This window comes from Myotis yumanensis, unplaced genomic scaffold (genome assembly GCF_028538775.1).
Source record: "Myotis yumanensis isolate MYYU_CA2020_CCGP unplaced genomic scaffold, mMyoYum1.0.hap1 SCAF_10, whole genome shotgun sequence".
NCBI classification, from domain to species: domain Eukaryota; kingdom Metazoa; phylum Chordata; class Mammalia; order Chiroptera; family Vespertilionidae; genus Myotis; species Myotis yumanensis.
The window spans coordinates 36416710-36890290 of record NW_027223761.1 but is presented as its reverse complement, the minus strand read 5'-3'; the positions used below and the strand labels follow the sequence as shown (position 1 = coordinate 36890290).

At 40.6% G+C, this 473581-nt stretch overlaps 2 protein-coding genes, 3 non-coding genes and 1 pseudogene across 10 annotated transcripts; 1 reads left to right on the top strand and 5 right to left on the bottom strand.

The window, feature by feature from the left end:
- Nucleotides 1-12307: 12307 nt before the first annotated feature.
- On the bottom strand, nt 12308-353839 carry SBF2 (SET binding factor 2). 5 transcript variants are annotated; one of them, XM_070425317.1, is made up of 42 exons: nt 353652-353839; nt 304356-304441; nt 212359-212496; nt 190304-190426; nt 188844-188954; nt 187121-187226; nt 174553-174685; nt 173229-173337; nt 171484-171597; nt 170278-170355; nt 169015-169128; nt 167743-167871; nt 164755-164853; nt 153851-154055; nt 151583-151692; nt 150029-150178; nt 112666-112734; nt 83627-83797; nt 81180-81442; nt 79375-79547; nt 78416-78489; nt 76786-76981; nt 73963-74090; nt 72419-72594; nt 69848-69993; nt 66877-67075; nt 62447-62643; nt 60157-60297; nt 59168-59263; nt 51711-51785; nt 50227-50411; nt 46566-46742; nt 44082-44183; nt 43170-43355; nt 26905-27031; nt 23866-23993; nt 22477-22710; nt 21359-21463; nt 19772-19962; nt 19039-19126; nt 15557-15688; nt 12308-13946 (listed from the first exon to the last, which is right to left on the bottom strand). In XM_070425317.1, exons 1-42 carry the CDS (start codon nt 353704-353706, stop codon nt 13848-13850), a joined length of 5718 nt encoding a protein of 1905 aa, XP_070281418.1. In that variant the 5' UTR covers nt 353707-353839; the 3' UTR covers nt 12308-13847. The 5 variants fall into 5 exon arrangements, with proteins under 5 accessions (XP_070281418.1, XP_070281414.1, XP_070281416.1 ...); XM_070425313.1 differs by lacking the exon at nt 51711-51785; XM_070425315.1 differs by lacking the exons at nt 43170-43355; nt 51711-51785.
- LOC139017611 (non-histone chromosomal protein HMG-14 pseudogene) lies at nt 38387-40477 on the bottom strand (annotated as a pseudogene).
- LOC139019201 (U6 spliceosomal RNA) lies at nt 126998-127102 on the bottom strand. The gene has a single exon (XR_011473079.1). It is a non-coding gene; the product is annotated as a U6 spliceosomal RNA (small nuclear RNA).
- Nucleotides 223504-223576, bottom strand: TRNAK-CUU (transfer RNA lysine (anticodon CUU)). The gene has a single exon. It is a non-coding gene; the product is annotated as a tRNA-Lys (tRNA).
- Nucleotides 353840-366342: 12503 nt separating the features above from the next.
- Nucleotides 366343-368544, top strand: ADM (adrenomedullin). 2 transcript variants are annotated; one of them, XM_070426676.1, is made up of 4 exons: nt 366343-366474; nt 366871-366990; nt 367127-367279; nt 367472-368544. In XM_070426676.1, the coding sequence occupies exons 2-4, from the start codon at nt 366893-366895 to the stop codon at nt 367785-367787; spliced, it is 567 nt and encodes a 188-aa protein (XP_070282777.1). In that variant the 5' UTR covers nt 366343-366474; nt 366871-366892; the 3' UTR covers nt 367788-368544. The 2 variants fall into 2 exon arrangements, with proteins under 2 accessions (XP_070282777.1, XP_070282776.1); XM_070426675.1 differs by having other exon boundaries at nt 367469-368544.
- Nucleotides 368545-375958: 7414 nt separating this feature from the next.
- LOC139019159 (small nucleolar RNA SNORA76) lies at nt 375959-376114 on the bottom strand. The gene has a single exon (XR_011473046.1). It is a non-coding gene; the product is annotated as a small nucleolar RNA SNORA76 (small nucleolar RNA).
- Nucleotides 376115-473581: the final 97467 nt, after the last annotated feature.

The following is a 473581-nucleotide window of genomic DNA, read 5'->3' as shown; positions in this document are numbered from 1 at the left end:
AAGGTTCGGTAAACACGGCTGGACCCGCCCCGGAGTTTCTGATGCAGCAGGTGTGTGGGGCCTGAGGATGAGCATTTCTGACAGGTTTCCAGGTGAGGGTCCTGGCCCAGGGGCTGCCCTCTGAGGACCGCTGCCCCATGGCATGCCCGGACTGCCCTGCCCCGGCAGAGCAGGTGGAGGGGTCAGGGATGCTGTCCAGCAGGTCTCAGGCGTCCTGTCACTGGCAGTGGGCCTCGTGCCCATGACAGGCCACTTGTCACGGCCGTCACCGTCTATCCAGCTGTCTCCAATCCCTGCTCTCCGCCAGGGCTAAGGAGGGCCCCTGGGTGCATGTGCGTGGCCATGGAAGGTGCTGGACTTTGGCTGTGGGGCACATAGAGCCATCACCGGCCTGCAGGGCCCCCGCCAGCCAAGTGCACGGGCCAGAGAGGTTCCCTCGGAGTCCCCAGTGCCCCCTGCCCCTCAGAAACTGCCCTTGGGCCTGTTGGAAGCGGCTCCCACCTTCCCTAACCTCAGCGTCCACCAGCTTCCCTCTCAGGACAGACAGGACGGGTGACCCCCGAGGAGCAGGGCGGCAGCGTGGGCAGCAAGGCACCACCGGACCAGGAGGCTGGGTTGCCGCTGCCTCTCGCTCAGCCCTGCTCTGTGGAGTGGCTCCGGCCAGACCCCTGTTGGCTCAAAACCATCTTCCTGCCCCTCATCCCATTTCTCAGGTATTGTCAACAGGATCCTCCTCAGCAATGGATGAACACGTGCAGGCCTCATTTGCCTTAAAAAACAAAACCCTGTCTTTGACTCCACACGCCCTCGGGCTGCTGCCCAGCTCCTGCCCATTCCTGAGGGCGGCTCACACACATCATGTCTCCTCACCTCTCAGCACCTCCCGGCCTCTGCAGCCTGGTTTTCACGCCCCTCTCTCCCCCCTACATCCCCAGTGACTTGCAGACACTAAATCCTGTCACCCCCCCTTCCCCGTTTTGGAGTTTTCTGGGAGATTCCCGCACCCATGATCGCGCCTGGCTCCGTGAGACTCTCTCTGCATGTCTCGCATGGCACAGCTTTCTGGTTCCTTCTACAGCTGTGGCTGCTCCCGATCTCTCCACCAGGCCCCCTCCCCCTGTCCGCAGGAGTGTCCTCCAGGCGTGGCTCCTCTCCTCTTCCTCCTGACGCTCGCCCCATCTGGGCTTGCGTGGCGGCTCTACTTTTCTGCTCCCAAACGCGCATCTCTAGCGCACTCTCCCTGAGCACCCAGTTGTTCACCGGGACATCTGAGAGGCTCAAAGATGAGAGGCAATCGCAAAGGCCGTTGCCGAGGCCGAACTTACGATCCTCCCCTGCTGGGCCCTCGGTGTCCGCCCTCCGCTGTGCAACTCAGCACAGGGGCCCTCGACTCCGCTGCCCCTCAGGCCCCCACGGCCAGGCCACCGCCAGTTGCTCTCCATCTCATTTCCTTAGAAGCTTTGGACTCTATAGTTTTAAAGAAATGTATTTTTAAAATTGATTTCAGAGAGGAAGGGAGAGGGAGAGAGAATCATTGATCGGCTGCCTCCTGCATGCCACCTACTGGGGATCGAGCTCACAACCCGGGCATGTGCCCTTGACCGGAATCCAACCCGGGACCCTTCTGTCCTCAGGCCGATGCTCTAGTCACTGAGCCAAACTGGCCAGGGCTCACCACAGATTTTCCCATCTTCACTGTCACATCCTAATCCAAACCACAGCCATTCTTCCCAGGACCACAACAGCCTCCCAAGTGGTCTCCCCAAGCCCCCTCCGGCGTGCCTCCAGCCCGAAGGCCCTGTCACAGCCACTGTGCCCTGGGTGCTGCCTCTCGCTCAGAGATGGGGGGGCCTGCTGCGGGTCACAGCGGGGCTGCAGCCCGGCGCCCCGTTTCCAGGGCAGGAAGGCGGAGCCGTGTGCAGGCTGGAGGCCCCACAGACACAGAGCCCAGCCAGGCCTCCTCCCGGATGGAGAAGAGGCTCTGCAATCTGCAGTATCAGGTTTCGGAAAACACAGGGTCAGGGTCAGCAGAGCAGCTGGTAGTGGGGAAGGCCAGGCCCAGCTAATTTCCTGTCAGAGCGGCCCGAGGCCCCAGCCCGCTCCCCCCAGCCCGCTCTGGGCTGGCCACAGGGGAGGAGATGCCGGGAATGGCTCGCATTCCTCTGGCTGGGGCTCCATGGACCTTGGATGGACCTCGGGGACGCGGGGAGTGAGGAGGTGGAGCTGCTGGGGCCAGAGGCGGGGGCTCTCTGCGGGGACCAGGCATCTGTTGTGGGTCCTTAGGCTGGAGTGGGGCAGGGGCTGCGGAGCAGACGCAAAGGCCGTTGCTGAAGCTTTAGGACAGCGGTTCTCAACCTGTGGGTCTCGACCCCCTTGGGGGTCGAACGACCCTTTCACAGGGGTCGCCTAAGACCATCGGAAAACACATATATAATTACATATTGTTTTTGTGATTAATCACTACGCTTTAATTATGTTCAATTTGTAACAATGACATTGGGAGTCACCACCACATGAGGAACTGTATTAAAGGGTCACGGCATTAGGGAGGTTGAAAACCACTGCTTTAGGATAACCGAGCCCAAATCACGTGTCAGATGCGGAGGCAGAGGCTCGGTCAGGACCAGATCTCACCAGGGTCAGGCGAGCGTCCAGGTTCTAAGTCCCGACAGCCCTCTGGCCGGGCCTGCATTGCCGGGAGGCCAGCTCTGCTGAGCTGTGGACAGTGGGGGACACTGGCTACGCTTGCGCTCCTCCTGGAAGGGAGGCGGGAATTCTCACTTCTAGACGGGGACACAGGCTTCCCAGGTGGTCAGTGGAGGGGTGGCGGCGTGTGGAGAGGGCGTGAGAGTCCCGACTCCACTGTGGGCTCCGGCCATCCGGGGCCAGGCAGTTAGACAGACGTGAGCAGAGCAAGGACGAGGGGCCAGGACAGAAGGTCCAGGGTGGAAGCCCTGGGTGCCGAGCAAAGGACCACTGTAGGACGGGACCTCACCCCCAGGTGACCTTCCTCCCCTAGCGACACCATCTAGGCCGGTGGTCGCCAACCGTGGTCCACGGGCCCCTGGTGGTCCGTGAGGTCCGGAAGGTTGGCGGCCGCTGCTCCAGGCCTCAGTTGTATTTCAGCTCCAGACCCAGAAAAGCAACAAAACCAGACCAGTGGCCCCAAGGCTGACCTCAGGACCAGCTGTATTGGGTAATGACCGCCCGCCCTGGTGCTGACCAATCAGTCAGTGGAGACCGAAACCCTGAAAGGACCCACCTGGAAAAAAGCTGAGTATTCGCCTGAGATCTCCCCTGGGACCTCCCCTAAAATCTCCACCCTTAAACCCTGAGGACGAGGACCCCGCGCGCCCTCCCTCCTGGGAGCACGCCCACACCTCCTTCTCCCCCCCCACCCCACCCCTCAGATGCGCTACCATTACCTTCCTCACTGCCAAGCTCCAAGGGCCCTTCCTTTGCCTCTATAACTCGTTTCCTAAGCCCATTTCTTCTAGGAATTACTTTTCCTACCTCTGTGATTTACCAAATAAATGTTCTCTTACAGTCTGGGTCTTGGCTCCGAATTCTTTCCTACCCAGAACCCAAGTACCGAGGTTGCTGAACCCAGGCCCAGTCTGAGCCCATGAGCCTAACACCTGGTGCCGTTCCTGCACCACCTACAACAATTCCACCCCCAGAGAGAACTGTATACCCTGGTCCAATCCCAGGAGGGTGAGGCCGTGGAGATGGGCTCCTGGCCTTGCATGGCCCCCTCAGGGACCTGGCCAGGAGGGGGGACACAGTCATGGTCCCTGTGCTCTCCATTCTCCGGCACTAAGTGTGATGCTGGGGAGGGGGAGCCCAGGATGCCGGCGCACAAGCCTGGTTCACACAGGCTCCATCAGACATGTGTCCCGGCTGGGTCCCCTCACCTCTCCACACCAGCTGCAGGGAGGGGAGGGGCTACTCAACCTCTCCCTCTCCAGCAAGTTGTAAGGTGGGTCTGTGACTTGGGCAGGGCGTCTCCTGCCTGACTCTGTGGGACACAGCCCCACCCAGAGCCACACCCTCTCTCCACCAGTGCCCCCCCGGGGAAGCAGGTGCCCGCTTGTGGAGTCAGGGGCAGGCCTCTACTCTCTCCCCCACTCCAGGCACTTGACTCTGAGGCTGGGCCTATTTTCAGGGGTCCCAGGCATTAACCTGACTGCCCTTCCCCCTTCCCCACCCTCTGCCCCCTCCAGTTAGGTCCCAGTCCTACAGGCGTGTCTCTGAAGCTTCCACCGCTATCCTGTCCGCGGCCTTCTCTAGTCCCAACAACCACAGCAGCCCAACTGCCCCTTTTTCCCAGGCCGCTGTGCAGGGAGAGCTCTCGAAACACACATCACAACCTGGCTTAACTTCCTTTTTAAAAATATGTTTTTATTGAATATTTAGAGAGAGGAAGGGAGAGGAATAGAGAGATAGAAACATCAATGATGAGAGAGAATCATTGATTGGCTGCCTCCTGCACTGGGAATCAAGCCCACAACCCGGGCATGTGCCCTGACTGGGAATCGAACTGGGGACCTCTCGGTTCATGGGTTGATGCTCAACCAGAGCCACACCGGCCGAGCTTTCCTTCCTTCTTCAAAAATTAAATTTATTGGGGGTGACATTGGTTAGTAAAATTATAGTTAACTTCCTTTCTCCTCCAGTTCACCTTCGCCCAGCCAGCTCCTTCTTGTCATAAGACTCAGCAAAGATGTCATTTACTCAGGGAAGTCTTCTCTCATCCCCAGGACTAGACTGGGAGCACTCCCCCCCCCCCCCCCCGCCCCCCCCCCCCCCCGCCTTGCTACAGGCCCCTACCTGTCCCCGCCCTGTCACAGCTCGGATTACACTGGATTTCATAACTTGCAGGTATGGATAATCGCTTGTTTGCCTGGGGATCAAAGTAGCCAGAACAGGCATTAGCACGCAGTGAGCATAAATAAACACACAATGAACGAGTGAGTGACGAACAGAAATGAATAGACAAATGTGCGGAAAGGTTCCTTCCTACAGCTGGGGTGTGTGGGGAGCATGTGCACCGTCGGGGCTTCCCCGGCACCTCGCATATGGAGGCTCTGAGCAGAGCCGTGCCTTGCTGAGGCGCCAGGGACAGAGCGGGGCAGGCCCCCAGCCCCACCTGCTAAACTCGGCTGCCCCAGGAAATGTAGGTGTTGAGACAGGTCTCCGAAGCCAGGTGGAATCCAGACAATGGCGGGCTGTGTCCCACAGGGTCTGCATGGCTAAGTGCCTGTGTCACTCGGGTGTGGACAGTGTTTGCCTGTGAGTGAGTGCGCTTCCCCCCATCCCCCAGCAGCTCCTGGCCCAGCTCGCCCTGAGCCCACGCCTTCGCCTTCGAAGGCACCTCTGCTCTCGGCCTCCCTCCTGCCTCTCCTGGGGCCATTCCCCACCTGGTGTCTGTCCTGGGCGCCTGTGCCCGGGCACACCCGTCATTGCACATGTCACCGTAGTTCATCTGTATGACGTACCAGTGTCTCGTTGCTGTTGTAACAAATCACTACCAATTCAGTGGCCTAAAACGACACAGGTTTATTATCAGCTCTGGAGGTCAGAGTGCAGCGTGGGTCTCTCTGGGCTGAGATCAAGGTGGAGGCAGGGCTGCGTTCATTTCTGGAGGCTCCAGAGGAGACTCTGCCAGTGTCCAGAGCCGCCGTGGGCAAACTACGGCCCGCGGGCTGGATCCTGCCCGTTTGAAATGAATAAAACTAAAAAAAAAAAGACCGTACCCTTTTATGTAATGGTGTTTACTTTGAATTTATATTAGTTCACACAAACACTCCATCCATGCTTTTGTTCCGGCCCTCCGGTCCAGTTTAAGAACCCACTGTGGCCCTCGAGTCAGAAAGGTTGCCCACCCCTGGTCCAGAGGCTGCCCGCTCCTTGGCGCATGACCCGCCCACCTCCACACCAGCAATGGCTGGTCGAGTCCGTCTCATGTCACATCACTGTGCCTCCCTCTCCCACTCATGACCTTGTGATGACCTTGGGTCCGTCTGGAGTATCTCTTGAGATCAGCTGTCAGGCAGCCTGATTGCTCTTTGCCATGTCAGGTAGCAGCTCACAGCCCTGGGGACTAGGACTTGAACATCTGGGGGCCATCATCCTGCCCCCCACAGACGGCCTGTCTCTTCTCGCGGGTGGGCTCTGGGCCTGCGCTGTCTCCCACCCGCCCAGAGGCCCTCCGTGCCCAGCCTGCACCAGGTGGTCCTGACCTCCTCGCTGAGAGAAGCGGAGTCAGCCAGCAGTTTCTGAGGCTCCGTGTGTGCCGGGTACTTCTGCATACAGCATCACAGGTTGTTGTTGTCACTCCTCACTCGAGGATATTTTTCCATTGACTTTTAGAGAGAGAGTGGAAGGGAGGGAAAGAGACACAGAGAGAAAAACATCGGTGTGAGAGAGACACATCGATTGGTTGCCTCCCACACGAGCCCTGACCAAGGCCAGGGATCGAGCCTGCAACCGAGGTACGTGCCCTTGACCGGAACTGAACCCAGGATGCTTCAGTCTGAGGACCGATGCTCTATCCACCGAGCCAAACTGGCTAGGGCATATCACAGTTTTAACCCCCATTTTACAGTAGAAGAAAATGAGGCTCCGAGAAGTTAGGAACCACCAGAGGCCAGAAAGCTGGTAGGTGACAGGGCCAGAAGCCTAGCGTACACTGACCTCAGGTAGGAAATGCTGACAGCGTTGTTCCTTCGGGTCTAGAGCTCGAAAAGAGAGAAACCTGAGAACCCAGGTGTTGGCCACGAAAACGCAGCCCACGGGGTTCAGCCGGCCACGCTGTGTGCGCTGCTGCCCACCGATGCATGGGACTCTGTCTGGGCAGGAGACTCCCGTTGGCCTTGACTCTTTCTTCAACCTGAACCACAGGGGTCAAACCCACGTCCCAGTCTGAGTTCCCTCCCAGCTGCCCCCAGCTCCTGCCCATCCCTCCTCACGGTGTTTCCCTATAAATCTCTTGCACATAGAACCCTGGCCTCCGTTTCTTCACGGACCAGCACCAACAGGAGTGGTTTGAGGAGACAGTGTAAGAGGGTATTTGGGACCGGCTCACTCAGGGGGGGAGGGGCAGGAAGGTGACATCCTGGTTGACAGGGGCCCCAGATGCCCCTGGTTCAAGGGAGCAGCTCAGTGCTGAGTAGTTCCCTGGGGAGGACCAGGAAAACGTGGCTGGAGGAGAGGAGGCTGTGCAGGTGCGACGATGCAGGCGTTCGGCATCTATGGGGGAACAATGCCTTTAAAAACTGGCCGGTTCCTGCCAACTCACATGGTGTCCTGCAGGGGATGAAGTGGGACTGCAGAGACAGGCAGCGGCAACGGCAAACATGAAGTGTGAAAGGCAGACAGCTCTGTGGGAGCCCACGCAGGCCTTATCTCTCACCTTATCTCTCACCCTGGAGAACCACAGAGCTGAGTGACAGGCCGAAGACAAGTTGTCAGAGCTGCAGAGCTCAGCCAGCACGTGAGGGTCAGGCCCTGTTGGCGAAGACCAGGAGCCATGAAACGTGGAGGCATGTGGATGGATGCCCCCAAGGATGTGGGGGCTGCAGCCTCCCTGCTCCCCTCCTCTGCTGCCCTGAGGGGCCACAGCGGCCTCACCCCTGCAGGGCAATAGGTGCTCCCTCAGGAGTTGCCCAAGGACAACAGTTAGGGTTGAAATTCCAGAATAATCTGGCTGGGGCCGTGCTGGGCCTCAGGGAGGTCAGAGAAGCACGGGGAGGAACGGGCCTGCACAGGGGCTGGCAGGGGCCAGGCGCACTGGGTTGGGTTTTGACGGTGCCTGAGGAAGGGGCTGGAGCGGAAGGTTGGATAAGCAAGAATCCACAGACTCGAGGGCACTTCTTTGAGGGCACTTCAGCTGGGACGGCAGGGCAGGGGGCAGGAGCCTCTGCTGGGGGCTCTTAGTCTGGAACACAGTGGCCAACATTCAGCCAAGTGTTAATGCCCCAGTTCTCCTGGGGGAGGAGAGGAGGAAATTAAGGGCCAGGGAGAGTGGGCATGCGGGATGGATGTGCTGCATCAGGCCAGTGTGACGGGCGAGGCCAGAGGGCGGGCCAGGGGCTCGGGCGCACAGAAAGCTGGGGAGGGGCGACTAGAGCGTGGCGTCCCTGTGGGCAGACCAGACGGGCGGGCGGCAGACACAGCTCTGCTTCCCAGCTCCCGAAAGCAGACAGGACGGAGGGGCAGGGGGCAGGGCCAACAGGAACCCCTGGGCCCTGCTCACTTCCCAGACCAGAGCCAGTTTTCAGAGATGGAACCCACCGAGGAGGCGGCCAGGTGTGCAGCATGTACCTATCAGGCCCTTTTCAGAGCGGGGCCTGCGGGGCCGGTGGTAAGAGGAGTCCTGGCTGTACCCGGGTGTTTAGTTAGAATTCATTCATGTGCGCTGGCCGCTGGAGCAGCCCCCACCTCGGGTGCCTGGCCTACTAGGTCGGAGCAGAGAAAGGCCAAGCAGAAACTTCTGAAACGGCCTCACCCTGCCTAGGACAGCCATGAAAAGGAAATCTCATCCCGGGGGAAGTGGCGGGAACAACTTAAAGGGTGAAGGAGTGGTGGTCCTACTGTTCCTGCATTTAACCACCGGCCTGACCTCTGCAGACAGCGGGCAGAGCCTGGAGGAGGCCTGTGGCAGCCTGGGCTTCACCAAGCGGCAGCCCCGCTCCGGCCGCGGCCGCGGTGCCGTTGCAGAGCCACTGCCAGCGCAGTTCGTCAGGCCTTCGGTATGTGCGCATTTGCAGTCATTTGGCGAACGTGTTCTTTTCCATTCCAATTAGAAAAGAAGGTCGGAAACAGCTCACACCCACGTGGGAGAGACAGCGGTATTCATTTACAGTTTTGCATAACAGGGCTATGGCAACTGTCTCGCTCTGTCAGAATGTAATCCCCGGAGATCGGGACTGTTTGGATCCCACAGAACACGATCTGGACCCGTGACGTCAGTGGCAATGCTGATTACGCAGGAGGAACAAGGGGGCCTCTGTGCTGGAGGCCACAGCGAAGACACATGCAGTCAGAGACGAGGATTCAAGGACCTGCCACCTCAGTGCAGGTTTTAGGGTTCAGTGGTTGGGGGTGTGCCTGGATGTCCCTTTCCAGGTGAAGGAAATTGCTGCATCTTCTATCAGCACGTGAAGAAAACAGTGTCTGGGACCCCTCTTTGGGCTTAGAAACGATACATTTTCTGGGTGACACGGAGGCTGCTGGCCGCAGGTGGGTGCCCTGACAGGAAGAGGCTCTGCGGAAGGTCCAGGCGGCGGGCAGGCAGTCCTGCCGCTGGGTCACACGCTGACGGACTCTTGGGTGGGAGGTGTCAGTCTCGGGACAAGAAAAGGGTGTGGGACGGCGCTTGTGGCAAGTCCCCGTGGGAGAATCACAGAGCAAGCCCGGCCCTGGGCAGCAGAGGCTTGCAGCTTTCTGAGAAACAGTTCTGGGGGAACACGGGACCCCGGCACAGCAGGCGCAGCGCCTGGAACCGCGTGAGCTGGGTCTGTTGGCTGCATCGGCTCATGAAGTCCAGTGGGCCCGGCCGCAGTCCATCATCCGACGGAAAGGCCGCCTCCAGGCCTGAGCCTGCGCAGGCAGACGGCACGAGAAAGTGGCTGCTGCGTGAGGACGTCCGCAGGCAGAGCCTGTGCGCTGCTTGCACCTTTGGCCACCTATAGGGTCCTGCACAACCAGCTGCCAGGAGAGGGAGCGGGGGCTTGACTGGTAGGGGGGCCGACATGGCACAGTGGCTGCAGGACGGCGGTGGGAGGGAAGGAGAAAGTGCTCCCATCAGGTGCAGCTGTGGGCACAGTCCTTCAGTGGCCAATGGCCTGGCCGTGTGGTCGGGTCCTGGCCAGAAAGGACTGGAGACGGGGCCAAGGAGGTGTGGGCAAGGAGGTGTGGGGAGAGGCGTGCAGGTGGACACACAGAGAAGCAGGAGTGTGAGGATTCTAGCACCACGTGCTAATGCAGGTTGGAAAGCACCAACATGGGAGTCAGGAAACAAGCAAACGAGCAAACGACGTGGACGGTTACACTGGCAGCCCCTGTCATTGCTACAGTGGAGCCAGCACACGGGGTGTACAAGTGAAGCAGCCACTGTGACGGAGGCAGAAGCCATGAAAGGGGTAGCACGGGCCCAACGGCTCAGACTCCCACACACCAAGGCCACGCCAGGTCCTGCCGCCTCAATGTCCAACCAGCCCGTCAGCCACAGCAGCCAGGGCTGAGCCCCTGATGGCATCGACTTGCCTCAGGGCCAGTCAGCTACAGCGACCCGTCCATCCTGGAAGGGCCGGCGTTCCTCCTCCTTGGGATGAGACCAGTTCTGGGTATGGGCTGGCCTTTCCTGACCACAGAGCATCAGTCAGCACATCCCAGGACTTTACCTGGTGTGAAGGCAAGGAATTCCACCAGCACAGCATCCGGGACACAGCGAGGGCCTGTTGAACGACAGCTTGTGGCTCCCTCGGTGCCCTTTGCGTTCCTGCGTCCTGGGACCAGGAGGGTTATCTGCCCGTGATCAGATGCAGGGCTGGTTTACACCACGGGAGCTGGAAGGAAGGTGTGTGGAACCCAGGTGATCCACTGGGCACCCCAGGTCACCCCCACCGTAATTGTGCAAGGATACGGGCAGCAACCCCGACGGAAGAAGGGTTTGATTACCACGCATTTAGGCCCTTTCCTCCACACTTGGTGAAGGCGGGGACACACTGCCAGGGAAAGCCATCAGCATCTGCCAGGTTGTGGAGGGTGAGAGGATTCAGAATGGATGGAGGAGGGAGAGGTGAGATTACCTGCCTTGACAGGGGGTAGTTAGGCCCATGACCTTCCCCTTTCTCTGTTTCCCTGAGGAACAGAGGCCCAAGGGGAATGGGTGAACTGCTCTCTGAACTGGTGGAAAACCATGTCTGTGTGGCACAAGGGTGGGTGGTCTCGGCTGCAGGGGTTGTGGTGTTGGCCCAGCGGCTGTGTTCTGAAACCTGTCACTTAGCTTGCACCAAGACCATGCTTACCCATGGGCCTGCCAAGGACTGAGTGGCCAGGATCCTAGGCCCGTGCTAGGGTGCGGGGTCCTCTGACAATTCCCAGGGCCTTGAGGACTTCTCACCGGCCACGCTGAGCTTCAGAACCGCACTGCAGCCTAGGCCTCCTCTGCCCAACTTGCCTCCCTCCCTTTCTCCTTCCCAAGGATCATACGTGCACCATGGTCTCCGGCTAGCCTCCCTGCTTCTCAGAGGACTGGGACCAACACCGGTGACTTTGAGTGGTCCTTGGACCAGGAGCTGCCATCACCTACCTGGGCGCTTGTCAGAAACACAGAATGTCTAGCCCCACCCCAGACCTACCAAATCGGAGTCTTCATTTTAGCAGATGACTCAGACATGCATTGTAATTTGAGAAAATGTTTAGATGATTTGGTCTTTTCCAGCAAATCCTTTAAATCTCAGTTTAGAACCTGAGTTTTTGCAAAGGCAAACAGTTGGAATCACAAAATTACAGCTTACTTGGGCCCTTCATTTTGCAGGTCAGAGCCCAGCTAAGGGACTGGGTGAGGGTCATACAGTGAATTAGAAGAGAGCCGGCACCGTCTCTTCCTCCCACTGCGGGCGCTGCTCTGAGCAGCTACTTCCTCTAAGTCTGCGTGGTTCAGTCTGGCAGCACTTGGAAATGGGGTGTAGTAATTTTAAAAATTTGGTCTTTGTCCTGGATTCCTGGCATAGAGTTCCTAAGACCCCTAGAATTTCCTGATGGGAATGTCTTTCGTTATTCACCTGTGTTTAAGTAATTGAGTGACTGGGGTGGGGCTGGAGCGGCAGGATGGGGGCTGGTCACCAGAAAGACCAAACTTGTGAATAGAGTCTGAACATTCAGCTTCTGGGGAGAGGAGGGAGGCAGTAAACCTATGAGGTCCTAGGAGGGGGCCACGCCCTGAAGCAGGCGAGTCTGCTCTGAAACTTCTGCCTAAAATGCTCACAAATTGCCACAGGCCACAGGTGGTGGAACTGTGACCCCAAAGCGGTAAAGTACTTACCAATCCCTCCCAGCTCATGACAGCCAGGCCTCTCACCTAGACTGCAGCCTCGCATCTAGAACCTGAAGCTCACGCCTGCCGTCCTGTGCCCGAGGCTCCCTGCCGAGCAAAGGGCAGTGATGAAGTAGCAGCCTGAGGTCAGAAATGGTCCTGCTGTTTCCCATGAACCTCTAGTCCCACGTGAGTCCTGAGTGCTGTCCCGAGGGCGCCATGTGCTGCAGAATGACTTCATCTCACAGAAAACGAGGGATGCTCTTTCTTAAGAAATAACTTTAATTCCAGGTGGTTAGTGGATGCAAGGCAGGGAACGCCTTTATGAAAGTTAAAAGAATCCAGTTACAAAAGAAGCACTGGGCATAGTGTCAAACGGCCGCGGGTACAATGGGCTCCGTATTTTACATAGTACAAAAATTTATTTCATATACAAAGAAAAATACAAAGAATGTGCAAAAACCATTTTCACAGGTGGCAATTTATAAAATGAAAATGATAGAAAAATCCTTCATATTATTCCCTCAATTTCTTATGTCACAGTTCTATTTCCTACTGTGTAGATCATTTTAAATTTGAAAATCTGATTTTTAACCTATAAAGACAAAGTGGTTTTTTAGTTTGTAAAAAGGGAACCATTTCATTAAGGAAATCTTATTTAATTTTATATTAAATTATAAGCAGACTAACTGAAGGATATAGCAATCATATATACATATTTTTGAAATATTAGTTTGGTATTTAACATATTAACAGTTCAAAACAATGTCCTGCTCTAGCTCCCTGCCTCCCTGGCCACAGGGGCCTCAGAGGAGCTGCTCTGTCCCCGAGAACAGACTCCTCGGGTCCTAAGCTGGACAAACACAAGGTTATCAAAAGGAAGGGGAATCTGAAAGCGGTGCCTGCGGTCCACGTGCTGAAGCGCCGTGTGGGTTCCAATCGTGGGCGTGGGCTGTGGAGACGCCCTCGGCACAGGTGTTGCAGGTCATGAACAGCTGGTCTCTCCCACCTCCCGCTTCGTCCGGAGGTCAGTGCAAGTGCTTGTTCTTCTGTGAGTGCGTCCGGCTTCCTGCAGGTTGTTGTGAAGGAAGCTGCCAGGGAGCAGAAGACACGCAGGAGCACAGGGTCCTCGGGGCAGCTGCGGCCCTCGAACCCAGTGTTTGGAAGCAGTGCTTTCCTGCGCTGGCGTGGCCATTGCTGCATTACCCCCTGGACCATCTGTCCATCAGGACACTCCGTGTGCCCTCACTCTGCCCGCCCTGAGCACCGATGTTCTTGCCGCGGAGCCCGGCGGCAGGGCAGAGGTCCTGGAAGGACCTTCTGCAGCACCAGATGGCTGAGCATCTCTAAGGTCAGGTGCTAAGAGTAGGAGCCGCCGATGGGAAACCTATTCTGTGCAGAATGTAACGCTCTGGAGGGTTTCGATGTCTGCTTGTCAGAAAGCTCTCCAAGGAAGTGATGACCTTGGGGAACCAAAGGACCCAGGCAGGTGCACCATTGGCCTGGGGATGGGTGCCAGTTGGCTCAGGAAGCATCTCTGACCCTGACCACTAAGACCCTGTTAGAACAACCTAGTGCAAGGCACGGAGTCCTGGGGCTCTTGACCAGACCTGTGTGACTCATCCACTCAGGCCAAGTAGACACAGCAATACTGAAGGAGGGGGCTGAGCAAGACCAGCCAGGAGAGCCTCAGGCCCCAGGCTGCCTCATAGAGCCGAACAGGAAGCTGTCCGCTCCTCGAGGACTTGTGCACTTTCCTGATTCGAAGCATGAGTCTCTCCTCTCTCTCCCACTTGGGTGGGCATCAGGCGTCGGAGATGCAGCTCTGGATCCGGTCCATCCACTGTTGGGCACTCTGTCCATCCTGGGCACAGAAGTTGTACACACGTTTGCTGGTCTTGAGCTACAAAACCAAATGAGAAGAATGAGAGATGAAGGGCAGGCTGTTCTAAGGCTTTGGGAAAGTAAGCAAGGCCATCCCTGTGACCGCACGTCCCCGCACTGCCCAGAGCTGCTGCATCTCTCTCCCTGCACTGCCATACTGTCAGCGCCTGTATGTTCACTTTACCTTCTAGTCCCCAGAGTCACCATTGACATCCCCTGGCAGATTGACATCTGCCGGAAGGTGCTGGCAGGAAAAGGAGATGCACAAGGATCACCTTGACATCCTCCCCGACTGGGGAGAGGGCTGGATGGCGGAGCCTCTGGCATGTCCCAGGCCCTGGAGCAGCGCATGAGGTGCTGAGTAGCACCCTGTGCTCCTCGGGGAAGCCGAGACAAACAAGATCAGGGTGGCTTTTGTGTCCACTCCACCCCCTTCTCTGGTCTCCAGTCTCCAATTGGGGCCACACTGGAAACCCAGAGTTAGGGTTGCAGCCTCACAGCCTGAGCCAGGCCCCGGAGTGTGGCCTCTGCCCTTTATGAAGCCCTGCTGGGCTCTGAGGACTAGATAAGTCCCATATCACGTGGGCCATAAAATGCCCAAGGCCCACCTACAGCTGCTGAAGATGTCCGGGTAGGCAGTCACCATGTGACTGGGACAGTTTTTGTGGACGGTCAAGCATGAAGACACTGGGCATGAACGAGGCAGCACCTGTACCCGACAGCAGGTGGCGAGTGAAATAACAACACTTAGCAGGGAGTTCGTTTGCTTTCAGGTGTGACTGGACACCTTTTGAAGGAGCCCTAGGTGCAAAAGCACGTGCAGCTTCTGAGACATGCGGATAGCGGGGGAGGTCAGACATGCGGACAGCGGGGGAGGTCAGACATGCGGACAGCGGGGGGAGGTCAGACATGCGGACAGCGGGGGGAGGTCAGACATGCGGATAGCGGGGGAGGTCAGAAATGCGGACAGCGGGGGGAGGTCAGACATGCGGACAGCGGGGGGAGGTCAGACATGCTGATAGCGGGGGAGGTCAGACATGCGGACAGCGGGGGGAGGTCAGACATGCGGACAGCGGGGGGAGGTCAGACATGCGGACAGCGGGGGGAGGTCAGACATGCGGACAGCGGGGGAGGTCAGACATGCGGACAGCGGGGGGAGGTCAGACATGCGGACAGCGGGGGGAGGTCAGACATGCGGACAGCAGGGGGAGGTCAGACATGCGGACAGCGGGGGAGGTCAGACATGCTGATAGCGGGGGAGGTCAGACATGCGGACAGCGGGGGAGGTCAGACATGTGGACAGCGGGGGGAGGTCAGACATGCAGATAGCAGGGGAGGTCAGACATGCGGACAGCGGGGGGAGGTCAGACATGCGGACAGCGGGGGGAGGTCAGACATGCGGACAGCGGGGGAGGTCAGACATGCGGACAGCGGGGGGAGGTCAGACATGCGGACAGCGGGGGAGGTCAGGGTGGGACAGAGTGCTGAGTTCAAGTTCTGCAGCGATCCAATGGCTGGGGTCTGAGACCCATGTTCCGTCACCACCTGTTGCTCCGAGGCTCCACGATTCTCGGAGGAGGTGGAGATAAGGAGCTCGTGTGGTGCCCGAGAAAGACAAGATCAACTTACATCAAAGAAAGCCTTGTCACTCGTGTGCTTCGGGGCTCCCATGCTTGGGCCCGCGGGGAGGACCATTTCCACTTCGGCCAGATCAATGTGGCCCTTACAGCTGGTGTCCTCGCCCGAGTCATAGTATCGCAGCTGGAAACAAAGGGTGCAGAAGGTGTAAGGACAGAGGGAAAACGGCCTGGCTCTTCTAACTGAACGCTCCCTCTGTATCTATCTGAACTATGCCGAGGAGAAGAGGCAAGAAAAGCTCAGAGGGAAGGGAGGGGTGGGGGTGGGAAGAGACCAACCAAAGAACTGTGTGCATATATGCATAACCCATGGGCTCAGATAATAGGGGGGCGGGAGCACCCTAGAAGGGGGAGCAAGGGGGATATATGTAATACTTTCAACACAAAGTATATAAATAAAAAAGAATAGACAAGAAGTGAAAAACACTGTTTGCCTTTAGGAAAAAATACTAGGTGGCCAGGAGAGAGAGGAAAAAAAAGACTTCTTTTGAAATTTGAACAAATAAGTGAATTACATATTAAAAAATAGAATCAAATGTCAACTAACAACTGTAAAAACTATACATAACATATAAAAAGGGGTTAATGTTTTATTTTATTTTTTAAAATATATTTTATTGATTTTTTACAGAGAGGAAGGAAGAGAGATAGAGTCAGAAACATCGATGAGAGAGAAACACCGATCAGCTGCCTCCTGCACATCTCCCCACTGGGGATGTGCCCGCAACCCAGGTACATGCCCTTGACCGGAATCGAACCTGGGACCCTTCAGTCCGCAGGCCGACGCTCTATCCACTGAGCCAAACCGGTTTCGGCAAGGGGTTAATGTTTAGAATCAACACAGAATTCCTAGGAATTGACAAGAAAAAGATAAACAACCTAGTAAAAAAATGGCCAAAGGAGCTCAGCAAGCACGTCACAGAAGAAACACAAATGCTCTACAAACTCCTGCAAAGATGAGCAACCTCACTGACCAAAGAACAGGAAGTGAATCAATGAGATTTCACTTTCACCTACATTAGGAAATGTTAAACATGGCTGATAATATCTGGTTGAACGTAAAGCACTACATGTTCTTAGTGGGGATATAACTTGTTAGAGATTTTTGGAGAACGATTTGGCAATATCAACTAAAATGTAAAGTGTCTGTGCTTAGTGATACACCCTCCCCACCTCTACAACTTATCCTATAGAAACACTCTCACAACTGGGCCAAGACACACATACAGAGGTTTTCTTTACTGTTTTATCAGCTAAAATGGAAAAGATGTATCTGTCTCTCAATGGGGTGTTGGTTAATTACAAGGCAGGACAGCAATATATGGAATACATACAGCTTTTCAAAAACAACAAAGGTCTGTATGAACTGGCAGGAAAATATGTTCCAATATCCTATATAATAAAGGCTAATATGCAAATGGTCCCCTCGGGAGTTCAACCGACTGGGAGTTCGACCGCCCGCTATGACATGCACTGACCACCAAGGGGCAGCGTGGAATGAAGGAAGGCCCCGGCTGGCAGCTGGAAGACCGTGAACAGCCCCGATAGTCGGCCAGGCCTGAGGATTCTACCCATGCACAAATTTCATGCACCAGGCCTTTAGTATTATATAAAAAAGTGAATTTCCAATTAGCATGTAGCTATAAAATAAGTTTGAAAAACAGAGTAAGTAGCATAACATTTGATTGAGTGGTATTTGTACCAGGGCTGTCCTGTATACACTCATTTAACCTTCCTAGCAACTCAAGCTACATATAATACATCTACGTCTACACACAGATGTATAAAATATTTAGAGAAATAGATACCAAATTGTTAATAGTTACCTCTGGGAGTTGTGGGCTCAGGGGGCTCTCCCATCTTTATGAGGTATTTGAATTCAATACAACAAACATGTATGTATTACTTTTGGAATATGAAAAGAAATGAAAACTTTTTAAAATGAAAGATGCTGGTGAAAAGCCTTCCTGGCCCAGTCAGATTCCCGCTCTCACTTCCCAGCAGGAGTGCCTGGAGCCTCGGGCACTGAGGTTCTGGCTGGGATGTTCCTGTCTCTCCCTCAGGCCTGGTGTAAGCAGGGAAATGGAAAGTCTGTACACCTTTCATACTGAAGCAATCCCAAAGATTGGTAGGAACACAAGTATAATTTGACATAATTGTAAATTACAGAAAGGCTATGACATTCTCCTGTGGTATATTTCGTGATTTAATGGAACTTTTATACATAGTGCAGACTTGATTTCAGGGACTGTTAAGTCTAAAAAAGGCTTGATTGCATATCTGGAAAGAAATTCTCTACATTCCTCCCCAAAGACTGCATAGCCTTTATGGAATCTTTTGAACAGAGGGGGATCTCTGCATAAGATCTTCACCTGGAAGGAGTTTCCAGATGCTGGTCCGACCAGAGCACAGGTTGAGGGTAACAGTCCTTATCGCTCTCCACAGGCTCCATTTTAGAGACGGTGCACTGAGAATCAAAACGCACCCCTTCGCCTCCAGGCAGCCCTGTCAGCTCCAGGGACACGGGAGGCCATGCGACTCTCACTAGTGAAGGTGCAGAGGGGCTGGGGGGTTGGCTAGGGGTCCCCCTCCCCTGGCATTGCTGAAGCCAAGCTATGACACTAGGATGTGTGGGCTTCAACGGCAGTAGCTAAGAACCTAACAACAGGCAACAGGCTTCCCGACAGGTCAGTGAGGTCCATCTCGCGCTTGCCCACTGTGGGTTCCAGGTGTGCGTGGGCCCGTCCACCTGCCTGTTTCGGGGCCCCTCCCCTGTTGCTGCCGTCTATGAGGAAGAATCATGCCTTCTTTAGAACCCTGTGCATGGCGGGCACAGGGAAGGTGTGCAATCCCATTTGTCGAATAAATGAGTGCCCTCAGCTGTGCGTGGATGCTTTAAGCTGCCGGCTGAAGGTAATGTGTATTCTGGGAGTGCTCACAGGCTCCATATGTGCATATAACATGCAACACACTGACAATCTCAGGGTCTCCCAGCGTGGGTTTATGAGCAGAAGATATTTGAGCATTAAAAAGCAGAGTTTGCCCGGCTGGTGTTGCTCAGTGGTTGAGCATCGATCTATGAACCAGATCACAGGTTCAATTCCTGGTCGGGGCACATACCCGGGGTAGGGCTGGATCCCCAGTGTGGGGTGTGTGGGGGGCAGCCAATCAATGATTCTCATCATTGATGTTTCTATCTCTCCCTCCCTCTCCCTTCCTCTCTGAAATCAATACAAAAAAGATATTTAAAAAAAAGCAGAGTCTATTGCTCTTAATGCTCTGGGCTCAGCTGTCACTGTCTCCGCCAGCATACGCCAGGCAGAGCCACTCGGGAGCTTGCCTCGGAAGGCCCCTGCCCTCGCTCAGGGACACGCTGATGTCAGGAGAGCACTGTACATGAGGGATGCCCCATCTGGACACAGGCGCACGGCAGCTAGGCAGCCGAGAGCGATTTCTGTAGGCTGTGAGCATTACCTGGTGTTTTGTTACATCCAGCACGAACCAGCGGGGCTTCCAACCTTTCAGCAAAGCCCCTCTTTTGTAAAGTGTTCCTTCAAAGGACCTAGAAGAAATGACAACAGGGCAGTTCATTTTGATTTTTCATTAAAAAAATTTTGTAAAGGGATGTCTGCAGATTTTGTTTGTTAAATTTCTATTTTTCTCAATTGATCCCTAAAAAAGAAAAAACAAACAAACCAATCAGAGTTCTCCCTAGAATGTTTCTATCGGACCTTTGGGGAAGACTGCCACTTTCTGCTGGAATTACCAAACTGGTGGGGCTTGGCGCTCTCGGTGGCCACCTTGGGTGCCATGCTGGGACTAACGCATCCCCGGAGCCAGCAGAGCTGGCCAGGGGACAGAAGCCTCCCAGTTTACGCGAGTCAATTCCTGTCTGTGTGAGTTAGCAGGAACTGGGTTTCTGTTTGCCCCTGAAGAAGTGCTGACTACCACAGAATCCCTTAGGAGATCTGGCGGACAGGAGGGAACAAGAATCAGGACTCAACCAGATAACTACTAGCTCTTGGCATATTCTAGTTGTAATTTTGATCTTTCCTCTTCAAAGAACCATCTAACACATTGAAAACAGAAACAAAGACTCAAAGCAAAATCAGTCTACAGAAGGCCGTGCAGACTGGCCCAGGCTGTTAAAGGGCCGAGCGTGGCAGGGGCAGGTGGGGAGAGCCCCGCAGCCTGCCCGTCGCGTCACCTGTTCTCGTCGTTCTTGGACGTGTACTGGCTGTACAGCGTGGCGGCTCTGCGGTCCACGCCATTGGACGGGGAGATGCTGGCGCTCTGCTCCTCTGCCACGCTGTCTGGGAGGTGCAGCAGGGACCTCTTCTGATAGGGAGGGAGGTTGGTGGACACCATCCCTGGGGAGCCTGGAGGGTGTCTCTGCGGCTGAAACAGGAAGAACAGGAGGAGGGAAGCTTTAGCAGACTTTAAGCTGCTCATCCGGTAATTTCCTTCCTAAAAATTTATCTCAAGGGAAAAAACGTAACCAGTAAGCAAAATGTGCATAAAAAGATGTTTATCCTGGAGTTGTTTATAATAATAAAAGACTGGAAACAAGCTGAATGCTTATCATTAGGGGACTGTTTAAAACATTTCCGTACAGTGGAATTCTAGACAGCCATTAAAATCGATGCCTCTGGTTCATTATACAGTGACAAATGGGAGGACATGTGTGCCACATGTTACATAAAAACAAGAAAGCAGGCTTTAAAGTAGTATGTGTAATAAATCCCTTCTACATGCGCACTTAGAATAAAACAAGTTTGACAGCATTGTTGTTTATTTCTAGGTTATAAACTATGGATGATTTTTATCTTCTATTTCATAACTTTCTGTGTATTATCTTATTTAAAAGAATAAATATATCACACTTCCATAATCAGAAAGAAAAAGACAAAAAACTGTATTTTTCCTGAGAAAAGAAGTTAGGCGTCACCCACCTGTGGCCTGAGAACAGCTCCTGACCTGCCATTTGAAGGCAAGATCAGTGCCCGAGTCACTCCGGCTTTCTTCTGCCCTCCTCTCTCCGTGACCCACTGTGACTTCTGACCTGCTGACCTCCCTGCTCCCCAAAGTGCTCCCCAGAACACTGTCCCAGCTTCCCGGGTATTGCCCCGCAGCCAATCTGACCTGGGTTTGCCTGGTGGCCGCACCAAGTGGCAGCTGTGTGATCCCTGTGCCTGTCCTCATGTCTGAGGTGGACCCACGCCCTCACTGTGCGCATGGTGCCCAGCACAGGCCCTTGCCCATGTTACGTGCTTGATAAAAGTTTCTTACGTCAGAAACAGGAAATGGGGCATAAGAAACAGAAAACGGAGTATTTGGTTTTAAAGTATTTTGATAAATGTTTCTTAATTCAGAAACAGAAAACGTGTGTGTGTGTGTGTGTGTGTTTGTGAACAACAGAAAACAACATCTTTTGTCTTTTTAAAATACTTTATTTTCCCTATTATTCCTCTGGAGCAAACCTGGTCTTGGCATCCTCTCCTCCCTCATGTGGTAGAAGATCAGCTGAAACCACAGAGGCTCTGAGATAGAAGAGAACCAGTAATTTCCCATGGATGAGGCCCTGAAACATCAGTGTTATGTCACTGTGGTGAGGTGAGGCACTCAGGAAGTATTTGGGGATTTGGAACTTTCTGCCCTGGAATCCCAGGGCACCACCCTCCCTTTGCCCCATCCTTTGGCTATCAGCCCCCCTGGGTCACCTGTCAGCGGCCCCACCTGACCAGCACCCTCACAAAGCTCAGCAGTAGCTCCTCAGGGGGCTGTGCCAACTCACGCGGTCTGCTCTGGGCTCTTCTTTGAGGTCCACGGCTACCCTTTCCCACAGCTGCTGCCACTTCTCGGGGGTTTGGTTCAATTTGTGCTCCAATCTTTCAATTTCCTGCAAAGTAATTAAAGGAGTTTTCGGACAGATCAGTATTTCATCGGAGCCACGTCTCTGCACTGGCGCAGATGAACGGTGGGGGGGGGGGGGGGGGGGGGGGGGAGCACGGGCAGCTAACGGGAGTGGTAAACACGGCCTCGGCCTCCCGAGCCAGGAACAGCGTGGAGCTCCAGCTGATGGGAGGCACGAGGCAAGGGTGATTTATGAGGATCTGTAACCAGGACGGTTTATACAGAACTGCTTCAATACGGAGAGAAATATGTATCCCAAACACCCTGGCCAGCCCACTGGAAATCTAATGGCCACAGCAAAAGGTCAAGCAGTGGGCCAGTGTCCAAACCCTAATAGCTGAGGTAGATGGGAAGTCTGTCCTTGACAGAGGAACCCCTCAACTCTGATGATTGAAACCAGATGTGGAAAGAACAAGTCAAGAAATTCCTCAGGAGCAGTTTCCTGCGGCCGGGGGAGCTGGCGGTCAGCACAGCACCGCTCCAGCGCTCTCCCCAGGCACGCTCCTGGTCGGGACCGGGACCGACCGAGGCTCTTCAGCAGCTGCCTGGCCCCCCTCGCTCCTCGGGGCTGCTGCTCTCACCAGCGTGGCTACTGCCAGGATGGTTTCTCTCCAGAATATTCCTAGTGGGAGACACTGGCAGTACTCCCACCAGGCCATCAGCTGCCCACTCTGGTGACCAGAGGAAGCGGAGCACCCACAGAAGCCATAACCCAGGCCTGACTCAGGCTGCCTGGGCAGCTAAACCAGCTGGGAAGCTGCAAATTGTTGCATTTGCTTGACCGCTTCCTCGAAATACTGGAAAACTCAGCCTGGTCCCCCACTGCTGCTGGGGAGCAAGTCTGGTTCCTCCTCCCCCTGGAGCTACCGTGACCAGAGTGGGGAGAGCTGCACCCAGAAGTCTGTGAGCCAGTCCGTCTTAACCAGCTGGGTTCCCCAGGCCTCCTTGACTCCGCGGAGCCCCAGGTGTGTGACTACACTCTACACACTGCTGACTTACACTGAAGAGGCTGGTCAGAGCGTCGGGCTGCGTGCAGCTGATGTCATCATAGCACGGCCACACTGTCCTCCTCTGGCTCTGTGGCCCAGCACCCCTGGCCAGGTTACAGTCCTCAGGGGGGAACTGCTTGGGGGTCAGCATCATCCAGTCATATGACGGGCCCGTGGAGAGGGTCTCCTCGATGTAGTAATCCCACTTCTTGAGGCTGGAGACATTCACGTTGGGCTTCAGGGCCTGTTTAAAGAAAATTGTGAAATGTAGTTTCATCTTGACCCCAAGCTTACTTGCAGGCCAGCCCCTAGAATTTGCAGGGTCTCGGGCAAGAGTATGAATAGAGGTTCAAATATCACATATCTAAGTGTTTAAATGGACACATCAAAACAATTGGTTACATAAAATATATTCTATCCTCCTACTCCGAGAAAGATAACTCCGTAATGACCTGGAAGGCCAGCTCAAATCTGGGGCTCCTGGAATTCTACACCGGAAAGTGTGGCCCTGAGGAGCTGGTCCCAGCCCAGCCCTCGGCCTGACCCCCTGCTCCTCCCACCCATCTCTCTCCTATAGTCTGAGGGCCTTATATGAACGTGTGTGTATACCCCAGCCCAGCAGCTAAAATCTGTCCACTTTCTGCCAAAACACTTTGTCGTAGCTGCCCTTTGGGCCTAGGGCGACAAGCACTGGTTTGGGAGACAGACTCAGAGAAGTGGGCTGGCGAGTAACTGGAATTTGGGTCAGAAATTTTTAGGCACCAGAGGGTGGTTTAGATGAAGGAGGGGCATCTAAGCATGTACTCTTGGTTTCTCATATCCCTCATCCCATGAGGAAGGGGCACTGGAGAAAGGCCAGCTGGGGTCCTAATGCACGGGGCCAGGGCAGGGGCCTCCGTGCCCCTCAGTGAGGTGCTACTGCTCATCAAACCAGCCTGTCCCACCTCAGAGCCTCGTTCACAGAGGTGTGCATGGCAGAGTGTGGCTGCCCTGGGAATCACCTTCCTGGACCGGCTCCAAACACCTCTGCTTCCCACGGGGTCCCCCACAACTTTGGCACAGATGGACTTAGAGAACTCTTCCCCAAGTATTTTAGATTTTTCAGTTTAGATGACCTGTTGAGGTTTCTTTCTTCCTGGGGAAAGCTGACTTGCTTTGATGTTCCTGAAGTTATCCCTTCCAGATTTTGGGGGCCAGATCCCAATTTTTTGTGGTCAAGAATTTGGAGAACAGTCTCCATACCATCATAACCCCAACCCATAGTCTATCAAACTTTTGAATAGCTTCTGGTCCGACACCTAATCAGACATTTATAAAAAGCCTAAACAGCAGTGTACACTCAAAGTAAGGAAAACTTTGACATAAAATATTCAGAAAATGAAACATGAATGCTTTTTACCTCAATTTCCACTGGTGAATATAAATAATTAAAGAAAACGGGACTCCTCTTGTGCATTCTGTCAACACACTCCCAAATACAAAGTCCTTTTTTGGCGTGCTTATCTCCTTTATCATCAAATAAAGTTCCTGTAAGTCCAAAGACATTCAACAAAACTCAAATCAGCAGTTTGCCTAAAAGCATGATGTGTGTAGCCGACGAAAACTGGAATATTTCTTATGGCTCCACAGACAGCAATGTATGTGCAGAAACCTTAGGAAATAACTGCAAAGCTAAAGATAGGAATGAACTTCACAGTCACAGGGACACAGATCCAAATGGAAGGGAAGCAGCTGACAAGGCTTCCAGCATTTCCAGGACATCATGGCTCTCTTCCAATCTACATTCTGCATCTGCATTCTACATTCCTCACCTACACCGAGGCCCCAGAGGCGAGCCAGGAAACATGCTACACATTCTTGCAGAAAAAATGGAAGGACTTAGAGTTGATCTGATGAAACTCAGTTAAAATAATTTTGTTTCTTTTTTAAGTCATTGGATGTCTATTATGAAGCCATTTCCAGTGTTTTCTTGTTTAGTAGTTTATATACACTGCAAATCATGGTCATGGAGATCTGGATGACAGAGGGTGTGGTCTGGACTCTGGGTGACTTAAAAACAAAAGCTGAACTTAGGGGGGGGCCTTTCAGGGGTTTTCTGACATTATTTTTGTACTTTCCAAAAGTCAGTCTCTTACATGACCCCACTTCGTTTTATTTTTATTTTCTATTTTTAAAAAAATATATTTTTTATTGATTTCAGAGAGGAAGGGAAAGGAGAGACAGAAACATCAATGATGAAAGAGAATCACTGATTGGCTGCCTCCTGCATGCCCCTTACTGGGGTTTGAGCCCACAACCCAGGCATGTGCCCTGACCAAGAATCGAACCGTGACCTTCTGGTTCATAGGTCGATACTCAACCACTGAGCCACGCAGGCTGGGCCCCACTTCGTTTTTAATTGAGAGGAATATGTGTTGGGGTGAGGCAGGAGGTTTTTTTTTTAAAGGCCAGGACGGGTGCCTCTCTTGCTTTGAATTGAATGACTCAGTCAAAAATCAATAAGGATTTTACCAGTTTATCATAAAAGAATGTCTTAAGTCCACGGCTGCACAAAATCCCATGAAGGCCCCCTAAGACTAATTAATGTTTTCTTCTCTATCTTTGAACTGCAGAGCCCAGTACAGTAGTTCTCAACGTTGGCCACATGTTAATAACACCAAGGGCTTTAATCTCTGAGGACGGGGCCCAGAGGTTAGTTGTTTTAAAAGTTCTCCAAGTAATTCCAGCGTCCAATGTAACCAGCTCTATTTAATGCCTTCTCAACACATGGGTGCTTAAGAAATTAAGGTTTCTGATTAAGATGTGTGGGATGGCAATTCTATAAGTCAACAAAGGTCTGGAAGTACTAACAGGTGGGAATGGTCTCACCAGTGCTGTCTCGCTTACCAAAACTATGAAGTATCTTACTAGACAATTTTCCTAATCCTTACTCAAGGATATCTTTTTATTGATTTTAGACAGAGAAGGGGGAAGGAGAGAGAGAAACAGCAATGTGAGAGAGAAACATCAATCAGTTGCCTCCCATATGCACGCCAACCTGGTTATGTGCCCTTACTGGTGTACGGGATGACGCTCCAACCAACTGAGCCACATCGGCCAGGGTTATTAGACGATTTTAATAGCATGCATTGGAAAGCAATGTTTCCTGTTTCATACTTTAAATTGAGAACATCAGTAAATAGTTTCAGTCACTAAAAGAGTCCTTGTTATGAATATATAGGTACATATAATATTCTGAAAATTGCTGATTTTTAAAAATTTGCCTGTCTTCTCAGTCATGTGTATCCTCCCCTTCCCTCTCCCTACAACAACAAAAGAATGTAAAATCCCCTTGGAAAATGTTTTCACAGGAGCTGACTGAGTTTCAGCATTTACTTCTTACAACTAGTAATGCTGTGAAAAATTATAACAAATAATGATGGTATGTCTAAAATTTATTGAGTGCTTACTATGTGCTAGCAATTGTGCTAAGAAATTTACAAATATTTCCTACTGTGCTCACCATGGCTCAAAGGGCCATTTTGATGAGGAAACGGAAAAAACTCAGAGAAGTACTTAACTCGTCCAAAGAACTCAGCTGCTGCTGGAATGTAACCCAGGTCTGTTTCTGTCAGAGCCCATGGCATTTTTTTAAAAAAAAAAATTTCTTTATTGATTTCAGAGAGGAAGGGAGAGGGAGAGAGAGATAGAAACATCAATGATGAGAGAGAATCATTGATTGGCTGCCTCCTGCTCCCCACTGGGGATCCACCCTGCAACCCAAGCATGTGCCTTTGACCAGAATCGAACCCGGGACGCTTCAGTCCATAGGCCGATGCTCTATCCCAGCGGTGGGCAAACTTTTTGACTGGAGGGCCACAATGGGTTCTTAAACTGGACCGGAGGGCCAGAACAAAAGCATGGATGGAGTGTTTGTGTGAACTAATATAAATTCAAAGTAAACATCATTACATAAAAGGGTACGGTCTTTTTTTTTTTTTTTTAGTTTTATTCATTTCAAACGGGCCGGATCCGGCCCGCGGGCCGTAGTTTGCCCACGGCTGCTCTATCCATTAAGCCAGACCAGCTAGGGCGAGCCCACAGCATTTACTGCTACTCAAATGCCTCCAAGGGCAGTGCCTTTCCTACCAGAGTGTGCCAGGAGTGGAAAAACAGTCAAATGTTTCTCCTCAAACAGGGATGCCACTTTGAGATACTAAAGTAGTAAGCAGATTTCACTTTTCAGAGGTGCTTCAGGGATGACCACTTGCAGGGCCTCAGGACTAACACACACATCATCTCAGAATCTGGGCCCGTGTTCACATCCACTCTGCTCCCCTAGTTCAGGCCGAAACCCCACAATGGCCTTGCCATACCTGAGGCAGTTATGTTAGTAGAGGTTTTAATAATAAACACACAAGTAACAAAAAAGATAAAACAAGAGCATGCAAACACATACCGTGCTCTAATCTTTCATAGTCTGAATCCAGGAGAAATGTTTTAAAGCGATTAGATACGTAGTGGAAAGCCAAGAACTTTAAGTAATAGAGGTTGAATTCAAACTCGGTTGGATACTGGTTGTGAACCTGAAACACACAAGGCAAAGAAAAGAGTAAGAATCAAACCAGACAAAACGTGGAGGCCGTGCCTCTGAGCACTGACCGAGGTGTGCAGGACACCGTGTCGCCACGTAACTGCATCCCCGCCATGAGTGAGGGTGGGAGGGAACCAGCCTTTCTGTACCTGCATGTCCCAGATGCCTTGCGAGGGCTTGTTATAACAATGTCATTTACTCTCCACACTGCTAACGTAATCTCACTTAATCTGCATAATAACACTGCAGGATCAGCAATTTTTTCTGACTTTGAGATATACAACACTGTGTAAGTTTATGGTGTACATGTGATAATTTGATATCCATGTCTCTTGTGAAATCATTACCACAGTAGGGTTATAGGTAGCAACTTTCAAGTATTATTACCTACTAGAGGCGCCTCAGCCTGGCCTGTGGGTTCGGGCCAAAACCAGCTCTCCAACATCCCTCTAGGGGACCTGGATTGCGAGAGGGCGCAGGCCAGGTCGATTGGGGCTGGGGAGGTTGGCCAGCTGGGGAGGGACTGTGGGAGGGTTCCAGGGCGTGTCTGGTCCATCTCGCTCAATCCCGACCGGCCAGACCCCAGCAGCAAGCTAACCTACCAGTCAGAGTGCCTGCCCCTTGGTGGTCAGTGCACATCATAGCGACTGGTCAACTGGTTGACTATCTGCCCCCTAGTGGTCAGTGCATGTCACAGCGAGTGGTTGAGCAGCCTTAGCATATCATTAGCATATTACACTTTGATTGGTTAAACGACCAACCAGCCGACTGGACAATTAGCATATTAGGCTTTTATTATACAGGATAGTCACCAACCATGCTGTGCACTGGGTCCTCAGAACTTCTTATAATTGTAAGTGTTTATCCCTTGACCCACATCTCCTCATGCCCCTCACCCCCCAGACCCTGGCAACTACCATTCTACCCTGTTTCTATGAGTCTGGCCTTTTCAGATTCCACATCCAAGTGAATTCATATAGTATTCATCTTTCTATGACTTATTTCATTTAGCATAATGCATTCAAGTTTTTGCAAATGGAAAAATTTCCCGATTTCCTCATGGCTGAATAGTACTTCTTTATCCATTCACCCATTGATGGGCACAGGTTGTCTCCATGTTTTGGCTATTGTGAAAAATGCTGCAGTGAACAGGGGAATGCTGATATCTCTTTGAGATTGTGATGGCATTCCCTCAAATATATACTCAGAAGTGGGACTGCTGTGTCATATGGTAGTTTTATTTTCAGTTATTTTGAGAAACCTCCATACTGTTTCCATAGTGGCTGTACCAATTTACATTCCCACTAACAGCAAATACAGGTTCCCTTTTCTCTGCATCCTCACCAACAATTTTTACCTCTTGTCATTTTGATAATAGCTATCCTAACAGGTATGGGGTGATATTTCATTGCGGTTTTGATTTGCATTTTCCTTATGACTAGTGATGTTGAGAACTTTTTCATGTACCTAGTGACCATTTGTATGTCTTCTTTGGAAAAATGTCTATTCAGTTCCTCTGAATAGAGACTGAGGATGAGCAAGATTAAGCAGTTTATCCAACATCATTTAGCAGGAACCGGTGAGCCCAAATTTGAACTCTGGCTTGTTTGACTCCAAAATCTGTGCCCCATTAACTACCTTACACCATGCAAGGCACTTGACAGATAGAAATGAACATGAGTTATGGTTCTTGCTTTCCAGGCATGTGTGGTGAATTAGACTCCTATCTAATAATAGATAAACATGGTAATTGACCGTACCTTCGCTATGCCTCCCATAGGCTAATCAGCACGATATGCAAATTAACCACCAACAAAGATGGCAGCTAATTTGCATACTGCAGGCAGGGCGGGTCAGCGCCATCCCGCCTGCCCCACCTCCATCCAGGCCTGCTATTTGCCACCCAGGGTGATGGGGCGGGACAGCGCCATCCCGCCTGCCCTGCTGCCATCCGGGCCTGCTATCTGTGACCCGGGGCGGCGGGCGTCCCATGTGCGACCCGACCCAGGGTGGCGGGGTGGGACAGCATGGCTCCTCTGTCACCCCAGCTTCCTCATCACAGCTCCCTTAGGGGCCTAAGCCTTTAGTCGGACATCCCTCGAGGGCCCTCTGGCTTCCAGAAGGATGTCTGACTGCAAGCTTAGGCCTGATCCCCGGGGGAGTGGGCCTAAGTCGACAGGTGGACATCCCCCAAGGGGTCCTGGACTGCAAATGGGTGCAGGCCGGGCTGAGGGACCCCCCCCCCCCCCACCCTGAGTGCACAAATTTTTGTGCACCAGCCTCTAGTCTATAATAAAAGCATAATATGCTAATTAGACCAGACATCCTTCTGGATGTCCCTTCAGAGACCTTCTGGATGAAGCCGGGGCTGTGAGGGAAGCTGGAGCCGGCAGCTGGGGGAAGGAAGGCCTACTCTTGCACGAATTTCATGCATTGAGCCTCTAGTGTAATATAACAAGAAAAGTTGTACTTACATAAGTTTGGTGGTGAAAGGAATGAGGAGAGGTCATTTAGGGAGATAGCAAGGGAGGTTTTCTGGACAAAAGAAATATGTGCCTGCCTGAAGGCAATGTAGAAGGAGCCATACAGAGAGAACAAATTATGGTTCTTTCTCGTCAGAAAGAACTGATAACTAAGAGAATAAGGCCCTGGGAAAACAAGAATGAACAAGGCTGAGGGCCCAGAAATAGGGAACAGTCTTAGAGATGAGAAGGGACAGAGGAGTAGATAAAATAGAAAGATATGTTCACATGCCAAGGGAAGGCAGAGGAGCTCATGCCTTTTAACCCTACATTTTCATCAGCAGATAGGCAGTGAGATCACTGGACACAGCCATAAAGATAAGGGAATGCCACGGGAGGGAGGGAGTGAGGCTGAGCCGGGACCAGTCCCCGGGCCCCAGCATACTTGAGGAGGCTTCATGCAGACTCTGTGGAACCATCTTCTGTTGGCAGAAGGTAGGCTGATGACCTTGTGGCACTCTCCAACCCCCACAGCAAGCTCACCTCTGCATTCTTCAATCTCTCGGGACTGGTTAGAGAATTTTGTTTGCTTGAGATAAGTTCCAATCATAGTTGTCCTTGCTTAAAAGCTGTTTTAAATGAACACTGCTGGCAGGCTGTCCAAGAGCCAGCTTTTCTCTCCATGTTTAACTTGGCAACGTGGACCCATACTTGTCAGCCAAAGTGAGCAGGCATGTGGATAATATGCCAATTGTCCAATAGATCAATGGGAATTTAAAGTCATAATCTGATATCACTGATTTATCAATTGGGTAGAAACCTAGTTTTCTATGATGATTAAAAGTTTTTCCTTTCTCCAACACTTCTTATTGGCTTTTTAATTGAACTAAAATTTTAGCTCAAAGCAATACAAAATAATTTTAGGAAGACTTAAGAGAGTTGTATTCTTACGCAAAGGAGCTGTGCTCCTGCCTGAGCCACGCCCTTCCTGTTGCATCAGGCTCCATGGACAGGAGAGCTTGGAACAGCTGTGACAAGGCTCTGAAGGGCTAGGGAGTGCGCCATATGCCAGGTTTTTCAGAACTATAAGCATATGTATTACGTATAAATTTCCTCGTCAGTGAAAACAAAAGGAATAAACATGGGTTTCCTGTGATTATGTTATATGAGCAACGAATTATAAAGCTTAAGCATACTTGAAGAGTTTATACGCATAATTAAATAAAACAAGTTAATCTAATACATATTTAATGATCAATATTATTTTGCAGCATAAAAATAAGTTCATGTAAAATGGTTATTATAATTAGTAATACTTTCTTCTAGTTCTAAAATGAAAAATACAACTTAAAAAAACCAGCTCTCTTTCCTTTCTTTGTTAGCCCGCTATGTCTTTGGTTCAAATATCAACCATGTCCTCTAGTGCCACAATCCTCTTTCAGACACTTGTCCCTATGGATACAAATGCACACCAGAAGACACGGGCCCTGGGTGTGGCTTCCACTAGGCCGTTCTCAGGGGTTCCCGGCTCCTTTCTGAAGCATCGTGCAGACCTACAGTCTGACCTGTCATTTAGTGCTATGGCTCCTGGCTCCTGGGTCAGAATCAATAGCACCACTCCAAGGGACCAGAGTGTGCATGATGGAGAGGGGGTGGCAGGACAGAAGGAGACAGCCTAGGAGGATGGAACTTGGTTCCCTACCATCTGAGAGTCTCAGGGAAGAGAAACCTGTAACGTGCTTCGGCAGGGTGAGCTCCAAGAACAACTGTGCCCCAACAGCGCTTGAATTAAACTCAGGAGTCACAGGCCAGGCCCCGGGCTCACTGTGTCCAGGGAAGAAGAGTCAGAGCTACAGTATTTCCACGGACCCCGTCCACAACAGGCCCTAAAAGCTCTTAAACACTTTTATTAAACAAAGCCCCAGAAAAACAACACATTTCCCTCATGACCATTCACCACAGAAACCGCTTGCCTCATACACATCTGTATTTTTCCTGGATTATCCTGATATTTAATACCCCGAGGAATATAATTTTGAAGACCCACTTCTGATGTAAAGTAGCATGGAAATGATAGTGAGCATGACCTTAAGTTGAACTTACAGGCATTTCAGGGAGATCACATGCTGGGACTAGAAGCAAAACTCCTCTACAAGTGGAAAAATGCTTTCACAGCCCATTGTACTGAGTGACTGGCCTCACACAGATCTTGAACTTGGGAGCACTAGTGTGTGTGTGTCTGCATCTGTGTGCCACACTGACACCTGTAGTTACTAATGCTTTGAGCGGAAATACAATCTGCCCCCAAACTGGGGTCAATTATCAGGTCTATTGGAAGAGGAAGCAAAGATGCCGAGCAATTTGTTGTTTTTTTGTTTGCTTGTTTGTTTTTTTACTTTTTAGCAACAGTTTAAGCAACACAAATGCAAAAATTTCTCAATGAAAAATTGGATTGACCTGAACTCTCGGTTGATTAATACTTAGATACCACATTTGGAATCTGACATTAAGAAACGCAAGGAATTTTCTGAAATGTCTTTCTACCACAATAATAAAGACCTAATTGCATTCATAAGACAAAATACGGTGCTTAGATTTCCAGTAAGAAAGAAAAATGCCACTTCCTCCATTAGTCATCAATCCCAGGGACTCATTGCTTTCCTTTCCTCCTTTAAATGGAACACTAGACTCTTCTACTGTACACACCACAGTGGGCTCCCACAGGCACAGTCCTCATGCGCCATGAGGAGCTATAATCAACATACAACAAACTGCACATATTTAAAGTGTACAATTTGATAAGTTTTGACATATCTATACACCTTTGAAACCATCACCATAATCAAGATAATGAACCTTTCTGCCTCCTCCTGCACATTTCTCCCTAAGCAACCACTGATTTGCTTTTATTTTATATAAATGGAATCATAAGTATGTACTTCATTTTTCTGCCTTTCTCCACTAGCACAATTATTTGAGATATATGCATGTTATCAGTAGTTAATTCCTTTTTATGGTTAAGTAGTACTCCATTGTATGGATATTACTACAATTTGTTTATTCATTCTCCTGTAGACAGACATTGGGTTGCTTCTAGATTTTTGGTTATCCTATATAATAAAAAGCTAATATGCAAATTGTCCCCACAGGCGGGAGTTCGACCGACCGGGAATTAGATGTGAACTGACCACCAGGGGGTGGCAGTGGCAGGCAGCCGGGGGAAGGGAGGTCCCGGCCAGCAGCTGCTAGGGACCCTACCTGTGCACAGATTTTGTACACTGGGCCTCTAGTTACATATAAAGCTGCTATAAAGAGTTATGCACAAGTCTTTGTAGGGCATAAGCTTTCATTTCTCTTGCATAACCATCTAGTAATGAAATGCGGAGTCATATAGAAACATGTATGTTTAGCTTTTTAAGAAATGACCGAAGAGTTTTCCAAAATGGTTTTACAACTGTATATTCCCATCAGCAGTGTTGGGAGTTCCAGTTCCTCCACATCCTTGTCCACATTTGAGGTAGTCAGTCTAAAAATGTCAGCCATTAAAACAGGTATGTAGTGGAATCTCATTGTGATTTTAATTTGCATTTCATAATGACGCATGATGTCAAGTATCTTTTCATTTGCTTATTTGCCAGCTGTGTATCTTTGGTGAAATACAAATGTTTTGCCCATAAGAAAAATAGGTTGTTTGTTTTCTTAAGTTTCGCATATACCATTTACAAATATTTCCTTCCACTCTGATTTTTCTTTCCACTTTCTTAAGTGATTTTTGAAGTTTTTAATTTTGAAAAAGTCTAATTTATCAATCTATTCTTTTATGAATCATGCTTTTGGTGTTGAATCTAAGATATCCTTGCCTAACCCAAGGTCACAAAGATTTCTTTCTACGTTTTCCTTTAAAAGTTTTATAGTATTAGGCCTTATATTTAGGTCTATGATCCCTTTTGAATTAACTTTTATATTGGTACTATGAGTGGATTTTTTTTGGCATCTGGAAATCCAACTGGCATCATATGTTGGAAAGTCTATCCTTACTCTACGGATTGCTTTTGCATCTTCATAAAAAACCAATTTTCCATATATCACATATGTGTGGGACTATAGACTGTATTCTATTTCATTGATTTATTTGTCTAACTTTACATCAATTATTACAGTCTTGATTACTATAGGTTTAGAGTAAGCCGTGAAATCAAATAGTGCTATTCCTTCAATTTTCTTCTTTTTCAAAGTTGGTTTAGAATATTCTAGATCCTTTGCATTGCCATATGGATTTTAGAGTTAGCTTGTCAATTTCTACAAAACAGCATCCTGGGCGTTTGATTGTGACTTCATTGAATCTTATTTGGAGAGAGTGGCATTTTAACAATATTAAGTCTTCTGACCCATGAACAAGAGGTATCTCCTGATTCATTTAAGTCTTTACTTTCAGTAATGTTTCCTAGTTTTCAGTGTCTAGGTCTTTAATAAATTTTGTTAGATTTCTTTCATGTTTTTATGGTGCTACTATAAATGGTAATGATTTTTAAATCTCAATATTCCAATGGTTAATTTTTATAGATTCCATAAATAATTATATTGTTTCTGAATAAGATAAGTTGTACTTCTTCCTTCCTAACGTGGATGTCTCTATTATTATTATTTTCTTGCCTTATTGCATGGCGAGGACTGTTAGTACAACATTGAGAAGTGGTGAAACAGACATCCATGTCTTGTTCCTGACCGTAGGGGTACAGTGTTTTGTCTATTAAGTATGATGTTAGCTGTAGGGTTTTAAAATAAATACTATCTATAGTTTGAGCAAGTTCCCTTCTATTCCTGGTATTCTGAGAATTTTTACAGGGAATAAATGTTATATTTTGTCAAATCCTTTTGTTGCATTTATTGAGATGACCATATGGTTTTTATTTTTAAATTTCTTAATATGGTGAATTACACCAATTGATTTCAAATGTGAAACCAATTATGCATTCCTGGAATAAATCCTGCTTAACCATGGTATATTATTTTTTAAATATATTGATGTAAATGGCTTTGATTTGCTAACTTTTTGTTTAGAAGATTTGAATCTATGATCATCAGGGATACTGGTGTACAGTGTTCTTTTACTGTCTTCTTCAGGCCAAGGTAACGCTGGGCTCACAGACTGAGTTGAATATATTCTCTTTGCATCAATTTTCTGGAAGAGTTTTTTTTTTGTTTTTGTTTTTTTATAGAATTGCTATTATTTCTTCCTTAAATACCTGGTAGAATTTACCAGTGAAATCACTTGGGCTTGAAGTTTTCAGCATGGAAATGTTTTAACTATAATTTAAATTTCCTTAATATGCCTATTCAAGTTATGTATTTTTTCTTGAGTGTGACAGTTTATGTTTTTCAAAGCATTTGTCCACTAATTGTTGATTCCTTTGGTACAAACTGTTCATAATATTCCCTTATGGACATTTTAATACCTATAGAATCTGTAGTGATGTCATTTTTCTCATTTCTAATACTGATAATTTGTGTCTTCTTTCTTTGATGAGTCTGGCTAGAGGTTTATCAATTTTATTAATCTTTTCAAGTTGGCACAGAGATTTTTGGGCCCTAAAGGCAAGTCTGCTTCAAATAAATTTAGCCTTATTATATTATGTAGAATGATAGGCATCTCAGCCAATAAATTCATTCTATATAAGCATTTCCCAAAATATGTTGATAAATAGAGTTAGGCCTATCTTAGGCATCATCTGAATTCTGTTGTTCAAAATAATTTTGTATGTATCTTTTTTTCCCCATTAAAAAAAACACTTCATTGTTGAGAGTATTATAGATGTCCTCCCACTCCCTCCCCCCCTCCCCCCATTGCTCCCCTCCACTCCAGGCCTTCACCACCCTATGGTCTGTATCCATGGATAATGCATATATGCATATAAGTTCTTTGGTTAATCTCTTCCCATCCCCCTCCCCACTTCCTTCTGAGAATTTTGTATGTATCTTGATGAAGATAAAAAAGAAACAGATTTAAAAGTCTAAGCTATGTGAAGCATTTTAGTTTTGTTTTCCATTATGGAGTGAAATCTGCCAATTTCACTTATTTATGAGAAGAGAATCTGAAATGGAATTTGGAGGAACATGAATTTATAGAGTCTTATTTTTTGCCATGGGCCATTCAGTACTTTGTAAAATTTAAAGGCCCATAAAAATAAACTATGACTCAAATACCAGAAAAGATCAACATTTTGGGAATAAAATATAATAAGTTAAAATTGGATTTGCTTTCAGGAACTACAAATATTAAGCTACAAAAGATCCTATAGAGAATGGTACACTTATGTAATACCCTTTGTAATACTTTAAGCGGAAAAAAAAAAAAAAAAAAGATCCTATAGAGAATGGTATCAATATTTTAGACACACCCTAGAAAAATAAGTAGCTAATATTAGTTTTTGTGTATTTTACAGATTAAGTTGAACAAACCTTAATTGTGTGCCTTGTACCGTGCTAATCACCTTACATAAGATTTTAAATCCGAAAAAAAAAAAAAAGATTTTAAATCCGTTATTCATATATATAAACCGAAGCAGAGAGGTTTAAAATTGTTAAAGATCAAAAATTAGTAAGTGAGACTGATTACAAATTCAGATTTACTTTATGGCTCATATAGTAAAAGCTTTAATGCAGACACAAAACTCTTGAGTATGCCATGAACCCATTAGCTGCAGCTATTTTGCCAATATTACTGGATACATTTTAAAGTTACCAACCTGTGTAAGGGCAGCTTAGCTCCTCACACATGTGCTCACAAGGGAAGCTCATATCTTCAAAGGTAAAATAGCTTTTGTCTTTGAAATGAGACCGATCATAGTGCTGGCATACAGTAACTGTGAGGAGAATCATTACAAAGCCAGACCACAATGAGTCAATTTACAACTTGAATAAACTTCAAAGGCAAAATTATAATTATTTGTTTTTCTCAAAGTGGTAAATAATAAAAAAGTTCTAAGATGTCCTCAAAGACTTATTCCAATGCTGAAATAAAGGAGCTGCTCTCTTATACTTCATGTTTTCATTAATATTACGCATATTTTCCCCCTTGGTGTTATATCTTTAAAAGAAATTTTAGGCAAAGATTTCATTTTTGTACTTTGGATGTATTTTCCTTTTGAATGTGGTTCAACTATTTTAAGAAAAGGAAGCAGCCTGTAATGATATCATTCGAGCTAAGCCAATTTCTTTTAGCAGTAACAAAAAAAATCTGCCAGATGTTGCTATTATGAAATAGTGATCTAGCATTTATAATTCATCGGACACCTGGATACACTGGCGTAAACAATGGCTTTTTATATGATGAGGCAGCTCTAATTTAAGATCAATGCTTCATCTGTTTTCTTTGTAACTCTTATTAGCACTAATGCACAAGTCTGGGCATATTTCCATGGACTGCCTTTTGGCCTTCGGCGTGTTAGAAATGGTGAACAGCAGTGAACATATTCCACCTGGGGAAGTTTCGCCTGCTGCTGCGTAATTTTGCACTTATTTTAAAAATGTTGTTGGGCTTGCCGCTGAGAGACTGAGGACAGCACTAATTTGAATTGTCTGGCAAAAGCCAGAGTCATGTAAAGCGCCAGTGTTCACTCGAAAGGCATTCAGAGACGGCAGTTTCTAATGCCCAGGCCTAGTGTGAAGGAGATGATGACACACTGCCTTATAATTAAGTCAGCGAGAGTCAGAAGCACTATTTGTTAACCGCAGTCTTCTACAGTCTCTAGTTTTTCAATGAATAAACAATTCCTTTTCAGCACAAAATAATTTGCTTTACCAAAGCTGATACCTATCATAGCCACCCACCCATGAAATCCTGCAATTAAGGTCAGATGCTCGCTCTGCCACGACTTGTCTGCACTCAGGTGATTACGTATGAGGTTCTAGGTCAAAGCAGGGTTCAGACTAATTTTTAACGAGGTACAGCCAGATCTGAAATCATACAAAAGGGGTCTTTAGACCCGGAACAACATTATTTTCTACAGTTTGTGAAGCATTCACTTAGAAATAACTGAGCTTTTATTAAAAATCAAACTGTTTTCAAAGTCAGAACTAACTGGTTTACATAGAACATTTGAATTTTAAGTCCTTATTTAAAATAAAGTTACTTTATTTAAAATAAATACACCTCAAGTTAGTTTATAGACTTTAACATGATGCAATTTTAGCATCTACTGTGATGTATTCTAAACATAATAGGAATGTAATTCAGTACTTTGTTTTAGTGTATGTTAAAATGTTAAGAGGTACTCACAGAGCACAGTTGACTTCCCAATATTCTCGATTACTCCTGTCCAGCCCACCCCCCTCCACCCCAACAATACACCACAGGCTTTACATCCCAAGCAATTATTATTATTATCCTTGAGACACAATGAATGATGTTCCATCTGCGAGGCAGGTATGTCTTACAGGAGAACCTCCCGTCTCTTACTGATGGTGAGTGGATTCTGTTGCTGACTGTGTTTAGCTATGTGGAAATCTACAAGTTGAACATGGACATTTAACACATTTAATAGTGTATTTAACTTAAGCCAAATCCAGCCATACAAACTCAGTCCCCTATATCTCTCCCTCAATTTAAGGGAAGGAATAAATTTTTTTAAAAAATTTATTTTACAGAGGGAGGAAGGGAAAGAGAGAGAAAAACATGGATGTGAGAGAGATACATCGATCGGGTTGCCTGCCATATGAGCCCTGACCGGGAATGGAACTTGCAACCTTTTGGTATATAGGACAATGCTCCAACCCACTGAACCACACCAGCCAGGGCAAGGAAAGGGATTTTTAAAAGGCAAAAAGCCCAAAAAGACGTGGAAAGAATTGGAGGAGAGATAGTAGCAGGCCAAGAAAATCCAGTAAATTTTTAAAAGATGAAAAATAGAAGAATAGCAGTTATGTGATAGAAAATGAGAAGCTATATTGGGATACCCCTATAGGATGAAATGATTTGAGAAGGTAACAGATTGCCTATAAACCCAGAAAGGCTCAGAACTCAGAGGCCCAAGTGCTGAGTAACATACAAAGGGGTGAAATGAGAGCGAAAAATGAGGACAGGTTCTAAGTCATAGAGGCGGTCGGAGACCTCATGCTATTACCTTCCTGCAAGCAAGAGATTGTTCTCTGGGAAAACCAAACTTGATAAGCTCTGGCCTTGGGAACACCAGACACACTGGGCAAGTGATCAGGCTTGAGAATAAAAAAGCTTGTCAGGTACAGATCTGCACACTTGCCTGAGACTTCCCTGCTCTGTTCCAGAAAGCAGGCAGGCAGGCTCGGAAGGACGCTGGGCGTCAGACACAACATCTTCTCTGGAGAAACTAAATAGCCGCCGTTCTCTTTTTCTGGACTCCAGCCTACCGACATGTTGGACTTACTAATTAAAAACACTTTGCAAGTTCATTGAAGTATAATTTTCATGTAATAAAATGTCCCAATTTTAAGCATTATAGGTTGATTAGTTTTGGTCATTGTGTACACACTGTACAGTCATGTAACCACCACCACAATCAGGACACGGATCAGTTACCTCATCTAAAACTTAGTTCATGCCTCTCCGTGGTCCATCCTGTCCCCTGACCACTGGTCCCAGCCAAACACTGATCTGTGTTCTATAACTGTGGTTTTGCCTTTTGCAGAATTTCCTACAAATGAAGTCATTCAGTGTGTTGTCTTTTTTACCCAGCTTTTTTTCCCCATAATTGAGATTTTATTGTTTGTTTTGAGGATCAGTACAGAGACATTTCAATTTGTAGACAATTCATAACATACGTACCAAAAATGTAGTCATGTAGTTGTGATTCTTTTCTAAAAAGATATTCCAGTGACTTTCCAGCTTAAAATTTGGAGGCTAATTTTCCTTAATAGAATATTAAGTACTAATATCTTCAAAGGTTGATACGCTGTTACATCAAAGTCCCACTCACTCAAAATTTAATATCATATGCTCTAACATAATCAAATTTTCAATCTTTCACAACACACTAACAAAGGTACTAGGAAAACTGGACTACCACACCAGAGATGTTACAGATGCACACAATTCTGACAGGGATAGCCAAGATCAGCAATGGTTTTCTTTAGGAAACAATGCTACCAAAAACATGGGAATAGAAGTAATTTAAAATGTTCAAGACATAGCAAATGCACAACTGACTCCAAATTGCCATTTAGTTTGCTTTGTATTAGAGGATATAAAAACTACCCTCATCTATGGAATGTTAAGCTGACTGACACCCAAGACAATCAAAGCCTCCCATATTCAATATCCCACTCTTTGCTGGTTGTACCAAAAAATAAACAACCAGCAAATGGTTTCACCTCTTAAAAAAAAAAAGCGTTTACACTAAAAAAAATGGGATGAGGTAGAATTCCCTCCTTCTTAAAAATGTTTCTAGAATTACTAAAAAACTTGCATTTACAAAATAGTTGATAAAACTATTCCTCTGGATTGTACAAGAAGGGAGACAGTGACCATGGATAAGACATGGTCTAAGATATTTCAGACTTGGCTTCTTCCTCTCCTGCTTCATCTGAGGCTGGACTCTCCTGGATTTTAATTTCTCCATTTTCCGTAGGTAGATCTTCTTTAGGTTCCTGGTCAGCCACTTCGGCCTGCTTTCCCTTTGCTCCCCTTTTCCCTTTTGCTTGCACTTTTTTGTCTGCAGATTTATTTTTTTTGCCACCTTTTTTGGCTTTGTTTCCACTTTTGCAGGAACAGGTTTGGCTGACAATCTTGCCGACTTCCTCTTGGGCTACTCCTTGGCAGAGCAGACCTTTCTCTTGGGTATCCTGGCCGTGGGGTGGCGTGTGCTGGGTGCCTGAGGGCCACGTGTGCCTAGTGGCTTCTCAAACCTGGGCTGCCTGGCTGCTGCCACTTCTTTTGCCGCCCAAGCTACTTGGACCCGTGATGGGGGCAGTGGGAGCTTTGCCTGGCTTTTTTCACAACCAAAATGATTTTAAGATTCACCATGTTTTTGTGTATATTATTATTTCACTCAGTTTGCTTGCTGAGTAGTATTCCTTTGTCTGAATACACCTGAATTTGTTCATCTGCTCACCAACTGAGGGGCAAGCTACCCCTTCCTAGTCACACCCATTCCCTTCCTTTCATTCTCTCTAAGCCCTGGAAACCATTTATTCTCTAGCTCCATATTCTTGTCATTTTGAAAATGTTATATAGAAATGGAATCATATAGTGTGTGACCATTTGAGATGGCTTTTTTCCCTTTCTCTTAACACAATGCTCTTGAGATCCATTCAAGTTGCTGCATGTATCAACAGGTCATTCCATCTTTATTGTTGAGGTGTATGCCATGGTATGGATGTAACAGTTTGCTTAGCCATTCACCTATTGCAGGACACTTTGTCCCCTTCCTGCCTCCAGTTTTTGGCTATTATAAATAAAACTTGTATAAACAAAACTTTTATATTTGAGGTGAGTTTCTTATAAGTAGCATGTAGTTAGGTCATAATATATTTAGACCATTTCCATTTAATTATTGCTATGTTAGGGCTTAAATCTGTCATTTTACTTTGTTTTCAGTCTGTTCTATTTTTTTCTATTTTTTTTTAGATTTTGTAATGTATTTTTATTATTTTTTAACCTGGTTACAAGTATAATACATCATGATACTAAAATCTTTGTTTTCTTTTTCCTGACTTCTGTGGATCACCTGAATACTTCCTAAAATTCCATTTTGATTTATCTATAGTATTTTGGGTGTACAGCTTAGTGGTTAGACAGTCATATACTTTACATATTTTCCCACCAATATTTCCAGTATCCAGCTTTATATAGCTTTCCAGGTATTATAGTCTATATCTTACCACACTTTACTGACATTTTACTGCTTTCAGTGAAGTGTAGAAACCTTACTTCCCTTTATGTTCTCCCATTTAAAATATAATGGTCTTGCCCTGGCCAGTGTGGTTCAATTGGTTGGATATCATCCTGTACACCAACAGGTGGTAGGTTTGGATTCCTGGTCTGGGCACATACCTAGATTGCGGGTTTTCCCCAGTTGGAATGCATGCAGGAGGCAACCAATCAGTTTTTCTTTCGCACATCAATGTTTTTTTTTCTCTCTCTCTCTCTCTTCCTCTCTCTAAAACAAAAAACAAAAACAATTGTCTTAACTATTTCTTCCAGGTATATTGAGAATCACATCAACCATCAAACAATTTAGAAAACTCAAGAGAAGAAAAGTCTACTGTATTTACCCATATTTTCCTTTCTGCTATCCCAAGATTCCTTCTCTTATCATTTATTTTCTTTTTAAATATATTTTTATTGATTTCAGAGAGGGAGAGGGAGAGAGAGATAGAAACATCAATGATGACAAGGAATCATTGATTGGCTGCCTCCTGCAACCCAGGCATGTGTCCCAACCGGGAATCCAACCGAGACCTCCTGGTTCATAGGTCGACACTCAACCACTGAGCCACGCTGGGCGGGCCTATCATTTATTTTCTGTTTGAAAAATTTTCTTTAGCCATTTAGAAATCTATAATGCATTTCAAATAAATTTTCGTGAATGATGTAAAGGTCATAGAGATATCCAGTTATTCCAAAAGATAGAAAGCCACTGCTAATGGGTATAGAGTTTCTTTTTGGGGTGATAAAATGTTCTAAAATTGATTGTGGTCATCGTACAAGTCTGAATAAAATACTAAAAACTTTAAAATTATATACTTTAAATAAAATTTAAATATTACACAGTGAATCAAAAAGCTAATTAAGTAATTAATAGAATAAAAAACCAAAAACATAACTGTACACCCAATTGGTCTCTTCAGAAGAACTGGTTCTAATTATTATTCCTGAAAACATTCCCACCTTTCCTTCTAAAACATGGCTGAAACCAATGTATTTCAAAGAGGCTCACTGTTCTGACAAATATGTTTGATATGCCAGAGCCCATTCATTGCTGTGGTGCAGATGAAGCAAAGCTGGAAATGTTAACCCTGTTTCCCTTGGCCAATTTAGCACTGGTGCCAATGCAAACCCAGTGCCATCTGATTCTCAAGCCCAATCCTGACCAAGGCCCCATTAGCAGTTTTATCTAATGTGCCTGAGATGAAGGTAGGAAGGAGTCTACAGCATTCACATCTCTCCAACCCAGATTCCCACTGGATTTTACTGGATTATATACCTGGTTTCTGCCTGGTCTCCTGGTTAGCCCTGAGTAGGCCACCTAGTAGAACCGAGTCAGTGTTCTCAACCTCTTAGGCTGGCTTGGCTGGGCCCTGATTCTTTCTCTAGGGGTTAGGCTGTACTTCTTATATTCCCAGGCATAAGCTCAAGCCCTCCCAAACTGGGAAGACTACAGGCTGGGTTTCAGGCCCTACCATTACCTACTCTAGGTCAAACCTTCTTGGAGAACAGGCCCACGTTTGCTTCTCTTCTTGGGAGACGATAATTTAGAGTCTGGACACTTCACATAGGGGGCCCAGCCAGCTCAGCTGTCTTAGTTTCAGAAACCAACTAGTTTTCTCCTCCACTGCCAGGAATCCACTGCTGAGACCTCAGGAAGTCTCAGGGCTGACTCCATCACTTATGGCAAGAAGGCACCTGGCACAGCTTTGCAAATGCTAGTTCTTTTCTTCCCTCATATCAAGTCAACTGAAGCATGCTCTACTCACCTGGTGCACACAGTCTAAGAACTGCAGGAAAACTGGGGTAAAACCACTACCCTGACAGTTGAGGGTCAAGCTGCTCCGCTGACTGAATTTATGACCAAAAGAGAGCCATTCTTTTTCAACCAACATCCGGAAGCCTTCAAGTGTTCTATAAAAGGGATCACTGAGTAACTGCACCAGGGATGTCACCTAAGGCACAAGCAGATGGACACTTATTATTTTCAGTCCTGAAAAAATCCTCTTGCTAAGACAAAGTACTTCCTTTTGATGATAGCTAACTCACCAACAAAGTTACCTGGGCACCAAACTTGTTCACTAACTGCTCCAGGACAGCCAATTAAATTAATCCCACAAACTTTCTAGTAAAAATTAAAAGTCAAATCCATTTTGTCTACATGTTTTCTTTCAGGGAATCCGGATTTTAATCCTTACCTGGCTAGTTTGCCGACTGTGACTTTCTTCTAGGTTAATTAATGAGGCCAGAGGATCAGTTCAAACCTACTTTTTGGCAGGCGTAGATTAATGTCTTACTATAGTTCACATTCAGACCTTTCCTTTTCACTCTGGAGTAAGTAAGGGAGGAGCTTAGAGGGAACCAGGCAAAGGACTGATAAAACCTGGGAAGGACGGCCCATGTCCCACACTGCAGGCCAAGGAGCGCCATGCGCATGCCTGCCTGGTGCACCCGTGGTGTGGCACCCGATGCCCGAGCCAGAGCTGCAGGCTATGTAAGGCCTGGAAGCCCACAGCACAGAGCTTTCTGATGGACACCAGGGGGTGTTTAACACGGGACTTTTTTTTGTTGATACAAATTAGTCACTAATCAAAAGGTTCACCTGCAGAATTTAAAAACTAATTGAAATACAAATTCGTACATATACAACCAAATATATGAGAATATGTGTAAGAGTTTACTTGTGCTGTGATGTCCCAGCCTTCTTCCAAACAGACCAACACGGAGGAACCATTCTCCAGGACCTCGGACACCACCACGGCCAGCTGCATGATCCTGTGAAGCTGAGATGGGGAAAGAGCCACGATTAGAGCCAGGGCTTTCTGAGCACCCAGAACAGACAGACTTGCTGTCAGCCTTAGATAACCAAACAAGTTAGGGATAAAGTACTTGACCTAAACGTGAGTTTTAAACACTTAAAAGTTCTTTGTCAAAATAAAGATTAAGCAATGTGTTCAAGGGATACATGATGAGATAAATTGATCTTAAATGATTTCCCCTGATGTAGAATATCTATAATTCCATAGAGTGGAAAAGTCAGAGATTCTAAGTAGCCCCCTCCCCCGCCCCCGACAGAGTTATTGGACTTAACATTTGTTTTTCTATGATGACGTAGTAAGTTCTATGATGATGTAGTAAGTTCTATTTTGGATACTCTTAATTTTTCTGGAATTAGATAGTGGGGATGTTTGCACAACTTAGTTATTATACTAAAAATCACTGAATTATATACTTTAAAAGGATCAATTTTATGATGAGTTATATCTTTAAAAAGGACACTCTTAGTTGTCTGTATGGGAAGAAAACTTATACTTGTGCTTAGCTTTTAAAGCCAAGCCACTGACTCACAGTCTCCAATGAACCATTAGGTTGTGAGCACAGCATATAGATGTCAAAGTCAAACGTGCAATGCATCACTTGACATAATTTGCAGAATGAATTCAACTTTGAACTGAAATAGAAAACCCCGTATTTTAAACAGAGCTAGCTATTTTATTTATTTACTAGAGGCCTGGTGCACGAAATTCGTGCGAGGGGCTTGGCCCTCGTAGCCTTAGCTTTGTCCAGAAGGTCGCCTGGAAGGATGTCTGGAAGGTCGTTCGGCTGTCCGGTCTAATTAGCATATTATGCTTTTATTATAGATTTTTATTATTTTTATTTTTTTTGAGCTAGCTATTTTTAAACACAGGAACAAGGCACACGTCCTCTCCAGCACTGGGAAGCTCCTCACCCACTGTTCCTGTAGACAGCTATTTCCAGGCCTGAATTCTCTTGCACTTAGCACTTGCTCTGAGTTAACTTTTAAAATGCCAATATCTCAAGTAGAGCAATGCTTTCTACTGTTTTTTGGGGGGCACTAACTTCTGGTATGGCTCTACTTTGGAGTAAGGAGCAAAACACAGAATGTACCAGAAACACAGATAGGCTGGTGGTGGGGACAGTTTGGGCTGGGGCTCATAACTTAGGGACAGAAGAGAGTATTGATCAGCTCCTTTTGTGTGTTCTCAAAGGATCCGGAATAGCCTTAATAGTAACATACACTGATATAGACTTATGTATTATGTTTTTATTTAAAATTTTTACGGGGGGGGGGGGGGGTGGGGGTGGGGAGGAGAGAGAAGGATCGATGCATTCATTGGTTGTTTCTTTTATGTGCCCTGACTGGGAATCGAACCCACAACCTTGGCGTATTGGGACAAAGCTCTAACCAACTGAGCTACCCAGCCAGGGCTGATACCCTGATACAGGTTTACAACTAATTGTACTATACGTGGCTTTTTTTTTTTTTTTTTTTTATAGTTTAAGTACCTTAAAAATCGTTACTGCACTGGGTACTCACATCATTTTTTGGCTTTTTTTTTTTTTTTTTTTTTTTTTTTTGCCTTTTAGTCCGATACACTGTGGGAAACAACTATTTTTCCTCCTCAAGGGAGGCAGGAGGCTTAGAGGCAGAGGGGCCAGGTGATAGAGGGGCTGGAACTCATGCGGGGGAAGGAGCAATGGCCACAGCATCAGGAGCCTAAAGACAAGGCTGAGGCTGTAGTGCAGACATGTTCTTGGCCCAATGTCTGCGGCAGTGTCTAAAACATGCGTGTCATAAATGTCTATGTGTGCTGGTTACCTACTTCTCCCCAATTTTGCAATAAGAGTTCAATTAAAACATCCCAAGCTTGACTCAGCTGAAGGAAGGATATGTGGTTTTCCCTTAACCTTAGGGAGGTCTCAGGGCACCCAAAGTGCCTGCAGGTACTGTTTTGGGGGTTAATCTAAAATCTAGAGACATGGACCAGGCAGAGACAAATGCAAGGTCAGACGGTAAGAGAGAAGGGCCCTTGGAGTCCTGGACCCTCACTCTGTTGACAACAGAGCAGGAGGCCTAAAAATATATGCTAATTAAATTTATTGTATATAAAAAAGTGTCCACCTAAAAATAATGACCTCCCCTTAGCACCCTATGGAGACCAAGTTTTCAATTACAGAGAGAAAAACCTGGGATGGAGAAGTCTGCCTCTCATCTCCTGTAGCATAAGCGTTCCTGGAACCCAACGGCTTTTATGGAGGTACGCAGTAAAGGCAGACGGCGGGGCGTGGGGGAACACAGTATTTCCCTCAAATGCCAACTCTGTACATCCTTGAGGTCAAAGGCAAGTCGCTCCAGACATTACCTGTGGAAACCACTCGGAGTCTCCCAGAGCCTTCAGGAAGGTCACGTCTGAGTCCGTAGGAATGGTGCTTGGGACACAGGCCCTCATCAACTTTTTAAAACTGGCTTTCACTTGTCGGATGTCATGAAATTCAACGGGAACAAACTCACAATTTAAAGCAAATTCTAACTTAAAGTTCTGTGGATAAAGATGCAGAGAATTAGGCAGATGAAGTGTCATGGTAAGAGAGCAGTGATTTCAACAGGGCAGTGCTTAAATATACAGCTATGGGGGCCAAGTAGCTGCAGAGGCTGCAATGGGTCAGGAAAACCAGTCTTGTGTGGCTAGGTGTCCAGATCGCTGGAAAGTCCTGCACTGAGGCCTACTGGTTTCCCTCAGCTGCTGTCATTCTGAGACCCTGAAGAGTCTACTGGTCGGTGGGAACATGATGGGCGCTTGTAACATCACATATCAGCCAATATAAAGCCATGGGCCTGAAGTCTGGAGAGGACCAGTGATACATGGACAGCACGGTTAATACAAAACTGCAAATGAAGTCTCCCGAGATGCACACTGTGATGAAAAGGCAATATGCTGCTGAGGTTCCAGAACTCTACAATTCAAGTTTGTAGAGATACACATATTTGTTTCTTATTAAGCAAGTAAAACAGTCATTGGAAAAATGAAGAAAAAAAAAAGTGAAGATAAACATTGAGAAGAAAATAAAAATTACTATCTTACTGCCCTAACATGTAGGTACTCCTTTAAAGTCAAAATAAAAAATTCTACACAGTAAAACATGAAAGTCTTTGCTGATTTCTAGCTTTGGGACAATATTTTTTCATGCATTAGGACATGTGCCAAGCTATATTTATTTGAATGTATTTATCATTTATACTTTTAATCCACGTGGAATTTATCCTTTGTGAGGTTGCATTTGTAGTTAAAGAATGCTTACCTGATGGCACAATTGTATATTTTATTTTGATAACCTAGTCATCTAATTTTGAAGATTTAAAAATTCTCTAACTTCTCTTGCTACACAATGAATTAATTTTCTTATATCCTTCCCACTTCCCTCATATTCTGCCCAAATGATACTACTGGGTCATCTGCTTTCCTAAGAGTACAACTGCTTTCTGGAGGCTGGTTGTACAACAATGTGAATGTATTTGACACTATGGACTCAAGGAGGATAAATGTTATGTTATCTGTATTTACCAAAATTAAAAAAAAATGCTGCAAGGACTTATTATAGGGTCCATGTTATGTTTTGTATTGGTTATTTTAGAGTACTTTTAAAACAGCCTATTAAAGTTTTAAAGTAAAAAGCAAAAACTCCCAAATTAAAAAAATAGCATTTCTAATATGTATCAAGAAAAAAAGTTTCTTTATCTTAGTAATTCCACTTTTAGGAGTAATCTGAAATGTAGAGAAAGAACCCTATTGAATCATATCTCAATTAAAAATAATAAGCTATATCCTTGAAAATATGACTGTAATTTTATATAGTGAAGATAAAGAAAGAAATGGAAACATTCAACAATATGGAATGTTACATAGTGATTAAAATGATTATAAAGAATATTATACAACATGGAAACATGCTATGGTTAGAATAAAGAACTTGGCTGTACACATGGGTTCTTTTCTATTCGTTATTTTTTGAAAGTTATAATAGATAACAGATAGTTTACTTTTCAGGAACACTACTTTCCTTTCCATTCCCAACTACAAAGGAGCTAGGCATGCCTGTCTTATAAACCTGGAGTTATCAGCCATAGTGTTGAGACACTGTTAAGTCGTAAGGAACTTATTAGTAAGTATAAAGTATTAAAGTCTGTGAATTAGGAAATACGACCAATTCAAGATTATTCAGAGGAAGCCACTCTCACTTGCTTTCCTCGGTGTTTCCTTTGATGGGAGGCAAGGAGTGGAGCTGCAGTTAGAGAGCACGGTGCTGGCCTGAGCGTGACTCAGGTCGGACAGGTATGGACAGTGCTCCATAGGCACAATTACATTACAACAAGCAAAACCTGAACGGGACGTACAAAAATCCCAGTAACTGCTGTGCAAGGAGGGCGAGATTATGTTTTTAAAACGTAATTCTTTATTGATAAAAGAAAGATCAGAAAGAGAAAAGAAAGACAGAAAGAAGAAAATGAAGGAGGAAGGGAAATAGGGTCCCCAGTGGCCCGTTTTTCTTAGTCATATGTGCACAGCCACAAAGCAAACCTGAGGACTGATGAGCAAAGGATATGGCAGATATGAGCATTTAAGAGACAACCTTGGGGAGTGACTGCAATCATGAGTACGTGGTGTGCTCAAGTGCAGGGTGTGTACTCTGGGAGACACTAGTGCCAAGGGGGCTGTGCTGGCTGCAACCCTGGGTTGCTGTTGAAAGGTGTTCAAACTATTTTCTGGAGAGAAAGTATCTGCTGTGCCAGAAGACACGTGTGCATACTTAAACCCTGAGCATTACCCAGCAGTTTCTGACTCCTACCCTAAAGGCTGGTGACTAAGTGGCTGCAGCAGCCTCGGCAGTGGGGGAAGAGCTTGCCACCGAAGGGATGACTCAGCCACTGGCATCTTGAGGACCCAGCATGTGGGATCCTGCCCACAGCTCCGTCCACAGTTCAACCAAAGGTCTGTCTGCACTGTCCCGTGCCAACTGAGGTGCTAGGCTAAACTTTGGGGGATTTTCTGAATTAACAAATACTTTTATTTTCCCCACACCTGTCAACAGCAATGAACTTTATTTTGTGCTGGGTAAATTGCAAAAACATTATTTGCTTTTGGAGATAGAGACTATCTTTATAATTTATAGGACCTGAGCATAGTGAAGCTCTTTAGCATAATAATTAAAAAAATAAAGGGGAGCCCGGCTGGCGTGGCTCAGTGGTTGAGCATCAACCTATGAACCAGGAGGTCACGGTTTGATTCCCAGTCAGGACACATGCCTGGGTTGCGGGCTTGATTCCTGTGTAGGGTGAGCAAGAGGCAGCTGACCGATGATTCTCTCTCATTATTGATGTTTCTATCTCTCTCTCCCTCTCCCTTCCTTTCTGAAATCAATAAAAATATATTTCAAAAAATAAAGGGGCTTAGCATCTAATAGTTTGAATGTTCTGACATATCTCAGGACACGTGCCTCTGCATATACAGCCTGTGACGCTTCAAAAAAGGCAACTTAGAGAAGACAGCCTGGCCTTCCCTCGCTCCAGTGCAGCGAGTGCCACCGTCTTCTTCCCTCTCTTCTACTTCCTGGCAGCTTTCTTTGTCAATAGGTTTTCAATAGCAAAACCTTCTGTTTTGCTGTAGACACAGATTCCTGTGGAAGCTGAACTAAGATAGTGGAAAAACAGCCTGGGTAAGCCTTATTATTTCTTTTTTGTGGGTATACATTCCTAATATTCCTGATGTTTATGCTGATCTAGTTATGATTATGAAAAATACTTCTTTTCATAGCTAATAAACATGTAAAAGTGTACATACTTATCAAGGTACATGTAGACATACATACATATATAATGAGCTAAGTGTTTTTAATATTATTAACTCCAGGTTAAGAATCCATGCTGTAAAAAAAAAAAAAAAAATCCTAGGAAAGCTGATTTATGAGATAAGTTAAAACTGCCTCCAAATATCTATAAAGTTTCTAAGTGAGAAAAAGAAATCTTACCCTTAGTTGTGACTTTTCACCAAATATATAAAGGGCTGGTTGGCGTTTCAAGAGCTGGTTTTGCAGATAGGCGCTGTTACTATAGGAGGCCGAGTGATCCTTGCCTGCCAGCCGGGCGCCAACATCAATGAAGGACGTTGGAGAACTGATCAGGCGAGTGCTAGAGCGAAGACTTGCCCATACACCTTTACAAAAGCCAAAATAATCGAGTGAGGTAATCTGATGTGGGAATGCCACTGAGCAGGGAAAAAGACGCATGCTCTGTAGGTATCGTTTTAGAGGTAACAGCAAGGTAATTAATCTAGGACCTAGATTCTAGGTAATCATGGATCATACTGGTCATTTGTCATTTACCTTTACAATGTATAAGCACTATTCAATACAGCATCAAGATTAGGCGTGGAAGGACTAAGCAGTCAGCCACGTCAATCCTATGACTGTACTTTGATGTAAAGTTAGTGTTTATGAGTAAACACTGGGATCATAAATAGGAAGAGCGCACTGGCACTGGGCAACAAAAATGCAGGCGGGGCAACGAGGAAGCCTGGGCAGGAGAACGTGACTCCGTTTCTCTGGGCTTCATGAAATAAGAACATGCTTCTGCTTCAGTCAATCAATTCAACAAGAAATCTAGATCAAGAATGACATTAGAACTTTACTAAACCTACTAAAATCTCAGGCTGGGTTTGGAATATGTGTGCATCATGCCAAAATGATGCAATTTAAAGTTAGTAAAGATTATATTACACTCTTTCCCCCGGTACACTTAGTAATGTACATTGCACTGAATCTTAGGAGGCTTTATGTAAAATTTATAGTCAGAGGCAGATGTCTTCTAAGGGAAAGGCCAAGCTGAGCTGCTAGAGGAATCTCATAAGTGACCTTAGTTACATTCATTAGAAAAATCAAGGATTCCTATATGCAACTAGACTGTTGGATATTAAATATCCAAACCCCAAAGCACACGCTAAGTCTAACATGTGAATGGCAATGCAGCACCTTTACAACGTAGCCCCTTATAAGTCCTATAAACTGTGGGGCTCACCTGGGGGATGTGTCGCGGTATAAGATACTGCAGCTGCTTCCCCTGCGTGGGCTTCCTCTCCAGGTTTGGAAAGGCTCTTTGAGAGGCTTTCCTCTTTGCCAAATGTTAAATCAAGCCTCATTTCTTGCCCAGAAGTCACTGCGATAATGTCACACTGGCTCCTCTCTTTATGAGCGATTATAGGGTCAGGAGACCAGTTCCTAAGAAAAGGTTTTATAGGTGATTTCTGCTTAACGTAGATGAATCTTTCTATGTAACCCCTAAACTTGTCTTAGATATTATGGCAAGCTTTTGTAAATGAAATCACAGAGGAAATTCAGAATGGGGGTGAGAGTAAAAGATAATTTGACAGACAAATGTGATAAACATCACTGGTAACACATGTTTTCATATGAAGGTGGTTAAAAAGAATGACACATCAGGACCGATAATACAGTACCTTGGTTATGGACTCTTCCCTTAGTTGAAGATTTGGGATTTGACTGAGTAAAACATGTATCTCTGTGCCCATGCACTAGGAGGTGAGGATAAAGGCAGAAGGAGGATAAAATGCACAGAGCAGCAAACATCAGAGCAAATCGAGTAAGAGAAGAGTAGGTTATTTAATTTTTAAAATCAAGTTAACATAGAAGAAAAGATGCAAATATAATAAAAAGAGAAGATTTGATTAACAAATAAAAAGCTGCACAGTCACACAGAAACGATGAACTGAGCACCTGCTAAATGAAATGCCAGCACCTGTTTATAAACGTGAGCACAGTGAAATGAACGCACAGCAGCGAGTGGCACGGACAATTATACCAAATGGAACCAGCTTTTGAAGACTGTCATCGGGTGACAATAATAAAGTCAAGGAATTTAGTGACTACATTGGCCCTAGTGTTTGCGGAGGCTGATTGACGGGAAGTGCTACGTGCTGTACAACACATTTGCTCTTTGAGCAAGGCCACCACATCAGGAATGAAGCTCTAGCAACCATTTGGAATAACTAAGAGCATGTTTTTGCAATAGAGCACTAAGCATTGCCACACTATCTTCTTTTTTCATCTGGAAATTACAGTTATTTTCCATAAACAAATAGTTATGAGTAGCAAAACATCATGATCCTGTGACAATACCTAATGCCACTAAGAATATAGCTTGTGATGACTGAGGTAATGACTTCTTCTGAAATCCCTACTTACACCAAAATGATAGGCAGTATTAGAGATAATACTTTTGTAATTTGAGTAATATTGTGGGTTTGTTTTTTTTCCGACAGAAAGTACTTTGCAACTATGGTAAATTTTTACCTGGTAATAACAAAAATAGTGAGCAGTAAGTTACAGTGTATCCTGAGCAAAGGAACTGCTCAAATCAAGTAAGGAAAATGCTTCTGCATTCATCAGGATTGAAAACGTTCACAGCAGTATTGTTAAGCTATACATTGCGAGACGGCATAAAGTATGACATCACTTAATAAAAAAATCATTAGAAGTAATTTTCATTGCTGCCTTGTTCCTTTAGAAGAAGGAAAGGAAAGGCATTGATGGCTTCAGTGGCTAAAGGAGGTGAGAGAGCTGAGGCTGCAGAGGTGCGGGCTGACTGCACAGAGGGGAATGCTGCTGCGAGACAGAATGGAGACCAGGACGCGGGCTGGACACCAGGTCTCCCGTGTGCTGGTGGCCTCTCCTTTCTGTGGAGGTTTGAGCTTTCCTACTGAGCATGGGACTTAAAGGCTTACAATGAAGTTTGAGTTCTTGGTTCTTGATTCTGAAATACTGTTCCTTAAACTTACCACGCTTTCTTATGGTAGTGCCTCGACCTGGAACTATTTCTCCCATTTTTCCACCTGACAAACTCTTTATGCCTTAAGCTCCAGAAATGAGAACTTTTCTGAAAACCATTCCAGACTATCCAAGAGCCGTGGAGAGCTCTATTGAAACTCTGATCACACTTCATTGGAGTTACGTGCACATTTGATCCTACTGGATTGTGTGCGCCAAAGAGTAGGGACCTAACCACATTTATTCTCCTATCCCTATGTATATGTAACATCTGATTATTTTCTTTTGAAAATTGATACACTGTGAACTGCTGTGGTCTTCTATATCTTCAACTCAATTATTTGCTTTGAAAGAATAAAAAGGCGGTGTTAAATAAATAAAAAAACTAAGCACTTTCCCCAAATAGAGGCTCATTAATGAAAAAACTGCCAAGTATTTATCACGTAGCAGAAAAATCAGCAACGAGAAAATGGCCTACAATACGGGGCCAGCAGAGGCTCTGAGAACTGTAATCCCACCTGGCAGTGGTGACCAAAGGGTGATGCTACTGCAGTGGTGGTGAGGTCTACTCAGCTTCCTGAGTGACTCCTGTGTGGGAAATACTTGTAACACTAGCTGGCAGCTGTATTTTTTTCCAAACTGCAGCATCCCCCTTAATGGCCTGTGAAATCACTTTAGTATATATATTTAAAAAGTGAAATAGATTAAAACTGAAAATACTATGTGCACTGCATGTGGTATAGATGAACACTGTTTCATGAAACTTCTGTTTTGGTATACATACATTTTGCATTGTGACTCAGCCCTGAATTGTGATATAAAGTGAATATGCATATCTATAATAATAAAAGCATAATATGCTAATTAGACCTGACGTCCTTCTGGACGAAGCTGGGGCTGCAAGGGAAGCCTGGGTCCCGGGTGCCAGAGGGAAGCCGGTGCCGGCAGCCGGGGGAAGGAAGGCCTACTCTTGCACAAATTTCGTGCATCCATCAGGCTCTAGTACATATATAAGTAGAAAATGTATTTCTTACTGTGAGTCATGATAAAAAATGTTTGAAAGCTACTGGAAGATACTGAGCTTTTGCATCAGTATCTGGCTTAGGGCAACTGAAATACAAATGTAGGCTTTTCTCCCATGCCAGTGGAGTATTAGGCAACAATAATGATAATAACCACAACAATGATAACAGAACTAACATTTATTGAGCTCTTATTATGAGCCAGTTACTAGGTTAAGTGCTTTACATAAATTATTTCATTTACTCCTTGTAAATACTCTAAAGCAAGATACTATTTATCATCTCCATTTTACAGATGAAAAAAATAGAGAATTAAAAGGTTTCCTAATTTGCTCAATATCATACACTAATTGGTAGGGCTGCAGTTTGAATTTGAATGTAACTGTACTAAACTCCTTGTGTCTTGTCACCTAGGCAACGCTGTGAGCCTGGATCTGTCCTCAGGGTCTGGCTAAGGGATTGCTTCAGGGAAAAAGTGATGTAGTTCATCCCTCATGGGAATGGATTGTTCAGAGCATGAGTGTTTCCTAAGCACTAGGGTTGATCTCTCTATTCTGTTTAGACAAAACAAAGAAGAGAAGGAAAAGAGATGGTTGGGTTGGATGTGGGGATGAGGTCCTGTACTTATTAATGCGTGAGATACAAGCTAGGAAGTGAACGCTGCACTGAAATGGCCTGAACCAAGCCTGGTCCCAGTTATGCTGCTATTTGCTAAGTGACCTTGACACTTCCTATCTCAGAGCCTCTTAAAATATACACTGAGTGGCCAGATTTTTATGACTGGCCAGATTATTATGACCACCCCATCAGTATAATGAAGTGAATTAGTTATGCAAATAATAATAATAATAATAACAATAATAAAACCTTGAAAGTATTTGCTTAGGAAGTTTTCAATATTCAGTATTTTTGGAAGTGTCAATGAAGTACTGATGGGGTGGTCATAATAATCTGGCCGGTCATAATAATCTGGCCACTCAGTGTATATTCTGCAGGTTATTTCAAGGATAGAATAACATTTGTAGAGGAACTTATAGGGTCATGGAAATGTAAAGAATGAACAATTAAAAACAGCCTCCAGCTCCTGGCCTGGTAGCTCAGTTGGTTGGAGCATTGTCCCTTACACCAAAGGGTCGTAGGTGTGATCCTCGGTCAGGACACGTACAAGGCAACCGATGGATGTTTCTCTCTCTCAGTGATGTTTCTCTCTCTCTGTCTTTCTCTCTCTTTTCCTCTCTCTCCAAAAATCAATAAGCATATCCTTGCACGAGGATTAAAAACAAAAAGCTGCCTCCATGTGGCTACTTCTCAATATACTTAACTATTGTATTTTTGTATTTAAGAGGCAGTAACAATTTTCTCATGGCATTTTCTTACTCAACAAAGTAATTTGTCCAAGTTGTGAGTTTATGCATTTTTCCTCCATGGGGGTCAAAAGCTATTTTAATTACAAATGAAAAGCAATGTGATCTAGTCACATCCTCATTTTTCTTAATGATTCTTGTGTAAAGAAGGCTGCTTCCCCTGCCTTACCAGATCATCAGCGTGCACACTGAATGCAAAGTGATTACTGAAGGAGACAGTGGAGGTCAATCTCATCTGTGCAGAGCAGAAAGGCACACAGTGGAAATAACATAAGAAGGAACCAGGAACTAAGAGTCTATGACAGTGAAAGGAATGAAAACAACAACAACAACAACACATCACACAGTGAAAATACACAGGAGAGGAGAAAGGAGAAGGTTTGAGGATGATTTTATAGATAGGAGGCTCTTCCCACGCAGGGTAAATGAAAAACTTCTGGAGCAGGGTACTGCTCTCTCTGGGAGACGGAAGAGACTCTGTCCCTGAGGGAGGTCCAAGGAAATGAACTATGTGCAGGGCATGCAGGTGTCTACGCCTAGTTTTGCCCTGAGTGTGTGTCTGCCTGCCATGTTCATAATAAGGAATCTTCTGGGACTTCCTAAACTTGCTTGCCCCAGTCTATTCCTGCTACTCTCTGTGAGGAGGAAGGACACTATCAGAAGAGACAGAAGAAGCAGATCTAGGGATCAAAGATGTTGAAAGTATCTCATCTTCCAATGAATCACTGGGATCCTGGAAATCTGGGAGGCGTTGGGAGTAAAATTATTTAGGAAGGCTGTCAAAATAATAATTAGGGCCTAGAATACATAGAATGAATCAGAAACAAATTCAACAGGAGATTTTAACTCTAAAAGGTAAATACAGCCTTTCAGGTACTCTTGAGAAGAACAAAGAAGAGACTCATAATGAGAATGTAACCACTAGTGGGGATCCCTTGGTATAAAACAGCCAGAATCTGAGGCCAATATAAAAAAAATAAAGGAGATAATGCAGTTGAAACAGACTGATGAATATCCATGAGCCTTAGGTACCAACATAGGGGGAGAGACAATTTTGTAGCTAAAATGTATATTGCAGGTCACTTGGTCCAGTTGGGGAACAGATAATGTGTTCCTGATGAAGTTTACAAAAACAAAACACAAGACCAGGCATGGGGCTCCAGCTAACAGACATGTGCTGGAAACGGAACTCTGTTGAATGGAAAAACTGCTGACAAGCCTTGCTGACAATATAAACTTTCAGATAGTGAATTTTAAAATAGTAAGAGGAATAGCAACCTTGAACCAAATTTGACAGGAGAGCTTGGCAACAGAAATACCAGGAACTTTAGGAGAAAGGCACTGTACTTTTAGTTCAATTTTACCAAGAAAGAAATGATGAGAGAATGAAGTCTGTATCTTAAACTTTAAAACAATAGTAATTTTAAAATTTAGAAAAAAGCTATATATGACTCTATGGGTTGATCTGTGTCTCTTCCAAATTCGTATGTTGTAGTCCTAACCCCCACTACTTCAGAACTCAACCTCATTTGGAAATATGACCTCACTGCAGATGTAATTAGTTAAGAGGAGACCAGACAGGAATGTGGTGGGCCCCTAATTCAATATGATGGGTGTCTCTCTAGAAAGAGGACATTTGGAGACAGACACGCAGGGAGACTATCACGTGAAGATGACGGCAGAGATTTGGTGGTGCTTCTACAGGCCAAGGGAGAGATGGCCAGCAAACAGCGGGAGCTGGGGAAAGGCCTGGCACAGATCATTCCTCACAGCCTCAGGGGGCACCAGCCTGACATCGTGATTCTGGATATCTAGCCGCCAGGACTGTGAAGCAATAATGAAGTCACACAGTTTGTGGCCCTGTTTTATAGTAGTGCTAGCAAACTAACACAATGACCGTGAGGCCTAATTAGGAAGATGACTGAAGAAGGTTGAAAGCTCTTAGGACATTCTACAATAGCAGAAAGTGCTGATGAGGTTAAAAAAGAAAGAAGTATCCAAAGCACCCCTATGGCTGCCAGGAGATGTGCACAGTAATCTTGGTTTTCAAAAGGAAACAAGTAAATTTTATAAACTAGAGCCTTGATGTTGATTCCGAACCAAATTCTGGAATAGATTATTAATGAACTATTTCAGATTATTTAGAAAAAGCACTAATTCCTACAATGAGTCATGTTAAATTAACCATAAACTCTTTAGTGCTGTAGTTATCAGTTTGAAAGACTGGAAAATACTGGATTAAAAAGATGGGCAGAGATTTAGAAATATGGGCCAGGTGAGTTTTAGTAGGAGGACTCATAACCAGTATAGATGAGTGATCAATCCCTTTCTTCAGAGAGGCCTCTATATTATGTTGCTGAAGACTTCTGTCCTCATCTCTGGTTTGTTCAACATTTTTTTAAACAAAAAACCCCAAATCACATGAGAACAGTGATCAAATCTACTAATGACAAGAGGCTTGGAAAAACATCTAATACAGTAGTGGACAGAATTAAGATCCAAATGTCTAAAACAATAGTCCATTATCAAAAAAGATGAAATTTTGTAGGTTTAGTACCCAGTCTATTTAGGTTCAAAAACTAACCCTCAAGACTAGTATATTTTAAGAACTATAGTTCATGTGAAGCAGACAAACAGATTTCAAATGATACTAATCTTCATATGGATCAGCCTAGTGATGGGGCTGTCCCTAATGTAATCTTAGGCTCCATGAGTTCAATTCTGTGGAGAATCCACAGGATGAAAAAGATAGTGAACTGGACTGGAACCATCTGAATTGGGGGTATTTCGAAGTAACTAAAAGATGAGAACAGTTTTAAATCTGAAGAGCTATAGTGTGGGAGATCTGATTTAGAATTTTCTAACCTTAGAGGGAAGAGTGAGGGTCATTATGTAAAAGTTACATAGTGGTAGCTTTTTAGATCAATATGAGAAGGAATTTTTAACAGTTTTTTACAAATGCAAAGGACTACTTTTGGAAAGAATGAGTTTCCCGTTACTGATGATGTTCAAGCAGAACCACGATCACATACTTGGTATATTTTCAATGACTCAGCATTGCACGGGAGTGAGAGGAAGAGTCTAAGATTCTACTAATTCCATTGTGAAGTGGTACCTACTTACAATCAAGATACCTGGTCTGGAAATGCCTCTGAAAAGTAAAATAATCTAACATAAACCTCCAGAGAACAAAGTAGAACACCTTTTGGAGCTAAACAAGCCAATACTCAGCCTTTCTCTTCTTCCTCATGCCAGCAGCTATAGCCCAGAGAAAAAAAAGGTAACCTGAATATCATTCTCCCGTATTCCTCAAACTAACATTTCAGAGAACAGGAGTAAAAATCACAGGCATTGGAGGCACAGTCCTTGGGACTCAGATCACTTCTCCCAAGCTGGTTATGCTTCTGTGGTCAGTCTTTCTACCCTGCGAACCTGAAGCATCGTGGAGTCTTCCCAGGGCTGACCACCATTTAGACATGCTCCCCTCACCTCCCAATGCCTCCAGACTCATCAATAGGTAAGATTTCAGCAATTATTATACCTCTTGTCCCAGTACTAGAAATAAGTTTGATCATTCATTGAGAAAAGGGTAATTGCTAGAAATAAATTTGATCATTCATTGAGAAAAGGGTAATTAAAAACAATTTGAACCATAATTAGTTGATTTAAAGAAGCACTATCTAAAATTTTTTTTTTGCTTTTAAGATTGTATCAGTGCTCAGTTATAAAATCAGTCTTACTAACCTCCTCGAGCAAAGCTATTGGATGGGTTTACATCCAAATGTCCTGGCACTACCTGCTTAAGCACAGTGGACATTCTTGAAGTTCTCCTTTCAGTCCCTAAAGTCAGCCAAAAAGAAGAACAAAAACCATGTCGTTCGGGTTAACATTACTCAAATGACAAAAAGTTATCTTCATGTGTAGCATGTCTAATTGCTGCCAAACATTGTACTTTTTAAGTACCCAGAGCTTCAATAGAGATAACAGGGCACTGTTGCTATTTCCTCAGAGATACATACATTTGCAAGATTACAGGGAGTTAGGTTTGGCAAGTGCAATCAGAGAATTTAATGATAAATGAAGCAAGGCATGCATGGTGTTACTTTACAAGAAAAGCCACTTTCTGCTTATGTTGAGCTAATTCAAATAGCTGATTAAGCCAAGGAGACCAACTTTTCAAGTCACATGCTCCTGTGTCTAACACATTAGGGTTACCTCTACATGAACCCTTTGGGGTTCCATCACATGATAACTGAAACAAAATATTAGTACAAGTCTTAATGGCTTCATCCAAATCTAGTGAAAACAAATTGTATTGCAAATCATAAAAGGCTGCAGATATTTCAGGAATTTTAAACATGTTGATTTTAATAAATATACATTTAATAAAGAGATGTTCACTTTATATACTTAACTTTGTAATAACATTTTAAAGTCTATGTAAAATAGATTCTAGGGGAAAAAACACCCACATGACTTTATTTATGTTCTCCACCCCCTCTCTCATTACTCTTTTAAAAAGGAAATAATTGAATCTCTAAATGTGGTTACTATTCACTAGACATTAACAATGGTGCCCTGAGTTCTAAGTAAAAGGAGCTAAAGTTACAGCTCCACTAGATAAAACTTTAGGGGTCATATTGAATAAACAGAGCAAATAAGTAAGGGACTAATCCTCGGAATGAATCTGACATTTCAGAGCTGTCAAGAAGAAAAGAATGATCAAATCTTACCTGGAGGCAGAGCAAGTGCCGGCCTGACCGTGAGGGTGTTGTTGCCACGGAGTTTCTGATGGACAGAAACTGCACTCAGGATGGCTTGCAGGTACTTTTCTTGTTCTATGCTGTTGGAAGATTCTAAGGAGGAGGTAGGGGCTATAAAAGAAAAAGATACAGAATAAAACAACCTGTGTCTATGTTAATAAAAAAGGCACATATATATTTTTTCTTTTTAGTCTTCAAGCTACCACACCCAAATGCAGAAACCAGCCCCACTTAAAGCTCCAAACTATCAGATGCCTAATCCTCTTACATTGGTTTCACCACACCCATTTCTTGATTGCCTCCTCCTCCCAGAAAGAGCTTAGATCTGGAAAACCACACAGTGCTGTCTTGCCAAGAGCAGGTGCGGTTTCTCATTATCCAAGCAACTCAAAACAAAGATTCACGCAAGACAACATCTCCGTGATGGTCCCCCAACCACCCTTTCCATGCTGTTTGGAAGCAGAGGGTGGAGGGGTTCCCCTGGCATCCCAGAATGGGCAGGTTAGGATTTCCCAACACCAGTAGCTTTATTCCAACTTTGCTGCATGGGCTTAAGGGAACCTGAACTTGCAGGGTTGTTTGTGGAAGAGTGGAGGAAGTTGGGGAGAAGACAGCAGCAGCTACTGCGAGATTCCTGTCCTACAAGATGGGCAAAAAGTAGGCACAGATGGAAACAACTATGAGAGCAATTCTAGGGGGAGGGAGTCTGGGCCTGGGGTGTGTGGAGTGAAACAGAAATCACTGAACTTGGCTCATACACTTTACAGAGCATCAGAGGGGCCTTACTAGAAGGACAATAGATATTAGCAAATTCTCTTGCAACCTGAATGGGAAATAATTAGAATTTTATCCATTTTGAGATGCCATTACTATATTTTATTACAAAATGGACCATTATTTTATGTACTCAGAATAAAAACTGTCATTTAAACTAGGACACAACTCTTTCTGATCACTTCCATTTTAAGATGCATCCTGATTTCAAAGATATTAAAATGTGAGCAAATGTGTAAGCTCAAAAATAAAAAATTTAGTAAATTAATATTAGATTAAAAAAATCAGAAACTAGTGGAATAAAATGGTTTCAGTTTCTTCCATTTAAAAGCTCAGTAATATGCTCATCAATGCTCCTGAAATGATTCGCTCATTTTATTTAACCTACATATACTGTGTTCTATTATACCCACTATATAGCTGGGGAGGATTCATCAGGGTGGAAACAAGTAAAAGCCAAATGCCTTCAAATATACCAGTGTTGCCAAGCCACGTAGAAGTAATACAATCCTATATAATAAAAGGCTAATATGCAAATTGACTGAACGGCAGAATGACCAGCTGCTATGATGTGCACTGACCACCAGGGACCACACACTCAACGCAAGAGCTGCCCCTGGTGGTCAGTGCACTCCCACAGGGGGATTGCCGCTCATCCAGAAGCCGGGCTCAGGCTGGCGAGCGCAGCGGTGGTGGTGGGAGCCTCTCCTGTCTCCGCAGAAGCACTAAGGAGCAGCAAGCAGGTGGGCAGTTAGGAGCGAGGGAACCCTGACTGTGAGAGGGATTCTGACTGCCAGCTTAGGCCCGAATTTCGTGTACCAAGCCCCTAGACTATTATAAGCTGGAAGTTATGAGAAAGGTCAGCAATGATAGCTCCTGACTACCTTCAAGGTCTCAGATTTGGTGCTCAGAAATATCCCTATAAAGAGAGACAGTAGCACTTATTACTTCTGTTTTCTTAAGTTGGCCATCTTTTAGCTTCCTAAAACCCCCTATTCTTGAGAACTCCTAAGCAGCATTTTGGTCACTGGTTTGCTGACTTGTTTTTGTGTGTATGTGTGACTTGTGGGATTGAGATAGGGTATCTCATACTACATGGGCCAGGATCCCTACCTGCCTCTGAAGCTGCTAAATATATTTGAATACTTCCCAGAAGGAAAAAAAAGAATAGCATAATCTAGTTCCCAACTGTGGATATTCTTATCTGCTGAAATGAAAGTAGCCTAGAACCAAAGACTTTATTATGTTAATTTCTATTAAGAACCAAATATAGATAGGCATATCAAGACCCCAAATTCCAGGTGGAGCCCCACATGTCAAGTATAGATCTTGTTTAAGTTGTTCATGTTGTATATAGCACAGTGGGAAAGTCTATGTGTGAGAGGCATGGTGACAGGGAACAGTTGGCATTTCCAGATTTTACTCCTTTTATTTTTAGGAATGCTCTGAAGTAAAGGGATCAAAATTGTGCTGTGGAGATGCTTACCTGCCTGAGGGGAGTTCTGAGATTTGAAAAGACCAACTACTCCCTTCCCATGGAATCCTCCAGCTCGGAGGAGCAGAGTACCGCTTCTTGAGTTCTTCCAACATACGACAGGCAGGCGATTGTGTCGGTAGCAGCGGGCTACTCTTGGTAAACTACTGTCCTGTACAGCTTGAGGTACAACTAAAAGGCCAGGGTAGCTTCAGGGACAGGAAGGGAGAAAGAATGGTTTGGGTGGGTGAGGGCGGAGGGTGGGGGGAAAAGAAGGGAAACAAAATGGGGAGGGAGGAAGGGGAAAGAGAGAGAATATAAGAATATGAATATCATAATGCCATAGTCATTTTCTAAGACTCAGAAACACTGGTTGAGGGTAAGACATATTTCAAACATGGAACTCAGTTTCAACTCAGTTCTTCAGGGGTTAAGCAGAAAAGGCCTCCATGTTGGAAACAGCTACCTCATCCACTAATCTGTAGTTTCTTTCTTTCTTTTTTGGAAATAAGCTCTTTTCATTGATACTGCAGACTTTTGCTGAATAACCTTAGCTTAAAAAAGAAGTGCTATGTAGAAGTATTTAAAAGACTCCTGCTAAACTGATGATCTCCTTTGCCTTATACACAACTTGTCATCAACTTGAAATAAAGATTAATATGTCAATGTCAACTTTATGAGAATGACAAGTCAAACTGTCACCTCATTAGACTGCTGAAATGATGAGAGAATAGAGTACACTAATATTAGACTGCCTGATATGGTGAAAGGATTAAAAATAAAACCAAGTGATTTTTGGTATGAGAACAATATGTTCATATGTCAAAACAAGTTTAAATATTTTATCAACACTACAGGTTAATAATGTTTTAAGAAGACTAGCTCATATAATTACAAAATGTGATGCTGGGAAAATACACAGACAAGAGTACCCTGCTTTTATAGGTTAGTAAGTGTAAGAAGAGAGGCAGGTTTCAGAGTCATTTCTTTTCTTAGTTTATTTAGAAACTAGAGGCCTGGTGTATGAAATTCGTGCATGGGTAGAGTCCCTAGGTCTGGCAGGCGATCAGGGCTTATCGGGCATCTCACCCAGTCCCGATCCGAGCTGGGCCAGCTGGGGCCTGCTGGCTGCCAGCCAGAGCCTGCCAGCCAGGGCCTGCTGTATAGGGGGAGGGACCGCGGGAGGTTTGCCTGCTGCGGGGGAGGGACCAGGGAGGTTGGCCAGTAATGGGAGGTTGGCTGTGGGAGCACACTGACCACCAGGGGGCAGCTCCTGCATTGGGCATCTGCCTCCTGGTGGTCAGTGTGTGTCACGCTGAATGGTTGACCAGTCGTTCCGGTCGTTCTGTCATAAAGGTCGTTTAAGCTTTTATGTATATCAGTGATTCCCAAAGTGGGCGCTACCGCCCCCTGGTGGGTGCTGCAGCGATCCAGGGGGGCGGTGATGGCCACAGGTGCATTTGTCTTACCTTTTTTTGTATTACCTTTCTATTCTGAGTTCAATAAATAGTTTCATAATTTCAAACTTCAATGTTTCTAATTTACACCTTTCTTTACTATATTTTACGAAAAAGGTAGAAACATTAATACATATATCTTTCTGTTTAATTGCTATTAAAATTTAAAAAAAATTAATTTCCAGGGGGTGCTGAGTAATATTTTTTCTGGAAAGGGGGCGGTAGGCCAAATAAGTTTGGGAACCACTGATGTATATAGATATTACACTAAAGAGATTTCTTATTAATAACATTCCAACCTCTAATTCTGTATCTTTCTTTTTTTATTGTGTTAAAACATACCTAACATAACATTTAACATGTTAACCATTGTAAGTGTATGAATCGTTGACATTAAGTACATTTACAATATTGTGCAACCACTACAACTATCTATTTCCAGAACTTCTAATCCCTTATCTTGATATAAACCAGTGCTGAGAGGAAGGAGAGGAAATCCGGTTTATGGTCGTGTAAATCATAACCTTCAATGACTTCAGTGAAAGACAGATTAACTTTCCATACTTGACTAGGAGGTACCTTGGGAGCACTCTGAAGTTGCAGGCTGTGCTCTCTAACCCACAAACTGATGAAGAGAAATCTGGCTGTGGACATAATCATCCATGAAGACTGGAAAAGCAGTTCCATTATTAGGGCCCCTATTTCTAACTCCACTTTAACATCTGTCCTCGTCCCCCTTTCACTCCCCCCCAACCCTGTTTCTAGACACACTGATTTTGTGTATTAGATAAGGGAGTATTGCTTAATGGCTTTGGGGCTGTTCCTAACTGGGAAAGAACCAGTGCACCCCTTCCCTCCTCACCCCTGTTGTGGACTGTCCCCTCCTTCCATGGGACATGAGCACCACATACCAAGCTCCACTACACACAGGTCTAAACTTCCCTGCTCCCAGGCCGGGGCTTGAGTGACAGCTGGATACCCACTAGTGCTGAGGCAAATATTGTTGAGCCTGAAGCCCAGCAAAGGTACTCCCAGGACCTTTCAGTCTGCAGGCCGACGCTCTATTCACTGAGCCAAAACCGCTAGGCATCTTTTACTTTTAATTGGAGCATTTAGTCAATTTAAAAGTAATATAATTACAAATATATTTAAATTTAAATTTACCACCTTACTATTTGTTCCATCTGTTCTATGTTTTCTTTTCTCTCCTTTCTTGCCTTCTTTGGGATTATTTGTTTATCATTCCATTTTCTTCCTTCTAATAACATGAGGTTTATATATTGTTTTATATAACCATAAATGCTTTATAACAAGTGTTCTAACAAATGGTCTATTAAAATTTTATTTCGTTTCTGACAGACTGAAATGATAAATGAGGGCTGTTTTCTCACTGGCAGGCATGAGTTTGATAGCAAGCTTCCCCAACAGCAGGACACCACACCCTGATGCTATCACTTAAACTAATCTACAAAGAGAATTTAGTTAGAAGGACAAAGTAACCAGGAAAATTACTGCATACTCAACAGAATCACAACCTTCCAGCACTTAATGCAATTGTTTCTATTTGGCCCAAATTGAAAACTATATTCTCAACTTGTTTTTCAAGTTTCACATTGGTAGTATTTGTAAACTTAAATTATCATTTAAAATGAGATATATATATAGCCCAGCCGGTGTGGCTCAGTGGTTGAGCGTCAAACCATGAACCAAGAGGTTGCTGGTTTGATTTCTGGTCAGGGCATGTGCCTGGGTTGTGGGCTCGATCCCAGGTAGGGGGCATACAGGAGACAGCCGATTGATGATGCGTTCTCATCCTTGATGTTTCTATCTCTCTCTATCCTTCTCTCTTCTTCTCTCTGAAATCAAAAATATATTAAAAAATAAAAATATATAATGAGATATTTATAGTTCTTTAAGAACAGTGGGGTTGCAACTAATAGTAATTTTAAGACAACTTTCTAAAATATGTATAAGGCTTACAATTTACAAAGTGCTTTCACAGAATTATTCTATTTAATCAAACCAGGAATTTATAGATGCCAAGAACTTACCTGGAGATGAGAATGATTTAATTTGTGGATGGTGGAAATATAGTTTTTTTTTTTTTTAATATATTTTATTGATTTTTTACAGAGAGGAAGGGAGAGAGATAGAGAGTCAGAAACATCGATGACAGAGAAACATCGATCAGCTGCCTCCTGCACATCTCCCACCGGGGATGTGCCCGCAACCCAGGTACATGCCCTTGACCGGAATCGAACCTGGGACCCTTCAGTCCGCAGGCCGACGCTCTATCCACTGAGCCAAACTGGTTTCGGCTGGAAATATAGTTTTAAAAATATAAACTATGGCATAGGGCTTAAAAGATATACAAAACAGCAGGAGGTAAGAATAGAAAAAAAGAAAATGTGCTTATTTACATTCTTTAAGTAATATCCCTTGAAGATATTCTAATTAGACAGCATGAGAAAGCCCTGTCTACTCTTGGGTCAGCAAATTACAGCCTGTGGGCCAAAACTGGCTCCGCCCATTCATTCACTCACTGTCTACGCTGCTTTTGTGGCAGTTGAGAAGTTGCAATCAGAGAACATACAGCCTGCAAAACTGAAAATATGTATATCTGGTCTTTTGAAGAAAAAGTTTGTAGACCCCTGGCCAATAGCAGACTTTCATCTTTCCTATCTGCCTGGGCAACTCCTATTCTTACTTCAAGTCATCTTCTGACATGCTAGAAGAGAGGCAAATGGGAAAAGACAAATAAGGGCAATTCATGAGCTACTGTTACCAGTTACTTTCTGATCTGATACAGGCACTGCTCAGTGATGTAACTGCACTTCCGAGAATGCCAACGAGATGCTTGCTCATGCTTCATAAAGTGTCCCTTTATCACACATTTCTCTTTCTCTGGGCTATGATGCAATTAGCCCATTCAAGACTCAAATGGAAGAAAAGAAAGGTCTTTTTGGAGCCCAGGGACACACTTACCTCCGGCAGAGTGAATACATCCTGTTGGAGGCTGTGATTCGAAAATACTCTGGTTTTGAGCGAGAAGAGCTGCCACTTATGGTTCCCAAACCTAAACGCTGGTAGTCTCTGAAACAGGCTTTTTCCACCAACTGTTCCATTGTAGACTTCTCGGAGGCCTTCAGAGTGGTACTTGTGGGGAGTTCACTCTCATCTGAAACTGTGATGGCAGAAACAGGTTTTTTAAAAAATGATATAACTCCAAGGAGAAGAGGATCCTTAAACCAAGGGAGGTTTATATTAAGGCCACAGGTCTATGCATATCACCAAACATGTAACTTCTAGGGGGAAGCATTATGGTCAAACAAATTTGAACAGTAATGAATAGTCAAGAAATAAAATACCAGGAGCTCAACTGACTCAAAATGTCAGCAGAATTAACTCAAAATGTCTAAAAACAACACAATTTTGAATTCATTACTATAGTTTTGTTTCAGTCAGACTTGCTTATTAATGCCAAAGTGTAGTGATTTCTATTTAGGACTCTACAGAATAAATACTCAACTTTGTCAGAGGCCAACCCATCAGTAAAATTAATCTTTAATATGAGCACGACACAAATTCATCACCAGGGTTTCAGTTAACTTTTCAAAGCATAAACTTTTATTAGAAGTTTCTAGATTAAGCAGAAGTTCAATAGTGGGAAAAGACCTTTCTTAGAGAGGTCTGAAGAAATTATACATTTTTTTGGAAATATTTTTGTCAGAGGATGTGGTATACATGAAAAACTCCCTCATAATTTTGCAATCACAGGTTACAGAATCCTTTAAGATTTTAGATGTGAAAGAATTTACCCAATAATCAAGTATTTTAGGGAGGATTAAAAAAAACACACACCAACATTCCTAATTGGTACTGCATGTTCTAACTAAAAAAAAAAAAAATCCATTGTTAAAAACTGTCTGAATTTACTTTCTTATTTATTTTTAAAGTAAGAGAGGTCAAATTAAGTTTTTGGAAATGTACTCAAAGTTATAATGTCAAAGGGAACACTATGGCTCTCTTCCATTAAAAGAATAAAACCTAACAGCTCATCCCTATAAATACTACAGATATTAGTTTGTGAACTGCACAATGTAAAAATATTGTCAGGTATCAGTTTTGTGTTGCCTTTTATTTTTAGAGGAGCAAAAGAGCAATATATAATTTGGTCTTTTGGTGGAATATCATCTATAATAATAAAAGCATAATATGCTAATTAGACTGGACAGCTGAACGACCTTCTGGACATCATTCGGGACATCCTTCTGGATGAAGCCGCTGCAGCAGCAGCTGAGGCAAAGGTGGTTAGGGGTGATCAGGTAGGCAGGCAGAGGTGGCTAGGGGTGATCAGGCAGGCAGGCAGGTGAGCGGTTAGGAGCTAGCGGTCCCCGATTGTGAGAGGGATGCCCGACTGCCGGTTTAGGCCCGATCCTGGCAGTCGGACATCCCCTGAGGGGTCCCCGATTGTGAGAAGGTGCAGGCCAGGCTGAGGGACCCCTAGTAGAATAATAGTTTTTGTTCCATGAAATCATAAAATCTTTGAATTAGAAGAGTCAATAGTGATGGGAAGCAATAATTTATAGGGCTTTCCATGTGCCTGTGCAGAGGCCAGGGTTCCAACAAATGGTCACTTGAGTAATAGTGAGCCTTCCCATTGCCCCCAGAAGCAAGCTTGTAGGTATCCACACTAAAATGGAGTGATCTCTCTCAAGATGAGGCTTATTTCTCCTCCTCCTCCTCATTATTATTATTATTATTATTATTATTATTATTATTGTTGTTGTTGTTACATAAGCACTGGTGATTGATTCTAATCCTGAGAAGGAAAAGGGTGTAATGGTATCCTGGCTCTCGATTAGATCAAATTCTCTCTAGTGTTAATACCATAAGCATACTTGATTCTGGGTTAAGGAATAGAAAACAGTCACTGGTTTGCTACTGGTTTCCTGCCTCTACATTCTTTTTTAAAAATCCTCACCTGGGGATATTTTTTCCATTGATTTCTAGAGAGGAAGGGAGGGAGGAGGCGGGGGGAGAGAATTGACATGAGACACATCGACTGGCTGCCTCCCACATGTGATCCTACCAGGGCCAGGGAAACTGCAACCAAGATACGTGCTTTTGAGCACAAATCAAACCTGAGACCCTTTGGTCTGAGGGCTGATGCTCTAACCACTGACCTAAACTGGCCAGGGCTGCCTCTATATTCTTGACTAAGAGGTATCTCAGCTTTTCAGATTCTGCCCTTTTAAATATTTAGCAGCCACCTTTTAAAAAAATCATCTAAGAGTCCCTTTATCTTAGGTCCTCCGTTAAAAAAAATTTTTTTTTATTAGTATCAGAGAGGAAGGGACATGGAGAGATAGATAGAAACATCAATGATAGAGAGGATCATTGATTGGCTGCCCCCCAACATCCCACACTGGGGATCAAGCCCGCAACCTGACCAGAAATTGAGCTGTGACCTCCTGGTTCAGAGGTTGATGCTCAATCACTGAGCAATGCCACCCGGGTTAGGTCATCCATTTTGATTAAGAGCATCCACAATATACTCACTACAACTCAAAATCTTCAACTTCAGATATCTAATGTCCTATATTCTTATTCTTATTCCATAACAATGAGGTACAGGGACTACTTTATAACTAAATTTCCTATGCAGTGGGGTTTCTTTCTTTCTCCCTTTAGTGAGACCCACATAACCATGGCCAATCAGAGCCACAGATTTAGTAAAGGAGAAGTATAATTTAATCAATTTTAAACAAGTAATGGAATATTGGGAAAATAATTTTTTTTTTTCAGTTCTAAGAAGCTGGTAAGTGCCTCCAATCTTCCTATGAGATCTAAGCTTTTGTGAGTCAGGTTTAAGTGCAACTATGACTTAGTCTCTTATTCTTATATGGAGAATGAATAAAACTGATTCATGAAGGAAAAACAGGTTCTCACATACCAGATATGTCATCTTCCTCATTCCATCCAGGACGACTTACTCTCTCTTCCACAATGGTCCCTGTTCTCTTCTTCAATAAATACTGACGCCCAATTGTCATTTTCCCTGCCCTTTTGGCACCTTTCACAATCGTTTTGGAGAAGGTGCTACAAGTTATAAAATGAAAGAGAATGTCAATTCAATCTGAAGACACCATTTATATTTTTGATGCCTGCATAGCTCAACTTGTTTCTTCTCCATTCCCACAGCTACTAGTTTTGTCCAGACCCTCACTAAATCTCTCCTCCTTGAGATTTCTTTTTACACGTAGCGGACTAATTTCCAATAAAACACTCTGTCATCAGGACACCGTTTTAGGCAAAAGTGCAAGAACCTAGAGTTTGGCTTTTTGGTCAAGCATGGCCCCAATCCTCTCTGGCTGCCCACCCACTGTCTCCACCAGTTCCCACAAACGGTGCCTGTGGGAGTCCCGGAGGAAAGCCAGCCTGCGCCTCCTGCAGACCCAAACTCTCTGCTAACTCACAGGCTTTTCTTTGGGATCAGATGACAGTTATAGTTGGTGACACCTTACTTCTTAAATGTTTTAAGTGCTGACTGGTGTCCTACCTTTGATACTGTAAACCTTTACAGATATAAAAAGAGTAATACTATTCCCCTTTTTGAGAGGAGAAAAAAATAAGAAATCAGACATTTGAGCATCCTTTTGAGAATCAGCTTTAATCAAAGGGAAACTAGTATGCAAGTCACATGGACCTAAAAGTACTTTATTTTTTGCTGATAGAAAATCTGGGTACAGAGTATTTATAATATAGGGAATTAAACAAATAACCTGCTTCCTAAATAATCACATTGAGATGAAGTTTTCGAGTTTGGTTGTTTTTTGTTATATTCTTCTCTACCACAAAGAACACAATTGTTTTTGTGTTTTCTTGCCATTCAGTGAAAAGTGGTAAGGATTCTTTTGTTGTAAAATAGTTTTACTAGACCTGTCTTTTGTCATTTGAAATGTAAATCTGAGGGTTATGAAACATATCTTAGATAATTGTTAGAAATCACATAATACTGATGTTTCCTAAATTAAAGCCAATTGTGAATCACTTCAAGTATAACTTAAACTCAATGGGAGTTTTGAAAAATTTTTGTAATTAGAGCTATATCTCTGTTTTATATATATAATTCTAAAATATTAAAAAATTTAAATCGCTATATCTCTTTTTGTAGCTGGATAATATAAACTTGATATAATAAGCTTAACTTTACATATAGATGTATATGTAATTCCCCCGATAGTTTCTAAACATAAAACATCATACAAGCTTTGTTTCTTCCAATGAGGGCTGGGATAGTGAATGTCAAAGGCTCCTCTGTGACTCCACAGTGCTAAGACAAGATGCCTGTTTCACCTTCAGATACTCAGGAAGCTGTTCATGCTTCAGCATTTATACCTGGATATGTGTGTTCTCCTTCACTTATCACCTGTCAAGTGGTACAGGTGGCTAGCTATGCAATTGAGAAGCGATACACTGTCTGGAACCTCAACTCTTCTATAATGCCCAGCCTACCTCACTTTCAGGCAAAGGAAAAGCTTTCTTCTCCAAAGTCTGCAGAGTAGCCCTTAATATGTAATTTTTATTGGCAGATACCCAAATTCCAGATAATTAATGATGAAAGCCCCTGTATTTTATCACTAATTAAAGAAAATTTTAAAGCAATTGCTATTTTGTCATAACTGAAATTTAAATTTCAACATAAATTCCTAAAATTTTCAACAGAAAATAAGGGTTCTTACTAAAGAAATATGACAACTAAAATACAATGCTGGATCCTGGATTGGATCCTATACCAGCCAGGAAAAATGAGTAGTTATAAAGGATCATCAGCAAAATTTGAATTAATTTTATTGCGTGGACTCTGGGTTAAATAAAAGTTCTACACCAATTAAATTTCCTGGTTGTGATTACTGTACGGCAGTTACGTGAGATAATGTTTTTATTCTTAGGAAAGACAGAATAAAGAGGCGTTAAGTATGTAACTCAAATGGTTTAGAAAAAATATATATGAGAGAGAAAAGGATAAAGAAAATGGATCAAAGTATAAATAATTGTGAATCTGGCTAAAGGGTATACAGGAATTCTTTGTACTAGGCTGTAACTTTTTGGTAAATTTTGAAGTTGTATCAAAACAAAAAGTTACAAAAAAAGAAAAAGAAAAAAATAAAGGCTCCCATCTTTAGATCAAAGCAAAAACGGTTTACTAGGTCTGGATATTAATGAAAACTGAATGGATTGCTCAAAGGCATTTAGAAAGTGATCAATATGGAAAAAAGGGAAAAAAGAATTTCACATTCTAAAACTGCATATGAGCAATAGATATCTGAGTCAAGCCTCTTGCAGCTTTTAGTTTTTTGAAACTTGTTACATACACCAATTCTGCTTTCTGAGCTTGGTCCAACGGGCTTGACACAATGGCAAATGGAAAGAGCAGTCTCCACACCTTGACCCAAAGGACAGGCCACTTCCCCGACTACCAGTGAGGGGAGGCTGAAATGAGGAAACCAGACTGTCTTCTTACCGAAAGGAAGTGTTCTTTTCCTTCTGTTTGGGTAAAATTATTTGCGGAGTAGTTTGTCCAGTAGCAAAAGCAAAAGTGGTGAAAATGGACTGAGGATATCGGAACTTCATCAGCTGCTTCTTAAAGATCTCTACTACTTCAGGACTCACTTCTTCATCAAATGCTACTTTAATCAACTGGAGACAAAAGAAATTAAATGCACTGGAAGCATTAAGGATTTCCAATAATTTCCCCCCAAATTACTTAACAGTAAATAGTAATATTAAATGGCAAGAGTTTGGAGGTTGAAGGGACCTCGGATATCATGCAATACAATTTAAAAAATATATATATTTTTTATTGATTTCAGAGAGGAAAGGAGAAGGAGAGAGAGATAGAAACATCAATGAGAGAGAATCATTTTGGCTGCCTCCTGCATGTCCCACACTGAGGACTGAGCCCATAATGAGGGCATGTGCCCTGACTGGGAATTGAACCATGACCTCCTTCCTGAGTTCATAGGTCGATACTCAACCACCGAACCACATCAGCTGGAAAAATTATTAATTTTAAAAATAAAAATTATGGCACAGGGAGGTTTAATTGACATAGATGGTTAGTTGGCAAGAAAAATCATGTATTGTTAAGTCAGGTTGCTTTCAGACTACCTTTTCTATGATGAGATAGAGAAATTAACTTGTAGTAGCTGAAGTAGAAACATGTCCTTCTCTATGACCTAACCAGGTCTCTTCCTACACACAGATACAATAAACCTAATTAAAAATTCAGTGTGACTAGAATCCTAACCAGCATAGCCTGGCAACATTCTAATTTAGAGCTCTTTAGCAGTTGGAGCAGTGAAGAAATCCCAGGAAGTCACAATCTTGGGTGATGGGAGAAGGTCTGGAGCCTAGAGATTTTCGGCCTCATATTTCCCAATTAGCATATGGAGGAATAGGGAGGGCTTCTTGACTGGAAGAAATGAGGGAAGAATTGGAGCCCTTGGAAATCTGAGACAAAGCATGAAGAATAGCAACGGGAAAAACTAAGGAAAGACCACTCATCCAGTGACTGGTCTGCATCAGTAACTCCGCAAGTTCTGATACATTCAGAGCTCCCTGGAAAAACCTATGCTTTATTAGGGATGACTTAGTACCCATAGTACTTCAGCCCTAGCCGTAATGATCAGAACTTTACTTCTTCCACAGAAGAGCCATAAAGCATTTCCTTCTGAAACAGATGCCAAGTGAATTGCTTTCTATATGAAGGCTTCATCACACACAAACTGAGGCATGACTTGGCAGAGAACAAGAGTCAACTGTGCATCTGAATTTCTAAGATCACTAAGTATTGACAGATAATCTGCTGGTACTCTGAGTTGGCCAACAGGGCTCAGGAAATGAGGGATTAAATCCAAGATGATTCATGTGTTTGCAGCCTTGAAGATTACCCTCTCGGACCTTCTGATCCTCCTCATCCACTAGCCACTAACCACATGACCACAGAAAGTGGCCGTGACATCATTTGCAGAAAACTTTTAAATGAATGGCTCCCTTTCTTAATACCTGAAAAGATGCGGATGTGATCTGCAGTCCTTCTTGCATGTTCTGCTGTAGCTGGTTCTGCATTGTGATCTTCTTTTCCTTGGTGATGGAGGCGATCGGGAAACTTCGCATAACTGTCTGTTCACCAACTACGGGAAGACAAGGCCTGGGTTCAGCAACAGCATATTACTGCTCATGTCCAGAGTCCCTGCTGCTCACCTCACCAGACTCTGCTGGGGAAGTGTCTCTGGAGAGCACAGTGCCCAGGAATGCAGTGAGAGAAACGCATGATGCAGAATCACATTCATTAATGTTACTGCGTGGCGCTGACTCCCAGGACACAATCCTTCCCCAGAGGGAAGAAATGGGCACAGCCTGCTTTCAGTCTGTTTCCCCCGCCTCTGCATTCCATACAAGATCCTTGGTTTAAGGCAATCTTATAGGGAGGGTAAGTTTTACACAGAAAAACAGAAGTATCTTTAATACTGAAAAGGCATCTATGATATTTAATGTAAGAATAAAGCAAAAGAGAAAAGGTTTTAAGTGTGCATCTGTAGGTGGTAAAAGGTACTGTACTACATGCATGTGCCTGTGGAAGGGCTTAGGACCAAGATTTTTAGGAGTTTACGTATTAAAGCAAAAAAGGGAAAATATAAATAACTATAAACTATCTGAAGTTACGGAGATGGGTCTCTAAAAGAAGTGTCCCACGTGAGCTCACAGTTCCCCGTGGGACAGGAGTCACACACAGAATACGACATGTAATTAGCTCCTACGTGTGAAGGAGCAAGGCGTTCAATACTGTAGAAAGGGCGAAGATGTCTGCATGCTAGGTGGCTAGGGAATGATTCCTGGAGGAAGTGAGAGGGAAGGGGAGCTTTGAAGAGATTGTAGGTATGCATTTGAGACAGCCGCACCAGCAACAGCACAGGAGCAACAACAGGCAAGGCTTCTCAGCTAGTGAGCAGACGGGGTGAGAACTGAACCAGGTTTAAGGGACTTAAGTGCCCATATACTTATCCACTCATTATCAGCAGAATTTCTCATTCCTTGGATCTATCAATTCCTAACCTGGAAAATTCTGATTATTCTCTTATGTTAAGCTCATACCTAGAGGCTAAGCAAAATCTGGATGTACATAGGATTTAAGTTCATGGATGTATTAAACAAACTTATGTAACACATGTAAAATGATCAGATTTCTGTGTGTCATTGAAGGAGACATATTAAGTTAGAAATTTAAAAAGAGAAATAAACTAAAAGAGGCAGATAAAAAGGTTTTCTCTGATAAGAAGAATTTTCCTAAATGTGAAATTAACCCCCAAATTGACAGGATAAAACAAGAGGACAATATAAGCTTTCACACTAAGTATGCCATTGATTTGTTTAATAAATGAATTAGAGCAATTTAAATGACCAACAGTCTCATATATTTATATGTCCAGTATGTATGTTTATGGCCACTGAACTCACAAAAGTCATAGTATAAAAAAATTATAAGTACTGGATACTTAGTTTCTTTTAAAAATACATATGCTTACAGATACAAATGTAATTTATGTATAATAATATGACAGGAGAAGGCTGAGAAATTTTGCTCTATTTTCATTCTTTTTCAAAATGAGCATGACTATTCCTATTTCATTTCTTAAAATTTATGTGCTTTTTGTTTATTATATAGTAAACAATATTTTATGATCAAGATAATGAACCAGCCCTAACCGGTTTGGCTCAGTGGATAGAGCATCGGCCTGCGGACTGAAAGGTCCCAGGTTCGATTCCAGTCAAGGGCATGTACCTTGGTTGTGGGCACATCCCCAGTAGGAGATGTGCAGGAGGCAGCTGATCGATGTTTCTCTCTCATCGATGTTTCTAACTCTCTATCCCTCTCCCTTCCTCTCTGTAAAAAATCAATAAAATATATATATATTTAAAAAAGATAATGAACCATCTTGATTCTATACACTGTGAAATTTTTAAAAAAGTGTTCTTTTAAATTGATTTCAAAGAGAGGAAGGGAGAAGGAGAGATAGAAACATCAATGATCAGAGAGAATCATCAATCAGATTTCAAAAAGATGATTCAGACTTGATACGACCTGCTATTCCTTTCTAATAAAGAAGATTGTGTAGGGAAGTAGAAAACAGAAATAGAAGTTGAAGGAATTTAGTGGATAGAAGAGAAGTTGTCTGCTAAGAGCCAAATGGGGTTAGTTGAAATGCGATGAGAGGGAGGTGGGGTTAGTTAATTAGTTGGTAAAATCCTGGGTTTTAGCACATTGTTCCAAAAAAGTTAGCTTTACAGTTAACTGTAGGGCTCAGAAAGGTGGGGCCAATCAGCAAGGGGCATTGTTAGCAACCAGATACTGTGACTATACCTAGTCACAATATGCTGCCAATGAAATTATGATCATGTCAGTGAATTTACTGTTAAGATACCCTTGGCTCTTCTAGTAAGAATCTATGATCCAGAAGCAGAACAGACTGTTGAACCTCAGATGGAAGGCAGGGGAGGGTGGGTGGGAAGAGATCAACCAATGAACTTGTATGCATTTATGCATAACCTGGGGACACAGACAATGGGGTGGTGAGGGTCTGGGGGGTTGGGGGGATGAACGAGGGTTGCAAGAGGTTGATGGAGAAAAAGGAGGACCTATGTAATATTTTCAACAATAAAGATAAAAAAAGAATCTATGATCCAAATTATCATTAGCTGTGACAGACAAAAGTATTCTTAACAAACCCTTCATGGCAAAAAGCTGACTTTGAATCTGGAAAGATCTGCAAATCAAATCCTCATGCAGCACATACATATCCATGCTCTGATGGCAAACACCAGCCATACCTAGCTGATCGTGGGGCGTCCCCCTGAACAGAATTCTGTACGTGGTGAGGAACAAGGCTCCTTCGGCCGGCAGCAGCTGTGGGCCTCCCAGGAGGCCTCCAGTGGCTTCTTCTCTCCCATCAGGATCCAGCAGAACTCGAAGACCCTCACAAACAATTTCTTCTCCTGGCAGCAGGGCAGGTCTAAGAATCTTAGGCTAACAACAGAAAAAGCATTTTAAACATAACTCTTGTGGGGTTTCCAACACTTAGACAAGGTTATCTTTCCAAGTTACAGATCTAAAGAACTTGAGCCAGATATCCCAGGCAGCCAATACTGACAAAACAGATTTGGGAAGAGGCAGAAATGTCATATCTCTGTGCAAATGTGGGAAGATTCTTTGCAGCATTGCTTATTAAAAGGAAAATCATTGGAAATTACTAAAATGCTTGAAACATCTATTCAATGCAATAATTTTAAAAAAAATGACATGAATCTATATGTGTTAATGTAGAATGATATCCAGAATACACTGTTAAGTATATATCACGATCCCTTTTTTGTTAAAAGAAAAGTATAAGAATATGAGCCAACTGTTAAAGGTGGTGCTCTCATGGTTAAGGGTAGTGGTGGGGTGGGGATGGGCAAGACAAGGGGACTTCAACTCTGCACAATGTGTATTGCTTTAGTGCCTCAGTTATGTTTGTAAACTGAAAACAACAACAACAACAACTTAAAAAAGTGGATGCATCTTTAAAAAGACCCACCCTTCTTGGCCCTTAATGAAGATTCACACAACAAATGGCCAAGTAATGAACATTCACACATCTTGGGAAATACAAAACCACAAGATTCACTCCTCTGAAGAGTTCAGTACTAGGAAAAAATCCATCTCTCTTGAATATCACTTATGCTTCCTTTTAAAGCAGTAAAAACAAAATAAATCAGCATTTTTCTTTCTTGGCTCTAAGAAGCTCGGAGCTAAATGTAAAGCCAAAGCCTAATAACGACTGTTTCTCAGGTTTCTGATGACATTATATTTCTTACCCACCTGGCTTCTGATTCTCCTCCGAATTTATTTTTAATAATTCTGTTGTATAGGTAAGCGGGTCCTGAACCCTAGCCCACAGGCTGGTGCCAGGAGAGCTGCAAAATCGTCAACTGGGAGGCTTGTTAAAGGACAGACCCCAGGCCAGGTCCCAGGGTGCTGCAGTGGGAAATAAGGAACCAGGAGGCTGGGCAGGGCTCAGGGCTCTCAATTTTTAATCGACTTCCCAGATACTTGTGACGTATGCTCGCACTGTATAGAGATCGAAGAACCTGGTGTTCGTACAGTATTTGCCTTAAGTCCTTTTTTTGGAAGTAGGCAAGACATAAAATCCTGGCTTGGGCTTGGAAGTTAGAATGTTCATAATTTATGCCTTGCCTGTAAAAGCAACTCAACAAGAGGTCACTGTTGCTCTTTGCTGAACAGTATCCTTTTTATGAGGAGCTACATGATGGACTCCTCTGGAAGTTTAATATATTATTAAAACTGGAGCTGGTCTCTGTAAAAGGTTAGGAGAAGGCACTTCCTGGGGCACAGCAGTCTATTGTTGCTATTTTTAAGAAGAGATGTTCTACCCCGGAAGCACGTGGTCTGACACATTACCTTCTGTATAGGTGGAAGTCTTCTACTCTCTCGATGCACTGCTTCCAGGGTCTCAATATGCATAGCTACAATTCCTAGGATGAGTCAGAGTATTCAAAACAAAAGGGCACAAAACAAGCAGAATTACAACAAATTCTGGATATTTTAGAACTAAAAACTAATCATATTTTGGTGGTTCCTCAAGGAGTTGAACATAGACCCAGCAACAACTCCTAGGGATACACCCAAAAGAACTGAAAATAAGGATTCACACAGATACTTGTAAGTGAATATTCATAGCAGCACTATCCGCAGTAGCCAGAAGGTGGGAACAATGTAAGTGTCCATCAACAGATGAATGGATAAACAAAATGTGGTATTCCCATACAATAAATGGAATGAAGTTCTGATACCTACTACAACATGAATGAACCTTGAAAACATGCTAAGTAAAATAAGCCAGACACAAAAGGAGAGATATTATGATTTCACTAATGCAAATACCATGCCATCTTATTTTTATTATTATATTTAAAAAATATTTTTATTGATTTCAGAGAGGAAGGGAGAGGGAGATAGAGATAGAAACATCAATGATGAGAGAGATTCATTGATCGGCTGCCTCCTGCACACCCCCTACTGGGGATCGAGCCCGCAACCTGAGCATGTGCCCTTAACTGGAATCAAACCCGGGACCCTCCAGTCCGTAGGCTAATGCTCTATCCACTGAGCCAAATGGGCTAGGGCTACTGTGCCATTTTATATAAGGGACCTGGGCATTCATGGATTTTTGGTATCAGTGAAGGGGTGATGGTGTCCTGGAACCAATTCTCCATGGATATCAAGGGAGGATTGTAAATAGCATGGCTTAACTCCACAGAAGACAAGTATTACAGGCTGTTAGCTGGAAAAAGTAGACCCATAACAATTCTTACTCAATCCCCTACAATATTATGTTCTCTAATATCTGCAGTGATTACCTGGGATCATGCAATGAAGGCTCTTGATGTGGTCCTGAGTAACTCCACTCTCTGTGCAAACTTTGTCAATAAAGCGGGTAATGAAACGCACAACAGAATTGGCAATGTCATTATTCTCTGAATCTTCAAACCCGCTTTCTGTATCATAGCTCTCAGCTACACTTCCTGCAATACTAAGAAAGTCAAGGAAAGAAATCATGGTCAGTTCTCAAAATGTGACAAATCACTACCATATCACAATTTCCATGCAATTTAAACTCGCTCAGAGAGACGTCTACCCAAGCAGAAGGCTCACTTACAGCTCCTTTATAAGTGACCACAGTGAAACATATTCTACTTGCCTATATTTGGAAGTTACTGTCAGAGATTGTCCTTTGGACCCTTTTTTTTTTTTTTTTTTTTTTTTAAGAATAAGGTACCTTCTGTGATTTTCCTAAAAGGAAACCAGGAACTATGGAATATAAAGCAAAAAAAGGACCCTTTCACTTATTATCTGATACTTGAACCTTCTAGAAAAACTTGTCCTCCTAAGTTAATTACCATATTGAGCAAAAGTAGCAGCTATCTTTGCCCTCTGGCAACTGGGGCACATGTTCCCTGGTAGGCAAAGTAAAAGATCATTTTTCAGCAAATAGCCCATTCTTCCAAATGGGAGAACCAAGTTGTCCTATGAACCCTTCTCTTGTCGATATTTATCTCTCTCTGAGAGCATCACAACCCTTTTGGTCACGTTGAAACCATCATTCTACCGTAGGTGTTACATTCACACCGGGAAGGCATTAAGTCTGAAGTGGAGCAGATGTGAAACTTCAATCCCTGCCCTTGTTGCTTAGTCAACAGTTCGCACTTTGAACAAATGCTCGCCTCCTCTGCCTTCTTTTAGGCAACTGAGCATGGAAAAGACTCATTTGCCTATTCTAACCTACTCAGTTCTCCTTCCCCCAAACCCAACCATACTAGCCCATTCAGTGTTAAAGTAAAGCTAAGCAATGAATATGGCATCATATCATCCCAAATCATTAAAGAACTTAGGTGCTTTAGCCCTTCACTGTAAAAATCAGGTTGCAGAAAACGTCATGAAGGCAAAAAAAAAAAAAAAAAAAAAAAGAAGCGAGGTAGGAAAAGGAGTGCTAGTCAGGAAGGCCTCTGGGGAGGTGACATCTGAGCTGAGAACTAGATGAAGGGAAGGAGTGATTCTTAGGACTCTTTCAGGGAAAGTGCTCCAGGTTGCGGGACAAGCACAAAGGCCCTGAGGGGGTACTATGCTCAGAGTGCCTGACATTAGGCTTAGCAGGGAGATAAGTTTGGCCGACAGAAAAGTGATAGGAAATAAGGTCAGAGCAGTAGCCAGTGGCCAGATCCCACCAGGCCTTGCAGTCCATGGGTTTCATTCCCAGTGGTAGGAAAAGTTGTTGTAGGGCTGAGAGGAAGGCAAGGATGAGGACATGATTCCAGGCAAATGCAAGGGATAACTGAGGAAAAGAGAGCCAAGAAACAAATAATCACTTTAGCAAGAAGGAGGTCATTAGTAACCTTTCAAAGCACTTTCTGTAAACTGCTGTGGCAGAAAGGAACAAAGGGCTGGATCAGCAGCTGGTGAGACTGGAAAAAGCAGGTCAAGAAAGAGAAGAGAGTATGGGAGGTGGTTAAGAAGTCAGATGAAGTGAAGGTTTCTTAGTAGAAAAGAACTGAGCAAGTTTGAAAATGGTTAATTTTTAAAATATGTACAGCAATATTTGCCCAAAATAGCTTACATTCTCTGCTAAGCCAGGAAAAGGAGGGTCTGTGTGCCCACGACTCGGTACCTGTTTGTGACAATGCTGTTGCTCCCACTCTCCCAGTCGCCGGGTGCTGAGGTCCGTAGGAGCTTGTTTTTACTTGTATCGAGTGGGACTAGCAGGTTGACCATGAGGTTGGCAAAGTGGATGGCCTGACTGAAGACGATGCTCTCCTCCCGCTGCACCAGCTCCTGCTGCGTGGATTTGCTCAGCGTCGGCCAGAGGCGGAGCTGCTCGGCCGCCAGGTCCATGGCTGTCTTCTCCTGATATTGGTCATCAGGAATCTTGTCCTAAAAATAAAGCAATACAATCCATATGCATCACGAGCTTCAGAAAACACGGAAGATGTTCCCATAATTCATCTATTAAATGCCTATATCAGCAAAGATGAAAACATACACACAAAACATAACAACAACAAAACCAAACCTAGTCTTCCTTTTCACCCAGATCCAGCAGGCCTTGAGTGGAACCATGTGACAAACCTGAGGAAGCAGTAGCAAAGCACAGATGGACAGGTGGATACACTTCTCATTGCTGACATTTCACTGCATTTATTTACCTCTGTGGCTCCATCCCTTTTTGGTTGCGAGTTACAACAAATTATCAACCTGAGAACCTATAAATGCTCAGGTATGAATGTTCAAGTATCATTACTAATACTCTTATACATTTCTTCTGTTCTTTTGGAGAAGAAGATGGAATGATCAAAGTCACAATACAGAACTAGATTTCCTTGTAAATGTGGGTGTCAAACATTATACATGAGGATATGGGTACCTGTGGGATTTTTAAGAGGGGTTTCCTGGTAGGGTGAAGAGTTAAACAATAACATGAACTGACAGCTGCATAGCATTTATAGCTGTGAACAGCTGGTCCACCTACAGTCTCACTTGTATCTAACCTGGGGCTCAGAGACGGACTTCTCAAGAATACAGGACACAGAGCATGTTTTTGCTTTATGAATGCTTTTGAGAGATAACAATGTTAGCATTACAATACCAAAAGCACTCTACCAGCCCAATTATTTCTGGAACATGACCTCAAACTAACAGTGTTTATCCTTACCCAAGTGTATTTGGTGTTATGAAAGAAAAATCAGAGTTTAAATTACATTCACACCAACAGTGCACAACAATAATCTGGAGCATCAGCTGGATGTCAGACAGTGCTGTTTGTTATTAAAGTTCTGCTCTTACCACCCTCAATATCAGACCAAGAATATGCTGAAGTTTACGAGGCACCGAGTAATACTGCTGTGTAGTTTCTGTTAGATATCTCAGTAGCTTTATCTCACAAAATAGAAGGCCAAATTAAAATAGAGAATGACGGAAAGGGTCAGCAGTAAGTATTAGCCCAGCATACAAAATGAAAAATTACTCTTAAAGTGAATCCACATGGACAATTAGGCTTTAATTGGCTTCATTCAATTAATGAGGATGAAAATTTCTAACATTTATTATTTACTACATGTCAGGCACTCTTCACTGTGCTTTACTTGTATTAGACATTAAAATCTCATATAGTCATATCTGTTCATCTTACCAATGAGGGAATTAGGCACAGAGGGTAATATGAATTGCCAAGACCAGATAGCTAGTGAACATTTTAAAATTTCACAAAAATTTAAACTACTCTTTCAAATTAAAAACAAATTGTCTCTGTTCTAAAATATTTTTCTTAAAAATATTTTATACTGATAAAATATATAGGAGCATATAGAATATTACTAAAAGACGACCTTGATTCATTGTTGGCATTGGCATACTTCTGAGCAGGACTAATGAATTTTGCATTTATTTTAAAGTCGATCAACTTGAATTTGACATTTCTTCAAGAAGTTAAGGCACAAAGACATGTACCTAGGTATTTTAGGTGTGTTCCTTCTGTTCAATATCTTATAATTGTTTCCAGGGAATTCTTATTTATTAAAATACTAGAGGCTTGGTGCACGGATTTGTGCACTGGTGGGGTCCCTCGGCCTGGCCTGCAGGGATTGGGCCGAAACCAGCATGCCCGAGGTGTCCCGGATTGCGAGAGGGCGGTTCTCGGGTGACACACCCTGGAATAGGGCTCCCTCCTCTCTGGTTCCGGGTGCATCACCCGAGAACCACAGCTGCCAAGTCACCGCAGCTCGGCAGCTCCTGCATTGAGTGTCTGCCCCTTGGTGGTCAGTGCGCGTCATAGCCACCAGTAGGATGGTTGAACGGTTGGCCGTTCGCTTAGGCTTTGACATATATAGATAATAAAATAATTCTAATGCTAGAGAACTGTACTGAGAAGTTATTACAGAAAAAAAAAAGAATGTCAGAAATCAACAGAAGAAAGATGCTCACCACATTGCTCCCTAAGTAAATGTCAAACACATCGGTAGGAAAGTGACTATATTTCCTTTTGCCCTGGGGACATTTGAATACACTTTCCTTGAAGCCAGGATCCTGACCCACACATGCACCTTCCTTCACCTCTCTTACCTTCTGCTTCAGATGCAGGGCATGATTGTCTTCCTTGGCTGAGAGATACAGGGAGCGAACTTGTTCCTGCACTGCATTGTAAAAGGTTGTCTCCCAAAACTGCTGATTTGTCCAAATGGGGTGGTCTTGCACACAGGTGTAAGCAAACTGGCTGACTCCGGGGGCCAGTTTCTGTGAGAACACACAATATGAAATCTATCACTATGGGGCTGGTAGAATTATGACAGTTCCGAAGGTTACAGGGACCACAGTTAACCACAGATGTGCTCAAATGACTTATCTAAACAGTATCTTATGGCAGTATAAGCTTAGCAACTAGCAACTCACTTTAAAAAATGTTATTGATTTCAGAGTGAGGAAGGGAGAAGGAGAGAGAGATAGAAACATCGATGAGAGAGAATCATTGATTGGCTGCTCACTCCAGCCCTTGACCTCCCCACCAGGCGTTGCCTGGCTCACATACTCCCTAGCGACTGTCCTAGCTTCAAGGGCACTTCCTGGTAACCAAGTCTGGGTACAGGAAGGTAATCTTGAACCAAACCTTCCTTTCCAGGACTTCCTGCTAGGCTTCAGAGTGGCAGGCACCCTTACTCTGTGATTAACAACAGAGGGAAGGAAAACTAACTCTTGCAGGCACTCAAGGAACTTCATAAATATTTACATATCTCATTTAATACTAAAAATCTTATAAGTGCGTTATTATTGCCAATTTAAGGAAAACTGAAGTTCAGGGAGGTGTAAATAACTGCCCAAGGTCATATAACAATTACATAAGTGGTGGTTTAAAGGGCAGACTTTGCTGGTTCCAAAGCCCCTGCTTTTATGATACCAAACTGTCTTGCAAAGGAACTGAAAGCAAATCACAAAACACATTAAATACCAGTTAGACTGCTGTCTGTTCCTTTTTTCTGCACTTTAGGATTTTGTTTCCCAAAGTAATATTCTGCCTTGACACCTCTGATATGATTTCAAATTGATAATGCATTTTATTGTATTAGAATATTAAAAAAAATATATTTTATTGATTTTTTACAGAGAGGAAGGGAGAAGGATAGAGAGGTAGAAATATCAATGAGAGAGAAACATTGATCAGCTGCCTCCTGCACACCTCCTACTGGGGATGTGCACGCAACCAAGGTACATGCCCTTGACCGGAATCAAACCTGGGACCTTTCAGTCCACAGGCCAACGCTCTATCCACTGAGCCAAACCAGTTAGGGCATATTTGAATTTTTTATAGGAGTTTATTTGAGCCAAACTGATGACATATGCCGAGGAGCAAAATCTCAAATACTCTCTGCATTTAAATTTCACAGATAATTTACATTGCTGAATTTCAGTTAATGATTTGAGTCATCTTTTCACAGCTATTGCTTTCACCTCTAAAAGATAAAAGATGTTTCAACATTTTTTATTCCATCATTTCTCAGCAAATAGCAGGCAGCATTCTCAATAGTTAGACACTTTTTGTCCATTTCATTCTTTGGAATTGAGTTCATCTTTTTTCTGTCAGTAGAACTAAAGTTTCTGATAATAAAAGTTTTCTTTTGAACCATTTTAATAAGCAGACTAAACCTAGAGCTGGAACAGGCACCAGGCATACCACGAAATGCAGTACCTGTGTAGTTAGAGGTGGTGTGGCTATATCAATTTGCCTACGAGAGTTTATGTACTTCTCTATCCCACGTGTAAGTCCCTGTCAAGATGGGATGTAGGTTACACTTTTTTTTGCCCCTAAGAATTCTAAGGACTAACAATGGCCTTGTAGCAGTGCACAAGCCTATTTTGGAAAGAGAGATTAAAGGCACAAAATTCAAGATAAAAGCATAATTCTCAACTGTCTTTCTCATGAAGACAGTCAGAGGCAGCACCACTTGTTACAAATGCAATGTAACATAGCAGTTCTTAACATGTTAGAGTTCTAAAATTATGTTAGTATAGATAAGCTCAGAAAAAGCTCTTAACAAATCTGTACCAGGCTCTCACTTAAAGTGCTTTTAGAGTCATTCACACACAGACGTTATTAATTATAAATCTTATTACAACTTGGCATCTCTGCAGGAATCGGAGAGCACACCACAGCCCTGCCTTTTTCCTTCAGCATTTTTCTCACTGACGCTGCATATTCACTTTCCTTGGCACGGACCAGTTATTATCTTCCTGTTTATTTACAAACTAAAAGTGAATATGCAAAAACTTGCCTAAATCTGTTGAACAAGAGTGAACTGTATATGTTCCTAGGCAGAAACATGGTGTGAAAGAGAGTGGCAGTAGCCCAAAGGGTCAGAACCCACAGCTGGTTTACTTGGTGAGAATTATAGCAGGGTGAAGTGGTTAGAGGATAAACACTTGTTGGTGGCAAGACAGTCACAAATGACCAAGGCATCTTAGACATGCATCCAGATCATTAATTCCAAAATACTCAAAATATTATTATTCTTCCAAACATGAAATCTGCCTGTTTTCTTTGTGGTTTCCTGCTATGTCTTTTCAACTGCAAGCGTGGGGCACCATGTCCCTGGCCTTGAGGGCGGGCAGGGCCACGGCACTGATGGGCAGATGTGTTCTTAGGACCAGCAGAGGGCAGTAGCGCCTTATTCTGCCTAGATTCCATCAGGGCTTCAGAAAGGAATTGCAAAAATGGAACTTTGCCATCTGGCTGGGCTGGAAAGTGGGTGGTGAGGTGAATGCTGCATGCCCTCACCGTACACTTGAGAGAACTTATAAAGAAAATGGATTTACCCAAGGTCACACAGCAAGATGGGGAGAAGAGAAAAAAATAGAAATAAGGGTTTCCATTATTCTACATCATTTTTGTAAGGTACAAAAATTAAGATATTTCACAAAACAAAGCCATAGTATAATTATATAGAGAAAAATGCAATGCGACTGTTTAGGGTTTCAGATTCAGTATATCCTGTGATAGTAGTAGTTGTTTTAGGAAACAAAGAAAATAAGCCTCTGTGGATAAAACTATCTCCCAATTTTAATCACTTCTTTGGTTTGAAGGAAAAACTTTCCCAGGATGGTTTCTCATAATGGCCAGCATTCCAGCTTCGTGACCTTTATTGCACAAGGAGACTCAGTCTACACGCAGCGTGGGGAGCGATGGTGGTAGGGAATGCTGCTGTCAAATGACATCTCTCCCTCCAATGTTGGCAAAAATATTTACTTTACATTTCATGATTCTTATGATTCTGTCCTAAAGAAAAAAGTGATATTTTGCCATGCAATTTTATGAAGTCAACACATTCTTAAAAGAATGTTTAAGAATGTGTTGACTTCCTTCCTTATCTAGAAGAAATAGCCTCAAATGTACTAGATTAAGCAATGCCATTCATTTTCCACAGAGCATTCAAAGGAAACCCAGCATGGAACAGGATATGGAGAATAAACTCACAGGCTCACCAACAAGCAGGCCAGATTCAAATCCAAATAAGTGGACACAAATCATCTCAGAGATGAGTTGGTCAAGGGAAAGGTTAAGAGATCAGTGTGAGAGGCCTGTGTAAGGCTAGACATGTTTGCTCTCCAGGCCCAAGGCTCCAATTAGGGAGCTCAGAGGCGAATCAGGTTTCAGGGGAAAAAGCTAGCTGGCGGGATTGATTCCATAAATATATAATGGTCTTAAAGAATAATGCAGAATACAAAGATTCACTGTGTAAGTTGCTGAGTACTTCCTACCCATTCTGGCTCTGGAATACACATGTATCTCATTGTACAGTTCAGGGGTGGCGCCAGTCGGCCCTTTATGATTCTACACTGGCCCGACCAAGTCTGGATGTTAAGTCACTTTAGGAATTAATTTCTGAGTAGCTTCTGATGAGCTTTGAAAGTGCTTAGTCTTGAGAGACAAACAAAAGGAAGATAGAAATAGAAAAAAATATGTATTTATAACCTATATTTGTCAAATCTTAAACATGCTTGCTTTGATTGGAGTCCACCATGTACCTGTCTTGATTCCATTTCCCTCCTCTCCTAGAGGAAGCAATGACCCTAAATTAGATATTTTTCATTCCCATTTATGTTTTTTTACCAGTATATATTCATAAAGAATATATGTAGGATTATACTGCAGGTTTCATTTACCCCTTATTGAAGTTTTTCGAAGTATACAATTCATGTAATATTAAACTAAACTATGTAATTAACTGGGACAAAACACAACTGGCTCTTTGTAAACACAACTCAGAAGGGGAAGAGGAGAGTGGCCTATAAACAATGAGTATTTAGGATAGTGTGTGCATTAGCCAGTGGGATTTAGAGAACAGTGAGTGATCCAATTTGTTAAGCAGAGGAGATTGTGAAAAAGTAAAATATCCCTGTTCTACTACCTGATCCTCTAAGACTGAACAGTGCAAGCAACCTCAAATTCATAATGATCTAAACCAAACCTCTCCTGGGATGCCTAGAAGGTCCATGCACACAAGTTCTGCAGAAGTACATTCATTCACCAGCCTTAGCCAGTGTTCATTGATGTGCCAATGTCAGCAGCTGGAATGACAGGGTTGAAGTCCTTCAACCACCTATCTTTCTAATGATTCTCTGTATTAGTACATATTGAGAGATCAAGAATAAATCAATTTACTTCTTGTGTGGTTCAGAAATTAGTAGAAATCAAATACAAGCTTATTGCCAAGTCCTTTGCCTGGGTTTGGTATTCTTAGAAATAAAAGACAGAATCCAAATCCAACCCACCTCCCTTTTTGGCAGGTTTTTAAACTTTGTATAAATGGTACCATATTGTGTTTTATTCTGTACCTTGGGTTTTTGACACATTAAGCTGCTAGACTTATTCAGGTAATAATAACAAATAATAATTATAATAATTTAACCTGTACTGAGCTCTCACTATATGTATTTATTAACTTACTTAGTCCTTACAGAAATATTATGATCTATTGAGGTAAGTACTGTTATTACCTCTGTTTTAGAAGGTGAAGAAACTGAGGTACAGAAAAGTTAAGCAACTTGTCCAAGAAAATAGTGCTAGGAGGTAGCAGAATCTGAGCTTGGATTCAAACCCAAGGGGATTAGCTACAGAATTTAGTTTCTTAATCATCGCATGATTTAACTACTGCATGGAATGCCACTGTATGAATATATAATATTTCCTTGTTTCTGTTAATGGACATTTGTATTGTTTCCAGCTTTTTGCTATTATAAACAATGGTGTGTGAACATTATCTCACATGTCAACTGGCAATTTTGATTATTGGTTTCAGCACCATTTAACAGTGCCTGGAAGTATGTGAGAAGGGCCTAAGAAATATGATAATTCCCATTGTTATCTATAGCAATAAACATTTTGGGGTTACTGCATGTTGTTTATTTCTTCAATGAGAAATTATTCAATGCAGATTTTTTGCAAATCTATTTTAAAAATTAACAATAATTCTTTAACCCTTTGCACTCCGCTGTCCCCTCTCAGGGGACATCGGAATTCTAGCATATCACTCGGATGTCCCCTCTCAGGGGACATTGCAGTTTATTAGTGATTACGGGGAATTGAGTTATTTCAACGCAACTTTTTGAGACATGCATGTTTCCCTGAAGTTTTATCTTGAAATGGCACAAGAAATTAAATCAAAATATCGTAAAATTACGAAGATATATACAAGAAATGTCAGTGGGTTTTGTGTCGGATTAAACAATAAACTACATATTCCCGATGTGGGACAAAGAAAACGGGACTGCATTGTGTGTTCTAACAGGAAAACACCTGGTGGCAGGCGTCAAACCACTTATTACTGTCAAACATGCACTAATCAGCCTGCAACGCATATTGGGGAGTGTTACAAAACTTATCATACTGTACAAAATTATAAACAATAAAATATTGTTTTTTTTGCAAATATACATTCCTCGATGTCACCCAATTCATATAAGTCCAATCTACACTAATAAAAGAGAAACATGGTAATTGGCGTACGACCGCTACCCTTCCCATTGGCTAATCAGCGTATCCTTATGCAAATTAACTGTCAGCCAAGATGGCGGCCGGCAGCCATGCACTGAAGTGAGCAGGGAGGTTTGCTTCCTCCAGGGACTGCAGACTCCAACGTTCCCACCTCACTTGCCGGCCTCTCAACTGCAACTCTAAGCAACTATTACTATGTTGCAAATAAGAAGCTGAACAAAACCGGCTTTCAGTCAGCCCCGGACCACAACATTGTATCCATGTTTTCAGCAGCGAGGCCTCAGAGCTAAAGCTGGCCCAGAATAAAAAAAAAAAAAAGAAAACAAGGAGCGGTTGGGAGCTTTTAGTCAACTGCCAGCGGGAAAACAGCCCTCAGCCCCTCAGCCAGCCTGGCCAGGCACCCCAGTGGGGACCCCCACCCTGATCCAGGACACCCTTCAGGGCAAACCAGCCAGCCCCCACCCATGCACCAGGCCTCTATTCTATATAGTAAAAGGGTAATATGCCTCCCGGCACTGGGATCAGCGGAGCAGCGAGGCTCCCGGCACCGGGATCAGCGTGACAGGGGGCAGCGCCCAAACCCCCTGATCAGCCCTGCTCTGTGCCTGATAGGGGGGAGCTCCCCAATCCCCCGATTGCCCTGCGGCTCTGTGTGTGACAGGGTGCAGCACACCAACCCCCTGATTGGCCCTGCTCTGTGTGTGACAGGGTGCGGCGGCCCAACCCCCCTCCACGGGTCTTGCTCTGTGTGTGACAGGGTAGAGCCATAACCTCCCCATTGGCCCTGCCCTGAGTGTGACAGGGTGCAGCGCCCCAACCCCTTGATCCGCCCTGCTCTGTGTGTGACAGCGGGGAGCTCCTCAACCTCCTGATGGGCCCTGCTCTGTGAGTGACAGGGGGCAGCGCCCCAACCCCCTGATGGACCCTGCTCTGTTAGTGACAGGGGGCAGCGCCCCAACCCCCTGATTGGCCCTGCTCTGTGAGTGACAGCGGGGAGCTCCTCAACCCCCTGATGGGCCCTGCTCTGTGAGTGACAGGGGGCAGCGCCCCAACCCCCTGATGGACCCTGCTCTGTCAGTGACAGGGGGCAGCGCCCCAACCCCGATTGGCCCTGCTCTGTGAGTGACATGGGGCAGCGCCCCAACCCCCTGATCGGCCCTGCTCTGTGCGTGACAGGGGGTGACGCCGCAACCTCCCCATTGACCCTGCCTTGAGTGTAACAGGGGGCGGTGCCCCAACCCCCCAATCAGTCTACCCTGAGTGTGACTGAGGGTGGCATTGCAACCTCCCGATCCACCCTGCTCTGTGCATGACGGGGCGGCGCCCCAACTCAACTCCCCAATCGGCCCTGCTCTGAGCCTGACCAGGGGCTGCACTTAGGGATTGGGCCTGCCCTCTGCCACCCGAGAGCAGGCCTAAGCCAGCAGGTCGTTATCTCCCGAGGGGTCCCAGACTGTGAGAGGGCACAGGCCAGGCTGGGGGACCGCCCCCCCCCAGTGCACAAATTTTTGTGCACCGGGCCTCTAGTATCATTATAATACGTTACTTGGTTCCAAAATTATACTAAATAATACGAGGGTCTGTAAATGCACGTTTCCGCCGCAAAGTAGCGTCGAGTAGCTGGTAGCCAATGTCTAGAATGGTTCGGAGTGCAAAGGGTTAATATAAAATATCTAGTCAATGTTTAAATTTTAATTCTTGTGTTTAAAAAGCTTTTCTGGTTTTAAAATTATTTTTATTATTTTTTATAAATAGTTTGACTTAGGAGGGACTCAAATAAGGTCCATATGTCACTATTCATTCATGTTGGTGAGGTCAGTTTTAATCTATAGGTTTCTCTACCATCTACCAATCTGTCTGCCTGTCTTCCCTGCCCCACCTGCAATCTGTTTGGTAAAGAAACTGAATCATTTGTCCAACAGAGTTTCCATCAGTCTGATGGTTGCTAACTGCAACGCAGTTAATGTGGCATTTTTTTTTTTAGCCTCTGTATTTACTGCAAATTGGTAGTTGGATCTAGAGCAGTGATGGTGAACCTTTTGAGCTCGGCGTGTCAGCATTTTGAAAAACCCTAACTTAACTCTGGTGCCGTGTCACATATAGAAATTTTTTGATATTTGCAACCATAGTAAAACAGATTTATATTTTTGATATTTATTTTATATATTTAAATGCCATTTAACAAAGAAAAATGAACCAAAAAAATGAGTTCGAGTGTCACCTCTGACACATGTGTCATAGGTTCGCCATCACTGATCTAGAGCCTTGATCAGATTCAGGCTTGTTTGGCAAGAATACCAAGTCACTTCTGGTTGTCTCTTGTGCTGTGATGTTAAAGGTTATTGATGGTCAATGCTCAGATTCATTAATCATTAGGAGTAATAAAATAGTGATATTTTCATTCTAGCATTACTTCACTTATTAGCTGGGATATTTCTATAAAGAGAAACTTGCCTTCATCAACTATTTAGTGACCGAAATAGTCTGTATTAGAAAGCAAGATAAATACATGATTTTATCCCTTCATTTATCAGATTTTTTTAAAAAGTTGTTTTTTAGCATCTATCACAGATGACCAATTAGTTTCTTATTCATATTTTTATGAAATCATGGATTTAAAAAATATATTTGATTTAACTATTCTTAAACCTGTTTAGAAACAAACCAAAAAAGTCTACCCATATGTGTTTACGGGAAACTTGTGTTTTTCATTAACTCAATACCAAACCCTATGGGATCCCTGTCTACAAAGTCCCTATGATCTTATACGAAGAGACAGGAACTCCACATGTGATGGCGGATGAACCTAATAATGTTGCTTGTAACAGCACTGTAAACTGGCAGAACATAATCAGCAAAAAAGATTAGTAGATACATAACAAGGTGTTTTCTCTGAGGTGTCAGAGCAAAAGGAGCAGCAGGAGAAAGGAATTGTGGGTCCTGGCACAGGAAATGGAGGAATTTGGTGAGTCACAGCTCTCACTATGTGTGCTTGCAAATGGCCCAAAAGCTCAACAAAAATGTTTATTACAGCATTATCTTTAATAACTATGCCCCTCTCCAAAGTTACCAATTTTAATGTCTAGCTATAGAGAAGAAAGGTTAAGTACATTGTTAATACAGAAGAAAATTATGTTGCCATTAAAGTGGTTACTATGGTGATGTACTTATGAATGAATTGTTTATGCTACATTTCAGAAAACAAATCAAATATGCTAAGATTATGTCTGGAAGTACACAAAGACTGGGAGGAAAAAGGCAAAATGAAAATGAAGTAAAGGTAACAGAATTTTAAAAAACATTTATTTTAAAGAGAGAGGAAGGGAGGGATGGAGGCAAGTAAGGGAGACAGAGAGGAAGAGAGAGAGAGAGAGAGAGAGAGAGAGAGAGAGGAGAGGAGAGAGATGAGAGAGAAATAAGTGACCTTTTGGTGCATGGGACAACACTCAACTAACTGAGCCACATCAGCCAGGGAGAATTTTCAATAGTTTGTTTTGCTTCTTCAAAAATAATTTTAAGAGATTTAAAAAAATTAAATGAGGCAGACTGAATATTCTTTGATCTCTAAACCCCACTGAAATGAGAGCAAAGAAATTTTTTAAAAATATATAAGAACAAAAGAATGAGAAAGGAGAGAACCCTAGATCAGTAATGTTAATAAAATTTTAGAAGTCATAAAATGTATTCATAAGCAATAACAAAAATTAAAGATCAGATAAAGCTGGCACCCCACACTACTTAGAGAAGGAAAAGCCCTTTCCACACTTTAAAAGAGTGAATTTTATGAATTATATCACAATAAAAAATAATGAAAACAAGCCAAATGTTCATCAACTGGTGAACACAATGTGATATATATATGTACAATGTAGGATTATCCTATATAATAAAAGAGAAACATGTAAATTGACCGTCTTCCACTATGCTCACCAGCCAATCAGGAGTGAGTATGCAAATTAACCTGATAAAGATGGCAGGTTAATTTGCATACACAAGTGCCAGGCGTAGAGCAGAGCGGGAGAGCCGGCAGAGAGTGGAGCAGCTTGGGGAATTTGGCTTCCCAAGCCACCAGACGGAGAGCAGAGAGGGAGAGCTGGTGGCTTGGAGGACTTGGCAGAGAGTGGGAGGCCGTGGGACAGGGACAGAGACAGAGCAGGAAGGGAAAACCAAGAGCACGGGGAGCACCAGGCATTCTGGGAATAGTAGTTCTGGTGGCAGCCCCAGAACCTGAAGCAGAAGCCCAGAGCCTGGGGAGCACCAGGAATGCTGGGAATTGTAGTTCTGGTGGCAGCAGATCTTCTAGACTAATGGTTCTCAACCTTCCTAATGCCATGACCCTTTGATACAGTTCCTCATGTTGTGGTGACCCCCAATTTCATTGTTACAAATTGAACATAATTAAAGCACAGTGATTAATCACAAAAACAATATGTAATTATATATGTGTTTTCCGATGGTCTTAGGCGATCCCTGTGAAAGGGTCATTCGACCCCCAAAGGGGTCACAACCCACAGGTTGAGAACTGCTGTCCTAGACACTAGAGCAAAGTGAGCCTGGAGCAAGTTACTGTTGCAGTGGGGAATGGAGGGAAAGCAAAGGTGAGAGATATAAGTAAAATCAGAGTGACTAGGAAAAATTAAAGGGGAGATATCCTAAAACTTCCAGGAAATCTCCACCAATGAAGCAAAGAAAAAAAAAGCCTCTATTATTCTGTGAGCAACAAACCAAACTGGGTTGGGGATCTCAGACAATTCGCTCATATGATTGCAAAGACAGACAGAAACTCCCAGATTGGAGAGGGCTCCCCTGAGGGCTCCCCGATTGGAGAGGGTGAAGGTCGGGCTGAGGGACCCACCCCCAATGCATGAATCTTTGTGCACCGGGCTCCTAGTCTATAATAATAAAAGCATAATATGCTAATTAGACCGGACAGTCGAACGACCTTCTGGACATCATTCTGGACGAAGATGCGGCTGCAAGAGCCGAGCCCCTTAAACTAATTTCGTGCATCGGGCCTATAGTATGGCAATTAAAAAGACATGAGGTACTGATACATACTATACCATGGATGAACTTTGAAAACATTATATGAAGTGAAAGAATCTAAAATGTCCAGAATAGGCAAATCCATTGAGACAGAAAGTAGACTGAGGTGGCCTAGAGCTTGGGGAATGGGGGAAATGGGGGAAATGGGTGGTGACAGCTGATGGGTATGGTGTTTCATTCTGTGATCATGCAAATGCCTTAAAACTGATTGTAGTGGAAGGGGATATACTAAAACCCATTAAACTGTATACTTGAAATGAATGAATTGTATGGTATGTGAGTTATATTTCAATAAAATATATTTTAAAAGGTTGATGATAGGAGAAACTGGGTTGAGAACACTTGGAAACTATATTATCTTTGTAACTTTTCGTAGATGTCAAAGTACTCTAAAATAAAGGTTTATTTTAAAGAAAGGATGGAAAGCTGGTGTGGCTATGCTTACAGAAGATAATTTAGATTTCAAAACAAAGAATATTACTGCAAGTAAAGGTAATTTCATAATGGTAAAGAGCCAATTAATCAAGAAGACATAAACCCTAAGTGTTTCTGTACCAAATAAAAGAGCTTCAAAACACACGAATGAAATATGATAGAAATGCAAGGAGAAATAAATATACAACTATATTATCTTTAATAGCTATTAAAGAGAGATTACAATCTCTAAATAATAAATAGAAATGGAAGCAGAATTAGACTTGAATTACAATATCAACTAACTTAACCTGATTGGCATTGATTGCACAATAGCAAACTACCCATGCTTTTCACATGTATACAAAACATTTACCAAGGCAATCTGCATTCTGAGTGATAAAATCAGTCTTAATACATTTAAAATTATTCAAATCATACAAAGTATATTCTCTGATCAAAATGGAATTAAATTATAAATCAATTATATCTGGGAAATCTCCAAATAATTTTGGAAACTAAATAATTCATGGATCCAAGAAGTAATAAAAGGGGGCAATTAGGAAGTATTTTGTACTAAATGAAAAAAAAATTAAAACATGTCAGAACTTTTGGGATGCCATTAAAGCAATACTTTGGGGAAGATTTATAGCACTAAACGCCTGAATTAGAAAAGAAGAATGGTTTTAAATCAATGACCGCAGCTTATACTTAGAGAAATTAGAAAAATCAAAGCAAAATAAAGTCAAAGCAAGCAGAAGAAATTAATGAAGATTAAAAACAGTCATTAATGAAATAGAAAACAAAAAATAAAAAAGAAAATCAATGAAGCCAAAGCCAGTTCTTTGAGAAAATTAATAAAGTCAACAAGTCTCTAGCCAGACTGATAAAAATAAAAAGACAAAATTACCAGTATCAGGAATGAGAGGTAACATTACTAAAGATTCCATAGATATTAGAAGGATCATAAAGGAATATTATGAACAACTTTATGTCAACAATATTGACAACTTAGATGAAATGGAATCTCACTGGCACTTAATATGTATTTAGAAACCAGCGGCTCAAGGAGATAGTGGGAGCAGTGGCCTGGCTGTACAAGGTCACAGCACAACAGCCAAGGCCCCTGAGGGAAGTCATGGATGTCGCTGGAAAACATCAGCACCTGCCTGAGGAGCAGGAAGCAGTTTGGGGATCTGCAGGGTTAGCGAGGCAGGCCAGGCACCTGGAAAGCTGGCTACGACCATTTAGCTCTAGATGTCCTGTATGTAGTAGTCAATTCTATATTATTAGGTTAACAAGACAAAGGTGTATCCCCTGGAAGAGCACTTTTCTTTCCTGTGTGGGTAAACCTCAGAGTTTAAATCCTCTGATTTGGATGATGTTATCACTATCTTAGGGACTGTTCTAATGACAAAGAATCTAGAGGAAAAACACAAGCTCTGATTTAAGTAAATTATTCACTTGAATTTGATTACCAAGTAAATAATCTGATAAAAATGAACATTTTCTTTATGCGATTTTCAGTTCTTACTAGATGAAAGCAGAAACCACAGTACTATTGAATTATAATTTTGTAGTACATCTTTTCCTTCCTTTCCAGCTACTCAACTTTTCCAGAGACAATGAAAAATTAAATTATTTTGTTAGAATTATGGAAAGCCAAGTAAATCTTGAAAGCATTTTCCATAAACAACATAATCAACATCTTGGGGCCTAAATTTCTGAATTTCACTGAAGTTTTGACTCAAAAACTTAAGTCAAAGGACAAATAAAGACTCAAATTATAGGTTGCATCCATGATACAATCTACCATGGGTGAAGTAACTGCAATTGTTACTTCTGTGCCTACATTTTCTAAGGGTTTTATTTTGAAACTGTGGTCTTCCGAGAATGAGTGACAGACAGCCTGTATGATTCACTAAGGTGGTGCCTGTGCAAAGTGGAGGCCACAGAGCACTAAATACCGGGGTTGGACCTTGAAAACTTTCTGAATGATAGAATATTCTCAGATGAGTCACCTAAGCTCCTAGCTTAAGTTCTTTTTGAAGATAACCTTCTTGACTCGGACGTATATCTGACAGAGGTTGGCCATCCTATTTTTGAGAAGAAAACTTAGTATTATAAGCTGACTATATATAGTAGGAGAAGAAAATGTATATTTTGCACCTGATCTTAGCCAAAAGGCCGAGAAGCGATGAAAATGTATATTTTGAAAGGAAATATGCCCCGCTTTTGAGGAGAACAGCTCTTGTTCAACTTTAGCTCTCCTGTTTCTCATTTATTTTGGAAAGATTCATTAAAACTGAGACTCTAGAACAGTGGTTCTCAACCTTGGCTGCACATTAGAATCACCTGGGAATCTTTTTAAAATCCTGATTTCTGGGCCTCACCCTCCAGAAATTCTGTTTCTTTGTTACTAATGTTGTGGCGCCACCCCATAACAAAGAAACAGAATTTCCAGGATGAGGCGCAGAAATCAGGATTTTAAAGATTCCCAGGTGATTCTAATGTGCAGCCAATGTTGAGAACCACTGCTCTAGAATGAAGAACAAGCTGTTGACTTGGTAGCTATTTCCCAGGAAGATTCATCTATTGATTCAAAGTTATCCAAGTGTTTGCATGGGTAAGCCCACCACTATACCTAGAATTATCTAATTCTAGACAGTTAGTAAATAGCAGTAATTATCTGGGTAAAATCAACCAAGACGGGTCCAGGGCTAAGAAGAAATAGCTGTAAAGTTGTATGTTCTAGGACCAGAGATGGTTGAAGGGCCAGGGGATCACTTTCTACTTGTAAGACTTTCAGGAACACCACAAAATCCACTCACCACCCCCACTCTCTCGCCACTATGTCCATTTATTAATGTCCAGAATTTAATTATTCAGGTGTCATTCTTATAGTTTAAGGCCTAGTTCCTACTAAAGAGTAAATATCCTTGCAGGCTTGAGAATACCTTTATCCAACTGGCTGCTACTGAATATGAAAGACAGCTTGAAGATTAAGTTTCCTTAAAAGGCCAGAAAAAACAGTCATGAGGGAATTGGAAGTCTGATGCAAGAAAGAAGTAAGAAGCCTACTGAAGCTGGAAAAGGAACTGAACAAGGCTGGGAAACCACGTATTTCCCCAATATGCTGGGTCAACTCTTCTGGGAGGTCCAGGTTGGGTCCTTGGCATATGCAGAAAAAGGTTTCCAATTCATGCAGAGGTGGAGAAATTCAAATTCAACATACATAATTCGCAGAAGATTTTTTCTGCCTATTATCAAATACTTGTAAAAATGTGAGAGCACAAATGTGAACGTATACAGACACACACAAACATACATCCCTTGTTAAACTTGAGTCACTTGTTTGAAGTACAGACTCATTAAGTGAAAAGAAACCTCAGAGAAAGTTTAATTTTTTCATTGACACATGGGGGATGCTAAGACACACAGAAGTAAAGGAACATAACCAAAGTCACAGAGCTAGTTAGAGCAGTGCTGGAACCAGAAAGCGATGTTTTATAAGGTACTAAATAATTTGGCCACATCCTTTCTTTCTCGACTTCCTGAGCATTAGTCACTTGTGTGGATGCCACCCTGCAGGGGAAAGAGCTAAATGCTCTGTGTGCTGAACATACTCTTTGCTTTCTAACTGCCATGACACTGGTTAAGCTATTTCTTCCACTTGGAATCTCGCCTTCCAATTTCTAATGGTTAAAACTGTACACATTTTACAAGGGCCAATTCAAATGCTAAATCCTTCAACATGTCTCCCCTGGTTGTTCCCTCTCTATTTCCTATCTGTTATAATCTGTGTCCCCCAAACTTCATATGTTGAAGCCCCAACCCCCAGTGTGGTTGTATTTGAAGGAAGTAATTAAAGTTAAATAAGGACATAAGGGTGGGGCTCTGATCTGATAGGATTAGTGCCCTTATAAGGAGAGATACCAGACAGCGGGCACTCCTCCCCAGCTCCCCGTTTTCCAGAGCATATATGCAATGCAATGAGGAAGAGAGATGTGAGGACATAGCAAGAAGGTGGTTGCAAGCCAGAAAAAGAGTCCTTAACCAGAAACCAAGTTGGCTGGAACATTGATCTTAGATTTCTAACCTCCAGAACCATGAGGAAATAAATATCTGTTGTTGAAGCCAGCCAATCTATGGTATTTTGTTATGGCAGCCCAAACAGACTAAGGTACATCTTATACAGAACTCTGTTTATACTTCTCTAATAATTATTTCATTCTGTTTTTAAATTTAGGACTATTTTTGCTCAAGAATGTGCTGAAATGACCTGTTAGAACCTCTCTCAGAATTATATATAAGATAGAGCAGCTTTGGGTAGATTTCAGTTGCCAATATGGTAAAATATAAATGCAATAAAGGGATTTGTATTACAACAAAAGTGATCAAGGTAGAGAGGGGCTTTTAAAATAATATACTGTTACATAAGACATTGTATTATATGAAATCAGCTCCTATATTATTTCTATTTTTGCATGCTCATTAAGAGTTGGTAATAAATACTTTTTACAAGACTAACAATTTATTAGGTTCTAAAAATGAAACATTGAAATATAATAAATTAAACATAAATAATTAAAATTTTTGTGTACGTATAGTCTCTCTCCTAATAGCCTTTGATGGCAGAGACCATGTCTGGCACATCTTGGCAACAACTCCAATGTCTAAAGTATCTTAAGCATGGGTGGGTACTTGAGACGCATAAAATGCTTGTTGAATTCTAAAATGGCTAATTGCATATTTTCCAAGGGTTTCCCTTCTAACATTACAATTTTTATTCTAATTTTATTAGTGGGAAACATCACCCAAGAGTATACTAAAACCATCTAATTTCTCACAGTCATTCCAGATGGTCCTCTGACTCCTGGTAATCCCCTGCCATCAATACTGAAGCACTCCTCTGACAGAGGTTCCCCGGCTTCATTTCCCCAATCCTTAAATCTCCCCTGAAAGTGGCTGCTCTTTATCTTTATGTCTCGCACATCATGTGAAAATCTATCAGTGACAAATGGGGACAACGGCAAAGCTGCAGAAATTGAAAACAGACCTCATGAGTTAGGGACAAGATGTTTCCCTTTGGACATAAAGGGAATTTGCTGAGTCACAGAGTCGAGTATTTATAGCACCACACAATTTATTTTCTGCTGTAATAACCTATTCTGTAATTCAGCAGCTCCTCCACAAGTCTCCATCATAACTATGATTTCTAAAAAATGCCAACAATGCTGACTAATAAGAAGGAAACAGCACTACCTAAGCAAAATGAAACTAGAAGAGTAATCTATTTATAAAGTGTTCTTTAGGGACAAGCGGTTAATAAAATCTTTGCTTTTGCTACCCATAAAGAGGTGTGAGTTCTGCATTTTCCATTCTTTCCTAAATGTTATCAAGATGTACCTCAATGAAGGTCCTATCCTTAGGCCTTTCCCCACTACATCACACAATAAGAATTCACAACCAGAAGAAGCTAAAAGCTACAGTTTGTAAAGCTGGCATCCTATTAGCTCCATCTGGCTGCAGATATGTATGGTTTTGGTTGTCTAGAGTTTTTTAAAAATTAAGGCAACATTTAAAAATGAAGACAGCCTATCCTATATAATAAAAGGCTAATATGCAAATTGTCCCCTTGGAAGTTCGACCCCTCACTATGACATTTGCTGACCACCATGGAGTGGCACGGAACATGGTGGGCAACCAGCGGCAGCGGGGGGGAGGCTGGGAGGTGGGGAACCTGATTGGCCCTGATCACTGGCCAGGCCTAGGGATCCTACCCATGCATGAATTTCGTGCACCGGGCCTCTAGTTCTATATAAAAGCGAAGTTTCCAGCTTTTCTTGAAAAATTGAGATGTGTTAACAATATTCCTGCGTCCCTGCCTGGTGACCTCACCACATTGCAGCTCTTCCTTTGGCCTGCTTGGCTCATCTGCATTCCTGTTTGGCATCAGTAGGCATTTAGTTTGTAACCCTTGCTAAAAGCAGATCATACTACAGACAACAGTCCATGTGGATCTCCTCTTAAAGAACTCTAATCAACGCCTGTCTGTTATGCTAGCCTAACTAAGTGGCCTCTGTCCCTCTAGGCTCTCAGTCCTCTCCAACATCTACCCTGCTGTATGATTCTGGAACACAATTACGTCACTGCCTGTTCCAGAGTATGCTATTGCTTGCTGTGAGTGTCAAGAATAATATTAGTCTAAACTCCTTAACATGACTTCTAGGCATTCTGTAATTTGAATCTAAATTACCTTCCACAACTAATGACTAAGTAGATTGAGACTATCCCAAAAGGAAGTGTCAAGAGGACTGCTATGATGTTCTGCCCTTTCCAACATTTTAATCAATGATGTAGATAACAAGAAGGATGATGATTTTCAAATTTAAGGAGGAAAAGGAATAGGAAATATTTATAATTTGTCTAATCCATCCTGTGAGATGCTTGTCTTAATCCTTTTACTGCCATTGGCAAGTGCTCACCAAGGAAAACAAAAAGACCTGGGGTCAATGGTGTTTTAAGATTATGCACATGTCAATCATAAGTAAACATAAAGATCCTAAAGTTCTGTTGCCTTTTATAGCATAGTAAGCATTCCTAAAACATTTTTGTATATAGAATCTCAGTTTTGCAAGACTAAGAAGAAAAACAGGATGATGGATAAAAGATATAAATGAATCGAAGCAATTTTTTTTGGCAAAAATTTGAAGATTTATTGAGATGGAAAAATAGTTTAGCATTATAATTCTAATGCAAACAAAATTTTGGGGCTGTAGGTAGGAAACTATTAATGAATAAATTGGGGTTACTCCATGATTAAAAATTCTCCCCTTTCAAGAAGTTGCAGAATTGAAGCACTGATTAAATAAGGTCTGCATTTGTAGAGGATGTTCTCTGCACAGCACTGGCACCTAAGGGTAAATTATACTACAATCACAAAAATTTTCCAGAGCACCGAAATGGGCATGCTGCAGGGGGCTGGGTGGTAATTCTCAAATGTATGGTCCAGGTTTTAAAACATTGGGATGGAGCCACTGAAACAGCATGTAGCTATGCTAGAAAAACAAGTAACCACCAATTGTGATCCAGCATTCCACTACAGAGAGAGTTATGCTGTAAAAAATGTAAAATGTACTAATTCCAAAAAGGTGATATAGTCCAGATAACTATTTTTACTCAATCCTTCTAGAGGATTCACATTCCAGTCCTGGTGGACCCATCTCTCATGATAACACTTTGCACGGGCACGCCCAGATGTCAGCTGCAGTGTGCTTCCCAGAAGTCATGTCAGTTTCAGTTAACTTTTTTGGATGGGGAAGATAACAGATTTTAGCTTTGGCCAAGTGTAGTCTCTGCACACCAATTAAACAAATAAATTTGTTTTGTAAGGAAAAACACACAAAACAAAATGTGCTCTTTTTGCACATCTTTCCTTGTAACACCACAGATCTTTATAAAATGAGTCAAGCCCTAACTGGTTTGCTCAGTGGTTAGAGCGTCAGCCCTTGGACTGAAGGGTCTCAGGTTCGATCCCGGTCAAGGGCATGTACCTTGGTTGCAGGCTTGATCCTGGTCCCAATCAGGGCGTGTTCAGGAAACAACCAATCAATGTATCTCTCACATATTGATGTTTCTCTCTCTCTCTCTGTCTCTCCCCCTCCCTTTCACTCTAAAAATCAATGGAAAATATGTCCTCGGGTGAGAATTAATAAAAAAAAAAATGAGTCAAGTCATCAAACATGCAATTGGGAAATCAATCACTTAGCAGAGATTAAAAAATCCATCCCAACACAAATAAATAATCTCCTTAACTCGAGAGACAGCAAAAATGTAAATGGCAGCCAGAGATCACTTCAGAAAGAGCATTCTAGGACTTGCTTGAGCAAAAACAAACCTCTTCATTATTTGTTAATCTATGAGAATTCTGAATTAGTACCTTTGTTATTTTATAGAAAAATTCCCACAAAATTCACAGGTATCCGGATGAAGCCAGTAAAATTTTGATTGTAACCATGAGGAAGAACAAGAATTATGAACCGGGACACAATATCTTGAGTCACAGAGTTGTAAAATTGCATAATTTCAGCAGATGTTGTAATATGTGAAGTAATTTAGCATGGCACCATTGATAAGCACTTCCATATAGGCATCTTATTTTTGTGAAAATTTTAATACAGTTCTTTAAAAAAAATTGAGAGAGGAAGAGAGAGGGAGAGAGATAGAAACATCAATGGTGAGGAGAATCATTGATTGGCTGCCTCTCGTACCACCCCCTCACCCCCCCACTAGGGACTGGGGCTTGTGCCCCAACTGGGAATTGAACTGCAATCTCCTGGTTCATAGGTTGACACCGCACTGGCCAGGCTACAGTTCTTATTTATTTATTTGTTTGTTTGTTTGTTTGTTTATGAGAGAGGAAGGAGGAAAGGACAAAGAGAGAAAGAGATACCAATTTTATTGATTTTTTAAGACAGAGAAGAAGGGAAAGAGATAGAAACATCGTTCATGCATTATAGTAGTATACTTCAACTCCCACTACCATCATCATCACCATCCCTGCCTCATCTTATACATAGTAAGTACTTAAATGATTGCTGAAGTAATTGACTCAAAATGAATTACAAATCTATTGGGAAAGATGTGCAGCTCCTTGTCTCTAAGAGTATGACCAGATCCAATTGTATAAAAATGTAACAAGAACTCTTGCCACCCACTCCCTTTAAACAAGTGACTAGGGGTTGCACTCACATAGCTGCAATTCCTTAAAGGTCTCAGGTTAGACACCCGGGTTCTATTTATTGCCACTTCCCATTACTCCAGGACCAGAGTGAAGGGGGAGGTAAGGAGCCAAATGTCAGACTCAGCGATCTCATGCCTTCGAGAACAGTCAATGTTTTTTAATGTATATATTTTTTATTGATTTCAGAGAGGAAGGGAGAGGGAGAGAGGTCTGCAGCTCATATGGTGGCTGCGGGTGACACAGGTTCCCTGTAGGAGGCACAGGGCTTCTTCCTCCCAGGAGACTATAACACTCATTAGTTATTTAAAAAAGACAGTATCAGACAAAAATTTAATTGATCTCTATTTTTAAATGAGTATAATTAAAAATTTCCCTTAAATGTATCTTAAATATAAATCAATGTTATTTGAATCATAAAACACACATTGTCTAAGAAGGTCAGTATAAGTAGCTCTAGAGAAGTAGCTCTAGAGAAGTGGGTAAAGATTTGATTGCACTAAAATCAGTTAACTCTCCACAAGAAAAATTTTATTTCATAACCTGAATTAATCATGAGGGGAACCTTGCATGAAACAATGGATGGCTCAGAACTAACGTAATTCCTCGTTGGAAATCAGCTCACAGTCTTGGTGATGCTTGTGGTGACTGGGATCGTCCATTACCCCATTATGCCTTACAAAGTACAGCTCAGCACATGTTAATAATATAACGTATTATTATATGTTTCATCAGATATTACATATAATATATGATGCTAATAAATTATTAAAAAGAATGAAAAGGCTTTTGGAGGTTTAAGAAGTAAAAATGGCTTTGAGTATGGCTTACTTTTTTCACTCTGATAATATCTTTGTGGGTAAAAAAGTTGTTTAAAAAATTTCATAGTGAATTCTGTACACAAATCAAAACCATAATGTATTAGAAAATTCATGAGGGAAAAAGTTGTTTCATGAGCTTACACCTTGTTTTCTGAAGCCTAGATATTGGAGTTTCAGATACGCCCAAGTCTTAGATGAGAAGAAGTCAGACTATGTCTTAAAGAAGAACTAAAAAAAAAAATGATTATATCTAAAAAATGTTATTAATAGTAATTATTAAACCATGCATATAAAGCATTTAGCATAGTTCTAGTATGTTAGATGTATTCAATAAAAGTATTATTATTCTTTAATTTAATTTCTTTCTATGGCAAATAGCCATAACAGTTATCCTATATGATAAAGAGCTAATATGCTAATTAGACCGGATGGTGGAACGACCTTCCGTAATGACCGTTGGGCGGGGTTGGGGCCGCAATGGCCAAGGCAGCCGGGGCCTACTCTTGCACGAATTTTGTGCATTGGGCCTCTAGTATTAAAATAAACATTAATATATTAGTAATTGTCATAGTCACATGACAGTTTATAGATAGGGTCTTATGGATGTCCTATTCCTAATTGGGCTGTAGTGACATTGGGAAAATACAGAAAATTGCTTCTGTAGTTCTGTCTAGATCACATACAACATAAGAGGCTATATGTAACCTTTGGTTTGGTGTGAACCATATTAAACAAATTAGCCAATATTAGTGGGGAAACTAAGTTGGGTAAAAGAAAGCAATTACACACCATCATTATGCAGGACCTTTTCAAGAATATTTTTTAAAATGGTGTCCAATCTATTCCACATACATATTTTAAATCTGCATCTATAACTCTCCTTTTAAAATTAGGCTGTTGCCCAAAGCACTTATGAAAAATGTCTAGAATTTAGCTGAGGACTTTATATAACCAAGATTATGGTATTTTCTTAGTATATAAACCACCCTTTACAATAATTGTACTCACACCATATTCTCTCAATTTCTTAGTATACAGACACTATTCCCCCTTAAGGCACCAAATTCCAGAACACAAAAACAAATATTAAAAACTAAGAAGAGAGTCAAGTCAGACCATCTTCCTGTTCCCCAGCATCTGGTTTGACTGCCACATTGAATGGTAATTTGTCCTTCAAACTCCACTCTGTTACACAATAATCTAGAAGAAATGGCAGGTCCCTCCTTCAAGGTGGATATTTCTCAGAGAATAATTGGGGTTAACAGTTTTGATTGGAAATTGATAATAAATCTTGAGGTTGAAGGTTAATTGCTGGTAACAAATTATCCTTGTGACTAACAACTTCCTCTATAACATTAATAAAAGTCTCTTGATTTGTGTAGTTTTCATGTATATTAATGTTGAAGGATGCTGTAAGACTGGCTGAAGCAGAAGAAATAACAGAGAGAGGGCTCTGAAAAAAACGAAAAGAGGAGAGAACAAGAAATGAGCCCAGGAAAGCATGGAAAGTTGACAGTCTAATAGAGAAAGCTTTAAATATTAATTATTACTAAAATAGCCTGATGATCACTTATAAGTTACCACATTCCTTTAAATCTTGTTTTTGCTATTACTTTATCTAAATCATTTTTTTTTTAAAAGTGTGAGTGCAGAAGTAAAAACTCCTTGCTAGGTATACATTATTAAACTTCCTTGACATGGCACACAAGGCCCTGCATGGTCTAGCCACATACTACCGTTTTTCCTGCCTCCGTCTCCAACCACAACTCCAGTAAGGATCCCTGGTGTCTTCTCTGTCTGGAATATGTATGCCTTCCCTGCCTACCCACTCCCCATCTCATCCCACCTATAAGACAAATGCTTATTTTATCTTTCAAGGCACAAATGTGACAATTTCTTTGCAGTGTTCCTTGTTGCGCCAGGAATAAAGGTATTTAAAATATATTATATCTGTTTCGAACACTTATGTTGTAATTTATTTTACTAAACTACCTTTTTCTGTAAGTGTGTGCACTCCCCAAGGGCAGAGATCCTGACTCATTCACTTTTCATTCCTAGCACTTGGGGCATTTTAGTAGTTCAATGCCAACTGAACTGAATTATGCTAAATTTCTTTTGGAATAGAGAAAGAACCAGAGTTGGAGTAGGCTGCCTTCTTTTCTGAAGAATAAACCAAAGGGCCCCAAACCTTTGACCATAATATGAAAGAAGTTGAAAAATCTAGAAAAATATTTAACGAATACTTGTAATTCTTCACTGAAAAACACAATAGTTAATATCCATTCTAGATCTTTGGGTCTGCAGGCTGATGCTCTATCCACTGAGCCAAACCAGTTAGGGCATTCTAGATCTTTGGAGTAAATCACTTTATAGCTGCCTTATAGCACTAGTTTAAACAGTGAACACAAACTAATATTAATGAAGAACAGCAACTCTAAACCAAGTATAATAATTCAGTTTCTCAGAAGCAGAGGTTTTCCAGGTATTAGGAACAGAGCAGCCATTTAAAGCTGGAAAGAAAAAGTGAGGGAAGCAAGAAGAGGCTGTGAGGAAACAGAGGAGAAAGGAATGGAATGCTAACTTGTACTAAAGAACAAGAAAAGAAATGAAGGGAGGAAATAAAAGCAAGACGCCATTCCTCTGGCCATTCTAAAATTCTGCTGTGCCAGAGGCATCTGCAAGAACAAGCACATTCATCTCTTTTCCAGGCCAAATCTGGATTCAGCCCAGTGTTGATGCCTGTCTTCACTCTCAAACATTTTTCTGCTGACTTATTTTTAAGATTAGTATTTGATTTTACAGCAGAAAAAAAAAAGATGAAAAAAGACTCTCCTTTTTTGTGTATGTGTCAAAAAATGTAATCCTTTGAGACCTTTTGTAGGAAATACAATGTACCCAGATCATGACATCTAAGAACAATAAAATTCTTTTCCTCTTCTGTAGATTTTTAGGAAACTCTCTTATCATTTATTAATTAGTAGCAATCACAATATCATAAATATGATACTAGCTATCATTATTATTTCTATCACCTTCCTCTGGACTTTTTTTTTTACCATGTTCTGTTAGATACACAGGCTTACACAAGAAAGACACAGATAAATAGATTTTAGTTTGTTCATTTTGGAAGGCAGGGGTTGGGCAGAATTATTGCTAGAGCCCGGTGGCAGGAAGGTCATCGCTCAGGAGATGGCTCAGGAAATTCTGTGGTTCTCTGTGCTTTAATGTTTACTTTCTGCTTCTTTGATTAACTAAGCTAGTTTACACAAATGACTTTTTACAGGTAGTGACCAACTTATTTTCCTATCGTACCACCCTGAATATACAATAACTAGGTCTTAAGTTTTATTTACATGTAAAATATATATTTCTTCAAACTGGGAAATGCTTTACATTTCACATTTTTCCTAATGTATTTATGAAAATACACTTAGTTTAATTATATATTACATTTTGAATTAGATACAAGTTGAAATAAAACAGAAGGTGACCTAAGCACTCTGGGGGTGGAAAATTCTTAATTAGTAATTAATCGTTCTAAGGAAATCATCTACCAACAAGGCAAACATCAAATATATTATGCTCAGCCCTGGCCAGTGTGGCTCAGTTGGTTGGAGCATCATCCCATGTGTCAAAAGGTGGTGGGTTTAATTCCTGATCAGGGCACATACCTAGATTGTGGATTTGATCTCTGGTCCAGGCACATATGGACGGTGACTAATCAATGTTCTCTCTCACATCGATGTTTCTCTCTTTCTCTCTCCCTCTCCTCCCGCCGACACCACTACCTCTTGCCTCCAACTCCTCCCACTAAAATCAATGGGCGTGTCTTTGGGTGAGGAATAAAATATATATAATGCTAAGTAAAAGAAGGCAGACATAAAGAAACATATGTTATATGATTCCATTTATATAAAATGTCCAGAAAAGGCAAATTTATAGAGACAAAAGGTATATTATATTGGGGGTTGCCGAGGAACAGGGAGTAATTCTAAGAATTTGAAACTGGCTGTTAAGTCACCATCTTCAAGGAAGGCTTCATAAGTTAAAGAAGCATGAGTAGAGAAAAGTGAGAAAAAACAGTAGGGGGAAAAACCATAACCAATTCCCAAGCATCTAAGATAGATCATGTTATAAGTGGAACATCTTTTATAATAAATAAAGCTCTAAAAGATTTATAGCTCATCTGGGCCAATGAAATGGTCTGCTCTTATAAGAATGGTAAGGATATGTACATGATCTTTTCATTAAAAAGAAAATATACATGCAGTCATTAAAAAGAAATAGGTATATGTGCTATGTACCTTTTTAGGTATATGGAAGGGTCTCCAAGATGTACTATTCAGTGAAAAAAAGCAAGGTAGGAAAACAGTGTGAATGGTTTGATAACGTTAGTTTAAAACAATGTAATTTTATCTGTATATTCTGGCAAAAATGCACAATTTTTCCCAACCAGGAAGAAATAACCAACAGAGGAAATGGGACAGAGGTGGGAAAGGGAGCTTTCATTTTGCACTGTGAATCTTTCTGTATTATCTGAATTTTCTAACCATGTATATGTATTACTTTTATTTTAGAAAATGCCCATTTGGTTGGTGGAATTACTTACTATATTAGAAAGAGTAATATAAGCTCCTACTGGCCATGAAAACGATTTATTCACTCTGCTGCCCACTATATATTGCCTGGCATAATAACTGTATCTTGAGATGCGTAATAAACTTTTGCTGCATTGAAAAAATATACTAATAAATATTATTAAAATACTTTTAAAGTAAGTTTTAAAAAGACAAGCAGCTGAGTCCAATCTTTGAAGTCAGGCTGAGCAGGAGCCAGGAGTTGATACTGGCTGAGCAGTATGCGAACGGCTCATTTGCAGTCAGTGGCCAGGATAACACTTTACATCTACAGATTTTCCTGAATTAAAAAATGCATATGACCCAGAAATAATTTCCCATAAGACAGAAATTTAGAAAGCATCTAAGAATCAGTACGACCCGCCCATCCCTTCCCACACCTCCCGTGTCAGTTATCAATGCAGAGCTCTTTTCTCCACATCTACCTTTCTTTGCTCTGCTTTGTGGTACAGGAGCTGGACCTGCCAACAGTCCCCCTTGGCCAGCGGTGCACTTATGCCAGTACAGGGCAGTGAAGCGACACTGAAGTCTGAGTGGTGTGCTTTTTCCTTCTGGCTCCTGTGGCATGCACCCAGAAATGCTCCCCACTTAGCAAGTTCCAGTGGTACCCCAAAGAGTGGCTTCCTGTGAAGTCTCACTAGCACCCTAGTGAGTGGATCCCTAGCAAGTCTTGCCAGAACTCCAGTAGGCAGTTTCCTGCTTGCCAGCCCTGGAATGTGGCACCTCCGTGAATTTCCATGCCATCCACTGGCCACAGTAGCACCTCTCCAACAAGGTCTGGCTCTCAGTTTTGTGGGGGAAGGACCCTCTTCCCAGTTTTCTCCTTTCCTGGGGACTCTGCCTGAGCCTAGAGGTACCAGCTGCTCCCTTTACCTGCTATGCTTGTATTCTATAGAATTCTCTTTAATTCTTAGTAGTTAATCCTGTTACTATTTAATAAAATTTAAGCTACTTAATTAAAATTTCCCTGCTCGTTTTACCTGTGTTTCTGATTGCTGACTGGACCTTACCTAATTCACACCCAAAACAAATCAAGCCAAACCAAACCAAATCATATCAACCCGAGCCAACAACAAAGAATTAAATTGGTAAACCCACTCTTAAAACATACATCTGTATGTTAGGTTTGATAATACAGAGAAACACCATGGCATTTAGCCCAACTTGTTAACTAATTGCATTAACAACTCCCATAAAACTAAAAGAGACAGTGTGGTAGTTTTGTGATGTGTAAACGAAGCTAAGCTAGAACTATATTTTCCTGAATTCTCTTCAGGCTCCAGAGAAAGTTGTCCAAGATTTGGAAGGCAAAAATGAAGCAGCAAGCCATACATCTGGAGGTCAGTTTAGGATGCCAGGTGCGCTTGAGTTCATAGACTTTGTCACTGATCTGCTGGTTCACCTTGTTGACATGGAGAAGGAACTGAGCTCCTAGCTCTTCCAGTTCCTGCTGGATTCCTTCAGCTTTTCCTAGTCCAGGGCCAGGTGCATGCGCAGCTCCATGGCCAATAGTGCTACTTCTCTTGCAGGTCACCTGCACTGTCGAGGTGGGAGGACGTAAGAGGTAGGCACAGATTCCAGTCTGTCACAGCAAAAACGCCCTGCGTCATGTCCAGCTGTTCTTCCTGATTGCTGTCCCGATGACCTACAGAGACCTCAGGCCCTAATTCAAAGACTTCCATAAGCTTTTCCCACAGCTTCCATTAACACTGTAAGGGCTGGTCCCTATAATAAATTCCTTACTTCATACCACTATGGTGTTTCTGTTATCAGAGTCAAACCCTTACTAATATACATTGTAAAATGGTTAAATGATTCAAACCCCCCCCCCCCCCCCAATCATAAGGGACCTGTGTCACTTGAGCAATTGGATTTCTACTATCAATTCTTATTTTCCCTATGTTCCTCCTTATTTATTTATGCACAATATCTTTTAAAATAGCTTAGATGTTGAAGTGGGAAATTTTTTTAATGTCATTTTCTTTAACAAATGCCCATGTGAGCACCCTTAAATGCTATGAAGCTAATTAGACATAGGTTGAAGTGATCTAGCTACTCTGAGATACAGAGGCAAATTTCCTAGGTGGCTTAGGATGCAGGAGAGCCTGGCCTATTTTTGTGACAGTGTTCTCCATGCCAGCAGAGGAATGAGATAAAAAACTAAGAACTTAAGCTGGGCAGGAAGACCAAAAGATGATGTCCAAACTCCAGCAATGTCATTAGTTCCACACCCAAAGTCATTTGTTGACATTTTTGCGGTTTAGCCTTGTTTCCTGATCATGCTCAGTGTGACTTCCCAGTTCTCAAAAGTGTGAACCTCATAAATTCCACTTTCGGTTTTAGAAGAGGGCAAGTAGGAAAAAGAGGGATATTCAGTGCTTGGCAGCAGAGAAAGAGCTCTTGATTAGGGAGAACTTTAGGTTAAGACCTTTAACTCCAAGACTGTGGACATACTATTTGAAATAGAGTTTTTAGAAAACTGGTCTTATCAATAAATGCTTTTTGAGCACCTACTAGCTACTAGGAAAGTAGCTAGGCCTCATCAGTTAGAAATGGTGGATGAAATAGAAAGGACAGGCAGAATAAAGAGTAAGACTACTGCGAGCATCTAGGGGTATGATCTTTTCATGGTGAGGACTCTACCTGAGGCACATCATCTGGTGCCTCAAGACCTGGATATTTAATAAACCCATGAAAATATGGAGTCACTTATGCTGGAAGTCCTTCCATGTTCCCTGTTGAAGTCCCAAAGCTACTGCGTATGGCTCAGCAGTGAGTCAGCCTGGAGGCCACAGGCGTGTTGTTTCCCACTGCACATCTCAGAAGGATGTATTACCTGTGCTGTGCAGAGTGTAACTATTTAAATTCTTATAAGTTCTCCACAGGAAAAGAGAGAATAAAAAGAACTTGCTGAATTTATTTGCCATAAAACTAATTTCTTTATGAAAAGACATGGATAGGAGAAATGTAATAAATGTAAGTGACAGAATCATGAGATTCACTAAACATTCCAGAAAATTCTCAGAAGGTTCATAGACATTGTCAATGAAGTTAAACTCTAATTTCCACCCCTATAGATTTATTTCGTTTGTCCATTTATTCATTCAACAAATATTTACTGTTTGACATTAGAATATCACATCAGGTAAGACAGACAATATCCCAACCTCATGGAATTTACTTTCTGTGGTGGGGGAAAACACCCAAAAGTAAACAAATAAATACATAACATAATTTCAGTTGGTATAAAGTGCTATAAAAAGTGAAGCAGGGATGAAATGGGTGGCTCTGTTTTAGATGATTTAGTATCAGAGATTAAAATTTCTACACATAGCATACAATAAATGTTATAACAAATATAACCAAAGATATATCTTAGACATACTGGATTCATGTACTGAATACATTTATATAAATCATAATGAGCTTATATATATATATAGATTAATGAAACTTACCCTATAGAAAGCACTGGTCAAAGGGAGTAATGCTGCAGCAATGTTATACTCCTCTAAACTGGAACAATCCTTAGACAAAACAAAGAGAAATAAGTATTAATTAGCACATTTATCAGAAATTATAAACATATGGAAACAAAAATCCGGGATACATTGTTTACTGTCCAATGGGTTTTTTTATTCCAAATTGTTACTAAGATGCACTAAGGTAGGTTTGGGAGAAAAAATACTGTCCCAGAAGCACATTCTTTTAGAAATGAGATAAAAATACATTTTGAGAAAGACATTTTGATATGCTCATGATGAATAGCTAGCTTTACTTACCTGTTTTCCAAAAATTGTTATAAAGTATGTAATTCATAGAAAACAATTTTTGGAGGTGTTTTTAAAAATATATATATTTTATTGATTTTTTACAGAGAGGAAGGGAGTGGGATAGAGGGTTAGAAACATCAATGAGAGAGAAACATTGATCAGCTGCCTCCTGCACACCCCCTACTGGGGATGTGCCTGCAACCAAGGTACATGTCCTTGAACGGAATCGAACCTGGGACCCTTCAGTCCACAGGCCGATGCTCCATCCACTGAACCAAACCGGTTAGGGCTTGGAGGAGGTTTTGATACATTTAACTATTGCATTTCATTGAATCTAAATACACATTTTTTTTTCATATTTTAACTTCTCTGAAACTGGAATGCATTTTATAATTAATTGGAATATTTTTTCTCTCAGAGTGTCACATATAAGGGTATTTTGTTATTGATCAGGCAAGAAATACCACTGATGCTAAAATCCATTGGATAAAATGTTGTTGGAATAGTCAGAAAATGCTACTGATAATGTGAAATGGTATAAAATAATATGGCAATTTCTCAAAATTGAAAAATAGAATCATCATATGATCAAACAATTCTACTTCTGGGTATATACCCAAAATAGTAGTGACTTGAACAGATATTTGTACATTCATGTTCATAGAGGCACTATTTAGAATACCCAATATGTGAAAACAACCCAACAGAGAAATGAATAAACAAAATGTGTGCATGCATGCATGCACAGAGGAATACTATTCAGTCTTAAAAAGGAAGGAAATTCCAACACACACTATAAGGATGAACCTTGAGGAATTACGCTAAGTGAAATAAGCCATACTGTATGATCCAAACTAAAGAGCTTCTGCACAGCAAAGAAAACCATCAACAAAATGAAAAGGCATCTTACTAAAAGGGAGAACATGTCCAGTAAGAGATTAATGTCCAATATATTAAAGGAACTCATATAAGTCAATAGCAAAAATACAAATAACCCAATTAAAAAATGGGCCAAGAAATTAAATAGACATTTTCCAAAGAAGACATACAAATAGCTAACAGGTATATGAAAAGGTGCTCAAAATAATTAATTATCAGGGGAATGCAAATCAAAACCACAATGTATCACCTCACATCTGTTAGAATTACTATTATCAAACAGATAAAAAATTACAAGTGCTAACAAGGATGTGGAGAATGGAGAACCCTTGTATAGTGCTGGTGGAAATGTAAACTGGTACAGGCACTATGAAAAACAGTATGGAGGTTCCTCAAGAAATTAAAAAATAGAACTACTATATGATCCAGTAACTCCATTTCTGAGTATATATCCAAAGATGATGAAATAATAATTATTTTTTAAAAAATCCTTACACAAGGATATGTTTCCATTGGTTCTTAGAGAGAGACGAAGAAAGAAAGATTGAATGGTTGCCTCCTACCCATATACTAGGTGTACCAGTTAATAATGGCGGGTTTTGTAATCATAGAAAACAAGATAATTTCAAGAGAAACATCAAAAGTGCTTTATTCCAAGTAATGTCCATCGCTAGCTACACATTTCCCCCATCTTTCAGGTAATTTGTGGATACCGTCCCAATAGAACTTTTCTTGTTTTTAGGCAAACCATTCAGAGACCCAATTTTCCACTTCTTCCTACGTTTTGAAGTGCTGCTCAGAAAGTGTGTGTGCCATTGATCAGAACAAGTGGTAATCTGAAGGAGCAAGGTCTGGTGAATACAGCGGTGGGTTAATACTTCCCAGGCAAGATCTTTTAACGTGTCTTTAACTGGTTTTGAAGTGTGTGATGGTGTGTTATCATGAAGCAAAATTACTTTGCCATGTCTTCTGGCACATTCTGGTCATTTCATGATCAAAGCATGGTTCGAATTGATTATTTGTTGTCGGTAGCCATAAGTATTAAGGGTTTCACCTGGTTTTAGAAGCTCATAATACACCACACCTTCCTGATCCCACCAAACGCAGAGCATTGTCTTCTTTCCAAAGCGATTTGGCCTTGCAGTCGATGTTGATAGTTGACCTGGATCAACCCATGATTTTGTGGATTTGGGATTCTCAAAATAAATCCACTTTTCATCGCTAGTCACAATTCGATGCAAAAAAGACTTTATTTCGTGCCATTGAAGCAACATTTTACTGAAGACTTTTTGGTTTTCCATTTTTCTTTCGTTCAGTTGATGTGGCACCCATTTTCCTTCCTTTAAAATCTTTCCCATTGCTTGTAAATGATCGGAAGTTGTTTGCTGAGCAACGTTTAATCTTTCTGCAAGTTATTTTTGAGTTTGACATGCATCTTCATCCAATAATGCTTGGAATTGTTGGTCTTCAAACTTTTTCGGTTGATCTGGATGTTCTTTTTCTTTCACATCGAAATCATCACTTTTAAAGTGTTTAAACCAGCATTCACAAGTATCTTGAGATGGAGCATGTTCACCATAAGCTTCCCAGTAACTCTTTCTTCAAAATAAAGTAATGAATTAAAACTTCCCACAAATGCTCTTTTTTTGGCACAAAATTCGACATTTTTAAGCATAAAAATATCTATGATGTTAACACCTTCAGCAAATTTGACATATGAAGTTTTGAAGCTTGTTGCCAATACAACAAAATAGCATACATATCAAATCACATATATATCAACATATGTGTAACTCCATCTATTGAAAAAAATCCGCATTATTAACTGGTACACCTAGTATGCCCAAATCGAGGATTAAACCTGCATGAGAGGACACTCAATAAACTGAGCCATCCTGCTAGGTAGGGCTGAAATTATTATCTTGAAGAGATTACCTGTACTCCCATGTTCACTGAAGCATTATTTACAATAGGGAAGGTATGAAAACAAACTAAGTGGCAATCAATGAACGAATCATAAAGAAAATGTGGTTTATATTCACAATGGAATATTATTCAGCCTTAAAAAGGAAGGAAATCCTGACATTTGCAACAATATGGATGAACCTGGAGGGCATTTTGGTAAGTGAAATAAGTCAGACAAAGAAAAACAAATAGTTCATATTATCTATAGGTGGAATAAAAAAAAATTGAAATAGTAAATGTAAATAGTAAAATGGTGGCTGCCAGGGGCTGGGGCATGGGGAGTATGGGGAGATGCCGGGAAAAGAGAACAAACTTTGAATTATAAGATGAGTAAGATCTAAGGATCTAATGTATAACATGGTGACTATAGTTGATAATACTGTATTGTATAATTGAAATTTGCTAAAGGAATAGAATGTAAGTATTCCACCAAAAAAGGGTGAATATGTGAGGTGATGGATAAGTTAAATCAATTTTCGAAATCCTTTCACACTATATACATCAAATTATCAAACTATACCCTTTATATATACAAGTAAAATTTACTTGTCAATTTTACTCTCTCTTAATAAAACTGGAAAATAATATACTGTCAGGCCATGTAGAAAAACAGCATATCTTTTTCCTATATGGTATCACTGTATGTTCTCTATCATCTCCATGGATTTTATAAAATAATCCCAGAACACGGCAAAAGTGTGAATCATCTTTTTTTTTCCTGACTTATTCCTCACCCCTTTGCTTAGGACACTGCTATGCACAAGAATGCCATCCCCTGTGTCCCAGCACATCTGAATTTCTTTAACAGAAATGCCTTGCATGTTTCTGAAGACTGTCATGAGGCCCAAGGCAATAAAGTTCAACAGACTTGAGCTGTAATCTTCTCCCAAGGAAATGGTTGGGATGCCAAGATGCCTTTTGACTTTGATTTCACAGCAGGGCTTCATTTGTAATAATTCTGTCCAAACTTTAAATGACAACAGCTGTGATATGAAGTCCAACATACTCATTTATAAAAATTTCCCACAAATTAAAAAAAATTAAACAATGGGGAATTTCAATCCATGACCAATTAGCAGGGAACAGGCAATCATAAAACATTTAGGAGCTATTTATTATCTTACAAAATGTTTACACATTTTAGTGCATGTCTCAAACCTGAGCACCAGTCAAATGCTGATTGCAAAATATAAATATAAAATTCTTTGCAAGTCACGTTAGAGACATTCTAAGTTAATTAGGTTGAAAATGGAAAAATTTTAAAACAATAAGTCTACAGCTATTGACATAGCAATAGCATTCCGGAATAGTGCAGTTATCTATTGGGGAATCAGTCCATAAATACACATCCTGAACTCCCCAATGGTTTTGCCACATAATAGCAATGTAGTTACAGACATACCAGGCAATTTATAAACTTGCAAGAACTTGAATATTTATCCACGTTTTATTCGGAACTTTGCTATGTAGTTTTCCTGCTACAATTGAAGAGTGAGCCCTGCAATTTTAATTTCCCATTATCCTCAATTATTTCATACTTTCGATCTGCACACCTTTGAACTCCATGGCCAGCATTCCTGTTTCATAAAACTCTGGAACTTCTCAAAAATGTTACATTTAAACATTAAAGAAAAAAAGATTGAAAGGCACAACGGTCTTTTGCAAAAATATCATATAACTGACTTTTCTGTAGAGTTTAGTAGATGTAGCTCAGGAAAATTTTTTTGAATTTTCCAAACACTGAGAACATTTGCATCTTTTACATAGGGACAAAAATTAAAACTACCAAACCCAAAATATCCTCTTTATATCATACGAGTGGCCCAGTGCACGGATTTGTGCACAATGAAAGGAAATTAATTAGAAAGTGGTTGGCGGGATGGGACTGGGCTAGACGGGCCAGACATGTCCTGGAGCCAACCTCCCATGGTCCCTCCTGGTTGGCGGAACCTGTGCTGCAGCTCGAAGGGCGTCTGTGGAGTGAGTGGGGTTCCTCTGGCAGGTGAGGTCCTGGTCTGCAGGGATCGGGCCGAAACTGGCTCTCCGACATCCCCCAAGGGGTTCCAGAGTGAGAGAGGGCACTCTGCAAAGTTGCTGTCTTACAGGGTGTGGAATGCAAACACAAGTGTGCAGTAAACCAGATTCGGGGCTGACAACAACAAAACCCACAGCCGAATTGCGTGGCCTGGGAGGCATAGGGCTCCCTCCTCTCTGGTTCCAGGGTGTGTCACCTGAGAACTGCCGCTGCCAAGTCACCGCAGTTAGGCAGTTCCTGTATTGAGCGTCTGCCCACTGGTGGTCAGTGCACATCATACCTTCTGGCCGGTCGGCTGGTAGCTCAACCTTTTATATAGGTAGACTAGTGGCCCATTGCACGAAGATTCTCGCAATAGGCCTTCCTTCCCCTGGCTGCCGGCACCAGTTTTCCTCCAGCACCCAGGATCCAGGCCTTTGGTCCGGCCGCAGCAATGAGGCTTGGCTTCTCTACTCTGGCTGCTCCCAGCCCCTCCTTTTTTTTTTCCCAGCTCCTCGAGCGGAGGCTAGGGTTGGCTGGAAGCTTGGCTTCCTCCATCGCCAGGAGCAACCCAAGCCTCCTGCTCACTCCAGCTCGTGGCTGCCGCCATCTTCAGTTGTCTTCAGTATTTGCTCTGTGCCTGCATATGCAAATTAACCGCCATCTTTGTTGGGTTAATTTGCATAGTTGCTCTGATTGGCTGGTGGGTGTAACCGAGTGGCGGAATGATGGTTAATTTGCATGTTTCTCTTTTATTAGTGTAGATTACTCTGCTGCTCAAAAATGTCAGCTTTGTTCTGACTATTACAGGATAGTGAGCACACTCTTCTTCCAGACTGTAAGCCCTCCCTGGTGTTGACCCAACTCCATACTCAACCGACCATGTGACTCCGCCTGCTACAAGCTTTCTATGTAATCTATTAGTCCACATCATAGTTATTCCTACCACATCGAACAACCCTAGGGATACTGTCTATGCCTTGCTTTGTCATTTACATTCTTTCCCCCCTTGGCACCTCCAAAGCCTTCCCCTGTGTATTTCCCTAAGCACAAAATAAATTAAAGGGCTCGTGCTGTAGTGTCAGCCTCAGGTTATATTTTAATGCTAAATAAACTTATACAACCAATGAGAATGTATCAGAATTTTGAATATTATGGTTATATACCATGTACCATGACTGCCATTGGGATAGAAGGTGAATGCCAGGCTTGATAAATAATATCGAGCTTTGTCTTAAGTTTTTGAGAGACTGGCCCAAGTTTGCATCACATTTTTTTTTACAATCCACTTTTATTTATTTACTTCTCAATAAGTTTAAATCCTAGAGGGGAATAATATTATTCAGATTCTGTGTCCAATGGCCTTAGCAGGAAGGTTTTCAGAATTTAGCATGGACCATGCAACTGTTTCTATGATCACAAGTTACCTTTCTCCAGGTTACTCTGGTTTTGTTCGGTTTGCCACCAGGAATCACTGTTTTATTTTTTGCTTTGTACACATAAGCACATCTCTTTATATACATAATCATATTTATATAGAATTCAGTTTCATCTCAGGCATAAACACCTTCGCTTTTAAGAAGAGCCGTGTGTTCCCTCTGGTTTCGAAGACCCTGCTTACAGCCATCAAGAGTGGCCTTGGACCACAACCTTCCTATTTGTTGCCACAGAAGCCCTGTCCCCAGGCCTCTGCAGGCTCCAAGTGGTGGAGAGCTGCTTCAATTTTACATGCCTGGAGACTAGAACACTGCACCTGGCGTACGGTAACAGCTAACAATTACTCAGTGCTCACTGAGTATCAGACATGCTTTAAGTATGGATTTACACAAATTATTTCACTTAATTTTTACAACATCTCCAGGAGGTAGATACCAGAATTATTTTCATTATGCTGATGAAATAACTGACTCAATCACAAATTAAATACCTGGGGTTAGTTACACGGTCACAAATGTCGGAGCCTGAATTCAAAACCAGGTAGTCCCACTCCAGTATTTGTGTGCTATAAACCTCTGAGTTCTCTTGACCCTAAATGCAATAAGGTATGGAACCAAACTAAAAATGGCACCTGTGGAAACACAATTCAGGCAAAAGAAGTCTTCTATTAATTATAAATAACTAGAGGCCCAGTGCACGAAATTCGTGCACTGGGGGGGAGGGGGGAGGGGAGGTTCCCTCAGCCCAGCCTGCCCCTCTCACAGTCCGAGAGCCCTCAGTGGATGTCCTACTGCTGGCCACAGTCTGGCAGCAGAGGCTTGGAGCAGGCGTCCCGTGTGTGTGTGTGTGTGTGTGTGTGTGTCCGTCCCCACTGGGGGTCTGTCCCCAGCCACATTGGAGGCTCAGAGCACGCACTGTGTGTGTGTGTGTGTGTGTGTGTGTGTGTGTCTGCTGGGGGCCAGCCCCCAGCCACACCATGGAGGCTTGGAGCAGGAGCTCCTCTGTGTTGATCTCTCAGGCTTCTGGCCTCCACTGTATGTTGTACTCTCCCTTGAGCTATGGCCAGGATGGGGGTGCTGCTTGCAAGCCGGGCTTTCCTGCTCCAGGATAGCCATGGCGACGGGGGAGCAGGCCTAGCTGGGGGCTGACCACAGGCCGGGCTTTCCCGCTTCCAGGTCTCCATGGCAACCAGGGAGCAGGCCCAGCTTGGAGCTGCCTGCAGGCCGGACTTGCTCTCCTGCTCCCAGATCCCCATGGCAACCGGGGAGCAGGCCCAGCTGGGGGCTGTCCACAGGCCGGGCTTTCCTGCTCCTGGATCAGGCCCAGCTGGGGGATGCCCTCAGGCCACGCTTGCTTTCCTGCTCCCAGATCACCATGGCAACTGGGGAGCAGGCAAAGTTTGGGGCTGCTTGCAGGCCAGGCTTGCTTTCCTGCTCCCAGATCACCATGGCAACTGGGGAGCAGGCAAAGTTTGGGGCTGCCCGCAGGCCAGGCTTGCTTTCCTGCTCCCGGATCCTCATGGCGACTGGGGAGAAGCCGCAGCTGGGGGCTGCCTGCAGGCCGGGCTTGCTTTCCTGCTCCCGGATCAGGCGCAGCTGGGGGCTGCCTACAGGCTGCACTTTTCTACTTACTGATGGCCGGATCACCACAGCAACCCAGGGCCCAGTGGCACTTTCCTGCTCTCCAATAGTCATAGGGTCCCAGCTGGGGGCAGGGCTTAGCAGTACGGGGCTCAGGCGGCACAGGGGTCCCGGCTGGGGGCTCAGGTGGCACACAGGGGTCCCGGCTGGGGGCGGGGCTTATGCCCCGCTGCCCAGGGCTGCACATGGGGGCTGGATGGCAGCTTGCGCTGTCCCACCCTGCCTGTAGTATAGTATAGAGGCCTGGTGCACGGGTGGGGGCCGGCTGGTTTGCCCTGAAGGGTGTCCCGGATCAGGGTGGGGGTCCCGCTTGGGTGCCTAGCCAGCCTGGATGATGGGCTGATGGCTGTTTTTAGGCTTCCCGCAACCCCTTCAGGGTGGGGGTCCCCACTGGGGTGCCTGGCCAGTCTGGGTGAGGGGCTGAAGGCTGTTTTCAGGCTCGCGGGTGACTGAAGCTCCCAGCCTCTCTTTTTCTTTTCTTTTTTTTTTTATTCTGGGATTTATTTACTTTCTATGGCTGTCACTGGAGCTGAGAGCCGGCTTTAGCTCTGAGGCTGGCTCCAGCTTGAGGCCTCGGCTGCTGAAAGCAGATATCTGGGCTTTGTTTAGGTTCTATAATTGAAACACTGTTGCCATCACTGCCGCTCTAAGCTCTGAGCCTGCTGCCGGCTGAAAGCAGCTATCTGGAGCTTGTTTAGGTTCTATAATTGCAACTTTGTTGCATCTGGAACTCAGAGCTGGGCTGCCGCAGGCCAGGAACCTTGGCTTCCTCCATCACTGGAGCAAGCAAGCCTCCTGTTCGCTTCAGCTGCCCAGTGGCCGGCAGCCATCTTGGTTGGCAGTTAATTTGCATATCCTGCTGATTAGCCAATGGGAAGGGTGTCGGGGTTATGGTCAATTTGCATGTTTCTCTTTTATTAGATAGGATATCCTCCAGAGAGTTTGAAACCATACTAAATCTATGAAAAAGCAATTGAAAATAGGAAATGTGATTGCTAAAGGGCAAGAAGAAACATCTTTTGCCATGATATCTTCAGTGATTTTTTTAAAAATAAAGAAATATAGAGGATCAAGTCAACGCTTCTAAAATATGCCTAATGGGAATGCTGGGAATAGAGAACAGAGAAAGTAAAGGTAGGAGAAAGTAAAGGAAATAATGAAAAGGACGTAGTCCCCCTTTGCAAAGGGTTTGAAATAGGATAAATAAAAAGATATTTGGTAGAATGAATAAAATGTGGCATATAGATATAAAGGAATACTATATGAAGATGAAAATATAAATTACAGCTATATCCAACATCATGGAGAATCTACCAAAGACAATTTTGAGTCAAAGAATTAAGAGAAAAAGAATATATCACCTCCATTAAAATCATCCTCCTCATCAAATTAGTCAGTACTGAACCCTATCTTCCTGATTAACATTAGCCTCTACCTCTAGCTCATAAAAGCACATAAAAATCTACCATAGTGATGCCAAAGAATTGCTTAAATCAAATCATACTGACAAAGGAGAACCCAACAAAGTTAGATCAGGTAAAAAAGAGAGAAGATAATCAGTTAAGCTAGTCCTATATAATAAAAGAGAAACATGCAAGTTAACCATCCCTTCATGATGCCCACAAGCCACGCCCACCAGCCAATCAGGAGTGATATGCAAATTAACCCAACAAAGATGGCATAGGCCGGAGCCGGGATACTTGCATCGCAGCCATGGCTACTATGCAAGCATCCGGGCTCTGGCCGCTCCTGGCCTATTGGAGATGCAGAAGTCAGGGGAGACAGAGAAGTCCGGCTCCAGCGCCTAAGACTGGCTTCGGCCTGGGAGATAAAGAAGCCGCCTACCCTGTGATCCCAGGGCACAGCCAGCCGGAGAAGCCATCCACACTGCATCCCAGGGGAGACAGAGAAGCCAGACTGCAGCACCTGAGGTTGGCTGCGGCCAGGAGATGGACAAGCCACCTGCCCTGAGGTCCCAGGCTGCAGCCACCTGGAGAAGCTGCCAGCCCTGTGGTCCAGGGCGCCAGCGCCTGTGGCCTGGGAGATAGGTTCCCTCTTCTCCTACTGCAGTCATTACTCCAATATTCCCCTTCTGAATTTCTCTCCTCTGTCGCAACCCAACTCCACTTTTCATCTGAAGGATACGGAACAGAGAGAGCAGTGTTAAAAGCTTACATTTTTAAGCCAGTAAGGTTGGTACTTAAACATATAAATGGAAAACTAGAGTCCTTAAGGTAACAAAGGCTACAAAGGGAGGGGACAGGGACAGGGCATGACATATTATATCCAGCAACCCATATGGGGACTGAAAACTTTGCAATGATGACAATTAGTGAAGATATGAATCAACTAAAATACAGTGGGGCCTTGACTTACAAGTGTCCTGACTAACGAGTTTTTCGAGATACGAGCCGTCTCTCGGCCGATTTTTTACTTTTAGCTGCGAGCTAAAATTCGGGTTATGAGCCAGCTTCAGATACCCCACAGCTAGTTGGTGCAGCGAATGTCACAGTGAATGCCACAACATCAGCCCAGCATCACGTGTCTCACTCGTTCACGTTTTGATTTGACATACGAGTAATCTGAGTTACGAGCTCCGTCATGGAATGAATTAAACTCGTAAGTCAAGGCCCCACTGTAGTTGACAGGGACAATTCTCCCATCTTTGAAAATATCTATATCAAGTCTGTTTAAATAGATTTTCATCTGCATAATATAACAAATTCTGACAAGACCACCACCACCAATGTGGTCAGTGTTGTGCCGATACATGTTTAACAACTGGCTCTCAATCAAAGAAAACAAAACTCTGATTTATACTATCGGGCAATTTTTGTGGCATAAATTCTCCATCCATGGCTGATTTCAGCTGCTAATGTGATGCCACTAAACGCAGAGCTGAGGAGAAACATGCAGTAATACACTATTATATTCTACCAGAAAGACCCAAAAGATATAAATAATTTCAAGAATCAGAACAGTAAAGTGTAGTAAATAATTGAGGAGTGATGAATTTAGAGTATGTATTACCTTTGGTTTTAATGTAATTTATTCACTTTTAAGATTATATAATTTAATTTTTAATAATGAACATGTTTTACGACAAGCTTACACAATTCCTGAAAATTTGTGAGCCAGTAAGAGCAGGCTCTAGCACAATACTGAGTGGAATGTAATGGTTAAATGGCACGGCTCATGGATTTGAAATGAGACTCAGCCACTTTTGGGTTTTACTGGTCAAGTTACCTGATCTCTCTATACCCCAGTGTCCTCATCTGTGTCATTATAGTACCTACTGTATAGAGTTGTTGCAAAGATAAAATGAAATCTGTGTATGACACAGCACAGTACCTGAAACAATAATTCACTCAATTTGTTATAAACTGTTACTGCCTCAAAATGTTGTTGACAAAATTACTCATGCTGAAAGAATTAAATTTTATTGATGAGAAAAATGTCTTATTTTGCGATATACATGGAGACAGTCAATTTTACTTCCTAAGCAGTAGATGGTAATCTATTACTAGAAACTGCAAGGGGAAAAATGACCTCAATCAACATGATTGAGGCAATGTATTATTAGCTGGATCATAAAGCAGAGAGGATGCCATATATTCTGGGATACATCTGCAGTAAGAGGCTTCACCTCAGGTATTAATTCTGATCAACTAAGCATCAGACTTAAGATGAATGGTGAGAAGGATTCTGAGGCTGCTTCTAGACTTAGCAGGAATAGAACTTTAATACATAAGCAACAGTTAATATGGTTAATGATGGCAAGAAAAAACACACCATGATCTATACCAGTGATGGCGAACCTATGACATGCGTGTCACCATGCGAACTCACTTTTTGGTTGATTTTTCTTTGTTAAATGGCATTTAAATATATAAAATAAATATCAAAAATAAAAGTCTTTGTTTTACTATGGTTGCAAATATCAAAAAATTTCTGTGTGACATGGCACCAGAGTTAAGTTAGGGTTTTTCAAAATGCTGACACACCGAGCTCAAAAGGTTTGCCATCACTGATCTATACTAATAAAAGGGAAATATGCTAATTAGACCTCACATCTTCCGGACGACCATCCTCACATCCTTCCTGACAAAGCCGGACCTGGGCGAAGGCGCCTGTCAGCAGTCCTGGGCACCAGTGCCTGCAGCTGGCTGCAGCCTGGGAGACAGAGAAGCCGCCCACCCTGTGGTCCCGGGTGCCAGCACCTGCAGCTGCAGCCTGGGCGAAGCCACCTGCCCACCATCTCCTGTGGCTGCAGTCGGCCTGGGCAAAGCAGGCCCAGGTCCCGTGTGCCTATGGCTGACCAGAGGGAGGGAAGCCCAGGTCCCAGGTGCCTGTGGTCGGCTGGAGGAGGGAATCCTGGGTCCCAGGTGCGGGGCTGAGGCAGAGATGGTTAGGGGCAATCAGGCCAGCAGGGGAGCAGTTAGGGATGATCAGGCTGGCAGGCAGAAGCAGTTAGGGGCAATCAGGCAGGCAGGCGAGCGGTTAGGAGCCAGCGGTTCTGGATTGTGAGAGGGGATGTCTGACTGCTGGTTATCCCCCGAGGGGTCCCAAATTGGACAGGGGGCAGGCCAGGCTGAGGGACACCCCCCCACCCCTGTGCATGAATTTCGTGCACCAGGCCACTAGTTTCATTATAAGTGCTTTAAAACAAAATCATTTGATGTCAAGGGATTAAGGGAGTCACTTGGGAAAAATAATAAAGGCTTTAAATAATTTTGCAAAAATGAGTCATGTAATATTTTAAACAATAAAGAATTTTTTTTAAATGATTATCTTTAGGATAGTGCTGTAAAAGCCAAACAAGGTAAAGGTATCGTGCAATTTTGTTAGAAGAATTATTTTAGCCAGGCTGTTGTGGCTCAATGGATTGAGCACTGTCCCATGGACCAAGAAGTCCCTGGTGCAATTCCTAGTCAAGGCACATGCTCGGGTTGCGGGCTGGATCCCCAGTAGGGGGTGTGGAATCAATGATTCTCTCTCATCACTGATGTTTCTATCTCTCTCTCCCTCTCCTTTCCTCTCTGAAATCAATAAAAACGTATTTTAAAAAAGTATTTTAAATACTTTTCCCTCCCACAAACAAAAATCAGATTCATACTTGGGTTCTAAAAAGATGAGCACATGATAAATATTATAACCTAAATTTTTATTAAAATAAAATTTTATAATTTCTTCTTTTAAATATAATGTAACAAACACTTCCCCTACTATTTGGTATGAAGTTTTAGTCCCTATTTTACATGGATTTATTGCTGATGATAGTAAAGTTATCCACTCTTAAGGATGTGAAGGATACAGGAGTGATCATCTCTGTCATATCCCTATATTTAATTCTCCAGTCTGGTGTCTGCAGCAACCACTGATATGGCAAATACATTCTTCTCTATCCCCATAGAGGAGGGAGCATCTGAAACAGTCTTCATTGATATGAAATGGATAATGGTAAACATTTATAATTTTGCCTAAAGTATATTTTAACTAAACTCCCTCCCATCCAAATTCAGTCTGAAGAAATTTGGACCATCATATAGAACATAATACTGATTTACTACATTGATGATATCATACTAATCAGACAGGATAAGCAAGAAGTGGCTACTATGTTGGAAACCTTGGTAAGACATATGCACTACAGAGGATAGGAGATACACCTTATGGGGTTTTGGCACTTTGGGATATCTCACTCAAAATAAAAGACAATCTGTGGCATCTTATATCTCCCATTCTGAGAAAGGAAGTACTACTTCTGGTAGGCCTCTTTGGGTTATGGAAGCAGCATATTCCACATCTGCGACTACTGTTCTGGCTCATACCAGGTGACACAAGAAGCTTCTGGCTTTGAGGGGGACCCGGGCAGGAAAGGACTCTATAGCAGACACAGAAACCATCACACCTAGTGACCCACTTGGAGAATCTGCAAGGGGTCACTGCAGATTGCTGTAACTCTGAGCTCTGAGAGGTTAGAGGTTGTAGTCCCCGAAGAAGAGACATTTCTACCAGAGGACAAAACAAGAATCCATAAGCTACAGCTATCACCAAGGTATTTATTTATTTATTTATTTATAAAAATATGGGACGTTTCCTTATTTGTGTGCCATCCTTGCGAGGGCCCATGCTAATCTTCTCTGCATTGTTCCAATTTTAGTGTATGTGCTGCCGAAGCGAGCACTCACCAAGGTCCTTTAGACTCCTAAAGCAGACAAGAAAAGAGTTATCACTTTGGCAGAGATAACTAAATCTGGATGCCAGGTTGAGGTAGGGTTAATGTTACACAATGGGAGCAAGGAGGAATATGTCTGTCACCTAGGTAAGCCCCTGGGTACATTTCGGCACTTCCTTGCCAAATTCTGATGGAAAATGAACAAGTGCAGTGAATCTGAGCTCAGAAAGACATGTGACCAGGGACTAAGAATTCTCCAGGATGAGGACCTGGGTCATATTGCCAAGGAAGCCACTGAAAACAACAGAAGAGAATCAGGAATGGGTAGTAGAAGGGAAATAAGTAACATTTACAGCAATAGGGGATAAAGTTTTTCCCAGTTATCCTTTTCTAAGCTTCCCCCAGCGAGAGAGGCACACTAGAATTACGAAGTAACTGTTCCTCAGTACACATGAAGAAATAAAGCTGAATAGCACAAGGGGTAGACATGGCAATACCCTATCCAGATCTCTTGAAGAAAAGACTTGCTGCCCCCATGACTGGGAGTGCTGTCAACAGCCCTTTCTGGGGTGGCAGCCAATATTCAACAACTGATCAAGATGTGGGTATAAACACTGAACCATTTCAGCTTAATGTGGGACAACTCCAGCTTGGGAACTCTGTGTGGGCTTAGCTAAGGTTCTCCTTGGGCCCTCAATATTGCTTGGCTTCTCCTTCTGCCCAGTTCTACTTCTTTTCCTTCCCTTCCACAGGTATTGATCCCAACAGCACTAAACAAATACCCTTTGTGCTTCACTCTGCCTGAGAATCTGTTTCCAGCCTGAAACAACTCCCAATGGAGTAGGAGCACACATTTTTGCCTGGGGTTCCGACAGATCTGTAGTTTGAGAAGATCAGTAGGGATAATAAATATGTTTGAAAGGGAACAAGAATGAGCATCGAATGAATGCTTAAAAGGTTACTATACCAGTCTAGGTGGGATAATGATAGCTTTGATTAGGGTATTAGAGGTGGAGGTAGAGCGAAGTGGATGGAGTTAAAATAATTTTACAGGGTAAAAATCGATATAACTTGGTGTTAGGGTTGAGGCAGAAGGATTGATTTCTTAGTGGTTTTTTTTTTTGTATAACTAATCAATGATGATGCCATTTGCCAACAGTAGGAGCAATGGAAGGGGTCAGGATTGAAGGTTAGGGGCAGAGGAGATGGATATCACAAGATCGGTTTGTAACTGTTAAAGGTGAAGTGTCTTTGAGACATGAAAATAAAATATCAGGTAGCCAGTATAGATGGTAATTCAAGATGTGGGTGTGGAAGAGATCATCCTTGAGGAGGGTATAGGATGTGATAAAAAAACAACAACTATGTTTTGAAAAATTAAAGGCCAAGTGGAGAAGAATGAGCTTTCAAAGATGGAGAAGGAATGGCCAGGCAGAGGGAGGAAATGTAGGAAATGTTCATCATGGCAGGCAAGGAAAGACCCTCTAACTGATAAACTGCTTCCTCTACCTTCAAAACAAGGAAAAGCTGGTGGACTTAACCATGAAGAGATAACAATAATAATTTATATAGTTTACATAGTTTCTAAGTAGCTCCTATACTGTATATTTTGTTTGCTTTCCTTTGCAGACCCTACCCCCAAAAGAGTACAGTTTAAGTTCCTGTGAGGAAAAAAGAGAGTGAATTATAAATCTGCCACATTTAGGACTAACAAATAAATACAACCTGTAGAAAAGCCTTCTGCATTACAAAGCCTTCATGTGTATAAGTCAGGTTATATAGAAACACAGTTCTTTTTAGCATTTTAAATTCATGTTATTACTATACTGCTTTTATAATATTAGCAAAGGATAAAATAACCAAGTATGTATATAACAATTTATCACAAATACTAGTAACTAGAGACAATTTTCTTCATGATTTATATTGTAAAACGAATGACAGCATAAAAGCAGAGAAAAACTTAGCTAGCTCTTAGTTTCAAGAAGAATTTTCTGCAATGCCATTGTAAATAGTTAAACCTGGGCATTGGCAGAAAAATTTAAATTATAAGACTATAATTATCAGCAACATAATTTATGAAAATCTTTTTTGAAAGTCAAATTACAAAGACTAAAATACATGAAAGTGAGACTTAACCACATCTAACCATCCTTAAAGATAAACAGGCAAGAAATTATCAACCTTGTGGCTAAATATATTTTTTTCTGAAGCACTGATAAGACATTCAGTAAAATGTGAAGTGTTGCATAAGGTCAGGGTAGTAACATGAAAGCAGTCCTGGGAATCCTAAGAAAACAATGTGCAAGTTCTGAACATTTCCTTTTTAAAAAAATTTGAACTGGTATTTAAAAAAATTTTTATTGCCCTGACCAGGGCGGCTCAGTTGGCTGGAGTGTCGTCCAGTACACCAAAAGGACACATACCTAGGTTGCAGGTTCTACCCACATTCAGTCACGTCCATTTCTCTCTCCCTCTCTTTCTCTCTCTCTCCCTTCCTCTCGCTAAAACAAAACAAAAAAAATTTTAAATTGACTTTATTGGGGTTGCATTGGTTAATAAAATTATATAAGTTTCAAGTTGAACTTATTTCTTCATGATCTGAAGATTAACCCACTCTAGATTGGCTTTGGCCTTCTGAAACCCCCAAACCCATTTTCACTGCCGAAGGTCACTATCAAGGACTTCTTATTTGCCAACCAAATGGATAATATTTAGACATTTAACTTCCATACTATTTGTTAAGGTTAAGCACATGCTTCTTCTCCTCCTTCCTTCCCCTTCTCCTTCTTCTTGTCCTTCCTCTTCCTCCTCCTCTCTTCTTCTCTCTCTCTTAAAAACTCAAAAGCTTCTTATAAAATAAAATATAGGTAAACAAAAATGTAATTGTGTGGAGATGGATCATAACTAGATCAACTGTGGTGGCCAATTTTCTGAAATACAAGTGGTTGGCTGGTGAAGAGTGAGTTTGGCCCTAGCTGGTTTTGCTCAGTGGATAGAGCATTGGCCCAAGGACTGAAGAGTCCTGGGTTTGATTCCGGTCAAGGGCATGAGCCTCAATTTCAGGTGCCCAGGCCCTGGTTAGGGTGTATCAGGAGGCAACCAATCAATGTGTCTCTTTCACATTGATGTTTCTCTCTGCTCTCCTTCTCCCTCCACTCTCTATAAAAATCAATGGGAAAATATCCTTGGGCGAGGATTAACCAAAAAGGAAAAAAAAAAAAAAGAGTGAGTTCGGCTGTGGTGCCCAGTACCTTTATTTCAGAATGTCAGGGAAGTATGAAATGGAGGGAGACCATGTCTTTCTCATCTTGGTGTCCTGTCCAGGGCTCCACAACGGACTGCATCTACTCCTAACCTTCCCACTCACTGTGCACAACGCCCACTGCCTTCTTTCTCTTCTCCAGTTTGCCTCTTTTCTCTTCTTAATCTATTTGCCTATCACAGACCAGCAGCATGAGTTTGACCTGAGGACTTGTTCAATACGCAAATTCTCAGGCTCCACGCCACACCTACTGAACCAAAAATCAGGCATAGGGACCAGCAATCTGTGTTTTTACTAACTCTCCAGTTACCGCAATGCATGCTAAGCTTGCAGAATCACGGGCCTATAAGGTACCATGATTGTTCTTTCTGATATGACTTTGAACCATTTTGGAAAAATTGGCCAATTTTTGACTTGATTTCAGATTCAGGTGAATGTGTGAAATATTTTGTGTTATTCAAATTACTCTACATTTGCTTAAAGTAACTAGCACTGGATTCTTTAAACCAAAATCTAAGTATTTAAAAAAATAAGTTTATCTTGTTTATGTTTATTATAAGTCTTCATTCTTTCAACCAATAAATATGGGCCTACAAAATGAAAACTTGTATATGGGCCCTACCATTGCAGTCACTCTGTTTTCAAAGGACTTATTAACTAGGGCAGTGGTCGGCAAACTCTTTGGTAACAGAGCCAAATATCAACAGTACAACGATTGAAATTTCTTTTGAGAGCCAAATTTTTGAACTTAAACTATATAGGTAGGTACATTGTTATTAACTTAATTAGGGTACTCCTAAGGCTTAGGAAGAGCCACACTCAAGGGGCCAAAGAGCCGCATGTGGCTCGCGAGCCACAGTTTGCCGGCCACGGAGCTAGGGGAACAAAGAGGCAGGCCCCACAAAAGCTAATGCAAATCAGTGTGTTTAACATGCCACACCAGCAGTGGAAAGAGGTGTTATGGGAACACAGATGAGGAAGTGAGTCCATCATAGCAATCAGAAAAGGCTTAATAAATGAGGGGTATTTAAACTGGACTAGAAGGTGAATAGGCTATTAAGATTCATTTCTTTTCTTTCACATCATTTCTCTCTTATATGCCACTAGTTAATGGCTGTAATTTGAAGAAATATTATTATAGTTATACACCAAACACTATTTTATTGTTTAAACACTATGAGTATACTGGAAAAAGCACAGGACTGAACATCATCAAGATTTACTCTTATCTATAGTATGTCACTATTTGGTGCAGTGATCTTGAGCAAATTACTTCACCTCTCTGGATCTTAGTTTCTTCATCTAGGATAGAACTTGAACTCAGTGATCTCAAATGACCTTTATTTTTATTTCTTATTTATCTAAACCCCTTTGAACTCCATTTCTGATTTCAACTGGTTCAATTACTAAAATATTCATCAAGAAAAGGAATACTTTTTTGTATGTATAGCTATCTAGGCAAATAGCCTCTGTAAATACTTTGGCTACAGAGTAGATTCCAGAAGCTAGTTGTATGAAGTTTACAGAACAGTGTTAGGCTTGAAATGTGCTCATGACAGACCACATTAGGAACGCGTGTCTTTAAAATTACATTGCCTCATCTCTAATGAGAAGTGTTTCACGAGGCCATGGCAAGTGGTCCAAACCTTGGCTGACCAACTTTCTGATGCGTCGATAGAAAAGTCATTCCTCAAACTGCAAAACCTGCTCTGAAGCATACCCCAATTAAAACAATAACAACAAAACACATAAGGCCAGTATTGCATTCCACAATGGAGAGCTTCAGAGGTTTAAATCAAGTGGAAGAATTTCTGCTTTAGTGAGATAGACTTTAGGGGGAGATTAGACTCTGAAAACATGTCTAGAATATTTCAGACCAAATATAATTCTTAGTGCACAGGAACACAATGAAAACTATTTACTATGGTTGTGAAAATTTGAACTTATCAAAAGTTGAGTAACCTTTTTTTTTTAAAAAAACCTCACCCAAGGATATGTGTTTTTTAAATTTATCTTTATTGTTGAAAGTATTACAGATGTCCCCTTTGTTCTCCCTATTGGCCCCCTCCTTCCCACTCCCACCGCGCCCCCTCCCCCGCCAGGATAAGTGAGAGAGAAACATTGATCAATTGCTTCCCGTAATCGAACCCACAATCTTTTGGTGTACGGGACGATGCTCCAACCAACTGATCTTATTCTTTAAAGAATGAAAAGTTATATGAAAAGGGGCATTATCTTTTTTATTCTAAAACAGGCTGTAGACCGTCACCATTGTCTGGTTCCTCCTGGTACATGGAGATCAAGCTGTGAACTACAGGAAAAGGAATTTAGCAGAGGCCTTTGGGATGTACCATCTTACTGGCCAAGTATCTGTACCTAATTGACTTTCCTCACCCTTTTAAAAGGGCATCTCTAATTCATGGCCCCAAGTGCCTGCCTAAACTTCAGTCAAATGTTGCAGCAAGATCCAAGCTAAGAGGATTTCACTATAGGCAGACATAGAGTTATAGACCAGAAGGTTCAGTAACTTGGATTGAATTGAATGCTAGTACCATTATTAAAAAGTGATCTTTGCTAAATCTCTGGTAGGTCTTTGTTGGTCTCAATTGCTCTTCTTCTTCTTCTTCTTTTTTTTTTTTTTCTAACCAGTCTTCTATTACTAGGGTCAAAGGAAAATGAATATAGGTAAAGTGAAGCAGGACCAACTTCACTGAGGTTTGAGCATGCACTTCTAGAGCAATAACATCTAACAGAAATATTATGTGAGCCATATGTATAATTAAAATTTTCTAGTAGTGTGATTAAAAAAACACAGGAATAATTAGTGTGATAATACATTTTATCTAAATCAATACACTTGAAATATAATCATTTCAACTTGTAATCAATATAAAGATAATTATGAGATATTTACACTCTTTTTTTCTGACTAAGTCTTCAAATTCCAGTATGTATTGCACACTTATAGCCCATCTATTTGGACTAGGTGCATTTCACGTCCTTGGTATATAGTTCCACATGTCCCCTTAATGCTGCTGCATTAGTCGGTAATACCCTTAATATCTAAGTTTTTTATAGACCCAAAGTGATGGGAACTATGATTTTCCCTTTTCATTTTTTTTCTTTCACAACAGCTCTTCCTTTGGCTTTTGATTTCTATTTTTGATATATAACTTAGAATATTTATGGTAGGAGATACCAAGCCAAGGCACTAAATGTCTTATGGGGCAACTAAGAAATGTCAATCTCTGCACGCAAAGGAATAAGGAGGTTTGGATTTAGGTAATAAAGGGCGTTTCATAAAATTAGTCATAGATAAAAGAGAGGAGAGATCAGTCTGAACTTCAAAGGATATTAAAGCCAGGCAGATCCAAAGCTAAGATGTGGATCTTTTCCTTTTGACCTTGTTATTAAACTGAGTTGTCTGTTGTAAACTCTATAATCTTGAGTTGTATTTATAAAAAAGTGTTTCATCTTCTTTGTTTTTTCCTCTTTTCACAGTGAGGCTTGTTCATTTCTGTGCTGAATAAACAGAAAATCATTGATTTTCCTACAACTTAGACACTTATCAATCTCTGACATTAGTGAACTTTTACATGTAGGCTTGAGAATTAGGAAAGTTTTGCCTTTTTCCTTTTTTACAACAAACTACCACTACAAAGATCTAAATCGGGAGAAAAAAGGATGGCCTGACTCAAGATATCACAATGCTGTAACTACTGAGATTCATGTACTAGAATACATGTTCCTTTCCAATGGACAAGTTATATTTACCAAAATAGATCATATACTAGACCACAAAATAGGTTTCAATAAATTTAAAAGGATTCAAGTAATAGAAAGTGTGTTTTCTGACCACAATAGAATCAAATTAGCATGATTTCACAAAGAAACCCCTGAAAGATTCACAAAGATGTTTACTATATAATTTAATTCTAAATAACCTGAGGCTTCAAGAAGAAATTAAAAAAGAATGAGACAGAATTTTGAAATAAATGAAAATAAAAATATATCTTATAAAAGTCTGTTAGCTACTGCTAAGGTAGTATGTAGTGGAAAAAGAACAGTCTCAAATCAATCACCTCAGTTCCTACCTTAAAAAAATAGAAAAAGAGTCAATTATACATGAAGTAGAAGAAAGGGAATATTAGGTCAGAATTCAATAGAACACAAAAGCAATTGAGAAATCTATGAAACCAATAATTGATTTGCTGAGAAATTCTATAAAATAGACAAATCTCTAGATAGACTAACCAGAGGAAAAAAGAGTAGACAACATATGATTGCTATAAGAAATGACATTACTACAGATTCTATAGCTATTAAAAGGACAATAAGGAAATATTAGAATGTTTTTGCTTATAAATTGAACAACTTTGATAACACAGACAAATTCCTTCTAAGCACAATCTGCCACAGCTCTTAAAAAAAAAAAGTAACCTGAATAAAGCTACATCTATGAAATAATTAAACTTACAGTTACAGACCTTCCCATAAGAAAAAACCCAGGGCTGCATAGCTTAATTGGTGAATTCTACCAAATATCTAAGGAAGAAACAATTGCAATTCCAAACAAACTCTACCAGAAAGTTGAATAGAAGATACACTTGCCAACTCATTTTATGAGGCTAGCAATACCCTGCTTCCAAACCAGAGAAAAACATTGAAAGAAAACTATGGATTAATTTCCTCATAAACATAGACAGAAAAATTCTAAACACAGTTTTAGCAAATAAAATTCAAGAATATATTTTAAAAGTTAATGCATCATGACCAAGTAGAATGGAAAGCTGGTTTTACATTAGAAAAATCACCTAATTCATCATGTTAAAAAACTAAAAAAAGAAAAGAACATATGACCACCTTAACAGACACAGAAAAAAGCATTTTGCATAACCCAATATCCACTCTTGCATTTAATTTATGTGTTAATTTGGGGAGAATGACTATTTTATTACGTTAAGTTTCCCGTCCAATAACTGATCCATTTTTCCATTATTTGTTTTATGCTTTTCAATAAGCATTCTTAACTGAAACTCTCAGCACCCTAGGTATCAAAAGACATTTCCTGAAACAGACAGTATCTATGAACAACCTAGGCTCTGACAAATATATAAATGTTGCAAACATTGGCAAAGAACAGATAAAACTATCTTTTGGGGGACCAGTACTATTTAGTGTATGCCTAGAAACCCAAGACACTTTAATAGAAAACTAAAGTTTCTAACAGTATTTGGTAAAATGGAGAGATATGCAATATACAAAGTCAATAGCTTTGAATTATTTTAGCAAAAAGTAACTAGAAATGGAAGTGGGAAAAGTGTTCCATTCGTAATAGCAATGCAAACTATAAAGTACTAGGAAATACATTTAACAAAGCAAAACACTTTTAAGAACAGTTTAGAGGCTTATTAACTTAGTTGGAGGTAATTTGTTTCAGTATTAGATTGTGCTGCACTATGGTATAAACTTTAGTGGTTGCAGCGATTTAAACCAAGTACTATGTTTACAGCAACCAAAGTGCACAGGAAATGTAGGTGGCTTGAGCAGTTGTGCAGTACTGAACAGAGGCACACAACCCATTAGTAAGCAATTGCAGTTACTTAAAAATGAAATATAGTATTACTTTTCTTCAATTTAGGTGAATTTTTTTTTTAAAATATATTTTATTGATTTTTTACAGAGAGGAAGGGAGAGAGATAGAGAGTTAGAAACATCGATGATAGAGAAACATCGATCAGCTGCCTCCTGCACATCTCCTACTGGGGATGTGCCCGCAACCCAGGTACATGCCCTTGACCGGAATCGAACCTGGGACCCTTCAGTCCGCAGGCCGACGCTCTATCCACTGAGCCAAACCGGTTTCGGCAATTTAGGTGAATTTTTTTTTTAAATGGTTAGTCAGGTGTAAGGACATAAATACACATTAAGTTGGCTCTACCTACTTAGTAAGCGAAGCTGTTAGGTATTTATGTTGGCCCAGGGAGCACCAAGAAATAATTGCTGAGAACTAAAGACTCTAAACTCAGAGACTTTAAGAACTTCTCAAACCTTTAGCTTCAGAAGTTAAACATAAGAAAATAAAAAATAAAAAACCAGGCAAAAGTAAATAATAAAATAGCAGAAGTCAACTAGTAACTGAAGATTCAAAGGCAAAGAGTTTGTAGAGTAATAAAACTGGAAAAACCGATTTAAAAAATCTTCTTAAAAAAGAACAAATCAACAATAGACAAATGCCTAGGAAAAAATTACCAAGTTCATGAAAAATGAAAAATCTGAATAGTCTATAATCAGATATTTGAAATATGCTGCAAGGAAACACTAAGTTCAGATGGCTTCACTAGTGAGTTCTAAGGATCACACTAGTTCATCTAACATGCATCTTTCAAAGAAGAGATGCAGAGAACATGCCCTACTTCATTTCCTGACACTAAGTATAACCCTGCTCCCATACCAGTCAAGAACAATATGAGAAATTATAGGCTAATCTCAATCATGGAAACAATCATGGGAAAAATTCCTAACACATCAAGTTCAACAACCCATGGAAACAACTGATAGTCACAGAAAAAACATTTCATAAAATTCAACACCTTTCAATACTAAAACTTCCAACACTTTTTTGTATTAGTTTCAGGTGTACAACACTGCAGACAGACATTCATATAGGTTACAAAGTGTTCTCACCGATAATTCAAGTGTCCACCTGGTAGTTATTACAATTTTGTTAACTATATTCCCTATGCTTTACTTTACACCCCATGCCTATTTTGCAATTACCAATTAATAGGAAGAGGATTTTTTAACCTGATATAGGACATCTATAAAAATATTTTAGAAAATATGAAGTTCAAATATTATACTTTAAAAGGACATTATCACTTTTACTTAATGTTATATTACAAATCCTTGACAGACAATAAAAATATATATATATATATATAAAGTTTGAAAAATAAGACAAAAAGCATAACTATTATTGGATGATATGACTGTCAACATAAAGAACTAAAAAGAATATGTAGATATATCATTAGAATGAAGAAAGTTTGCAACATTAATAAATTTACTATCTTTCTATATGTCAGAAAAAAGCAATGAGACTATATTGGCTCTCTTTTATAAGAATAACATTTACAGTAACAACAGTAACAACAAAAAATAGGGTAGCCAGAAATAGATCTAAGAAAAAATACACTAGTATATGACCTGCATGGAGAAAATAATATTGTTACAAAAGACATTAAAGGCTTATATACATTAAGAAATACACCATGTTTACAGATAGGAAGATCTGCAAAAATGTCATTTTTCCCTTAAATTAGTCTGTGGAGTCAACATAATCTACACTAATAAAAGAGAAACATGCAAATTGATGTCACTCTGCTATGCTCACCAGCAAATCGGATGAGTATGCAAATTAACCCAACAAAGATGGCAGTTAATTTGCATACACAGGTGCCCAGTGGCCTGGGTCCCGGGAACATCATCGGCACCCAGGTCACACTGAGGTAGGCCCCGTGTGGGCCCTGAGCAGCGTAGGAAGGGCCTGAGCCAGGGGGCTCCTGGGTAGGGGCGGAGCTGGCCATCGGAGCTGCAGGGGGCCCCTGCCCAAGCCTAAAGCCTTGGCCAGAGGCGTTAGGCCTGAGCGGGGGGCGGAGCCAGCGATCAGGGGAAATGGGGGTCCCCTGCCCAGGCTTGACGCCTGGGCCAGAGGCGTGAGGCCTGGGCGGGGGCGTGGAGCCGGTGATCGGAGGGACCAGGGCGGGGGGCAGAGCCGGTGATCAGAGGGAGATGGGGGTCCCCTGTCCAGGCCTGACGCCTTGGCCAGAGGCATCAGGCCTGGGTGGGGGGGCAGAGCCGGCAATCGGAGGGGTCTGGGGGTCCCCTGCTCAGGCCTGACGCCTGGGCCAGAGGCGTCAGGCCTGGGCGGGGGCCGGAGCTGGCGATCAGATGGAGATGGGGGTCCCCTGCCCAGGCCTGACCCCTCAGCCAGAGGGGTCAGGCCTGGGTGAGGGGCCGATCTGGCTATTGGAGGGTGATGGGGGTTGACGTCTCTGGCCAAGGCGTCAGGCCTGGGTGGTGGGCCGAGCCGGCGATTGGTTTGAACTATAGAGGAAACACCTTCTCTGACCGCTCATTGGCTAAGCTCCCTGTATGCCACTGGTAATATTCTTAGTAACTTGGGTAATAAGAATCCAAAAAGGTGATCTAGGGTTTTTCACCACACTCCTGGCAAAAAAAATTAAGGTCTGCTGCTGGAGGGCTAAGAAGTGTCATATCCTGCCCTAGCCGGTTTGGCTCAGTGGATAATGCCTCGGCCTGCCGACGGCAGGTCTGGGTTCAATTCTGACCAAGGGCATGTACCTAGGTTGCAGGCTCCTCCCTAGCTGGGGCCCAGGTCAGGGCTCATGCAGGAGGCAACCAATCAAAGTGTTCCTCTCACTTTGATGTTTCTCTCTGTCTTTCCCTATATCTTCCACGGTCTCTAAAAATCAATGGAAACATATCCTCAGGTGAGGATAAAAAACAAATAATAACAAAATTATTATTATATGAAAGACACATCTTGAAAATGCCTAAAGAAAGTTGTCATTTTTTCATGGTGAAGGGACTGGAGTCCTTGTTGATGAAAACACCTTGGTTGCTGCGGTGACTGGCAGTGGCTGCAGCTGGTGCCTTCCCCTTATCAGCTCAGTCGCCTCCCACAAAGGGAGGCCAGACTGAGGCTTAGGCCCGCTCCCCAAGAGGAGCAGGGAGCGGGCCTAAGCCATCAGTAGGACATCCCCTGAGGGCTCCCAGTATGTGAGAGGGGGCAGGCTAGGCTGAGGGACACCCCCCCAGTGCATGAATTTTGTGCACCGGGCCAAACGGCCCCTAGTTTTATTCATAATCCCAACAGAGTTGCTCATGGAATTCAAAAAGGTGATTCTAAAATTATATAGAAAAGCAAATATTTCATAGGAGATATAGCATGGAGACTGGTCTTGCAGGTATTAAGATTTATTATAAAACTTTAAGACTATGTGATGCTTTTGTGAAAACAGGCAAACAGATGAACAGAACAGAAATCCTGACAGACCCACATATTTACAGAAATGTGATATATCAAAAGGGGGCCATGACAAAACATTGGAGAAAGGTTAGGTTATTAAATAAATTGTTTTTGGCGGGCAACTGGTTATACATTTAGAAAAAAATTAACTGGATCTCTAACTCATACAATCCACACAAATCAATTTCAGATAGGTCAAGGATTTAAATATAAAAGGAAAATTATTAAGCGTTTAAAGAGAATATGGGAATATATTTCGGACCTCATGATAAGGAAGGATTTCTTAATATAAGACATAAATAAAGTACAAACATACAGGAAAGGATCAATGAAATTGATAGATTACATTAAAATTACAAACTTACATTTATCAAAAGATATCATAAAGATAAGGAAAAGACAACCACAACCTAGAAAGAGATACCTGAAACATAAAAGAATTGGTGTTCAAAACATATTAAGTACTTTATAAATCAATGAGAAAAAAACAATGCAAAAGGAAAAAGGGCAGCCGAAACCGGTTTGGCTCAGTGGATAGAGCGTCGGCCTGCGGACTGAAAGGTCCCAGGTTCGATTCTGGTCAAGGGCATGTACCTGGGTTGCGGGCATATCCCCAATAGGAGATGTGCAGGAGGCAGCTGATCGATGTTTCTCTCTCATCAATGTTTCTAACTCTCTATCTCTCTCCCTTCCTCTCTGTAAAAAAATCAATAAAATATATTTTTAAAAAAAGAAAAAGAAAAAAGGGCAAAGTAACAAATAGCATTTCCTTACATAGAAAAAATGCAAAGCCAATAAACAAGAAAAAATGTTCCATTTTATTAGTTATAAGGGAAATGCAAATTATCACTATGATATACCCTTTTACAATCACTAAAATGGCAGAATTAAAAAATTAGGCCTTTTTAATAGCAAAAGTCTGCAAGGATGTGAATAGGAACTCTCACACATTGCTGTTAAGACTGAATTTGTAAAGCTATTTCAGAACATGTCATAATCTATTAAACTGAAGTTGCACAAACTCTATGACTGAAGGATGACAAAATAAAAACAATGTGTACACGATGAAGCTTGTTGACTGTGAGGTTCATTATAGCTTGACCTAGTTGAGCTATTCTGTTGAGAAACGCCTAATTTAGGATCTTTAGTAAAATCCTTTTCTTTTTGGCTAGCCCCATTTCTCGGAGAATTGTCTTCCGATGTCTTGCCGTGAGGGCAGGCTTCCAGAGTTCTGGGAGCTGAAGGGAATGTGGACTGGTATTCTCAATATTTGGCATTCACTTACCCCCCTTGCTTGTAACAAAACAGAATTTCCCTCAGCCAGACCTAGTGTCTCCCAGGCTAGTGATGTCCTCTCTCCTAAGAATAAATAAACAAACAAACCTCTAACCTTCTGCTAGGGTGAAGGAGAGGCAGCTGGCAGTTTACACAGAACCAGAAAAGGATCGGGGAGGGGAATGCAACTGTATCTTAAGGAGACTTTCAACCAAGCCTCTTTTTAATGTTTTGGCCCCACCATAACCTCCTGCTTTCAGAGATAACTTGTCCCTAATTACTGAGCCTTTTGCAGTTCTGCAAATTGGGTTGCTTCAAGGGTTTTACAACTGTCTGTTAGGAAAAAACTTTCTTGGGTCTGCTGAGTCACTCATCCATCAGCTTTCTAGTTTCCAAAATGTTGTTCTTGTCTTCTGTTTTGCCTGTGGGTGTATGTATTTTTAAAAATCCTTTACTTTAGTTTTAGTGGAGTTTTGGGTGGTGGCTGAGGTTAAATATACATATTTAATCTTTTCACTTTAACCATAAGTGATCCTGTTTACTTCTCTCATCTCCCACTACCTTTCTACAATATACACAATAGAAATACTTTCCAATTTTCAAAAATACAAGCCTTTCACATACTTCTTTTTTCTACTGGCAAGTTCCTCTATCTGGAATACTCTCCCTCCCAATCCTGGTCTGACAAATGCCTTCTGTGACCATCTCGTTCTAAGTCAAGCAACCTTACCATACATTCATAGTACTTTTCCACACATCTCTGAGTGCACCTCCCACTATATTATAAAGACTGGTTTACCTGTGAATTTCTCCTTCTAGACATAAACTTCTTAAGAACCAGGATAATATCTTAATAATCTCAGTATGTCCAGTACTTAGTTCCTAGTACAGAGACTAGTACATAGTAAAAATCAGTTGATGTTTGGGGGAAGAATAGAGAGAAAAGCAGTAAAATATATGCCCTCACTAATAAAGATGCATTCAATATAATTTTGATGTGTAGTCTGTTCTGGGTTGCTATAACAAAATGCCACTGGACGTTTTATAAACAATAGAAATCTACTTCTCACAGTTCTAGAGGTTGGAAGTCCAAGACCAGGGTGCCAGCATGGTGGTGAAGGCCCTCTTTGGGGCTGTAGACTTCTCACTGTACCCTTACTTACCAATGTCATGGCTGAAATGGTAGGGAGCTCAGCTGGCTCTCTTTCATAAGAGCATTAATCTCATTCGGGAGGTTCTGCCTTCAGGACGCAATCACCTCCCCACAGCCCCACCTCCTAATACCATCACCTTGGGGGTCAAGTATCTAATTTATGAATCTGGAAGGGCATATTCAGACCACAGTACCAAAAAAGCCCAAATCTGCTACCTCATACATACAAGTTGGTCATCAGCAGTACTTAATGTCCTTAAAAACGTCTAGATGAAGTCAATCTGATGTGAAAGGTTTGGGATTCTAGAAAAGATGCCCTTTTTCTCATACTTTAAAACCTCTCTATGGCTTCCTATATTATTCAGAGTCCTTAGCCTAAGAAGCTCAATGTAGGAATTTATCTAGCAACAAATGAATTGTGGAAATGCTGGTGAGGGAATATTCAGCTGTGACAAAGCCTGACGCTTGGCTTTGGAGCCTCTCCTCTTTAAGAAGGCAGGTACCTGGTTACTTTAGAGCAGCGGTTCTCAACCTGTGGGTCGCACGACCCTTTCACAGGGGTCACCTAAGACCATCGGAAAACACATATATAATACATATTGCTTTTGTGATTAATCACTATGCTTTAATTATGTTCAATTTGTAACAATGAAATTGGGGGTCACCACAACATGAGGAACTGTATTAAAGGGTCGGGGCATTAGGAAGGTTGAGAACCACTGCTAAAGAGAGACCAACCACATTCAGCTGACATCACACGAGATCACTGTGTAGTAGCTTACTTTTTTTTTACTTTCTTATAAAACCTTTTCAGTGAATTTAAAGTCACTGACTGACATTCTGGCACCAGTTCCTTATCTTGTCACAGCACTTTGAATGGTATTGTGTTGGATTATCTCGTTGTATCCTCCATCTACCTTAACTTCTCTTCCATAGTTTCCATCCACTTGTCTTAATTTGCTCCACCATGTGTAACTTCAGGCGTGTATTCCCGTTCACTATATAACCTTTTCACGGTGTCTAGTCTGATGTTTCACCTATCCCTTGAGTTTTTTGTAATTATGTAATTTATTTCTTTGTTTACTTATTTTATGCTCAAAATTTCAAACATATATCAAACTTGAAAGAAGTTTACCTGGAACACCTCCTGTATACTTACTATTTAGACTGTGTCCCTGACATTTTACTATGCTTGGTTTATAATTTATCTATCCATATATTTATCCACTAATCCATCTTGAGTGTTTTTCAAAGTAAATTGCAGACATCAATTATACTTGCCCCTAAGTGTATGCCTTAGCATGTATATTATTAGAGTTCAATATTTGTTTAGAAGTTTTACTTTTGCTGCACAATTATATACATCACATTATAGAAATCTTAAGTGTACACTGAGTGGCCAGATTATTATGACCACCCCATCAGTACAATGAAGTGAATTGTTATGCAAATAATAATAATAATAAAACCTTGAGATTATTTGCTTAGGAAGTTTTCAATATTCAGTATTTTTGGAAGTGTCAATGAAGTACTGATGGGGTGGTCATAATAATCTGGCCACTCGGTGTATATTCACTGAGTTTTGACAAATGTCATAATATTTATAAGATTTATCCAAATGGTTGCATGTATCATTAGTTTGTTTATGTATATTGCCTAATAGCATTACACTGTCTAAATATCTACAAGATAGTTAAAAATAATCTATTCTCTGACTGATGGCCTCTGGGCTGTTTCCAGTTTTAGGCTATTATGAATAAAGCTCCTATACATATTTTTATATAAATCTTTTTGAAGATGTTTTCATTTCTTTTTTATAAGACCCAGGAGTGAAGCTGTTAGCTCACAGGATAGTCTATGCTTAGTTTTGTAAGAATTTCTTACACTTTTTCTCTGAAGTGATTGTACCAGTTTACATTCTCAACAATAAAGTGTAAGAATTCCAGTTATTTTGCCACCAGGCCAAAATTTGTCAGTCTTTCTAATTTTAGCAGGTCCACTTACATGCTGATTTTTTTTTCAATAGAAAAACACCAGTACTGTTTTCAATCTGTGACTGGGAGTCCACAGATGCAGAGGGCTGACGGTATGCTGAGGGGATCCCGGGGGCAGGGAAAGGGTCGGCTTTCTAACCCCTGCATTGTTCAAGGGTCAACTGTAGTACCTCATAATGGTTTTATTTTTTTTAAATATATTTTTCTTGATTTCAGAGAGGAAGGGAGAGGGAGAGAGAAAGAAACATCAATGATGAGAGAGAATCATTGATCAGCTGCCTCTTGCACACCCCCTACTGGAGATCGAGCCCACAACCTGGGCATGTGTCCTTGACTGGAACTGAACCTGGGGCCTTTCAGTCCACAGGCTGATGCTCTATCCACTGAGTCAAATCAGCTAGGGCTCATAATGGTATTAATTTGCATTTCTCATTTTTATTGACTATCATATATCTGATTTGTGATGGATCTGTTCAAATTGTCCATTTTAAAAAATTGGTTTGGCTTCTTGAATTGTAAAGTTCTCTGTATAAATGTGACACCAGTTCTTTGCCACATACATATTTTAGAAATATTTTTTCCAGTCTTACATATTAATTTTTAATAGTGTCTTCTGATAAGCATAAGTTTAAATTTTGATGAAGTATAATGGTCAATTAATTTTTTCTTTTTTGATTACCATTTTCTGTGACCTAAGAAATTGTTGCCCATTCCCAAGTCATGAAACTATTTTCTACAAGTTTCACGATTTTATTTATTTCCTTATTTAAATTTATTGGGGTGACATTGGTCAACATGAACATATAGGTTTTAGGTATGGGTTCCTTTGTTATAAGAGCTGTATATCGAGGGGGTTCCTAACATATGGTGATAGGAGAGGATTTGACTTTGGGTGGTAGGCACACGGTTTTATATTTTATATTTAAGTCTACACTCTACCTCAAATGAATTCTTATGTTTGATGTGAGGTAGAGATTGAGATTTACTTTTTTTCTATATGGACAGTCAGTTATTTCAGCACTATTTGTGGAAAAAAACTTCCTCCCCTATTTGATTGCTTTGGTGTCTTTGTCAAAAATCCCCCAAATGTGGGTCCATTTCTGGGTGCTCTTTCCCACTGATGTGTATGTTGATGCTATGACAGTACCATACCGTCTTGAATACAGCAGGTTTGTAAACCAGTCCTTTAAAAATTTATCTTGACATTGAAAGAACCTGATAAACATAATAGCCCCTTGGCAGTACTCATGCTCCATTTCATTTTCCCTTGAGGACAGGAAAGACAGAACAACTTCAAGATCACGAAAAGCAAAAATTACTAAAGTTTTTGAATCACTACCTAAAATTAGTTTATTTAAAGTTTCTTTTTAAAACAACAACACAGATGTTTGGCCTCTCTGCCTTGAAACTATGTTTTTGTAAAAAATGTTCAGAATGTCATGTTAAATCCCCACAAGTAATGTTGTGGCAACAGGAACACAAATACTAATAAATCCCAAATTGGTAATAAATAACCCACTGAAATGAGAATACCACATGTGAGCCTATTTATAACTCAGAAGAGCCTTTCTATAATGTTAAACAACCCCTGTCCTGGGATGAAGATGGGATCTAGTTTTACGTATTTATGAAATACTGATATATTAAGTGCCCATTAGTCCAGATGTATTTGAGGGAAGCAAAAAAATCCATATCTTATTTTTTTTTTAGACGGATACATATTCAAAGAAAAATATTTGTAGCCCAAGGTAAATGGCTATTTTACAAGTGAGTTACTAACTAGTATATGCTAAAATTAAGTTTAGAGAAAGCCTTAAAACTTGGTTCTTCAGTTAATGGGAGAAAGCTCCCTAACACAATTTTTGTAGTTTTATCACCAATTAGTATAGGGAATCAGGAAATCACCTAACTTTAGGGCTTCTAGAGACCTTGACCTATTCATCACATTCCTTTGTTCTCTATAACAACAGTACCAAAGTAACAGTAACAAAGTAACAAGAGACGTGTGGCTTTTTTAGGGCACATTTATTGTGTTGTGCTCTTCTCATAAGGGTGCTTGATAATTTCCTTCCTACAAAAATTAGAATCTTTTTTTAAAAAAGATATATAAAATAGATGTGTATGTTTTATATAATTTAATTATGCTTGTATATGTATGTTTGTGTGTGTTTCCAGCTAAGAAAGATTTAAATTGGAAGTCAAAACTTCTAATCCATAGGCCAGAGATAACCACTTAAGTTGTTAAGAATTTTAGTATGATATACTTATATATGTATAATTTTAGGTCAAAAATAAAATTGTATTGTATTTACCATATGTAACTTTCTTTTTGTCCACCTAGCAGTGTATAATAGAAATTTTTTAATATAGGTATATATACACCTCTTTCTATTTAATAGTTGAATAGTATTCCAAAGAAGAGCTGTACCACAATTAAATTAATAAATATCAATGGTAAACATTTAGGTTGTTTTCAATTTTTGTTATCATAAACTGTTATAGCTAGTCTCTCAAGAGTAAGGCTATATTTCCAGTAAAGATGAACAATCTTTTATCTTGTCAATTTGCTTAAACAATCTACAAAGTGCTTATTATAAGATTACATTTTTAATACTAGGTTTTAAGTTAGAATTTCTGAAAAAGTTATCTTTTGAAATGTGTTTGAAAAAAAATATACCCTGCAAAATAAGCTAGTAGCAGTGCCCTACACATTAATGTGTATAAGTTATAAAGAAGACTGATACAATGAACTCCCATATACCTAGTAAGAAGTAGGTAATAGAATATTGCCATTACCCTTGCAGATCTCTATGCTCACTGCCCTTCTTTTCTGTCCCCCAGAGGTAATGTTCTTGAATAAGTTGTTTATTATTCCCTTGATTTTCTCCACCCCCCCCCCCCACAGCTTTGTTAGGGCATAATTGACAAATAAAATTGTGGTATATAATGTGATGATTTAATACACATATACATCAGTTTTACCACATATTGTAGTCCTAAATTAAATATCCCCAGATGTTACATGTTTTTAACTTTATACCAATGGAACCATGTTGTAATTGAATTGCCTTTTAATTTTTGCACAAAATTATCTTAAGATTCACACACATTGTTCCTTGTAGGTATAATTCATTCATTTTCATAGTTAAATAATATTCTAATATAACAAGATACCATAATTTATTTATCTATTCTACTGCTGGATGGGATCTGAGTTGTATCCAAAAATAAATGATTTTGTGCATGTGTCTTAGTGTATAGGAGAAGAGCTCCTCTACGAGTGGAATCACTGATCACAAAATATATTCATATTCAGCTTCATAGGAAAATGACAAACTATCTTGTTTCTTGTTATCTTATATCTTACTACATTTTCTAAAGTGATTATAGCACTTTACACTCTAACCAACAGAGTTTACATGTTCCATTTGTTCCATTAATACTTGATATTATCAGATTTTTTAATTATTATAAAATAGTTTATAAAAGGCTATCACATTGTGGTTTTTTTTTGTTTGTTTGTTTTTTTAAATATATTTTATTAATTTTTTACAGAGAGGAAGGGAGAGAGATAGAGTGCTAGAAACATCGATGAGAGAGAGACATCGATCAGTTGCCTCCTGCACACCTCCCACTGGGGATGTGCCCGCAACCCAGGTACATGCCCTTGACCGGAATCGAACCTGGGACCCTTCAGTCCGCAGGCCGACGCTCCATCCACTGAGCCAAACCGGTTACGGCTATCACATTGTGGTTTTAATTTACATTTTTCCAATTATTGACCTAGATCACCTTTTCTTTTTTTAAGATAATCTTTTTTATACACATCATCCAAATAGGTTTCCTTTTCTCTGAAATACTTCTTTAGATTTTGCCCATTTAGAATGTGAATTGTCTATGTCCTATTGATTTGTGAATTTTTAATGATCTCGGTACTAATCCGTTGACACATGCTGTGCAAACATCTCTCACTCTGAGATTTGCATTTTCACTTTCTTTCTGGTGTTTAAAAAATATACTTTTATTGATTTCAGAAAGGAAGGAGAGGGAGATAGAAATATCATGATGAAAAAGAATCTTTGATTGGCTGCCTCCTGCACACCCCACACTAGGTATCGAGCCCACACCCAGGCATGTGCCCTGACCAAGAAAAGAACTATAACCCTCCTGGCTCATAGGTTGATGTTCAACCACTAAGCCACACCAACTGGGCTCTTTATGATATTTTTTAATGAACAAAAGTTCTTTATTATAATACAGTCACATTTATTAATCTTTTCTTTTAAAATCAACACTATTTGTGACTTGTTTGAGAAATATCTCCCCACCCCAAAGTCATAAAGAGATCTACTTTATTCTGTTTGAAAATTGTATAGGTTGGCTTTCATATTTAAGTCTTTAATAGACATGAAACTGACTTTAGTGTATAGTGTGAGGTATCTGTAAATTTTTTATATACGTCGTATATTATGAGTACATGGTCACTTAATTGTTCTGGCATTATTTACTGAATTTTTCATTTTGCCACTAATGTAAAATGTCAACTTTGTCATTAATCATGTTTCTATATACATGTACATCTGTTTATGAACTCTATGTTCTGTTCTATTGGTTAATTCATTTATGATTGTCCAGTACCACACACAGTCTTAATTACTACAATCTTAAGCTAATTAAAAAAATTAAAAAGTTTTATTAAGGTATACTTGACAAATAAAATGGTAAGATATTTAAGGTGTTGATCATGGTGATTTGCTACATGTATACATCATGAAAGGATTCCCACAACTGAGTTAATTAACACATCTATCACCTCACATATTTATTTTTTTGGGGGGGTGCAAATATTTAAGTTCTCTTCTCTTAGAAAATTTCAATTATATAATGCAGTGTTATCAACTACAGTCAGCATATTTTATAGTAGATTCTCAGGCCTCGCTCATCTTATAGCTAAAAGTTTGCATCTGTTTCTAAAAGTTTGACATTTTGCCATACTTTGTTGTTCTATTAGGAGTGTATTGGTAATTCTTAGGGTTTTGCTCTTTGGTTGGGATTTTTCTCTTTTCAATATATTTTTATTGACTTCAGAGAGGAAGGGAGAAGGAGAGACAGAAATATCAATGATGAAAGAGAATCACTGACCGGCTGCCTCCTGCATGCCCCTCACTGGGGATGGAGTTTGCAACCTGGGGATGTGCCCTGATTGGGAATCAAACCATGACCTCCAGCTTCACAGGTCAATGCTCAACCACTGAGTCAAGGTGGATGAGCTCCAGTTGGATTTTGATGGGAACTGCAGTGACTCTTCTTTTGAGAAAAACTGATTGTTGTAATTTTATAATATTGAATCTTCCAGTCTATGTACATGATGTATCTTTCCATTTTTTAGGTCTTCTTTCATCCATTAATTAATATACTTAATTTTATTATTAATTATGCCCTGCAATTATCACTTTCCAGAATTTAACATGCATTTTGTTTATATTCTCTTGAGTCCCACAGCTAATCTTTAAAATCTTAATATTTAATTACATTTATTACATTTTTTCTGCTTGTGGAAAAAGTTTGAGAGGGTTTTGCATCACTTGCAAAGAATATGATGCCAATGTCACAGACTATCTAACAAGCAAGTCAGGATGGGGAAACCAGATTATTTGCTCCTGCTAATTATGTCTTCATGATTTTGTGGAAAGTTTATCTCTGTAAATTCATACACATCTTTTGAAGCCAACTAGAAATACATTTTTGTGCTTCACACACACAAAGTACTTAGTAAATACTTAACTGAGTAATTCATTTATCATTTGGATTATTGACTATTCATTGCCCTCTGCTTTAATAGTATAATTGAAAACTGTCTAAAAAGGGCATGAATATACACATCAAGTAAAATATAGTCAAATATTTTCAAGATGGCTGTTTGGTTTCAGAAAGCTTGCTTATAAAACCAATAAGATAACCTAGTGTTTTGTTTTTTGTTTTTGTTTTTCAAGATAAAACAAAGAATAAAAGACTCTCAATATTTATGCCAAGTAATAAATGAGAGTTTCTGTCAGAAATGAGATGGATATTGGCTCTTCATCCTGTAAGCTGTGGAAGGCTCAAGACTTGATCTATCGGCAATTACTGAATTTCTGGGAAAAAGAAAAGTATTCACAAGTAAGAAAAATAATCTGAAAAGACTAAAAGTTACCTGCAGAGTACAGTTCATCATCCTTATTATGTAGTCAAACTGCTGATGGTCTAGTATTGCCCGGTTTTGTTGGACGTGCAAACCCAGCTCGTCAGTGAGACACTGTCTTGCTGCCTTTCCTTTAAGGGCTCTCAGTGCGGCAGGAAGGGTCTGAGGACAAGAGAGGCAGACGTGAACGACAGGCACCACTGGGAAAATTAATCGTAATCTCACTGAAAGTTTAAGTGCATCCTGTAAGACACTTAACAGTTATCAGTAAATTAAACTCCTGGAAAAGAGCAGCTTCACTACTGAGGACAACTATAAAATACAGGATTTTTAGTTATTTTTATGTATAAGCATGAAAAATAAGCAGAATTAGTTTATGTGTAATTAAAACACAAACATGAACTACACTTAAAATAACTCATCAAAACTCTAGTCACCAGATCACTTCTTTCAATAACCGGCCATGTCTCCACAGCAAGAATAGAAAGGAAAATTAAAATGACAAGAAATACAGGTGATTTGCTACTTTTAAACTGGGCAGCAATTTAATCACTAGTTTTAATTTATGACTGGAAAATTCTACAATCTCTTCTCAATACAATATCATATTAAAAAAAAGAGAAAAGACTCAGAGCAACAAATAGATATCTTTAGGTTTATTTATTAAAAATCATCATTTCACTACTCATTAGAATGCCTCTTCCAGTTCACCACGCAAAGCCTAGTAAATGTGCTTTACATAAAATAAGAATAGCTTTATTTAACTTTGAAAACCTAAAAACCAGAACGAAGGAGCAAATAAGAAGGGAAGAATCCTGAGAGTAGGAGGGCATGGCATTTTTAGAGGCAGGTATAAGAAACAGGATGGGACAGCTGGAAGCAAGAGAACAAAAGAAAGTCTGTAACACTTCAACCATAGGAAAAAGGGGAAACTGAACAACCTCAAAACAGAAAGAGGCTGGGGGTCATTTGTTTAAGGGTCAAAACCTTACCTGCTTTACTAGCCCTTTGTAACAGATGTTCAGAACTATGACGAATCACTAAGAAAAGGTTACATTATGTTTAGCGTGTTTTATTAAAGAAGGCAAGGAAATCTGCTTTAATGAGGCACATTTAAGTTGAATACCACTTATCCAACCAGATTCTTTGCCAGAAATATAATTATATTTAAAATGTTAATCATGTATGGTATCAGATGGATAATAGACTTATCAGGGTAATCACTTTGTAAGTTACAGAAATGTCTAATCACTATGTTTTACACCTGAAACTAATGTAATATTGTATGTGAACTGTAACTGAAAAATTAAAATGTTAAGTTCCTAGGTAATATGCCAAAATAGGATTTAGTGAACAATGTTAAAAGTTTGAGGGAAATAATGACTTTCAATATTTGTCTGGTAGCCATGTAATTAGGCTTGGCTAAGATTTTACATCCTAGACACTATTCATCAAAACACTTGATAAAGAAAAAGGATGAAATTAAAGAGGTCAGTTAGCAAGTTAAACATGTAAATCTGAAAGCGAAATGATGAATTACACGTGGCAAAGATAGCATTTTATTACCTTTTCAGTCTCCAATGTTTTATTTTCAAATATGAATGAGATGCAGTTTCTAACAACTTCCAATCTCTGTGCACTGTTGAAAACTGTTTTCACCTTATCCATTATCGAAACTAGTAAAGGAATATAAAGAAAACAAGTAAATTAAACTCCTCTGGCAATTACAAAAGCAAGGGGAAGAGTACTGGTTTAAGCTTATATGACTAACTGTTTTCATGATTGACACTTAGAATTATTTGTTTCCCTTGTTACATGGCATTGAAGGTATTCCATTTCATTATTTTGATTATATTTTCACGTTTTAAAGTGTCAGGCTAGTCAATGGCTTATTAAGGATAATTTCACAGGATAGATTCCAATGATACACTTAACTCATGCAAATCAATTAATATTTCATAGTAAAAATCACAGTAAGCAAAAGTAAACATCTATTTTAACTTTAATTGTAAACAAACTGATACGTGTTTGGGATACAAGATCATGACAAAAATAGCTACTGTAAGAGAATTACTAATGAAAAAAAGAGTTGATATTTCTATGATATTACCAAAGAAAAACCACATGCCCCCCAAAATTAGATTCTCAGAATGGGAAAGAATATTTGCAAATCATGTATCTGATAAAGGACTTGTATAAAGAATATAGAGAGAACACTTAACTCAGTAATAAAAAGACAAATAGCCCAATTAAAAAATGGGCCAAGGATCTGAACAGACATTTCTCCAGAGAAGATATAATAATGGCCAATAAGCAAAACATCAGCGAATGTGGAGAAACTGGAACACCCATACATTGCTGGTGGGAATGTTAAATGGGACAGCTGCTTTGGAAAACAATCTGGCAGTTCTTCAAAACGTTGAACACAGACTTATATGAAACAATTCCACACCTAGGTATATACCTAAGAGAACTGAAGAGATATGTCCACACAAAAACTTACACATGAATCCTCACAGCAGCATTACTAATAGTAGCAAAAGGAGAAACAATCAAATATCCATCAACTGATGAATGAATAACAAAATGTGACATACAGGTGGTCCTCAACTTAGGACAATGGTTCAAGTTATGGTTTTCAACTTGATGATGGTGCAAAAGCAATGAGCATTCAGTAGAAACTGTACTTCAAATTCTGAATTTTTACCTTTCCCAAGCTAGCTATGTGTGGTAGGATACTCTCTCCTAATGCTGGGTAATGGCAGTGAGCCACAGTGATCATGAGGGTAAACAACCAATACTCTACAGTGTACTCTGTTGCCAGTGGTTTTTGGATGCTGTGTTTCTCAGCATGTTTAAGGTAGGCTAGGTTAATATGATGGTCAATAGGTTAGGGGTATAAAATGCATTTAAAAAAAAGATTTTTTATTGATTTTTAGAGAGAAAGAGAGGCAAGGAGAGGGAGAGGGAGAGGGAGAGGGAGAGGGAGAGGGAGAGGGAGAGGGAGAGAGAGAGAGAGAGAGAGAGAAATGTCAATGTGAGAGTGAAACATCAACAGGCTGCCTCTTGAACATCACGTCCCAGGGATCAAGTCCACAACCAGGCATGTGCCCTGACTAGGAATTGAACTGGCAACCTTTCAGTGTATGGAATAACACCCAACCAACTGAGCCACACTGGCCAGGGCTTAAAGGCATTTTTAGCTTATGATATTTTTAACTTAAGATGGATTTTTCAGGATGTAATCCCATTTGTAAGTCCAGGAGCATCTGTATAGCCATAGAATGGAATAATATTCAGCCATAAAAACAATGAAGCACTGACACATGTGATGTGGATAAACTGAGAATATTATGATAAATGAAAGAAGCCAATCACAAAGAAGATCACATGTTATATAACTCCATTTATATAAAATGTCCAGAACAGGCAAATCTATAAAGACAGGAAGTAGATTATTGCCTAAAGCTAGGGAAGGAGTGATTTTAAGGGGAAAATTATACCCTGCTAATGGGCATGGGTACATCTATTTGAGATAATGAAAATGTTCTGAAGTTAGAGAAAATGATTGTATGACTCTGTGAATATACTAAAAGCCACTAAACTGTACACGTTAAATGGGTGAGTTTTATGTATGTGAATTATATCTCGATACAGCTGTTTTAAAAAAGGATTCTATAGTAGTGGCAGTTAGATGAATGGCTACCCTTTGTGAGAGGCAGTAAATGGAACAGTACTTCTGGGTGTTGGGAATGCTCTGATTCCGGTTACTTGAGTTTTTGTGTCTTCTGTCTTGATAAGAAGTTACTTTTAAACACACAGAGAAATACATACCAACAGGTGGACCTGCTGGCACAACACACTTCTTGTCCACTCGTGAAGCAGGAGGTGCATTCTGGTTCTTAGCAAGATTCTCCTGTATCAATTCCTGTACCCGGGTTTCATTAATCTTTGGGAAAGGAAGAATATGAACTCGCAAGTGAGATCCTTCTGTGGGGCGTGGAACTTTCTGAAACGCCATATGAGGGTTTGGGTTCTCCTGCAATATCAAACACAGGTAAGATTATGCAGAAGTTAAAATAAGGGCAGACTGTCAGGAAGGGAGTGGGAGCTGAGAGGGAACAAGCTGCAGTCAGATGAGTGAGTACCTGTACACTCAGATACATGCCATAAAACAGAGCCCCAGAGCCTTACTTCAGCAGCATCAGAAACAGCTGACCCCCCTCCTTCCCCTTTCATGAGCACGTTTTCACTTGATTTCTAGGTCTTTATTTTTTATCTCCCTAATCTCTTAACTATGTGAATATCCCAGGGCTCAGACCTTAGGCTTCTCTTCTATTTATACTTACTTCCTTGGTGATAATTTCCAGCTTCATATCTTTAAACCATAAAAACACCAAGAACTCACAAATTTTTATCTCCACCTGAGCTTTCTCTTGAACTCCATGCCCAAATATTCAATATAAGTATTTCCATCTGGATTTAAATATCATCTTATATGTCCAAAATGGAGCACTTAATCTCCACCTTTCCAAATCTGTTTTCTGCAGTCTCACCTCTTCCGTATATGGCATGTTTATTTTTCCAATTACTCAGGTGAAAAGCTGAGTCACCTTAATGCCTTTCTGTAACACCCAATTATCCATTCCTCTGCAAACCTCTGGACGCTGCCTTTAAAGCATGTCTAAATCTGACCACTTTCCAACACCTTGGGTCAAGCCAACATCTCTCCTCTACTACAGAACCATGTCTCCTCACGGGCCTCCCTGCTCCCACCATTGCTCCCTCAGCTGCTCCATTCTTAACACCACAGACAGAATGAACCAAAGTTAAATCACCACCAACCACTCTGTTCGATCAAACAGCTCTTTATCTCACTCAGAGTAAAACCCAAAGTTTCCACAATAATTTACAAGGCCCCACAAGATATGACTCTTCTATGCGACCATGTCCTACTACTGTCTCTTCCTTCATTCTGCTTGACATTCAGGCCTTCTTGCTCCTGACCCAAGGCCTTTGCATTTAACTCCCACCTCTTCGGAATGCCTGTTCCCCCACCGATTTACTGAACCCTCTCTCCCTTTCTGCATTTCTTTCCTCAAATGCCACCTTTCTTGGCCACCCTATGTAACTTTATCTCCCCAACACACACCCTAGCCCCTTATTATATTTTCCTCCTTAGCACCTATCAACCTTCTCACATACTCTAAATCTTATTTAACTTGACTGTCTATCCTTCTCTCAGTAACATGAAGCTCCACAAGGGCAGACTTTTCAGTCAATTAAAAATACTTTTTTTATCCTCTCCATCTAGAGATTGCCTGGCATGTAGCAGGCACCCTAAGCTACCTCCTACTGTATCCTAACAAACGGGATACAATGTTGAGCACATATTAGGATTGTCATAATTAAATTAAATGTGTCATGGATTTTGATCCAGTCACCTAGTTAAGTAGGATTATATTTCAAATACTATAGGCAGAGTGAAATCCACCTCTTTATCAAGTTCTCTAGGGAAGGCTGCTTTACAACCATTTTGAGACGAATTCTAGCATTTATTATCCTTTGTAACCAGAAAATTCCTCCTCCCCCAAAAGAACCTATATTATTCATGTTGTAGATTAAGCTCATCACTACCCTATGCATTTTCTGACAGTTAAAATGGCCACTGTCATCGTGTATTAGAGTTGCTCCCCACAATTCTTTTTGGTTATTTGGCCCAGACCCAGAAAAAAGAAAGGTTGGGCCACAGCAGATGATGTAGGAAGCACATCTCCTTTAAAGTGTCACAAAGCCTCGGTCCCCTTTTTTCTCTGCTCTCTATGTAATACTGGATAAGTAACTCTGCCTCAGGTACACACTCATGCTTCTTTTAAAAGGTTCCTGAGAAGTTGAAATTAGATAGAAAACTTGTTCTGGCCAGAGCAGCCCTCATACACACTTTGTATTCCTCCCCTTATGTCATTAGCAAGGACAGGGAAGAATAAATACGTAAATTCCTACGCCAAGACTTCATGATCACCACTTTCCAAACTATATGGTGACATATTCCTGTTCTAAAGTTATTCCTGGATTAACACCAACATCAGTGGGCTATAGTTTATAAAATGGCCCTTTTCAAATAGCATATTTGTTTTTCTCTGTTCTTTAGGCACAAGTCTAAGGTGTGTTTTCAAAAGTTATACATATAAATTTTCTAAAATCCCTTGGGAAGATATTTTTTTTCAGGATGGGGAGGTAATTCACATGCATTTTAAGGTTTAAATCAGAATCATTTAAAATATAGTCTTCACTACTTTTGTTACTATTGACACTTGTTTTTTTTATAATAAAAATTAAGACTTTAAATATATTTTCCATGATGTAAGTAATATTGATTTCAACAAAGTTTGAAACATGACAAAATTAAAGTAGAAAAGAAATCTTAGTGATGGCAGATTTTCTAGCTATATTTTATCTTTTTCTCTCTTCCTATATGTGCTTCTACCTTGGTCCAAAAATGACTTAAGGTGGGTTAAAAAAAGGATACACATATTGCTCAAAATTCAAACTAAACTTTATAAGGCAGAACTAAGATCCAAAAATAGTCAAGGCTATTCTGAAGAAGAGTAAGTGGGGAAATAAAACTTTCTGGATATCAAAACTCTCAAATCTTTAATAATATAGTATGTCGATTGGTATTAATGAAGGGCTTAAAAAAACTAATGGAATAGAGAGCCCAGAAATAGGACTATGTGTGAAAACATGATAGAGATAGGAGGCACTATAATTCAGAGGGAAAGGCTGGACAATTCAATGAGAGAGGGAATATAAGAAGTACTTTTAATTCATCTCTGATGTTGGACCACCTGGGTCAAATCCCAGTTTAGCACTGTGATGCGGTGCAGTTTATTTTAGTTCCCTCATCTGTAATGAAGATAATAATAAGGTACCTACTTCATAAGGTTCTTGTGAGGATAGAATGAGTTGTCAAAGAAAAGCTTTTAGAACGAACACGTGCATGCGCACATACACACACACATACACACTTCCCCAGAATAATTCTGAAAGCTGTTTTCCAAAAGTCTAGGACACATTCATTTGAATAAATATTTATTCACTGCATATTCTCTGGCATGACACCAGGCCTCTAAAATCTTTTTCCCAAAATTCACATATCACCAGCTACTTGTATTCTAGCAGCAATAAAAATAGTACTAAAAAACAGTTTCAATAGAAATCACTAATTAAAGAAAAGCTATTGCTTTTAGTCATTAATAGTGCTTTTTTCTCATAAGCAATTTGAAATATAAAACAAATCCATACACAATTCAGAATAACAAGCATGTTTCAAAGCAAAGTTCAAAGATGAGGCTATCCAGTAATTGAATAGACAGTCTATATAAAAATTCAGGCAATGGGTTAAAGTTACTGAATTATAATATATTCAATTGTGCTTAAAGGATTAAAAAAAGGCTCATGCCCCCAAATCTAGCATGTTTTGGTTCTCTGGCTGCTGAGTCTGTGCATTGCTGCCCCCTAATGGTCAGTGTGGTAAATATAAAGGACTATATTCACCACCTTATACCCGGCTTTGTCACATTAGACTTCTGAGAAGACAGCAGAAATGATGGGAAGTTTAAGGGTCATTGAACGCTACATATTAGAAACATCTGCTCTTACTCAAAACTCCAAATGCATGTGGGCAAGTCCCTTGAAGATTACTGAGCTCATTAAAAACTGCAGCCCAATTTTGTGTTGAAACAATGAAATTCATTATTTTCCAATAGAACAAAAAAGCAGCCAAATTGTCAGTTTTAATTGCAGGGAAATGCAAATGCAAAGTAATAATCAAGGAGTTACACAACTGAGCATTTATAGTGAACATGGTAACAATTTTGTCCAAAGTGTCCATGATGAACTGCCCAAGAAAGCTGGCAAAATGCACTATCGCTTAGAGGGAATTTTGAAGTTGGATAATGATTTTCAAGAAATGTTTCCATAATCCTGCTGTAAGGGCATATGATAGTAATGGGAAGTACGATTTTCTCAGACTTGAAAAATGACATACATACCATCTGGTATGGAAACATGGATTTTTCTCTTTTCTTGTCAAGCTAAATGAGAATATGCCTAGGGCCTAAAGAAAACGAGGCTGAGAACAACTTCAAATAAAAGCACAGCAAAGCAAAACAAAACAAAAAACCCCAACCCCTACTGGAAATTCAAAGTAGGCAACTACTGCATTGGGGGGAAATTTCCTCCTACACATTGGTCTCAGCAGTGAATGACAAATCAATGTAACCTTGTTAGAATTTACCAAGTTTTCCATATTAATTTAGTCATTTAGTAATTATTTTATATGCACCAGTTGTACCTAGAGCTATGTAGGGTAGCAAGTTACACAAATCCTTTTAAATACCACTGAAACCAACACTATCACTGGACTAAGTTAACACTGACAAAATGTAATTAAACATTTTAGAGTTGCCTGGCTGTGAACACAGTATTGATGGAATGAAACATTCTAAATTTCTCATGTTCATAGGCCAGGGGTGGGCAACCCCTGGCACGGGTGCCAAACATGGCATGCCAGTAACTTTTGCTGGCATGTGAAACCCTCTCTTATAATCTTCCATTTACAATTTTTTCTTAATATCGACTTTTTTATTTTTCAGATAAATTCAGTGTTGGTGCATCTTAGATAAATAAATAATTTCACATAACAAGTTATCTTAAAGACCATAGACATGGATTGACGAGAGAGGGGAAGAGCAATTTCTATGCCTCTGCCTTAACTCTCTCTGCCTTCCTAGATCCGACCAGTGTTTTGGTTTCATCCACATATGCTTGTGAATCTTTGTTCTCAGTGATGAATTTTGTTAAGTCTCGTAATAGGAGTAGCCTGACAGATGAAAGTAGTAGCTCGTGCATATCTCTGAAGGTCACGAAATATAAACCTGATGTAAAATCTCTGTCATCAGTGATGCAGCAAAAGTCCCACTGATAATATCAAACGGAGTCATAAAGTTTTCTGTCGGACTATCAGTGTACATGTATACATTAAAAAATACATGTATTTTTCATCATCATATACTATGTTTTTGTCGCTCAAATGAATTTTATTATTTCTTCAAGGTTCTTCACATACGTACACCTTAAGAGATATCAAGTAGGCGTAACATGTTCTCAAAAAATTAGGGTTGGCACGCAGAAGAATTTTGAGTCAGAGATTTTGCTGGTTTTGGCACGCACTCACAAAAAGGTTGCCCACCCCTGTCCTAGGCCTTTCAATGATCATCTAATTGAATTCATGTCTCATCCTTAATACAAATAAATTTGGTGTATGACTTGAATATCTAATGTGCTGGTTGCCTAATACAGGGTTTCTCAACCTTTGGCACTACTGACATTTTGGGCTGAATAATTTTTTTGGAGGGTGAGTGTCTTGTATATTGTAAGATGTTTAGAAGCATCCCTGATCTCTACCTATCAGAGCCAGTAGTATACCCTCTCCAGTTGTGACAACCAAAAATGCCAAATTTCTGGGGGGAAGGGATTATCCTTGTTGAGAAGCACTGTTCTAATTCATGATTATAGCTGGAAGCTTCATATTCTAATACAAGTACTATTTTTGTTGTTGCTGTTAATCCTCATCTGAGGATGTTTTTTCCATTAATTCTCAAAGAGAGGAAAGGAGAGGGGGAGGGGAAGAGAGAGAGAGAGAGAGAGAGAGAGAAGGAAAGAAACTTTGATGTGAGAGATACATTGATTGGTGCGTCCCACACACACCCTGATGGGGACGGGGATTGAATTTGCAACCCAGGTATGTGCCCCTGACTGGAATCAAACTCAAGACCCTCCAGTTCGAGGATTGACACTCTAATCATCACATCAGCCAGGACTAAGACAAGTACTATTTTTATAAGTAATCAGGAAGCATATAGTGACTAGCTAAGAGACCTATATTCTCACTCACCTATTGACATGCAAATTAAAACCATAATAAGATACCACCACACACCTATTTGAATGGCTAAAAACAAAAAACTAAGGATACAAAGTGTTGCTGAAGATAAGGAGCAAATGAAACTGTCATATATTGCTGGAGGAAATGCAAAATGATACAGACACCAGGGAAATATCTTAGTTATTCTTTGATTTCAAAAAGGAAGGAAGAGGGAGAGGGAGAGAGAGATAGAAACATCAATGATGAGAGAGAATCATTGATCAACTGCCTCCTGTATGCCCCACACTGGGGATCTAGTCTGCAACCCGGGCATGTGCCCTGACCGGGACTTGAACCATGAACTCTTGGTTCATCGGTTGATGCTCAACCACTGAGCCACACTGGTTGGGCGCTTAGTTCTTATAGAGTTAACGTTCTGTTACCAGTATGCTACTCCTAAATATTTACCCAAGAGAAGTGAAAAATTATCTATTAGTACATACAAAAACCTATGCAAATGTTTAGGGTGGTTTTATTCATAATTTCCAAAACTGTCCTTCAGTTGGTCAACATATAAATAAAACTTTGGTACACTCTTGCAATGGCGTGCTACTCAACAATAAAAAGGAATTAACAACAGATTTAAGTGGTGACATGGGTGAAACTAAAATGCATTATGCTAAGTGAAAGAAATCAAACTCAAAAAACTACATAATGACATTATGAAAGAGGAAAAAGTACACAGAGAGAAAACATATTAGTTGCCAAGAGTTTGGGGTGGTGGGAGAACATGACTATAAGGGCACATTAGGGAAATTTTGGGAGTAAAATAAATAGTCTATGTTCTCACTGTGGTGGTGGTGGTGGTTGTATACTTCACTCATTTGTCAAAACCCATAGAACAGTACATTTAAAAAGGGCAAATTTTACTATGATGAGAATTTATCATTGTAAATCTGACTTAAAAATGCACAAACAAACCAGACAGGATGGGGGAAAGAGTATGATTTTTATGCTTTGGGTTGGGACCCTCATTTTCTCATAATAATCTAAACAAGTTGTTTATGTTTTGATTCTTTAAGAATAAGATGATCACAAGGTTTTACTTCATTCCTATAGCAACAACAAAAAAATCCCTTTATGCACAATTAGCAGAGAGTACAGATAGATCCATGTAGACTAAATTTGCCTGCTAGTGAAAATTAACTTTCTGCAGAAATATAAAGGGTGTAGATCTTACATGATTTACAATGGCTATTCCTATAGTTGGGATTTGTTCTCCTGTTAGGATTTAAAAACCTATTTGTTTCCATTTTGGGCAATGAAATACTGGTAAAGGACAAATAAAAATCTCATATTATTTTATAAGGAAGTCCAAGTGCTCTCATTTACCCCTTTACTTTTAAGAAAACTGTCAGACAAATTATACCATCTAGCTAATATTTATGTACTACTGCAGATGCAAAACAAGTTAAAAAAACTGCACTATATAAAACAGTAAAACACATATCCAACTAATTACTCGATGCCGTGAAATGGAGGTTTTATAAAGTTCTTGTCCTGGCTTATTTTAAAATTCTCATTTTGTGTGCAGTTAGTGGTCCTTTATGAGTGTATATCAAGAATCATAGGGATAGAGCGGTAAGTAACTAAATGTGCTGTCATTCAGACATTGAAGATTCTGAAAGCCAAGGTGGGTGGACCCAGTATTGTCAACTGGGCAAGGAAAGAAAAGCTGTAAAAATGTATAGCCAGTAATCTTCATGGTATAAACCTTATTAATGCTTACCCAATTTGTCTGTAATGGAGTTATTCCTTTTCTTCTCCTTCATTCCACTTTCCCATTCCCCCCCTTCCACCAGTCACAAATACATTTTTTAATTATTTAGGGAGCTCCAGAAAGTCAAATAGCAGCTAAACCCAGTTACAATTCACCCTACTCACATTTGCTCACATTCCTACAATTCATTCCTACTCACTAAGAAGCAATATAAAGGAATGGCAAGAAGAAACTGAAAAATTAAGGTCCATTTTTGAGGTATTTCAAAGGGAAGTAAAGGAGAGACGCTAGATACACATATCAAACCTCAGTGCAATAAAGTATTTACAAACATCAGAATGGAACCACCAGGTCCCGATTATAACCCAATAATAAGAAAACAGTCTAATTATATGACTGGCTCTTGCTTACCAGAGGGAATTCTAGAAATTTGATTTAAAAAAGAACACTGACTAGTTAAAAATGGAAACATCTGGATGATTTCCCTTGCATTAAAACCATTCTTCCTCCCTCCCCTCAACTTCCTGCATGACTATCGTGCTCTGCTTTCTAACTTTGTCAAGTATTTACTTCAGGAATGTTGGGATCATCAAGGACTTTAAATTCTTAAAACTAGAAAGAGTTATAGAAAGTCTGATGACAATCTATTGGGATATTCTCAAATTCTCACTCATCATGTATCCTCCTCTCAAGGATATTAGGGGAATCATGTACCTAGAAAATGCTGGCAATAGTAGGTGCTGAATAAATACAAACTGAATGAATGGAATTAATGAAATGAAATGAAATAGAATTGGATTGTGGGAGGAAAGAAGCCCAATAAGTGCTCAAGAAATGTAGAGTTCATTTGAAGGGCGATTCCATACAGTCCCTCGTGATGACCTCTTTAACAGTGTTGAAGGACAGGGGTTGTTCATGCTTTGCATTCACCTTTAAGAATATGTAAGTAGTAGATCTTTTACTGCAGTTTTCTTTTTTGTGTTGGCTATGTATCACAAAATTTAAGGTCTAGAATGGCAAGAAAAAATTTATTTCATTTCTGCACTAAAGTGGCTTGGTATACTCCCTAACGTGCATTGTGTACTCAGTCTTGTAACAGGACAAACGTGTGTCAGAACCCCAGCTCTGGTCACTTACTGGCTATAAAATGTTGCAGTTCTGGAATAGGTTTGCAAAGATCTAAGAAATAAACATTCAGTATTAAAGGAATCAGTCCCAGAGTATTAAACACTGACTCCCAGTTAATGTTTTTTTACTTTGTGAAATATATCAATAAGTCACTCCAAGTGGGCAAGGAAAAAAGCTTTCTAATATTCAGTTTCCTCACTTATCAACATCAATATCACTATCTATCTCACAGGGTACAGGGTAACTTCCAAGATCATATGAGAAAGTACGTTAAAGTGCTTTATAAAGAACAAACTATAAAATCAGCCATTGGAAATACCACATTTTTTCCAGTTGAAGATGAGCCAGCCTAATGGAGTGAACGAACATCAACTTAGGAATTGGATAGATAATAATTCCTGAATTTAAAATCTGGATTCAATTACTTAATAGCCATTTACAATCCTGAGCCAATTATCCCCAGTAAATGGGGGTAATGACACCTATATCTTACATAACTGATATGAGGGTTAGAGATGATATACTATGTGCTTAATCCCATTCCTGGCATGTTGCTTTAAACACTATTTATTATTACAATAAGCCAATAGAACTGTCTCATGTGTTCATGCTATACATTAGTTGTACACAGCCATCATAAATGGCAAAGACCAGCACAGACCACAAGTTTTCCTTCTGACAGAATTTTCCCCAAGTTCTAGTATACTAATCAAGAAATAGATTTATTACAGTATTGGACAGTTATATGTGGAATGTAGGGTATCCACCCAAAGGATACATTTTAAAGTAACTTCAGAAATAAAATTTATAAAGAATTGAATAAAGAAACACAATTTGGTTCTCAGATTTTGAAGGGATGTGACTAATAATGACCCAACATCCAAAAAAGGTGAACCTATGCAAATAATTAAGTTAAACAATACCAGGATATGGGTCCCACGTCCTTCTTACCTATTCTCCTGAAAAATATTTCCACCTTAGCTAGTTTGGCTCAGTGGATAGAGTGTCGGCCTGTGGACTGAAGGGTCCCGAGTTGGGGGCTTGATCCCCAGTGTGGGGTGTGCAGGAGGCAGTTGATCAACGATTCTCTCTCATCATTGATGTTTCTATCTCTCTCCCTCTCCCTTCCTCTCTGGGAAAAAAAAGAAAGATGGAAAAATACTTCCCTCAACTTTCCCCTTACTTTCCTTTTTTTTAGTAAAAGGATTTGATTCTGTAAAAGCTTTATAAGCAGAGGAAGGAGTTGTAATAATTAGCCATTTTTCCACATGCACATAACCACCCTGTCATGTTAGGTTATCTTCTTTCTTGGTATCCAAATTATTATTTCACACGTTACCAATGTGAAATATCAATCTTTTACACTTATTGCACTTCTGTTATATGGAGAATATTTTCACCCTTGAGTTTTTATAGTTGGTGACTGGACAAGCTGCTGTCTTTTAGCATTTCACGCCCTGTCTGTTCAAAACAATTCAACTCAAATCATTTTCCTGATCCAGTGGACCCTCACTATTAAGCTAAAGCAGAGGACATGGGGCAGTTGTGTCTGAGGTAGTTCTGGTCTCCAGTGGGTATATTATTTATGTCTTAAATTGCCCAAATTTACTCTTATGAAGATAGAAACCTAAATGAAAATCACAATGAGGGCAAATGACAAATGGAAAATTGTAACTAAGAAGTTTTTATAATGCAATAATTGACAGGAAAATCATTTTTAAAAAAAGATCTATTTTGATGCACAGTAGCAACCGTAATATCTTATTAACTTATCATCCCAAAGGTCTAAAGTTAGAACAAGAATATTATCACTGGAAAGATGAAGCTTTTCAGTTTCTCAAACAAAATACTTAATTAGCACTTTTAAAATTAATGACTGTCTAAATAAATATACTTACTTACATTTTTGAACAGTTGCTCAGCAAGTTCTCTGACATGCTTTATCATCTTCAGTGGGTTATTTTCTTCAACTTTAATTCGCTCTACTTCAAAAGCTACCAGCTTAAAAAAAGAATGAAATGGCAAAACATCAATTCTAAGATATGCTGAATTAGAAAATTGTGTGATACTTTCATACAATTAGCAAACCAAGAAGCATCCAAAATATATACTATTACTAAAATAATATTTTAGATTTTTGCTGAGCTTCACCTCTATTCTAGATGCATGGAGTCTATCCAGTCATTGGATGTCCAGTGGTCTCTCCCTGATGATTTAGGGCCCTATTTCCTCTTGGAAAAGTCATTTCTGGAACTCAGAAACCCTTTCATTCTCCAGGCCTCACTTAGATATTTCTCACTTTGAGAAGTGTGGGTGTTCAGAAAGTCACCAAACATGTCCCTAACTCACAAAACACGAACCAAATGTCAGGTCACTCAGATGCTGGTTCCAGCTCTGCTGACAGTGAAATTTAGAAAAAGTCACTAAAACTCCTAAGCTCCAGTTTCTTCATCTCTAATGTAAGATGTAGGAACAAGATGATCTTTAGGCTCCTTCCAGTTCTTAAATTATATAAACTCTAATCCATGTCCCTACTAAAGAAATAGCTGGGAGAACTGGGAGAGTGTGTATATTTGGAGTAGAGAGAAGAGTACTGACAGGAAAAAAATGTGTGAGGAGGAGGGGGTAGAATGGATGAATTTTTTTAAAAGGGTATAAGATATTTTCTTCTAGGAACTACTAGATTTACTGGAATAGACAGACATATAAAGCCATGACTTCACCTATTCTAGGCCAGGATTCAGAAAGACTGTCAAACCATGGCAAACACTTTTCTTTATAACAGGCCTATTTGATGGAATGTGGGGATAAGCTGCTTCTCAAAGCTTCATAATCCTGTCATGTGGTAGGCTGCTCAGGCTAAATGAGAACAAGGATCCCTTTCCTAGAAGCACACAACACTTTCCTACAAAAACACATTCTAATGCAAACCAACTAAGTGGCTAAAGGCGCTAGACAAGAAATTACTTAGGTCTGATGTCTCATTGCTTTTAAGCACTTGACAAGTATACACATATGAACTATTTTTCAAGTAACATCAACAAGATGCCAAAAATCATCACTTTTGGCAGAACCTAGAACAAGATGAACATTAAGAGACGCAATAGGAATCTTGGACAAGGTCCTTGACTTATCATTGTTTCTAATCTAATGTTTCTAACCTAAAGGATATAAAAGCACATAATAAAAGATAAGCTGCCAGATGAAGTTAGAGATACAAAATAAAGCTCAATGCAGACTAGTAGACTTCCAATGTACTTTGGGGAGGTGGTGAGATAAGAGCAAAGTATGAAGAATGGACGGTCATGGTCAGACTGAAAGGTAGAGGGAGGGCACTCCAGGCAAGCAAAAGACGTACAAAAATAGTCAGAGGCTGTAGCAAGCAAGTTTTTAAAAAGTAATTAATATGAATTATTAGTTGTGATGAAACTGCCAGAGGGGAGAATTTGGATAGAAAAGAAAGGGGGTATATAAACAAATATTATTATTTAAAATGCTTCAGAGACTAATAAAATGGAAGAGCTAGAAAAGAGTATGAAGAGCATCCAATTTAACCCCAAAAACATTATGTCTCAATTACTTAGGATCTAAAGCAGCAGTTCCCAACCTGTGGGTCGCGACCATCGGAAAACAGATATAGCATATCAGATATTTACATTACGATTCATAACAGTAGCAAAATTACAGTTATGAAGTAGCAACGAAAATAATTTTATGGTTGGGGGTTACCACAACATGAGGAACTGTATTAAAGGGTCATGGCATTAGGAAGGTTGAGAACCACTGATCTAAAGGCTCATATATGTTAATATTAGATAACCAATGATCAATCATATTTAATGTTGGTATTAGAGAATTAGTGGTCAATAACTGTAAGAAATAATTGTCCACCTCAGGGCAATTGCTCCTAAATCCTCATATGATTTTTTTTTTACTATTAATTAAAGCATTTGGTGCAATTCTCCATACTCAGAATTAAAACATGTGCCTCTTTTTTCAATTTCACCTGTGACTACTTAATTATCTCTATGTAATAAAAACAAAAGATTCTTCTCTGAACCAAGGATCTAAGACCATGAATCCTACCTTCTCTACATAAAATAAAACCAGCAACTCCAAAATATGATCACTATTACTATTCTCCACGATCTTGGGTGCTAGGAGTGTTTTCTTTTACAGACTTCAAGGAACTTTACATTTATTGGTTCAAATACAGTACTCTTTCAGAAACTGGAATGGGAGTAACTTTCCTCATTCTATCCACGAGAATGGGCTTCTATGAAAATAGTTAAATGGTAAATGGAAAGATGCATTAAAAGAAGAGAAATCACAATGAACACAAAATAGCATCTGTTCTAACTTTCCCTTTCTATGGCCAATTCCTTGATAAAGACTTAAATCTGTCTTTCATATATTTAATATCTCCCAAGGGAGCTATCACGGATATCAGTAAGAATGCTATTAAGCTAAATTATGTCTCTAGGACACTGATGGACAATATATAACTGCTTAAAGTCACATATCTACTCATAAAACTTTGACTTTTTCTCTATGAAACCAATAAAGGAATTGTGTTATTGCCTTAAAAAATAAATGTTCTACTTACACAATCACTGTCAATTTTTTCAAAAAGATTTTAATCAGCAATTTAAAATTAAGTTGTTCAAGATTTTATGTAAGTCTGAGATATCCCACAATTGTATTTTTTCTAATTGTTCTAATCCACATATTAAATACCTGATAAGCATAATAGTAATAATATTTGGATTATTTGATATTTAATGTATAACATAGTTATAATTTTGATTAAAAGTTTAAAATACTACTTCTCTACTTTGTACCAGCCTAATTTTGTCTATAAATAATGTATTCATTTGATAAAAACTGTACCTCATCAAAGAGATCACAGGATCTATAGGGAGGGCCTCTTTCTGAAACAAAACCTGCAAACGCCATTCCATTGAGAACTTTAGTGAGGAAATCATTTTCAACCAAACCACGCTGCCCCAAAAAAGCTGTCTGTAAAGAAAGAAAATGTGAAATGAATAATTTATCACTCAATAATGAATGGATGGTCAAAATAAAATATAATCTATCTATATATATAAAAGCCTAAGTTACTGTTGACCATTCGACCGGTAGCTCGGTAGCTATGACATGCAATGACCATGAGGGGGCAGACGATCTGACCAGTAGAGGAGGGAGCCCGATTCCTCGCGGATCTGGCCATGGGTTAGGTTGCTGCTGGGGCATTGTTGGCCCCGAATCTGCTTCACCCATACCCCGGACCCAGAGAGGAGGGAGCCTGATTCCTCGCAGAATTTGCTGTGGGTTAGGATGCTGCTGGGGGGAGGATGGGAAGAGATTAACCAAAGATCTTATATGCATACTAGAGGACCAGTGCACAGATTCGTGCACCAGTGTGGTTCCTCAGCCTGGCCTGCGGGGATCAGGCCGAAACCGGCCTGGTGCATGGATTTGTGCATTGGTGGGGTTCCTCAGCCTGGCCTGTGGGGATTGGGCCGAAACTGGCTCTCTGACATCCCCACAGGGGTCCTGGATTGCGAGAGGACACAGGCCAGGCTAAGGGACCACGAATCCGTGTACCGGGGCTCTAGTAGAAAGATAAAGCTTGAATAAGTGTCTTCATGCAAAAATGTGTTATTATAAATTATAGTTCTCTTAAAAAGGTTTTTGATACCTGAGATATTATAGGTATTGAAAAGAATAAAAATGAATCTGTCTGTAAAGCAGGAGGAGAAATCAAAAATTAACACTCAATTTTAAGAGAAAACCAATTTAAAGTTAACATTACACTCTGAATGAAAACATATTAGTTCCATAGTATTATTAAAAATTATCAATACAGTGAACAGATGACGTGTTGTAGAATTGTGCACCTGAATAGATTCTACTTTGTACTAGCCCAATTTTGTCTGTAAATAGTGCATGCATTTGATAAAAACTGTACCTCGTCAAAGAATTATCACCCCAATAAATTCAATAAAAAGGAAGAAAATCATCATCTAACCACATAGATATTTTAAATAACCCCATTTGATAAATTAAGGGGAAAATCCATGGCCAGAAAAGGACAACCAAGTTGTTTTATCTAATTGGAGTCTACATTTTGGACAGATTCCATATGGTTTTGTACCTTACCTTGTGAAAATGTATCACTGGTTCTGCATGAATTCTTATAAGCTGTAGGCATGATCTATATCCTTGGAAAAGTTGTGCAAATAATCTAAGAAAAACTGCACGTACTTCTTTATCCTGAAAATATAAGAAGAAACATGTTAGGTAATTGAGTTTCTTAAAAAATAAAATGAATTATCACAAAATCAAAAAGTTGTAAAGAAGTTGAGGGATTATTAAATAAATCTGTATGTCTGTGCTTTCTACACGTCAGTCTCATTTGAGGCAATCCTGAGTGATTGGCATCTAGTCTGTTCCACTGTTGGCAGCATAGGCTGTTCAATAGTTCTTTTTAAAACTGAACCAAACAAAGCTTGCTTCTAGTACATTCAATTTTCCTATCAGAAAAAACATAAGTCACAGTCTCCCCTTTCACCATGCTAAAGAAGGGCATATTTCCCAAGTCATTTGCTTTTTATAGCCACCAAAAGAATATCACAAATACAAAGAAAAAAATCAAAAAGACTTTTTAAAGCTTATAAAAATTCTTCCAAAATTTATCCAACTTATAAAAATGTATTCTCATATTAATAAGGTCTGACTTCAACTCTGTTTTAATAATTCAGGCTTTTATATAAATCATAGTTTTAGAATTGGGAGGAAACTTACAGATTTATTTAGTCAACCCTTATTTAATTAATGAGGAAATAGTCAAGAATGCTTAAGGAACTTGTCAAAGGTGTCTAGCTCTATGAAGCTCGTTGATTGGCCACAAAGCTCATCTCTAAGAGATGCACTGAGCAAAATTAAAAAGGGATCTCTGTTACTACTCATCCTTTTATGGCTTCTAGTTGGAACTATTTTCATCTACTCACTTCTCAAACTTGATTCTCTCCTATTATCAACAATACTATTTCAATTTTTTGTAAGTTTCCCTCTCCCCACTTTTTTTTATCCTTGCCTGACCTTTTTAATTTGCTGCTTGACACAATTTTCCAGGCTATAGCCTCGGTTCTGATTTTTTTGTCTGTTACTTATTATGCTTCCTCAGGACAACAGTTTTAGCCCTTCTCCCCACTGGTCAATGTGCTACCCTGTGACTCCTCTTTGAGCAGTACACGAGGTGAGTCAGTAGCAATTCTCTTGATTTCTAATTTGGTGCACTGTTTACTAGGCTGTCCACCTAACTCTCATTTTTACTAGGTTGTCCATGTAATTCAGCTTCTTTAACAATCATACAAATAAAAGTACAGTTCTCTTTAAAAGCGTAAAACTTAAACTTCTTACCAGCATTTTTGAGTGGGATAAAGCTGTTCGTGGAGGGGGGAAAGCATGATCTGCCACTTCCAAATCTGGGTGTAGAATCTAAAGCAAACAAGTTTTGTTATACAGATGATCTTAATGTCAATAAAACCTATTATTTAATCTACTTGGAACATCATATGAAAAAGTGTCAGAATATGAATTACAATACGTTTTTTCCATGAACTACAATGTATTTAGCTGAGGTAGTTCTGCATATATTATTGCGAAATGATCTCCAAGAGAAAATATTTAATGAAAACCCAAGTTCTAGAAAAATTCACATATGTAAGCCTATATATGTACATGCATTGATGTACAGATAAATGAAAATGCAAGGTTCTGAAAGAATATACACTAAGCTATAAAATAGTAGTTACCTCTGGGAAGGGAATAGTCTACTGCAGAGCTATTTGGCCATATAGTTGAAAATTTTAAACAAGCATTTATTTTTATGTTTTTTAGTATAATTAAAAATTAATTAATTAACTGAAATATTGAGGGGATTATGAAGGCTTTAGTTCTAGTAATGGCTTAAAATGCAGAATTTCTAAGTTTCAATTTTCTGATGATGCAGCAATGGGCATCTAAAAATGTTGTCAGTAAAATAAAATACTGTGCTTTACAAATCAAATAAGGTAAAATAACTACAAAAAATTAAATTCATTTCAATGAGAACCATCCAGGCCATAGATTTCTTAAAACTTCACTACACAGAATGCTGGACATTTAATCTATCTATAAGTAACATCTTCCTGTAGTAACTTGAAAACATGGGCAAAACAACATCCCACTGTTTTGCAAGTAGCACAGCTATCATGGAGGAATGAGATGTCACTAGGAGGTTGGAGGAGAAGAAAAAAGTGCTGCTTCTAATGGAGGGTTAGGGGAATCAGTGACTTCAAGGCAGAGTCTAGTCTTGTTTTCACATGTGTGTTTCCAATACCTACGACAGTATTCAGTACTAAGTAAATACGCTGAGTGAAAGAATGAATATACAACAAATATTCAGTTAGAATTCAAGTATATTCTTTAGATAATATTTAGTAAAGACTCCTAAATACTCCATGAGACTATATTCATGTCTTAAGACCTTTTTAAAAAGTAATTGCACTGCTCATTATATTTAATTATAATTATCTTAGTTTAGATTTAAATCAAGAGAAAATTTCTATTTAAAAAATGGCATACCAAAGAAAGAGCTGCTTGAGTCTGATGTAGAAGTGGTTCCGGGAGGGAAGAGAGGTGAATACATTCAGGAATTTTAATAGTTCCTCCATCCAAATCTGCTATGATTACATCTAACTGAAAGAGATAAAAATTAATATAATTAATACAATATATTTGTTGTTGAGCAAATTAATTTGATCTTCACTAATTCAAAATGAGAAGAACCAGGTGTGAAAGAGCTTCCTTTTTTATTTTGGTTAATCCTCACCCAAGGATATTTTATCTATTGATTTCTAGAGAGAGTGGAAGGGAGGGAGGGAGAGAGAGAGAGAATCATAGATGTGAGAGAGACACATCAATTGGTTGCCTCCCATACTGGGGCCTAGGATTGACCGGCAATCCAGGTACGTGCCCTTGATAAGGAATTGAACCCGAGACCATCTGGTGCACGGGCTGACACTCCACCACTGAGGCACACCGGCCAGGGCTGGAAGAGCCTCTTGATTGTCCATAGTAAAAGAACTCTGGGTTCATGGCTTCTGAGCTTCTGTTTACACTACAGTAGTCCCCCCTTATCTGTGGTTGTGCTTTCTGAGGTCTAGGCTACCTTCAGTCAAATGGTCTGAAAATATTAAAAGGAAAATTCCAGAAATAAACAATTCGTAAGTTTTAAATGCATGCCATTATGAACAGTGTATTGAAATCTTAGGCTAGCCCACTGTCCTGCCTGGGACATGAATCATCCCTTCGTGTAGCAGTCAGGTAATGCATGTTTTAAAAATTGTTACAGCACACTGGTTAAAAATCATTGATGTGGAGTATTACTTTTCTTCTTTGGTATTTCTTTCTATTCACATGGCATGAGAAGTAGAATAATTTTTTTTCCTCACCCAAGGATACACTTTTTATTGATTTTAGAGAGAGGGAATGGAAGGAAGAGAGGAAAAAAAACACATCAATGCGAGAAACATATCTTCAGCCTCCCCTACGTGCCCTGACCTTTTGGTATATGGGACAACGCTCCAACCAACTGAGCCATTCTGGCCAAGGCAAGAAATAGAATAATTTGGTGGGGCTCATACTGAACCTGCATTCCACTAAAATCCTTCACTCTTTTACAAATAATTTTTGCTTTTTAGTTATCCACCATTCAGCATTAATACAGGCCTAATTTCAAAATATGAATAAATTAAAGTACTCATAACAAAAGTATAAATAGAATGCTATATAGATTACTTTATCTTCCTTTCCTATAGACAGGATGAAGAATACAGGAAGATAAACTTAATATGCCACAGGAGAGGGCATTTGAAAATATTAATGAATTCATTTTGTAAATCTCTCATATTTGCTATAGAAAAATTAGTATGTTTAGGTTTTTTGGTTTTTTTTTTTTAAAATATATTTTATTGATTTTTTTACAGAGAGGAAGGGAGAGAGATAGAGAGTTAGAAACATCGATGAGAGAGAAACATCGATCAGCTGCCTCATGCACATCCCCTACTGGGGATGTGCCCGCAACCCAGGTACATGCCCTTGACCGGAATCGAACCTGGGACCCTTCAGTCCGCAGGCCGACGCTCTATCCACTGAGCCAAACCGGTTTCGGCTGTTTAGGTTTTTTAATGATGCTTTCTTTCAGCCAATCTTTTCTATAGGGAATGCAATAGAGCTGAAAATAGTAATAAGTTGAAATGTTATAAAACTCAAGGTAATAAGATAAACCTCTGGCCTCAATAACTGGCAATTTAAAGTTAAATACTTACAAGTTCATGGACATCAGTTTTAAAGATGGAATGTACTCCAATAATGAATGGTGTTGGTGAACTTAGAACTTCTAGTAGCTGAGCTGGGAGGATGGGAATATAAGGGTAACTGGAAATAATGAAAATATATGTGAGATATATTTGTTTTTCCATAATATAAACATTTTTCTTTCATCTTTATGCTATGAATTTTTTTTAAGATTATCTATGTTTTGAAATTATCAATAATATTTTCATGGTTATTACTATTTAATTTTCAAAAGGACAGACTTAAAAAAAATCTTCATGTGAAAGATACAAGTAGCTATAATAAGATCTAAATAAGTGAAATCCAGGGCAGCTTCCTTATCCTTCACCCCTCCTAGACAAGCAGTCTCTTTGGGTGTTTAATCTGGCTTCAAAGCATTTTTCCTTACATGGAAATATAACATCAGAGAGGAATACTGACTCCCTGATGGGCCCTCCCCATCAACACTGGTGATTTGTCTACATAAAACAATCAAATTCCATTTTTCTATACTTGACTTTGCATTCAATAAGAGTGGTAAAGTACAAAAAGTAAGGTTATCTAAGGGTTAAGAAAAGCACATAGGTAAATTTTTTTTAAAGTTTTAAAATAAAATCTGTAGTCTACTTTTTTTCTAGTTTGTATGAACTTAAGTTTCCTAGATGTTATGAATATTAAATCAATAAAATAATATATTAGAATAAAATATTCTGCTTATAGCACTATCAGGCATCACTGTTTAAACTATTTTATTTTTTACTTTTTATCATCGAAAAATTTTAACATACCCCTCAGAAAACAGAAAGAAAATAAAACAAAGCCGCATATATCCAACCCGGATATGATAATTACTAATGCACAATATTTCTACCTACTTTGGTTCTCTTCCCTACTGTATTATTTGAAGCAAATCCAGATATTTTATCATTATATACAAATACTTTAGTAGGGATCTAAAAAAGATAAGGGTTCTTTTTTTTAATAGAACGATAATACCAATATACCCCTAAAATTAATGATTCTTTAATATTAAAAAAAAATCACAGCACTGACTTAATTTTATCACCAACCATATTCAAAGAGAAATAAATGCTACTGATAATACTATTCAAATTAATTAATTTTTCACTAAATTAATCAACACTCAGTAACGAACGGCTTGCAAAAGTTCCAAATTCTAGGCTAGATTTCAATCAGAATCATGACTTTGTAAAGTACAACCTTATAGTTCAAACTATTGTGCCATGATGTTTTGACTAATCGTTAATAATTAATGCATAATTTGAGAATAATAAAAGTACACGTAAAAAAGCTCACCTATATTTAAGAGGAAACATTAAAGACTCCAGGGCTCTGCATGCATCACTGAGTCTCTGGAAACTTGAGGAATGGAAGAGAACCTTATTTTCCGTGAGGACTGCACAAAAGAGGCTGAGGACATTTTGAATTCCTGAAAAACACAAGAGTAAATGTTTACCAAATGCACTGAATTTTATATGTGTTGCCAACAAACACAGACTTAGAATGACATGGAATGAAAAAGCCAATATTTTTTAAATCTCTGAAGAAAAATATTTGGTTAAACTATAAATTCCATACAACTTATGGGATTTGTTTTCCCAAACTTTGTCTTTACTCTTCAAATCAGTTTAACACTAATTGAACATAGTTTGGAAACATACTATTACCTTCTTTTCAACTAAATCTCCAAGGTCTGTATTTAAATTCCTATTTTAGACACTGCCATTGCTCTAATAACTTTTTCCCTCTTTAAAGAGCATTTGTCTAATGTTAATATAACCACACCAGCTTTGCTGTTGAAATTTTCCTGGCATATCTTTTTCCATATTTTATTTTAATCTTCTACTTCTTGTAAATAGCATATAGTTGAAATTTTTAAAAAGTCGAGTCTGACAATCTTTGTCTTTTAACCAGACCATTTAGTCAACCTACACTTATTATGATTATTTCTATATAAATATACATAGTATCTTATATATTTATTTGTTCTACCTCTTTTTCCCCCCTTTCTTTATAATTTCTATTTATCTTGGATCTTCTTTTATCCCTTTACCAGTGTGGAATTTATAAGCTGGTTCCTTTATTATATTTTTAGTGGCAACTCTAGAAAATATGGCATGCATACTTATCAAGTTAAATAGTATATCATTTCTTATTTTCTCTTTTATTATGAATCATCTTTTTAAATATCTGTTCAACCTTAATTACATGGACCCACTAAATTAAGAGACCCCATTAGTTTTCTCAAGGTAAAATACTTTCTGTATTTCCCTTAACCAATGTGACACATGCAGATTTCTTCATGGCCCATTATTATTTGCTATACTCTTTTCTTTTTTTAAAGAAATCCTCACCCAAGGACATTTTTCCATTGAGTTTTAGAGTGAATGGAAGAGAGAGGAAGACAGAGAGAAATATTGATATGAGAGAAACACATTGATTGGTTGCCTCCTGCACATGCCCTGACCACGGTCTGGCGCAAGGGAGGAGCCTGCAACTGAAGTATGTGCCCTTGACTGGAATCGAACCCAGGACCCTTCAGTCCTTGGGCAGAACTCTATCCACTGGGCCAAACCAGCTAGGGCTGCCATATTCTTTTCTCATTTCCAATGTATCCCATATGATATATCTGAACTTATGAGTTTAGCTTTTTAATCTTTTCTCATTTGGACTAATGTAAGAGTTTCATAACTGGTTTCTTTAGTCCAGTCCTTATTAATTTCAAATCTATCCTCCAGACAGTTTCTAGCATCATGGACATAAAATATAAATCTGATTAAATTGCTTTCATCCCTCAAACCCTTCAATATTTTCCCGTGCTTTGGGGTAATGATTTTCAAAAGCATTCTGTTCCACAGAAGCAATTTAGTAAGAGAAACTTTGCTCCAACATGTTTTATATATTAATCCCTCTGAGACACAGTTGGTAAAATGAAGATAATATTAAAACCTATCCTATAAGATTGCTATTAAAAAGAATGGGATAATGCCTGGTTCTCAGCACAGTACCATAGTAAATTATCAAGGCATATTAGATGACAATATGGCTAATATAATTATTGTATTTGTTAACTTTAATTTCCTTTGAAGTTAGGATTCTGATGCTAAAAATGTTTGAAAACAACTAACCCACAAGATGAAGTCTGAGCTCTATGTCAAAATGCCTCCATGGACCTACATCCCCATTTTCTAATTGTGTCGCCACCTCCCACACCAGTGTGATCAATATTGAACTGATCCAGCTCTCAGAACACTTCCTTCAGTTTGATATATCTGCTACTTTCACCCATTTTCTTTCTGCCTGATGTCGCTTTCATTAAAATGTGAGCTCCTCAAAGACAGCTCCGGCCTTATACACTGATATACCCCTCCTGCCAAGCACAACACCTGCTACAGGGCAGGCCCTCAAGAACGTTTTGCTAAACTCACCACCTGAGTAGTGACATGAGTCACTATCAAAAGGTGTTAAAACTTTCATTAAAAGATTTCAGAGAATATCTTTATAACTTTATATAAGGAAAGGGTAAAATACACAAATCCTAAATGAAAGGATTGATAAATTATTTTAAATAAGACATTTCTGTCAAAAATGACATTTAAAAAATGGAGACAAGTTTCAGACTGAGAGAAATTGCCTAGAAGTATATAAATGTAAAAGGATAAGTGCCCAAAAGATGATTTTTAAATCCCCACTAAAATCAACAGGAAAAGATCAACCTAAAAGAATATAGTTGAACAACATTGGTTTGAACTGTGTGGGTCCACTTATACTCAGGTTTTTTTTTCAGTAAGTATTGTAAATACATTTTCTCTTCTTTATGACTTTCTAAACATTTTATTTCCTCTAGCTTACTTTATTATAAGGCTACAGTATATAATGCATGCACCATACAAAATATGTGTTAATCAATTGTTCATGTTATCAGTAATGCTTCTGGTCAACAGTAGACTATTTAGTAGTTAAGTTTGGGAGAGTCAAAAGTTATACATGGATTTTCGACTGCTCAGGCAGTCAGTGGCCCTAACTCTCATGCTGTTCAAGGGTGAAATGTAATATGAACTTACAATTTACAGAAGAGGAAACTGAAATGGCTGATAAACATATGAAAAGATGCTCCAACACCTCTAGTAATTAGAAAAATTCAACCCAATAAATTCGTGAGTTACAACTTTAAACCTGTAACAATAACTGAAATTGAATCCTGATAATTCTAAGTTTCTTTGAGGATGGATAAGGAAAAGGAACTATATACATATTGCTAAGAAGAATATAAATAAAGTTAAGATGCACATACCTTATGACTTAGTCATTACAGTAATTCTTATTAATGCCATTATTTACTGAAAGTCTTTCACATGTACTTAAGAATAAAATAATACATTGAAACAATACTTGAAATAATAAAAGTGGACACACTGTAAATGTGAAAATGAATAGTGCCAAAATCATGCTATGAAACTATACTTCTCTGATTGAAGATAGCAAATGTTGACTGAAACAAAAAAATTAAAACTAGCAATTTATTATTCAAAATTTATAAAACTCAATGATTATTAAAGAAATGTAAATACAACTTTCAAGTGATACAAACTTTTTGGGTAAGTTTGTAGCATTTATATTTGTGAATATAACATTGTAAAACATCATTAAAACTTTTAGGATACCTGTATAGCAGTGAAAATAAGAGAGCAAGCGCCATATCTATCAACATGAATAACCCTCCTAAGTGTAATATTGAGTGAGAAAAGTAAGGTATAAAAATGATTATATAGTATAACATTTATGTATTGTTTAAAACCATACAAAACACTACGACATATTATTGTTTCCGTATATATAAATTAGAAACATACAGTCAACATATGAGGTTATGTTTGGGACTAATCAACACCAAATTCAGGATGTGTTTATCTTTGGGAAGAGTAGGTACGGGGAAGCATGAGACTTGGTTGGAACGTTTGTAAGGAGGGCATGAGAAAAGGGAAGTGTGCAGAAGGTCGCCTGCCCTGTTTATCGGAATTCTGACTTAGGGGAGTGCTGAAGGTGGTTCCCCTAAGTTTCAACTATATTTATGATGCTATATTTATTAAGCTAGATCATGGATACATGGATCTTATAAAATATTTCTTTGGAGCCCTAACTGGTTTGGCTCAGTGGATAGAGCGTCGGCCTGCGGATGCAAGGGTCCCAGGTTCGATTCCAGTCAAGGGCATGTACCTTGGTTGCGGGCACGTACCCAGTAGGGCGTGTGCACGAGGCAGCTGATCGATGTTTCTCTCTCATCGATGTTTCTAACTCTCTATCCCTCTCCCTTCCTCTCTGTAAAAAATCAACAAAATATATTTTAAAAAAATAAAGTATTTCTTTGGAAATAATTTAAAACTTATAGAAAAGGTGCAAGAATAAGAATAATGCACAGAGCACCCATCTGGTCTTTACCATGATTCACCTATTATCAAAACGTTGTTCCACTTGCTTTAACATTTGCATTTACGTGCTGGTGTGCTCTCTGACCTAAACATACCCTCCACGCGCACATTTTTCTGAGCCATGTAATTGTATTATAACATTTAGCCCTAAATACTTCTGTGTGTTTTTATTAAAAATAGAGATAATATCTTACATAACCACACTATGGTTATGGTTATCACATCAAGCAAAATTAACAGTTTTACAATATATTATTAAGCCTAATCTCACATTTGTATAGTCATGTGTCCCCTAAGGTTAGAATGGAGCTGGAAAACTCCTATTGCTCAGTGATGTTGAAGCCACTGCAACGGCTAGTACAACGTGTTACTCATGTGTTTATGGTGATGCTGGTGTGAACAAACCTCCGAGATGAACAGCTGCATACAGCGCACACAATTATGTACACTACACAAATGAAGATGCTGTGAAGATTGCAGAAATGACCGTGAAGGGTTTAGAATAGTGAAAAAAACTCAGTTGATAAAGCAGTGGTAGATTTTGACAGGATTGACTCCAATTTTGAAAGAAATTCTATTGTAGGTAAAATGCTATCAATCAGAATTACATGCTATAGAGAAATTTTTTGTGAAAGAAGCAACCAATGTGGCAAACTTCACTGTTGTATTATTTTAAGAAATCGCCATATCCATCTCAACCTTCAGCAATCGCCACGCCGATCAGTCAGCAAGCAGCCTTCAACACTGAAGCAAGACCCTTCATCAGCAAAAAGGGTATGACTAACTGAAGGCTCAGAGGATGGGTAGCATTTTTAGCAATAAAGTGAAGAAGAAAGGCAGGCATTTGTAAGGGACTCTATCCTACTTGTATCATTAAAAAAAAATTATAGTATCAAGGGGGGAAATAGTACACTAAACTTATTAAGATAGGAGTTATGTCTCATATAGTAGAAATGAGTTAGGAACAATATCCTAGTGCTTAAAGGGTAAGGTTTTCATTATCCAGAAAGGTTATATGGTGTAATACAAAATAATTTACCCATACCTAATTTACTCATACCATAACCCATAGCTCAAATATTTTAAGAAATTACATTAATGTTTTTATTCCTAACTAGCAATGCTTGTTGCTGCATTCATAGCTACATAGTTATTCATAAATCCAATTTCTTTCATCTACAAGTGGAAATCAGTTTTCTATGTAACCTTGAATTGTTACTTAGTCTTCACTAGCCAGACTCCATCCAAAGCTGCACAATAACAGAGAGAATATGAAAAACAAACATTCCAGTGATAATTACTACTGATTTCAGTACAATGGTACAAACACATCCTGTTGATTACTCAAACAGTAAAACATTCTGAAAAATTACTTCCTGATTTTAACTTTTCTTTAGGGTTAAAGTTCTAAAATTCCTAACATAAACACTAACAAATGCATTTGTTTCCCATTTTAAAAACAACAACACCAAGAACTTTTCTCCAGAATCCTCCCCTTTTCTGAATAATAATAGAACATTATGTCCCAGCTTTCAAATGGGAAAACTGAGAAAATAAAGGCCACTGTATTAAGACAGGATATATTTTATTTTATATTTTAAAAATATATTTTATTGATTTTTTACAGAGAGGAAGGGAGTGGGACAGAGAGCTAGAAACATTGATGAGAGAAACATCGATCAGCTGCCTCCTGCACATCCCCCACTGGGGATGTGCCCGCAACCGTGGTACATGCCCTTGACTGGAATCGAACCCGGGACTCTTGAGTCCGCAGGCCGACACTCTATCCACCGAGCCAAAACGGTCAGGGCAAGACAGGATATATTTTAGAAGCCTTAAATAATTTATTATAGTTCTTTCTGGTCAAGCGACAATGGAGAGAATATAATAATGGTCATGACTTGACACAAAGCACGAAAAAGAAGATTTATCAGTCATCCGATCAATATTTGTTGAGTACCTACTATGTTCCATACACCAGATGACAGCAATGAAGAAAACCAAGATCCCTACCTTCACTGATTCAAGCTTTATATATTTTATAGTTTAGTTTTGTAACTATCACTGAGAGGCAATTTTAATATTTGTTACAAATTCAGAATATTACTTGCAAATGTTAGAAATGGAAATCTTCTAAGTAAAAAATAGTTAAGAAATGTAATTGAATTGGCCAACTGTACATGGGTATATTTGGTTTTCTAGGTCTAAGATAATCACATCAGATTATTCCAACACTAAATGGCCTAGATTCCTAGTCTGTGCCTGTTCTGATTTGGTCAGATTAAAATCTACTTTAACAACTAAATTTAAGAACCAGGAAGCAAAAGGGACCTTAGGAGTAGAATAGCAAACAAAGGGGAAGGATAGTATAGAGTAACTGGGGAATTAAAGCAAGCAGCAGAAATAACACTTTTAACTAAAACTTGCTTCTCCCATTCCCTCCTGTGTTCTACTGTTAAACCTTTATGGAGCTGTTGAGATACATAAGAAAATGCTAAACTCTAGGGAGGGATATAAATAAATTTGAGGCAGGCTCCTACGAGCTCACAGTTCAGTGAAGTTGGCAGATTGGTAAATAAATAGTTAAAACACAAAGGATAGAGACATGAACAAAGTGCCACAGGGCACAAAAAGGGGGTGGTTTGTCCTGCCATAATTCATAAGTTGCATATTCTTAAATGTTGCAGTGGCCATATTTTATATGAAGAATAATCTCTAGAGTGCTGAAAGAGCCAAATATAATTTTAGATAAGAGAACTTTGTGACAATGAAGGATAACCTTTAATAGATATGTTGTCTCAGAGCATTTGCATTTATTAAAGGACTAGAGGCCCGATGTATGAAATTCGTGCAAGAGTAGGCCTTCCTTCCCCCAGCTGCTGGCACCGGCTTCCCTCTAGCACCAGGGACCCGGGCTTTCCTCTGGCCGCCAGCAGGCACCCAGGACTCAGGCTTCCCTCTGGCCCCAGCTTCGTCCGGAAGGACGTCTGGTATAATTAGCATATTATGCTTTTATTATTATAGAAAATTTGATACAAAGATAGAGATAGCTATTTAATAGCAGCACTTTAGCACCATACAGAGTAAATGAAAACAGTTTTGAACCAGGATTCTTTGGAACTGTTCTCAAATTATATAATGCAGCAACTACATACTTTATGTGTAACTCTAACAAGCGTAGCACACTCATCAACAAGCACTCAAACGGTCAATCATTGTCTGCCTTTGGTATTTTTAAATAGTTGCCTTTAAAAAACTAGCATAAATATTTAATCTTTAATTGAAAAGAAAAGCGATTTACTTCCTGATGACATTCTGAAGACTTTCTACAACCCAATGCTCAAGTATCATCAAACAACGATTGTATGAAGGCCTTTCATGGTTCTACACATTGCTTACTTCTTCCTTATGCCTGGAAAGCCCTTCTCCCTCTTGCTAGCTAGCTAAACATTAGCTCTTGGTATCTTTATTACTGCACTAATTATACTGCACTGTAATTTTAAAAACATATCTGTTTCTCCACTAGGCTAAAAGTATATCTGGGATAGTATTACAGATGTCTCCCCTTCCCCCCTTCTCTATCCTCCTCCTCTCAGCTCCTACCCAGCCCCCTAGGTGTTCACCACCCTATTACCGTGTCCATAAGCTATGCATATAAGTATAGCTTTTGAGCGCTTTGGTTTACCTCTTCTCGTCCCCCCAATTCCCACATCGAGATATGTCAGTCTGCTCCATGCTTTGGTTCTCATTTTGTTGGTCTATTCATTTTATTCATTAGATTACACAAGTAAGTGAGGTCATGTGATATTTGTCTTTCTCAGATTAGCTTATATCACTTAGCATAATAGTATCCATGTCCATCTACGCTGTCCCAAAGGGTAAGACATCCCTCCTCTTTTTTACAGATGCATAGTATTCCATTGTGTACATCTCTTGGTCATTTGTATGTCCTTTGGAGAAATGTCTATTCAGGTCCTCTAGGCCTATGATTTTTTATATTTCTATTCCTATTAACTAGCACAGGACCTAGTACATGGTAATGGCTTTGTAAACATTTAATGAAAAAAAAACCTACATTCCTGCAGGTGGGCATTACAGGAACTTTATGCTTTGTGACATTTATTAAAACAAATTAAGTTAGAACTATCTTCCCTAGAGATCATTAGGCCTCTACAGTTGAGTACATATTATAAGCTATTTCTTCAAAAAAGTGCTCCAGAATAGGCTTGTGAAAAGATTTCATTTGGCCAAAACCGGTTTGGCTCAGTGGATAGAGCATCGGCCTGCGGACTGAAAGGTCCCAGGTTCGATTCCGGTCAAGGGCATGTACCTGGGTTGCGGGCACATCCCCAGTAGGAGATGTGCAGGAGGCAGCTGATCGATGTTTCTCTCTCATCGATGTTTCTGACTCTCTATCTCTCTCCCTTCCTCTCTGTAAAAAATTAATAAAAATATATTAAAAAAAAAAAAAAAAAAAGATTTCATTTGTTTCAAATCACCAAGGAAAATAGCTGATATTCAAACTGTTAAAAAATGATTGCCCATAGATATTGTAAAACACCATTCCTTTTTCACCTAGAGCGAATTATGCCATTCATAGTAATGGTGTAATTGATGTATACTCAATTTCTCCAACTAGATTTTTTACTCCATATAATGAAAAGGAAAATGCCTATTTCATTTTTCCCATTATAATTGAGGATAACACTAAAATAAGTAATACATGTTATATAAGTAAACTGGGAAAACTGGAATAAAAATCAATCTAAACTATAAAGCTACTGGGAAAACTCTTTGGCATTGATCTTGGCAATGATTTGTGCATGTGACACCAAAAGTGCAAGCAGCAAAACCAAAAATAAGCAAATAGATCTATCAAACTAAAAAGTTTCTGTACAGCAAAAGAAACAATCTATACTAATAAAAGGGTAATATGCTAATTAGACCAGGAGACCTTCCAGGAGATATTCCAGACATCCTTCCGGACAATTAAGGGCAATCAGGCCAGAAGGGGAGGGCAGTTGGGGGCAAGCAGGCTGGTGGGGGGGCTAGTTGAGGGTGAGCAGGCTGGCAGGAGGAGGCAGTTGGGGGCAATCAGGCCAGCAGGGGGGCAGTTGGGAGCAATCAGGCTGGCAGGGGGGCAGTTAGGGGTGAGTGAGGGGGGGCAGTTAGGGGCGAGCAGGCCAGCAGGGGGGCAGTTGGGGGCGAGCAGGCTGGCAGGGGGGGGGGCAGTTAGGGGCAATCAGGCTGGCAAGGGGGGGCAGTTGGGGGTGAGCAGGCTGGCAGGCAGAGTGGTTAGGGGCGACCAGGCAGGCAGGCAGGTGAGCAGTTAGGAGCCAGCGGTCCTGGATTGTGAGAGGAATGTCTGACATCCCTGAGGGGTCTCAGATTGGAGAGGGTGCAGGCCGGGCTGAGGGACACCCTCGCATTGTAAACCTTAAACTTACATGTATTATATGTCAATATATTTCATTAATAAAGCTGGAGAAAAGAATAAATATAGATGATATAAGACTAATGTTGTTTGATTAGGAAAACAGAGTGACAATGGCTGAAGCCCCAACATCATTTTAGTCTGTGATTTTTAAAAAGTCTAATAAATAATATACTGTAAACACTGGGAATAAGTATTCTAAAACTAGTGTGTTTGCAGTTAAAATCCAAATTTTATGAATACGTATGACAACAGATGTTATGAGAATTTCACAAAATTATTTGGGGCAAGGAGAGACACCTGAGTTAAACAGCTATGGATTCCATTAAAAAATCAGAGGGGCTCTAAAAGCCAGCTCCTATGAATACAATCTTATTAACATAATAAAAACTATAGCTTTTCACACTTATTGCACAAATCTTCAGGTAAACAAAAATAGTTCACATGATCTGCAACAAGAAACAAACAAAAAAAGATGGCAAGTAAGAAATGAAAGTAATTAACAGGTAATTATGAGGAATGCATGAGATGGGTGATGGTGGAAGTCCATGTGATGACTGCAGGCAAACCCAGAGAACTCTCAAAATGTAGAAAACAAATTTATTATCATAACAATCCTTAGAGAGAAGAAGCAAGGAAATGTTATCATACAATGAGACCTTTCACAGGAAAACTAGTCAAGGCTACAAAAGAATCTTATAGTCCTATCTGCTTCCTGTCTGTGCTTTGTAAAATCCACCCCCACCATCCACCCCAACCCAGATAGTGAACTCTGATAATGGTCTAACATTGGCTTTCAACAACAGTCCAACTGAAATGACTGGTGATAAGAGCATGCCTTTAGACACAATTATCAGTACCACATGCTTTAGAAACTACAACTCTGCATACAGCACTGTTTCAGAGGCAGCTTTCTTTCTCCTTTCCTGTCTTATCTTTTCCTCAGTCTTTCCCTGAAAAATTAACTTTCGAATATGTAAGCAAAAGATAATTAAGCTCAAAATACTTAAGAGTAAAAGAATGAAATTTGATCTTCAAGTGAGTAATCATCATGTGTTTTTGGCACACTTCGTCCATTCACAGAATATCTCCTAATAAACGAAAATTGCCATTCTCTTCATGGCTAGCACATTCATTCATTAATTGAACAAACACCGATGCCTTCTGTACCCAAAGCACTATGCCAGACATACGGGACACAAACAATAAGTTCTAATTATTCTTTGACTATTCTCTTATCATAAAGGCAGTTCTTGAAGCCATAGTCTAGTAAGGGAAAACTCCATATTAAAAAATCGGGGAAAAATATAGAGAAGAATTTCTTTACAATCCCTGGAAATAGCTGGGAATCAATATATCTACCCTGTACTGCCTATCTCTAGACATTTTGTTATTTGAAAAAATAAAATCTCTAATTCATTCAAGCATTGCACTTAAAAATTAAGTTTTATATATATAAAGAGTTATATAGTTTTACAAGTTTTGAAAAACATTTTTATTGCAGATAAAACACAAATATAGAAAACCATAGAAATTAAATTCACAGCTTAGTGAATATGTTATAAACATGGGGAATGAATGAAATGGGTGATAGTGGAAGATGGTGAAACACTAACTAGATCAAGAAGAACTTTGCCCTTTTTTGGCTTTTTTTCCAGCTATATTTGAATTACAAAACAAGCAAACTTACTGTTGGCATTGGCTTACTATCCCACTCTACCCATATCAAAGGATAATTTAAAAAATTATAGAATTTTAATTTTTCTGAAAATTAGGAATTGGCTTTGTTTAATCCTAATGAATCATTGCATGAAAAGGAAAGATTGATAAAGCAAACTTTAAATAAATCTTTATAAAATCTTTACCATTTTACCTATGCAGCTGGTCTCCTTCAAAGTTCTTAGATGTTCCTGGAGCCTATTATTACTAGATTCTACCATTAAAGTTTTTATAATGGGTCAGCAAAACAGGACACTACACCTTTGATTCTATTTAATAAAACAGATTCCAACTTCCAGCACACTGTAGTAACTCAAAGATTACCACTTTCAGGGGAGAAGAGAAGAGTTTAGAGTTTGAACTATTGCGGGGAGGCAGATGTAAAGGGGAAGAACCACTGCTCTGGGCTTGGTATCACCAGCCATCTTTATTAAGATACTAGAAAACTCTACGGTTTTTTTAAAATTTTGTTTTATTGCTTAAAGTATTACAAAGAGTATTACATATGTCTCCTTCTACTTATGTTAAATCTCTTCTAAGGCTTTCTAAATGTGACTGAAATAGCAGAAGAAGAATAAGGATGGAGTCACTAATGAAAAAGAAGTGGTAAGGAACAGAGCTGAACAAGGAACAAAATTTGTGCAAGGAACTAAGAATTCTATGAAGAAGCAAGTATGAAACCCAGGGCAGGAAAGGTTATAACTGGAAAAAGACAAACACAGATGGGAACAATGACAAAGGCTGAATCAAAGAGAGGGGGCACTCATGCGCAGTCATATATAAAGGGCAATTAAATGGTAAAGTAATTGGGAATCTGACATGCTTACTGTTAAGTTACATTACTCCTAAAATGAAGCACAGAGCTGTCCAATGTACAGAGAGCACTTCTAGTGCCTCCCCCCAATTCTTTATCCTAGCCATTGGTCGGATAAGGACGACAAGATTTTTAGTTTCATCAGACAAAATTCTATAAAACTAATTCATCTAAGGAAAAGCAAAATACACTATCTTTTCATCTTTTAAAGCATAAAGAAAATATGTCTACTTCTGAAAAATCTAATTGATTCCAGAGCAAAAAGGGTCTGGGTTAAAATGTTTTTTGTGTGTTTTCTTTTTTTAAAAAAAAAAGTATTAGCCATGTAATCATATATTTTACATATCAGGTATATAATGGTTTGCTTTTTATTTTCTTCATTCAGGTCAGGTGATGTGAGCTTAAAATAAATCTTTTTTTGTTTTTGGTAGGCTTCTATAAGAGGAGTTTGAAAGTCGGAGAGCATACCCAACTGCTGGAACAGGAGAGCCACACTAGTGCCTGTGACAGGAAGACTGTCATGCAAAGGGGTCTGGATCAGCTGCCTATCTCCTGCGCCCAAGGAGAACAGCTTCTGCAGAATAGGGAAAACACACACATACAAACACATCAATGATTTCTTGCCAGACATTTTCTTAAGGTAAAAAAAAAATCCCTTTGTTGTTCAGATTTTGAGCCAATGATGAACATATTAAGATCCAATTAATAGATGCAAAGGGTGATAACATAATCCAAAACATTCAAGTTACTTTGTGCCCAAGTGAATATGTACAAGAAAATTCAGTAGTTGAGAATTTAGTAACAATGAAATACAAAATCATTGCCAATCATACTTAACTGAAAAATAATAAAATGTTAAAGTCAACATATGCCAATTATATCTCAATAAAACTGGGAAAAATAAGAGAAATGTAATATGAACCACATATGTAATTTTAAAATTTCTAGCAGCCACAATAAACATGTTTTAAATTAAAAAAATAAACAAAATAAAGTCAACAAAAATTCCACTAAAATAAAGGCCCATAAAACAATTACACTGCTTTAAAGGTTAGATTCAATTGTGACCAAACTCACATTTCAAATTCTACCTTTGGAGCACAAGTAGAAGAGTAAGGAAGGCAAAAAGGGGGATAAAAACTTAAAATAACAAAAGACACTAGGATACACAGAAGACCGTTAAAAAGGCAAAACACAGTGAAAAAAATGGTAATGTCTTTGTAAATAATCTTGGCCAGACTGAGGTTAAACCATGTAATTTACATAAGAATAAGCAAATTAAGTGATCAACTAATCAATTCTAGGGCTTAAGAAAAGAGTCTTTAAAAAAAAACATGGTGCCTTAGGAACATTAAATCATAGAGCTGAGGTTCTTATTTTTATATTTCAGATACAGCTATGATAATCTTAAGACATACAAAAGATGAAAATCACATGACCACTTTGAGAAAGTTTTATGTTAGTAAAAGATCTTAATTTAATTTCTCATTTGAGGCTCAATCTATGGCAAAATCCTGTGGAAAATTTCCAGTATAGATTATACTTTCCAAAGATCTGTGAATTTGGCCCATCGTCAATATTGCTATTATTAAAGATAGCAAACTGACATGAGAAAAATAAACCCTTTCAAATTTAAATGTAAGCTATTCTATTAAAGATTACACACAACACTCAAAATAGCTTTAGGACCACATATAATTACTGTTATTCAGGGAAATGAATTAATGACTCTATTCAAAAATAAATTATAAGATTACAAAAAACTGTTCTGAAAATTTTCTTAATGTTATCTAATTTTTTCACTCAAAAATTTTCTGATTTAATTAAATGAGGTATAACTATATAGAGGAATAAAAAGAGTGTAAAGAACACATTTTAAAAGTTCAACTTTAAAAAGTATATTCCCAAGAAAATGTAAACTGGAGTTCAAGTTACACAAAATATGACTTCTAATTATGCTATGTGAAAGGTGACCCCTGTGTTAAAATTAACCTCATGACCTAAGAAAAGAATGGAATCTTGGGTCTCTAGAAGGCAGACCATAAGGACAATGCTTAACTAAACTAAAATCCTCTTTAAAATGAAAATATTTAAAGAATTCTTTTTTCCCCCTTTTCTTCACAGATTAAATTAACTGGGAGAGAGGATAAGAGAAACAGGCACTCGCCACTACCTTTTTTATTCAATTTACCTGAGACCCTCCAGCCGCTGGGACAAGGCACGCACACAGGTTTGCAATGAGACTTTCCAAAGAGACATTCAGACTGTCCACATATACAGTGTAGATCAAACCCAGGCAAGCCTGCAAAGGGACATGCATGCAGTTAGTTCATGAAAAGAGTAGGCACTAAAAATAAATTGCTGTGACATCTGCCCCTAGGAAAATTTCTCTTTGAACCTAGCAGAACACATTGGACAGTGACCATGAAATAAATTTTAAGCAGCAAATGTTATTAAGTTTATTAAGTTTTCCTCTAAAACCAGAACCTCTAAATGAGCTTTTGAGAGGAGTTTATAAAAAGCAGAAATCCATCATTTGTAAAACAGGTGTTTGTGCTGAGATAACCACTCTAGCAAATTTGTGGGTCTTAAAACTGTTGTTATTATGTGTGGGTTCTTTTTTGGTCTCAACTTACTTTGCAAAACATCAAATTTCAAGATAAACATTTAGAAATTTTATCTTGTTTTGTGATTCTTATAAATTCAGAACATTTATTCTACATAACAATGTAACTTATATGAATTATTACAAAAAGAAAAAAATAGGGACAAGATATGATTAACACTTTAAACTCAGAAGAAAGTAGGTGATAAAAAGGAAGACAAAGTGCAATCTTTATGAATCTTTCAGCTTATTAAATCTTGTAACTCCAAAACATTATTATTTGTTAGGAATCACCTTACTGTCATTGAAATACTGACACCAAGTTAATTTTTCTAAAATACATATAATCTCAACAATATGGAAAAGTATGCCAGAAATTATTATTTATTTCCCAAATCCTTGGGAACTTTTGGGGTATAATTTATATTTCCAGAGAACTATAATTTTGGACCATGGTAACATTACTAAAACTAAAGGAAGCAACTGAAATAAGAAAAAAATAAGCCCTCTTCTTTCAAATCCTACATATATTTGTATCTAAATTAAAACCTGTTCTTACATTTGAAAATTCTGAGTGTCTAGAAAGCAAAATATCTGAAAGTAAAAAATATTCTAAAGCTATTTTGGCAAGGGTAGGATCAGAACTATTTGAAAACACAAATACCCCTCCTCTTCGTTTCAACCTGGATTGAACAAAAGAAGGTGAATAAAAATACACAAAGTAGTATATTACTAATGTATTTTAAATATGCTACAGGTAATCAAATTATTTCTTTAAGATATATACATTTTGGAGTCAGTAAAAATGTTTTGGAAAAAAGCACTACATTCTTAAAATTCAAATAGTCACATTAACTTACTTAGTTATTTATTTCATCCAATATGAAAATATATCTACTGTTAACAGTAATTTTATTGACAAGTTCCCAAATCAATTTATTTTAGCTATAAAGATGTTTTAAATACTAAGAACTTGTTACCATGGTTCACTCAAAACAGATTTATACAATAATATATGTCAATGATGACAATGAGGAGTTCTTTACCCTAAAAATTTCTGGATAATATAATCTGGATACCAGCACCAGGCTTTTGGGAGCAAACACTTCTGCAGGCTGAATTAAACCAGTCACTTCCACTTCACCTTCAATCTCTTCCTTCTTTGTTCCCTAGAAAAAGAGGTACCATAATCAACACAGAATTTCCTAGGTTTATAACTCACAAAAGAAAGATGTATACACTTCCATATAATTTACAAAATCCAAATTTAATTCAAAATAATGTGTAATATAGTTTACAAAACTGAAACTAAAAATAAAGAGCATACTTGAAAGGCATCAAAATTATAAATAGGACACACTTATTTCATTTTTGAAAAGCTCCAAATATATACCACAACTTTATTTGAGCATCTGGTTTCTGTGTGAGGTACCAGTAATAAAAGGTAAATTAGACATATTCAACTTATTTAAATAGCAATCCCAAAACTAAAAAGCACATTCATTTAAATGGAAAGTCGGCATACTGCTCTCCAGTTCCATCCATGCCACTGCAAATGGCAAGAATTCCTTCTTTTTTACAGCAGCTTAGTATTCCATTGTGTAGATGTACCACAGTTTTTTAATCCACTCATCTGCTGATGGGCACTTAGGCTGTTTCCAAATCTTAGCTATAGTAAATTATGCTGCTATGAACATAGCTAAATAAGCCCATCAGAGAAAGATAAATATCACATGATCTCACTCATTTGTGGAATATAATGAACATAAACTGATGGAACAAAAACAGATCCAGAGACAGAGAAGCATCAATCAGACCATCAAACCTTAGAGGGAAGGTAGGGGAGGGTGGGGGTAAGGGAGAGAGATCAACTGAAGGACTTGTATGCATGCATATAAGCATAACCAATGGACATAAGACACTGGGGGGTAGGGGAGGCCAGGGGATTGTCAAGGGCGGGGAAAAAAAGGGACACATATGTAATACCCTTTGTAATACTTTAAGCAATAAAAAATAAATAAATAAAAACAAACAAACAAACAAAAACAGATCCAGAGACAGAGAAGCATCAATCAGACCATCAAACCTTAGAGGGAAGGTAGGGGAGGGTGGGGGGAAGGGAGAGAGATCAACCAAAGGACTTGTATGCATGCATATAAGCATAACCAATGGACACAGACAACAGGGGTGTGAGAGTATGAGTGGGGGGAGGGGGGGAATGGGGGAATAAGGACACATATGCAATACCTTAATCAATAAAGAAAAAAATGGAAAAAAAATTTAAAAATAAATGGAAAGTCAATTTTCAAGAAAAATCTGTTTTAGAAGTCAGGCACTAGTTTTAATTTCTGTTTTCCTGCTTGTCTAAATCTTTCAAACAAAAGTGATATTCATTTGGAATTCCAAGGCTTGCAGAATGCTCCATGCTCTCGGAAGTAAAGCACAATCAGCTCTAAATTCCTTTTGGCTCTAAGCAACAAAGTTGATTTTTTAAAAAGAAAGAATATGTTTATACACAAAACTAAGTTCCAGAATGAGCTTCATGCCCCTGAACTGTACATTTAAAAATGGTTAAAATGGCAAAATTTTTGTCATATATACTCTAGCACAATAAAAACATGTAAAATAAAAAAAATTAGTTTCAATGACTAAATATATTATTGGTTTATGAAATAAACTTTGAACAATATTATTCTCATTTATTAATAAACATTTCCTGTGCACCTATTGTTCCATAATACTATATAAAGTACTATAAAAGTTTTAAACAAAAAATAAGACAAAGTAGTAAAACATTCAGATTTCTAGATGGTACTATAAGATATAAGGACATTTTTTCTAACTAGAATCCTCTTTTCTTTCCTTTCCAATAATCAAAGGTCAGCTTAAAATGTATCTTCCTTCCTGAAGCCTTTCCTTGACTGATTTTTCTCTTACTCTAATTCCTGGTACAGTTCAGCAACATATCACATTTGGTTATACTTATTACTCCTGACAAACCTCTCCCCAAAATGCCATATCCAACTTGACATCTCCACTTGAATAACTAACAGGTATCTCAAACATGGAAATCATAGCTTCAATCTTTCTCACTCAAATTCCACTTCTCCTGCAGTATTCTCTATCTCAGTTATTGAAAATCCTATTTTTCCATTTAGCAAATCAAAAATCCTGATTCCCCTTTCTTTCATATCCCATATCCAAACTGCTAGCAAATCCTAATTTCTCACCCTCTCCACTGCTACCACAATACTGTGAGCCACCATCACTGCTTGTCCTGATTATGGTAACAGCCTCCCTCAGTCTGCTCTACTCCTCCTTAGTTCCACTTTGCTTCCCTGCTGCTCCTTAAACATGCTGGGCATCCTCCCAACTAAGGGTCGTAAGCATTTGTTCCTTATTCCTTTGCTTGGAATACTCTTTCCACCGATATGCTAATGACTAATTCTGTCATCTCCATTAGGTCTTTATTCAAGGGACATCTGCTCTTTAAGCCTTTGCTGGCACCCTGCTTGAAACTGCTAGGCCCTAACACTCCCTATCCACTTTCCTTGCTTTATTTTCATCCATGGCACTTGTTATGTTACCATCCACTATATTATCTATTTCACTTATTTTGTGTTTTGCTCCATGAAGACCAGGATTTCTGTCTAGTTTCTTCCCTGGTAATTTCCCACTTCCTAAAACAAGAGCTGAGCACATAGTTGATACTTATTTACTCACTGCATATATTCAAGAGGGGAACTATCCATTTAGTTTTTCTATGTGTGATATGGTCCATATGCTTTTGAAAGATTTTCATTTGTTACAAAGCAAAAGCTAAAATTAGGTTGCTTGCTTTCTGGAATCCTTACAAATAATAAAAATGTGATGAATATAAATTTACCCAAGATTTCCACACCTAATTAATCATATTCTTCATGGATTACTAATAAATTTGAAATGACAAAAGAATGACTGAAATTCTTGAAAGAGATAAAGCTATCCACATTTTTATGAGATTGTGATAAATGCCCTAGAGTAACATTAGAAGTCAGCTTGAGTAAGTAGATAACCATTTCAAATAAATGACCAGTAACCTACTTTAACCAAAACACAAAACAGAATGCATCGGTCATTTCTTAAACCTTAATTTAGTTCTCTAAGTAGAATAGTTATTAACAAGAAAGAAGATCCAATATAATTTAAATCAGTGTTTATATCCTTTTAGTACAGACGTTGACCTTTACTTTGTAAATGGGCCATAAATCATAACATGTTGTTATTCTAAATTCCAATAGCTCTCATACAATACATCTTAAGTTCGGAGAAAATTCATATTTTTTTTTCAAAGCAAAATGTACTGCTATGATAAAAAAATTTAAATCTCTAAACAGTTGATCAAAATAAAGTTTGTTTTAGGAGATGATAACATGGTGTTTTTTATCAGATTTTTCTATTAACTTATCATGTGAGGCAGGGGTGGGGTACCTTTGTTCTGCCAAGGGCCATTTGGATATTATAACATCATTTTTGAGCCATACAAAATTATCAAATTAAAAATTAGCCTGCTATGTTTGGTCAAACATTTAATTCATTCACTCCTAATGCCTTGGTAGGGCCAGACCAAATGATTTCATGGGCCTTATGTAGCCTGTGGGCCAGATGTTCCCCACTCTCGATGTAAGGGAATATTGCCTCTTCTCTGTACCCATTAGAGTATCTTTCGTATAATAATTATGTAATTATATTGGCTTTATTTGGTTTGTGTTTTACAATGAGTGATTTTCACATATTGAAAATATCTGTAAACTTAATAAGCAATAAATTAAAAATAGGTTATGAATGTAATAGGTGCTATAATAATGCCCTGCAATTTAATATTCTATTGTATAAAACATTTTCACATATTTTATCTCATTGAACTATATTTGCAAGTGTTCTAGCCTAAGATTATTCCTTGACTTAAATAGGTCTCCTTAAAGATACAAATTTACTTTAAACACTGTTTACTGAGTTGTCTCACAATGATTGCAAGATCACCTTACCTCTTATATGTATCACAAGCACAAGCTACAACTTGCCCATTTATAGACCTTTCTCTACCCATTATTATTATGGACTACATCTGCTAGTGGGATTCCAAACTTCTATGCAGTTTACATTCTTATAGTTCATAATCTCTCTACTTCAATAATATGGTATAAATTAGTAACCACCGTATAAATTTGCCCCTAAAGTGTTACTGCCCTTTAAACATATCCCGTGACAAAAATGCTAATAATTTCTAGATTATTGGTTTTATGGAATGTATCCATACAGTAGAGGGGCACAATCTTTAGAAAGTTTATCCTATCACTCAGGCTGAGCACTTCAAACTCATCTTTGTTGCACTTCTAATACTTGATTCCTGTCCCTTCTACCCGGAAAAGATTTGTTTCATTCAATATCCTCTCTGTACTAAGTTCATTTTCAATAGCACCATTTCACACTAAAACTTTCCTACAGACTTTTTAAAAACACAGTTTAAAAAGCAGGACAAAAGGAATTATGCAAATAACAAACTTTCAGTTCTACATTCCTTTTTTGAAATGTAAGTAATTTGTTACAGTGTACTATTACCTAGAATTGCTTCTGTAAAGCAATTTAAGGACTTAAAATTTTTTAAAAATTGAAAATAAAGGAGTCTAAGTAGTTGCAAATCCTGTAAAGTCTATAATTCCCTCTGACAAGCATTTTTATTTCTTGCCAAATAATCTGTTAATCTGTTACATGTCCACATAATAAAACCTATTTATCCTGCATTGGTCTGGAAAAATGATAACTATGTGAGAAATACACATTTTAGGATAAAAAGGATCTTTATACTAAACTAGAGGCCCGGTGCATGAATTCGTGCACTGGGGGGCAGGGGTCCCTCAGGCCGGCCTGCGCCCTCTTGCAGTCCAGGAACCCTGGTTCCCGCCACCACTGCTGCTGCAATCGCCAGCCCTTAAGCTAGGCTTCTAGCTCAGCAGTGCTTTCTCTGTGAGAGTGCACTGACCACCATGGGGCAGCTCCTGCATTGAGCATCTGCCCCCTGGTGGTCAGTGCATGTCATAGCAATGGGTTGTTCAGCAATTCGATCAATTTGCATATTAGGGTTTTATTATATAGGATGCCTTGGGAATGTGTGGAAGGAAGGGCTTTAAGCAAGGAGGGTAATCTCAATTCTGGTTTTTAAAAAATCACCCTGAAGCTTAATAGAGAATAGCTTGTAAAGAGGCAAAAACAGAAAGAGGAAAGTTTGTTAGAGGTCTATTTGATAGTTCAGGCAAGATATATGGTGAAGTGGTAAGAAAAGAGGCCAAAACAAGCTGATGATTTATTTTGGAAGTAGGATTTATTTTGGAAATAGAATTGACCTGGTTTGCTGATGGCTATCCTTAATGTGAAAGATGAAAGAAAGGGAGGATAAGAGATAACCCTACATTTTTTGTTTGAACATCTGGATGGATAGCGATGTTAAACTGAGATTAGGAAAATTAAGAAGAAACAGACTGAGGCTGGGATGGGAGAAAGAAATGGGGAGTAATCAGGAGGCAATGAGCCTTGCATATATTAAAGGCTCAATAAATGTGAATTCCATCCCTCTTCCAAACACTGTTTTATCCATTACAGAAAAGCAGGAAAGCAAGAAGCTGAAACTCTGTTAAGAAATAATAGCATAAAGTCAATTACATCTCAACTTAAAAAAAAAAGAAACAATGGCTATAAAAACAATTTAAAGGTAATCAATTCCCTATAATATAATCATAATGTGTTTCATTTATATTGACATGGGACCATCTACACTAATAAAAGAGAAACATGGTAATTAGCGTACGACCGCTACCCTTTTCATTGGCTAATCAGTGAGTATATGCAAATTAACTGTCAGCCAAGATGGCGGCCGGCAGCCAGGCACTGAAGCGAGCATGAGGCTTGCTTGCTGCGGACTCCAACGTTCCCCGCCTCACTTGCCGGCCTCTAAGCTGCAACTCTAAGAAACTATGTACTATGTTGCAAATAAGAAGCTAAACAAAACACCAGAAACCAGCCGGACTGAAACCCAGCCGGACCGAAACATTGTATCCATGTTTTCAGCAGCGAGGCCTCAGCACTAAAGCTGGCCCAGAATAAAAAAAAAAAAAAAAAAGAAAACAAGGAGCGGTTGGAAGCTTTAGTCACTTGCCAGCTGGAAAACAGCCCTCAGGCCCTCACCCAGACTGGCCAGGCACCCCAGTGGGGACCCCCATCCTGATCCAGGACACCCTTCAGGGCAAACCAGCCGGCCGCCACCCGTGCACCAGGCCTCTATCCTATATAGTAAAAGGGTAATATGCCTCCCGGCACCGGGATCAGCGTGTCAGGAGGCAGCTCCCAAACCCCCTGATCAGGCCTGCTCTGTGCCTGATAGGGGGGAGCTCCCCAGTCCCCTGATTGCCCTGCGGCTCTGTGTTTGACGGGGGAGCACACCAACCCCCTGATCAGCCCTGCTCTGTGGGTGATAGAGGGTGGCGCCCCAACCCCCCTCCACGGGCCTTGCTCTGTGTGTGACAGGGTAGAGCCATAACCTCCCCATTGGCCCTGCCCTGAGTGTGACAGGGTGCAGCGCCCCACCCCCTGATCCGCCCTGCTCTGTGTGTGACAGGGGGCAGTGCCCCAACTCCCCTATTGGCCCTACTCTGTGAGTGACAGGGGGGAGCTCCTCAACCCCCTGATCGGCCCTGCTCTGTGCATGACAGGGGGGAGCTCCCCAACCCCCTGATTGACCCTGCTCTGTGTGTGACAGGGTACAGAGCCCCAACCCCCCTGATGGGCCCTGCTCTGTGCGTGACAGGGGGTGGCGCCGCAACCTCCCCATCGACCCTGCCTTGAGTGTGACAGGAGGCGGTGCCCCAACCCCCCAATCGGCCCTACCCTGAGCGTGACTGAGGGTGGCATCGCAACCTCCCGATCCGCCCTGCTCTGTGCATGACGGGGCGGCGCCCCAACTCCCCAGTAGGCCCTGCTCTGAGCCTGACCAGGGGCTGCACTTAGGGATTGGGACTGCCCTCTGCCACCCGGGAGCGGGCCTAAGCCAGCAGGTCGTTATCTCCCAAGGGGTCCCAGACTGTGAGAGGGCACAGGCCGGGCTGGGGGACCCCCCTCCCCCCGCCCCCCGAGTGCACAAATTTTTGTGCACCGGGCCTCTAGTCTATATATATAAAAGCCTAATATGCAAAGTGGCCCCTCAGGAGTTCAGCCAACTGGGAGTTTGATTGATCGCTATGACGTGCACTTACCACCAGGGGGGCGGCACAGAACAAAGGAAGGCCCTGGCTGGCAGCTGGCAGCCACTAGGGATTCTACCTGTGCATGAATTTCCTGCACTGGGCCTCCAGTATCAATATAAATGAAACAAGTTTCAAAAAAGTTCTTATATGATGTGTATGTGTTTTTACATATGTATATTTTTAAATTAAATATGTTTACATTTTTAACTTGAAGGAAAAAGGCCTGAAAGGTTATACTCCAAAAGATTAGCAGTTGTGCTCTGGCTGGTGTGGCTCATTTGGTTGGGGCTTTGCTGCATACACCAGACGGTGGCAGGTTCTCGTCCTGGTCAGGGCACAATACCCAGGTTGGGTGTTAGATCCATGGTCAGAGTGCATGTGGGAGGCAACCCATCAGTGTTTCTCTCTCACCTCATGTTTCTCTCTCTTTCTCCTTCCCATCCTCTCTCTGAAATTGAAAAAAAACAAAAAAGATTGGCAGTTGTCTTTGGGTCATGGGATTATTGTTGATATATACCACATAAAAGTACTATACACATATCCAGAGAAAAATAATTTTCTAAAATGTTTACAATTGTATTATCTTTATAATAAAAAGTTTAAAGTTATAAAAAGTAAACGGAAATGTATCAGTATGTGTTTATTTATTAAACACTGACTACTAAGTTGGCCACATAGTGGATGTCACAGAAGGATAAGTACAGACTGTGTCAGGAAATTTATAATCTAGCTTAAGTGCTAAAACCAACACAGATGAAATAACATTAACTAGTACAAAATAATACTGTAACATTTTGAAAATTCATATTTAAAGTGCTCAAGAAATCTGAGAAGGGATGAGGCTCACAGCAGCGAGCTAGGATTTAAGGGATGAATACAATAGTTAGAGGGAAAGGGAAAAGACAAAGAAGACTCAATTCAACAATGAAGCAAATCGAAACACTCAAAGTGAGGTTGGCAAGTTTAACTGTAATTTTAATTTCATTTCCCTAATTTTAGTCCTTATACATCTTTTAAAAAACAGGATAAACTAAACACTAAAATTTTATGATAGGCATATTTAACTAAAATTCCTTGCCTATGTTGACATTATTAGTTGATAAAATGGATTAACTTACAATGCATTTTTTAAAATAAGAAACGTGACAAAGGTAATTTGTTGAAAGTTTCAATTTTTGGCATATTTTACTTCAATAATTTTTTTAAAAAAATATTTTCATTGATTTCAGAGAGGAAGGGAGAGAGATAGAGAGATAGAAACATCAATGATGAGAGAGAATAATTGATCGGCTGCCTCCTGCATGCCCCCTACCGGGGATCTAGCCTGCAACTTGGGCACGTGCCCTTGACCAAAATCGAACTTGGGACCCTTCAATCTGCATGCTGACGCTCTATCCACTGAGTCAAACCAGCTAGGGCTCAATAATTCTTAATGCATATTTCCCCTCCAAATTAATGTCAAGTGAATTAATCAGAATTAATGAATTAGTCATTATAACTGAGGAATATAGTCATTGACACTGAGGTATGTTCCTGCTCATCATTTATCCCCAAGATATAACTGATTCAAGTTTCAATTATTAGAAAGTACTCAAGAATTCTTTGGTGTATCTTACAAAATTTTTAAGAAAATCAAAGACTGACTTAAAGTGTCAAAATTATGAGAAAAGCTATTAAGCTAAGCCTTCTCTCTGAAGAGAAACAGATAATGAGTGAAACTTCTGTGTGAGCTGAAGAAATAGCAGATAGACTTCATGTTTGTTTTCTAACAAAATTAACCATTTCAAAATTAGGTTCTCATAGATTCAAGAACATTATTCTGTGAACCATCATAATCAATGGACTCTTTTAAAAGTTTTTTTCCAGCCGAAACCGGTTTGGCTCAGTGGATAGAGCGGCGTAGGCCTGCGGACTGAAGGGTCCCAGGTTCGATTCCGGTCAAGGGCATGTACCTGGGTTGCGGGCACATCCCCAGTAGGAGATGTGCAGGAGGCAGCTGATCGATGTTTCTCTCTCATCGATATTTCTAATTCTCTATCTCTCTCCCTTCCTCTCTGTAAAAAATCAATAAAATATATTAAAAAAAAAAAAAGTTTTTTTCCAGTATGTAGTCTCTAGAACATTGTCAAGTACAACATTGATTATATTAGAAGCAAGCCCAGTTCCAACATATCTATGCATGAAATGCCAGTTTTTGTTAAAACTGGTAAAAATTATAAATGATAAAACACTAAATCATATATTAGACTAAGCAATTACATCATCATTATTTGGTGAGTTATCTATAATAATAAAAGTGTGATATGCTAATTAGACCAGACGTCCTTTCAGATGAAGCGGGGCTGCAAGGAAGCTCAGATCCCGGGTGCCAAAGGAAGCCGGTGCCAGCAGCTGGGGGAAGGAAGGCCTACTCTTGCATGAATTTCGTGCATCGGGCCTCTAGTAAGATCATAAAACAAGTTTACCAATTCATAGCTTAAATAAAATATTCTTCCCTGGAATTCCTGATAGAAAAGTTTTGTGCTAAACACAAAGATCAAGATTTCAGTGTTGTTGTTTTTTTAAGAATGTATGTTGAAACCTTGTTTAATGATCATGTAACATGACATATTGAAACATACCATAAAGAAATGAAATATTTGGTTATAAACAAGTACAAACAATAAATTCTAGCATTGTACATTCATCTAAAAAATGTCTTGATCAGGTGACTAGGAATAGTATTCTGTGGATCATAGTTTAAGAGGAAATTTTAAAGTATATTTAATGTGAACAAAATTAAAATGAGTCTTTAAAATTAGATACAGTTAACATGATAGAATAATAAAAATATTACTGGAAGTACCTACTTCATTTTACAAACTAGCAATCTCATGCCAGAGGAATGAAAAGACCTGCCAAGGTCATACAGCTCATTAAAGGTACAATGGGGATTAACAAGTCAAGTGTTCTAACTCTTGGACTAGTTCTCTTTCCATTCTCTTACATTCTTAGTAGAGGCCCGTTGCACGAAGAGATTCGTGCAATAGGCCTTCCTTCCCCTGGCTGCCGGCACCAGTTTTCCTCCAGCACCTGGGACCCAGGCCTTCACTCCGGCCGCAGCAGAGAAGGCAAGCCTGGAGGCTTCTCCGCTCCGACTGCAATAGAGAAGCCAAGCCTCTTCAGTCTTCAGTCATCTTCAGTCTTCGCTCAGGCCGGAGCCTTCAGTCTTTGCTCCACGCCTGCATATGCAAATTAACCACCAGCTTTGTTGGGTTTAATTTGCATACCCATCTTGATTGGCTCGTGGGCATAGCGGAGTGACACCAATTTGTATGTTTCTCTTTTATTAGTGTAGATATACAACCTTTACAAGAAAGAGATATTGATTCCAAGAAACTGATTGGAAGAGGTTACATATGAGAAGTCAAATTGTAAATATGAAAAGATGTTCAGACTTTTTTCCGTTTAGTTATATATGAATGTAATAATCTTTCTTGTGTTTAAATGAAATAGTAGTAACAACACACAATTCTTACTGCAGCCTTTCCTGGTATAAAATTGCTGTCAGAGTTTAAGAAAAGGTATTTAATGTTGAAGGACTTTGGGAACTTGTTCTCAAAACTTGTTCTCTGTAGTTTTAGTGCCTCATAATTTTAAGCATATAATATTAACTAACCATAGCTAAGTCAATGAAAGCTTTTCCCTACAAAAAGGAGGCTGTTTAAGACTCAGCATTCTCTCCACCAGCCAATTCTCATTTGAAAGGGAGAAACAGGTACAGAACCCTTTTGTAAGAAGCATAATTTTCACTCATTAATACTATAAGAAGAATCCCCTGTGAATATTTGCATATTTGCATATGTTGCAAATTATCAAACTACAGAACAAACTCAGAATATATAAATCCCTCAAACATTTTCACCTCTGTTTGACTTATGTTAGTTATGCTAGTTTTCACTAGACTCTCTTTGTTGAATAAGGTGTATTAGTCTCTAGAATACTATCAAGTATAATGTTGATATATTAGAAGCAAGCTCAGTTCCACACTTCTCAATGCATAATTTCTAATTCAGGTAGGTAGATTATCATTAACAAAACCCTCCTGAAGGGAATCAATATTTTTCCAAAAAGATATTAATCATAGTGTTATTTATAATATTGACAAAAAGTGAAATACATGCCCATTAGGAAATTAAGTATATTATATCCACATGGCAAATTAGACATTAATTATGTCTATAGAAAGTTTTAGTTAAAAAAAACTTTACTATTAAAAGAAAATAGGTCAAACTATTTTTGCTCTTCTCTTACTTTTCTCTCAATGTATTCCAAATTTTCTCCAATAAGCATAGTGTAGTTTGATAAGTGAGGTGCGGGGGTGGAGTAAAGAAAAACAAAATATAATTGGGTTATTCTTCAGAAAAATCTATCAAATGTTTTGTATGTTATTTCCTCCACTGCTCCAAGTATTCCCATCAGTTTAGAAATCTATTTTTATTACTTCATTTTTCCAGGCAAATTGCTCAACCATTTGGAACTGTTGTACTTTATTATGAGCATTTAAATGTATTTTTCCTCACAAAGCTAAACTTTAAATGATATTTATTAAAATGTACAGATTCCATAGATTTATAATGTTTTCAATGTCAGATATTGATAATAAATAATAAACAAGACCAATTATGGTCTTACTCTTGACATATTCTTGAACCGATAACACTGATATAATTTTTGCAGCCTTCTTTTTGTATTTGGTCTTTGGAGGCTGATTGATTCAAGTTGACTTAGTACCTAAATGTCCCTGGGTAAGTCCTTTAGCCTCATCTATAAAATGGAAATGTTAATAGAGCTTCCATATGACTTAGCAATCCTTCTTCTGGGTATACACCCCAAAATTTGAGAACACTTATTCATAAAGACACATGTATTTCTATGTTCACTGCAGCATTTTTCATGGTAGCCAAGACATGGAGACAACCTGAGTGTCCTTCAACCCTTGATTGTATAAAGAAGACTGATATATATAATTAGAAAACTATTCAGTCGTAAGAAAGAATGAAATACTGACACTTGCAGCAACATAGATGGATCTAGAGAGTATCATGCTAAGTGAAATAAATCAGATAGAAAAGGACCAGAACTGTATGATTTTACTCATATGTGGGCTATAAAACAGAAAGCAATAAGTGAACAAACAAGATAAACTCAGACAGAGACAACACTATGAAGGTTACCAGAGGGGAAGAGGGAGGAGGGAGAATATAGAGGATAAGGGTCAAATATATGATGATAGAGGGAGACTAACCTATGGGTGGTGAGCACACAATGCAATATACAGATGATGTATTATAGAATTTTATTCTTTTTAAAAAAATCTTTTTCTTTAATGATTAAGGTATTACATATGTGTCCTTATCCCTCTATTGCCCCCCACCCCCCTAATGCCCTCACCTCCCTGGTGTCTGTGTCCATTGGTTAGGCTTATATGCATGCATACAAGCCCTTTGGTTGATCTCTCTAGAATTTTATTCTTGAAACTTATATACTACTAGAGGCCCGTGCACGGATTCGTGCACAGGGCAGGGGAGAGGTCCCTCAGCCTGGCCTGCACCCTCTCGCAATCCAGGACCTCTCAGGGGATGTAGCAATGTGCCAAGCAGCAGGTGGCCAGGGAGAAACCCGAGCCATGGGCCTGGCGCCACACTGCTCGTGCTCATCCTGGCCCGCTGCGCCTGCCGCTGCCACTTGGTAGCACTGCCACGGAGTCAGGAGAGGCTCCTGCCACCGCAGCTGCACTCGCTAGCCATGAGCCCAGCTTCTGGCTGAGCAGTGCTCCCCCTGTGGGAGTGCACTGACCACCAGGAGGCAGCTCCTGTGTTGAGCGTTTGCCCCCTGATGGTCAGAGTGTGTCATGGAGACTGGTCAACCGGTCATTCCGGTTGTTCAGTCATAATAGTCGCTAAGGCTTTTATATATAGAGATTATAAACCAATGTCACCCTATTTGTTTAATTAAAACCTGTATTACAATAAAATAAATAAAAATAATAAAATGAGAATGTTAAAGCCTACCAACTGGTATTCTTGTGAGAAGAAAATCAAATAAACTACATGAAAATGGACTATTACAAAGTATTATAAAACTTTTAGCATAGTGCCTGGAATATGATAAACCTTCAATGTATTATAAGCACTAAAATCTTTTTTTTCGACCCATAAGCTTTTTGCCTGGATTGCCCATTTTTCTTTCCCTTAGTCTAAGTCTTAGCTCTTGTGTTTTAAATGTCCACTGAGTCCTTTAAACTTTGCAAGACTTATTCTAGCTACCTAGTCTTCAATTATTAATTCTTTCATTGAACTGATTCTAGAATATCTTTACACTTAAGTTTTGGTTTTGCCTCCCAAGCTAGATTTTAAGCAAATTGAGATGAAGAAACGTATCTTATGCCTGCTATGCATCTCCCTCTTTATTACTTATTTACTTCTCCAAAGTATCCTCATTCATTCCCACCTCTTTCTTTGATATTTTGTTTCCTAACATATCAAATGTTTTTACTGCAAATTTCATTATTATTATTTGTTCATAAACACTTTTTAAAATGCATTTAAAAATTTTAAAGTGATATAACTAAATAAAAATTTAGATAGGTTTATCAATTTTTAAAATCCTATATAATAAAACCCTAATATGGCCCTAACGGTTTGGCTCAGTGGATAGAGCGTCGACCTGCAGACTGAAGGGTCCCAGGTTCGATTCTGGTCAAGGGCATGTACCTTGGTTGCGGGCACATCCCCAGTAGGGGGTGTGCAGGAGGCAGCTGATCGATGTTTCTCTTTCATCGATATTTCTAACTCTCTATCCCTCTCCCTTCCTCTCTGTAAAAAAAACTCAATAAAATATATTTTTTTAAAAACACCCTAATATGCAAATCGACCAAACAGTGGAACAACCAGTCGCTATGACGCACACTGACCATCAGGGGGGCAGACGCTCAATGTAGGAGCTGCCCCCTGGTGGTCAGTGTGCTTCCACAGGGGGATCGCTGCTCAGCCAGAAGCCAGGCTCATGAATGGCGAGTGCAGCGGCAGCAGCAGGAGGCTCCACAGCAGGCGGACATCCCCCAAGGGGTCCCAGCATGCGAGAGGGTGCAGGCTGGGCTGAGGAACCTCCTTCCCTTCCCCCAGTGCATGAATGTCATTGCACCAGGCCTCTAAAAAGCAATTTCACATCTATCATAATTTACTGATTACTTAGAAAAAATTTACAATCACATTGCCTGGTTGAATAATTCTGGAAATATATTACCCAAAGTTTTATATCAAAGATTTGCTGGTGATTTGTGAGAGTACACTGTATCATGGAGAGATAAAAGTCAACATTTTGAAAGTTGCACAATTATATTTTGGATGGTGTGTGTCCCTAAGTTTCTCCTCTACTTAGGCTTCCAAATAATGTGTCATATTATATTCGCTATGAAGTAATTCACACCAAGAGAATTAAGAGATCTATTTTTGAACTGATGATATGATCCAAAAATAAAAGAAAAACACATTTTTAAACAAACAACATAGTTGAGTGTTCACACTAAATATGGGAATATTACTGATGACCTATCAAGGAACATCATCTGGGTTTTTATTTCTTCTTTCAAATTCTACCTCCTTGTTTGTACCATTTTTTGGGAACCAATTCCAAAATTCATTAATTTTCTGTTCTGAGCACAGAAAAGCTGTCATACAATTCTGGTTAGGACAATTTACCCTAGCACAATTATACAGGAGCCAGAATTTTTATGACTTATTTGTATTTTCAGAATCGTGGGAAGACTTGTAAGAAGCAGCTTCTCACCTTCTACTAACTGACTATAAAAACGAAATAAATTAGCCCTAGCTGATTTGGCTCAGTGGATGGAGTGTTGGCCTGCAGACCGAAGGGTCCTGGGTTCGATTCCAGTCAAGGGCTCCTCCCCAGCAGGGCACGTGCAGAAGGCAACCAATCAATGTGCTTCTCTCACATCAATATTTTTCTCTGTCTTTCCCTCTCTCTTCCACTCTCTCTAAAAATCCATGGAAAAATATCATCAGGTGAGGATTAAAAAATAAAAAATAAATAAATAAATTATATTTTTGGTCAACTTAAAATGGCAAATGGGGAAATATCTGAGCTAAAAGCAATAATTTTTTAAACTCTGATTTCAAATATATAAGAGCCCAGATCTTAGTTTCTAATATTCTGTACTCAAATGTGCCAGGGCTGCTCAGAGAAATGGCTGATTTTCAAGGCTGAGGAAGGCAAGGAATAAGATGAGCCTGGATCAGCTTGTTATAACAGAAAGTAAAAGAAGCTTTTTAAAAAAATGATGGGGCCTTGTCAAAATAATATAGGAACAAGTCTGAAGGAGTACCTGTTGGTCAAATCCAGGATAATTTATGCATGAACACAAGTAAAATCATTAACTACATACTATCGAAGAGAAAAAGAAATTGGAACACATGAGTTTCTATCTCAGACAGACAAGGTGAGAATGCTCTTTGCTTATAATAAAATGTCAACTACTGACTGGTTAAAGGTATATGAAGTTAGAAAAATATTATTTTACAATTGTCATAATAAAAGTTGTCACAGGCAAGAATCACAACTAAATGCTAAATCTAGGGGGAGCATGATAAATGAGTAATAGAATATTTGCACAGTCTTATAGTGTCTTCTTAAAGTGCCTTGCTTATTAGTTACAGGCAAAAAAATTAGCAACTATACAATAGAGATATCTGACAATCACTTGACCAGGTACCCAAAATTAACATCATCAATGGAGGCAGATAGATATTGTGTACTTCCAGATGTGTGCTCTTACAACAGGGATGGGGAACGTCTGGCTTGTGGGCAGTATAAAGCTCAGGAAATCATTTAGTCTGGCCCTGCTAAGGCAACTGCAGGTGAGATCTGAAATTCAATAAATCTAGGAGCTTTTTCATAGCAGCATACTAGTAAATGCATATTAAGTGAATGATGTTATCAATAGCCCAATGGCCCTTAGCAGAAAAAAGGTTCCCCACCCTACTTTACAAGGAATCCTTATAAGGAACATACTTAGTATCCCAAATGTTGGTAGTATTCCAACTGTATAACCTGAATCTAAAAATGAGAGACATCAGAAAAACACAAAACAATAAGCATTCTATCAAAATGGAGCATGGGGACCTGCACTATTTTCAAATGTCACTGTCATATAAAACGAAATGCTGTGCAACTATTCTAGGTGAAAAGAGAAAAAAAGAGAATTATATTAAATGCAATACATGATTTTAAACTGCCTCCTGACTGGGGGACATAAAAAAGAGCAATAAAGGACACAGAACAAATGATAAAACTGAAATATGGATGGTGGGGTAGATAAAAGTATAATGCTGATGTTAAATTTCCCAAGATTGATAACCATACTATGTCTATGTAAGAAATCATACTTATTCTATTAAAAATAATAAAAATATTATTTATGATAATAAAGAAATGGGTAAAATATTAAAAACAGGTGAATATGGGTAAAGGATATATAGATGTTTGGAATATACTTTTAACTTTTCTGTTAGTTTAAAATTATTTTCATATTAAAAGTTTGAAAAACATCCAAGAATTCCTAGAACCTTTTTATACCTGCAACATTGTCTGCTTTTTTCTTTACTAAGGTATAATTGAGAAAATTATAAAATATTTAGTTGGTGATTTGATATACAGATACATTGTAAAAAGGATTTCCCCCACCGAGTTAACTAACACATCCATCACCTCACATATTTACCTTTGGTTATGAGAACATTTGTGAAGTACTCTCTTCGTAAACGTCAATTATACATGTTATCACTTGAGTCACCATATTTTACTACAGATCCTCAGACCATAATCTTCTTAAAGCTGAAAGTTTCTACCCTTTTACCAACCTCTTCCTATTTCCCCAAATCCTCAGTCCCTGACACCTCCATTCTACTCTCCATTTCTATGAGTTTGACTTTTTTTTTCCTTAGGAGTCTACATATAAATGATGCCATGTACAATTTGTCTTTCTCTGTCTGGTTTATTTCACTTAACATAATGCCCTCAAGTTCCATCCATGTTGTCTTAAATAGCAGGATTTCCTTCTTTCTTGTGGCTGAGTAATATTCCCGTGCGTGTGTGTGTGTGTGTGTGTGTGTGTGTGTAACATCATTATCCATTCAATTGCTTATAGACACTTAGGTTGTTTCCATGTCTTGGCTACTGTGAATAATGCTGCAATGAACATGGAAATACAGATATCTCTGTGATATCCTGTTTTCATTTCCTTTGGATATATAGTAATCAGAAGTGAGACTGCTGAATCAGGAGGTTCTATTTGAAATTTTTGAGGGACCTCCATACTGTATTCCATACTCATTGCACCAATTCACATTTTCTCCAACAGCCTCACCAATACTTATCTCTTGTCTTTTTGATGAAAACTATTCTAAAAGATATTAGATGATATCTCATTGTAGTCCTGATTTGCAGTTCCCTGATAATATTGAACACTTTTTCATGTACCTGTTGCCATTTGTAGGTTCCTTTTGATTTTGTTTGTTTCTTTTGCTGTGTAGAAGCTTTATAGTTTCATATAGTAATCTCACTAATTTTTGCTTCTATTGACATTTGCTTTGGGTGTCAAATGTAAAAATTCATTGCAAAGACCTTCATCAAGGTTACCCTCAAGTTTTCTTTTAGCAGATATTTGGTTTCTTGTCTTAGATTCAAGTCTTTAATCCATTTTGAACTTATTGTTGTATATGGTGTAAGACAGGGATCCAGTTTTGTTCTTTTGCATGTGGCTGTCTAGTTTTCCCAATACCATCTACTGAATGGACTGTCCTGTCACCATTCTATATTCTTGGTCCCTTTGTCACAGATTAACTGACTATATAAGCATGTGCTTATTTCTGGAGTATTACTTTTCTGGCAGCTAATTTCATTACACAATTCTAGAAAGTTGTGAAGAGACTCCCTCATGAATAAGAACATGCTGCATTCTCAGCACTGTCTTAAATTCTAAAGATCAACATGGATAAAAATGAAAGGTCGCCTAAAAGAGGAAAAAGAGACTCTTGAGTAGGGAACACTCTTTCTTATTTAGACTGAATTGATCAAAATAGGAATTAGATTAGTCATCTGTTGGCAACATCCACCCAAACATCATTCAAGCTAGTGATGACTATAGTCATAGACTTCTAATTTTTCTTTCCTCATTGACAATAGAATCCTTCATTTCAAATATAAACAACAGATTATGTTAGTCTGACAGGTGTTAAATATTTGACATTAAATATTCCTTAGTTTGATTCCACAATCAAAATGCTTCTGATTTTGATATAGCTTCACACAAAGATCTGACAACAAGAAGAGAATGTGTTGATTATGCAGATAATACATATTTTGTTGTATCTAACCTTTTAACTTATCACTGTAAATTAATAAACTAGCATGCTGATTTTAATACATCAGTCTAATCAACTTGGATAATGTAATTCTGCATCATGAAAAGTGATTTGTCTCCCCTTGTAGAAATCAGATTTCTACATCTAGAAAATTCTTATCTTGGAATTTAATTAAAGTAACCAAAACAACAAATGCTCCTTTGTGAGGCCATTTCAGAAAGAAAGCCAACCTTTTCCCCTGGTGATAATACTCATTCATTTGTATATAGTAGAAAGTACAGCAAATAATGCAAATTGACTCTCTCAATAACCTCCAAGTTCTTTTATAATTACAAACTCTTCTTGTATTACAGAGCCTTGAAAGCAAAACAAATAACCATAAGAAAAATATTTTCCTTATTCCTTTTCAGAGGAGTGGGATTTGCATGCAATCTGACTTTCTCAAGGAATCGACCCGAATGAGACTTGAAGAAGAAATCAACAATTTGAGAACATGCTGCACACGGGAGGCTGGCTTTTTCAGGGCACCTATTATGAATATTATATTGCCTAATGCCCAACATCATAAGTGCCAAATGGTATAAGGTAGGGCAAGTGTGGTTTCTACTACAACAGCCCCAAGCTAGGAAGTTCCTAGTACCCAGAATTCGTTTCTTGTTTACTCTTCAGCCATGAAATTACATAAGCTGCCCAATAATTGTCATAAATTCTTTCTTGCATAGAGAAAGTATATCCAGTTGCCTCAAACTAAGAACTCCAATTAATATACTGAAAAATCAAGTATTTTCAATTTCTACAGTTGTAGCTTATAAATTTCAGTTCCACCATCTTGCTACTACCACCACTAATCGTAATGAGGTATATTAGTATTTACTTAGGTGCTTCAAAAATAATATCAAGAATTGTGATAAGTGATCTATAAACATTCTGATTAAATACTCTATATATATTCTGTGAAAGATCCCCTCAGAAAAAGGCCTGACAAGGAAAATGGCAAGTTCAACATGAGAGGATACAAAACTTTTTTTTAATTTTGTTTTATTGCTTAAAGTATTACAAAGAGTATTACATATGACTCCTTTTTCCCCCCCTTGACATAGCCCCCGTGTCTTGTGTCCATTGGTTATGCTTATATGCATGTATACAAGTCCTTCGGTTGATCTCTTACCCCCCCTCCCTCCTGCCTCCCAACCCTCCCTGGACTTCCCGCTATAGTTTGACAGTCTGTTCGATGCTGCTCTGCCTCTGTATCTATTTTTGTTCATCAGTTTATAATGGTCTTTATTATCCATAAATGAGTGAGATCATGTGGTATTTTTCTTTCACTGACTGGCTTATTTCACTTAGCATACTGCTCTCCAGTTCCATCCATGCTGTTGCAAATGGCAAGAATTCCTTCTTTTTTACAGCAACATAGTATTCCATTGTGTAGATGTACCAGTTTTATAATCCATTCATCTGCTGATGGGCACTTAGGCTGTTTCCGAATCTTAGCTATGGTAAATTGTGCTGCTATGAACATAGGGATGCATATATCCTTTCTGATTGGTGTTTCTGGTTTCTTGGGATATATTCCTAGAAGTGGGATCACTGGGTCAAATAGGAGTTCCATTTTTAACTTTTTGAGGAAACTCCATACTGTCTTCCATAGTGGCTGCACCAGTCTGCATTCCCACCAGCAGTGCACGAGTGTTCCTTTTTCTCCACATCCTCTCCAGCACTTGTTGTTTGTTCATTTGTTGATGATAGCCATTCTGACAGGTGTGAGATGGTACCTCATTGTTGTTTTGATTTGCATCTCTGGGATGACTAGTGACTTGGAGCATGTTTTCATATGTCTCTTGGCTTTCTGAATGTCCTCTTTTGGAAAGTGTCTATTTAGGTCCTTTGCCCATTTTTTGATTGGATTGTTTATCTTCCTTTTGTTAAGTTGTATGAGTTCCCTAAAAATGTTAGAGATTAAACCCTTATCGGTGATAACATTGGCAAATATGTTCTCCCACGCAGTGGGCTTTCTTGTTGTTTTGTTGATCGTTTTTTTTTTTTTTTTTTTTTTGCAGTGCAGAAGCTATTTTGATGTAGTCCCATTTGTTTATTTTCTCTTTAGTTTCCAATGCCCTAGGAGCTGTAACGGTGAAAAAATTGCTTCGGCATATGTATGAGATTTTGTTGCCTCTGGATTCCTCTAGTATTTTTATGGTTTCCCATCTTACATTTAAGTCCTTTATCCATTTTGAGTTTATTGGTGTAAGTTGGTGGTCTAGTTTCATTTTTTTGCATGTATCTGTCCAATTTTCCCAACACCAGTTATTGAAGAGACTGTCTTGACTCCATTGTATGTTCTTGCCTCCTCTGTCAAATATTAATTGAGCATATTGGTTCGGGTCGATTTCTGCGTTCTCTATTCTATTCCATTGATCTATAATGTCTGTTCTTTTGCCAGTACCAGGCAGTTTTGAAAACAGTGGCTTTGTAATACAGCTTGATATCTGGTATTGAGATCCCACCTACTTTGTTCTTCTTTCTCAGGATCGCTATTTGGGGTCTTTTTTTATTCCAGATGAATTTTTGGAGAGTTCGTTCTAGGTCTGTGAAATATGCCGTTGGTATTTTAATGGGAAGTGCGTTGAATTTATAGATTGCTTTGGGTAGTATGGACATTTTAATGATGTTGATTCTACCAATCCATGAACATGGTATGTTCTTCCATCTGTTTCTGTCTTCCTCCATCTCTTTTTTCAACGTCCTGTAGTTTTCTGAGTAGATGTCTTTTACCTCTTTAGTTAAGTTTATTCCTAGGTAGCTTAATTTTTTTGGTGTGATGGTAAATGGGATTGCTTTTTTAGTCTCTCTTTCTGTAAGTTCACTATTGGTGTATAGACATGCCATAGATTTCTTGGATACAAAACTTTTTTTTTTTTAATTGCTAAAGGAATTACAAAGGGCATTACATATGTGTCCTTCCCCTCCCCCCGCCCGCCCTTGACAATCCCCTGGCCTCCCTTACCCCCCAGTGTCTTATGTCCATTAGTTATGCTTATATGCATGCATACAAGTCCTTTGGTTGATCTCTTACCCCCCTCCCTCCTGCCCCCCAACCCTCCCTGGCCTTCCCGCTGCAGTTTGACAATCAGTTTGAGGCAGCTCTGCCTCTGGGATACAAAACTTCTTAAACAAATTCACACATATGCTGTTCTTAGAAGCATTCAGATGATGATTTTTATTTTAAAAGAGAACAATTAAACTTGGATGTAATTGTTGTTGTTGCTTTCAACAGTATAGTAATGCATTCTTTTTAAAGTAGCCCACAGAACTCAAGCTGTCAGTTCTAACAAATATGGCATAAACAAAATCCTAAATGTAGTCCTTTTGACTATACTTTGGCTAGAAAAGTTGTCATACCTGAAGATTGATCTCCGCCTCATAGAAGGTTAGGCACGAGCAGTAATGTCGATCTGAGTCAATATCTGTCAGGACCACCACAAAGAACGTTGGCTGCTTCCTCTCTCTGGACAGCTGCCACCCACTGGGCTGACAAAACTAAATGGGATAAAAAAATATTGTCACATTTTAAAAGTACTATGAAAATTTATTATTTACAAATCTCTGAGAAATGTTAAATATCCCCAAATTTTTAAAAATTTCCAGCTGATGTGACAATACCTCAACCAATATAAAAATTGAAAATGTACAGATTCATTATGTAAAATACCTTCACTAATGTGCACTTACATTTTTTGAGGACAGCCTAGATTTTCCACAGATGCTACTCAGACCTAGGTTGGCACACATAGGAACATAGCACCAAAATGAGAGACCTTCCCCCATTACAACAGATCATAAAGTTGAAGATAAAATGCCAAGTCTCTGTCACTAATGGAAAACAGAATTATTTTTAAATGTCTTCATTAACCTTAAGCGACTTCAATTCAGTGCAATAAAAGAGATATCTTGTTCATCAAGACAGACCACATTCTGGGCTATAAAATACCCTTTAACATATTAAAAAGAATAGAAATTATACAATGTACACTCTCAGACCACAGGAGAATTAAATTCGAAATCAGTAACAGAAAGATAGCTGAGAAATCTCAAAATATTTGGAGATTAAAGAATACACTCCTAAATAACACATGAATAAAAGCAAAATCTCAGAAGAAATTTTAAAATATTTTGAACCAAATGAAAATAAAAATACAACTTATCAACATTTGTGGGTTTCAGTAAAAGCAGTGCTTAGAGGGAAATTTATAGCATTGAATGCATATATTAAAAAAGAAAACTAATCTAAAATCAGTAATCTAAGATTCTATCTTAGGAAACTAGAAAAAAGAGCAAATTAAACCCAAAGTAAGCAAAAAGAAATTTATTTTAACTAGAGCAGAAATTAATGAAATAGACAACAGAAATTCAAAAGAGAAAAATTAATAAAACCTATAGTTGGTTCTTTGAAAAGATCAATAAAATTGACCAGACACTAGCCAGGCTAAGAAAAAGAGTAGATACAAATTATTACCATCAGAAATGATCCTATGAATATTTTTTAAAAATAGTAAAGGTATATTATGCATAACCTCATGCCCACAAATTTGATAACTTAGATAAAAGACATAATCTGATAAAATTTACAAAAGAAGAAAGAATCTGAAAAAGCCAGTATCTATTTTTTAAAAAATATATTTTATTGATTTTTTACAGAGAGGAAGGGAGAGGGATAGAAAGTTAGAAACATCGATGAGAGAGAAACATCGATCAGCTGCCTCCTGCACATCTCCCACTGGGGATGTGCCCGCAACCCAGGTACATGCCCTTGACCGGAATCGAACCTGGGACCTTTCAGTCCGCAGGCCGACGCTCTATCCACCGAGCCAAACCTGTTTTGGCCAATATCTATTTTTTAAAAATGATTCAATAATTAATAACCATCTAAGACAAAGTATCAGGCCCAAATGAATTTACTAATAAATCTACTAAATATCTAAGGAAGAAATTAGACCACTCTATACAAACTCTTCCAGAAGATAGAAGCAAGGGAAATACCATTCTAACTCATTCTATGAATCCAGCACTACCCTAAATACAAATACCAGGAAAATAAATTACAAGGAAAAACAACAACAGACTATATGCAATATAGTCTCATGAACTATGCAATATTTCTCACGAACATAGATGCAAAAATCTTCAAAATACTTGCAAGTCAAATTCAACACTGAAAAAATTACATACCACAACCAAGTAGGATTTATTCTAGGTATGCAAGGTGGTTCAATATTTAAAAATCAACTGTGTAGCCTGCCTAGTGTGGCTCAACCTAACTTGAGCATCAACCTATGAACCAGGAGGTCAGGGCACATGCCTGGGTTGTAGGCTCAGTCCCCAGTAGGGACATGAAAGAGGTGGCTGATCGATGATTCTCTCTCATCACTGATGATTCTGTCTCTTCCCCGCCCCACCCCCCACCCCCCGCCTCCCTTTCTCTTTGGCATCAATAAAAATGTATTTAAATAAATAAATAAAAACCAACTAATCATATCAAGAAGCTAACCCCCTCCAAGCATATGATCACATCTATAGATGCAGAAAAAGCATCTAAAAAATTCAACACCTATTAATGATAGAAACTCTCAGCACACTAAGAATACGGGGACGTTTCTTAACTTTAATGTGCAGATTAGAAAGAAGGAAATGTAACTATCTTTGTTCTCAGATGACATGATTGTATGTGTAGAAAATCTGAAAAGGTCAACAAAAAGTAATTAACATGGAAGTAATAAGCAATTATAGCAAGGTTCCAGTTCACAAGGTTAATATACAAAAGTCAACTGCTTTCCTACATACCCAACAATGAACAAGTGTTATTTGAAATTAAAAAATGCGTCCTGGCTGGCTTGGTTCAGTGGATAGTGTCGGTCTGCGGACTGAATGTTCTCAGGATCGATTCCAGTCAAGGGCACATGCCTGGGTTTCAGGCTTGATCCCCAGTGTGGGTCATGCAGGAGGCAGCCAATCAATGGTTCTCTCTCATCATTGATGTTTCTATCTCTCTCTCCCTCTCCCTTCCTCTCTGAAATCAATAAAAATATATTTTAAAAAATATAATACTGTTTATATTAGCACCCCCCTAAAATAAAATAAAATACATTAGCACCTCAAGAAATAAAATATAAATCTAACAAAACAAATAAAAGATCTATATGTGGAAAACTAATAAACTCTGATGAAAAAAAAAAAAGAACTAATTAGAGTCCATGTTCATGGATAGGAACACAATATTGTCAAGTGCAATCCCAAAACAAAATCCCAGGAAGTCATTTTATGGGTATTGTCAACCTGATTTTAAAGCTTACAGGGAGAAGCAAAAGACCCAGGTGGCCAATACAATCCTGAAAGAAGAGAACAAAGTCAGAAGAATGGCACTATCCAACTTCAAGACTTACTATAAAGCTACAATAAGTAAAGCTGTGCAGTATTAGTGAAAAAAAGGAGACAAATAAATCAATCACACAGAATCGAGAGCCCAGAAACAAACCATACAAATACAATCAACCAAACTTGATAAAGAAACAAAGACAATGCAGTGGAGAAAAGATAGTCTTTTCAACAAATGGTGCTGGACCAACTAGATATTTATATCTAGACACAGACTTTACACCCTTCACAAAAATTAACTCAAAGTGTATCACCAAAATGTAAAATGCAAAACTATAAAACTCCTAGCAGATAACACAGGAGAAAACCTAGATGACTCTGTTCAAATGACTTTTTAGATATGACACCAAACGATGAAATCATCATTGATAAGCTAGACTTCATTAAAATTACAAACTTATGCTCTGAGAAAGAAACTGTCAAGAAAACAAGACAAGCCAAGGACTTAAAGAAAATATTTGCAATCGACATATATGGTAATGTATTATCATTTAAAATATATAAAGAATTCTTAAAACTCAATAATAAGAAAATGAACAACGCAATTTTAAAAAAGGGTAAAAACTGAACAGACACCTCACCAAAGAAGATTTATAGAAGGCAATAAGCATATGAAAAGATGTCCAACACCATAAGCCATTAAGAAATTGTAAATAAAAACAAAATACTACTACACACTTATGGTAATGGCTGAAATCCAAAACACTGACAATACTAAATTGTCAAGGATGTGAAGCAACAGGAACCGGAAAAATAAACTGTGGCACATCCACACAAATAATATTCAACATTAAGAAATAAACTATCAAGCCACGGAAGGCATGGAAAAACCTTAAATGCATATTACTAAGTGAAAGACACCAATTCAAAAAGACTACATATGGTATGATTTCAACTATATGACATAATGGAAAATGCACAATTATGGAGACATTAAAAATATTAGTGTTTGCCTGGGGGGGGGGGGGGGTAGAGAATAGATAGGACACAGGACTTTTAGGGCAGTGAAACTATTTTGTATGATTCTGTAATAGTGGATACAACACAAGAGTGAATTCTCTATGGACTTTGGTGATAATGATGTATCAAATCAATGTAGATTCACCCATCGACTGTAACAAATATACACCACTGTGTGGGGAATTTTGACAGTGTGGCAAATTTACATATGCAAAGTGCTCAGTCAGAATAGCCTCTGGCATATAATTCAATGTTAGATTACTATGATTATTACCTCCTTGGTTCCAATCTCTGTTTCTATCTTCATATCTATAAAACTTTCTCATTCTGTATCAAATTTTTCCAAAACCTGTCTCTCCTTTCATCCTCATTTACTCAATCTAGAAAGACATCCAAAAGGTGAAATTTGGATGATTTCCTACATTTGGAGAGAGATGTTAATCACATTCACAACTTCTCTGCAGAATGAAAAATTCTACTAGGCCAATAGATTTTAATGTAACAAAGTATAAGAAGTTCACTGATGTGTTTACAGATTCCACACTGCAACTAACCTTTAAGAAATGACTATTAAATTTTGGTGTGGTATTCAAATAAGAGTTTCCATAATTATCTGAAAAGGTTATTAAAATACTCCTCCTCTCTTTCCAAGTACATATTTGTGAGACCTGATTTTCTTCATATACTTTAACCAAAACAAAATACAGCAAGAGCTTGAAAACAGGAGCAGGTATAAAAAGCCAGCTAGCTGTCTTTTATTAAGCCAGTATTAACGATATTTACAAAAATATAAAACAATAGCACTCTTTTCTCTCTTTTTTGTTTTGAAAATTATAGTTTTTTCATAAAAATATGCTATTTAATATGCAATGGTTTATTATTATTTTTAAATGAATAAATAAATTGCTTTACATTTTTCTGGTTGTAATTTCTAATACATAAATGAATAGATAAAACTACATGAACAAAACTCCTTGAGGATCATCAATAAGCTGAGAGACCCAAAAGTAAGAGACCTGTTATTCTAGTGAAATGTGTGTTAACATGTAACTAGCCTTGGCTTAAACTATGTGATAGCAGAAAGGGATAAGCCTGGTAGAACTGGGAAGTTTTATCAGGTTACAACAAAACCGAGAAGTTTCTTTCAAAATCTTCTTTCTCTCAACAAATGTCTTTCCTGAATTAAATATATTTTTCTAAAATGAGTTTCAATCAGTTTCAAAATCAGGAAACAGGTGTCTGTGCTTGGGTTGTAAAATAATATAATGACTTATACAGCCTGCATCATCAAGTCATCTGTACAACCAAAAACTCTTCTGATACAAAGTGAATCCACTCTGTAAATTAATAGCAAATAACCTTATTCTCTTAGAGGTCATCATTCATTCTTATTAGCTGCTCATTAGGCTTTGAAAATGGTATAAAAGGTATTTCAAAAAATTTAAATGAAACTATGTAGGTTTTCAATAAGGATGAAAATAAATCTCTCTATGTTAGTTCCACCAATTCTATCAAATATACAGACTTTTCAAATCAAGGGTACCAGTCACAGAGAGTTCACAAATAAAATTTCTTTTATAAGCACACAGATCTATCACTTAGAAAGTAATCAGATATTTTGCTGCTTAAAACTGGAAAAAGCAACTCTTAATGTACTCGATTTTCTAAAATGGTTTACACAAACACGAAATATAATTAAAAATTACAGAATAGCCAAAAATGCCCATAGCATTTTGTGACAAATTTAAATGATCTCTTAAACATAAAATATTATAGAAGATTCTCTGGGTAACAGTCACTCTTAACATTTCAGAAGACCTTCATCTACATCTATAAATTTACAGTTTACTGAAACACATTTTATTGTCCAATTTTTATGTAAAAATTAAAGGTGTCCCTTGTTTATAAAAATGCCTATAGGAATATTCCCTCTTCTGGTAGAAAATAATAAACACATAACATCCACAAGGAGAATATGAGTCTAGAGTCTCATATCCCTTATTGCTGGTAGACAGACAGTAAGACCTCCTTAGTTACTTAAGTGGCCTCATTTTCCTAAGTTTATAATATAACAGGGATTCTTTTAAATTCTGATTTTTTTAAAAAGTCTAACAGTAAAACTTTTGGGAAATTCCACAGATCATTTTTCAGATTCAGTAAGTACTTCTTCAAAACTTTAAACTTAATGTGACCACAACTAAGATAGTAATGGTAATTCATGGTAAGCTTGGTCAGATAATTTTCACTAAATTTTTCACAAAGAGGCTGTCAAAATAGTCGTCAGCTAGACACTGGTTACATGAGATCCCTTATTTGATACTTAAATTACAGTTCTATAAAGGAATTTTTTTATACTCTACACAAAAGTATGATTGGAATCATATTCCATAGGAAATTGATGCTGTATTCTCAAATGAGAATATTAATACAAATATACAGAAAATAAATGATAGCTCTTAAAATTGAGTCTACACAAAGGTTTCTCAAAGGATGAAAATGTCAGTTAAATGTCTACCTTTCAATTCACTGTATCATAAGATTAAGTAATAACAGAATTTAGGGTATCAGGAGATGTTCTCACTATTTAATGAGATGTACTCCTCATAGGATTTAGACTTGAAATATAAAAATGCTAGCTGATTAAACCATTTCAAATCTTAACTAAAAGTATGCTGAGGAAGTAATAAACAATGAGGGAGTGGACACAACAACTCTTGAACCTGAGCTCAAGTCACATTTCTGACAGGAATGTAAGAGAATGTTTAGACAGCTGGAAACAGAGTAGTCACTAAAAGATAGTAAGCAGAATGATAAGCATTAAACAAACAGGATAAAAACAGGATTTTGTGCTCCCCAGTGTCTTCATTGGCAAACGGACGAAAAAATGCTATCACAGGTGCAGAAGTGTTTAGAATTGACCGTCATAACTGACTGGCCTACACTTTGCCCTCCTTTTCAAGTCACTGAGGAAATACATCTATTTGGAGTGATATTATCTGTGAACACGATGACAAATAAGATTGTTTTCAAACATACATGTGTCTGTGCAACAACTTCTGTTTATGACTACTCCCATCTACCTGAATCTCATCATTTCACACAGAACAGGCTCATAAAAATTTTACAGCATATCTGGGAACAGTCAATATGGAGATTCCTTTTCAGGATGTTATCTGTCTTTGTTCAGCTCCAGTTTTCTGTAAGACCTTGGCATACCCTGGAAACAAATGATACTTCAAGTCTGCAACGTTAGAACTGACAGACACTGCTAGACTCCACACATTAATGCATTACAAATACCAACACTGTTTACTTGCTTGTTTCTTTAGTTGTCCAAATGTATGAAAAAAGATCATCTGCCAAATAGGCCACTCATCTGCAAACAAACATCTACTATTCCATCAAATTTATATAACACATTTTATACACACACACACACACACACACACATCCTACAAGATTCATTTACAAATGATGAAACCAATGCTAGGAGGTGTTAATATCATATAGCTAGTATGTAACAAAGACAGGACTAAAATTCAAGTCTATATCTCTAGGAACTATCTTTTCACTGAATTATCTTTACCAATCACCTTATGGATATTATTTTATATTAATACAAATTCATGGTAGACAAATTTTAAAAGAAAAATGAAATAAAAACTAAATTCTTTAACATGCAACCTTTCCTTGCAGCATTTATTTCTGAATGCATGTAATATTTATATAAAAGGGAACGTACATATACAGTTATGAGTTCTGTTTTTCTCTACCTTCTATAACATCTACATTTTCTCATTTACTTTCCTATTTTGAAGAAAATTATTTTTGAGGACCAATATTATAATATCATATAGGTATACAAAAGTATCATAACTTAGCCAATCCCTTATTGCTGGTTGAGTAAGGTGTTTATAGTTTTTAAAATAACTAATGCCGGGTCAATCATGGCATTTTATAAATCTTTCCAGGCATATCTCATTATTTTCATAGGGAAGGAGAACTGGTTTTGTAAAGCACAACCAAAATGAACACAAAAATGTTTAATTACCCTTGAATTCCTTTTAAAGGTTAGACAACTCCTAAGTTATTTTGTTTTGCTGATAGATTTCTAAAGAGGACAGAAAAGAAGTGACAACAAAGAACTATTATTATGAGAAATATTCTGACCAAAGAAGAACTAATTTGTAAAATAAAGTAACAGAAACATTAGGAGACTGAAATCTGTTGCCAAGCCAGGCCATGGCAATGTCAGGTGTGTGCTGACATTACCATATACATATATTTTTCAAAAGTTCAGAGAAAACATAGTGGTCATAAGCCTTTGGAAGAGAAGCCAATTTAAGATTTGGGAAACTTTCCAATATTCTGTTGCCATAAAATAAAGGTATTATATATATGCCTATTTTTAGTGGACAGGGTTTTGATGAAGTATACTTTTAAAAAGACTATCCAAGACAATTTGCTTTAAATGAAGCTTAATTTAAATGGGTCATCTATATTGCTTTTTTTTTTACAATCAGATATTTTATTACAACTACAGAACATTATATTGTCCTCATCAGTACAACAAAACTTTTACTATGCATTGTATGCCTAGAGAATCCAAGCAAATGGTCGTTAGTTATGTAGGCAGATATCTACACTAATAAAAGAGAAACATGGTAATTAGCGTACGACCGCTACCCTTCCCATTGGCTAATCAGCATATCCTTATGCAAATTAACTGTCAGCCAAGATGGCGGCCGGCAGCCAGGCAGCTGGAAGCGAACATGAGGCTTGCTTGCTCCAGTGACTGCAGACTGCAACGTTCCCCGCCTGACTTGCCGGCCTCTGAGCTGCAACTCTAAGAAACTATGTTGCAAATATAGAAGCTAAACAAAACACCAGAAACCAGCTTTCAACCAGCCGGGATCTCAGAGCTAGAGTTATACATTGTTTCGATTATAGCAGTGGAAGCCTCAGAGCTAGAGCCAGAGCTAAAGCTGGCCCAGAATTTAAAAAAAGAAAAAAAAAAAAAGAAAAAAAGGAGTGGTTGGGAGCTTCAGTCAATTGCCAGCCTAAAAGCAGCCCTCAGCCCCTCACCCAGACTGGCCAGGCACCCCAGTGGGGACCCCCACCCTGAAGGGTGTGTGACCAGCTGCAAACAGCCATCATCCCCTCATCCAGGCTGGCCAGGCACCCCAGTGGGGACCCCCACCCTGATCCAGGACACCCTTCAGGGCAAACCAGGCGGCCCCCAGGCCTCTATCCTATATAGTAAAAGGGTAATATGCCTCCCAGCACCGGGATCAGCGGAGCCGCGAGGCCTCCTGGCACCGGATCAGCGTGACAGGGGGCAGCGCCCAAACACCCTGATAGCCCTGCGGCTCTGTGTGTGACAGGGTGTGGCGCCCCAAGCCCCCCACCGCCACAGGCCCTGCTCTGTGTGTGACAGGGTAGAGCCATAACCTCCCCATCAGCCCTGCCCTGAGTGTGACAGTGGCGGTGCCCCAACGCCCTGATCGGCCTTGGTCTGTGGGTGATAGAGGGTGGCGCCCCAACCCCCCTACACGGGCCCTCCTCTGTGTGTGATGGGGTAGAGCCATAACCTCCCCATTGGCCCTGCCCTGAGTGTGACAGTGGCAGCGCCGCACCCCCTGATCCACCCTGCTGTGTGTGTGACAGGGGGCGGTGCCCTAACTCCCCTATCGGCCCTACTCTGTGAGTGACAGGGGGGAGCTCCTCAACCCCCTGATGGGCCCTGCTCTGTGCGTGACAGGGTACGGAGCCCCAACCCCCCTGATGGGCCCTGCTCTGTGAGTGACAGGGGGTGGCGCCGCAACCTCCCCATCGACCCTGCCTTGAGTGTGATAGGGGGCGGTGCCCCAACCCCCCAATCAGCCCTACCCTGAGCGTGACTGAGGGTGGCATCACAACCTCTCAATCCGCCCTGCTCTGTGCATGACAGGGGGCGGCGCCCCAACTCCCCAATCAGCCCTGCTCTGAGCCCGACCAGGGGCTGCACCTAGGGATTGGGCCTGCCCTCTGCCACCCAGGAGCAGGCCTAAGCCAGCAGGTCGTTATCTCCCGAGGGGTCCCAGACTGCGAGAGGGCACAGGCCGGGCTGAGGGACCCCCTGTTCCCCCCCCGAGTGCACAAATTTTTGTGCACCAGGCCTCTAGTCTATATAATAAAAGTCTAAGTGACCGTTACAGCAGGACGACCAGAATGACTGGTCACTATGATGCACACTAACCACCAGGGGGCAAACGCTCAATGCAGGAGCTGCCCCCTGGTGGTCAGTGCGCTCCCACAGGGGGAGCGCTGCTCAGGCAGAAGCCGGGCTCATCGCCAATGAGTACAGTAGTGGTGGTGGGAGCCTTTCCTGCCTATGTGGCAGTGCTAAGGAGCAGCAAGTAGAGCGGTGAGGAGCACCAAGCAGGCAGGCGGTAAAGAGCAAGGGGTCCCAGACTATGAGAGGGATGTCCGACTGCTGGCTTAAGCCCGATCCCTGTGGACCTAAGCCAGCAGGCAGACATCCCCCGAGGGATCTTGGACTGCGAGAGGGCGCAGGTCGGGCTGAGGTGACTCCCCTCTTCCCCAATGCACAAATGTCATACACTGGGCCTCTAGTAATAACATAAAAACAAATTGTTTTCTTTGATAACAGCAATAAGTAATTAGAAATAAAAGATCCTATTTATAATTTTAACACATTCTCAAGGCCCGAGGATGAGCTAACCTACGTCTCTGTTGGGAGCCATTATAAATCACATATACATCTCCAGATTACAACACAATAGGTTTATGGCTCCTCCAAGCCAACTCCCGGTTTGGCCTGGAGTTAAAAGATAACCTTGCGGTTTGGCCTGGAGTTAAAAGATAACATACCCTCACCCTAAGCACACAGCTGCTACATCTCCGCTGATAAGCGCATAGCTGCGACATTCCAGAGCCTGCTACATCCCTAGTGATAGGCTACACCCATGGACCTCCTTACCCACCCCTTTCCTCTAGAACAATATAAATTCTACACACTGTAAAAATAACATTGAGGCTTGATCAGAACTTTGTCTTGCCTCCATTTCTTCGCGTCTCCTATCCTCTCATTCCTTTGCAGGATTTGGTGTGGAGTACCCACGATGCATGCCCTGCAGGTCGGGGCATAAATGGCACCCAACGTGGGGCTCGAACCCACGACCCTGAGATTAAGAGTCTCATGCTCTACTGACTGAGCTAGCCGGGCACCTCTCCACTTTTCATATTTTGGCATATCAAGTCTCATGAAGAGCCTTAGACATAAGACTTTAAATACAAGATTTCAAGACGTAAACTCTAAAGAGAAAACTGAGCATTTGGAATAGCTTCTTCTAACATTCAAGTTTTGAAGAATTACAACTACACATGATTCACAGATTTAAAACAATTTCAAGATGAAACACATAAAAGAAAATTTATTCATGACTTCTGGTTAAGCATGGCATATGAAACAAATGTGCATACCTCCAAGACCTCCTGAAAACCCTCCAAAAATTACAACAAAAACAATACAAACAGCAAAGTAGTAAGAAACGAGGTAACAACAGGTTTAAAATGTTAAGATTTTGGAAGCAGAAAACAGGTTTACACTATAATTCCTTGAAGAGATAAGGAATGAGAGATACCAGGTATGTAAGAATGTCACCAAATCTGAAGGAAAGATCAATTTAACAAACAAAAAAGGAACTCCATAGCCATAAAGACAATGCAAGGAAAAGCAGAGAACTTGAAACACAGAAAAATGAAGGATTCAATATCATTGAAAAGAGCAGTTTATATATCAAAGGGCATTTATAGAACAAAGGAGAATAAAAAATTTTTAAATAATAATAAATAAATGAACTGAAACACTGTTCCATTAGGTGCCCAAAAGAGACAAAAAAAAAAAAAAAAAAAAAAAAAATGGTCGCTGCAGGAGGAGTTTTAATTCAGTTCACAGGTAATAGGAAATTCAAAAAGAGTACATATAAAAATTTATAAAAGAAATAACACCACCTTCTTCTCCCCCAAAAGGCTTAGAACCTTCAAATGGGACTAAACTTCCATTATGTCCAGCATAGTGAATTAATGTTTTTTTAAAACCCATTAATTTTAGCACATCATCATGACATTTCAGAAAATGAAAAATAAAGAGAAAATCCTAAATGTTTCCAAAAGAGAAAAAATAGGCATTATACAATGAATCAAAAAATCAAAAGAGTAATTTAAATCTATTAATATTAATAGATATAATCAGTAAATAAAATAAATTCCATAACTTAAAAAATATGATATAATTCATTATATCTATTCTTAATTAAATAATATAATATCACTGATATTATTTACTGGACATATTAGCTAAAGCAAATACACAGGAGCAAGAAATTGAAAATAAAAAATTGGAAGGTATAATTCTTATTTGCCAATGATATGTTTGGATAACCTGGAAAAGGACTGACTAAAAAAACTGCTATAAGCAACAGGAGAATACAACAAGGTAATAAAATATAAAATTAATATGTAGAGATGGTTTCACTTTGGAATATCACTTTTACCCTGCATACTGGAACACCTTAACAAGCTGGACAAAATGTACGAAATAATGGTTTGCAAGATACTAAATAACAGGCAATGAAGAACAAAGACCCCTGAAAGGCAGAAAACAAACTATGTGAGCTATACCACTGGCCCTGCTTCTTGCCTTGAGAGAAAATTTACGGGCCATGGTATAGGGAGGAGAAACAGAGGCAGAGATTAGAGGACTCCCTAAATAAGGAGACATAGTAAAGACTCTTTGCAGATTGACGCAGCTAGAGTTCTTAGAACAGAACACCAGAAACAAGGGAGATGCATAGAGAAAAAACGTGGGAAATCTACAAAGGGTTCCTCTCAAGAATTCAGCATGGTATTGATCAGGACATGTGTGTGAGGAAAACACCTAAGGCTGGCCAAAGAGCTATCTGAAAAGATTAAACAGTGCTCATTGCGTAAGCATGGCTGAGAAAAGTGCCTATTTCCACAATCCAGAATAAAAAATTTAATAATTCACAGGGTACTGAATAGAGTACACAGAAAGGTCTTATGTGAGTAGTGGGAATAATTAGCCCTAGACTGGATTTGCTCTGAACTCACATAACAGTTCATAACAGCAAGATCCAAAGAGATTGAATTGTTAACAAGTAACTTAACTGCATCTCAGAAGTTCAAGATTTATAGGAATACAAAATATCCACCATACGATAATATAAAATACATGATGTTGATCATTCTATTAAAGATTAACAGGCATGCAAAGAAATAGGAAAAGACAACCCATAATGAGAATAATCGATCAAAACAGACCTAGAATAACAGAAATGCTAGGATGAGCAGAAAAAGACATGGAAAGAATTACGATAACTGATTCCCATATGTTGAAAAAGTTAAATAGAGACATGAAAACAGCAAAGACTCAAATCAAACTTCTAAAGAGGAAAACTACAATGTATAAAGATATAAAATACTTAATGGAATGGACAAAAATAACATTGCAGCATGGGCTTTATAGTAAATATAAAAGTAAAATGTATGTCAATAATAGTACAAAGTTAGGAGGGGTAAATGCAGAGAACAGTAGTACTGCATAGTTCATATACTATAAGGAAGGTGGTATAGTATCTCTTGAAGGCAGAGTGTGGTAAGTTGAGCACAGCATAAGTTAAAGATGTATAAGCCTGAAAAATGACAAAAGAGTTAAAGCTAATAAGCCAACAAAGGAAATAAAGTGGAATAATCAATAAAAATACTTGATTAAATCTAGAAGAAAAAAAAAACATAAAGGGGAAGAAAAGACCAATGAAGCAAAATAATAAACTCAAGCCTAACCATATTAATAATCACATTAATGGCTGAGATAATGAGAATGGATAAAAAGGCAAGACCTAACTATATGCTGCCTACAAGAGACACTTTAAATACAAAGACCTGAAGAACTTTTTTTTAATATATTTTATTGATTTTTTACAGAGAGGAAGGGAGAGAGAGAGAGAGTTAGAAACATCGATGAGAGAGAAACATCAATCAGCTGCCTCCTGCACACCTCCCACTGGGGATGTGCCCGCAACCCAGGTACATGCCCCTGACCGGAATCGAACCTGGGACCCTTCAGTCCGCAGGCCGACGCTCTATCCACTGAGCCAAACTGGTTCTGGCATGAAGAACTTTTTTTAAAAAAAGGATGAAAAACAGATATCCTATGCTAATATTTCCAAAAGAAAGCTGGGTGCTATGTTAATATCAATGTAGAGAGCAAAAAGTGTTAGAACAAAAAAGAGCATTTTAAATGATAATATTATGCCCCTAATGAATATATAAACAAATCCGAGAAAAGTGCAGGAAAAAATAAACTAATATATTCTATTTTAGTTCAAAATCTCTCTTTCAATAAATAATAGAACAAGTAGACAAAATAGTAAGGATGTGGAAGACTGAACAATACCATCAACCAACTTAATGTAATTGATGTTTATAGAACACTACACCTCAGCAACAGGACATGCATTCTTTTCTACCACATTTAGGAGAGGGAGAAGGAGGGGGAGAGGGAGGGGGTGATGAGGAGGAGGAGAGGGAAATAACTCTGAAAACTGAGAAGACACAAATTGCCTATATCTGGAATGACAGAGATGCCATCACTAAAGAGTCTACAAATACTAAAAGGGTCACAAGGGAATATTATGAATAAATTTTTGAAAATAAACTTGACAATTAGATGAATCAGACAAATTCTCTGAAAGACCCAAACTACCCAAGCTCACTCATGAAGAAACAGCCAAAAAAAACCCCTATATTTATCAACGAAATTGAAATTGTAGTTAAAAACCTTCCCATGAAGAAAACTACAGTCCCAGATGGCTTGCTTCATTGGTGAATTCTACTGAACATTTAAGGAATCAATAAAAATAGCAATTCTGCACAAAATCTTTCAAAAACTTGAAAAGGACAGAATACTTCCCAACTCATTCTATGAGACCTGCATTACCATGATACCAAACCCTCTCAAAGGCATTATAAGAAAACTATCCCTTAGGAAAATAGTTACAAAAATTATTTTTAAAATATTTTTTAGCAACCTGAATCCAACAATATAGTACAAGGCAAATACATAATGACCAAGTGAGAACTATCCCGACAATACAGGTTGGTTTATATTTGGGAAGCAACTGATGTAATTCAACATCTTAACATGTTTGCAATAAGAAAATATAACAGCCGAAACCGGTTTGGCTCAGTGGATAGAGCGTCGGCCTGCGGACTGAAAGGTCCCAGGTTCGATTCCGGTCAAGGGCATGTACCTGGGTTGCGGGCGCATCCCCAGTAGGAGATGTGCAGGAGGCAGCTGATCGATGTTTCTCTCTCATCGATGTTTCTAACTCTCTATCTCTCTCCCTTCCTCTCTGTAAAAAATCAATAAAATATATTTTTTAAAAAAAAAGAAAATATAACAAACTAAAAAATGAAAATGAAAGAATCATTTCAATAGAAGCAGAAAATGCATTTGATGAAATTCAGTATCACTTCTGTTATAAACACAGAACATGCTAGGAATAAGCTCATTGCCCTATGAAGAGTTAGAAATACTCATATGTAATGACTTTTAATTAAAAATGAAAATTTTAAATAGTCATAAGAATTCCTCTTTTTTAAAAATAAATGCAAAAGTTAATTCTTGAATAGAAGAAATAAGGTGAGTTCCAATTCCTCTTCCTTTCTGGTTTATAAACATTGGAATTTTACTAATTTTCTGGATAATAAATGAAAGCACTGTTATCACTTGGGGCTTTTCCACTTATAGTTCCATTACTATAATCTCAAAAGAGCAAAGAACCCACGGAATCTTGATTTTAACTAACTTCTTAAAAGGCCTATACATAATATGACTGTTATTACATAAAATTTAACCTTGAGAAGTTACAGTGTAACATTAATTTGCATTCTTGTTCTTTAAAGTGCTTCATAATTATCCAAGGAAGAAGGTAAACATGAGAGTTACTGGTTTTCTACTTAAAGAAAACAGAATTCAAGGGTCTGCTATTCCCTAAACACAGCTTCATCTAAAGAACAAAAGGAGATGAACGATACCAGAGGTATTATTATTATTTTTAAAGAAAAAGTTTACAAACAAAGGGGAAAAAGCAGGTATTACCTACCCAAGGAAAAAGGACTTATTAGAAGGTCTGAACAGGAAAAAAACAGCACAGGACGAAAACTTTGATGACATAAAATTACATACTATACCCTGGCTGAGTAGCTCAGTTGGTTAGAGCATCACCCTGGAACACCAAGGTTGCAGGTCCCATCCTTGGTCAGGACACATGCAAAAATCAACCAATGAATGCACAAATTTTCTCTCTCTCTCTCTCTCTCTCTCTCTCTCTCTCTCAATCAAAGAAGACCTAAAATAATGAAGACATACAATGTAAGAAGACTCATCATATTAACAATGTCAATTTTTACCAAAATGACCTATAGATTTAATACAATATCAATCAAAGTCCAAGCAGAGCTTTTTTTTGTAGATGTAGATAAGCTCATTCTTAAACATTACATGGTAGGACAAAAGTACCAGAATAGCTAAAAGAATTTTGCAAAAGAAAATCAAGTTGGAGGAATCACCCTACTAAATTTCACTTACTATAAATCTACAGTAATCAAGAAAGTATAGTATTGGTGAACATACACAGAGGTCAGTGGAACAGAACAGACGGTCCAGAAATAAAGCCACATAAATATGGCCATCCAATCTTCGACATTAGTGCAAAAGCAGTTCAGTTGAGAAAGAAAAGTTATCAACAAATGGTGTTGAGACAACAGGTCATTTATATGCATGTAAAAGAAAAATTAATCTCAATCTAAATTTCATATCTTATACAAGATTAACTCCAAATAGATCGCAGATCTAAATATAAAGCACAAAACCATAAAACTCTGCAGAATAAAATATAAGAGAATATCTTCATGACCTGAGGTTAGGCAAACTCTTACAATAACATCAAAAGCAGGATCCACTAAGAAGAATAAATTGCCGAAACCGGTTTGGCTCAGTGGATAGAGAGTCGGCCTGCAGACGGAAAGGTCCCAGGTTCGATTCCGGTCAAGGGCATGTACCTGGGTTTCGGGCACATCCCCCGTTGTGCAGCTGATCGATGTTTCTCTCTCATCGATGTTTCTAACTCTCTATCTCTCTCCCTTCCTCTCTGTAAAAAATCAATAAAATATATTTTTTTAAAAAAAAAAAAGAAGAATAAATTAAGACTTTATTACACTTTTAAAACTTTGCCTCTAAGAAAGACACTGTTAAAATGAAAACCCAAGTCTTCAAAATATATAAAGAATTCTCAAACTCAACAGTAAAAATACAAACAATCTCATTAGAAAATGTGCAAGACTTTGAATTCACATTTCTCCAAAAAAGATACAAGTTACCAGAAATACATTAGTCGTTAGAGAAATGCAAGTAAAATACACAGTGAGACAGCACTTCACATCCATTAGGATTGGTGCAATCGAAAGATTGATAAAAGTATTGGAAGGGTGTGAAGAAATTGGAGCCTCAGACACTGCTTGTGAGAATGTAAAATAGTGTTGCTGCTTTTGAAAAACAATCTGGCAGTTAAACATAGAGCCACCACATGACCCACTATATTCCTAGGTATACACCAAAGAGAAATGGAAATGAGCCCACACAAAAAAAACTTGTGTATGAATGTTCACAGCACGTTATTCATAACAGTAAAAAAATGGAAACAATCCAAATGTCTTTCAATAGATGAATGGATAAACTATCATACAACTACATAATGGAATACTAAGTAATAAAAAGGGTAAACTACTGATACCAGTACATGCAACAACTTGGATGAATCTCAAATACATTACACTAATTGAAAGAAAATAGAACCGAACAGTTATATACTGTATGATTCCATTTATATTGCACTCTCCAAAAGATAAAACTACAGTAATGAAGAACAGTATCAGTGGTTGCCAAGGGTTACGAGTGGTGGGAGGCTTGATAATAAAGGGAGAGCATGAGGGAGTTGGCTGGAGTGATGTAACTGTCCTGAACCTGGATGTTTAATGGATGTTTACAAGGATCTTCTAAATAGTCAATTTTACGGTCAATAATTTAAACAATAAAAACTTATCTATATATATAAACCCTAATATGCAAATAGACTGAATGGCGGAACAACTGAACAACCAGTCCCCGAACAACCAGTCGCTATGACGTGCACTGACCATCAGGACGTGCGTGCAGAACATGGCAGGCAGCAGGGTGCTGAACATAGTAGGTGTCGGCCGCAACAGAATGGTGGACCAAGGTGGGACACTGGTCACTGTCATCAGGACGAGCCTCTGGTGATTACTGAAAATTCTTTGCTCCTGTGCGCTGCGGTCCTGCCTGGCACTCGCACCTGCTGCTAGCGTTGGCCCCCCTCACACCCGCTGCCAGATACAGAGCTGCTACTCGCACCTGTGCTGGCACTTGGCACCATCAGCAGGTGCGAGCAGCGGCTGCTGGCTTGATCTCCCCTGAGGGCTCCTCCACCTCCCCTTGCTCCTGAGGGGTGATCAGGGCAGCAACTGTCACTCACACCTGCTGATGGCGCCGGCCCCGCTTACACCCACTGCTGGTGCCAACCCCAATCGCTCTGCACCGTCAGCGGGTGCAAGCAGGCTGGCACCATCAGTGCGTGGGAGCTGCAGTGGTGGGAGCGGGGCTGCCAGCAGACAGAGAACCAGGGCTGCAGTGGGAGGGGCCAGGCAGGGCATGGAGGGTGGGCCAAGATCTGCCCCTGTGCCCACTGCAGCCTCGTGGCCCACAGTTCTTTTCAAGGTGCACGAATTCGTGCACTGGGTCCTTAGTCATAGAATAACAGATAAAATTCTATTAATCCCAGCAGCTTCCTATGAGAAGTAAAACAATGAACATGGCCAAATTGGAGTGGTTAAGGCCAAATAAACAGAATTTTTTAGGGGTTTTTGATTACTTAGGGGGGAAAAAGTGGGTGTCAAGTGTGGCACAATTGATGTTATGATTTTACTGAAGCCGACCCTGTAATAATGATATCAGTGCAAGTAGTTTATTTGGGAGATAATCCCAAGAGTAGGGAAGAAAAGGCAGTCACGCTATACAATAAAATGAGCAGGCCACAACTGGAGCTCAGCCATGCTGAGGAATTCTGAAACACAACGTAGGACATGCATTAGCATTATCCCACGCAAGGGGCAAAGGAGCTAGAGGTTTTCCCCTCAGTTTCTGTAAGTCATCAGTGTAAGGCTGCTCTGGGAAGCAAGAGCCACCCAGAATGACTGGCCTGACAATGTGCCAGGCAGAGCAGATTCCAGGGGACAAAGAATGCCCTCAAGCTAAAAATCCTAAGTGTTGACAGTCAGATGTCAGGACAATGTGCGTAGATTTGGAAGGTGCTCATAAAATATGGGAAGGGCGCTGAGGAAAACGGACTGGGCACTGACAGTGTGTGTTCTAGATGGGTAAACATGTGTGGTTGGATGTGCATAGAATTATCACTATAATAAAACCCAAGACGCTGTCTCTGGATGGTCAAAACAGAGAGGATATTTTAGTTTTACTCTTTCTGAATTTTACCATAAACATAAATACTATCTTCTCAAGGCTTAACTGTGATTATCTAAGAGAGAATGATGGCAGCTGGGGTTGAATGATGAAGAAGAATTAATGGATTATTTTAAAAGTGCAGTTAATATGATATGTTGGGGGAAGAGAAAAACCCTGAATGAGATTTAGGTTTTTGGGGTCTGAGCAACTATAAGCATTGTTAAATGGGATCAGTAACAGTACCTCTATTTTTGCAGGATTGTTATGAATATGAATGTGCTTAGAACAGTGCCTACTATGTAATAAATACTCAATAAAGGTTCCATTAAGAAAAATAAAGTAGGCTTGTACACACACTGAATTATATTTACATGTTCCCCATATTCTTCATAAAACCTGGGCATGTGCCCTTGACCGGACTTGAACCTGGGACCCTTTAGTCCGCAGGTCGATGCTCTATCCACTGGGCCAAACCGGCTAGGGCAGTTTAATTTTTTAAATTATTAAAATTATCAAACCCCTTTTTAAATTTAAATTAAGGGACCGCAATTTCTTTAACAAATGACTTGCAAGAAAAATTAGGGAGTGAAGAAAAAGATTAACTAAGACAAACTGGTATTCAGAGATGTTAGCAATCAACATCATCTTTATTGCTACTGCTATTGTAATCCTAAGCTATATAATAGCAGCCTAATATGCAAATTGTCCCCTCAAGCGGGAGTTTGACCATGGGGTGGGGTGGGGCAGGGCCTGCTGGCCAACCACCCGCGGCCCCTCCCCCTGGCTGGCCCAGCCCAATCGGCCTCAATCACGGTGGGCTGGCTGGACCCTACCCGTGCCCGAATTCATGCACCGGGCCTCTACTTATTACATAAGGGAATAGTAAGTGACTGATGAATGAAACAGAGGAAACCTCTCCCCTGAGACATAAGTGGTATGATATTAGAGAGAACAAAAGGCCATTGTTGGAGGATAGGATCTAGGTCAGTGATGGCGAACCTTTTGAGCTCAGCATGTCAGCATTTTGAAAAACCCTAACTTAACTCTGGTGCCGTGTCACATATAGAAATTTTTTGATATTTGCAACCATAGTAAAACAAAGATTTATATTTTTGATATTTATTTTATATATTTAAATGCCATTTAACAAAGAAAAATCAACCAAAAAAATGAGTTCGAGTGTCACCTCTAACACGCGTGATATAGGTTCGCCATCACTGATGTAGGGCCTATGTATCAGTATTGTTATAAGCAATAGTTACAGTGATAGTGACCCTGGGGCTGGTGGCAATTAATTCAATTTGTTTATTGAACTATAGTATGTGTCCAGCACTGAAAACAGTAACAGAATAAAATCCCTGTCCTATGGGAGTTTACTTTCCAGTGTTTCTGGTGATTCCAATAATGTACTGTTGTTACTTAAACATAAATTCAAGAAAACACCTGGCCCCGGCCCCGTGGCTAAGTTGGAACATCATTCTGTACACCAAAAGGTTGCGGGTTCAATTCCCAGTTGGGGTGTGTACGGGAGGGAACCAATCGATGTTTCTCTTTCACACTGATGCTTCTCTTTCCCTCCCTCTCCCTTCCTCTCTCTCTAAAATTAATAAAAACATATCCTCGGGTGAGGCTAAATAAATAAATGTAACACCTGAACCTGAAACATGTATACAGAGGAGGGAAAAAGTAGGTTCACAGTTGTTCATATGGAAAATAATATAGTAATTAATAAATAATAATACGAGAATAAACTCTGTGTTTCATGTACTCACAACTGTAAATCTACTTTTACCCATTCCTGTATAAGTAGTTGTCTCTTTCTGAACCCTGGCAAGGGTAGTGAAAATGGCTATGATTACTGGTACTATAAAGTTTGCAAAGGAATAACAATTCAAATTACAGTAATACCTGATATAGAAACCACCAAATATTAAGTACGGAAACCTCAGAAAACACCTTTGGCAGCCAAGGATCAGATGAAATATGATTCCAAGTATCAATTCAATTCATAGCTAAGATTTCAACAGCAAAACAACCTAAGTTTTACTGTAAATGGTGACTGACTGGAACTCTGCACAAAAGCTATCACTCTTCAAAACACAAGGTACAGTGTAACTTGTGATTTGGAAATAAATCAAAATATTCATCTAAGGAAACTTAATGAAATATGATCCAAGCAATTCAAAATTTGTCAGTTTTAGCTGATTGAGTTTTATAAAAATGTTTGGTATGAAATGCTAACTCTGTTTTTGATAAGACTTGTTTAAACAAGATGAGCATTATTTGACAAAACAGAAGGACAATGTTCCAGCCTGATATGGACAGTTGGCTATCATCTATCAGTCACCCAGAATATTTATTGCTTGTTTACTTAGTACAGCCTTTCTGAGCAAGGCACTTACAGAATACTCACTGGCTGCTAAATATTATTGTTAGAAGCAGCAAGCAGAGATGGTTATCTGTTTAAGCTGTTTATCTTTGTCCTTTGGAAAAAAATTACAGCAAATAGAACAAATTGTACTACAGCAAAAGCTCAGTCTAAATGTATCTGGATAATAGCAAAATGGGTGTTTCCTGGGAACTTCAGAGGCAACAATTTCTGAAAAGCAGCCTGAAGGGAAAAATCTTCTTTTCAACAATTACATTGTAAAAAATAAAACACATAAAGAGAATTTTTCCCCTTGAAAAACACAACATCTAAATCAGTAATTCACACAAGATAGATTGCCATATCACAAGAGTGTGCCTACACACAAGCATCAGGACCAAGAAGAATGAAGATCTAATAGTAAGATCTGACCTACACAGCAAACGAAAAAAGAAGAAATAGCAAAGTGATCTCCAATCAGATTCGATCATGGGAAAATAAAATAACAGCACATCTTATGTTCACATAGCACCTTGGCATTTTAAAATCAGGAATTTTAGACCAAAGATTAGCTTAGTCAGGGTAGATTTTTAGCTTACTCAGGGACGTCTCTACTCCTTTCCTGAAGCTAAGTAGCTTTTCCGTGGATGGGGGCTCTTAACTTGTTGTTTAATAGACTACCATGTATTACACCTGATTATAAAACATGATGTATATCCCATTATATTATAAACGAGGGGCCCAGTGCACGAATTTGTGCACCTTGAAAGGAACTGTGGGCCACAAGGCTGCAGTGGGCACAGGGGCAGGTCTTGACCCATCCTCTGCACCCCCACCTGTCCCCCAGTCCCTTGTCTGCCAGCAGCCCTGCTCCCACCACCGCCACTCCCATGCACACTGATGGCACTGGCCCCACTTGCACCTGACAGCAGGTGTGAGCAGGGCCAGCGCTGTCAGCAGGTGCAAGTGGCGGCTGCGGCCCTGATTGCTACTCAGGAGCAGGGGGAGGTGGAGAAGCCCTGAGGGGCGATCGGGGCCAGCAGCCACTGCTCGCACCCGCTGATGGTGCCGAGCGTCCGGGCCGGCATCATGCACTGTCAGTGGGTGCAAGTGGCGGCTCCAGTGCCAGCAGCGGGTGCAAGCGGGGCCGGTACTGGCAGCAGGTGCGAGCACTAGGCGGGACCACAGCGCACAGGAGCAAAGAATTTTCAGTAACCACTAGAGGCTCGATAGCAACCAGTGCTCAGCCTTGGTCTGGGGCCCCACTCACCTGCTCCACCATCCTGCCAAGGCTGATGCCCGCCATGTTCTGCGCTCTGCTTCCTGCTGCCAACACCCGCCATGTTCAGCGTGCCCCCCCTGGTGGTCAGCACATGTCACAGTGGCCAGTTGTTCAATTGTTCCAGTGGTTCCCAAACTTATTTGGCCTACCGCCCCCTTTCCAGAAAAAATATTACTCAGCCCCTGGAAATTAATTTTTTTTAAATTTTAATAGCAGTTACTCATCGCCCCCAAATCACCTGTGGCCATCACCGCCCCCCTGGATCACTGCAGCGCCCACCAGGGGGCGGTTGCGCCCACTTTGGGAATCACTGGGTTGTTCTGCCGTTCGGTCTATTTGCATATTTGGGTTTTATATATATAGATAACCATAGAGCTGTGCTTTATTCAGTTATTTCCCTAGAACCTAGCCATATGTCCCTTGCCAAACAGATGCTATATAAAACTTTTGAATTTGACTCTATTATCTTATACAATGTACTCAAGTATCCCCTGAGATCATGAAAGCAGATGTTATAACTGTTTTATAAAAGAGTAATCTGAATACAGAAAGATTAAATAATGTCCCCAGATTCAGCCAGGTAGGCTCCATAACCTCAGACTTCCAGGCTCAAAATGTCCCCTTGTATAACAGTGCTTAGAAGACCTGGGTAGCAAAAATTCATGGAGAATTAACTCACAGAATTTAGACTGAAATTAAGCAATCACAAGTTAGCAATACTCTATAAAGAAACCACTTACATATTATCTACTACAGAGGGCCAATAAAAGAGTAACACTTGATTTATAATCCTGAATTTTCCTTGTTTTTCTGGTCCATTGAGAATCAGAAGGATTTTACTAACCTACTAACCTCGGGATGTGACTTCAAATCAGAATGGCAAAATAATGAACCTTTGACCACTAACTGTATACCAAAACAAAGATAGGATATATATGTATATAGTCAAAAGATAACAAAAAAGGCATAGTCAGGTTCAAAAACAAGATGAACATCTTCAATGGCCAGTAATAAAACAGAAATGGGTTTGATTTTTTTTTTTTTTTTAAGTAAACTTGGCTACAAGCTCAGGCCTGTCAATTATAGATCTTTAAATAGGACTGACAGAGTTCAGTACCACACAAGCCCTCATCTCTAAGCAGTAACCTGGTTCCAAAATGGAGGGTAGAAAACATGTACACACAGCAGTCAATCTTCACCTGTGGGCAGGGAGGGAGTAGGTGCTGACATAACTTATTAACATATTATACAAGAAACTGAACCAGAGTACCAAATGTTTCCATCATCTTTCCAACATAATATGTGATAGAATTATTATAATTCTGGAATAAGACTTGGTTCTGGATTGAGGACAGAGGGTTAAAGTGAGTTAGTAGAATACCTAGAAATAGATAGGTATGAGCAGAGGGAGGAAGGGGAGAGAAAAGTAACAACAGAAAAAATAATTCCACTCAAAATAAGCCTGCAAACCAATATTCAAAATTGTATGGAGAGCTGGGGGACTGGGTGAAAGATGGAAGGGGCTTTGGAGGAATATGTGAAAAAGCTGAAGGGATTAAGAAATATAAATTGGCCAAAACCGGTCTGGCTCAGTGGATAGAGCATCGGCTTGCGGACTGAAAGGTCCCAGGTTCGATTCCGGTCAAGGGCATGTACCTGGGTTGCGGGCACAATCCCCAGTGGGAGATGTGCAGGAGGCAGCTGATTGATGTTTCTCTCTCATCAATGTTTCTAGCTCTCTATCTCTCTCCCTTCCTCTCTGTAAAAAATCAATAAAATATATTTTAAAAAAAAAAAAGAAATATAAATTGGTAGTTACAGAATAGTCACGGGAATGTCAAGTACAGCATAGGGAATATAGTCAATAATAAAAATTATTTAAAGTTAAAAATTATATGCAGAAATATGCTTAATATTACAGCCATAAACATAATCAAAACATGAACTCACCCAGTATGAAATTAATTTTATAGAAATAAATGACAAAAACAATTAAAATAAGTTCATAGAGAATATTCAAAGAGATAAATGAAAGTAAAACTTCAATTGACAAGAAGTAAGAAATAATGAAAATAAAAGCAGGGGGAGATGTGTAGATAAAAAGTCATTGAAACAACGACAACAACACACACACACACACACACACACGAAATAAACTCTTCTCTAGATAATCTCTAGATAAAGACAGAATTCTTGAATTAGAAGACAGGCCTGATCCATACCCCACAAACTCAGCAAAGAAAGTCAGAAAAAAATAATTTCATTGAAACCACAGCTAAAAGACATATAAGGCAGATTGAGAAGCTCCAAAATTCATGTGATATGAGTTGAAGCAAAAGAGACAAAAATAAATGGTGAAAAAATAATTTCTGAAAATGTGAAACAAAATAAAATCAATCTTCAAATTCATAATGAAACTAGACATTTGGAGTCAGCATCAAGAGAACATTTTGAGATTGTTTCTTAATCTATGATTTTTCTGAGAAAACACAGATTTCTCTCCTTTCTCAATATCCTACCAGTCTATCAAATTACACATTCTTATGAAAAATAAAGGTAACTGGTCAAGTTGGGTCAGATACTGCCTGCTGGGGGTAAGCAGGGGCAGTTCCAGTAATGCAGCTGTGAGGACTAGAGTTGTCAGATAGGAATGGAATAAGAAATTCTATTACCAGGGCTCCAGAAAGCGTTCATTTGACAGGCAGCGGAAGTGCAGTCAGATGGTGATGTTACTTTTCTGTTTTATCTCTCTCTTCCATACAATTCAAGTAAACGCAAGTAATAAATCAAATTCACAATAAACACTAAGTGAGTACAACACCCTATACTACATACCAGAAAGGGAACAAAGCTTGAGAGTTTACAATTTATATAAGACAAGATAAAAAACTGAAAAGTGATAGGCCAAGATGGAATAATGGGGACTAGATTTAATCTCCTGCCAGAAACGAATTTTCTAAAAAGAAAAAAACTGTATAAAATCTATGAAATAGTTTCAAGACACTGGACATCAGGTAATAAATGGCAGTCTGTGATCTGTGATAGATGAGGTGAACCCTCTGACTGCCCCAGCTTCCCACATTGAACCTCCAGGTTGCAGCACAGAGAAGGATAAAATCCGACAGACTCCCCGAGTTGAGAAGACAGAGCAAATATCCAGAAAGACCAGGGAGCCAGAGTTTGCAGAGCAGAGGACCACAGCAGAGAGAAATGCTCAGAGAGAAAACAGAATTTTACAGAGGGTTCCCCTGCCCTGAAGTATCTAAGAGTATGGTTCAGAAGAAAAAGAAGAGAAATAATAATGATCAGAGGGTGTGTGTGTGTGTGTGTGTGTGTGTGTGTGAGAGAGAGAGAGAGAGAGAGAGAGAGAGAGAGAGAGAGAAATAGAGAAAAATTAATGAGAAAGACAAATATTACATGATCTAACTTATTTGTGGAATCTAAGTAATAAAATGAATTGACCAACAAAATAAGACTCAAAGCATGGAGGCATGGAACAGACTGACATACCTTGCCCGATGTGCGCATGGGGGGACAAGAAGAGATAAACCAAAGAACTTACATATTTATATGCATAACCCATGGACATGGGCAATAGGGTGGTGAAGACCTGGGGGGGGAGGGAGGGGGTGGAAGGAGGGGAGTAAAGGGGAGGGGGAAATGGGAGACATCTGTAATACTGTCAACAATAAAAAAATATATATTTTTTTAAATCACTGAAAGCAAAAGTTGGTTCTCTGAAAAGTTCAATAAAATTTATAAACCTCTAACCAGACTGACCAAAGAAAAAAGAGAAGACACAAATTGCCTATATCAGGAATAAAAATGTAATTACTACAAATCCAACAAAAAATAATATTACAATAAGGGAATATTTCAAATAACTTTCAAATTCCATAAACTCAATAACTCAAATGAAAATGATAAAATTTTAAAAAGACACAAAATTTTAAAGAAGCTCAAGAAGAAATAGATATCCTGAATAGTCCCAAATCTTTGAGGTTCTAGTTTAAAACCTTCCAACAAAAAATATCCAAGGCCTTATATAGCCTCGTGAATAAATTCAAATAAACATTTCATGAAGATATAATATTAATTCTACATTAAATTTTTCTGAAAATAGAAAAGGAAGAAATGTATCAAAACCTATTATTGAACTCAGCCAGGTGGCTCAGTTGGTTGGAGCATCATCCCCAAAATCAAAAAGGTTGGGGGTTCAATTCCAGGACAGGGCACATACCTAGGTTGTAGGTTCCATTCCTGGTCAGGGAGCATACAGGGGGGCCACCAATCCAAGGTTTCTCTCGCATCAATGTCTGTCTGTCTGTCTGTCTCTCTCTCTAAACACACATACACACACACACACACACACACACAACCACATACAAACAAAATAACACAACCATTTTTGAGGCAAGCATTACCTTGAAAACAAAACCAGACAAAGACATAACAAGAAAACTACAGACCAATATCCCTCATGAAAAATCCCCAGTAAAATATTAGTAAAAATCCCCAGTAAAATATAGTAAAATATTAGTAAAAAATTATAACCAGCAATGTGTAAAAGAATAATACAACCTACTAAAAAGAATTTATCTTGGGAATTCAAGGCTAATTCAATATTTGAAGACTGATTAGAGTAATTCACCACCAAGAAAACTATCGTATGATCAGCTCAATCAATAGAGAAAAAGCACTTGAGAAAAATATGACAACCATTTATGATTTAAACTCTCAGCAAACTAGGAATAGAATGAAACTTCCCAGCTAAAAAAGGGCATCAACACAAAACTTAAAGCTAATGTATGTAATGGTGAAACACTGGTTGCTTTTGCCCTCAACTATGGAACAGGCAAGGATATGTTTTCACCACTACTACTTAACTTTGTGGTGGATGTACAATAAGTGCAACAAGACAAAAAAAAAGGGGGGGGGGGGGGAGGCATACAAATTAGAAGGGAAAAATTCTCTATTTATAAGTGACATAACTGTCTACATAAAAAAATCTGCAAAAAGATACAACTAATAAATGAGTTTAGCAAGGATGCAAAACACAAGAACAATATTTTAAAAGAACGACTTACAAGTTCATCAGAAAATATGAATTATTTAGGAATAAGTCTAACAAGCTATGTGCAGAATCTATATGCAAAAACTACACACCAATAATGAAAGAAAGAAAAAAGCTCTCGATAAATAAAGTGATATACCATGTTAATGAATTGGAAGATTTAATTTCATTAATATGTTAATTCTCTCCAAACTGATCAATAGATTGAACACAATCCCAATCAACATCCCAACAGGATTTTTTGGTACAAATCTACAAGCTTATTCTAAACTTTATATGAAATTTCAAAAAAAGTAAAATAGCCAAAAAAATTTTGAAAAAGAACAAAATAGAAAAATCTTAGTACCAGATTTCATGATAATATAAAACTACAGTAATTAAGATAGGGTGGTATTAGCCAAAAGACAGACACAGGTTATCAATGGAACAGAATAAACAAAGTCAAAACATAGGAACATACATATAGGGTGTGTCAAAAGTAGTTTTATAGTTGTTTGTGTGAAAAATAATACAATAACTACTCACAACTGTAAACCAACTTTTGCCCCATCCCTGTATATGAACACTTCATAAAGGCTATTCAATAGAAAAAGGGTATTTTCTCAAATAATGGCATGGAACAATTGAACACCCATGTCCACAAAAATCACTCTCAAGCCATAATTTCCACAATTTACAAAAATTAACTAATGGATCATAGAACTAACTAAATGGAAAGGCTACACCATAAAACTACTAGAAGAAAACATAAAATCTTTGTGACCTTAGATTAGGCAAAGCTTAAAATGATGCCAAAAACACCAAAGAAAAAATTTATAAAGTGGACTTTACCAAAAGAAAAACTTTTGCACTTATAAAAATGAAAAGATAGCTATAGATTAGTAGAAACACTTACAAAACATATACATATATAGAAACTATATAAAAAACTTTCCTTGTAATCTGTAATAATAAAAGGGTAATATGCTAATTAGACTGGATGTCTTCCGGACGTCATTCCGGGCATCCTTCCTGACGAAGCCGGGGCTGAAGGGAAACCAGCCCGGGTCCTGGGTACCTGCCGGCGGCCGGAGGAGAGAAGCAGCCCGGGTCCTGGGTGCCTGCTGGCGGCTGGAGGAGGGAAGCAGCCTGGTCCCAAGTGCCGGAGGAAAGCCAGCGCTGGCAGCCGGGGAAGGAAGGCCTACTCTTGCACAAATTTTTGTGCATCGGGCCTCTAGTTCAATAATAAGGAAACAAGCAACTCAATTTTTAAAATGGGCAAATATTAGTACAGATATTTCACCAAAGAACGTATTTCAGAGAGTAAATAACAACAATAAGATATCAATACACACACCAAGTATTGGCCAGGATGTATAGGAACTAGAAGTCTTATATAGTACTTATAAGAATGGAATTTGGTAAAACGTGTTAGAATAAGAGTTTAGCAGTTTCCTTGCAAAGTTAAAATATACACCTAACATATTATCCAGTTATTCAAATTTCAGGAATTTACCCGAGATGAAATCGTGTGCAAACATAAAAACTTTACATAAATGTTCTTAGCAGCTTTATTTATAATAGCTGAACACTGAGAACAACCAAATGTCTATCAACAGGTGAATCGATAAAAATGGCAGCATATACATACAACAAGATATCAATCAGCAATAGAAAGACACAATTTACTTACACATGCAACAATATTAATCTCAAAATAATAATGTTGAGTGAAAGAAGCTAGACCAAAAAAATACATACTGCATGATTCTATTTATGTTAAATATTCTAGAAAATGCAAGCTAATCTATAGTGAAAAAAGACTGAGAATGTCAGTCAAGGAAAGAGAAACTTTGAGAGATAACATACACATTAATTTTCTTGATTATGTTAAAATTTTTAATGGGAGTATACATGTCAAAATTCAAATTGTTCACTTTAAATATGTACATTGTATTATACCTCAGTTAAAAACAGCTGTAAATATTTCCAGAACTTTGAGAACTTAGAATACTTGATACTCTTAAAAGTGAAATTATATAGCCCATGATTTTTATAAGTAGTAGGGTTTTTTAAAATAATGAACTAGCTGATCTGATTTGTTTTCATATGAAATTTTTACCCATAAATTTTTTAAGAAATTAAGCTAAAAAATTTACAGGGAAAAAAGAGGTTACTACAAAAATAAAGTCCTTAAAAAAGCAAAACTGTTGCTCATCTGTTAATCATCATAGCCTAGGATGCTGCCTGGAACAGAGTAAATTAAATGTCTATTCAATAAGTTAATAAGCTCAAGTCACTTTCTACTCCTGCTGCTTCTCAATTACTCACTGGCAAGGTTTATTGTTAAAACTCATTATAAGTGAAATTATTCTACTTCTAAGACATAAAACTCTGAACTTTCCCTCTTCCTAGCCCCACATTTTCACCTTCTAACAATCTACTACTTTCCCTAAACTATAAACCTACTCCACAGTGTCTGCTAGTCCTCACAAGCCTTACTACTCATCCTCGATCCCAAAATAACAAGGTCATTGAATAAAATAAATCAAATTCCGTTGTCCAACACTCAAAGACTTCTTTATGGAAATTCTGGTGCCAAAATATTTTCCAGATTTTTCTCTTATTATATTTCTTCAGCCTAAACAACTATGTGCCAATAAAGCTTTCACTGTTTTCAAACATACCTGGGACTTCCTTGATTCTGTTATCTTTCAAAATGTTCTGTCTTTGAGGGCCTGCCTCATCTTCCAATTATTCATCATAAGCCCCAGCTCATTCTCACTTCCTCTATAAACATGTCCCTGGTTTACTTTAATTAAAATAACTATCACTTCCATGGGTTTCTAGATTACTTTATACTTCTCGTAAGCAAATATTATGTGTACAGAGGGCAGTATCCAAAAAAAAAACACAACTGTAAATGAAATAAATAAGATTGTTTTCTAAGTTAAATTTTAAAGAATCAATATATTTTACTAGAATAAAGTCACCTTTTAAAGAGATTCTGGTCCACAGACAAACGAAGAAACAACTGACACTTTGAGTTATTTAAAAACATTTTCTCAAAAGAATTCTATTAACTATAAAGGAGTGGGGAGAAATGGGAATTACATGTATACTCAGAATTAAAAACTTAGTGAGTACACCAACGTTCATAACAAACAGTATTAATCAATAGCCGAAAGGTAGAAACAACCCAAATGTCTATCAACAGATGAATGAATAAACAAAATGCAGTCTATATGTGAAAAAGAATGAAAATCTGATACATCCTACAACATGGATGACCCTTAGAGACATTTTGCTAAGTGAAATAAGACACAACAGGATAAATATTATATTATTCCATGTATATGAGATAACTAGAAAAGTCAAATTCATAGAGATCGGAAGTAGAATAGAGGTTACCAGGGACTGGTGGAAGAGGGGAAATGAGTTATTGTTTAATGGGTATAGAATTTCTGTAAGGAATGATGAAAATTTTTTAGAGATGGGTAGTAGTGATGATGGTTACACAACAATATAAATAATTTAATGCCACTAAAATTGGTTAAAATTGTAAATTTTATGTTATGTTTATCTTGCCACAATTAGATATTTAAACTTAGTGAAAGAAGAATTGACGGGTCTCAAACACTGGCCCAGGTAGAAGGGACCATGTCCACCTAACAGATATAAGTTTACTATGAAACATGAACACATAAAATTATCAGAACCTGGCATAATTAAACAATCCAGACAATTTCCCACTAAGTGAAAAGTATTAGGTATGTATGCTAAATCAAATACAAGTCCTCCCCGACCCTCCCTTAGATGTTCCAGCTCTGGAAGCTATGTAAAAGGAGATTCTATTAAGAAATCTAACATTTTTTATTATCATAGAGTATTTTTAATGTGCTAATTATATCAAGAAATAATATCTGAATGTCATAGAAGTGAAATTGGCCGTTTTGAATCCACATCTGTTTAAAAGACAGAATAGAAAAACTGATTTGTGAATGAGATGATGTTTATAGTGTTTGTTTCAAAAATCTTTCTTTGCCTGTATAGCAAGGCAGATAATATATAGTAATAATTGAAACCTAACTTTTACTGTACTGTAACTGTTAAACAGGAAAATGGTATTTGAGAAATAATTATTGGAAACTCATCAACTTCTAGAGATGATATAACTATAAAGTATCACCAAATACTTACTATATGCAAGATTGTATGATCCAAATTTAGTATACTGAAGTATAAGACTATCTTCACTTTTGAGGAATACCATCTAGTTTGGAACTCGATAGGTAAATGTTAAAAGGTAAATACAATGCAAAGTAACATTCACTTGATGCCCAATGAGTGGAACAAGCTCTAGATCCTAACGAAGCTAAAAGGAAGAAATCTCCAGATCAAACATAACACAAATATTATCCTATAAACTTGTCCATGGTTTTCAAGAAGTGTAACTTCTCTATTTGGTTACTACTCTCCTCCATTTGAAGTCTTCCCTAACTATTCTACCTTTATATATCTCTACTATACTATATGGTATATTCTGTATTGAAATCTTTAGAAGCAGGCTTGTCACCCCAACAATTATGCACTAACAAAAAGTATCCATATTGCTTAGCATAATTCAATACATAAAGTGTCCCATAAAGACTCAATGAACTAAAATGACTGTTTTCAAGTTAAGCACTCAGAAATAATGCCTATTGTACACAATAAATGCAAATAATTAATTTCTGTTTAATGTTTGCAATACAGGCCACTTGGGGGGGAGGGAGGAGAGAAAATGACCTATATTTTATTCTTTTGTTCCTTTCAAAAAGTATTAGCACTATGGACATGGAAGGCATTTAACAATTCCTTTTATTTCAAGATAATTCTATACTTTCTATGTGACCCAGTGCATATTTTTGTGGTTTGCTACAGGAGATATATTTAATGAAGCATGAAATGATCTAATGCCAAGAAAATTCTCAGTTACAATGAAGCTTCAGTTCCCAGTAGATTTCTAGGGAGTTTTTGGGTTTTGCTTCCATGTTTCTCTTACTTGGAAGAGGTCCAGAGGGTATTGGCCCAATTTAGAATACTAAAGTAAATGTTTTATTCAATTATTTGTAATGTAAAATTTAATCATCCTAAATTAATTTACAATGAATTTTAAGTTAAAAATTTCAAGACTATCAAAGATAATTAAACTCAACTATAGAGGAAAAATTATGTCCATCATGATCTTTACATATTATTTTAAAAAATAACTTTTCAAATCACGTACAAAAGTAGAGCAAAAGCAAAGACAGTAATTTTAAGAAACAGAAATTAAAATAAGAACTCTCAAGAGAACAGTTAAGGGTGTAGGGCCGTAGAAAGATGCATAATTTGGCAACCAACTTTTTTTCTTAGAGATAACATACACAAAGTAGTTTTATTTCTTCCTAGAAGATAATTTTTATTGCTATATTGCTTTAAAACATCTTACTCTAAAAAGTAGAGATCTGGCCCAGCCAGCATGGCTCAGTGGTTGAGCATCGACCTATGAACCAGGAGGTCACAGTTGGATTTCCACCAGGGCACATGCTGGATTGCAGGCTCAATCTCCAGGGTGAAGCATGAGGAGGCAGGTGATCAATGATTCTCGCTCATCACTGATGTTTCTATCTCTCTCTTCCTCTCACTTCCTCTCAAAAACCAACAAATGTGTGTGTGTGTGTGTGTGTGTGTATTTTAAGTAGAGATCTGTGAGTATAGGACTTAAGTTGCCATTTATGCAACTGATATACAGCTATGATGGGCTGAAGTATGAAGTTTTAAGTGAAAAACTGGCTTGCTCTAAAATAGAACCTAACTTTCCCACAGAAATAGGAAAAAGAGATATATCATAAGTCATTTCCAGTGCTACCATGTAATCATGTAACATTTTATTTATTATATATCTGTTTTCTCTAATGTTTAGAACTAGAAAATTAGTTCTGGCAATTTAAATCAACTTGCTATCTGTACCAAAGCCACAATTTCTGTGATAGGAACGAAAGAGAGTATGAATTCGAAACAAAAAACCATTAAAGATTTGAATAAGGAAATGAATAAGGGGATGGCACATATACATGCATTTAAATTCAGGAATTAAACTAAATAAGCTTGACCAACACCAGCAAATGTGTGTTTGAGAGAGAGAGAGAGAGAGAGAGAGAGAGAGAAACTGACTATGAATGACCATGAATGTATGAACAGTTCTATATAATATTCTACTCAATGATATTATGCATTAGTAAAAGCATAAGATCAGAAACAAAAAAAACTGTTTTCCAAATAGTTGACTTAATTCAAGAAAGCCTTTTAGGAAAAAACAATTATTTATAATGTGCATGATTCAAGTATTTAAGCCACAATTATAATTTTCAATCAACATAAACCCAAATTACACTAATGTCATCCAGTGCTCAGGTAGAAAGAAAATAACCATTTTCTTCCAACACTGAAAAAACCAACTGCCTTAGATGCAAGATTTAGTTTTATGTCATCTCTGTACTATACATATTTACCAAATATAATAAGAAACTTGGCAATTAAATACTTTTTGCCCTGAGCTAACTTTAGAACCTAATTCTTATATATTCAATAGTATTACATATATGAGTTAACAAAAATTAAATATTTTCTGGTGTTATTTTTAAGCTAATAAATAATAGGTATATAATTTCTATTCTCTTACTAAATTATAAATTAACTGCTTGTAAAAGTATTATTTTTTAGTATGTTTTCTATTTTCTAAAAAGAAAAAATTCATCAAAATACTTGTAAATATTCAATAAATGCTAATGTGTTATTTGGTAAAAGAGCCATGTAGAGTCTGAGGAGAAAAAAAGAAGTACATGCTAGGATGAAAAGCACATATCTTAACAAATAAATGGTATCCTTATTGCAACCTGCCATTCCTTAAGCTTCTTTAAATAGTTCAAAATATTTTTAAATTTCTCTTGAGATTTCTTCTTTGACCCATGTGTTATTTAGAAATGTGTTGTTTAATCTCCAAGCATATTGGAATTTTCCAACTACTTTCCATTATTGATTTCTAGTTTAACTCCATTGCGGTCTGAGAACAGACACTGTATGGTTTCCATTCTTTTAGATTTGTTAAGGTGTGTATTAAGACCCATAATGTGGTAGAACCTTCCTTCCTCTGAAGCTGCATCTGTCTGAAATCAATACTACTTCTGCATTCTCTTAATTCGTGTTACCATGGTATATCTTTCTGCATAATTTTCATTTTTTTTAAAATCCTCACCTGAGGATATGTTTGTTGATTTGAGAGAGAGAGAGAGAGAGAGAGAGAGAGAGAGAGAGAGAAACATCTATGGTCTGCCTCTTGAACGCGCCTTGACCAGGGATCAAACCAGCAACGTAGGTATGTGCCCTGACCAAAAATCAAACCTGCAACCCTATTGGTGCATAGGACAATGCTCCAACCAACTGAGCCAGCGGCCAGGGCTGAATCATTTACTTTTCTCTATCTGTATCTTTATATTTAAAGTGGGCTTCTTGTATTGCTTTTTGATCCTATGTAATAATCTGTGTCTTTTAATTGATGCAGATAAAAACACCTTCAAAAGCAGTTGTTTTTTCAATCCTCTCCAAAGGATATGCTTATTGCTGAGAGAGAGAGAGAGAGAGAGAGAGAGAGAGAGAGAGAGAGAGAGAATCGTTTGCTTCCTGTATGCACCCCAACTAGGGATCAATCCCAAAACTTTTTGGTGTATGGGACGATGCTCCAACCAACTGAGCCCTCCGGCCAGGGCCAAAGGCAGTTTTTATTGCCTGCTCTTTTCCTCTGTATTGGCCATATGTTCCTGTTTCTTTGCAAGTCTCATAATTTTTGGTTTATACTGTACATTATAGGTAATATATTTGTTAAATCTGGATCCTGATCTCCTACCCATCCAGGGATTGTTGTTGTGGCTTGTTTACTTCTTTAATGACTTGGCTGGACTACTTTAGTGAAGTCTGTATCCCTCACAGTGCGCAGCCTCGGATGCTGCTCCTCAAAGAGCACAGCCTAGGATATGTACACAAATACTCTGGGATGACAGGGTTTGGGCAGGGTTCTCCTTATCTCTTTCCCTGATCTCTCTGTTGTCCGTCTCTGTTGGTATCAAGCCCAGCTGTTAGCCTCCCCTAACTACCAGCTCACTGCTTTATTGTTTTCAAGAGTGAACTGGGCATAAATTGCTCTCCAGTTTTATTCAATTAAATCCGGTCCAGCTGGTCTACAATTTATCTGGTTGGACTCCCAGAGCTATGAGTCTTCTCTTAATTGCCTACCATCAAAATTACCATTGTTTTTTTTAGCACACCCTTAGGTTTGAACTTCCCATACTGTCCCAAATGAAGTTGGTTCCCTTGGAAACAGTTCAGAGTTTGCTCTTATGACCTGTCTCTCCCAATAGGCAAAATTTTTATACCACTTCTCTGGAGCTGGCAGTAGGAAGAGTGGCCAGCTTCTGTCAGAGTGATAACTCTATTTATGAGTATTAGGGTGCTGGATGGATGCAGTCATTTCTAGTCTTCTCATCTTCCCCTACAAATATGTGAAATCATACAGTATTTGCCTTTCTCTTTCTGACTTTTTCAATTTAGCATAATACCCTCAAGTCCAATGATGCTGTCACAAATGGCAAGATTTCATACTTTTTATGCTGAGTACTATTCTACAGTATAACATACACCATGATTTCCTTATCCATTCATCCATCGATAAACACTTAGATTGTGCCCATTGTTTGGCTACTGTAAATAGTGCTGTAATGAACACAGGGGTGTATATATATATCTTCTTTTTGAATTCGTGTTTTCATATTCCTTGGATAAATACCCAGAAGTGGAATAGCTGGCTAATATGGTATTTCTACATTTAATTTTTTGAATCTCCATATTGTTTTCCATAGTGACTATACCAATTTACATTCGCACGAACAAGGGTTCCCTTTTGTCCACAGCTCCCCAAACTCCCTCCACAACCTAGTTCTTTTTCATAGCCAAGTAGTATTCCATCACATAAAGGTATCACAGCTTTTTTATCCACTCATCTACTGATGACATTTGGGTTGCTTCCATAGCTTGGCTATTATAAATAATGCTGCAATGAACATAGGGATGCATATATTTTATCAAATTAGTGTTTCAGGTTTCTTCAGATAAATTCCCAATAATAAATTTCTTGTTTTGTTGATGATCACCATTCTAATAGGTATGAGGTGATATCTCGTTGTGGTTTTCACTTGCATTTCCCTGGTGATTAGTGATGTTGAGCATTATTCCATGGCAATCTGTATGTATTCTTTGGGAAAATGTCTATTCATATCTTCTGACCATTCCTTAATCAGAATGTCTGATTTTATGCTATTGAGTTGTTAATGTTCTTCATATATTTTGGATATTAACCCCTTATTGAATATATGATTTGTAAATATTTTCTCCCATTTGGTAGGTTCCTTTTCATTTTGTTAATGGTTTGCTTTTCCATACAGAAGCTTTTTAGTTTGATGTAATCCCACTTGTTTGTTTTGCCTCAGCTGCCTTTGTTTTTAGTGTCAAACCCAAAAAGTCATCACCAAGACTAATATAAAGGAGCTTGCTGCCAATGTTTTCTTCTAGGAGTTTTATGGCTTCAGGTATTTTTGTGTGGGTGAAGAATTCAAGAATATTATTTTATTCATTACATTCCACATATAAGTGAAATCATATGGTACTTATCTTTCTCTGACTGCCCTATTTCACTTAGCATAATACTCTCCGGGACCATCCATGGTGTCACAAAAGGTAAGATTTCCTTCTTTTTCATAGCCAAGTAGTATTCCATTGCATAAAGGTATCACAGCTTTTTTATCCACTCATCTACTGATGGGCATTTGGGTTGCTTCCATAGCTTGGCTATTGTAAATAATGCTGCAATGAACATAGGGGTGCATATATTTTATCAAATTAGTGTTTCAGGTTTCTTCAGATAAATTCCCAGAAGTGGAATTGCTAGGGCATAATGCAGTTCCATTTTTAATTTTCTGAGGTAACTCCATTTCGTTGATGAAATGGATGGATCTGAAGAGTATTATGGTAAGTGGCATAAGCTAGTCAGAGAAAGACAAGTATTATATGATTTAATTTGTATGTCGACTGTAATGAACAAAATAAACAAACAAAATAGAAATAAACTCATAGATATAGAGAACAGACTGACAGCTTTCAGCGAGGAGAGAGTTTGGGGAGCTGGGTGAAAATGTAAAGGGACTAAGCAAAAATAAACAAACAAGCACCACAGGCAACAGTATGGTGATTACCAGAGGGAAAGGGGGATTGGGTGAGATAGAAGAGGGTAAAGGGGGATAAATGGTGATGGAAGGAGACTTGACTTGGGCTGCTGAATACACAATATAAATACAGATGGTGTATTATAGAATTGTACACCTGAAACCTATATGATTTTATTAACCAATGTCACCCCAATAAATTCAATAAAAATAAAATAAATAAAATAACTATGAAAAAGAGGGCAAAGTCCAGATTTCAAGACCCATTATAAAGATGCAGTATTCAAAATAGTGTAGTATTGGCATCAATACATGCAAATAGACCATGGAAGAGAACAGAGTGCAGAGACAAATCCATATACACAAGCAAGCAATTTCTAACAAAAGTGCAAAGGTAAGTTCACTGGAGCAAGGATAATCTTTTCAATAAACAGCCTGGAACCACTGGATTTCCATAGGCAAAATGTGAACTTTGTTCCAAACCTTGCACCATATACAAAAGTCAATGAAAATGGATCATAGGCCTCAATTAAAACTTTTTAAAATAAGCATTTAGAAGAAAACATGAAAAAATATTAGTGACCACATTGGATTAGGCAACAATTCTTAGATATGACAACTAAATCACAATCAGTAAAAGAAAACATTTTCATGAAATGCATACTCTTTTAAAAAAAAAAAATAGGTGAAAAGCTACCCCAGAGTGTTACTGATATCTTTTTTATATATATTTTATTGATTTTTTACAGAGAGGAAGGGAGAAGGATAGAGAGTTAGAAACATCGATGACAGAGCAACATCGATCAGCTGCCTCCTGCACACTCCCTACTGGGGATGTGCCCGCAACCAAGGTACATGCCCTTGACCGGAATCGAACCTGGGACCCTTGAGTCCGCAGGCCAACGCTCTATCCATTGAGCCAAACCAGTTAGGGCTGAAATGCATACTCTTAAAATTTAAAACTTCTACTCTTCATAAAAAAACTACTATTATGAAAATGGAGAAAAACACAAGCTACAACCTTGAAAATTTTCAAAGAATATATATATATGATAAAGAACTTGTATCCATAATATATAACGACATCTCAAAACTTAAAGAGAGGAAAACAACCCAATGAGAAAACTGCAAACCATTTGAATAGACACTTCACCAAAGATGATATCCAGATGGCAATTAACATGAAAACATGCTCAATATCATTGTCACTAAGGAAGTGCATGTTAAAATCAGGAGATACTACTACATATCTATTATGATGGCTAAAATAAAAATAAAAACCAACAATATTAATGTTGGTGAGGATGTGAAAGAGTTAGAGTTCACATACACTGATGGTGAAAATATAAAATGATATAACCACTTTGAAAAAAGGTTTAGACTTTATTTGAACGTTAAATATACACCTACCATTTGATCCAGCCATTCCACTGCTGACATTTTACCCAAGAGAAAAACACAACATTTGTCCAAAGAATTTTAAATGTTCATGGCAGTTTTATTTGCAATAGCCAAAAACTAAAAACAAACCAAAGATATAGTAACAGTTAAATGGATAAACAAATTACAGTATTTCTATAAGATGTAATATTACTCAGAAGGAAAAAAGCAGACTACTAATACATGATATAAAATGATGAATATCAAAATAATTGTGTTGACTGAAATAAGCCAGACAAAAAAAATATATATAGTATATGATTCCAATCTATATAAAACTCTAGAAACTGCAATCTAAATCTATAGTGACAGAAAGCAGATAAGTGGCAGAGGGAGGGAGGGAGGTGGCTGAAGAAGGGTGGAGGAAAGAACTATAAAGGGGCAATAGGAAATTCTTAGGGGTTATAAATACAGTCATTATTCCACTGTGGTGTTTTTTATATATAAATATATAAATATATATATACACACACACACACGTATGTATGCCAAACTTTTCAAACATGTAGTTTATTATATGTATATTAAACCTCAGTAAGCTTAGTGAAATAAAAAAAGGAGAAAACCCTTTTGTTACATTGATTAGATAATGATGTCTGAGATCCACCACACAAAAAAGCACAGTTAATTTAAAAATTTATAAAACTGAACTTTATTAAAATTAAAATTTTCTGCTTTTGAAAGATACTTATAAAGGAATAAAAACACAAGACACAGATTGAGAAAAAAATATTTACAAATGCTATACATAATGAAGGACTTGTATCCAGATAGATTTTTTTAAATTTCTATACTCAATAAGAAAACAAAAAACACAATTTTTAAAAGTGAGCTAATATCTGAACACATACTTTATCAAAACAGATACACAGATGGCAAAATGGCACATGAAAAATTGCTCAATATTATGTCATTAGGGAAATGAAAATTAAAACCACAATGATATACCACTACCCACCAATCCAACGGTTAAAATTCAAAAGACTGACCCTACACCAAGAGGTGGCCAGGGTGTGGCATCACTGGGACTCTGATATACCAATTGAAAGAATGTAAAGTGATACAATGTTTTCAAAGAACACTTTGTCAGTTTCTCCAAAATGTTAAATAAATACATATCCATAGTTAATATACATAAATTCAACCTCTAAGAATTTAACCAAGAGAATGAAAATATAAGTCCACATGACTTGATACAAATGTTCATTGCAACTTTATTTATAACTAGAGGCCCAGTGCACAAAATTCATGCACTAGTAGGGTCCCTAGGCCTGGCCGGCGATCAGAGCCAATCAGGTTCCCCACCTCCCTGCCTCCCCGCCTCCTCCTTCCCTCACTCCCTCAGTGCCCGGCTGCCACCACTGGTAGCCCACCATGTTCCACGCCGCCCCCTGGTGGTCAGCGCACGTCACAGCGAGCAGTCGAACTCCCAAGAGCACACTTTGCATATTAGCCTTTTATATATATAGATAGTCCAAAATTGGAAAGAACTACTGTTCATCTACAAGTGAATGAACAAACAAATTGTGTAACGTACATGCAATGGAATACTACTCTGCAATAAAAGGTAAATTATTAATACATGCAATAACAAAGATGGATCTCAAAATAAATATGCTGAATGAAAGAATCCAGATAAAAAGCATACTCACTCCATTTAAAATTCAAGAAAATAAAAACTAATCTTGTATCCATTTCATTGAGCTGCTATGACATATTATCACAAATGTGGTAGCTTAAAACAACAAATTTATGGTCACAGTTCTGAAGGTCAGAAGTCCAAAGCAAGGTGTTGGTAGAGCTGGACACTTCTGTGGGCTCTAAAGAAGAATCTACTCTATGTCTCTTGCCTAGCTTCTGGTGGCTGCCAGCAATACCTTACAAGCTTTGGCTTATAGATCCATCACTCCAATTTCTACCTCCATTGCATCACCTCCTCTCTATGTCTCCTCTCTTTCCCTTATAAGGACTCTTGTCAATGGATTGAGGACCCACCCTAATCCAGAATGATCTCATCTCCAAATCCTAATCATCTTCCAAATAAGGTCAAATTCACAGGTTCCAAGAGGATTTACCTTTGGGAAGGCTACCATTTGACCCACTACAAATGTATAGTGATTGTCTGGGAGTGGAGAGAGATGAGGACAAAGAATTACAAAGGAGCATGAAAAAAATTTTTGAGGTGATGGATATTTCCATTATCTTGATTGTGGTAGAGGCTTCATGGGTATGTGAAAAGTTATTAAAGTATGCTCTTTGCAATTAGAACAACATCATTTCACATGTCTGAGTTTCAAAATACAACCATCAAATGCTATTGGCCAAAGTAAGTGATGATAAATTTAAAGTAACGTAGAGGGGAAAAGGTTATGAAAGAATATGAAATTGCCGAAACCGGTTTGGCTCAGTGGATAGAGCGTCGGCCTGTGGACTGAAGGGTCCCAGGTTCGATTCCGGTCAAGGGCATGTACGTTGGTTGCGGGCACACCCCCAGTGGGGGATGTGCAGGAGGCAGCTGGTCGATGTTTCTCTCTCATCGATGTTTCTGACTCTCTATCCCTCTTTCTTCCTCTCTGTAAAAAATCAATAAAATATATTTAAAAAAAAAAAAAAAAAGAATATGAAATTGAGAAAGAACTGAGCTATAAATTTAATGAATGAGAGAGGCTAAGGAGGGAGTTCCACTACTTGAAAGAAAGGTAAAAACTTAAAAAGTTTAAAATTAGTACCCTGAACAATGCCTGCTACAAAGACACTCAAAAGATACTTTTGAAAGTTAAATATTTGCAGCTTATTGTAAATGTTATACTGTAATGAAGCTGCTTTTTAAAAAGTTAAAATATATGCCAAAACCGGTTTGGCTCAGTGGATAGAGCGTCGGCCAGCGGACTGAAAGGTCCCGGGTTCGATTCCGGTCAAGGGCATGTACCTGGGTTGCGGGCACATCCTCCGTGGGAGATGTGCAGGAGGCAGCTGGTCGATGTTTCTCTCCCATCGATGTTTCTAACTATCTATCTCTCTCCCTTCCTCTCTGTAAAAAATCAATAAAATATGTTTTAAAATAAATAAAATAAATAAAAATAAAAATAAAAAGTTAAAATATATACATAAATAGAAGAGTCAATGTATCAAATTATTAACACATGAAAAAAAATCAAGAATTCATTCAGAGTACCCTGTAGAGGTTAATCATATGGTAGTATTCATAGGCCAATTGAACAAAAAGTAGGGAGCACAGAACATCAAAGAAGGTTGCAAAAGCACATGGTAATACATAATTTTAAGGGGGCTGTATGTGCCAATACAGCAAACCAGATTTTCTAACAGTAACACTAGTATAAGTATGATAAAAAAAATTAATGTTTCCATCTTAATTCTCATTTGCCCAGAACAAAAGTTTATATAGCAATGACTAAAGTGGGATGAAAAGTTAAAAGAAGGAATAAAAGTGGAAAGAAGTAGGGACCCTCAAGGACTGGTCCCTTCCAAAACTCAATACAATACCTACAATTTGGTGATGCACTGGAAAATCTGCTGAAACACAGAAATTCTTGCCATATTGTTTAGAAACCACTAAATTAGACACATATGCAAAACGCATTTTTCTTTTCCACAGAAAGTTCAAAGTTAAAAAACATAGAAAAGCAAATAGCTATAGATTTATCTACAAATAAACTTTAGTATATTATATATGGATACTATATCACATGCCTAAAGACCAAAAAATAATCCTTGAAAAATATCAAATACCCTCTTTAATGAGCAACCCCATTTGTTCTAGTGTACCAAGTTTAATTCATATGACTAGCAGCTTGGTTTGGCAGTATTAATGCATAAAGCAAATAATCCATAAAAGTTTGACAATAATATTTTTACTCACATGATTCTTGGATTGAGCTCTTAAATGCTTCTAATTTATGCTACTCTAGGGACTCCATTCAGACACAAATACATTTGTTAGTCATTGTGAGACTGAGGGAGGAACTCAGTACATACACCATTATATTCTGAGAATCCAAATTTCTATATCCCATTTGGTCAGACATTTAGAATACAGCACTTAAAAAAATAATTGTTGTTTGCTTCTAAATGAAGTCAATAAGTCATGACAGTATAACTGAGAGTACATAATACTATGTACGAGAATATATTTCTACGAATGGTTAGGATCACCAATGATCGTGACCTTATGAGTTTAACAATTTAATTGATCTCTCATAAAACTTCATAAACAATGTTTGAGAACAATTACACAAAACATCATTAGATGTAAGCAGTGTTTACAAGTAACTTGATTATATTATGAAGCACAAAACATTTTTTATTTTTAATGAGGGAGAAATATATCTAAAATTAGAACTTAACACAAACATCTGAACCAATTGTTTCCCCAACTATTTGCAAACAAAATATTTCAAATTCCACACAAGATTCTGCAAACCCATGAGTACAAACTCTAATCTTGACACTGAATTTGGATCATCTCCAAGGAGGAAATCCATGAACCAGATGTGAATTTATTCTTCCAGATGTATTTTATATGTTTGAGGAAAAATAAAACATTTCTTCACTGCCTTTATTTGAGGCCACTTAAAAATGCACTCAGATGGCAATAGCAAAAAGGAAAAACTACAAATGAATCTTCCACTACCCTAAAGCAGTCATTTATTGAATTGTTACTAAATAAATCAAATTACATATACAGTTGCTACATTATCAATCAACATTAAAATAACTGGTAATTCAGAATCAATTTAACATTTATACTTCACCAATTTTCTCAGTGTTTAATTGTTTTAAACAATTTTTGCTTTTACATTATATGGAATTAAAGAGAAAAATATAAATACAATTTTAACTAATATAACATGACTTCAATTGCTGAAGTCAAATTTCTACACAGAAATAAATGAATCACAGCAAAATTTAATAAAATTAGTAATACACCTAAGTCATATTATGTGATCCCAAAGTTTGACATCATTTTATAATACCAATGATACAAGTTCAATAATTAAGAAATTTAATATCACAAAAAAGAACCTCCAACGTATTAATATCTTAAATAACTATAAACAAAACAAAAGAATGGTTCCTCTGACACATTTCCTTTTCCCTCCACCAGAGATCCTTTGAATACTTAACAGCTCCTTTTAAAATATTTTTTTAAAAATCAAACCAGGAAAATGAGTGATCCTGTTGAAATGTTTAATTTTATAAGGAAAGGGATGTGCACACATATTAATTAGTTATGACAGTTGTAAGTGGGTGTAACTTTAATAAATACTTTTATGAATTCTGCTTAATATAGTAAAAATAGCAGCTAATCATGCATAAATGCACATTACAGAAGTATATATAAACACAAGCACATTAAAATAACTTAATTCTTATACATACTGTTTTCAATCATTTCATAAGAATGCCAAAATTATATCCTAGCATAAAATTAATATTTTAAATGTATTAACCATTTTAATTTTAATAAAAATATAATTTTAGATGATTTCACAGAAACACTTAATGGTTATTTCAAGAATTTAAATTCTAAATTGAAAGAAAAACTTTTCCAGGTAGGAAATATTATTAAATAATCACTAGTTAATCTAAGGGGTGGGATGATTTCCTATATGCATCAAAAATAAGTGTGAGGTAGTAAACAAGAATATATATTATGGGCTTCAGTGAAACTATGCAATAACTCAAATCAGAGAAACACTGTTTCTTTTCCAACATTATAAAATACCAGAAATGGATCACTTTACACCACACATTTACTTAGTGCACAATTTTGGTGGTGTGCCAATAACTCAGCTTCACTAAGAATTCCTCTCTGTAAGTAACTGTGGTTGGAGTTTAAATACAAATAAATTAAGAGCAAAAATCTAACTTAAGTGCTTTGTTACAGGTGTTTTCTTTTCACTATTAAAAACAATCTATGAAGCACAAAAAGTTGCATTCGTTTGAGAAAACACCATTTCTAATTTTTATTTAAATCTCACATTCGAATTTGAACAACATAAAAGTTACTCTAAATTGCAGAAAAATGAAACTCTCATTCTGTCTTCCATTTTCTTAACATTTATTTTATTTTTTCTTTATATACCTGTGCTGTTTTCTGGGTGATATCCTCAAATCCCTCTTCAAGTTAATTATTAACAATACTATAGTCAGAAATGTTATGGCACAGAGAAAAAAACAAAAGTTTGTTGAATGAAAATCACTGACATTTTAATTTCTATTACTGTATTTTTTCATTTCTAGGCATTGTTTGGTCTCTTTAAAACTTTCTGTTCCTCTTTCATGTTGCAAAAGTTCTCTGTTTTCCCTATTCCTTCTTTTCATCTATTATCATTTTAAAACAAATTTGTTTTATAGCCTCTTTAAGGGTTTTTAATTTATATCAAGTTTTTGTATTTACAGTCATGTGCTGCATAACAGCATTTTGGTCAACAATGGACTGCATACATGACAGTTATCCCAGAAGATTATAATGGAGTTGAAAAATTCCTGTCACCTAGTGACTCTGTAGCCATCATAATGTCATAGAGCAACACACGTTTGTGGTGATGCTAGTGTAAATAAACATACTGAGCTGCTAGTCATATAAAAGTATAGCACACATAATTACATACAGTACATACTAGTTGATAATGACAATAAACAACTGTTATTGGTTTATATGTTTACAATACTACACTTTTATTACTATTTTAGAGTGTACTGTTCTTAATTATTAAAAAAAAGTTTGCCATAAAACAGTATGCTGTGTTCTGCCGGCAGCAGTCTCATACATGCTGTGTTTATTGCATCTCTTGATTGCATCCTTTTCTCTTGTGCTTGATTTAATCTCATGCTGTTCTACAATTTAGTGTAGCCTAAGTGTACACTGTTTATAAGTCTACAATAATGTATAGCAATGTCCTAGGCCTTCATATTCCCTCACTGACTCAACAGAGCAACTTCCAGTGCTGCAAGCTCCATTCATGGTAAGTGTCATGATACAGGTGTACCATTTTTTATCTTTTATACCATATTTTTTACTAAACCTTTTCTGTTTAGATATGTTTAGATACACAAATATTTACCATTATGCTACAATTGCTTGCAGTATTCAGTACAATAACATGCTGTACAGGTTTGTAGCCTAGGAGTAATAGGCTATGCCATGTAGGTTTGTGTAAGTACACTCCATAATCTTGGAGGACGATGAAATCACCTAACAACACATTTCCCAGAACGTATCCCCATCGTTAAGCAGTGCATGACTGTATTCTCTTTCTTCTTATGTCTACTCATTCTCTGCATGGGAGTTTGTTTCCCCCACTGGTTTACAATGTCTACCACCTTCAGCTGAGGTTGCTATATTCTGTGGGATCCTTGTATATCATGAGCTAGGAAATCACATCCAAAGGACAGGTACATTTATTTGTTCATTTGCTTTTGCTAGACCCCAAGTAATTTCATTGGTCCCTGACAGGGAGATGGGAAAGTTCATCTGCACACTGGGGTTTGTATGGACAATTTACATATCCATACCCTTTTGTTTGTTTTACATTATTCTTTAATTATGATATGAATGACTTCACCATTGTTACAGAAATTCCTAGCTTCAGTAAGCAAATAAATATGACATTACATTAGATGCCTTTCCCTGAAATAATAATACATTCAAATCATACCAGAAATGTATATTCCTATTCCAAATACTGGCAGTCATAATCTTTTTTATAAATCACCTTTTTAAAAATTGATTTTTAGAGAGAGATAATAAGGGAGAAAGAGAGAGGAAGAGAGAGAGAGAGAGAGAGAGAGAGAGAGAGAAACATTGTTGTTCTACCCATTCATGCATTCATTGGCTGATTCCTGTATGTGCCTGACTGAGTATCAAACCCAAAACCCTGGAGCATCAGGATGATGCTCCAACCAACGGAGCTACCCAGTCTATAAATCACCTTTTTAATAAAGAACTGCAATATACTGCTTTGCATTTTTAGAATAGTGATTATCTACACTAATAAAAGACAAACATGCAAATTGACCATATCTTCACTACGCCTTAAGCCATGTCCACCAGCCAGAGCAACTATATGCAAATTAACCCAACCAAGATGGCAGCCGGCAGCCACGGAGCTGGATCGAGCAGGAGGCTTGGTTGCCCCAATGATGGAGAAAGCCAAGCTTCCCGCCTGCCACCTGAGCTCCACTCAAAGCAACAAAGTTATAACTATAGAAGATAAATAAACCCCAGATACCTGCTTTCAGCCAGCCGTGGCGACGGAGCTGGAGCGAGCAGGAGGCTGAGTTGCCCCTGGCGATGGAGGAAGCCACGCTTCCCTCCTGCCCGTCCTGGCCAGCTCTGAGCTCCTCTCAAGGCTAAAAAGTTTCAATTATAGAAGGTAAATAAATCCCAGAATAAAAAAAGAAAAAAAGAAAAAAAGGAGAGGCTGGCCAGCCTGAAAACAACCATCAGCCCCTCACCCAGGCTGGCCAAACCTCCATGGGGTGATGATCCCCACTGGGGGGGGGGGGGGGGGGGCTTGACCAGCCTGCAAAAAGCCATCAGCCCCTCACCCAGGCTGGCCAGGCACCCCAGGGGGGACCTCCACCCTGATCTGGGACACTCTTCAGGGCAAACCAGCATGCCTCCATCCGTGCACCAGGCCTCTATCCTATATAATAAAAGGGTAATATGCAAACTGACCCTAACAGCAGAATGATTGGGAATGACTGGTCACTATGACACACACTGACCACCAGGGGGCAGATGCTCAATGCAGGAGCTGCCCCATGGTGGTCAGTGCACTCCCACAGGGGAGCTCTGCTCAGCCACAAGCCAGGCAGACGGCTGCCAGTACAGCGGTGGTGGTGGGAGCCTCTCCCGCCTCCTCAGCAGCGCTAAGGATGTCTGACTGCAGCTTAGGCTTGCTCCCCGCTGGCAAGTGGACATCCCCCAAGGGCTCCTGGGCTGCCAGATGTATGTCTAATTGCCAGCTTAGGCCCAATCCCCCAGGGAGCGGGCCTAAGCCAGCATGTGGTCATCCCCCGAGGGGTCCCAGACTGCGAGAGGGCACAGGCGGGGCTGAGGGACCCCCCCCCCCCCGAGTGTACAAATTTTTGTGCACTGGGCCTCTAGTTATAATAATAAACACATTTGTACAGTATGTTAAGAGTTTATATAATCCTTCTAGTAAATTTAAAACACAGTGCCTTTTATTTGTTCCCATAAACAAATGAGAAGAAGATAGGGAGGGATACACTACCCCCCTCCCCCCCCCCATTTTAGACATAAAGAACTGAGGTCCAAAGTTGTTGGCTTGTACACACACACAGAAGTATACCACACCCTCACCATTCATTAGTAGTACACTAATGTGATTTTCTATTATTTGTAATTATTCTTTTTTGTTTCCTGATAACTCAGGATATTAAATCCTACAGCTCTCCTCAACTATTTCATTGCTTCAAGTGTAGTATGTAATACTAATTGAGATTCCAATTGAGACACATATAATATTGCTGTAGGGATTATGACAATACCACCTAATCTCAATTCTAAGACATCTCTTTCACAGTTTAATATTTCTACAATCAGGATGGGTCTTCCAATTAATGTCACAAAAAATCTATTGGTGATTATGCAGAAAAGTAAGTTATGACAACACTACAAACACAAACACATAAAATATATATCTGTTCATCTGAATATCACTTTGGTTGAGGTATGTGCATTTGTAGCATCAAATGTGACTGATTTTTTAAAATATGTTTTTATTGATTGTAGAGAGGAAGGAACAGGGATAGAGAGATGAAAACATCGATGAGAGAGAAACATTGATTGGCTGCCTCCTGCATGCCCCCCACTGGAAATTGAGCCTACAACCCGGGCATGTGCCCTGACCAGGAATCCAATGGGTGACCTCTTGATTCATGGGTCCATGCTCAACCATTGCGCCACACCAGCCAGGCAAATGTGCCTGAATTTTTATCCAAATTTAAATCTCTAGATGTCTGGTAATTTTTTTAAAAAGATTATACTGTGATAATGCTCTAAAAGAGAAACCAGGAATATACATATAAAATTGATTGTCATATACCTGATAAGATCATTATTTACAATGGAAAAAGAAATCTTTAGAACTGGTTGCTGAATTCCAATTCCAGAACAGAATTTATGCATCAGGAAAAATTTAGATATTCTCTTCCAAAATAATTCCAATGAAACAATAATTCCAATGAAATGATTTACTCTCTAAAACACTGCTTTTGTCATGTAACTCTCCTGTTCATGAATCTATAATAGCTTTCTATTGCCTCCCCGTTCAAACACAAACTTCTACATAACTTTCAGGGGCATCCATTATCTGGACTCATAAATTTACACAATTTTAATAAGCATTTTTCCCCATTTCTGCCTCCCAGTCTCTACTTCAGTCAGTCTCTTAAAGGAAGTCCCTATCTTTCTTACAACTCTGCCTTGATCTGTTCACTTCACCCATCCTCTTTCTTCCTAGCCAATAAAACCCGACCATCTTTCCATCACAATTCAAGTCTTGATCTACTTAATTTTGAGCTCCCATGGTAGCCAGAGACACTGTTAGTTACCAATGGCACTTATGTATTTATTTGCTTCTTAACTATTCCTTTTTCCATACCTTGGAAATATGGAAAACATCATCCATCCTTTGTATTCTCCAAAGAAAAGAAGAACTTAAAAGACAGGAAACTAAATCTCAGAGAAATTAAATGAAGGGCTAGATTGAAGAGCTAACTAGTTCCACCTAGTCAAAACTCCAGTTTAGTGATCTTTTCCTTCTACATAGTATTAACATATGCTGAAAGGAGCAAAATAAAAGATATGTATCAAACCCAGGTCTTATTTTGCTTAATATAAAAAATAAGATCACAAACAGGGCCCATTATACGTTAACCTACTGAAATTCCTGTTTCCCAATTAAACTAAAAGTTTATAAATTTTGAATTAAAGTTCCAATACAAATTGGGAGGGGAGCAGAAAGAGGATTAGTTATGGACTTAGTTAGTGACACAAAGCTTTATTTAAACTTGGTAAACCAGTCATAAGAGTCTCTCTTGGGTGCTATTTACACATTATTTTTTTATGATTACAATCATGCAATATGATTCCATTTGGGATTTCAAGTAAAGTTGGAATGCTGTATTCCCTAAAGAACAAATAGTGTTTGGTTTAAGGAGGAGAAAAAAGGAATGTGATACTTCTGGTCAAAAGTTCTCTTTCTGGAATTCATGATAAATGAAAAGAATTTTGGCAGTCCCTATGTCATTCTGCATCTCACAAGCAACGTGCAATTCCTCATGTCACTACAACTTGGTTATTCACTGAAACAACTGATCTTATTACAAAACAAGTTAAACAAACAAACAAAGCCTCCTTCAGTTCCTGCCTTGATTCATTATTAGCATTCACCTTTCCTTTCGCCTCACCCACATCCCAGATATTGAATGTCAAACGGTCTCACCGAAGGGCAGGACATACGACAATTTAAACATCAATGAAATTGGATTCAGCTCTCCTTAGTCACTGAGTGATGACTCTATTTCTATTTGTACATTTTTTAAGTAATACTATGTCCTTCCTGGAAGTTCGTTTTGCATTCCAGATTACAGCAGGGACCGAAGTACAACAAAGAAAAAATGCAAAAAGTCAAGTGCCAGGGCAAGTTAGAAGCACACACATATGCAGGTAAGTCTGATTCACATTCCTTTTCAGTAAGATATTAATCTTTATGAAAATTTTAAAGAACTATCACTTAATTTAGCCTAAAGAAACTTAATTCTGCCTTAATATCAAATTTAAAATGTGATCAGAGGGTTACTTAGATTCTAACATACATGAGGGAAATGTACAAAGCATTTTACAACTCGGTAATAAATAATATGGATTGAAACACACATCCTGTTATTCTAATGTCATGTGATAATCGGATATAAAAAATATTTCCATCAATTTTTCACCTCCCATTATAGAACAGAAACTAAATATATCTATCTGCCCCCATCTCAAATCAGAGATGATATGATTGAAGTAGTTAAAATTTATTTCTAAAGTTTACCTTATAGGAGTAAAAAAATAATTCTAGAAGAACACATTTAGAGAGCTATTCACACTCTTTACTTAAACTGATCAGAGTTCATATAATAAATGATGCCTGTCTTTACTTCTGCTGATTACCTGCAGGAGCACCAAAAAAAAAAGTATCTTCCTCTGTGAGAGTCACATCTGCAGGAAGAGGGCTACTAAAAAAAGAACCATCTGCTGTTCCAAGTTCATATCCTGCCAGTGGGTATTTTGTAATGGTCAGGGCTGAAAAACATTTCGAAAGAAATAGTTTTATGTTCTCATATAATTAAGGCAGAAATTCCAGCCTCAGAAAATTAAAATGGCAGTTGTATTTATTATTAATATATTTCACTGAATAAGTCTGATATTGTGTGTCTCTGATTTGTGCCCTATTTTCTAAAATCCTATGATAACAAACATTTTCTCAGTATTCCCTATTCCCCTTGCCTTTTGCATCAAATATATTTACCATTTATGATCCTCATGTGTAAATAGTAGTATCAATAACAAAGTAGAGACAAATTTCATTTTGAAAAATCCAGAAAGTGAGAATTTGGATATATGTACAGATTAAAATGTTAGAGTTATACCACAACAAACATGATTTATTTTAGCTGAGCTTAATCTTTCAAATAAAGCGAAAGTTTACGTTAAATAAATATTATTTAATTGTATGTATGCCACTGCAAAGTTATAAGTAGATTTAAAAATGCTTGCCCTGGCCAGTGTTATTCAATGGTTACAGCACTGGCCAGCACACCACAAGGGTCTTGGGTTCGATTCCCAAACAGGAGCATGTATTTAGGTTGCAGTTTCAATGCCCGGCCCCCTGGTCAGGGCATGAGGGGGAGGCAACCAACCAGTGTGTCTCTCTCACCTCTCTCCCTCTCCCTCTCCCTCTCCCTCTCTCTCTCCCTCTCCCTCTCCCTCTCCCTCTCTCTCTCCCTCTCCCTCTCCTCCTTCTCTTTCTCCCGCCCTTCCACTCTCTATAAAAAAGTCAATGGAAAAAATATCCTCAGGTGAGGATTAACAAAAACAATTCTTAAGCAAGTGATGTGCTATTATCTTGTAGGCACTGGTGAAAACCATTCATAAGAGAGTCTAATACATTTGTTTTCACAAGGGTTCTCTGATTTCACTGATAGCTAAATTAATAAATGATTGCTTAGTAAATGGGAATTTAACAGTATGTAAATCAAAGAATATTTAATTTCCTGGAATGAAATTATTCCAGGAATAATCATGTGACATCAAGATCACATGATATTTAACCGGTAGCTTGTCTTACAATTCCTTATGTTTTTATGTTCATTTCAGTCAAACTTGACTACTATGGAATCACCTGGAGGCTTATAAAATTTTTTCAGTGCCAGGACCCATCCTGCACCACATAAATCAGAATATCTTGGCAGTTAGGTCTCAATATCAAATTTTTTTATTTTTAATTGTGGTAAACACACATAACATAAAATTTACCATCTTAACTATTTTTAAGTGTACAGTTCAATAGTGTTGACTGTATTCACATTGTCGTACAACTAGATCTTTAAAATATGCTGCATGACTGAAACTCTATACCCATTGAACATCTCCACAGCTTCTGGCAAACACCATTCTACTTTGTTTCTAAGAATGTGACTACTTTAGAGATCTCATATAAGTGAAATTATACAATAAACTTCAAGATTCTTCCATGTTGTTTCGTGTGACAGTGTTTTCTTTATTTTTAAAGCCAATGCATACACATTTTCTTTATCCATTCATTAGTCAATGGACACTTCTATCACTTCCACATTTTAACTATTATAAATACTGCTATGAACATTATTGCACAAATATCTTTTTAAAACTCTGCTTTCAATTATTTTGAGTATGTACTCAGAAGTGAAATTGCAGAATCATATGGAAGTTCTATTTTTAATTTTTTGAGGAACCGCCATACTGTTTTCCACATCAATTGCACCATTTTACATTACCACCAACAGTGCACAAGGGTTTCAAAATTCTCCACATTCTTGCTAACACTTTTTACTTTCTGTTTTTTTCACAGTAGTCATCCTAATGGGTGTGAGGTGGTAGCTCACTGTGGTTTTGATTTGCATTTTTCAATTAGTGATAGATGGTTGGCAATATTCAAGGAATAACCTTTGGAGCCAGAGATATGAAACTGACATCCAGAAGAGAAAATAATCACGCACAGACTGGTAATGGTTGAAATACACCTAGGTAGTAGTAACTTTAAGGTAAGACTGTTTTGCTTCCTCCATCCCACTCAGACTGCTTCCTCCCGTGAACCTCCCCAGTCTCCCCTTTCTCCACAGAGTATTCTCTCTTTCAATCCAATTCCGTTCTAAAGAAAGAATTTAATATGATTTTGAGAATGTTTCTGATTGCTCACTGGGATATCCTATATAATAAAAGGGTAATATGCAAATCGACCGAACGGTGGAACAACCAGTCGCTATGACACGCACTGACCACCAGGGGGGGCAGACGCTCAATGCAGGAGCTGCCCCCAGCCTGCAGGCCCCGATGGCCAGATGGCGACCGGGGGAACTCAGGGTGGGTGGCAGTAGGGGGCAGGGCCGGCTGCGGGCAGCCGGGGAAGGTGGCCCTGATTACAGGCCAGGCCTAGGGAGTGTACCTGTGCACGAATTTCATGCTCCAGGCCTCTAGTTTACATATCAAGCCTTAACACTAATTTAAGAATATACTTTGGTATACCAAGTATTTACTTGGAAACCTGTATAATAAACTATATATTTCTTAGTTATCACAGAGTGTGTAGTTATACCTCAAAACAAGTCCTGAAAATCTAATTAATATACAAGTTCTGAATCATGAGAATTTTCCAACATCTTATTTGTTCAAAACCCTCAATTATGCAGAATATAGCCTAGATCCTAAAAGCAGACCAAACAAGCAAATAGTTAAATAGTGAAATTAGAGACCAACATTCTTTGTTAACAGGAACTTGATTTTTCTCAGAGGAGAATCCTTTGACTCTCACTGAGTTATTAGATACTATCAGTTTTAGCAAATTTAACTATATGATTTTCCAATCTATAACAAATGCATCCATATTGGGAGGTGAAAATAGAAACATGAAAGTATGAATAAACACAAGTGTACCTTCACACTGCATATTATTTGCAAGCATCACTTATTACAGCACATTATGAGAACTGATACTCATATTGAGTGGCTTACTCAAAGATTAAATTACATTGGTATGCAGTCTAGGGAAGGTGCATAGCTCGTAAGATATGTAGCTGTAGGGTACACACACAAATACCTTGCCTATACCTTTCTTCTGCTTTCAAATCTTGACTCTTTCATGAATCATAACATAAGCAGTTTATTACTTTGTCTTTACCCTTCCCTGCCTAAGGTACTCTCACCATTCCAACCACCTAACTTAACTAGGGGAAACCCTCCCCCTATTTTTCCTACTAAAAGTGAAGAATGCATAAGTGTTAAAGTGTCAAAAAAAGTTTTCAAAATTGAATCTAAGAATGTTCTCCTTTGGAAGAGAAAGGCTGGGAGGAAGAAGAGTATTGAGGAAAAGAAAATGGAAGTAAGAAGTGAGACATGAGGCCTAGCTCACAAATACTTGTAATTTATTTGAGCAAAAGTATTCATTGCGCATCTCTCAGTAGTTAACTTATAACAGACACTTTCAGGTATTACATACTATTAATATTTGTTCTGCTTTCTTCCTGTTTAGTATCAGTAGGAAAAAACTGAAGGATTTCCTTATTATCTGGGTAGTTTTATAAAATCCCACAACAGGAAATCTCCCAAAGAATGGGATATTTAAATTTTTGTATTTATATTTTTAAAATTCCTTAAAGTACACAAGAATTAAATTGTATTCCTACTTGAAAATAAAGTAAAAACTTTTATTCACTAAAGTAAATAAATTTTCCTATATTGCTTTAGACCTAGCTATACATATACACATGTAACAGTTTTTTAGATAAAAAATTGTATCTCATATATGTGTATCATGGTTTATATCATGTCATATTTTCTCATATATGTGTGTCACGGTTTACTTGATTTATTTACCTAACCATAACACTACCATTGAGAAAGTTTTCAGTATTTTACTATTATAAGAAAGATCAATGAACATGCTTGTTGTAACAAATTAGAATCTTAGCATGCTTTGTAGTTTTCATTGTACAAGTCTTTCACCTCCTTGGTTAAATTAATTCCTAAGTATTATATTCTCTTTGATGCTATTGTTAATGGAACTGTTTTCATAATTTCCTTTTAAGATAGTTCGTTGTAAATGTATAGAAATGCAACTGATTTGTGTGTTGACTTTGGATCCTGCTGCTTAGCTGAATTTATTTATTATTTCTAACAGGTTTTTTTGGAGGGGTGGATTATTAGGGCTTTGTATATGGAAGATCATACCATCTGTAATCAGATCATCTTACTTCTTCCTTTCCAATTTGAATGCTTTATTTTATTCTTTTTTAATTGCTCTGGATACAACTTCTAGTACTAACAGAAGTGGCAGGATGGTCATCCTTGCCTTCTCTCTGATCTTAGAAGAAAGTTTTGTCTTTCTCCATTGAGTATGATGTGTTCATATATGGCTCTTATTATGTTAATGTAGTTTCCTTCTATTCCAAGTTTGTTGAGTATTTTTTATCATAAAATGGTGTTAAATTTTGTCAAAGACTTTTCTGAATCAATGAGATGATTATGTGATGTGTTTTTTTTCACTTCATTCTGTTAATGTGGTACACTGATTGATTTCATATGTTGAAAGATTATTGCATTCCAGAAATAAATCCTACTTGGTCATCATGCATAAACCTTTTAATATGTTGTGAATTCAGTTTGCTAGTATTTTGTTGAGGGTCTTTTTTTAAAAAAATATATTCTATTGATTTTTTTACAGAGAGGAAGGGAGAGGGATAGAGAGTTAGAAACATCAATGAGAGAGAAACATCGATCAGCTGCCTCCTGCACACTTCCCACTGGGTATCTGCCTGCAACCAAGGTACATGCCCTTGGCTGGAATCGAACCTGGGACCCTTGAGTCCACAGGCCGACGCTCTATCCACTGAGCCAAATGGGTCAGGGCTGTTGAGGGTCTTTACATCAGTGTTCAGAAGGGATATTGGTCTGCAGTCATTTTGTAGTCTCTTTGTCTGGCTTTGGTTATCAGGGCAATGCTGGCCTCAGAATGCACTAGGAAGTGCTTCCTCCTCTTCAAATATTTGGAAAAATTTGAGAAGGGATTTCAGTTCTTCTTTAAATGTTTGATATAATTCACCAGGGAAGCCAAGATATCCAGGGATATTTTTTTCCAGAAGATTTTTGGTTACTGATTCAATCTACTTACTAATTATAAATATATTTAAATTTTCTATTTCTTTGTGAATTAGTCTTAATAAGTTTTTTGTTTCTAGAAATGTGTCCATTTCATCTAGGTTACCAATGTGTTTAGCATACAATAGTACTGTTTACAGTACTATTTTATTTTTTTATATCTGTATAGTTAGTAATAATGTCCCCACTTTCTGACTAGTAATTTGAGTCTTCTCTCTTTTAACTAAGTCCATCTAGCTAAAAGTTTACCAATTTTGTCGATCTTTTAAAGAACAACTTTTGGTTTCATTGATTTTTCTCTGGTTTTTCTACTCTATTTTGTTTACCTGTAACCTTTAATATTTCCTTCCTTCTGCTAGGTTTGGGTTTAATTTGTTCTTTTTTCTAGTTCCTTAAGTTGTAAAGTTTGTTATGTATATTTTACCATAGTAAAAAAAAATTTTTTTTAATGTTTTTCACTTAGTATGTCCCCAAACTCTCTGATAACTTGCCTCGCTCTCAAAAAATATATTTTTAAAGAACAAATTAACAAGAGAACTAGAAGACAAGCCACAGACTGAGAGAAAATATTTGCAACAACACATCAATTAAAGGACTGTTATCCAAAGAATGCATAAGACTCTTAAAACTCAAAAAAAAACAACAAACAAACAACTTAAAAAAATAGAACAACGACCTTAACAGATACCTCACCAACAAAGATATACAAATGGCAAATAAGTATATGAAAAGATATTCCACTTCAAATGTCATCAGAGAAATGCAAATTAAAACAACAATGTGATGTCACTACACAGAACACTGACAAAATCAAATGCTGGTGAGGATGTGTGGACCAATGGGAACTCTCATCCACTGCCAGTAGGAATACAAAGTGGTTAAAAATGGTACAAACACTGTGAAAGACAGTTTAGTGGCTTCTTATAAAACAAGATATATACTCTTACTGTACAAGGAAGCAATCACCTCCCCTGCTATTTACTCACAAGGTTGAAAATTTTATATCCACATAAAATACTGCACATTGATGTTTATAGGAGCATTATTCATAATTTACAAAACTTGGAAGCAATCAAGATGTCTTTCAGTAGGTGGATAAGTAAATTGTGATACATCCAGACAATGAAATATTATTCAGCACAAAGAAGAGAGGTGCTACCAAGCCATGAAAGGACATGGACGAACCTTAAATGCACATTACCAAGTGAAAGAAGCCAATATGAAATGGCTACATATATATGTTTCCAACTATATGACATTCCGGAAGAGGAAAAACCATGGAGACAAATAAAAAGATCAGTGACCTCTGTGGGGTTTGGGAGCAAAGGGATAATAGAGCACAGAGGATTTTTTAGGGCAGTAAAAATAATCTGTATGATATTGTAATGATGGATGTATGTCTTGAATATTTGTCCAAATCCATAGAATGTCCAACACCAAGAGTTGAACCCTAAGGTAAACCACAGACTTTAGGTAATTTAATTATGTGTCGACCTTGGTAAAAGTGTACCATTCTGGTGATTGGTGCTGATAATAGGTGAGGCAATGCATGTGTGGGGACAAGGGACATATGGAAAATCTCAGTGGCTCCATCTCAATTTTGTTGTAAACATCGTTATGTGAGCACATCTATGGGCTGCCTCCCACATGCCCCTGACCTGGGATCGAGCCCACAACCCAGGCATTCGCCCTTGACTGGACTACCCCTCCTGCCCCTGTGCCCAAGCAACTGAGCCACACCAGCAAGGGTTCTTTTATGTCCAGTTTCTTATAATCCCTACATAGCCTATTACAGTGCTAAATAATAGGGAATAGAGCCCTAGTCAGTTTGGCTCAGTGGCTAGAGTGTCGGCCTGCAGACCAGAGGATCCTGGGTTCAATTCCGATCAAGGGCACATACCTTGGCTGCAGGCTCTGCCCTGGCCCAGACCCTGGTCCAGACACGTGCAGGAGGCAACCAATCAATGTGTTTCTCTCACATCGATGTTTCTCTCTGTCTTTTCCCTCTCTGTTCCACTTTCTCTAAAAGATCAATGGAAAAATATTCTCAGTTGAGGATTAACAAAATAATAATAATAATAATAATAATAATAAAGAATAAAAAACAAAAGCAGGTAAGAGCTCAAGCTTCAATGTAAATGCAAAAACCAGCTGTACCACTTACTAGCTTATATGATGCGAAGCAAATTACTTAATTTCTATGAACCTCACTTTTCTCATTTGTAAAATGGTAAGAATAAAAGTATCTACACTTTAAAACATTATGTGAAGATTAAACTAAATAGCAAATATTAAAAGAATATAAGCACTCAATAAAGGTCAGCTTTTAGAATTACTATCAGGAAGTACCTGATACTATTTAGTATAATTGGTGTTTAGCAAATTTCTCAGTTTAATTATAAATAAAACTTTCAAATTATGGTAAATCTACAAAACTTTAGAAAATAACAAGATAAAGCACATATTTATTTGTGAGTTCATTATCTATCTTCCTAACTACACTAGCTCCATGCAGTCAAGGATGAAGCCTATTTTACATACAATAGAGAAAGCAGCTATCAAACTGTCAGTGAAGCACACTGTACACAAATTAAAATCACTATTGAATAAATTAATGTAATGGCTAATATTTTATATAGTCCAAAATTTATACATATGCTTATATCATTAACAACAATCCATCTTCCTTCCTAACCAATTGATTCTGCCATCCTGAAAACTAAAAGCAAACATTAATATTTTTGCAAGTGTCACCACAGAATATCAATCTATTCAGCACCCATCTATCCTATAAACATATTCTAATACCAAGAACATATGCCATGTAAAAACTCTGTAGTGGAACATCACACATTGCTAAAGATACTAATGACTGTGGAATACTACTGAAAGAATAGTACTGAACTTCAAAGTCCTAAACAAACTGTTTTTTAGATTGAAAGTGAGAAATAATATATTTTGTCATTTTTATTAATTTATAAACTTAATTTATAGGAAAAAATTCTCAACAAAATAAAAGGTATTGAATTTATAGTTGTAAACCTTTCATCAGTTTAAAACAGGTAGGGGAAATAGCTGTGTTTTCTTTCAAACTATACGTCCTAATAACTTTATATGAATAAATGTTTATTATTTCTGCTTGTTTTCTTATCTAGTTTAACTCAGCTATCAAAACAGGAATTCCTGTCCACCTGAACCAATGCAGACAGTAACCAAACAAGCTGACCACAGGCTCAAAGAATCATGTCTCCCACAAAATACTATTTCTTGCTCCTTTGCTATTATTTCTTTGGTGGTAAGCAGCCTTGAGAAAATGGTTTTGTTGTTACCTGCATGTAACTTCTCTCCTCAAAGCAATCAGTGGCTATTTATTAAACACATAGCCATGGACTGTGCTTAAGCCTTGAGGAATCTAAGGTGCTTCTCTTGTATCAGCTTACAACCATATTAGATGCTCCTGTAATTTTAAAAAATTTATCTATTACCCTTGATGCTAACTTTACCTTGACCCACCTAAAAATCTTCAGCAATGATAGGTTCAATCTGTAAAATATATTGCACATCCATCCACTGCCATTGCCCTGGTTCGAAGCACTTTTTTTCAATAGAGATATTGTAATAACAAACTAGCTAACTACCTGATCTCTTGTTTCCACTCTTATTCAGGTATAGGCTAGTATGTGAGCTTTCTAAGCCCCAGACTATCATTTCTATATTTTTTTCACTAAGTTTAAACAATTTATGAAAATTTTCAAATTTAAAAAAAGAATCTAATGAAATGCACAAATACACATGATCGACACTTAATTACAAAAACTGTGTCACAATATGTCTTTTTAAAAAATTGACGTATAACATTATGTTTGTTTCAGATATACAATACAGTGATTCAATATTTGTATGAAAATGTGAAATGACCAGGTCCTCCTCTAATTTTGTTGAAATCAATTGCAAATCATCTAACTTCCCAAAGGATTTGTATCCTTATATAAGAATGATTTAGTTTCTAATTTTTTTGAAAGTATACAAAATGACTTCTCAAAAAATTATCTTATGAATATTAACTATACATGTAACTTTCACCTAGAGACAGATTCTTCAATCAAATATATTTAAAATGGGATTGGCAAAATACTCTTAAATTTCAATATACCACTGACAGAACAATACTTTCTAACTTTTTATTTTGAAATAACTTATAATCTAAGCAAGTTGCCAAGATAGTTAGAGAGAGGCTCCTTGTACTCTTCACCCAGTCTCCCTCAATGGTTACTTCTTATACAACTACAGAGCAATATCAAAACCAGAAACCAAAATTGGTACAAATGTGTGTGCATATATTGTATATATTGTATATATTTGTGTAATCACCATCACAAACAAGAAATAAAACCATTCCATCACCATAAAGCTCTCCCTCAGGCTACACTTTCCTTCATAGCTCCACCCAACTCCATCATCCACCTCAATGTCCTGGCAACCACTAATTTGTTCATGGCCTCTATAATTTTGTTATTTTGAGAATGTTATATAAATGGAATCATATGCTATGAGTCTGAGATTGGCTTTCTTCACTCAGCATAATGCCCTTACGACCCATTCGAGTTGTCTATCAATAGTTTGTCATTATTTTACTGCTCAGTAGTATGCCATGGTATACTACCTATAGATAAACTAGAGGCCTGGTGCATAAAATTCATGCACTAAGGATGGGGGGAATCCCCTCAGCCCAGCCTGCACCCTCTCACAGTCCAGGACCCCTCGCTCCTTACCATCTGCTTGCTCGCTGCTCCTTACCGCTCAGCTCACTGCTCCTTAGCCCTGCCGCTGCCACAGAGGCTCCCGCCACCGTCACTGCGCTCACCAGCCATGAGCCCGGCTTCTGGCTGAGCAGTGCTCCCCCTGTGGGAGCTTACTGACCACCAGGGGGCAGTTCCTGTGTTGAGCGTCTGCCCTGGTTCCACTGTTTGGTATATTTGCATATTAGGCTTTTATTATATAGGATACATAGGTAGGTAGGTAGGTAGATAGATAGATAGATAGATAGGCCATTGTCAGATATGTGTTTTGACAATATTTTATCCCAGTCTTATTCTCATCATAGGGTATTTAGCACAGCAATAGTTCTTAATTTTAATAAATTATAATTTATAAACTTTTCTTTTATATATCATGCCTTCTGCATCATGTCTAAGAAATCTTCAAGTCTTGATTCCCAAAGATGTTCTATGTTTTCTTCTAAAATTTTTATTGTTTTACATTTTAAACTTAAATCTATGATCCATTTTGAGTTATTTTTATATATATTGTGAGTTCTGGGTCAAGATTAATTTTTTTTCTATGAATATCCAATTCATCTCACCATTTATTGAAAAAACACTGAATTGCTTTTGCACCTTTGTCAAAGATCTGGTAGCTTTTACCATAGGAAGCTATTTCCGTGTTCACTATGCTGTGCCACTGATCTATGAATATATGCTTCTACCAATACCACACAGGCTTCTAATGAGGTGCACTGCTTGATAAAATACTAGTCATCTTTTTGTCTTGAGATAAGATCATTGTTTCCCAACTTTCTTCATAAATATCATTAAGTGTAGGACTAGAAATCCCATCATGAGGCAAAGTATGATGAAACATCTATCCAGTTTCCCTCTAAGACTCTTGACTAACATGTCCTCTCAAAAATAGCCTTAATAACAGTCACCACCAACCTTATACAAAACTGATATTCATCGAGAAACATTGCCACCCTAGCCAGATAGAGCATCGGCGTACAGACTGAAGAGTCTGCGTTTCGATTCCAGTCAAAGGCACATGCAGGGTTGAGGGCTCAATCCCCAGTAGAGGGTATGTAGTAGGCAGCCAATCAGTGATTCTCTCTCATTGATGTTTCTATCTCTCTCTCCTTCTCCCTTCCTTTCTGAAATCAATAAAAACATTTAAAAGAAAGAAGAAACAAATAAAAAAAAGAAACAATGCCATGAAGTTCCTAAGCCTAAAGGTGCTCAAATAAGACTTCTTCAGCATTTGATGGAACGTTCAGGTTAGTAAAAAAAGAAGTAAAAGTGTCATAGAGTTGTACACTTGAAACCTGGATGGTTTTATTAACCAATGTCACCCTAATAAGTTCAATCAATCAATCAATCAATCAATCAATAAATCCTACACTGCAAAGTAGCTGCGGGATGTGAAGTACAGCATAGGGCATATTGTTAATAATATATTAATAACTATGTGTGGTGTCAGTTGGGTGGGTACTAGAATTATCAGGGAGATCACTTTGTAAATTATATAATTGTCTAACCATTAAAACTAATATAAAATAATAGAGTGTCAGCTGTAATTGAAAAATAAAATCAACAAACAAGACAAACAAAGAAGCTCCTAAGCTTCAGGCAACATAGATCCTAACTCAGGACTTTGACTAAAGCAGTACAAATGCCTTTTCTCTTCAGCATGTTCAAGTTCCAATTATGTTCCAATTACTCTTGCTGCATAATAAACTATCCCAAAAGGTAGTAGCTTAAATTAAGCACCACTTTATGTTCATGGAGTCTGTGGATTACAAATTCAGACAGCTCAGGGACAGAATACTATTCTCATTCTTTGACCAATATCAACATAGAAGATTTAAGATCAACAGGTTAAGACTGGTTATTTCTGAAGAATAGGACTACTGATGGAAGCAGAGGTGTTTAAAGAAAAATGTAATGATTTAACATTGAAATTTTATCTTAAGTGGCTGAAAGTTTAAAATTTGTTTTTAAAATAACTTTAAGGTTTTTTATTATTTTTATAACTTTAAGTTTTAACTATATTGATGTTTTATTTAAATAATTAAAAATATTTTATTGACTAAAATTATCCAAACTACAAAAGCTATATTTTAAGCCATTCAGCTGGAAATAATTGATCATCTGTTTTAATTTTACTTTAAAACAAATGTCCAGCATTTTGCACCTGGATAAAACAGTTCAGTGTTAACAAATACTTCAAAGAAAAACATTTGTAAATATGGCAGGTATAAGATGGAGACAATTAGTTGTTGGTATTCATCCCCACACCCAAGTGTATATAAAAAGGTCAAGTCCTAAGTAAAAACAAGAACAGACATGAAATGGAAGGATAAATAACCAAATAAGGATAAAGGCAGAACTGGAGCAATTACCTAATATATTAAATTCACGATCATACATGACTTAAACCTTCTGGAATTGGGGTGTAATCATTATAGAAACACCAGTCAGCATTTCTTCTAAGACTCCTAGATAACTAAAGGGCTCCTCCCAACTTTCTATGCTAAAGGTTAAGATGTGTCTCCCTTGGAGAACACATTTATGTTATCAAATCTTATATACTTACATACTTTGTTGTGTAAGTATTGCTATTTATTGTTAACTTTTTTTATTGACAATGTTTTTTATTCTGTATAGTTTTGTTCACCTTTATTTAATGTAGTAGTTTAATGGAGTTTTTATTTTTTTGTGTTTTTTTTTATGTTGCTATGTATAAATGTTCTTCTTGACCTCTAACATTCAAGGATTCAATGACATTTGAAAATGTTTATATTCAGCTATGCTTACACCCACCACACCTCTAACAATGTCCATAATATAGTCCAAGTAATCCAGTTCTAAAGAGGTTCTGTAATGCTGGTATTTCTTTGCTCACCTAGCCCTTTCTCCTCTGCATCCTTCTTCCACTGATTAGGTAGAATGACCACAAGATGGATGCCTTTCACTAAAATTTCCCACTGATGCCCATTGATAACCATTGATGCCTTTCACTAAAATTTCCCATTGATGCCCATTGATAACCATTGATGCCTTTCACTAAAATTTGTTTCCTCCAAGAAACAGCATACCTGAAAAAGCCCTGAAAACAGTAAAGTGCTATTCAAACATCATTACTGTACAGAGCTTATTTTCTTCACTATAAGAATAACTCCCATTCACACAATTCAAAATTTAGTTTTAAGTTATGATAAAACCGTAGAAAGAATATCCTGCAATTAATCATATTTCTTCTAAACAATCTAAAAATTACAACTCTATCTTATCCTAACATAGAATAACTTTTTAATTGCCCTCCTAAGTTTATTCTTTTATGCTTACCAGTGTTTTCACATTACAGGAACAGTTACAAATGGGGAAAACTACCAAGCATTTTAAACTGTTTATATCTTTAAAAAGATGCAACTTGTCAAGCTATCAGATCATCTGCTTTACTAAACGTGACTGATTGTCACAGTTGGCTAAATAAAACCCATTTCTATATAGAGTTCACTCTTCTAATTGCCATGGTAAGGTAGGCTTTTCTAATGTTAAAAATTCCTTATCACCAAAAAACCCCCAGTATTTTCCTTATATTTATCTAAATATTTTCAGACATAACATCTAATTTTTATACAAATAAATGCAGTTTCTTGTGGTGTAACTGCAAATCACCAATCATCCACAACCAAACCCTATACTCCTTTTCTAAAGATAAGCAACAATTTTTAAGAAAACACCAAAAAAAACCAAAACCACAAATTCTTTTATATGATCTAATCAGCTACTACTCTTAAGCAAAACTGATTTAAAGGACTACACATCTCCTGTTTTCATCTTCCTTTTTTCATACAAGGCACTCTTGGAAGTGTGTATCAATTCTATGCTACACATTCGAAAGCAGGAACACTGGGGAAAGTCTATATTTTTAATTCTTTCTGAAATTTCCTTTGCTCATTGATTCCTTCCCTAACAAGGAAAAGTAAAAAGTCTATGTAGAATAGAATTATGAACTTCAAATAAATAATAGGTACGATATAAAGTTCTCATTTTGTTTTTATTAAACCAAAGAACTTATATACTTATATGCATAGGCCATGGATACAAACAATAGGGTGGTGAAGACCTGGGGCAATGGGTAGGAGCTGGGTGGAAAGGCGTAAAGGGGTGAGGGAGAATGGGAGATATCTGTAATACCGCAACAATAAAATAAAGATAAAAATCAATTGTGGTCTGCCCAGTGTGGCTGACCAGAGCATCAACCCATGAACCAGGAGGTCATGGTTCAATTACCAGTCAAGGCTCCGGTTGAGGGCTCTATCCTCAGTAGGGGGTATGCAGGAACCAGCCAATTGATGTTTCTCTCTCCTCTCCTCAATATTTCTATCTCTCTTCCTCCCCACCCCCTCTAAAATCAATAAAAATATATTTTTTTAAAAATCAATTGTGCCCTAGCTAGTTTGGCTCAGTGGATAGAGAGTCAGCCTGTAGACTGAATGGTCCTGGGTTCAATTCCAGTCATGGGCACGTGCCTGGGTTGCGGGCTCGATCCCCAGCAGGGGGAGTGCAGGAGGCAGCCTATCAATGACTCTCTCTCATCATTAATGTTTCTAACTCTCCCTCTCCCTTCTTCTCTGAAATCAATAAAAATAAATTTTTTAAAAATCAATTGTATAGTATATGGGGGAAATATATCTTGGTAAACTTTCATGTAAATAAAACCCACAGGAGAGCAGGTGTGAAATAGTAACTAAAAATCAGTATGTATGTTTGGGCAATGTAGTATAGTTGTTTTTCCTTTGCATTGCAACCTCTACATATAGTTATATAAGGCACAGTTCGTTTTAAAAGGAACACTGTCAATGTAGAGATTTCCAGAGAAAAGCAACCAAGAAATAAGGCATACATACTCATTATCACGACAGAAGATATGACTAGAGATATTGGAAACATTAACACTCATGACTTTAATATCCTCTTGTGTGATGACTTCTGAATCCATATCCCCAAGTCTAACCTATCCCCTGGATTTCAAATGCATACCCACATGCTGGATGAATATACTTACTTGTCTGTTTCACATACATTTTGGCCTCAACCAGAGAGGTAGCATAGTATGAAGAGCCTGAATACTGGAGGCCATGATTCAATCCAGAACCTAGATTCTAGGCCAGTGATGGCGAACCTTTTGAGCTCGGCGTGTCAGCATTTTGAAAAACCCTAACTTAACTCTGGTGCCATGTCACATATAGAAATTTTTTGATATTTGCAACCACAGTAAAACAAAGACTTATATTTTTGATATTTATTTTATATATTTAAATGCCATTTAACAAAGAAAAATCAACCAGAAAAATGAGTTCGCGTGTCACCTCTGACACGAGTGTCATAGGTTCGCCATCACTGTTCTAGGCCCTACCAGTTACCAGCTATATAGACCTTGAAAAAATTACCTGACCTCTTTGTGCCTCAACTTCCTCATCTATAAAATAAAAACAATAATATTTACCTTGTAAGGTTGTCATGAGATTTAAAGATCTATATAATTTTTGAAAGCTCTTAAGATAGAATTGGACACATCCTAACTGATATGTGTTTGTGAAATTTTTTTTAAAAAAAGCATACCTAATAACCAAATTTAAACTCTCCATCCCCAAAACTGTGCCTCTTTCCATACGCTAACCTCTTTTTTTCAGTGAGTCCTTAAAAGTTCCTGTCATAAGGGTCAATAAGAATGAAGACCATGCTCAGCAATCAGACTGTCCACAATCCAGAAAATGTCGACATCACTCTGAAGGAACACACAGTTTTATGAAGGGCCTAGAGGCACAGTGAGAAAGGACTTCAACTGCATCAGTATAGAACTTCATCTCCTTAAAAGAAAAAGCAGAAGCTTCAGGTTGACAAATGGTGTGGAAATATAAAGGAACTAACTACTGTCCACACCATCTGTAGTCATGTACAAAACATGATCAAGGGTGTTACACTGGGCTTCTGTTACAAGATGAGGCCTGTGTAAGCTCACTTCCCCATCAACATTGTTATTCAGGAGAATGGTTCTCTTGTTGAAATCAGAAATATTTTATGCAAAAAATGTATCCACAGGGTTCAGATGAGGTCAGGCATCGCTTGTTTAGCATCTCTAGCCCCCCCAAAAAATGAGTTAATTCTTGAGGAAATGACATTGAACTTGTATCAACTTCAGCTGCTTTGATTCAGCAAACCACAACAGTTAAAAACAAAGATATCAGAAAAGTTTTGGATGATATCTATGCTTCTGAAAAAGGAACAGTTTAGCAGGCTGATGAGTAAGATCTAAGTTGTCCAGCTACAGAAACAGCAAGATGAGAGATGACTCCTCAGACTTATTTGTGATATTTTAAAGATGCAATAAAAGCTGTGTATGGATTTGGGGAAGCAGGGGGAAAAGAGAAGAGGAAAGAAAGAAAGAAAAGGAAATGGAGGAAAAAAGAAGGAAGAGAAATTGAGGAATTATGGCAGGAATTTAAAAATGTTGATAGTGCTTATCTCTGGTTGAAGAGATTACAAGTAATCATATTTTTGATATACTTTTCTGTATTTCTGAGATCTTCTAAAAATTAGAGATGTGCTTTCCTTTTCATCGGGGGGGGAGGGGAACATGCTATTTTGAAAATATATTTAATGATATTTTGGATAAAGTCTAAGTCCTTCATTACTTGATTCCTTCCACTTCCCATATCTCTCATAACCTCTCATTTCTGTACCTCTGCACAAGTAGCTATATCCCCACTCACCTTCACCTGGCTAATTCTTACTCATCCTTCAAAACCACTCACAGGTACTATCTCTTCTGGAAAGTCTTCTCAGACCACACCCTGCTCTCTCCAAACCCACTGTACCAATCTAGGTTAAATCTCCCTTCTACATTCACCTTTATTTATTTATTTATTTTAATCCTCATCTGAGGATATTTTTCCATTGATTTTTATAGAGAGTGGGAAGGGAAAGACAGAGAGAAATGTCGATGTGAGAGAAACACATTGATTAGTTGCCTCCTGCTCGTGCCCTAACCAGGGAGCCTGCAACTGAGGTACATGCCCTTGACCGGAATCAAATCCGGGACCCTTCGGTCCGCAGGTTGAGGCCCTATCCACTGAGCCAAATCAGCTAGGGCTACATTCACCTTCAGAATCTAGTGTACACATATGGCACTTACCACAGTAAGTTCAATAATTAAAGTATTCGAGGCTTCTTTCCCTCTTTCACTGAGATAAAACACTTGTTTTCCTACCCCAGCATCTAACTCAGTACCTGACACATAGTCGGAGATCAAAAAAAGTTGTTCAAATGGCTTCAAAGTCATATTATTTCTATTCTATTATGTTGCCTCTCTAGACAAGTATAAAAGTTGGTAAAGTGAATGCATAAAGTCTGGGAGTATTCAAAGTGAAACAGAATGCCATCATTCTTGTTCCTTCAATCATTTATTCACCAAATATTTATTTAGTACCTCATACATGTCACACATCGGGAACACAAAGGATTTCTTCTCTCATGACACTTTGGGGTGGGAGAAGAGAAGCCAAACATTGGCTCCATACTCAAAGCTACTAAATAAACACTAGTGACTTATCCCTAACATTAAGAAATACATTTGGAGTGAAGGCGGAGGGGCAGGGGGTTAAGAGATCAACCAAAGGACTTGTATACATGCATATAAGCAAAACCAATGGACAGAGACATTGTAGGGGGAGTGAGGGCATGAGCTAGGGGGTAGGAGCAGCCGGGGAGAGGTCAATGGAGGGAAAGGGAGACATATGTAATAATTTAAACAATAAAGAATTTAAATTAAAAATGAATAAATAAATGTCAAAAAAAGAAATACATTTGATATATACCATATAATAAAAGACAGCATCCTGTTTAGAAAGGTAAAAGATTTTGAATTAGATATGAGATTAGGTTACTTGAAGACAGCAATTTTCAATCTTTTTTTCTGGCTCCCACATACATGGGCATATCCAGATTTATGCATTCTTTCCACAACATGCTAAATAATTCTACTAATGAACATGGCATGAAGCTTCATAGTGCTTGCCAGTTACACTATCTCTTCTTTAAAAAAAAAACAAGCCTGCCGAAACCGGTTTGGCTCAGTGGATAGAGCGTCGGCCTGCGGACTGAAGGGTCCCAGGTTCGATTCCGGTCAAGGGCATGTACCTGGGTTGCGGGCACATCCCCAGTGGGAGATGTGCAGGAGGCGGCTGATCGATGTTTCTCTCTCATCGATGTTTCTAACTCTCTATCTCTCTCCCTTCCTCTCTGTAAAAAATCAATAAAATATATTTAAAAAAAAACAACAAGCCAAAGCAGTTCTTTACGACTTCCAAAGCCAGAACTTCAAGAGAAACCAATCCTAATTTTCCTGGCCACAATGATTAGACCTGGGAAGACCACCTGAAGGCTGCCTTCTAAGGTCTCTCTATATTGGAGAATGTAGCAGAGACTCCTGGCTGCCCACCCAATAACTAGTTTTCCTTTTTTCCCCTACTAGGAGATTTTATTGGGGATGGCAATATGCCCAGCTCAAAAACAAACAAACAAAAAAAGCCTACTAAATTTTTCTCTCTCTCTTTTAGTCAGGTATAGTTATATACTAGTTCTGGTTAAAGAGATACAAATAGAAGTAATTAGGAGCACTTCTGAGAAAGCTCTTTTTTTCACATTTTCTATTTAAATTTATTGGGGTAATATTGGTTAATAATATTATTTAAGTTTCAGGGGTAAAACTTTATAATCCATCATCTATATATACCATTATGCGTTCACCACCCAAAGTCTGGTCTCCTTTCGTCATCATATATTTGACCCCCTTTATTCTCTATTTTCCCCTACCCTCCTTCCCCTCTGGTAACCACCATACTGTTCACCGTGTCTATGAGTTTGTTTGTTGTTTTTTTGTTTCACATACCACATATAAGTAAAATCATATGGTTCTTGTCCTTTTTCATCTGACTTATTTCACTTAGCATGATACTCAAGATCCATCCATGTTGCTGCAAATGGCAATATTTCATCTTTTTATGGCTGAGTAGGTTACACTATATATGTATACTCTTTAGAAAATAAATAAATAAAGGTGTCACAAATTTTGGACTTAATTATCAGTACCAAATTGCCAGGCCCTCTCCAAATTCTAAACATTTTCTGATATGCAATTAAACAGATAGGCTCATTAAACATTTATGAGAAATTGACAAGAATGGGTATGCATTGCTTGTTTAAACTGTGGTGGGTAGAGGGAAATCAGAGAGAAGGAAATCCAAGACCATGTGATTTCCACAGATCCAAGAATAACTAGGGACAGTCCTGTTTATATATGGGGCTTCCTCTAGTCTAAGAGCTTTCCTCCCACTGTCCCTTTCATCTGTAATTTCTGAAAGACAGTCTTTCCAGATAGGCCTTTAGGCTAGTTTTAGTTTCTCTGATAAAGCAAACTGCTTCCTATAGGTTCCATGAGAATATTAGAAAGTATAGCCGAAACTGGTTTGGCTCAGTGGATAGAGCATCGGCCTGCGGACTGAAGGGTCCCAGGTTCGATTCCGGTCAAGGGCATGTATCTGGGTTGCGGGCACATCCCCAGTGGGAGATGTGCAGGAGGCGGCTGATTGATGTTTCTCTCTTATCGATGTTTCTAACTCTCTATCTCTCTCCCTTCCTCTCTGTAAAAAATCAATAAAATGTATTTTTTTAAAAAAATAGAAAGTATATGAATATGAGGGTAGATGTAAGCAAAACTGTGTAGGAGAATCCAAAGAACCAGATAAATTCATTGAAGGACAATGCTAATGTCATAGACTGAGGTCTAGCAGAGGAATAAAATCTGACATCAGAGCTTTGAAATTAATTGAGCTAAAACAGTGTCCACATGAGAATGACAAAAGAAATGAAGATTTTCAATTTTAAGAGGATTAAAAAGATCATCAGGCAAGGGAAACAAAAGAAAAAATAAACAAATGGGACTAAATCAAACTAAAAAGTTTTTTCACAGCAAAGGAAACCATCAACAAAACACAACCTACTGAATGGGAGAAGATATTTACCAATAATACATCTGATTAGGGGTTAATATCCAAAATATAGGGTGGGACAAAAATAGATTTACAGTTGTGAGCTAATATGCTAAGTGTCTAACCATTCGTTTGACCGTTCGACTGGTAGCTATGACATGCACTGACCACCAGGGGGCAGACGCTCAACACACAGGCATGGAAACATAAAACAGACTGATGAATCTCAAAGGGAAGGAAGGAAGGGGGAGGGGAGGGCTGGAAGACATTAACAAAAGATCTTATATGCATACTAGAGGCCCAGTACATGGATTTGTGCACTGGTGGGGTCCTTTGGCCAGGCCTGCGCCCTCTCACAATCCGGGACCCCTCAGGGGATGTCGAACTGCTGGTTTCGGCCCGATCCCCACAGGCCAGGCCGAGGGACCAGGCCTCTAGTATTTGATATGTTGTTCTCAGCTGCATTTACATATCCTTTCTTGAATGGAAGAGAAAACAATGCCATTTTAGTTAATGTTTTGTTCAGTTGGAAGGAAGAGACTTGCTTCAATAGCTTTAAACCAGTGGTTCCCAAACTTATTTGGCCTACCGCCCCCTTTCCAGAAAAAATATTACTCAGCGCCCCCTGGAAATTAATTTTTTTAAAATTTTAATAGCAATTAAACAGAAAGATATATGTATTAATGTTTCTACCTTTTTCGTAAAATATAGTAAAGAAAGGTGTAAATTAGAAACACTGAAGTTTGAAATTATGAAACTATTTATTGAACTCAGAATAGAAAGGTAATACAAAAAAAGTTAAAACAAATGCACCTGTGGCCATCACCGCCCCCCTGGATCGCTGCAGCACCCACCAGGGGGCGGTAGTGCCCACTTTGGGAATCACTGCTTTAAACCCTGAATTCTTATTTCAAGCAGCTCCGCTTTTGGTGTTCAGTATTAGGGTATGTCTTTACACTCTTGGCTATGCATGTTATTGTGAATTATATTCTTCCATTGACCCAAAGGACAGAGTTTTAATTTAGTTCCATTAGTTATCATCAGCATTCATTAGGCTAGAATATATTTTTCTTCCTTATAACATAAAAATGTCCAGAGGTAGGTGATTTGGTGCTGGTGTTGCAATTTTGTGATTTTATTAAAGACTAGGCTCTAATTTTCTATACCTCCATTTATGGGATGTCCCCTTATTTTCGTGTTCTTATTCTAGGCAGAAAGAAGGGGAAAGGAGGAGAGGGTTAAAAAGTGACCGCGTCTTCCTCCTTTTAAAAAGAGCCTTTCTGCATCTTGTTGGAAAATTGGAAAGCCACATGCAAAAGAATGAAACTAGACTGCTCTCTAACACCATACACAAAAATTACTCAAAATAGATTAAAGATTTGAATACAAGACTCAAAACAATATAATGCACAGAAGAAAACATAGGTACTAAAACTTATGGACCTTGGTCTCAGAGGGGGTTTTGTGAACATGACCCCAAAGTCTAGGGAAATAAAAGCAAAAATAAATGAATGGGACTGTATTAAATTAAAAGGCTTCTGCACAGCAAAAGAAAGTATCAACAAAACAAAGAGGCACCCAACCAAATGGGAGAAGATAGGTGCAAACAATAACTCTAATAAGGGGATACTATCCAAAAATATATGAACTCATACAACTCAACAACAAGGAACAAGCAATTGCCAAAACCAGTTTGGCTCAGTGGATAGAGCGTCGGCCTGCGGACTGAAAGGTCCCAGGTTCGATTCCGGTCAAGGGCATGTACCTGGGTTTCGGGCACATCCCCAGTGGGAGATGTGCAGGAGGCAGCTGATCGATGTTTCTCTCTCATCGATGTTTCTAACTCTCTCTCTCTCTCTCCCTTTCTCTCTCTGTAAAAAATCAATAAAATATATTTTTTAAAAAAAAGGAACAAGCAATTCAATTAAAAATGGGCAGAGGACCTGAACAGACACTTTTTCCTAGCAGACATACAGATGGCTGACAGACATATTAAAAAATGCTCAACTTCACTGGTTATAAGGGAAATGCAAATCAAAACCAGGAGATACCACCTCACACCTGTTAGAATAGCTATGATCAATAATGACAAGTGTTATAGAGAACATAGAAAAAAGGGAAGCCTTGTACGCTGCTGATGGGAATGCAAACTGGTATAGCCTTTATGGAAAACAGTATGGAGGCTCCTCAAAAAATGAAGAACAGAGCTATCATATGACTCAGCAGTCCCTCTTCTAGGGATCTACCTGAAAAAATTAAAAACTACTTATTTGGCCCAGCCAGCATGGGTCAGTGGTTGAGCATCGACCTATGAACCAGGAGGTCACGGTTTGATTCCCAGTCAGGGCACATGCCCGGGTTGCAGCTCAATCCTCAGAGCGGGTGTGCATGAGGCAGCCAATCAATGATTCTCTCTCACCACTGATGTTTCTCTCTCCCTCTCCCTTCCTCTCTGAAATCAATAAAAAATATTGTTAAAAAGCACTACCTATTTGTAAAGACATATGTACCTTTTCTTTCTGTGCAGCATTAATTCACAATAGCCAAGATGTGGAAACAACTGAAGTATCATTCGTTGGATGACTGACCAAAGAAGTGATACATATACAGTATATAAGAAACTCCATAACTTAACACCTCTAAAAACAAACAGTCTGATTTAAAAATGGGCAGAAAACCTAAATAGACATTTCTCCAAAAAAGACATGCAGATGGCCAACAGACATATAAAAAGAAGCTCAACGTCACTAATCATCAGAGAAATGCAAATTAAAACCATAATGAGATACACTCATACCCGTTAAGATGGTTATCATCAATAAATCAACCAATAAAAAGTGTTGGTAAGAACAGGAAGAAAACGGAACCCTCATGGTGGGAATGCAGATTGATGTATGCACCCCTATTTTCACTGCAGCATTACTTACAATAGCCAAGATATGGAAGCAACCCAAGTGTCCATCAATAGATGAATAGATAAAAAAAAAAAAAAAAAGATGCCGTATACATATATACAAGGGACTTAGCCTAAAAAAAAATGAAATCTTACCATGTGGGACAACGTGGATGAACCTAATGGGTATTATGCTAAGTGAAATAAGTGAGACAGAGAAAGACAAATACCAACGATTTCACTTATATGTGCAATCTAAAAACAAAATAAATGAATAAACAAAACAGAAACAAACTCACAGAGAGAACTGATTGTCACCAGATGGGAGAGGAGTTGGGAAAATGGGTGAAGAAGGTGAAAAGGATTTAAGAAGTATAAATTGCCAGTTATAAAAATAGTCACAGGGATGTACTAGTAAAGTACGCATAGGGAATGAATATTGTCAATAATATTGAAATAACTATATATGGGTTGGTCATTTCATAAGGCATATAAATGTCTAATCACTATGTTGTACACCAGAAACATAATGTATGTCAGTTGGAAAACAAATGAATTACAAATAAGTTATTGAAAAAATAAATTAAAATATTTTAAAGAATTATAATTATAGTAATAAAACATTTTCAAAGACCTTTTCCATCTCCCATATCTCTAAAATAAACAATGAGACTAACATAATGTAGTAATTAAAACTGCACAACTCATTTTATATACCTTGGTTCTACAAACTTGAGAGGATATAGAGGACAGGGGAAAAAAGAGAATGGGGTGTTCTGGGATTGCTCCAAATGACAGAAATCCTTTTTACATCACTAAGTTTTATACCAAAATCACAGAAAACATATCCTAATAATGACAATAGTGACATCTAACACATAATAATTACTATGTACCAGGCCCTGTTCTAAGCTCTTTATGTGTATTAATTCATTTGCTTCTTATATTATTTTTTTTCCTATTAGATTGATGAAAAAGGCACAGAGTCTTTATATAATTCGCTCAAGGTCACAGGTTACTAAGTGTGGTTCTAAAGTCCATGCTCTCTCTCAATCACTTTACCAAAATGTCTTTCTAGATGTTACACCTTAAAGTCATTTGGAGGGTCAAACTGGACATAGATGAAATTATTTCCTTCTTACTATCTTGTCAAGGTACTGCTACTCTCCCAGTCACCCAAATTTGAATCTGTGAGAGAACTTTTAGCCCACAGTGCAATCCCTACTCAATTAGTCATACAACCAAACCCTAGCAATTAATCCCTTTCCACTCTTATTGTCATCATCCTGAAATTCCACACCCAAAAACTGCATCTACTTTTCAGGAAGTCAATAGCTCATGCTAATCTTACTAATGAAACATTAATGAACTGCAAGTCTCTAGTACCAATTTTATAGAACATAATTATAATAAAATATTTTTATTCCCCCATAAAAGTTCTCCTTATTAACTTTAGTCCATCATTCTAGCCTGTATATTAACTTTTCCTTCCAGATATATACCAAACACTAATTGGATAAGCAAAATTTTACATTAAAATGTATCAATCACATTCCCTATTCAAATGACTCATGAAGGTTTTAAAGTTTCAGTACTGAAAATAAATTCTATAAGAAAGTGAGTTTTTTAACCCTGAAATTACACTTGGGGGTAGGGTGCTCTCACTTTAATTACCAGAACCACAACTTATATGACCCTTACGTGCTTTCTTTAATCCATTTTGGTTCCAATGAGTATCAGTGAGACTTTAAAAGGGCTTTACCATATAGGGAGAACCAAATAGAAACAGAGGCCAAGATTTAAAACAGTCTGCAGATAATGTAAATCAGAGTATTGTCAAACCTTTTTTACTTCCTGAAACATAGATGTTAGTTACACAGTATACCATGGTAAATAACAAGATTCTCAATAGTCTTAGCATCTCAACACAATGATGGCCCAGCCAAGTGGCGCAACTCCACACTCAGCTATCACAGCGTATTTGCTCTCAGCATTCATCAATCCTAATCTTTTCCAAACCAGCGAATCATCCAAAGCCCGAAAGTACTGTGAAGTTCCCTCACATGGATCCCTTGATTCCCAACTCCCTTTGTGCCGGGATGTGGGAAATACTATCTTCTCTTCCTCTTGGGAGGCAGAAAGAAAGAATAGTTGATTCTGACCTATACCTCAACTCCTCCTATTTTGTTTTAAATCTGGAAAAAAATGACTCTTCTACCTGCTTGGTAACTGACAATAGAAATAACTTTAGTCAATTACTGTACTCTTAACCTCCACATATTAAGAAGTAGCTACCTGAACCAAAAGGCTAAGGTGACCTGAGATTATAGAATTCATCACTATTGGTATCTGAAACGTGCCACAGATATAAATTTAGTGTGACTTGGATTAGATTAACTTCACATTATTCAATGCCTTGTCATATTTCCAAACCCTTGTGGCACTGCAGTTAACACCTCTGAAAATGACTGCCAGAGCAGTAGCAAGAGCTCATGGCTCCACTAGCCAGAGCTGGCACTAGTCGCCAGTCTCCAATAGGGTCTGTTGCAAAGTTAGCCAAAAATAATGTCCAAAGATTTGCCAGAGTTGGAGTTTCTTTTTGAAAAGCAGAAAGCAACTTAATTAAGATCCTAAACATACACTGACATAGTATAACATCCTGTATTACATGGAACCAGATCCCCAACTTAGTCACTTCCTAGATTATGTAAGTGTCTGGACTCTCACCCTGAGCATAATACAATTAAATAGGATGGTAAGATTCCATATTCTGCCCTGCATATGTTCTAGAAAATATAACTTTATTAGGTTAAGAGTTCTCTATTCGTAATTTAATGACACATCTAAACATTGTAGAACCTTCAACTTTTGATAAAATTGAATATGTATATACATATATATTTGTTGTTGTTGTGTTGTTAACCCTTATTCGAGGATATTTTTCCCATTGATTTTATTTTTAGAGAGAGTGGAAGGGAAAGGAGAGAGACGGAGAGAGAAACATCAATGTGAGAGAGACATGACTGGTTGTCTCCCATATGCATCCCTACCAGGGCCAGGATCAAGCCTGCAATCAAGGTTAGTGCCCTTGACCAGAATCGAACCTGGGACCCTTCAGTCTGCGGGCCGACGCTCTAACCACTGAACAAAACCGCCTAGGGCCAATATGTATGTATTTTAATACAAATTTAGCCAACAAGTTTTTGAGGGAGAAAAAGCATAGTTTTTCCAAGTACAGTAACAACCGGAATATTAACCTAAATAGGTCAGGTTAATGTTGTTATACACTTGTGAAAAAGAACAAGACCATTGAGGATGGTGTGTGTCACTTTGAAGGTGAAGTCCATCATCACCATCAAAATGCTACTAGACTAAATAAGACACCTGTCTTGTTTACCACTGTATTCCTGACAACCAACACATTGTCTAGTACCCAGCAGACACTAAGAAAATACTTAAGGATGTATTCAATACATGCTAAAGCTACATGAATCCTTGGCAAGAGTACTGTATACAAACTAATTTAATAACCAAAAGGGATTTGACCAGAGGACCTTTAAGGTTCCTTCCAAACCCTAAGATTCCAAGCATTTTAATCAGTACATTAGTGAAGATTTTAAATGAGCATCACACTCCATTATAGGAAAGAGATTTAGAGCAATTTCTACCAATAAATAGAGGCTGCATCACAAACTACCAGTCTTATTATACAAATCTTCATCAAGCAGGGGGGAAAAAAGAAAGAAAGAAAGAAAAAAAGCAAAAGAGAATCACTAAACTAGACAATTAAATCAAGTCTACGAGTTGTATTAAAATAAATCCTTAAATGCTGCATTATGTATGCTAAGAAATAATTAGGAGAAAAAGCCCTTTGTATAAAAAGTACATAGAATCATCCTTTTTCTTTGCAACCCCAAATTAAAAAGCCCAGTATCAGTTAAGCAATTGCTCAGTTACAGGACTTAGAAATACATAGGATTTTTATACTTGTACTTAATCTGCTTTAATGATAAGCTGTAAATGTGTGACTACATTTCTCTACCCTTTTCTCTGTCCTTGTATGGAATGCATTAAATATGTAACCTATTTGAATACAGATAATTATAATCACAGTCATGTATAACTCATATCTGACTAAGTCTTGGCTAGTATGAGCCAAGAAACTAATATCCATCACTCTTCATATCTATTTATATAAAAACCATGGGTGGTGTTCGTCACATACAGATGAACAGCCTCGACCGAGCGGAAGGAAGTCAGTCCTACAGGGGTTGTCTTGGCAACGGCTGCGCCCTCCCCCAAGCTGTTTCTACCTCATCTTGTTTATCAGTACTCAGAAATCTCAGGAAAAGCAATCATTTTCTGAGTCAAAAGCCCAGTGAACTTCAAACAATGGAAACCACGATTAATTCACAAAAAGGTAATAGCTCTCGTGTAAGTTTTATAGCAGTTTCCAAAGTAAGTACATAGTACTCAATTTGAGAAAAATACTGAAGATCTTACTACTCTTGATGAAATCCTTTAGTCAGTTCTGAATCCAATAGTAGAATCTAACTTTTTCATTAGAACAGTATGGCTATTATAATCAAAGCCATTCCTGAGTTCACACATACCGTAGGTGGTTCTTATAAATACAGTTGACCCTCAGTGTCCTTGAGGGATTGGCTCCAGGTCTCCCAAGGACACCAAAATCCTCAAATGCTCGAATCTCTTATATAAAATGGTGTCATATCCTATATAATAAAGGGCTAATATGCAAATTGACCGAACAGCCAAACGACAGGTCACTATGATGCGCACTGACCACCAGGGGGCAGACACTCAATGCAGGAGCTGCCCCCCTGGTGATCAGTGCACTCCATAGAGGGAGCGCTGCTCAGCCAGAAGCCAGGCTCAAGGGTGGTGTGTGCAGCGGCAGTAGCAGGAGCCTCTCCGCCTCCATGGCAGCAGTAAGGATGTCCAACTGACAGCTCAGGCCCACTCCCGGACTGCAAGAGGGCACAGGCTGGGCTGAGGGACCCACCCCCCCAAGTGCACGAATCTTATGCACCAGGCCTCTAGTTTGTATATAATCTCCGCACATTCCTTCTATACTGAATTACATGTAATACCTAACAGTGAAAATGCTGTGTAAATACTTGTTATACTGTATTGTTTAGGGAATAATGACAAGAAAAAACAATGTGTACAGGTTCAGTACAGACACAACCATCATAGTCCTAACTACATACTACACATCAACAACAACCTAATGTTTTTTATCAAATATTTTTCATACATGGTTGGTTGAATTCGGGGATACCGAAACCGTGGACATGGAACCTGCAGATATACAGGGCTAACTGTATGGTCTAGCTTTGAAAGAAATAAAAGCTGCTGACTCCTTAATTACCACAGATTTGTGCTATTAGACCAGCCATGGGCAAACTACGGCCCGCGGGCCAGATCCGGCCCGTTTCAAATGAATAAAACTAAAAAAAAAAAAGACCGTACCCTTTTATGTAATGATGTTTACTTTGAATTTATATTAGTTCACACAAACACTCCATCCATGCTTTTGTTCCGGCCCTCCGGTCCAGTTTAAGAACCCATTGTGGCCCTCCAGTCAAAAAGTTTGCCCACCCCTGTATTAGACCCTTCTGATTTTAGTGTTAAAACACTTCTAATCATGTCTTTCTAATGTCAATTAAGCCTTCCTAACTAGAATAAGACTTGTCTTGTTAATTTTTTAACTTTATAAAAAAGGAGAAGAAAAAACCTTTTTAAAAAAAAAAAAAATCAACTTGCCCCATCTAACAAAGAATAGAGCGTTATATTCTAGTTTTAAAAAAACTTCAGCAGAAAGTCAAAAGAACAGGGTTTTATTATCACCCCAGGGAATAGTAAATAGGTTTACGACATTGGGCAAGTTATTGAATCCCTAGATTTCAATACCTAATTTTTAGCATGAATGAAAATTAATATGAGTACTTAAAATAAATTTAATTTACCTAAAACTGTCAGTTTTCTCTTTAGTTTTCCAAATCTTGAATTTACACAAATTTTCCCAACTTCTGAAATGATCTGTCTAAATTTTCACATGTATTTCACATTCTGAATAATTACTGGCCTAACTTGAAGTATCTTTAAGCTAGAAAAAATTAGCCATTTAAAGAAATAAACCTTACTAAATAAGGATTTATTATTTTTAACTTTAACTTATGAAATATTGATCCTATTTTTATCTTTCATTATATGTAAGGAGATATCAGAAATCATTCCTGCCATCCCAGTTCATGGACACATTTCAGTGCAACGCAATAGTAAACTATTGCTGACATAAGTACAAGCAATATAGAAATACTTCCAATTAAGGCATACATATATAACTTCAAGGCATTACTTAATGTAAGGAGTCTGGCAATGATAAAAATTTGCTATAATAGTAGGCACAGCCACATCACTGAATGTTTAATTCTCAAACATTAAAAGCTTTTCTTTAATAAATATACACCTTATTAATGCTATCCCCTAAATCTTTGTATTCTGGTGATATTAATGACATTTTATAGACACATAAGTACCACTAGAGGCCCCTAAATACTTCACTTTTTAAAACATACATATTTATAAGTTATACGGAGATGACAATGAATACTCAAGGGACAATACAAACTCAAACAAAAAGATGTGGACCTATTTCATGCAGTAATCAGGATTTCTGGATCATCGAAGACTTTGATTGATTAGACCAAGAACTTGGGTATGAGAGAATGGATAATATCAAAATATCATTCCTTATATACCTTTGAAAATAGATTATATAACCTAGAAAGTTGGTGCTCTCTAAATAGCTGTTGCCTTTTATAATCAATCTGCATACCTATACATAGGTATATTTACTGATACAGATAAAATCCCAGAGTTCAGTATTCTTTCTTAAATCTCACAAAGTCTGTCACATATAATAATGTTTTTATATCTAAAGTTGCCTGCCATCTATACCAATTAAAACTTTAATAGCCTAGCTGGTGTAGCTCAACAGTTGAGTGTCACCCCAGGAATCAAGAGGCCACTGGTTCGATTCCCGGTCAGGACACATGCCCAGGTTGCGGGCTCAATCCCCTGTGGAAGGCGTGCAGGAAGCATTGATGATGTTTCTCTCTTATCGACCTTCCCCTCTCTCTATCCCTCTCCCTTCCTCTCGCTCTTAAAAAAAAATCAATAAAAACATATTAAAAGAAAAAACTTTAATAACGAAGATCTAGCCCTAACTGGTTTTCGTTCAGTGGATAGAGCGTCGACCTGCAGACTCAAGGGTCCCGGGTTCGATTCCAGTCAAGGGCATGTACATTGGTTTCGGGCACATCCCCAGTGGGGAGTGTGCAGGAGGCAGATGATCGGTGTTTCTCTCTCATTGATGTTTCTAACTTTCTATCGCTCTCCCTTCCTCTCTGTAAAAAACCAATAAAATTTTTTTAAAAAAAAAAATAACGAAGATCTACCCCACAGATTTGAATATACCCAAAATTCTGGCTTAAAGAGGAAAACCTGGCTCAGCAGAATAGATAGCACCTGAGAAAACTCTGCTCTCAGTTCCTCTGGGAACTGCTGCTAGTCTCCCATGTCCCCTCATTTCTTCCAGAGTCCTCCCCCTTACTAAAGTTAAATATAAAAAAATAAAGGGCTCAAGTAGCATCGAGAGATTCTGCAGAGCCAAGTGAAATCTACGAAACAAAATGGGACTTCTTGCTGACTATCCACCCTTTTTGCGTGGTGATGCACTATTTTTCAAGAGTTTTCAAGCATTCCAGGGAACCTTTATTCAGTCATGCTTTCGGCTTAACTAAAAGTCGCAAAGATGTTCTCCTAAGTTTTCTTTTAAAATCTTTATCGTTGTAGTTTCCACATTTAGTCTATAATCCATCTCAGATTAATTTTAATGTATGGTGTAAGGTAAGGTCAAGGCTAATTTTTTTCCAAGTAGATATTCAGTTGTCCTGGCACCATTTATTGAAAACCCTTTCTTTTCCACAACTGAATTGCCTTAGCAACTCTACTGAAAATCAACTTATATACATGGGTTTGCTTCTATACTTTTGCATGAATCTACCTGTCTATCCTTAAGTCAATGCCACATTGTCTTGCATATTGAGCTTTATAAAAAGTCGGTCTTTAAACCAGGTAGTGCAAGTCCTCCAACTTTGTTCTTTCTTGTTCAAACTGTTTGGCTATTTGCTATACAATATGTCTTAGAGATTTGTTCATGTCACTGCATAAAGCTCTATCTCATACTTCTCAAAAATATTTTAGTAATAAAATATACATAACATAAAATTTATTATCTTAACCATTATTAAGTGTACAGTTCAGTAGTGTTAAATACATTCACATTTTTCTGCAACCAATCTCCAGAACTCTTTCCTCTTGCAAAACTGAAAATCTATATCCATTACACAACTCTTCATGCCTCCCTCCCCGACCCCTGGGCAAGCACTAGGAGCCTAGAAATTTGACTACTGTCTGTCTCTATGAATTTTACTATTCTAGGGACTTCACATAAATGGAATTATGCAGTATTTGTCTTTTAGTAACTGGCTTATTTCACTTAGCATAATGTCCTCAAGGTTCATCCATGTTGTAGTATATGTCAGAATTTCCTTCTTTTTTAAGACTGAATATAATTTCATTATGTGTATATACCACAATCTGTTTATCCAATCATCTGTCAATGGATACTTCGGTTGCTTCCACCTTTGGCCCATTGTAATTAATGCTAGGGCTGTATGTACAAATATCTGGTTCGAGTCCCTACTTTCAGTTCTTTAGGGTGTATACCAAAAAGTGAAATTACTGGATCATATAATTATATGTTCAACTTTTTGAGGAAGCACCATACAGGTTTCCATTGCATCTTCACAATTTTATATTCCCAGCAACAGTGCACAGGGATTTTAATTTTTCCATATGTTTGCCAACACTTGCTATTTTCTATTGTTTTTAATAGTAGTGATCACAATAGGTGTAAAGTCATATCTCACTGTGGTTGTGATTTGCATTTTCCTAAAGATTAGTGATGTTAGCATCATTTATGTGTTTGTTAGCCATTTGTACACCTTCTATCTCATACCTTTTAAAAGTTGCATTATATTCTAATGAGCAACTGTGGTACCACTAATCCAATCAGTCTCCTACTGATGGACAGTTTTCAATCTTCTGCCATGAATAACCTTATACATGCGTATCTGTAAGTAACCAACAAATCAGTTTGTTCAAGAATAGTTTCAGTTTATGTGTATTTTCCAATATACGACCTTTCACTCTCAAAAGCATTCTGATAAGCAAATTACATGAGAGATGAATAGCAACGTTCCATGTTGTAATAGGGCCAGGCTATTTGCAAACAACATGACTTTGTGCTAGGTTAGACCTGAGTAGTTTCTACATCTTCCTCAGGAAGTGTCCTATGGCCCCAAAGCACCAGGTTTAGCAGAACCCACACATGGCAAGAAAACCTTGTCTAAGGTGGTTCTGAGAGTAGTACTGAAGTAGCAGAGCATGGAGACAGGGGAGGTGAAAGATTCTGTAGCGTAAATGAGGCTACTGATGCACTAGTAAAATAAGCACAATTGAAAGTAACTGAAAGTCTAATATACAAGAACAAACCATTTTGGTGAGCATGTAGGAATGTGAGAAAAATAACACCAAGATTGACTATCCTCCACCTCAGAGATGTAAGAGAATCTACTGTCTCAAAAATGTCCTGTAGACTCCATCAGATTCCAACCTGCCATGTGGTTTTATTACTTCAAATAGACAATTGTCTGGAAGTAGGAAACTAAAATGTGAGCGCAAATCACCACTTTCCAGCTTAAACCCCATATATATCCACTTGCTTTGTTGTGAACAGAACTTAAAATTCCTTTTGTAGTCCTTAGTATATTTTAAAAGCCATGCCTTCATACTTCATAGCAGTATTCTTATGTTTTCAGCCTCAACGCTACACAAAATCAAGAGTCCTTCCACATATCCTTTACACCATCTTTAAAACTGAATTCATCACCAAGTGCCCTACCTCAGCACAGAGGGTTAGATGCTACCTAAGTATCTTTATAAGTATATATTTTTTACTTTTAGCTGTCTTCTTGTATTTCTCAAATCTCTCTAGCTGGCAAATTATCCTATCTTTATTCTAAATGATTACTTACACAGCTAACTTATTATACTCACGTGCAAGAACCAATGTTTTTATCTATTATAGTTCATCTTCTCAGATAAAGGGCCTATAATTCCAGCCATTTAAAATCTTTGTGCCTCTGATTCTGTTATCCAGTATGTTTACTACCTTTGTCATTCTCCTATCATGCATTTTCCTCTGCAAAAAGGGAGAAAAGTCTCTCCCATCCTTTCTATACTCAGTTCCCTGAACAAACAGTATCTATATCTAGGCCAGAATGACAACTACTCTCCCATTTGTTGTATTCAATGCATTCTAAACAGCTTAAAGAATGAATGTATACATGGTACTTATACTTCTCTGCCCACAAATAGCATCCTATACTAAGGCTACTTCTCCTATGTTACAACTGCAAACGTTTAATACAAGATTTTCCCCCTCTTCTCTGCAATCTATACTTACAATTACAGAAAAATGGATTCAATTGAAGGTAGGCAAATCACTATTCTATAATTTAAATAACAAAACTAATTTCTTAAGAACCTCAAATTTAGAAACTCTAATAACTCAACGTTTATTCCTCTTTTACTCAAGTCACAGCATTTTTTTAACATAGTACCTTAGCTTTCTAAAAAGAAATTAGAGAGCCCTGGTGAGTTTTGCTCAGTGGTTAGAGTGTGGGCCTACAGTCCAAAGGGTCATGGGTTCAATTCCCAGTCAAGGGCACATATCTCAGTTGCAGGTTTGATCCCCAGCCCTAGTCTGGGTATGTAAGGGAGGCAACCAATCGATGTCTCTCACACATTGATGTTTCTCTCTCCCCCACCCCTCCGTCCTTCCCTTTCATTCTGTCTAAAAATCAATGGGAAAAAAATCCTCAGGTGAAGATTAAAAGAAAACAATTAGACAGATCTACAAATGTCTCAGTGCAGACAGTCCCTAATAAAAATATGGCACATTTGCCCTGGCCTGTTTGGCTCAGTGGATAGAGCGTTGGCCTGCGGACTGAAGGGTCCCAGGTTCAATTCCGGCCAAGGGCACATGCCTGGGTTGCGGGCTCGATCCCCAGTAAGGGGCGTGCAGGAGGCAGCCGATCAATGATTCTCTCTCATCAGTGATGTTTCTATCTCTCTCTCCCTCTCCCTTCCTCTCTGAAATCAATAAAGAAATATATTTTTTAAAAATATGGCACATTTTCTGAATTATAATATTAAAAAAATTAGGGCATCTTTAAAAATAAAAAAAGCTAATGCCAAAACAATACTGGTTTGCTGATGTCCAAAAGCTAGCCAAGCCCTAGCTGATTTGGCTCAGTGGATAGAGCGTCAGCCTGTGGAGTGAAAGGTCCTGGGTTCGATTCTGGTCAAGAGCACATTCCTGGGTTGTGGGCTTGATCCCCAGTAGTGGGGGGGGGGGGGGGGGGGGGGAGATGCAAGAGGAAGCCAATCAATGATTCTCTCTCATCATTGATGTTTCCATCTCTATCTCTCTATCTCTCTCCCTCTCTCTTCTTCTCTGAAATCAATAAAAATGTATTTAAAAAATAAAAAATAAAAAAACAAAAGTTAGCCAATAAAAACATTTCTTCCCATAGTCCAAAATAGACTGTTAGCCATAGAATGCCTCTGCAAAACAATTCTTAAATTTTCTTTGAAATATTGTTACTAAAATTAACAGAAACTTTATTTATATGACTGTCTGTGGTTTCCTTGTATGCTTAAAAAACACAAGAAAAAGTTAAAAATATCCCAGAATTGGAAAAGTAGTCATTATGTTTGGTTTAGCTTATTTTCATATTTTTATTTTTAAAATCCATCCAAATTAAAGTTCAGCATTTCCCAATAGAAGAAAAGAAAAAGAAGGCAATTCCTTTACATAAAAGCCCAAAGAATAAATTCAGCATCCTCTAAATTAAATTTGGGATTTGACTTTTTAGAGACTGAATGCCTAAAATCCTTTCCTACAAGTCATAAAGTTTAGTCATCAGACGGGACACAATTATGTTTCCTTTAGACTTTAAACAAATCAAATATATGCTGTCTGGAAAGAAGAGGTGGAAATAGAAAATAATTTCAATATAATATTGTGCTCTGAACACAGACTTGTCCTCAGACAAAATAAGTGAAGTTGGTATCCATCTAATACGCAGCATTCTTTTAACATTTCTAAACCTAAGTTCTTCCAAATCATAGAACCCTGTTTTCAGATCCTACATTTACACTAAAATACAAATGCTAATCATAGTTTAAAGTGTCACTTTCAGAATATTCTCAGATCTTAGCTCACACTAAGAGTCAAAAGACCTGGGTTGAATCCTAACTCTGCTGCATCTCAGCTGTTAGACCCTAATAAAATGGTTTAAACTCCCTAATCTTTAATTTACTTATCTGTAAATTAGATACACTACCATGTATCATCTAATTTATGTAAGTTCATCACAGTCCTATACAATTGTTAAATATTAACATTAATATTATATGCTAAAAATTGTTCTACTACCTTGGAAAGGGTAAGATTTTTCTCCTCTGTAAATCATCACAAAAGGGCCACTATCACCCTAAAATCAACAAACCACTTAGAGACCGAGCCAGATCACCTTCAATTAGTCTAAGATTTTATTAGGCTTATTTCTGGTCTTGAAGCTATAGGAGTTACTCTAGTTACACAGTATTTCACAGTTATTCAAGTTATTGCTGTTCATATGAAGAACAGTTGTATGTCCCTACTATACAAAGTATAGCCCAAAGCAATAAATAATAAAAACACAATGAAATATTAAGTTAATGATTCTATTGTTTTTAAATGAATTTTGACAGATGTTAAATAAATTAATGTTTTACTTGACACAGCACAGTAAACATTAGAGGATTAGAATTGCTATCAATTACAGAAAAAGAAAAAAGAAATTTCTAATGTAATCCAGCAGCTCAAATATTCTTTTTTGTTAATTTATTGGAGTGACATTGGTTAATAAGATCATATACTAATAGGCTTCCGTGTACATTTCTATGATACATGATCTGTATATTGCATTGTGTGCCCACCATCCAAAGACCAATCATCTTCCATCACCATATATTTGGCCCCCTTTACCCTTTATTACTAAATAAAATCTAGCCCCAAAAAATCTTGAAATGCTTTGCTAAGAATCAGCCAAGAAGTCATCTGGGAAAATGTCAGGTGAGGAAAAATTCTGTCTACTTATCATCACCTCCATTCCACCAATTAGCAGCGTATAACTCTACTTGTTACTGGAAAGCCACTGACAGCACTTGAACACAGGAGTGTCTGTCATACAAAGAAAAAAACATTTACTAAATAATAAAATCAGTAAGTGTCCCTCCCTCACTACTGGAGAAACATCACACCATCTATTCCCTTGAATTTCAAAACACAACAATCATCCCTTGTCAATCAGCTAAATAGCTAGTGCCTACCCAGCCGGCATGGCTCAGTGGTTGAGCTTCAATCTATGAACCACGAGGTCGGGGCATATGCCTGAGTTATGTATGGGCTTGATCCCCAGTGTAGGGAGTGCAGGAGGCAGTCTATCAATGATTCTCTCTCATAATTGATGTTTCTCCCTCTCCCTCTCCCTTCCTCTCTGAAATCAATAAAAATATATTTTAAAAAATGTCGAGTATCAGACCATATCTCTCTACCCCAATAATGTCTACTGTTCTTGAAACTTATGAAGGCAGTTCACTGTTCAAATTGTCAAACTGTTGTAGTTTATACCCCTCCATGCTTTGATGTGAGAGAAGGTAGGAACTCACAGAAAGTTCAAAAAGGGCTCAGCCAGAGTGGCTCAGCAGGTGAGCGTTGATCCATGACCAGGAGGTCATGGTTTGATTCCCGGTCAGGGCACATGCCCGGGGTTGTGGGCTCTATCCCCAGTAGGGGGAGTGCAGGAGGCAGCTGATCAATGATTCTCTCTCATCATTTATGTTTCTATCTCTCTATTCTTCTCCCTCTCTCTCCCTCTAAAAATCAATAAAAATATATTTTTAAAAAAGTTCAAAACGGTCCAGCAACAAAAATTTCCCCTTTCAGTCATCACTGAAAGGATGCTTAAAGAGGATTTAAAAGCTTTAATAGTACAAATAAATACCTAGTTATTCATACAGGAAAGCCAATTACTAATATTTATAGGCATGTGGGGGAGGAAAAAAAGGAATACAAGGGGCTTCCCAAAAAGTTACTTTTTCTATGATCCCCACATTCTTTCCCCATTTTTAATAGCAAAATTCAAAATTTACTTTTTATGTGTGTCTACAGAAAATGCTCCCTTCTTTACAAATAACCAAAATTAGGCATTCAGCAATGTATTTTTTATCTTTAGTGAAGCAGAAATGGACAGTCATTAGCAAAAATTTAAAAATTCACAATTTTTTTCAACATCAGTTTTATCCTAATTGATATTTCTGATCCATGCTAACAGATGAATATTTCTTCTGGGGCAGGTGTTACAAGATGTCGAACAAACAGCAGCAACAACAATAATAAACTAGCTACCTCATTTAATGAGCACTTATTTTATAGAATAAATTGTTCTAAGCATTTTATGTGCATTTTTAACCCATTTTATCTTAAAAAAACCCTATGAGATTAGTAGTGTCATTATCCTCATTTTATAAATGAGGATTCTGCTGCTCAAAGAAGTTAACTTGTCAAAAGTCAAACCATACAGCTGGGATTTGTAGTCCCCTCCAGAGTCTCCACACTTCACTATCATATTATACCAAACTAGAGGCCCGGTGCACAAATTCGTGCACAGGTGGGGTCCCTTGGCCTGGCTGGCACTCAGGGCTAACTCACCCGGTCCCAATTGGGGCATATCAGGGCCAGCTGGGGGGGGGAGAAGGACCACAGGAGGTTGGCTGGCTACAGGAGGTTGGCTGTAGGAGCGGACTGACCACCAGGGGGCAGCTCCTGCATTGAGCGTCTGCCCCTGATGGTCAGTGTGCATCATAGCAACCGGTTAACTGGTCGTTCAGTCATTTGGTCGTTCAGTCCCTTAGGCTTTTATATATAGAGACTAGAGGCCCAGTGCATGAAATTCGTGCATGGGGAGGGGGGTCTTCTCGGCCCAGCCTGCACCCTTTCCAATCCAGAACCCCTTGAGCGATGTCCAACTGCCGACTTAGGATCCCAGAGATCGGGCCTTCACCGGCAGTCGAACAATCCTCTCACAATCCTGGACCGCGGGCTCCTAATCACTCACCTGCCTGCCTGCCTGGTCACCCCTAACTGCCCCCCCCCCCCCCCCCAACAGACCTGATTGCCCCTCACTGCCTCTTTGTGCTGGCTTGATCACCTCTAACTGCCCCCCTGCTGGCCTGGTTGCCCCTAACTGCCCCCCCCCTGCCGGCCACACACATATACACATACTACAGTATGTTTGAGAACCAAACTGCATAGTCATATTGAAAAATACTTTAGTGATCATCTTTCCAGTCCCTCACTTAACCATCATGAAACAGCCACCAGATAGGATGTACTAGCCATTATTAATTATGCACAACCATTACATTCCTTTAAAATGGCAGACAAAAATTAAAGCAGCTGAATTGCACTATGATAAAGCAACCTAAAGTTCCTAAAAAGAGAATTTGGGTTTGTGAATTCAACATGACTGGTCACCATTAAACTAACCTTTCTTTTTGTCTGTTTGTTTAGTTTTCATCAAAACAATAATCTGGAAATTTTCCAAAAAAATATAATAAACATTTGTGTAGTGACACACTATCACTAAAGCTACTAGGCTAACATTTTAACTGAAGAGTCAAAGGAACTTTTCAGCTCCCAAGTACATAAAGATCAATTTATTCTTTAATTGCTGGGGTCCAACCCCAGCAGGTCCAGGGGTTCCCAAAGGTGTGGACGGAGTCAGCGAAGAAGGAATGACACGAAGACAGCCTTCAGTTGATCAGCAGCCTAGTCAGGACCTCTAGCCAGGATCTCCAGCCAAAGTTCTGGTCGGAGTTCTGGTTAGGACCTGATGAGGATCTGATGATGATCTGAAGTTTATTGTCTTGTTACATCCGTATTTATACCAGCCGATTTTAATCCTGTCAATTTCTATTACAAAGGTTAGGGCGTTTCTTATCTCAATTCCAGGGAGTAAAGATTATGTAGCTTAACTACCCGCCTGGCACTTAATTAAGGGGTTGTATCTCCTCCCTAACCTCAGGGAAAAATCCCCACCTGGGGAAACAACCTTTCTCGGAGAGGTGACCTTGGTTAAAACACATGGTGCTAAGGAGAGCAAACATATTAAGAACACTATGCTATATATGCCAGGTCCCTTGAAACATATGCTGTGCAGATGTTTCTTTCCTGCAGCGACTGTGTCAAGCAGCAAGGATGGACCGGCTTCCAGCATTTAATATTAGAGAGAAGTTTAAATGGAAAAATGGACAACAAAACAGACATTCCAGAATCAATACATTCAAAGGTTACTGTGCTTGGGGTACTGGGATGAGGGATTATTTCTAGTAACATGTTACAGTTAAATCACCAAATTATTCAAAAGTAACTATAACATAAATATAATCATAAATATAACATAAGAAAAGTATCATTATAAAAGTACAATAATGCACCATCAACTTACCAATTCAATTCCCTGTGGAAAAGGTGTATCATCCCAGTCCTTCTGTGGAAATCTCTGGATTATTTTCCCCAGACCTGCTCCTGACCCTATTAATAAAATCAAAATAAATGGGATATTATAAAATCTGAATACTCATTATATTAATACTTATTTATAAATGAATGTTTGTTGAATAAATTGATATATTGATTAAATATGTTCAAGATTTAAAGGACACAAAAACATTTACCTTCTAAACATAATACTGAAATGACAGGCAATTATATCCAACAGACTCTCAAAAGTAACATATATATGAAAAGCTAAAAAAAAAAATAGACAGAAACATTAAAATCTAGAGTCTCTATCACACCATGGGAGTAACTGCCTTTGTTCCCAATAAGGAAAGCAATCTTCTCAGTATCTCAAGTTGAAACTTTAAAAGAACTTTTCAATGGAGGCAAAGTACTTTTAAGTGACAAAATGGTAGCTAGCACTAAGCTTCAGTTATGGGTCATAAGCAGTATTATGAGTAAAATAAAGACTTTTACAGTGGCCTGGGAACTTGACTATTGTCTAGGCCAGTAATGGCGAACCTTTTGAGCTCGGCGTGTCAGCATTTTGAAAAACCCTAACTTAACTCTGGTGCCATGTCACATATAGAAATTTTTTGATATTTGCAACCATAGTAAAACAGATTTATATTTTTGATATTTATTTTATATATTTAAATGCCATTTAACAAAGAAAAATCAACCAAAAAAAAGAGTTCACGTGTCACCTCTGACACGCATGTCATAGGTTCACCATCATTGGTCTAGGCAGAGTTTCTCAACATCAGCATTACTGACATTTTGGGCCAGATTGTGTGTTTATGGGAAGGTTGCGGGGAAAGGGTCTAAGTCCTGTGCATTGTAGGATGGTTAGTAGCATCCTTAGCCTCAACCCACTAGATGCTAGTAGCATCCTATCACCACCACCAAGTGCCACCACTTGTCTGTGCCATTATTGTTATAAAATTATCCTGGGACACTAAAGAATGGATTGACTTATTCTTGAATCTTGGGGATGTAATCTGTGAGTAATTTGGGAATGGAAAGTATATGTTAGCCCTAGCTGGTTTGGCTCAGTGGATAGAGCATCAGCATGTGGATTGAAAGGTCCTGGGTTCAATTACAGTCAAGGGCACATGCCAGGTTGTGGACTTGATTCCCAGTAGGGGGCGTGCAGGAGGCAACCAACCAATTATTCTCTCTCATCATTGATGTTTCTATCTCTCTCTTCCTTCCTCTCTGAAATCAATAAAAATCTATTTTTTAAAAAAAGAAAGTATATGTGAGGTCTAAACTGCTTTTTGCTACACTTTTTAAAGAGCTTCATGAGTTGGCATATTTTACTTTGTGTCCCAGCTTACTATGAAGTGAAAGCAACATTCTGATTATATGTACATCTAACTTAAGTAAGCCTGTAACACCTGATTCAAATTGTTAATATATGTTTTCCTACCTTCTCTGTTAAATTTTTTTAATCACCCATTATCATCCTTCACTCTGATCCCTGTACATTTAACTTCCTCCTTACCCCTCACTTAGAGTTTAAACACTTTATGGCCATATTTTTACCTATAAAGATAAATAGAAAGTTAAGTTAATTTTACTAACCAACTCAGTACTATGCTCTAAAACTGGTCACATTTGAAAAAGGCAAAATAAAAACATTCTCAATTAAAGTTAACAACTGTTGCAGTACAGTAACTCCTCATATATCCATCATTATAGGGAAATGCAGGATTTCATTAAGAGTAAACTAAACTCGCCCTAACAGGTTTGGCTCAGCGGATAGAACATCCGCCTGCGGACTTAAGGGTCCCAGGTTCGACCTTGGTTGCGGGCATATCCCCAGTAGGGGGTGTGCAGGAGGCAGCTGATCAATGTTTCTCTATCATTGATGTTTCTAACTCTCTATCCCTCTCCCTTCCTCTCTGTAAAAATTCAATAAAATATTTTAAAAAAGAGTAAACTAAACAAAAAGTGATGTATCACACGCATTCATTTTTCATCCACCTCAAACATCACCACTTCTGATATCTCAAGCAGAACTAATTCAAAAAATGGCTAGGTACTGGAAATACACACACGAAAAAGACATGGCCCCCATCCTCAAGGAACTCATAACCTATTGGAGAACAAGCAAATAAACTGATAACTTCAGTATATCATCATAAGCACAATGATAGAAGGGAACCAAATCTAGTCTAGCAGAAAGACCATGGAAAACTTTCTAGAAGAAAAGACAGCCAGCTTTTTCTTTCAGCACCATCTTTGTATCCACTAGCATACCAAATGCCTGGCACTTAGTTCATACAGAGTTAAATGTTTATTTTAATAAATTCATTACTACTGACAGAAATTGTTTTAAGCTTACATCTCCCTGTCTTTTTAAACAGAGATAAATGCATGTTTTTTAGCTCATCATATTTAATCAGGTGTTCCTATATTTTCTGTTTAGTTCTGAAAGTCATAGCTAATATATTTTAGGCTCTTAAAATAGTTTATCATATTAATTTTTACTAAATATAAAAATATATGTTAACTGCAAATTTTTTCAAATATATAAAAATATAAAGAAGAAATCACCCACATTCCCATACCTGAGGAGAATTACTGTTAACATTTTGGACTATTTTATCCTAGGGATGAAATAGGGAGGTTTTGTTAACATGTACTTTTTCTACAGAATTGAGGTCATACTAAACCTGGCTTTATATATTGGTGTAGTACTTAATATTTTACAGTGGGCCTTTGCTGTAGTATGTACATTGTCTAGTTTCTCACTATTATAAATAATGCTAAATAAGGCCCTTTATATATAAATACTTACCCTCATCTCACTTTTCCACAGAAAAAAGAATTCTTGGAAATACAACTACTGGGTTAAAGAGTATGAAAATTTTAAAGATCACACAAAGCCAAAGGGCCCACCAGAAAGACATTTAACAATTTTTTTTAACATTCTGTGTATAAGAATGACACTGGCATTTTCACTACAGCCTTACCAACAACTGTTATTTTAAATTTTTACTTGTTTTAATTATTGCAAATTTGACAGATAAAAAATTCCTCTCTGGCAGGAGCATAACTTTCAAAAGTCTCTAGAAGCAACGTATTATTTATGGATTTCCCAATAATATGCAGTGTTTCAAAAACATGAAAGTTTAGTTTGAAATGGAGATATAACATTTATAAATGCACACAGAAATATGATTCATGGTGGTAAGACTTTCGGTTATATGAAAATGAAAATTAGGTTAGAAAAAAAGCAACAATAAAATGGTAGATTGATATTTCACTGCAAATAAAATGTAGAGAGAGCTACAATAACTTGGTTTCCAAATATGTAAATTGCTGGAGCTAACAACTGTTGAGGAGCTTATGAAAGTACTCTGCAAAAGTAAACAAATATTTTCTGAATATTGCTTCTTGATTTATAAGCATTTAGTCTGAACGTTTAAACATTTCCCAAGTTCTTATATTTTATATGATAACTATTTTTAAGGCAATAATGGTTGTATTTAAAAATTCCGAGAAGATGACTTTTTGTATTGAAGAACAAGGAACAATGAGGGAAGACTGTTTCAGAGTCAGGTGCCCAGACACCTGCGCACTGATCCTTATGTCCAGAGGTGAAGCTGGTCATGTCAATCAGAGTGGCTGTAAAAGCAGCTTCTATCTGTATTACATGGGTAGGGGGAAGGGAGAAATTACTCAAAAGAAAGGGGACCATTTCCTAGAAAGAAGGGGTGCTAGGCGGCAAAAGATTGTCCCCTGCATAGTATGCAGCTGACTTGAGAGAAGGAAGGAGCAGTTATTAGTCAGTGCCTTCCTGTTGTTGTTGTTTTTCGGACCCTACTCTCCTACCCCATTATAAAATCAAGAAATATAATGGCCAAATGGAGTTACTATATTAAAAGGGGGGGGGGGGGGGGGCAATCCTTGGCAAGATACCAGAACATTTGGAAATGGCTTTCTTTGAAAGAAAAAGTAGATATGCTAGACAAGCTGCCCAAAACAAATTTAGACAGGATGAGGAAATACTGGTGCGGCCAGGCACACTTTTCCCTCCTTTATGTTTGGTAACCCACTTTCCCTTGGGTCCTGGAAGAGCTATCAGGCTACCCAGGCCAATCACTAGGATTAGCAACTGACCTAAGATGAGCCAACCATCCATTACCCTCGTGGCAGGTTTTCTAGCCTTGGCCAATGACTCCAGAAGAGTCAAAAAGTATTCTCTGGGGTTGCTAACTAGTATACTGTTGGTGTGAAGTTGCCAGTAGCTAGGTGGAAGAAGTAAATCTACAGAAGAACTAAGAATATCATAAAAATGTACACTTAAAACCTGTATGATCCTATTAACCAATGTCACCCCAATAAATTTAATTTTTAAAAAAATAATAAGTAGGGATTAATTAGGTGGAGAAATAAAATATAGTACTCTGCTCTACACAAAACAGGATGCTTAGTATTTGTTGACCATAACAATTGACAAAAATTATTTAATTGACTTCTATGTGTGTTACAGTGTAGATATACCAAGTATATACAGGGGTAGGCAAAAGTAGGTTTACAGTTGTGAGTATGTGAAAGTTTATTCTTGTGTTATTATTTATTAACTATTGTGTCATTTATTTGTATTACAACTGTAAACCTACTTTTGCCAACCCTGATGTAGAAAGTTTGTTTAAATATAGACTCTGAACTTTAAGAAATGCTTCTCTAATGCATAATTCACTAAATCTTTTTCTATGATGTTTATCTAAACAACTAGTTCAGAAGTTATCTACACTTGACTTGTCTTATGATGTCCATCTGCCCACACTCCTCTAACAAAATGGCAAAGTCCACAGTTCAAGGAAGGGCAGCAGCCATGCTCGTACTCCTTCCACCAGCCAGAGAGAATTACTAAATCACTTATTTGGTTATTACATTTACTGTTGTTTGTCTGTCTCACTTCACTAGAATGAAAACAATGAATTTTGGCCTGCTTTGTTTACTGATGTGTCCTACCCAGGCACTTAGAATAATTCCTGGTATATATTAGATACTTAATAGCATGCTGTTGAACAAATGAATGGGGCTATAAGGTGGGTAAGGACAACTATAAACTGGCAAGCAACTTATGACCAGAGTGACCTAGACAAATCAAATTCCTCTGCTAGGGAATTCTGAATTTATTTTAAAAAGGAAGAAACTGAATAAAGCAGCCAAAAAGACACATAACGACGTGCTGTTGTGACAGAAAGGGGTCATGTGTAAAACCGAAGTTACAGAGCAGCAGAAACTCTTGGCCAAGACTTGCCAGTAGAAACAAGCTAACCGTATACACGTGTAGAAAGAAGCAGAGGTACCACAAGAAAGAAACCATGCAGCTGCCTAGGTTCTACCTCCAGTTCACTCTAGCAGCATTATAGTGTCAAACTTCCTATGACATTCCTTCCTCTGAAGCTGGGATGGGTCTGTATTCCTTGTCACTAAAGAGTCCAAACTGGAGAGCACTGTAAGAAGTACAATCACACTGGTAAAGGGTCAGGACACAATTACATTTAAAAAAAAAAAAAAAGATTTAGTCAGAAAACTTACACTAATGAGAACTTTCTCCAAATATCTGAAGAGCTATTATACAGAAGAAGATAGTGTGGAGAAGACTAGAGCCAAAGATATAATTCAGAGGATATATTTTGATTCAGTATAAAGGAAGAACCATTTGAGAAGGAGAACGATCAAAAAATAGAATGGCCGTAGCTGGTTTGGCTCAGTGGATAGAACGTTGGCCTGCGGACTGAAGGGCTCCAGGGTTCAATTCTGGTCAAGGGAACATGCCTGGGTTGCGGGCTTGGTCCCCAGGTAGGGGGCGTGCAGAAGGCAGCCAATCAATGATTTTCTCTCATCATTGATGTTTCTCTCTCTCTCTCCTTCTCCCTTCCTCTCTGAAATCAATAAAAATGCTTTTAAAAAAAATAGAATGAATTGCCACAGAAAACAATGATCAGACTTAAGTTTCAGTACAAGATACATATTTCTGTGGTCTGAAAAACCAGGCCAAATTTAGAAAGTCTGACAAGTAGACTATTACATAGTTCATTTATTCAACAATAACACTATGTGAGGCCTTGCATTAGGTGCCAAGGAGAGAAGCATAAAGCTTGTTATAAGAATATTTAGGACTTGAACTGAGTTTTTTGAAGTGCAAATACAAGGGCAGATACAGCACAGTATCATGACAGTAAAGTTTTGGAAAGAAAACAATATTGTCTAGAAATCAAGTCATAAGTCTAATAAAATCAGAAATAGAAAAACTTAAAAAAATCCACCTGTCAGAATGGCTATAATCAACAAATCAACAAACGACAAGTGCTGGAGAGGATGTAGAGAAAAAGGAACCCTCTTGCACTGCTGGTGGGAATGCAAACTGGTGCAGCCACTGGTATTCCCTCTGGTGTTTCCTCAAAACACCACAGTATGGTGTTTCCTCAAAAAACTAAAAATGGAACTTCCATTTGACCTAGTAATCCCACTTCTAGGAATATATCCCAAGAAAACAGAAACACCAATAAGAAAGGATATATGCACCTCTATGTTCATAGCAGCACAATTTACAATAGCTAAGATTTGGAAACAGCCTAAGTGGCCATCAGCAGATGAGTGGATTAGAAAACAGTGGTACATCTACACAATGGAATACTACGCTGCTGTAAAAAAGAAGGAATTCTTACCATTTGCAACAGCATAGATGGAACTGGAGAGCATTACACTAAGCAAAATAAGCCAGTCAGAGAAAGATAAATATCACATGATCTCACTCATTTGTGGAATATAATGAACAACATAAACTGTTGAACAAAAATAGAACCAGAGTCATAGAAGCATCAAACATACTGTCCAATCTATGAGGGAAGGCGGGGGGTGAGGGGGGTAAGAGATCAACCAAAGGACTTGTATATATGCATATGAGCAAAACCAATGGACACAGACAGTAGGGGCATGTGCTGGGGGATATAGGCGGCTGGGAGAGGTCAATGGGGGGAAAAGGAGATTTATATAATACTTTAAACAATAAAGAATTTTTTTTAAAAAAGAATGTCCACTAGAGGGGAGGCAGGAGTGGGTGGGTGGTTGGTTGGGGAGTGATAAACCGGGGAATTTATATTCATATATGGACATAGACAATAGAGTGGTGAAGGCCTGGGAGGGGCAAGGGCAGGGTGGAGGGGATCAATGGGGAAAAGCAAACAAACAAAACAAACAAAGGGGATATCTGTAATACTTTCAAGAGTAAAGAAAAAAATTGTTCACTATCATGATTTTAATTCAACATTGTACTGTAAGTCCTAACCACTGCAATAAAGAGAAAAAAAATACATAAAAGCCATACGGATGGGAAAAGCAGAACACTGGCTCTATTTGCAGACAACTATGAAAAATCTTAAGAAATCTAAAAAGAAAATATAAGCACTAATAAATAAGTTTAGCAAGGCCTCAAAGGGTCAATATAAAAAATGATTGTATTTCTATATACTAGCAATAAAAGTTTAAAATACCATATGCCATAGCATCAAAAACCACGAAATAGGGCTGTTAACAGGTAAATGGAGAAATAAATTGTGGTGTATCCATGCAATGGAATATTATTCAGCACTAAAAAAGAAAAAACTGCTGATATTCGTACAACATGGATAAATTTCAAAATAATTATGCTGAGCAAAAGAAGCTGAATATAAACAAGAACATACCACAGGATTCCATTCATACGAAATTTCAGAAAAGACAAATCTAATCTATAGTGATAGAAAGCAGATCACTGGTTGCCCAGGGCTAAGGATGGGTATTAGGGATGGATATGAAAAAGGGTATGCAAGCAAACTTTTTAGAGTGATAGACATTTTTTATTTATTTATTTTTTCAACTGGTTTTAGAGGGAAGGAGGAAGGGAGGGAGGAAAGGAGGAAGGGAGGGAGGGAGGGAGGAAAGAACATTGACTGGTTACCTCCTGCACACGCTCCTACCAGGGATGGAACCTGAAATCTTTTAGCACACTCCAACCAACTGAGCCACACTGACGAGGGCAAAAAAATTTTATTTTTATTGCAGTGGTATTTATATGAGTAAATAATTGTACTACTGGAAGAAGGCAATCTGGGAGAGATACATCTTTGAATTTTGCTTATAGTTAGAATGGAATCTATCATAATCAATGAAAGATGAAAGAGTCCTGGCATAACTTATCTATAATGTATACTTTACTCTTATAGTAGTTCATTCTATATTTGAACATACTCTTCTAGTCTATGTTTGGATAGGTACTGTGACAAAAATGTGCAGTATCTCAAGCAACCTATTCAACTTTTATATTATTATCACAGAAGACCTTTGAGAGAAACTTTTAATTATATAGAAAACTTTTAATTATGCCATGCGTACTATCATAATCAATCAAATTCTTTTTATTTCAAAAATAGTGCTAAAGATATGAATATAAACTGAGAAGACAACGGTATCTGTTAAAAAATTAAGTAACATAACCTTAGTTTGGCTCAGTGGTTAGAGAGTTGGCCCAAGACTGAAGGTTCGCAGGTTTGATTCTGGTCAGGGGCATGTGCCTCAGTTGCAGGATCAATCTCCAGGTCAGGGCTCATGTGAAAGGCAACCAGTCGATGTGTCTCTCACATCAATGTTTCTCTCTCAGTCTCTCCCCATCCCTTCCACTCTCTCTAAAAATCAATAGAAAAAATACCTTCAATTGGGGATTAACAAAACAAAAAATTCAGTAACATAATTATTTCTCTCTCTTCTTTAGCTCTTTTTATATATACCTTTTGGGTTTTAATCATGAAGTACTTAGGTATCTTTAGATGAATTTAAATAATTTTAAGCTCTTTCTAAGCCCCAGAAGATCGAAAATGTATTGAGTTATTAAATGTACTAGGTTCATGTCTACAAAATAAAATCTTCTTGGAAATATGGTTTTAAAAGATAGAATTAGTTAAGATTAGGTCTTACTGGATTAGGGTTGGCCCCAATCCAATGACTAGTGCCCCAGTAAGAAAAAACAGATACAGACAAACAGGGAAAACGCCATGTGAAGACAAATGCAGAGACTGCCCCAGCTTACTTCCTGGTGAGAATTTCAAGGCTTCAGAACAGGAAGGGGAAATCCAAGTGTAGTCCAGTAGTACAGTGAGCTGAAGCAATGAAGTTGGTAGTCCAGGAAAATCAAGGAAGTTAGAATTCACAGGGTGGCATCCCAAAGAAAAGAGAGATTCATGGGAAAAGAGAAGTAAGTCCAAAGATCTGCAGAGGGTCTGAGTCTTTGAAGATCTGTGTATTGATTAGTATTTGAGTATACTAAGAAAACCAGGTAAGGCCAGGGAATAAACCCCATGAAAGAAACAGAAAGAATGATCCCCAGAGATCACACAAGGCTAGGAATAATTTGTATTTGCAACAGCCAAGAGTAAAACTAACTTAATTCCCTGGGCTTCAGGCAGAGAATTCAGAAGGGTATTGCCTCGGTAGGGTAGAAAACTCAACCCTAGACTAAACACTGCTGTGGGCCCATCCACCGAACAAACGAAAACCAAGCCTCAAAAAAAAATAAATAAATAAAGATATTTCCAAGTGATTTAATTACATCCCAGGACAAAGTTCAAGAATATTTGTAGTAACACAAAAATATAACATCCAGCAAAAAAATACCAGGCATGAAAAGAAACAGAAAAGTGTGAGGAATACTGAGAAAAAAAATCAATTGATTGAAACAGACCTCAAATTGACACAGATGATAAAGTTAGTAGATAAGGACATTCAAAGTTAATATAACTGTGTTGCATATTTTCAGGAATAGAGATATGACAAATACATTGAATAGAATTAATGAATTAGACACTACAAAAAAATATTTAAAAAACCTGAAGTTTAACAACAAGAATTCTCCAAAATGAAATACAGACTGAAATATGTATATTTATATATATATTTACATATATATAAAAATCTAATTATCAGCTCTACAAATGCCAAACACACACACATAACTACACACACACACACACAGATGGAGACAACTACACCAAGGCACATCTTAGTCATACTACTTTAAAAAGATATAAAGAGAAAATCTGAAAAAAAAAAATGGAGAAAAAAGACATTATGTTCATAGTAACAAAAATAAGAATAACAGCAAAATTCTCATAATAAACAATGCAAGCTAGAAGACAGTGGTGTCATAACATTAAAAGGAAAAAAAATGTCAACTCAATATTTTAGGTCCTGTGGGCCTGAGATTCTCCTCCCCCACCAAGAAACATCAGACATCCCAACTTGGGCAACATCTTCTGCCAAGTAGGCAGCACCAGCATGGACCAGTGGGGGAAGGAGATAAAACTATAACACCACAAAAGCTCTGAAAATTAAACTGCCACTGGAATATCAGCTCACAAAAATAGATCATGGTCCATATGGTAAATATAAACAGAATGACTAAGTTAAAGGCCAAAATGTCAAGGAAGTAATAATAAAAAAAATCACCCATCATACCAGGAACCATAAAAAATCACACCTGAATGAGAAGGACAATAAACTAATACCAGCACAGACATGAATCAGATGTTGGAATATCTGACAAGGATTTTGAAATAGCTGTCATAAAAATTTTTCAACAACCAATCACAAATTCTCTGAAACAAATAAAAAAATAGAAAATAGCAAAGAAACAGAAGTTATAAATCAAACAGAAATTCTCAAATTATAAAATATCTAAAATAAAAATCTCAGTGGATGGGTTCAATAGTATAACAGAGATGGCATAGCATAAAACTAGTGAACTTTGGGACAGATCAATAGATTTTAGCCAATCTGAACAACTAAGAGAAAATAAATCAAAATATAAAGAACAGAATTGTGGGGACTCGTGGGACCATAACAAAATATCTAATATTCATATTACTGAAGTACCAGAAGGAGAAGAGAGAGTGGGACTGAACAAATATTCAAAGATAATGGCTGAAATATTCTCAAATTTGGCAAAGCACCAAAAAAATTTCAAGTTGACTGAACCTCAAACAGGATAAACTCAAAGAAATTTGCACCAAGACACATATCATTACTAAACTCCTGAAAACTAAAAAGAAAAAAAAAATCTTGAAAGAAGCCAAGAGAAACAACATATTGCCCACAAGATAACACCAATTCAAATGAAAGCAAATGTCACACTAAAAACCATGAAGGTAAGGAGAAAGTGGCCCACCACTTTTAAAGTACTTAAAAAAAGAGCTGTCAACTATGAATTCTATTTCCAGCAAAACTATCTTTCAGGAATGAAGGGAAAATACAGACATTCTCAGATGAAGATAAACTAAAAGAATGTGCCACTAGGAGACCCATTCTTAAAGAGCAGCTGAAGGGAAAATGTTCAAACACAAAAGAAATGCTAAAGTAAACAAAGCACTACTAGAGCATCAGGAAGGAAGAACAAAAGACAGCAAAAATATAGGTACAGGAAATAAATTATCATGCTCCTCATGAGTTTTATATTTCACATCTGATGATTAAAACAAAAATTATAACAATTCAATTCAATGTTTTAATACCTTCTACATTATCCCCAAACAACTGTTCATCCTCTGCTTTAATAGCTCTAAGTAAAAAGGAAATAACTACTTCCCAAAGTACTAGAAAGTTCTTCTGCATGTTGAAATATTTGTTCAGAATCCAACTCTCTGTAGGACTGGGGTTTTATTTTTGCTAAGGTCAGTCACCTGAAATCTAGACCCAATCAACATGTATTGTGCAGTTATTATACAGGAGGCATTTAATCCTAACAACCTATGGGAAAAAAAACATTAATCTCAATTGTACACATAAAGAAATAAACTTACATATCAGGTAATATTTCCAAAGTCACACTGTATAAATACTAGGTGTACCAGTTAATAATATGGATTTTTTTTCAATAGATGGAGTTACACATATGTTGACACATATGTGATTTGATATGTATGCTATTTTGTTGTATTGACAACAAGCTTCAAAACTTCATATGTCAAATTTGCTGAAGGTGTTAACATCATAGATATTTTTACACTTAAAAATGTCGAATTTCGTGCCAAAAAAGAGCATTTGTGGCAAGTTATAATTCATTACTATATTTTGAGAAAAAGTGCTGCTGAATACTTCGGGAAGTTTATGGTGAACATGCTCCATCTCAAGATACTTGTGAACGCTGGTTTAAACGCTTTAAAAGTGATGATTTTGATGTGAGAGACAAAGAATGTCCAGGTCAACCAAAAAAGTTTGAAGACCAACAACTACAAGCATTATTGGATGAAGATGCATGTCAAACTCAAAAACAACTTGCAGAAAGATTAAACATTGCTCAGCAAACAATTTCCAATAGTTTACAAGCAATGGGAACTATTTTAAAGGAAGGAAAATGGGTGCCACATCAACTGAACGAAAGACAAGTGGAAAACTGAAAAGTCATCAGTAAAATGTTGCTTCAGAGGAGAAACCAAGATGGCGGCATAGGTAAACACCAGACAGTGCTGCCTCGCACAACCACTTCAAAAATACAACTAAAAAGCCGAACCGGTTTGGCTCAGTGGATAGAGTGTCGGCCTGCGGACTGAAGGGTCCTGGGTTCGATTCCGGTCAAGGGCATGTACCTTGGTTGCGGGCGAATCCCCAGTGGGGGGCGTGCAGGAGGCAGCTGATGGATCTTTCTCTCTCGTCAATGTTTCTAACTCTATATCCCTCTCCCTTCCTCTCTGTAAAAACCAATAAAATATATTAAAAAAAAAAATACAACTAAAAGACAGAACAGACATCATCCAGAACCACAGGAAGGCTGGCTGAGTGGAAATTCTACAACTAAAAGGAAAGAGAAAAGCATACCGAGACTCAGAGGAGGTGCAGTGCGGAAGTAAAATACAAAGGTTCGGAGGTGCATGCAGAGAGGGCTGGCGGCTGAGGACACGATTGTCTTTTTCAATGGGGAGGGAGTCTCAGGCTCTGAGCTCCAGTTCTGGGCTAGTCTCTGGGGACCAAGACTCATATGGGAGAAACGGGACTGTCTGGCATTGGTCGGAACTCGAGGGCAGCTTTCTCTCGGAGGCACTCGCAGCGATTGCCAGGGCCTCTGAGGGCAGGACTGAGAGCAGCCATACTGCTCGCTCGGCCCACCCTGTTGATCCCCTGGGACCTGCCCCGCCCAAGCCATGCAGGGAGGCTTTTGCATATGAAAGGCCCAGCCCTTTGTAATCTGAAAATTACTTAAGAAACTGCAGCTGCCCCAAAGCCCCAGGGCAACTTGCATTGCTTTACAGCTGGCTTCTGCTGGGTAGCCTCAGGCAGAGGCTAGATTAGCACCTCCTTAGATCCAAGAGCCAGTGTACTCAATGGTCAGAGTGGGACCATCCAATTACAACTCCTCAGATCCATAAGGGACACACTCAGGGAGCAGACTCAGTGAGCACCAAAGCCCCACTGAAGCAAGTTTTGCCCCAGAAGGGTGTCTTCAGCACAGAAGTTCTCCCACCATAGACACAGCTGATTCTCACAGCCAATTGGCCTGGAGGTCAATTCCTCCCAGTGTTACCTACAACAATCAAGGCTTAACTACAACAAGACTGTGCACAAAGCCCACAAGGGGGTGCACCAAGAGTGTCTACCTCAGGTAATTGGGGAGGCTGAGCCACTGGGCCCTTTAGGATACCTAGCACAGAAAGCCACTCTATCGACACAGCGAAGCATAAAAAATGCAGAGACAAAGAAACAGGACACAAATGACAGAAATGGAGGAAAGCAAACTGCTGGATATAGAGTTTAAAACACTTTTAAGGTTTTTCAAGAATTTTCTAGAAATCGCCGATAAACTCAATGAGACCCTCAAGAAATCTAGTGAGACCCTCAATGTTGTGATAAAGGACCAACCAGAAATTAAGCATACACTGACTGAAATAAAGAATATTATACAGACTCCCAACAGCAGACCAGAGAATCGCAAGAATCAAGTCAAAGATTTGAAATATGGAGAAGCAAAAAACACCCAACCAGAAAAGCAAAATGAAAAAAGAATCCAAAAATACGAAGATAGTGTAAGGAGCCTCTGGGACAGCTTCAAGCGTACCAACATCCGAATTATAGGGGTGCCAGAAGAAGAGAGAGAGCAAGATATTGAAAACCTAGTTGAAGAAATAATGACAGAAAACTTCCCCTACCTGGTGAAAGAAATAGACTTACAAGTCCAGGAAGCGCAGAGAACACCAAACAAAAGGAATCCAAAGAGGACCACACCAAGACACATCATCATTAAAATACCAAGAGCAAAAGACAAAGAGAGAATCTTAAAAGCAGCAAGAGAAAGAGACTCAATTACCTACAAGGGAATACCCATACGAATGTCAACTGATTTCTCAACAGAAACTTTGCAGGCCAGAAGGGAGTGGCAAGAAATATTCAAAGTGATGAATGCCAAGAACTTACAACCAAGATTACTTTATCCAGCAAAGCTATCATTCAGAATTGAGGGTCAGATAAAGAGCTTCACAGATAAGGAAAAGCTAAAGGGGTTCATCACCACTAAACCAGTATTATATGAAATGCTGAAAGGTATCTTTTAAGAAGAGGAAGAAGAAGAAAAAGATAAAGATACAAATTATGAACAACAAATACACATCTATCAACAAGTGAATCTAAAAATCAAGTGACTAAATAATCTGATGATCAGAATAAACTGGTGATTATAATAGAATCAGGGGCATAGAAAGGGAGTGGACTGACTATTCTTGGGGGGAAAGGGGTGTGGGGGATGCGGGAAGAGACTGGACAAAAATCGTGCACCTAATCATTCTAGGACAGCGGTGGGGGGTGAGGGCGGAGGGTGGGACGGGAACCGGGTAGAGGGGAGCTATGGGGGGGAAAAAAGAGGAACAACTGTAATAATCTGAACAATAAAGATTTAATTTTTTAAAAAAAAATGTTGCTTCAACGGCAGGAAAGAAAGTCTATTTATAATTTATTGTCTAAAGTTTTACATATGTCTCCTTTTTCCCCAATTGACACCCACCCCCACCCAGCCATTCCCACCCCTGGCAAGCCCCCACTGCCCCAGTGTCTGTGTCCATTGGTTATACTAATATGCATGCATACAAGTCCTTTGGTTGCTCTCTAACCCACCCCCTAGTCTTTTTTTGCATCAAATTGTGACTAGCAATGAAAAGTAGATTTATTTTCAGAATCCCAAACGCACAAAATCATGGGCTGATCCAGGTCAACCATCAACATTGACTGCAAGGCCAAATTGCTTCTGAAAGAAGACAATGCTCTGCGTGTGGTGGAATCAGGAAGGTGGGGTGTATTATGAGCTTCTAAAACGAGGTGAAACTGTTAATACTGATCGCTGCTGACAACAAATAATTAATTTGAACCATGCTTTGATCATGAAACGACCAGAATGTTCCAGAAGACACGGCAAAGTAATTTTGCTTCACGATGATGCACCATCACACACTTCAAAACCAGTTAAAGACACGATAAAAGATCTTGCCTGGGAAGGATTAACCCACCTGTCGTATTCACCTGACCTTGCTCCTTCAGATGACCACTTGTTCCAATCGATGGCACACACACTTTCTGAGCAGCACTTCAAAACATATGAAGAAGTGGAAAAGTGGGTCTCTGAATGTTTGCCTCAAAACAAGAAAAGTTCTATTGGGACGGTATCCACAAATTACCTGAAAGATGGGGAAATGTGGCTAGCGATGGACATTACTTTGAATAGAGCACTTTTGATGTTCCTCTTGAAATTATCGTGTTTTCTTTGATTACAAAATCCGCATTATTAACTGGTGCACCTGGTAAGTGGCAGACCACATATGTGAATCCAAGTCACCCTAAACCTAGTCCTCAAATGCTTCTCACCAATAGCTGGTGTCATGGTGTCAACTGGCTCTTAAACCTCTCCTCAGGGCAATGTCCTCCCTCCTCTATGCTTATTCCAACTACCTTTGTGATCACTTCAAATGTCTCTATCTACCCTTGAAGCTTTCTGCTTGCCTGACTTGCCATCGTTAGTAGCTGTACTGTGACAGGGCAGATAGGGAGAACTGCCAAAATTAACTCTTCTTTCAACACAGAACTTAATCTGGGTATGTCTGTAAAAAATATGTTTAGTTCTAGGCCCTGACTCTCTCCTATTCCTCCTATTCTACTGAAAGAAACCTGACCATTCCAGGACAAGCACAGAGATACAATACTTAACATTTTCTGTTCTCAATGTAACAGCTAAAAATAAGCTCTCAACCCTCTCCCACAAATAATGCTTCAAGTGCTTAAAGCCAATCATTGTATCTTCTCAAAGTTAAATATGATTTCCATTTCCCTTCCCATCTCAGTCACTCTACTAAGTCCAAGGGTCTTTCTATTTCTCAAAACACCACTACAACAAAGACATCAACAGTAATTATGAATGAATAGAAATAACCCAAAATATAACTATCTTCCCACAGTAAATATCTTCAAATTATTCTAAGCAAATCCTCAGACATACATATATACCACTGAGTCTTGTTTTAAAAAGAACACTACATTGGTAATCAGGAGATATAAGACTTGTCTTAGTTCTATCTCTAACTAACAACCTTATGCAAATCCTCTTACATCTCTGAGTCTTAGTCTCTCACCTATAACGTCATCTTCGGTCCTCTGGGCTCTGAAATTCTATGCATCCTAAGCATCAGAAAATATGAAATACAAACATCTTACCACTAGAGGGCATAAAACTATGGTTGCCAACCTAAAAATTAGACAAAAATCTCCTCCAGATAGTGTATACCAGGCAAACTATATTCATTTAAATTATATGAATTTAAATTAAACCTCAATAATTTGTCTGCTGGAAAAGAACTCCAGGCTACGGCTCAAACACTGTTATCTTTTAGGGCTAATTAAAGTTTTCTTAAACCAAACTGACTATCACAAAGATATGCTTACTGTGTAAAACTGAGGAAGAGGCATGAAGAAGTAGAGCAGAAAGAACATAGGTGGAGGGAGAGTAGAAGAGAGGAGAAGAAAAAGAAGCAGTTGGAGTTTTGTTTTTATTTGGTGTGGGGGAGGCTGGGGGTTATGATGTTAAATTTCTGCAGTATATCTGTGTCTTTCAAAGTATTATAGAAATATATTACCATTTTACCACAGAATATTTAGCCCCTGTTGATAGTTCAGCAGAAAGTAATATTCCCGCATAAAAACTTCAGACAAATTTCATAGGAACAGCTTTAAAATACCAATATGTTAGCAGTAACTATAACATCAATCCTTTCAAAATAAAAAGAGAATTGCAAATATAGAAAACAATTCTTCTGTGACTGTATCACTTTTACTATTTTTTAAGTATTCCTCTAATTAAGATTATTATGAACAAGTGCTTAGTTTAGCATAAGAGTTTTAAAATAGAAAGTTTTTAAACTGGGGAGAAAAGTTACTGATTGAACAACAGCGAAGGTCATCATGTCCATCTTCCTTAAACAAAGGTTCCTATTTGTTGTGTAATGCAACTAGGCATGATGCACATACCTTTCTCATTAAAACTCACCCAATGTGTCCCTATCAATGGATTCCCTAACCGTAGTCAAAAAAGAAGGCAGAAAAATCTCTAAGTTTTAAAGCGTCTCTAGCAACCTGTGCTGTGCCTTGCAAATCAATCAGGCTTTTAAAGAATACAGATGCCAACCCTAACCGGTTTGACTCAGTGGATAGAGTGTCGGCTTGGGGACTCAAGGGACCCAGGTTTGATTCTGGTCTCGGGCACATACACAGTAGGGAGTGTGCAGGAGGCAACTGATCAATGTTTCTCTCTCATTTATGTTTCTAACTCTCTATCCCTCTCCCTTCCTCTCTGTAAAAAATCAATATATTTTTTTAAAAAAATAAAGATGCCAAATTTCTTCTTCCCAAAGAGTTTAAAAGCATGTCTTCTATCTACAATGTTCCCCCTTCACAAATTCATATTTTTCGCATCTCTAATTTCCTATCCCCAACTCAAAGTTCACCTTTGAGCAGAACTAAAGTAAAAATAATCCAAGCCTTGTGTTTTCTGCTCAACTCTTCTCAAAAAATCAAACTTTCTGTCCTGCAAAAAGATTTAAACAAGTGATAAGATCATTAAAATATACATTACCACAGGTTGTTTTTCCTGAGGTTTCATTCTCCTGAAAACAAACACTGCCTTCTCCTACATAAAACAATCTTTCTCAAGCTCCCAATGCCATCTATACCCCCTATCGAACCTTTATACAGACACAACAAATTAATCATGACCAAAATGGGATTTCCCATCACTTCAACTAAACTGGCATCTTCTCCTCCTGCATTCCCTATTTCAAAGAGTGGCATCTTATCCACCTAGGCATTCAGTCTCTCATTTAGGATTAGGTTCATCAGCATATGACAGAAAACCTAAAATAGAAGTGTAAGCAAGATAGGAGTTTATTTCATTTCATATAAAAGAAGTCTAGGAGTTCAGAACTAATGCCAGAGCTATAGGCTCAGGATCCAGCTTCTTCAGGTTCACCACTCTGTTATCTACTGGGTTTGGGCCTCCTGTTTTAGTATGTCTGTTAGAGCTCCAAAGAACATGTCCATGTTTCAAGTAGAAACTGACAAAGGCACAGATTATTGGAAGAGAATTCCTAGAAGGACAATTTCATTTATGTATCATTGGCAAAAACCTAGTCACTTGGCCATACCCAACTGAAAGTGACGATTACACCGCTAGAGGGAGAGAGATTAGGAGGCAACTGGCACTTTCTACCACAGTCTGTCCATTAGACTAACAAGTGGCAACACCTCGTGCAGAACCATCTGTAACGCAGGAAGACAGGGAACTCCCCAGGAATAAAGCCACAGGGAGAGAGAGCCGTACAGAGAGTCTTTTGCTCGTGCAACATACATGTGCCTTCAGTACCTGCATCTTGCCCAATCCCAGATATAGCACTTCTATTTAATGATGGAATGCTGTCCACTAGGCTTAGATGTCTGCATAGATGGCTCATGTAACTGGTACCAAGTATTTGAACATTTGTCCTCTATCAGATATGACAGCAAGCCTGTGTCCTTTTTTAAAAGTAGAATATTTGCTTGCCAAAAAGGATATATAGCTTAGCTCCAAAATTGGGGGAGGGGAAACGGAGGAGGGCTCACTGATTCTTCTGTCAAAGCTTGCAACAAGCTCCATATAGCAACCGAAGGGCAATTTTATGAAGTACTCAGAAAAGGGGTTGTGACAGTACACTTAAATGTAGTACCTGAAACCAAGCCCAAAGAGACCCACCAGTTACTATACTTCCTTTTGGTAGCAGTGAATATAAGATGCAGTAGCTTGTCTTTTATTTCAGAAGAGATAGCTCAACATATTTCAAAATGCAGTAACCTCAGAAACTTCACCTGAAGTGTCGGATAATTAAAATTTTTATGCACTGCCATTATCTGAGTCTTTACAAAGTACCTAGGGAACCTGCTAGTTCTCTCTCTCAAAGTCCTATCAATTAGCATGATGTCATCACTGGAGGGGGCCCATGCAGTACACTGAGATGGCAAAATGAACAAAATCTCTATAGACTAAACTATGGTGCAGAGCTAAAAAACTGACCTATTCATGAAGGCAAAATGGTGACAGTATACTACATTGTTGGCTATGTCTAATGTTTTCTGGTGTGTGTGTGTGTGTGTGTGTGTGTGTGTGTGTGTGTTTATTTTTTTAAAGGCATTTGATAGGTCAATAGTTAACCACCAGGTGCCAGGGTCTGCTTCTAGTGAAGAGACCACATGTGAAGCATGGCTGTACAAGGTGAGGTCATAACACCTTTAAGCAAGGCAGATCCACTCTCAACAGTCAAGGAAAGAGGGGTTGCTTCTGTTGGCAAGGGAGACTTAATAAAAATTATAGGATAAGGATACCTAGAATCATCCAAATACTCTCAGTGTCACCATTCTAATATTGGACTCATACTCTTTCCCAATCACTGTCCTAGCTTATTCTTTTTTTTTAATAATATTTTATTGATTTTTCACAGAGATGAAGGGAGAGAGATAGAGAGCTAGAAACATCGATCAGCTGCCTCCTGCACAACCAAGGCACATGCCCCCGACCAGAATCGAACCTGGGACCCTCCAGTCCACAGGCCGACGCTCTATCCACTGAGCCAAACCGGTTAGGACTGCCCTAGCTTATTCTTAAGAGACCTGATTAGGCTGTGGCTTCAACCCATATTGTAGTTCAACAACTTGTTGCATTGGACTGGAAGGCACAAGAAAGTCTCTCTTTTTCTACAGGATGATTCAGGTAGGACCCTGTGACTAAGTTGGGATACCAATGTGTATCTGCCTTACTGCGTTTTGTGAGTATATCTAAATACTGAACAGAGGCTAAGAAAGTGAAAAACTGAAGAGAGTGACAGAGCTTTGGAAATATATTTAACTTTATTTCAGATATTCCTTAAAGGCAAAAGAACATTTTTAAAAACAGTTTTGAGGTAGACTGCTCAACTGTCTTCCAGGAAGATTGTGTCAGTTTATACTCCCATTTCCTTCAGGGGGATTTTATTTAGAGAAAAAATCATTTAATAAAAATTATGGCTTAAGCAACAACAGAGGAAACTGCATAGCTTCACAAAGGTGAGGATACTAAGGAACTGGATCGGGAAGATCAGACCATATACTTAATTCCAGTCATGTCTCTAAAAAATAACAAATTGCTACTTGTCTTTGGCCTTTATTATGTCCTACGGCTACTTAAAACTAGGAATCAGAGTTCTGAAAATCCAAGGTCTTACCTTTTGTATTTGTCTGATTTATTGAGGCTGAAAGAGCCCTTTGAGGGCATGGTTTAAATACATCTCAGTATTCTATGAGTAGAGAACTCTTTGAAATTGGGAAAAAGTCCTTTCAGCAGAGGTAATTCTTTTATTTCAACAGACTACTTTACCTAATAGGAGGTGAATAATAATTCACTGAATATTGAGTAGTCAGATTTGTAGGGCTTTCCTAATAGACTGAGTTAGGAAAAAGAATTTACTAATATATACTAGTATTCCTTTGAAAGGCCCAGCCTGTACATTTCCTTTTCCTAGATTCATTGTAACTCTGTGTACTTTATTTACAAGGACCATTACTACCATGATTTGAAGAAAACAATTAACTTGTTTGGAAACTTGACATCTCAAGTTTTCTTCTTCAAGCAAGTATTCTATTGTTCTAGTTTATTTTAAATATAACATTTAGCCCTGGCCAATGTGGCTTAGTTAACTGGGTGTCATCCTGTATACCATTCTCGGTCAGGGCACATGCCCCAGTTTGCTCCCCCATAGGGGGTGTGCAGGAGGCAGCCGATGGACATTTCCCTCACATCGATGTTTCTCTCCCTTCTTTTCACTCTCTAAAGAAAAAAAAATCAATTACAAATTTAAAATGTAAGATTTAAAATTTTGAAATAGAAGATTCTTGTTTAAAGAAAATAACTACCTTTTGGTCCAGTTTGTAAGTGAAAAAATCTCTTTATAGTTAATGACATCTGCTTGTAGGTAAAAATACGTTCAATTTATTTTTTCCAATTTAAGCTAAGTTAGATGAAAAATTAAGTGTCAGAACAAACTTGGAAAATAATAGTATGAAAATTAATTTGCAATGGAAAGTAGCAGTTGGGACTGAATTTTACAAATGCTTTATATAATTGTCCCACGCGGTTATATGGAATTTGAAAAGAATGTTACTTGTTTTTCTTTTGAGACATGTTTTACAAAATAATTTTAGCCTGAGTAAACTAAAATCTACACAGGATTAATTTAATGAAATTATTTTTTTTAGAGAAAAGAAATGAGAGGGAACTACAGTAAGCATTCATTCAGAGTAGTGAAAAACTGAAGATTTTTTAAAATACAAGTTAATTAAATTACTAAAAAACTGTATTATCCTCCTCTTCTCCCCCGAAGTCCCTTTCATTGCTATTGTTCAGATTGTGTGTTTGAGGAATGTGGTTGTGGAAGAATGAAGGATGTTTGAAAATACTACAGCATTTGACAAAGTTATCATATGTTTCAGGAGATTATATGATAATAGTCTCTGGCCTTTTTCAATTGTGTGAAAGATAGGACACATAATTTGTATTAATGGCAACCATTTATCAAATATTATGTGCAAAGCTTTATTTAACTTCACTAATACTCACAACAAATATATAAAGTAGGTTAAGTTACCGAGACTTGGAGACATTAAGTAATTTGCTCAAGGTTATACAGCTAAAACTCGTGGTGTCAGTATCTGAATCCTGTGGGGTTTTTTTTTTTTAGTCTAAGGCTCATATTTTTTAAACTGTGCACAAATTCTCTTTTGAAATTGGGGGGGATCCCCAGTAAGTACGTTATTTAATTATTCTAGAAATGCTTACTGACTATTATGTGGCAGGCATGACACTACAAGCCAGATAACTAAATACAAGCCAGATATCAAATGCTCTATTATAGGTTAGGCCAGCAATTTTCTTTCTTTATCTTCTTTTATTGATTTTAGAGAGAGAAAGGGAGAGAGAGAAAGAAAAACAGAAACATCAATTTTAGAGAGAAACGTTGATCTGTTGCCTCCTGCACGCACCCCAACAGGAGATGGAACCTGCAACTTGGGTATGTGCCCCGACCAGGAATTAAACTTGTCACCTTTTGGTGTACAGGCTACACTTCAGCCAGCTGAGCCACACTGTCCAGGGCTAGTACAGTAATTTTCAATCTATGTGCCGCAAGAATTTTTGAAACATACAATAACCTCTTTCCCTTTAGATTGTCAAATAAAAAAATGACAACAGCCAACACAACAATAGCTATCCAGTGTGAATGAATCAAAATTATACCTTTTTCTTTTTGTCATAGTGGCAAAAAAAAAATACATTTTTTGATGTGCTGCTGAATTTTAGTAATTAGTTTATGTGTGCCATGAGATGAAAAAGGTTGAAAATCACTGGGTTAGACTAATAAAAGAACATTTAAGAAAAAGCTGGACTCTTCTGCTTTAAAGGTTTTTAGCCTTTCATAAGTGGAGTGCCAAATGGCTTCCTTTCAGCCATCCAGTCAAGTGTCCGCCAGTGTAAATTTTCCGTTCAATATGGCATATTTTTCTTTATATTTAGAAAATGTAGTTAAATATTCTCTAACTTAGTCAAGACTTTATATTCTTAAGTACAACTTTGAGGTTTTGTACAAACTCTTCTCTTGAAATGAGGAATCTAAAGCCTATATATTCTAGTTTATACATCAGATTAGTAGTAAAAGTCTCTTGCTTATTCAAAGTATGTAGTTTTATCCAGTAGAACTTACTGCATTTCTTTTAATATTAATTAGCATTTATATAGTTTTAATTAACCATAGTTAATAATATTTTAAGAATACAATAATAATGCCATGGCTGGTTTGGCTCAGTGGATAGAGCATCGGCCTGTGGACTGAAGGGTCCCGGGTTCGATTCCGGTCAGGGCGTGTACCTTGGTTGCGGGCACATCCCCAGTGGGAGGTGTGCAGGAGGCAGCTGATCGATGTTTCTCTCTCTCATTGATGTTTCTGACTATCCTTCTCCCTTTCTCTCTGTAAAAAAATCAATAAAATATATTTTAAAAATAAAAATAAATAAATAAATAAAAGAATACAATAATCATTACCTTGGTCATTCATACATGGTCTGAGCGCTTTAAACAGGAAGTAAATTGTAGTTTCTTCCAGAGTATGTCATGACAATCCAGATAAAAACAAAACTAAAAAATGTGTTTGAGTATTTGCTACATCTGATATTTCTGGCTTATGGTTTTTCTTTGGGGGATACAAATATAGAATCATTAAAATTACTATAAAATATGAATAATATATGTGCTTAACTTACTTTTGTCCGTCCATACTCAAATGTTGATTTCTTATGCTGATATTTTTTTTAAAAATAAAGAAATGAGGATAACAGAAGATTCTTAAATGTTTTATTTTGGGTTTTAACAGGTATAGAAAGAAGGTATCTATAAAATGACAGGAGACTATATATGGTTCTATATACCAGTATGTGTATTGTGCATAATTTTTGAAACAGGAAAGTAGTAAAACTTTAGGATTAATTAAATGTTTTACTGAACAATGAGAATATGTTGATCAGTTTTAAAGAATGTCATCACTTTTTATATAAATGTCTTATATAGTCATAAAATTATAAACTGCATATAACTCTGTGAGGATAAGCTTTATCCTCAGATAAAGATCTGAGACCTCTAGTGCCATAGCTCTTCAGAGAATATTTTGAGAAAGCATCAACCAATTCTGTTTACATAAGTGACTTCATTAGTTAAATTCAGTAGGTATAGGATATTTTGTTAATAATCAAGGACTTAAATAATCAAGGGCACTGGGTTAAAAGTTATGGTTTTATTTTCGTTTTCAGTATGTATATTCGTGTGTTGTGTATGCATATACATGTGTATATTTGTATCTTAGTTGACAACAGGTTAGTTGTCTTTTGGACATTATGGCTTGTAAGAGAATTTATACTTACATACAAAACATAAACAATAGATTACTACAGTCTTATCTGTCCCCACTATCAAGCAGCAGCCCCCAGGGGCTTACTCTCTATTTTATGACCCAACAACAATCTGTGAAAGGACATAAAATTACCAGTTAGGCTGTAAGGATTAAATGAGATGTTTGTAAAGTGCTTTGTATATATAGAAAGCAATGAATAAATGTTAGCTATTATTATAACTATTAATTTGCATGCACCTTTTTTCTTTCACTCAACATAAGATGGGAATGGAGGCTTTAGATAACTTGTCCAAAGTTTCCCATCTTTTTTTTTTTTTAATATATTTTATTGATTTTTTACAGAGAGGAAGGGAGAGAGAGATAGAGAGCTAGAAACATCGATGAGAGAGAAACATCGATCAGTTGCCTCCTGCACATCTCCCACCGGGGATGTGCCCGCAACCCAGGTACATGCCCTTGACCGGAATCGAACCCGGGACCCTTCAGTCCGCAGGCCGACGCTCTATCCACTGAGCCAAACCGGTTTCGGCTCCCATCTTATAGTAAAGACCTGTGATTTGATTCCAAGTATTCTAACGCTACCATCTACACCAGTGGTTCTCAACCTTCCTAATGCCGCGACCCTTTAATACAGTTCCTCATGTTGTGGTGACCCCCAACCATAAAATTATTTTCATTGCTACTTCATAACTGTAATTTTGCTACTGTTATGAATCGTAATGTAAATATCTGATATGCAGGATGTATTTTCATTGTTACAAATTGAACATAATTAAAGCATAGTGATTAATCACAAAAACAATATGTAATTATATATGTGTTTTCCGATGGTCTTAGGTGACCCCTGTGAAAGGGTCGTTCGACCCCCCAAAGGGATCGCGACCCACAGGTTGAGAACTGCTGATCTATACTCTTAACACCTGAGCTGTACTGCTTTATTTCATTGAAATGAACTAAACTTTCCTGGTTTGAATTTAAATAAGACTGGTTGCAAGGAAAAAAGAGTAACTCAAATTAGTCCAATCAAAAGGGAGTACAATGAAGATCTCACAGAAATCCAAGGGCTTGGTTCACAGGAGCTAAAACTAGCCCCCAATGCAGACACTTGCTTATCTCTGTGCCTTCTTTGCTCCCCTCCCCCTTTTTTTCTTTTTTTTTTTTAAACTATTAATTGACTGAATTCTTTTTTTTTTTAATTCTTTATTAGTTAAGGTATTACAAATGTGTCCTCATCCCCCCCACTTGCCCCCATCTCCCCCCCACACACACACACACACAACACACTAATGCTCTCATCCCCCTGTTCATGTTAGCCAGTTCCTGTGCTCTCTAGTAGTTTCATATTCCTTTGGGATCTGTACTGGCTGTCTACTGCTGCTGTGTGGCTCTTCCTGCTTCATTGTTTGTCTCCCATTTCCTGGGACAAATTCTATTGTCCCATCTCACCTTTTTGAGGGAGACCACATAAGTGAATGGGTTGTTCACTGGTACCTTTTCTGTCTAGTCATCATTTCTGAACAGTGGTAGTCACATGATCCAAAACACAGTCACTGGTCTCGGTATGGCCATGACATTTTCACCTAGAAGTGGGATATGGGTCAGCAAGTATAAGATTTACTGGTAACTAACTGACCTAGTTTAGGTGATACTGTCAAAAAAAAAGATAGTCGTGTGAAATTTTTTACTAGATAAATATTTTCTTTCTTTTTTTTTAATCCACACCCGAGGATATTTTTCCATTGATTTTTAGAGAGTGTGGAAGAGGGAGAGACAAAGAGAAACACCAATGTGTGAGAGCCACCTCGATTGGTTGCCTCCCGCATGACCCCAACCAGGGCCGGGAGCCTGCAAGCCAGGGCATGCTCTTGACGGGAATCAAACCCAGAACCCTTCAGTCCGCAAGCTGATGCTCTATCCACTGAGCCGAACCTGCTAGGGCTAGATAAGTATTTTCTAAGGTACATTCCACAAAACATTAGTTCCAGGCAATGGCCTATGAAGAGTGGTAACTTTGGCTAAATATATATGGGAAACTGCTCAATGCATCTACTTGAAGATTCACAGTATGATGGCATATTAAAAATTCTGAAAATTCCTGCAATATGGAACTTTGGTGAGCTCTTTTTAATATAAGATTTCACACACTGCCGAAACCGGTTTGGCTCAGTGGATAGAGCGTCGGCCTGAGGACTGAAGGGTCCCGGGTTCGATTCCGGTCAAGGGCATGTACCTGGGTTGCAGGCACATCCCCAGTGGGAGATGTGCAGGAGGCAGCTGATCGATGTTTCTCTCTCATCGATGTTTCTAACTCTCTATCTCTCTCCCTTCCTCTCTGTAAAAAATCAATAAAATATATTTAAAAAAAAAAAAAGATTTCACACACTATTGGGTCACAAAACTCTTACTGTATGATCGATATCTCACTAAACTGTGTTTTGGGAAGCATCGCATTAGAGGATGGTAGGGGTTTCTTTTCTTTTGGGGGGAAATGGTAGGATTAGTGTTATAAAATTTACTGGTAATTCTATTTAACAGTCGTTGACAGTAGAGGATACCTCTTAAAAACACAGGCTTTGGCATTACATAGATAGGATTTTAATTTTAACTCTGCTATTTATCAGATGTGATTTTGGATAAGAACTTGAGCTTTCTGGGCCTGTTTGATAATCTGCGGTATTTCCTGTAAGGTGCTTACCTTAGTGCCTGACATGGTAAATACTTAATAAGTGGTGATCTATAAAATTACCTGTGTTTCTGCTAGAAAATGTTTGGGTACACCAGTTAGGGAAATTACTCTTCTACAATCTTTCATCTGAACAGTTTTATCTAGTAAAATTATGTGTCAGACTTCATTTTAGGATAAATATGGAATAATATAATAATAATAATAGGTTCAAAGAAGAATCTCAAATTAAGAAAAAAAATATTGCCCTAGCTGGTTTGGTTCAGTGGATAGAGCATCATCAGCCTGCGGACTGAAGAGTCCAGCGTTCAATTCCAGTCAAGGGCATATGCCCGGGTTGTGGCCTCAATCCCCAGTAGGGGGTGTGCAGGAGGCAGCCCATCAATGATTCTCTCTCATCATTGATGTTTCTCTCTCTCCCTCTCTGAAATCAATAAAATACATATAAGAGAAAAAATATCGAAGGGTGAGAGGCTATTAAATTTTCTACACTTAGGAGAAGAAACGATGGGGGTTGGTGTGAGGTAAAGTTACTGTTTGAGAACTGCTGTGCAGGAGTGTGTGTGTTGGAGGTACGATATGGTGAGAGAGTATATATGCTCTGGAGACGGTGGGCCAGCTTTTGAAGTATCAATTTTCCTAATGATGTTTTGATTTATAAACCAAATGTATATGGACAAACGAAATGCTCTGAGTATGAGCGACAGCCACAGACCATTTCTGGAAAAAACAGCTGCAATGATTTGCATCAGTTGTTATGCTTTGTACCATCAGCCCCCTCCACTTTGCTATGCTTAACTGGACCAGAAATTGGCATCAGTGATGTATATGTAGGTCAGTAGCTTATAATAACATGACCCAAGAACTGTCCAGTAGTTTTGTCTTACAAAATGATGAATTAACTCAGTCTGATCCGCTTTCTTAGGGAATTTGAATATGAGATGGCAAAGAAGACAGTAAGCAGAAGCTGCAGGACATGTATTAGAAACCATGTATCAGAGCACTCATGGTGGAGAGCAAACGAAACCACAGCCACCTAAGAGGTAGAGTCAGGAAACTGAATTATGACAGTGATCAATCACGTTCCTATTGGTGTACCAGTTTTATTTTCTTCTGACCAGTGTTCCAGCTCTCAATGAGGCCTCATTGTGGAGACTTTTCTTGTGCTTCCACACTACCCAAATATTCTTGCAGTAAACTCTCATTATGAAGTAACAAATGAATCTGCATGTAGATCCGGAAATCCATATTCTTTAAGGAAAGTGCAATAATTACCCGAGTTGCTGTAAATGGCAGTGATTAGTTAGGTGGTAGGAACAGGGACTTGGCTTGTGGCATTACTGACCAGGAAGTTGTGTTTCTTTCATTTTTTTTGACACAGTTGCCTCAGTTATTGAGGAAAAGAGAACTGGTTTTATGGCTCTGCCCATTAGCTATGCGTAATCTTAGATAGCTCTCTTAATTTAGTGGGCCAGAGTTTTCCTCTGTAATTTGAATTAGTCAAACTTTTCTTTTTTGGCCCAGAAAAGAAGCTTTTAGCAAACCTGGTCATTGTTTATAGCACTTAGAAATGGTTAAAGATAGCAATAAATCTGAAAAATGAGAGGAAATAATGAGGTCAATCTAAGTAAACATTAAAATATTGATACAGCTTAACTAGGAAAGTCTAATAGTATTCAGCGTTCTATTTTTGTTTATGAAAAAGGAATGTCTGCAAGATAATATATCTTCACAGATGTGACATTAACTTATCTACTTTTGCTACCATGTATTTGTTTTTTTTCTCCTTTATTTATACTTCAAATATTTATAACCATTTCCTCCAAAGAATGTGACAAACAGGTAGATTTGTTTTTCAAACAGTGCTCTCCTAGGCTTTTCATCCAGAGTCAACCTGATAAGGGGATAAAAGACCAGCTACCTTTTTTTTTGTTGAAGAACCTTAACCGATGAATTGTCCTACACTATTGACGAACTAAATTATACTACAATTTACTAGTAATATCTTAGTCAGTACTTTTTTTTTTTCTAGTAACACTTGTTGAAAGTATTACATATATCCCCTTTCCTCCACTAACCCCCCTCCTGCCCCCCCTCCCCCCCAGGCCCTCACCAAGTACTAACTCTTAACCTCTGAGAGTTTCTCTTTTCTGGTATTCCTCTTACTTTTCAGCAGCTGTGGTCTCCCTGAACTCTATCCTCTGGTTCCTCAAGACAGTAAGGTTGTAAGATTTATATTAGAGTTTTAGGTACCCCCATGGTGCTGACTGGACCTGCCCTCAGGCAAGAGTTGTGAGAAATAATCTAATTTCCAAGCACTGACTCCCCTTTAATAATTTGCCTTCTTTTGGTCACTTTTTAGTGCCTTTAGGTAGTTTTGTTGTTTAACAATTTATAGTTATAGTTATCTACGGAAGATTTGATCTGGTAGGTGTTATGCAGTCATACGAGAAACAGAATTCTCTCTCATTCCTTTTTGTGTGGGGAAATTCCCTTCATGATTATGTTCCCTACTGTAGATACCAGCTTTTATATATATCATGTGCTAATTACTTAAGAAATTGTCATTTTGAATAGTGCCTTTTTAAAATTGCCTGATTCAAAGAGAAAAGTCATAATCCCTGATCTTAAATAATTTAATGGGGAAAACAATCAGGTAAACAGAAAATAGTAATATAAATAAAAGGAAGCATGATAGAGGGACAAACAAGATACTATGAAGAGCATAGAGGTAGGTAAGCGATGAGACACAAGAAGATTTTGGGGAGGATGCAATTTCTTTGTTGTATCTAAGAAATAAGGGGCTTAATAGGAAGAAGAGTGAAGCACATAGTAAATATGTGGGGCTAAGAATGAATAACTCTGTGGGAGAATTACAGAGAGTATTGGTGTGGCCAGAGTTGTAGGATATAGATGAGAATGTGTGAAAATATGAAGCCAGAGAGACTGGGCTGGAGCCAGATCATTAAATGCCTTAAATGACATGCACAAGGACTTTGTACTTTAAATCATAGTGGGTAGCCACTGACATGTTTTAAGTGTGGGTGTGACATAAATCAAATCTGCATGCTAGAATGATCATTCTGATATTAGTGTACAGAGTGGGGAGCAATGGGAGATATGGATACCAATTAAGGCAAAAAATTATGAAGGCATAGGGAGTGGTGGTAAAGAGGAAGGAATGAATCCAAGAGAGAATTTAGGAGTAGAAACAGTGGGGCTTGGTAACAGATTTGTGATATATGTGATATTAATGAACAAGGAGAAGTCTAGAATGTCTGGAAGTTATCCTTCCTCTTAAGAGATTATTATAAAGTACAGTGACATCTCTGTAGGGCTCAGAGTTTTCCCCCCTCATAAATATGATCAGGAAGCAGCAGCACATTTTGGCCTCTGATAGAGGCATTACTGTCTATGACTTGTAGCAGTAAGCATTTTATGATTTTACAGTAGTGATACTTTCAGAATAATAAATAGAAGAAACTAAAGTTTTCAGTGATCATTTCCCCCACACACACACAGGTTTTAATGATTTTTATTTATTTATTTTGATTAAGTTATTACATATGTGTCCTTATCCCATTACCCCCTATACCCCCCACTCATGCCCTCACCCCCCTGTTGTCTGTGTCCATTGGTTAGGCCTATATGCTTGCATATAAGTCCATTGGTTGACCTCTCTCCCTTACCCCCACCCTCCCCTACCTTCCCTCTGAGATTTGAGGGTCTGATCGATGCTTCTCTGTCTCTGGATCTGTTTTTGTTCATCAGTTTATGTTGCTCATTATATTCCATAAATGAGTGAGATCATGTGATATTTATCTTTCTCTGACTGGCTTATTTCACTTAGCATAATGCTCTCCAGTTCCATCCATGCTGTTGCAAATGGTAAGAACTCCTTTTTGCCGAACCGGTTTGGCTCAGTGGATAGAGTGTCAGCCTGCGGACTGAAGGGTCCCGGGTTCGATTCCGGTCAAGGGCATGTACCTTGGTTGCGGGCACATCCCCAGTGGGGGGCGTGCAGGAGGCAGCTGATCGATCTCTCTCATCGATGTTTCTAACTCTCTGTCCCTCTCCCTTCTTCTCTATAAAAAAATCAATAAAATATTTTTTAAAAAAAAGAACTCCTTCTTTTTTACCGCAGTGTAGTATTCCATTGTGTAGATGTACCAGTTTTTTAATCCATTCAGTGATCATTTCAATTTCTTTTTATTTTCTTGAGCATGTAATCACAGATTTTACTACTTATTCCCCTCCCCGCCTCATGTTATATGAAATAGTAACTTTTATTTTTAGCTGGTTATTTTTGCTTTATTTTTAAAACAAAACAGTAAATAAACAGAAGACTATAAATTAAAAGGTCTCCCTAACCTTGCCCACTCATTCCTGCTTCTTAAAGTAAGACCTCTTTTCAATTTGTTTATTTTTGTTTTGTTGGTGGACACATTATAGAGTAATGAATATATTGAACAACTTGATTTTTTAAATATATTTTTATTTATTTCAGAGAGGAAGTGAGAGGAAGAGAGAAATAGAAACATCAATGATGAGAATCATTGATAGGTTGCCTCCTGCACTCCCTCCCACCCCCAACTGGGGACCAAGCCTGCAAACCGGCAAGTGCCCATGATGGGAATCAAACCCAGAACCCCACAGGCTGACACTCTATCCACTGAGCCAAACCAGCTAGGGCTATATTGAACAACTTTATAGACAGCATCTATTGTTCTCCAATGTGAAAGATGGGGAATTTAGTAAACCCAATAACTAACTTTTCTCTCTACCTCCTATTTGTTTGGTATGTTAATATTGTTAGTCTAGAGGATACTTTGTTACTTTAAATATTATTAAACTTTTGTTGAATTATCACATGTATAGTGTCTGCTGGTTAGTTACTATGAAAGATAAATTAGTATTCTTTCTACCTATCTTGAGCTCCAGTATTATTTGTTGTGACATTTTAGAATACTCATTTAGACATTAATTTATTTACAAATTTAAATATTTGCTTTCTCCTAAAATAAATTTTCTCTTTGTTATATCTAAACTTTCTCATTTTTAATCCTTTAGATGTTCTTATTCTGAACTAATTATTCTTCCACATTCCTTAAGTTGTTTAACTCTAGTTGGACACTATGTAATAAGGTTCAGAGAAAATTCTGATGGGAAAATTACTCAGTTCCATTAGAGTAAAGGTTCTCAACCTGTGGATCGCGACCCCTTTGGGGGTCGAACGACCCTTTCACAGGGGTCGCCTAAGACCATCCTGCATATCAGATATTTACATTACAATTCATAACAGTAGCAAATTACAGTTATGAAGTAGCAACGAAAATAATTTTATGGTTGGGTCACAACATGAGGAACTGTATTTAAAGGGCCAGAAGGTTGAGAACCACTGCATTAGAGGAAACGTAACAGGAAGAGAAACAGGAGAGAAAGATGGAAGAATTATGGTTATGGTCTTCAAACAGCTGAAGAGGAGTCATGTTAATGAAGGAATAGATATATTCTCTGTAATTCCAGGTGACATCAACTGGCGAAAATGCTTGGAGAAGATTTTGACTAGGTGTAAAGAAAAGAAGTTGTAAAATAATTTGGATATTTACAACAAAAGTGACAATCTCTCATCCCCCTTTTAGCATCACTCCGCCCCCCGTTCCTATTTAGAATTCCATAGCTTTCCACTTCAACTTTGGTCTACTCTACCCTCAGCTTTCTTGTACTGATTGTTCAGTGCAATAATTTTAGCACTGAGTGAGCCTAAAAATTCATTTTTTTCTCATATGTTTTTTAGCTATTAAGTCCTGCTGGAGATTACATGACCATTTGACTTTGCCCCCTTAAAGATGAGAATAAGGTATTACGGAAGTACAGAAAAGGAACACTTAGTCTTGGGACACAAGGTGTCAGGAAACATTTCTAAAAGGAGATGACACTTGAAGTTAATCTTGTAAAGTGTGGAAAAGTTAACCTGCCAATGAGGGAAAAGGAGATGGGATTGAAGAGGGAGAACTTCTGGCAGAAGGGACAACATATTCAAAAGCAGACAGGTGAGTCTGAATGGACCTGACTTGTTTGGGGTGCTGTTAAATAGGTTGTTGAAACTAGAGTGCTCATAAGGACATGAATCAAAGTTAGGTGAGTTTTAGATTAATAGAAATTTGACCATTATCTTGATTATGGTGAGAAATCAGTTAATTGGAAGTAACATGCAATACAAATTCTGGAAGCATGATCTGGAGTGGGCAGCAGTGAAGTCAGGAAGAGCAGTAGGAAGCTGTTACAATAAATAGTCCCTGGAAGAAAGGATGAGGACCCAAAACAAAACTGTTGTAGTGGGCATGGGAGAATGTTGCAGTTCAAAATCATAAGAGGGTCACGTTCATTACTGATACAGGGAATTCTTCTTTATGGAAACCCAGATGATCACACACAGAGGTTCCTACAAGATGGCATTTACCTAGTTTTCAGTAATGCAGACTCAGGAAACTGCATTATTGATAGGTTAAAACTCAGTTTGTCTCCTGGAGAATACCACTTTTTAAAATGACAATGAGAAACGTAACTTTCAGAACGAGAGTACTTAATAGTCTTCCTGACCAGTACCTTCTTTCCCTATAGGCTACGTTGTTTCTGGGCATGATTTAGGTTCCACCCTTCAGATACATTTTGATTTGGAACTGAACCACGTGGATATAGAGGGGGACTTGAATTTTGCTGGCATGGATTATGAGAGTAAGAGGATGGTTGGTTCTGAGCTAGCAGTTTGTGGGGTAGCTTCCTAATTCAGTGAGTGGTTTTCTATTTCTAGGAAGCTTCCTTGTTTGCCAGCTTCCTGCAGTGACGGTGACAGCATTCCTGACGTGGCCAAAGCAGAGTGGTTCTGTGGACTAGGAGTTGTTTCTGGGAGCTCTGTCATTCTAGAACCTGCCTCTTCATTTTCCCAGTGATTTTATGACTATTTGATACTTGTATTAAATCCTTTTTGCTTAAACTACCTAGACTGGACTATGATCCTGGACCAACATTACAATTGGTACTAAAAGTGTTACAGGTAACAGTTCCTCAAAGAATTGGAAGGGTCATTGGTAATCAGTTCATGGCACCTAGAGGTGAAAGTTACTTGTTTTCCCTTGGAATGAAATACCTATTGAAGCTGTGGTGCACTTGTAAGCAGCAGGAATGGCGCCAGACATGATTGGGGGGGAAGGGGGGGGGGGGGGTGTCAGACCATACCTGGGTTCAGCAACCTCAGTACTTGGGTTCTGGCTAGAAAAGAATTCAGAGCCAAGACCCAGAATGTAAGAGAACATTTATTTGTTAAATCACAGAGGTAGAAGAAGTAATTCCCAGAAGAAATGGGCTTAGAAATGAGTTATGGAGGTAAAAGGAAGGCCCTGGGAGCTTGGGAGTGAGGAAGCTAATGGTAAGGCGCCTGGACCCAGGAGGGGGAGAGGAGGAGTCGGGGGAGAAGGGAAGGGAAGGAAAAGGAAAGGCAGGGGCATGCTCCCAGGAGGGAAAGCGCAATGGGTCCTCCTCCCAAGGATTTTAAGGGTGGAGATTTTAGGGGAGGTCCCAAGGAACTATCTTAATAGAATATTCAGTAGTTTTCCAGGTATATCCTTTCAGGGTTGTGGTCTCCACTGATTAAGTGGTCGAGTCAGGACAGGGGTCATTATTCCATGCAGTTGGTCCTGATGTCAGCCAGTGGCCGGTTTATTTTGCTTATCTGGGCCAGGAGCTGAAATACAACTGAGGCATAGATGTTATCTCTAGGGAGGATCCAAACCACATGACCAGTGATATGCTAGGGGAGGAAAAGTCACCTGGTCATGTATAACTGCCTACAACAGACTGAGTGGTGATGTGCAGGAGACAAAGTGATATAAAGATTATATGAGGATTACATGATGTTTAACTCTGCTGCAGAATTTAAAGGAGTGCATCTTAGCCTGGGGTGATTCTGCCCTCCTAGAGCTATTTAGCAAAGTGTGGAGACATTTTGGTTGTCATAACTGGGGGAGGAGGATGCTACTGATATCTAGTGGGTAGAGACCAGGGATGCTGCAATAGAGAACTGCTTCCTCCCCACCATAATAGCAAAGAGTTATCTGGACCCAAATGTCAATAGTGCTGAGATTTAGAAACTCTGGTTTAAAGAAAATGGCAGGGATAGAGTTTTAAAGTCTTGTTTCAGTTTTAAAATTTGAAGTTATGGATAGAGAATTAGAGAGTTTATGATTGGCTTAAAAGAATCTGTAACATATTTTTTAAAGATTTTTTAAAAATTTATTTTAGAGAGAGAGGAAAGGAGAGGGAGAGAGAGAGAAACACTGATGTGATGGGCTGCCTTCTACATGCCCCCTACTGAGGATCAAGCCCACAACCTGGGTGTGTGCCCTGGGAATCCAACTGGCAGCCTTTCTGTGCACAAGACAAAGCCCAACCAACTGAGCCACACAGGCCAGGGCCTTCTTACATTTTTTAATGCCAGGGCTGTCAGAGACAAAATCAGGTGCAGAGTCCAAGCCAACAAGTTGTTGAACTACAATATGGGTTGAAGCCACAGCTTAATCAGATCTCTTAAGTATAAGCTGGGACAGTGATTGGGAAAATATGAGTCCAAAAATTGGAATGGTGACACTGAAGTATTTGGATGACTCTAGGAATCATTATCCTATAATTTTTATTAAGTCTCCCTTGCCAACAGAAGCAACCCCCCTTTCATTGGCTGGTAAGAGTGGATCTGCCTTGCTTAAAGGTATTATGACCTCACCTTGTACAGCCATGCTTCACATGTGGTCTCTTCACTAGAAACAGACCCTGACACCTGGTGGTTACTGATCTATCAAATGCCTTAAAAAAAAGAAGAAAATAAACACACACACACACACACACACACACACTAGAAAATATTAGAAATAGCCAACAATGTAGTATTCAGTATTCAATATTCAGACATATTCACAAACACAGTAAGGAAAATACACATTGGCAGCCTCAACTTTGTCACAGGGTCCTATCTGAATCATCCTGTAGGAAAAGAAAGACTTTCTTATACCTTCCAAAAGAAAAGACCTAAAATAGCTCTAAATGGCCCAGCTTAAAGTAAGGGGTGAGAGTAACTAAAAGTGACACTTTCCATGGGACCACAGTGAATAGAATTCATGCTTCCCCTATTACTCAGCCATAAACAAGAATGAAATCTTACCATTTTTGACAACATGGATGGATCTATAGCAGTGGTTCTCAACCTTCCTAATGCCATGACCCTTTAATACAGTTCCTCATGTTGTGGTGACCCCCAACCATAAAATTATTTTCATTGCTACTTCATAACTGTAATTTTGCTACTGTTATGAATTGTAATGTAAATATCTAATATGCAGGATGTATTTTCATTGTTACAAATTGAACATAATTAAAGCATAGTGATTAATCACAAAAACCATATGTAATTATATATGTGTTTTCCGATGGTCTTAGGTGACCCCTGTGAAAGGGTCGTTCGACCCCCCAAAGGGATCTCGACCCACAGGTTGAGAACTGCTGATCTATAGGATATTATGTTAAGTGAAATAAGTCAGAGAAAAACAAATACCACATGATTTCACTTATATGTGTAATCTAAAGAGTAAAATAAAAAAACAAACAAAATAGAAACAGACTCATTGATACAGAGAACAGACTGATGGTTACCAGAAGGGAGGAAGGATTGGGGGGAGGGGGGAAGGTGGCTGGGTGAAAAACGTGAAGGGATTAAGAAATACAAATTGGTAATTACAAAACAGTCACAGGATATAAAGTATAGCATAGGGAATACAGTCAATAATATTATAGTAATTATGTACGGTGCCAGGTGGAAATATCAGGGGTACCATTTTGTAAAGTATATGATTGTCTAACCACTATGCTATACACCTGAAACAAATGTACAATAGTATTGAATGTAAACTGTAATTGGAAAATAAAATTAAAGTAGATATGCTTCCCAAAGCAAGGGAAGTTGGGCAGAAAATTAACATATGTTCACTTAAATATACATATCTGTTGACCCAGCAATTCTACTTCTAGGAATTAAAACTTACACTATTATTATGTGCCAGACACTGTTTAAATAATTTACAGAAATAAACTCATTTAATCTTTAAAATCTACCTCTATGAGGTAGCTACTACTATTTATTATTATCCCATTTTATAGACACAGAAAATTAAATAACTTGTCTAAGGCCAGACTACTAAAAATTAAACAATTTGTCTAAAGCCAGAACTACTAAAATTAAATAACTTGTCTAAGGCCATGAGTCAAACCCAGATCACCTGGCTCCATCCCATACTTTTATATATTAACCCTTTGCACTCCGCTGTCCCCTCTCAGGGGACATCGGAATTCTAGCATATCACTCGGATGTCCCCTCTCAGGGGACATTGCAGTTTATTAGTGATTATGGGGAATTGAGTTATTTCAACGCAACTTTTTGAGACATGCATGTTTCCCTGAAGTTTTATCTTGAAATGGCACAAGAAATTAAATCAAAATATCGTAAAATTACTAAGATATATACAAGAAATGTCAGCGGGTTTTGTGTCGGATTAAACAATAAACTACATATTCCCGATGTGGGACAAAGAAAATGGGACTGCATTGTGTGTTCTAACAGGAAAACACCTGGTGGCAGGCGTCAAACCACTTATTACTGTCAAACATGCACTAATCAGCCTGCAACGCATATTGGGGAGTGTTACAAAACTTATCATACTGTACAAAATTATAAACAATAAAATAGTTTTTTTTGCAAATATACATTCCTCGATGTCACCCAATTCATATAAGTCCAATATCATTATAATACGTTACTTGGTTCCAAAATTATACTAAATAATACGAGGGTCTATAAATGCACGTTTCCGCCGCAAAGTAGCAAAGTAGCGTCGAGTAGCTGGTAGCCAATGTCCAGAATGGTTCGGAGTGCAAAGGGTTAAACTTTACTGCCTCTCTTTATCTACTTGTTCCAAGAAATTAAAGATGAATGCAAAGATTTAGCTAGGAGGATTCATCACTACACTAGTTATAACAGCAAAAATGTAGAAGTAATAAAAATGTCTAATCATAAGAGATTAATTGGTACAATTATATGTATATTAAATTATGTTAAGACCCTTTGTAGCTCTCCTAGCTGGTTTGGCTCAGTGGATAGAGTGTTGGCCTACGGACTGAAGGGTACAGGATTCTATTCCAGTCAAGGGCACATGCCCGGGTTGCAGGTTCAATCCCCATTCATACCCACTAAGATGGCTATAAATAAAAAGGACAGATAACAACAAAGGAGTAGCAATTGCAAAGTCAAGGACATGCAGGAGGCAGCCAATCAATGATTCTCTGTCATCATTGATGTTTCTATCTCTCTCTCCCTCTCCCTACCTCTCTGAAATCAATAAAAATATATTAAATAAAAAAACACTGTGGCTAATAAAAATTAGTTATAGATATATATATTTAGAATATGAAAAGTTATCAATATGATAGTTAAGTTTTAAAAACATAGACTGCATAAACAAACAAAACTGTAAACTTGTTCTGTAAGAAGTAAAATAGAAATGATACATATAGATGCATATGGATGCACACAAAAACCTCTGAAAAGTTCTGTTAAAATCTCAGCAGTACACAACTTCATACCCACTAAGATGGCTATAAATAAAAAGGACAGATAACAACAAAGGAGTAGCAATTGCAAAGTCAAGGAGAACAACCTTGATTCCTTAGGAGAATGGCAAGTATTTCACTATAATTGAGACTTACTCATTTGCCAATTATCAGCTACTCACAAATTTCCTTAAGTCTTTCAACAATTTCTTTGATAGCCTCAAACCTCATGACATATAAGTACAAATAACTTGTGACAGTATGCTGATTTCACCATAGCATTTCTTTAAAATTATCCATTAAAAATAAACAATCCCCACTGAGCCTCTATATAATACTACAGGCCCGGTGCACGAAATTCATGTATGGGGGAGGGGAGATACCCTCAGCCCAGCCTGCACCCTCTCCAATCCAGGACCCCTCGGGGGATGTTCTTACTGCCTCTTGCAATCCGGGACCGCTGGCTCCTAACTGCTCACCTGCCTGCCTGCCTGATCGCCCCTAATTACCTCTGCCTGCCTGCCTGATCACCCCTAACTGCTCCCCTACCGGCCTGATCGCCCCTAACTGCTCCCCTGCTGGCCTGATCACCCCTGACTCTGCCTCGCCCCGCACCCAGGACCCAAGATTCCCTCCTCCGGCTGGTCGCAGGCACCCAGGACCTGGCTTTCCCACCCTCTGCCACAGGGGACCATGGGTAGGCAGCTTTGCCTGGGCCACAGCTACAGGCACTGGCGCCCGGGACCACAGGGTGGGCGGCTTGTCCCTCTCCCAGGCTGCAGCCTGGCTGGTCCCCATTCCTCTCTCACGAGCTCATTTGTGCCTGGCTGGTCCCCATTCCTCTCTCCCCAGTATTGAGTGTCTGCGCAGTTAAGGCGTGAGGGTGTGACAACCATTTGCATATTAGCTCTTTATTATATAGGATGTTCACAGGAGAAAAGACCAGTTATGCTGTTTTGTTTTGGCTTTTAAATTAGATGCTTTGGTGACTAATTATTATTTGACCATTAGTAGGAAAAAAACAGAACCATTATTCAAGAGAGTAAAAAGAAAACAACAGGACAGACAGCCTTCAGAAATCACTCCTTCAATTTAACTGTACAAACTAAATCAGTCCAGGATTTAGATGTTTTGAGGCTTCAACTATTTTGCTTTTTAAAACTGCTTCAACTAACATTCATGCCTGCTGAGTAATAAAAATGGTATCATTATTTGTTCAGATTAAAATCAAACAGGAAAGATTACAAAGCATTAATTAAATATATATGAACACATAGTTCTACAAAACTTATTTTTCTTTTAAAAGTTACAAAAACATGATGCTTTTTTAGCTGTGCTTTGATTTGTACATGAATGCTATGACCATGTTTCTGGGCAACAAAGTTTTGTCAATGTTGGGAAAATGGCTGGAAAACAGTTACAAATACAAAGACGCCCTCTTCCCACACTTCCCTATGTGTATCTCCTTTTCTTGTGTGAATTCTAATATAGCAGACCAGTTGGTACTGTAATTTAAGGCCTGTACCTAAGGAATGGAATATCTCCTGAAGCACAGTTCTGGTATAATCATCCAGAAAAGGTAGATCCTTGGACAGTAAATTAGAACCAGTAAAGTGGACCTTAGTTAGAATGTTGGTGGTGGTGAGAATGGCACCAGGTGTAGACAGGTGGGGTCAGACAAGACCTGGGATCAGCAACCTCAGTATTTGAGTTCTGGCTAAGAAGGAATTCAGAGCCAAGACTCAAACTATAAGAGTAAGTTTATATAGAAATCACAGAGGTGGAAGAAGTGAGTGGTAGAAGAAATGGGCTCAGGAAACAAGTTACAGAGGCAAAAGAAGGGCCCTTGGAGCTTAGGAGAAAGGAAGGTAATGGAAACACGCCTGTGGGGGAAGAAGAAAGGGAGGGGAAAGGCAAAAGTGTGCTCCCGGGAGGGAGAGCACACTGGGTCCTCCTGAGTCCTCCTGGATTCTCTGTCCTAAAAGCTTTTAAGGGTGGAGATCTCAGAGGAGATCCCAGGGTAGGATCTCAATAGAATATTCATCAGCTTTTCAGGTAGGTCCTTTCAGTGGTCTCCACTGATTACTTGGCTCCAGGGCTGGGGTCATTAGTCAATGCAGCTGGTCCTGAGGTCAGCCATGGGGTTGCTTGTCTGGTTTTGCTGCTTTTCTGGGCCTGGAGCTAGAAGTTATCTCTAGGGAGGAAAGATCAGGGGGTCTAAGCGGCATGACCAGCAATGTTGTTGCAAATGGTAAGATTTCATTCTTTTTTATGCCACGTAATAGGAGAAGGTGTCCCAGGTAAAGTTACCCTGTGGGGAGGGAGGGAAGTCCTTGTTTTCCAAGTTTGGGCCTTTGCTAGGCACCTGGAGCACTTTGCCCTGGTAACCTTTTGTACCTGGCCAATGGTCCTTGCTCTGCTCATATCTGTCTAATTACCAACCACTGATAGATCTGACAGGTATGGACGTCTGTTTGGCCCCTATCTAAGGCCTAGACTTAAGGAGACATGTTGAAAGGAAAGATAACCTCCATCATATGATGGCAGACCAGAAATGAGATAGGACCATACCCCTGTATGAGACCACAGGCAGAAAAGGAGTAAACTCTCTTTAGACCTCACTATTTCTGCAATTTAATCGAAACATGTCTTATTAAGCACTAATCGGCCAGATAACTCTGCGATATAAAAAATTAAAGTATTTTTTTAAAAATATATTTTTATTGATTTCAGAGAGAAAGGGAGAGAGAGATACATCAGTGATGACAGAGAATCACTGATCAGCTGCCTTCTGCACGCCCCCTACTGGGGATAAAGCCCGCAAGTGGGGCATGTGCCCTTGACCAGAATTGAACCTGGGACCCTTCAGTCCACAGGCCCACGCTCTAGCCACTGAGCCAAACCGGTTAGGGCTAAAGTCTTTTTATACTAAAGAGAAAGCATTCAAAGTTTCCCAATCAGATACTTTATTTTTAAAGATTTTTTAAACTGATTTTTAGAAAGAGAGAGACATTGATGTGAGAGAGTGAAACATTGATCTGCAGCCTCCTTCATGCCCTTACTGGAATCGAGCCCACAACTCAGGCATGTGTCCTGCCCAGAAATCCAACTAGCAACCTTTCAGTGCACGGGACAATGTCCAATCGAGCCACACCAGTCAGGGCTCCAACCAGATATTCTTACCTCTCAATATCAGATGATTCAAACAAATGGTCTTAATCTGGTGCCTCCACTTCCTATCCTTTTTCCTGCTTAAAGTTTTTTGGTTTTTTTAAAAATATATTTTACTGATTTTTTACAGAGAGGAAGGGAGAGAGATAGAGAATTAGAAACATCGATGAGAGAGAAACATCGATGAGCTGCCTCCTGCACACTCCCTACTGGGGATGGTGCCCACAACAAAGGTACAAAGGTACATGCCCTTGACCGGAATCGAACCTGGGTCCCTTGAGTCCGCAGGCTGACGCCAAACCAGTTAGGGCATCCTGCTTAAAGTTTTGCAACTTGATTTAATAATACAACATTCCACTGAAACAATTCTGAAGTAAAATTATCCTTGATATAAATTCTGAAAAGACAGCATGCTGTACTGAAATACAGACATGAAGAAATTTCTCGTCCAGGATTTGCCAATCAACAGCTGTGTAACCACTCACAAGTAACAATGGGGGGTAAGGAGATAAAGAGATGTATTGGTTCCTTATCCATAAAATGGATTAAATTAGATGATCCCTATAATTAACTTTCAATTCTAAAATTTTATGAAATGCAAAAATCTTCATTAACTCTATCATTCACTGATCTCTATCTGCCACACCTGACACTGAGAAATATTCTCTCACTTTTTCTGACTGGATTTCTGAAACAGAAAATTCTAATTTATAGTGGTTATGTCTTTCATATAAACATATAAAGTTATCTTTTCATGTAAAAAATAATAATAATCAGGAAGGCAATTATGACAATCCCTCTATAAGTCATTAGGGACCCAGATTCTCTCTAGGGTCCTTAGCTATATGGTCAAAATTGGCTGTTGGAGCTCCAGTCTTTATATCAGCATGCTAGTCTCAGGAGGGAGAAAAGCTAGGAAGCATACTCTCATCCTTAGTAATATTTTTGGGATACTGTGCTCATCATTTCTGCTTACATCCAACTGGCCAGAACTTATTCACATGTTTAATATCTGTTAGTAACCTGAAAACAGTCTCTCTTCTGCATGGTCAAATATGTAGCCAAAAAATCAGAGGTTCGATCCCCATTGAGGAGAATAGCCATTGGCGAAATTAAATGTCTCTCCCAGTGCCTTTTTCTATGGTTTTCTTTTTCATCGTCTCAGCAATAGTGTTCCCCAAAGCTCAGTCCTTGGTCCTCTATTCCTGTCTCTAAACCTACTTTCTGAGGGTACTCACACAGTTTCATAGCTCCGTCTACTCTAATGACTCTCAAATCTTTGCGTCCAGCCCCTACCTGTCCCATCTTTTGAAGTCTCCATTCAGATAGTATCTGGAGGTGGGGCCATAATGATGGTATTTGGAAGTGACTAGGTCATGATGACAGAGCCCTCATGAATGGGATCAGTGCTCTTATAACAGAGACCCTAGAGAGCTTTCTTCACCCTTCCACCATGTGACAACATGGTAAAAAGAGGGCCATCTATGAGTCAGGAAGCAGGCCCTCACGAGGCACTGAATCTGCCTGTGCCTTGATCTGGGACTTCCCAGATTCCAGAACTATGAGAAATAAATATTGTTTAAGCCACTCAGTCTATGGTAATTTGTTATAGCAGTCCAAATGGACTAAGATATTATTTTTAGTCATCATTATACATCTTCAGAGCTTTTGATACTTACTCATCATTTCCTCTTCTTCAAAATTCTCTACACCTAGTGTTTCCATGATACCACACTACCTCGATTCTCTTGCATTTCCACTGACCACTCCTATTCAGTTTCCTGACAGCTATTGCTCTAGCTACCTCTTAAATATTGAATTTTCTCTGGGTTCAATTCTTAGGGCACTCTTCTTTTCATTTTATACACATTTCCTGAACAATCTCATTTGTTCCTTTATATCTGAAAATCAGCTGACTATAAGTAATTGCAACTTAAATCTCTAATCTTGACTTCTCGCCTCACCTCCACCCATATACCTAAACACCTCTCTATCTTGATTATAGGCAGGTACCTTTAATTCAACATAGCCAAAGCTAAGCTCAGCAGCCTTCCTTCATCCAAATTCATTTCTTCTCTTAAATTCCCTATATGCATTCACAGCATCCTCTCCCACCCAATTACCCAGGCTAGAACTTTTGTTACCCTCAATTATTCCTTCTTTTTTACAGCTCACCTCCACTCATTGCTAAATTTGATAATTTTAGTTTTCCAGTTCTAGAATCCATACCTCCCTTTCCATTTCCACTGTAAAAGCTCCTGCGTTTTCTCACATTTGTCTTTCTCACTCCAGTGCATCACCATCTGAACCACATTTCCATGTTGTGTCCTGCTTTTCAAGAACCCCTACTTCTCAACAGGCCTCACTGCCTACAGAGGCAAGGCTAACTTTGATAGTCTAATATACAGAACTTTTCCCAATCTTATCCCAACCCACTCCAATATCCTAGCGTACCTAAATTTTCATCTACACTATACTTCTTTCCATCCCTGGAATAAGGCATTCACACATTTACATGTTTTTCTCTCCTCCTGTAATCTCCTCTGCCCTCCTTTCCACAGGGCAATGTGTACTCATCCTACATAACTTGGTTTAAACACCTCCCATAAGTCTTCTTTTTCCCTCAGCAAAGTGGATCCATCTTCTTCATTTATCATTAGTTATTTCAAGGCTGTCTCCATTAATGACTTAGGAACAGAGTCTTACTCTTTACTCATTTATTTTTGTTCTAGCATCAGCACAATGCCTGGAAAGCAATAAATACTTGTCAAAGCAATGAATCCCAAATGGTTCTTGACAGTTGGCAACAAATAGCAACCAAGAAATCCCAACTACTTCAATACAAAATGGGGGAGAGGGAGAAAACCCAGGATGACTGTAAATTACAATAGTTCAATAATAACTAATTAATTTTAAAAATATCTCAAACTATGGTATTTCAGGTATTGTGCATAAATTTACCTTTTCGTTTATCTCACTGAGATAGCTTATATGAAACTAATGAAATATCTAAGAAATATTTCAAATGCTTTCTATACTATACATAAGCAGGTTGATATGAAAATATAAGAACCTCAGATGATTATATTTGACTAAGTTAAATACCATCTAGATAAATGGATGAAATTCTAAATATATTAATGGGCTGCAAAAGTAAACAAAAAAGGAAAAAGTAAAGTCTTATCAGGACTTAACCCATGTGGTCATTATCAATTTTTCTTGGACAAATCTCAGTAAAAGAAAGGGAAAAAAAGAAAAAAAAAAGATAGCTGGATAAATAACTTAACCTATTAGAAACAAATGATATTTTTTAATTATTGTGCTCCTGAACAAATGCAAAATCAGGAAAATGAAGTCCTGATTTCAAATCATCAAAATTGTCATCCTATGTACCAAAAACTTGTCGGTTTGATTCCCAGTCAGGGCACATACTGATCGATGTTTCTCTCTCACATCAATGTTTTCTCTCTCTCTCAATCTCTCTCTTTCCCTTCCTCTCTCTAAGCATGTCCTCAGGTGAGGATTAAAAAAATAAAATTAAACTGTTATAAAAATAAGTGGTTTTCAAGCTATATTCTCAGCATGAGAATATAATGTTCTCAGCATGAGAGTAGTATAATACAGTAGTATTATAAGAGCACAAAATTGGAAACAAGTTAAATACACAGAAATATTAAACAAATAATATATTAAGGATAACAGAAGCTGGATTTTTCACTGACAGAGAAGAATGTTACCAATATGAAAAAGAATAAAAGTAGAATGGGTCCTGGAATGTTGAATTGAAATTGGAGGTATTGGTGTGAACTCATTGCTTTCAATACATAAGCAAAATATATAGGTGTGAATGTGCATGTGAGTGTGTATACATACATATATTTCCCAGCTCCGACTACTGGGACAGAGTAACAACCCAACAGTAACAACCCAACAACAAAAACCAAACTGCCACTGAGATCTTAGCTTCTAAATGTCATTCTCTACTAAAAGGATCCAGGGTTTCCTAGAGAAATAAATGGCTGATTCCAGGACTAAGGCAAGGTCAATACAAGATAAGCCCAGAACATACTCCTGTGCCAAAAAGTAAAGACACTCTCAAAGAATGATGGGGCATGTCCTAACAACACAGTAGCCAGCTTGAATGGGCTCTCACTGGCTACATGGGAAACAATTTGAACAACCAAATAAATAGTAACAGAATATTATCCACTAAAAACACAAAAAACCACCAGCCATACAGATATAATGAAATACCTTAAAAGTTTGATGAGGAACAAGACATTTACATAGTTTCCAAGTAATCCTCACAAAAACTCTTTCCTACATATTAACTTTATAGTGGAGAACCCTCGCAGGCATTGCTTTATATCAAGTAATCAAAGTGAAATTGCACACCAACTAACAGGATGCGATGTGCATCCCTTCTATGATATTCCTGCCCACGTACATAACCTGGATGTGTCTAATCATAACAGAACAGATAATCCCAAACTGAGGGATTATCTGTTCTACAGATAACTACAAAATAACTGCCCTGTAAACTTCGTAAATTTCAAGACAAAAAGGGTAATTAACCGTACCTCCACTATGCTTCCCATTGGCTAATCAGGGTGATATGCAAATTAACTGCCAACAAAGATAGCGGCCGGCAGCCACACAGCTGAAGCGAACATGAGGCTTGCTTGCTCCAGTGATGGAGGAAGCCAAAGTTCCCCGCCTGCCGCACCCGGCTCTGAGCCCGAAAGCAACAATGTTTCAATTAGCAACAATGTTTCAATTATAGAAGCTAAACAAACCCTAGATACCTGCTTTCAGCCAGCCATGGCCTCAGAGCTGGGAGCACCAGTGACGGCAACAATGTTTCAATTACAGAAGGTAAATAAATCTCAGAATAAAAGAAAAAAGAAAAAAAGGAGAGGCTGGGAGCTTCAGTCGCCCACCAGCCTGAAAACGGCCCTCAGCCCCTCACCCAGACTGGCCAGGCACCCCCGTGGGGACCCCCACCCTAAAGGCGATGTGGCCAGCCTGAAAACAGCCATCAGCCCCTCATCCAGGCTGGCCAGGCACCCAAGCAGGACCCCCACCCTGATCCGGGACACCATTCAGGGCAAACCAGCCAGCCCCCACCTGTGCACCAGGCCTCTATCCTATATAGTAAAAGGGTAATATGCAATCTGACCCTAACAGCAGAAAGACTGGGAATGACTGGTCACTATGACACACACTGACCACCAGGGGGCAGACGCTCAATGCAGGAGCTGCCCCCTGGTGGTCAGTGCACTCCCACAGGGGGGAGCTCTGCTCAGCCACAAGCCAGGCTGATGGCTGTCAGTACAGCGGTGGTGGTGGGAGTCTCTCCTGTCTCCTCAGCAGCGCTAAGGATGTCCGACTGCAGCTTAGGTCCGCTCCCCGCTGGCAAGTGGACATCCCCTGAGGGCTGCCAGGCTGCCAGAGGGATGTCTGATTGCCATCTTAGGCCCAATCCCCCGGGGAGCAGGCCTAAGCCAGCAGGTGGTCATCCCCTGAGGGGTCCCAGACTGCAAGAGGGCACAGGCCTGGCTGAGGGACCCCCCCACCCCCGAGTGCACAAATTTTTGTGCACCGGGCCTCTAGTAACAAATAAATGCCACACATAATCAAATTGGACCCTTCTGCCAATAATGGCACAGTCAGCAAACAAAACTTAAACCACTTGGAGAACTGGGTGGAGTACTCTATTGGTATCAATTTCCTGATTTTGATGACGAGTGTATTGTGACTTTGTAGAAGAATATGCTTGTTTGTAGAAAATACACACTTAAGCATTCTGGGGTGATAGGACATCAACAAGGTCAGCAGCTCCAGGGAGAAAATTCTTTGCACCATACTTGCAAGTTTTCTGCAAGTTTGTGATCGTTCCCAATTTTTTTTTTAAGTGAGAAAAGAACAATGTCGCTAAAAATGAAATTATGTTAAAAAACCAACTGTGATTCTCCATAATGTTGATCTTCCTAAGAAAGAGACACCAGACTATGCAAAATTACTAGGAAATAATACATACAATTTTGGATCCAGAAGACACTTTAAACATACCCCAACCCCTTTTCTGAACAGTTGACCTCAATCAAGTCATGAGCAGGTGAAAGATTAAAGAATATAAAGGGTTCCCACTAAAGAAGGTTATTAGGAGAGGAATTGTGAAAGGAACAGTGGACTAAGAGTGGGCAGAACAATGGTATTTTGACAAATAACTGTAACCATCAGCAAAAAATAGTCTCAACATTTCCTCTGGAAAATAAAGGGACTGTCTAGTTGACATCTAAATAACATTCCTTGCAAATGTGCAACCAGATTTACCCGGAAAGAGATGTGTTTCCCCAGATCAAGGTATTATTCCATGATGCTTAGCGATGCAGGAGTGCAGAGGGATTCCAACACAACATACAGGTGCATGTACCCTGACTCCTAAGCAGCAGAACTTCATCAATTACGTTAAAATGCAATACGTCTGCCAAACTGTTCCTCATGAATAAAACTTTGAGACGAGTGAAAAGACTCCTAGGATCACCTTCAAGCGATCTACTAAAAAGACAGGGCTCAGAATCACTCTCAAATGACGGGTCACACGTGTCCTGAAGCAGCGGGGCGCGATTCCTCGAAGTGTCTGCAAGCGCAAGGATCCCTCCTCTCCCTTCCCCGGGAGGCCCGCGAGTGCACGGGGCGGGGACCCGCGCGCTCCCCGGGAGCCAGGGGCGAGGAGCACGGGACTCTCGGCACTTCCTCTCGGCGAGGACGGCCCCCCGCGTCACCGGTTACTCACTCAGGACGCAGGGCAGGAGCGGGTCCCGGAGGCACTCGGGGCAGTGGGCGCCCGCCTTCCCAGCCCTGCGGTCCGGGCCCCATCCCGCCCGCGCCCGGGAGCTGCCCTGGGTCCTCGGCCCCCGCCGAGCGAGGATCGCGGCGTGGGGCTGGCTCGCCCCCGCCCCGCCCCGCCCCGGGGCCGGAGGGACGCGGCCTCCTCCCCTCCCCCGCCCTCGTGCCGGTCGCACACGCCCACCGCGAGGCTCCGCGGGGCCGGGAAGGCCAGACGCCGACCCCCCCGCGCCGAGGCGGCCCGCCGGGCCCTTCCCGCCTCCCTCCCCGCCGCGCCGCGCCGCCCGGCCCCGCGCCGCCCACTGGCCCGCAGCCGGGGGGCGGGGGCGCCGCCCACCCCCAGCCTCACCTGGCTTCTCGTGGTCGTAGCCGACGACGATGAAGTAATCGGCCAGCCGCGCCATGGCCGCCGCCGCCGCGCCCGAGAAGCGGGTGCCCGTCGCCGCCCTCGCCGCCGCCGCCCACCGGGCCCGGGAGGGCTCAGCATTTTCCCTGCGGCGGCAGCGGCGGCAGCGGCGACACTTCAGCCATGTTTGACACCCGAGGCCCGCTCTGCGCCTGCGCCGCGCCCGCGCCGCGCCGCCCCCTCCCCCACCCGCCGGCCCGGGCCCGGCCGGAGCCCACCCCCACCCTCCGCGGGCGGCCGCTCCCCGGGCGTGGCGAGCGGTCAGCCCCAGGTACGCGCGCCACGTGCGGCCACCGCCGCAGCGCGAGGCGGTTCGCTTTGCAGAACTGGCCGCCCCTGGGCGGCTCGCCCCCGCCTCCCCCTCCTCGATTTTCCCTAGAGCGGGGTGTCCTTCCTTCCGCCCTCTCTGTTCTCTCTGGATTTGGTGAGAGGAGACAGGGATGGTTGCGGGGTCCCCTGGAAAGTTGGCTGCTTCCCCTCCCCCCCACCCCTAAGACGAGATTCCCCCGCCCTCCGCTGGAAGCGTGGAATTTGCACCGCCAGGGCTTTAGCTGCACGTTTCCTGTTTATGTTGTGTAGATGGGAATTTTAGGAACATGCCACCCAGCAGGCGGGGGACGGAGAGGCTTTTGCGCAACCGTCCGAGGCGGCTAAGTCCTCGGTGCAGGGTGGGCTGGGGGCGGCCGGCCTGGGCTTCCCCGGGAGGTCCCGGGCGGGGCTGGATTCCGCTGTGGAGCGCGGCATCCCCGCGATCCTCCTGACCTGGCGCGTCCCACCGGGTCCGAGGGAGGAGGCTGGTCTCTCCCCGGGAGCTCCTCCCGCCCGGCTTCCTCCCCTTGCTCCAGTCCCAGCTCCGGTGGCAGGACCAAGTGGTGACTTCCGACTTCCTTGTTAAAACGCAATAAACATGAATGGATGCATCCCATCATCCAACCTAAGAATTATCTAAGGTTACTTCCTTTTTTTTATGGCACCTTTTACTGATCAGCTTGAATTTAGCTGGTGAGACACCCAGATGTCTTTGTCCTCTGTTTCTATCTCATGAAGTTTTAGTGGCAGGGTATGTGACCCGTGGTAGACTGGCGTTTGGGAATCTCCGTGGTTTGCAAATGTGATCATCTTCGTGGTTGCTTATCGCTACTCCTTAAATAATTGAGTATTTAACGCTTACTACCATTTACATAGAAGATGTCTTAGCAAGGTGTCTGGTAAGTGCTTCACACATATTTTTAGGAAGTGAATGTCCCGTTCCTCCAACTATCAGGAGGAAGTTGCAATGGCTGACACTCTGAACTGGGCGTCCTCTAGACAGTTGGTGTCTCCACTCCTGAAAGTCTACTGTAATCGACCGTTTCCTCTTTGTGTGTCACATTGTCTTCATCTGCAGATTGAGAGGGTTGGGCTGCCCTGGAAGAACTTAAACTCCCAGGAAGGAATATCTGAACTCTAGGAGTGTATTTGCAAATTGCTTGTTGTCACACTGAATCAGCTTTATTGCAGGGGTGGAGGTAATGTAACAGATTCATCTTGAAAATAAACAAGAACAAAAAAAGCTTCAATCGCTCCTCATGTAAGAATCCTTTCTATAACTTCCCTGAAAGCTCATCATCCACTTTCAGTTAAGAGTAATGTTACTTCCTTGGGAGGCAAGGAGTTCCACTGTTTAACAGACCTTTTGTTAGTTCTTCCATAGTAAGTTCTTCCTTGTTAAGTCATAGTTGTCCTGTAACTTCCCCTGATTTTGCTCTCTGGAACTACCCAGAAAAAAAAAAACATAAAAATCCCTATCTTTGTATGATAGCCTTTCAGATTTTTAAGGCAGCTATCAAGTTCCTTCCCCATTTTACTTTTTTAGAATTAAGGTGAAATTCACATATCATAAAATTAACCATTTTAAAGTGTACAGTGCAGAGGTATTTAGTACATTCCCAATGTTGTGTAACTATCACCTCTGTCTAGTCCCAAAATGTTTTCATCACCCAAAAGAAAACCCCACACCCATTAAGCAGTCACTGCCATTTCCCCTTTCCCAAGTCGCTGGTAACCACCAACTTGCTCTCTGTGTCTGGATTTACCTATGCAAAGAAAAAAACCACAGCCCTAGTCAGTTTGGCTCAGTGGATAGAGCGTCAGCCAGCAGACTGTAGGGGCCCAGGTTCAATCCTGGACAAGGGCATATGCCTGGGTTGCTGGCTCAATCCCCAGTAAAGGGCATGCAGGAGGAAGTGATCAATGATTCATTCTCATCATTGATGTTTTTCTCTCTCTTTCTCCCTCTCCCTTCCTCTCTGAAATCAATAAAAATATTTTTTAAAAGAAAAGAAAAAAACACACACTCATGCTAAAAGCCCATGATACCAAACCTAGATTTAATACCTGATCTAATTGCAGTTTCAACTTCTCCCAGAAACATAATCTTAATGGACCAGTATGGAATTGTCTGATAAGTACCAGTAAGGTAATCTGTCACATGTATCCTCTCCATTGCCCATAGAGAGAAGAGGCTATATACATGAAAAAAACCTTCTTTTACTCTTTCCTCAAAAAAAAAAAAAAAATATGTCAGGGCCTAAGAATAATCCTTTATTTCAGTGGTTCTCAACCTTCCTAATGCCGAGACCCTTTAATACAGTTCCTCATGTTGTAGTGACCCCCAATTTCATTGTTACAAATTGAACATAATTAAAGCATAGTGATTAATCACAAAAACAATATGTAATTATATATGTGTTCTCCGATGGTCTTAGGCGACCCCTGTGAAAAGGTCGTTCGACCCCCAAAGAGGTTGCGACCCACAGGTTGAGAACTGCTGCTTCATTTTCTTTTGTTAATAGCTCTCTTGCCTCAGCCTCTTCTCTATAAAAACCTACCATTTGTGTAACCCCTCAGAGCACCCTTCTAGTTGCTAAATGGGATGCTGCTGAATTCACGAGTCAATTAAAGCCAATTAGACGTTTAAATCCACTTGGTTGGGGTTTTTTTTAACACCTATTATAGATATTCATTATAAATTCCATCATACAATATGTGACTTTTTTTCTTTCATTTAGTATAATATTTTCAAGCTTCATCCACTTTGTAGCATGTATCTGTACTCCATTCTTCTATGGCTGAATAATGATACTCCATTGTATGTATATGCATATGCAAAGTCCAATTTCTCTATTTTTGTTTTCTGTGCTTTTGGTGTCATATCTAAGAATCCATTGCCAAATCCAAGGTCATTTATTCTAATGTTTTCTTCTAATAGTATCATAGTGTGTGGGTCCAGAATGAGTCACCCCAAGATGTGCCTCTATGGCAGTGATGGCGAACCTATGACACACGTGTCAGAGGTGACACACGAACTCATTTTTTTGGTTGATTTTTCTTTGTTAAATGGCATTTAAATATATAAAATAAATATCAAAAATATAAATCTTTGTTTTACTATGGTTGCAAATATCAAAAAAATTCTATATGTGACATGGCACCAGAGTTAAGTTAGGGTTTTTCAAAATGCTGACACGCCGAGCTCAAAAGGTTCACCATCACTGCTCTATGGTATGCAGATTGTTTTGAGCTACAGGTAACTTTGCCACAGGCCCAAGAGAAACTTCTGCCCCACAGCCCTAAAGACCTAGAAGAACTTGAATTAGAGGCCTTGTCCATAAGAGATTATAAGAGATGACTTCTGCCGAAACCGGTTTGGCTCAGTGGATAGAGCGTCTGCCTGCGGATTCAAGGGTCCCAGGTTCGATTCCGGTCAAGGGCATGTGCCTGGGTTGCGGGCGCATCCCCATGAGGGATGTGCAGGAGGCGGCTGATCGATGTTTCTCTCTCATCGATGTTTCTAACTCTCTATCTCTCTCCCTTCCTCTCTGTAAAAAATCAATAAAATATATTTAAAAAAAAAAAAAAAAAAAGAGATGACTTCTTAGCCCTGGCTGGGTAGCTCAGTTGGTTAGAGTGTTGTCCTGATAAACCAAGGTTGTAGGTTCAAACCCCAGTCAGGGCACATACAAAAATCAGCCAATGAATGCATCAGTAAGAGGAACAAGTCTCTCTCTTTTCCTCTTACTCTCTAAAATCAAGACATTTTTAAATTTTTTTTTTAAATAATAAAAAAGAACTTCCTTCAACCTATCTATAGGGCAGGGCAAACTTCTTTTGAAATCCCCAAGCACCTTACTTCATCCATCCCTCAGGATGTCTTATATACACATGTTCCCCTTCTGTCTCTGAAGCTCTCTTGCATGTGGGGGTCTCTGACTCTCATGTATGTGGGGTTGCCATACAAATGTACATATTAAATTTGGTTATTTTCTATTGCTAATCTGTCCCATGTCTATTTAATTATTAAATCAACCAGAAGAACCTTGAGGGTAGAGGAAAGTTTGTTCGTACCCTGCAATAGTTTAGCTCTTATATTAAGATCATTGATCTATTTTGAATTAATTCTTAAACATGACATGAGGTAGGACTCCCATTTTACTTATTTTTGTGAGGGGGAGGATTTTTGTTGGTAAATGGGTTACTGTGATGGTTTGTTGGGGATAAAAACTCCAACAGAATCTTAGTTTCTCTCCACCCTGCCTCTAGCTCTTGGCTTCTGCCTTCTTACTGGCTCCTTTGGATGATCAGGACTTGGTGGCATGGCAGGCCCTGTTGGGTCCTTGGGATCTATGTCCTGGCTAGTGGTAGAGGTACCGCCTTGGACCCACTGGCTTTGGGTGAAGAAGGGCTTTGGGCCCTTCGCCAGCTCCCTAGGCAGCAGCCTCTTTAGGGACCTTGTTCCCAGTCTTAGCACCATTCTCGCCCTTGGTCTGCCTCTCCAGGAAAGACCATACCATGCTGGTGGCTACTGATATCCCCCCAAAATGTATTATAAAAAGGAAGAGTTACAAATGGTTACTGTAACATAGCAATTTCAGGGACATTCCAAACCTATTTAAAGAAATAATGACTGGCCGAAACCGGTTTGGCTCAGTGGATAGAGCGTCGGCCTGCGGACTGAAAGGTCCCAGGTTCGATTCTGGTCAAGGGCATGTACCTTGGTTGCGGTCACATCCCCAGTAGGAGATATGCAGGAGGCAGCTGATCGATGTTTCTCTCTCATCAATGTTTCTAGCTCTCTGTCTCTCTCCCTTCCTCTCTGTAAAAAATCAATAAAATATATTTAAAAAAAAAAAAAGAAATAATGACTGAAAACTTCCTTAGCCTGGTGAAGGAAAAAGACACACAAGTCCAGGAAGCACACAGGGTTCTAAACAAGATGAACCCAAAGAAACCCACACCAAGACACATCGTAATTAAAATGTAAAAGGTTAAAGACAAAGAGAGAATCTTAAAAACAGCAAGAGAAAAGCAGTTAGTTATCTACAAGGGAGCTCCCATAAGACAATCAGCCAATTTTTCAACAGAAACATTTCAGGCCTGAAGGGATTGGCAGGAAATATTCAAAGTGATAAAAAGCGCCCTAGCCGGTTTGGCTCGGGATAGAGCATCAGCCCGTGGACTGAAGGGTCCTGGGTTCAATTCCAGCCAAGGGCACATGCCTAAGTTGCCGGCTTGATCCCCAGTGGGGGGCATGCAGGAGGCAGCTGATCAATGATTCTCTCTCATCATTGATGTTTCTATCTCTCTCCCTTTCCCTTCCTCTCTGAAATCAATAAAAATATATTTTAAAAAGTGATGAAAAGCAATGACCTACAAACCAAGATTACCCAGCAAAGCTGTTGTTTAGACTCAAAGGACAAATAAAGAGCCTCCTAGATAAGAAAAAGCTAAAGGAATTCATCACCGCTAAACCAATATTACAAGAAATGTTAAAGGGTCTTCTTTAAGAAGAAAAGAAAAAAATCAAAAATATGAATAATAAAATTGGCTTCTGCCTTCTTACTGGCTGCTTTGGATGATCAGAACTTGGTGTCAGATAGGTACTAGATTGTAGTAAGTTATGTATACATATCTCATCATTAAATTGCATACCTGAAACTAACACAATATTGTACCTCAACTATAATTGAAAAGTAAAAAATTATTCTTAAAGTGTTTTTTAGGCAACGAGTTCCTGGGATTTTGACATATCCCAGGTATATGTAGAAAGGCACCATGTGTTGGTATACACACATGAACATATTTAGTATACACTAGAGCTATGCTTTGCTTTTCAGCCAACAGCTAGCAGTCCGCTGAAACTGATAAGCCCTGACAAGGCAGCCTGATTATTGAAGTTGGCTGAAGGTCAGACTATCCCCTGAGATAAGTACCAACACCTTTCATCAAAGAGTGAGGACGTCCCTGGCTGGGTGTCTTCGTTAGTTGGAGTGTCTGTCATCTAATGCACCAAAAGGTTGCAGGTTCGATTCCAAGTCAGGGCATATAACTAGGTTGCAGATTCCATTCCCGCACTTACTGGAGGCAACTGATGTTTCTCTCACCTACCTCTCTCTCTCTCTCTCTCTCTCTCTCTCCCCCCCCCCCCCTTCCTCACTCTCTAAAATCAATAAAAAACATATCCTTGGGTGGAGATTTTTTTTTTAAAAGTGAGCATGTAAAGCAAGCCCAGACTGTTTACAGAAGGCTGGTAGGAGCAGGAAGAAAGACTATGCAACACGATGACGTGTAGAGAGCCTTTCTTTTATGCTTGGGAAGATAAAAAGGAGGTGATTACTAGCGAGCAAGAATTATCAGTCCATTTCTCCTACAGTTGACTGTCGCGGAGTAAGTGGTTAATCTGTACAGTCATTTCAAGTGCTTCCTGTGGTTAGCCACTACACTTCAGAATGGTGGTATGAGAGTGTGACTTGACTAAACTTCCACAGGCAGGGCTGGGGCCTCTTCAAACGGCCTCTTCCAACCAGTAACAAGTGAGACTAAGTAGCTGTGGCAGAAAATTCCTTGATTCATTGCCACATCTCCATTCACTCAGTTGTCTGAGTGAGAAACTTAGTGATTGTTACCCTTGACGCCTGCCCCTCTCTCAGCCTCACATTCATCACTCAGTCCTATTGATCCTACTTCCCAAATATGTGCACTCGCCCCCACCCTTACTGCCACCCCACCAGCCAGAGCCACTATCACCTCCCACCTTGACTATTGCAATAGCTTCCTAACTGGCTTCCCTGCTTTACTGGTGGTTCCAGGCTTTCCATTTAGGTAAAACTTAAGGACAGCAAGCGAGTTATGAACACTTGTTCAAATTAAGTTTGTATAGTAAACACACTGTTTACCTTGGGTGTGTGTTTGGGGTGTAGGAAGGTGGCGTCAGAGATGGCTATTAGAAATTGTCCAGCTGTTGCTTTCTCGTGTGTGATTACATGACTAGTCGAATCTTGACACTCATATGAAGTACCCCTGATGTTAGCAGCTACAGTATAAATCGATGCTGTGCAAGATTGCAGAGCTTTTACTTAGAGTGCACGTGTATTTAGTAAGCAGGATTGGCTACATAGTTTGCGGAGCCCAGTGCAAAATGAAAGTGTAGGACGCTCTGTTAAAGAGAAACTTTTAAAATTTTCAAAATAGCCCCTAAGTGGTTTGGCTCAGTGGATAGAGCGTCGGCCTGTGGACTGAAAGGTCCCAGGTTTGATTCCGGCCAAGGGCATGTATTGGTTGCAGGCACATCCCCAGTGGGGAGTGTGCAGGAGGCAGCTGATCGATGTTTCTCTCTCATCCGATGTTTCTAACTCTCTATCCGTCTCCCTTCCTCTCTGTAAAAAAATCAATAAAATATATTTAATTTTTTTTTTTTCAAAATAGTAACAAGCAGAGCATTAAACCAAGTGCAGGGCCCTGTGCAACTGAACAGGCTGCATGTCCATGGTGCAAACTGGCTCTGTTGGTGACGTTTAGTGTGTGTGTGTATGTGTGTGTGTGTGTGTGTAGATTAATAGAGATTATGGGGGGACTGGGCCCTCTCCACCCCAGGGCAGCAGCAGTGCTTCCCTTCTTGCTCCTCCCTAATCCATCCACCACATTTGATGGCCAAAATGATCTTTTAAGTAAATGTATATCAATCAGGTCATGTCTCTCCCCTCTTCAAGCCTGTCAAGAACTTCCCACATCACTATAAATAAAGTGCATAATTTTCAACATGTCCCAAAATGTGCTGTTGACTCTAATCCTGATGACCTATTTAATCCCGTTTCACATCACTCTTCTTCACTTGATACATTCCAACTACACTGGCCTCCTTTCATTTTCCTCTAATGTACCAAATTCCTTCTCATCTCTAAGCCTTTGTACATGCCATTTCCTCCATTTGGAACATTAGGTCCCGCTAGTTTTGCTTTTCTTTCAGAACTCTTACCACAGTTTATAGCCATATATTTATTCCTATGAAGATTTATTTATGACTGGCTACCCCACCTTGATGTAAGCATGTTGAAGGTAAGAATGATGTTTGCATTTATGATTACTGTGTGCTCAGTACTTAGCACAGAGCTAGACATGCTCAGTAAATATTTGTTAAAGGAATGAAGGAACTTTCAAGTCATGCAGGTCCATACATAAAAAGTGCCTCATTCCAATGGCTCTAATCTGATAGTACAGGATCCCTACCTGGATGCAGGTAGCCATTCTCATTGTCTAGGGATGACTCCAAAGGCTCCAATCATCTCTTTTATGATCCATTTATGAATGCCACTCATTGTTCCATCAATAGTAAATTTATCTCAAAGTCATTTCATCTTGTTCTGTTATAGCTTGTTATAGCTGTTAGTATAACAAGCTTCTATATGTTAACCATCTTCTCTGTGTTCTCTTTCATTTGTCCTATATCAACTTACATTCTTTACATTTTTGTGCAGGAGCACAAAAATGAGGCAGCAAAAGCATTACTTTTCTTTATGCTGATGCTCTGGAAAATATTATGCCCTAAAGAGAGATGTTAACTGCCCTTTAATACTCCATCACTCCAATGAATACTATAGAAACAGTGGTCTTTATTCTGTGTCAGCATTCTTAGCTTGGTCAACCTCCTGAAACTGTATGCCTTATTTAAATTGGTTTGTGTACATGTGCATTTTTTTCTGGAAAGGACCTATATTTTATTAGCTCCTTGAAGAAGTTAAAGACCCCTCAAAAGTGCCGTGAGCTTTGCTTTGTATCCTTCTTTACTTCTCCATGTGGGTGAGCAAATCCACAAAGCTGATTGTGTCCTTTCTCTAACCCCACTTTGTGTTTTCAAATGAACTCGGTAAACAAGCACTCAGGTTAGCAGAGGCATTCTGAACCGTATGAACAGTAAATACATTATAAAATGTCCTGTTTGAAAAAAGAAGCATCTGCAATAATTATGCAATGCATTTAGCTACTCACTTTTGTTCTTATTAATGCCATTAATATCATTTACTGTTTCTCATTACTTTTCTACGTGACCTGAGTGTGCTTACACTGGCTTTAGGAATTGTGTCCATGTTAGCTGAGAAGCCACCACCACAAATTTTTTAAAATTCCAAACATTACTAAGAAAAAGGCTTGGACCTAGGGCCTAAAAATAATTCAGTTGCAAGGTAAAGAAAAAGTTAAGACATCATTATACAACAAGCCTTCAGCATATTTGTATGTCTGTATATATAATATCAGGATACACACATTTATTACAGTGCGTTGGGGTTTATTTACAATCTGATCTTTTAAAAATTCTTGGGCACAAAAAAAAAAATGTGGGTTCTTATTAACCAGAATTTCTTTTTTCTCTCTCTCTCTTCTCTTGGCCTTCTTTCTATTCAGTGTGAATCTATAATCACTGTAACTTGCATAGATGAAACTCCACATTAACAAATCAGCAGAACTCCCACTGTGTTGTTTTCTTCTAGATCTGACCATTTAACCGAAAACGCATCCTAGTAATATTTTTTTTCTTCTACAATGATTAAATAAGCGAACCCGAGGTTCCACGGAAATTAAATAGATGCCAATATTTGGCAAATTTTATAGCTTTTTTCTACTTATATCCCAGGATATTCTCTCTCTCTCTCTCTCTCTCTCTCTCTCTCTCTCTCTCTCTCACACACACACACACACACACACACACACACACACACAAATTCCGGAGCTGGGCTAGCAAATTCCGGCGCTGCCAACCCAGAGCTCTAAAGAAAAAATTGTCAGGGTTATCAAGCACGGGATTTCTACCTGCCTGAGCAACACCGCGCACCTGGGCTGATAAGGAGCGTGCCAAGGCTCTCTAGTGAGAAATTCTGGCACCGCGACCGAGCTGCTGGCGGGTGAGGGAGCGGGGTGGCGGGGAGGAGGGAGAGGCACAGATCCGAGTTTGCACTCCTGGGTTTGCTTTGCTTGTTCAAGCCGCCCAAAGCTCAGAGCGAGGTTTACAACTAGAGCATGCTTCCTGATCCTGTAGCCAGAGCTAGAGCCTGTTCACCTCTGTGGGATTAGAGGCTTTCCTAAAGGACACAGGAGACAACGAGGTACAGCAGCAGAGTCCTCTGCAGACCAAACCTCCCAGGGCTGGTGGGAACTGGAAGGGGAATCCAGCCCACGCGACCTTCCCTGGCTGTAGGCCGGCGCCCAGCTGTCCTTGACCTCCCCAGTAGTCGGAGGCGCGCGCCTGGGAAATGAAAGTAAAACCTTGTCCTGGCGCGGACCCAGCTGAAAGCTGGCGACAAATGGGGGCGCATCCATCCCTTAGACAAGACAGACAGCCCGTCCTGGACAGGGTCTGTGCGATGAGCTTGACTTAACAGGGGACGCACTGAAAAGGAAGAGATGGGACATGGGAGACAAGCAAGAAAAACCAACCAGGATGGGGAGGCTGCTGGAAACAAAGCAGACTTGCAGTCATACCTGCTGTCTGCGGTGTGGACAGACTAACCGCCTGGCCGGGTCTGCCGCGGTGACTGCCCTGCGGCCAGCCAGGAGGCTGCGCTGCACCGCCCTGACCCTCCAGAGCCAGGAATCTGCCCCTGTCCTCAGCTGAAACTCAGGTGGTCCGCTCTAGTGACTCGAGGAAGAGTCCTCAGGCGAAACTACTGGGGCACGCCCTTATCTTCCCCAGGTGCAATGTCCATGGTTCTGGGAAATGAAAAGGGCATCTTGAGCCAGTAGCGCGCGGCCCAGTCCAGGCAAGGTCCGCGTGACCCGCCGCCCCGCAGCCTGTCCTTGAGGCAGAACCAGCAGGCAGAGCGGGCAAGAGGCTAAGAGACCTGCTGGGGGCAGGTTACAGGTGGGGCAACCACAGGAGGGACGTGACTTTCCCACGTTCATACCGCGAATTGCAATAGCGTCCTCGTGTCTCGCGCGCTCCGCCTCCCAGTCTAGGCACTGGGCTTCGGGACCTGCGACTGGGGTAGTGAGTGGGTGATGGGACACCACGGGCTCGCACTCAAGAAGTAGGGAGCCTTTCTTGGGGCTGAGTACCCTCCCGGATTTGGTCCCCAAAAGACAAGTAAGAAAGTAGAGTCAAGAAGCAGTGATGGGAGAGTACAAAGAGGTGACAAACGTGCTTGGGGGTGATTCATCGTGAACAGGCATAAATGCTTGGGCGGGGGCTCGCGCTCTCCTCCCCCGTTTGAGGAGAGGATGACCCTAGCGTAGAAAAATCCACGCCGCGCCCCAGGTTCCCGTGCTTGCTTGCTTGCCAGCCGAGGTGGGACTCTGCTGCTGAGACTGCCTTCGGTGTGACTTTGGACACATACATTCTCCCTCTGAACTTGAGTTTTCCACTTAGTGCAAATGAGGAAAGGAAGGCCACCTTCCTCGCCTAATTCAAGGGGAGGTGTGAGGTGTGAGGCTCAAAGGGGATCAAGGTGTGGCCGTGCTTTGTAAACTGTAGCCTTTAACTGGGGGAAGCATTGGTGTGCTCCCTGGCAGTGAATCCTCACGTTGAGAGTCGGTGAATGAAGGGTCTGAGGCAACCGGGCAAACTCAGGTTGTAACCTTATAAGGAATAATTGGATTACAAGGGGGAGGGAAACCGAAATGGTATCTTTTTCCCTAATGTTGGTGATTCCTGTATTTCCAAATAGGCACGGGAATTCTGAAACTTAAAATACCCCCCCACCCCAATTCTCAAAACTAGCCTTGCTGAGCCTTGCCCTATTGTGAAATCTTACCAGCCCATTCCAGAAACCCGGAGTCTCCGCCGCTCTAGGGGGTGGGTGTTGGCTAGACCCCGCTCCTCTAGGCTACGCTTTGTGCTCTGATGGAGTCTGGGGTCGCCTGCCAGCTCAGACTCGGAGCCGGCAGAGGGCGCGGTCCACTGGAGACGGCAGCTACCGAGAGCCGGGCTTGGCCCATCCGCGTGGTACCCCTGCTGGCTCTAGCAGCTCCACGCCAGGAGGCCTCGCACGGTAGGCTGCAGACACACTCGGGAAAGACCCCACAGGGTTGGACCGGCCCTGCTTGGCCTGGGCTTACGGTGTGAACCCGGTGCCCAGAGTTGGGACTGTGGAAATGCCTGCACCCATCTCCTGAGGCTCACCCCTAAGCCCTCTGGGCATAAGGATACCCCTGCCCCTCAACCCCAAGCTCCATCCCCACACCCACAGGCAAGCGATGAGCGCGCGCGATCTAGGAGCGCGCACGCTGGAAGGAAGAGGGGGAGGGCGGGAGGGCAGCCCAGGCCCCGCCCCCTGCGCTCCTATAAAGCAAGGGAGCCGGCGCTAGCCACTCAGAGGTTTCTGGGTGACACTAGACGCAACAGTTGGAGCCTTACCACCTCTGGTTTCTCGCTGCAGCTGGGACGTTGGGGTTTTGCCACAGCCAGAGCGCCGTCTCGAACTTTCTCCTCCCAGATCTTGGCAGATCCCGCGCTCAGCAGGTAGGTGTGGCAGGCGGGGCGTGTGAAGAGGGGGCCCTTGCCCAGGCGGGAGACTGGGGGCGCTGGGTGAGCAGTCCTTGGGGAGGGTGCGCCCCACATCCCGGGCCCCGCTCGTGCACACGTAACTGGAACTCCAGACCCCTCTGCTCGGTCAGCCGGATTCCGAAGAGTTGAGCAGGGAACCTGGCCCTGGGCAGAGGCCTCCCCTGCGGGGCCTGTCACCCGCTCGGCGAGTGCAAATGCCGCTGGCGCCTCTCTGCGCCCGGGGCAGATAAGCGTCCGAGCCAGGCAGACGCGGCTGACGCTGCCCGCGCCGGGGCCCCTGCCCGCCCTCGATGCCCAGCCAGGGCGGTGCGGCAGGTTCCGGAGCTCACACTCCTCTCTCTCCCTCCCCAGGGGTCTGCGCATCGCCACCGGGATGAAGCTGGTTCCGGTCGCCCTCCTGTGCCTAGGCTCGTTCGCCTTCCTAGGCGCAGACACCGCGCAGCTCGACGTGGCGTCCGAGTTCCGAAAGAAGTGAGTCGCAGGCAGGGCTTTCCTCGATCCTCGTGGACGTGGCCCTGGGTCCCCAGGGGTTAGAGGTGAACGCGGGTAGCTACGGGCCGGGACCTCGCCCGGACCCATGCGAACCGAGTCCGTTTGTGTTTTGTAGATGGAATAAATGGGCGCTAAGTCGTGGGAAGAGGGAACTTCGGGTATCCAGCAGCAGCTACCCCACGGGGCTCGCTGACATGAAGGCCGGGCTTGCCGAGACCATCATTCAGCCTCAGGACGTGACGGGGCCCTCTCGCGGCACCCAAGCCAGGTAACTATGCCCGGCGCTGCAGCTGCGGGGTGGGCAAGGGGAGTTCTTCACCGCCCTGGCCCTGGGGGTCGTCAGGAACGCGGTAGCAGTTCCCAGTCCCCTCTGGTCCTAGAAGGCTCCGGTTCCCGGTGTCGGGGGCCCGAGCCCTGCTGGAAGGGGGTTCTCATGGGCTGTCCTTTTCCTCTCCAGCAGTCCGGACACCGCCCGCATCCGAGTCAGGCGCTACCGCCAGAGTATGAACAGATACCAAGGTTTGCGGAGCTCGGGCTGTCGCTTCGGGACGTGCAGCGTGCAGAAGCTGGCGCATCAGATCTACCAGCTAACAGACAAGGACAAGGACGGCGTCGCCCCGAGGAACAAGATCAGCCCGCAGGGCTACGGCCGCAGGCGCCGGCGCTCCCTGCCCGCGGCGGGCCCCGGCCGGACTCTGCTGTCCCCACAGCCGCACGCACGCCTGGCTCCAGCCTCCCGCTCGAATCAAGTGCTCGCCACCCTCTTTAGGATTTAACTGTGGTAGCAGCTTTCAATCGCATTTGCATTCGGATGGAGCCTCCCGAGGCGGAGGGCTTCCCGAGCCGAGCCTCTCAGCGCCCGGGGACCGGGCTGAGTCCGCCCTGCACAGACCTGGAGTCCCGGAGGCACCTTCCTGCGGCGAGCCCTGGGCTTTGCAGGGGTCTCTCCTCCTCCGAGGCGGCGTTCCTTTCGCCCAACCCCGGCCTGGGTGTCTCGGAGGGCGGGGAGGGGGGCGAGCAATCCCAGGGAGTAGAATCTTCAGGCTCCCGGAGAGAAACTGAGAATAAAATGCCGAGACCCTGCCGGTGCCAGGGTCCGAGCCGCTGCCGTGCCTCTTCCCCCAAGCTGATTTCTCACGGGGTGTCACCCCACCGGGGCGCCAGCCCCACTATTACTTGAACCTTCCAAAACCTAGAGAGGAAAAGTGCAATGCGTGTTGTCTATACAGAGGTAACTATCGATATTTAAGTTTGTTGTTGTCAAGATTTCTTTCGTAACTTCAGATATAGAGCTATTTTTGTACATTATATATATTGTATTAAGGGCATTTTAAAGCAATTGTATTGTCCCCCTCCTCAGTGTTTTAATACGTGAATGTCTCAGCGAGGTGTAACGTTGTCTGCTGCGTGGGATGCGTGCGAGTTTGTGTGTGTGGAAGAGACTGATTACCTCTTGTGGGAGAAGGAAACACCGCGTCTCTGTATAATCTATTTACATTAAAGGGGTGATATGCGAACTAGCAAACCAATAAACTGTCTCGATGCTGATTCATTCTCGGGTCACGCGTCGTGGGGAGGAGGGAGGGCGCCCCTGGTCCTGGGCGGCCTGGGGGCCTTTGGGTCGCGCTGCCTGGCGTGGGGAGGTGGGAGAGCTGCGCGGGTGGGCGCTGGCCCCTCTCCGCGCCGGCTGAGCTGTCAGGAGTCCCGCGGCTCCTGCGGGGCGCACCAATGGCCCAAGGCTTTGCGGGGACGCCGGAGGTACCGCCTAGATTCTCCGGGTTGCGCGTCCCAGGTTTTACGGAGTTGCTCACGGCCCTGCGCGAAAGCGCGCCTCGGATAGTTGGAGGAGAGGGGGGGTCTCCGGAGCCTGCTAAGGGAGGAGCTCCCCAGGGCTGCCGCGGTGTTCGAGTGAGAAGATACTCCCGCAAAATGTTCCGATTCCTCCGGGAAACCGGCGGCGGGGCGAGACTCCTCGGTCCTCTGCAGGCTGGGTGCCCCAGCGTGCCGGCGGGCTCATAAGCGAGGCTGTGGCGCCCCCAGCCGGCTGCCTCGGACCAGCGCGAGAGCCGGCAGGCAGTACGTGCGGTTTAATAAGTTCTCTCCTACGTGGGAGTCAGCACATAGCCTTAATGAAGGAGGAAAGAAAAAAAAAAAAAAAAACAGTTCGCAGATGCCAAGCAGGGCCAGCCCCCCAGACCTGCACGGCGGCTCCCGGTTCGGGGACTGTGACTCAGCGGCCACACGCTGCGCGCTGTGCAGCTGCGGGCCGGAGGCACGCGGGACGGACGTGCCGCAGGAACCGTGCGCCTCTGACAGCCTCAGACCTTCATTGTTCCACCTCCCCTTGCTGCTCTCCTCTTCCTTCCTCCTTCCCAAACCTTTCTCATTTTTTTTCTCACTTCTCTCCAGCCTTCCTTTCTCTCCTTCCTTCCTCTTTGCTTTCTTTATGCTTCATCATCTTAGAAGTTGACCCCAGTTCCGGTGATAGAAGCTGGACGCTCAGCCCCATTGAGTGACAACAGGGCAAGGGGACATGGGACTAGGACAGAAGGGGAAGAAAAGAGGAGACACCCCTGATTTTGATTTTCCTGCCCCATTCGTCCCCCCGCCCGCCCCCTCCCCCCCCTCCCCCCCCGCATCCCTCCGCCCCAGTATCCTGAAGACCCAGACTACTGGGGAAGGGGAGACCAACTGCTTGTCCTTTCCAGAAGTTTCCCTGGCCTTTTTTTTTTAAATTGATTTTTTACAGAGAGAAAGGGAGAAAGACAGAGAGTTAGAAACATCGATCAGCTGCCTCCTGCACACTCCCCACTGGGGATGTGCCCGCAACCAAGGTACATGCCCTTGACCGGAATCAAACCTGGGGCCCTTGAGTCCGTAGGCCGAGGCTCTATCCGCTGAGCCAAACCAGTTAGGGCTCCCTGGCCTTTCTACTTCAAGGCGTGGCTGAAGTGTTGGTGCTTATGCTAGTAGATGATCTCAGAAATCTTCCTGGTGAAGACAGTCGGAGGGTGAGTTTGGAGAATGGAAATATGTCCAGTATCCAACCTTCTCCTGCGCCTTTTGTATCGATTGCATATCACAAGGCCCCTTCTGAGGGCCTACAATAGTTCCTTTCAGAAAAGGCTTGCATATACATTGAAAAAGATAAACTTACATGCTGACCCATAGACACAGACAATAGTGTGGTAAGGGCCTGGGTGAGGGCTGGTGCAGGGTGGGGGGGGGCGGGCGGTCAATGGGGAAAAAAGGGGGGACATAAAGAATACTTTCAACAATAAAGATACATTTTTTAAAAAAGAAGGAAAGATGCCCTAACCGGTTTGGCTCAGTGGATAGAGCATCGGCCTGCGGACTCAAGGGTCCCAGGTTCGATTCCGGTTGAGGGCATGTACCTTAGTTGCGGGCACATCCCCAGTAAGGAGTGTGCAGGAGGCAGCTGATTGATGTTTCTCTCTCATCGATGTTTCTAACTCTCTATCCCTCTCTCTTCCTCTCTGTAAAAAATCAATAAAATATATTAAAATAAAAATTAAAAAAAAATTCTCTTTGTCTTAAAAAAAAAAAGAAAGAAAGAAAGGTAGGCCTTAGGTCTGGGGTCCAATGCTTCTGAAGCATTTCAATTTAGAAGAAGCTCCAGCCTATGGAATTCCAGCACATGGAATTTCATTCAGACCAGACAAGGCCTCAGTACTGGGCACCTGGCTGTCTATGGTGTCAATCTCCATGGGGTTCATTGTCCTATTTAATGTTAATTTTGTGAGATTTATTAGAATTGAGGGGGCTGCAAATATAGCCACAGACCATCCTTGTCCCCAAGGGCCTTTTAATAAACATCCACTTGGAGGGAACTCTGTGCTAGGCATTGCAAAAGGTACAGGGTATGTATGAATGAACGAGTGCCTAAAACTTACAGTCACAGAACTTCTGTGCCAGTGCGTGTTCTGGGTGGTCTGAAGGGGCTACAGAAACTGCAGAGAGCAGCAGACACCTCAGCCTCACAGACAGTGGCTTGGGATGAAATACTCACCCTTTTCCTTGAGCCAAGGTTTGTCCCATCACCACAGAGCCCTCCAGCCAGACCGCACCCTGGCAGAGCTTCAGCCGGCAGCAAAAGCTGCCAAAGACAGGTTGGGCACAGCTTGGGGCTGTCCTGAGCAGGGAACAGGCACCTAGCCTTCTGCCCAGGGAGTCTTATGACTCCCTTCAGGGAATCCAAGGCAAATGAGGGAGATGGTTTCGCTCTGAGCTGAATGAGGCAGCTGCTCAGCTGGAGTCCTTTCCAACTGAAAATCCTGTGATTGGAGACATGTCTGAAGAGACAGAGACTCTCTTAAGACCAGACGGGTACAAGTTCAGGATTCACTGCGGTCACCATCAAGCCTGGGGACCTACTCTGGGAGCCATGCAATCTACCTTCTGCATTTTTTTTCATAAGGTGTTGAAGCCTGTCAGGATAAGGCCTTCTGACGCCAAGAACACGTCGTTTATCAACAGTGATGAATCATTTGTGAGCTGATTCGACCTGTCTGCAGCTAAGGAGTACACACAGCTTTTATCTTTAGCTACTGTTGTTGGCTGTGGGAATGGTACCATTCATTTGTAATCAAACAGGGTGCCGGGCGATTTCTTAAAAATCCAACACCTTGGCTGCACAGTGAAGGGTGGAAGTGGAAGGGAGTGATGGCGGGGAGGGGGACTGGGGGACAAAAAGAAACAGGTTCTTTTCTTTTCTTTTTTTTTTTTTTTTTTTAGCACCTACTTTGTATCAGACATTCTCCTAGCCACTTTATACACCTTATCTCATTTAATTCTTATAGCAGCCTTGTGAAGTAGGTGTTATTATCTCGGGTTGTAGATAAAGAAACTGAACCTCAGAGACACAGAGTAGCTGGCCAAGGTCACACAGTGAGTAGTAGTAAGTGCTGGAGTTTGGATTTGCACTCAAGGGCTACAGGCTATTTTGATGTTATGAAGACAGAGAGAATAAAGTGGGATAATTTTAACATTTGGATTCTCAAGCCAAATGTCCCCAAATGTCCTCTAATCCGGGGATGGCTTGGGTAGGTGATTTACACCTGTGGTTCTGAAAGATTTACATAAGGCTGGTTGGACTGGGAAGAGCTGCTTCAGTGGTATGCTCGGTGAGGGCAAAATAAATAAATGAAGTGAGTTTTAAAATTCTTGGTCTTGGTTTGAAGTAGGGATTATAAATCAGGACTAGTCTTCTCCCCCTGCCCCCCCACTGAGCTAAGCCACTGACCTCTTTGGTTTTCATTGCCAAATATAGTTAGAGCATACACTGAAGGCCTCAGGAGCTGGCTTCTGAGGGGAAGGCTTTCTGAGCTATTCCTGGCCAAACACAGTCCAGCACTGTAGGTCTTGAGTCTCCTGGAGGAACACCTGTGTCTACAAAGCTGCAAATAGAGTTTCCACCCTTGAGGTGGAACCTTTTGTCTTTGGCAACTGTTGCCCAAGGCAGCTTTTCAGACGTTGCTGTAAACGGACTCTGAGAGAGCGCTAGAGTGCTGCCCTTCCTTTCTTCAGCCAAGGAGAGGGCTTTGTTATCCTGCGTCCCATAGAGGTTTCTGCCAAAGCTGGACTGGAGGCTTGGTCTTCATTTGCATGGGAAGAAGGGTGAGGCTAGATAGCTATCTGGTGGTCCCACTGGTCTTGTTCTAAAAGCTATTTTGGAACATTCTGGAAAAACAATAAAAGGACTGTGACCACACAGGCAGCTGAATTTAGTGGGTTATTGTACATTTATCCAACAGCAGTTCTGAATATTAAGATGACTTTTTGAAACATCACAAATGCATTTTACTTATTACACAATATTTATTCAGTGTAGAAAAAAAACCAACCTCTTTTATACCACTCCCAGAGATAACCTCTATTAATATTTTAGTATATACCCTTTCAGACATTTATATATAATACACATACACATATATGCATACTTTTAAAAATTGAATTTAATACAGAGAGGTGAATTAAACATACCACTCTGTTTAAGGCAAATTGTCATTACCAGTCTATACAAGACTTCTCTCGTTTTAATTATTTTATATTTTCTCCTTTAATTCCCATACCCCTTTCCATCTCCTTCATAGGAACCCTCTTTAACGTGTTTGATAACTGTACTTGTTAAATGTTATAAAATCTGTTATGCTATTTTGTGACTATGTATTTTTTAACATGAATATATATATTTTAATTAGTCCCTTTTATTGAATTTATTGGGGTGACATCTATATATATATAAAACCCTAAGCGACCTTTAAGATCGAATGACTGGAATGACCAGTTGACCAGTTGCTATGAGGTGCACTGACCACCAAGGGGCAGGCGCTCAATGCAGGAGCTGCCCCCTGGTGGTCAGTATGCTCCCATAGCCATCCTCCTGCATCCCCTCCCCCTGGCTGGCCAACCTTCTGTGACCCCTTCTCCCCCCAAGCTCCCCCCTCCCCCAAGTTTCCACAGCCCCTGCTCCCCCCTCCCCCCTGCCGGCCAACTTCACATGGCCCCTCCCCCCAGCCGGCCAGCCACCAAATCGGCCCAGATTGGGGGCGCTGGCCGGCCAACCTTCTGGGGTCCCTCCCCCTGGCTGGCTGGCCTCTTGATAGGCCTCAATTGCTGGTCAGGCCAAGGGACCCTACCCTGCACAAATTCATGCACTGGGCTTTTAGTTGGTTAATAAAATTATATACCCTGACCAGTTTGGCTCAGTGGATAGAGCGTTGGCCTGCGGACTGAAGGGTCCCAGGTTTAATTCCAGTCAAGGGCATATACCCTGGTTGCAGGCACATCTCCCATGGGGAGTGTGCAGGAGGCAGCTGATCAATGTTTCTCTCTCATTGATGTTTCTAACTCTCTATCCCTCTCCCTTCCTCTCTGTAAAAACTCAATAAAATATCTTTAAAAATAAATAAATAAAATTATATAGGTTTAGTGTACAATCCTATAATACATCATCAATATATTGTATTGTGTTCACCACCCCAAGTCAAGCCTCCTTCTATCACCATTTAGCTCCCCTTTGCTCTCTCCTACCTCCCCCCACCTCCTTTTCACTCTGGTAATCACCATATTATTGTCTGTCTATGAGGTGTTTGTTTTTTGCTTAATCCCTTTACCTTTTTCATCCAGATCCCAGCCTCCTCTCCTCTGGCAGCTGTTCTCTGTATCTATGAATCTGTTTCTATTTTGTTTGTCAGTTTATTTTGTTCATTAGATTCCACATATAAGTGAAGTCATATGGTACTTGTCTTTCTCTGACTGTCCTATTTCACTTAGCATAATACTCTCCAGGTCCACCCATGCTGTCATAAAGGGAAAGATTTCCTTCTTCTTTTTTTTTTTTTTTTACAACCTAGTAGCATTCCATTGTGTAAATGTACCACAGCATTTTAAAATAATATATTTTTATTGATTTTTAGAGAGAGATGAGGGAAGAAAGAGAAAGAGATGTGAGCGTGGCTGCCTCCTTCACACCCCTACTGGGGATCGAGCTGCAAGCTTGGCATGTGCCCTGAAGGGGAATCAAACCTGCAACCTTTTGGTACATAGGATGACACCCAACCAACTGAGCCACAATGGGCAGGGCTGTACCACAGCATTTTAATCTACTTATTTATTGATGGGCACTTGGGCGCTTTCATAGCTTGGCTATTATAAATAGTGCTTCACTGAACATAGGGATGCATATATTCTTTCAAATTAGTGCTTGGAGTTTTTTCAGATATATTGCCAGAAGTGGAATTGCTGGGTCATAAGACAATTCCATTTTTAATTTTTTGAGATAATTCAATGCTGCGTTCTACAGTGGCTGCACCAATCTACATTCCCACTAACAGTGCACAAGCGTTCCCTCTTCTCCACAACCTCACCAACACTTGTTTGTTGATTTATTGATGACTAGAGGCCTGGTGCACAAATTCGTGCACGGGTGGGGTCCCTTGGCCTGGCTGGCGATCAGGGTCATCTTGGGGCCGGCCAGGGGAAAGGATCGTGGGAGGTTGGCCGGCTGTGGGAGGTTGGCTGTGGGAGCTCACTGACCACCAAGGGGCAGCTCCTGCATTGAGCGTCTGTCCCCTGGTGGTCAGTGCACATCATAGCAACCGGTTGAATAGGTGTTCTGTCATAATGGTCGCTTACGCTTTTATATATGTAGATAGGCATTCTGACAGGTGCCAGGTGATATCTCATTGCGGTTTCAATTTGCATTTCTGGGGTGACTAGTGACATTGAGCATCTTTTCATATGTCTATTGGCCCTTTGAATGTCTTTCTTGGAGAAGTGTCTATTCAGGTCATTTGCCCATTTTTTAATCGGACTGTTTGTTTTTTTGGTATTAAGTTTTATAAGTTCTTTATAAATTTTGAATATTAACCCCTTATCAGTTATATCATTGGTGAATATATTCTTCCATTCACTGGGTTGTCTTTTCATTTTATTGATGGTTTTCTTTGCTGTGCAAAACCCTTTTAGTTTGATATAGTAACATATGAATATATTGACTTAAAATTTTTCCTGCTTTTCTCATTGAACATGTAAAACACAATTACCCAGCCCTGGCTGGTGTTGCTTAGTGGTTAGGGCATTGGTCCACACACTGTAGGGTCAAGGGTTTGATTTCCAGTCAAGGGCCTGTACCTGTGTTGCAGGTTCAATCCCAGCCCAATTGGGGTGTGTGGAAGGCAACCAATCAATGATTCTGTCAAATCATTTATGTTTCTCCCTCTCTCTCCTTTCCTCTCTGAAATCAATACAAATTAAAAAAAATTAAAAATATCCTCGGGTGAGGTTAACAAAAAAAAAACACACAACACAAAAACAATTATCCACATAGACTGTTTCTTCTTACTGCTACATATTATGCCATAATATGCATTTTACACATTTTACTTTTCTTATCTCTCTCTCTCTCTCTCTTTTTTGTGTGTGGCCATGTCGCTCGCGATTAAAAGGGTCGCGGGCAAAGAGCCGTAGGCCCCAGTTATGCACAAGCAACTGCTCTGGCGCTGCAGCCTGATACCGCCCTCCCCCCCCCCCCCCCATCCCAGCAATACACACAGGCGCAAGCGGGGCTCAAAGGCAGCGCGTTACTTTACTTATCTCTTAATGAGGGACACTTGGAGTACCTCCAGCACTCCTCGACCACAAATAAGATGAACATCCTATTTGCTGTCCTCTTGTAGATGGGAATGAGAATTTATTGAGATGACATCACTTGGCCAAAGAGCTTCTATTACAGATTATGCTAAATCCAGTGAGAGTGCCTGTTTGTATTCCCATCAGCATTGCCTGAGAGTTCCTGCCTCCCCAAGTCCTCGCCAGCCTCCTCGTGGATCCACTTTTCTGATGTTGCCATCCTGATGAGTATAAAGCAATATGGCACTATTGTTTTAATTTTCACTACTGATTACTTGTGAACTTTAGCATATCTTTTATTGATCATTTGAATTTTCCCTAATGAGCCACACAGTTTTTTAAAATTTGGATCTTATTGATCTACTAGGGGCCCAGCGCACGAATCTGTGCACCTTGAAAGGAAGTGTGGGCCACGAAGCTGCGGTGGGCACAGGGGCAGGTCTCGGCCCATCCTCTGCTCCCCCGCCCAGTCCCTCCCGCCACAGCCCCAGGCCCCTGTCTGCCAGCAGCCCCACTCCCGCTGCCACTGCCGCTCCCACGCGCTGACAGCACCAGCCCCACTCACACCCACTGAGCGTGGAGTGATTAGGGCTGGTGCCAGCAGGGTCTGAGTGGGGCTGGCACCGTCAGTGGGTGTGAGCGGCGACTGCTGCCCCAATCGCCCCTCAGAAGCAGCAGAAGGTGGAGAAGCCCTCAGGGGCAATTGGAGCTGGCAGCTGCCACTTGCACCCACTGACGGCGCCAGGTGCCAGCTGTGGGTGTGAGCAGGGCTGGCGCCGGCAGTGGGTGTGAGCGGCAGCTCCAGTGCCACCAGTGGGTGCAAGCAGGGCCATCACCAGCAGCGAGTGCAAGAGGTGACTGCCAGCCCCAATCGCCCCTCAGGAGCAGGGAGAGGTGGAGAAGCCCTGAGGACGATCAGGGCTGGCAGCTGCCGCTCACACCGCTGACGGCACCGAGTGATGGGGGCCGGCACCAGGTGCCAGCAGTGGGTGTGAGCGGTGGCTCTGGTGCCAGCAGCCGGTGGGAGCAGGGTTGGCGCCAATAGCAGGTACAAATGCCAGGCAGGACTGTGGTGGGCAGGAGCAAAGAATTTTCAGTAACCACCAGAGGCTCGCCCCGATGACAGCGACCGGCGCCCTGCCTTGGTCTGGAACCCCTACTCACCTGCTCTACCATCCCACTACTGCCGATGCCCGTCATGTTCTGGGCGCGGCCCCTGGTGGCCAGCGCATGTCATAGCTACCGGTTGTTCGGTTCTGCCATTCTGTCTATTTGCATATTAGCCTTTTATTAAATAGGATAACTTGCTTTTTGTCACTCATCTGTATATTTTGGACATCTTTCCATGTCAATAAATATATCTATACAACATTATTTTTATTGCCTGCATAGTATTTCAATCAGATGAAGATGTCATAATTTGTGTGACCATTCCCCTTCTATTGGACATTGAGAGTTTCCCTCCTTACATTTTTACCATGCAAAATGCACCAATAAACATCTTTGTGCCTTTGTCTTAGGGTAATATTATGAATTATTTTAAGGATAAATTCTTAGATGTAAAATTACGTGGTCAAAGGATATGTACTTTTTTGTTGTTGCTAAATCATTTGATATACTGCCAAATTGCCCTCTGGAATGATGAGTTTTTACTTCTACTAGCAGTATATAAAAATTTTTCTATATTCTTAGCAACACTGACCATTATATTTTTTTTTATCCTTTTCTAATACTTTATCATTCAAGAGGCAAAAATGGTATTTCTTACTAGTTTGTAGAAAGCTTTATTCTTTTCCTATGTTGCTGAGACAGCATTTTATATCTTAATAATTCTTTTTTAAAAATAAGTTTTTATTGGTTTCAGAGAGAGGAATCGGGGAGGGAGGGAGAGATAGAAACATGGATGAGAGAGACACATGCCCCCTACTGGAGGTCGCACGCAACCTTGGCATGTGCCCTGACAGGGAATCCAACCAGCAACCTCATGGTGCATGGGACGAGGCTCAACCAACTGAGGCTTTAATAATTCTTAAATATATTTAACTTACAGTTTTATTCTAGTAACTCTATTATTTTTAGCAGCTGACTCTTGTTCATTGTGATTTGTTAACTCTTTTGTAATTTTGGGTTCTTAGCTTTTCTTACTAAAGCTTAATCTATGGTGATTCTGTATGGCCTGGGTGGAGATGAAACCATCCAGGGAAATTTATGTTTGCTTCTACTTATTGCCCCAGAGTTATTGCCACCCTGGGACCATTTTTAACATGAATTGCTTGATTTGGGATTCCTAAACCATGCACACCTGCATCTGTGCTGGAGGTGTGGGGTGTGGCCTTTTGAGAATTCTGGATTTACCGAGAGTCTCCGTTCCTTTTCTTCTATCTCTAAGTAAGTCTGTGCTACTAAGAAGAGGACAACCTTCCCCAAAACCCAGGCAACTACTTTTCAGCTCTAGTTTCCATTCTGATTTTTAGTTTTCTTGGTTTGGTCTCTTGTGTAGTGCTTGTATTTGGTTATGAATTAAAAATGATGTTAAGTATATTTTATTTAGCATTTCTAGATGTTTAACGGCAGAATTTCCAGCTTATCAAGTCTGCCATATTGAACTAAGAGTTAGCATTAACTATTCTCATTATTACTTTAATTTACAGTATTTCTCTCATCAATAGTGATAGTGAGAGTACATACTTTTTATATATTTATGATAACTTATATTTCCTTATATGATTTTTTTAGTACTTGGTCCTTTCATTTTACTGGAGTGTTTGTTTCTTTGCTATTGATTTGAAATACTACCTAATGGTCAAAAATATTAAAGTTTTGTCACATACATTCTTTTTATCCTTTTTGTGGAGCATGGTTTATTCTTTGTCATATAAAACTTATAGATATTTATATCATCAAAGACATCAACTTTTCCTTTATTACTTATGTTTTTGTTGACTTGCTTAGGAAGCCCTTCTCTTTATCAATATTTTAGAATATTCACTTATTTTTTATAATACTTTTATGACTTCACTTTGTACTTTAAACACATTTTAATGTCTACTGGGCTTTATTTTTGTATATGATGTGAGGTAAGGATTTAGTTTTATTTTTTTTCTCCCATATTGTTAGCCAGTTGTCCAATGCATGTATTAAGTAGTACATTTTTTCTGCAGGATTTGAGAGGCTTCCTTCATCATATACTGCAGAGGTTTTCAAGTTGAGTTCTGCAGGGCCACAGGGTTTCCCTGAGTTACTTCTGCAATTTCCTGGAGAGACAAAGAAGTGGCAAATGAGCTAGATTCTTTCTTGATTTATACATTAGGGATCCACTTAAGATTTTATCTGAAGAAAGAGTTCACCTGCCTGCAAATCAGTAATATAATAAACTAGAGGCCTGGTGCATGAAAATTCATGCACTGGAGGGTGGTCCCTCAGCCCGGCCTGCTCCCTCTCATAGTCCGGGAGCCCTCAGGGGTGGGAGGCGACCTGGTGATTAGGGGAAGGTGACACCCCATCACACCTCTGCTGCTGCCACTGCCAGCAGCGCAAGCCTCAGCCAGCCCTGGTTACCTGAGCCTCGGGCGGCCCTGGGTGGCTGGGGGGTTGAAGGAACTGGGTGCCGCCATCTTTGAGGGTGGGGCAGTCAATTAGCATATTCCCTTCTTAATAGCTGTTGGCACTGCCATCTTTGAGGGTGGGACAGTCAATTAGCATATTTCCTTCTTATTGGCTGTGGGCGCCGCCATCTTTACAATGATGGTGTGAGGGTCAATTAGCATATTCCCTCTTTATTAAATAGGATTCTTAAACAGTAAATATTTAAAACTGTTTCTGGTCCTTTTATTCTTTTCCATTGCTTAGTCTGTCTTTTCTTGCACAGGTTTCACAATTTAAAACATTATTATGAAACTTTCCAAACTTACCCAAAAATAGAGATAATAACATAATAAATCCCCATGTACCTATCATTAATATCCAACAGTTGTCAAGGTTTTTCCACACTTAATTAATATTGCTTTTTCTTTTCTATTTGTTTTGCTTCTTGCCAAGATATCTGGTTTTCTTTCCCTCCCTCCCTCTCTTTCTCCCTTTTTTCTTCCTTGCTTTCTTCTTCTTTCCTGTCTTACTCTCCCTTCTTTTCCCCAGGCACCCTGTCATCTCGCCCATACTTCGATATGCATCTGTTTAAAAAAAGAAAAAATAATAATGTTTCATTACATAACCAAATCCTATTGTCACATTTAATTTAATAATTTTGTGGTATCATCTCATACCCAGTCCATAATCAAATTTGCCTTATTGTCTCAAAAATGGTTTTTGACAGTGGTTTGTTCAAAACACACTCCAAACAAGATTGATAGATCTCTAAGGTTTCTTTGAATCTAGAGCCATTTGCCTCCCTTTTTGTTTTCATGCCATTAGCTTGTTGAGGAAAATAATGTTTTAATAATTGTCATTTAGAATTTTTATTATCAAGATGAAATCTTGATTCTCTACTTCAGTTTGCCTGTGGCCAGCTCACTTGTTAGGGTGGAAATGAGGGGACTGGTGTGGTCACTTGCAATATTCCTTACGGAGAGAAAGAATGTTGAAATGGTAATCTCTGTACTTTTCTTTGCTACACTTTTTTCACTTGACCTTTCTCGTAGTAAATCAGAGGCATTGCCTCGAGGAGAAAGGATTGGTACAACCGGAATGCAGAGAAAGAAACAGAACAAAACAATGTTCAGTTTTCTGACTTTTAAAATAGCCTCTTGAAGCCCACATCAAAAACAATAGTTTTGAAAGCCAAAGTCTTTTATTTGCTGAGAACCAGGTTTTATTGAGAGAAGAAAAGGCCCTTGAGAATCAAAAGGAAAGGCCCGGAAGCATGAGGGATTGAGCTTTGCCCTAAGAACACATTGGAAAGAGACTAGAGGGAGAGCCTGACCAAGTCCCTTCACCCGGAGTCTTCTGGACTGGGGCCGGGGTGGGGGTGGGGGGGGTACAGGGGACCTAGGAGGCTGGAGGAAGACCTGGGGGTGGGGGGTGAGAGTCCCACCTATAGGACAGCAGTGGGGGACTACAGATCAGCCCAGGAAGCCAGGGAGGCGTGCCAATGTCCAGAGCTCATCTGCCAGTTGAGTGAGCCCCAGGTTAGCTGTTCTTTTACCACTGCCCTGTCTTTCAACAGCAGGACATAATCAGATGGCCCAGCAGAAGGAACACTTGCCTGTACCCAGAGTCATTTTTGAGCCCCATCCAGACTGCTCTGCATGGCAGAGGGCACTAATAAGTTACCTGCAACTTCTCAGATCAAAGGGTGGGGGCATTTTACACCCAAGGAGTGGTGGGGCTGAAGGCAGGGCCACCCACCTCTGTATTGAGTGGCATTTGAAAGTCACATATGGGATACCCTAGATCTTCCAGCCTAGTTTTGCTCATGTTCTAGCCTGATTTTTGTCTCAGTTTGATTGGTTTGTTCTACCAGTTAGAGATCCTTAACTACCTGTTTAAAAAAAATAGATATCGGGCCCCATCCCAAATCAATTGACCTAGATTCTCTGTGGGCGAGGCATAATATCATTGTGTAATTGTGAGTAAATTTTATCTTTGTGAGACCACTTAACTTTGTTCAGTTAAGTGGTCTCACAAAGTTTGTTCGGGCATTATTATTCTTCAGCTATTTAAAAAATGTACCCCAGTGATCATAACAGACTGAGACCGAGAATGAGTGAATGTATGTGTGTATGTGTGTGTGTATGTATGTGTGCAACTTTAGATTTAGGGTTGTATCCAGTAACACAGTCAGATATAGAAGGATTAAGTGCAGCCTGCAGGGGCAAGTGTTTGGAGAAGACCAGCTGCAGGTGATGGGAAGAATGCCAGCTCAGGCGAGGCAACAGACAACAGGGGGTTGTACTGTGAGGAGGTGACATCAAGGAGGAATAGCAGGAAGCAACAGGACATCAAAAATGGCAGAGAGCACAGCAGTGGGCATTCTAGGACCAAGCAGAATAGGCAGGACCAGGAGAAATCCAGCTGTAAGAGACAGAGGATTCTGCTTGTGACGGCTTGCTATGGGTTGAATTGTGTCTCCACTCCTCAAATTCATATATTGAAGGCCTAACCCAGAGAACCTCAGGATGTGACTGTATTTGGAGATAAGACTTTTAAAGAAGTAATTTAGGTAAAATGAGCCCTATGTGTGGGCCCTAATCCAATATGACTAGTATATTTAGAAAAAGAGATTAGGACACAGACTAGACACACTACATGGGCACACAAAGAGATGGAGGCCATCTGCAAGTCAAGAACAAGGGATCAGGGGAAACCAAAACTGATTTAAGACTTCTAGCCTCCAGAACTGTGAGAAAACATTTTCTGTTGTTTATGCTACCCAATCTATTTTTATTTTGTTATAGCAGTCCCAGTAGACTAATACTCTGCTGTCAAAAGGACTGGTGAAGACAGGGCAGGGCTGTGGCCTTAGAGCAGCCGTGGGCAAACTACGGCCCACGGGCCGGATCCGGCCCGTTTGAAATGAATAAAACTAAAAAAAAAAAAAGACCGTACCCTTTTATGTAATGATGTTTACTTTGAATTTATATTAGTTCACACAAACACTCCATCCATGCTTTTGTTCCGGCCCTCCGGTCCAGTTTAAGAACCCATTGTGGCCCTCGAGTCAAAAAGTTTGCCCACCCCTGCCTTAGCGATAGGGTGTCATAGCTGGTTCTCAGCAGCAGGCACACAAAAAGGGTCAGAGAACCAGGACGGGATCACTGATTCAAGACAAGTAGGAACTCATCCATTCAATTATTCATTCAATAATATTTTATTAAGCTCCTGGTTTGTGCCGGTCCTTGTTCAAGGTACAGGGTATATTGCTATTGTTGTGGTCCAGATGAGAGGTGTTGTTGGCTTTTATTAAGAGTGTAATAGGTGATTTGACACTGAAACTGTTAGATGAGACAAGGACTCAAGGTCTGGGTGGTTTTTTACTAAATGCTATTCTTGCTAAGTTAATATATAGCACAGTATTTTACAGACCAGCTGCAAACAGGATGAGCTTGACAGGAACCCAACCAGGTAAGTGTAGCCAACAGCAAAGAAGAAATCAACATGTAATTGACTAAGTAGTGTATACAAAAGCAATGCCTAAACTTCCCTTCTGCAGAGGAAGCTTCAAACGAGAACCCCTTGACACCTTTACTTGCTGCAAGTAAATAAAACTACCTTGCTACAACTATGTCTTGTTTTTGAAAAGAAAACTCCACCCTAGCTGGTTTGGCTCAGTGGATAGAGGGTGGGCCTGTGGAATGAAGGGTCCTGGGTTCGATTCTGTCAAGGGTACATGTCTGGGTTATGGGCTTGATTCCCAGTAGGGGGCGTGCAGGAGGCAGCCAATCAATGATTCTCTCTCATCATTGATGTTTCTATCTCTCTCTCCCTCTGCCTTCCTCTCTGAAATCTATAAAAAAATATTTTTAAAAAAAGAAACCCCACCAAGTGGGTGAACCCTTTAAGTTTGATAACAATTTGGTGACGCTCTTAAAAGGACTCCCTTTCGGTCTGGTGGGGGCATTGGCAAAGTAGTTGGTAGCAGGAGCTCATCCATGGCTTAGTCGCCTGCATCTCCACTGGACAGAGAATCTGCTCTGTAGGAGACTTCTCTTGGTGCTGACCACCCACCAGAACAGCTGTGTGGCCTTCTTCTACAGCAAAGTGCAGTGGCCACTTGAATCTGCTTTGTTTAGCACTTCAGAAGGGAGCTGGGTAGGTCATCCCTGTGTTCACTTAAAGTAGTGTTTCTATTCCTATTTTGGGAATAGAGTCATTGGAAAGGTAGTTTCAGTTCTGGTTCATTCCTGGCTTCAGGTTGGTGGGGGCAGGAACTGTCGCCAGGATGCCGGTTTTAGGGCCCAACCTAGGTCTAAATCTGGGGCTGTTGAGGAAACACCAACAGGCAATCAAAAAATCATCTGCTATGATCTCTGGTTCCATAATTCCTAGCTGTCCTTGAGTGACATCTCTGGTCTGGTTGTCTGTCATGCAGGAGTTGGATATTGCTCTTTGTGTGTATGTTTGCATTTGCCTTGTTTCTCTTACGAGGTAAATGTGCTAGCATGGGAAACTCAAATTTGATCCCTGAATGCAGCCTGAAAGAAACCTCTGTTTATTTGAATTTAAGAAATTAAGTGCTTATACAAATTAAGAAATGTAAGAAATGGGGCAGTGGTAGTGTAACCAAACAAAGAAGCAAAGGAACAAACAAAAACCAAAAATGGAGGTTTGGCTTCCTGCTGCAATGAAAGCAAAAACTGGTGAGGCAGGTACTGGTGCAAAAGGAAAGAGGTTTAATTCAGGAGCCACAGGACCTAGGAGAATGGCAGACTCCCATCTCAGAGTCCAATCCCCAATATCCTCTTCCTGTTCAAGTGGCATTGTCCTTTCTTCCTTCCTTTCTTCCTTCCTTTCTTCCTTCCTTCCTTCCTTCCTTCCTTCCTTCCTTCCTTCCTTCCTTCCTTCCTTTTCCTTCCTTCCTTCCTTTCTTTCTTTTCTTTCTTTCTTTCTTTCTTTTTTTCTTTCTTTCTTTCTTTCTTTCTTTCTTTCTTTCTTTCTTTTCTTTCTTTCCTTCTTTCTTTCTTTCCTTCTTTCTTTCCTTCCTTCCTTCCTTCCTTCCTTCCTTCCTTCCTTCCTTCCTTCCTTCTTCCTTCCTCTCCTTCTTCTTTCTTTCTTTTCTTTCTTTCTTTCTTTCTTTCTTTTTTTTATTTTTTATTTTTTTTTTATTTTTTATTTTTTAAATCTTTATTGTTCAGATTTATTACATTTGTTCCTCTTTTTTCCCCCCATAACTCCCCTCCTTCCAGCATCCCACCCCACCCTCCACCCTCACTCCCCCACCCACTGAGTTCATCCATAGGTGCATGATTTTTGTCCAGTCTCTTCCCGAATCTCCCATTCCCCTTTTCCCCCCAAGAATAGTCAGTCCATTCCCTTTTCTATGTCCCTGATTCATTATAGTCACCAGTTCATTCTGTACATCAGGTTATTTATTCACTTGATTCTTAGATTCATTTGTTGATAGATGCATATTTGTTGTTCATAATTTGTATCTTTACCTTTTTCTTCTTCCTCTTCTTAAAGGATACCTCTTCAGCATTTCAATATAATACTGGTTTGGCGGTGATGAACTCCTTTAGTTTTTCCTTATCTGTGAAGCTCTTTATCTGACCTTCAATTCTGAATGATAGCTTTGCTGGATAAAGTAATCTTGGTTGTAGGGTCTTGGTATTCAGCACTTTGAATATTTCTTGCCATTCCCTTCTGGCCTGCAAAGTTTCTGTTGAGAAATCAGCTGACAGTCGTATGGGTATTCCCTTGTAGGTAATTGAGCCTCTTTCTCTTGCTGCTTTTAAGATTTTCTCTTTGTCTTTTGCTTGTTGGCATTTTAATGATGATGTGTCTTGGTGTGGTCCTCTTTGGATTCCTTTTGTTTGGGGTTCTCTTCGCTTCTTGGACCTGTAAGTCCATTTCTTTCACTAGGTGGGGGAAGTTTTCTGCCATTATTTCTTGAAATAGGTTTTCAATATCTTGCTGTCCTCTCATCTTCTGGGACTCCAATGACTCTGATATTAGTACGCTTAAAGCTGTCCCAGAGGCTCCTTACGCTGTCTTCACACTTTTGGATTCTTTTTTCATTATGCTTTTCCAATTGGGTGTTTTTTGTCAAATCTTTGGTTTGATTCTTGCACTCCTCTGGCCTGCTATTGGGTAGAATATTCTTTATTTCAGTCCGTGTATGCTTACTTTCTAATTTCTTTATCGTAGCATCAAGGGTCTCATTAGTTTTCCTGAGGCCTCTGCACAAATTTATGGCAAGCCCTCAAAATTGCGATTCTTAGCTCCATATCCTCCATTTTCTGTCATGTTTTTTTGTCTCCGCATCTTTTATGCTTTCTTGGTGCACCCCCTTGTGGTCTCTGTGCGCAGTCTTGTTCTAGCGAAGCCTTAATTGTTGTAGTTAACACTAGAGGGATTTGACCATCAGGCCGACTGGCGGTGGAAATCAGCTTGTGGGAAAACTTCAGTCCTCAGGGGAGGTGCTAGTCCAGCCCTTGCCTGAGGCGGTCGGCAAATGGTTGTGCGCAGGGTTTGGGCGGGGCGGGCTCAACAGGGCCGGGGGGAGGGAGCAGCTATGGCCGCTCTCAGTCGTCCCCAGGGGCTCTGCCTCTCTGTCCCAGCAATCGCTGCAAACCTCGGAGGGGCCGTAGCCAGACAGTCCCGCTTCTCCCGTTTGAGTCTGGGTCCCTAGAGACTCGCCCGGATCTGTAGCCCAGAGTCTGAGATTCGCTCCTAATTGAAAACGACAATCGCGCCCTCAGCCGCCAGCCCGCTTTGCGCGCGCACCCTCACCACCGCACCGCCGTACCTTTAAATTTTCCACACTGCGCCTCCGCTGAGCGTTGGAATGCTGTTGTTCTTGCTTCTAGTTGAAGAGACTCTCCTCAGCCAGCCTTCCCGTGGTTCTGGTTGATGTCTGCTCCGACTTTTAGTTGTATTTTTGAAGTGGTTGTCCACGGCGGCAGTCTCTGGTGTTTTACCTATGCCGCCATCTTCGATTCTCTCCTCTTTCTTTCTTTCTTTTTTGACAGTATTACAGATGTCTCCTGTTACCCCACCCTTTGCCCCCCTCCACCCAGCCTCTGTCTCATCCCAAGCCTTCCCCACACTATTCTGTGTCTATGGGCTTTGTGTATATGTAAATATGTTCTTTGGTTAATCTCTTCCCATCTGCCCCAACCCCCTCCCCTCTGAGCTCTGATACTCTGTTCCATGCATCCAATCCTCTGGACCTATTTTATTTGTCAGTTTATTTATTTATTTATTTTTTTTAAATATATTTTATTGATTTTTTACAGAGAGGAAGGGAGAGAGACAGATAGTCAGAAACATCGATGGGAGAGAAACATCGATCAGCTGCATCCTGCACATCTCCCACTGGGGATGTGCCCGCAACCCAGGTACATGCCCTTGACCGGAATCGAACCTGGGACCTTTCAGTCCGCAGGCCGACGCTCTATCCACCGAGCCAAACCGGTTTCGGCTATTTGTCAGTTTATTTTGTTCATTAGATTCCACATATAAGTGAGATCATGTGATATTTTTCTTTCTCTAACTGGTTTATTTTGCTTAGCATAATAATTTCCAGGAATATCCTTGCTGCTTCAAAGCATGAGCTCTTTATTTTTTTTTTACAGCTGTGTAGTATTCCATTATGTAAATGTACCACAGCTTTTTTATCCACTGATCTACTGATGGGCACTTGAGCTGTTTCCAGATCTTAGCTATTGTAAAGAATACTGCTATAAACACAGAGGTGCATATATTCTTTCTGATTGGTATTTCAGGATTCTTAGGATATAGTCTCAAAATTGTGATTAACGGGTCAAATGGCAGTTTCATTTTTAATTTTTTGAGGAAACTCCATACTATGTTCCACAATGGCTGCACCAGTCTGCACTCCCACCAGTAGTGTACGAGGGTTCCCTTTTCCCACATCCACGCCAACCCTTGTTGTTTGCTGATTTATTGATGGTAGCCATTCTGGCAGGTGAACAGAACAAAGGGAGTAGCTTGGGCTCTCAAATCAGCTGGGTCGTACATTCTTTGGGCAGATGACAGTCCTCAGGAAAAACAGAACAATGTGATCAAATGCTCAGAAAGACCTTGGCTGGACTGTGCTAGGAAACCCAGGACACCTGGCTCAAATGACGACCAATCGCCCTGACCCTGCAGGGAAGCACCGAGGAATACCTATATCATGTCCTTTTGAACTTATGTAAGGTAGGCCTTTGGGGGTTCCTCTCACATTTTAGAATGCCCGGACCCATTTCTAGAACAGGCTGTTAAACAGATTATCCAGTTAGGAAAAGTAACTGAAAACAAATAAAAATGTGAATCTGATTTTACCCACACCAATAGACACTCAGCTACATCCGTATGATCCAGGGAACCAGGTATATTTAAAGGTTGGAAATCAGGATCCTTGCAAGATCAGTGGAATCCAACATGGACAGGTCCCCATTTGGTGTTATTAACAACTCATTCTTCTCTTAAACTACAAGGTACACCTTCCTGCATCTATCACTCTCAAGTGAAGCCAGCTCTATCACCCAGTGACAACACAGAACCAGATCCACAGTATTCCTGCACACTCTGGTCTGCCCTCAAGCTACTCTGAAAAGGCAAACTAATCATGGTGATTATGCACTCCTGTTCTCAGTAATCCCAGAACCTAGGGGACCCCGAGGCTTTCATAAGTCAGGCATAGAATTTCACTCCTCTAACTCAAAAGGAGCGACTCTGTCTGTGTTCAGCAGGAAGCAGTGACAGAAGTATGAACCTTGTCCCCATTACCTCAAAAATGAGTGAAAAATCTCAGGAGGGAATTATTAGATAGGACAAGGGTCTCCAAGTCTGGGTGGTTCTTACTAAATGCTGTTCTTGCTAAATGTTAAAATGTAACAGTATTTTACAGAGCAGCTGTAAACAGGATGAGCTTGACAAGAACGCAACCAGGTAAGTGTAGCCAAGTGCAAAGAAGAAATCAATGTATAATTGGCTGAATAGTCTATATAAGCAATGGCTAAGCCTCCATTGTGGGAGACAAAGCTTGGGGCATAAATCCCGTTTCCTTTACTTGCTGCAAGTAGGTAAAAGTACTTGGCAACAATGACAACCATATCTCGTTCTTTTTTTTTTTTTTTTTTTTTTTTAATATATATTTTATTGATTTTTTACAGAGAGGAAGGGAGAGGGATAGAGAGTTAGAAATATCGATGAGAGAGAAACATCGATCAGCTGCCTCCTGCACATCCCCCACTGGGGATGTGCCCGCAACCCAGGTACATGCCCTTGACCGGAATCGAACCCGGGACCCCTCAGTCTGCAGGCCGACGCTCTATCCACTGAGCCAAACCGGTTTCGGCCATATCTCGTTCTTGAATAGTGTACTCCAATAACAAAATTACCCAATATGGAGGCGGTGCTCCTTTAGTCTTCCTGACCAGGCATATACCTACTGGCAGAGGGGTTTGAGCAGCCTCATTTTCAGAGAGAAGGAACTGTGGGAAAGGGATCAGGTGGTTTTTTTTCTTTTCATTTACAGTTGACATACATTATTATATAGTAAACCTCAGTGATTAGACAGTACACAGCTTACTAAGTGATCATCCCAATAAATCTTGTACCCATCTGACACCATATACAGTTATTAGAATATTATTGACTATATCTCCTAGGCTATCCTTTACATCCCAATGACTATTCTATAACAACCAATTTGTACTTTTTAATCCCTTTACCTTTTTCACCCATTTCCCCAAACCTCCTCCCATCTGGCAACCATAAAAATATTCTCTGCATCTATGAGTCTGTTTCTGCTCTGTTTGTTCATTTTGTTTTTAAAATTCAATTGTTGACAGACATGCATTTATTACCATTTTATTATTCATATTTTTATCCCCCCCCTTCTTTTTCTTAAAGAAGACCCTTTAATGTTTAGTATAATACTGGTTTGGTGGTGATGAACTCCTTTAGCTTTTTCTTATCTGCAAAGCTCTCTATCTGTCCTTTGATTCTAAATGATAGGTTACTGGGTGGAGTAACGTTGTTTGCAGATCCTTGTTTTTCATCACGTTGAGTATTTCTCACCAGTCCCTTCTGGCCTGCAAAGTCTCTGTTGAGAGATCAGCTGACAGTCATATGGGCACTCCCTTGTGCCTTTAAGATTCTCTCTTTGTCTTTAACCTCTGACATTTAGATATGATGTGTCTGGTGCAGTCCCCTTTGTGTTCACTTTGTTTGCTTCCTGGACTTGTATGTTTATTTCCTTCACCAAGTTAGGGAAGTTTTCTGTCATTATTTTTTCAAGTAGCTTTTCAATTATTTTCTGTATCTCTTCTCCTTTCGGTACCCCTATGATGTGAATGCTGGTATGCTTGAAGTTTTCCCAAAGGCTCCTTACACTATCCTCATTTTTTGGATTCTTTTTTATTTTTACTGCTCTGATTGGGTGTTATCTTCCCAATCTCTGATTTGATCCTGTGCGTCATCTACTCCACTGTTGATTCCCTATATTATAGTCTTCATTTCTGATGGGTTCTTTTTTTTTTTTTTTTTTTTTTTTTTTAATGTTTTTCATTGTTGATAGTATTACAGATGTCTCTCATTGCCCCCACATTTACTCCCCTCCTTCCAGGCCCTACCTACCCACCCTCCTTCACCATCCTATTGTCCATGTTTATGGGCTACACATATCTGATGGATTCTATTTTATGTTTTCAAGTTCTACTTTTATGTTTCTTATCTCTTTTTTTAAAAAAAGTTTTTATTGATTTTATAGAGAGAGGAAAGGAGAGAGATAGAAAGATTGAAATATTGATGAGAGAGAAACATTGATCTGCTGCCACCTGCATGTCCCCTACTGGGGATTGAGCCTGTAACCTTGGCATGTGCCCTGACCAGGAATCGAATTGGGGACCTCGTGGTTTATGGGTTGGTGCTCAACCACTGAGCCACACCAGCTGGACATGTTTCCTATCCTTTTGTTGAAGTTCTCACTAAGTTCATCTACTCTTTCCTTAAGTTCATTCAGCATCTTATTAACCAGTGTTTTGAACTCTGCACCTAGTAGATTGCTTATCTCCATTTTGTTTAATTCTTTTTCTGGAGTTGGGACATGTTCCTTTTTTCCTCATTTGGCAGCCTCCCTGTGTTTCTATGTATTATGTGGACCTGCTGCATCTCCTGGGCTTGGTAGAGTGGCCTTGTGTAGTAGGTGTTCTGTAGGGTCCAGGGGAACAACCTCCTTGATTACCCAAGCTGGGCACTCTAGGTGTGCCCCCTGTATGGGCTGTGTATACCCTCCTCTTATAGTTGAGCCTTGATTACTTTTGGCATGTCAATGGGAGGGATTTACCCCTAGGCCGATCAGCTGCAAGGACTGGCTGCTACCACTCACCACTATGGAGGATAAGCTATGCAGGGGCCCAACCCACAGAGCAGGTCTTCAGTGGGGCTCTGGTGCCCACTGAGCATACACCTTGAATGTGTCTCTCATGGAGCAGGTTGGGTGGTGGTGCTTTGATGTGGTCTGAAGCTGTCCATTGGGTGTGCTAGCTCTGGGGCTTTGTGGAAGTACAGGTCAAGGTCAGCCATTGCCTGTGTTCTGCCAGGGGTCACCTGGCATAAGCTACAAAGCAATTTGCAGGTGCCCAGGCGAGGCCAAACTGTGAACCAAGGCCAGCTGCTGCTAGTGCCTGGCCCAGGGCCACTTAAGGAAATGTATAGGGTACTCTGAGGCCAGATGCTGCTTGTTTGAGAGATTTTAAGAAAATCTGAAGCATGAGCTAAGACAGGGCATTCATATGGAAAAGGCACTGGACACTCAGCTTGAGTGGGCTAGAAAGTTAGGTGGGGTGGGGCTCAGGGAACCACTAGGATGGGTAAACAGTGATAATCTAGGTTGATGGAGTCTCTCAAATATGGCACCTGCCTGTATGCTTTGTTGAGGGAGGGATCAGAAAAGGAACAGTGACCTCTGCCAGCACTTCTGTCTCAGAGAAAGCTGCCCTTCCAGCTCTCTCTCTGATGCCAGGCAAATCAGGTCCTCCCTGTATGTCTCCATTGCCTTTCAACCTGCTAGCCCATCACTGAAGCTCAGAGGGAGTGAGTTTGAATAATTCTATGCATGGGCCCTTTGAAAGGAACTACCTGAGACTCCAGCAGCCCTCTGTCTCCCTCAGACTTAATCCCTACTAGTTTTTACAGCCAGAAGTTATAGGCACTGGGACCTTGGGCTGGGTGACCTTGTGGGGTGCTGGGACCCCTTGCTCCTCAGAGGGGACCTCCACAGCCAAGATATCCCTCCTGATTTTTATCTGCCACATGTGACTGCGGGGCCAGCCCATCCGCATCTCTGCCCCTCCTACTAGTCTTGATGTGGCCTCTTCTTTAATCCCCTTGTAGGGCTTCCATTCAGCCAGATTTCAGGCAGTTCTGAATGAAAGTTGCTCTATAGTTTAGTTGTAATTTTGATGCGGGTGTGGGAAGAGGTGAGTACCATATTTACCTACATTGCCATCTTGACCAGGAGTCCTAGATGGGTTAGTAATCCAGGTATATGATTTTCAATCTTTGAGGGAAAGTAAAATTTCTTTTTGTAGAAAGTTTTCACTGGCACCTAACTTAACAAACTTGGATATTTCCCTTAAGTGTCTCCAACTCATGTTCTTTAACATGTAACATTCCAACTTTATCTTGATTTGACTTCATTCATTTTTCTAAAATGTCACAATTTCTTTCCCAAACCATGTCTTAATAGAAAACTCAAGTATTTCCAGGCAATAAATAACTCGATCATCTGTGTCACTGTCGACAACCATTAGATAAACTTCCCTTATTCATACCACATCTGCTCTCCAAATCCTGCATGACCTCGAGCATAAAAAAAATCTCCAAATTGTTTCCCCCCCCAAAATAATCATGCATCCCAAATTCTCCCCTTTCCAATTTTCTATTAAATGAAAGACAAATTGTCAACACTGAATCAGCCAACTTTTGTTCAAAGCCGGGAAGTCTTTCAAAAGCTTTCAGAGTGAACTGTCCTGTTAAATAGGACAAGTTGATAATGGGAAATATTTGCATCTATGTGGTGCCTATTGATCTCTTTACCAGTTCTGGTAACTGGGGACTGCTTGGACACAGGTACCCTTCTCTACTTCATCACTGTGGGAGACTCTTTCCTCACCCCAATATTTGAACAATTAAAGTGATGTGAAAGCCCCACTCTGGGTTCTTTCATTGGTAGGCAGCATGGAGGAATAGCATGGAGGAATAGGAAAGAACATAGGCTTTGAAGTCAGGCAGCCTTGAGCTTGTCATGATTCTTCCACCTCCCAGCCCTGTAATTGTGGGCACATCACTTACCCAAAGTTTTAGTTTTATTAGCTATAAATTGGGGATAATAATATTTACCTTATAGGCTTGTTGTGAGGATTAATGGTACAAGTATGAAAGCATCAACTCAGTACCTGGCAGTGCAGTAAATGCTCGTTAAATGGCAACTCTTTCATTGTAACAACTAAGGCTGCCCCAATTAAAAAAAAATAAAGAAAGAAAAAGACAGGTACCTACTTTTTCTGCATGCCAGAATCCAAAGATACCATTTCACCTTGGATTAATCATCTTTATTTCTTTCTTTCAGAGTTCAGCTTTTGACTGAATGTGTCACAATAGAGGTTCAGTTAAAAAAGACCAAAGTCCATGTCATCATTAGACTCCACAGATTCTTCTTTCTTTGCTTCCACTTTCTTCTCCTCAGCTGGGGCAGCAGAGGTGGAGGGGCTGGACCTCCTGCTGTGGCAGGTGCACCAGCCCCTACCTAGATTGCAGTTGAGGCTCCAGATGTTGATGTTGGCCAGAGCCTTTACAACCAGCCCTGGCCAGAAAGGTTACACTGGCTGCTTTAATGAGGGCATTGCTTTTATCCCTTTTGACTGCAGGATGAGGGCTGAGATCCATCCCTGAGATAGAGGTCATGGTGCGGGTGACTGGGGGACACGCGCTGCAGGGGCGTGGTGCTAGTCGCTGGATGAAGTGAAGGCCTCACCTGAAAATGGCCTTAGTTTCCCCAAAGGACAGAGCACCTTACTGGCAGCTGAGAGGCCCATCAATTATCTTTAAAATGAGGAGATGGAATCAATGATCTCTGTTTCCTCCCTTATAGTTCCAAAATCCTAAGATCTTATATTGTGGGGAGCGGGGAGGGGAGGGGGGGCGGGGCGGTAAACATTGATGAGCAAAAGAAATATATTTCCTGACTAGTTCACAGGAGGCTCAAGCTGTGCGTCACCAGTACGTCCAGTTCCAAAGCTTATAGAATTATGTCTTTTCAAGAGACGAGGGCTTAGAGGAGGAGGTCTGGGTGTACTATACCAGTGAACTTCGTGGCTGCAAAAACAATCATTTCTTCAGGGGAATAGAATGAAAGCAAAGGGACTTTTGACCTTTTCAAGATGTGTGTGTGTGTGTGTGTGTGCGCGCGTGTGTGTTTACATCTAAAATACAAGGTATGCAAATAATCTTGTTTTCTGAAGATACTTTAGAAAAATCTGGCATATTAATGACTCCACTTGAAAGGACTGAAAGTGGAAGCCAGAAGGGGACTTTTCTTTCTGAACAATGACCCAGAAGAGAATTCTAACGAACATTTTGGCACACACATCTCATTTTCTGGCTGCTTCAGGACCCCAGAGCCAGTAGGTCATAATTAAAGCCAATAATGGCAACTCCAGACAGTTATCCAAATATTTTCCTGGTGCTGTCAATTCTCCACATTAAATGATTTAACATCATATTTGGGGAGTGTAGAACATACATGCAGAGAGGGAATTAAATGTTGATAGGAATTTTGGAACATTTGCTGCAAGTTGCCCCCAAAGATATTGTTTATTACATTCAAAGGAATCATAGAATATTTTCTTCAGTAGATAATTTTAAAGGACCCTTTCCATGCAGAGAGCTCCGAGGTTTGTCCTTAAGTCCTCAGGACAAGATCACATTTTCTGCAGGAAAGAAATCGTGTGTTTGGGGTTAAAGCCTTGTGTTGTGCCTCCGCTGCACCTTTCAGGAATGTTCTCTTTGATCACCAGGAGCTGCTGCAGATCTACAGTTACATAACTTACAAAAGGCCAAAGCTGCTCCCTTTTCTGTCACCACCACTTCCAAAAGGACAACCCACAAATACATCTGTTTGTCAAATCTGGGTAGGATCTTGGAAACAAGGTTTTCAATTTTGTCTTTTTTTTTCTTCATACCAGTTTTGTATCTTTAAAAATAATAAGTATGCAAAATCCTCCACCCCCTCCTTTCATCCCTACATTAAAACAATTAGAGTTTCCTCCTGGATGGAAATTAAGCAGCTCAATCTAAAGAGGGTCTGAGAGAGTTCCAAAGTACCATTGTGAGATGAAATCAACTGGCCAATCAGTCACTTTTTAAAAATAATTTTTTAAACCCTCACCTGAGGACATGTTTTTATTGATGTTAGAGACAGTGGAAGGGAGATGGAGAGAAAGAAAGAAACACCGATGTGAGAGAGAAACATCCCATACACCCCCCGACCAAGAATCAAACCCAGAACCTGGGTATGTGCCCAGGACCAGGAATCGAACCCATGACCTTTTGGTGTAAGAGATGACGCTCCAACCAATTGAGCCACAGGCCAGGGCCCAATCACTTCTTAACGGCAAAACTGGATTTGTTCTGCAAAACAATTCAGCAAAAACTTGGGTTCCAAACTCCAGTGCTGCGTGCACCGTGGCAATGGAAACATTCCAGCCACAACTTGAAGTTGGGAGCCAAACACAATGCTAAGGCAAGGAAGACATCCGAGGCCAAACCAGACAGTGATCTTGGCACTGCCTGCCTCTGAGCCAGAGCTGCAGCAGCTGAGGGTTGCTCATGTGCCCTTTCGAGGTCTCTAAGTCTCTAAGTACACCAGAGTCCAGATTTAACTCCCCCTCCCACCCCGATCTTTCTCTACACACACATTTCACCCCTTGGTTACATCATTATAGATGGTGAAAATACTGTGATGTGTATACAAAAATCTTAGGCATGCTTCCATTGAAACATACTTGGGTTTCTTTGAGGACCGCCCCCTTGTGAACAAGCACCTCCTTGACACTGGGCAAGAAAACCTCAGATTTGTGGCCACAGCCTCGGCTCTGTGATCGGGGGTCACTCTGTGGCTGTCAGCTTCCTGCTTGGCTGGCAGAACCAGGCAGGCCTCTTGCTTGGGGCTGGGGGGGGGGGGGGGGGGGGGGGGGGGGAGGGAGACTTTCTTTGGAGTTTCTTGTCCAAATGCACAGAGCCCACTCAAGAAATCTGTATTTTCTACATTACAAGATGGCAGTGTGCCAGTTTCTGGGCCAGTTGGCTGACTCAGAGATGAGATTATTCCATGACACTGTTTGCATTCCAGGCCTAAGGGTAAAAGAATGTAAAACTTTGCTGCCACCTGCTGTTTCCTTAGGAATAAATTCTTGAAATGATCCTGGGATGATGGTGTATTGGTTTATTTTAGCATAGTGCCTTGAAGAATTTGGGGGATTTCAGAAAATATGTTTGTATAGTTGGCTATCAGCAGGCCTGTCATTTCCTAAGAGGGATTGTTGGCCACATGGGTGGTTTCCTTCTTTCAGGCCATGAAGTCCTGTGGGCCCCATCCTTTGGTATAAGCTTGCAGATGGGGACGGGGGTAAGAGGTCAAGGCGGACCCCCTGACCTCAGACAACTTTGCAAGGGAGCCCCTGCAGGGTTCTGGCCAATGAGATTTGGGTTTGGAAGCCCGTTCCTCATGGGCCAAAGATGCCATGGAAGCCATAACGGAAGACAAATTCCCCAGTGACCGACCCTTCCCCAGGGGTGTGTTGGTGGGTAGTGCTTCCTGGAAGTGCCCTCAGAAGCACTCTCCTCATCTGAGGTGGCTGTAAACCTTGGGTTGTAATGTCTTTAAATGTTCTATTTTTGTCTTCCTTGATTAAGGAGGAGAGGTTCAAAGGAAAATGAGGGCCAGACCAATTTAAATTGCTCCCAGGTGAGAATGCTTGGCTCCAGTTGGAAGGGGGAGGGAAACAGTACAGCCTTGAAGCACAGTTAAAGAGCACAGGGAGAGCTGATAGTCACAAAAGCTTAGATGGGCTTGAAAAGGGACCTTAGTCATCTTATTGGAGGCCCCCAGGGGATGGAGACCTCCTAGTCTTGACTAATTGGCAGCTGGTTGATGTTCCAAATCAGAATGTGGGGTTTTCCTCTTTGCAGTCTCCGGGAAGATCTATTTGTATGTAAATGAGTTGCTATCCTTGGTCTTTTGAGAATTCTTCCAACCAAGATGTTTTTATTGGCAGAGATTAATGAATTTATTAATGGTGTTTTTGTGTAACTCTAAGTGCCTATTCTTCCTCTTTTTTTAATCACAAAAATAAGATCTGGGACTTTGTAGATGGACACAGAATGAAGTTTTGCTATCAAAAAGTTCATAAGGTGAAAAGTCTGTGGGTAGAGTAAATCACAGGAGCTGGAATGCTATGGTAGGACCAAAACTAATACTGTATAAGCTTCCAGATATATGTGTATTACTTATATATTAAATATAATTCTTGGGAGGGGGGAAATGGAAGAACAAGAAGATTATAATGCACAAAATTCCTCCTTCCGCGTTTCATTCCCTAAACACGAGCATTGTTAATGTCTTGCACAAGCTCAACGGTGTTTATGCTGCATGTCTTTTCTTGTTTATGCCCCCATCGCTCTCTCTTAGAATTTTGTAAAGGCTTTGGACAAGTTCCACACTGTCTCAGCTATGTAAAGAAGAGCCCAGGGCAGAGGTTTGTATTCTACTAAGGAAATATCAGTATCTCCCCTGGGGGCTACTGTGATGATGCCAATGGGTGGTGAAGTGGGAGGCCCTTAGTGGGAAGGAAAACTCAGGAGGACTGATGAGGGCAGTGGTTTCAGTTACCCCTCCCTTCCCGGAGATCCTTTCTTCATTTGTTAGGTTTAATGTTTTCTTCCCCCAGCTTTATTGAGGTACAATTGACAAATAGAATTGTATATATTTAATGTGTTCAGTGTGATGATCTGATATCCATACATTGCAAAATGATTACCACAGTTAATTAACACATCCATCACCTCACAGATACCTGTGTGTGTGTGTGTGTGTGTGTGTGTGCATGGTTGGGGAGAATGCTTAAGATCTACCCTTTTAGCAAATCTCAAGAATACAAGACTATATTCTCAGAGTCCCAGACTGTATTCATCTTTATAATGGAAAGCTTGTACCTTTCACCAACAGCTACTATTTCCCCTCCCCCATTCCCTGGCCACCAGCGTTCTACTTTTTGTTTCTATGAATTCAGTGTTTTTGGTTTTTTTTAGAGTTTACATAGGAGTGAGATCATACAGTACTATACAGTATTTGTCTTCTGGAGATTCTCTGGTAGTGCACAGACCTCCAAGGTTCTGAATTTTTCCCCCCAGAGAATAATGAGGTTGGTGCTTACTTTTGTGCTTGATTTTAATAGCATGGGAGCCCCCCATCCCAAGCGTCTGTTGATCCTTTGGTGATCCTGGGGAAGAGAGTGTAGTCATTGCAAAGAGAACTGAAGGCAACCATAAGGTAAGGCAGGTGACTGGTGACGGGTAAACTGTTCCCCTCACAAGACTATCTGAGCTCTATCCTGACAAAGGTTAGTTTGCAAGGGTATTTATGAGGCTCCCTGGTGACTAGATGAACAAAACCATCACCATATCTGCAGACCTGTCCTCTGATGAACACATACTCCTCCTGGATGGTGTCAGGACATAGTCGTTTATATGCTTTAGATACTGGTTTTTGCCCCTCCTGTTGTGCTTGGTAACTAGGACGCTGTCAAGAAAATACAGCAGGGCTTCTATGGACTTAAAAAGAGCATTTCAAAATATTGCATTAGCCTTTTGTCCCTTCAGTCTGTTTTTCCTAGAACAAATGTAATCTTAGTTGCTACAGATTCTGTTTAAAATAGCTCTTCTGGTGAGTCACCTAAAGTGAAGCTGCAGAAATGGTTTTGTTTTAGCCACTTCAAGCTTGAAATGCTAGCCAACTTCTAGTAACAGCTCATTGGGGGGAGCTGCTGGAGTGCTCTCACATGTGTTTTGGGAAAGATTCTAAAATGTCCAGAGAGAAAGACATGCCTCAGATGAGCCAGTGAGTATTAAGCATCTAAGAATGGGCTGCAAGAGCTTTAGATGTCTTCAGGCTGCAAGAAGCGTTAAGGGATGGTCTCTGCAGGCTCAGACGCTCCTCATGGCTCAAGACACTGTGAAGATCAAGCCCCCATCCCCGCAAATGGACAGAAACTCAAGGAAATCTCCAAGACTCATGCAGAGGGATCAGAGGACCTTGCAGATGCCCTGAGGAAGAAATTAAAGCTTTAAACGGAACATTAAGGCATGACTTTAAAGGTCATTATCTAGTTCACACTTACATCAGACTCTAAATATTGTCAGAAAGAGGATAAGTTTGCCAGGACCACGAACAGTAAAATCGCTCAAAATAGACCTCTGAATCTTCAAGGCCAGTGCGGCTGTGGCAGGCCATGAGGCTCAAACTGATGCAGCCTCCCGAGAGACCTGGACAGAAATGAGAAACTGCAGCTGCTTAAAGGAAACTTTAGACTCCCGGACTCCAAAACTTGCAAAAGCCTTTCAAACCTCGTCTTTCCCTCTTCCACCAAGTGGAGGTGGGGCGGGAAGGGGAGACTCGCACTCCTTAAACGAAGTCCCTTGTTAGAGACCAGCTGTCCTAATGCCTCTGAATGTTCTGCCCTTCTCCTTCCCCATGGTATAACTTATTGCCCAGTTATCACTGGGCAGTAGCTATCAGCGTTACCCACCGGCTGGCCCCACCCTCTGTTGGCCAAAGCCAAGTCACCTCCTGCCAGGCAGCTGCTGGGTGAAAGTCCAGAACTGCTCTCCTGAATAAACAAGTTGAAGGAAGGCAGTTCCCAGCAGTGGATGGGGCTGTGCTCCAGAAGTCTACTTGAGAATCTGTCCTTTGGAACTTGGGAGACATTCCCCACATGAGCCATGTTAGGCATCGTGGCAAGGTTCCCAGGCTGGCCCACAGCACTGATTTGACCCAAAATGGGCTTGGAAAGTAGTGCTCTAGAACTCACCATCATGGGTCATAGATTTGTAGTCTCCTCTTGTGAGTTTATAGACATTTTCTGAGCTAGGCATGCCTCAGGGTGGTGGGGCGGGTTGATTTGGTGCCTCTGGGTGCCGATGCAGTGGCTGAGATCTTCCCCGTCTCATGAAACCCTCACGCCCTTTTTCTCCACCTACATGCTTTAGGTTGAGGTGAAGGGATGACGACTCCAGCTTTTCTTCAGTTTGGTTCTTCAAGCATCCTGGTGTTGGGCCAGACAGGCCTAGGTAAGAATCCCAGCTCTCCCACCTACCAGTTGCATAGTCTCTCTGAGCTTCAGTTTCTCTTCAGCAGAATTGGGATCATGTATACCTAAGAGAGACTTGGGTTTGCCTCCCCAACATCTGTTCTCCTTCTCTTGGAAACCATGACTTTTGTTAGGCTATTCACATCTCCCCCCACCCCCCGCAAGACCACTCCATTCCTAAAGGCTTAGGCCTAGTGCAATTTCATTTCAAGGCCATTATTATAGACCTACCAGTAGGCGCAGACCTAATTCAGTTCAATGAGCTTACAGAGGCTTACTGGTTCCTTCCAGAAAAAAAAAAGTTCCCTTTATCCTGCTATGTAAGAATGGGGGATATATATGGTCCCAGTAGCAATTAAAGGCCACCCCAAGACTGTAACAGGGGCCAGCCCTAGATGGAAGCTCTCATGCGGGTGGTAGGGTAGAGAGATGGAAAACAGAGGTCTCCTTGATAAAGTTGCTGAATTCCTAAATCAACCCATTCTGAAGCCTGTTCTACTTCTGTTGTTTCAAGCGTGTAAACCAATAATTTCTTTCACATTATGCCATTTTGAGTTGAGCTTTCTGTTCTTGCAATGGAAGACATATTAATAGATACATCACAGCACAGGATTTTGCATGGTTATTCAATGAGATAAAGTTTTCACAGTACTTAGCACAGAGCCTGACTTAAGTTAGAACTCCCACCCCTCCAGCCCAAGAGTATTAGTAGGAAAGACCACAGTTTCTCGGGCCTTACCCTGTTTGGTGGCTTGGGCAGCTTGCCTGGATGAGAGATGGCCCTGCTGGGCCGGTTCTAGTTTTAGGATCTACCTTTTGGAGGGAGCGGGTCTTGTAAGCCTGGGGGTCCCCTAGGCCTGCTAAATCATTAGGTCTAGCCCTGCCAAGGCATTAAGGGTGAGTTAGTTAAATGTTTGACCAAATGTAGCAGGCTAATTTTTAAGTCGATAATTTTATGGCCCACAAATGATGTTATAAATATCCAAATGGTCCTTGGCAGAAAAAAGGCCCTGAGCAGGTATGGGCATTGAGGAGGGTTGGAGGACAAAGAGGGAAGAAAGGAGAGAACCATCACTTGCTGGAGCAATAACAAAGGACCTATCTTTGGGACCAGGTCTAATCTCTTACCTTTTTCTTTCTTTCCTCCTTGTCCTCCTCTCTTCCTCACACGTTTTTGAAGCATCCATCTTATATAAAAACTGCTGTTCAAAATTTTCACCCTGCATTTTGGCTTCGGTAATGCTTGCTGGCTTAAATAATAAGGAAAATAAGACTACTCCCATTTCAGAGAGGCCATTGAACCTTCTCCAGACGAAGTTATCACTGCTGGTGTCAGGCCAAACCTTTGGTCGAGGTCTGAAAGCCCCAGCACATAAGGGCTCTTTAAGAACTTGCAAAGGGAACCGGAAAAGCCCCATATTGGGGAGACAAAGAAGGTAAATGGTATAAATACAGGAAACTTCCTGTGTGATGTCGCCCAGAACTTGAGAGACATTTTCCTCTGGGCCCGCGTGTAATAATAATAAATGTAACTCCACCTCTCTAAGCATTGCTTGGTTCTTCTCTGGTTTTCTGTAACATTTTCACACCCCCAATTCTCACCAGGGAAATAGGGGAAGTCAGGGTTGAGATGGACCTCTGGTAAGGGAGGGGAGGTATTTTTTGGAAGGGGAAATAAGAACTTCCATCTACCTCTGATGATTTATTTGCATTTAAGAGTAACAGGGGTCTTAGCTTTAGCCTAGATGGTGGCTTTAGACTCCTACAGGAAGGTGGCAACGCTGGTCTCTTGGAGCCTGTGTATGAGGAATAAGAATCTAGGCCGCACAGCCTGGTTCAAGGACAAAGGGTTGTGTTGTGGTGGGAGGAGAGAGGAGTCATTTGGAGACTGTGTAATGGCTGTCAGTCAGATTTCTGGTCATTTCATCATCCCCAGCTTAGGCTTGAGTCCCTGGCGAGAGGAAACCACAATAAAAGACTCAGCCCGCCATAGAGCTGGCACAACTGAAATCTGTGCAAGGGACCTGGTCCACGTGACATTCCTGCTTTGCATAAGGAGGGTGAGCTCATTTGTTCCATGCCAGCACACGGCTTTTGGAGACGGAGTGTCAGAAAACATGCCTTTACAAAAACGGGTCAAGGGTGCCATGTTCCAACAGTGGAAAGGATGCCTGGAAGTGCAAACAGAACTCCAGTGTGATCCGACTAGAACAGGATTGAGCTGCCAGCCTCTTATCGGGACGCTGGATTTATGGCTGTGGTCAAGAACCGCCCTCACCTTTGTTTTTATCAGTCACATTCCATTCATGCCTCATAATGAATCTGTGGTCAATAAAAAACCTAATTGTTTTTTTTCACATGAACTGCCACCAAGCCAGGAATCCCCATGAATTTATTTGTACTGTTGATTTTTTTTTTTTTTTTTTTTTTTTTTTTAATATATTCTATTGATTTTTTACAGAGAGGAAGGCAGAGAGACAGAGAGCCAGAAACATCGATGAGAGAGAAACATCGACCAGCTGCCCCCTGCACACCTCCCACCGGGGATGCGCCCGCAACCCAGGCACATGCCCCCGACCGGAACCGAACCCGGGACCCCCCAGTCCGCAGGCCGACGCTCCATCCACTGAGCCAAACCGGCCTCGGCTGTACTGTTGATTTTTTAAAAAAAAAATAAATACAGAAGTTAACAATGATCCTTGTTGGATTTCATGCTGCATCTTGCTTCTTTTACCTCTTAGCGATTACTCTGAACTTTGAGCTTACCTTCTTCTTCATTCATGTCATATGTACAGATGTTAACTAGGACAGACTAGTTAGCATGCCTGGGACTCTGCATGGGGAACTTCCTGCTGATAGACACTCAGTTATTTATCAACCTTTTGCGTACAAAGCCATGCAGTCAGCGGCAAAACCATGTCACAGTACTTTTATACCGCTCACCCTCCTGACCTTTCTATTCATCATTGGATTGTTAGACGCTCTATTGCCTTACTGAAATCAAGCTACACAACCTTTGGCATTTTGACCCCTAGCAGTTTGGCACTTGCCCAATACCTTGTGGAGTGTGGTAGGGGCACCATAAATGTTTGTTGAATTAAATTGCATTTCTTGAATCATCAGCTTAATAACTATATATTTTTAAAAAGGGAAATGGGGCATGATTAATTGATGACACACTTGGTTTCCTAGTGCTCTTTATATTTCTTTCCATTTTTTTAAATAAAAATGTCACACGTTATAGAAAAATAAAATGTAGGCTATGATTGACAATACCATTATGCCAATTATCATGATGAATATCCATTACTGTAATTTTTTTCTTTAAAAAACTGAACCCTGTAAGACTGCAATTTTCATTTAATCTACTTTGGCCATTTTTCTATAACTGCGTAGAATTCACGTGTATGGATCTCATTCTTTTCTAAGTGTTTAACCAATTATCTGTGTAAATTCTTTGGGTTCTGCCCTGGCTGGGTGGCTCAGTTGGTTGGAGCATTGTCCTGTGCACCAAAAATGTTGCCAGTTTGATTCTTGGTCGGGGCACATACCTAGGTTGTGGTTTTGATCCCCGGTTGGGGCACGTATGGGAAGCAATGGATCTATGTTTTTGTCTCACACTGATGTTTCTCTCTTTCTCTCTCTCTCTCTCTCTCTCTCTCTCTTCTGTCTCACTCTCACTGCTTCTCTCTCTCAAATCAATTTAACGCCCCCCCTGCCCCCATATATCCTCAGGTGAGAATTTAAAAATATTCTTTAGGTTCTGACATTACAGTCATTTGTCTTTAAATTATGCAGTTAATTCATTCTTTTTTGAAAAAATAAATATTTTATTGATTTTTTACAGAGAGGAAGGGAGAGAGATAGAGAGTTAGAAACATCGATGAGAGAGAAACATTGATCAGCTGCCTCCTGCATAGCTCCCACTGGGGGATGTACCCGCAACCAAGGTACATGCCCTTGACCAGAATCGAACCTGGGACCCTTGAGTCCGCAGGCCGACGCTCTATCCACTGAGCCAAACCGGTTAGGGCAATTCATTCTTCTTAAAGTATATTGAGCACCTACCATATACCAGATTTTGGGTCAGAACAGAGAATTAAAAAGAAAAATGAGCAAGGTCCTGACCCTTCAGAGTGATTTTTGCTATATAATCCAGGTAGAAGATAAGTGGGGCCTAAATTTGAGGGAGAAAGAGCAGATTAGAGAACATACTAGTAGATGTGGCAGAATTGGCAGACTGCTGACTGATTGGATATATGAAATAAAGAAAAGGGAGGATGTGAGCATAGTTCCGAGATTTGTTTGCATGACTTGATCACTGGACTTGACCATTCACTGAAATGGGGAATGTGGGAGTTTGGAGGGGAACATCATGAGATCACAGTGACATACCAAGTTTGAGCTTGTGGGACATTTCGATGCTCTTGTCCAGCAGGCAGTTGGAAATGATGAGTCCTAAGTTTAGGAGGGAGGTTGGAACAAGACTGCCAAACAAGAGATTGTGCTGGGGGTTCTGACTATTAATTCAACTGGGATAAACCCAAGGGACATATTTGCAGTAATTCAAGCCCTTGGCAACAAATAGTTTAATGTGAACCTCAGGTCAGCGGAGAAATTAAATTTATTTTGGAGACTATAAGGCAAAAGGAGGCCAGCACTTTGGGGAGGGTTTTGTGGTCATTCCACTTGCTAGGCTTAGGCTAATGACTATTCTTTTTCTACGGGGATGAAACTTTGGGAATTAAAACGGCTGCTGGATTAACTAATTAATATAGCCTCAGAAAAACGAGCAGAGAGGTTTGGGGTGTGGCACGAGTTATACGAGTGAGGCATAGAGCTGTGGACGGACCAGCTTATGATGAAATCGTTCCCAAGTATGTTATTTCCTTGTAGTCTCTATTCCACAATATTTACATTAAAAGAAAATTACCGAAGTAGTACATTTATAAAAGTAGTACATTTCTGCCTTGCAAATACTGTAGGTTGGCTCATTCAATAGCCATTCTAAGCAACTTCTCTCTTATCTTCTATTCTAGAGGCTGGAAAACAACATACACAAATTCCAACACCTTATTACAACCTGAGTTGGCCAGGAAATATAGTTTGGGTTAATGAGAAGTTCCCAGAAGTCCCTGAGGTGGGCTCCCATTTCTGAATAGAAAGGCAAAGATTTGTAGGGAGAAGCCTGCTCGCCCTTATACTGTCTTCCAGCAAAGAGCTTAGCTACAATACGGAGATGGCAGCAACCATATTACCAAGAGATTGAAAGCTGTAAGCTTAGGAGGATAAAGAATCCTGATTGCTAGTGTTATCCTTTAGCAACTATGCTGACTCAGATCCACCCACTTCGGGATTTTGTGTTATGTGGGGCAAAAAGCCTTACTTTTTTATCCGGGTGCACTGGCTCTCAAACTTAGCTGCCTATTGGAGCCACCTGTGGAGATTTAAAGTTTCTGAGTGCCTAAATTGCCCCTTATCCCACCAATTGAATAGGACTTTCTGGAGCTGGGACCTAAGCCTCAGTAATTTTTAAACCTCCCTACGTGATTCCAATGTGGGGCCAAGTTTGAGAGTCAGTGGTTTAAACTACTGATGTTTGTTTTTGTTGTTGTTATGTTCAGTGGATGCTATTGTTACAATACGCATGTGGAAACATATTTAAATAACCGAACCATATAAGATCCCCTGTCTCTAGTCAGCTCTGTCTTTGCTTTCATCCCTGGGAGAATCATGGTTTTAGTGTTGTGCCTCTTCTTTTAAATTTTCCTCTCTGCACATACAAAAGTGTATTAGTTTGAAATTACAGAAATCTGTCTGGGGGTTGTTCGGGTGGGGCCTGAGAAGTGACATTGCCAACAGCCTAGAGAAATTCAGGACAATGGGGACTTCAAGTTTTCTGCCTCCATAAACTGTTGGAACACCTGGGAAATGTCAGTATTTTAGCATCCAAACCGTCTCTCCTAGACTGCCTTTAGCATTCTAAAATAACAGAAAATAATATTTGTTGATAGTCTAACCTTCTAATTCAGAAGTTTTAAGAATGGCTCCCAACTTTCTGTCTAAGATTAAGTATCTATATATATAAAAGCCAAGTGAGCAGAACAACGGAACGACGGGAACGACTGGTCACTATCATGCGCGCTGCGGCAGCCAACTGGCTGATTGGGACCCCCATCGGTACCCCCAACCTCCTGAGGCCCCTCCCCTCAGTCGGCCCTGGCCGATAGGCCCCCATCTGGGTGGGCCAGCCGGACTCCACTGGTGCACGAATTTGTATAACTATGAGACACTGAAAGTGTTGCTGGGCAAACCCTCAATTTTTCTGTAAACAAATCCTCTTTTTTGGGTTCCTGCCTCAGGTTTCAGTTCTTTTGAAGAAACAACTTTTTTTAAAAAATATATTTTATTGATTTTTTACAGAGAGGAAGGGAGAGAGATAGAGAGTTAAAAACATCGATGAGAGAGAAACATCGATCAGCTGCCTCTTGCACATCTCCTACTGGGGATATGCCCTTGACCGGAATCGAACCTGGGACCTTTCAGTCCGCAGGCCGACGCTCTATCCACTGAGCCAAACCGGTTTTGGCAAACAACTCTTTTTTTTTGTTCATGTTTTTCTTTTAAGTTGCAAATCACTTTGAGATGCAGGAGAGGTTGAAATTGGCATCTGATGGCATTTGCAGCAGCCTTGTTTCTTGAGAGCGTATCTAAAAATGTACATAAAAATATTCTTCCATGAAAAGACCCAGCTCTGAGTGAGGATTCCTGTAGCAACAAAGTATTAATTTTGTCCATTTACATGTAACTTGTGAAATACATGCTAATTTCTTCCTCATGGGAGGCAGCATTGCACAGCAGGCTCTGGAATGAGAAGCTATGGGTTCAAATTCCAACTCTGCCTCTAATGGCTACGTGATGTGGGGCACGTTACTAATTCCCCATGCTCCACTTTCCTCATCTATATAATGGGGATATTGTTGTAAAGATTAAGGAGATGAAAGGAGATAATACACATAAATCATTAGAAATGTGTCCAGTACATATTAAATCTCTAATAAATATAATTTATTATGTTTTTCTGTATTAACTTGAACACATAATCCTGAATATTTATGCTCAGAAGTGAATTCCCTTTTTGTGGAATTTCTCCCTCCCTTTCCCCGCCCCCTCCACCAGACCTTCAACTGACATGGATTACAACCCCTACGCCCTCCTCCCACACCAATGTCTATTGAATTCCCTGTTGGAATTTTACCATTAACATCTTGTTTTCCTCTTACCTTCTCACTCTACACATTCTTCCTGAGTTCTAGTTATCACCATGTGCTGAATGGTTCCCACATATGAAGTTCCATCTAAATCTTTTTTTGCATATTCTCCAGACTCCCGTGTCCTTGCAGACATTACCACTTAAATGTTGCATAACATTTTATCCTTTACACTGTATTCCCTATTGCAGAGAATGGTATCATAATTCACACGCAATTGACCAATATCTGGATGTAATCCTCCTCCCTTTTACTTCTGTCAAACAGCCTATCAATTATGTCTCCAATCCATCCACTTTTTTCCAATTCTCTTTGCTACAGTTCTAGTTTAGGGCATTGTCCTCTCTTTCAACTTCTGTAGCCTTCCCACTCTTCAGCCTTCAGTCCGTAGCTTTAGTTATGTTTCTAAAATATAAAAATGCCAGGCTATCCCTCTGCTTAAAACTCTTCAATGGCTCCCTATTGTTCTTAGGGTAAAATACAAACTCCAAACCAAAAGTTTTTACGTCTTTCATGATCTGGCCCAGGCTTAGTCTTCCAGCCTTGTGTTCTTCTCTTCTTTAGATTCTAAGGTCCAGATGTGCATTTGTCACAAATCCAATGTGCATCTGCCATCTCAGAGCTGCTCCTTCTTCTAGTTTCTTTTCCTTGCCCCAACCCTTTGTCCTGCCCCACTTCGTCTGCCTAACTCCTTCCAATCCTTCACATCTCAGTTCAATTATCACATCCTCTCAGAAAACTTTGCTTGGCTCCCATGCTTGGGTTAAGGGTACCTCCTATGTATCCTACAGGACCAGTTCTTCTTATCATTGCACCTAATCATACTATATTGTAATCATCTATTTATCTATCTGTATCACTTAGTATAGATATAGACAGATAAAGCTTGATAAAGACAAGGTTTGGGTAACCAATACCTATTACTCTATTACACATTTCCTCCACATCTTCTGAGAACAGCATACCTTTTCTGAGAACTAATTCTCTTGTAGTTTCTGGGGGGTTTGGTATGTCTTTACATGACTTAGATCAAAGGTGAGTGCTTGGTCCAAGTGGGAGCAATCATGGTATAAAGGCTGTGGTAAGAGCATAATGGATGCTGGATTCGAATCCCAGCTCTTCCCTTCCATAGTGTATGGACATTTTTGTGGCTTTATCTTTATCTGTAAATGTGAATATTATCTACCTTATGACAAACGCACCTTGAAGAATAGCAGCGAATTAATTGTAAATCTAATCAGGTGGTGGTCACAGATATAGTTTCATTGTTGGAACAAGTCAACATACCTGGTATGTAGCCGTTTCTCTGAATGCTTCTTTGTCTCTACATGTTGGAAAAGAGCATCAGGAGCAGTTTGCTTTTGGTTGGAAAGACCAACAATATACCCTCACTATCCTACCTCAGACATGTATCAACTCTCTAGCCCTATATCATAATTTTGTTCCAAGGAACCTTAATTACCTTTCTATTCTGAATCACCCTGGGTCATCGCATTGATAATGTCATGCTGATGCTATTAATCATGCTTCCTGGTAAGCAGGAAGTAGCAACCACTCTAGATACATTGGAAAAACAGATGTATGCAGGTGCAAAATAACTTCCACAAAAATGCAGGGGCTTGCCACCTTGGTAAAATTTCTGAAGGCCCAGTGATCTGGGACACAATGAGATATCTTTTCCAAAGTGAAGAAAAAGTTAATGCATCTGGCCCTTCGAGACACAAAGAAAGAGGTATAATACCTATTGAATCTCTTTAGATTTTAGAGGCAACATAAAAATCATTTGGACATGCAACTCTCACTGATTTATTGAGAATCCTGAAAAAGAGCCAGTTTCAGCACCTAAAAAGAGCCAAACAGATGGTAAGGCCTCAGGTCCAGGCTGCATGCAAACCATTCTACCACTCGGGCTGTCTATGTGGAACATCAATGGTGCTTGATGCCTGGGCAGATAAGGACACTGTATGGGGACGTTAGCAGGCTCATATAGGTGAACCACAGCCCAGACCCTTAGGACTTTGGAACAAAGCTTTACCATCCTCAGAAGACAACTATTCTCTGGAGAAACAGCTTCTAGATTGTAACTGAGCTTTAGTAGAGGCTGAATGCTTGACTATGAATCACCAAGTTACCATGTAACATCCTGAACTGGATATTACCTGACCCTCCGAGCCATAAAATTGGGAGTCACAGCAATATTCCACCATTAAATAGAAGTGGTATTTATGAGATCAGGCTCAAGCAAGTCCTGAAGGCACAAATGAGTTGCATATGCCAATGGCCCCATGCTCCTATCACATTGCCTCTTCCCACTCAGCTTGAATCTGTGGCCTTGTGGGGAGTTCCCTATGACAAGTCAGATGAGGGGGGGAAATTGCAGGCCTGGTTTAAGTATGGGCCTATATAATATGCTGACGCTGCCCAAGCTGGATGGTTATAGTATTGCAGTTATAGGAATGGCTTTGAAAGGTAGGAATGAAGGAAAATCCTCTCATTGGGCAGATGTATGGATTTATATTGACTTAGGGGGAGCCACTAATGGTTTGGCTGGATATTCAAGACTTAGAAGGATCATGATTAGAAAATTGGTGGTGACAAGAAGATCTGAGAAAGAGCTTTGTGTGTTCTGAATATGAACAGAGTGTTAAGAGAGTGTGTCCCAGTGAATGATCACCACACAGAAATCTCATTAGAAGAGAATCTTAATAAGCAGGTGGATGAGATGAGCTGTGTGTGGACATCTGTTAGCCTATTTCCTCAGCTACTTCTGTCTTATTCCAATGAAAACCAAGCAAAGTGTTTTTCACTGGCTCAGCAACATGACTTCTGAGCACCACTGCTGAATGTACCCCCTGCCAACAGCAGAGCGCGACAATAAACATGCAACATAAAGGCTTAGGCAGACTGGTGGCAGGTTGATTACAAAAGACCACTTCCATCATGGAAAGGGCAGAACTTTGTTCTTTTTAAAAAAAAATGTATTTTATTGATTTTTTACAGAGAGGAAGGGAGAGAGATAGAGAGTTAGAAACATCAATGAGAGAGAAACATCGATCAGCTGCCTCTTGCGCACCCGCTACTGCGGATGTGCCCGAAACCAAGGTATATGCCCTTAACTGGAATCGAACCTGAGACCCTTCAGTCCCGCAGGCCGAGGCTCTATCCATTGAGCCAAACCGGTTAGGGCAGAACTTTGTTCTTAATGAAATAGACACTTACTTTAGATACAGATTTGCCTTCCCTATTCACATTGCTTCTACCAAAACCACCCTCTAGGAGTTTACAGAATGTGTTATTCACATGGTATTTCATGGAGCCTTGCTTCTGACGAGACTTGTAAGTGTGGGATTAGGCAAGTGATGGGGAGAGTTGTGGAGGGGATTTTTAAGAAGCTGTGTGTATGGGAAAGAAGAGAGAGGAAGAGAATAAAAGAGAGAGAGAGGAGAGAGGGAACACTCAGCTACAGGGAAGTTTCAGAGACTGGGGAAGGAGAAGAGGGAGAAGACAGATGGAGGTGTTGGGTGAAGATTTGCGAGTGGTCTGCAATGTAAATGCCCCTTCTCTGTCCCCATGGAACCTGGTAAAATCTATATTACTCCCTATTGCTTCAGAGGTGAACTTATCAACTGCTGGCCTTAAGGTGGATTCAGGGTGATGGCATGGAGCTGACTACACACAGGTTACAATTCAATGAGATAAGGTAAGTGAAAGCTGTGGCCCAGCACCTGGCCCAAGGAAGTCACTCAGTAAATGTCTACTTTCCTTAGAGTCACGACCTTGGCTGACTGCCTGCATCTCCCTGATCACAGCACAGGGCTCGGCATGCCGAGACTTCTCAGAATCTGCCTCCCTGCCAAGTGGATTTGATAGCAATTTAAAGTACTGAGCTATGGAGACTTCTGTGCCATTTCCCTCTATGCAGAGTTCTCGCATGCCCCGTGAGGTGGGAGCACAGCTGACCCACACACATTCACGAAAGAAAACGCTCTTTAGCCTGGTTGGGAGAGTCCTGGTAAGCACTGATGTAATTTGTTTTCACAAAAACTATAACAGGCTTCTGAGTTAAGCATTTGCTCAGCTGGTCTTCGCCAAAGAGACGGTTGCTTTGTGTCATTGCCTGTTGACAATGAGCACAGTCACGTGTTGTACCTCAGAGCCAAAACATTCCAGGGTAAAATAATTCTGAGGGAGGTGAGCTGCTCTAGATGTCCGGAGGGATCACACTGGGTGCCTCGCCAGGGCTCTACTCGGGAATTCTACTCCAGGTGACAAAGGAAATGACAGCCAGTGCAGGCCCCCTGCTGTCCGTGGGTACAAATACTCTCAGAGTTGCCATGAGTTTTAATCAGGATGTTCCTTTCATTGGAATCAGAGGAATGCAAGTTTTGCATTTACTTCTCTGTCCCCCTTATCCAATTGTGGCAGGAACTCTGACTCATTCATTGTCACAGGCCTGCTGCTTAACACAAAGCCAGGCTCAACGCACACCTTTGGCGAAAGTTTGTGGATGGAAGAATGAATGTAGCATTCTCCTCTGGGTCCTCTGTTTTCAGGCTCTTCTTTAGGCCCTTTCTTTGGCATGGGTCCCTGCTCACTGCAGGTGTCTCCTAAGAGCTCATGTCCCTGTGTTTCCTTCTCATCCTGGAAACGGAAGTTCATTTTGAAGGCTGCGCTATTGTTTGTCTTGCTTGTAATCCCAGGCTGAATGGGACTGATTTGTTGCACGCTTGGCTGGTCTTCACACAGTATGTTTTTGTGCTGCGCAACATTTCCTTTCAGACCAAGAGTGGCCCGGTAGAGTGGCAGAACCAGAACGCCCATTGCTGCTGCTGGTGTTCTACATTCCAGCTTTCCCACTTTCTAACTGTGCCATTCAGGCAAGTTACTGGATTTCATGGAACCTGTTTCCTCTGTCCATAAAGTGAGTACAACTAGGTGAACTTGGCTGAGATTGGACCCAAAGATTTTTGGATTTCTTGATAATCAGAGACAGAAAAAGAATTGTCATTTAAAATTTGCAAGTAGCCCTAGCTGGTTTGGCTCAGTGGATAGAGCATCAGCCCACGGACTGAAGGGTCTTGGATTTGATTCCAGTCAAGGACACATACCTTGGTTGCAGGCTTGAACCCTGGCCATGGTCAGGGCTCATGTGGGAGACAACCAATCAATGTCTCTCTCTCACATCAATGTTTCTGTCTCTTCCCCTCTCTTTCACTCTCTCTAAAAGTCAATGGATAGCCCTACCAGCATGGATTAGTGGTTGAGTATCGACCTATGAACCAGGAGGTTGCAGTTCAATTCCCGTTCAGGGCACATGCCCAGGTTGTGGGTTCGATCCCCAGTGTGGGACGTAAAGGAGGCAGCCAATCAATGATTTTCTCTCATCATTGATGTTTCTCTCTCTCCCTCTCCCTTCCTCTTTGAAATCAATAAAAATATATTTTAAAAATCAATGGATAAAATAAAATTGTAAGCTGTTTTATGTCTCCTAACAGGGTAAATGTCTAGGAAAATGTTTCCCGTGGACAAAGATCTTCTTCTGAAATGGGGAGGGTTTGGTATTCTGTGACTCCAAGAAACTGAAATGCTTAGAAAAGCTGTGTACATTATTATTATTATACTAGGCAGAGCTGAGCCCTGTAAATGGTTTCCTCTGGAACAGTGTTTATTTCCTAGGTATGAATTACTTTAGAAAACGGATGAGCCATTTTCAACTGGTCAATCACAGAAGCTTGGGAGCTGAGACACTGAAGATGGCTGGGAGATTGCGTCACCCTGCTCATAAATCCATGCCAGGGGAGAGAATGTGAAATGGACCTTAACTGGGCTTTCTGGGGCTCAGGGTTGGCTGGACTCCTCGGGTTATATGCATGGTGTTCTGTGGTCAGAATGCTTGCTTTATTATTGTTTAGAAGTTGGAGTTCTCCCTGAAATGGACTCTTGTATTCTCTGGCCTCCTGGACCAAGATCAATCCCAGTGCAGGAAGTAAAGACAAAAGAGATGGGCCTTAGATGAAAGTTGGAGAAACAGCTGCCTCCTTTATGTGGACCTCACAGGCTTGGGGACTCCGTTAAGAGTATTTGCACCGAGGGAGGCAGGCTGGCCTTTACCCTATGGCAGCAGCGGAGAGGAGAGCAGAAGGCACACCTGGGACCTGGGAAATTTGAGCAAAAGTCCTGAGTCTTCAGATTCTCTCTGTTGTAATTCTCTTCTGTTCTCTCCAAGTCCATTTGACCACAATGGGGAAATGGGGGAAGGTCTGAGGGCTCATGCTGGGCCAGAGCACAGGCTTAGGAAAGTCGGACCCTGGGTTTCCTAAAGACAAGCGGGATAGGGCTCAAGTGACAGTGTGATAGGGGCATTCAGTGGAAGCCTGAGTTTACAAACTGGTGTGGGCTGACATAGCTGAGTGATATCGGGATACCAGATGGACTTCATTCAGCTGTCCAGGGCCTGTTATTTCAGTCAGGCTTTACTAAGTGCAGCTACGATCATTACTAGTGTAACTGATGGAGCGCTCAGATGCCCTCCTGCTCAGCAGTTCTGTGAGTCTGCGTGGTGCAGGAAGCACCATGAGGTCAGCCTGCCGGAGTGTCCATCGGTTCTTCCCACAACTTCCTCCCCACTCACCGTCCTGCTTCCACTCAACTGGCATGGCGTGTGGGGCAACAGTGAGGGGCAGTGTGGTAACTCATTCGGAGTCATTCTTTTTAAAAAAATATATTTTATTGATTTTTTACAGACAGCAAGGGAGAAGGATAGAGAGTTAGAAACATCAATGAGAGAGAAACATCGATCAGCTGCCTCCTGCACACCCCCTACTGGGGATGTGCCTGCAACCAAGGTACATGCCCTTGACCAAAATCGAACCTGGGACTCTTCAGTCCGCAGACCGACGCTCTATCTACTGAGCCAAACCGGTTAGGGCCGGAGTCATTCTTAAGTGGAGAAGAAGCTTGTACTTCAGCTAGTCAGTCGCATTCTTGGAAGTCATGGTTCTGAGGTCTCCCTGGTTGCAAGAGGGCCAATTCCCATTTATCTTGTGACTTGCTGAGATACTATTTGAGCATTTCTTAAAAGCAGAGGAGACATTACAGAAGAAGCACAAACAAATCCCCGATTTCAAAATAGCAAAACAACATAAATCTTTCTTAAAATGGACACGTGAGTAAGTCAGTCCGTGCTTTGGGACAAGGCCAAAAAGCCATGTGGCAGATTGTGTTCTCCAAAGATGGACACAGCACCATCTCTGTTCCCACGTGCTACTCCTATGATGAAAACTTGATCTTCCTCCTTTTGAGAGATGGGACCTATGTTCCCAGGGGCAGGCTAGTGACTTTGGGGGAAGTCATTGCTATGTGACTGAGCCTAGGTCATAGGAAGGGATGCCGTTCCTGCCTGGTTCTGGTGGGATGCTCACTCGTGGAACCTTGATTAGATATCTATGGCTGTGTAACATATCACCCCCAAAATTAGCAGTGTAAAACAACACACATTTGTTATCTAGTTCACAGTGTTTCCGAGTGAGGAATCTGACCGAGGCCTGGCTTGCTCCTTTCCTGTCGGATTTCTCACAAGGAGACAATCAGTTCTTCGAGGATTATTGGACTGAAGTCCTTGGTTCCTCACTGGCTGTTGGCCAGGTAACCCTCAATCCCTTGCCATATGGGCCTCTCCAGATTGGCAGCTTGCTTCATCACAGTGGGAGGGAGAGAGAGAGAGAGAGAGAGAGAGAGAGAGAGAGAGAGAGAGAGACTGGTAATAAGACAGAAGTCACAATGTTTCGTAACCTAATCATGAAAGAAATACCCCCCTCAATGTTACCATATTTTATTGGCTAGCAGCGAGTTCTACTCAAGGGGATAGGATTACACAAGGCTGTGACTACCAGGTGGTAGGGATCATGGGGGCCATCCTAGAGGCCTTTTACCCCAGGACCTAACCACCATGTTATGAGAAAGCCCAGATGGGGAGGCCACATGTGGATGCTCTAGCATGAAAGACATGCATGAAAGAGCCTTCAGATAATTCCAGGGCCCAGCTATTGCGTAAACTCTCCAGCCTTTCACACTTCCCAGCTACGGCCCCCGACATTGCGGAGCAGATAGAAACTGCTCTTGCGGTGCCCTTTCCAAATTCCTGACACGTGTAATCGTGGAGAATAATAAACTGGTTGTTATTTTATACCACTTGGTAGTAACTTATCTTAAAACTTAATTGCTCACCTGGTTTGAAATGTGCCTATTGCACATTTTTTTTTTTTTGGCAACTAGATTGATATCACATTTCAGCCCAAAGTTTGCAACCTAAGAATACTGTAAGAGTCCATGCAGGTCTCAAAAACCTTGAAACTTTCTGGTTGCCACAGGCACTACTAACTTTTTGGCTCATCTAAAAAAAAATGTAGCAGCCTACTTTGGGTGTTTTTTCTGTAGCAGCAGATTGTAAAATGCATTCATAAGGGGCGCAAGACAAACTGAGTTTTCTCAGGCTCGGTTCTGGATTCAGCAGAGCTTTCATGGCCAAGGGCACACTTCTTAATCTTACAAGATGTTCTAAACTTTCTTATCAATCCAGGTTGAATAGGACAATTGTAGTGCTTGGTCTGGCATAAACAGCGCATCAGAATAATTCTGTATACTTTTTATAGTACACATGTGTGTTAAATTACCTTAGCTAGAATTCCTCTATGGAGGAAAGTGCCTTTTTTTGGAAGAACGAGTTTGGTCAAGAAGCAGTAGGAGTGCAAGCATGTGCTCCCTCCCCCCAGCCTCTCTGCATGAGATAATGAAAGGAATTTGTTTCTGACTTTGGAGAGATGGCAGGAAGAGGAGAGAACAGAGGACAGAGCAGGCAGAAGGAAGACAGAGGAACCAGAGGAGCATGTGAGGGTGGGTACAGTGAGGGCAGGTGTAGCATTGGGGCTAATAGAGGAAATCATTATAAGAGAGTGGCTAACAAGGGCTGAGGACAGCAGGGATGTACAATGAGGATTTCCAGGTTGTCTGTTGTACCGTGGGTGATGGGACGCCCTCCCTATGACCCCCAACATTTTCAGCAAAGTCTATTAATCTCATCAATGGTGTAGCTGAAAAAAAATTTATGAAAAAGCTAAATGCTGTACTTGGATTGATATGGTGCTGAACAAAGTACTTTACTACTGAGAGAGCAGGGCATGAGATATATGCATCCTGGGCATTTACAGAAATCCTGGAGAAAGCTTGGACTTCCATAGGCTATTTGAGCAAGTGTTGCCTAACCCTCAAGATGCAGGGAGGTCCCAGATGACATGTGGGCTAGCTGAGCATCTACATGTGTCAATCCCAGCCCAGTTCCTGGCCCCTGTGTCCCTCCTCAGTTTCCCACCCTTTCTTTTCCCTTGGTCTCTATATATATGACACCCTGACCTACACTTACAGGCCCAGCCCTGCTCCAGGCCCCTGGGACATTCTAGAGAGACAAGAGGCATTTAACTAGATCCAGCCTGATGGTCTAGGGCCGTGGTCGGCAAACTGCGGCTCGAGAGCCACATGCGGCTCTTTGGCCCCTTGAGTGTGGCTCTTCCTAAGCCTTAGGAGTACCCTAATTAAGTTAATAACAATGTACCTACCTATATAGTTTAAGTTTAAAAAACTTGGCTCTCAAAAGAAATTTCAATCGTTGTACTGTTGATATTTGGCTCTGTTGACTAATGAGTTTGCTGATTAGTCTAGGGCTCCACATAAAGTCAGCTTTGCTGCCCATACTTTGTGACTTCACAAACTGGAACCTATCTTATTCTCAAATCCTGGGGCCTTCTCTCTTTGCCCACCCTAGGAAGGGGTGGGTCTCAGGACTTGTAATGGAACTTCTGCTTTGGAATCTATTTCTAAATTTCTTTCCTGGTATTTTACCTATTCATTTTCTCTTAGGGCTGAGGAACCCTGGTCTCTGGGCCTAGATCTGACACCACATGGCTATTGGACTCTTGCAAAGTCACTTTTACTCTCTGGCTCTTGGATTCCTCCCCTGTAAACATTGCGGTGGGGAAGGTGATTACTAACTCGGCAGGTTTGGACATGCATTATACAGGCCATTGTGTAATGGACTAGATGGGACGGGTCCTGGGAGTCAACCGATCCTGGCAGAGGCCCATAAAGTTGTGGTAAAGTCTAGGTTTGTGATTACAGGGCTCCATCAAGTGTTAGGATGCAGCCATGGAGCATAAAATAGAGACAGGCACACAAGCTTGGTCTTTAATATTCAAACCATTAACCACACAAACTCAATAATCTGTGGCTGGGGCTTGTGGAGCAGGGTCCAGCCCGCTGTGGGAGGATGCTGGCCAGGGTAGACAGGGACTCAGAACCATGACCAGAACCCAAGCCAGAGGACTTGAGTTCAGGGCAAGACTCAGTTTTCAGGGGGCAATGGAAAGACAGGGAAGCTGAGGCTGAAAGTCAGTTGTAAGGACCTAATCCGTATAGCTGGCAAGTTGTTACCAGGAGACCATGGGGGTTATATCTAGCTTACCAGTTTTGGGAGATAAAAAAACCCACAAGATTATTTTGGGGGCAACTATATTAGCTAATGCAGTTGAAATTTCCTAGCTCCTCCCTTTTCTACTCAAGGATGCCCTAGAATGGGGCAAAAGTTGCCTATGGAGGAGGATGGGTTGCTGGTTCTAGATCTCTCCAGGCAAAAGAGTCTAGGATTCCTTGAACAGTCTTGGACATGTTTGGAGGAGTCGGGAAGGACAGCCCACAGCACCCTTCACGCGTGCAGAGAGTACAGGCCAGTGCACACCTGGATTGGGCCCCTTTCTATCCTGGGTGTTGGGTCCGTCCTTGGGCAGAACACCACACATACTTGTGGGGCTCACTCCAGTGTGGGGGAGATAAATCACAGTGTCTGACGCATCATAACCCCTTAATCTATGTTGGTTAAATAAATGTAAAATCAAAGTTGACTAAAGGAACAGGAAAGACTGATGGCTGGGAGAAAGGACAGGACAGCAGTGATCCTGGGAAACAGTCCTATTTCCCTCATGTGATCCTTACCATCAACAGCTGAGCCTTAACCTTTCCCCTGTAATAAGAAAAATAATTCTCAAAACACAGTTTCAGGTTATACATTGCCAGAACCAGGGAGATATTCCTACCCTTAGCCCAATAACCTCACTCTTGGGATTCCATCATAAGGAAGTAATTCAACAAAAACAAAAAGCTAAATGCACAAATATATTTCTGATAGCATCATCTGAGGCTAGCAGAAAAACGGGAACAGCCCACATGTCCAGTAATAAGGGACAGGCGGAGTAAATTTGGTGTCTCCACTCAATATTCTGAATATTATGAAACTATTAAAAAGATCATTACAAATATGTACTGAACATGAAAAACACATAATCAACAATCTCGTTAAAAGGTATATGAAATGCTACATACATTATTAGTGCAAATGTGTTGGGTGTTCTTCCTTGTCTCAACCCATTGATCTGTCCCAGTTCCTACTGCTGTGGTTAAGTTCCAAACGAAATGTAAAAGGTACTTCAGATATCTAATGTGTCTCCCCCTCTCCCCCCGCCAGCCCCTAGCTCTGATTTATTTATTTATTATTTATTTTAAAAATATATTTTATTGATTTTTTACAGAGAGGAAGGGTGAGGGATAGAGAGTTAGAAACATCGATGAGAGAGAAACATCGATCAGCTGCCTCCTGCACACTCCCTACTAGGGATATGCCTGCAATCAAGGTACATGCCCTTGACCAGAATCGAACCTGGGACCCTTCAGTCCGCAGGCCGAAGCTCTATACACTGAGCCCAACCGGTCAGGGTCCCAGCTCTGATTTAGAAAACGGTACATATTGGAATCCTGGGAGCACAGCAGGAGCGGGGAAATGTAGTTTTTGAATCTTTTTGAGTCACCATATAAAAAAATAGACCAAGAAACTAGTTAACAAAATTAAAGATCCAAGGACAACATCTACAACAAAGCTAGGTGACAAATACAAGCACCAGCAACCATGATGTGTTGTGGGCATCTGTGTGGGGGAAAGCAGAGGGAAGCATCAGGGCGGCTGATGGACCCGACGTCAGACCTAATGGAATTGGAGAGCAGTCGCTAAAACCGGAAGGGGTTTGTCCACTCCAGTAATGGATGAGAACTTGCTTGTGATAAGGCCTAAAGGGACTGGGGCACTTGAGTCTCTTTGAACACGAACTCCTGAAACTGAGTAGCCATGTGCCATTTAAAGACAGGGCCCTACACCAGTGATGGCGAACCGATGACACGCGAACTCATTTTTTTGGTTGATTTTTCTTTGTTAAATGGCATTTAAACATATAAAATAAATATCAAAAATATGTCTTTGTTTTACTATGGTTGCAAATATCAAAAAATTTCTATATGTGACACGGCACCAGAGTTAAGTTAGGGTTTTTCAAAATGCTGACACGCCGAGCTCAAAAGGTTCCCCATCACTGCCCTACACTAAGGGAGACTTCCAGAAGGGGGATAAAAATTGGTAACAGCGAGACCAACACCCTTCTCCCCCTAAAAAACCCAAACCAAACCCAACCTAAAGAAAGAGAAGGTTCAGATACAAGTGGGAAAGGAGAAAAGAAACAGAAAATCTCAGAAATAAAACCCACAGTTTTATTTTAAACTTTAAAAAATATATGTATTTTCATTGATCTCAGAGTAGAAGAGAGAGGGAGAGATAGAAACATCAATGATGAGAGAGAATCATTGATCGGCTCCCTCCTGCATGTCCCACACTGGGGATCGAGCCCACAACCTGGGCATGTGTCCTTGACTGGAATTGAATCTGGGACCCTTTAGTTCACAGGCTGATGCTCCATCCACTGAACAAAACCAGGGAAGGGCGAAAACCCACAGTTTTAAAAATAGACTTTTATGTCAGTGGAAGTGATAAAGCTGGACCAGCAAATAAAAGAAACCAAAATCCAACAAAAAAGTGGTCGTGGAGGAAACTAGGCTGCTACTCAATGAAGAGTCACTTGTCTAGGCTGACCCTGAGTTCACGCTGGAAAACCTGATGGACAAAACCAAGGAGTATAGAAAGGAAACTGAAAATCAGCGGAACAACTATGCACAAGAAAGTGGCGAGAGCCTACGAACGAGATACAAATTCGCTTCCAAACATGCAATGCAATCTTGGGAGCTTGAAACACAGCTCTTGGGGAAGGACAAGATGGACTGTTCTCAAATGCCTGTTTTAAAGCAGCCATTGGTGGCTGTGAGGGACATTTCACTAGTAAAGGAGAGAAACAGGACAGAGAAATGCAGACATTACAGGAGGAGCTAAAATAAAGCTGGGTCTCAGACAGCTGCAAGGGCCACGCCGGTACCTCCAGGAAAAAGCATTACTGGAGAAGCAATTGAGCGAGCCAGCCCAGCCTGTTGGGAAAGAGAGACAGGAGCTGAAGAGGAAGGCCCAGGCCTTGGAGGAGGCCGCAGGGAGGCAAGCTTCTGAGTTGTGCTGCGACCTCCTCACAGAGAGCCAGTGGTCGCACAAGGAGTCAGTGCAGCAGCCCCTGCAGTGCCGGAGGTGCAGGCCACCAAAGCCCCTTACAAAGCCAGAAGCAGCAGCCACAGAGGGAACATTGGTCTACAGAGCACTTAATCCAGGGAGGCAAGGACTGCAGGGTGCTTCAAAGACCACAGGAACCCCTTTCCTGGGCACCAAACCAAGGGTTAATCCACAGGAATTCCTCAACGGTCACTGATTCAGTGAGGCCTGGAACAAGTGTTTTCAGGTGCTGCATATGGTTAGGAAGACTTTGGGATCTCATTGCTGCTGTAAAATACCCAAAAAGCTGTGTCAGTGTGCAGGATTGGGTGCTTTCCCCCGAGCCCTAATGCTAGGTATTTGTGTGACCAACTTTCCTTAATTAGGTTTTTCTTTAATTAGCTCTTGTCAATAAACAGGATGTTCTTTAAACCTCCAGATAACCTAACACCATTTGCCAAACACTCAGACATGAAACCAGGTCCAGAAAACCACCCTGAGAAAGTGAAAGGACAACAGTTGTATGATTTATTTCATCCATCTGAGTCAGATTTTTTTTTTTACAGAAAAAGCACCTTTAAGGATAGCATCTCAAGTTGACTTTATATAGTGCTTTCTGCTTTTTAAACAACCAACATCAGTTTATCTTACTTCTTTTGGCCAACTCAACACAAAGGCAAAATGTTTTTAAGCTTCTTAGAAAGTTCCTGCCAGTGTACTGCCAGGTAGCCGCCTCTCTAGTTTTCTCATGAGTGAGAAAGTACTCTAATAACAGCAAGATCAACAAACGCCAGGCATCTGTCTGATGCAGCCCTTACAGTTTTAGTTTTCAGTAAATTGAGACTGGAAGAGACATTAAAAGGGATGTGTATTATGTCAAATCTTTTAAAAATGTTGTGAAGAAATACCTCTAGAATTAGTGAAGTGGTTGAATGCCTTTGTTTGTTTTAGGAAAATGCATTTAAAAAGTTTTAAAATATCTGGATGACTTTTTAAAGAGTCTTGTGCCATCTATTTCCCTAGCAACACCCTAAATTCTAAGTAGATAAGATTACTTAACATCAAATACAGTAAGTACTTTATTTTTAGGTCCCCTATTACATTTTCTTACTATATGGGCTCTTAATAGTACATAAAATGCCTATTATCATTAATATGTGCCATATATTTATGCCTTTTTAGTGGAACTGGGAATAGTATTTAAGTTAGTACAGACTTTTAGGGTATTTTTTCCCCCCTATTTATGACATTGATGGTTAGACCAGTGATGTATTTGAATACCAAATCCCAGTGTACCCCATATTTTCACATTGTTCCACAATGGGCAAATAAAATCAACTTTGCTTTCCAAAAGTTGTCAGTAAAGAAAAACTTCAAAACAAAACAAAAGCCTTCCATTTATTTATTTAAAATGAAAAATAAACTTTCACTTTTAGAATGCAGACTGGTACTTTTTGACATTACATGAACACAACAGAAGAGAGAGCTCGGTGAAGTTAGAAAAGTTATTTTAACAATATTCAGGAAAACTAAATTCACATCAACATAATGAACAGAAAAGTATCAAGGTCAAAATTTTTATGAGGAAATGGAATAAGCAGCATGATAATACACCTACAGACAATGAAAGCATATGAGAGAGCCATGCTAAAAAAGGAGATCAAAATATAATATTTCATTTAAAACAAGAGATTAGAGAACAACATAAATGAGAATTTGAAAATGAAATGAGATAATTAAAGAATTAGAAATATCAGAAAACATTATTTTAGAAATGAAGACCCAGAAGAAAATGCAAGGGGAAAACAATATATAATGTCTTAACATAAATAGAAGGAAAACAGAAGAACTAAAAAACTAGCCTTTATATTTGGAAATACTTTTAGATTTATAGAAAAATTACAAAGGTAGTAAGATATTGATACTTTTTATGTGAAGAGAATATCCTACCCTTTCTAAAATTTTAAAAGTTAAAAAAAGACACAACAGAAATGACTGTGGAATTTTAGCAAATGCATTTCAGAATCTGGATTTGAATGATTTATTTTCTTTATTAATGACTGGTATAATTTAATACATTTTTTATTGTTAAATATTTTTACATTGCTAGAATAAACCCTGGTTGGCTATCATGAATGATTTTTTAATGTGCTTTAATCCAGTTTGTTAAAATATTTTTAAATTTCCTATTCATATTTAACAATGAGACTTGTATTTTTGGTTTATTTTGGTATTGTTGTACTTTGTATTTTTGAGTATGTACTGTTCTTGACAGGTTTTGTTATCAGGGTTATGATGACCTCATAAAATAAACCAGGCAGCGTTTCTTCTTTGCTTTTTGGCCTAAATTCCTCCTTGCTCTCCTGGCCCAGGGAGAGCAGGGCTGGCCCACACTCAGAGCTACTCCAGGACTCTGGTGACCTCCAGCTTGTTCCGGTTCTCTTCTGACTCTCCATGGTGTTGTCTCTGGCATCTCTCTACTCCTTCTGGTCTGACTTCCCAACGTGCTCCCCCAGCACCAGCGCTTCCACCTGGCCTCTGTGTGAACCCAGGGGAGGGGATTTCCTTGGCAGATGGAGGTTCTCCATGTGCCCCTCCCACTTCCTCCTGGAGCTCTCCCAGCTGTGGTCACTGGCGCTCTCCTGGGGCTTCTCTTCTAGCTCTCTGCTGCCCTCCCCTGCCACCCTGGCCACCACATCTGCCCTTGTCATGGCTTCCTGCAGCCAGAGCCATGGAAAATGGGACTCCCTTCCACAGGTTCAGGGTTTGTGGGTGTCTGGACGTCCCTGGGAGGTCCCGCCAGCAGCTGGTTTGAAGCAGGTGCTGCAGTGAGGCAGTGGTTGCTCTGGCTGCCTCTGGAGAAAGAGAGCAGAATAAGCCAAAATAGGTTCTGCCCTTAAGGGGGGAACACACATCACATTTCTGCCAAAGGGCCCCTCTGAGAGAGCCTGGTGTGTTTGGGCAGGACGGCTCTGTGAGCCCCAGAGTGGAGAAGGTGAACCCAGAAACAGCTGTGTTCCATGACTTACACCTTTACCCGCCCCCACCCTGCCCCAAGCGCCTTTCCTGCTACCTGAGACAATTTGTATGTCCAGCCTTTCTGTTCAGCTGTCAGCTGTGAAGGACACCAGATGTTAGGCCTGAGCTATGCAATGAATTGTCTGGCTCGGGCTGACACTTTCCTTGCCATCTCCCCTGAAGCCATCTAAGGCCAAGGCCATGGGGAAGCAGTTTCATAAGTATGTTGTTTATCACTATTTTTAAAAATTTATCTTTATTGTTGAAAGTATTACAGATGTCCCCTTCCCCCTCCACCCCCTCTCACCATTGGCCCCCTCCACCCTGCTCTCACCCCTTCCCCACACTACTGTTTGGCCATGGGTTTTGCATATATGCATTTAAGTTCATTGGTTAATCTCTTCCAGCTCCCACCACCCCCCCCCCCCCCCCCCACTTTTCCTCTGAAAAAGGTCAGTCTGTTGAATGCTTCAATGTCTCTGGATCAGTTTATTTTGTTCATTAGATTCCACATATGAGCGAAATCATGTGATACTTGTCATTCTCTGTCTGGCTTATTTTGCTTAGCATACTACTCTCCAGGTCCCTCCATGCTGTTTCAAAGGGTAAGAGATCCCTCTTTTTTTAATATAGCTGCATAGTTTCCATTGTGTAAGTGAATCACAGTTTTTTAATTCATTCACTTGGGCTATTTCCAGATCTTAGCTATTGTAAATAATGCTTCTATGAGCACAGGGGTGCATATATTCTGATTGGTGTTTCTGGCTTTCTAGGATCTATTCCAAGAAGTGAGATCACTGTGTCAAATGGCAGACCCCTGTGAAAGGGTTGTTTGACCCCCAAAGGGGTCGCGGCCCACAGGTTGAGAACCGCTGCCTTAGACTAACCTCCTCCCTTCTCATTATTATTTGCTGAGAATCTTTTCAAATGTCAATGCCCAAGTTAAATACTACCTAAGCCATGGGGAGTTCCTGGCTGCCCTATTCAGAAAATCATTTTGCCTCCTCTAGGAGCATTACCATTGTAACAGTTTTCAATCAAGAACCAGGATATGAACCCTGGTTGGTGTTGCTCAGTAATTAGAGCCCATGCATCGAAGGGTTGCAGGTTCGATCCTGGCCCTGGTATGAGGGAGGCAACCAATGGATGTGTCTCTCTCACACTGATGTTTCTCTCTTTCTCGTCCCCCTCTCTCCCTTTTACTCGCTCTAAAAATCAATGGAAAGAATATCCTCAGGTAAGGATTAACAAAAAAATGTCAAAACAAACAAACAGAACAAAACAAAATGAAAAAATCCAGGAGATGAGATTGGCTCTGGAGAATGAAATTTAATGTCAAAGTTCAAGCGACAAATGCCCTGAGTTTCTATGGACATGGCCCTCATTGAGATCTGATCTCTAGGCTTCAGGCCTCAGGCAGTGGTTCTCAACCTTTCTAATGCCGCGGCCCTTTAATACAGTCCCTTATGTTGTGGTGACCCCAAACCATAAAATTATTTTCGTTGCTACTTCATAACTGTAATTTTGCTACTGTTATGAATCGAGATGTAAATATCTGATATGCTATATGTGTTTTCTGATGGTCGCGACCCACAGGTTGAGAACAGCTGCCTTAGAGGCTCTGCTAACTCCAGAATTTCTTCTCAGAAGGAGTAGGGGACAATCTGGTGGAAGGGGAAGCTAGACATTTTGTTTTGCATGGCAAACACACTAATTTCACTTGCATTGTATGTTTGTTAGAAATGGCTTAGGGGCTAGGGGTAAATGGTGTTGGTCCTGCTGATGAACAATGGATATATCCTAATCAGTGAGTGGGCAAATAGAGTCCTTAGGCCTGGACAATAACTAAAACAGCTCTAACCAAAGCTGTTCTTAGAAGTGAAAATGTGAAAATAAAGTACGAGTTGGTCATATGAACTCTTCCGAAAGATAAGTCTGAGTGTCACAATGTGTTCACACCTAGAGGTGTCCCACAGCCACCTCTAGGTCTCTTTGTGAAAGGAAAGATCTTCTGGGGAGATGGGACCTTTGCCTGGGTTGTTCGGGCTGGACTGGCAGGTGTGGGAGAAAACTTGAGATCCCTAGAACTGGAGCTTCTTGTCAAAAGAAAGAGAACTGGAGCCTAGGCAGGAAAGGACTTTACTTCTCCAGGGACCTCTCAGGTCTGATGAGAGCTTGGCCCAGATCTTTCTGCTAAGAACCATAGTCATCTCTGAAAAGTGTGTTGGGGTTGTCCCCAGGGATTCCAAAGGTCTGGCCATGCCTTGGAGCATGAAATCGGGTGGGCACGTGACTGCTGTGTAGGCATCCTCCCTTTGGCTCAAAAGACTGGCTCAGGGAGGGGATAACCCAAGTCTGACACACAGGACTCAAGAGATGCTTCCTCCTTTGGATTGCTACGGGAGGCAGCAAAGGACGAACCGAACCCAGGAGTGATGGAGTAACCAGCAGAGAGCCTTTTACAGCAGAGCCTGGAAAAGCCCCATTTTGCACAAAACCAGGCCCCAGGATTCAGCCCTAGCCTCTTCCCTGACTTTCGCTATGAAAAATTTGTTCTTCTCTTAGACCTCCAGGAATCATCAGTGCTGTTTGCCAAATATTCCCAGTTCTCTCTTCCAGGCACGTGATAAGATTATACTTCCCGGCACCCTCATGGCCGGCTGGAGCCAAAGTGACCATTTGTGGCCAATGGGCTGTGAAAGGAAGAGACATGCATCATTGCTGGACCAGAGGACTGTATTGCAAGTACAAGACCCTCCAGAGCTCACTTTTTACCAATGGTTTGGGCAATGTATCAGCCTGGGTTCCCAAGCGAAGAGGTATGGAGCAAAGCCTCCAGCCATGGAGAGGTGGCATGATAGAAACAGACCTTTGTTGTTATAAATAAACCACTTATGTCTATCAACTCCACCTCACTGAAGATGCAGGTCTCCTGTCTATTCCCAGGTTTACTGTCCCACAATATTGGAAGACCTACTCTTTATCACTCAAGACTTCTGTCCTCCTCTTTCTTTTCCTGGTTCCTGTCTTTCACACACACGTCCCCAGGCCCAGTGTTACCTTGTCATTGCTTAGTTCCATCCCAGGGGCTCCCATGTCCCCTCTGACCATGAAGACACGTGGCACCCCTCAGGCAAGATTGTAGAAGCAGAGGCAGGAGAGAGCAGAGGGTGTGTTAGAGCTTCCAAGATGGCCCTAGTGACCCCCACCTCCTGGTATTCACACCTTTGTGTAGCCCCTCCCACCTGACACTAGCGTAGGTCTGTGTGATCAGTAGAATGTGGCAGAACTGGTGGTATGTCATTTCCAAGATTAAATTATAAAGGATTGCAGTATTTGTCTTACTCATTCTCTCTCTCTTGACAATCCACTTTGGGGAAAACCCTGAGATGCTATGGAGGGGTCCATGTGACTAGAAACCAAAGCCTCTTGCCAATAGCCCTGTGAGTGAATTGAAAGCAAATGCTCCAGACCCAATCAAGCCTCAGATGACTGCAGCCCTGGCCGACACCTTGATTGTGGTCTCACAAGAGACCCTGAGCTAGAACCACCTTGCTAAGCCACTCTCAAATTCCTGACCCCATAACACATGTTTGTTGTTTTAAGCTGCTAAGTGTGGAAGAACTCATTATGCAGGATTAAGTAACTAACACAGGGCAGGTGCTGGGGTGATTGGGTTTGGGAGGTCAAAGCCCAGTACGATGATGATGATGGAGCTCTGCTTGGCCTAGGCTATGCCCCTTGGGCATGATTGCAGGAGGACCTCTCAGGACAGCACTCAACCCAGCGGAGGAGGGACAGGAAATATGAACACAGCTTGGTGTCTATCCCTTAGAAATGTCTCTTGACCCGGTCCCAAGAGACTCACTCAAGCCTGTTTGTGATGAACAGGGAGTTCTAAATAAACATTGAAACAACTTTATGAAGACTGTAATGGTAACACATTATCTAGAACATCCTTGTTGAGTGTGACACGGAGAGAGAGAGAGAGAGAGAGAGATAGAGAAAGCACCGGTGTGACACTGTAAGAATTCCAGCACAACTGTGTTGATGCTGGATGTGAGGAGCAGCCTCAGAAACTAGAGCTTGAGGAGTCATGGATGCCTCACAGGCAGGTGAGCAAAGAGAACCCCTCCCCTCCCCCACCCCCACCTCCTGCCCAGGGGACACATTTGATAAGAGTGAGGATCTAAGTTATTGAGAGGGAGCAATCAGCTGGTAAAATCAGAGCTATAGCTGTTAAGGCATCTTCACTCATGCTTATAGCCTTGCAGGGCTTGGAAAAATATGGGGTTCAAAGATAAAAAAGAACAAATACTGTTCTGCTCATTAAACATTTGCTATGACTAACTTCAAAGCAAATCGTTCATGCACATCTTATTTTTCAAGCTTTGAAACAATCTATAAGGTAGGTATTTTTCCCATTTTACAGATGAAGAAACTGACATTCTAAACTTGCTTCCTCCAAGTGCTTTCTCCAAAAGTCAAAGCAGGGGCCACTTGAGCAGGCTCCTTCCACTCTTAAATTAAGACACAATCTTCTGGTTCCCCCATCTGACGTGGAGGACGCAATCCTGGTTGTGTTCTAAGCACATGCAGATCTGGCCCCTTGGAAGAGAGCCCATGCCATGCTCAGCCCAAGGCTCTTGGCTGCAGGGAACTGAGCTGTTTTATCCATGGAGTCAGCAGAATGTGCAGATAACTTATAATAGCCATTGGAAGAGTGCCCATGAGGTGAAGTATGAACCTCTTGCACTTCAGCTCTACACAGATCTGTGCAAAAGCCAAGAGGAGGAAACCCCTGGAAGCAATCTAGGTACAATGAAAATGAGTTTTAGGCAATTGTAAAAGAAGAGATGGAGTACAACAATGTGAATATACTTAACACTACTGAACTGTACACTGAAAAAGGGTAAAGATAGCAAATTCTGTGTTATGTGTTTCTACCACAATTAAGAAAAAGGAGACCTGGGGAATTATCATCATTCAGTAAATTGGGATCTGATAGAAGGAAGTGACGGGTCCAACGAGGTTGAGCGTGAATCTGTGCGCCATGTGGATCAACAAGTTGGAGAAGCGAGTGAGCAGGTGATAAACTGTCAGGTCATGGCTAGGAAGCCCAGATAAAACCATCACAAAAAATACCTGGAACCCTAGGACAAAGAAAACTAAGGAGAAAATAAACAAACGGGACTACATCAAAATAAAAAGCTTCTTCACAGCAAAAGAGACCATCAACAACACGAAAAGAGAGCCTACTGTGCGGGAGAACATATTTGGCAATGATACAGCTGATAAAGGGTTAATATCCAGCTAGCAGATCTCAGTGACGGTTTATTACAAACTCCCAGATGCTCCTCTCAAGAGTACTATCTTCTCTTCGCCCTACAAAGCAATCGCTGCAGCTGTATAACTCAGTACTGCCAGCCAGAGTTCTTAAAATGCAGTTCATCTTTGTCTGTGGTCTCTAGATTCTTGCCTGATTCCTCTCTGTGGAAATCTCCCAGATAAGTCACAGCCAGTCATACCCATGCTACACCTCTCCTCGGGTTATCCGGGCCTCAAGAGAGCATCCAGGAAGCCATAGTACTGTATGTAGATGGGAAAACAAACCCCCTGAGAGGAAAAGGGACTTGCCCAAGGTCATGGTTTTGAGTTAGGGTCAGAAGTCAGCTCTCTGGCCTCCCAGGGCCGCCAGGGCTCAGAGTGCTGGTCTGGTGACCTTTTTCTTTATGCTGCCTGAGGGTTTGAAAGATACTTTCTCTGGCCCTCACCTTTCAGGCATCACGACCAGAGAGGCAGGTGGATAGCTCAGCCAGGCCAAGAGCATCTGCTCTAGGAGAGAGCAAGTGCTCAGGGCCTGCAAAAAAAAAAAAAAAAAAAAAAAAAAAAAGAGCTGGCCCAAGGGAGGGAACACAATATCCAGTGGCCCTCGACATTCTCTCCATGCAATGACTTCTCTTGTCAAATGGTAGTGTGACAGTGAACCCAATAAACAATCTGTCTTGCTGGAATTCACCCTGAACATAAACTTGGTAAAGCATTCGCAGCCATCGGAACTCCCCGCCTACTCCATTTACTAGTAATTGTCTCCTGGCAGAAGGACTGTGTTGTTTCTGTGGCTTTGCGGTAATGTTTTTCTTATCAGCAGAGGCTGATTCCTGCCTAAGTCCTGACCAAGGTTGCCGGCTACGTGCCATGCTGAGTTCTGGAGGGGAAGAAGGTGATAACACCACTTTACAAAGCTCTTTTCCAGGCACTGCTCACTTGATCCCCAGGGAAGCCATGGGTGATAGGCAGGGAAGTCTTTATTTGTCTTAAGTTTGTAGATGATATTAGCTCAGAGAGGGTGAGTGACTGACCCAAGCCCACACAGCTAGTGAGTTACCCAGATCGTGAAACTGTTCAAACCCCAGCTCTGCTATTTACTATTGAACTTAGAGTCCCCTACTCACTAGTTGTGGAATCTTGAGCATTACTTAACCACCTTGCCTCAGTTTCCTCATGTTTAAAATGAAGAATATAGCCTGTCCCTCATTGGAACGTTGGGAGATGAAATGAACTGATAGATGCAAAGTATTTAACCTGTACCCGGCAGTCACTAGGTGCGGAGTAATATTAGAAATTATTGTTATTATCATCAAGTCTGGCTCTGCTCCGAAACAAGACAAGTCTCCTCTGAGCTCAGATGAGGATCCTTTTGGGCAAAAGTCATAGTGCAGCAGAAGCCTTGGAGGATAATCCAGTTTGTCCACTCATTTAGTTTTATTATTATTTTGAAATGTGACACTTGAAGATAGTCTGTGATGCATAATAAGGTCAGTGGCACACAAGGTCAGCAGTTCACAAAAATGGTTAAAATTCTTATTACATTAATGTAGCTGAAAAAAATGTTAATTTTCCTCTTGTTATTCTTTGTGTCTATAATCGTTATCCATGTCATCACATTTCTCCATTACATGCCCCATTTAATCCTGACAATTTGCACTGACAATGACTCACATTAAGAGACAAAAATAGAAAAAAAAAATCCCAGGATTACTCATAATATTTAGGTAGTTGGGGGACGGGAAATGGGAGGAAGTATAAGAATGTTAACTTCTTTATCTTTCATAGCAATTAGTCAATTGATACTGTCTAAAATTGAAGCATGTTAAAAAATAACGATTCCAGTCTCTTAATATTTTTCATAATTGCTTTCTTAACGTTAGAGGTATCCTTGAGAAATAATATCTCTTGTGGAGAATAAACAAAGTTAAGCAATTCCATTAACTTCACTTTTTAGTGTCTTTGTCTTTTAAATTCAAGGAAGATTAAATTTTATACCTTTTGTTAAAGAGCAAGTGAAGTATGATCCCTTTTTTTTTTTTTTTTTTTAAGATATTTTATTGATTTTTTACAGAGAGGAAGGGAGAGAGATAGAGAGTCAGAAACATCGATCAGCCGCCTCCCGCACATCTCCCACTGGGGATGTGCCCGCAACCCAGGTACATGCCCTTGACCGGAATCGAACCTGGGACCTTTCAGTCCGCAGGCCGACGCTCTATCCACTGAGCCAAACCGGTTTCGGCAAGTATGATCCCTTTTAATGAACTATTTCTTTATATCCATCCATCCATCCATCCATCCACCCACTATCCCTTCTTAGTTACTTGCCTACTTATTCTTCTCTCTGTGTATACAATGAGAGAAATAGCTGCATGATGGTCACTTGCACTAACAACAGGACCCCTAGGCCACGGGGCCATGATTGTTTTGAGGTGGCAGGATTTGGAAGATTTTAAAATTTCTTGGATTCTTTATAAGTATGCATCATTTTTATAAAAATAAAGTATTATCTTTAAAAAGAAAGGGAGACCATGCTTCTGGATTTCCTTTAACATTTGGGGTCTCCTTACTCTTGCCATGCTTCCCCACTCCCTATGCCCTAGAGCCAAGTTTTTCAAGCTCATCCAATATCCATGGTGGCTCTACCCTAGGCCCCTGCACCCAGAGCTAACATCAGGGGTCCTGAGTGGCAGAAAGTCTCTGTAAAGAGACTGTGAATAGCCTGGCAGGGAGACATACCTGGAGGAAGATGGCCAGAGGACAGGGAGACAGGAAAAGGGCTCTGAGTCCCTGGCATTTCCTTGTCTCACAAATATGAGAAGACCAAGCCTGAAGGGGAAGAGTGACTTGTTCAGAGTCACCAGCATGTTACACGCATCCAAGGCAATCAATGGTCCCTTCAAAGGCAATCAGAGTTTTTCTACAAGCACCAGTAAGAAGAGGTGCTCCTTATTCTTGGGGTGGAAAATGGAGAAGGAAAGGGCAGTCATGGTGTGGGAGAGGAATTGGGGCCACAACGCCGCCCCCCCCCCCCTCCAGCAGCTAGTTTGGTTTTCCTATTAGGTCTGCCAGTATTAGCATCTCTACAGACTACAAGACCCACAGGAGGCATCTACAGCATGCACTATACTGAATATTTAGTATCAGAAAAAAGGAGTTCTGGGCAGATATTATGTCTGGATTTGAGCAAAGTGGAGAGGATTCAGAAGCCTTTGCAACAAATTATTATCTTCCCTACTCCAACCTGGGGATATGGCCTAAGTTTCCTTAAGTTTTCACAATATTTTACATTTCTTTGGGAATGGGGTGGTGGTAGGGGTGTGGAAGGGCTCTTGTCACAATTTGAGGAGGACAGCCCCTTTCCAACTCCAGGATATTGTCAGCACCTCCATGGTGGACAGCTCCATAGCAACCACCAGAGTCTGCCTATCTACAGGGCCCCTAGGCCACTGGACCATTAGTTCTATGAATAATGGTTTCTTTTTCTTTCTCTCATTCTCTTTCTTTCTTTCTTTTTTTTCCTTTCTTAAAAAGATCACTTTGAAGAAAAAAATCACTTTATTGTAAGGGAGCTTAAACTTAAGAGGTTTTATTCTTTAAACTATTTAAGGCAATGTATAAAAGGAACATCGAATTGTTCTCAACAAAGAATTCCTTTGGGTAAATATAAGAACCTGAGCAATTCAGTGAGAAACAGCTTGGGGATGTGTGTGTCATAGCTCAAGAATCTTCTTTATCAGGATTTTCAAGTTCAAATCAACATCAAGGATACATCATCTTACAAAAATTGTTTTGGGTTACTTCCCAGTATTAATGCAACATGGGAGAGGTTAGTTGGGTACTGAAATCTTGGAATTTTAATGTTTTATCACTAAAGTTCAGAATATTTGAGATCTGCGCTGTCCCAGAAAATCCAGAATTATAATGATCATGCCCATAACTAGCGGTCCAGGATGATTCAGGTAGAAGAGAGAAGTCTAACTGGAAATGGAGGTCCTGGAATTTAAGAACATCCTGTGTCTTAAAATACTTGAGGGGCCCGACTGCTGTGGCTCAGTAGTTGAGTGTCAACCTATGAACCAGGAGGTCACCATTCAATTCCCGGTTGGGGCACATGCCAGGGTTTCGGGCTTGATCCCCAGTGTGGGGCGTGCAGAAGGCAGCCGATCAATGATTCTCTCTCATCATTGATGTTTCTATCTATCTCTCTCTCTCTCCCTTCCTCTCTGAAATCAATAAAAGTATATTTTAAAAAATAAAATACTTGATGGTGAACAGAAAATTTCCAGCTAAGAGTGAGCAGAAAGCTTTGAAAAAATCTGATTTCATCTCTGCTAATGTAAGTGAAACACTGCCACTGAAGCCTGTGAAAAGGTGTGTGGCTAGGTCAGGTGCTGGCAGGAGAGGCTGGTTGGCTTACATTAGGCTTTTTATAAATCAGCCTTTACCTGGGGAAGTCCCTTGGCCCAGAGTCATCACGACTCAGAATGGTTCCATCTCACTCAGAGCAGGGTTCCACTGTCCAAGCTTGCAAGAGCATGTTGTATAAACTACTTGCTGGATATTCATTGCCAATGAGCAAATAGAATTTGGGGACTAGACATTTGCTGCTTCTAGTCACTACCTCCTTTTTTTTTTTCTTTTCTTTTTTTACAGAAAAACCATAAGGTTGCATGGTGAGCTTGGACAGTAAGGGGAGAGAGTTTTATGATGGCGGGGTTTGATGCAGCAGGAGCTGATCAGTCATTCGCCTCACGTCCAGGATGGGGGAAGACCTGCCACAGAAGCTGAATAGGTCAAGGCTTTGGGTCAAGAAACTGACACTGTTTGGGTCATTCCAAAAGCAAACCCCGAAACAAGGATCCGATTGCAGAGAGTTTATTTGGGAGATGATCCTGGGAAACAGTGATAGCAGAGTGGGGAAGGGAGACAGGGAAGGGAAGGAAGCTAATACAGGTGTGTTATCACCGTGAGCAACAGGAACTTAATCTCACTGGGGGCTCTGAGAGACAGTGCACAATATGCAGCTCAGTGTTAAGCCACTCTAGGGGCAGGAGATATGGGCTCTTTACCCATCAACGCTCATAAGTCATTGGTTGAGTGATGCTCTGAACCACGGGGTGGGGTTAGTTGGTTAATCTGCCGACATATCCAGCCTACTGCACATGTGGATTGAATGAGGTCTGGCGGCCAGGGAAAGACCCCAGATCAAGATATACAGGTGGTCAGTTAGAAGACAGTCTGCTGGGCACCAAAATATATAGCACTGAGGGGATATAAGTGGGGGCACAGGTAGCATGTGTTATACCTTACCCCTATCACTATGTTGTGACCAGTCATAAATTGGGTGGTGTCTCTGCTTCCTTTCATGCTCATACTTTCTGACTGTGCTTGCATGACTGACCACTACCCTTTGTGATTGGTCCATTCTTTCTATTTTAAAAATAATTTTGTTTAATCCAATCAATTAGATTTTGCTCTTCCTACTTCTGATCCCAGGATTCTCATTTTAGTTTTATTTAGAATGTGGGGCATTTAATAGCTTAATTCTTAGAATTTTGGGAGTGCCTTGCTGATGACCATATGTATGGCTCCCAGGAGGTGGGGGCAGGAAGGAGAAACACATCCGTAATTAGAAAAGGAGGAACATTTAGAAACAGAGTATTTGATCTGTTCAGAACATCTTATGCAACTTGACTGCTGATTCTTGAGTTCATCTGGAAGAGAAAAGATGCAAGCTTAGCCAAGAACATTTTGAAAAAGAACAATGGTGAAGATTTGTCCTATAAAATATCAAAATATACTATAAAGCTACACTGACTAAAACATTGTGGTTTTGGCAGAGGAATAGACAAATAATCCAACAGAACAGAATAGTGTCCAGAAACAGACTCATCCACATGTGGGAGTTTAGTGTATTATAGGTATTTCAAGTGAGAGGCTAAAGTGAGGGGGGTGAGGGTGCGTTATGTAATAAGAGGTGTTCTTAGATATCCATTTGGGAAACAGTTAAGTTAGATTCCTGCTTTACACATATACAAAAATAAAGCTCAAAAGAGAAGTAATACTAAAGAACAAAACTAAAACATGTTAGAACAAAATACATGAGAGTATTTTTTTAACTTGAGGTGGTGAAGATCATTTGAAAGAAGACACAAAAATTGATAAGCCTGGAAAAGGCTGGCAGATTTAACTCATAATAGTGAACAATTTGTGCAAGCTAAGATAACATAAGTTATGAACACAAAAGAAACTCTCTCTAGTTCCTTTCTTTCTCTATATGACTTTCCTACTCCCCAGTCCCTGTCTGTCTCTCTGAGTTGCTGCTCCTCTCTCTTTGGGTTTTCCCCCAACTCGTCTCTACCCTGTTCTCACTGAGTTTGTCTAACAGTCTATTTCTTGTAGAAAAGCTGACTGGTCTCAGATAGACAAACAGCGAACTTACACATAGATTGAGGAAGCAATAAGAAAAATAAATGGCACAGTAGGGGGAAAGACTTATAGTATATACAGAGTGTCCCCCAAAATGTATACATACTTTAACAGCTGATAGCTCAACTTTGAAAATGAAATGTGTTTTAATAAACGCTGCCTTTAAAATTACTCAAAGTGTGTGTATACATTTTTTGGGGACACTGCTATTTATAATGAAATATCAAGATTTATAAAAAATGTGTAGCAACTATAAATCTATAAAAAGGCAAAAGTGCTATTAGAAAATTGGATCAAGGTTATACACAGGCAATTTGAAGGTGTTGTAATGTGACTTAGTGGGTGCTCTGGCGTACCCCTCAGATTCCCTCTTTCAGATTTGGGTCCCCATTCCCAGATTCTGGGGTTCTTGGAATCTCATGGCTCTCAAATGAGTCCTTCCACAGTACTTGTCATTCATTTAGAACAAAAGGAAACTCTGAAATATGTTAAAAATGGTGGTGGTGTCTGTCTTTTATAAATAAAAAATGGTCTTTATAGCTACCTCTGTAATAATTGTGCTGATTTCCTAAATGTAACTTCAGGTTTTAAAAAAGATTTTTTTTGTTGAATATTAGAGAGAGAGGAAGGGAGAGGAGGAGGAGAAAGAGAAACATTGATGTGAGGGGGAAAATTCAATTGGCTGCCTCCTGCACCCAACCCACGGAGACACACTGTCCAGGGCCATAACTTCAGTCTTTTTAATTAAAACACAGTTCTCTTCCCACAGAAAAAAAGTGAATGACCAGTTACATAGATTACATTGTATTGTCTAAATCAAGCCTTTTTTGGAATTTTTGAGGTTACTGAGAAATCTGCTCCACCCTTCCTATTCTCCTGGAAGGAGATCTGACCTCTGTCCGGGCCACCCTGATGACACACAGATCAGCACCAGGCGGCCAGGACAGGGGGCAGGCGCTGAATGCTTCTCCAGGATCTGACTGTCCTCAGAACACAGAAACACCACGTGGTCTGGAGCAGACTTGCACTTATGTGATTTGGTGGAAGGGAAGTGTCCCCGACAACAACAGCTGGGGTTGTAATTGCTATTTCCCTGGCAGTTCTGTGAATCCATGTGCTCATCCTCCCCCATCTCTTTCACATGCACAATGTGATAGGATGTTTACTGCCTACCTTGAGCAGCTGAGGTCCCGAAAGGCCAAGGATATAAGCAAGGAGCACCATGGCAGGACTTGAACCATGGCCAGACTGCATACCTTCCTCAATGAAAGCATGGCTCCCCTTCCCTCTATGCTCCTTGTACAGACCTGATTATGCCAGAGCGGAAGTATCTCTGTAAATCTTGGCCTTCTCTTGTAACACCTGGGTGAGGGAGTGGGGCCGGTATAGTCCACCACCTTGACCATCTCTTACTGTCAGGGATTCATATATACCTGTGGAGTCCAGAGGATGAAGCAAACAGTTATTTGATTTTCCCATCAGGTCATTCATGGGTCCATATAGAAGTAGCCTTAGATAGCAAATGGGAGATCCCTTTGCTCTTCTCACCTGTCTTATAATCCCCTGCTTCTTTTTCTACTTTGTGGCCTTTGCCAGGGTCCCAGCTACAGTCTAGAGTTGTGGCATCATATCCTGAGGTCTTCAGGTCTTAATGTCTTTCAAAATCATCAGAAAGAGGCACCCATAAAACAGACAATCCTCTTTTTAATATTGACTGCCTTCCATTGTCTGGGTTTTTTAAATGCTAACAGAGTTTCTATTGTTGGACCAAGTATCCCGTCACCAAAAAAGGATTTATTTGTGAAAAAGAAAGGATTGCAATCCAGTACATGTAGCCATGGTGAGCCATGTGGAGGGAGAGAAAGAAGCAGGAGGCCCCTTGTACAGAGGGGAAAAGGATGAGAAGGGGAGGGACTATTACAACCATCAAGCTCTGTTGCAAACAGAGTTCTTCCTGTGAGAGTCTGGGGATAGCATAGGGTGTGCTAACTCTTCCCACAGGCTCTCCCAATTTCTGTCCAGGGGAAAGAAAACCTCACACTGCTATTGTGTCTGTCTCCTCTACCAGGTGGTGGGTCCTTGCGGGCAGGAATGCACCATTGTCCTTCCTGTCCCCACACCAAGCACAGGGTCGATTGCAAAATAAAAGCTCAATGAACGTTGGGCAAGTCAGTCAGTGGAAACACTCAGGCCAGAGAACAGCAGACCTCAACAACATTCCTGAAGCCCACATCTCCTCCACATGTGCAGCTCTCTTGCTCCTCCACTCCTTTCTGTTCATTCATTCAGTGACATTAACAACTATCCTCGCCAGCTCTGGCCAGAGAGAATAGGCTCATTCCTCACCTCAAGGAGCTTCTGAGCTGTTCTGGAGGAACCAGACGAGCCAAGCAATCACAGTCCTGTCTTATCCCTGCTAGATCTGGGGTCAACAAGGCCATGGTGGGAGCTCAGAGGAAGGGCCTTCATCCATACAAGGGGTATCGGGGAAGGCTTGAGTTCTTTCTAGAAGCTGTTAAGTTCCTGGCCCGAGTTGCAGAGAGGGCTAGGGGAGCCCGCAGAGCGGGAGCTGGCTTGCAGGGTGGCCAACAAAACACTTGGCTATGATCACCACCCTCTGGCCAGGAAGAGGAGTGAGAAGCTTCAAATGTAGCTTTCACACTGTTTTTCTTTTTTCTGGAGAGCTGCCACGTGCCGCCACAGAGAGCATTTCACGGGTAGATGCATATTATTGCAATGTGTTTATCTAGGAAACCAGAGCCCAGCTCCAGCATCTGTTTTTCAGCACAATCCTGAATGAAGTCCAACTTTCCAGTTGGGTTAATAAAAATAAAACTTGGGAAGTTGTGGGCTGGCTGCATCAGGGGTCGAGTCCTGGGCTCATGCCGGGTCACAGATAGCGGGTCCGGAAGGGCTTGAGGGGGTCATAGCTTCGTTGTGGACTGACCATGAGGCCGGCACCAAAGACAACCTTGCACAGGGAGGGAGAGCTGCCCTGGCCGGCTCCAAGGAACACGCCTCACGGAGGAATGGATGTCTTGGGATTCGGTCTCAATCTGACAAAAGTTGACCAAACACCTACTGTGGCCAAAGCCCTGGGCTGGGTTGTGCTGTGGGGGGTGAGATGCAGATGTGAAGCAGCGCCTGTCCCTCGCCTGCCAGGTCACAGAGCAGTGGGGGAGAGGCCCAACCAGATAATCCAACTGGTGAGTAGGACCCATGACAGCCCCTGTCAGCGCTTACCACTTTGAAGCTATCAGGAGACTTGGGATCAAAGGGGGACCCATTTTTAAAAAACAGCTTAACAAAAGATACAGCTGGGCTTCAGGGAGACCTGGAACCCAGGACAAAATGTCCATGGCTCTCCTTGCCCCTCATATCCGCCAATCTTGCATATTTGTTTCATTCTCCTCTCTCCTTGCAGATTGGGTTTCTCTGCTTTCCCGATTGCATGGCAAGAAAACACGATTGCCCCACTGCTCCTGAGTTCACATGGGCCCCTTTTCTCTCTCTTCCTTCCCCAATTCCAAATTCCTTGGGGAAAGGAACTCACTGGGCTTGGAAGGTGACAGACTCACTCTTGGTAAGCTCAGCTGTGGCTATGGATCAGAGTCACATGTGTAAATGTGGTTAAGGGGACCACCCCGCCCCCCGAGATCCTATTCCTGTGGGCTCTTCTTCATATAAAGTGCTTGCTTACAGTAAGATGCAAATCCCTCTGGTCCAGACCCCACCTTTGTGAGGAAGACAGGGGAAGGATGTGGGGGCTCGCCTGTTAATGTTAGGCAGGGCTGGACCCAGAGCTCCTAGCTCCCAGCCCAGTGCTCTTTCCAATACACCCTGTTCCTTTGGTCCTGATATGAAGATAACAATTGCGAAATAGATCTGCCTATGCAGTTCCCCTTTGGGAGCAGCTGCGGGATGAGCAGTGTTGATTGGAAAGAATTTTGTTGGTGGGCTTTGGAGCGAGCTGGGAGCCAACACCAGTGTGTGGCTGGTTGGAAGCCTTGGGGAAGCTACCAGAAGGTGTGTGTCCTAGGTTCCTGATGGGGGGCTCTCTCAGGGGGTTCTGGGGGAACGATGGCCCCTTATTCTTATCTTCTTTATCTGGAGGTTGCCTCAAGGCAGAATCTAGGGAAGGCCAGGCCAGGGCAGGGCAGAGGTGCCTCTTTCTGTTGAGTCCCTGCTCAAACCAGGGAATCAGAGAGTCATAACATGGCCTTTTGTGGAGAGGCTTTCCCCTGAGGCTTGAGAGGAGAAATCTGGTATCTCTTGGTTATCCTTCAGCTCTCCTGGCAATGACATTTTTCTTTCATTCTACCATCTCGATGTGGCAAGTATATGTTGATGCTCCCCAGGATGCTGCCAGGTTTGTGTGCACCTTGCTGCTTCTGCAGTCATTTCAATTCCCATCTCTAGGCCTGAGCCCATCTCTGGGCCTGAGTCAATCCTGACAGTAGCCTCAGTTCCCGTTCTAAGGGATATGGAATCATTTTCCTACCTGAAGGCTGGCATAGGGAGCCCCAGGCTGGGCCCCTGGTTCAGGGTTCATGGGGAGGCTTTCTCCATTTTCCCTTGCTCCTCCCTTGGTCCTGCATACTTCTTCTATGTGCCAATTCTAATGACACTGGCATGGACTGTACTTCCTGTCCCACTGGACCCTGCACTGGAGTCTTCTCTTCTTTCCATTTGCCTTTCTTCTATTGGTTGCAAGTGTTGTTGGGAGTCAATGGGCAGCATCCTTCCCTGCCAGAAACAGATCCCCTAGGGTACCAATGAGGGATTCTGACATTTTAGAATCAACTCTGTCATGTAAACATGCCCTAGATTTTATGAATCATCCTACATCAGCTCATCAACCTGAACCCAAGCAACTCTGCCCTAGGAAAAGGAGAAAATCAGACTATATTCCTCACTCTTTTGATTTTAATTCTCCCCCCTATAATGCAGGCAGGTATCACCTGGTACACTCAAGGCTGACCTTCACTAGTCTCCTTCTTAATCCAGATACTGAAATGACATTGTTTACATCTCTGCACTTGGGTCTATAAGGTTCTGCAGGTGCAGGGGCTGTTCTCTCTAATCAACTTCCCTTCCTTGAACATGGTTTCTACAGCTTTTGTCCAAGGCTGAAATTCCCTCCTCCACCTACCTGCCCACCACCAACCTTACCATCTATCCAGTCAGTTTGTAAGTACTTCTGCCAGGTTCTATGACAGGCAATGAGAATACAGCAATAAAAAAAGTCCAACTTGAGTTCTTCCCTCAGGGAAACTGTGTCCTGCCTCCATCTCCCTAGCGCCTCTCAGCTGGAGTCACTGATGTGTCCACCTCTAGGCCTGGCTCATCCTTGTGGGGATGACAGAAAAAATGAGGTGGGGAGGAATGATGATAAACATATAATCATATAATTACATGCTTATCATCATGCTAATTGCCTAAATGTTACATAGGAAACCAAAGTGAGTAACAAGAAATTGGGGGGAGCTATTTAAAAAGGATGTTGGGAGTAGGCTTTCTGAGGAAGTGGCCTTCCAGCTGAGATTTGAAGGATGTGGTGGAGGGACAAAATGTACAAACAGCAGGAAATAAAGCATGCTAAGGTCCTGAGATAGGAAAGAAAATGTGTTCCAGGCCGAAACCGGTTTAGCTCAGTGGATAGAGCGTCGGCCTGTGGACTGAAAGGTCCCAGGTTCGATTCCGGTCAAGGGCATGTACCTGGGTTGCGGGCACATCCCCAGTAGGAGATGTGCAGGAGGCAGCTGGTCGATGTTTCTCTCTCATCGATGTTTCTAACTCTCTATCTCTCTCCCTTCCTCTCTGTAAAAAATCAATAAAAAAAAAAAAAAAAAAAAATGTGTTCCAGGAATGGAAAGGCAGCGTGGCTGAAGTACATGGCGGATGAGAAAGTGGCAGGAAATGAGACCAGGGAGGTAGGCAGGAGACATTCATACACAGCTCTTGGGCGATGGTGAGGACATTGAAAAGGGATAAGGGTTAAGCAAGGACTGAAGTGATCTGATTTATATTTTTAAAAGGTTACTCCAGCTGCCACGCAGAACATCGATTGGAGAGGGGCCACGTGGGAGCAGAGAGACCCAGTAGGAACTATTGCAGTCTTTCAGTGGAGAGATGATGGTGGTTTGATCAGAGGTCATGGCACTAGAGACATATTTTGGACATAAAATGGGAAGATTAGAGGTGGTAGGTGAGGGAGACCCCATGTATGACTCCCACATTTCTGGTTTGAGTGGTGGGGCCATTTACTGAGAGATGTGGAGACTGCAAGCAAAGAAGCTTTGGACTTTGGGGGAGGAAATCCAGAGTTTAGACTTGAGCATGTTAATATCTCTATTAGATAGACATCCAAGTGGGTCAAGGAGGCAGTTGGACAAATGAGACTGGAACTCAGCAAAAAGGTTTGGGCTGTTAACTAAATCCGAATATTCAGCACATGGAGAATAGATGAGGTTTTTCTTATCTGCTTCCCTGGGGACTCTGCACCAGAGCTAAGGTCTCTCGTCTCTCATGCTGTCTTGGGGACAAAGGTCAGGGGTGAGGGTCCTGGGACACCCTTCCAATAAGAGCAAGGGCTCTTGGGTTCCTGCAGGACCAGGACTGTGATTCAATTGGGGCAGGAAAACTTTCTCTTCTCCAGGGGGACCAGCCTTTCCTAGGATTGTTCTCAATTCCATTGATTATTTTTTGCTTTGCCCTGGAAACAACTACTTTTTTAGGCAAGTCCTCTCAGAAAGTGACAAATCATGGAAAAATTCTCTTGGAATTGGGTTCAGCAAAGGCAGGGATGGCACATCTTGCTCTGTGGTGTGGAGGTCATCTTTGAGGTCACGCCGCAGGCACAAGGGCTGGAAAATGGATGCAGGTGGCCAGGCTGAGTCATCGCCATTCTTCACTCCTGATAAACCCCAGCATAGCTTCACGCGATGTGGAGGGAGGGCAGAGGGGGGTACTCGGATGTGTCTGTTACTCAAGGCAGGAAGGGAAGAATTGGAAAAGAAGAGGAAAACATTTCTGTGGTGTAGGAGAACACAGTGTGCTTCCAGGAGGAATGTTTTCTGCCTGGGGCTCTGGTCTCTCCCTATGGCTGAGCTATCTGGGATGGAAAACTGTTACTTGACCCAGGGACCCTCCAATGGAGGTCTCTGCTGCCATCTTCTTGACTGTAGAGGACACGTTTGGGGAAGTAGAGTCCTCTCCCTGCTCCCCACCAGCAGAGGATCCTGAGCTACATCTTAGGGATCCTGCTCCTGCTCCTCACTTTTTTTATATATTTCTTCCCCTCTTTTTCTCTGCTTCTCCTTTCTCATATCTTTATTTCTGGATTCTCTCTCTCACAATGGAATGATGCAGTGGGTAGGGGGTGATCATGTTGGCCATAGAAGTTGAATGGTGGTGGGAACAGAAAGTTAATGAGAAGGAACAGAGAAGCTTCTACATGCATTGAGCCCAGGGGGTACTTCTTCAAGCCACAAGCTATGGTACTCAGCAATCCAGGCAGAGGTACGGGTTGAGATGGACACTGGGTGGGTAAGGAGAAGGGGAGCAGAGGTCTCCATGGGCACATTTCTTAGAAGACAATTTTTAAGGTGATATCTTGACATGACAGTTGTTAAGATTATAATGAAAGAGGATCAGAGAAGCAATGCTGAAAGCACAAGTATACACTTGTAGAGATGGAAGTCAAATTGTGGCCCCCGATGGTCCTTCGCCCTCACTGCCCTTCTACCATCTGCAGGTGCCTCTCTCTAAGGTTAAAACCTGTTCCTCCGGTGGGCACGAGACAATGTAATGGGCAGGCAAAGCAATAACTGTTGAAAATGCAACCATGGAGGTCTCTCTGGGGCTTGTTGTGGCTCAGGAAGGCTGGCACAAAAGCTCTGGACAGCAAAGCCACACCTCCCCTCTTTTTTTTCTCCACCTTTTATGAGTTTTATGGAGTTACTACACCAACCCTGGACAAACACGCTAATGGCTTCTCACCTTTCTCAGAGTAAAATCCAAAGTTCTTATCATGGACTTAAGACCCCACATGACTTTCTCCTACTACACTCTCCCTCGTTCACTCCATTCCAGCCACACTTGCCTCCTTGCTGTTCCTGGAACATGCCAGCACGTCACGTTTCAAGGTATCAGCATTTGGTGCCCCCTCTGCTAGGAAGCTCTTCTCTCATAGGCCTACCTGGCTCACACCTTCACTTCCTTCAGGCTTCTGTTCAGATGCTACCTTAACAAAAAGGCTTTCTCCTGGCATCTACTTCCCTCATTCGACTCTCCTCTCTCCATCTCCTTACCATGCTAACTTTTTCTTCATAACTCTTTACAACATATTACATAACTATCTGTTTATTTTTTTTTGTCTGTCTGTCCTTGTTTGGATGTAACTGTTTTGTTCACTACTGCATTCCCAAAGCCTAAAACAATGTCTGGCACATGAAGGAATTCAATAAATACTTGTTGAGTGACAGACTGACTGAGTAAATCTGGTGAGAAGAGAGATTCTGGTGACTCTTTAGGATTGATATGTAATTTGCAAAGTAAATGTTTGTCACATTTATCAACATTTTTCATTCAAGTAAACCCTTTTTCTAATAATCTCATCTCATCAGAGCAAGGAAGTCCTCAGTGTTGGGCCATGAGTCAGATAATTACTGGAAGGATTGCAAGGAGCAGCACAGGCCATCATGGGGATGCGCAAGCTGGGCCCTTGGTGCCTGAGAAGAGGCCATAGCATGCCCAGGACGTCCACAATGATCTCACACTTACTTGAATTTCCCCAGAAGGAAGCCTGGACTATGCCCCTCTCTGAGAATTACGTGGAGGGAAGGGGTGTATTAGTGGGGATTCTTCAGAGAAACAGCAACAACAGGATACACACACACAAATTCATCTATCTATCTATCTATCTATCTATCTATCTATCATCTATCTATCATCAGCTATCAGTATTAGAAAGCTAGGTGGAGCATGGACAGGAGATGGGTAAGACTGATGAGGGGGAGGAAAGAATGGGAGATGAGAGAGATACAGATTTGAAGGAAGAGATATTGAGGAAGTGTCAGCTGAATGACCACTGCCTCAGTAGGGTAGATGGAGAGGCTATTCTGAAAATTCTGAGGTTGGCAGAGGAGGACTTGAGGGCTTGAAGGGAGAAGAGAAAGGTGACCAGAGAAGCGGGGGGACAACTTGGCTGAATGAGGGTCTACTGGAAGGTCCCTGTGTAGAGGAAGAGTGTGATTCTGTAGTGGGGCCAAACTTCTCCTGGAAGTGACCCTCTGCAGTCCTCACGGGCAAAGGGTTTGTGGATCAGGGAAGAGGAGACCAGAAGTCAGGGAGGCCAGAGTGTGTACGGCTGACCTGCACTGGGAGAACTGGGACAGGTGGAGAGCCTGAAGGTCATCTGAAGGTCAAGAGCAGGCTGGGCAGAACCAGGCAAATAAGAGGTAAGACTGGGGGCTGCACTTTCAAAGGGGGATTCCAGAGCCAGTGGAAGTGGCAGGTGGTTCCTCAGGGTGCCCATGTCCCTGTGCCCCTGTATATGCTCTTTCCTGGGGTCATACCCTGGCAGTGGCAGCTCCAGGCTCATCTTCCTCAACGTCTCAAGTGGGGACCATCACCTCCTCTGCTCCTAGCCGCCTGCACTGCCTCCTCACAGCACTTTTTAGGCTGGATTGAAGACCACTGTGTCCATCTACTTCACCCATTCCCCACGCCCCCAACCATGAGATTGTGACTCCTTTGGGGGTCAGGCTGTGTCTTACTCACCTGTGAGTCCCCTGAGCCTGACATACTGTTTGCAGCCCCCTATGGGTGTTGAATAACTGTCCTGAAATGGGGATCTCCTGACAGTGGCTTTACTAAGGAGCCTTGTCAAGACCTGGGGCTCCCGGGACCCCACCTGAGAGGAAGGGGAAGGGATATGTTTGGAGGCTGGGTGTCTCCTTTGCCCTTGGCTTTTCCTCTTCTTTCTTTCCTAGCTTCCTAACTTGGCTCTTCCATACTCTGTTCTAAGGAGAGGTGATAGAAAGATCCAGATCAGATCATGGCCTTAGATGACCGAGGGCCCAAGCAGCCCCCAGATGCCCAGCACCTCAGTCATTCAAGCTCAGACCAGCCTCCAGCATGGGCACTGAGGCTCCTCCAGGTGGCAAGCTGAGTGCCTAGAGGAGGCAGAGAGTGGGCAGCACATCCACCGATGCCCAAGGGACCACAGGGGATGCCTCCTTTCCAGGAGACCCGTGACTGTTTGGAGACCTCAATATCTTGGATGGAGAAACAGGCCCAGAGAGGACAAAGAAGCTGCTTTCGGTCTCAAAGCGAGTTCCCAGAACGTAGAGCAGCCACCCAGGGCTCGAGCTGCCACTCCCCCGCTGTGTGATCTAGTGCCAGCCACAATTTTAGTTGTTGCATCTATGAAATGGGGATAATAATGGGACCATTAAATGTAAAAAGTGTTTTTTTACATGTGTCACTGAGAGAGGCTGGGCTGTCCCTAAGACATCTGATTTCCAGCTCGATCCCTTTTGCATCCATCCAACGTGTTCGGCAGAGCTGAAGGTCAAACGTCCTACTTGGGGTGGGCCACCACTCAAGGATGGCAGTTCTCCGCTGACCACTGTCAATGTCATTGACTTGACTCCTGCCCAGACTATTATTATGTGATGAGGGTGCCATCCCCGGGACTTTGTAGTTTCACGGGCCATTTTGTTTTTTGCGTGGTCCAGCTAGAATTGTGCGTGTGTTTAATCACTTGCAACCAAGAGTCCTCCCCAACATAGAGCCCACGATAGTTTGTCTTCAGGAAGACCAGTGTGATAGGGGAAGATTCCTCAAGAGATCATCAGAGCTCAGTCCTACAATGACTCCAAAGAGCTCATCTGCTGATGGCTGCCGTCTTGTGCAGGGCCCAGTGGGGCCCCACTGATCCAGAGATAGCAGCCTGGAGTGCGGGCAAGTGAGGCACGCCCAGAGCTTGTACAACTGAATACCACCGAGCTTGCCTTGTTATGTTGCATGTGTCTGTGACTAGGAAGAATTTGAACTGATTACTGTCAACCTCTGCTGCCCAAGCTAAGTCCAGTCACATAGTCCAGAGAAAAGGTATTAATTTGACACCACAACTGGGGCTTACTCTCCTGGCAAGCACATTTGGGGAGGGTGTGTGAGCCTCTGAAAGGCCCACTTAGAAACAAAGGTGAGGAGAGAAATTCTGTGTCCCTCTCATGTCCTTCATCACAGCAGTCATGAAGCTGCCATTCCCTGTTGTGACTTAACCTTCTCATTCTTTCTAAATGGATTTCTGGTCTCGACCTGGAAAAGTGGGGGCTCCAAAGGGAGCCAGGGCCTCTGGCCTGCAGAGGTCTCCAAATGAGGAGGATGACAAGGATGAAGATGCGGTAGAAGTGAATACTAAACCACACTATATAGAATTGATAGTTTTCTGGATTTGTACTCAGAGTGGGACTGAAATGACCTCAGTAATAAATGGTCATTTTAGACGAGAATCTGTTATCCTCAACACATTTTTGCTGCCTGCATAAATGATCCCCAGTGTTTATATGTTCCAATTGTTATATAACTTTTGCTTATGTACCTAAACATGGATACCTTCAAACTGGTACTTCACCTGTCAGCCGTAGGATGCTGATTTTGTGGCCACTTGTTATCTACTGCTTCTAGGGGTTAAAGGGTAGGTCTCTATGGTGAGGAGTTCAGGAAGTATTTATGGTAGAGCTGGCCCCTTTTCCCTCAATCTAAGGCAGCGGTTCTCAATCTGTGGGTCGCGACCCCTTTGGGGGGTCGAACGACCCTTTCACAGGGGTCGTCTAAGACCATCGGAAAACACATATATAATTACATATTGTTTTTGTGATTAATAACTATGCTTTAATTATGTTCAATTTGTAACAATGAAATTGGGGGTCACCACAACATGAGGAACTGTATTAAAGGGTCGCGGCATTAGGAAGGTTGAGAACCACTGATCTAAGGGAACCCCCAAGTCCCTTGGAAGCCTGAGGACTGGAGCTTGCCTATTGATATCAGATTGCTGAACAGGGTGGGCGCTTCCCTCTCCCCTCTTCCCTCTCCCCTCCTGCAGTCCTTGCATCTGGTGGGGATGAGGAAGGGGTTTGGTGGCTGGTGGGTCTAGGTGATGGCAAGGATGGTCTTCCAGCTGGGATGGTGGAGACTTGGCCCATGCTGTAGTAGTGGAGAAGATTTGGGCAGCGAGAGGAAAAGTGGGGGCTCCACAGGAAGCCAGGGCCTCTGGCCTGCAGAGGTCTCCAAATGACGAAGATGACAAGGATGACGGAATACAAGCCATAGCCTTGGCCTCCCCAGGCCCCTCAAAGCAAAAGGGGGGGTGCCCATAAAGTTTTTCACCTGCAGGCATAATGCCTGGGTAACAGGGGTATTTTTGCAAATATAAAACGGATGTATTGAATTACCATTTACTAGTACGTCACTGCTTTTCTGTTTTTCTGCCGAGACCCAGCTACAAAGATTATCACTAGAGGGCAGGAGAGACTTCTTTAGAAGACTACAGGCTTCCAGCCCCGCCACCGCTTCTCCATTGTCTGGGCGGTGCTGCCTGATCTTTCCCCATCACAGCCCACTGCGAACGAGAATGTGTGACTGGCCCCCGGGGGGAAATGGAAGGGGACCCGGGGACACTTGCTCATGTTGTGTAATTATAGTAAAACACAAAGGAAAACGTTAATACTGAATTTGTATAACATTCTGAATACAATTATTTCAGACATGTTATTGTTAAACACGATCTTGCTCCCACGAACATATCTTTTTATATCTAATTTCAGGCTGATAACATTTCCGATAAACAATTTTAATGTTTTATTCAAATTCTTGATGATCCTCATTGACAGGAAATTTTGTTTGTACAAATTGATGATACAAAAAATCTGAAAACAACTTTACAGAAATTACAGCAGTTGAAATTATATTTAAGGAATATAAGCCTTTTCTCCTCTTCCATTGACAAATGCAGGGTTGACGTTTTTGTGATAAGGCATTGGGTTTAGAACCCACCAAATCTTTCCGGCTTGAGTGGACTGAAAGAACGATGAAGCATTAGCCGAGAACCACACACGCATTCTTACAGCAGCCAGCATGCAGCCAGCCTGGATGTGACGACAAAATCTCAGCTGCTGCAAAGGATAGCAACAGCCCATGTACATAGAGTGAACCTTCCCTGAGAGGTACTGATCGATATCTCTGACCTGACATGACTATTCAGAGCATCTTCTTTCACACACACACAAAAGGTGCATCAGTTTGGTGTTGATAACATAACATAACATGGATGAGCCTCACACACACCCCGGGCTCATGGGACACACACTCCTCCTTGTCCCCAATGGGCAGCAGCACACTCATTGTCCCTGCAGCCTGAGGGGGCCTGCCTGAGGGGCGGTCCTTGAAGAAGTTGTGGGTGAGGCTCTCCCCAGGAATATCCAGCCCACATGCTTCAGCGGCCCACGTGCTCCCGCTGAGGGCTGATGCCATGACCATTACCACATTGCCGTACACCCATGGCCCATTGGAGGCACTCCCACTAGAAAGCTCCGGCTTCCCTTACAACAGGTATCTATGCCTGTCCCTATGTCTTACTCACAAGGCTGAAATCAGAAAGGAGAAGATTATGTAAAGGAAATAAATAAACACCTACTTCTTGGTCCCAGCCAAATGTGGGAGGAAGGAGAGGGAAAGTGCGAGGGGGAAGGAGGGCAGAAGGGAGAGCAGCCAGACACATGCATATGAAATTCCTTTTCTGGACTTTGGTCTAGAGCAGGAACCCACACCCTTTTTTTGTGAAGGGCTGCTAGATAGTAAATACTTTAGGCTTCAGGGGCGGGTCTTCTGGTCTCCATGGCAACTATGTAACTCTGTACTGTAGTACAGAAACAGCTGTGGACAATACAGACATGAATGAACGTGGTTGTGTTTCAATACAACTTATTTATGGGTGATAAAATTTGAATTAATGTAATTTTCCTGTGTCACAAAATATAATTCTTCTTTGGATTTTTTTTCACAACCATTAAAAAAAATGTAAAAACCATTCGTAGCTCATAGGCTTTACAAAACAACTGGACTGCATTTGGCCTGCCCGGCATAGCTTGCCAACTCCTTGTCTAGAGATGTGTGTGCAGTGGGGGGGATTCTGAGGGTGCAAGGCTTCTGGAAAGGGATGCCCCTTGGGTTTCTGGGTTTCGACAAAGTTTAAGAGACATGACCTTTGCCTTTGCTGGGATGTTCTCAGTTCCTCTTTATTTTGCATGGAACTCTGTACGACCCCCCTCCCTAATATACAAATGTATTATTTGACTTTCAGTCATTTGAATTTGACTTTCAAATAAGTTTTCAGCAATCATTGGACATGACATACATAGAATAATAAAAGAGGGCCATAAATTGACATAAAAATGTGTTAGGAACCAAAGGTTATGAGTAATCAAATTCTGTGTCTTTGAGGTCTATGAAAGTATGAGGTGACTACCTGAATAAGTCCAGGGTGAGACCCCTTTCAGGTACCATTATAGGGAGCTAATTGGACACTGGCCCAGGAGTCCATTGCAGTCATCCCCCCTGGTCCCCAAGCTTGCAGGCCGGGTACTCAGTGCCCCCCAGTGGGAAGGGCTGGAATAGCTCAGACTGCATTCACAGTTATCCACAGGCAACTCCGCTTGCTTCCTGTGTCCCTCCTCCGCCCCACATCTCACTCACTCTGCACCCCTGAATCCTTCCTTTCTTCACTCCTCCTCCTTGTCTCCTTGTCACACTGCACAGTCTTTTGGTTTTGCTCTTGGGAGTTTTGCTGAAATCAGGAATTGGCACCTCAAGGTGGTGCTGTTGCACAGCTCTTGGGCCTCCCATCTCAGTCACTTGGGGGCTATCCTGGTCCCACTGTTTGTGGATTGATGGGAGAAAATGGCAGTTTTGCTCAGGAAAAGTGAAGCTGGATGACACCTTGTCCCCCACCCCCCATCAGCCTTCAGAGTCCTGTCCCTGGGGTGCTGAAGCCATAGGAAGGCTGGCCACCCTGATTTCTTCTCTGCTCCCTTCCCTCACTCCCTCTGCCCTTCCCCTTCCCTGGGTAGCTTCTCTGTGTAGTCAACAGATTGTAACTGTGGTTCTCAGGTCTGCCTCCCCTTAGGGCCTGGGCTGGGCTGTGTGTGTCCCTCCAGGACCTAGAACAGGGTTGGGCCCAGAGTGGGCCTTGATGATGTTTGTTGGCTGGAACTGAATCAGCAATTCACTAACAGGATCTTCCCATCCTGGGTGGAAATCGCTGACATGTCTCAAGGTGCCCTCAGCCACTGAGGATGCCTGCTAGTCACAGTGTTTCAGAACACGCTGTCATGTTTACTGACACAGCATTCAGGGGTGGGGAGGGACGGGGACCAAGGAGGGAGCCCTAAAATAGGGCGGAGAGGGATGGAGATAGGGGCAGGGACATGGTCAGGGTTATAGAAAGAGACTTTGGCAGGAACGTTGACGTGGCGTAGGGGCAGAGGAGCAGGAAGCAGAGTGCAGGGGGAGTGTGCGCCAGCCTTGGCCCTGGGTGTCCTGCTGGGCCCTGCCTCTCCCAGGGAGAACCACGCATAGCAGGCAGGGACAGGCGTGTGAGAGCTCCGTCAGCATCCCTGGCTCTAATTATGGAGGCCAAGAGAGGTCTTACTCTCTGGGGTGTTGTGAGAGGGAGTTTCAACTCTCAGGTTTCCTCTGCTGAGGGCCCCAGAGGATAATTGCTGTGGGAAAGGGCAATTCGGGTGGCAGGAAGGGATTTCTCTGGGGCCCAGTACTTTGTGGATTGAGTGAGGCGCCAGGGAGGCCCTGGAAACTTGGTGGGTGGGACCACACGGCCCAGCCCTCTGTGGCAGTGGCCTGAGTTGTTGCTGCTGCTTTCATCTTAAGCAGGTTTGTTTTTTCCTCCACAGAGGACATTTAAAGGAGACCTAGCCTATGAGGCTCTGTGTCAGGCACTGATAGGAAGCTCCAAGCCTAGGCCTTGGGAGAGGACATGCACGAGAAAGCAGACTATCAGGTGGCAGCTGCTTTAACAGGGAACTGTACACAGTGATGAGGAGGGGCTCAGAAGTGGTTGTCCAGCTCTGCCTGGAGGTGGGGCTCTTGAGGACACCTTCCCAGAGCAAAGGGCACTTTTGCAGATGGGAAGTGGGGAGACAGGAAGGTGGTAATTCCAAGCAAAGGGAACAGCATTTGCAAAGGCATGGAGGTGAGAGAGAGCAAGCTCTCTGGGCCATCGCTTTGGGCAGTTGGGCTTGGGAAGGTTTGACACCAGGGCTTGGGAGGGTAACCCAGGATGAGCCCCTCCCAACACACAGTCTTACACACACACACACACACATACACACACACACACATACACACACACACACACACACACACACCTTCTCTTTAAAAACTCCCAATGAACCTACTATGTGGGATACAGTTGCACTGGGGGAGGGTGTCTGAAAGGGTTAAGTACGATCAGTTTTCACTAAAGTCTCCAGGAGATCAGACTGCTGGCTGCCATGCCCAGGCATGCATTCTGTTCTTCCAGTCTAGGGGCACTCTGCATGGTCCCCAACCCTTCCTCTACCTCCCCTCAGCTCCCACTGCAGCACCTCCAGAAAGTCTCCGAGAGAGAGGTTCAAAGCAAGGCTCCGGGTGTGACAACCGAGGTGTGGCTGCCACCTGGGTTAGATGGTGGCTGTCTGGATAGAGACCATGTGGCCTCACAGCCTAACATGGTTACTATCTGGATCTTTACTGGAAAAGTTTACTGACCCATGGCCTAATCGCACATGTAGTTTAACATTGGATCATTTAAAACGTGGTGATGGTGAAGCATCCATCTTATATAAAAACTGCTGTTTGAAATTTTAACCCTGCCATTTTGGCTTCTGTAAAGACTTGCTTGCTTAAATAATAAGGAAAATAAGACTGCTCCCATTCCAGAGAGGCCATCAACTATGCCCCAGTGTCAGTGCTGGCACCAGGCCAGGCCTTGAGATATGGTCTCATGGCCCCCTCCCAGCACACAGGCCTTCTTTCTCATTAGGCCCGGAAGTCTCATGCTCTACTGACTGGGCTAGAAAAAGTATAAATAGGGAAAGTTTCCTCCATGTGGGTGGCTCAGAATTTGAAAGACACATTTTTCTCTGGGCCTGCGCATAATTATAATAAAATGCAACTCACCTTTCTCTAAGCGTTGCTTGGTTTTTCTCAGGTCTTCTGTAACAATGGGAGTATATAGTCAGCAGGTGTTTTACTTGTGAGAATTAATGAATTCTCCAAAGTGACTCATTGGGCGAAACTCTTTGGACTGGGATAATCTACCATGATTCTAAATAAAAAAGCAAACAGAGTCTTTCCCCTCATTTGAAAGTGAAGAGCCAAGATGTAATAATTATCAAAAGTTATTTTAAGCCCTAACCGGTTTGGCTCAGTGGATAGAGCATCGGTCTGTGGACTAAGGTCCCAGGTTCGATTGCAGTCAAGGGCATGTACCTTGGTTGCGGGCACATCCCCAGTGGGAGGTGTGCAGGAGGCAGCTGATCGATGTTTCTCTCTCATTGATGTTTCTAACTCTCTATCCCTCTCCCTTCCTCTCTGTAAAAATTCAATAAAATATATATATTTTTTAAAAGTTATTTTAAAGTTCAGTCAAAATCAGACTTAGTAGTGTATTGGAGTGAATAACTGCCTAGCTTTTCTTGCCAGCACTTCTTAATTTAGAAATTAGCTGTACCCTAGCAGAATAAAACATGAACGAGGGTTTGTATTTTTAAAAATGTTTATCAGGTCATGCCATTTCCTTGTTTAAGATTCTCCAGCGATTTCCTGATGTATTTAAAATAAAACCCAGGCTCCTTATCAGGGCCTCTACTCTTCTGCAGACTCCTTTTCCCACCCTCCCTTGTTTTACAGGCTTTGGCTACACTGGTCTTTCTACTGTTGCTCTTCTTATTCTGCCCTAGGACCTTTCCACTTGCTTTTGCTCCTGCCCAGAATGTTCATTGCAGCCACAACTCCTCATCATTCATGTGTACGCTCACATTTATCTCTCTAGAAAGGTTTTCCTATTCTGTCTTATCTAGAGTGGGCAGCCCTTTTCCCAGATCATTCTCTAGAACAGCGATTGTCGACAGGTGTGCCAAATAGTCATGCAATGCCTGACTATTTAGTCAGGGGCACTGACCTCTTTTCCATTAGATTATCAAATAAGAAAATGACAAAAGCCAACACAACAATAGCCATCTGGTGTGAATGAATCAAAATTATAGCTTTTTTTTTTTTTTCTTGGTCAGATCAGCAAAAAAAATAAAATGTATTTTTTGGCGTGCTGCAGAATTTTAGTAATTAGTTTATGTGTGCCATGAGACGAAAAAGGTTAAAATAGTTGCTCTAGAACAGCACTTTGTTTTGTTTGTATTTTTAAAAATTCATAGCAATTATCATTATCCAAGATTATCTTGTTCATTTACTTGTTTACTTGCATATCATCGAACTCTTCCTATTAAAAAATTAACTCTATAAGGAGGGCCCTTATCTGCCTTGCTCATGTTTTGTATCTTTACCTACCATAGTGCTTGGAATACATTAGACGCTCAATAAATATGTGTGCAGTAACTGAATGAGTAACCAGCTAAGCTAAAGGCCTAGGAGCAGGGACAATTCCCAGAGAAGAGATGTAGGCAGAACAGGCACCTCTAAATGTGTCTCTTGAACTTTTACTTCCTTTCATCACTCTGGGCCGGAGTACTACAGGAGGTCTGGCAATTTTATAGAGAGTCAGCAAGCAGAAATTGAGTGGTAAAGGTTAATGGGGAAGGTGGCTCTGCAAAGATTTTACTCTGTTCTCTGCCCCCAAGCAGCACAGTTTTCCGTTGTGACTTATGTAACTTTCCGTGCAGCTTTCTTGCATAGCTTCTTCTGGGTAATTTTCCATGTGGTCAATCAGCTCCATCAAATGCAACCCTGGGACTCAGAGTGGCTGCGAGGGCCCGAGGGAGGCTGTGGTGCGTTCTTTGCACACATAGTAATGCCAGCACTCCTGGGCAGGACTGTGCAGGAGTCTGACCCGTGGGATGTTCCTGTGGGGCTCTTTTTAGAGAGAATGGCCAAAAGAAGCCCATTTTGCCTCCAAGTTAAAACTGAAATCTGTGTTCTGCTGCTCAGAGCAGATGTTAGGACACCAATTCTCTGCAGGAGTTTGGGCTGTAGTCTGGGAAGTGACTATTTATCACAGTTTCCTTTCCTCAGTGTTTCTCTGTGGTTAATGAAGGCAAAGAGGGAAGCCAGGGACCTGAGCACATCTCCAGAGGGGTCACAGCGCTCCTACAGAATTTCACAGAACAAAGGGAATGGTGGGCCAAGCTTCTGAAACCTCTGCATCCTCCTCTGTGGAGAACACCCGCCACCCCTGCAGCCCTGTTTCGCCCCAACCAGGGGGTGGGGGGCCTTCTGCAGTCCTGGGGCTGTGATTGACACTCCTTTAGCCAGAGCTCAGGAAAGAGGCAGCACGGAAAATGCTCCATCATGTTGCAGAGACTGAGCATCTCCCAGCAACACATTCTTTTTGACTTACCAGCACAGCTGGGGGACAAGTTTCTGCGTCATGTCCTCGGTTATATGAGTACTTGTTGTTTCTTGGGCCTCTTCCTGTCTGACCCAGTTCTTAGTCTAAACCTTGCTTCTTAATTTACCCAGGTGCTTACGGAATTTGAGGCACACCCACAAAGTATTGAGGCCAGCTCAGGACTGGTTCTCTAACATTTTGGCTTGTTCTATAGTTTCTAATGATGTGGGTGGGGAGAGTGGTTGCCCAATCTGGGCACCAAGGTCTAAGCCAGTGGTTCTCAACCTTGGCTGCACATTAGAGTCACCTGGGAATCTTTTTTAAATCCTGATTTCTGGGCCTCATCCTCTGGAAATTCTGTTTCTTTGTTACTAATGTTGTGGCCCCACCCCATAACAAAAAAAACAGAATTTCCGGAGGATGAGGCCCAGAAATCAGGATTTTAAAAAGATTCCCAGGTGATTCTAATGTGCAGCCAAGGTTGAGAACCACCGGCTCTAGACCAGTGATGGCAAACCTATGACACGCGTGTCAGAGGTGACACGCGGACTCATTTTTTTGGTTGATTTTTCTTTGTTAAATGGCATTTAAATATGTAAAATAAATATCAAAAATATAAATCTTTGTTTTACTATGGTTGCAAATATCAAAAAATTTCTATATGTGACACGGTACCAGAGTTAAGTTAGGGTTTTTCAAAATGCTGACACGCCGAGTTCAAAAGGTTCGCCATCACTGCTCTAGACTCCAGAATGATTAGCTGACGCTAGGAGATGAGAACTACTATACAAGTGGATTTCAGCAAATGTATAAACACACATAACCACAAAGAAGATGGAGTGTTGTTCAGTTACTGCTGCTAACCCCTCTTCGCTAAGGGGACTTTGACACATAGAGCCAGATGTGGCCGAGGAATGCACCTCTGTCCTGATTCTGTCAGCATCCTGTTCTTTTGTTGTCTTAGCCTAGTTTTATTTCCTAATCCTGTGTTGTCTGCAATGAAATTATTTACTTCCTTGAAATGGGGATTATCATCAAGAGCAGACAATTCCCAGTCTGTCCAATAGCCGTTGCTCAAAGTTCACAATAAAAGAGAAAATCTTCAGTGGCTATGTTTTTGAGAAGGGTTGTTTTCCTCCAGTGTGTCAGGCTCCCCACGGATTCCTCAAGGTACCAGAGGCTGCCTTTGGTCCACAGAGTCAACATGACATTAGAACAGGCCCCAAATGCCCTCTGGTTCATAGCTATGGGCCAGAACCTCTCCTGGCAGCTCCGTACACTGTGCTCGGGCTTGTCCCTGATCCCTGTTGTTCCTGACCTGTCATCTTTTCATCTTTGGGTTCACTTTACCTTTTGCACTTGACATTTGGTCCATGCTTCTGGCACCACTTTGCCTATGGCTACCTGGATAAAAGCTCTCTTTCCAGCCTTGCTCCCAAAGCTCTTCCCTGGCCCAGATCCCTCTAGGCGGCTTCTGCCAGCCTTGTCCAGTTGAAGAGCAGGACCTAGATGTGTCTGATTGTCTCTGACAGCCTCCCGCTGTGCCCAAGACTGGCATCTACTTTGTGCCTCATGCTGGGCCTGTCATGCTCATGGGGCTGGTTGAAAAGGGTGGCTGCTGACTTGTAAAAGGCTCCTTACTGCCAAAGTCATTGATTCTCCATCCTGTGGTCTCCTTCCATTAAACATCCCTCTTCCGTAACCACTTAGGGTTTTGGTGTTTAACCTTTTCATGACCACACACATACCTTCCGGAGAGCACCTTTTTAGTAACGAATAGTCCTTACATTAGTTCAGTGACTTAGGGTCAACAGAGTACTTTAGTATATTCACATATATCATTTCATTTCCATGCTTCGTTCTTTCTTTTGCAAACAAGACTCAGGGTCAACTTATCCTTTAGGCTAAATAGGGCCAAGGACCCATGAAAATATTTTAATTTCTTTTAAAACAGAACAAAAAATGATTTTAAAGTAATTTAATAAATAATAATGAACGCAGTTAGGACTATATTTGTCTTCATACCAATGCATTAAAAATATCATTTAATGGAGGAAGGAGCTCATGAAAGCAAAAGTGTCTGGGGCTCATGAAAATCATAAAACAGCCCTGACAGGACTGGTGCTCTTCAGTCGGCACCAACATTGACTTGCTGTGCAAATTGGATGTGTTTCTTAACATATTAGGTGGTGTGTGTTTTTTCTACCAGAAAAAATGGAAAGAAATTTTTCAGCACCCATTCATTTCTCAGAGCTTCTATTAAGACAAAGGAAATATTCTGAAAGTACCTAAACTTAGAAGAGCTTATAAGGTTAACCGGTAGGACTATTTCTATTGCAAATAACAGGTATCTATTTCAAATTAGCCTAGAGTCTAGACAAAAAGAGAACGTATTGGATCTCATAACTGAAAACTGAACCAAGAAACCCAAAATGTTTTTGCCAGCAATCTGTTTCTCTATTTTCTTCTGTCCCTTGGGATGACTTTTGTCTACGTTGAATTTCTTTTCTAGCACATTTTCTCTACATATTGAAAGAATCCCAGAAACTCCAGGCTTTTTAGGATCCTTAAGCTGGTGAATTTAGACGATGAGACTCCTAGTAACTCAACCAATTCCTCAGAGGACTCCACTGGCCCTTGCTTAGATGTCCTGTGTTTCCTTGTGTCCGGGGATGGAATGCTCTGTCTGGCCAGCTTGAGCATTTGCCCCACCGCCTCCCCAGGACTTGACTCCCTTAGAAGAGGGCAGGGCAGTTTCCAAATGAGGAAACACAAACAAACCAAATTACATATTAACTCCCAGACTGCAGTCTGCGGCGCTGTTGACATTATCTCTGTTGCAGGACATTAGAACATGTTGAGATTTGCTCAGACCCTCTACCTCACTTTCCAGACTTGTATGGGAACCATCAGAGTTAGTAGAGACCACATGGATTCATTTAATTTTCACAAACTCTGTGAGGCAATTATTAGGTCTACTTTTTTTCCCACTTAAAAAAAATTAGTTAACTTCGTTGTAATTTGCATACCATGATTTGCATACCATAAAGAATATCCAGAGTGTGGGATGGAAGTAACCCATGTGGATGAAAAGGGGCCACACGCTAACCTGACTAGCTCAGGAAAGGCCTGCGTGGTGGCCTGGCAAACTCAGAGACCTAAAGTAACCACAAAGGATGATCTGAAATTAAAACTTTTAAATTAAAAAGCAGTCTATGGTGGGTAGTCATGTCCTAGGCTGGTATCTTCCCTGACAAAGATCAACTGCGATCTTGACAGAGCCTGTTGTCTTTTTGCACCAATGATAACATACCTTTGGAATGTCAGGGTAACTTGTAACTTCCCTTTTTCCAGACCCCTCAGGGAACAACCCATGTGCCAGGGTAATAGGGCAGAGACCACAGATTCCCTCATTGCTATTGTTATCGTGTTAATGGTTGACTGTTAACTATCCTGTACCCAGCTATGTAAAAGAAGCATGTACATGTATCTATTATTTTACTTATGCTACCCCAGAGGTTTCCCCTGCTTTGCTTTCTCCCACCTTCCCAATCTATCACCAATGGATGTCATGTAACACACTTACATCTCCTCCTTTGATGGTAATTTATAAAGATGGGTGAAAAACCATCATTCTCCGGAGCATTGTCTCAATGCATTGAGATTCTGCTTCCTGGCAATTGTCGACAGTTTGGCTCAAATAAACTCACAAAAATTCTTTACAGGTTTGAATGTGTCTTACATTAACACCCAGTAGCATGGGATGGAAGGAAATACACACAGTACCAAGATTTTACTCTCCTTCCATCTGCCCATTTCTTGGACACAACTGGAGGGCAAAGGGCCATGGTGCCCCTGGGCATGTAGAGAAGGGTGGAGAGTGCATCTGGAAGGGCAAATAGAAGGCAGCCAACACAATAATGCAAATTCAGCTGATTGATGAAGACTCTTCGGTTTGGAGGAGTTAGTGACTGGTTCAGATTCACAGTTAATTCAGGGGAAGTGCTGGGGTTTGAACTTAGTCAGTCTAACTCCAGAACCCGTGCTTTTATCGAATATGCTCTGTCACCTCTAAGGTGAAGACCTGAATTCAAACACTGGCTTGACCACCCATAGCTCAGGTGAGAACTTTATCTCACTGGTCCCCTTCCTTGCAACATTACCTCTTAGCTGCAGCAGCAACCAGAGCCCATAGTCCAGCCCACTCAGAGTCATACTGACATACTCACACTCACTGGTTTCTCTCCAGTCCCTCAGCCTGGGTTTGCAGACCCATGTGGTTTGGAATATCAGAGGCCGTCAAAGTGCAGTCCGAGCCTCCTGCCACGGGGCAGGCAGCTCCTCTCCTGTGGGCAGGATTGTGATTGAGATTTACATTGCACTCCAATTAAGCCTCTCCTCTCCTAAGTCCTCAGGGGGACATTCTCAGACTTGGATCATGCACTCCTAAGAGCTAATACATTTTCAGGTCCTGTTCATCTCATAAATAGGTCCATTAGCACCTCATTTATCTGACTATGCACTTCTCTGCCACTGCTTGGGGCTCCCAGATAAGCACATTTCCAATCAGGCGTGCAAAAGGAATATCATTACCAGCAATAACATTCACTGCATGTTTTCTTTCCTGTCGCGTTATTTCCCAGCTCTTTAATTAATATTATGTAACATCTATTATACACTTACTGGGTGCTAGGCACTGCACTGTTTTCACATGGATTGTCTCATTTCATCTTTTTTGTTGTTGTTGTTAATCCTCACCTAAGGATATTTTTCAATGATTTTTAAGAGAGAGTAGAAGAGACAGGGAAAGACAGAGAGAAACATCAAGTGAGAGAAACACTTTCACATCGATTGGTTGCCTCTTGCACAAGCCCCGACCAGAGCCCGGGGCAGGGGAGTAGTCTGCAACTAAGGTATGTACCCTTGACGGGAATCGAACCCGGGACCCTTTGGTCCACAGGCCGACGCTCTATCCACTGGGCCAAACTGGGTAGGGCTGTCTCAGTTCATCTTGACAATAAACCTAGGAAGTTGGTACTACTTAATCCCTACTTTACAGGTGAGGAAAACTGAAGCTTATAGGGGTTAAGTATGGTATCTTAGGTGACATAATTATTAAGCAGTAGATCCGAGATTTGAAACCAGACAGCCTGGCTCCAGAACCCACATCACTTAACTATGATGCCTCCTCCTGTTTGTGGACAAAAGAAAAAAAAGGCCACATACGAAACCTGGCAAGTTCAGGTGGGCCTTACAAACTCAGGTTCCACATAGGATGGTCTGAACATAAAGTTTCCTAACTAAAAGCAAGCTATGACTGGTAGTCATGGGCTAGGCTTGTAGCTTCCTTGACAAAGATCAATCTTTACCTTAAGTGAGCTCATTTTGCATCTAAGATAATATACCTTTAAATGTCAGTATAATCTCATTTTTCCAGACCCTTCAGGGCACAACCCCTGCACTCCCTAGAGCACAAGGCCACATTGTTATCTTGTTTCTCACATGCCCTCTCTATGTGCTATAAATGTTAATTATTAACTATTCTGTACCCACCAACATGAAAGTATATGTCTCTCTGATTTACTTTTTATTAAATCCTAGAGATTTCCTTGCTTTGCTGTCTCTCACCCCCTTATTCTACCACCAGTGGATTTCATGTAACTCTCCTTATATCTCCTCCTTTTATTCTAATGCATTAAATAAACTGCAAAACTGCCATTCTCCGGAGCATTTTCTCAATCTATTGAGATTTTGCTTCCTAGCAATTGTCATTAATGTGACTCAAATAAACTCACAAAAATTCTCTACAGATTTGGACTATGGGAACATGTTGTACAACTTTGTGAGTATACTCAAAACCACTGAAGTATACATCTTAAGAGGGTGAATATTATGGTATGCAAATTAGATCTCAATTTAAAAATAAAAAAAGAATAGAGGCACAATAACTTTGATCCCCTTCCCTTAACAATAAGATTCACAACCCTGGCACATAATATACTAATACTGCACATGGATAGTGAGCAGTTTGTTAAAGTGCATAGCTTTGGCTATTTTCTGTTCATTTGGACCAGTTTAAATAATTTTGGTTCTAACTAAAAGCAGATCTTGAGACAAGGATTTGGGTGCAACTAGTTTATCTGGGGATTGGAGAAATAATAAAGGGAAAGGGACACACTCAATGAAGGGTAAATTAATAAGTGAGTCACTTCTTTGGGCATTTGGGGCTCAATCCTACTGGGGTCCTTCTGTGGGACTATTTTAAAAATACATCAGAATTTCTCTCCAGGAGGTGAGGTAGCTAGAGAATTGATGTCACTGCTGGAGGTTCATCCCTGGGTCACTGGTCCCTTCCTTCTGGTCTTCTCTGTGTTCATTTTACTGAGTAAGGTCTCATACCCAGAAAGGGACCGGGCAATGACCAAAACGGTGAGCAGAGGGGTTGCTCACTGCTTCTGCAGGTACACAGCAGCCTAATGTGTTAGTGAAACATCAGGTTTGCTCTGGAAGGAAAGGGTCACTGAATTTCAGTAACTGTACTTCTTCATTTGAGTAGCTCAGATACCTGAAAGTGTGTGCCTTGCACTGACTCAGCAGAATTCACATCACGTCTTTGGATATACTAGTACATGAGGCATATACACAGAGGGGCCATATAAGAAATTATTCCAGCTTTTTAGAACAAACAATCAAACAAAAAGAGAATTGGATGTTTTGCCAGTAGAAATGAAATGGAATAGACAAAATCCAGAATATTGAGGCCTGCAGAGTTAGAAAAGTTGACTGCTTCTCGTTCTCAAAAAATAGTAAGAGATGGGAATTTAAAAGACTTGGAGTGACAAAGTCCCAAGAACACATCCCAGTGGATTCAAGTGAACCATGGACAATAGCTGGTAAAGGTGTTTTGATCCTCTGGTCTAGCCAGAAATCACTATCACTTGGGTAAGAAGAAAGCACATTTGAAAACTCTGTCTTACAAAAGGTACGTTGAGTGTGGATATTGGCAAATGAAACGGTCTGGATGCAAATAGATCAGAGGCTTCCCAAATTTTGGAGGAAACTGTATTGTCAGAAAACCACAAGCCTGTGTAAAAAGCATGAGTCTGTTAGTTTAGCCTTGAAACAACCTCTGGCAGGAAGTTGCTCAACCCATAAGGAGAGCAATTCTCAACTCCCTCCTTAGATGCAGCCAAGGAGAGTAAGGGTCCAGGGGGAAGCCCCTCAGAGAGTGATGCCAAGGATGGCAAAGAACAGTGGGTGAGAGAGTTCCTGCCCAGGATAGGCATCCTTTGTACTATCTGCCCATGGAGTTTCAGCATCGCAATACCAGTGTATCTGCAGACCGTGACTGCTGTGGGTCTCTCAGTCTTCCCTTTTCCCAATGGGAGTGTTGATTGAAGTTACCCGATTCCTGTTCCATCATTGGATATTTGTATGTTGGTCTGAGTATGAGGCAGACTCCTTGCCCTTTTAGTTCTCAGGTCTTTGGTCTAAGAGAAGTCACTGTGGAAAGCAATGCCAGGTGGGCTCTGGATTGTCTTCCGTGAGGAGCAGCTGAGGTGTTCTACTTGTGGGAAGAAGAGAACAAAAGGGTATTTAATGGCCAGAAGAGTATGCTGTGGTGGAGACCGTTATTGTCACCCAGTAGGCTCACCATGTGCTCCTCTAAATTCCCCAGCCTAAGATTGGCCATTCATTTTCCTTTCCTGTAATGTCTTCCTGAGCTTTCGGCATCAAGGTTTTGCAAGCCTTAAAAAATGAGTTTGGATGTTTCCCCTCTTCCTCTAGCCTCTAAATGCACTTGTTTAGGTCAATATTATTTATTCCTTAATTTTTTTGTGTGAATACATTTGAGGCTACAGTTTTATGAGAAGAGTTTTAATTTCAGATTCAATTTTTTTAATACATATAGGACTATTGGCATTTTCTATTTATTTTTGTGGACATTTTGTAAATTGTATTTTTAAAAACTTGTATATTTTACCTAAAATTTCCAATAGCATAAATATTGGCATATAAAATGTCAATTTATTGACATAAATTTTATCATATCCTCATTATTCTTTTTATGTATTTAATGTCTGTGGTGATATTCCACTTTTATTACTGATTTTGGTATGGATGTTTTTGCTTCCTCTTTTCCAAGATTTGTCTTGCTAGGGGTTTATTAATCGTATTAATCTATTCAAAGAATAAAGTTTTGACTTTGTAGATTTTCTCTATTGTATTCCCCCCCGCCCCCAATTTCATTGATTTCTGCTCTTATCTTTATTCCTCCCTTCCTCTTTTGGGGGTTTAATTTGTTGTTCTTTTTCTAGCTTTTGAGTTGGAAACTCAAATCTTATTTTTTAAGATGTAGATTTAATGGTATAAGTTTTCTCCAAGGCACGCACTGCTTTAGTGGTGTTCTTGGTCACTCAACCTCCCTTCTTCCACACATCAAGCAGTGAAAGACTCATCAATAGTGGAAATACCTGATCTCTGAGTCACTGGAGGAAAGCCAAGCAGGAGAGCTGCCTGACCTGCACTGGCTTGTGATAGAAGCAACATGAGAAACATAACTCTGAGCCCTGGCCAGGTAGCTCAGTTGAGTAGAACATCATCCCAAAATGCCAAGGTTGCAAGTTTGATCTTCAGTCAGGGCACATACAAGAACCAATGACTGTATAAATGAGTGGAACAACACATCGATGTTTCTCTTTCTCTCAAATCAATAAAAAGAAAAGGAACATAATAACTCTGATGTGTTAAACTACTGAGTTTCATTTGTTTCTTTTTAATATGTTTGCTATAGCCTAGCCCAGCTTGGCTAGTACAAGAGGGCTTGTCTTACTTCAGCTCCTGTGTTTGTTCACATTGCAGTTTGCCATGATCTCTTCTCTTTGATTCCCCCCAAAACCAACATTATGAGATTTTTTTAATAAGAGATTTTTACTGAAGATGTGGGGGTTGTAGAGATGGTATTACAGCATAGCACACAATAGGAAACCACTTAAAATCTAATATGCATTCCCCTCCAACTCACAGGGAATTTTTCATTGTCAGTCTTTTCGATTTGGCCCTGTTCTATTGTCAAGTTTTTGGGTTCCCTTCTTTATTTAGACTCTTCCCTCACAGTTCACATTCTCTCTTCTTTCCATCCCTCCTATTCCAGAGCACCCCAAAATTCTTCAGCTCTTACATGTATCTTTTCCTTACCTTGGATAAAATCACATTCCTAGTCCTAGTGTCTTTTCTATTGACCAATGAACACCCAGAAGTCTGGGGCCAAAAAGGATTGTGGGCAGCCTGTTGGGGAATTAGGGAATGCCCTTCCCTTAGCCCCAGAACCTAGGATAGTATTTAAAACAAATCTCCTGACACTTTTTTGTGTGCCCAGGTTTTTATTTTATTTCATTTGTCTTATTTTTCACATAGTTAAAATCCTGCTCTGTAATGTTCTATCATGAGCATTTACTATATGATCTTGGTAAACATGCTATTACATTAAATTTTTTTCCTATTAAAACCACAATTATCAATTGCAAGGGGTATAAGAAGGACATGCAACTCCCCTCCCTGAAATCCCACGCGCTGGACAGAGAACATTTAATAAACTAGGCTGCGTGACTTTAGCTGCTGACATCTAGACAGAAAGAAGAATATTCGGAAAGTCTGTGGAGTGACTGCTTGGACAGAGCTGTCCCCTAACAGCAGTACAAGAGCCTAGGTCCGGCCGGGGCAGCTAGTGTCCTGAGTCAGGGCTGTAGATTCAGATGCATTCGGGTGCATTTGGAGCAGTTGTGGAGACGGAGGGTAGGCAGCAATCTGTTCTCAGAAGGATCTAGAAACCTTTAGGGCAGTGGTCGGCAAACCACGGCTCTTTGGCCCCTTGAGTGTGGCTCTTCCACAAAATGCCACGTGTGGGCACGTGTACAGTGCGATTGAAACTTCGTGGCCCATGCGCAGAAGTCGGTTTTCGGCCTGGGCGAGTCTATTTTGAAGAAGTGGCGTTAGAAGAAGTGGGGGTACGTTCGCTGAGGTCAACCCCTCAGATTGAGGATACTTTTAGCAAAGGTCAGCTTAGGAGTACCCTAGTTAAGTTAATAAGAATGTACCTACCTATATAGTTTAAGTTTAAAAAATGTGGCTCTCAAAAGAAATTTCAATCGCTGTACTGTTGATATTTGGCTCTGTTGACTAATGAGTTTGCCGACCACTGCTTTAGGGAAAGGCTCTAGCCTCTGCCTGTCGCTCATGTTACTCTGGCCCAGCCTCAGAGGGAGGGGCTGTAATGGAAGATGAATAAAAACAGGGCTGTTTCACTGAAATGTCTGTGGGAGTACTAGGCCCTCTTGCTTAATAGTGACCACTGGAGGACAGGGACGGGGTGGTGGGAGGGGTCCTTCCCCCTCCTGGTGGATAACCCTGGGAAGCAGATTGGACACCGCTGCCTGACCCACTACCTAGACCACACCATGTCGGTCTGAAAAGGAGGGTCAGAGGCCTCCACATCAGGCTGCCATAAGAACTGGTCATGACTTCAATGGCCAGCCTGATTGGGCACCAGTCACCAGCTAACAAAAGGAAAGGGAGGTGAGCGGGCCAAGGCAGTGACTCTTAGTATGGCTTCCAGATCCTCCGCTGAGAAGGAGAGAGAAGCTAGAGGGGCAGGTGGGTCAGCCAGGTGCCTGCAGTCATCAGGTTCATAGGCAGGTCTGCAGGCCAGGTGAGAGGCAGGAAAACCCTGTGCTCCCAAGTAACTCCTGGACAGGAACTCGGTGAGATCTTGTGAGGGGTCTGGAGGTAAAGATTGGGCTGTGAGGGAGAGAGCTTACCAGGACCAAAAGAGTTGGCCAGGTAACAAGAGACAAGTAAGATAACTTGGCACCTGGCTCTATTGGAAGCCTGCCAGGAAATCAGTGCCCTTTCGCCTTCTCTCTTCAGGGACATGGAGGTAACACCTGATTTTACTAGCCCTGGAGTATTGTACAAATCCTCACGGTTTCCTATACCCTTCCTGCATCTTTGCAGTTCCTCTATTAAATCAACCATCCTAATATGTCCCTCCATTAAATTATCTACCACTTTCTAATATTCCTAATAGTCCCTCTAACAAATTAGCTATTAAATCAATTATCCTGTCCTGGCCGGTGTGTTCAGTGGTTAGAGGATCAGCCTTGGCACCAAAGGGTTTCAGGTTTGATTCCCGGTCAAGGGCACATTACCTAAGTTGCGGTGCACTCCCCAGTTGGGGCACATGTGGGAGGCAACCGATCAATGTGTCTCTCTCACATCCATGTTTCTCTCCCTCTCGATCTCCCTTCCTCCCTTCCACACTCTCTGAAAAAGCAATGGAAAAAAAATCCTCAGGGGAGGATTAACATAAACAAACAATCCTAATAAGAATGTACCATCTGTTTGCTGCTGGGACCTCAGATATAGAGGCCATTCTGTGGATAGCCTTGGGAGGCCCCTTGAGACTGGCTCTCAGCAACCAGTTCTGGAGATGAGGATGGAGGTAGAGGTTTAAGTGGTGGACTCCTGCAGGGGAGGCGTACGAGGAAACCATAGAAGGTAAGGCTAGAAATTATGACTTCGTTAACATACTTCAGAGATCCCTGGTAGGAATGAAATTTGGCCATGCATTTAGGCTTGCTTCCTGGGGATAGATATCGATGAGGTAGATCTGATTTGAAGTAGCAGTGGTGGTGGGGGTGGCATTAGGAGGCAGGAAGGCTAGAGTGATGCTATAGCCCAGGACCACTGACATCACTCTGATCTCATTTCACTTGCTCTCTGGAGAAGAACTGAAGAGAAGGCCAGACCCTGGAGGAAGGTGAGTGATTAAAGTCAGAGCCCACTGAAGAAGGAGCGGGTGTGGTGGTGGGGGCGGGGGACCCCGCACTGGAGTACCTGCACAGGGTCTGCACTAGTGTGCTCCTCTATCATTTTGGCAAAAGAAATGAAGATGTTAGAGGCTTACAAAACAGCAGGGGGAAAAGGGCATTTTTCTCCACTAACTTTCAACATGCACTCACACGGAAGGAATGTTTGACAGACACAGAACTGGACATACTCAGAAAACACAAGAGGCTGGGGAGTGTGGCCATGAGGAAACAGGTTTGTTATAAATTTAATAAACGCTGGGAGTGACTGGATTTGGAAAAGTTAATTTAAAAGCAATACTACCCTGGAGCACTAAATCTGGTTTTATTTACTCAGGCCACTTCCTTCCATAAAATAAGAAATTTGTACACAATGGAAATTGAGCTTTTATTGTGTAAATGTAACAGAATGTTCAATCATGAATACATAACAGAAATAAAGCTTTATTTCTGTGTAGTGGGAGGGAATGACTTGGGTATTGTTTCCCTAAATTCTCTCAGGGCCTTTGCACATGCTATCCCAATGTCTACCAATGCTTAGAACCTTCTCCTTGCTCATACCCAGAAGGAGGTCAGATTTTCTTGTTCTGCTCTAATACAACTCTTGCATTTTCCCTTTACAGCACAATCACTGTTGGAAGTTGTGTTTTCGTGGGGTCATTTGATCAATGCTCCTTAGCTGATAACCGCTATGAAGGCAAGAACTGTGTTCTGAACATCAATGTTCTAGGACCTAGTGCCTGACACCTGCCAGATGCTCAATAGATATTTTACAGATGACTGCCTGGAGGACTTTTAACATGTTAAGATTGGCTTCCCAAGTAAGAGAAGGTGAAACAATATATAATTCTGGTAACCTTGGACCTACATGAAAATCAGCAGTTATATTTCAGTAGAAAGGCTATGCCTTATTGAAGTTATGTGTGAGAGGAAAAAATACCAATGTCATTGTCAGTGATGTTACAAAGTTGCTCAGTGTGGTCAATAGAAGATAAGTGGAAGTCTGACATGTGGCTTCATTAAAAACATTTGGCATGTACTCTCTTCCTTCCTCCCTCCTTCCCTTCCTTCCTTCGTCTTTTCCTTTGTGTGGTAAAAACACTTACCATGAGATCTACCCTCTTAACAGGTTAAGTGTACAAGACAGTATTGTTATCTATAGACACAAAACTGAACAGCAGATCTCTAGAACTTATTTATTTTTGCATAGCTGAAATTTTATGCATGTTGATTAGGAACTTCCCATTTTTCTCTCCCCTTCCCCTAAGCTCCTGACAACCATCATTCTATTCTTTGTTTCTATGGGTTTTGCTGTTCTAGAGAACATATAAGTGGAATCATGCAGCACTTGCCCTTCTGTGACTGGCTTATGTCACTTAGCATAATCTCCTTAAGATTCATCCATTCCTTTTTTTTAAGGTTGAATAATATCCCACTGTGTGCTGAGCCAGCACGACCATGGGTGAACCTGAGGGTGGGGCGGTGAAGGATGGAGAAAAGACAGACAAGAGAAGAAAGGTGGGTCAAGGTGGGATGGTGCTCTCTGATGGAGAGACAGCGCCATAGACTGCAAGCCGAGTCTTTATTTTATAGCCAGATTCCACGAGGCAAAGTAAGGGCATGGTCAAGATGTTTACAATGTTCTTTCTGGTTTCAAATCTACTCAATTACATGCACCCGATCAAGCTTTGTTTACTTGCAGCAACTCCCGCAGCCTATATTGCTCAGCCACATAGGACCACAGGTCAAGCTTACAATAGCCTTTGGCTATAATTATGCTGGGACTTACACGTGGACTTACATGTGGCTTTGCCACGAGAGGATTGTGCCCTCTCATTAGTCCCAGGATTGAACCTATCCAAATGCTGTAGCCGCTCGCCACACCACTGTATGTGTATGTCACAATTTCTCTATCCATTCATCCATTGACATTTAGGTTGCACCCACACCTGGCTATTTCGAATAGCCTTAAAGTGAACATGGGAGTGCTGCTCTCTCTTTGAGATGCTGTTTTAAACTCTTTTGGATAAATATGCAGAAATGAGTTTGATGGATCATACAGTAATACAACTTAATAGCAAAATAATAATAATAATAATAATAATAATAATAATAAATCACTTTAAAAATGGGCTAAAGACTTGAATAGACATTTCTCCAAAGCAGATATACTGGTACAAAAGCCCAACAAGCATATGACAAGACGCTTAACACCACTAATCATTAGGGAGATGCAAATCAAAACCACAATGAGCTATCACCTCACACCCATTAGGATGGCTATTACCAAGAAAACAAAAGACTACAAGTATTGTCCAGCATGTGGAGAAATTAGAACCCTGTTCATGTGAGAATGCAAAATGGTGCAGCTGTTATGAAAAGTAGTATGGAGGTTCCTCAAAAACATTAAAAATAGAACTATCATATAGTCCTTCTTTTTCCTTGCTCCATAAAGCATGGACACAATGGCTAAAGCTCTAGCTGTAGGCTTTTCTTAGCAAAGGAAGGTACACTGCTAATCCCCACAAGGATGAGGGCCAAACTCGAAGAATGGTAGTGTGGTGGCCGGAAGAAGCCTGAGGATTTGTGAAGTGCCCGTATTTCCCAACTCTGGACTATTTAGTGACAGAAAGAAAGAAAGAGAAAGAGAGAGAGAGAGGGAGAGGGAGAGAGAGAGAGAGAGAAAGAGAGAGAGAGAGAAAGATAGTTTTATTTATCTCACTGTTGTTTTGGGTCTCTGGGTCTCTATTACCCTCAGTTGAACCTAATTCCAACAAATACATGTGGGAATACTAAATTACTGGTAAATGACAGGCTTTCACTATTTATTTAGAAAAGATGGGAACTTTGCTGTAGGTAACTAGAAATCGATCTGGTTCAAGTGGGGATTACCTGGAGTGTGATGTAGATATGAAATATACAGATAGGCCAGTGACTGGAGCTTACCTTTTGGGAACCATTGACAGATGACTTCCAACTGATTTCTTTTTCTCAAAGACTCACCGTTTATACAAATCATGAGCTATGGGAATCTTTGCCCATCCTGAGGTGTTTGGGGCTTGTCCAGTGATTTCTGCAAGAACTGTTGGAGTGACCTCTGGCTTATCATTCCTTGTTAAGTGCTCCAGCAGCTGCTCTTTCTTCCCTGGATCCGTCCTAAACAGAACATGATTCCTCCTTTGTTCCCTCCAAGCACTTCTTAAACCACCCTTCCTGAAGGGGATAGTTGGAGAGTTGAAGAGCCATTTGTTCTGTTCACACTTATGATGCAAAGAAATAGTGGATCTATGAAATAACTGTGCTTTTAAAACTTCATTAAAAAAATTTTTTTTATGCTTTCAAGAATTTTTTAACGTTAGTAAAACATAGAACATAAAAGTTGTCCCTGGCTGCGTTGGTTATAGTGTCATTTGTATATTCCAAGATTGCAGGTTCTATTCCCGGTCAGGGCACATAGAAGAATCAACCAATGAATGCATAAATAAGTGAAACAATAAATCGATGTTTTGAAAGGGGGCAGAAATAGAATGTTGGGGAACCAGTTAGTCTTGTAAGAAATATCAATCATGCTCTGTTAACCATGATTGTTTTATTCTGATTAAAGAAGGCGCTTCTACCCTGGCAGGAGCTGACCTGGGGATGCAGCCCTTCCTCCCCATCAGGGATTGAACCTGCAGCCTATTATCATGGAAAGATTAATGAGGATTTGTTACAGAAAGATCCCCAGTCAGTCCTCTGCTTACCTGATAATTGCCCATTTGGTCCACCCTTTGGCTATTTCCCCATGTAACCCCAGCCCTTGCATATCATTAGCCCTTTGAAGATCCCCAGTTCTTTTGCATATCTGTAAACTGCCCTTTTGCTATATAAACAGCTGGTTTATGGTAGGCTGCAGAGTAGATTTTTGTGAATAACCTGCTGCTCTCCCATACTACCAGCAATATTGGAATAAATGCTCATAGATGATTCAACCCTCTCTGCTTAATTGGCTTGAGTAGTGACAGTCAGCACGGATCCATCGTTTGTCTGGTTACATTTTCTCTCTCCTTCCCTTCCACTCTCTCTCTCTAAGAGAAAAAAAAAAAGTAAAAATAGCCCATAAAATTTGCCCTTTTCACATGTACAATTTTACGTAACATTTCAGTGGCATTAATTATGTTGTGCAACCATTACATTATGTAGTACAACCCTCACAATTTTTAAATTTATTTTTATCCTCACCGGAGGATATGTTTACTGATTTTAGAGAGAAAAGAAGAGAGAGAGAGAGAGAGAGAGAGAGAGAGAGAGAGAGAGGTGAGAAACATTGATTTATTGCCTCCTGCACAGGCCCCAATCAGGGATTGAATCTGCAACCTAGGTATGGGCTTTAAAAGAATCATGTTATCATGAAAGCACTTAGAAATTGATGTTTGGAACTGTCAAAATTATCATGTGATTTTAATACCAAAATGAAGTTTCAGTGTCATCTATAAGACTGTCATAGCCATAGTCTTCAAAATTAAGAAGTATAGCCCTGACTGGTTTGGCTCAGTGGATAGAGCGTCAGCCTTCGGACTGAAGAATCCCAGGTTTGATTCCAGTCAAGGGCATGTACCTTGGTTGCGGGCACATCCCCAGTAGGGGGTGTGCAGGAGGCAGCTGATCGATGTTTCTCTCTCATTGATGTTTCTAACTTTCTATCCCTCTCCCTTCCTCTCTGTAAAAAATCAATAAAATATATTTTAAAAAGAATATACTTCCAAATGAAGAGTTTTAGGAAATAAAAAAAAAATTCCATTGTCAACAATATTCACAAGAACAATTGATGAAAATATCATTGAGGATATTAGCTTCATGGACAAAAGAGTTTTCTGGTGGAATTTCACATCTGTAAAATTGATAGATGGGTTTTAAACAGTGAGAATTATGATTTAATAAGAGTAGTCAAAGATATAATTCCTCTATTTGGGTCTATTTCTTTGTGAGATCTTGTTGTGTCAATAACAGCCATTAGGGCAAAGTATTGACATGAACTGAACTTAAAAGCATACTTTCTAGTCTCATAAAATATTGAACTAAGATTTATTAAACCCATTTTTTAATCATGTTGCTATCACCGAACATATTTTTGCTAATAACTTTAAAGTGAAAAGAAAAAGGTATATTTACCATTCGTTAAAAATGAAGTAATTTAAAATTGTTTTAAATTCTTTAAAGGTTGCCAAAACCGGTTTGGCTCAGTGGATGGAGTGTCGGCCTGCAGACTGTAAGGTCCCGGGTTCGATTCCGGTCAGGGGCATGTGCCTGGGTTGCGGGCACATCCCCCGTGGGAGATGTGCAGAAGGCAGCTGGTCGATGTTTCTCTCCCATCGATGTTTCTAACTATCTATCTCTCTCCCTTCCTCTCTGTAAAAAATCAATAAAATATATTTTTAAAAAATTCTTTAAAGGTTTTTAGTGTGCTTATAATACCTATTAATACAGTTGCATGTGCTTATCATTTATAAATAAGTAAATTGTAAATATCAGGCTACAGGTAGAAGGAATAAAACTCAGTGCTTAAATGAGACATAGTGGGTGCTCACCAATGAATAGTTTCATTTCCCGCCTTGGTGACAAACTTGATGAGAGAGATGAAAAGAGGAAAGTCAAGATGTTTCCCACATGTGACCTGGGGAGAGGGGCTGGCGCTAGCAGCCAGAAATTCCTCCCCTGGCTGTGAAGATGGGAGCTCTGGCATATTCTGGAAGGAAATGAAGAGTTTGAGTTTGGATAGGTTTTCATGGGAGAGAGAGAGAGAGAGAGAGAGGAAGTTTTATTTATCTTACTGCTGTTTTGGGTTTCTGGGTCTCTATTACCATCAGCTGAACCTAATTCCAACAAATACATGTGGGAATACTAAATTATTATTTAGTATAAATACAACTTTTTTTAAAAATTTATTTTATTGATTTTTTACAGAGAGGAAGGGAGAGGGATAGAGAGTTAGAAACATCGATGAGAGAGAAACATCGATTCAGCTGCCTCCTGCACACTCCCCATTGGGGATGTGCCCGCAACCAAGGTACATGCCCTTGACCAGAATCGAACCTGGGACCTTTCAGTCCGCAGGCCGACGCTCTATCCACTGAGCCAAACCGGTTAGGGCAGTATAAATACAACTTAATAGCAAAATAATAATGGGCATTCTCCCAGTGGAGAGGTGCTCCAGGAGCATCTGGGCTGGAGATGAGGTTCAAGAGTCATTAGCAGGCAGAAGGTTGTCAAAACCATGGGAGTGAGCGATCTCCAAAGTGGGCCAGCAGAATGAGAGCGGAGAGGCCCCGCTGGCATGGCTC

Excerpts from the sequence above, each read along its gene's own strand:
- SBF2 (XM_070425317.1), bottom strand. The coding sequence starts at position 353,706 with ATGGCGCGGCTGGCCGATTACTTCATCGTCGTCGGCTACGACCACGAG. Across the intron at positions 170,356-171,483 it reads CTCAAGCAGCTCTTTCTTTG|ATTCTACACCCAGATTTGGA; the intron begins GTATGCCATTTT and ends TGTTTGCTTTAG. Across the intron at positions 154,056-164,754 it reads CTGAGCAACTGTTCAAAAAT|GAGAACCCAAACCCTCATAT; the intron begins GTAAGTAAGTAT and ends TTGATATTGCAG.
- ADM (XM_070426675.1), top strand. The coding sequence starts at position 366,893 with ATGAAGCTGGTTCCGGTCGCCCTCCTGTGCCTAGGCTCGTTCGCCTTC. Across the intron at positions 366,991-367,126 it reads GCGTCCGAGTTCCGAAAGAA|ATGGAATAAATGGGCGCTAA; the intron begins GTGAGTCGCAGG and ends TGTGTTTTGTAG. Across the intron at positions 367,280-367,468 it reads TCTCGCGGCACCCAAGCCAG|CAGTCCGGACACCGCCCGCA; the intron begins GTAACTATGCCC and ends TTTCCTCTCCAG.